At 42.1% G+C, this 467,603-nt stretch overlaps 5 protein-coding genes across 15 annotated transcripts; 3 read left to right on the forward strand and 2 right to left on the reverse strand.

Moving 5' to 3' along the window:
• The first annotated feature begins 10,145 nt into the window (after nt 1–10,145).
• On the forward strand, nt 10,146–19,150 carry FN3K (fructosamine 3 kinase). Of its 3 annotated transcripts, none has more exons than XM_079966235.1 (6): nt 10,146–10,539; nt 11,452–11,603; nt 12,441–12,532; nt 13,369–13,451; nt 13,792–13,914; nt 16,697–19,150. In XM_079966235.1, the coding sequence occupies exons 1-6, from the start codon at nt 10,399–10,401 to the stop codon at nt 17,033–17,035; spliced, it is 930 nt and encodes a 309-aa protein (XP_079822361.1). In that variant the 5' UTR covers nt 10,146–10,398; the 3' UTR covers nt 17,036–19,150. The 3 variants fall into 3 exon arrangements, with proteins under 3 accessions (XP_079822361.1, XP_079822363.1, XP_079822362.1); XM_079966237.1 differs by having other exon boundaries at nt 10,357–10,505; XM_079966236.1 differs by lacking the exon at nt 10,146–10,539 and adding an exon at nt 10,607–10,838.
• Nucleotides 19,151–20,284: 1,134 nt separating this feature from the next.
• TBCD (tubulin folding cofactor D) lies at nt 20,285–144,718 on the forward strand. 4 transcript variants are annotated; one of them, XM_079965915.1, is made up of 40 exons: nt 20,285–20,389; nt 21,389–21,605; nt 24,141–24,191; nt 25,307–25,404; nt 27,430–27,531; nt 28,876–29,022; nt 29,998–30,053; nt 31,754–31,886; nt 42,683–42,728; nt 45,059–45,191; nt 47,289–47,437; nt 48,293–48,353; nt 49,516–49,590; nt 50,522–50,616; nt 82,324–82,480; nt 88,124–88,181; nt 94,481–94,510; nt 103,449–103,534; nt 107,393–107,473; nt 108,912–108,985; nt 109,514–109,631; nt 110,504–110,564; nt 111,482–111,504; nt 113,854–113,885; nt 114,774–114,836; nt 115,634–115,710; nt 117,597–117,678; nt 121,330–121,448; nt 122,517–122,608; nt 123,959–124,099; nt 127,602–127,685; nt 128,383–128,541; nt 129,785–129,923; nt 133,457–133,578; nt 135,584–135,661; nt 137,844–137,933; nt 139,634–139,721; nt 140,221–140,330; nt 141,004–141,088; nt 144,413–144,718. In XM_079965915.1, exons 2-40 carry the CDS (start codon nt 21,413–21,415, stop codon nt 144,419–144,421), a joined length of 3,597 nt encoding a protein of 1,198 aa, XP_079822041.1. In that variant the 5' UTR covers nt 20,285–20,389; nt 21,389–21,412; the 3' UTR covers nt 144,422–144,718. The 4 variants fall into 4 exon arrangements, with proteins under 4 accessions (XP_079822041.1, XP_079822044.1, XP_079822043.1 ...); XM_079965918.1 differs by having other exon boundaries at nt 20,308–20,389; nt 21,394–21,605; XM_079965917.1 differs by having other exon boundaries at nt 20,385–20,479; nt 21,394–21,605.
• On the reverse strand, nt 51,704–64,051 carry ZNF750 (zinc finger protein 750). Of its 2 annotated transcripts, none has more exons than XM_079966028.1 (3): nt 63,859–64,051; nt 57,563–59,139; nt 51,704–55,428 (listed from the first exon to the last, which is right to left on the reverse strand). In XM_079966028.1, exons 2-3 carry the CDS (start codon nt 58,966–58,968, stop codon nt 54,729–54,731), a joined length of 2,106 nt encoding a protein of 701 aa, XP_079822154.1. In that variant the 5' UTR covers nt 58,969–59,139; nt 63,859–64,051; the 3' UTR covers nt 51,704–54,728. The 2 variants fall into 2 exon arrangements, with proteins under 2 accessions (XP_079822154.1, XP_079822153.1); XM_079966027.1 differs by having other exon boundaries at nt 51,704–55,431; nt 63,859–64,042.
• Nucleotides 144,719–145,454: 736 nt separating the features above from the next.
• B3GNTL1 (UDP-GlcNAc:betaGal beta-1,3-N-acetylglucosaminyltransferase like 1) lies at nt 145,455–318,528 on the reverse strand. Of its 5 annotated transcripts, XM_079966144.1 has the most exons (13): nt 317,921–318,528; nt 312,163–312,279; nt 311,043–311,142; nt 306,200–306,264; nt 299,365–299,430; nt 297,444–297,476; nt 279,426–279,521; nt 196,235–196,330; nt 184,732–184,856; nt 166,879–167,014; nt 156,552–156,620; nt 154,894–154,968; nt 145,455–146,444 (listed from the first exon to the last, which is right to left on the reverse strand). In XM_079966144.1, exons 1-13 carry the CDS (start codon nt 318,116–318,118, stop codon nt 146,364–146,366), a joined length of 1,257 nt encoding a protein of 418 aa, XP_079822270.1. In that variant the 5' UTR covers nt 318,119–318,528; the 3' UTR covers nt 145,455–146,363. The 5 variants fall into 5 exon arrangements, with proteins under 5 accessions (XP_079822270.1, XP_079822271.1, XP_079822273.1 ...); XM_079966145.1 differs by lacking the exon at nt 297,444–297,476 and having other exon boundaries at nt 317,921–318,524; XM_079966147.1 differs by lacking the exons at nt 279,426–279,521; nt 297,444–297,476; nt 299,365–299,430; ... (2 more) ...; nt 312,163–312,279; nt 317,921–318,528 and adding an exon at nt 245,922–245,940.
• A 24,703-nt stretch (nt 318,529–343,231) lies between these two features.
• On the forward strand, nt 343,232–372,482 carry METRNL (meteorin like, glial cell differentiation regulator). The gene is made up of 4 exons (XM_079966241.1): nt 343,232–343,560; nt 350,474–350,862; nt 368,502–368,561; nt 371,402–372,482. The coding sequence occupies exons 1-4, from the start codon at nt 343,427–343,429 to the stop codon at nt 371,716–371,718; spliced, it is 900 nt and encodes a 299-aa protein (XP_079822367.1). The 5' UTR covers nt 343,232–343,426; the 3' UTR covers nt 371,719–372,482.
• The last annotated feature ends 95,121 nt before the right edge of the window (nt 372,483–467,603 follow it).

Raw genomic sequence — 467,603 nt, forward strand, 5'->3', positions numbered from 1 at the left:
CGTGGGGCTACCTTTGAAAGTGACTCGGGAACTACAACTAATCCAGAATGCGGCAGCTAGACTGGTGACTGGGGGCGGCCGCCGAGACCACATAACACCGGTCTTGAAAGACCTACATTGGCTCCCACTACGTTTCCGAGCACAATTCAAAGTGCTGGTGTTGACCTTTAAAGCCCTAAACGGCCTTGGCCCAGTATACCTGAAGGAGCGTCTCCACCCCCATCATTCTGCCTGGACACTGAGGGCCTTCTGGCGGTTCCCTCATTGCGAGAAGCAAAGCTACATGGAACCAGGCAGAGGGCCTTCTTGGTAGTGGCGCCCGCCCTGTGGAACGCCCTCCCATCAGATGTTAAAGCGATAAACAACTACCTGACATTCAGAAGACATCTTAAGGCAGCCCTGTTCAGGGAAGTTTTTAATGTGTGATATTTTAGTGTATTTTTGGTTTCTATGGAAGCCGCCCAGAGTGGCTGGGGAAACCCAGCCAGATGGTCGGGGTACAAATATTATTATTATTATTATTATTATTATTATTATTATTATTATTATTATTATTTACTATTATATTAATATCCTACCTTTTATCCAAGGAACTCAAGGTGGCTTACCCACTTCTCCCCCTCCTCATTTTATCCTTAAAGCAACCCTGCTACTAGAGGGAGACTGTGACAAGCCCAAAGTCACACAGTGATCTTCTTGGTTGAGTGCACCCTGGTCTCCTGGAAACACTCTTTCCACAAAACCTGACTGACTTATGCCCTAGATCCTAGTGCTTTGCTATTCCGAACCTACAGGCTAGGTTCTATCCAAATTCTGCCAATCCTTGGAAGTCTTTGGAAAATGTATATGATTGTAAAGCTGCATAAACATTAGTTGCACAGTCGCACTTCTTACCTTATTAACAAGATGAATCAATAAACATAGTGTAATGGAAGTATCAAGGGCAATGGCAGCTAATGGAGTCTTTCCATGCGTGGTTCATTGACGTTTCACTCTACTTCAAACTAGCTCTATTCAACATGAAAGACTTGGTGATATTTTCTGTAGAACTCAGGTGAGATGTATGTTGCATGGGCGCCAAGGCAGTGCTATAATGGAATAAACAAATGGCACAGATCAAGTCCTAAAATACTTGAAGAGTCTCAAGCCTTATCTTGCTGCCTAGGATGTTAATAGGTTCTTTTAGTCCTGAAAATGGCAGGGCCTCACAAACGTATAGTTAAAGGATCTTAGCTAGTAGTATTGCTAAACATGGTTTCTAGATAACCTGTTTATTGATAACTCAAGAGGCATGAAGAGGTCTGTTTTTGGTTTTTTTTTAGGAGGGGGTGGCTGCTTCACAGTTTTAGCAAGTGCATGTATATACACATGGTGCGTACATGCACTCTGCAATGTGTGTGGTGGCCAAACACAATTATTTGAATATACACACACCATAAAAAGACTCTACAGAAGAGCTATGTTTCTGCAGAATACACTTGGCAAAATAAATGTGCAACTCTGGCTTCTTGTTCATTATACCTGCAGTGTACCTCATCTACTGAACTGAAACATATTCTTTCTGAAAGTGTAACACGTGAAGCTTCCCTCAGGCACGTAGGCACACAAAATGCACTTTTTACATTGTGTTTTTTATTAATCTTGAAAGGGCTCCAGTGTACCAATGATAACACAGGCTAATCCAGAGTGGGAGGAAATTTGAAAGAATGTGTCTGGAGGGAGAAGTCTAGACGTTCAGCTAAAGCAGAGACCCCGTCCCTGTATGCCCCCATCTCTCAATGGCTACACTGAAGACTGCAATTAGAGATATAAGACCAAGATCAGAAAACGCAGAGGCTGTGGATGGATGTGCAAGGACATGCAGAACCATTAGCTCAACCAGGGCACTTAGTATTTTGTTCTTTAGAAAAATGAAGGCATGTTAAGAGCTAAAATTGTATGTTGTTTCAGAGTGAGCGTTGAAGAGTGCCTACACTGTAGGCATTATTACCTAAGTTTACCAAACGGGCCGTGGATTTCGCATGCTATAATATTGCACAAAATATGTATGGAAAAGCAGAAAAGTTGATTTTCAAACCCTAGAGCAAATCCTTCCACATGCCCAGGCACAGCAGTGGGGAGGCCAACCAAGGACAGAAATAAGACACTGGATATCGGTGTTGGGTTGCAATAGGCCACAACTTTATTGGTTCCAGATGTAAGTAGGTTTTGGTGAAGGCATTGAGTATGTATCCACTATCAAGCAACCCGCCTGCTGCTTGATCAAATAGGGTGGATCACCCCTGGATTGAGGGTGGACCCTAGAAAAACATCAAGTGTGACGATCCAATTTAATGCATTAAAAAATCCTCCCTGGTCCCGAATATGGTCCTCAAACTGTGACTGTACCTTTGGGCAGAACACACATGGGTAGTCACATGATGATCTGTATAGAAGAGTCCAGGTGCGCCCTGAATATAATATGAATAAGTGGACCTGGTTGAAGCCAAGCTGCTGCCATGCCCCTGCCCCCTTGTTGCCTTCCGATTGGCCCATTTGAATGGGCTTTGGCGCCGAAACTGTGTGGCCGCCAGGGGAGGCCCCAGCACCACCAATTGGCCTCATGGGGAGGGAAAGGCCCTGACACTGAGCCACGGCTGCACCGTGCAGCAAACCACCACTTCCCTGGATCCCCAGATAATCAGCTATTATCACAACCAAGAGTATATGCTGCACATGGCTTTGTGTTCATCTTCCTCCATGCTGGGAAAAACATACAGCTCCTTCCAGTGTGAATTAGATTTCCATGCTTTTATGAAGAGGGTTTTCGTATCACCCACTGAAAAAAGCTGATGTGTGGACATATCAGAGCTTGTATTATAATTAATACTATTGGCTGAAAGTTCAAGGACAGGGCAGATCTGAGATAGAAAAGGAGATCTAAACAGTATAGGAGCCCTTGGATAGGAAACCTTCTTTTAGCCTTTTCTGTGTTTTCATAGAATACATATTTCTTTGCCGGACCTGCCACATACTGTGTAAACAGACCTTTGGGTAATTCTTTACAGCTGACACATTTTTGCTAACAAATGTCAAAGTCCATTTGTCTCATAAGAAAGGCTCACTCCAGGCAAAAATGCACACACCGCTGTAGCAAAGGTGTGTGCATGTGTGCACAATAGGCAGTGCTCTCTGAAAGCAGGGAGCCCAGAAGAAGACAAAATAATAAGGCCAAACTCATGCTGAATTTCAGCATGGATTGCCAAAGGCTGGCTAGAGTAGTTGTTGGGTGGTGCTTTGTTTTTTTAAAACGATAATGCACATTTAAATAGACTAGAAAATGCAATTCAGCAGGCATCTTTCGTACCGCAAGTGACAACCACACACTACTCCAGCAAAGATCAGAAATAATATGTGGCCATTCATACTGTCATTTAATGTGGATAGGAAGCTTTCTGTGCCTTCATTAATTATCCACTGTCTGTAGGATGTCCTCCTTCAAATCTCTTTCCACCACTGAACAAAGAATGTGCAGTGTGATAAGGGTGTATAAATATGTACACATCCATTTTATATACATAGTACACAGTGGTGGACCAGCCATCGGAATACATCTACAGCAGTGCAAATATACATGTTTCACATTGGCTTTGAATCGGTGGGTAGCTGGTCAGCACTGTAGATGGCTTATCAGCGAAGAACTAAACTGCATGTTCCACATGGAAGAACTGCATGTTCCACATGGAAGAACAATGAGCTGATGAAATGGATATTCCATATGGGGGTCAGGAGTGGTGTTTGCATCAGTTTTCCCCTTAGTGGTGCAGCAGTAGAACTGCTAGGGCATTTGCAAAGCTAAGCAAGGTCTAATGTGGTTTCAGTATTGGATCGGAGATTGCAAGTTGAGATTCTTACACAGCAGTGGGGTTGGACAAGATGGCTCTTAGTGCGTCTTCCAACTCTATCACTATACCATGGGTAGGCAAACTAAGGCGTGGGGGCCGGATGCGGCCCAATCGCCTTCTCAATCCGGCCTGCAGACGGTCCAGGAATCAGTGTGTTTTTACATGAGTAGAATGTACCCTTTTATTTAAAATGCATCTCTGGGTTATTTGTGGGGCCTGCCTGGTGTTTTTACATGAGTAGAATGTGTACTTTTATTGAAATGCATCTCTGGGTTATTTGTGGGGCATAGGAATTTGTTCATATATTTTTTTTCAAAATATAGTCCGGCCCCCCACAAGTTCTGAGGGACAGTGGATTGGCTCCCTGCTGAAAAAGTTTGCTGATCCCTGTTATACCTGCTTTTACAAGTGTAATGTACAACATGGCTGGCTCTGCTTTTCAGTGCCCTGTCTTGTTGGAACAGAGGGCATATGCTGTGTAAAGACAAGGCATCAGGTAACCATACCCATTTTTCTCAGCCTTTCCACATTTTCACATTACGATGAAGCAAAGCAAAAGTAGGCATTGTGCTGCAAGCTAATAGTGCAGAACAGTTCCTATACAGAATGAGCTAGTTTATTTAAGTGACATGTGGGATATTCAAAACATAATCAGACATTTGGATTAACGGGAATACCATTTACAAAGAATGGCAGTGATGTAGAACTGGGTACTTAACAGAAATGGAAATTTTAGACATGGGAAAGAAGCTAATGCATTTGAAATATGAATGTTGGATTATGTATTTAAGACCACTGGTCCTTGTCTTTAGGTAGAGTTATAGACCAGTCTCTGCACAAATAATAACAATATCCAAACTGTGTACGTACCACAAAGCCCCAAATGCTATGTTCTCAATACGTTATGAAAATATACATGAATTATGTTTATTTAACACAGAGAAGGATGGAATGGGAAGGGGCAAGGAAGAAGGAACCCAGTGATTGAATTATGGGAGAGGAACAGCAGAGGGTGCTTCACGAGGTTCACAAATCCTATCCTTTTAAAATAATGTTTTTTCTTTATTTTCATGGTACAGAAGACACAAACCCTATCCTTTTAATCAAACCATGTAGCCTTCAGTAGCCTTGTTGTAACGTTTCAGTACTGGGAGGATCCCAGAATGAAGATGGGAAAACATAAAAGAAATAGAAGGTCTAACTCTCCCTTTCCAAACAAAGCTTCTTGCTTGGAAATTGAGTTTTTAATTAGCTCCTAAGGAAACCACATAACCAGCCAGATTTCAGGCACATGAATAGTTCAATGTTATAGCGCAACTTATTCAGTTGTATTTGAGAATCTATTAGAAAAACAGCTATGAAAGGCCAAACAACAACAACAAGTGCCTCCTGACAATTTTGGTCCAACATTTGGGAGTTGCTGGGCCTTTCTTTCTAGCTGATAGTTCTCATGTTATCTTCCTTGGCTAAATTAAAGAGCCCGTTAGTACCCAGCATTATCACTCCACAAGAGTACTTAGCCATTGTAAACACTCTGGCATCATCACTGACTTAGCACTGGGAAATGAGAAAAAAGGAGGAAGCAGCTACACCCCCCCTCTCGCTAAATCACTCTAAGGAGTGATGGGAGCACATCTAGGGAAAGAGGAGGCCACGTGATCATGTCTGCTATTTTTATACTCCCTTCCACTTCACTAATCTCATAATGGCCCAGCACTACAAACACCAGTCCTAGAACATGTCAAATGCGAACTCTTACCCAGCAAGCTTGTATGAAAGTAAGTGCTCAGAAAGGTCAGGTGAGGCCTCATGCGGTGGTATGTACGCCGAATCTCACAGTATTCCCACCATATGGTCACTTCAAGTCTCCCAGTTAACACGCCACATTTCTTAGCCTATCTTCAACTATGAAAACTTTTTTACAATGTGTATTTTGAAAGCTGCTGGTTTTATTTATATTGGGGGTGTGTGGAAACTAGGCTAACTTTAAAAATATCTAATTTCATTAATAATTTTAATGCATATTTCATATTTTATGTAAACTGCTTAGATGTTTTGATAAATAAGCATTATATAATAAAATAAATAAGACATAATTGTGGGCCCAATATTAAAAATGGCAGTAATATGCCGAACTCCGTCTTCTCCCCTCCACAATAATTAATAGTATTTACATACATTGTGACATCATAGTGTTCTGTATTCCATCAGCAGCAGTCGTGAATGATGTTGATGGGAAACATGACGTATAATGATGTCCTCATGACACGACACAGGTAATTACTACAAGAGAATATGGTGGAAAGAGAAGGGAGTTCAGTGCATGGCTGCCATTCCATTAGCAGACATACACTGAGAATCACTTCAGTCTAGCTAGGTCTCTTACCATGCAGCTTAGACTATTCTAATGTGCCCAACACGGGGATGCATTTGAAAAGGGTCCAGTTGGTGCAAAATGCTAGATCAATGTTGGGAGTACATCTACGCTATACCAAATTAATTAGCTTCTGATCTCTTTTAAGGCCCAATTCAAAGTGCTAACCTTTAGAGACCTACATAGTTAAGGACCTGTATACCTAAAAGCCATTGAACTTGCCTGCTTATTTTGTTCTCCACATTCCACTACCAAATGAAGTGGTGAGTACGTGGGACAGGGGCTTCTCGGTGGCGGCGCCATAGCTGTTGAATTCTCTGATGTGGAAGATTCAGCTAGTTCCCTTTCTTGCGCCTCAAGATTCTAGCTGAAAACATGTTATTGACATGTGGTTTACTGAAGGCTGTCATTCTTGCCTTTCGGTATTTCTAGTTATTGTTTTATATTAATTGTTGTTCTATGATAATGGTTAGTGCGAGGATGCTATTTTAGGGTGGGAAGATGGGATGGAAATGTAGAAAAAATATTATATAAATGACATGCTGCTGAACTCTCCCTGCGTGACACACACAATCTTGGGGCAAAAGGGTCGTCTACATCCAGGGCCCTCTGAGATGCTCTTCTTCAACTGTATTTATTTCTTTGTCCCTTTTCTGCTCTTCCGTGGCTCAATTAGTGCCCTCCAATTCTTGCTCTAGGGATTCTTTCCTCTCTTCATCTGTTCTGACCAGTTCTCTTTCCAAATCATCTAAGTTCATAATAATTTTTGCTGCCCCCTGTGCACCTCCTAATCTTTTCATATTGTTCTGTTTTTCATCTAATCTACTTTTAAATCTGCTCTGCAATAAAACCTTAACCTATATAGGATATTGGATAAGCATTGTTGTATAGGAGCTTCGGAATTAGCAAACCTATTGCAGTATCAGTGTCATCAGTCGGGTAAGGGTGGATGGAGTCACAGGGATAATCAGCATCCCTGTGTATTTTTGGCTTATCTAGAGGGATATTGCTTTTATATCTCTTTCCATGATATACCTGATGCTATCTCTTAAATTCAATTAGTTAACCAAACCAGGCATTACTCTTGTTTACGGTACAGGCAAAACCAGATGTGACTTGTTTCAGATTTCTCTCTTTAGACCTGGGACAACATCTGGGGAAATGCTTCTGTAATTACTCTCTAAGCTAGAAGTCATTACCTCAGTTGATCTATATGAGCTCACAAGATTAGACATTAAGGGGAAATTAGACCAGAGTTGACCACATCAAACAACAACTGAAAGGTTGAGCATCTGTACATGTTTCTCTCCCCTCTGACCACTGATTGCCTCATGATCCAGTCAGCACAGCAATTTCCAAACAATGTGAGACTACGAACTCAACCATATAGCAGCCATTGAGAACAAGAGCCGTCAGCTGTGGAAGGAACATAAAATACAGTTTGGGGGAAGAGAATTGGGGGGGGACGGACGCATAAATGAAATTCGAAGCTGTTATGATCTATTTAACCCAGTATTGAATCCTCTAACATCAGGATCACCAATCTCTTTGGGCAAGTGGGCACATTGGAATTTTGAGGAGTGTCACAAAATGGATGCAATGGGGGCATAAAACTGCTGGTGGTGTAGCATAACACAAAATAGCTGTCACACCTGAAAGAACAGAAAAAGAGACAGGATCAAAAAATTGTGTATGTGGTGTGTGTGTGTGTGTGTGAAAACATCTATATCAGCCACTGCTGCGCTCACTCACAGAAATAAGCTCTGTGCACTTCTCCTGAATTCAGAATGGAAGGGACAATGGTGTCCAATTCTGGCTTTCAACTGAATGGGGTTATGTTTAAGAGGGAGTGTTCAATGCAGGACATACTGGGACACTGGAAGGAATTCATTGTCATACTCTTCTGATTGTTTTTGTCAGTGCAAATGAAGCAACCCCCCCTTCCCTCCACCAGTGTGCCAGTCTGGGGGTTATCCCAATCCTCCTGAGTCAATTTAAGGGGGCGCAGGGGTACACTCAGAGAGAGGAGGAAGGAAAGCCCCATTACACAAGCAGAAGTCCTTTGTGCAGGGCTTCCACCTATGAGACTCATTAGGTGAATCCCACCCGCTGCAAATAGGAGCTGAGCAGGAAAAACAAACAGCGTTCTTTAAATTTACGGAGACTTTTGCAGATGTCATGTGCTGGTGACCCTCTTAGAGTCTCTCCAAGGTCTTAGGCGAAGCATTTTCCAGCCCTCCTACCTGAGATCCGTTAAGGGTGAAGACAGACGTACAGTACATAATTTTGGTAGTGAGCCTGATCTGGAAGTGCAATTACCTTGTATTTTTAAAAGTCATAGCTATGGTGTTAATTTCAGATTTCTTGGCTGGCACATAGCCCACATAAACTGGACATGTAAATAATCCTGACTCTATGATTCTATATGTCTCCACAGTGGGGGTGCAGGAACGATTTGTAGCTGTACCAGTTTTCCAGAATCCCTGTTTTGGTCGGCCACTGGAGGGCAGTGAGATGACTGCAAGAAGTGATGCTTCATGCAGGCTTTTTTTTTTTATACAAAGTCTATTGCTGTTGGCAGCAGGAAGACAATACTGTATAGATGGCAGAGTACCTTTTCTATCCTGTTTTCTAACATTCCAACATATCTCCTAAAATTCTGGCAAGACCGAGAACAGAAACTCGGAAGCAGCTGGGCAGGAGCAGGCCATATTCTTAATGGCTGAGGTCGGAAGGACTACAAATACATTGTAGCTGAAGAAGTGTGCATGCACACGAAAGCTCATACCAATAACAAACTTAGTTGGTCTGTAAGGTGCTACTGGAAGGAATTCTTTTATTTTGTTTCAACTACGGCAGACCAACACGGCTACCTACCTTACCTTATACAGACACACTGTTCCTGTGAACAAGCTGTTATTTGTTCCTATGAGAGGAAAGCCCAGCACTGCACTTGGGGGCAATGGTTCAGTGCCACAGTGCCAGACTGCTGACGCAGGCAGAAATTCCACTGGAAGAGCAGCAGCAATTCCTTTCCCGTCTGAAGGAAGTTTTGGGCTTGTAGGGTGAGGGGGTAGTTATGTTCCTGATGCCCCCTCCCAAATCAGGTGCTTGGTTTGGGAGAGAAAGCTGCAATGGAGAAGGTTGATTCTTTCTCACTGAGCACAGCTTCTGGTTTGAAAGGGGGGCTGTTTTCCTTACTCCTCATAACCAGGAGGCCATGTTTGCTTGAGGGGAAATGTGATTGGGGAGCAGCAGAGCCCACAATAGATGAAGGCCGGAGAAAGGAGGCAGGTAGTTTATGTTGGAGTTCATGGCACAGCAGCAACTAAGATATCATTATCATGCCCCGAGGTATTTGCTCGAGTGTGAACACTAAGCAGCCCACACTCCTACTTGCATTTTCATAACGTGAGCCTGGAATACATGGCTTGCGAATGGTGCTGATAAATGGGGGCGGGAAGCAGAAGAGAGCCATTTTAGGTATGCAGCCTGCCTAACCAGAATAAGTTTGGGAAATTATAGCTGCAGCAGGAAATGCAAAAGCCGATTTTTGCGTTGTTTACAAAAACAGCTTTGAAACGTCCCAGCCTAATTCTCACTGGGTTTTTTTAATGTCCTTTTTATCCCATCTCGTTGCTGTAATCCCCAGCCGCAGTCTGTAAAATGTGATTCGATGGGTTAAAATTGAGGCGCGCTCCATCTAGTGGCTTGTTTTTAAAATGCTATCTCTCTAGTGCCCGTGTGAGCATAAGGGAGGGGGCGGAGTGCGGGGGGAGTCAGTCCAAAGCAGGGCGGGGGGGGGGGAATCAGGTTGACGAACTACAAATACCAGAAGCTCTCAGGGCAGCGTCGGAAGGCCTCGGAAAGTAGGCCGGTCGACCCCGTTGGATTGCAGCAAATTTAATGTTATTTAATTTGCTTTATTGCACGGTTACCCCTTGTAGATGAGAACAGCATTTTGCAGAATAATATCCCCGAATTTCTCTCCCCGCTTATTCATACTGTGCATCCCCCTCCACCCGCCCCGCTTGCTTCGCGTCAGCTCCGCTTGCCTTTTGCCGCAAAGGCTGCTGAGACCCGCATAAAGCTGCAGGCGGAGGGAAGGCGCGCAGCGGCCGCGGCCAGCACTTCAGAGCCATGGAAAAACTGCTGAAATCCGAACTGAAAACCACCGCGCTGAAGGCGTTTGGGAGCTCGGGAGGAGGGTGCATAAGCCAAGGGCAGAGCTATGAAACCGACCACGGGCGAGTGTTCGTTAAAATCAACAACAAGCCTCAGGTTCACGGCGATATTGATAGAGCTCCCTAAATACTAATATATGGCTGCAGTTGGGGATGAGGGGAGACTGGGAGGGGGCGTAACTTGGCAACAGACGGTGATTGGCTAGTTGAAAGCTCGTATGTTGGGCGAATTCTGGGGAGAGGTCTGCAGCACTGTATTCCAATCTGCGCCACAATCAAACTCGTTCGAAAAGAGTTTCCAACTCTTGACTGCACAGGGGGCGCGATAAGTTTTCTATAGCTGCATCATCGAGTGTAATCTTTAGAAGATATATAGCTATGCAGCGATTTTAACGGGTGTGTATGTCTGAAATAAGAATCCAATTAGGGCTGCCTCAAACTTCAGAGCACTTGCCCTAAAAGCCCCATGTTTTTTGCCTCTAGAAATTTGCAGCCAAAGCGAAATACTGTGTTGCAAACATTCACCGTAGATGTAATGTTGTAATCTGCATGCCTGTATGGTGGTGGATACCAGCCTCCTCCTTTAACCAGCCTCAGCTCTTTCCAAGCATTTTTCATGGTGCGAATTTTGACGTGGGAAATCAAGCAGAATAAACATACGTAGATTCGTTTGTCCAAAGTGAGAAAGGCCTACTGTATTGTGCTGATTTCCCCGTAGATGTGCAAATGAATGTGCAGATCTATTCAAAGAGAATGTTCAGGTCAACGTTATGCTGATCAGCCAAATGAATTCAAACTGCAGCAGATGTTATCTCACTTTGTACACAAGGCTTAATAATTCTCTCATTGGCCTACTTTCCCCATGTACATTTCTCTCTCTCTCTGTGTGTGTGTGTAGATATATATTTTCTTGGCGTAGGACAAGACACAAATCTAAATAACTGATGCACACACAGTCCTAATGCACAGCCAAATAAGTGTTCTCAGTAACGTTATTCTTTCTGACCAGGCTAGGACAATGTTTGAGGGTGAAATGGCAAGCTTAATAGCTATTCAGCAAACCAACACTCTGCGGGTTCCCCAGCCCATTAAAGTGATAGATCTTCCAGGAGGTGGAGCAGCATTTGCCATGGAGTACCTCAAAATGAAGAGTCTCAGCAAGTAAGACAGTGCCACACGGCTGTCCCCTTGTTAAAATATTGGCCACTTGGATTTATAGTTCTGCTCTGTTGTCTCTGAGTTCTGAAAAGTGTCTGTTTTACTGTCTTTAAATAACATGTCTCTGGAAGTGAATTTAAGGGAATTAACAAGCGCACATCCACATTGCATTATGTGATGCCTTCAGTGAAGTTATGCCAGCGGGGGACTTCTCTCTTCACTTGCTTCGGCAACTTGTATGCTGTATCTTGACAATTATATGCATCTGTCAGAAGTCTGAGAATGTCCATACTATGTTATCTGTCTTATATGGAATGTTTTGGCTAGATTGGCCTCCTGAGGTTTACTGGGCCAACTGCTAGCATTCAGACTTCACAGGACTTTAAAAAAAAAATCTATAAAATGTTAAAGTTTGATCATGTTATTTGGTCTTGACTGAAGTGTGGATACAGCTATCCAAAGGCCAGCGATGCACAAGTCATAGCTACGTAAGGCTTTTCTCACTCAGAAGTTTGCAGCCCTTCCACTTTGGCAGTTCAGCTCAAAATTAAAAGTAGATGTAGCACCTAAAACAAAATTAATGCCATTCCCATAAGGTTTTGGCTTTGAGTTACCTCAAGAGTGCCATGCAAAGACACTCCAGGTTCTGTTGTTTAGAGATAGTGATGCTTTAGCTGAGATTCCTGCATTGCAGGGGATTGGAGTAGAATGACTCTTTGGGTTCCTTCCAACTCTTTGATTCTATACGTTAGTGTGAAATGTTTGGTTTGTATATAAAATCAAGCTGGTTTTGAAATTTCCTGATACATAATATTGGGATATGTTTCTTTGTTCTTCTAGATATTCTGCAAAACTTGGAGAGCAAGTAGCAGATCTTCACTTTTACAACCAAAAACTTGGAGAAAAAATAAAGAAGGAAGAAAACACAGTTGGTAAAGTATAGTTTCTATGCACCAACATAACTTTGTAATAGTATCATTACAAAAGAATTGCAGAAACAGACCTGAAAGAGAAGTTGCTGAATTGCAACTGAAAACTATGGAGGGACCTGGTCTTAATAGAGATATTGGATTCCTGTCTCATTACATATGCTAATCATCTGCATACTATCCCTTGCTTTTTCCTGTAGGTCTAATTGCAGTCTTTAACAGTCGTCCACAGGTTTACCATACCCATTGAGTCAATCACCCATCTACTACTACCCTCCTGAGGAAAACCCCACCCCACCCTCCCACTATATATAAGGGTCTGGTGACTTCTGTTTCAGTGTATCTGAAGAAGTGTGCATGCACACGAAAGCTTATACCCAGAACAAACTTAGTTGGTCTCTAAGGTGCTACTGGACAAATTTTTATTTTTATATATATATTTTGACTGCGTCAGACCAACACGGCTACCTACCTGAATTTGTAATAGTAGTTCCTACTTTGGTTGGTGACATCCCAAGAAAGTTGGTTGTTGCACTTAAGTGCTTCTTGAATTAGCAGGACTTGCACACAGCTGTTGGTTTTTTTTTCTGGATGAAAGTTGAGGTGTTTGTTAGGTACAATGGTGTTAAGAGCAATTTGAACAGCATGCAGCTAGGGATAGTGGTACAAATAATTTGCTGCTTATTTCGAGTTTAAGGTTTTATCACGTACTACAACGTCAATAACACTTTTGCAGATATAATGATGATACAAAAAGTAGCCACTTTCTGCATCAAGAGGGATTGGCTGCTTTTACATTTTGCACCCTTGCTTTGATTAGTTTTGTTGTTGTTGAACAGGGAAAGGTGCAGGCCAGACAGAATCTCATCATGTGGATAAGTTTGGATTCCACATTGTCACCTGCTGTGGCTATATAGCTCAGGTAAGCTCCTCCTTTTATTTATTAAAAAGAAAGAGAAGTTGGAATGTCACTGCATTGAAAGGTGGCATGTACACTGGTCACTGTTTTGAAGGGGAGTGAAGAACACACACACACACAAAGGTAACTTGTTAATTTAACGTTTATTTCTATGAGGAGGAGTAATTCTGAGGGGTCAAACAAAGAAATAATAAAGAAGTGACAAAAAAGTTATTTTTATAATGACGAGTTTTGCGGCTCCCAGTTTTTTTTCCTTCGGAAACGGGTCCAAGTGGCTCTTTTTGTCTTAAAGGTTGCAGACCCCTAATCTAGACCAACCCCCTGGCATATTTTTGCTTTGTAGGTGAATGAATGGCAAAGTGACTGGCCCACTTTCTTCATACGTCACCGTCTCCAAGCCCAAATGGATTTGATTGAGAGAGATTACGGAGACAGAGAAGCAAGGGAATTGTGGTCTCAGTTAAAGGTAGGTGAGAGATGCTAGACTGCCACAATATGAGAAAGAGAGAGTGAGAGAGAAGGCACTGAGGCTAACCTGGAACCATGCTTGCATCTCCAACTTGCCACCTCACTCTGACAGAATTTTACTATAGATGTGAGGTTTCCTTCCTATCCAGCCTGCTTTCTCAAGCAAGTGCCCAGTCTATACATTTGCACTTTAGTTTGTCTGCTGCTCCCCATCAAGGATGGTATTATTTAGTTCCATTTGTGGGATCAGGAACTTTTGGAGCTTGACTAGCATGCCAGTGGGGTTTTGTTTATTTAAATCTTGGACCATCTTTCAAGTAGATACAAGCCAGGGCTGAGCCAAGTTTCCCAGAAGGATGGGCCTAAACTTTGCTGGACTTAAAACCCACGGTCTCCATTGGGTTCCTCTACCTCAAACCCCTGTTCCCTGCCGTTTTCATAATTTAGAATTGCATTCACACATGACTGTATTAACTTTTATTGTATTTGTGTAGCCCTGTTTCCAAATTTGTTGTAATAGAAGAATGAGGGGGGGGGCTGGTTTATTTTTTTATTTTTAAAGTTTGTTTATTCAAAATTAAAACAAGACATATTATCCAAAAGCATACCATCCTTGTTTTCCCCCAATTTTCCCTCCCTCCCTCCCCCCACCCTCCCAAACCGCCCCCCCCCCCCGACTTCCCTCAGTTCCAGTCTTTGGTTTCTCTGAGACTGCTGTTTTCTGCATGTTACAAAGTTGTATAGATCCTCAAACTATTTAGCTGATTATTATCAATAAAAAGTTTGTGAATGTTTATTCAAAACCTGCCAAGGAGTCCAGTTCTCTTTACTGTGCCTTCAAATACTTTGTAAAGGGTTCCCATTCATCTTTAAAGTCACAGTTATCCTTGTCCCGTAGCTTATATGTCAGTTTTGCCAGTTCTGCATAGTCCGTCATTTTTTCTTGCCATGTTTCTTTAGTTGGGGCCTGGTTTATTTAAACGTATTTCTTCTCTACCATAATGGGCCTAATTGCAGGCGGAGATGAAACAGCGTACAAGGGGGAGGTTCAAAAAGTATCTACATGGTGCTTAGAGAATAACTTGCACCTAAATATTAGTAAGACAAAGGGGATGGTGTTGGACTTCCAGAGGAAGAGAGGGGAACCTGCCCCGTTGTATATTGGTGGGGGGCTGTATGGAGATAGTCTCCTCCTTTAAATTCCTGGGAGTTTACCTTAGTGAGGACCTCACTTGGAAAATCAACATAACTCAGATGGTCAGAAAGGCCCAACAGAAACTCCATTTCCTCAGGGTCTTGCGAAAGAATAATGTTGAACAACAATTGATGAACTCTTTTTACTGGTCCACAATAGAAAGTGTCCTTTCATATTGTATTACAGTGTGGTCTGCTGGCCTGACAGCCACGGACAGAAAGTCTCTACAGAGGGTGGTGAAAACAGCACATGATATCAGCACATGATATCATGCGCTGTCCCTTGAGTCCGCTAGATGACATCGCAAGGGATCGTTGCCTTAGGAGAGAGAGAAAAATTCTCAGGGACGACCCACACCCCAGCCATCACCTCTTTAATCTTCTACCCTCAGGCAGGAAATATAGAAGTATAATCAGCCGTACCAACAGGCTAAAAAATAGCTTCTATCCGTGGGCTGTTAGGCTGTTGAACGGAAAATAACATAATGAAATTGACTTGCAAGGTGGTGTGTTGTTTGATAAGAGATTGGGGGGGGGGGGAGAGGGAGGCTCGTTTAATTTCATTGTACACAGGTTGTACAATGACAATAAAAGTATAATTAATTAATTAATTAATTAATTATTGCTCATTCCATTAGGGAGGCTAACAAAAACGCATTGATATTTGCTCCCCATTTTCACTAGTGGTGAGAATTCCATGGATTTTCCATTTTATTTTCTTTCACTGAGCAAGCATAAAAACCTTATGGTGTCTTTGCAATATTTGTTGTATATTTGTATATAAAATAAATATTACAAAGACACCATAAGGTCTTTATGCTTGCTCAATGAAAGCAGAGAATGTTGGAGGCAAATAGGCACTCCTACAGGATGCAGGAAAACTGATGATCCAGTAGTGGATTCTCAAGAGGGATTTCTTGGCATACTGCAGGCTCCCTCTCAGCTGCTTCTAATTCAGCTAAAAGCAGAGCTGTTGACCTTCTGATTCTAAATTCTTATGCCACATTTTTCTGCCACTGCCCCTGGCTCTGATCAGTGTCACATTCCAAAGTCAGGTGATAGATTCCCAATTCATCAAGAAAAATATCCTGGTCATTACCCATTACAGTGGTACCTCAGGTTACATACGCTTCAGGTTACATACTCTTCAGGTTACAGACTCCGCTAACCCAGAAATAGTGCTTCAGGTTAAGAACTTTGCTTCAGGATGAGAACAGAAATTGTGCTCTGGCGGCGCGGCAGCAGCAGGAGGCCTCATTAGCTAAAGTGGTGCTTCAGGTTAAGAACAGTTTCAGGTTAAGTATGTACCTCCGGAACAAATTAAGTACTTAACCCGAGGTACCACTGTAGTCCATCAGGCAAAATCATAGTGATAGGTTAAATCATGTTATTCAAAACAGCAAAACTCATAGTATATATATAAAATGTAAAAATTATGCTAAAAGCAAATAAAAAGACACAACATTCAGGACTTCATATACATTCTGATTTATATGTTTTGAGGCCTTATATTTGTCTTATTAAGCAATGTTCTACTTCTTTTCTTTAGACAGTTTTAAAGGTTTTTTGTTTATGCTTTTTTACAGCCAAAGATTCCGGAGATGTTTTGTGACCTGGAGATAATTCCTGCCCTCCTACATGGGGACCTGTGGGCAGGAAATGTAGCTGAAGATGACTCCGGTCCAATTCTTTTTGACCCTGCTTGTTTCTACGGTCATTCAGAATTTGAACTTGCAATTTCTATGATGTTTGGTGGCTTTAGCAGTTCTTTCTTCTCTGCTTATCACAGCAAAATCCCCAAAGCTCCAGGCTTTGAAAAGCGCAACAAACTTTACCAGCTATTTAACTATATTAACCACTGGAACCATTTTGGGACAGGATACCGGGGGCCCACTCTTAATGTTATGCGAAAGCTTTTAAAGTAACCCTCAAACATGGTCATCCTGAGTAAGTGATCTCCTGTTTGATGTTAGAACAACATCTGCTACAATGTTTTAAAGAGGATGGGAAGTCACCTGAAAGTTACAAAAGGCAAGAGCTAAGGTGACATTTGTACACATTTAATTCCTCACAAAATGCTTGCAGTGGTTTTGTATTTTTTGCATTCTCTTAATTGTCAACCAGCATATTAATGACCACTTTGATAAGGTAGGAAAACTGTGTGGTGCTGTTTGTTGTTCCAGGGAGTGAACTCTGTAGCAAAGTGTACAAGCAGGATAAATGAGAGTTCCAGAATAGTAGATTTCAAAAACAGCATTTGCAGAAATGCAGTGGAGAAGATCCAGTCTCTGTGCCAGTGGATGTGATGTTATTCTCCTTCCTCTCCTTCCTCCTGCATTCTTTACTCTGCTCAGGAGGGTCCCACAACTTTATTTTATGGGGATACAGGAGCAGAAGGGTGGGGGAGGGGAGAATGATGGAGTCATTCCGTTTGCACAAATGGAAGACTGTTGGGCAAGTGGGATGTCACAACTGGATATCAACAAAGACTGCAAACCTGAGAGCCCATGTAAACATGTACACCAGCTTGTGTGGATGTAATGACTCCCTTGCTCAAACAGTTTAAAACAAATAGCAACATTAATAATAATAATAATAATAATAATAATAATAATAATAATTTATACCCCGCCCATCTGGCAGGGCCTCCCCAGCCACTCTGGGTGGCTTCCAACAGGATATTAAAAACACAAGAAAACATCAAACATTAAAAACTTCCCTAAACAGGGCTGCCTTCAGATGTCTTCTAAAAGTCAGATAGTTGTTTATTTCCTTGACATCTGGTGAGAGGGTGTTCTACAGGGTGGGCGCCACTACCAAGAAGGCCCTCGGTACATTCGTGATTAAAATAGACAACAAAACAAATAATTAAACAGAAAACAGTTAAAGCAATAAAATATCAACTTTAATTCAAGGGAATCCTTGCCTAAACAGGTATGTTTTCAGGAGCCAGCAGATTGCCAACACTGCAGCTGTAGTCCTAGTAATATAACACTAATTTCTTCTTCCTTTTTAAAAACCAGTTTAATACGGATAAGGCTGCAGGTTGACAACAGTGATGGGGAACCCACTGTGGCCTTCCAGAGGGTGCTGAACTACAACTTCCATCATCCTTGATCACTAGCTGTGCTGGCTGGGTCTAATGGGAACTGGAATCTAGTATCACCAAACACAGTGGGAGTTACTGCTGAATTAAAAAATGGGATTGCATTACACGGATAAACTCATAAATGTTAAAAGGATTGGGTCAATAAATTGCATTCCTTACATACAACTGCAAGTGACTGAAACATGTTAGAAGTATTTCGAAGCGTGCTTATTTTGTTTTAGTGTTAGGGTTGTCTGCCCTGGTTATTGTACATACCAGTAATGAAATAATAAAGAAAGTGAGTGAGTACAGGCATACCTCAGAGATATTGCTGGTTCGGTTCCAGCCCACCACAATAAAGCGAATATTGCAATAAAGTGAGCCGCTTTTTTGTTTGTTTCCCTGTGAAAAGTTACCTTTTCACTATAGTGTAGTCTATTGACCCAGCCCCTCCCCCCTTGGCTGCATGGGTGGGAGGGGAGAAACCCAGCTCCAGTCCTAGCAGCTCCATTATCGTGGCCAGAAGAGGGTTGATGGCAGCAGGGGGCTTGCTTCCTAATTTTTTAAAAGAGCAATACTGTATCTGCGACGTGCAATAAAATGAGGTATGCATGTACTAAAATAAACATTAGGTATCATTGTTTGGCATGCTTTACCCATGATGTGCATTTTCATGTAGCATGTAGCATGTAGAACAGGACATGTAGCATGTAGAATTTTAAAGTAATTTTTTTTCAATTTTGTGATAGTGTGAGAATCATCATTCTGGGTTAAATGGAATGTTTGAGCAATCGTCATTTATGATAGGAAAGTGGAAATTAAAGCTGTCAAGTGATCGAAGGCTTAGCAAGCTCACTTTTTAAGTATACAGAATTTGAATGAAAATTGCTGTGCTACACTTACTATGTCTGTAATATGCAATCCAAATAAAATGTTGTCATTGCACACAGAATTTGTAACTATAATTGCCATCAGCAAATAAGTGAGAGTGGGTTCAACATAGTTGTGAGACTGGAAAAATAATTATGAGCATGTATCCCCTCACCATTGACAATTGCAGATTGCAACCAAACCATCCTTTCTCTAGCCATGAAGCTCACTTTATGGGTGATCTCAAGCCAATTAACATATCTATATCTCAGGGTTGTTCTGTAGATGAAAAGTGGTGTGGGAAGAGAATGATGCATATTGTCCTGAGTTTCTTGGAGGATAAGCAGGATAAAAAACATGGAAACAATAGTCTCAAATCTGTTTACAGATAAGCATAGGGACCTGCAGGACACCTGATGGCAGTATGGTTTACATTAGTTAAGCACAGGGGCTACAATTGAGTACCACAAAATGTGATTCTTAGCATTGGTAATGATGCAAACGACCCGGTTCCTTAGAGAACAAGTAAATAGATATTTTTGGCCAGATAAGGCATGATTTTAAAAGGACATAACAGACACACACCAATGCAGGGATTTTTATTACTGAAACAGTCAACACCTGTCCAAACACTGATTTCTTTTTCCCGCCTGCTAACCTCAAGAAACTGGACTTTCACCGGGAATTGTGATTTCGATGGATTAGAAGTCTGAGGTCATTTTCAGATCTGAGGTACATGATTATGACTGGCAGTATTTTTTTATTGTTTTCCTTTTTCACCGTTGTTTTTGCTGCAAAAGTTATGCGATCAACAACAACAATAAATGACAATGTCGTTCTACTGCGGGGTCTTCCTTTCCTGCACCTCAACAGTGCTTCCAATCCGGCACATTTATATCCTGCACATCTGTTTTAAAAACTCCCAGGGCGGCTCATGCACCTTTTATGCTTTTTACAGGCTCTTATTGTTATTATTTCGCGGTTTATAACCAGCGCTCTAGCATCCAAGGAAACGCCTCCTGCACAGCCCAGCTCTTCTTTGCCTTGGCGTTTAAAGCAAGACTTTCCCGCTATGTAGCTCCACCAGAAAAAGACACACACCTACATCCCGTCCCTGCCACAGAAAGAAAAAACGCACACAGCCGGGCGCTTTCCTCCTTCCCAGCCAATCCCCTTTCCCCTTCCTCGCCCGCCCTCCCTCTGCTGCCGGGCTCCTCCCCTTTTCGCAGCCCAGGCGCGAACGTCCACCGAGCCCTTCTGTCCCGCGCGAGGAGCCGTACCTGGAGAGGCCTCTTCTGAGCGCAGGCGCCAACGACGAAAGGTAAATCTTGCAAGCGGCGAGCTGCTGTGGGAGAGGCGCTGAGCTTGGCTCGGGCTTTCCGTGGTTCGCAGGAGCTTGGGCGAGGCGAGGGTAGGGCCAGGGCCTTCAGGGCGAGATGGCGAGCCGCCTTGGGAAACGGGGAGAGGCTCTCTCGCGATAAGGTCGCCCGGGGGGTGTCTTGGACGCCAGGCCCCGGGGAAGGAGGGCGGTGCGCGGCTCGGCTGCAAATGTTAAAAAACCGCCCTCAGCCTCAGCCTTGCACCTCAATTAAGGCGGCAAAAGGCGGAATTCTCATGCTTTTGAGTTCGTGCGAAGTGCTTTCCCCTGCCTCAGCCCTGAAAAACGAATGCACAGTATTAACTCTCTTTCAGTATGGCAACAAAAGCCCTGGTAATAGGTCGGGGGTTAAAGGGAAGGATTCCAGGTTCAGGGGTGTAGCTTCCCCGCTGGGCTTGAACGCAGCTTCAATCGCTATACATTTTTATTTGCAAAGGAACAGTGCATTCCCGAGCAATCCTCATGGCATGCATACGGCTATACTGCATCAAGGCCTTATTTATATTTTAAAAGCTGAACTAACCTTCTTTCCATCCCTGTCAAGATAGAAACGTATCCTCTGGAAGCGGATAGGATTTGGAAGAGATGGGAGAACTGGCTCTTGTTAAATTGCGTGTGGAACAAGAGATGTATATAGCAAGGGAAGGAAATCCCTTTTATACACTGTCCTGTTATTTTTCTATGGGGAAAGAACGGACACAGGCCAGCACAGATTTAAGCCCACTGAAAATAATTGAGCTTAAGTGCAGTTCTCTTATGTGCACTTGGATTGCCTCCATCATGCAAGGCAAATTTGCAGCGTAGTTGTACACAAGTCTACTTGGAAGAATTCCCCATTGAATTCAATGGGTCTTGCTTTCAGGAAGCTCAGTATAGGGTTGTAACATTAATTGTGGGATTTAACTGTAATGGTAAATGCTGGTTTGCTGTGCCTTTGCCTAGAGAAGAATTTTTCACGAGCTGAAGATGGTTTTAAATGAGATGAACGGAGATGGGTCTGAGCAAGAGGATAGCAGATGCCTGGAGTCTGATGTCATCGCCAAGGGAAACATACTTGAGACCTTTTCAGAGAGTCAGGAAATACAGGAGTTGATTAATTCTCTCAGATCAATGCATGGAGACCTATCATTGAGAGAGACGGTGCTTGAAAAATTTAAAGGTATGAGCTCTTCCTTTTAGTATGTACAACTGATGATTGGGATGTTGTCACCAGATCCTACTAAGTGTAATGGTTAAGCATTTGAATTGTGAATTAAGACAACTCTTGTTCACCTTATCCATTAACTCTATAGGCCTACAATCCTCAACACACTAAAGAGTAAGTTCCACTGGATACAATGGAACTTATTCTGAGTAAAAGATTGATCAATATTGCCTTGTAGATGACTATAGGAAAGCAATAGCAATTTACAATATGCAAACAGTAATGCTTATTTGAAATTTTTCAAGTTTTGATAATATTCTCAAAATGTTAATCTCTTTATTGCTGAAATAAATTGCTGAAGTGGACTGGTTGCTCTCTAAAAATGCCATTGTTACCATTCTCTCTGAGGTTCTAAATAAAACCACAAAGGAAAGTTGGGATACAGGCTTTTGTGATTACAGACATGGTTGCAATAAAACATTTTTGACTAGTCTCGTGGTCTGTTATAGAATATGGCAGATGATTGTCTCCTATAACTCTCCAACAGTTGCATTTGGTAGTTCAACATTACTGAATAATAGAACGTTTAAAATGACTTACTGACCTGCTTCACATGTCACACTGAGCCAAATCATGGCATAGTGCAAATGTGCAAACACTTGGAGAAGAGATCCCAGCCACTTCTCTCCCACCCAGTTTTGTTGCTGTGCTGACCTGTGCCATGGTTTGACCAGTGGTTTAGCTCTCACCATAGGTTTTATCCAAGAATGAATGCAGGTTCAGATGGCTTAGCTCAACATTGCGCAGTAGCAAAGTGGCTGGGTTTCCTTGTCCAGGAGATTACACACTCCTGTGTTCACATTAAACCATGGTGTGACATGCAAACTAGTCCATTGTGGAAATGCAATAAAAAACAGTGAAGCAATAATAACAGAGCAAAGCGGCTAAATGGGGTTGTTAAATTTATACAAAAAATGAATATCCTCTAGCACAGTAGTGGGGAACTTCCATCCCGTGGGCCTAATTAGTTATCTGATTTTGGCTTGTGGGCCATATTCGCAAACCACATCCACCTGGTAGTTACTCAGTGTCAAATGATGTCAGGTGCTGTGATCTGTTAAATCCAATTCAAGCACTTAGTTATAGGTAAGCCTCTGCTGCCACCTTGTACTCTCAAGGAGCAAGCACATAATAGCTCTAGTATTGGAGATAAGCCTGTTCCTGCAGCCTGAGTTTAGTGTTGCCTGATGTCAGGTGATTGTCAGGTGGATGGATCCCCCCCCCAAATGTCTCAGAAGTGGCACCTTGGAGAGTGGGCCACTTCTGGATCCAGTCCTATGACTCAGTCTAGTTCCTCACCCCTGCTATACCAATAACACCTTTAGAAGGTTCAAAAGAGCATTTCACCAATATTATTATTTATTCATAGATCAAGAACAGGATACAGTCAGAAAATGAGTGTATCTTTTTAGGCATTTTGGTGTAAGCTGCAGTTTTGATTATTAAAGGTAAAGGTAAAGGTACCCCTGCCCATACGGGCCAGTCTTGACAGACTATGGGGTTGTGCGCCCATCTCACTCAAGAGGCCAGGGGCCAGCGCTGTCCGGAGACACTTCCGGGTCACGTGGCCAGCGTGACATCGCTGCTCTGGCGAGCCAGAGCCGCACACGGAAACACCGTTTACCTTCCCACTGGTAAGCGGTCCCTATTTATCTACTTGCACCCGGAGGTGCTTTCGAACTGCTAGGTTGGCAGGCGCTGGGACCGAGCAGCGGGAGCGCACCCCGCCGCAGGGATTCGAACTGCCGACCTTTCGATCGGCAAGTCCTAGGCGCTGAGGCTTTAACCCACAGCGCCACCTTTTTTCAAATACAGTGGTAGCTCGGGTTACATACGCTTCAGGTTACAGACTCCGCTAACCCAGAAATATTACCTTGGGTTAAGAACTTTGCTTCAGGATGAGAACAGAAATCGTGCTCCAATGGCGCGGCGGCGGCAGCTGGAGGCCCCATTAGCTAAAGTGGTGTCTCAGGTTAAGAACAGTTTCAGGTTAAGAACGGAACGAATTAAGTACTTAACCCGAGGTACCACTGTACAGTATTTAGTTGGCCTTGGACTGCCACCTAGTGATGATTTAGTGTAGCATCATTGAAGTGTATGTATTATGAATGAATGAACTCCTTTACAGGAAAATTTTTAAAACATTTCTATTTACCCAGGCATTTGGTGGCTGAAGGAAGGCCATGGCAACTTTGAAATTAGTAACTGTGAGGGTATATAATTTCTAGATGGCTTTTAAATTGTTTTGAAATGTTTTGAATATGTTGTTATTTTATTTTAAATAGTGCAGTGGTACCATGGTTTAAGAACAGCCCAGTTTAAGAATGATTTGGTTTACAAACTCCGCAAAACCGGAAATAGTGTCTTGGTTTGAGAACTTTACCTTGGTCTAAGAATGGAATCCAAACAGTGGAAGGGCACCGGCCGCGGGAGGCCTCATTAGGGAAAGCGCGCCTCAGTTTAAGAACGGTTTTGGTTTTTATCTTTCAGTTATATTGAACAATTATCAGGAACAGCCTCACCTTTTGGATCCACATTTAGGTAAGTTTTGTTGTGCTGTTTTTGAAGATTTTGATAGAATCTTAGAATACTGGTCAGCATGGACAACAGGTGAAGAAGCTTTGCTTTGTTTAAGTATGGGGAGGGGCAGATTCTCTTTGGTGAGAGTGTGTTGTGTTTCACCACACTTCCCCCAGCAGCTTTATCATATTTAATCTAGCAGGCTTCCCTGAAAAGTGAGAAGCAGACTGGGGTAGTTTTGTGTTATTTCGAAACTCACAGGTTTCTGTCCTGGAAAAGGAGAGTTCATCTTGGGGGAGCTTCTGTAAAGATGCATATCTCCTGGGCAATTGAAAGCAGCCTACAGTTCTCTGGGGTGACCTCCTTATTTCTCAGGAAGTGCACCTGCAAAGTAAGAAATAGTGCATTACTCTCTTCTAGGCCTTTTCTGTCTTGCATTTCTTACCTTGCATTTCTCCTGGGTTATACAATAGTTAGTCAAAATGGTTTGAGAGTGTGAGGTGCTGCAGTTGTTCTTATCTTGCTGACACATGAACTTTGAAATGAAGGAACTGCTGTCAGGTAAGACATATAGTAATAGTAAAATAAACTATATTACTACATTGCTAATATATACTTAGCATATAGTACTATACTAAGAATTTAGTATATTTAAACTGAAATGAGACAACAGAATATAGCAAGAGCATATTTGCCTTTAATGGGAGCTATAGTAATCTCTTGCTGTCCTCTGGCCTTATAAAACCTAACCATTACATTTTGTAGAATCGTTCTTCCATATTTTATTAGACCGAAGGATATCTTAAATGTATTTATCTTGATTTAAAGGAGGCTGTATTATGATAACTTTGCAAAAAGGAGACAAAGTCCCAGTGAATGATTCAGCAGTATGAGCCAATGACTGCAGATCAAGTCTCTGGCAAGTCTAGTGCCTTAGTCCCCTTGAAATAGATGAGCCAGGACTAAGGGGGCAACCCTTGGCATCTCCCCAATTATAATGTGTATGTCGCTCATTTTCTCACAAATATGTTCCTGAAGTAGTCTTCTGACCTTGCTTTTTTCAGACATGTGTAAAAATAATGAAACAAATTTGCAGACTAATGTATTTTCTACCATTTTGCCTGTGTTTCCTCTAGAGTCGATGTTGAATTCACTGCTGCTTATTATCCAGGATGAAGCATCTCCCTGTTCTTTAATTCATCTGACCTTTCAATTTCTTTACATCATTTCAAAGGTAACATGTTAGAAATGGGATTCTCCACCCCAGGGGATATGTTTCAGTAAGCTCTAGAAATATTTGGTGTTTAATCTGGATTTGTTAATAATTTGGGTTCCACTTTCACAGTTTATTATCGGGAAGTCAGTACTTCATGTTTTCTGAACAAATGTTGGTAATAAGAATATTGTTTACAAGCTTGTTGCTTGTAATACTACATACGCAAAATGACTCTAATTGTGGGTTATTCCCCAGTTTTTTGCCTTGTGTATTAGACTGTGAAATACAGAAAGACGAGCTTGTGACTGTTGGCACAGGGAAGTGCAAACAGGAAAAGAAAGGAAATGAGACAATGAACAATGGCATGGACATTGGTTGCCATAGTCCTAAAATGGTTCCCTATTCTTTTATGAAAGCAGTTGCATTAAATTCTCAGCACAGCATGACTGATTTGTTAATATCAAATAGTCATACTATCTTTGTTCTGCTGTAATGGCAGAATGCTAACCACTAATTGTTCTGATTTTTCCCCCTCCCCTTGATCTATGTGCCTGACAAAACAAAAAGTAGTGTGAGATTACAGATAATTTTATGTTTTGTTGATCATATATTTATACATTCTCAAGGGCTCTGGGTTTCCAAAAGTCTAGGTTGGGCCCCCACTGGGATTTCCGATGGAGAGAAACTAAATGGCAAGTCCTTGATTGCTACAATCCTTTTTACCTTTTAGAAAACAAAGTGGTACAGAGAAGGTGTTGGTTGGAGTTAGGGAGGGAAGAGGTGGTAACAGGATGACTGTGAAATAGTTTTGGGGAGTATGTAGGAGCTTGGTAGGTACCATAATACCTAATGAAACTGATTTCTTAATGATTGTGAGCTACTGCCATCAATCAGAAATAAGCCAGAATGTTTTGCAATCCAGTTTCTGGAGTTCCAGCAAAGAGAAACATGCAGAGTTACTTGTCTTGTACAAGTGCTGCAACCATCACAGGCTGGTATTTTTAAGAACATGGCTTCGTGGTGGAAAAACATACGGAGGAAAATGTGGATATTGATTGCTGTTGAGGACTTTTCCTGCTACCCTTGTTAAAGTGATACTTAGGTATTATACTTTACCAAGCTCAAATTAAAGTCACATAGCTTAAGTGGCCAAAGAGATCCCAGTATCTACCAGCTACTGATTGAGGGGCACATAAATGGCAGGCGTGAGAGACAGAAGAACTAGAAACAGAACATGCTTCTAAAAAATTATTATTATTATTATTATTATTATTATTATTATTATTATTATTAATAGAGCGGCTATACTAGAAGCTGAATGGCTGTGATCCAGACAGCATACCATGTGTTGTCTACACATCTCATCACGCCCTCTCAGTTTCCACAAGTGCTCATAAATCACTCTTTATATGCCTCTGAGTATACAAAAAATGTTTTGGGATTTGATGCAAGATCTCTTTTTACAGGGAATGTCGCTAGTGTGGGTTTCTGTTTTCCAGAATGGTTTGCTGCCAAGTCTCATTGCCACAGATGCTGTTCCTCTGCACTCTTCCTGCATATGTGGGGCCTGATGGCATCAATTATGGGGGTGGATTTTGCCAGGGGACGGGGGACAGACCATTTGCTATCTCTTTTGTCTTCCTTGATGTTATCTTAGCATTCTCTTACTTTGTTTTCATTGTTACAGAGGTGGTAATCCTTTGATTTGCACCACTTCGGATGCAGGTGCCAGCTTACACAGACAACTAGTATATTAGGAAGAATCGTTATAGCCTAGCCTTCTCCATGATATGATAATTTTTTGTAGGAATGTTGATTCATGGAAGATTACCCTATTGTGTGAATCCCTATCCACAGCCCAAAATGGTGTTGTCTAGACACAAGTTGACCACCTCAGTGAAAACTAGGCCTAGTATACCATAAATTAAACCTGGTACCTCAGGGGGTTTTTTGGGGGGGAGGGGGGAATACTGCACAACCTCATTTTTATAGTACTATAACTGGAAATGAATTATTTACTCAAGAAACTCTCTTTTTTGCTAGGTACGAGGGTATAAAACTTTCCTTCGCATGTTTCCTCATGAAGTAGTTGATGTACAACCTGTCTTGGATATGCTGGAATCTCAGAATCCTAAAGACCATGAGGTGAGTTCATGTCTGCCCCTGCTTGTGTTGCTCACCAACCCCACCTCTAATTCTGCCTGCATCTCTCCCAGCAACCCCCCTCTCCCCACCACCACAACTCATTAGACCAGGAACGGGGAAGCTTTTTCTCCCCACCTCATAGGCTAACTTTGAATTACATGAGGTAATTAGGATGTTACATGACTGACAAGCGGGTTGTCCTGCTCACCTGCCCAAATCCCCACATCAGAGGTTGAAAGGGGCAGTGTGAGAAGGGTTGCACAAGGCAGGCTTTTCAACTTTTTGTGATCCTTCTCCTTTCCACTTTCCCCACTGACATCAGGCGTGCAGAAGACTGCCATTTCACCCACCCCCACGCCTCACCAAAACCTCTGTATGTAAATGAAAGAGACTGATAGGGGAATGCTATTAAAATTTACAGTGCTTGTATCAAATGTTAATCCTACTCGGGAGAGAACAACTGAAAGTAATAAACCTGACTTAGATCCATGCATTTCAGTGGATCTACTCTGAGTTGGACTAGCACATTGCCAGTTTCATGTGGAACATGTGCAAATATGATTGCATGTGTTCTGGATGGGGCCATAGCTTAGTAGTGCAGCTCATACATTGTATGCAGAAGCTCCTAGTTTCAGCTCCTAGCGTTTTCAGGTAAGGCTTGGAAGGAACCCCATTTGAAACCTTGGGCGAATTGCTGCCAGTCCATGTGATTTACACTAAATGGAAGGAGGGGGGCAGTGGTCTGTTTTGCTAAAAGACAGTTTTGTATGTTCACAAGTGTGCTTTCACTCACACTGTTTTGAAACTGCTGTTATATCTGCATGCTTTATATACCCTTTTAGCAAGAGTTGTTGCTTACCTTGTATTCTAAGGAGGCAATTGCATTCTCACTTATTTTTTAAAGGTCCAGGGAACTGCACTTTGAAAATTTCAAGCTGTTATCTTGATAAAAAGATATGGGAATGAGTAAACTACTTCTGGAGCGTTCAATCTATGAGCTTTTTCAAAATAATGAAATTCCTATCTTATATTTGCACATGTCTTCAGGAGCCATGATTTGTTTGGCAGGGTTCATGAAGTTGGGGCTTAGGCTTGTGTGTGAATAAAGTATTCTAGCTGAACCATGTTCCATTTAAATTTGTGTAACTGTCCTTCCATAGTCAATTAAAACTAAATCTTGGAGGTCCTATTTCATTCCTACATCTTTCCTATTTTTTGTAATAGTGGTCTACATTTTGCATATGGAGATGGTTTTCACAAGTGTGTGCTGAAAACTTTCTGGGGGCACAAACTATTTTTGAAAACGACTTTTATGATAAATATTTTTTTTCTGTGTTTCGTTAGACCTGGGAGACACGCTACATGCTCTTGTTGTGGTTGTCTGTAACATGCCTGATCCCGTTCGATTTGGCACGGCTGGATGGAAACATCTCTTCCCAAGAAGGATGCCCTCGAGTGCCAACAATGGATCGCATTCTCAAAGTGGCAAAAGCAAGTATTTCTGGATCTGTTCAGCAATCTGTAGAAAGCAGAATGTCTTTTGTAATATTAATAAGCCTTTACAGTTGTTCGGGGTTGTTCTGGGGTACTAGCTTTAGTCATGGACTTGGGTGTGGAAAACCTCATTTAAAGGTTTATATTTGCCATGATGTTGTATGTTGTTTGGCAAGTCACTGTTTCTTAATTTGAGTATCTCATCTGTCAAATGGTAAAACAATAACTTGTATTATTATTTATTTATTACATTTCTACAGTGCCCTTCAACTGAGGATCACAGGGCAGTTTAGAATATAAAAACACAAAAATACGTAACATATCATTTACAAATAAATTAAACAGTGCAGGAGCTAGGATACAACCTTGCTTAACTTCCTTTGTAGCTGGTACGGATCCTGTGAGCTGCCCATTTGTAGAGCAGTGCACCTTCAGCACAGTGCTTTTATATAGATGTTTAATCAAGAACAATAATCTTTTATCTGTACTGGAAGAGTTTAAACTTATCAGAACATAACATATAAAAATATATTTTAGACAAAACAAGATACTTTCCAAAAATACCCCAATATAAAAATACAGTATAAATTCCTCATAATGTTGTTTATATTAAGAAAATGTGTAGTTGGAATCTTATTCATCTGTAAACTTGAATTCTTGTGAATATATTATATTTATTGTGAATTTATTATATTTATTAAATATACCAATATTTAATTTTCACTTTGAATAAGATGAAACTGAGGGTGTTTGCAAAAGGGCTTCCAACAGCCCTATACTGCACTTTGAAGTCCCAACCATTTGCACTTCAGTTAACTCTCTGTATGAAGTCCATACTTTTATATCCCTTCTGTAGTTTGTCCCCGTTCTGACTTGCATAGATACTTAGGTGAAGGGTTTGCATACAAACATTGTGCACATTTGGTTTTAATGTTGCAAACTCCTCTAACTCAATTTTGTTTTTGTTTTTAGTCCTATTTGATTGTAAGTGACAAAGCTCGAGATGCAGCTGCAGTTTTGGTCTCAAAGTAAGTCACTTAAGCTGATATTGACAGAAAATGTACTGTCTCATTACTGTTGGTGTATGTACAAGAATATCCTCACTGCCTAATGGGAGGACTCCTGTTCAGGGTTCTAGCTAGCCATGCTCTCACCCCACGACACATAAGCTGTAATAAGCTCAAGCAGTTCAGCTGAAGCTAGCTTCCCACCAAACTTTCCATTTCTCTTTTTCAATGGACACTCAACGCTCATTGGTTCCTTGAAACCACTGAGCTGTTCACACTGGGCCATGTGCGTGTGTGTCTCTCCTTTTTGTGTTATTTTGAAAAACGTTTTGTTCAGCTGAGCATCACTTGAACCTGCTAATACTTTCCTCTTGTTTCTTATGGCTGGAACCCAAACAAGGACACTATCAGCACTCAGCCACCTAAATTTGCAGTTTGTGGGGAACAAAATTACACATCTAAACTGAAGCCTCTTAGCATCCTGGGTCATTGAGAATTGCCTTCTTCTTTTCCCTGTCTGGAATAAATGGAGAGTTGCAATATTTCTGCCATAGGTGCTGACTTTAAGGAACCAATCTCTTTTTCACAGTATAATCTTATGAAGTGATGCAACAATTTATAAGTGAAATGAGGGTTTCCTTATGTTAATGGTGTGCAAACATATCCAGATATCTTCCATCACTTTTAAATACTGCCCCAACATTTGTACAAAACCTCCCATTGAATTCAGTGATGAGATCCCCTCCCTCCTCCTGCCCAGCACCGATTTGTCAAATGGACTTGTGAAATCCATGGTAAAAATTAAAAAGTTATCCTTCTGGCAATGTCTGGCGCCTATCACACTTTTTTAATGCTGGTTTTATGGTGGCAAAATTGTTTGGAAGTTAAGAATTAACAATATTATCATGGGCTCTATTGTAAGAATGTGGTTATGGAATATCACCTGTAGCAAAAGGCTTTTCAGGCGTAACAGAAAATGCATTGTATTATGAAACTGGCCTCAGAGCATTGGAGTAAAGTACCGTACATGTAGATTTCTAGTGACATCTAGTGGGAGTTCTAAGCAAACTGACTAACATTTTATTTTGGATTGGTCAATGGTACATAGTGACAGATGAACCTTTTGACAGCAGTGCATGTTGGTATATATGTTTGTTGTTTGTTTGTTTAAAAAATATCGCTATAAAGCACTTGTCATTCCAGTTCTGTTTTTGGTAAAAAAAGAAGTGGGGATATATACCTTTCTTGATAAGAATGGTGGAAACTAATACTGTTGTTTTCTGCTAATATTAGCATGTAAGAAGAATAGAAGTTGTCTTCTGCTCCTAAGATTGTTCTGCTACCTTTCTGGTTATTTGCAGTTTTCCTTAGTGACTAAGTATTCACTCTATCTCCTGATTTGCTTCTAGCTTTTCAGATAGTAAGGCAAAACACACAACATATTATTCCCTTTATGTAAATAAAGTTTCCAACTCTAATTTTAAGACAATTTGGCTGTTAACTGTGACAGTATAAATTGTTGGGTTATAAGCTTCTTTAGGAAAAGACAGGGTTATATTGCTGACAGTTGGAATGTTCCCATCCAAAATATGTTGGAAAGCATCCATTGGCCAGTTGCCTTTAGGAACAAAAAAACCAGTTTGTGTAACAGGAAAAATGAGTTACCAACTGAACTGCTGTGAATAGGTAACTTGCAATGTTTCTTTTTTTTTCTGCAACAGGTTTATTACCCGCCCTGATGTCAAACAAAAAAGAATGGCAGACTTCCTGGACTGGACCCTTTCAATGTTATCTAAATCCTCCTTTCAGACTATGGAGGGAACTATTGTAATGGATGGCATGCTTCAAGCCCTGGTAAACAATGCTATTTCTTTCAAAGATAATCTGAAATATTTTCCCTCTAAATGCTCTTGTTGGCAGAAACCCAGTAAATGGCATTCAATTACCTTCCCATCCCTTAAGCTTTGGAAACATTTATCATTATTTAAGAACAGTATGTGGTTGCCAGATGCAATATGGAACAAAAATTCTCTGCTGTTAATAGTTGCATAGCAGAGAGTGATACAGATACAGGTTTTTTCATCTTGACAACACTGTGGCAGGAGAAGTTGCAGCTGCGAAAGCTATGTAAGTATTAAATATACAGAAAACCTGTTTTCCAGTATTATATGCACCATCCCCAGAAGACTTGCATGTTGCCAGTCATACCATTAATGCATTGTGCAACTGAAGGACACATAATTTGCCACTGAAAATGGATTGATAACATTAGTTTTAATTGATCATATTTGCGGCTTTATTTATTACCAATTTGGTTGTGACTGAAATGAATTTGATAATTGCAAATCAACTAAGATAAACATTCTGGATTGTATCCAATGTAGTACAGGGCACGTTGCTGCATGGTAGGTCACACAATATTTTGCTCAACAAATTTTCGCTTTCCCTCCTTCCCTCATTCAATCCACTCATGCACTCAACTTTGGTACTTCTGTTCTGATTTGTTAAACTACATAGGTTCCCTTGACATCTAAATCAGGAAGCTGCATTTAATTGTTGCTTGTAAACCAGCATCTTAAACCGAGATCTAATCTGGGTTGTGTTATAACTGGGCCAACATTAGGCTTGGCAAATTTTATGTGCAGGCTACGTTCCTTACACACCCATTCTGTATGTGGGCAAGCTGGCCTAACTGCCCATTGCTCTTTGCTGCAATGAACTCAACAGTACAAGGGATTAAAAGGAAGGGTGGATGAAAAATTCTTCCTCTGCTCCACTACTCTCTGGTTCATCACTAAAACCATTGCCCTCAAATGCTTTGCTTTTCTACATAGTAATGAATGTCAAGCATTTACTTTTATTGAGGAAAGTAAATGGTTGTATTCACAGGCATTACTCAAGCAGTTCTCCCCCCACCACAAATATTAGCCCATATTGTAGTCCATTAATTTCCCCCCAGTAGCATTAATAGTAAACACTAAAGTTTATATTCAACTCATTTATATTCATAGTAGGCTCATTGAAACCAGTAGGCTTATACTATTTGGGTCCATTGATTTCAGTGGATCTAATTTTGTATGGATTGGTTGGATATAGCTCCCAAACCCCACTGGCTTCTATATGGATAGCTCTTTGCCTCCATCTGTAAATACCTGCCCAGGTTTCATTGTTTGGTTGAACTATAGTGTAACACTAGTGGAGTTTCACAGACATTTTGCTATTAGTAGTAGAAAAAGCTTTTATATGCAATTCTTTCCCTTTCCCTTTCTTACCCTATCAGATTCCTGTTTTGCAAGTTTTAAGGGTTAAATGCCATCTTCATCCACTTAACAAAGGCTGCTGCTGGTGCATGATGAAACATGTAGGACACAAAATGTGCATCATAATTCCTTTGTTCCGTGTGGTTTTATTTCTCCTGTTATTAGTGTCTGTTAAACGAAACAGGTGAAAACTTAACAAGTTGAATCGAAACTGGAATGATTTATAATTTTCTTGAAACCAGGAACCTTAAGCCTGTCCGTCTATGTATGGGTTTTGCTTCCTCTTAAGGAGCGGCATACATATTATATTGAGCAACTTCATTGATTAGGTTGCCCTTTTGGTTATATCTCTCTGCTGTTGATAGATTGACTGCTTGCAGCATAATCCTATGCATGTCTATTCAGAAGTAAGTCTCATTAAATTCAATGGGGTTTACTTCCAGTTTATGATTGCAGCCACACACCCAGGGGGCTAATATTAGTTGCCCAATATATTCAGTGGCTCTTCTCCTTTTACAATGAAAGGTAAAGTTACAGGTGACAGGCAAATTATATTATGGAGTAGGTGAGTACAGTGGTACCTCGGGTTAAGTACTTAATTCGTTCCGGAGGTCTGTACTTAACCTGAAACTGTTCATAACTTGAGACACCACTTTAGCTAATGGGGCCTCCAGCTGCCGCCGCGCCATTGGAGCACGATTTCTGTTCTCATCCTGAAGCAAAGTTCTTAACCCAAGGTAATATTTCTGGGTTAGCGGAGTCTGTAACGTGAAGCGTATGTAACCCGAGGTACTACTGTATTATGAATGTTGAATGGTGTTTATATAAATATATTACATTTGATATATTTGCTCACGTTGTATTTGCATAGTTGTAGAATTTGCATTGGTTACTCTACACATTTTAGTCTCATTGCTTAGCAGGGTTTTTTTTTTTAAAATAGATGTCCCTCCCTAAAATAATTAAGCCTGCCCAAGTAGGATAACATTCAAGTTCTTCCACTTTTGACATGCCCCAATAGGATAGGATACTAGCCCAATTACATCTGGGAAGGGTATAGAAAGCAGACACTGCCTACACAGAACACTCCAATCTTGGCCTATCTAGATAGACAGTAGAAAACAGGACTGGAGCAAGGATAGTGATAATATGCAAGATCTGATGCAGAAATAGCTGGAACCCTCCTTCCCTACCTTATACACACAACCACTTTCCATAAACCCATCCATGAAATTCCATGGGCACTTTGCTAGTGGTAGTGAGTAGTGCTTGAAAAAAGTAGTGTGTTTTTCCTTTTAGCGTTCAGGCTTCTTAAAGCATTACATATGGTGTCCTTACACAAACCTTGTAAGAGATGTAGCTGGTAGTGTGAAGGAAGATGGAACTAAGGCTGAGAAGGCAAGGCTTGAGGGAGTGTGGCGTACCTAAGATAATCTTCTTAGTCCAGGTTCAACATCTCCAGCTAAAGATGACTCAAAATATCAGGTCTGAGGAAAAAGGTTTGTATGGTATCTTGAAAACAGTAGATACAGTTTATTGTATCAATGGACTACAGTGGTACCTCTTGATGCGAACGGGATCCGTTCCGGAGCCCCGTTCGCATCCTGAAGCAAACGTAAGACGTGTGTCGCATTTTGCTGCTTCCGCGCATGCGCGCGACATCATTTTGAGCGCATGCGCGAGCGGCGAAACCCGGAAGTAACACGCTCCTTTTCAGAGCACAACCTGAAAATATTCATCCCGAAGCTACTTCAACTCAAGGTATGACTGTACCAGTAGTCTGTCTCTGTGTAAAGTAAGATTTGGCTTGGGGGTGCCATTTACAGCAGTTATTTCACATTAATGAATACAACTCCCTGAAGCCTTTGACCTATATTGGAGATTATGAAGCGACATAACTTGCTGAAATGGCATAACAAAATGGAAGAGGGCTTCATTTCTGGATTTAGCCATGTAAAAATAGGTGATAAACAGCTACATCCTCGTGACTTCATCAGAGCAGATTCAGTGGCCAAGTTATCTTGGTAATCTTTATATCAAAGTGGTTCAGCTTTTGTGGAAAGATGCGGGCTCTTAGAGCTTGTTCAGTTGCTATTTCTTGTGCAAAGGTGGATATGAATCTTGGGTTTGTGAGCTGCACCCCTGACACCTCACAACGCATGGAAAGTAATGGCTGTATTTAAATGAATGCTATATCTTTCTCCTCAAACCTTGTGATATAGAAGCCACTAGAAAAGCAGGTTCTACCTCAGGGAATCAGGGTCGTACATTTAAATAAACATAGCACTGTACAGATGAAATATTCTAACTAAAATGCAGCAGTAGCTGCTGAACATAGGCTCCAGCTGCTGAGAAGGTGGGGATTGTGCTTGCATTGCTAAGACACACACTCAGTTTCACCATGTGTTGAAGTTTCACAGGGAGGGGTAGAGTGGGGAGAGAAGTAGCATCTGAACAGTTCCTGAGCTTTGAAATGCTTCTTCCTGAATCGGTCTGAGCAGACAGGAATGCTGCTGTTTAATTTGTAATTTAATGCATAGTGTTTAACACTGACATAGATCTTGTTGAAACATGCATTGCATATTGCACAATTTGATTCCACTTATGGGCTTGCTTTTCTGCACCTGTTGATAGCGCACCTGTTGTGAAATGATGGATTGCCAACAGGTAGCACTACTTGATTTCTTTCAGATACACTTTTGAAATAAGGCATGTCTGTATTGAATGTAAAACGCAGCATTGGCTGCTGAATGTACTCTCCTGTTGACAGACAATATTTGCTTTATGTGCCTTTGTCGGCTGTGTGTTCTGTGAGCCTGTGCTGGTTGCCAGCATGACACTGACGGAGTCTAGGAAAAGTGTAGCATGAGGACCTATGTGATACTTTTCTGGTTTGGGAAACCTTAGTTAACCTTAGTTAAAGATTTGATGACCAAACGAGATAAGACTTTTAAAAATGCAAATTGCATGGGGGGGGTCATTAGTACACTAATGGGAGATGTTCTCTCAGTAACACTAGCTCAGAAAAGGGGTTTTGCTCAGGATTGCAGCAGGCAAAGGAAAGGTTAAATTCCCTCTGCATGTCTTTGATCCCATTGGTTTTCAGCCTCCCCTCCCATTGATTAATTTGCTTTAATCTGCACATTAGGTGCAGTGATGCCTTTAAAGATAAGGTGTAGCTTGGTCCTGAGGCTCTGATGAGGCATGTTGACTTATGGATACGTTTGAAATAGTTTGTGGCAAAGCTCCTGCAATTGGTCTATAACTACGAGAAGCTTCTACTGAATAACTTCACAATATAAACGCTCTGTGTTGGCAGGCTTGCTTCTAAACCTGCCCCTGTGTAACCAGCAACTTTTTTTGTTAGCCCTGCAGGGCGTAGCACACCAAGTTCTTGCGTGACAGCGATGTCCTCATCTTGAAGTAGCCTGGGGCATAGAAACTTATTAAGTTGTGCTTAATTTCTTTTCATAAGAGATACAGTACACAAATGTGAGTAATGACTTTAAAATAAAGTATCCTAGGCAGCAAGTTAGTGAAAAGAAGTCCCTTAAGAACTATTTTTATTTGCGTCTTAAGAAAAGGGCATTTCTCTGAGAATTGTCCCTGCTCTCAAGCATTGTTTGGTAAATACTGCTGTGCTGTGGTAGACTGTGCCCCAGGTTAGAGATAGCCCTGCTATGCAGTTCTTTAGTCCCAGGGGCACAAAAAACAGAAGTGTAGCTATGAGGGTTGCCCATATACCTATGTTTGATGTCTCTAATTGTGAAGAGCCTTTAACCTAGATTTTTAGACACATTGATGTGGAGGTTTGCTGCCTGTCTTTGGCTGACATGTCTCTTAGATGGGTGGAGGGTAGGTTCTAAGCTGATTCCCTTCTTTGTCCCTTCCCTTTCTTCTTGGAAGAAAGTGACAAGAAGTGCATTATCCTGCCCCCCACCCTCACTCACCACCAGACCATTTTGGAGGTTCAATTCCAGTTTGGTTTTAATCCTACTTACAGCTTTTCAGTTTGGGCTCAAATCAAGTTCATTCAAAAATTTATGTGAATTGCTAAGTCCCTGATTTGTATGCTCATTTAAATTGGGTACAAAGAAAGTTGTTTTATTCCGTGTTGTACCATTGATCTAACCATCTCTGTATGATCTACTCTGACTGGCAATATCTGTGCAGGGTTTCAGCAAGGTTTTCCCCTCCAGCCCTACTTGGAGAATCTGAGGATGAAGTCTGGAGCATTTTGTGCTATACAGCTGTTCTGTGGTTCCTCCCCTAAATTGTGTCAAGCAACTATTATTTATAGAACAATGTTATCGATCCTGTGAACAGAAGAAAGTTCACCGAAGGGGCCTTGTAGTCCCTTCCTCTCCCCTGTGTTCCCTTAAAGAGGGAAGTGAGGGAGTGGGAAGCTGGTCAGAACTGGATGAAGGTTGCTTGTAGCAGTGGGGTTCTGCTTGCACAAAGTACTTGCCTAAGTTTGGTCACTTTCCCCCTTTCCTAGCAACATCATGGCCCATCCCATGCTCTTCATGGGGGTTCCCCAGTCCTTTGGACAAGATTTTCAGGTGGTGCAGGGGGCTGCAGAGTGAAGGAGGGAATGGGAAGTTCCCTTCATGTAAGAAAACCAAAGCTGAGAGCCTCCGGATTCTAATAGTAGCCAGCCCAAGTGCATGCTTCCTGTGGCTTATATGAAACTTGTCCTAATTTGGGTATAGGCTCCTCCTTGACCCAGGTGATTTCCTCTTGAAATCATTCCTCAGCTGTTATACTCTCCTTCACTTTTAGTAATGTGTGGTGGGCAAATGGGACTAGAGACGGTGAATTGCTTGTCTGACCTGTGAGGGGTGCTGAAGAGCAATTGACTGTGCTCTCTTCAATCTTCCCTTAAGGTTGGGCACAGCCCATTGCTCATAGTTTACTGGAGCCAGAGGGTAACTGCAAATTCCCATCTGTTCGGCAGCAAGATGTACCTGCTGCCAAGCAGTCATGCCAGTCTTAAATAGTGATGATTTGTATAGCTTGGGGAAGATTTCCCAGAGGTAATGCTGATTCTTACATCTTACAAAGGCAAAACCAAAGTGGGTTATGCAGACAACTAGGAGGTGTGTCAGGTTTTACCCTGATTACTAAGAAACTAGTTCTTGTTTGTACCTTGCACCATGTTATTTCAAAAGCAACAAAACCAGATCTGACACTTCTGTCGCTAGGATACGCCAATGGTTTTCTTTAATTTGTAGGTGGTGTAATTATTTAAAAGAGAGAGAGCTGCATTCCTCTCAGCAGGCTGGTTAGTTTGGCACATGTTATGCACCCCCATTAATATGGAAGGAACGTGGTGTAACTTTGGACTGCCCAAGGCATATAATAGACACCTTCCCCTGCTTTGAACATAATGTGCTGTGGCCTTTTAAAGTTCCTGAAGACAAGACAAAGCAAACATATTATTGGCTTCCTAATTAGAAATAGGTTTCTTCAGCTGAGACCTTTGCACACCTTTTGTTGCTTCAGGAGAGAGTCAGTATGAAAGCACCACCTCTCTCTCATCTATGCTATAAAATGAGTTCCAAGTCTCATTGAACTTGGTGGAATGTAGTTTGAATGCACCTGGATAGGATCTTACAAGCAAATAATCTAGATATATCCCCATGTGATAGTTTTCCACCATGACTCTTTCACCCATCTCTGCTTTACAGTGGTACCTCAAGTTAAGAACTTACTTCGTTCTGGAGGTCCGTTCTTAACCTGAAACTGTTCTTAACCTGAGGTACCACTTTAGCTAATGGGGCTTCCCACTGCTGCCACGCTGCTGCCGTGTGATTTCTGTTCTCATCCTGAAGCAAAGTTCTTAACCCGAGGTACTATTCCTGGGTTAGCGGAGTCTGTAACCTGAAGCGTCTGTAACCTGAAGTACCACTGTGTTGTCATTATTCATCCAAACTCTAAAACACATCTATGTTGTAACTAAGTAAAGAACTCCTGATCTGTAGTTATTGTCAAAGATAACCAACTATTTTATGTATGTGCTTTAGGAACTTTATTGGGTTTTTCTTTATAACAATTCTATGAATTTGAGAAGTACTACCATGTTACAGATGTGGAGGTAGGGGAGAGAGTGAGTCACCTAGCCAGTAAAAATTTCCTCCAGAGAAGCCACGGTGCTAAAAAGACAAGCGAGTCCTAAAACATTTGGGAAGAAATTAAAATCAAATGAAATGACTTCTAAAAAGGATATATATTTTTTTTACGCTGCTGCAAAGATTTATACGATCTGAAGAGAAACCAGAGTATATCCCCCAAAATCTGAGGGATTTGAATTGCGGTTGACATAGAGGGAGCTTATTGTGTATAGTTTACTTAATTGAAGTAAAATTGGTTTTATAGGGGTGTTTTAACTTGGAACTGTTTAAATTGTATTGTTTATGGATAAATTTTGATGTATTGTTTTTAGATATGGGCCAATGGCCATAATAAACCAATCAATCAATCAATCAATTACGCTGCTGCAAAATACCATTGCAGAGTGCAATGGAGGCTGCCTTAGCAGGGAACCTAGGCCTGGCCACAGAAAAGATCCTCTCCCGTGTCTGTTCCAAGTGCAGATCAGATGTTAGGGGGACACATTGTTTAGCCTTAACTGATGATCTCAATGAGAGAGTAAGCCTGCAATGTGAAAAGACTATATCTCTATTCTGATAAACTGTTCTGCACTTGGCTCATGTTAAGTTGATACTTCAGCATGTGATTCTTAGCCCTATAGTTGATTCACTTCGTGTTGGGAATGAAAGGACACGTTGGGAGGTCCTAAGGGACTTTAGATCTGGCCTTGAGTCCTGTGTACATATTGCCATCTTAACTGACGGAATGTGGAACTAGTTCCAACTCCTTTTAGGTGATTAGAATCATAGAATGGTAGAGCTGGAAGGGACAGTGAGGGTCATCTAGTCCAGTCCCCTTCAATGCTGGAATATGTCACCCAATGTGGGGCTTGAAGACACAGCTCTGAGATTGAGAGTCTCATGGTCTACTGAGTGAGCTATCCCAGACTTAAGAAGAGTCCTGACAATGACTTGCAGCCAGCCAAGGCCTTATGTTTATGTACACTGACAAACCAAAAGGTATTCTGAATCAGAAAGATCCAGCTATGTCTATGATAACATCTTTTATGCAGTCAAGCCTATTGGTTTAACCTCTTTTCATGGATTTATGTCACAGGTGCAAATCCCTATATAGTTTGGTGATTGCTCAACAATGTTTATGATGTGAACATCTCTCTAAAAGCTCCGTCAAGATCTTGAGTTAGCGCTCTGAAAGATTTAAGTAATATTACATATATCTCTGCAAGGCTCCTGATTTTGGGGGGGGACACCCTTCTTTCTGGCACAAATATAGCTGGCATTTTTAACATTGTTAGCAGGGAAGTGTCAAGATCTGTTGAAAGTCCTCTGCTACTAGCATCCTTTTTATTTAAAAGCCTTAAACTGATCCTAATCCTCAAGGTGTTCTCTGTACGTTGCAATGTAGTCTTCATTAATGCTACTTTTAAGATCATGAAATGCTGTTCATTAAAACCTAAAACAAAGCAGGTGCATAGCCTCGGGGAGTTATTGTTGCATATGCACTGTAGTTGAAATTACTTAAGTCTGTAAATAGTTGTTCCATAGGAGGAAATACTTCTAGGGTTGGGCTATGTTCCTTTAATTTTAACTCCTGGCCATATTTATCTGGAAGGCTTCCTACTGGAGTGACAAAACAGGCTAAAATAAAGTACCCAGTCTGGAGTCTCTGAATGTTTAAATGAATGGGTAAAAATGAATAACTCATAGGGATATTCTTTGGGTTGCTTTAGTCATTGCTCTTTTAGTTTAAGAAACCTCTGGCACGATCCAGCCCACACTTTCATAATTAAATACAACACTATCATTCAGACTGCAACACTGACTTGCACAGTTTCCCTTGTGAAATGCTTTCTCCTCAGCTCCAATAGAGCTTGTTTTTGTGTCCTATTGAGCCATACCCATGGTGACTTGTATGATTCGATGGTGGATGCTACTGCTAGGGAAAAAAATGTGGTGTTCACTTGCAGTAGTATAAAATTTCAGGATATCCATACATATAAGTGTCTCTTGTTCCATGTACATATTTACATATAATAACTTAGAGAAGGAGAAAAGTTCTTTCTTTCTTTTGATATACATTCTAAGGCTAGTTTAGATTGCATTGCAAATGACTGTATCCTCAGTGCATTTGGTTAAACAAACTAAACCTGCTACCAGTCCAAAATCCCAGATAGCAGCCATGATTATTATTTTGTTTCTCAGTTAATTCATGTTGTGCAAGAGCACTGGGAGTAGCCAGAAATGTGCAGTTTGGGTGGACATTGGCTAGTGTGTGTCATAGCTTCACAGTCTTGAGGCTTACATTTGATGACAGGTTTACTGACTAAAACAGGTGAAGATTGCGAAATTGCTTAAATCATAACAATGTATAACAATATATTGTAGACTCAGATTGCATCTGGCCCCTGAGCAGTAGAGAATAAAACCCAAGCGAGAGCCATCAAAATGTTAACATTCTGCTTCTCATATTTTCTTTGCTATCTTGAACATTTTGGTCATGTCTAGTTTTTTCTTCTTTTATGGTGATTCCCATTTTGGCATCCTAAAGCTGTCAACATTTGTTGCCTGTATGTTGGACTCCAAATAAGCATATTTTTGTATTGCTCCCTCCATCCGTTTCTTATGTGGTGAAGATGCATCATAGAGATTTGCAAAGCCATGAGGGCTTTTAAGTCCTACAGAACTAGCAGGGTGGCAGAGCTCTCTGCCAAAGTAGAGAGTGGGTAAATATGAGACTAAACCAGTTTACACAGTTTCCTTTTGGCTAGGCTGAATGATTACGCGTCCGGAAATTGCTAAGGCAAGAACGGAGAAGATAGAAAGGCTTTCAGCATAGAAGTTCTTATCTGTAGCAAACTAAGCTGCTTAGGTTATAGGATTACTTTACATCTTGCATTTCCCCAAATTTGGGATATGTTTTGAAAATGCAACAAGGTCCCATAGGAACAGGGATTTATCTGAAGCAAGACAGATCAAAAGCCTGAATTTGGAGACATGCTGAGCCAAACCATGGTTTGGCCATTGGAAATGTGACAGGAGCAGGACCAGGGGAGGAGTGAAGTGGCTACATTCTCATCTCTGGAAACACACGTTTGTGCTAATACATGGTTTTGCTTGGTGTTCCGTGCGAACCAGACTATATTCTACTTACAGCTTCTGTATCAAGCCTGAAAAATGGATTCTTTTAAAAAAACAAAAACAAAAAATCCTGTCTTTTAGGATTGTCTCTTCCTGTTCCATCATTTTTAGTAACACATTTTTTTCTTTCACTTTTCAGGCACAACTTTTTAAACACGGCAAAAGGGAAGACTGTTTGCCGTATGGTAAGACACTTCGTAATATTATAAATATCTTAATTCCCGTTACGGGAATGACAATGATCGTAAGGCAGCCAAAGTTACTTGTTTATTTTATTCATTTATCCAAAGATCGCAGTGCAGCTCGCAACATAAAAATACAAAATAAGAACACAAAATACATAATAAAACAAAAACATTGTTAAGTCCTGTTGGTTTCACAGAGAGAGTTTTGAAGCATCTGCTTGGATTCTGAGAACTGTGAACTGGAAAGGTTAACCCCCTGGGTCCCCAAAAGCTTTGGTGGAGGTTGTGGGCCCCTGTTGAACAACATGGGATGGAGTGTGGGGTGCTGTTGGGAAGAAAAAATCACCCAGAATTGGATAGAGGCAACATGTTTGGGCAAGTTTGGTCCAATATGAGGCAATTTCTTCTATGTCTCATCCTATGCTGTTCTAGGGGAGCTTTTGTTGGGAGGAGTGTGGAAGGGGGGAAGTCAGTTTCTATGGACTTTTGCTGATGGTTCTTCAAATCCAAGTCAATGAACTTAAGTGCTACCCTTTGGTGGAAATGTGCCCAACTTTTTTCACTTTTATAGTGAATTTGGGCATGACTTACAATAGCTAAATTGCTTTATTTTTCTGTACATATTAGCCCATCTCTCACATTGTTTCCTACATAAACATATGTATGTGAGTATGACAGTTGCTGAAAGAGTACCTCTGTTGACCAGTGACATTTTATCACTACTGAATAACACAGATTGACACTAGCCATAAGCATCAATGTATTTATACAGATAGAGGAAAATAGTGGCTGAATTCAGATGATCGTATCGCAGCTTAATAAACTGACATAAAAATGAGCCCTTTTTGCATGAGCTGACAAACAAACCAGTAAAGCTTTCATCAATTTTAGTTTTCCATTTTGTCTGAACTAGAAAGCTGTCATTAACAGCTTCAAAGCAAGCTAGGATATGCAGCCATCTTCATATCTGAATGAGATCCACAGCACCTTTTAAAATCGGCATATTTACTATGTATTCTGGAAGAATGCTAACTGAATTACAGAGCTATGCAGGTTTTCTGGTTCTTCTATTAATATGGTAGCCTTAGGGACATTCTTTAACATAGTTAAGCATTGCTTCAGGTGACAAATATAACCAGCCTTTCCCCCCTCTTCCTTTGGCTATTAGTAGTATCATCTTCACTTCAAGTATATTTTCATTCTCTTATGTATAAGAAGGATTCTAGAGAGATAGTAAAGAAAGTACTTTTTTTTTCTATTCACGTTGTAACAACACACTCAGTATGTATCTCTGGTAATAATAAAATATATTCTTAATATCCGTCTAACTAGAGATAGGCGAAAATATATTTATGTTTACTTCAAAAGCCCTCTCAAGGTGGTCCACATTCAGTATCATACAAACCAAAAATATAAAATATGTAAGGTTTTAAACCAGGCATAGGCAAACGTGGCTCTCCAGATGTTTTGGGACTACAGCTCCCACCATCCCTGACCACTGATCCTGTTAGCTAGGGATGATGGGAGTTGTAGTCCCAAAACATCTGGAGGGCCGAGTTTGCCTATGCCTGTTTCAAACTAAAACAGTAGCATAAAACTGGAAATAATTATCCTGAGGGAAAGCTATAACAACGGGTGAAATCCAGTGGCCACCGGTGGAATGGGCATCTACTTGTGAAATGCAGCTTGCCCTTCCTCTCTTCCCTGCATTCCTGTGCACCCACAAATCTGTTTTGGAAGGTTGCTATGTCTTCTGGAACAGATTGGGGGGGTGTGCGCGCGCAACAAGTAGAGAGGAAAGGCAAGTGCCATTGTATGAGTGGCAAGATTTTGGAGATCACCCAGTATGTTTAAGGATTAAAAAAAGAGAAGATATTGTTTAATGAGAACAACTCAAATACTTCTCAACGTTAGTTCCCTTCAGAATTAATCACTCATTTAGAAAAGGGGTGGGTAAGGGAGGGAAAGGTTAGTTAAGCCTTCTACAAAATGTATGGATTTGCTCCTCTGAAGCAACTTTAGGCACAGGTTGCCTAAAGTTTATAGCTAAATGTTTTCCTTCAAAATATGCTTTGAATTTTTTTAATCTTTCAGCCTGATCCTAATTGGGGCCAATAGAGTTTATAACACACATGCATGTTCACTGAGTTGTGACTACTATACTGAAAGCTGTAAATATCATAACTAACACTTTATAAAGGAATATAGATAAAAGTCTTGCTAGACTTGGAGTTAGAACTTCCCAGAACCTTGTGTCTATCATGGATTAAAGTAATATGAAAAAAATAAAAGTATGTCACATTTATTCATGAGACGTTTGTTCACTGCAGCTTCTACAGTACTTGACTGCCTTGATAACTGCAAGCTCTCTGAAAGTAACCAAACACTCCTTCGCAAGCTGGGAGTGAAACTTGTTCAGCGACTTGGCCTGACATTTCTTAAGCCAAAGGTGGCAAAGTGGAGGTTTGTTCTTTTCAGACTCATGTTTTTACTTGCCTCTTCCTTTTATTGGACTAAGGTGAACTATAAAACTATCTTTCATTGTTAGGGGCGGATGAGTAATAGATCACCACATGTTCATTTGGTGATCAGAAGTTATGTTTTAAATATACATGGGTATTCCAGAGATAGAAGCGACTGCTTCCCTGTATTACGTTATATTTGTATTTTTGTATTACATTATCAGTTCAGTATTTTGCATATTTTGTTCTGGATTTAAATAATCTTTCCACGGATAAATTCAGGTCAACGTGGAAACTAAAATCCAAGGTGATACGGTGTTCCTGCCCCCCACCTTCAAAAGCAAAACAAAATAAAGTTAGGAATTAGATGTGTGCAGTGTAATCCAACCAGTTTACAGAATTTCCAGTCTTATTCACACTTTGCTTACATTTAAAAAGTCACAATCTCATGGAAATTTATATTCTCAGCCAATTATTGCTTTCTTCATTTTGCTTATTACTTGGGGGGGGGGCTCCCTCCCCTTTTATATCTCTTTTCATTAATGTGTTACTATTTTTAGCTTTTTCTGTTGTGTTAGCTGGAAAAAGACATAGGAAACAGCTTCAAATGAAGTCCAAGCTGTCTATTTCCCTTTTGTCAAAACTGACTAGCAACAGTTTTCCAGTGTTTCAGGTGGGAATGTTTACTAGCCCTACGAGCTCATACTGGGGATTGATCTTGAGACACCTGTGCAGGCAAAGCATTTGCTTGGCAGCCCAGCTACAGTCCTACCAGTACAACAAAGCATGTTGTACCTTGTCCTGGTATCACTGTTGATGATACAGTCCACTTTTTATCCTTAGTTGAGCTGAATATTTTACCTTTAAGAGTTACCTTAAGAAAAGTGTTTATTGTTGCAAATTGCGATCTTTTTACTGCAAAACCCAGATCCTAGTTTGGCATCTTAAATGCATTTTGTGTTGCTGTAATTTGCTGTTGTTTTTAATTTTTCAAAATTTAAACATAAGGTTTTCTTCAAACACTTGAGTTGGAGAGCTTTATTTTCTATGGCTGATCTAAAGAAGTGCACTAGTTCTCTATGCCTAGAGGTGGTAACATTCGAACTTTTCTCAAACGATCGCCCATCTGTTGCCACGTGTGAAACCTTTTTGAAACTCCCATTTGAAGGGGCGAATATCAAAAATTCCATGGGGCACACCCTAGATGTTGAGTATGCCTAAAGTATATATTTTGGGGTCTGAAAGATTCTCACAGTCCTAATAAACAAAATGAGTACTTATCTCATGAGGACACAAAAGGGATTTTTTTAAAAAGAGTTATGTTTTACATATTGCTTGTATGAATCCCCTGATATTTATGCCATTAGGCATATGAGCAGTCATTGCTTGAATTAATATGCTGTATTCCTTTGGAAATAAACAGATGAGTGTTTTTGTTATTTAAAGTGTTTTATTATTTTAATAAGTGGGATGCGGGTGGCGCTGTGGGTAAAACCTAAGTGCCTAGGACTTGCCGATGGTATGGTCGGCGGTTCGAATCCCCGCGGCGGGGTTAGCTCCCGTCGTTCGGTCCCAGCTCCTGCCCACCTAGCAGTTCGAAAGCACCCCTAAGTGCAAGTAGATAAATAGGGACCGCTTTATAGCGGGAAGGTAAATGGCGTTTCCGTGTGCTGCGCTGGTGCTGGCTTGCCAGCTGCAGCTTTGTCACTCTGGCCACATGACCCGGAAGTGTCTTCGGACGGCGCTGGCTCACGGCCTCTAGAGCGAGATGAGCACGCAACCCTAGAGTCGGACACGACTGGCCCGTACGGGCAGGGGTACCTTTACCTTTACTTTACTTTATTATTTTAATAAGTGATGTAACAGTAAGCAAGCAGCAACTGACCACAGGCAACTTCCCTGAGGAACATTGAAGAAGCCTTCTTAAGTTGTGGCTGCTAGGTGCTATTCCCTACAGAAGAGAAATGCATTTGAAAGTTAATATCTTACATTTTTGAAGTACACTACATTAATGTTTTTGAAGGGGATACACATAATGTATGAGAAAACTCTTTGACCTTTTCGGAATATAATAAATATTCCAAGTTTCTCTTTCTAGGTATCAACGGGGTTTCCGATCTTTAGCTGCAAATTTGCAGTTTTCTGCAAGTAGTCCTGCTGTACAGGAAGCAATAAATGCAACGGCTGTCAAGGAGGAGGAGGAAGAAGAGGAATATGACATCCCAGGAGAGGTTGAAAATGTTATAGGTGTGTTTGATGAAAATGGGAAGCAGTGTAAAGTCTGATACCATAGCCAGTGTGAACATGGGGTTGTATCCCATTAGTGTAAGGACTTCTGGCTGTATAGCAGGCCTTTATTTTTTCTTCCTGCAAACCCCCTCCCCCCATCTAATCTAGGGGAAACCTGCAGAACAGATTTGGGTAAGGTGTGTGTGGGGGGGCACACAGGGAGAGAAGAGGATGAGGAAATCACTTTGTGCAGGCTTATCTCTTCAGATGGGATGGCTTCACTAAATACAGCTGTGGTTTCTTTGTTTGCTTCTAAGGATCTCCTTCCTCCTTATGGTTAACCTGCAAAGCAAGAATATAAATGATTTAAGCCAAGGTCTCTTTTAACATTTAAGGGGTAATGGTGCTATAATTCTTGTAGGTGCTCTTGACTTTTGCTTTTCTCTCTGCCTCCCTTTCCTGTCGGTGGTTGCTGATAGCGTCACTTTGTGCTGCGTTGTGCATCCTTTCCTGCCTTCTTACAATGTTTTGAATGTTCTATCATTCTTAAAAAGATATATTTTCCCCTCACTTTTTTGAATAAAAAGGTGTCTGTTCACTGTCCATTGTATTCTCTTCAGCAAAGATAAATAAAAGCTTTTATTTCCTTCCAATGCCACCCTCAGGAGGAAGGCACCACAAATACCTTTCATTGAGACGGGTTTGAGGATATCTCTTGATGTGGCTAGAACTAGTGAAGCGGTGAATGAAGGCCACTTATTTTCCCCAGGATAAGGAGCCTGATCTAGAAAGGGCCTGTGAACAAAATATAGACCTATGGATGCTTTTAGCTTCCTACTGTGATTTATATTTCAAAAACATATGTTTTTCCAGAGCAATTGCTGATTGGACTGAAAGACAAGGACACCATTGTCAGATGGTCTGCAGCAAAAGGGTGGGTATCCTCAAATCAAGTGATTACAGTGATTAATATGTAAATATCCATTAACTAAAGCCACATGGTTGGTTGGTTATTTGAATTCAGTGCCAGCTCTTACTACCACCTACCTCCTGTTTTCTAGGCTCCCAAGTCCACAGATCTTCCCTTTGTACTAATTAATTACTGGACTTTTTGGGAGGTTTGTCCTCAAGCAGCCATATTGGGCAGCTGATTCTAGAGGCAGTACTGTATTCTTTAAAGTATTCTTAAACACTTTAAAGGAAAATGAGCTCCAGTTCAGAGTAAGGAAGCATCATCTTTATTTTTTATGTCAGGGCAAATGTCTGTTGAGACCTGTAGCATGCAGTGGCTAGGGATGCTGGGAGTTGTGGTTTTCAGCATCTGAAGGGCCACTGATTAGCCCTGGATCTCTGGCCTGGATGTTACACAAAGCAGGTATGGGGGGGGGGGTGGACAAGGAAAACAGAAGCAGAAAATCCAAAGACTGGGTGTTGAAGTGAGTTCTGCACTTCAGTCTCAGTCTGAAAATGGAGACTACAGATCAGTTTAGATTCTACTAGGTGCCTTCAGGTATCGGGCTACACCTAGGATGAGATGAAGAAGCAATGGCTGATCCCCATCTTTGAAAATCAGATGTGTCTCATGCCTTAAGCAAAACACACAGGTTCCTGATAAATCAGACAGCAGATGTAAAGTGACGCATAACAGTATTTATATTATTAAAGCCAGATATTAATTTTGGGCGGTGTACTAGGTAAGAGCAAATTGAAGCCAAATAAGTTTTACCTAGTGGTTGGAGGACAGGCACCAAAATGCAAAATTCCTCTTTAGGTAGTAGAAAATCATCTTCCTTTGGTTGCACTTTCCTCCTTGAATGGCTAAATAGGGCTATTATTCAAGGTACATAAAAAAGCAAAAGTAATCATGCTGGTCTACGAGGAAAGAACTCCACAGTTGGGCAAAATCTTTATTAGGACCACCCAAAAAGCTGTGTAAACAAGAACCTGCCAGAATAGAGGGGCCACAAGTTCTGTTCCTAGAACTCTGGAAGGTCTAAAAGAATGCACAGGATGATACCAGCTTCATTGTAGCATGTGACCAATAACAATTTGTGCATTGTTGAATCTAAGCCTTCATGAATTACTGCATTTTGCAGGATCGGGAGACTGACTGGAAGGCTACCAAAAGAGCTGGCTGATGATGTAGTTGGATCTGTCTTAGATTGCTTCAGGTACCACTTTACATTGTGTAGAATGTTTTCCATATGGCATGCAAACTGCAGTGAACTACATCTAGCTGTGGTGTAGTAAGGTGGATATGGATACAACAATTAGAGCAGATGCATATGAGTGGAAACTCTCATTGAAAACACTAGCTTTTTTAAAAAAACTGGCATGAAGAATGGAAATAAGAATATCCTTTACATTGGTTTCTGATGTTTAAAAATTGCGCAATAAATAGAATATCATCATATTAAATAAGTTTGGTATCCCTTGAATATTAATTTTAGTAGAAAGTCCCATTGAATGGGTTGTGCTGTGGGTTAAACCACAGAGCCTAGGGCTTGGTGATAAGAAGGTTGGCGGTTCAAATCCCTGCAGCAGGGTGAGCTCCTGTTGCTCAGTTCCTGCTCCTGCCAACCTAGCAGATCAAAAGCACGAAGTGCAAGTAGTTAAATAGGTACTGCCCCGGCAGGAAAGTAAACGGCATTTCCATGCGCTGCTCTGGTTTCGCCAGAAGCGGCTTAGTCATGCTGGCCACATGACCCAGAAGTTGTATGCTGGTTCCCTAGGCCAGTAAAGCGAGATGAGTGCTGCAACCCCAGAGTCATCCATGACTGGACCTAACGGTCAGGGGTCCCTTTACCTTTACCCATTGAACATAATGGGGATTATTTCTCAGTATAAAAGTGCTTAGGCTTGGGTTGCACATTTTTTAAATGGGGGTCAAAAGAAACAGTTTGGGAGAAATTGTTTTGCAGTTAGGGGAAAAATTAATATATTACTGTTACTGTTTGATGCCTGAAATATTTAGTTGCTATTGTCATGCTTTTGAAAGCATGCAATTACTGTGTACAACCAGCTTTCAGACAATAATATATCATCTTATTAAATTCAGAAAAATTAGTTTGAATGCAATCCTTACGTTTTCTAAAATTATAGTTTCCAGGAAACTGATAATGCTTGGCATGGTGGATGTTTGGCTCTGGCGGAATTAGGAAGAAGAGGGTTGTTACTTCCCTCCCGGCTCTCAGATGGTAAGTATCTTGCCATTTAACTAGGTCCTATCCATACTGCTTAACAAAAACAAAACAAAATAGATGACTTGTACAATACAAGGTAATAAGCACAATCAAATGCATGAAAGATTTGATAGACTTTTGTCAGCTTCTGCTCTTGAGAATTTCTTACAGACTGGCAAGTATATTTTTCTTCCCTTAGTATCTTTCTCCCCCCCCCCCTTTATATATCTTGCTGACTTTGCTTTTATCTCCTGCTATTTCACAGGATTACAGTCATACCTTGGGTTGCAGACGCTTCAGGTTCTGTTTTTTCGGGTTACGGACCCGCCAAAACCTGGAAGTACCAGAATGGGTTACTTCCGGGTTTTGGGGGTTGCGCATGCGCAGAAATGCTAAATCGCGCTATGCGCAGAAGCGCTGAATCACAACCCGCGCGTGTGCAGACGCACCAATGTGGGTTGTGAACACTGCGGGTTGCAAACGTGCATCCTGCACAGATCACGTTCACAACCCAAGCGTCCACTGTACAAACTTGCTTTACTTTTTGGATCTTGTTTTCTTCTCCCATATTCTAAGTATTGCCAGACTCTGTTACCTCCCCCCCGCCAGCAATGCCTTTGATACGCTGCAGTATTCTTTGTGAGTGCTTCCTTTGGAATGTATTTGAAAAAGTCAGTTAGTCCACAGTGCTGCACTTGAACAGTGTATAAGGAGCATGTGGTTCCCTTGCCAACAACAGTTACATTAGATACCAGTTGGTTTCCAAACCCAATTCAAATGCTGGTTTTGACCTTCATAGCCCTCATTGGCTTTGGACCAGGATACCTGAAGGATGTCTGCTCCAATACGAACTGCCTGGTTATTTAAATCTGCAAGTGGACTCTGTGTCCTGTGAAGTTAGATATCAGTTTAGTGAGAATGTGCAAGAGGGCCTTTTCAATGACTAAATAAATTTTGAAAATGTGTTTGTGTGTGTATAAGAATGTGCAATAAACTACAAGAAGAAGTGCAATATCTCTATACTTGAACAAATGTAAGCTTTCTTTTTTGTAGTCTTGTTTTGGATTCTGTTTTTGATCACAAGACACATAATAAAACAAAAGCGATGTAAACACTTTTATTTTAATTTGCAAGTATAATACAAAGCATTTTACTGCAAGAGTAGAAAAGTTGTCATGGTAAAACTCATGAAATAGAAAATTGCTCTCACCAGGTTTGCAAAACAGCCCCCCCCCCAAGCTTAGCATGCCATTATTTCATTGCTTACAAATTAGTATGGATGAAAAGTACAGAAATAACTCCTTCACCACAGTGTACTTTCTTATATGAACTAAAATAAATATCCCCTTGGTCTTGTGTTCAGCAGGTGCTTGGTGTCTAAGGATATGCTCTTACAAGCATGAAAGCATTTGTGCGGGAGCATCACTCCACCTCTGTCATTTCAAACTCCTTTGAAAATCCCAACCTCGAGATTTGAATTAGTTTAATTTAAGGTGTGGTTTAAGTAATCCATTTGTTAAAGATGTGAAAGGCTGCATGGTAGCCCAGTCATATGAGTGAGGTACAAATAGTAAAATTATTAATTAATTAATTAAGATCACAGTTCAGTTGCAATGCTGTAATGCCAGTAACATCAATTCTAGTTCATAAGCTTACTGTTCTAGCCAAAGGCCATAACAAACTTGTAGCAATAGTATTACTAAAACAATACAGAACATATATCCATAATATGTCAACATCTGTGTTGTAAGAGAGAGAAAGAAGATACCAGAGACGCCAACAAGCTTAAATCTAGCTTGATTTTGGTTTAAACCTCCGAATCAGCACAACATGTAGCTATTTTATTTAACTTTTTTCCTGATTTGTCTTGCAGCCAGTGCATTGAGGGCCACTCTGTGTTAGAAAGCTATTATTCTCACTCGAAAGAAGCTGAACCATTTCTGCCGGAATGTTCCCCATTGCTTGTGTAAACAAAGGTTTCAGAAAGCGATCTCTTTGGTTTCTGTATAAGGGGCAGGCTAACAGATAAGGGGCAGGCTAACAGTGATGTCTCCCACCTGAGGTTGACCACAGATATGAAATCTGCATACAGGAAACATGACTTGGAAACACAGCTCAATATAGGCTTCTCTTAAGGAAACTGGTGTTTCTAATTAGTTGTAGGTGCCTTCTAGATTCTGTGCAGAAGAGCTAATCCTTTAGTTAGCACTTATTCAGGGTCAGCACAGAGCCCAGTTCTGGAAAGTAAAAATAGTCTAAAACAACTTGGCAGGCTGCTTTCCAGTGTTGGTTATCACCCAGTTCCATAACAGAACAGAGCAGGAAAATGCTCCATTGGCATAGTAGCAATTCCTTTAATAACCTTTTAGCTGAGCGCAATCTGCTCTTGCCTTGATTGTTGGCTACCTGAGTTTGGTATGAAGAACAGCTGCTGATATTTCTAATGCTAGAGTGTATAGTTTCTGAAAAAAAATATACCGTATTCTGCACTGTTTCCAAAGCTTTAATGGAGTTTGAATCAGATCCCCAGATTTCAATGCCATAGAGCATTTGAGTAAAAACTTTGCTACTAAATACCTTTAGGGCAGTTTCAATCAGCTGCTCTCCCTTGTCGTAACAGAACTTCATCAATGACCCAATATTTTTCTGCCTCCAAGAGGACATTTCCAAGAGAGGGCTTCACAAAAGAGTACACTCTTAATGAGTAAGTTTGTTCTATAGGTGGCAGATCTAAATATCATTTATACCTAGGACTCTATTAGCCAAGAATTATAATCTTGTCTTAGAGTAATTTATAGATAGGCTTTCTTATAAATAGACTTTCTTGTTTGCAGTATGTGCTGAACACCTGCAAGAGAATTTTGAGGCTCAATCGGGAAAGAGAGAAGAGCACTAAATCATCTGCATACATCATGATTGAGATATTTCTGTTCCTAATTACTGAAGAGGGGCAGTTTTTACTGGTTAAATATGGTACCAGATCATTAATATAAATAGCTAAAAAGATCGGGAGCCAGAATACAACCTTGCTTGACTCTCTGCAATGTTTTGAAGGCATAGCACCATTTAAACCTACTCTGACCCTCATTTTTGTGCTGCTTTATAGTTCTTGGATGAATAGCAGAAGTCTGCAGTCAATATTGGAAATTTGAAATTTCTCCCACAGTCTATTTCAATTAATAGAGTTGAATGCAGCAGAAAGATTAATAAAGGCTTCATAAAGATTATTCATAATATTCTTAGTGTATTTTTTTTAGTATGTTTCAGAGTAGAATGTTGATCAGTGGTACAGTGTCCTTCTTTGAACCCCGCTTGTTCTTCACAAATAATGTTATCTGTCCACGAATAATGTTATCTGTAACATCAGTGAAATCAAACTATTGTAGGTATTGCTGAACTGACAAATGAGTTTTAGGATAGTGTATTAGTGCTGTCCAACATTGCTTCACACATTTCTACACACTAGATTAAGAAGGATTTACGGTAGGATTATAAAAAGACATGACAGCACAGTTTAGATTTTGATTCATGGATGGCATCTTTGCTTTGTGCTGTTTGATTTTGGATAAAACTGACACAAATCTGTATGTTAGCAAGAATTAATATGAAGACTTCCAGGTCCAGAACTCAGCAACTACTAAGCTTTAAAAGCAAATGGAAATTGTCACAATTAGTTAAATTATAGAATAATCAACAAAAGCATGTTGAATAACAAAAACTAAACTAAAAAGATTTGAGAACATTATGTGAGTCACAAGCAACGTATGATACTCCAATGTCATGGATAAGATATTCTTAATTTTATAGTTTACACCTTTGGTAATAAAGGTGGATGTAAAAGTCATTCCACCATAGTGCATTTTAGAAACATATCATTAGCTTCAGTTTACTTTTAAACGTTCACTCAGAAAATCAGGATACAGTCAGAAAATATTCAGGATGCTTTAAAACATAAATACAAAATTAAGAACAGTTTATATTTACATGTTTCAACCTATATGGATCAAATGAGTCTGCCTGATTGGAAAAATAGGAATTGTTACTGGAAACTTGTCTTTGCTTCCTGGTGGACAGCGTGCTTGTCAACTGCTCTTGTATGTAGTTGGTAGTGGATTAAACGTGAAGTATTAAGATACTCTGGTTCTTTTTCTCAGAGTAAATACCCTACTGCAGTCATTTGTTTGTACTCGCTTTGTTCCTTGTTGCAGTTTTGCCACTTGTCTTTGATTGGTCCTTTTTTGTCCTTTTCCTTTTTGACTACTGTGACAGTCCTGAGTATCTGATGGTTCAGGAGCTGAATCTGTATACTGAGAATTGCTGTCCTGATTACTTTTCTGTGCAGTCTCTATTTGGACTTTACTAGGACTATAGGCAGCTAACTGACAAAGAGCAACAGCTGCAGTTTGTTTCTGCTCATCACAATGGTCAATTGTCCTAACTTCCTGAACTTCTTTCCTCTGCATCACGGTAGGGACCTTATCACAAGAACCTTTCTCCATATGATCCTTAGGGCTGCAGTCCTCAGCTTCCAAATGTCCATTTTCAGTTTTTTGAGGTTCACTGTCTTCAGCTTCATAAGATGACCTCTGGAGGGGTTGTTTTATGTTGCAGTTGTCTTTTACGGAGAGATTCAGAGGCATTTCCTGAAGTTCCATAAAGTTTTGGTTTTCCACATGGAGAGCGTTTTTGTACATATGTTCATTAACAACATCTGGCTTCTTGGAAAGATTAAGTGGTACTATCCCCGTGTCGTCATCAGAATTGGACAGAGGGTCATCGTTCTCATTACTTTCATGCTGTATATTTTCATTTTCATTAGTGACATCACTACTGGGGAAGAAAAGAAAAGAAAAATCATTGAAAAATTCCATTATGTAATTAAAATCCGATGTAGGACTAGTATGATATTTTGATTTACATACTGTGGCAGTAAAAGCAATGCAATGAATTGATTTAAAAGGTAACAGAATAAATTGTGCTAGTTTTAAATCTCTATAGATTTAAAACCTAGTTTTAAATCTCTATAGAGATGAGCAATTTTTACATTTTTACTGCGATAAATTAAAATAATTTGTTGCAGCCAACCTATTCTCCTGGAACATATTGAGAAGGAAATATCAACAATGTTTGAGGTCTATGAGAGCAGGACACAATAAATTGTATGCTCTACAGGTATTTTATATTGCAATACAAACAGCTGTTTAAGAGTGACATTAACCCATTTGACCATCCTTCTGTAATGAAAATGGTCCCAGGCTGATCCATCACAGGACTTATGAGATCAAGTTTGTTACACTTCTCTGCCTCGGAGGCCTAGTCTGGATATAAATTCAAAAGTAAAATAAAATAATAAATCTTAGTGTTTATTGGAAAGCTGGCAGGTCGCTGCAGTGGTCCAGTCTGCACATCATTGTAAACCATAGTTAATGATTGACTGTGTATATGTCAATCTCATCCACTTTGCTTCTCTCTGTTAGTGCACAGGAGAAACAGACAATGACTCCTGGCTTAGTGTTACATTTGGACCAGGGATTTTGGTTTGTTCTGTCCAAAGAGACTATGATCTGTAGCCAAGGTTTGTTCTTGGGCTTTCTGGTTATGATTTATTGAAGTGAAACAAACCATAACCCATGGTTTGAGTATAATACGATGGTGCGAATCATGATTTGATCCTCGTGTGTGCAAACAGAGAAGAGTAAAGTGGGCAAAATTGGCAGTTCACTATGTTGTACCATATCAGGAGACCATTACCTTCTATCCTTCTTTAAAGATTGGGAAAATAATGAGAGAGAGAGCTCACCATATCCTTCAGTCTTGTTGCATGGGAAAGCAAAAAGGCTTATTTCATATTAAATGGCCTTCCCACTGAGATCATCAGCAGAGGTCTTCCTCTATATCCCACCACTGTCATGAATGCAGGTGTTAGGGACATAAGCAGGCCTTTGCTGTTGTAGCTCTTGAACTCAATTCCCTCAGGAGATTAGCTCAGTCCTCTTCCACAATAAGAGTTACATTTGCCATGCCTATGGCTTTATTTTTTTTTCTGCCTGGTATGTTGCTTTGACATGGCTTACTTTGTGCTACTGTCTTGGTTTCTTCCTGGTTGGTATTTTATCATTTTAATAGGTCTCCATTTTTATTATTACAGAATTTTAATCTTTTTTTAAAAAATCATATTCAATAGATGAATGTCTGCCTCTACCTGAAAAACAATAATCTAAGGCTATACTATGCATTCTTTACTCAGGAACAAGCCCCGTTTAGTTCAGTGGAACTTCGTTCTGAGTAAAAGTGCATAACATTAGGTTGTGAATAGCAACATTCAGATTCAAATAGGAAAAACAGCAGAGATGTTAAACGCAACAATGATCAGTATAAAAATTAATAGAGCAAATACCATTTTACTATAATTCTGAATAACCACAATAATTACACCATCTCCAAGCATATTTCATCCACCCTTTGTCCACTTCCATATTTTTTTAAAAAACCCAGCTGTATGGAACCTATGCCCGCCCCAGATGTTGCTGAACCCATCACCTCTGGCTGTTGGCCATATTTGCTGGGACTGAATGGAATTGTAGTTCAGCAACATCTGCAGGGCCAAATGTTTCTCACAACCTACTCTAAACTGATAAGGCAATCCTAACAAAGTTTACTCAGAAGTAAGCCTTACTGAATTCAGTTATATTTACTTGCAGGTAGTGGGGCTAAACATAAGTCTCATTCAATTTGATAGGACTTACTTCTGAGTAGACATGGCTAGGCTTGTACTGCTTGCCACTTGCATATGTCCTATCTGCCTTGGGTTTACAAGTTTGACATGTAATAAAAACTGTCCCGGGAGTACTTGTGTGATGTAACCTAAGGGCATGTTTGTTCTCTCTCTCTCTTTAGTGTTTTGAAGAAACCCCACACAGATTAGAAATATTTTTATATATATATAACTTTATATATGTACCTCCTGGGTGTGTCTCCTCTATCCTCCTTTGTAAGAGGCTGAGTGGATTCATCCGTACTTTTCCTCACAGGTCTGAACGCCGTGCCATTTTCTTCAGTTTGATTGTACTTGTTTATAGATGAAGACCTGCTAGAAAGGTCAAATAGGCCTTCACAACCTTGACTTGTCTGAGTGAAGTTTGTTGGGCTGGGTCTGCCTGGGGACCCTGTTGCTGCACTTCCAGCACGGGGGCTCATTTTTGCATTCTCTCTCTCATTTTGTTCCTCTTTGGAATGACTTTTGGCATGTAGCATAGGGCTTTCTTTTTCCAAATCATCTGTTTTTTTGTGAGAATTCAGTGACTGTAACCTGGCAGGGCTTGAAGAAGCTGGATATAGCAATGTTGTTTCTTCCATTAAATGAGAACTAGAGTCTCTGTTAAGACCTGTAATGTGTGGTAGCCTGTAAAATGCTGATTCTGATGGTCTACAAAGTCCGTATGGTACTGGGGGATTAGGATGATACTGCTGGAATAAACGGTAGTGTTCATAAGCTGCTGGATTTATTGGTTTAGGAAGTGGTCCAGGGTGAGGAAGAAAATGTCTCTGATCTTGAGAGCTGTAGACAGAGAGCACTGAACTTTCACACTCATGGGAGTTTCCAGGAAGAAAGTAAGGTGCATAAATGGCCAATCCATGCTCATACAATGAAGGTGAATACTCGGGAATTATGGGCTGCATATAAGGTGGAATGGAAGGGAAACCTTTTGTAGGTGGAATTTTATGAGTAAATTCTGGTGCAATAAGTGTGGATGCTGTTTTCCATGGGTTGTTTGGAGCATGAAATGCTGACTTTGTGTGGATTGAAGGGCCTTTATTTGAATCAGAAAGAGATGCCAACTGAGATAGCTCAATGCTGTCTTTACTGTGACGATGCTCTCCTACTGGGACAAAGGCAGAAGGTCTTACAATGCCTTCAAGACCAGGCTGTGTGTTAGCTGTATTTTCTTCTTCATGACCGACAAGAGTTAATTCCTTCTGAATTGATGGTGTTTTTCCATTTACTAATTTACCTGTTGCTTGGTTTTGAACCTCCATGTTTTCCTTGGCATCATCTTTGGGGAAAGCACATTGAGGTTTAGATTCAAGATTTGAGAGGGGTTTAGAGGAGGCTGGTTTCGCTCCAGGTTCCACCTGATTGATCTGCTTAGGCTCCAAGGAATTTGACTTTGGACACTTGATAACCCGATCCTGCTCAGACACTAAAGTAATGGAGTTTTTGCAGAGCCCATACTTCATGTGGTTGAAAAGATGTGATTTCTCATTGCAGGTGAAAGGGCATTGAAAACACTTGTACTTGAATGGTTTTCCTGGAGGCCTTGGGATATAATGAGGTTTTTTTGGCTTACGTTCTTTGAGAAGGCTCATCTTTCTGTTTCAATGATTAGACTTTTTTGTTTTCCTTGCCCTAATTTATAAAATGTGGTTGATATCTTAAGTTTTCCAGATTTACTCCTAACTTTGAGGAGACTCTCAAAAATAATTATTTGAAGCCATTTCTTCTGGAGACATCAGAACAAAACAGCACGCAACAGGAAACTGGAAAACAGAAATTGTAATATTAGAATTTGAGAACTGAAACAAATACATATGTCAAATGCTTTATTCAAATGCACATTGTGAGAAACCTTCTGGTTCAAACAAAAAAGTCAATTTCCAACTTGGAAGCCTATGAGCAGGGCATGATGCTGATGACTATTTTCTGTTTCATGTCTCTGGCATCTGGTATTTTTAGGTTTACTGTCTTGTGAACATGAAGGTCTCATGAGCTGTCATCTAAGAGTCATTATTTGACCTGTCCTCTACAAATTTGTAAACCCATCTAAGTTAGAAGCCATTACCCCACCCTATGCACTGTGTGAAATAAATTATATTTCAAAGAATTAGACTACCAATGTTGTAATTTCAATTCCTTATCCTAACATTTAGAATTCATTTTTTCCCTCTATTACTGCTTATTGAGTTAACAATGTTCAGTGAGTTGTCCACCTAAATACCAGGTGGTTGGTTTTTTTTGGGGGGGGTGGGGGTTAGTCATAACCAATTAAGACCACATTGGTTTATGGGTGAATCTAGGACTCTTGCCCTAGTGTGCATTACTTTGCACTCACATTGAATTTCATTTGCCATTTTGTTGCCCATTCACCCACGATGGAGAGTTATTCACCATCTGCTTTAGATTTCACCATCCTGAATAACATGGCACCCTCAGCAAACTTGACAGTCTCATTGCTCACCTAAATTCATGAATTACAAGCATGAGAAAAGTGAAGCAAATGTAGAAGACTCTTAGATGCCTTTGCAAACATGATTATCCTCAGGGAAAGCACACATGTCTGTAGGTAGAGCTCTAATTAACTAGCCTGAAGTTCAGGGGTGCCTACTACCTGAAATTCCTGTTGGATTAATTAGAGAGAACGCATTCAAACAACAGTGGTGGAACATCCACTTAGGATGTGACAGGGAAAGATGAAAGCAAAGTGAGAGAGAGAACTGTAGGTGGAGGAGACGAGGAGGGAGGGCGGTGCTTGGTAATAGTAGAAGCTTGAGTGCAATCCAGTCCAGCCTGTTGGGGAAAGAGGAAGAGATTCCTTGATGGGGAGAAGTAGGGTGGAGTAGGATTGACTCCATCCTGGAGAGCTGACCTAGCTCTGCTATAGAGCAAGCAAGCTTTTAAGCAGCCTAAACAAATATTTAAGTACTAACTAGTGTGAGTAACTTTCAACACACTACAGCAAGCCAAATTCTGAATGCTTAGAAGAGCGCACTCTCCCAAATCTCTTCTTCTAAAGTTTGAGTGTGTTGCTGTTGAAATGACCTTGCATTCTTTGTTGCACAGCTACTTATAAGTATGTGTGTGTGTGTGTGTTCCCGTATGGCCAGGTATAAATCTGAGTCAAGCATCCACTGATTTATAGGGGCACGATCAACTTGCTTTCCCTTAGAAACTGAAACAAGTGGATACTTTTAATACAGGCTGGTGATTTTCTCGGCAGATAAGTCAGATGGGCTTGTATTGACTTGTTCCATTATGTTCGCTGATTCTGAAGGCGTGAGAATCTCTCAGAGTCATGTTCTCATGATTTTATAGGATGTGTTATGGCAAAGATCTAAAAAGTGATGATTTCATCATGAACTGTAAGCACCATTATCAAAATGATGACTGTTGCAAAACCACATACAGTATCTTGAGTTACCCGAAACTACACTAATACCACTTGTTAGTTTAATAGGGAAGTCTGATGGCTTTTTATTTTTATTTATTTTTTAAAAAACAAACCTTACTTACATTGCTGTTTGAATTAGAAATTAAATTAAAACATTAAATGAATTAATGGGAAATATTCAAATGAGGGGACTGTAAGTAATGATAAAAACAAGAGACCAATAGCATGTCAAAATAAACAAATTTATTACAGTTTGAGCTTTCGTCTTTAATCTCATTAGATTTACATAGAAGGCAGCTTCATATATCTGATAAAAAGCTCATGCCATGAAGGTCTGACATGACTCTTCAGCAGGTAATTATATAAGCAGTTGAGTTTTTGTTTAAAATAATAAGAGATATATAGCATTTTAGATTATTTTGTTTGCATTTTTATTATATTATTCAACTAATAATGCATGGATTTATCATTGGTTTAGATTATTAAAAGAAAAGCACACTGTTTAGTCTTTGTAAAGTACTAAGGGACTAATTTTAGTGATTTCTGAGGAGTCTGGGATCCAAAGGACTACTTAAAGGATGCTCAAGAGGGATTTTTATCTGTTTATCAGCAGGTCTAAGAAACAAGCAGCCATTTAGTGTTGCTGGTAGGAAAACATTGGATCCCACCCATAGAAATACAAACAAAATAGAATCACGGTTTGGGAAATTCTAAATTCAAATAAGTGTGTCGCAGAGTTAATGAATTTAATTATTTTGTTTCTATACATGCACAGTTTTATTTAGATAGTATTGTTAGAAAATCAACACATTACTTATTATGAAATGAGATTCAGCAACAAGAAACAAACCAGTTTTTGGAGAGTGCAGGTTGAATTTTGAGTAATGGCGTAGAACCAAAGATGGAAGAATTGTAACAGACTTGGTGAGTTCAGTTTGTACCAGTTATACCTTTGTGCTAGCTTGTAAGTCCCAGAGCAAATAATGCTTTAAGTTACTGTTGTCACAACAAACTATTCCCCAGGATTACCAAGTTAATAGACTTCGACTGTTTGAATTATACAAATATGTTATATAAGCACAATGTTGATATTGCTAGATAAATATATTTATTCATTTTCCTAGTGTGCAGAATGCTATATTATTTTATGGAGGTAGATTCACATTTTAATAAATTAACATTTGCACTGTATGATCTCTCCGTGAGAAGGAGAAAGCAGTATGGAACTATATATGTTTGCTAAAGTGCATTAAAAGCAATCCTGGATTTTTATTTTTATTTGCAGGAAAAGTTGTTTTTAGAGGAAAAGCATGCTCCCTTATATCTGAGTTTCCCAGACTAGATTGAGGTATATCATTCCAACTCAGAAAATTCAGTAACCAAACTTATTTCTGGAAGTATCGGTTTCACCAGTTGTTCCAAGTGGTAATGGGAAACACTGGATACAAAGTAACTTTGTTTGCTTAGATAGTTAGGATTTATTTACATTATGTTTAGAATTGCAACAATAAGCATTCCTATTACTGTACACATTTAACTGGAAGTAGGGAAGTTTATTAGAATTTTGTGGGGAGGTGTTTAAAGCAAACTGCAGTTGTTTTTGCAAGGCAAATCACTGTGCACTGCAAAATGCCACTTGGTGGCTTTTGGATAGGTGTAAAAAGATATTTCCTGCGCTCTACTCATACCCTCCTGGTTGCAGTTTCTTTCATATTGTGCTAAGCTAGGCTGTACTTTACTATTATCATTGAACCCAGCAATTGCAGCAAAGATCAACATCACCAGAAAAAAGTACGCAGTTTTATTTGTCTGTCAGTTCTTTTTTGTTTCTTTAAAGATGCAAAACCGGCAACATATGGCTATTACAGGTCACATAAAATGAGGAATATTTTTCAGTGAATAAATGTAATTGTTGCTTTTTCCTTCTGTGTAGTAGCTTACTTTTTTAAAAATACAAAGGGACAGCTCCGATTTTATTTTTTTATTGCAGACAATGGTGTAATTATCTTGCTTAATAGTTCAATGCTATGAATGGCTGCGCAACCATTTTTGAAGAACATTAATACGCAAACGCTTGGCTGCTGTTGCAGCATTCTTTTTGGTGATATTGATCTGGCTGACGAGTCCTCACTGGGGTGGAGCATTTTGAAGGGCACGCTGTGATTAAAATATTGTGATGTGGCATTATTGCATAACTCCAGATCATGCCATTGTCACCTATCCAGCGTTTTGCAAGAACAAGACTTCTGAGTTTTATTTCACTTTAGATTTTACAGTGGTCGACTGCTCTTCCCTTCTGGGCTTTTAATCTTTAAAACTAAAATATCTACTCTTACAAAAATATCAATTTGTGCATGATAGAGGACAACAAAAGGACAGACATGCTATAGAGGTCAAGATGGACTGTGAGGAAGAGTCATTAAGATTCAGATATATCAGTGTAGCAAACATCTGGTCCCAATATTAAAAATAAAATTCTTTAAAAATAGCTTAAAACCATTTTGAGCTAGTAAGAATAAGCCCTTAATCATTTCTGAATGTCTAATAGACATTCAGTGTAAATTCATTCTCAAACTATGTTTTCCCCCTCTTTGGTCCACCTCTGTATATAAAATAAGTATTTCCATTAACTGAAGACCATTAACTAGGACAAATGTAGCAGTTGAATTCTATCTGAGTAAAAGTTAGAAACCTTGGAAATAGTCCCTCCCTTTTTATTTATTAGAAGTAAATACTCCAGTAGAACACAACATAATAAGCTGAACATAATAAGTTAAGCAAGGAACCTAAAATACGTACTTTTAACTTGAAAATAAAGCATGGTTTCTTAATCAAGCTTTCAACCTCAAGACTGCCATAGTAGTACAAAAAACAAGATTCTTTTTAGGTAGAGAGTAAAATAGTATTTTTTTGCTTTTTAATTTAAACTTGCTGAAGAAATGCACCTGCTCGTAGAGGAGTTGCCTTTCTTGAGAGGACAGTAAAACACAAGCACAGGCTAACAACTTAGCTAAACATTCCTTCAGTTAGTTGATGGCTTTTCCTTTTAAATCTCTTGTTTTTTTGGTTGCTGGTTTTAAAGTCCACTCACCTGTGAGTTTGGGAACTGAGGTCCAAGATGTTCCGAGTTGCTAAACTGTTGCTGTCAGTGTTGAGAGAGAAGTACCTGTTTGCTGCTTGATTAAGTGAAACTGAAGGAGGCTGTTTCAATGGGAGGGACTTAAAAGTGTAGGAGTCGAGCCCTGCGGGTGTAGAGATGCACCTGATATTACTTCAGCCTGAAGCTACAGTTCATGTGTTTCCATCTACTCTTTTCATTTGATGTTACCTCAGCATCTCAGCTATCGAGCAGCAGAACTCTTGTCATGTTTGTGCCCTCTAACAAGCAAGTTTTTGTTTCTCCCACTGAGTTAATAATCTCCTGTCAAGGGGAACGGAACACGGTACAGACACGTTTCCCAGTTTAAGATCTTTTAAACCATTTCTGAGTGAGAAGCAGATCATCACAAAGGCTTTAAAAGGTTATAAAACAGTAGTAGAAATTGTAGGCTGCTGCATGGGACGTTTTTTGGTTTGGTTTTGTGTGTGTGTGGTGGATTGTGAGAATACTTGAATGCTGCAAGATTCCTCCTCCTCTCCCCCCTCCCCCCGCAGTTGTCCTCATGATAACTTCTGCCTGGGAACGGCGAGACAGAACTAACTCAAAGCCTACTTTGCTGTAGAAACCTGCCAAAGCTTGCCAGGAATCGGCAGCCAATTGCATTATAATGGAAAGGAGTTACCTCTGTAGGAAACTGAATATTTGCTTAGTTTCTCTGTTCAGTAGTTCAACTTCTCAGCCACTGAACACACTGCATGGCAATTGTACTATTATTGTTTGATAACTCTCCACCACATGTGAGAGAAGGGGGGTGTTAGTACACCATTGTAAATAATAATAATAATAATAATAATAATAATAATAGGCTGCAGATTGAGCTTCCTTACTCTGCCCCATTCAGTCATGCTGTTTCTCCTTGTCATTGACTTTTCTCTTCCCCCGTTTGTGGGCTCTGGGCTATCCTAGTTGCCTTTTTAACACTGGGATAGAGCCACAAGCAACACTGTTGTACAGGGCAACATTATGGAGGCTACCTGAAAGACTCTCTTAACCTTCTAAGATCCAGTACCATTGTAAGTAAAATGAGAGAGCCATGTAGTACAGTGTAGAATTGTAGAATTGGTAATGTGCTTTGGTAGAATTGGCAATGTGCTTGTAGAATTGGTAGTGTGCTTTGTGGCTTGCATACAGTTATAACATGGTTAGCTGACTAAGTAAGTACTAAATTACAAAGCTATAGCTGTGAATGAGTAAGTCTAAGGGTTTTTATTTTATTTTATATGGTTTTTAGATCAGTCTATACCCAAAGTGAAGGCACAATCTATTTTGCTAACCATGCACAATGTATAATCTGAAAATTGTTTGTTTCAAATTGCATAATTTGAAAGTGTTTGTTGTTAATTATATATAAAACACTGTGTTGTTTAGTATTATAATTTTTTTTGCAAAATCTCCTCTCCATACACATGAAAGGTGCTGCCTACAGCAGTGTTTGTAAGGGGTGTGAGAGAGAGACAGTGAGAGAGAGAGAGAGAGAGCGCATTCTGGTTACTGAAACAAATGAGCCAATGCTACCTGGCCTCTGTTTAGTGCATAGGTGATTAGCTGTGGCAGGATGGAGATGTGCACTTGGAAGCCCATCAAATTTCCCATCCTGTTGAAAGTAATGAAATGTGGGTGGACAACACTTGCAGCAGGATGCAGTTGCCATCCATCTGTAGGATGTGCATCTATATTCTGTCTCAACTAGTTACGTGCAGGGCGGTCAAGAGGCAAGTAGAGAGGGTACTGATTCACAGCCAACAGAAGCACAGACTTTCATTAAGTTTTTGTGTAAATTTTCTTGCGGCACTAGTTATGGGACTGGAAACGGAAGTGTCAACTTCATCCCTTGTGGTCTATCACAGTGGACACTAAGGCAAAATGTGCCCTCTACTTTAAAAGCAACTCAAGATGAATTGTACATTTATGAGTACATTTATGAATTTTGCATTCTGTGCAGCATTCAGATATGCCGGTTCCAGCTCACTGGCTTCTCTTATTTTGCCAGATGTTTTGCACACGCTTTTTAAAATTTAGCATTGGAGCCATAAGTAGTATGTGTATGGTTTTTAAAGGATGAGTGAAATTCTTATGAAGCCGAAGTTAATGTCCAATACACCATTTTGTATTTGTCCATCCCACACTAGAACTGTCAAGAAGAGGGGAAGCTGCTTTTATTCCAAATGAGATCTCCCTCGGTTCCTTAATTTCTCTCCTTTACAAGTAAAAAGGTGCATCGTCACAGGTCTCTGAGAAGGTTGCCACTGAAAGCTAAAATTAAGTTTCTTTGTCACAATGGGAGAACCATACATACACAGATCTATTCCAAGGAATTACAGGGTGTTAAGGATCAGAAGGATAATGCACATGGCCAAAACATCAACCGGAGGTCAGGCACCAGATCAGATGTTCAAGGTTCATAGAGTCATAGAATCGTAGAGTTGGAAGGGACCCCAGGGGTCATCTAGTCCACCCCCTGCAATGCAGGAATCTCAGTTAAATTATACATGGCAGCTGGCCAGCCAGATGGGCGGGGTATAAATAATAAATTGTTGTTGTTGTTGTTGTTAAAAAACATCCAAGGAAGCAGAACCCACTACCTCTCGTGGAAGTCTGTCCCACTATTGAACAGCTGTTACTGTCAGGAAGTTATTCCTTGTGTGTAGTTGGAATCTCCTTTCTTGTAACTTGAAGCCATTGGTTCAGGTCCTACCCTCCAGAGCAGAAGAATGCAAACTTGCTCCATCTTCCATGTGGTAGCCCTTTAGATATTTGAAGATTACTATCATGCCTTCTCTCAGTCTCCCCTTTTCCAGGGTAACATACCAAACTATTCCTCATAATGCTTGGTTTCCAGACCCTTGATCATCTTGGTTGTCCCCCTTTGCACACGTTCCAGCTTGTCAATATCCTTCTTAAATTGTGGTGTCCAGAACTGGACACAGTACACCAGGTTGGGTCTGACCAAAGCAGAATAGACACTAGACTTCTGCAGGGTCTTAGCAATCGCAGTATCCTTTTCTAAGTGTTCACAGACCGACTGTTTAATTTTCTGTTCTAGGACATTTCCTGGTATCAGTGTCAAGCTCACTGGTCATAGGCGAGTGCAGAGTAAGAGCCAGGCAGAAGATTTAGTTTGAAGGAAGCAGTAGAGGGCTTGATGGGTGATCATGATCTGAAGGAGCAGGAGAATATGTAGAATGCTTGTGCTCAAAGAGAAGATGGATGGACTAATGGGCTGACCTAGCCTGCTGATTCACTCGGAGAGTCAGGTGACAGTAGGCTAGGAGGTCTGCTGCTTCTTTTCAGGTTGGAATGACAGCCTAGAGGCCCGCCTTTTCCTTCAGGTCTTGTCTGTGTGGCCTGTTAAGGACCCAAAGTGCTGGAGGTGCAGAAGGTAAGCTGCTGAAGGCCCTGGTTTGAGATCCCCTGCTGTGCCTTACACAGTGTAGGCTTGTGAACATCCCCTAATAATATAGGGTGGGATTTAACTAATGAGCCCCATCAGCAGAAACCCATGCAAGGACTTCCTCTAGTGCAGCTGTGCTTTCTCCCGTCTCATGTGCCCCATTGGCTGTGGGGGGGGGGTTGAGAGAACCCCCAGAACAGCATGGGAGGAAGGAGAGGGCAGATTGTTTGTTCCATCAAGTAAGCAGACATGTTTGTGTTAAGAGGGCATTCTGCTGAGTGAATTCCTCCCCACTGTATTGTCAGTTCCCTTCTTGTTATGGATGGGAACAAGGATATGATCTGTTGTTGTTTTTAACAATACATTCTAGCATCTACTTTCTACATGATATAAATAAATTCTAAGGTGTTTTCACAGCAGACTGTCAACTGAGAGTCCCCAGAGTTTTTAAGGTGGATATACCGTTGATATACAGGTGACGATTATTTTAGGTGTGTCCAGTTGACATGCAGTCACCAATGAAAAGGTGGTTTTGGATTCAGAAGAAGGCAGAACAGGGATGGGGGGTTTGCTTATACGTGCTCCGCCGATGCACGCGGGGCTGGGAACAGAACCCCTGCACAAAATGGTCACTGCCTGTACTATCAAGCCCACAAAATCTTGCACGATCATCCCATCCAACAAATACATTTCCCAGAGCCCATGCTCATAATCCCCCTCCCCATAAATAAATATATAAAACCTATGGTTTGATGGGGGATAGGGCTGATACAGTGGTACCTCGGGTTACAGACGCTTCAGGTTACAGACTCCGCTAACCCAGAAATACTACCTCGGGTTAAGAACTTTGCTTCAGGATGAGAACAGAAATCGTGCAGCGGCGGGAGGCCCCATTAGCTAAAGTAGTACCTCAGGTTAAGAACAGTTTCAGGTTAAGAATGGACCTCCAGAATGAATTAAGTTCTTAACCCGAGGTACCATTGTAGTAGGATCTGTAGTAAACATCTAAATATACTCGTCACTAATCAACATCGGAATGCCATTGTTCTACACCTTGCCTTTCAAAATTTCTTCATTAGCCTTACTGCAGACCACAGTTGTCAGCTCTAAGCCTGAGCATCCACTGCAGCTTTCTTTCATCCTAAGCGCCTTTCCCACTGTTTACCTTCTAAAATCCTCTTGCATGTAAAAAAGGGTTGCTTGCCTCATCCTGTCACCTTCATTAATCCTATTATCCATTTGTCCTTTTCCATTGACTAAGGGCACCCCACCATTCCCCCCTCTCCCCTTTTGACTCCTTGCTGTTAATTTTAAATGGCCTGGAGAAGGGACTGATGCTTAGAAAATCAGTAGTTGATGATAGTAGGTCAATCTTTGCCCTGTCTTGTTCTTGACCTGAAGATGGTTCAGTATTTTTTTTGGGGGGGGGGATATGATTGGGCAGATGTGGCTTGTGCTTGGGACCCCAAAGGACCTGATGAGGCTTGACAACCCTTGTTGTATACTCTGTAAGTTTGTCTTAGTTTTCTTTGTTTCTTGTGGTGTTGAATCAGAGGGAAGCCAGGGGAGTGATGTTGGCCTCTGGGCATGATCCTAGCGCAGCAAAGAGCTTATTAAAAGCCAGCCACTCCCTGGAAGTCGTAGCTGCTAGGCAGACCTGCTCAACTGGGCTGTAGCTGAAGTAGAGCAGAATGTGCAGGTGCAGCAGAGATTGTATTAAACTGGAGGCAATAGAGCAAAATACCTGGATATGCAAGTTCAGGGAGTAGAGCCTTGGAGACAGGATGCTTCTTGTTTTCTTCACTAATGAATATAACTGGTCCTGGTCAAATTGATACTGGCAGCTGTTTTTCCATTGTTGGGGTGAATTTATTGTCCTCTCATCTAGTGTTGTATAATTATTATAAGCATGTAGACCAGTCACCTAATAGGTGACACCCATTAAAAGAAGATGAACGCAATAGTCATATTGGAGGCGATATAATTCCAGGCTTGATGCAACGCTGATTGTTATCATTGTTATTCTCCTAACAATGCGGCACTTGGGATGAATTAATGCCAGCACATTTGGAGTGTCATTTGGAAAAGTGGTGTCTGTCTTTCTTCTTCTTTTTAATCAAAGCTGCTGTGCTTAAAAGTACACAGGTTCCACTATGTAGCTAAGGACCTGTATCACTTTAAAACAAACTTTAGCTTCTGGGATTCAGTGTGCTTTGAGGAAAGGGATTCAGAATGTTTTGGTAGTCTCTGTTCTTCTCAGATGTGTCTGAGAAACTGCATCCTCTCGGAGAAAGAGTATTTTCATTAGTATAAATTCTGGAGACATGTGAAATATATTGGAAGTTCAGTTTTACAGAAGAAAATAATATTATCACAGGCATGGGACTTCTTTAGAAGAATGTAGCCATATTTCAGCTTGTTGTCTGTTCCCATGTATAATCTCTTGATGGTACTTTCTTACACCTTCAGGAGGTCCATTTTATACGACAGTATTACCTTGGATAAATAGCAGAAACCAGTTTAAGAACTAGCTGTACCCCTAAACTTGCAAAAAAAATAATACACAATCTCTCTTCAAGTGTCCTCTCTCAGTCCTGTTTGCATAATTGCTGACTTACATTTAACACCTTTTGAGACACTCTTTTGTCCTTCCTAATGACTTCTAATCTCCAAATTTGGTGGCATGTTACAAGTCAGAGCAAGTTGGCTAGATAATACCCTTAGTTTCTAGGTAGTACAAAGGTTTTCTATGGGGGGGGGGAAATAAAAGAATGTTTACATCTTGAGTCATCTTAAATTTTCTGACATGGAACATAAGAATTAAATTGTGGATCACTTGTAGCTGGGGCTTGCTGCTGGCTGATTTGAGACTCAGTATGTTGGTCTGTTAGTGTTTTTCCTATTTAACATTAGTTAGTAGGGTGCTTTATGCTGGAAGGACACTGGATAGGATCACTGAATTTCTTAGCCATGAAACTTGGAGATGGAGTGTTAAGAGATGCTTTGTCTCTGAAGCATGATGCTAGAGATGGCCCCTACTTCTCTTGTTGTCATGTTGGCACAGAATAGGCACAGAATATTGAACATACAGAAAAAGAAAGCAGACAGATGAAAGAACCACAGAGCAGGTGATAACCAGATGTTGTTGGACTACAGCTCAGCCAGCATGACCAGTGGTCCAAGACTATTTGACTTGCACAGCTAATGATCAGCAGACAAAGCTAACCAAGTTAGTCGTGTTGGTGAGGATTCTTTGCTTCCAGACTTAATTTATTCCACATGTACTGATCAGTAAGCATTGATACACCACACTACCTATTTATGTATATGTCCTGCTCCCAATTCCTGCTAATTACCGTACTTAGATTGGTTTCTATGTTCCATGGAAGAGGTGAAAGGAGTTGTATGTTCCCCGTAATTTCAGAACTTTTACAAAGAGTGGGTGTGCATTTCTGCCACTTCATTAGGATAAATATACATACAACTTTTTTGTTCCATAAACAGGGCATGTGAAAGTACATTTTGCTCATACAACCTTTTCTCTCTCTTACCACTTCTGTGAATTAGCCAACATGGCCTTTAATGAAATAGCTATGAGTTGGGAGTCTTTCCCTTGCTCCCTTTCTTTCCGTTGCACATTGTGTAAAGTTTGTTCCAGGTTCAGCACGCAAGCATAGGGGTTCCCAAATTTTGGCTTGGCTTGAATTCTCTTGAAAGGATGGCTGGTGTCTTTCCACTCCTGGGAAGCTTCTGCAGGAGGCAATATCACTGGGATGGGTTTTTGTATAAAAGGAAGGGAGAGCCTCCTTTTGCTTCCTCCACATTCTGCCTGCAGAAAAGGAGGGTAGTTCTCTTCCATGGCCAGGGCTTTTGCTTGAAGGGAATCACTTGTTGCTGCTGAGGAGATAAATTAATTTATGGTCCCCTGCACATGCATAAAAAGGCAGAACATTATGCCCTCTAGAAAAGCGGCCTTCCTAGATGCTAGGGGTCATAGAGCAAACATGGAAGAGATTGTATTGTACAGGATCTGAACCAAGAATGTTGTATCTGATTAGACAATCTCCCTTTTAAACAAAAAAAAGCCAAAACACTTTTTGGCAGATTCACAGAACTTATTCAGCACAAGGAAGCACATTTAAATGTTGCTTGCAGGAGAAAGGACTTGGCTAAATGGAATACTATGGGCGGTATTCAATTAAATCCTTTGGCTAACACCTCAACGTTCTAGAAATTCGTTGGGGATTTTTAATTTTCCTTTTCCTTTCATAGCTTTATTTAGAAAATGTTATAATGCTCATGGTTGACGGTTGTTCAGAAACTGAGTTAAAGAACACAAGGAAAGGATGCTTTTCTCATTACATTAAAAAGGTCTTACTGAACTCTATAGTGATGGAAAGGCAGAAGTTGTTTCTGTGCTTCATGGGATTCAAAGCAGAGCGTCCTGTTGCAACCTGTAGTTAATGCTGTTAAGTTAAGGATGGTGGGATAGAACAGGTGCTCATTAATACCTCTAGGCTACACGTACAGGTGACTGTATTTTAAAAAAGAATGCTGAAACTCAACAAGTGAATCTGGATTCTGTCAGTTTTCCATGTACAATATATGCAACCTGCTAATCACGTAGCAATTCTTTTAATTTGAAAACTTGTGTTTATCATAATGTTTTTGGTTATGTCAAATTGGTTATGTATATCTTTACCACCACATAAAAAGTTAATGGTACTTATTTGATTTTGATAATAGGAGTGTGAATGGTTTTGAAATGAACTGTGAATGTTTGAACAATTGATTTGAGTATAACATTATTTTGAGAGGATATCACAGAGAGGCTTATCCTGGGTTAAGATCATTTTTTGGTCTGGATACATTGCCAAGTTCAAAATAGCTAATAGCATATATCACCAAAAAAGAAAAGAAAAGAACACATTTTTACTACACAAGCCTGGGCAAATTCATGTAAATAATATATTCAAATTTTACTTCTGTCCATCATTCCAGCACAAAATGTGTGCATGTACACACACATTTTGAGAGTGTCTTAGATAAAGGCAGACATTCTTCTTAGTGGGCAACAACAGAATGGACTAGTGAATAAAACTTGTGCTGTATGTCATGATATGTAAGAGCCAGGCCTCCAAAGCAGCTTAATTGTTAGAGCCAGCATACCTTGCTTAGCTGCTGAATGTGTTCTGGGTTATCCTAACAGCAGACCCAAAGTTTCCTCAGTACTCACCCTACCTTATTTTCCTCTGATCCTTTGAACTGTCAACTCCCCATATCCTGGTGTCAGAAATTCTGTGGTACTCCTGACTAGTTATATTTGCTTAAGGCTTAAAATGCATTGCTCAGAGTACACCTAGTGAAATCCTCAGAGTTGAGTTACTGGAGTTTGTTCTCCCATTATGACCCAGCCTCCCTGACCATGAGAAAATATTCTTTCATTGGTTATAGGCAATAACCAATATAGGCAAGTGACACATGTTGATAAACTCTTAAGCCATGTTTGGATATTTTGCTATACAATAAATATACAAAAATAGCAACAGCCAAGGCGACATTTTTCCACCTTCGCTGCATCAAGCAGTTGGTCCCTTACCTTTCCCGCCCTGACTTGGCCACAGTGATCCATGCGACGGTCATCTCCAGGCTTGACTACTGTAATTCGCTCTACGCGGGGCTGCCCTTGAAGCTGTCCCAGAAACTCCAGCGGGTACAGAATGCTGCAGCGAGGCTCCTCACGGGGTCTCTGCCATGGGAGCATATTCACCCAGTGCTTTTCAAGCTGCACTGGCTCCCGGTGGAGTACAGGGTCAGATTTAAGGTGCTGCTTTTGACCTTTAAAGCCCTTCACGGCCTAGGACCCTCGTACCTACGGGACCGCCTTTCCTGGTATGCCCCACGGAGAGCCTCAAGGTCCATAAATAACAACACCCTAGTGGTCCCGGGCCCTAACGAAGTTAGATTGGCTTCGACCAGAGCCAGGGCCTTTTCAACTCTGGCTCTGGCCTGGTGGAATGCTCTGCCTCATGAGACCAGGGCCCTGCAGAATCTGATTTCTTTCTGCAGGGCCTGTAAGACAGAGTTGTTCCGCCTGGCCTTTGGCTTGGAGCCAATTTGATTCCCTCCCTCCCTCTCTCTCCCCCCCCCCCCTTTTCCTTCTCCTCCTGCGATGAGGCTACATTTTAATATTTTAATGTTCCATTATTTTAATGTTGTATTTTATTTTTGTTTTTAAGTTTGTAATCATTCATCTTGTTTTTATCGTTGCTTGTAAGCCGCTCTGAGCCCGGCCTTGGCTGGGGAGGGCGGGGTATAAATAAATTATTATTATTATACCATGGCTTAATGCAGTGGAAATGAGCTTAGCCACCTCCCAACCTTGGGAATCTTTGCACTTTCAGTCCTGTTATCTGAAGGGAAAAAACGTATGGCTGACATTAATTATGGCTAGTTTAAAAGAAGCCACCTTCAAAACATGGTTTCTGAAGCAGGCTTGTTTAAACTAACCATACTTTATATTTAACCATAGTTTCCAGTTGGGATGATGTAGGAAGCCATGGTTTGCTAAAAGCAGAAGTGAAAGCTTCTGAATTGCCACTCTTGTCTATATGGGAGGAAAAGAGGGGAGGGGAGAGTGCTTGAGCATGGGGGGGGGGGGAAATAACCATGCCACACTAAACCATTGTTTATGGCCTACATAATCAACAACTTTATTATGACATGGAATTGCTTCTTCAGATGCCTAACCTTTTGTTGAAGTACAAAATGTAGTACAGTGGTACCTCAGGTTATAGACGCTTCAGATTACAGACTCTGCTAACCCAAAAATACTACCTCGGGTTAAGAACTTTGCTTCAGGATGACAACAGAAATTGCATGGCGGCAGCGGGAGGCCCCATTAGCTAAAGTGGTACCTCAGGTTAAGAACAGCTTCAGGTTAAGAACGGACCTCCAGAACGAATTAAGTTCTTAACCTGAGGTACCATTGTAGCTACTTGCCTGACACCTCTCATCTGTGTTTCCCAAGATGAAGAATCGTGTAATGATCAATAGAGCTTTTCTTTCTACACTTGTTAGAAAAACCAACATTTCCCCCTGGTTTTATTTAAGTCTGAAGTGGAAAGTACAGTGTAAACAGTAATATCAGTAGCAGTAATGTTTAATCTCCACAAGAAAAAATTTACAGCAGATTTTCAAAAACTGCCTCCAGGGGCTTTTTTGTGTTCTTGTATAACCAGTTAAATCCATTTTTTTCACCAGTTTATTCAACACACTTGGGAACAAGTTAAACTACATTTTTCAAGACACTTTTAGTGCTGTCAGGTTGTTTTATTTTCTTTCACCAAACAAAAAAGAGAATACCACACTTTTGGTCCTGCGATCGATGTGGTTTTCCCATGTAGGGTAATTTTGTGCCTCTTCGGACCATCGGCTGGGTGAGGACTGCAGGGCCTGCTCCCTTCCAGGGCCTTTTCCAGCTGGCCCAGGGGGCATGGCCCAGGACCTCTCTCCCGGCTACAAAGGGACTCCTGCTGCAGTGAGGCCTCGGACCATCGGCTGGGTGAGGACTGCAGGGCCTGCTCCCTTCCAGGGCCTTTTCCAACTGGCCCAGGGGGCGTGGCCCAGGACCTCTCTCCCGGCTATAAAGGGACTCCTGCTGCAGTGAGGCCTCGGAACATCGGCTGGGTGAGGACTGCAGGGCCTGCTCCCTTCCAGGGCCTTTTCCAACTGGCCCAGGGGGCGTGGCCCAGGCACTTATTTGGAACAAACTTTTTGGGAAGGGTGGGAAGTGTTCTGCCATTCTTCCCTGTTCCAGGTGGTTAATGTGCTTTAAAATGTCCTCAAGCAGTCGGTGGCAATTTAAATTTAAATTTAAATTTAAATTTTTTCCCCCTTTTTTCCATTGTTGGGGGTGGGTGGGATGGATATTTAGTTGGGGATTAATTTTAGTATAATTGTTTTGTTTCTTTTTGTTGTTGTTGTTTTATTGGTTCTGTATAGTTTGTGTTTTGTTTTTAAGGGGCGGGATCAGGGCTGCCTGGGAGTGGGGCCCCAGCCAACACGATGGCTGGGACAAGTTTCACAGGGGGGGAAGCACTGGGACATCCGATCTCGGTGATCATGGGCAGGAGGCGGAGTTACGCTAAGACCAGACCATGTCATTACCGAGGAGGCAGGTTTAGTCGTTGTTTGAAGACTATCCCTGCCTCCGGGTCTGGCCTTGACCAGATGGATACTGGAATCAACAGGGGAAACCTACATGACCTGAAGGTGTTGCTGTGTAATGCCAGGTCAATGATGAATAAAACCACTGCCATCCACGACCTGATTGTGGATGGAGGATTTGACCTGGCATGTGTGACAGAGACCTGGTTGGAGGAAACAGATGGGCCTGTCCTTGCCGCTGCTTGCCCACCAGGTTTCTCTTACGCACAGCAACCCAGGTCATGTGGGCGGGGAGGGGGGGTTGCAGTGATTTTTAGGAAGTCACTAGCTTGCACCAGGCGTCCTACTGGGAAGATCCAGTTTTCTGAGTGCATGTTCTGGAAGTTGGGCAATAGGGGCAGTACAGGATTCCTTTTGGTGTACCGACCTCCCCGCTGCACCAAGGACTCCCTGTCTGAGCTGCTTCAGGTCGTGGCGGATTTTCTCCTGGAGACACCTAGTTTGGTTGTCCTAGGAGATTTTAACATCCATGCCGACACGACCTTACAAGGGGCTGCTCGGGACTTCGTGGAAAGCATGGCCTCCATGGGGCTGTCCCTGAATAAGTTTGGCCCAACTCATAGTCATGGACATGCCTTAGACCTGGTGTTCACCTCTAGTGACGTGGGTGATCTGACACTAAGTAAAAGTGAAACAAAAGAAGTGCCATGGTCAGATCACTTCCTGGTGCAACTGGACTTCTCTGCGACCCATCCCCTCTGCAGGGAGGTGGGACCAATTCGGATGGTCCGCCCCCGCCACTTAATGGATCCAAATGGTTTCCAGAGAGTGGTAGGGGATGCTTTATCCCATGTTGATGGCCTTTCAGCTGATTCCCTGGTGGCCCGCTGGAATGCGGAGTTAACCAGGGCTATCGACTGTCTGGCTCCGAAGCGCCCTCTCCGATTGCATGGAGCCCGGACAGCTCCGTGGTTTTCTTCGGAGCTGAGGGCGATGAAACAATCGCTGAGACGGCTAGAGCGTCGGTGGCAAAAAACTCACTCTGAATCTGACTGGACACAGGTTAGAGCTCAACGTCGAGCCTACCAAGTGGCGATAGCGACGGCGAAGAAGACTTTCTTCGCCGCCTCTATTGCATCTGCAGAAAATAGTAGCAGGAGACTCTTTCAGGTGGTTCGTAATTTAACGGAACCACCTTTACCACCGGGGCCTTGTAAAGACCCCAAGATCTCCTGCAACGATTTTGCAAAGTTTTTTGCAGATAAAATCACTCATATTCGGAGGGAGCTAGACACCACCGTGGGAGCAGTGCCGGGGCGGGAGAGTGCTAGAGCTCTGTCTGGTCAAGTTGCATGGAATCAATTTCAATCCGTTACCCCCGAGGATGTGGACAGGCTGCTTGGACGCGTGAAACCAACCACCTGTCTCCTGGATCCTTGCCCATCCTGGCTAATAAAAGCAAGCCGGGAAGGGCTGGGCGATGGGCTCTGCGGGGTGGTGAATGCTTCCCTCTGTGAGGGAACATTCCCAAATCCGCTGAAAGAGGCGGTCATTAAACCGCTTCTTAAAAAACCATCTTTAGACCCGGCCAGTATGGCCAACTATCGCCCAGTCTCAAATCTTCCTTTCTTGGGCAAGGTGATTGAGCGCGTGGTTGCTGAACAACTCCAGGCACGCCTGGAGGATGCGGACCATTTGGATCCCTTCCAATCGGGATTCAGGCCTCATCATGGGACTGAAACTGCCTTGGTCGCGCTGGTTGATGACCTCCGGCGAGCTAGGGACAAAGGTGAGAGCTGTTTCCTAGTTCTGCTGGATCTCTCAGCGGCCTTTGATACAATCGACCATAACATCCTTCTGGACCGTCTAGAGGGGCTGGGAGCTGGGGGCACTGTTATACAGTGGTTTCGCTCCTTCCTCCTGGGCCGTGTTCAGAAAGTGGTGGTGGGGGATGAGTGTTCAGACCCCTGGGCCCTCACTTGTGGGGTGCCTCAAGGTTCCGTCCTCTCCCCCATGCTTTTTAACATCTATATGAAGCCGCTGGGAGAGATCATCAGGGGGTTTGGACTGGGTGTTCATCAATATGCAGATGATACCCAGCTCTACCTCTCTTTCAAATCAGAACCAGTGAAGGCGGTGAAGGTCCTGTGTGAGTGCCTGGAGGCGGTTGGAGGATGGATGGCGGCTAATGGATTGAGGTTGAATCCTGACAAGACAGAAGTACTGTTTTTGGGGGACAGGGGGCGGGCTGGTGTGGAGGACTCCCTGGTCCTGAATGGGGTAACTGTGCCCCTGAAGGACCAGGTGCGCAGCCTGGGAGTCATTTTGGACTCACAGCTGTCCATGGAGGCGCAGGTCAATTCTGTATCCAGGGCAGCTGTCTACCAACTCCACCTGGTACGCAGGCTGAGACCCTACCTGCCTGCGGACTGTCTCGCCAGAGTGGTGCATGCTCTAGTTATCTCCCGCTTGGACTACTGGAATGCGCTCTACGTGGGGCTACCTTTGAAGGTGACTCGGAAACTACAACTAATCCAGAATGCGGCAGCTAGACTGGTGACTGGGGGCGGCCGCCGAGACCACATAACACCGGTCTTGAAAGACCTACATTGGCTCCCAGTACGTTTCCGAGCACAATTCAAAGTGCTGGTGTTGACCTTTAAAGCCCTAAACGGCCTCGGCCCAGTATACCTGAAGGAGCGTCTCCACCTCCATCGTTCTGCCCGGACGCTGAGGTCCAGTGCCGAGGGCCTTCTGGCGGTTCCCTCATTGCGAGAAGCAAAGCTACAGGGAACCAGGCAGAGGGCCTTCTCGGTCGTGGCGCCTGCCCTGTGGAACGCCCTCCCATCAGATGTCAAAGCAATAAATAACTACCTGATATTCAGAAGACATCTTAAGGCAGCCCTGTTCAGGGAAGTTTTTAATCTGTGATATTTTAGTGTATTTTTGGTTTTTATGGAAGCCGCCCAGAGTGGCTGGGGAGACCCAGCCAGATGGGCGGGGTACAAATAATAAATTATTATTATTATTATTATTATTATCTTAAAAGCAGTTTCTTCGTCCTCCTTAGAGGACGTGTTTTTTCCTCTCAGGTACTTATTATCATTATTATTATCATTATTATTATCATTATCATTATTATCATCATTATTATTAAATTTACACCCCACCTTTCATCCAGGGACCTGAAGGTGGCACACCCTTCCCATTTATCCTCACAACAGCCCTGTGAGGTACGTTAAGCTGAGCAGCAGTGACTGCCCCAAGGTCGCTCAGTCCTGCCTGTGGGGATTTGAACCCCGGTCTCCCAGGCCACTGCTCCACACTGCTAAAAATGACTTTTCCCAATACTGAATTATACCAGCCCTGTTCTGTGACAATAAAGCATTATTCTGCACCAATGCAAATAACAGATCTGTGGCAACTGATTCTATTTATGCCTTTTCCAGTTTTCTGCTATTGTCTTTCCTGCTGGTCGGAAGAGTTGGGGGAGATTACTTATCCTTGAAAAGGACTGTCTTTGCATCAAATTTTGAGTGCACTGTTACATGTTAAAAATATTACATGTGTCATGAAGAACTCCTCTACACTATGTGATACCATAGGCATTTGCTGGTTCATACTTGTAAGCCATGTGATGCAAAGGAATCTCTAAAGTTACTACAAGCTAACACCTTAAAAAAGCAGGACCACAGGGAATAATTCAAGAGTACAGTGATTTGTATTAATTCCCAGACATGAATACTCGACTTAATGGTGTCAAAGTTGATAGAGTGGCTAATAAAACAAAAACAAAAAACCTTGATAGACAGTGCTTTCAAGTCTCAAAAGTGCTTCACATACTTGCAGTCATTAGGACAGCGGTATTACCCCTTCATTTCAGATGTGAGGACTGCGAGAGGGCAGCTTGCCTAAGGCTGCCTATGGAGATCATTGCATAGGTGGGATTCCAACCAGAGATTTTCCAGTTTGTGGCTTAAACTGCAATCCTAACTCCACCTACCTGGTAGTAAGCTCCACTGAATTTAGTAGGAAGAAGGCATTGTACAGTCGGATTGCACTGTGAAGTCTCTGAGCCACTATACCACATCACACCACATCTCTGTGAGGAAGTTCCCAATTTTAATTGAACACATTACAAGCCTGTGTTGTGTACTTTCTGTGTTTTGTGTTGTGCTGGCATCATCTGCCTTGAGAGACAGTGGAGTGTGTCTTGGGTGTGTGTGTGTGTGTGTGTGTGTGTATGTAGGGTGGACAAACTAGCCTAGAAGGGGCATGAAGTGTCCCCCATCAGAATGTGTACCTCCAAAAACAGAAATACTTGAAGCTTATGCCTCTTCCCCCCCCCCCCCCGGCCCTCACCTGTTCACCACAGAAAGAAGGGGAAGTATAAGAGTTAAGTGACTTTTATTTCCCCTGCAGGCTGTTATTTCTGTAGGCTACAGCAGTTGATTAAATTACATACTGTTCAGTAAGCAGTATGTTTGAACTATATTACCTGACTGGCAGATGCCAAGAGAAAGCCTTGTAGGGAAACCTGTGTGGTTGGTAGGTTTTGGCATCAGACCATTGGAACTGTGTGAAAGGTTTAATTTAGAAGCTTCCTCAGCCTCGCCAAAAAAGAAAAAGAAAAGAAAAACTGTAAGACTGTAGGGTTGCTGTTTAGTGTATTTGCTGTTGTCTTGTCCTTAGTTTCATTGTTTTACACACCCCTTATATAATTTCAACCTTTTGTGCACGATTCCTTAAAATTAGAATGAAATACAGGGGGTGGTTTGAAAGCCAGTTATTAGATTTTTTTTTATTGCTATCTAGTTCCTCTATAATAATAATAATAATAATAATGGCACATTCTATTTCTTTTTTATTGCTATCTAATTCCTCTTTGAGTTACACTGGTGGCACTGTGGTCTAAACATAAGAAGGTTGGCAGTGCGAATCCCCGCGACGGGGTGAGCTCCCAGAGTCGTCCCGATCAATAGTAGGAAATCCATGGACCATATCCTGCCCACCAGGCTGTTGCAAGTAGCCCACCAGCCCCTGGCAAGATTTGGGTGCCTCTTCACTCCATCTCAGCATTGGGCTGAGAAGAGAGATTTGAACCTTAGCTCTGCACAGTAATGGGCAATATGAAATGCTTTCTTTGGTCTGCTCTGAGTCAGCTTCAGATCAGGCTCATTATAAAACAGTTTTACACATTGAACTGATAAATAATAATAAGTATATGCTTTTGAGGAAAGGAGAAGTTACCAGTTTGATTTGATGAGAAAATTTGAACAGATACTTAACTCGCATTAAAATGAACCAGATCCAAAAGTACTTAACTTTGGCCAAACTGTGCACTACATGCGTCTAGCAACTATTAGAGCAGGAATGGGGAACTGGATGTGGATTGTAGGCCTGAGCATTATCTCCCCCACCGCTTACAGACCATGTGACCTTTTTTGCTTGTATGGCTCTTGCACCAACAATCAATTGATCTTTACATTTTCACAAGCAAAGTGCTATCTGTAAAGTTGTGCAGCACTGCCAGTCAGCTCATTGGTGGTGTCTGCAACCCCCCCCCCCACCTTTTGGTTTGGCCAAGTCTCGCCAACACCAGTAGAAGGTGGGGTCAAGTGCAGAATATGCTAACTGCATCTCAAGAGGGAGCAAGATGTCCTCTGCTTGAGGAAGGTAGTTAAGTAAAGCCTCTCTTATGCAATAAAACTAGACAGATGATAGGCTAGAAAGAAAGGTTCTTCAGTCATTAATGTTACTGTAGCATTAGAATTTTATCTGTGTTGAGATAACTGTAAATATTGTTTGAATCATTTTATCAGTAAATACAGCATGCAGCCCAATCTACTGCATGTTCACAGACACTGAGTTCAGTGGGGCTCACTCCCAAGGACTTCTGAGTAATAATGCTTAGGCTTGCAATGCAAAAGGCTCTTAACTCTTGTATGGACAGCTGTGGGAATCAGAAATACAAAGCTTGGTTGAATGCCATTAACTTCTTTTTAATGGCATTTACATGAATTGGCAGGTTTCAAGATACAGTGGATAGAATATATTGTGTGTCTATTCTGAAATGAGGTCCCATAAATGTAAACAAAACACAAGACAAAGCATTCAGATATCACAATAAATAATGGTTTATCATGATGTCTGAACGCAGCCACTGAGTCAATTCTTGGGTAATCTTGACTTCTGAGATCAGGTTTTCTGATTGTTTTAATGATTTTTCTTGTTTTAGCCATTATTGAAAAACTACCTTTGTAAAGAATAGAAACTCAAAGCATATTGTCCCCTGAAGGTGTAGTTGTTTTCCATCCAGGTCTGAGCTGCCTTGTAGAAAGCCCAGGTACTGCTAGCTGAGCTTCCATGCTATTGTACATAAGCACTCATTCAGACCTTCAACATATAGGAAAAATAGGCTCAGGAAAGCTCCCCTATCCCTTGCAGCAATGCTTGGCATTTCTCAATTAGAAAACAAAAATAATGCAATTTTATTTCAATGATTATGTGCACTTCATCCCTTCCAGCACCTGAATGAGCGTTTCCCACTTGTTGAGGTGTTTGTTGCTGCAGTTTTTGTTTAAGTTTCCCTCTAATAGCAAGGCAGTTCTTCACACCTTCTTCCTCCATTTTGTTTGTACTGTCTCTCCCCACTGATGCAGGATGAGGCTACAGAGAACAAAAGCATCTCAGATGGAGCTTGCCCCTTTTCCTACAGAACTGTCACCACCTGCACAAATCATTTACCAACTGTCCTTATTCCTCTTCTAATAAAAGTATCTCATTGAATGACTTCCATGCAATTTATTTTTTCTTATTTCAAAAATTCTCCACAGTTGTTCCTGTGATTTTAAAAGGACTGAGCTACGATGAGAAGCGAGGAGCTTGCAGTGTTGGCTCTAACGTTCGGGATTCTGCTTGTTATGTATGTTGGGCTTTTGCTCGTGCCTACGACCCCTTAGAACTGAGACCATTTGTCAATCAGATTTCAAGGTAAGTTACTACAGTGAAATGCTTGGTTTATCTGTTTCATATAGATGGGGCAGATTTCAGAAAATGAACTATGGAATAAATTTGCATTTCAGTAGTGCTTACAAGTCAATACAGTATAAACAAAAACAGTCCCCTACCACTTTCAAAATAATTTGGTAAAACTGGAACCTGTTATTGTTACATGTCTGTCTTGGAAATCATTTATTCTACCATTGAATGAATGTATCTAGTCTGCTCTGCTTGTGTTTTTTTTAAATTGTTTTTAGGTTTTATGATGTTTTAACTTTATATTGTATTATATTTGGGGGGCGGTTGTTTTATTTTTCCTTACCTTTGTATACTGCTCTGGTGTCTTTGTAGATGAAAAGTTGCCTAGGAAGCATTTGTAATAAGTAAATGTTATTCTTCTGGGGGCAATTTTTAAAAGTTTTTGATCATGCACGTCAACTCTCTGAGAAACATCCTTTTTTGCTTCTTTTGAATACTTAAAGAAGAATTCACCCCAAGCAATCTTAGCTGAAGAAATGTCACAAGATCTCCAATCAATGGAACGTGTGTTTACACAGTTGTTATGTAATCAATTTTTTAGCCAGAGTCTAAAGATATTGGTGGCAACTTGGTGTTTAGCTACAAATCTTCCATCTTGGCAGTGCACTAGTTGAAAATACTTCAACATCCTATTTCTGAGAAATACATTTCTTTTAATGAGGCCCTAAAGCTGTGTGTTTATCTGTCTTTTCGTCTTGGAATAATGTAGTGTGGGAGCAATGAAGCTCTATGCTGAGAATCAGGAACTTTCACAGGATGACACACAGTTTCACCTGTATTAGTACACCTTGGTTTACAGCCAGAAACACTAATCATATGCCTTTACTTTCTTGTCTCTTCAGTTCTAACTTTAGGTGTGTCACTCATTCTGACTGAGAAGAGTCATATATTTAGCCAGAAACAAATTCTGCTGCCTTTCAAAATTGAATAATTCGGTATCTTGAAATAGGCTGAACTTCATTGTATAGTTCGCATGTAACTCTCTCTGAAAGTAAACTTAAGGGATATAGGCATGGAGATGGGCTTAATTTGTACAGTTATTGAGATCTATTGTGTCCCTTCAAGATTTTGCAACATATTAATCTTGCAAACGTCCTCATGCCTTCTTGCCTCAGCTATTAATTGGAAGAAATATTGCAGTGCATATCAGGTCATAGAATAGTACACCTGCAATTTTTAATTTGCTGCTCATGTACAGTATGCAACATTTTATTGAAATAATGCTTTCATGGTTACATGATATGATCTTCTAGGATTTTGCATTCTGTGGCAGCAGTTCTGTGTCATAGTAAGCTGCTGTTGCTTCATTTCTCCCCTAGGGTGAGCAGCAGCAACAAACCATAATCCCTGGTTTAGCATACACTGGAACCAGGGATTTGAAGCAAAGGTTTGTTTGAGCAAAACAAATAATGAATCCTCAGTCTGGACATATCCCTAAGCCAGGATCATGTACTGTTGCTCCTGCTTGCACTCGGGCAAGAACAAAGTGTTACTAATCTCTGTACTTGTGGGAAAAAGGAAATTGTAGACAGGTAAAATTCAGAAATGCTGCTTTCCCCAATCTGGCGCCCTCCAGTTGTTTTGGTTAATCAATTTAGGCTGTTCCTTATAATCATGCTGTAATTGAAAATCAGTATCTTTTCACTAAGCAGTTGTATACCAAATAGCATAATGTTTTTTGAAATGCTCCTGCGCAGGAAGCTAGGTTTGTTGTATGCTGGGTTTCTATAAATCTTAAAAGATCCTTAAAAATTATGTTTAGTTGAATCACTAGATAATTGTATTGTTGTGTTGCTAATGAAAAGGGGGTCTACTGTTGTGAAGACATGAATGTTCTTCCTTTAGTTACACTTGAGAACAGTACTAACCCGCAGCTCAGAAGAAATTGATGACACTGTGGGAGTGCAGGCAGTTTAGTCTTCCCTGGAGTACTGCCTGGTGAGAAGAAAAGAAAGGTGTGGCTCTTAGGTAAATGGAGCCACTTGACTCTGGGGCAAGATTAGCCTGCAGAATCAGGAAATATGAATATTGCTCAGAGCTACATCTTGTGCTCTGATGAAATGTTGAGAATAACCTGTACATGAGGAATATGTTTTGTTGTCTGACTAGTTCATGCTAAAAGTAATATCTGTTACATATTGGGTAACATATTCGCACTCTCAGACTCCATTTTTCACAATGTGTGTGTCTGGCTTTCGTTGCAGAAATAAGGATTTGTGGCAGTAGTTCAGTGAGGCCTTTTAACATTGCATCTCTTCTTGCCTACTCATAGTTCTGTCATAATGACTTTGGCATTGCTTTTGACCCCAGTGGCTCCTTTGTACACCCAAATTAGCAAACCTGTAAAGATCATGACTGTCTCCAAGAGCAAATGAGGGCAAGTGTGCTTCCACTTGGCAAACTGTAATGTGAGTGGTTACCAACAGAGAGAAACAGAGAACCTTCTGTTCAAGGATTAATACCAGAAATGGTGTTAATAACTCACTGTAACTGATGGTGAGTTTGGTGCCCAACAGGATTGCTCTTTTTCAGGGGCTTCGGCCAACATGGAGCCTTGCATGATACCTTTAAAAAAAATTATCACCCTTCCAAAACCACTTCCACTATTAGAGCTCAGAATTGAGACTGGCTTGTTGCCAGCATTGAACCTGAGCATTTTATTGCTTCATAGCCTGAGAAGCAACATGTGCATCTCCCTGATGCTAATGTACACTTCCAGGATAATATGAATGGTGCTAAATGAACGGTTGGGGGATCAAGCAGGCCAGCTCCCTCTTTCTCCCTGACCCTCTTCATCTGTCATCTTCGGCATTCCTGGGCTCAGCTGTCCTTAACCATAAAACTAAACACAGAATAATCAAATATATTCATTTCCCTAAATATATACCCTACTGTTCTTCTCAAACCAAGTCCATATAATAGAAACAGCAGTGATTCCTAAAAAGAGGAAATAACCTTCACTGAAACCACAGAAAAGCAGTAAATATAAAACCCAGCTATCCCAAAGGTGTTTTGTTTTTGTTTTTTTGAAAAGCCATGTGTTTGCCTAGACACCTGTGTCAGGAGTCAGATAAGCCTCCTTGGGCTGGGCATTTCTTAAGACTCACGCTACCACAGAGAAGGTTCTGCAACTTGTGGACACCCACACAGCACATAAGTTCTTCCCAGTAGGGAAGATAGAAATGTTTCTCACTTCCTTCTTTTTGTGTAGCAGGGCAGTGCCTGGCTTGGAAAACCACACCTAGTCCTGCCTCTTCTGTTGTCAGAATAGTGGAGGTGAAGGAAGTAGGGGGACAGGACCAAAACTTTTGATTGCTTGCCCTGCCCTGCCTTTTAAACTTGTTGGGGCTTAAATACACAAAATGGAAACAGTGACACCAACTTTTGTTTGAAAGGGTGTGCAGCTAAACAGATTGCAATGGAAAGTGGGCAGATATTTCCTGGCTTTGAATGTTACTGTGTTCAGTAGCAGTGGCACCTAATTTACAAGCTAGAAGGCTTCTAAATAGCTAACTTTCATAGCTAATTTTTATGAAATAATCTGCATCATCATGTACAAGCTCCTTGCTGACTGAACTTTTGGACTACATTAGATACCCAAATATTTAGCTTCACAGGATGAACCCAAATTTCCATGACTTTTTGTCCACTGTGTTCCATCCAAGAGTCATAGTACTATGAGCTCCAGGACCTTGATTTAGTGAAATTTAAGATGGCTATCTTAGATTTACTTCCGCATCCATGAAAATTAGATTTGTTGGGGAAATGTTTTTCCGTAATATGATATTTACACACAAACAGCATTCATTGCCAACCCTCATTGTGGAGGTTTCAGTATACCTTTTTTGTCTCTTGAGTTATGCAAAGCAAATATAATGTCATAACAAAAGTTTTAATATGCTTTAGGATACTACATAAGAAGTATCATTGATGCTTGAAAGAGTGAGCCATTCTTTGCCATACCTGTTGGAAATCAGATGCAATTAACTCCTGATATGTCAAAACATGTTTTATTCCTTTCTTGTGAAAGAAATCCCACTTTGATTGTTCCATTATGTTGGGAAATCCTGGTGGAGTCTCATGTAAACTCCCTCAATAGAAGGGAGGCGATAGCTTAATCAGATGCTATAAGCATGGGTTCATGGTGTAATTGCTCATTAGTGTATCACAATGCTTTCCTTGCGTGACTATGAGTCTTCTGCCTGGTGTTGTGGATTTTGTGAAGAGCCCACCTCCCCTTCTTGCCCCTAATTATAGTACCTGCTTAATGACCAAGTGCCAGTTTTGACTTAATTGACAATACGAAAGATAACATAATACTTGGCAATTCCACAACAGGCAGAAACCTAATCCTCTCCTTCAATATTTGAAGAACTAGTAAAAAAGATTTCTTGGCTCTGTTAACCGGCACCTAGAATAGGACCTAATGGGTTGGTGGTGATGGCAGGCTACAAATTGTCACTTCTCTGCATCTGGACCTCCTTTCATGATGCACCAAAGGCAGGCTAGAAACTATTTGCTCTGGTCTACCCAATGCAAGACTTGCCTACCTTGCTATAAGCAGCATGTTGTAGGTCCACAGAGGGTTGGGATGTCCTAGCTGCCCTGGTGATGAGCCCTCAGATCAGGTTGCCTCTGGTCATGTCACTTGTGAACATCTCCCTGCCCCACACTGCGGGTACAAAGGGGAGTTTCCGTCCAACCAGAGGGAGATTAAGTATGCTTGCCAAGGTTATTAATAAATGTTGTACAGCATTGTAGAATAGACCCTGCTAATTACATTGTGGCCCATTTCTTCATTGTTGCTATAGTGTGTAAACTATGTACTGAAAATATGTATATCCAGACAGATCTCAGTCAAATAGTGGTGGTGCCCCCAGAATATGGAAAGTACAGAAAATACAGAATACAGGAAATATTCTTCCAAGGAACTTTAAGTACATAAAGCTGTAGCCTCTGGATTGTATACAGCTAAGTAATACTCAAGAGTAGACCTGTCAATATTAATGAACCTAAGTTAACGTTAAGTTAGTCATGTCCATTAGCTTCAGTGTATCTACGCTTCATAGGAGTAGCATTGGATACAACCCTTGAGTGGTGTACAGTGGTACCTCGGGTTACATATGCTTCAGGTTACATACGCTTCAGGTTACACACTCTGCTAACCCAGAAATAGTGCTTCAGGTTAAGAACTTTGCTTCAGGATAAGAACAGAAATCATGCTCCGGCGGTGCGGCGGCAGTGGGAAGCCCCATAAGCTAAAGTGGTGCTTCAGGTTAAGAACAGTTTCAGGTTAAGAACGGACCTTCGGAACAAATTAAGTACTTAACCTGAGGTACCACTGTACAGTATGGCTACAAAGGATACAATAATGAAAAATGAAGCAGAAGATAAAAAAAAACTTGCTCAAAATGTCTGCAGAATGAAAAGTTTGTCACCAAGCACCAGAGGTTCAACAGGGAAGGGGGGCTGCCTGATCTCAGCTACTCATGATAATGAATGCCTGACTTTGCAGTAGCCTGAGTGTTCAGAAAAATACACTGAAATTCTTACGATTGTCAATTATTCTTATATATTCCTTCTTTCTGTCTTCAGTGCCCTGGTTATAACTGCTATATTTGACCGTGATATTAATTGCAGAAGAGCTGCCTCGGTAAGTTGTGAGTTTGCAGTATGTTCTAAATGTTTCTGATATTTTATGACACTACTGTGGCCTTTTTGAGCCATGCAGTCTACTGGTAGGAAGCTTTTCTTAACATGCAATATCAGTTTGTTAAAGGTTTTATTTAATTACTTTCCAATTGGAAAGAAATTACCCCCCCTTTTTTTAAAAATTTCTGTCTGTCAGATTGTAGCTTAACTCAAGTTCTGAGTGTACAAATCTTAAGGTGATTTCTAGTTTAAATATTTTAGTATATCTGGATTATATGGACTTTTATGTTTCCAGTATTGAAATAAGCTGCCCACATTTGGCCTGTGCAGGCGTTCCTCATTTTAAAGCTGTTTTTCTACCTTTCCTACATGGCTGCCATACATAACATAAATTTATTTGTATGCTGCCTTTCCACAGTTCAAACCATCCTCAAGGCAGATCACAACATGAGGGGAACACATAACTACGACACAACAAAAGTAGTCATGAACAATAAATACAACCTTCAGAAATACACAACCAAACTGAACAATTTCCACATAAATCTCAACAAAATCGAAAATAAAGATGAAAATAAAGCCAACAGCAGCAGCACCACCACAAACCCCCTTCAAAAACCCCAGCCCGGTACCCTTGACTTTCTCTTCTCCCCAACCTTGTTTCCACAAATGGAGAAGCCTGAGGCCGTTTTCATGAGCTAATGTTTATTCTGTCTCATCTCACAATGGCTATTTTCTCCTCTTTTTTGATCTTCTGCACTCCCTTGTTTCCTGCTCCTCACTCTCTCAGTTTACAGTGTGACAAGCAGTGACACTGGGGGCAGGAGGTGCAGTGTGTGTTTGGGGGGGGGCGAGGTTACCATTGTCCCTGAGGGGGGGGGTGTCCCTTCCTACACAACAAAAGTGACCCTCTCACAGGGACAGCTCCTACAGATGCCTGGTTCAGTCCCCCCCCCCCCCCGCCTCTGTGTGTGTGAGAGACACACACACAATCTCAGGTTTCAACTGCCCCTCGACAATCCCTTTCTTCCTCTCTTCCTCCTGCTGGGCTGTGGCCAGAGACCCTCTAGCTGCAGCCGGCCAGGGTTGGGAGGGGGCAGCAGCAGCAGCAGGTGCAGACAGTGGCAAAGATGGCAGCAGGCAGCTTGAAATGGCCAAATGTCATATGCAGAAGTTCACAACCATTGTGGCCGAGTGCTTCTTCTCCAGGTTGTACTGTATCGCATAGCTTGAGGATCAGAAACCTTAATTGAAGAAATCAGACTCCAGCATTTTAATCATACAGATTCTTCCACGATGGGTTATGCTGCAATCATAGCTGCAGGCTAACACTGCAAACAGACTGCCTTTCATGTCCAACCCTACTGGCACTCCTTTTTGCAACAAAGAATTGTATGAGATTGAAAACTTGTAACACTTATAAATATATTCTATGAGATTGAAAACTCCCAACTGTGTATAAATTAATAAAATATGTCAAAGTAGTTTTCACTTTCATACAATTTTTTGTTGCTAAAAGGATTGCCAGTAGTTCCAGCTTATAAAGGCTATGGATATAGCAGTCTCAGCTTTTCCTCTGTAAGATGGAAATAATAGTCTATCTCACCTGGCTGTTGCAAGACAAACAAAACAGACTATACACTTTGCACATGTAAAAATAAATGCTATATAAAGCATTAACATTTCAATTTTGTTTCTGTAAATCTCTAAAGCCAAGCACTTTTAAGAGAAGACATTGCCAGCCACTTTGTACCAATGAATTCCATAGACTTCCCCCTAAGAAACTGGACCTTTCAATCTCATACAGTTCTTTAAAATACATATGAGAGTTTCTTAGTTATTTTAAAAACTACATCCCCTTCGCTATCAGACCATAATTGGGATCCTACAAGACCATGCATGGACCAAGGACCACTTGTTTTTCCATAGTGCAAGCACCTATTCAGCTATTGTTAAACAGCCACTCTACTCAAGGGGAGGAACTGAGTGTAGCACTAGAGAGGTTGTTCCATCACTGCAAGCATTTCAGCTTGTCAGGGTGATGAGGGTATCCCTCACTCTGTCTCATCCTCACCGACAATAGGTGTAGCTGTACATATGTAATGCTTTGTGCATGCACACGAGTTGGAAGGGGAGAGGAAATAGAGGCTTTACCTCCTTGCACCAATTGTGAGCATATTCATTTGCATGTTTATATATTTTTACTGCTTGTTTATATGTATGTCAGTGTGCATGAATCCTTGGAGTAGGCAGAGATCCATCCCTCTGGCTTCTTTCCTACCTTTGTGAATTTAACACAGATCCTCTTTTGTCGGTGGCACAAGAAGTGCAGAGTGGCTCTGTGTTAGACATGCCACTCTGCACTTGTGTCTTTTCACTGATGATTTCCCCATTTCTATCTCTTTTCTACTTTGTCTGTGACAGTTAAAAATTATGATAGCCATGCTATTTGACCGTGAGAGATCCAGCCAAGGCCAACAAACAAATTAAAACTCTGTGTGATTCTTTGTGATTATGGCTCGGATTCAAAGATCCTGTTTAGGTGGGCATATTCCCAGCAAGCTTTCAGGTTTTTTTGCCTAATTCACGTTGCTCTTGTAGCACATTATGCTGAAAGCTGCCCTTAGCAGCTTTGGAGGCAGCTTGTTAACAACCATAGGGAGGTTTCTATAAGGAGAAAGGAACTCAAGTAGCATATGCTAAGCTGGATATGGATTTCTGTGCCTAGAAATTACATGCAAGCCCATATTTTGTCACATGGGATCTGGTGCTTCTGGCTACAGTGGCTAGAGTTTTCTAAAGAACTTAAATTTTCTGACTGTGTATAAAATAACATAGTGATTCCCATATGCCTCAGGTGTGGGCATGTTGCTAATTTGATACAGCAAGTAGAATTACCCTTCATATTAACGATAGTGAAATCAGGAATCAGTAACTTAAAGGGCTGCTATTTATGTAGATATTATTATTTAATTGAATGTAGCATTTTCCCATGACATAACAAAAGATTGTAAGCAGAAATAAGTAGCCACTAGCATTTTGGATATCTACCAGCAATTCAAGCTAAGACAGATTTAAAATGACTCAACACCTAAAGGGGGGTGGGGAGGGAGATTAACCAATTCCCTCTCTTACCTTTCCAATGAAGTCATAGTTTCATTCAAATTTTATCTATGTATTGCAGTGGTTTTATATGTCTTCTGAATTCGTTCCCCCCAATTGTTGTTTTTAGAGTGTAGAACAAATTGATGAGTATAATTTATGTGATTTAAGGCTTGTTACTTTGAAATGATGGGCATGCTGGGATTATGAAATTAAAAATACACTTAACTGTCCCAAGATAGGTGCTCAGTTTTCTTTTGAAGTCTGTGGGAATTGTATTCACCTCATGGATATTTAGAAATGAGCTGAGTTGCAATGTTTGCTATACCTTCCATGGTAGGGAGAGAGGTTTACCTGAAGCCAGTTTCTCCTGCTTAATGGAAGTTGTGTGAGCAGTTTATCCTATTTATTTTAACTTAGGCAAACTTAAAAATAAACTTTCATGAAGCATAACTGTAAAAGCTTTGCAAGCCCTGTCAATACCCTCTGTTGAAATGAAAAAGAGAGTGTCTCAGTCCTCTGTATATATGCTGGCCTTGACATTCTTGAAGGCTCAAAAGCCAGATCCCCACTTCCTAATTCAATCAAGAGAACAGTATACCACATCACTTTGCTATTGAGAGCCCTAGTTTTGGTGTGACCTTCTAAGTAGTACTGAAACAACACCCAGCTAGACCTTGGATTTTCAAGTGTGTTGAATAAACACATATTTCACCCCTAAAGGGTGTTAGATAATGGCTAATTAAACTGTCACTGAAGCACTGTGGATGGGTGGATTAGATGCATGAAATTGGTGTTCATCCTGTTCAGGTTAGGGTTGCAATTCCCCCTGTAATAACAGGTATGCAGTTTGGAGGTACTCCTTGTTCCGGCAGTGATACTTGAGGCCTACATGGCCTCAATTACCCAAAGTGCTTTGGCTTTCTGCTAATTTTGACTGTTTCTGTAGAGGGATAGTCTTCCGTGGTGATCTAATATGTGGTAATCTCCTGGCTTGATTACCATAATGGACATGAGGCTGCCCTTAAAGATGTCTTGGAAGCTTTAGTTAGTGTAGAACTTGCCTGCTTGAACTTTGATAAGTATGGTCAGAGTTGTTCATAGTGCACTTATTTTGAAAGAACTACATTGACTGTCTGCTTGCTTCGGAGCCTAATTTAAGATGCTTTCACACCCTAAATGGCTTGGGACCTGTTATGGGATTAGGGGGCTACTCGTGCGTAAGTGTTTAAAGCCTCAAGGCTCTGCAATCAGTTTCTAAACTCTCCCTGTCCGCGGAGCCATGGTGCATGGCTACCTCAATCGCTGGCAGAATCCGTCAGTGGGCGCTTCCGGAATTTACGCCAACATAAGAGTTCCTTAATGGAAACTCTCCTTCTGGATTCTCTGCGTGACAGTTTCCTGCGCGGAGTAGGCGTCCCCAGCGGAGGTTCTGAGACCTCCCCGCTGTGCTCACTGGAAGTATCTTGGAGCCATTCCTCCGACTGAGTTTCTGCAGGAACTCTCCCTCTCCCCCTGCTGGTTCCTTCCTCAGCATCCGAGGGTCTCCTAGCCTCCTTGAGCCCTTCCACCACCTGACTCTCCGATGGCAGTTCCCTGACAGGACCCAAATACCCCAAAGAACATCTCTTCCCATAAGATCCTGCTTATTGTATCTTAAGTTCTTCTATAGGCCCTGCTCCAAGTACCCAGTTTAGTAGGGATTCGCTGTACTTGTACAAAGGAGAGTGCACACTGACTTTATAATGCCATCATACTTGGGAGTAGGCCTATTGAAATTAATGGACATGACTAACTTGGTCAGTTAATATTTGAGTAATATTTGTATACAACCCTTAAAATTATACAGTATTTGTGTTCTGTGAATTTTATTCACACCTCTCTGGAATTTTTTCATGAAGGGCAGCTGAGAAATCTTTAAACTAACTAACTAACTAACTAACAAACAAACAAACAAACAAACAAACACGACACTACAGCCTAGTTCCAAATCTTACTATTCTAGTAAAAAAAATGTGAAGATAAAGTATGTTAATTTCAGAGCCAGTGTAGCCTTGGAAACTATAGAGCTACACTGCCATTTCAAGACTTCTGCTTTGTTATTTTGTTCAGTTGTTCCCATTTAAATTTATACCAGTGAGTACTTTAGCTATCCATTGTGTTTGAGCTTGATCCCACCTAGACAACTAGCCTCTCCTGAATAAACTCTTGTCACTTCAGGATAGCAGTGTCACCCGTATCACCTGTATCACCATATGGGGTAGTAAGGAGAATTTTACCAAAGGTCATCTGTCAATGCGTGTTGAAGTTCTGTTAGGATGTGAAGTAAACTTAGCATCTGTAGTTACTCATGCCTGGAAACTGCCCTGACAAAGGCTACTCTCAATGTCTTACAATTTGGCAAAGGTAGGGTGAGTGCTAAGGTTTAGTAAACAAAAACATGTGGCAGCTTTGAGTTTGTTCAGAGAGAACACAGGTTTTTCCTTACTACCAGGTAAAGTACTAAAACTTCACTGTGTAATTTAGTCAGGCTGCCTTAATGTAAAAATGTTCCACTACCTATGGTTTACCACTTTCCAATTCTTTCCAATACCTATCTCTTGATCTCTAGAGTGTACTGTTAAAAATCAGAAGTTTTGACTCTCTCTCTCTGTATATAGATATGTATGTATATGAATAACAAATGCTGGTAGTTTAGCATATGAAAGTGAAGTCTGTGAAGGAAGAACATTCCAACTAAGCTGCTGACAACAGAATCCTCATGTAGCTTCTGAGAGGAGGAGGCTCAGTAGCTTTGAAATCTGAAAATGCACGTTAACCACACACAGGACTTCCGGAAGCATGTTGGAAAACCACCCTCTCTTGGTACTTAAGTTCTTAGGGCATTGCCTTTTCATTTCTGTTGGGAAGCCCTGTGTCAGCAATAAAGGCCACTGTTGTGGGTGCGCCTATTTTTAATAAATGCATATTCTTAAACAGTTGGCAGGCAACCTGCAGATTTAAAAGAGCATTAGCACATAAAGTAGCAGTGACAACAACTCCTTGAGGGCATATTCATCCAGCAAAGCTGACTTTACTTTTTTAAATGAAGCCCATGGGTCGTTTATACTGCTGCATGTTTATTTTGAATTCATGAACTAGTATTTATCTGCAAGCAAACCTGACTCATTTTTCTATGTTTGTTCTTTCTGTTCTTAGGCCGCCTTCCAGGAGAATGTTGGTAGACAGGTATGGTAACTTCGTCTCTTTTTTAAAACTCTCTTCATTAAATTTCTTGTAAATCTACTGTAGCGTAAAATTAAGTGTAGACATTTTGTCACTTGTGGAAGTGAAGGGAGAGTTTGGTGAATTTGGACAAATGACTTCAAAATGATCTTGGTAATGCTTCATGTGTACCTATTAAAAGCCTAATCACGACATTTGAGTATATTCTGAGGGAGAGCCTCTAGCTTTTTAAAAGGCGGCATACCAAATACCACCATTCTGAAAATCAGCACAGTGCAAAAGCTGTTAGGGAAGTAGCGTATTTTTTGCTCTATAAGACTCACTTTTTCCCTCCTAAAAAGTAAGGGGAAATGTGTGTGCGTCTTATGGAGCGAATGCAGGCTGCGCAGCTATCCCAGAAGCCAGAACAGCAAGAGGGATTGCTACTTTCACCGCACAGCGATCCCTCTTGCTGTTCTGGCTTCTGAGATTCAGAATATTTTTTTTCTTGTTTTCCTCCTCCAAAAACTAGGTGCATCTTGTGGTCTGGTGTGTCTTATAGAGCGAAAAATACGGTATTTCTCTTGAGCAATAGGAACAGCTTCTGCCCCTGTTTCCCTCCTTAACCTGATGCAGCAGTGGTAGTTAGGTAGCTGTATAAATGCAATGGAGAATGAGGGTTGAGCACAACATTGTTGGAAAGGAAAAGTACTTCTAATTCCCAGTGGTGCCCACTTCCCTGATTTTTATACAGTTTTACACATTTCTAGACCAGAATGTAAATAATTTATAGTCACATTAATTTCCCTCTTAAGGGAACCTCAATGAGGTTGCTTAAAGAAAGACTGATTTTAAAAAATAAGACAAAATTGCTAAAATGGTTTGCCATTGGTATGTAGAAGGTTGTAGCCTTGCACTGTTTCTTTTCTGAAAGTCCATCAGTAGTGAAAATGTATACATTGGCAAGTGGAAACAGATAAGCCTTTTTGGAGATTAAAGCATTTTTGAAACATGTTTGAAAGCATGGGGACAAAATGTTATTTGGTAACAGACTCACTAGGAGCACTGTTTTTTTGTGGTACTATTTCTTAAGGGATACACGATGCTGATGGATCCATCCTGTACTGTGCTTCTATTTCAAAGATTGAGAGACTTAAACATTGTTCCTGGTATGCGTTTACACCAACTGTATACACTTCTATTCCTATTCTAGCAGTCTTGAGAGCAATTTTCAAGTATTGTTTGACGTACTCCAGAAATGTGCACAACCTGTTAGACGAGAGAGGCAGAGACCATGGCAAGAGAGAAAAAAATTAATTTGTGTTCTGTGGTCGTACAATACCTAGTCTCTGGAATATATTGAATCCATATGGACCAGGTGACCATGTTAACTATATTCTGGTGGGTTTTGGCACCCACATTTCCCATGCTGTTAGAATCATAGACTTGTAGAGTTGGAAGGTACCCCAAGGGTCATCTAGTCCAACCCCTTGCAATGCAGGATTCTCAAATAAGGAATCCATGACAGATGCCTTCCAACCTCTGCTTAGAAACTTACAAGGTAGTAGAGTCTACCACCTTCCAAGGGTGTCCATTCCACTGTCAAACAGCTCTTACTGTCAGAAAGTTCTTCCTGATGTTTAGCTGGAATGTCCTTTCTTGTAACTTGAAGCCATTGGTTCAAGTCCTAGCCTCCAGAGCAGGAAGAAAACATACTTGCTCCATCCTCCATGTGGCAGCCTTTTAAAGATTTGAAGATAGCTTGGTTTATCAGATCCAGTACTGCTGGTTATCTGTTCTAGCATTTGTGAATTTAGTGGATAGTTAATAATAAAGTTTTGAGAAGAAACAGTGATCATTATCCTTTTCTACATAGTAGCTCTATACTATTCTTCTCCTCGGGGTTTGGTTATCAACACTCTGCACAGTATTCCATGTATCTTTGCACCATACAGGCATTATAATACTGAGAGTTTTCTTTTCTGTTCCTTTCTTAATGGAATTCATCTTTTTCACCGCTGTCACACACTGGGGCAATGTTCTTGTTGAGTTACCTACCACAACCCCAATATGCCTTTATTGGCCAGTTATCCACAATTCAGACTCCATAAGGCATGTGCAATTCTCTTTTCTATTTCTGTTTGGTCATAATGTGATTTAGTATTTCTTCATGCTTGGAGTGGCCAATCCTTGCTGCCTTCAGAGTTTTGCCAGCTTTTTCATTTAGTATCAACTCTTGACTCCCACTGCATCTGAAACTTAAAACACTCCCTCGAATGTCTGCACCCTGGGGTGGCTTTTACCACACCCTTCATTGACTGCTTCTTACTGAGGTGGCAAAACAGCCTGGTGAACATGCCAGTGCTGGTTATAATGCTGCATTGTGAGAAAGGGTGCAATTTGGCTAAGTTCTTCATTTTTACCAATATAGCCTTTTGATTATTTTTCTTTTCCATCAGAGTGACATTTATATACTCCTTTTTGTTTGGTTACACTTGAATGTGTGCAGTCCACTCCAATTAGCCTTTGGCAAATATATGCAGCAGTTTATGCTGATATCTCTGCTGGTAGAATCTCATTTTACTCAAATGCTGATACTTAGCGTTTATACAGGAGTTTATATTTTCCTGGAATCTCTTAATTATAAATTATTATTAACGAATAATACCTCATCTCTACAAAACATAGCTAATAACTGGAAGGAGAATGCAGCTTTTCAAACAGGGGAGTTTTGATATAGAGCAGGCCGGTGAAATTAGGCCTATCTGTTTGGCTAATGTGGTAGTTTGTGGGAGGTCATGCTCTCCTGACATCATTTGGTGTCAGCTGGGCATGACCTACCAGAAACTACCTGACATCATTTGATGTCAGGTGCAGGACAGATAAAGTCATGGCTCCTTAGTGCTTTTCAAATTCTTCTTTTGCAGCAGGGTTTATATTTAGCACTGAATGCAAATCCCTGCTTTCTGATGGTCTTGGATCTTGCAATCTGTCAAACATGGCTTGCAGAGGAATGACTACTTATTTTATCTGACCTGCTGGCTCTCACTTCTGATATTGACTTCGGTGTGTCCCAAAAAGAACTGTGACAAAGGTGCAGAATGTTCAAATTGCTCTCTGTGTTGTCACTCCAGAGATTATAGTAATGACAAAAGTACTCACCATTTAGAACTGGATTGAGTAAACAACCTGCTCTGACTTCATCCTGTTTCAAGTTGCCAGTTTTCTTGGGTCTCAGCTTTACCTTAGCTGGTCTTGCTGAAATTTATTGGTGGCACATGTCCCATGTCCCATATACTGTAATTTAACTATGGAAATGGTGATTACAAATTAACGAAATGATGCTGCCTCAAAACAAAACACTTGATTATCCATCGTTCCTTTTGCTCCTTTTTCAGGATGTGCTTTACATCCATTGAGAAAAGCTTCCCTCTCTCTTTTGAGATGCTTCTCTTTTGTGGACATGTTACAGAATAACTATTGCATACCTGACTGTGCGGATGCCATGTATTGTATTGTAGCTATGATAGTGAAGCCTCTTGCGATGAGTGTGTAAAGGGATGAGAGAGATGTCGTGCCAAAATGGCTGGCCTTCCCTTACTACTACTTTTTGCAAAAGCCATTAGGCCTCTGTCCTTTGTTTGATAAGGGGAGGCATTCTGTACACAGTATTTGTATTGCAGTTCAAAATCAGAGGTTCTATCTCCAGTGATTCAGTAGAGCAGCATGCAGGCAGTTGTCAGTATTGCTAGGACACGGAAGTGATCATTGATTTATTGTGGGTAGAACTTGGATTAAAAACTAGTGGAAGAGGATTTGAGACAAAGCAGCAATTCCAGTTGCAATACAGGAATCATTTGGGAGCGAAGATGAAGAGAAAGAGACGGAGTAATAAAATTGCAGCAAGTGGGGTGTGAGAGGCGGGAGAAGATAAATGAGAGAGAAAGAGACATGGGTATCACACCAAAAGAGAGAGATGGGCTTACATGGATAGGGAGAGCAGAACATGGCAGGAGAGAGAGATGGTTTTACTACTTACTGCTAAGGAGTAATCTGCTGGATGAATAAAAATTTAATCCAGATAAGATGGAGATGCTTTGTGTATGTCAGTGTTCAGCTTCTCCTGATGTTGAGATTTTGCTTGTTCTTGATGGATATCTCTTTCCTTTTGGGGGTTTCTTTGGGGGTTTTTTCTGGGTCTGGTTTTTCTATTAGATTCTCAAGAACAATGGTTGCAGTCAAGGAGGGAGCTTTGCCCAGTTCAGGCAGATATACCAACTGCTCCCATTTCTGGGGAAGAGTCACACCTAGTCATAATGCCTTAGTTATTACTTTAATGTGCTTTTTGTGGGGCTGCCTTTGAAAGTGTAAGTTGGTTGAGAATTCAAGCCTGGATGCTTGGGGGATTGTGGCTTTCTGATGGAGAGGCCCTTTGCTGCATCCCAGTATGAGTGTGTGTTAGATTAATCAGCATGTGTAAGAGGTCATTTCTGTAGCCACATCCCAGTGTCGGAACACTCTCCTGCAGACAGTTTGCTAGATGAATAATTTTTGTGCAGGTGGGCTTTTTATAATTTTTGGTGTTTTAAACTGATCCTGATTATTAATTCCTTTCCATACTGTTTCTGGGCTTGGGTTTTTATTTGATTACTTTATTGTTTGTTAGTTATTTGTTCTTTGACTGTTGTTAGTTGCCTTGAGAAAGTGTGGAGATCAATTATTCTAAATCAAAAGGAAGGAAACTTGGGATCTGTTTGGGAGTGGTGACAGATTTGCCTCGAGCCTTGAGTTTATAAGGAGCAGCTCATTTCACATGCCATAAAATCAGTCCAGAGGACCTGTGTGTTGGGTTGCTTTTCTTGCTGTAAGAGAAGATTTGCTACTGTGTCACAAAAATTGACAGCAAGAAGGAAGTCTATACTAGTGAACCACCTTTTCCCCCAGGGTGGAGTACCAAATTACTCCTTGCAGCCTAAGAAAATGGCTGCTAATTATGATAGGTATGTGTGATCCATTTTTTCCTAATCAGTTTTGTAATGTGAATCAGCCAGACAACTTTCCCCATGACTACAAGGGAGATTTAGGACTTATTTTCCATCGGAAGACATAATGTTGTTGCAAGCAAAAAACAGTGTTAGATTTGTATGTAGTCCTTCTGTTTTCTTGATTACAGTTGCTTGCAGGGCTGAGATAATTTTTTCTGGAGTGGGCGTTCCACAATGAAAGATCACGTTTCAGGTAGCATGACATTTTCTCCAAAAGGACAGCTCATCAATCAATCAATCAACTATACTTTTTGCTGTGAAATTGCAGTCTCTTCCTGGCTCTTAGGGAGGTACTTGCCAAGCAATCAGGGAATTTTGCCTTGCTCATACTGTTGTGAGTTACCTATTTAAAGTGACTGCAACAGCTACTTAAATGGGGCAATCAGCAGTGCTATGCTGAACACCTCCTCCTCTTCCTTGACAAGGAGGGAGTGGATCATGTTGCACATAGTGTTGTGGATGACCTCATTTTGAGTACAGTGGTACCTCGGGTTACATACGCTTCAGGTTACAGACTCCGCTAACCCAGAAATAGTACCTCGGGTTAAGAACTTTGCTTCAGGATGAGAACAGAAATCGTGTTCCGGCAGTCCGGTGGCAGCAGAAGGCCCCATTAGCTAAAGTGGTGCTTCAGGTTAAGAACAGTTTCAGGTTAAGAATGGACCTCCAGAACGAATTAAGTACTTAACCCGAGGTACCACTGTATGTTGCTGCCACTTTAAAGATGACATTTTTGTCCCATTCTTTTTTCTCCTGACAGATTGCAGAAGTTGGAAACCCTTTTTTCATGAGATAGTTTCATATGTCTCCTTTTTATGCCTCAGCTCTACTTCATTGTGCTTTCCTTTAGAGAAGTTATTTTTAAAAGCCGGTCTTTCTGCCACATTTCTAACAACTTGAATAGTTTGTTTTAGATTGTAAGCTCTCTCTAAATTCTAAATGTGGTGGCAAGTAGAACCTATGCTTTCTTTTAGCAAACCATGACAGAGTGTTGGAAAAGCAATAAAACCTATATTATGCAAATTTTCTGTATTCACATTTCTTTTTTTATGAGCAAGACTTACTGTGGACATTTTTTTTATCTTTCTGGCATCCCAGCATCTGAAGTCTCACTCTCTATTTCAAGCACTTCAATTATATGGTTGAAACAGTTACATTTTTTACCATTTTACACTTTTATAGCTCTCTGGTGAAAGCATGTAAGCAAAGTTATTTACAAAAATAATAATGAAAAGGTCTAAAATTGATCCATCCTCATCAACTATGGTTTCACTTTTGTTGCATTTTGGTGATTAGTTTCTAGTTCTAGTTTACTTTGTCTTTAGTTGATGTGTTGTCTCCTCTTGTAGGAAAATTTTCATTATGATACTGAAGCAAAACCAGGTCAACTAATAATAACTCTGTGACCTATATATCAATAATTAGGAATGACTCAAGTGAATTTTCAAGCAACAAAAGGTGTGCTAGAGACTTGGGCTGTGGTTCTATACCCATGTGACATTAAGCCTCATTCCCAGTTCATTGGACCTTCTCAGTAGACATGGGTTTTTCTGGGTGGATTGAATACTGAACTGTTAATCCTGAGAACCTACTTTTCTGTACTCTGGATATAAGCCCTCATAGAAAATGGATGACTAGAAGGAATTAAAGTCTAGTGCTAGGGCAGTATCTTCCCTCTGTGGCTCTAGCTGTGTTTTGTTGGAGGATGAGCTGCTGTTGGTCTGATAGATTTGTCCCAAATACTGACAATTTAACTGAAAGACATGAGAGTGTGATGTATGTAACTTTAAAATGTTGATCTGGCTTAGTAGATTGCCCTTGGACTTGGGAAGTAGCAATAGAAACAAGAGTAAAATAAAAGTGATAGGTCCCAGGAAGCTTGCTGGACGCTCGGGTTGTGAACATGATCCGTGTGGGATGCATGTTCGCAACCCGCAGCATTCGCAACCCGTGTCTGCGCATGCTCTGGTTGCAGTTCGGCGCTTCTGCGCATGTGCGACTGCCGAAACCTGGAAGTAACCCGTTCTGGTACTTCCGGGTTTCGGCGGTCCGCAACCTGAAAAAACACAACCTGAAGCAGCGGTAACCCGAGGTATGACTGTATAATGATGTTACAGTGTTCAAGGAGGTGGGGGGAATTGCAGCAGTAAAGGTTGGAAAGCTGATGAGTGAGGGAGTGAGACATTTAGGCCTTTGAGGGTGCAGTAAACCTGGGGTCACCATGGTAGAGGCATAGGAAGCAATAAATGACATGAGCACCTTTTGTGATTGAAATGGCCACATCCAAATGGATTACAAGTGTAAGAAGAGTTTTGCTTAAGCATTGGATGTGTATTCTAGATCAGCCAACCCTGTTGCTGGCTGATAACTACCTCAGGATCAATCCTGGGTTAAGCATCCCCAGTTGACACACACCAGATAAGAGTGACCCCTCCAGAATGCCAGTTGGGGTGTTCTGTGGCCTGTTAGCTCCCATCTGGGCATATGGACAGAATCCTTCCCCTTGGGAACAGTTTACCAGGGTACCATGATACTTTCATTCAGAGGAGAGAGGGGATAAGGCTCCTTTCCACATCCACACCCCGATTAGACTAAGGATCCAACCCAGTGCTTTTTTCTGCCAACAAGTTATGACAATTAGTCTACAGGGAAATTCCTCCCTGGCCTTGACTACGACAACCAATTCAGTCCACTGCAAAGTCATGTGCATATACACCATGCTTCCCTTCAGGCGGGGCCAAATATATACAGGTTGGGAGGGTGGGATGTCTGATGCCGACTGCATTGCTGGAAGGCAGCACAGCCGTCTTTTAAGTTTTGGAGGCAGACCTGAGTGAAGACGGGCTTACTCAGGTCTGTCTCCAAATTCCTGCCCCACAGTCTGGCCTCTAATTGACCAGTTAAAATTCTGAAGGTAGGAAAGTCTCATCACTCCCCATGGCTGACTGATAACGCCTGCCAGCCAACCATGTGGATGGTTTTGCCTCTCCCCAGCTCACCCATGGAAGTTTTAAAGGTTTTATCAATGAAGGTCGGTGCAGGGTGCCAACATGGGTCTCTACAGATTACCAATGGATGAGGCACGGTAGAGACCTACAGTGCATGGCTAAGCTTAAGTTAAGACATTGATTCAACACATGACACACTCCTTGTGCTCTCCTGAAGAGCGAAGCAGGCACAACTATTTGCCATCCTGAGCCTGGGCAAGCAATTTTGTTCTGCTTCATAGAGTTTGAGGCTACAGTGTTTGTTTGAGCAGGTGCTGTTGCCTCTGCATCTTTGGAGATGGTGGCAAAGTCAATGGAGATGGCTCACTCTTGGACTTAACTCCAGCTGCCTCACCAGAAGGAGAGGCTTTTCCCCCTAACAGCAGAAGGCACCAGGGTTACATGAACAGATGGTGACATTGCGCTTGGGATAGTTGATATCACAGGGGTGGGCCGCTCTCCTAACACTCTGGGTGCTGATGAGGGGCTGAAATGGGAAGGGGGTTAAGAAAATTCCTAGTGATGGCAGCCATGTATCGGGAGAGTTTTAATGTCTGATGTGTTACAATTTTTAATATATGCTGTAAGCTGCCCAGAGTGGATGGGGAAACCTAGCCAGATGGGTGGGGTAGTAATAATAATAATAATAATAATAATAATAATAATAATAATAATTTGTTTGGCCTTTTGGATCCCAGCCTTTGTTCTAGATCTCAGTGGGAGGTACTGAAAGCTCAACCAAATCCTGTCTGTGTAGCCACACCATTTTATCTGTATATTTCCTGGTTTGGATTCCATTGTTTTTTGTGATGCTAATATGGGACAAAACCTTTGGGAATTATTCTTGTGTCTACCTAAGTGAAACGTTCCCCAGTATTACCACTGTGATTATATGTGATTATGTGTGATTTTCTCTTCTAACTTTGATAGGGTACTTTCCCGCATGGGATTGACATATTGACTGCAGCTGATTATTTTGCTGTTGGAAGCAGAGCGAATTGTTTCCTCAATATAAGGTAAGAGTCTCTAAATGTAAGCACCTCCTCTACCTTAAATTTATGGGTGACACGCAGATAATTTTGGATTTTAAAAAAGCCTTTCTTGTTCTACATATGGTTGCACGGGAAATTGGAGAACATTGTGAACAATATGTTTCTGCAGTGTTCTATGTGAGAAGACTGAGTGAAATTGGAAGTGCTTGTGTTCTTCACTATTTGTCAAATAATTTTAAGTAGAAGTCCATATATATCCCTCTGATTTTTATGTTTAATAGGAGAGGCGCTATTAAGGGTGCCACATGGTGTTTCCCTTTCTTTTACAAGAAATAGGGCATTTACCTACACCAAACTGAGTGGGGGGGGGGAATAATTTTTCTTCTTCAGCGGGTTGCCCTGGATTGTGAGGTTGTCCTTGGCAGCAGGACACAAATGTTGCTTAAGTTATCTCAGTAAATCTACAATGGGGCCAGGGGCCAAGCAGAGCCCTTTTAGGTCACTATACTAGCCTCTTTAGGTGGAGGCTTCAAGTGGGATCGCAAGCACTGCCTAGGTGTGTGTTACCTTGAAACCCTAATTAAGAACTGAGTACAAAAGTAACATGATGGTGTGGAAGGAAAACTTGGGGGGGGGAGTATAAGATGGTGGGCAAAGCTAAATAAGAGGGAGCTTTAATGTAGATGGGACAACCTTATGTGTCCTCAAGCTGAACACTGTGTTCTATATAGATGTCTTTTCCGGCTCAATTACCTGAGGGAGGGTTTCCAGAAAGAAAGAGGGGTAATGTTACCTTGAGTATTAACTGGTGCTAAGCTTCCTTGTCATGGTGGTGAATATAAATATCTGGGGTGAAAATAGGGTCCTGTTTGCAAAATTTGGTTGGCGATTCCTTCCCTTGATGTATGCTCATCAGTGTTGTTAGCTAAGTACCTATACTGGGATGTGTTTTGCAGATAGTTTCCTAGTGCTTCTGGCATGGAGCTTATTTTCATCAGGGGTCTCAGATTTTCGGTTTGGTGGGAATGCCTTGGATGGCTTGACTGTGTTAGGATCTAGGCAGAAAGGAAGACATTTGACATTTCTGGAGTTTTCATGCCTCTGCAAAACTGGCAGAAATCACTCCTAGTGAATGTGATCAAGGAGAATAGCCAGTGTATGGTGTTGTTTTCTTCTTAAGAATGTAAGAATATGAGAGCCCTGCTACATCAGGCTAAAGGCCCATCTAGTCTAGCATCTGTTCCTACAGTGACCATCACAACCCCAAGATCTCTTTCCTGCCCAGTCACTGCCACTTCAGACACCATCTTCGTATATGTGAAGTTGGGATTTTTTTAGAGAGGTCCTTTTGGATCTCTTCACTTACCTTGTTTTGTTTTTACCACCCTGAATAACTTTATGCCACCAGCAAATCTCACCATCTCAGTGCTCACCCATAAATATGAACCAAGTGAAAAAGTGCCAGTTGCAATACAGATCCTTGGAGGAACCCCTTCCAAGAATAATCAAGTTATAACGAGTGTGCTTTAACCAGTTACTGATCTGTAAGAAGACCTCTCTCTCTCTCTCTCTCTCTCTCTCTCTCTCTCTCTCTCTCTCTCCCCCCAGTGGTAACTCTGGATGCGAACGGGATCTGTTCCGGAGCCCTGTTCGCATCTAGAGCAGAATGCAACCTGCGTCTGCGCATCTGCGTGTGTGCGGGTCGCGATTTGCCACTTCTGCGCATGCGCTTGATGTCATTTTGAGTGTCTGCATAAGCGGCGAAACCCGGAAGTAACGCATTCCGTTACTTCCGGGTCGCCACGGAGCGCAAAAGGACACATTCTACTCATGTAAAAACACGCTGATTCCCGGACTGTCTGCGGGCCAGATTTAGAAGGTGATTGGGCCACATCTGGCCCCCGGGCCTTAGGTTGCCTACCCCTGGTATAGTGTGTACACACACACACACACACGGAGAATATTAATGTAGCCCCCTTCTGGTTGTGCTTGTTCATTGCATACAGGGATTTTGAAAAAGCAACATGGGGGAGAGTTAAAAAATACAACCCCCACTTACTGTCTGAAGTAGTATAGTCCAGAATTCTACCAACCCACTGTGTTTAGTATGCATATCCGTTCTAAACCAAATGTTTCCTGTGCATTAGCTTTGAAGAATATTCTTAAGACCAGCAGAACCATATGAATTAATGTCCTTACTGAATACAAGTCAAGTAATGGTGAACTGAAGGGAGGCTGGCAATTTGCAGGCCTTGAAGAAAGTAGCTTGTTTAGGTATCTGCGGTGTGAGCATACTTTGTTTTTGTTACTTACTCAGTTTCTAAATTACCCTTTTTATTGTCCCTTTCATCCTTAAGCTGTTCAGCCCACACTCTTCCATGGCACTCAACCCTCCCTTTAGTCTTTGCTTTTTTTGGTACACACCTTCCTCCTACACGCAGCCAATTTCCCAACTCTTTTCTATAGCAAAACAAAAACAAGGAAATGTGATGGGTCCGGAAGGCAGTTCTTTCCCATTTTTCTTATGTACTTTCGAGTTACCGGATGAACAGGTCGTAATTGGAGTATTGACTAGGTTTTAACTAAAGTACAACTGTCCCATTCCATGGAGAAAACTGATCAGGGCCTTGATTGTAAATTATTTTTTTCCATGACGCATAAACAATCAGTAATTTTAGAGGGTGTGGCCTACTGTAAGGTATGCTATCCCTTCTCTTGCATCTGTGTGAACTGTGTATGTTTCACTACACAGATTCTTGTTGCACAAGCATAGGCTTGCAATACATCATGTATGACATGTCCTGATTTTCAGGTGTAAAAATGGCGCCGAGGGAATTTTGCCTAGTCTGCAAAATGTCAGAGAAAACCCGGATGTATGGCAACGTAATGGAAAAAGCAGCAGAAACGGCTCCAAAAGCTTAAAATCACTAATTTGGGGGGGGGGGGTTCCCCAATTTGGGTTTGTTCCCCCAAAAAGCTCAACAACCTTGTGGGTGTCCGGAATTTTACTTTTTGAAAATGGCAACCCTACACAAGCAGCCCTGCCATGATAATTTGGTTGATACAGGCTTATTTACAGTATGTTTCAGGGATACTAGGATAAGTTGTTCTGCCTTAGCACAAAATGTTAGATTGGGAGTCCTTCAAACCTTCAGGCCTTAAAATATCCATGATTTTTAGTTTACTCTTTCCATATAGTGCTGTTTAATTAATGGAATGATTCATTTCTATCCATAGAGATTTATCTTGCTAATTTAAACTTTTCAAAAATCTAAGTTGGTTAGCATTTTTACATACATTCTAGGAGGAGAGCAGAAGGTTCTATTTTCTTTCACTTTTTTTTTTTTTTGGATGGTCAGTTCTTAATAATGTTGACTGTGACTAATGAAATAGCCTACTAAGCAGTAGAAATAAAATAGCAAAAAATACCAGGTTCTCTGTTATGTGCCCCAGATAAGCCAGAGAAATGACTAATTTCCCTCCCTGATTAAACATCCCCCCCCCAGCAATAGCCATGATGCTAATACTTTCTCTACAGAAATGTATTCACACTTCATTTTAGCCAGCCCCTTTGCTTACATGCCTTTTTAATATAAAGTTTACATGACTTAAATAAGGTCTCATTTAATTTCAGCATTGGCTTTCATAATGCTGTGTTGGTTAAAAGCAGAATATTAGTATATGTTTGGGATGAGATGGCAAACATAAATAAAACGCTTTATGTGTCAAGCTTGACTTCACATATATGTCTATTAAATTCCTTCCTTAACTTGTAAGCCTTGGACAGTTTGAGGTTATTAGGTTCTTGTTGAAATTGACTTTGAAATAACTTTTGGAGCACATTTCTGTTTCTAATTTTTGTGTTTTCCACCATCCTTTCAGTGTATATATCTCTGGGTTTCCTGAGTATACACAGTCAATGATTGATCACCTGGTTAACATGAAGATCAACCACTGGGATCCGTAAGCTTAATTATATTAATATGTGGGGATTCGGTATTTTGATCAGAAAAGTATAGCTGATTTCTAAATTAGATTCGTAGTGAGACTGCTTTTATTGTTTTCAATTTGTTCAGTTTGCTAACATTTGTTGACTTCCAGCTATATCTGATAAAAATCAGGTGTGCTAGTGAAAATTAATTATTAAGACTAGAATAAGTACAAGTACTTAAATGTGTTGTTTTGACCCTAAGAAATGAAATAAGCCTGTGGTTCAGATGCAGCGAGGAACCATTTTTACCTGCCCTGTCAACAAGCAATTGTGAGCCTTGAGCTTACACATCTTCCTTTCCTCTCCTCCTCTCCTGCTCACGTGAGGAGCCACAGTTTGTGAACCTAGATTGTTCTCTATCATTTAAGCCAGAGGTTTTCAACCTTTTGGAGTCCATGGCTCGCTTGACCAACTACCTTCTTTCTGCGGCACCCCTGTGGGGCTCAGGATCCCACTTATGTCACCCCTTGCCTGCAGAGCTGGCAGCCTCTCATCCTTTTTCAAACACCCTCCCTTGTGGAGTGTTCCCTCAGCCTCCTCCCCTCTACTTGGGAGTTCTCCGGGTAGCCACGACTGCCACCCCTGGTGTCTGAGCTGCCCGCCCTCCCCAAAGAGAGGTGCGTTCTCGTGCCACCCCACAGGGGCCTGGGCAGAGAATGACCCCAGACGGAGACTGGCTAGAGGTGGACATGAGGCCAGCACCTTATCTTGAGAGGCAGCAGGGGCAGCAGCAGGGCTGCTGCAGCAAACAGCTGTGCAAGCCTTTGGGAGGTAGAGACGCAAGAAGGCATTAAAGGAGGGAGGGAAGGAAAGAAGGACAGAGGCCAGTGTTGCCTGTGGCACCCCTGATCATCATTCAAGGCACCCCAGGGTGCTGCGGCACACTGGTTGAAAACCACCGATTTAAGCAAATCACAGTTCCCTAAATTCCGATATCACAGGGAACTGTGATTCCTTTAAAATCAGGAGCAGAAGGTTCTGCCTCTTCCTTTGCCAAGTGAAATAGGAGAGGGATAGGGAGCATGCGGGCCCAAGGCTCATTCGTGTTGTAGGAAGCCATACTATTTCCCATTCTGGCCTCCTGGGCGCCCAGTGGGGTTAGCACTGCCCATTATCTCGAGGCAGAAACTTTCCTGCCTCCTAGCAACTTGCCTGGCATGCTCTAGTCCATGGGGTCACGAAGAGTCGGACACGACTTAACAACTAAACAACAACACAGGAACTTTTATTGATTATGTTCCTGAAAGCAGCTTCAGTTTTAAGTTCCTCCCTTTAGCTTGAAGCAGCAGCACTGGAAATGTCATTACTCGTGAACTAGGTGTTTTTAGTTCATATGCCAGCCTTATAAGCACATCTGCTGCATGCTTCCCACCCCCCACCTCATTCTCTCCCCATCTCTCAATCTTTCAGTGTTATTCGGGATCTTTCAACCAAAACTCTGCATAACGTCACACCAAGGGCTCCAGAATATATGGCAAACGAAGGTGAGTGAAAACAAGCTTATGATCTAAAGCACCTAGAACATTACTGCAAAAGCCCTTAATCCTATGTGCCTAATAGAGAAGCAAACTGAATATTTCTAGCAACCAAGGTAATTAAGTGTCTCTAAAAGAGAGAAATTTATCCTATAATGGGTTAAATGTATATACAGAACTCATTGTCTTAAGAGTAATGTCCACACACTGCAGGCTTTTTGTGGCATTAGAGTAGAATACATGTGCTTGGCTTGTGAAAAGATTTTGTATTTAGCATATGAAGAAATGTGTTAACTTCTTAGGGAAATTAAACCAGGGAACTGCAAATGCTAGTCATTTACATACTTTTTCAAACTTCTCAATGTATGTAAAATGAATTCAAGATAGCATTCTCAAACGTGAATAGTAAGCAACAGCTATTACTCCTTTTTTGTCATTTTATTAGGGATCCAGCATCTAGTCTTCAGACTGGAAGGGGACAATTTCTTGTCTATTTGTCTTTAAATTTCTGAGTTATTCATGTTTAATCTCTTGCAGTTTTACCAAAACTGCTGCCATTGGCAATTGGCACAGATCTTCATACTCGCCACGGAGCAATTCTGGCCTGTGCTGAGATCACTCACGCCTTGAGTAAACTAGCAGAAGAAAATAAGAGGTAAAAAGACAAAATCATTACTGCATTGTTTTTATACATATTTTTGAGACTGTAGTGAAACACAGTCTATAAATTGGGTGAATAAATAAATAAGGCTTGGAACAAAGATGAATTCTTGTTGACTACCGTTTCCCCCAATGCATTATGGTAGAGTTCATATTGGCATTTAAGCTCTGCATACTAGGGACTACTATGATCAGAAAGAAAACGAGGGTAGTAGAAAATTAAAGAAGAAAAAATAACATCATACTCTTCTTATCTACATCAGTGATTTTCTTCACTGTGGGTGGCATTTACCAGGGTGCATTAATGTGCCTTGGAAAGATAATATGAATTAGCTGGAACTTATTTCAGTGAATTAGCTAAGAGATCTAAGAAAACATAAATTCACCTAGGAAGGGAGTTAAAAGCTAGAATTGTTAATATTTTAATGGCTATAAATATATTCAAGAGCTTTGGTTATGAAACAGGTAATACTAGATAAACTAAGGTTGCCAGATGTCCCCATTTCGCAGGGACAGTCCCCAGATTTACAAATCAGTCCCCATACAAAATCCATTGAAGTTGGAAAGTGTCACCAGATTCATTGAAAATAATCTGGTAACCTTAAGATAAACTTACTAGTCAATACATGATGATCTCACAGGTAATATGGGAAGAAATACTTAGTGTTGGTTTGGAAGGTTGTGTGACATCTGTCAGGAACGCTGGTGGCTTTAGAAGTTTGACTGACATCTTAGTTTTCAGAGAGAAGAATAAGCACCTATACTTTCCAATTAATGCCTTGCCACTGGCAGGTTTCTAGGACTGCCTCACATGTGACAGAAAGAAGCTCATATAGTATTCCTCTGATGTGGCTTTTAACTTTGCAGATCCATTACTTCATATTTGGATGAAAAAGCCTTGGAAGGACTTAAACAGATTCATGTGGAGGTTGGTACAAATTCTGTCTTATGAAAAAGAAAATGATCTTGCACTCTTTAAATAGGAAAGTTTCTTTTGTTAAAATCGATAATGTAAAAATTATTTGGTGTGTGTGCATTGTTAGATGGCATGCCCACCTTCATGCAGCTTACTGAATGTTTGAGGGAGTTTCCCAAAGTGGACCATAGCCCGACAGCTGTGGCTGATAGGACAGATCAATGGCAGCTGCACAGCTGCATGGTGGTAGGGAGGTAGACTATCTGCAGCCAGCCCTGCAAAAACTGGCAGGTGGCACGTTCTGTTGCCCCTCTCAATCTGCTGCCTGCACCAATGGATTTCCTTGGCTCACAGAAGAAGTGGCTCACCAGTAATGCAGACTGGAGATATATATTATTTTTTTCCATAATGTGCTGTACAAAAGTCTGTATGAGATTTGAAATGAAGTGGATTTTCTTCTTCAACATAAACATGCAGAGAATTACCCTACACTTAGAATATTGTATGTACATGGGATCTATTACTGGAGCTTCCTGGGCAGTAACAGTATAACTAATATTCTTATTAGGAAAATAGATACTATTTTGTTAGCCATCAGTGATAAAATCTATATGTATGATCAAATATGAGTGAAACAATACCAAATTATGTCGCAAAAACTTAATCCTTGTACTCTTATAAAAAAATACTGTGTACAGTTAACATGTTTCTGTGGGGTGGAGTTTTGACTAAATTGGTGTTTCTCAGCCATTTTGAAATGGGACCTATTGGTAAATTTACATAACCTTTTGGGATCCAGAATCCCATTGTTGTGTGGTCCACTCAGGAACACATCAGGAACTAGCTGTGGGCTATAACTTGCAATTTGAGATTCACTGAACTAAATAGAACTTCTTTATTCCGTATCTAATACCAGTTTTCTCTTACAGCTTTGCCGTCGTCAGTTGTATCGGTAAGAGAATTAATGCCAAGTAGATTGTTTCAATTGTAAGAACAAAGAAAAAGCCTCATAAAATACGCAGTCCACAACAAAGCTTGGGTGCCTACTTTCATACTGACTCTGTGCATGGGTGTGCTGTGTTTCCTAAGCGTAAGCATAGCTTGACTGGCATGTGGCCACAGCAGAACTTGCTGCTTGGAATAGAGAGCATGACTGGAGCTGCCTGTCTTACAAATTCTTTTATGATGCCCATACATAATTACAGCCCAGTGGAAAGTGTGACCCTGTCTTATAGCAACCTGCATAGGCTCTCTGGCATCTCAGGAGATGCGCAACAGGCAGACAAGGGGTGCCATGTTGAGACTATGACCAGCTCAAGGTATTTTGCCACCCTAGGCAAGGTAAAAAATTATAACCAACACCTTCCTTACTCTGTCTTGTACAGTAAACACCATGGCAATGGTCCATGAAGTAGCCAAAAGTTTCCTGTGATAATTTAAAGCCTCCTTCTCTTGATGCTTCACTTTGTAACATTTAAAATTTGGAACATCGATGAAGCGAACTGAAAGTACAGAGCCTAGAGGCAGACTTAATGCTTCAAAATTGGAGAGTCTGTTGGGAAAGGATGTAGAGACAGGAAACAACTGATACACTTTCAAGCTTTTAGAATCCCCCCCCCCCTTATATACAGGTCCATTATATACGTCACAGCTGTTTTATTAAGAACAATTCCGAGTTTGAAAAGGGAGAGGAAAGTACCGTATTTTTTGCACCATAACACTTTTTTCCTCCTAGAAAGTAAGGGGAAATGTCTGTGCGTGTTATGGAGCGAATGCCTGTGGGTGGCGGGGGGGGGGATCTGCTGCAGTCGTGAGCAGAGGATCCATGGTTCCCCTTCCTTCCCTCCTCCGTGGTTACAAAGCATGGATCCACATGGATCCTCAGGATTTTTGCATTGGGCTACTCCAAACTCACTGTCAGATCACATGTCTGTGGCCACAGCATGAACCACAAAAATCATATATCCACTATTTCGTTTAGAATATTTTTTTTTCTTGTTTTCCTCCTCTAAAAACTACATGCGTGTTATGGTCTGGTGCGTGTTATAGAGCGAAAAATACGGTATATACCAGATGTGTGTTTAGTTGCACCTTTTGAATTGTCTTTCTGTGTAGTACATGTTCACTTCCATGTTTTTGAAATGTAAGACTGAACCAGAATTTCTGGGAGCAAAATGACTATTTTAAATACAAACCATTCTTTGAGACAGCTTTCTTCATTTCGCACATTGGTTAATCTGCCTTAGTTCATAATATGTTCATATTTATAGAGGTATCACACTGACTGTTATAATTTCTGTAAATTCTTTTAATGTCAGGGTGAGGCTAGGGTATAATTTGACTTTTTCTCACAAAATGCAAGCTTGCATTTATCAGTTTCATTAGTTTCTTAATAGTTCCTTTCTTATCAATCAGACTTCAAGCATCATGTTTCTCTTCAACGTAGTACTTTGCATAATAGAGTTATTCACTTGTGAGCATATTAACATAGTTTCAGGATATCAAAATACCTTTTAAATGGTATATAAAATATTCTGCTTTGGATCATTTTGTAATAGCAAGCCACTTAGCTTTTAATAGGCAAGCACTCTGCTAAACAAGCTGAACTTGTTTTCTGAAGAGCAATCAAGCTGAAGTGCCCTGAAGGTGCTCAGCTGAGAAGTGGTTTCTTGAGAAAGTGTCGTCAGCCATCTGTTGAAGAACATACAAAACATTTTTTTCCATGGTTTTCTTTATCTGTTTCTGGAATGAAGATTTCTTTTACAGAAATAGGAGTGATATGAAACACTTTCTCAGAAGAGAGTAATTTGATTTCTGTTTGTTGTGTAAGTGAATGATATCAGCAACAGCAATGAAGTCACATTACCGAGTGATGATCTGTATAGATCATGTGTAATGCATCGTTTAGAGGCAGTGGATTAAGAAGCACTCTACTCTCTCAATGAAAATGTTAAGAGCACAAGGCCATACAATGAAATAAATTTATTTTGGGTATTAGATAAACCAAAGAATTACTTCACAAAACAAAGCACGTGTGGGATTTATGAGATTAACTTCCAAGTCTTGAGACAGATGTGTTTTATAGGATAGCTTGCTCTCTTTTGTCTCTTCCTCTGCACTGCCACATCATGTAAAAGGTTTTACATAAAGCAAGATGAAGTGATAGAAGAGTTAATTTATTTTTTATTTTGAATCTTAACAAGACAGAAAAGAGAATTTTACCTTTCCTTTCCTTTGTATTCCTCGTAAAGATAGTGATTTGAGATTTTCAGCCAATACATTTTCCTTTTTCCTTTTTCAGGGGTTTAGGTGGAGAACTAATGAGGCCAGCTGGTACGTCACACGACACACACACACATTTTTAATCCAAATGTTTATTATATAGCATTCTGTGCTATTATGCATTTCTCTGGTTTTTTGACTGTAAGTAAATGTACTTTGGAAATAAATCTTGCATCTTGAACCTTCCTCATTTTTTCAGCTGCTACACCGGTTCACCAGGCACACTGCCAATCCTTCCTTCAATTTGTACCCAAGGTCAAACTTCCCCCTTAAACCATACCTTGTCCGCTCACTCTACCCTAAAATACCTCCCCCCATTTTTTTTTAAATGCAGTGCAGATAAAACTCAAACAGGTTCCATATTGGTAGTGCTCCTTGGTGGCATTTTAGCAGCCACCATAAAACTTGTTTTCTTGCTTGTTGGTATCAAGGAATGCAGCGTCTCCCTCCAAAAAGAATGATTTTCAGAGGGGTTCTCATGTAGCCTGCACATAGGGGCTCCATTTGAAGAAGCTCTATACAAGCAGAATGTTCCACACTAACATTCTGCACTATATGCAAAAACCTAGGGAGCCTTCCACACTAACATTCTACACTATATGCAGAAACCTAGGGAGCCTTAATTTGGGACTTCCCTGTGCCATTTCTGTATGCTTCAGTTGGTAAGGTTGGGAGTAACTTTAGCTACACTAAAGTGTATAGACCTTGTGCTAGAATAGCTGTTAAAATACTTTTTGTGCTGATCAGTATGCATATTCACAGTGCAACACATCTACTGTGTAGCAATACCAGTATGCCTGTTATTACATTTGCTTTAGCTCTGACCCTGGTGTCTGTATAATATATATGTACAAGATCCACTGAACTCAGAGGACCATATTTGACACAGGATTGTTCTCTGCTGTTTTCAGAAATTGTATTCTCTTCGTTTTCTTCCAGTCTGCGCTTTAATTGAAAAGTTATCACTTTCAAAAATGCCTTTTAGAGGAGATCCCATAATAGGTAGGTGATGTTTTTGATGTCTTAAATTTATTCTGTCTTTTTATCTGTTGAAGATTATAATTGCATTCAAATGCACAGTCCTCTTGATTTCACTTGCCAAGAATATGGCTCACAGAGATATGCTTATTTTCTATCGTCACAAGATGTTCTTTAGGGTTGTGAATGTCCTAACATGCCTTTCATGACCTAGTATTTTTGCTTGTTGCCTCCTGCTGTCATTGGCATCATGATGCTATGTCTGTGTTTGTCATATTCAGTTTAATTCAGAAAAGAATTGGCCAAATTGAGCCCCTCTTTGGGCAAAGAATTCCTGAATTGCACAGGTTTGGACTAAATGAACCTCATGGCCCCTTCCAACTCTACAGTTCTGTGATTCGGTGAAATGATGCAGCACATGGAGGAAATTGTATAGGGTAATGTCATCTGCAGGAGACTTGGGACAGCAATTCTACCCCACTCAACAGAATGTTCCGTCTATAACAGAATGCTTCTCTCAATCTTAGTTTTAGTGGGAAAGGGAACCCTGGGTGCCAGGAAAAGGCCTTTGTGGACCCCCGTGATAGATGACGCACCAATCTCAAAGGCAAATTGAAAACAAAGTTGAAAGCATTTAATTTGGGTACAAAAATCCATAAGGATACACACTTACATTTGCAGAGATCCGCTGGAGTTTTTATGAACACACTCTGGAACCTTTGAATATATTAAAAGTTGTTGTTTTTTAAAAGGTGATGAATACTGGTATGTTTAATTTTAGGTAACTAATGTATTATCAAACATGCTTTCTTTCCCTCTAGCTGAATGGCAGTCGCTCATAAATGACAGTTTCAAAAGTCTCCACCTTGTTTCAAGCAATGCAAAGCAACAAATAAAGGTACAGTTTGCTGTATCTGTATTGTTGTTGCTTGTTTTGATAAAAAAGAAAACATTCATATTTTCGTATTATGAAAGTTGCTCTCAAGGTATTCTTAAATTACCCAGGTGCTGTATATAACAGAACACAAGAGCACTTTGGGCCTGTATTTCCATGTGATGTAAATTAATTGTGTCTGTGAAAGGACAGAACCTCATTTTCATCCTGAAGTGATCAATTTTATATTTATAATGAGGGTGGCACTGTGAGTAAAACCTCAGTGCCTAGGACTTGCCGATCGTATGGTCGGCGGTTCGAATCCCCGCGGAGGGGTGAGCTCCTATCTTTCGGTCCCAGCTCCTGCCCACCTAGCAGTTCGAAAGCACCCCAAGTGCAAGTAGATAAATAGGTACCGCTTTATAGCGAGAAGGTAAATGGGGTTTCCGTGTGCTGCGCTGGTGCTGGCTCGCCAGAGCAGCTTCGTCACGCTGGCCACGTGACCCGGAAGTGTCTCCGGACAGCGTTGGCTCCCGGCCTCTTAAGTGAGATGAGCGCACAACCCTAGAGTCGGACACGACTGGCCCGTACGGGCAGGGGTACCTTTACCTTTACCTTTTACCGTATTTTTTGCCCTATAGGGCACACTGGCCCATAGGATGCACCTCGTTTTTTTGGGGGGAAATGAATAAAAAAAATTTATTTCCCCCCCCCCCAGCTGCGGGGCTGGGGCGGGGGAACCTCCCACAAGGCTTGCAAGGCTTGTGGATAGCTTCCTGAAGCCTGGAGAGTGAGAGGGGTTGGTGCGCACCGACCCCTCTCGCTCTCCAGGCTTCAGCGAAAGCCTGCATTCGCCCCATAGGACGCACACACATTTCCCCTTCATTTTTGGAGGGGAAAAAGTACGTCCTATAGGGCGAAAAATACGGTAAATGAATTTTGGACAGCAACTCAACTCAAGTTGCACTGCTCTTTGAACTCTATATGGAACTGAATAGGCTTGTTATAGAGACTCCATAACAAACCATAGGAAAAGATTAAACCAAGCACATTCTTAAATTGAGATACTCTTTAGTCGAATTCATTTGGGTGGTGGTTGTTGTAAATTTACTGCCTGATCATAAGTGACGTGTGCAGAAAGATAAAATCTTTTGCATGATACTGTATAGTTTTTTCTCATTTAAATAAATAAAATGATGGTCCACTCTTTCCTACCTATCTGTGGGAGTGAGGAGAGGCTCCATAGCTCATGGCAAAAGCTACAGTCATTTAGGAAGCTGGCTGTAATACAGCCACACCCAAACCTAATGGGCCCTGCCCAGAATGCCATCTCTCCCCATAGGCTATTCTGGAGAGGGATCATTGTGTGAGTATACAATGAAGCTTAAAGCCTAAATAACCTCTGCTGGTTTGACTAGTGTTTGCTTTTAAAGGTATGGAAGGCAATATATACACCATGCACCTATTCTTGTGCTAAATTGAGTTAAATTAGAACAAATTGTTTGAGTAAGCATCAAGTAAATTCTGTTGTAAGTTCAACTCTTTAATTTAAGTCTACTAAAGTTAGGTTCAGGGTTGTTAATTTAGCCTCCATAAAATTATACTGATGAGCTTTAAAACAGTTTTATAAGTCATGAGCTATTAGTTACTGTGCCTTCAGACACAGCCCTGAATGGAGAACGTGATCCAAGATACTTTGGAGTGTTATTTTATCTCCTAAACAGTATCAAGTCATGAACTGAAAATCTCCTGGCTTGGAATGCAAAGCTTATCTTCAGCTGTTTTATGAATGGGCCCATAGCAAACTACAGTAAAATTATTCATAGGGATAGAGATTATTCATTGGGTTTTCCTACAATAGTTGAAAGGAAAGATCTTTTGATGGTTACAGAGTTTTGCCTTTGTCTTAGGAATCAGCAGTCGCTGCATTAGCTGCTCTGTGTAATGAATACTACTACATTGAAGAGGAGGGAGCAAATCCAGCTCAGCAAGGTACTGATTCATAATGTTTGTCTCTTGCCTTTATTAAGGGATAACCTATGATGATCTTGTTAGCTAGAAAACTTCCTACAGGAGCAGAACTAGTCCTTAAATAAACATCTCAGTGGTTAGCAACTTCTCAGGACCAGCCCAGTTATTTATGTGGGCTTCCAAGACGCACTTAATTGGAGGTGACAGCAGCATTGCTTGTCCCTTTTGGAGAAATGAAAGAATTCTGATTTGCACATGTGTGAGACAATGTTTGTAATATGCCTAGTAAAGTGCCACTTGAATTAAAGCAGTGAAAGTGTGCACTTCTGAATCAGCTCTTCACTACAATTTTACTTCTCTACAATGGAGTTAGAGTTAATAAAGTTTTGTAACATGGGAAGAAAATTTGCAGATCAGAGCTTTTATGGTGGTATTTGGGGTGTTCCATAAGTGCTATAATACTGCTAATGCAATGGGACGCCTCCCTTCTCCCCCCTGCACACATCCAGAAACCTCCTTATCTGCTCTGGAAGCTTAAAGAAACACCTTGGACAGATTTGGGGCAGGGGCGGGCTGTGGAGAAGGGAGAAGGCCTTATTGTGCAAGCAGAAATCCTTGTGCTGGCAGAATTCATTAATTAGCATTACATTGAATACAGCCTTTTATGCATAAGTAGAAAAAGGCATAATGCATAAAACAGCTGGTGCCGGCAGGCATGATCCAGCAAATGGCACCCAGGCACAGCCTTCTACCACTTTATGTAGAGTGTGCTACTTCCTCTGTATTTCTCTCTCTCTCTCTCTCTCTCTCTCTCTCTCTCTCTCTTAACCTACCCTGCAGAGAGCCTGAAAGGGAGAGGAATGCAATTGGAGGGAAATAGGATTAATTAGAGTAAGATTGCTGGTGGGTAGCAACACCCCAACTACTATCCTCTAATTTGGAAGAATTTACAGGGCCTCCACCCGAATAAGTAGCATAGCAAAACATGGTTAGTTTTTGTACGCAGTTGGGCATGGTAATTTACCTGCAGAGCTTGATGCTCTGGGTTTTGGTCAAAGCTTGAAGATCTAGCTTACATCTTCAAAGTACAAGCTTTACAATGGAAATGAAGATACCCAGCTTTCTTTTTTATATGTAGTGATATTTTTATACATAATTTCTTTTTTATCATATTTCTTTTTTATATGTAGTGATATTTTTATCACTACATCATATTTCTTTTTTATATGTAGTGATATTTTTATACATAATTTCATTCTCCCCATTTCCAGCAGTTTCTTCCCTCTGTAATTTGTTGTATTTTTCTTCAACACTTGCTTTAGCTTGTAGCCATTATTTCTGTTAAATTAACAGTTTAGAGATCATATATTTAATTGTGTTATCACATTTACATTTTCTTACTAGTGCCATCTTATAGTCCCATAGGCACTGTTGGTACTTATCAAGAAACAGCCTATGCCAAGTTTTCTGCAACCTTTTAATTTGGTTCCTTGTGCTGCTAACAAAGTGTCTTTGAAATTAAAATGAGTGCTGATGAAATTTCATTATCTTGGGTGTTCTCACAAGACATATAGACAAGAGTAGGGTGCCTGTGTTGCTTCAGGCCTCAGTGTTTTATATTTGCACAAATAGTTTAGAGATATCTAAAATACCTGTGCTGTTTCTCAGATGTTCGCAGAAATAGCCTCTTTGAGGTGTGTGTTTGTGTATTTTCCCATTCTATACTTCTCTGAGCATCTTAAAGTTTATACAGTGGTACCTCGGGTTACATACGCTTCAGGTTACATATGCTTCAGGTTACAGACTCCGCTAACCCAGAAATAGTACCTCAGGTTAAGAACTTTGCTTCAGGATGAGAACAGAAACCGTGCTCCGGTGGCGCGGCGGCAGCAGGAGGCCCCATTAGCTAAAGTGGTGCTTCAGGTTAAGAACAGTTTCAGGTTAATGGGAAACTGCAGAAATGGAACACTATTTTGTCTACAGAGGTCTACACACTAAAGGAGACAATAGATTTATCTATTGAAGAATGGAAGGGACTTGACGTAATGTTTTGTTCCTGAATAACAAAGCCTCTGCAGAGGAATTAGAAGCTTTTTGGAATTAGAACATTTGTGCAGGAGAGCAGGGGGGAAAAAAAAGAGGAGGAGAGAGAACAACAAGAACAACAAGAATAACAAGAACTGGACAAAGTTGGAAGATAGACTCCTTCCAAGATTGGACATGTGAAATCAAAGATGACCAAAAGACGGCAAAGACTAATAAAAAGACGGCAAAGCGGACTGGTGAAGGACTGTGGTTTAGATGTGGGAGCTCCAGGATGACAGTAGATATTGACGGACATTGGGAACGCAACCGGGAAAGGGGGGAGGGAAATTTGGAATCCAAAGGGTATTAAATTACATTTTATTCTTTTTTCTATTTTTCTGTTTATTTTAATCTGTATTGCATATTAAAGAGGGGAACTCGTGGAAGGGAACAGGTCGATTTTAGGGGATGGGAAAATATTTTTTAAATTGGGTCAATGATAAATAATTTTAAAATTTGGGGTAAGAATTTGTTGAATCTATTTGAAAGAATTGGAATACAAGAGGGGGAGGGGAGGGGAAGTCCTGGAAGGATGCCAATGAAAATTAGGTTTTAAATTTGGATGTTTTTCTTTTTCTGTTATATTTGAAAATCTTTAATAAATATTATTTTTTTTAAAAAAAAGAACAGTTTCAGGTTAAGAATGGACCTCCGGAACGAATTAAGTACTTAACCCGAGGTCCCACTGTATAGCATACTGATGAATTGATTTAAGAAGAAGTAATAAGCCTCTGCATGTGCTAAGAAAATCCATCTTAATGTGGTCTTAATTTGAGCCAGGGTCATTGGGCTTGGTTCTACAATCAGTACCAGGGCTTGGCAACCCCAGACAGTGTAAAGCAATAATAAAAAAAGTAAATGCATTTGAGTTGTTGCAGAACTCCTTTCCTTCGGCATTGATTAATCACAACCACCCCCTTCATAGCTACACAATTTCCAGATAACAGTGTTAGTTGCAATTCCAGGCAGGAACGAATGTGGGCATCTCTCACTTTAAAAATCAAGCACTACCTCCAACAGCTGTGCTGCAGAGAAATTCCTTCAGAAATGTCACCTTGTTACCAGGTTCCAGCGTATGGAAACCACTTCCTGGAATCCAGTGAAGCATCTTCCTCAAGAGATGCAAGGCTGGAACTTTCAGTAGATTTATGCTTGTTGTTGCCTTAGAACAGTGTTTCCCAACCTTGGGCCTCCAGCTGTTTTTGAACTACAATTCCCATCATCCCTGACCACTGGTCTTGCTAGCTAGGGATGATGGGAGTTGTAGTCCAAAAACAGCTGGAGGCCCAAGGTTGGGAAACACTGCCTTAGAACACATCCTTCAATTCAGTTGCGAAAGGATGAAACTTTGAAGAAAATTAGGCCTGCACAGTCATGTTGAGTACACTTGTCCTGCTTTCCTAACAGTAAAAAATATCCATAGTAAATCATTTGAATGACTAGACAATGACTGCAGCAATTTGAAATCACATTTTCTCTCACTCTGGAAATAATTTATGCAAATATTATAGGACTTTGGCGCAATCTCCCCATTCCCCACCCCATGCCAATTTCTAATTAATGATACTATGACTTGTATTTATCTAGATGAACTGGTGAATCAATACATTTCAGGCCTTCAGAGCCATGAGGAAATGACTCGGTGTGGCCTTTCATCAGCCTTAGGTGCCCTTCCTAGGTTTCTTTTAAAAGGCAAGCTTCAGGAGGTGAGTTAGAGAGTGGGGATTTAATATTTTTAATATTTTTTTGTAAGTGCTTAAAGGAATATCATGAAGGAACATACAACAATACAGTATTGCTTGACCATGTTTGGTGGTTTATAACCAAATCTCCGTCAAGGTTTTTGTGTTAATCTTAGTTTCTTGTGGAAATGATTCTTTGAAGGGATGAGGGATAGACACCATACTCATAATAGGGCAAAAAAAGGCAACCAAGTAATGGGTAATGGGTAACTATTGCCATATTGTGGAGCGGGCAAATAGTTTCCTCTTCTAATGTATTGCTCTCCAGCAACACTCTTCAGTAGCCCAACTCTTCTTGGGGGTGTCACTGTTTTCTTCCATGGCAAGGGAAGCAGGAAAACTAACAATAAAAAGCTTAGATTTTTTATATATAGTTAGACATTCAAACCTCAGAGTTGTGCCAGGGAAAAGAACAAGTGTTATGCACACTTATGAGGAAAGTGGAAAGAGACAAATTTGCTTTATATCTTTACAGTGGTGATGGGAAACCTCCATGAGGGCCAGCAGTCCTTCCCATTTGGCCCATAGGCCATTTTGGTGAAGCCACACCCACCTGTGATGTCATATGACATTAGATGTTGTATTGGTGAAGCTGTGGCACCACATTCCAAAGGAAGAATTGGGAGTGACTATTCTTCCTTTGTAGCTGTGGCTATACATTTGAATATGATGCCAGGTGGGTGGCCCTGCCCAGCTGTCAAAATGGCCTGAGGAGGGCTGGCCAGTTCTCCACCTTTGCCTTATAGAAAGGCTATCCTTCCTTGTCAGATAAAGCATGTTAGTGAATGAGTATCAGGAGGCTTGCATTGGACAGTCTTTGTATCCTGTACCTGTCACAAAAACGGAGGGTGAATTTAGGATGAAGCTAGATGTCTGGCAGCAAACACAAGATTACTGGTTGTGTGTTCATGTCAAGTGTGCAAAGTAAGTGTGTGTGTGTAGCCACTTCAACTTCTACTGCTTTTTAGATAATTTCTCGCAAGCTAACTGAGTACAATACTCATATACTGTTTTTGTATTGTGTTGTTCCAGGTTTTAGATGGCTTAAAGGGAGTCACTACCATTTCCCCTCAGTATATGAGCTTTGCTGAATCCAGAAAAGATGGCCTAAAAGCTATTTCAAAGTATGTTCAACAGTTTGTATATGCCTTTATATTTGCCCTGTAATGTGAGTGCCATTAATGAGGGGAAAGTGTTGGCCTTGTTTTTAAGACTCTGTCCTTCTATATCAGATAATAGGGAACCTTGTCTAGCTCCTGGGGCCTTACCCACTTTACCTTGAGTTCTTTGCTGGCACAGGAAGGAACAGAAAAGCAGCAAATTTCAGGCCCCAAGGCCCACTCTGGATCAGGTCCTAGTGTGGGGGATAGAAGGGCTTTCGCCCCTTTCCCCACCACTGTTGTCCCAGTCTGAATTGGGCTGCCGCACATGTAATTTGTATTGCTCGCAGCCAATCCTTTGCAACACACAAGCCCTCCTTAGGTGGTACCAGGAAGGGTTAAGTCATCATGGTAGGGATGGGTGCACTACCTCTGCACCCTCTTCACTGTTCTTGCTGCCCTCTGACTCCTGGGAAATGACCATGTGAAGTAGGGAGCCTCTCCTGTACTTGTGGGGGCTCCCCATGCATTTTAGAAACTTGGACCATAAGGTTTTCAAACAGTTGATGAGCTTCCCTCAGGCTTCCTGCTGCACAAGGTTGCCTTCCCAAGGTGACTGATGAAGAGACTTTTGCTGAGGCAGGCGGAGCTAACATGTTCATCCCCACTGCCTCCTCACACCTTACTGGAAATGCCTGAAGAAGGTTGTTGTGAAAACCTCACTTAGGTCCTATGTGTCTCTGTGTACGTGTGTTTGATTATGGGTGTGCCTGGCCCTGTGGGTTGCTGGAATGTGGCTCCCTCAAAGCTTTCTGTGTGGCGAGTCGCCATGTAATCTACATGGCCACCACAAACCCAGGTACCTATGTCTCTGATAATCAGACCTGCTACTAGGGTCCCTGTTTCTCAGAGGAGTAACCTCAGCACAGTTGGATAGCTCTTCATCTCCCAAGGAATGAGTCACTTCTAAGAGATTTCCCTCTTCCTAAGAGTGACATCTTCCTTCCATAATACCCCAGGTCCATGTTACAGCAGATAATCTGCCACCCTTGGGAGTAAGATGCTGCTTTCATTTCCCCCGAAGACCTTACCCACCAACCGCCTTCCCTCTCTTGCACTCAGAAGATCAAACTTGTTCCCTCTGAGCCAGGAACTCACCTGTGAGTTGGAAGCTTGTAGAGCACTTCCAGAAGCTCACAATTTTAGGATAACATCCATAGAAAGTACATTTCATGAACATTGATAATTGATACCTTTCATAAATATGTTTAGCAGTTTTGTTTGCTATTAATGCATAAATTTTAATCCGTGAGTCATTTGTGTGTGTGTGTGTGTGTGTGTGTGTGTGTGTGTGTGTGTCCCCTCTTCCTACAGGGTTTGCCTAACAGTAGGTGTGAAAGGGGAAGGATCACCAGCTGAAGTTGTATGCAGAAATAATGTCACGGAGATCTACAACATATTGCTGAATGGTCTTAATGATTACACAACGGACAGTCGGGGTGATGTTGGAGTATGGTAAGGCTTTGTTGTTGCTTATTGTCCCATCAAGGCAAAAAGTGGATAGGATTCAGAGATAGAGCCCAGCAAATATTACAAGGCATTCTGGAATAGGATGCCATTTCAGTTCTACCCTGCCCAGAGGAATCTCTTATTGAACTACAAATGTAACCTGTAGAATGAAAATGCTAAAAGTGTGCTAAAGGCTTTTATTAAGTTTCTGGCTCATGAATACCATTGATGGGCATTCACTTCCGAAAAATATACAGTGGTACCTCCGGTTGCGGCCGGGATCTATTCCGGAGCTCCGGTTGGATCTCGAGGTTTCTGCAACCGGAGGGACCGCTTCTGTGCACGCACATGCGGCGGTAGAGCGCTTCTGTGCATGTGCAAAGTGGTAGACCGCTTCTGCGCATGCGTGCGTAGCAAAGTGGTAGACCGTTTCTGCGCATGCGTGCGTAGCAAAAACGAAGAAATATACTTCTGGGTTTGCCGCTTATGTATTGCCTGAAGTTTATGTAAGCGGAGGGATACATAAGCGGAGGTACGACTGTAATTCATAGAGCAAGAAGGTTACAGACTCTCCCATCCCTTTCACCATTCACTTTCATTTGCCGATACTTTAGTATTGTTTTAATACTTTCTGGGGCATATCTATAGCCCAAGTAACAAGATTGACTGCTTAACTTGCATGCTGGTGACTGGACAGCAGAGGGCGCAGTTGTACTAGCTGTTGGGCTCTCTCATGTGTTCCTACCTTTTGCAAGCATTTGCACATATTATTTTAAAAGCAAATGAGCTGTTGCTATCTCTACTATCTACATTCCCTAGAGTGCTAATTTGACATAAACACAATGGCATAAATCCAGCTCTGCCTTGGGTGCACTGAAGCCCATGGATTTAAATGTCATTAATAAACAACCTGCTTTCTGCCAGAAAATTCTCAAAATTCAACCTTTTTTGATAGCTTCGTGTGAGAATTCCAGTTGGTTGGTGTGCAGTGTTCACTCTCCCACTGTTACATCGTGTTGAGTCAGGATTACAAAATAAATAAGATAAATCGTTACACTTTGTACCCTTTAACTAGTGCTTTCGTTCCATTCCAACCACATAACAAGCGTAATAAACTCAAGTCTTCATTTTTGAGCCCTAAATCTAAGAATAACTAGTGTAACGTCATGTCAAGTACCCAGTGCCTAGAAAACATAAGCTATGTAGCTATCTAAAATTCTTCTTGATTATAAAGCGTCAAGAAAATGTATTTATTTAAAATATTCAACACAAGGTTTCAATGTGGGATACAAATGAATACTAATCAAAACATAAGGACATAACATTACAGTCACCATCAGTCTTAAAACTTCAGTGCAGCACCTATAAAATTCCCAGCCAAACATTGAAGTTAATGTGGTGAGGCTGAACAAGCTGACGCTTAATCCAGGCACGACCAAGGTGTATGAGTAGGAGAACTGCTGTCTCTGGATATACAGTTCTAGGTGTTTTGCACTCCCCTTGAAGACCCACACCAGCAGTTCGGTAATGATCCAGAACTTGTCACAAACTGAGGAAGCTCAGGTGGCAGCTCTGGCTAGGATAAATTCAGCTGGTACACCACATGTGACCCTGTCTAGAAGGGTCACATGTGGTGTACCAGCTTGATAGATATCTTGCCTCAGTTATCTATGCATTTGCTGCAGCCAAACCATACTACTGCAATGCTTTCTGTGTGCTGTTGCCTGTGAAGGCTGGAAACCGTAACTGGAAACTTGTGGCTGAGGCCAGGTTATGGGAACATCACCTATACCGTACCAGTTGCAGTGTTTGCCCATGTATATCAAGGCCCAATTGAAAGGGCTGGTCATTACCTTTGACACCCTGAAGAATCTGTGGCCAGGTTACCTGCAGGATTGCCTGCGCTCCTAACAAACTACATATACCTTGCAATTGGCATTGGAGGACTTGCTGCATTGCCCACTTGTTAAGATTATCCGGCCCTTGTAACAGAGGCTTCTCACCAGTGGCCCCACGAATGTGGAACTCAGTTTCTTCTGAGACTCAGCAGGCCTCATCCCTGTCGATGTTTAAGAGGGCCTTGAAGTCCTGCTGTTTTCTTGATGGCTTCTGGTTAATGCATACTGCAGTTTTATGCTGGCTTTTGGATTTTCACTGTTTTATTGCTGACTGCTTTTGTTGTGCTCTTAAGAGTAGACATGAAATGATATTATTATTATTATATTGCAATGCTGTTTTGATTTTAAATATTGTTATAAGCTGCTTTGTGGAGATACTTTCACAAAGATCAGTATGGACATTTCTTCAGTAAATAAACCTTGTTGGTTGAGGAGAGGACTAGAAGATGGTCTCAGTGGTCTTGCCCCTCTTCTGGCAATAAAGATGAGTGGTTTGGCATAAGAACTGGCTGGAAGGGCACTCTTGTGAATCTTGCCTACTTGGTACTGCTCTTTTTTATTTTCTTAAAAGTATGTATTTTATGTATAAAAGTCAAACAGGTTTAGGAAAGAATTGCTCTTGTATATGAAGAAAGCTTTGGTTGGATCTTTTTTTTAAAAAAAAAAGATTCGTGGGAAAGCTAACCAACTGTATTTTCCATATGCAAACTTAACATTCCTTTTGACAGTTTGGACATGTCCCAGCACATAAACTGTCTTCAGGTGTTGGATATGAGTACCTTAATAGTAAGATGTCATACAAAAAGAGGAAGAAGTATTCTTTGATGAAAGGTTGCCAAACGCTATGATGCAGTTTATATTCCCCACCCCCCCTAATTCTCACTTACTTGTCCACCCATTTTCAGACTTCATATGCATTTGCCTTCTTTTCACCTTGGAAAAGTACAAAAATACAAAAGGCAGGCCACTCTGATAAGATAGTGATAAGAAGAACAGTTCTCTGTTACTAAAGTAGGTTAATAGCTCTTTAAATACTCATTGGAAGCACAGGGGTAATGCATCTGTAGACCAGGTTTTAGCTTAATTATGTGAACACATGTAATATTCATATGCATGAAAAAGAAGCCAAACTCTCTATTGAGATCAGGAAGGAAATGTTCTGGGCCATCCCAGTGTGTCCTAGATGAAAATAAGTTGCTTCTGCTTGTGCAAGTTGGGACACCCAATTTCTGCTGCTACCGCCCCCTCTACATACACTGCAGCCCTCTGTACCATATCCTACTCTGTTAACACCCAGCTGGGATGCAGTCCCAATTCTGCTCACCCTCCTCAACAGTTGCTGTCTACTAATAAAACAAAATAAGAACCACATCATTTGCTTTCCTGCAATTAACTGGACGTATAACTTGGCCCTTAGAATGGTCCTTTGTTTTCTACTCTTCCTTTGTTATATGTATGTATGTATTCTATATCACAGAGACTGACATGGAAGATATATGAGACTGTGGCGTGAAAGTATATTATTCTGATCATAGAAGCAATGTAGATTTACATGAAGCATGTCCGTAAGAAGTTATAAATTTACAATGGCAACTTGCTTATTTTTACAGGGTGAGAGAAGCCGCTATGACCAGTTTAATGGAAATGACCCTTTTGTTAGCACGGACTGAGCCAGAGCTAATCGATGCAAATGTGTATGTATTTTGCAAATATAATCTGTGAATGCCTGCTGTATGGTTAGGTGATGAGCTGTTTCTGTGAAAGGCTCTTTCAGTAATCCCTCTTACCTATGGGATTCAGTTACTTCCATCAATACTGCTAATGAAAGAACTGGAGCACAGCCTATCTTGCATCTGTTGTGAGTACAGGGAATACAGATTGTAGCTTCTGATTATCCCTTCTTTGTTAAACTGCTTTACATTAATAGCTATTCCCGCTTACGATAGATATTGTGCCTTTCCTGCACCAAGAAACACTGTATCTATTTTTATATAATTATACATTTGAAAAGTTATAGCTATATATGGGTTATAATAAAGAATTAAAACCTTAAAAATACTGCGCTGGATACAGCTATAAAGAATAGTCAGCACAGGGAAAGCAGTCAAAACAGCTGTTTTGCCAATCTTGTAAAAAAAGGCAAGCTGAGTAGATGTGCTTCATGGGTCTTCAAAGATAGGAGAGAAATTTGGTCTAACCACTCCTAGTAAATCTCAGAGTAAAGTAAAAGTATGGCTTCTTTACACAGCTGTTCTCACTTCCTTTGCTGAAGGAATCCTTAGCAGGTCTGAATGGAAAATGTTAATGGGGATGGGGAGTAGTCATATAGGGAGAGGTTTCTCTGGAATATGTCGTTCCAAATGAATGAATGTTCTGTGTACTAAACTTTAGCTCCAAGCGGATCATGTGCTGTGTGGCTCAGCAATCAGCTGAAAAAATCGACCGATTTCGAGCCCATGCAGGATCTGTATTCCTCACACTTCTGTACTTTGACGACCCTCCAATTCCACACATACCCCACCGGGAGGATTTAGAGAAAATATTTCCAAGGTAACTAGTATCTCATTGGTTTATCATAGAATTGCACAATAAACATTTGCCTATAAACATGAAAGAACTCTTTATTTAGAAATACGTTTAAAGAGAATATTTCATTCTGTCTTGTTGAGGAGTAGACTTTGGAGATTCAGAGTGGCTATTTATTAGAGAAGGAAAGGGAAAGGCAACCTAAGTTTTGTTCTGGCCGGATCCATAAATGGGGCTTGGGGAACTTCCCACTGTTGTTGGACTCTCACTCCCATCCTACCTGGCCATTAACCATGTTGGTTAGAACTGAAGCAAGTTGGGGTTCAACAACTCATGGAGGGCCACAGGTTCCCCATCCCTGCCGTAAGTTATCAAGTGTGCGGGATTTTCCACCTTTGGTCATTTCGTCAATCCAGTAACTAGTCTTCACACAGGGTGCGAGTTATCAGCAGTTCCAAAAGTAAGTAAAATGTAGTGATTTGTTAAAAATAATGCTTCAGAAGCTGATGTAAGCAAATTATACTTTGTGCATACAATTTAACTTGGCATCTCAAGCATTCCTGCATTTTGCAGAGTGATCCTATGGTGCTGATGCAGAAATTCCATGGTAGAGCTACTACTTGCTGGCTTCCTGCCTTATAGCTCCCTTGTGGTCGGCAGGAAAGAATTACTTATAGGAGCTTCAGGACTGGGGTAGTTGGAGGTTTCTTTTGGGTGTCTGTATGCAGAAAGAATGAGGGGACCAGGATATTCTGGATCCTTGCGCCATTCCTGCTATTCACCCAAAATGTTTCACTGCTCTACCCCCACCCCAGCAGGACATCTGCACCTGCCAACCTTTCCCTGGGTGTACCTGTGGCACTATAAGTGCCATCCCACTGGCTGTGATCTCTCTCTACCAACAGAATGGGGCATAGCTGCATCTTGTGGCCCCCCTACATGTCTTTGACTGAATTTTGGATTGCACTTTCAATTGAATTTTAAAATGCATTAATGTGTAATACAGTTAATGGTAATAGCACATTATGAAAGCCCCATTTAAAATACGGTTATACTGCTGCATTGGCAAAGAGCCTTTCTGAGTCTTACTGTCAAAGGATGCCAGCTTTGATTTCTGTGGATAATTTTTCTACTTTAAAAATGGAGATTTCAGAGTTTAGCAGCAGTTTTGGTGAAACAAACCATTGCTCAGGAGGACATAAGGCTTATGTTACCTGCTTTCTATTGCCCTTGCTTCAAAAGGGACCATCTTTTCTGTTGTTGACAGGTCAGAGGCAGTAACCTTAAACTGGAATGCTCCATCACAAGCCTTTCCCAGAATCACACAGCTTCTGAGTTTGCCATCTTATCAATACCATGTTCTGACAGGACTGACTGTGTCCGTTGGTGGATTGACCGAATCAACAGTAAGTGAATTTTAAGAAAATGTTTGATCGGTAGGCGGTGTCTAAGAATGACTATGTTAAGAGCCATGTATCAATTCAGGTAGTAGTTCATTTCTGGAAGCAAGTTGCTGATATTTGTACTGCTAAAGTCTTTTATTGGGGTATGAAAGTGTGGGAGGCACCCAGCCTATTGCTGTTTAGCGTGGCTGAAGCCTGGTTCAGCTCATCCCTGTTTGTTTCCATATAGCAGTTTTCATCACTTCACTACATACCTCTTTTCCTTTATTCTAAGGTGCCGCAGCACAGCTCTGGTAATCTGAGAAACCCAAGGCCAAATGAGAGAAGTCCACCCTGCAGTTCCTCCCCACACCAACATCTCCTTTCTTGAAAACTGAGGTCATGCTGGCATGGAGAGGACTGCCAAAGAAACATCACAAACATGACCTTTCACTCCCCCACTTTCCAAATTTTCTATCTAAATTACAATTAGCACCTTGTTCTTGGGCAGGCTTCCGAAATCCAGAAAAGCACAGTTTGAGCACAACTTGACGATCTTGCCAGTCTCTCTGGATAATGTCAGACGCCATACAGCCTTAGAAACCTATTAGTATTCTAACTTTATTTGACTTGCAAATTACTTCAACTGCATTTTGCTTTTAACAAGCATTTCTACTTGTCACTGTGTTCCTTGTAGTTTCCTGCCTCCAGTTGCCTCTGAAAATGAAACTGACTTGGAGGATTTTTATTATCACTACTGGCAGTCACAAGTAAATTAAGAATGTGGGGCAGCTTACAGCTCAGACCTATAGGTTCCTATAGAGGGCTGTGACACCGTTGCCACCTAATCAGCATCAGGTAGTGACTGACAGCTTAGTGTTTGCTCTATCCTACTTGCTGTCCTTTCTCTGTACTCCATTTACAAATGGGTGTTGGTGATACTGAAATTCAGCTTAGTCACATAGCTTTGTTTGGCCAGTGAGAACACGATCCCACCTGCCCATCAACGTCCTTGCAGGCTGTTGCAGTAATGTGCTTTGGTTCTGCAAGTCTCCCCACCCAGTACTTACTGTATAGCAGCTTACCAATGAGGCTGAGCTACTAGTGTCTGGGAAGCCTTGTTCTTATTAGCACAGGATTCATTAAATCATTGCACCTTTCTGATCCTGCCCCTGCAACACTATGTCCTTGTCCACATTCATTTCATGCACAGTTGCACTGCCTTGACTTATTGCAGTGGTGTAATACCACTACTCAGAATCATGTGAGTGCAAGAGTCCTTGAACCTGATTCTGGTCCTTTTCTTTCTACAACAGACCATCAGGCTTCCAGCACTGTTAAGTGTGCTGAGCCTTCACATTTGTAGAATGCTTGAATGTTCAGTTCATGATGTCAAACTCTTGCGGGTTTTCATAATGAGGTGGAGATTAAATTTAATTTTGCTTTAAATATGAGGTTTTTCCTACCCAAGTTTCACAGACAGAGAAATAGCCTTGAGTTACTTCAAGAGGTCACAGAGAGGTTCTTGCCCCCAATATTTTCATGTTGGGTTTTTAGAATTTGTTACACTTAAGTTTTGAAACGTGTAAACAGTTTGATTGCTTCCAGCTCTTTTGATTATTGTTGGCTCTGCCTGCTTGTTTAAGAGAACAACCTTCTGTTCCACTTCAAAAACACTGTTGAATCATTAGCTCTTTGTAGACCTCCCTAGAATATATCTCAGTTTACTTGGGTTGTAGTCCAGTAATTTCCAGACATGAAAGAAGGGCTAGCGTGCCTCTGAAAATGCATTCATTAAATAATTAAAATGCTCCTGTGAGCCCCAAATACCACCTACAAATTGGACTGCTCGCTGAATGTTTGAAATATTTCCATTAGTCTCCTTTGGAGCCAGGTAATTCTACCCTATCTTTGCATCAGTTTGGTCAGTCAGTCCTTCCCAGTGCAGATTTATGAATTGCACATTTATGAATTTATGGAATTCTGTGCAACATGATTTGGTGACTGCCACTAGCTTAGATGGTTTTAAAAGGAGATTAGAGAAATTGAGAATAGGTGTATCCATTGCTTTTAGCTATAAAAAGCTATTTTAAACCTCTGTGTTCAGAGGCAATATGTGTTCAGAGGCAATTAGTGATCAAACCAAAGGTGAAAGCTGTAGGAAACTATGTAGCACAAGAGGCATTCGTCTAGAAAAACAGCACAAAGTGTTTTCACATAGGATACAAAAGTGGGCTCATAGGTTGTATCTGGTATATGTGACAGCATAATCAAGTGGCTGATAAAAGTAGGAGAGCGGGGAAATACCATGAGTTCTTGTGGGTCAACGTACTATTTTCCCAATCGTGAAATTGATGAGATGGCAACTTCCGCCTGGTAACATACAGTTCAGTATGTGAATACAATTCAGAGCTCTAGTATTGTTAGAAAAGTGCCTCTGCATCCAAGTTGTCCCATGGCTTGCTTGTCAAGTTTGCAAATGGATATTAAAATCACTTGAAAGGGAAAGGAAGTGACAGCACTAAGGGGACTGGAAGGCAAAAGAGTAAAGAGGCAGAGGCTCAGTATAATCCTTTCAGTGGAGAAAAAGATCCACTGGGTTGGAGCCTAAGTCACACTTAACTCCCATTGATTTTAATGTGTTCTAAGTTAGTGATGTATGAATTTCCATGTTGGTTTTAATGGGACTGAAGTAGGACTTAACTTGCTCTGGATCCAGTCCAGCATGACCAAATGCTAATGACAGGATTCTATATTTTTGCCACTTCAGGGTAGTCAATATGTCAACATCTGAAATAATCCAGAAATGATGCTCTCTTTTATTGGCCCTAATGGGCTGTAATGCACTATTCACTGGTCCCCTGCACTGGAAAAGAAATACGACTCGCTGAGTAGGCCTTTATCTTACTGTTTGGAAAATCACTGGTGGTGAGGCATTGTTCTCTTGTGCCTTTATACCATATTAAAAGAACTTTAAGGACTTGCAAAACGTGCTGAATTTATTAGAAGTGCAGTAGTTCCTGTGAATCTTACTGCAGTCTGGATCTTACGGTTTAGTCACAGAGGGTGGACGAAGGTAATGTCCTAAACATAGGCAGGATCCCCCAGTAGCCATAAAACGTAGCAGTCTGTGGAAAGAGGTCCTTGTTTTCTCCCTTCCATCCAAGTCTGTTTAGCAGTTATAAACACTGTGCACATGTAGAAGGGACTGTGTTAACAGTGCACATATTTCCTGGATAAAATGCAAAACTTGCCATGCCACTGGCTGCTTTACTTGCTTATTTAGCTGTACGTTTAAACATCCAATTACATTTCCTGTTTAACTGAAATGGCACAATGTTACCAGGTTGTTATGGGTCCTTGGTTATAAAGGATGCTGAAGTGTGTTTTTCCTATTGTTCATGTAGTGTCAAATTCCTATCGACTTCAAAACCTCAAAAATCAATTTTCTCTTCTCCCCTGCTCCCCACTCTGGAAAAAAAAGTCCCTCGGAGATATAGTGAAGGCTGAAGTTAATCTTTTCATGTTTGTTTATTGGAAGTGTTTTTCGCTTGCAGGTAAGGTGCTCATCACAGAGCCTGTTCAGCTATCTGAAGGGAATTCAGAGTAATATGGATGCAATGAACATCTTTTGTGACACACTGCTCAAGGTCTTTGAGGACAATCTGCTGAATGACAGGTAACCTGTATCTTTCTATAGGGGCTTGTTGGGCACATTCCTGAATGTATTCCTGTGTTTCCAGATAAATCGCTTAAAAACGTCACTATAGTTTTCCATCTACTCTTTTTGACTTGGAATCTATGGTTATGAAAAAGCCTAAAGCCAGAAGTGCAAGTCAGTGGGCCAAAATTTTTTTGCTAATTTGCCAGGCATAAGAGATAGGAAGGCACAATAACTCGGCTAGCCAAATTGCATTTGGGGGATATTTTCCTGAATGGAGCACAGGCTACATAACTAAACGGCAGGAATGGGGAACTGGATCTGGCCTGAGGATCCAGAACTGGCCCCCACCTCTGCCTCCCTGTCTTGTTACCTGACACAGGATATGATATCAGTTGATTCAGTGTTCAAGTCATGGAAGCAGTCATGAGCTAATCTTCAAATCTGGGACTGTATTCTCACAGCACTGAGAACAAAGCAAAGCCTCTGCTGCTGGCTGCCTCTTAATTATCAAGGAGCAAATGGAGGCTTATCTCTGAACTTGGCATTATGGTCCCACAAAGCACTCTAGAAGAGAAACGTGCACCTCACTATGTAACACACTCTCTCTCATGAACTATGAGTCCCAGAAGAACTTGTTTGTTCCTTCTGGCATTTATTTCCTGTGCACAGGCAAGAGGAGCTAGTGGAGTGGTAGCCAGTTAGCAACATGTTGGAGGAACAAACACTAGAGTTATCAGGAAACATGGGAGGCAGGCTCTAGAACATAGGTGAGGAAATGAATTGTAGGCCTCTGATCATCCAAGAATATAGGGCATGAGATCCCAAGGGCAGGGAGCAGTGTCACCATGCACAATTAATATGGATACAGTGGTACCTTGGTTTATGAACTTAATCCGTTCCGGAAGTCCGTTCTTAAACCAAAACGTTCTTAAACCAAGGCAGGCTTTCCAATAGCAGAGGTGGGGACGCTCCAGATGTTCATGAACTCCAATTCCCATCAGCATGACCAGTGATTAGGGGTGGTGGGAGTTATAGTCCAGCAACATCTGGAGGGGCCACATGCTCCCCACCTCTGCTCTAAATTTTTGAAACAGATGAGGGATAGGGTGTGTATGTTAATGCTTGAACACTGCCAGTAAAACTATATCCTCATCACATTCTGAAAAGGGTATGTAGGCCAACAGCCAGAAAATGACTGTGTGCAGGCACACGCCCCACTCCTTAATGGGAATATTCAGATGTGTGTCTCAATGTATAAATTACAGAAAGGAATCCAGGAGCCTTGCCAAACTCTTGCAGACTCTTATCTGACCATTCCCTGGAGCTAAAATGGTTGAAGTTTGAACTTCTGCACTTTGTTTTTCCCATTTCAAATTTTGTTTAGGAAACGAACTAAGTATTGTGTTAGGTTCTGGATACTGGAGAGCCATTGCGTCACAAGTTTACACACTCCTGCACTGTTTGTGTGCAGAACTGGACAGTATCCTTGCAAATGTGTGGTGCCCACACTAGCCAAGATAGCAGGAATGTGATGGTGAGGGCATTTGCAGGGAAGTTTTTGCAGGAGGGAAGGTGCACAGTCCTGTCTTCCCATCCCTTTCATTGCATGTTGATTCCTTGCAAATGATTCCTACCTTCTGGGCAGACCTGGTTTCAGATCCTGGCTTAGGGAGAAAAATAAAAAATCCGTCAGGTTGGTAAATAGGGAGAAAGCCCTCCTTTGATTCTCACCCCAACACAAAGAGCATCTAGTTTTGCCCTGTAAACACCACAGTGTGGAGTAAGAATGGTCATACGGGCACTGCAAATATGTGTGACTGTATTACCACCTGACTGCTTTATGATCTCACGAAGTGTGCAGTTAGCTCTCTGTCATTCTCTCAAACTAGTTTTGGCTATCTGAAAAGACAGAAGTGTATGAACTTTGGCAAAAGTTTCCCTTTTTAATCTGAACTGTGAAAGTCCCATTGCTAGTGGTGTCAAACATGTTGCTCTGTCTTCTGTGTGTTTTCCTCAATAGGGTATCTGTACCGTTGCTAAAGATGCTGGACCAGATATTGGCCAATGGCTGCTTTGATATTTTCCTAACAGAAGAGAAGTAAGTACTAATGAGCATAGTATAAAGCCTCTCTTTCCCTGCCTCTCCTCCAATTGCTGCTGTGCTGCAGGAAAACAAGCCATAGTATGGCTGGGTGTGTCATCTGAACCCAGGGTCATGATCAGAAGCCAAGGTTTTTTGCTTATTGTGTGTGGTTTGTTTCTTCCAACACAACAAGACAGACTATGGCATGTTCCCCTGCAACAAAGCTGGAATGGGGAGAACCAAAGGGCCTGCAGCTCATTCACACTGAACCAGTTTGTTTTAAATGTGGTTTAATGTGATGTGCAAACCAGGTCATAAGCAGTACTAAGAGTTGAGTTATAAATCCTGTTTACAAATTAAACAAAACTAATGATGATCACCTGCGATGTCAGTCTCTTTGTAGAAATAATCCCAATGAACCACTGAACAGTATCTTAGTAAAACTACCTCAAGTGCGTGCGTGCACACACATGCACACTTGATCGTAACAAAATCTCAAAGTAGATACTTGAGTCATGTTGTTCTCTTGTCCTATGAGATACCAAATGAAAGGGCAGGAGAAACTATTCTTTCCAGTTTTAGTAGCATATCCAGTATTTATACCTGAGTGTCAGTTGCAGTTTTCTGTGTTTACTTGCATGTCCATTTGCCGAAGGTGCAGTAATGTGCCATCCAATGGAGTGTATTGCTACAGGTTTTAAGCAACAAGTCAGTGACGCTTTGACTTCGTCCACAGATGGGTGCTTTCCTTAACAACAGTAATTTCATACCTGTGCAGGGTCTCATCTGGGGGGCACTCTGTGCTCTTGATTTAGGGACCACCTGAGTGATGTCGTGATTGATCTGGTAAAAATGCTGCTCACCTTTTTTAAAAAAGCTCCATTTTCAGGAACACGTGTGCCCAATTTGCATAACACAGAACCTTTTAGACAGATCCCTTTTCCCTATTCACTGATCCTGTTTCTGCTGGAGTGCTGCCCATACAGGAGAAGGAATTTTCTCAATTTCCTTTGGAGAGGCTGTGCTATTTGAGATCACCCATAGGTTAGAGTTAGTTATTACAAATGTGGAATTGGCAGATGACAGAAAGCAAAGCAGGTCTATTTCAGATGCAGTATCCTACACATTAGACTACACGCACTAAATTTTTTCCAGATGCTCAGCTGTAATTGGCCTCTTTGCTGAATGCCTGTATTGTCATTTCCTTTGGAAATCACACCTCATTCCCTATATTGCCATTGTCCTGTGCTGAAAAGCAGCAAGCACTCCTGTTAACTGAATTAATCTCCAATAAATTCCATCCTGTCTATGCACAGCCTTGCATAATTGCTAACAAAGTTAACCTGGCTTGAAACAAAGAATGCAGAATCCATTCTGCACTCTACCTTGCAGCAATATTATAGAGATAGAATGTGTTTCCCTAGGGGTAATTTACACATGTGCAACTTTGTGCAGCCTTGCTTACAAATGGAGATTCTGGATAAGATTTCACTAAATATGCACACTAAGAAACACTTAATCTTATTGAACCAGCTTTATTTTCGGGGGTGTATGTGCATCTAAACTAGTTTAAGAGCTACATGAAATCTTTTCCCATTCAGACTTAAAAAATAACATTAAAAAATATATATTCAAAGCTTTAGGCATAGAAAGTAGTGGTTTATATCATACTAACCAGCATGTGGAGGGACCAGGTGGCGCTGTGGTCTAAAACACTGAGCCTTGGGCTTGCTGATCGGAAGGTTGGCGGTTCGAATACCCCGCGACGGGGTGAGCTCCCGTTGCTCGGCCCCTGCTCCTGCCAACCTAGCAGTTCGAAAGCACATCAAAGTGCAAGTATATAAATAGGTACCGCTCTGGTGGGAAGGTAAACGGTGTTTCCATGCGCTGCTCTGGTTTGCCAGAAGCAGCTTAGTCATGCTGGCCACATGACCCGGAAGCTGTATGCCGGCTCCCTCGGCCAATAAAGCAAGATGAGTGCCACAACCCCAGAGTCGTCCACAACTGGACCTAACGGTCAGGGATCCCTTTACTTTTTTAACCAGCATGTGATTACTAGGCCAAGATATTAGCACCCCAAACTGAAGTCCACTGTGCCAGCTTAGTGGTTAGTGATTGCTTATGTAATGTCCAACACAGTTTGCAACACTCAGGAGAACTGGTCACCTCTGAAATAATGTTTACTTAAAATTTTCAGCCACCCATTTCCTATGAAGTTACTCACACTCTGTAAAGAAGAGAGCAGAAGATCTAAAGATATCCAGAAACTTCGCTCCAGCATTGCAGTGTAAGTTGGGAAAAAAATTGTAACAAAGCAGAGGGATAACTAGGGAACTATTAAAATAACCTAGTGCATTGAGGAAAGAATTGTCATTGCATTTGTGTAGTGGCTTTGGGGCGGGGGGCACATGAAAATGTAACAAAAAGCTCACCTCCCATTGTAAAGCAATCTTGTGATTTCACTCTGTTGTTTTTTTTAAAAAAGTGCCAATGCATTGTTGTCATACTGAATTTAGAAGCACCTTGTATGAGTACTGATTCTAAAGCAAATACTGCTAACTAAAACATCCCTAGTCTGTTGATGTATGGCCTTAACCATAGGGCAGTTTGGATTGTGATACTCTACAGCAGTGGTTTTCAACCAGTGTGCTGTAGCACCCTGAGGTGCCTTGAATGATAGTCGGGGTGCCGCAGGCAATGCTGGCCTCTGTCCCTCTTTCCTCCCCTCCATCCTCTGATGCCCTCTTATGTCTTTGCCTCCCAAAGGCTTGCACAGCTGTTTATTGCAGCAGCCCTGGCTCTAAGCTCCCCAGGCAAATGGTGCCTCTGGGGCTGGTCAGGGGGTGCTTCCCAGGCCCCTGTGGGGCAGTGTGAGGAGGCCTCTCTCTTTGGGGCAGGGGAGAGACCAGGGTTGGCAGCTGTGGCTGCCCAGAGGACTCCCGAGGAGAGGGGAGATAAGAGAGGAGAAGAGGCTGAGGGAACACTCCACAAGGGGGAGGGTGTTTGAAAAAGGGCGAGTGGCTGTCAGCTCTGCAGGCAAAGGGGTGACATAACTGGGCTGCTGAGCCCCACAGGGGTGCTGCAGAAAGAAGGCAGTTGGTCAAACAAGCCATGTACTCAAAAAGGGTGAAAACCTCTGCTCTACAGATACTCCCCACCAGCTAAATAGGCTAGCTGCTGAAATAATCAGCATTCTGAGGTCTTTGTAGGACTTGATGGGGATTTCTAGAACCTTGCTGCTAATGGTTCACTTGTTTTAGTAAGCTGCTTCTTTCAAGTTTGTTCACTTCTTTCATGTAGCCGATCTGCTGCCATTGTAGTTGATTGATTGATTCAACTGAAGAACTAGACAACACTTGCTCTGTTTGTTTGTTTTTTTAAAAAAACACATAAAATTAATCTTTCTAAGTGTGTGTTATGGAAACTTTTAAAGTTTCTTTTTTAAAAATATAAGACTTACTGTTTTTGCAGTTCTAATAATCAGTTCTAAATCCACCCCCAGCCCAATACCAGCTTTCAGGTGCATGATGAGAGACAGACATGGCAGACAGATTTGTTAAGCTTTGTTTGATACATTCTCTGGGTTCAGTGTCTGTCCATTCACCTGTTCTTTGTTAAGGATATATAGGCTGAAAATCAGCAGTACTTCTCTTGTGAAACTTCACAGTTTAGAAAATGCTTATCTATTGTTTTATGCAAGAGAACTTCTTTTTGTAGTGTCAGGTGAGTGTATATAATACCGGCACCTTTTAGTTTTTAAAACCTCATATCTGGCACATCTTGCTCCAAGAATGGTTTCTAAATTCAATTTCCCCCCATGCATATATTTCTGCAGAGTTGGTTGTGACACTGATAGAGTGCAGCAGAGGGCTTCTCTACAATGCACATCCTTTCTGGACTCAATAATACAATTTCTCCTCTGTGGTAATATGAAAAAAAGCCACTGATGAAATAAGATGAAATAACATTACTTATTTTTTTATAAAGGTTTTGTGGTCTGATCCAGTTTCCAGGCAGCATGAGAGAGAAAGTTCTGTTTCAGCTCCTCCTCCTCCTTTGTCATCCGTTTCCTGTTGTAAGTATTGGAGATGTTGGTTAGGAACTTGGAGGTGTTGATCTTTTATTGCTTGTGTGGTTCTCACTAAATGTAATAGTTGGACCAACTTCATGACTATTTGCATTTCTTCTTCCATAATGTATTTGTAAATCACTACCATCTTCCTTGAAGAGTGCTCTCAGTTTAGCAGTTGGGCTCACCTCAGTCCTATTATTTAATGCACAGCAAACAACCCAGCTTTAAAGTCCACTCTTAGACATATCTGGCTATTGAACCAGTATCCTGTTTTCTGGACCTACATAGCTGAAAGGTAGAGTGACTGTGTATATTCTGATTTACTATGCTGGTTGACTCCGGAGTGCATGAGTATAGAGCAAGCAGTACATACAGATATGAGTGTTAATGGTACCCTAGTGCTTTAGAAGCTGTGATTTTCTGGACATGATACAAGGGTGTTCTTATCCAAACATTTAATCTCTTTAGAGTAATTGAAAGCTATTCCTTTTTCTACCTCCAGATAAGAAAGGCAACAGCCAGTAATGTCTATGAAATGCTCATAACGTACAGTGATATTGCTGAACCGGATATTATAGAGGAGGTCATGACAGTTCTAAGTGACACTGACTGGTGAGTTAATGCAACTACACCTACAACCTTATGCTGACTCCCAACCCTTGAGGTTTAACCCTCCGTGTTGGAGTTGCAGATACAACCAGACAATGTGTGTTACAATGATGACCGGGAAGGTTTGATGCCAGTTTCGATTCACATGAATCTGGAATACAAACTTCATTTGATGCAAGGAGTGATCTTGAACTGCATTTGCTTATGTTGTAGATTTATACACCACCTTTTGAGCTAACTGACTACCAAGGTAGCTTATACAATTATACAATACAAAAACTATTAACTCCTCTCCTTCGGTGGCTGGCTGCTAAGAGAAACACTCAAGGGTGGGTGATGTTACTGTTGAAGCCTCTTCCTTTTTTTTCTGAAGCGGGGCTGTCACTCATGAGTGGGGCTTTTCCATAGCTCCTGGCTTTGTGTGTTTGTGTGTGGTGCACAGTAGTGAAGAGATATACTTGGGGAATGTGGCATCAAAACCTCTCCCTACAGCTTATTAACTAGCGAATTTAAACTGCATTTATGTTTGCTTAGCTTGTGGACTACTTAATTCATCATAGGTTTACTTATCCCATCTTGGATGGGTTGGAGTAAAGTTTGCTAACTTAAGTATTTGTGATGCGATAGACTTTGAATCTGTCTGTATAACTTGATGCTATTTTCCCTCTCCAAACAGGGATGCAGAATTGTCATTTCTGAGGAAGAAGCGCAACTATCTCTGTGACTTAATGAAAGTGCCCAAGCCACAACTAGTAGCTAAGGTAAAGTTTTTAAAGGATCCATTTAACTGACTGTGAATATTTTTGGGGATTCTTCCAGGAAAGACTTGTGACCTGCACATTTAGCAAAGCCCACAATTTCAGGGCAGGATATTCAGTTTTGCTTCAAGCCTAGCCCTCTTTAATGCATGTGTGGAACTGCCAAAAAGCAAGTGCTTTATAGCTCCCTTCTATTCTCTTGAAAGCATTCCAGACTTCTGGTGCTTAGCTACTTGAGCATGAATTAATACAGTGCAGCTGGCTCCAAAAGCGGGCTTAAATTCCACTCTGAATTTTACAAGAAAATATGATCATAGCATCTGTCTCTTAGATCCCAACTTTAGTTCAAAGAGAGGAGGCTAGGTGATTATTTGTTCCAAAATAATTGCAGAAACACCAGTGAGAGTTTAATAAGTCAAAACATGGATATGTGCAACCCAGGTACTTGTATCACAACTCATGGTTCCTTCATGCCCACCCCTCGTCCTGCTGGGCTACGCAAAACTAAGCCATGTGAGCTTGGCTTAATGTTATTGTATGACCTGAGCAATTAAAAAAAATATTTTATTTAAATTTTCCATGAACAAGTGTATATATATATACATATTTGCAGCCAAAAGAAAACAGCAGAAAATGAACAATCAATGACCAACATTCATTTGACAACCATTCATATATTTGAGTTGTTTGACAGCAGTGGTGGACTTTCCTTCCCTGGTTGGATAGCTATCTGTCAGTGATTCCTGCTCTGCAGGGTGGCCCTTGGGGTCCCTTCCAACTCTACAATTTTATGATAACCGTGACAGAGAAAACAATACGCTGTTGCCATATTCTCTGTTGTGTCTTTTAGTACCAAATCTCAGCGATGCTAATTTGAGGTTTTAAACTAAAATAGGAAAATACTGACATTCCATAAAGTGGTATCCCGTTCAGAGTTGCTTCTCAACACTTGAAATTTGAAAAGTGCGACCTGTGTGTGTGCCCATCTGCTCTTTGCAAAGTAGTTTTGAGTACTGGTTGAATATAGCTGTATCCAACCTGCAGTGCTTGCTGCAGTTGTTTACATTAATGTAAGGTATGTAACCTGTCCCCAATATGCACTTAATTCCAGGTTTCTTTGCGCTGAGGTTTATACTGCTTTCAGGAAGAAGTAATGTCCAGGCAGTTAGTGACACCTGTTAAATGACAAATGGGACAGAAATATCCTACAATATGCAATAGGAATACAACAATACATTAGTGTTCCTGGTTTGGTGGAGGGCAAAGTGGTTGTGCAGCAGCAGCAGCATCAATGGAGGCATGCAGTGACGAGTTGTTGCTCTAAGCCAGAGCTGGGCTTTGTTCTCTGAGGAATGATTGGTGGTGATAGTTTAAGTATGATTCTATTTGCTGGTTGTGTGTGCTTGTGTTTGCCTCCCAAGTGACGATGGAATAGCAATTACAAAGAAATATTCAAGTTAAGATTTAACTAGGACAAAAAAATGCTGAGTCTTGAAAGCTGTTTTGCATTTCCTCGGTATCAAAAGATTTGAAAATGGTCCCATGGCTCTCTGATCTAAGACTGACAGCCACATCTGCATCTCTTTGTGCTGTAGCTGAAGGCTTCTCTCTCCACAAGCTGGAGGAATTTTCACACAAGGTTGATTCCCTACTACCCTGTTTTTCAGAGGGAGTGTATGAAAAATATGCAAGTGCTGTCCAGCTTTCAGAGCTCACATTTCACAAAGAGAACCACAGAATGCCTTATAAAATAAAGAAAGAACATTTCATGTGTGTATCTTTTACCAACTCTCTTGACCTCGATTCACCTTTTTTAGCAGGGTGGGAGGCAAGCTTACAGTTGAATTCATTAAATAAACTTGTAGCCATGAAATACCCCCCTCTTTAATATAAAGAGAAGTGTTCAGAATGAGTATTTTAAATACCTAGTAGTTTAATAAAATGGCATATCTTGGATACAAAAGTTGCTACATGTGCAACTTACGTAGTGCTCCAGCTGCACTCCACAATGTATTGGATATAAGCAACTGGAGCTTACATGTGTTGCTCTGAACAGGGGTAATAGATAATTTGTAATAAATCAAGGAATCGTCGATACCGGCTTCACGCTTTTTGAGCTGCCAATACATCATGGCTCTACATACAGCACACATCACTCCCGTCTCCCTGCATGCACTGTGCTGGCAGTGGCTGGGGAGCCACAACGTACCTGCAGCTCAGAAAGTCCAACCATGGGTAGGCTGTGTGCCTGCCGCCACCTCAGGTGAGCTGGAAGCAGGCTTCCTTAAACTACTCCACCGAGGGGTGGCTGGGAGGCTGCCACCAATGGAACAGTTTAAGGAAGCCCCCCACCTCTGCCTCATGTGAGCTGGAGTGGGGGGGGGGGTTGATCAACTGAGGGGTATGGGAAGATGCTCACTTACCGTATTTTTCGCTTTATAGGACGCACTGGACCATAGGACGCACCTTGTTTTAGAGGGGGAGAAAAGGGGAAAAAAAACTTCCCCTCTCTGCTCAGCGCTCCTTCAGCGAAGTGGCAGCAGAAACTGAGCCCCTTCCATTTCTCCTCCTGCTTCGCTGAAGGGGCGCTGCGCAGCTCTTCCTCTCTGCTGAAGCCAGGAGAGTCTTGCTCTCCTGGCTTCAGCAAAAGGAACCCAAAGCCAAAGTCATTCTGTGCTCCAAAGGCTTCATGCGGGCTATCCCTGAAGCCTGGGGAGCGACAGGGGTTGGTGTGCAACGACCCCTCTCCCTCTCCAGGCTTCAGCAAAAGCAACGCGAAGCCTCCAGAGTATGGAGGGAGCGCTCCCTCTGCGCTTTGGAGGCTTCGCATTGCTATTGCTGAAGCCAAGGAGTCTGCATTCGTTCCATAGGATGCACACACATTTCCCCTTAATTTTTGGAGGGGAAAAAGTGTGTCCTACAGAGCGAAAAATAAGGTACCTTATCAAGGCCATCCCCAATGTTCTTGCTCACACAAGCCAGAGGAGTGTGGCACTGGGTGATGTATCTCTCTGCTCCTTCTTCCTCCCCTAAGGTGGGAAGGAAGAAGCAGCCAAGATACATTTCAGACATCGTAATATATCAGTAAATTGTGGTATTTAGCTGCTGATATCATGATGTTAAAAACCAGGTATCACCCAGCCTTAATCAGTACTGATGTATATACACAGTACAGTAGCATCAGCCCCTTCCATAAGGAAACTTAATTTGTTATGCATAGATTTAAGATGCCTAAGCTAACTGTTTGACACCACATCTGTGGAACTGAATAATCTATTTTGTTTCAAAATAAGCTCTTAACTCGTGGCCCTTCCTTCTTTTCTGTAGAGCACATAATTGAAAACAGTCCTTCAGAGCAGTAGATACAACGGCGGAAGGAGCTACTGTCACAGCAACTTGAAAAGTCAGGATTGTGGAAGCGTCTTTTCAGAATCTGTGTGCAGAAGGGGTTTTAAACTCAAATGTATGTTAACAAAACAAAAGTCGGTATTTCTAGTCACTCCTTAATCTCTAACCACAAGATGGCAGTTTGGCCACATGATATTCTCTTGTCTTTCATGTTCAGTATGTATGCTGATGTTTTGTGTTTCTTTCCCTGAACTGGATTAAACATCTATTGGAAAGATCATCCTACCAGCATTTCCTGTATAGTCCATCTTCTTCAGCTGTTAGCTTGATTTACAGTGAATATTTAATGCACTAGTAAAGGCAATTTGTATGCACTAAGGGACTTTATCCTGTCAAATGAAATTATGTACCACTGTTTTGTAAGAAGAACCAATGCATAACTCCAGTTGCTGTGCACAGAAGGGCAGCTAGCAGCTTTGCTGTAAGGGAAAGAGGAGAAACACACACACCAAGCAAAAAGGTTTGTTTGTACACTTGGTATGTTAGCAGAGCAATGTGGCACAATGATGTTCAGGAAAGGGACTATTGATGTTCTTGGCATGTGTGAAGGGCACCAAAACAATGGGATCATAACCTAAATTCATTGTGTGATTTCAACTGGAAAAATGTTACCTCTATAAACAGGAAGTACAGCTGACTCTCCTGTCCCACCACCAATTTGATATGAAAACTCTCAGCCTGCCATACAATAACATTATCTGGCAGTGCTCAGATACTGACTCTTTTAAATTAGTTTATTATATATTACAAATAATAATATAGCACCTTTCAGTTCTATTCCTAGGGCACTTTACAAAAAACCAAAGCTAAATACCAGAAAAGCAGCCGAGAAACAGTCTGCAGGTTTAAAACTGTGTCTGAAAAGCCTGGGGATGTTTTTAAAATATCCTACCTGGAGCTACCAGGGCAATAAGCTGCTGTGAGCAGCATCCAAAGAATGTTTTTGAAAATGTTATTTCCCCCCACCCCACCCCCATTTTTGGCTATGCAAAAATGGTGCGAAATAAATTTGTCTAGACTGGAGAACCAATGTGAGCGCCTCCCTCTGATACAGAGGAAGAACCAGCAAGGTTATGTAGAAGTAGTTCTTGTTATCACAATGGACTTCACTACTATGGAACAGGAGTGCCCTAAATGACTAGTTAATCTCACAATAGGGGAAAAAATATAATGGAGACTATTTCCAAGCACATTTATGTAAATTATATTCTAATTCTCATGTTCGACTTTTACCTAGCCTGAGGATAACGTGTAGCCTCTTTAAGCCTGCATATAAACCACATGCATCACACAGCATAGCAGGACTTTACCTTAGAGGAGCCTCCAGCTCTCCCTGCCCATGCTGGAATTACACAGGCCCTCACCACTTCTTGATACAAGGGCCGACTGTAAATGCACCCTTCTAAAAAACAATGCAAGAACAATTGGGTGTGTGTCCCCTACAATGTTAGACATTTCAGCGTGTTAGCTGGGGTAGGGTGGGGAATCATCAAAGTTGTGACTTGTCTCATTTCCCCCAATGTGCAGGTTGTAATGGATCAGCAGGATCTCATCCTGCTATTCCTTTACAATGTGTTAATAGTGCAAAGGAGTGACATCCTTGAAACACTAGCAATTCTGAGGGAAACTCCTTCTGTACACCTTCAGATCGAGAGCAGCATTCACAGAACAGAGTTTAGATTGTATACTAAGCTTTGCTGTCATTCCACCATCATCTGTCCCCCTCCTTTTTTTAAGGGAATACAAGTATTTCACCTTTTAATTTACTAATACCTGTTTTGAGGAATTCCTTTGGAGGTGGGGGCATAAACAGTCTAGCGTCTCCTCTGGTTTGTCTAGCAACATAAAGCCTTCCAGTGCGCCACATTCTTCAGTTAAAATGATAATAATCCACAGCTTCCTTCAGATTCAACACCTTCAAGTTTTCCTCAAACTGTCCACCTGTCAAATCCTGTCAAAACAAAAGATCAATTAGTTGAATCTGTCTGACATACTTAGATTCCAAAGATCCTTCTTTACAGGAGTGTATATGGTTGGTTTTCTTTTTGTCTGGTTGGTTGGTTGTAAGTCACTCTGGGTTGATGTGGGCAAGTTAAAGGCTGTACTAAGAGATACCGATAATAGTTTGCTCTCTCTTCCTTCTCAACCCTCGCTTCTTTTCCTGCCCCGAAACTATGTAAATCCTCTAGCATGAAACCACATCATTTCAGTGATCCAAGCATACAATATTAATGTTTAGTCACAGCAACAGTCATTGTCAGTTGAACTGAGTCCAATACGGGTGTGTAGGATTCTCTTCCTAACATGCTGAGCTTGTAGGAACATTTTGACTACAATCACACTGCAAAGTCCAATAATTTAAGGACTTAAAACTTGAGCATTTCCCATTTCATGCCCTTTTACTGTATGGGGGATACCTGCATATCTTACTGGTAAGCCTGAAGGGAATTTATTGTCAGTCCAGGATATTGGGGGGGGGGATGCAAGTCTGAAATAAATTTGATCCATGTTATAACCATTACTATCTATTAATAGAGGTTTCATTATTCCAAATAAGAAATGACCACAGAGCATAGCCAGGGGCTTCCAGCCAATGGGTCATATAATATGACCAATGGGTCATATAAATACTGGCTTATCAGAGCTCATCAGGTCTCCCATCCCTCTTGACCAGCGGTTCTCAACCTGTGGGTCCCCAGATGTTGTTGGACTACAACTCCCATCAACTTGAGCTCTGGCCTTGCTAGGTAGGGATGATGGGAGTTGTAGTCTAATGCTAATGGCATTGCTGTCCCCCACCCCCTGGACATATAGAACTCTACATATTCTGTGACCTACCCCCATGTCCTTTATGGAGTAATGTAGGGGGAGGGAAGACTTACACTGCTTTGATGCTTTGTAAAGGCAGATTCCTTGTGCTTGAACAGTATCAGCATAAACCTTAGAATGTGCTGTAGCACAGTTCTGATCGGGCACTACCCCTTCCCGTGAATGACTTGGGGGTGGGATTCCATCTGTTGCAGAACAGGTAACAGCAAATGTCCCAGCACCTGATGTTCCGCTATACCCAAACAATGACGATGGATTCAGTACTAGGTAATAGGTAGGTCAAGGAGAATGCAAGGCCCTTAATTTGACCAGAAAGTGAGCAACACCAGCTTTCATGGTGATAGTGATTTCAACAGAGTGCATAAAAGCAAGTAGGATAGCGAAGGGTAGAGGTTAAAAATGGACAGAGATGGGCTAAGGTGAAGGAAAATCTATTGCTATTACTGGAACTACTGTCTTGCAGATGAGGACCTAGACCTACCGGGGGGGGGGGATGACGACAACCCAATAGCAGAACTACATTTTTGACCCACAGACGCTACTTTTCAAGCGACTTAAATAACATTCTGATGACAGCTCAACATATTAGTGATTTGGTGGATTTTGCATAATGAATGGGTTCTTTATTGAGAGCTGCTTTCACCAAGCAACTGGACTATTAACTCTGGCTACTGGTGATTCCTCCAAATCCTACCTACTTCACGAAGAGGAACTTTGTGCCTACTTGCCATCCTGCACAGTCTAATGTGATGATACCCTCCACCCAACCTTGTGATTGGCAAGAAAAGCAGCTGACATCATTCGCAACTTCAGCGTTTCTCTTGAGCCTTTAATTTCAGGGTGCTTGTAATTTATATTTCCAGTGGGATTAGACTTAAATAATACTCCATCATTAAGATTAGTAACAACAAAGGAGCTACTGCTTCTGAGTATGAATAAAGGGTAATGTAACACTTTTGGAAAGTAGGACACTAACATGAAGCTTTGCCTTAATTTGATAGTCCCAAAGTGCATGCAAATTCCACAGATGTCAGGAGAACATACCTGCATGGAAGCCTTTACAAAGCTGGATTCTAGTTGCTACTTGGAGATCCTACAGCAATATCCACCACTTAACAAAGCGTGTTCCCGTATTAAACCATGGCATGAGATGGTGAGCCTTCTCTCTTAACACATTCCTTACAGAGCTGCATACAATATCTTCAACCTAAAAACCTTTTGAATCACAGAATTCAAGACATTGTGCCACCTCAAATATCTGCCCTATTATTAAGCTTCAACTGCGTGGACAAAGAACTGGAAAAGTTGGGTGATGATTGTGCACTTCTCTCTCTGAATTTGACCAAACACAAAAGGAGTGCAGAGTCAAATTGGATTAAGGGCAACAGCAAAAAAATATTCTGCTTTGTAAGTGGATAGACTTTAAAGACATGCACAATGAAACATGGAGAGCAACATTCTCTGCTTGATCCAGCTGAAACCCTTTGCTTTCACGTGCTGAATATTTTTTTTACTGAATACCCAGTAGGGTGTGCATTGGGTAATTCTTCCTACCAAGCAAGACTTTAAAGAGAATGCCAAAACAAGCTAGCCAGGAGCTGCTTTCAGGATGGAAGGTGCGCCACACAGCTGGCAATTGTAGAAGTTCCACCCATAGGTTTAAACTGTTTCCAAAGCAAACAGCCCAGGCCTTACAGTCATCCAAAGCTAAACGAGAGCCTGTTTCTCACATCTTAACACATAATCTCTGACAGACCATTCATTCCTGGGGGTGGAAAAACCCTATTTCTCTCAGCCCAAAATGTAGATACTTGCTTCTGGATAATTTCGCCAGGACAGCCAGGTTCCTTCAAAGACAGAGTCTTAATGAGATTCTCCATTTCTAATTATCTTATTCACAAAGACCTTACAACTTAGTGAGGCCTGCCAGTTTGGTGACACAAAGCCAGATAGCCTTGTGAAGTGAAACTCAGTAAAGATGAGAGTGTGGCAACATGACCAAGTCTGTTGACCTTTTAAAGCCTTGGTCACTCCCTGTCTATAAGAACTGAGAATTCAGGGATTCCTTATATGTGGTAGCATATAATTCCATAGCAAGGACTCTTGATATTGGGGTTCCTGCGACAACTTACTCACTGAACTAGGCACAAACCAAAACTGGGGCAGAGTGGAAACAAAAGCTGTATTTTTATTAACAAACTCAACGAGGGATGAAGCTTGATGGTTTCACTATTAAAGGCACAATACTTATTTTCAGTAAGAAATGCTGTTTCGGGTTTACACAATAACTTAACTTACAATTCCCCACACAGAACTGCTTCTATTAAATCTATTTCTTCCTAGTATGGCTATCCACTTTTACTCTGCCCATAAAACACCTCTAGCACTTTTCTAGGTACTTTCCCCCCATGTGAGGAAACTGAACTGCTTTATCCTGCTTCAAAAACCCCTCAGCAGGCCCTGCCTGCCAGTTAAGCTGTCAAATTCTCTTTTTACCATCCGCATCTCCTGATTGGCCACTTTTCCTCCCTGTCATGATTGACTAAGAGTCAATCGCAAGCCCCCTAAGTCAGAGTACTGCACATTATGTGCTGTCATGGAGGCACGCCACATACCTGGGCGAATGCCCATAAAATTGCATCCCAGCACTCCTGTGGTGCAGCTCTGCAATCTATAGGGGTGCAATTGGCCCTGGAGTTTAGGGGCCCAGTTATAGACTCATACTAAACCATTAATAAAACCTAACAATTCCATTAGTCTCAGCCAGTGCTGCATTAACTATTTATAGATCAACAAACTCCTGTGACCTTTTCGTAGTTCACACCCTTGTTACTACATGACAGTAATCTGGCATAGCTTCCACTTCTGAACTGGCAAGATAAATGTAGTGAGTGTCTAGTCATTCTGTGCTTTTAAGCTTCTACCGTAATTTCTGAGGCCCAAAGCAGATTGGGGGGGGGGAGGAGATGCTGAATAAAAACTGGCCGGGGGGGAAATCTCAGCTACTTTCATACTGAAAAAGTATGTGACAAAACAAAATCTAGCCTATGATATTTAAAAGGAAACTTGGTGGAAATTATGCAGAAAGGAAGGGTGGTGGCAGGAACAAAAACAGTATAACTGGCACTTGGAAATTACGATTTATAGATATTAAAAATTATGTCCCCCTGCTCCCCTGCCCATTAGCAAGGGAGATTACGATTGAAGCAATGGCAGAGCACATGCTCTGCACGTACACAGCCTTAGGTATAAATCCCTGCCATCTCCTATTCAAAATATGTCTTTGTAGCAGGACTCAGAAAGACTTCTGTCTTTGCCCTTGAGGAGCCATTGCTTATCCCAGCATGTGGTGAGCAGGATCAGCTGGGTTCATGACAATCAGCAGGGTTGCATGGATCTCATCCCTGGGCTTGGGGCGGCATAGCTAATGGATCGAGATGCAAAGTATTCCATGAGATCTAACCTGCAATGGAAGGTTTGGAAGGAAATGCACTTGGTACGAGACACCTCTGCATCTGGACCAGGACCCTGCTAAGACTATATGGCTAACAACGCTGGAAGTGCTAGAGATGTTCAGGATGCACAAGGCTGGCTATCCAGGCTTCACTAGACCCTCTTCCCCAGGCACCTCCTAAGGAGTTATCACTGATTTCTATGTAATTAAGCAGTATAGTTTTTACTGTGGCTGGAATAACTTGATAAATCCGGAAATGGGCTGGCCATGCTGTGTATGCTTTTTAACCTACTGGTAGTAAAATATAAATGTGGCAGTCGCATGTGAATGCATAACCCAGATGACGACGACAACAACAACAACAACAAATCAATCATCACTTGCTACTGTCTTCCACGTTTGGCACATTGCAGTTAAAAATACAGATGATACATGTGACCAAATCCAGGACTGATTTGGGTCATGTGAGTGTCTTAGTATACCAAAACCATACAAGCTTAAGGCACCTGATTAAAGGTCAGATCAGAGCTTTCCAAACTTTTCATGTCTGTTACATACTTTTTAGACATGCATCATTTTGTGACACAGTAATTCAATTTTACTAGCAAACTGGAGGTTAAACTAACCCCTTTCCAGCCCTGGGAGGAGCATGGGGAGCATTCACACAAGGTACCTATGCACTGCAGCCAACACACTTAACGTGTCGCGACACACAGTTTGGCAAGCTCTGGGTCAGATCATGCAGCGACCAAGGAGACTACAAGGTTAAGCTGTATGATACATGGCTCAGTGGGCCATAAGCAGGGATCAAACAAAAGGAGGGTAGAGAAAACAAACACCACACTGAATCTGGGGAATGTTTTAAAACTGAAATTAACAACTCACACCACCACATCTGCCAAAAATATTTTAAAAACCTAAGTCCTCTTTATCTTCATCTATCATATACGAGCTATGCTGCTTCTCATTAAATGAACACTTATGTGCAATTCTGACTTTATTTTACTACCAGAGAACTCGTGTCTCTTCCATCTGCAGCAGTTTTAGTACTCATTCCCTTTCATTAGTATGTCTCGACTTTTTCAGAATCCTCTCCAGGTTGCCATCATGTTTCTTGAACTGTGGTGTCCAAAATGGAACATTGCAAAGCAACTGTACCGTTGCTTGCCCAATGCAGCAAAGTCCTGGTTTGCAATAATATCTCCTAGATAAGACGCTGAAGTTTAAATGCAGCTTATAATGGTTGCAGCTTTTGTGCCGCAACATCGCAGGGCTGAATCTGGCTTCCCACTACTCATTAAATAAGGCTGCCTGCCTGTGGCATTTTTCCCTCTTTTGCCCCTCTCCCTTCAAACACTCCCTACTGTCCTTTCTCTGCAGGGCTCACTGTGTGCTGCATCTCCCCCTTCATCTCCTTCAGGAGTGTCAGCAGAGGATGGGAGGAGGAAGGGCTCATGTATTGGGGGAAAATTAAATACACAGCCGTGTGGTGGGTTTGTTTTTCATCTCCTCTTTCATATGTGGCCTGTGCAGAAACGAAAGTTCAAGGGGCCCAGAAATACATCTCGGTTTGAATCCTCGGATTTATCCTTAGCCTGCATTATATCACCATAGAGCAACAAAAGTTCAACTTCTCTCAGCAAGTTTTAACCAGTTTAGAAACCATTTCCTCTGCCATCAGGCCTGCAAAGAGGGGACTCTTCCAACCCTTAGAAACCACAAGTCACTTCTTCTTGCTGGTAAAGAGAGGCGGGGTGAGGTTTTCAGCTCAAACTGGATGCGAAGCAAAACAAGGTCTGCTTCATGCAAAGTGAGAACGGAGGGGAAACAGAAGAAAGGCATTTCCAGTTGGCAAGTCATTTAGCTGCTGTGAAGCGTTTTTTAAAGGGGAGTTTAAAAATTCCTGACATGAAATGCAAAGGGTAACTCTCAATGCAACCGAAGTTTTAAGCAGTAATCAAAAAAGCGCCTTCTTGTTGCGCGTTCTCTGAATTGATCTATGCTCATCTTCAAGGCATTCTACCAATATTCGATAACCATCTGTGTCTTAGTATACTATTAATCATGTTTTATAGGTGATATAAACAAGTTTTTCAACATTTTATAGACAAATGATTAAAAATTTGCATTAAACCAAACCAAAGTGATGGACAATATCCTATGTATGTATACATAAGAATGAATAGAAATTGGCATTTTTTTGGACATCAGTGTGGTGTGAGGGTGGGAGAGGCTGTTTCCATGAATTTCTGCAGGCTCCCAGAAACAACATTTGTCCTCTTCCCACTTCTCAACACCCATTCCACTCTTGCAATTGCTGGCCACGTGACCTGGAAGCTGTATGCCGGCTCCCTTGGCCAATAAAGCGAGATGAGTGCCACAACCCCAGAGTCGGTCATGACTGGACCTAATGGTCAGGGGTCCCTTTACCTTTTTAACCTTATATAATGCTCCAAGTGTTCAAAGTGCTTCACATACACCATGGCAAATGAATCCTGGACAGCAGGTATACATTATCCCCCATACTGCAGAGGCTGAGAAATTGCGACTTGCCTAATGCTATGCAGTGAAATTATGTCTATTATAAGACTTGAATCAGGGACACTTGCATCAGTTCTTACCTAGGAGGAGGAGCATTTTGGTTTAACTCTACTACCTGCCTGCTGGTGCAGGTCTGCTTGGCTACATCAGATGAAAAATAAGCTGATCCAGTTTAGGTGAAATGTTCAGAGTGGGGGGAAGGACACCCCATCTATGAGTAGCAGGATAATTTGCACAACGTTAACTATCACATCCCCATCACTAAGGAGAGATATGCAACTTTAATGAAAATCATCACCTTGCCAACAAAGGTCCGTATGGTTTTCCCAGTAGTGATGTATGGAAGTGAGAGCTGGACCATAAAGAAGGCTGATCACCGAAGAATTGATGCTTTTGAATTATGGTGCTAGAGGAGAATCTTGAGAGTCCCATGGACTGCAAGAAGATCAAACCTCTCCATTCTGAAGGAAATCAGCCCTGAGTGCTCACTGGAAGGACAGATCGTGAAGCTGAGGCTCCAATACTTTGGCCACCTCATGAGAAGAGAAAACTCCCTGGAAAAGACTCTGATGTTGGGAAAGATTTGGGCACAAAGAGAAGGGGACGACAGTGGACGAGATGGTTGGATGGTGTTCTTGAAGCTACCAGCATGAGTTTGACCAAACTGTGGGAGGCAGTGGAAGACAGGAGTGCCTGGCCTGCTCTGGTCCATGGGGTCACGAAGAGTCAGACACGACTAAACAACAACAGGTAGTGGTTTCCCTCTCACAGTGCAGGGCAAGAATTAAACCACAGGGGCCATGTAAATCATTCCTCCCCTGCTGATTTCTCAAGAAAACAAAACAAATTTTAGAGCAACACAGGCAAAATTGTAGTGGCTAATGACATAGCTTCCTTCACCCACCTTAGTGTCACTATTCACGAAGTTAGGAAAAGACACCTTGTAACACCAGAAAAGTGAGTCCTAAAATGCATCCTCTTAAAAAGAGATGTTTTTATTTCATTAATGCATGCATTTTTATTCTCCTCTTCAGTAAAAAAAGAGGACTTCTAGAGCAGCTTACAAAGATCAGAAATACCGCAAGACAGTCCCTGGGCTTATGATAGAAAAGACACAAAAGGTAAAAGGGGGTTGGGGGAGGAAGGACGCATTATTTATAAAGAATTGGTTTTTTGAAAAAATGCAACTGCAGCTGCAGCTCTCAATAACAAATGAGTTTGCTTGGGTGAGTGGTTTTGATATGGTGCTTTTCTAGGTAATTTAAAACTTTAGCATTCCTCTTTCTGTGTGTTTCTGACATGACTGAGCACCACTTGAAGGCAGCAAAGAACGCACTGGCTTACCAGGTGGGCTTCAGTCAACAATAAATATAAAGCCAGTAGTGGTGCAGCCCTGGCCCAAACCCTCAATTTCACACTTCCTTTTACCTGCCAATATGAGGACAAAAGATTGCCCCAAGTTGGGACAAATGAAACCAAACTAGTAATAACTGCGTGCTTTATTGCAACTGAAAGCACAACTTTTAATTTGGTGTGGATTCCACACGCTTGCCTTAGATAATGAAATTATACTCACCAACTTCACACAAATAATGAAAGGTGGGGAAGCATCTCTGAAATGTAGGATAGGGATTCTGGGCTTGGGATTTTCCTGCGGAGAGAGAAGCACGTTTCTTGTTAGCTTATATCCCATAGCTGCATTGCAGCCCACTAAACTGAATGGTGTATTTCCTGCCCTAGTTTGGGTTCTGTGATTGTGAACTGCCCTGTGCGCTACAGTGGCTCACATGTAACATGGCTCACATGCAACAATTTAGTTTTGCTCTCCTAAGCTTATCCTCACCAGAGCTAAGTGGAAATACTCCTATTTCAAGGACTGCCATTTTGAGATGAAGCAGCATTTAGGGCTCCTACCCCCCCAAAAGTTATCAATTATACCCCCATAGATATCTCACTTTCCTCAAAATATTGTTTTAGCCTCTGCATATGAAGTCCTGGTCCCTCGTTAAGCAGGCAGCAAATTCCCATTGATGCCAGAATGAGCAGAATCCAGCCCCAGAAGCAGCATCCTTCCTTTTGCTGGCCTAATTTATTGACATAACAGAAGCTAATTCACAACCTACCTTCTCTCCCCCGCCCCACAAAAAAAACCCCACCCGGCTTCCCCTCTTCTACTGTATTAATTTTACAGCCTCCCATTCAGGGTAACTGTCTGGCAAAGAAGAGGAAAAGCAGCAGGAACTGGATTTCCTAGTGGGAAATGTTCTGTTTAGAAATTTAGTTTTGCTTCTCATTCTTTGCCATTCTGTATTTCTAAGGCAATCTTTTCATTCTGAATAGTTCATTCTCTTCTGACTATTCACTCTCACCCAAGATGACAGCCATTCATAAGGAGAGTGAAGGCTGCCAGCTAGTGTTCAGGAACGGGACAGAGAGCCCTTCATTCTACTATGGGCCACTGATTTGGTAACAAACCAAAACCTCCATTTCTTTGTAAGGTTGTTTAGAAAGCTGCGCTAAGCCGGCCAATAATCTCAAATCAATGTTCATATTACAAGATGAAATATCAGCTTGCATGGATGTCCCCTTGCTTGCCAAATGCGCTGTGGGATCTGTTCCCATCCTGCAGCCCTTCTCAAAATCTAGCTCAAGTCTAGGATCTCATGGGCTTAGAATCCTTAGAAGCCAAATGTCTCTTTCAAAAAAAGCAAACCACCATCACCACCACCTCCCGCTTCCAGGTTTCATGACTGGCAGGACTAGCTTGGAAAAAAATATAAGCAGTTTCTGCTCGAGTTTAGAAACAGGAGCCGTGTGTTTCTTTCTAGTAGCTGAGATGATCCCCCCCCCCTTTTGACATCTATCACAAAGTACCCTACCATTTCCTTTTCTACTTCAACAGCTAAGGGGCTGACATATAAATCCAAATTCTACAGTGGTTCCCAATTTTGCAGCCCAAATAAAGCAGGCAACATAGAGAATTTTAGCAATATATCCCAATTTGTATATTTAAATGCAACAGCAGTTACGTTTTCTGATTTTGTATATTTTGATGCAATAGCAATTACGTCTTCTGAGTCCAACATTTATGCTTCTCCATGCGGGATTTGCAACTTCTCTCACAACAACTATATTTAGAGTTAAAGAGCTGGTGATGATGCATTTTTAGACATTGTTCCTCCACAGTGATTAGACAGAAATTCAGAACATGCATTTATCGGGACAGCTACCAACCTTAGATTCTTCATAAGTATAAAATCCTTTTGAGATTTTATTTGTATCCACATCACAAAATGCAGTCACCTAAAGGAGACCAGAAAGAAAAAAAATTAGGGCAACAGTTGATCAAGTGTTATTTAGCAACAATGGGGATATTGAACCTATTTCATTTAATTGTTGCACACATCTCTCTGTGTGTGTGCATGCATGTGTGTGCACACACACACTACTAGGCTGTTTTAATAGTAGTACAAAACAACAGTTCCATAATAAGTGAGTGTGAATCACAATGAGCAACAATGTGCTTGTATACAAGAGTCACGCAGCAATGAGGATATTTACTTGGATAACGTAAGCAAGTCTAGAGGCAGGGGTGTCTGTAGGTGTTTAAAATTAAAATTAATGAACCAAGCTATTTCCTCCATGCTGTTGCCAGGTCCTAGTGAAAGACACCATGTAAAACACAGTACAAGTTAAGGCTACAATGATGGGCAGTGATGACAGGAACTGGCCTTTAAGTTATCTTAACTATTGCCCAAATGTCAGAGACCATACACACAGTGCCCCAACCAAGTTGCTAAAAAATGGTCAAGATCAACAAAATTTCTCCTTCCACACACTACTCCCATGGGCATCTATGCCCAGCTTAAAGTGGCCACTTTAGCAGTTTAAAATCCATCTGCTAGCAGGATGGAAGATTGATGAGCTCTCAACCCAGAGCCAAGAATATTAGAAAATGTATTCTGAAAAAAAGCAAAACCGAGGAAAGAGAAGCTACATCTATCGGAGGAGGGAATAAACTGTTTCAACTTAAAGTTGGTTCTATCAAAATCGTATCAATTTATTGAAAACATTTGTATATTCGCCTTTCTGGGTTTTGTTTTTTTAAAGCACACACAACTTACAAGGAAACAGTAAAGCAATTAAGATGGTGTGATAACTCCCAAGATGGAACATGATGTTTTTGCAGAATCACACAGGGATCTACAAAAAAAGTTCAGTAATGCAGTATCTATAGATCAGGCTAAACGAGCTGTGTAATAAAGGGTGCTAACAGCCATCTCTGAAGTCTTGCTTTGCCATCTAGGCTTGTATGCTTAATATTTATTCACTCAATTTTTTACCTTATTTATTGCTGTAGATCTGACCGAGAAGATGACTTATAATAAAAACCAGAAAATAATGAATATAGAATGCAAATAGTGGTGTGTTTGGTTAAGGTTTGTAGTACAGTGGTGCCTCGCAAGACGAAATTAATCCGTTCCGTGAGGCTCTTCGTATAGCGGTTTCTTCGTCTTGCGAAGCAAGCCCATTGACAGCTTAGCGGATTAGCGCTATTAGCGGTTTAGCGGCTTTTAGCGATCAGCTGTTAAGCGGCTTATCAGCGGATCAGCTGATAAGCGGCTTAGGAAAAGGGGGGGAAAGGGGGGGAAACTCGCAGGAACTTGCAAGACATTTTCGTCTTGCGAAGCAAGCCCATAGGGAAATTCGTTTTGCGAAGCGCCTCCAAAACGGAAAACCCTTTCGTCTAGCGGGTTTTCCGTCTTGCGAGGCGTTCGTCTTGCGGGGCACCACTGTACCTGAATAAATAACAAGAAACTCCCTTTTGACACAGGTGAAAGAGAAGCCTCCAATTTCTATACAGTTTTGCCTGGATTAATGGTGCACTTTTTTTTTTTAAGGGCCAGCACTTGTGAAACACATCATTGTTATTCCCATTTTCACATAGGAAGAACTGAGGCTGAGAGATCAACTTGGCCACAATCCAGGCCTCCCAGATCCAATTTACAAAACTGAAGTTAGAGCACTAATATTTGGCATAACATTGAAAAAAACAAAAACCCAACATAGCACTTGATGAATATTTCTGTCAGTAAAAAGAAGTGAAAGCAACCTACAGTACACAATCAGATGTATGAAGTCTAAATATGAGGCCTCTGTATGCATAATTTTCATTCTTTGGTAGCACAGAAACTGTTTAAAATAGTGCGCAAACAGTCTCGGAATAGGTACTTCCTGCACTAACCTATATCCCACATGGGTGGTCTAGTCTTAAGATGCTTATTTTTGTGCCATCACTATTTACCTTTTAATTAGAAGGGGGGAAGAGTCATGTAGCAAGAATTTATGCCTAATTGTTTATGCAATAAACAGAACTCTGGGTAAGGGCTTACACAAACTGCTAACTTGAAAATACTAGGATTGAGCTATACACTTTATTTCCCTCCGATCAGTAGGCCCCTAGGTCTTTTATGAAGACTGCATGAAGTATTGCATAATATATACCAAGAAGGCAAATGTTCTAACAATCAGAAAACACAATATTCCAGGGAAAGGGTCATAATTCCACAGCTCCTGCAATGCCTATACGATCTCATGTTGAGTGAAAAACGGTGTCTGGTATATTGAGCAGACACTGCTCTTGGCAGACACCAATGAGCTTGACTGCCTCCGGTCCAACTGCAAAATCATCTGAAATAGCCATGCTTTTGTGGGGAAGGGAAGTGGAAACCAGGATTCTAAATCAGAGACAGGGAACCTTTGGTACTTCAGATGTTATTGGATTACAGTTCCCATCATCCTTGACTATTGGCCATGCTGATGGTAACTGGAGTCCAGCAGCATTTAAGGGGACCAGGTTGCAAACTGTCTGCTGCAGAAGAAACTCTGGCCATGTTTTCTTATTGCCCAGTCCAACTTCCTTCCATAATCTCCCCACCCCTTTTGTTTGATGTGGAAGGATTCAGGAATCAGGTACATATATATGCGCATGGAAACCCAGGCCCCATGTGCACTAGCTGCTCTTGAGATAGTCATATGATTAAGTGTAAAACTCTGGAGAGTTTTTTTCAGCCAGTTCAACTGAACGTGCATAGCTCTTCAGACCGTCAACGTAACTGCACGAAGATCGTATGAGTAGCTGGTTGCCTGTGTTGGGGCCAGAGCTTGCATAGATACCTTTGTGCATTTGGGCAAAAGCCCAGGAAGTGTGCACAGCATTTCCAGTCCTTCTGATATGCATTATTTTATCCATAAACTCACAGAATAAACTTTAAACAAGTCTGAAAAAAATCCAATTGCATAGTATCTCCAGTACAGAAAACTTTATGGACTTGCACATTCCCATATGTGTAGCCTATGTTGCTTATGTTGTGCTTTTCTCATTAAATCTGCTTGCGTTGAATCAATAAGGGGAATAAGCTCATAAAAGTAACCCAAACATTCACGATGCTGAAGCTGGACTGACAAGCAAATAGCAGACAAAACAGACCCTATAAGCATCCAGTAAAAATCTGGGTTTCTATCTACAGCTGCAACCTTGAGGTCAATCGGATGTTGTTTTTTTTAAAACAAAAGGGGTCTGTTCAGCTTCACTCTTGCAGAAATGTTATAACTTTGCCCTGTCAATCCCTTGAATCTGAGAAAGGTGCAGCTAGGAAGCTGGGCTTCCTTAAAACTGCTCAGACATGAAGCCCATAAAACTGAACGTTAAAGCAACAGTCCATGGCATTATGTAGGTTGGTCCATGAAAATGGTCCCCAGTTAACAGGGTGTGGGAGACAAAGGTGCCCTGACTGCCAAGGGTACACGTCTCTGTCTTTTGTAGTGTTTGATGTGGGTGGGAAACAGGTTGATTCCTCCTGTTGTTGTTCAGCAGGGTCTTCAAACTAGAGTTTCTTCTCCTATCCAGGCTACCCTCAGACATGAAAAGGCACCTACACAGCCACCAGTGTGAAATGGGATGGGTGTTTACATCACTGAGCAGCTGTAAAAGATCAGGATTGTTGAATTCATGATGCATTCCAAAAAACCATCCTACTATTTATACTGAGCCATCAAAATCTTCATGGTCAACTGCCCAGCATATGAATGTCATCATGGGGTAGCTTCCAAATAAATGCATGTTGTTGTTTAGTCATTTAGTCGTGTCCGACTCTTCGTGACCCCATGGACCAGAGCATGCCAGGCACTCCTGTCTTCCACTGCCGCCCGCAGTTTGGTCAGACTCATGTTTGTAGCTTCGAGAACACTGTCCAACCATCTCGTCCTCTGTCGTCCCCTTCTCCTTATGCCCTCCATCTTTCCCAACATCAGGGTCTTTTCCAGGGAGTTTTCTCTTCTCATGAGGTATTGGAGCCTCAGCTTCACGATCTGTCCTTCCAGTGAGCACTCAGGGTTGATTTCCTTAAGAATGGATGCGTCTGATCTTCTTGCTGTCCATGGGACTCTCAAGAGTCTCCTCCAGCACCATAATTCAAAAGCATCAATTCTTCGGCGATCAGCCTTCTTTATGGTCCAGCTCTCACTTCCATACATCACTACTGGGAAAACCATGGCTTTAACTATACGGACCTTTGTTGGTAAGGTGATGTCTCTACTTTTTAAGATGTTGTCTAGATTTGCCATCGCCTTTCTCCCAAGGAGCAGGCATCTTTTAATTTCGTGACTGCTGTCACCATCTGCAGTGATCATGGAGCCCAAGAAAGTAAAATCTCTCACTGCCTCCATTTCTTCCCCTTCTATTTGCAAGGAGGTGATGGGACCAGTGGCCATGATCTTCGTTTTTTTGATGTTGAGCTTCAGACCATATTTTGCACTCTCCTCTTTCACCCTCATTAAAAGGTTCTTTAATTCCTCCTCACTTTCTGCCATCAAGGTTGTGTCATCTGCATATCTGAGGTTGTTGATATTTCTTCCAGCAATCTTAATTCCGGCTAGGGATTCATCCAGCCCAGCCTTTCGCATGATGAATTCTGCATACAAGTTAAATAAGCAGGGGGACAATATACAGCCTTGCCGTACTCCTTTCCCAATTTTGAACCAATCAGTTGTTCCATATCCAGTTCTAACTGTAGCTTCTTGTCCCACAGAGAGATTTCTCAGGAGACAGATGAGGTGATCAGGCACTCCCATTTCTTTAAGAACTTGCCATAGTTTGCTGTGGTCGACACAGTCAAAGGCTTTTGGATAGTCAATGAAGCAGAAGTAGATGTCTTTCTGGAACTCTCTAGCTTTCTCCATAATCCAGCGCATGTTTGCAATTTGGTCTCTGGTTCCTCTGCCTCTTCTGAATCCAGCTTGCACTTCTGGGAGTTCTCGGTCCACATACTGCTTAAGCCTGCCTTGTAGAATTTTAAGCATAACCTTGCTAGCGTGTGAAATGAGTGCAATTGTGCGGTAGTTGGAGCATTCTTTGGCACTTCCCTTCTTTGGGATTGGGATGTAGACTGATCTTCTCCAATCCTCTGGCCACTGCTGAGTTTTCCAAATTTGCTGGCATATTGAGTGTAGCACCTTAACAGCATCATCTTTTAAAATTTTAAATAGTTCAGCTGGAATATCATCACTTCCACTGGCCTTGTTATTAGCAATGCTTTCTAAGGCCCATTTGACTTCACTTTCCAGGATGTCTGGCTCAAGGTCAGCAACCACACTACCTGGGGTATACGAGACATCCATTTCTTTCTGGTATAGTTCCTCTGTGTATTCTTGCCACCTCTTCTTGATGTCTTCTGCTTCTGTTATGTCCTTTCCACTTTTGTCTTTTATTATGGAAATCTTTGTACGAAATGTTCCTTTCATATCTCCAATTTTCTTGAACAGATCTCTGGTTTTTCCCATTCTATTGTTTTCCTCTATTTCTTTGCATTGCTCGTTTAAGAAGGCCTTCTTGTCTCTCCTTGCTATTTTTTGGAAATCTGCATTCAATTTCCTGTATCTTCCACTATCTCCCTCGCATTTTGCTTGCCTTCTCTCCCCCGCTATTTGTAAGGCCTTGTTGGACAGCCACATTGCTTTCTTGCATTTCCTTTTCATTGGGATGGTTTTAGTTGCTGCCTCTTGTATAATGTTACGAGCCTCCATCCATAGTTCTTCAGGCACTCTGTCCACCAAATCTAAATCCTTAAACCTGTTCCTCACTTCCACTGTGTATTCATAAGGGATTTGACTTAGATTGTATCTTACCGGCCCAGTGGTTTTTCCTACTTTCTTCAGTTTAAGCTTGAATTTTGCTATAAGAAGCTGATGATCTGAGCCACAGTCAGCTCCAGGTCTTGTTTTTGCTGACTGTATAGAGCTTCTCCATCTTTGGCTGCAGAGAATATAATCAATCTGATTTCGATGCTGCCCATCTGGTGATGTCCATGTGTAGAGTCGTCTCTTGTGTTGTTGGAAAAGAGTGTTTGTGATGACCAGCTTGTTCTCTTGACAAAACTCTATTAGCCATTGCCCTGCTTCGTTTTGAACTCCAAGGCCAAACTTGCCAATTGTTCCTTTTATCTCTTGACTCCCAATTAGCATTCCAATCTCCTATAATGAGAAGAACATCCGTCTTTGGTGTCATTTCTATAAGGTGTTGTAAGTCTTCATAGAATTGGTCAATTTCAGTTTCTTCAGCACCAGTGGTTGGTGCATAAACTTGGATTACTGTGATGTTAAAAGGTTGCCTTGGATTCGTATCGAGATCATTCTATCATTTTTGAGATTGCATCCCAGTACAGCTTTTGCCACTCTTTTGTTGACTATGAGCGCCACTCCATTTCTTTTACGGGATTCTTGCCCACAGTAGTAGATGTGATGGTCATCCGAACTGAATTCGCCCATTCCCGTCCATTTTAGTTCACTGATGCCCAGGATGTCAATATTTATTCTTGCCATCTCATTTTTGACCACATCCAACTTACCAAGGTTCATGGTTCTTACATTCCAGGTTCCTATGCAATATTTTTCTTTACACATTGGACTTTCCTTTCGCTTCCAGGCATATCCGCAACTGAGCGTCCTTTCGGCTTTGGCCCAGCCGCTTCATCAGCTCTGAATCTACTTGTACTTGTCCTCCGCTCTTCCTCAGTAGCATGTTGGACGCCTTCCGACCTGAGGGGCTCATCTTCCAGCGTCATAACTTTTATATGCCTGTTGTCTTTGTCCATGGAGTTTTCTTGGCAGGGATACTGGAGTGGCTTGCCGGTTCCTGCTCCAGGTGGATCACGTTTGGTCAAAACTCTCCACTATGACCTGTCCATCTTGGGTGGCCCTGCATGGCATAGCTCATAGCTTCTCTGAGGTATTCAAGCCCCTTCGCCACGGCAAGGCAGTGATCCATGAAGGGGAAATAAATGCATAGTGCTTGACAAAGGAGCAAGCAAAACAAAAACAACCCCTTGCACCTTGTCACTTGCAACCTTGATGTCAACAGAAAGAGGGAAAAGGCAATGATAAAGGATTACAGATAGGAAGAGCCAAGGGCAGCCAAACCCAAACCAGGAGTTCTGTGACTGCTGGACTCTGGTCAGAGGAAAGACCCAATGTATTTGATCCAATAAGAACTTATGTGCTTCAGTTGGAAGCACCTAAGTTCTAACATGCACTGGACTCTTCTGAAAGCTCAGTACCCTGCAGATCTCAACCACTGAGCACAAAAAGCTAATCTCACATACATGTGAATGGTTTCACTGACCAGAAATCTAGTGAAACGCTCTCCTGTTTAGACAGCTACATGTTAGGGAAGGAGGTGTGTAATGTAAGCAGTTTCCCTTAAAAAGCTGCAGTAAAGACAACCATCAAAATAAAACAACAATCAGAAATGTAAGGGTTAATGCTGCCAGCTGTTTTCCATAGCAAAATAAAGTAGAAAGAAAAGAGACTAATTACAACCTTGATACAAGCAAAATAATATCCTGGCCTTAAGTGTTGCCAAAGCAAATGTTATGCAAAGGTCAGCTTGGAAGAATGTCAGCATCTCAGTTAATCAGAGCCACACCAGCACTAGGAAGAGCTTCTCCATTTTGTAATAAGGGGAAAAGCTGACTCGCCTGATGGCGAAACACCACAGACAGCTGCATCATTCTGTTCTTGCACCACGGCTTCTCTCAGTGGGTGGCAACCTTGAGTTTCTAGCATGAGGTTCTATAAATGGCACAAAAGTTTATCAGGGACTAAGAAGCCAATTGCAAGCCAAGTTTTGGAAGTTGTATCTTGCTCACACCAGTGAGAATTTCAGCCAATAAGTGAGGGGGCTAAACAAGCAACAGGCTGGGAAAAGAGGTCCCTGAGGCTGGCTTGCTGTGTCCAGAGGTCTTGCCTTGTGTAAGACTGAATCCTCATCCCCACCCACTGTCTCTGAAACAATTACATCAGCTGGAATCCAAGATAAATGAAAGCAAATCAGGGGATTTTGTAGAAGGCATTGCACAACAATGGAGGAAAATGATGAAATTTCCATAGCAACATCAAACCATTTTGCAAACTGCACTCAAGTGACTATGGTGACTCAACATTCTGGAGTGCACAGACTTCAGTCAGCTTTAAAAAGTAGTAATCATTTGCATGTGTCCAGAACTTAAGCTTCTCATGCTGGCAATAATCCACTCAATGCTAAGTTTACAGTGAAGGAAGGTGGCCTTGCAAATAAAGTACTGAACAAGCATTCAGGAGAACTGGGTTCACGTGCAGCTATCACCGAACACAAGCGAGAAGCTGGGTCCAACTGCATATTCCCTCACTGCAATTTTCACAGATTCCAGGTGATGACATTGCTTTTGAGAGATTATCCAAAACTGAGTTTCAGCTGACATCTGGAAAATGTACAGAAGTATGCTTTCTTTGTCACTAAGAGGTGGGAAATGGATATTCCGAAGCAGAATATTCTACAGTCTGGTTCGTTTTCTGGATAAGGGGTGCTGTAAGTTGCATCTAGCTTGCACAAAGCAGGACAGAAATGCATGTATGTTTATCTCCTACCTCTTCCTTCCAGACACTGCCTTGGGAGGCATACTGCTATGGCGGTTTTCAATCCCTTACTATATACAGTGGTACCTCTGGTTGTGAACGGGATCCGTTCCAGAGCCCCGTTCGCAACCAGAGAGGAACAGAACCTGCGTCTGCGTGTCTGTGTGTTCTGATTTGCCGCATGCGTGTGACATCATTTTGAGCGTCTGTGCATGTGCAAGCGGCAAAACCCGGAAGTAACCCTTTCCGGTACTTCCAGGTCGCCGCGGGACACAACCTGAAAACTTGCAACCTGAAGCAAACGCAACACGTGGCATGACTGTACAGTGGTACCTCTGGTTACGAATGCTTCTGGTTATGCACGCTTTGGGTTACAAGCTCTGCTAACCCGGAAGTAGTTGCTCCTGGTTGTAAACTTTGCTCCAGGATGTGAGCAGAAGTTGCACGCCAGAGGCGTGCGCACAGCAGGAAGTGCCATTAGTGAAAGTGCACCTCAGGATAAGAATGATTTCAGCTTAAGAATGGACTTCTGGAACGAATTAAGTTTGTAACCAGAGGTACCACTGTATGCTTTTATTCACATGGTTAATTATGATGAAATCCTAGTGAGGGCTATATGGTTTGATTTAAGTATTTCTTACAATCAGACCTTTCTACAGATGACCAATGGCTGCAGGCAGGACTCCTGTCTTTTAAAATGTTTTATATAGTGTTGAACATCTTTAGGTACTAACTACCCTACTTAATAAAAATAATAATATAATCCATGAAATTACAGACTCAATGCACTGGTTGTTGTCTGCTTTCAGGGCCTGGTTTCCAATGCATTTTAACTCAGTTTATGACAATACATTATTCTCTGTTAACTAAATCTGTCTTGACGAAATGTGCAGTGCTGTACTTTGTGGGCTGTATGTGTCCTTTCCGTTGCCTGGATGGGTGGTCTCAGGATTGCTGATTAAACAGGTTATCATGTCTTCTTTCTCATGCTTTCTCTCTGCATTTGTTTGGGAGTGCATTAATGGTTCAAGGCTAGTTACAGGGGGGAAAGTCATTTGATTCTAGTGGGGTTGCTTCCAGACAACCTGTTTATTGAACATTTGTCCTGATTTGTTTGCAGGGAGATTAAACAAAGTTGGCTATTTATTGAGCATTATTCTGCTCTGTTCCCGGGAAGGCATCAAAGCAAGCAGTGCTATTTTTCTAGAAGTGTGTGCTCTTTCACACAAACATTTGCATATATATAGACACAGCTTGCACCTGTGTTCAGTGTTCACATGTGAACAAGCCTACAACTGCAATCATGGTGCATGTTTGAAAGGGTAACAAGTCACACATAAACAAGACAACCTGAAACAGCACGGCCAGCTTCACCCAAAAGTATCTTTCATGGGGCATTTAGGATGACATCTCGTCTCAGCTATGCCATTTTGAAACCAATTTTAGCATTTAAAAAAAACCCACCAGCAGTGTAAATATGGCTATGTATTTCTTCATACAGAGATAATAAGTGGAAGAATGAAACTTAAGTAAATGGATATTAAAATATATGGCAGCAAGAATGAACATTTATTAAGCGGCATTCATGTGTGCATTTTCCTTGTAAACTCACTTTTTTCTGATTGGCTGGAGTCAAACTCCTAAAGAGCTTCCTTCCCTGTTTGCCAGCATTCCAAATGGTGAAGGAAGTCCACCGACTGAGGATTCTCTCTTCCAGAAATAAGACACGGTGTGTCCAGATGGTTCCCCTGAGAAATAGAGGGAAAGAGTGAGAGACCAAGACTCATCTTCAGTGAGACACAGTGCATTCCAAAGGCACTCGCACAGAAAACGGACCAGCAACATTGCCAGAGGAGCCGAAAGCTGTCACCAGGGAAACATTCTCCTTGTGTAAATAGTAAACTCGATGTCTCTGGGAGATGAAGACTCTCAACATGTAGGTTTTAGGACATGATCAGCCCATGCTGCTCAGATCATAGGAACATGAAGCTGCAAAATAGGTTACAATTAAGACCATTAAAGCTGCCAAAAGTTGAACAAAAGGAACAGGAGGATGCCCAAGCCATTCTTTGCTGTTGTCTTATCCAACTTGGATGGATGGCCACCAGGCATTGTATATAATGTCCTGAGCTGTCTGGGAGAGTGAAATATCTGACATAGATCACACCAAGGAATTGATACGCTGCACTGGTTCTTTTAAGAGCCATTGCTCAGTTGTAAAACATCTGCTCTGCATGCAAAAGGCCCCAGACTCAATACCTGGTCTTTGCAGAGAAGGCTGGGAGAGACCCCTGCCAGAGAGCTGCTGTCAGTTAGGAGGCAGTAGGGAGCAAGAGGTTTGACTTGGTATAAGGCAGCTTCCTATAATCCTAAGGAATATACCGTACTGAAAATGTTTCTTTTTTTAAGAAAAGGAAGCTAAATGCAACACAACTGAAATTAAAAATAGTTAAGAGGGGAAAACACCCTATTGACCCGAACCAAAATATAATCATAAAATTCTGTAAACCCTAAGCACAAATGTCAAATGAACAAAAACTTACATTTTTCAGCAATGGGTTGTTGTTTCTAAATTAGCACTATTGTCAAGTATTATTAAACTGACACCAATAACTGTCTGTGAGATGTTGGTGGAATATAACTGAACAGGATTTCATTCCATGAGAGAGACCATGGGGAGAAAAAACGCGCACAATCTATTCAGCATCCCCCAACTTGAGGTGTTTTGTAATTGCTCTTTCTTTAAGTGCTCAAATGCGGCAGAACTAATTGGACCATGTATTTAAAAACATGCTCTTTCCCAGGGCTAGTTTTGCACAAGTTAATACTCTGCGTGTTTTCTGGAACTTAATGGATGTCTGTTTTATAAGGTGATCCTTAAGAAATCTAAAGGCATTTCAGAAAGGAAAACCAAAAAATCAAGGGGGAAGGGCTTCTAATACTTGGTCTTCTGCTCATATGTCTGAAAAGTTGGTTTGTTTTCCCCATAAACTGCAGTGTGAAGAAGTGCACACATACAACCCCCCCCCCCCCCATCTCTGAATACACTCAAATTCTCAGAAAAATCTCTTTTTTATTTAGGAAATATATAAGAACTGATAATCACAAGGGGCCTTAGAGCTAAATTTCCTTTCACCCCCGAATAGCACCTCCCTTCCGTCCTCAGTTGTTGCTCCCTACATTGTGTTATCAAATGGAAGTCACAGTTCTTAGTCTATTAAATATGTGTTCAAGAAGTGAAAGGATAACACAGTCGTAATGGAATAAATATGACAGAGAAACAAACACAGATAGACAGTTTTGTGATGGTGGTGGTTTGGTGTGTATGCATATACTGTGTGTCTGTGTCTGTATGTGTGTGTGCGCGCACATGTGAGAGGGAGAGTGTGAATGATGGGTTGAGGCTGTGGTGCAGTGCGAGGGGCCTTCTATGTTCTACCACATTTTGGGATATGAAGTGCAACTCTAAACTCTTCATCAGCCTGCAACAATACACTAACCAACCAACTAGTCTTGCTAGTGGAAGCTTGCACAAAGACTTCCACTAGTAGCACAGGGGCGGCCAGCTCCCAAGATCTACTTACAGAATTAAAAACTGGCAGTGATCTACCCCTGTTTTTGGGTGCTTCAGTTCAAACTTGTTGACCTTTTTTTAGGGAACCCATTTTGGGGGGTTCTTGGGGAGAGAAAAGAACAGCCACTCACTAAATAACTAAACTCCATCTTCCCTTCCGCAGATCGTGAGACGATGGAGGGTGGGGGGAGGGGGAGGGGCTGGATTCAATTTAACCAACGCTAAGGAAAGGGATTCAATTTAACCAACGCTAAGGAAAGGGATCGCCGAAGAATTGATGCTTTTGAATTATGGTGCTGGAGGAGACTCTTGAGAGTCCCATGGATTGCAAGAAGATCAAACCTCTCCATTCTGAAGGAAATCAGCCCTGAGTGCTCACTGGAAGGACAGATTGTGAAGCTGAGGCTCCAGTACTTTGGCCACCTCATGAGAAGAGAAGACTCCCTGGAGAAGACCCTGATGTTGGGAAAGATGGAGGGCACAAGGAGAAGGGGGCGACAGAGGACGAGATGGTTGGATAGTGTTTTCGAGGTTACCAGCATGAGTCTGACCAAGCTGCGGGGGGCAGTGGAGGACAGGAGTGCCTGGCGTTCTCTGGTCCATGGGGTCACGAAGAGTCGGACACGACTAAACGACTAAACAACAACAACAAAGGAAAGGGAACCAGCGATCGACCGTGATCTACCAAAACCTTCCGGGGATCTACCACTAGATCGCGATCAACCTGTTGGACATCCCTGCACTAGTACAATAGGGCTTTCCCTCTTCTTCTTCTTCCTCCTCCTCCCCCTCCTTCCATACACTTATCATGTGCCCCCAATCTGATTTGGGGGCAGAACCCCTGGAACAGTGTGGGACGGTGTGGGAGAGGGCAGATCATTCCAGCAGGCAAGCAGGAATGCTTCTGCTGCCAGAGCGATCTCCTTAGCACTATGCTGAATTTCTTCCTATATATATATATATATATATATATATATATATATATATCTGTATATTCATGGATGCATATTCCTTCTGAACCTACACATTTTAGATCATTTAAAGATGATGGAAATCAAGCAGTCTCTCCCTCTCCCTGCCCTCTCTTTCACACACAAAATGAGCACACTGACAGTATAGGAGCCAGAGAATAAATTGTAGTGAAAGCCAACTAATAGCACTGTAAACCTGACAGTATTGCTAAAATGTGGGCTTTATAGCAAGCTGGCAGATGTCTTTTTGTTCAAGTGTATTTTTATGTCTGCACTTTCAAAATAAAATTCCAATTTGGCACATATAAACACCAGATAACATAAGCAAATACTGGACCTATTTGAAATGTTGAATCCACATGCTTTGCAACCATAACAAGGAAACATCTGCAAACGCAGAGAATAGGTTAGGATTATCAATTTTAAGCACCCTCAACCGATCCAGGGCAGACAGTTCTCTCTCCCCCCTCCACCCATCCCTTCCCTACAATTTGGTAAAATCAGTTCTGTTTGCAAGAATTTATGCTCGTTTTGATTAGGCTCATTTCTCACTGTCTTCCATCATGCTTTGAGTGTTTTCTTAAGTAATCATTCCCACCATAAAAGTAATATTTCAGAATGTTATTACCTAGTATGGCATAAAGAAAAATGACCATAGCATAGAACGCTAGTTTACACTGAGGATTCTTTCCCTATATTCTAACTAAGTTGCCAAATCATGTTTAAAAATAATCCTGTCATTGTTAGGTAGAATAAATTAATTTCCAATAGTGGGGAGGAGACGATCTTGGCATACTTCTCCTTTCTCCTGCAGCAGCCATGCGCTACCACCCACACAATTCTAGAAAGCACCCCAATCCTCTGGGGCAGATTGAGGAGGGGGGAAGGGTGTAATCCATGGGTAGGAAAGCTAAGGCCCAGGGGCCTGATCCGGCCCAATCGCCTTCTAAATCCGGCCCGCAGATGGTCAGGGAATCAGCGTGTGTTTACATGAGTAGAATGTGCCCTTTTATTTAAAATGCATCTCTGGGTTATTTGTGGGGCCTCCCTGATGTTTTTACATGAGTAGAATGTGTGTTTTTATTTAAAATGCATCTCTGGGTTATTTGTGGGGCATAGGAATTCGTTCATTCACCCCCCCCCCCCAAATATATAGTCCGGCCCCCCGCAAGTTCTGAGGGACAGTGGACCAGCCCCCTGCTGAAAATGTTTGCTGACCCCTGGTGTAAAAAGTTTTACAGGGAAGGAAGAATCTGTCAAAAGAGCTTCCTCATCCTCTGTTCAAAGAAGCCTCTGCTGAAGAAAACTTTCCATGAGTGGATGGACACAACTGGATACAAATTATTGTGCTTAAATGCAGCAGCCCTATAAAGGGCTACACAGTCGTACCTTGGTTTGCGAACAGCTTAGTTCTTGAACTTTTTGGCTCCCAACCACCACAAACCGGGAAGTGACTGTCCCGGTTTGAGAAGTATTTTTTGAAGCTGAACGTCCGATGGGGCTTCCACAGCTTCCGATTGGCTGCAGGACCTTCCTGCAGCCAATCAGAAACCGTGCTTTGGAAGTCGAACAGACTTCTGGAATGGATTCCGTTCAACTTCCAAGGTACGACTGTATAAATTAGTATACCCTTGGCAAACATTTAACTGAAAGGGCTCTTGGTTGGAATTCAATATCTCTTTGGGCCACGTGGGAAATCGTGGAATTAACTTTGCACGCTCTTTTAGGCTGAAATGCTATGTACACCTATCCAGGAGTAAGCTGCATTGAATAGTGGAAACCACAAATGAGTAGCCTTTACATAGAATTGCATTAGGCATCTTGTTAGTTAATCCAGAGGTGGGGGGGGGGGACAACACTCTAAGTCTGTTCTCACAATTACCAACCATCATTTATTAATTTAGTTTGTGTTCACAAAATCATTTAAATAGATGGATTATTTACTGAAGTATGATTGTGAGCTATCTTGGAACTTCAAGGAACCAAGAGGCAGGGTAGATTCCCACCCCCAAAAAATGTTGTTGTTGTTTTTAAATGAATAGAAAGCATACAGAAAAGGGCAGCCAAATGGTTAAGAAAAGACAAAAGCAAATCTAAGGGCCAAGGACTGTCTGAATGTGGTCTACTGGAGGCAAGCAACAGGGGACAGGTGTTGCCTTCATGCCTTCCTTGTAAGCTTCACAGAGGCACCTGGCTGCCATACTTAGAAACAGAAAGCTGGGTCAGATAGACTTTGGTCTGATATAACAGGACTCTTAAATCCATATATTCTAACGATGAATTCTTGCTGAAAAGAATAATTTTTAAAATGCTCCACTGGAAGCACTGCACACCCCGAAGAGGAATATGCTTCTGTCACTGCAAGATCAACAGTGCTAGCTAGATACAAAAATGACTGTGTCTAAGCTAGCACACTTACTGCTGTCAAGATACTTTGATTCTGAACAGAAATTTCCCCACTGTTTCAAATTTGGGCCTCCCATAACAAAAGATTGCGACTTGTGCCAAACTGTTAAATGTGGGAAAAGGGGAGCTGGGATGAGACCAACTAATCAAATTCTTCAACTTTTCACCTAAAGTAAGATTTGTAGCAGCCTGGTCTCCAGGGACGAAAGATTGATTATTGCACTGTTGGCTAGCCAAACCCTTTAAAAAACGACTTCTCTAGAGCTGAAAAGACAAACCCATGTGTGGTTTGCTGAAACAGAAATCCTACTTTCACATTTGACAGTTAAGGCCTCTCCTTCGGATCTTAATTTGGCAGGATAGAATGTCCAGGTCATTAATCACTGCTAAACCTTTATTAAATCTGCAGAAGACCTGTGCAAAATAGCGTAACACTTGGTTATGAATTATCTGAATTTCCAAAATCATTCAGTAACTATCAACATTGTTAATATACAAACCACTGAAATGCAATTTTGGGCAAAGAGAATTTGGGCAAGGCAGACTGAAAAAGGCCTCGTTCAACATGGAACTACTCTCTGGTTGATTTTATGCTGTGAGCTTTCATGCGCAAAATGGCAACCGGGCAGAGGATGGAAGTGCATGATGTGTAAGGAGTGATCACTCATTCCTGCCCACCACATCACTGCCAGGTTGCCACACAATCAATAAACACACACACACAAAACACCTCATGCATTGCATCAAATGCAGGCCCGAGCCTGACTGAGTAAAAAGTAACCACAAACAAGTGAAGTAATGGATCATCCCATAACACATGTTTTTACAAGTCTCCAAGGTACAATACCTGTTTTAGTCAAAACTAGATTTGTAGCTTGCCTCACTCATGCTCCTGCTGCTTCTGTCATCAGATCAGCCATTGAATGGAGGTGGATTCACACTGATTGATTGATTGATTGATTGATTGATTGATTGACTGATTGATTGACTGACTGTGCTATATCCCACCATTCCCTCCAAAGGACCCTAAGGCAGCCGACAATGATCAAACACTACAAACCCCATAGTTTTGAAACATTCTAAAAAGCAGCTTAAAACATTCTTAAACAGTGATCTCAGGTTTGCCGGGAATGGTGTCTTTCAGTCATCAAATGGGTAAAAATGAATGTTTTAAGCTTTCCCCCCTGCAAAATCAATAGAAGAGGAGGAGTTTGGATTTGATATCCTGCTTTATCACTACCCGAAGGAGTCTCAAAGCGGCTAACAATCTCCTTTCCCTTCCTCCCCCACAACAAACACTCTTTGAGGTGAGTGGGGCTGAGAGACTTCAAAGAAGTGTGACTAGCCCAAGGTCACCCAGCAGCTGCATGTGGAGGAGTGGAGACACGAACCCGGTTCACCAGATTACGAGACTACCGCTCTTAACCACTACACCACACTGAAGGAGACAGAAGCACTTCACTAGGGAAGAGCTCCACAAACGGAGAACCACCACAGAATAGGTCACCATGAAATAGGTCACCACCAACCAGGCAGCCCTGAGTACTGGCACCACCACCAAGGCCTCACCTGCTGATTATATGACCTATGATAAACACACAGCCAGTCCTCACCACTGCAAACGTCATGTCCACATCTTTGGATTGCAACCACTGAAACCAATCCCACAAGTTGTAATTTGATGGTGCTCTAGAGACCTCCAACACACCTGAACCAATAGGGACAGCAAATTTAGCACAGCCCTGAGCAATTTCCTCCTCAAACTGACTCTGAAATCTCTTACAGGTCTGGGTCTGGATTTAAAGAGCTCTGCTGGGTGATGTGGCAGAGAGGGGAGCTCTGTTTGCTACCGTCACTGCCATGTGGCAGGGATGTGGAATGCACTCGTGGCTCTATTTAGTCAGATTTGAACCAGGACTTCTGTTCTAACCAACACCACTCCTGCCTCATTGCCCACAGCAAAGGAGCTTTTAAACCAGACTCCCCAAGGCCAGAGATGGTGCTTGGGAGCGATGTGTAGATGGCCCTTTCCATCTCACTATTTCACAGCGAAACCAGGGCTTTGACAGGATTACAACAGCAGTACATAGTTGTCCTTCTATCCAGTGGAGAGATCTACAAGAATAAATAAAGCACTGCCAGCAATATCCCAAGGCAGATGTGGTAGATAATGTTTTGTAGAGGTACTAGTGGTGGGGACATTTCTTCCCTTTCAAAATTATGTCTGAGAGCATTTGCTCTTTGCCACTTGTGTATAGGAAGAATGAGGGTGTGAAGATCCAACAGATGTTAGCCTGTATGTCCATGACATACCCAATGAACTTCTAAAACATGGTGTAAATTTACTCAGACAAACAATCTGTGATGGGCTAGATGCATGGAAAGGAACTAGCAAGAGGGACATTGAAACTTAAACATGTTAGAATCATAATCTACACCTATTCAAAAAGCATAATGTTCTGAATTACCTGGCCTGTAATCCTGCACCCGATTATAAATCATTTTGATTTTATTTAAACATATACAACTGGATACAGTAATACAACTGGACCGCAGTGTGAGGTATCTCGATACAAAGCAATATTGATTGCTTTGATGTAAATGCTGAAAGTACTCAATGTTGAGTCATTTAAAGGATCCTTCCTTCCATGCAAGGCAGAGCCCAGGTGTCAATTCTTTACGTCCATAGAAAGTACTTTTGCTATGAAGTATTCGAAACTTCTGGAAATGCTTTAATGGAAATAAGTTTGTTTTAAGGAAATATTCTTCTAAACTGCAAAACACTGAATACATGCGTAGTTTTTACGAGTCATGATTTCACATCCCCTCTAATTATGACATGAGAATCGTAAAGGCAGGAATAATAAGTAGAGCATGAAGGTGTTTTGATTTCTGATGGGAATTATTAATTGGATCTCAGGAGTTGAGAGAACGTTTGTTTCTTCGCGTCTGCAAGTGCAACATGCCCCTTTTATGGCAGTTTAGCACTTCATCACCACGACGGGTGTCACAACTTGGAAACTCTTCATAAATAAATGCAGCCAATTGGAACAGCCAGTCCACATGAAATTTCAACAGTGTCTAGAGACCAAGGGTTGTAATGTTTACTGCCCCTCTAGCTAACAATGGAATTTTGGACTTGATGCAAAAAATCTCTTAAATAATAACCGCAAAGTTACAAGATCTTCTGATTTGGAGCTTAGCTGCTGCTGGCATTTGTCGACAGATGTCTGTTAATCACTTTTTATAGGATACACGATTCCCAGAAGGAAAAAAAAATTAATGCACAAGTTAACAAATGTTGCACGACATTCCAAGATTAGACAGTAGTGGAAACTCTAGAACCTTCTTCTAGGTCCTTAAAAGGAGCCAGTTCTGCCTTTTAAAAATACACAAACACAAACACATCACTCCCAAAATCAAAGCAGTAATAAAAAAACCTAATAATTTTCTGCACTTAAAAATCTAAAGCTACGAGAATTCAAAGCCTATCTGAAGGACGAAAACATTTACTTTTGCCAAAAAAGTGACAAACTAAAATCAAGGGCTATAAAGGATTAGCTCTTGTTGTGGTAACCAAGTGCAACAACTGCTAGCTCCTCTCCCTGTGACTGGAGAGAACTGTGAGTAGATTTACAGGTAGGACTGCCGCTCAGCACATCAGTGGAACAAAAGGACTAGCTTAATAATGTGTATGCAGTCACCAATGGATACTGAAGATGTAGTTGAAAGACAGGCCTCAAATGCCTAGTGGTCACCATAGCCCTCTGTAGCCTCACACATCAGTTTTCAGCTTGCAGAATGGGTATAGGAAACAAAAAATTACAACATGCTGTTTTTTTACCAAACAGTCCTCCCTGGTCTTCTTGTTGAAAGCATACTTGTTGTAGCACTTTGTGCCTGCTGAAATCTGTTTGTTCCTATTTCGAGAACTCTTCCATAGTAAGTATGAAATCAGGGAGGAAAGTTATGTGCCCAAATAAACTTGGATGTCTTCCATCAGCTTCAGAAAAGATTGTGAGTTAGCTCAGTTAGTTGGTGGAGCATGAGACCGTAATCTCAGAGTTGTGGTTTTGAGACCCACATTGGGCAAAAGATACCTGCATTGCAGTTGTCAGGAGCTCGTCCTAAACTCAAGTAGGACCCTGGCAGAGACACATGCCCGACTGGCATGTTCTCTCCCTCCTGGTCGTCCGTTCGGGAGCTTCAAAAGCTTTCTTCTGTCTGAACATCACAGCGACAGACATAGGCACACTTAGGGATCCGCAGAGTCTTTGCAGCATGCATAACAGAACTCAGCAACTCAGCCTTTTGGCTAATCTACTTTATTTACATATAAACACACTCGGAGCACTGCAACATGGCTCCCTCTCTCTCTAGCATCAGTCAGCAAAGAGAAAGAACAAAGGACAATTGTCCCACTTCACGGAACACAGTAACACATCCTGTCTCCGTCACTTCCCACTCTGTGGAGTCAAAACATGCACCGTCATGTGATAGGCAACAATCCCATGACTGCAATCATGGAGCAGGAATCTTAACAGCAGGGGGTTGGACGAGATGACCCTCTGAGTCCCTTCCAATTCTAGGATTCTATATATGCCACTTTTTTGAGCCAGTTTTAAAGCCAATTCAACACATTATCTCCCAACCAAAAAACAAGGGGTTCTATGAAGGGGTTCCCTGTTCTATGAAGGTTTCTGGGAAGCTGTGAAACCCTGTGAAACCCTTCAAACTACAACTCCCACAATTCTTTGGGGAAAGCTACAGCATATAAACCAGTTTCAGACTGGTTCAGATCTTTAATGCAGATATCCCCTAATATAACAGCTGTAAATCATTCAGCAGTAGGCATCTGGTTGCTTTTTCACCTGTGAAATATTATGAATGATAATTTTATGTATTTATTTATAAAACTTCCTTCCTCAGAACGACCCCAAGAATATGTGCATCAAATGTAAGATCAAAGTACAGTACAGAACTAAAAACATACATAAACTAAAAACTAGCTGCAGACAATAAAGACCACAATCTAAGACAGAGTTAAATGTTCTAAAGACACTGGGATCAATAGACGTAAGCACTGTCTGTTGTTAGATTGTGGCCAAAATTTGTGAGCAGTGAGGTAGAAAGCCAGCAATCCTGATTATCTGTAAGCGAAAAGAAATAGACTCTTTTTTTATCATCAGTGCTAGAATACGAGGCATAAAAAGCATTTCTATATGGTCACACACAAGAGACAACACAGAATGCCGAGCAAGACTTTAAAGAATGACTGGAAGCGAAGCAGTAATCCAGCTAGCTAAAAATCTTTCTGAATGGTTGCCTCGTTGTATTACAGTATCTGTCAGCCACCAAATCCAGACTCATACCAAGGCTGGATTCCCAAGCAGCTATGAAAACCAAGGACTAGGGCTGATGGGTCCATTTGCAATATAGAATGGTTTGATATGTAAGAATTGTGCTGATGCCGTGCCAATTATATTTTCATTAAAGTAAGTTATAGAACTAAGATAGTCTGTACTTCTCAGCCAGCACATTCTCCGCACACATGTTCACCACATTTTCCAGCCCCTTGATTGAATAAAAATAGGTCCAATGACTATGATTCAACAAGTCTTGGTAAAACTATTTAAAATATTGGCCTGGTACAAAAACAGATCACAGAATCAAGCCAAATATATTTAGATTTATGTACAGTTCTTGCAAATCAAACCTAAAGCACAGCAGTAAAAAACACATAAAAAACTACTACTACTAAATTCTGGGCTAGGAACCACAAGTTGTTGTCATGGGGGAAAAAGAGTTTCATCCAACATTGTGTGAGCAGAAGGCAACAGGGGTGCAGAAAGCTACCAAATATTGCGGTCTGTGTCATTTGGAAATACATAGTGAGAGGAAGAGAAATTGCCCTGAATCAGAAGGAAGACTATTGCGCCCCACTGAGCAAAATTCTTCCACTGAATTTTTGAACCAGTTTTTGACGGTTCAAAGAATGGTGCTGGTTCCTTGGAAGCCCGTCATTTTAGCAAGATTCCAATGTGAATCGTCTCCTGAATCAGGAAGGGTTTTGCATTCAAATCCCCTTCTAAAGTGAAAGAAAAGGCCTTCCTTTTAGCAGGGGTGAATTTTACAGCAAAATGATGTTTTAAATTGCGTGGTTAGGGAGTTAAGAAAGCAGCAGCCAAGCATCTTAGCATTCCATTGTACATGCATTATTACCATAACAGTGAGCTTGGCCCTCATGCAGGTAGCGAATTGCCACTCCGGCTCCTACACACCCCTTTGTGGGAGAGTTAAATCAGAAAGTCTACATCATAGAACTTTACCTTGGGAATATTTTCATAGCTTCAGGTTGTGTCATAAGGACAAGCAGTGGGTGGATGTTGGGTTCATGCAGAGAAGTGTGTGACTGTGCCTTCAGGCTAATTATATGATTATTACAGGTGTGGGCTTTGTGAAAACCTGTAATGAACACAAGTTAATGTTACTAATATAGATTTTTAAAAAACATGTAGCTTAAGGAGTGTCAAAAGAGAGATGGGTTTTTGGGGTTTTTCCCCTTTAGGTTTCCGGTTCACCTAGGTTGCCTTGTACGCTGGGCCGTTCCCAGGGCCAGTAGCTGGGATTCCTGCCTTGGGGGATAAGGGAATGCCACTTTCCCAGACTCCCAGCGCCAAGGCAGGTGCAAAGGAGATGCAGCAACTTGCAAAGAGCAATTAAAGAAACCGCCCGAAACAAATGAAACTAAAAGCAGTTCTTAAAAGTTACATAAGAAGCCACCTCCCACAAAAGATTCTCACTGGTTCATTTCAGTCTTCACATTAACTACTATTTCATAGCCAGAAGCAACATGAATCCAAGGCTCAAGGAGTGCCAAATTGAGACTCTTTATCTCACATTCCCAATGAAAAAGAATTTTGGTTTGTTTTTACTATTTCTGCCCTTTCCTGAAAGTGTCCCCCACGCCCCAATTTCATCTGATCTTGTTAGCAATGAGTCTGATTCTAGTAATTCAGAATTAAACTCAAGACAAATTCTTCTACTAGGCTTCTGTCTGTTTCACACACAGCCTTCATTTGTAGAAAACAGTTAACGTAATAGTGAAAACCACTGACTGTCACCTCCTCCTTGAACTACTTTGGCCTAATGGATAACTCAAAATGAACTTTATGGAGAGGAGCTTAACAATGCAAAGCTTCTTGACAAATTTTAACTTTCTTTTCTATTGTGTAAATGGTAAAATATATTGTAACATGCTCACAACCGTAGGCAAAACATTAAAATGGATAACGATTATATATTTAACAAGATATGAACAAGTTGCTACTATTGTCAAATTGTTCCTATGCACATCAGGATTCAGATTCTCTAAACACGGAGAACATGTCATTTGATAATGTATTCCCATGCTTCTAAACATAGAAGATGATGGGAGTGAGACTGTTTCCTACTTCACAGATTCCTTTTGCCTTCCAGCAATCTATTCTGTAGGGTAAATTAATTGTGGGAATTACTCATGGGGTGGTGGGGTGGGGGGAGAAGCAGTAATTAATCCCTACATTTAGACGTCACCAAACTGTTCAGAACTCCCACTAGCCAATCAGACATGAACTTCCTTTTTTTGCTGTAATGAGAGTTGCAAAATAAGGCAAATACTACGCAGTTTCTGCCTGTAGGGCATGGGGGCTTTGACAAACAGTGATCAGTACACTGAAGATCTAGACTTGATTGCTACCTTTGCTGAAAAGATTAACTGACACACCTTTCTTTAAACAAATCATGTTCTTTAGTTTCACAAAGATTTATTTCTTCAACTCTGGCTGTAAGCTACGGGTATTACGAGTCACAAACTTCGTCTTAACTACACTTTCAGCCAAATTATCTACAATTATACAGTGGTACCTCGGGTTACAGACACTTCAGGTCACAGACTCCACTAACCCAGAAATAGTACCTCGGGTTAAGAACTTTGCTTCAGGATGAGAACAGAAATTGTGCTCCGGTGGTGCAGCGGCAGCAGGAGGCCCCATTAGCTAAAGTGGTACCTCAGGTTAAGAACAGTTTCCGGTTAAGAACGGACCTCCAGAACGAATTAAGTTCTTAACCCAAGCTACCATTGTATCTACCTTTATTTACATATCTTTATGCATCTATATTGGGGTGGGTAAATTTTTTGTGGACCCCCTAAATTTGTCCCTTTTTCACCCCCCCCCCCCCCCGTTTCTATGGGTATGATGCTATGAAGCCAAAATACTTGTTTAGGGCTCCCCAAATTTTCCATTTAAAAAAACAAGCACAAATTTTGTATTTATTTTTACTGACAGTTCTCATACGCCATCTCACTGTGATACCATGATGCCAAAAGTTTTTTTTATAGCCCTTCAAGTCCGCACCCCCAAATTTGCCATTATTTTTAAAAAAATGCTTCTTCTTTTTTTGTAATGTTTTCCTCTTTGCTCCCATAGAATTTTTTGTGGTCATCCAGCCCCCCGCCCCCTGTTTTTTAAAAATTATTATTAAAAAGAACAAAAGAGGAGAATTTTGGATCAGGATGGATCAGGCCAATGGCCAGTCTAGTCCAGCATCTTGTTCTCACAGTGATTCCCAACCTGATGCCTGGGGGAAAGCAGCAAGCAAGATTCGAGCTCAAGAACAACTGATATTCAGAGGCATTGCTGCCTCCAAATACGTGGTGTCGGACCCTTCCTGAGCAGTAGTTTCCAACCCATTTTCTGTCTTCAGACTCCACTCCAGCTGGTTTCACCTAAAGTAATAAGAAGATGATTCAAAATCCCAATCTTCAAGTGCCACTGAAATCTGATTCCCCCTAGGAGAGATTAAAGAATAGCAGCTCCTCCAAGAAAGAGACTTAGAATCCTTGTTTGTACTTTAAGAAGACCTAAGTGGGTTTCCCTAGATTTCCCCCTTAACAAATTAAGAAAATAAGAGCCCTGCTGGATCAGACCATCTAGCCTAGCATCCTGTTCTTGCGGCGATCAACTAGATGCCAGTGAGAAGCCCATAAACAGGACACAAGAGCCTCGGATGCCAGAGTCTAGATGCCTCTGATAGTCTTACAGTGGTACCTCGGGTTAAGTACTTAATTCGTTCTGGAGGTCCATTCTTAACCTGAAACTGTTCTTAACCTGAAGCACCACTTTAGCTAATGGGGCCTCCTGCTGCCGCTGCACCACCGGAGCACAATTTCTGTTCTCATCCTGAAGCAAAGTTCTTAACCTGAGGTAATATTTCTGGGTTAGCGGAGTCTGTAACCTGAAGCGTATGTAACCTGAAGCGTATGTAACCCGAGGTACCACTGTATCTTCTATTCATTTGTCTTATTCCCTCTTTTAAAGCCATCAAAGTTGGTGACAACTCCATTGTCGAATTCTAGGTAGGTTGGAAGGACAAAACTCCATTTTCTCTGCCAATTTCATTTCTGACCTGACTTCGTAACTTTCTATTGATCCTACTTCGTAACTGAAATTAATCTGGATTACATACACATGCATGTAAAAATATCAGGTAACTTGAAGCTTCTTAGCTGGCAGTCCAAATACCCCATCAGAAGCAGCTTTATGACATTTCCACATTCTCCACGTATGCCGTATTCCAGAGGAGTCTGACCCACACAACCTTGCAAAATGGAATCAGTAACAGCTTGCTGTTAATTCAGAACAAATTCCCTTCCAAAAAGACATTTTTTTAAATGCCACAACAACTAGCAATGCGCTTCCAAAAAGCTTGACATGTCGAAATACAGGGTTAGGAAAAGTCTAATAAACTATCAAAAATATAGTTCCATCATGTAGCTAGTAATAAAATGGAAATACTTTCATAGTTCTTCATCTACATTGCATTCATTATGTGGTTCCAATGTCTTCATATCAAAAGCTGTGGAATCAAACACATCCCTACAAAATCATTTATTTACTCTATTTAACCATCTCATTCCATGCAACAACTAGCTACTTCCATATATAAACAAGCACAACTGCAAGCAGATCTCAGAATCACTGCTGTGAAGCAATAGTCATTCTGAACAAAATCTCTCCCCCCCCCCATTTTTAATGGAAAATATTACATATACTGGGGTATGCTGCTCAGTACCTTTGAGATGAAACAGATTTACATTGAATAAACAGACAGATATTTTATTATGCTGCTAATGCAGTTGAAGCTCATGATTCAAACCTCACATAACTGTGTGCTGAGCAACTTCTACATTAACTGAACCCCACTAAATGCTGAGCCCCCCTCCTTTTGCAAGTTTCTGTTTTCATATCATGTTGGTTTAGGGGGAAAGTATCATCAAGCAAATAGCACAAAAGCTGAAATGTTCCTATGTTTTTTATTGAAGCCCTGGGCACAGATTGTGGAAGCTCCATAAAATCCCCAACGGCTGGTTCTTTAAGGCTTCAAGGAACAGGGCACAGCTTGGAAACAGCAAAGCTTTAGGAGCAACAGAAATAGACAGTCCCTGACCTTGTGTGACCAAAGTCAGAGATGCTCCTCATCTTGACTGAGGTAAAGCTTCTAAGAGGTAGTCCTTTTCTACCCTATTAAGCCATCTCCTTTATTTCCCAAACTTGGGTCTCATCAGTTCCCATCATCCCTGACCACTGGTCCTGCTAGCTAGAAATTATGGTATTTGTAAGTCCAACAACAGCTGGAGACCTAAGTCTGGGAAATCCTATCTTAGTTCATATAACTGAAAACAGCCCTACCCTAACCCCAGTCCTACCTAGAGGGACACAGAGCGCCTACACTATACACTATACATTCCAAGACACCCTTCCTCAAGTTTGTGCTTTCCAGATGTTTTGGATTACTATGACTGTGCTAGCTGGGGTTGGTGGGAGTTATAGTCTGAAATTATACATCTGGAGGGTACCAGGCAGAAGAAGGCTTTTCTAAGACAAATTAAAGACAGAGAGACAATGAAAGCGCCCCAACCAAAGAAACAATCAGTTCAAACGTTATTGTAGGGCCAATGCAAACCTGCATTCTTAATAGGCATGTTTGACAGGAAGGATTCAAATTTGAAAAAAATAAAATCTATCCTGTGTCCCTCTTGGGTGGCTCATAGCTTCTCTGAGTTATTTAAGCCCCTTTGCCACAACAAGGCAGTGATCCGTGAAGGAATTTCTTTAGGAAATCAGCCCTGAGAGCTGACTGGAAGGACAGATCCTGACGCTGAGGCTCCAATACTTTGGCCACCTCATGAGAAGAGAAGACTCCCTGGAAAAGACCTTGATGTTGGGAAAGATGGAGGGCACAAGGAGAAGGGGACGACAGAGGACGAGATGGTTGGACAGTGTTCTTGAAGCTACGAATATGAGTTTGACCAAGCTGTGGGAGGCAGTGGAAGACAGGAGTGCCTGGCGTGTTCTGGTCCATGGGGTCACGAAGAGTCGGACACGACTAAACGATTAAAGAACAATCCTGTGTCCCAAATCCAAAATACTGGGATCAATACATGACTGCGGGGGTGAAAAGGAATTCAACGTGAGAGTGAGAGTCAAAGTAGATGTTATTTTAATTGTGTAGCAAGCAACAATGTCTCTTTTCCCCCTTCATTTAATATACAGGCTCAAAGGGGCAAGAGATTATCATGGCAACATGGAAGAGGAAAAACTTATTCCTTTCCTCCCCAGATGCTATCAGAAGGAAACCCTCACTCCCTCCTGAGCCTGTAATTAAATGAGTGACAAGGGGAGATTTATTCCCCACCCTCAATGTTGGGCTCAGGTGAGTGAGGGATTTTTCTCCTGATCATGGATGGGTAAAGAAAAAATAAACCTTTCCCTGCACAATGTGGTCTGGATGACAATTTCTCCCCTCTCCACACATGCTTATAATTTAATAAAGAAAAAAAACACAGACATAGCTGCATACTACACATTTAGCTCAATAAGCAGTATACATATATACATACATAATTTAATTTGTATGCCACCCTTTCCGCAGTTTAAACCATGCTCAAGGCAACTTACGTTAAAAAAATGTAACTACAACATAACAAAAGTCATCATAAACAATAAACACTAAAAAATACACAACCAAACTGAACAATTTCCACACAAATCAAAAGAAGAACTAAAATAAAAATACAAAAAAGCAGCAGCAACAGCAGCTCTCAACACACACACACCCCCCCACAACAAAAACCCCTAAACAGTTTGGCCTTGCATTCCAGGGTTTCAAACTTTGAATAATAGATTTGCCTAAGCCAAAGCAATACCAGAACCAAATCACGGGACCACTGAAAAATTAGTTATTCAAATCCACGATGTATTGAGACATAAGGGTGCGTAGCTTATAAGGAAATAAAAGAAAGTAGCCTTTAAAAGGCCAACATTCTCAAGTCACATATGCTTGCAAATGGCTTGGGAATACAGACAAATGATCAAATATATACAAACCCACATGCATATTTTGTTGGGGAAGGATTCCCCACCCACCAATGCCACCCAAAACTACAAGCAGTTTGATACGGAACATATCTTACTCTAGAACTGAATGAGTTGCTGCCTGTGGATGGTAACGGTACAGAAGGAGGCACTGGTTGACTCGAAAGACTCCACCACCTTTTCGGAGATGTTCATAAAAGAACAGCAGGTCTTCTGGGGTGCCCTGGGGGGAAAAACACCACATTTTTTCCAGATCAAAAGCAGGTAATAGTACGAGCGTAACCGAGCCTACTCAGAAGCAAGTTGTATTGAATTTAATAGGGTTTACTCCAAGGAAAGTGGAGTAAGAAGCCTGTGTGATATATTATGTGATTGTGTTCAATGACATCTAAAAAAATATTGACATTAGAACCAATGCATACACCTATCTAATGGATATTTAGAGACATTCCCTAAAGCTAATTTAATATAGAGCATTACTCTTGCACAGGACATCCACAGATCAAATGTTATAGGCCTTTTGCTGTACTTTATCAATGTCAAAAGCACACCTGCATGCTCCCTGTAAAAAATAAAAATAAATACTGCGAATGGCAAACCTTCCAGATCTCCAGTTGCTTGTCGTAAGATTGCTAAGAAGCAGGTGGCATGTCCAACTACATCCACACAACACAGTGCTGAGTGAGCATCTCATCACAAAAACTTCTTGAGAATGAGAAAGAGAGCTCTGATCAGAAACATCCCTTTGCCATGAAAGTAGTATTTTAGCCAAGTGAGGAGAGGATGTTTATGGCCCACCCAAATGTGCAATATTGTTTCAGGATGAGAGAGTCCATTTCAATGCGCAGGTCTATGGACATGCCCCAGTACCATTCTGCTGCAAATTAAGCCGCACAACCATTTCAAAACCCTGCCCTCATGTTTTCATATAACCAAAGGTGATGACTAATCCAATAATTCTAAGACCGTGGGCAGTTACTGTTCACCGGATTTGGAATATGTGGCTGTTAAATGCAGACCAGCCTATCTCCCTAGGGAGTTTACAGCTGTTATGCTAACTGGTGTGTACGTGCCACCAGATGCCAATGCCAACTTGGCTCTGGGATGCCTGCAGAGCCTTATCAGCAGCCAGCAAGACAAGCATCCTGAAGCTGTGCACATCATTGCGGGAGACTTCAATCATGTTGAACTTAAAACAGTGCTCCCAACGCTCTATCAGCATGTGAAATGTCCCACAAGGGGGGACAAGACACTGGATAAAGTTTATTCGAATGTAAATCACGGCTATAGGGCCTTACAGCTGCCACATTTGGGCCAGTCCGACCATATGTCTCTGTTCCTGGTACCAGCATATATCCCACTCAGGAAACGGGCTCCCACAATATCAAGGACTGTTAAAATCTGGCCTGAAGGCGCTATCCACCAGCTGCAGGACTGTTTTGAGAGAACCAATTGGGATATTTTCGATCGTTCAGACCTGGAGGAGCACACGGCGGCAGTTCTGTGCTATATCAATCACTGCACAGACACTGTCACAGTAAATAAATCCATCCGGTTTTATCCCAATCAGAAACCCTGGATGAATAGAGAGGTCCAGTGCCTGTTGCGGGAAAGGAATAGGGCTTTCAGGTCGGGCGAGGTGCAGCTTTACAGTGTGGCAAGAGCAAACTTGAAGAGGGGTATTCGACGGGCAAAACTGGTCTATAGGCAGAGGATTGAGGATAATTTAAGGAGTAACAACACAAGACAGATGTGGCAGGGGATTCAGCATATTACCAACTACAAACCTAACCTTGGTGCTGTCGATGGTGACCCTTTGCTGGCGGAGGAGCTTAACTTTTTCTTTGCTCGCTTCGAGAAGGAGCCACCTGAGACGCCGGTATTACAGCCACCAGCCCATAGGGGCCCCTCATTCACTGTAGAGGAGCATGAGGTGAGACAGGTATTGAGGATGGTGAATCCGAGGAAGGCTGCTGGACCTGATGGCATCACGGGAAAGGTGTTGAAGGGCTGTGCGGATCAGCTGGCGAAGGTCTTTACTAAGATCTTCAACAAGTCCTTACACCAGTCTATTGTCCCACCCTGCCTGAAGTCGTCAACTATTGTTCCTCTGCCTAAAAAATCTACAATCAGTAGTTTGAACGACTACAGACCAGTTGCACTGACTCCAATCATCATGAAGTGTTTTGAGAAACTGGTGCGCCGTCATATAATTTCCTGTCTTCCATCAACTTTTGACAACTACCAGTTTGCATACAGGGCAAATAGATCCACGGAAGACGCTATCACTATCACTCTCCATGCTGCTCTGTCCCATCTGGAGCAGCCGGGGAGTTATGTGAGGCTGCTGTTTGTGGATTTTAGCTCTGCTTTTAACACTATCCTCCCCCATAGACTGGTGTCCAAGCTAGAGGCGATTGGACTCTCCAACTCCACCTGTCTCTGGGTTTTGGATTTTTTGTCAGAACGTTCTCAGAGGGTTAGAGTGGGGTCACATATGTCCACAGCCCTTAGCCTTAACACCGGCTCACCACAGGGTTGTGTGTTGAGTCCCCTGCTCTATACTCTCTATACGTATGATTGTACAGCCATCTATCCCAGCAACAAAATCATCAAGTTTGCTGATGACACTACGGTGGTGGGGCTCATTTCAGGAGGGGATGAGTCCGCCTATCGGGACGAGGTGGAGCGGCTTTGTGTTTGGTGTGGAGAGAACAATCTGGCTCTTAATACGGCTAAGACCAAGGAATTGGTGGTGGATTACAGGAAAAAAAAGGCGGACATTCAGCCCTTGTATATCAAAGGGGAACGGGTGGAGAGGGTGGCGGAATTCAGGTTTTTGGGAGTGACTATCGATCAGGGCATGACTTGGAGCGCAAATACCACTGCTCTGGTGAAGAAGGCCCAGCAGAGAATTTATTTCCTCAGACTTTTAAAGAAGAACAATCTGAGTGAGAGACTGCTGGTGTCCTTCTACCGAGGCTCCATAGAGAGCATTCTCACATACTGTATTTGTGCCTGGTTCTCCAGTTGTACAGCTAGGAAGAGGAAGGTGCTCCAGAAGGTCATAACCACAGCCCAAAGGATTATTGGTCATCCTCTCCCATCTTTGGAAGAACTGTACGGTTCCCGTTGTCTTAGGAAAGCAAACAACATCCTGCAGGATGCATCTCACCCGGGATACAGTCTGTTTGCACTACTGCCTTCTGGCAGGAGATATAGAAACATCAAGTCAAGGACAAATAGACTGAAAAATAGTTTCTATCCAAGAGCTGTGGCCTTTTTAAATGCTGTAACTCGATAGTGTGACCTGGGAGTTTGATGGGTGTGGGTGTGGGTGTGGCTGGAATGTGGTTTGTTTGGTTGTTGTTGTTGTTTTGCTTTTGTTGTTTTTAAGGGATGGCATCCAATTTCGTTGCACTTGTGCAATGTTGCACTTGTGTAATGACAATAAAGAATCTAATCTAATCTAAACAACATCTGTTTGAATTTAGCAACACTGCAGCCTCTTGAGACTATAAAACAGCCCGTATAATTGTCAAATGTTCTCAAAATATTGTTTGTTTCTCATCCCACTCTCTGTTACCAAGCTGTCATGTGATGGTGCTATGTAAATAAATAACTGATTTACTCGGCATGGAATATTTATTCAAGCATTGTGGCATCAGAATGAAAATGAATCGCCACATGCCTATCCACACGCTAGGTGGCTAAATATTTATTTGAGGAGCATGTTAGCTTTTTATTACACATCATTTAATGCCTGTACAAAATGAAATTGCTAGAATAATTAGAACATTGTGTTACTTTGCTTGATTTTCCTTTGGCTTCAGATTATTAAGAGAAATGTGTATTGAATGAACCTTTGGTACTGAATTTGAGAAACGCTGATTTCTCCCCCCACTGCAGGGTTTATTGGTCCAATGCATTTTGAAATTACAGTTCCTCTTCAGAGGCACTGCAAATAAGAACTTGGAATTCAGTACTTGTATGAAGCAAACACTACAGTTCCCAACTGGGGTGGGATGGATGGCAGTCGTCGTACCAACTCCCAACATGCCCACCAAACCTCTAGATCTAATTACCCCCGCTCTCCTCATTTTTTGAGACAACATTCTGAGGAAGCCTTCTTACTCTGATTCAGGCATTTCTCCTTCTTCCAAATCTCAGCTGGATGCTCTTGGCCTCCAATTAATGCCAAATACATGCAGAGACGCTTCTTCTCTAAAAAGTCAGTGTGCCCGCAGCAATTACCCTATAATTTAAGGCTGAATCATACATCTAGGAGTGCCATGGACCCAGACTTTGGGTTTCTAAAATTACTTTTTCTAATTTGAAAGCCTAATGATAGAAGAATGGTACCAACAAATACGGAGTAAAATCTATAGTATTATGACTATGGACGCATTAAAAAGTATACATATCAACACAATTGGGACAATGAATTAAGAGAAAATATTCCTAAATAAGTATGGAAGTGAGTTTGGCACTCAGACTCATCGGACGACGAGATTGTTCTAGGTTGGCAGGAGTGGCAAAAAAATGTCTAAAAAGGTGCTGCTTTCAGCACACTGAAACCCACCATGCCCTGGGAATCAAAAGAGGGCACCCGAGCGGTAGTCAACAAAATACGTAGTCTCTCAAACAGCAACAAAAAATTCACAACTGCATATTATCAATTGCAATCTTAACAAAGATGTATCAGGACATCCAGAGGTACTGGATTAGTTGTAGTTTCCGGGTCACCTTCAAAGGTAGCCCCACATAGAGCACATTGCAGTAGTCCAAGTGAGAGATAACCAGAGCATGCACCACTCTGGTGAGACAGTCCGCAGGCAGGTAGGGTCTCAGCATGCCTACCAGGTGGAGCTGGTAAACAGCTGCCCTGGACACAGAATTGACCTGTACCTCCATGGACGGCTGCAAGTCCAAAATAACTCCCAGGCTGCGCACCTGGTCCTTCAGGGGCACAGTTACCCCATTCAGGACCAGGGAGTCATCCACACCGTCGAGCCTTCTGTCCCCCAAAACAGTACTTCTGTCTTGTCAGGATTCAACCTCAATCTGTTAGCCACCATCCATCCTCCAACTGCCTCCAGACACTCACACAGGACATTCACCACCTTCACTGGTTCTGATTTGAAAGAGAGGTAGAGCTGGGTATCATCCACATATTGATGAACACCCAGCCCAACCCCCCTAATGATCTCTCCCAGCGGCTGCATGTAGATGTTGAAAAACATGGGGGAGAGGACAAAACCCTGATGCACCCCACAAGTGAGAGCCCAGGGGTCTGAACACTCATCCCCCACTACCACTTTCTGAACACGGCCCAGGAAGAAGGAGCAGAACCACTGTATAACAGTGTATAACAGTGCCCCCAGCTCCCAGCCCCTCTAGATGGTCCAGAAGGATGTTATGGTTGATGGTATCAAAAGCCGCTGAGAGATCCAGCAGAACTAGGAAACAGCTCTCACCTTTGTCCCTAGCCCACAGGAGATCATCGACCAGTGCAACCAAGGCAGTTTCGGTCCCATTAACTACATATATATAACATATATAACAGCGTAGCTAATACATTTTGGAGGTGTGGAGCATTGCGTGCTGATATATTCGTATTTTTGGTCATGCCCTAAAATTGTGGTATTTTGGAAAGTTGCAATAAATGAGATTAAACTTATAAGAGGGTATGAATTGCCAGAGGCACAGTTAATTATATTGTTTAGAAATATTAAAGATCTGGTTTTACCAGTGGTGGGAAAATGATGAGTGGTCACAGGGAGACGAGGGAGAAAACTGGGAAGAGGAGGAATCTGAAGGGGTAAACGAGGCTTAGTGAGCTGGGAGTCTGTGGCAGAAAGAAGTCCAGAATCAAAGGCAGAAGCTGAAGCAGGGAAGAAGGGAAGGCTAAAAGGCGGAAATGAATCCAGCTGGTGAAGAGGCACAGGTGTCTCCCCCTCCTGCTGAGACAAGCTGCTCTTCTCCCTTGTCTCCAAGAACCAGAAGAAGCCTGAAAAGGGTGGAGGAGAGATTGGCAATGTGCTGTTGCTGTCTCCGTTTGCTTGGGGGGGGGGGAACCCTAGAGAGGAGGGGACTTAGGCAGCTGTGGGGAGGCAGGGACCTTCAGTCTCAGCCACAGCTTCATGGGGGCAAGACCTACTGGAGATGAGTTGCTGTGCTCATTAGGCCTGACACTCCTGCGCAGATCGTGTTTTTGCTAATAAAGAGTTCGCTCCAACTGGCACAGTGTGATTTACTGCTGGCTTGCTTCTGACAGCGGGTTTGGAAGGAGCTGTGGGACTTGGGGGTAAGGGATAAAGAGCTGGGAGTTGGCATGGCGGTAGATGGGGTTGGTTGAGTGGAGCAAGCAGGAGCAGAGCCCCTAGTAAAAAACAACTTTTAATAGGTGCAAATAATGGTTAATGAGTACAATGCATTAAGTCCATCTATCTCAGTAATGTCTACATTGACTGGCAGTAGCTTTCGCAAAATTTCAGATGGGGATCTCTCCCAGGCCTACTTGGAGATTGGGGACTGGGACATTCTGTGTGCAAAGCAGTCACTCTACCTCTGAGCTTCAGCCCTTACATGAAAGATATTGTATTCAGGTTTCTATAATTTGTATTAATAGGTGTATTAAGTAACACGGTGGGCAGTAAGAAAACTGTGCTGTGGGAGGGTGAAAGAAGACATAACCGCCAGAAGGAGAAAACCAGAATTCCTTCAACCTACCATCTAGCTAGATTTATGCTTCCCCTGTGCTCAATTCTGTGGTGTTGCTTTGTGTCAACTGCAAAATTTAAACCTGCTTCTGTTCCTCATGTCACGCTCCAAGCTAAGTCAAGTTAGGCACCTGGTTCTAATTATCTAGCAGCTTGCTACCCAAGGTCACATGCCTATTTATAGATTCCATTACACTACATACCGTACCGAGTACTTAAGGTTCTCCCCCCCCCAACACACATATGATGCAATTATTTTCATCAAGTTCCATAACTAAGAATATTGTGCAATTCTTCATCGACCATGTCTGGTGGATGTAAACAGTGGAACAAAGTAGATGAGTGCAGTAAAAAAAGGACTGCAGAAGACAGAGCTAGAAATATCCCAAGTGCTCAGAAATCTGGTTTGTTGTTGTTTAGTCATTTAGTCGTGACTGACTCTTCGTGACCCCATGGACCAGAGCACGCCAGGCACTCCTGTCTTCCACTGCCTCCCGCAGTTTGGTCACACTCATGCTGGTAGCTTCAAGAACACTATCCAACCATCTTGTCCTCTGTCGTCCCCTTCTCCTTGTGCCCTCCATCTTTCCCAACATCAGGGTCTTTCCCAGGGAGTCTTCTCTTCTCATGAGGTGGCCAAAGTATTGGAGCCTCAGCTTCACGATCTGTCCTTCCAGTGAGCACACAGGGCTGATTTCCTTAAGAATGGATAGGTTTGATCTTCTTGCAGTCCATGGGACTCTCAAGAGTCTCCTCCAGCACCATAATTCAAAAGCATCAATTCTTCAGCGATCAGCCTTCTTTATGGTCCAGCTTTCACTTCCATACATCACTAACATTTTTAACCCAATAAAGATTGGTATTTAATAGGTAGCCAGGGGAGAAATGATGTTGGCCAGGTCTAGATGCAGAACCTAACTTTCTCTTTGTTCCAAGAGGAAGCAGCTTCAGCCTGCACATCCACACTTGGCCAGCGTATTTCTTACATATGTAATGGTTCAGGAGCTAAGCATCAGACTCACTGGCCATGTATCCCAATAGTGAAAGTGCAGTATCACCAGATGCAAGCACATGTGCCTGGATACACCCACATAGACCCAATGAAATTTATGGACCTAAGTTAGTCGTGAGCAATACTTTTAATTTGTCTGAGTTAAAAAACTAGTTGACTACAACCCATGGCCTCTTGAATGCTTGTGGGCAAGACTTATCAGGAGAGGAATAATGTGTGGCCCAGCAAACAGTAACATCACACGAACTTGATTCATACCAAGAATCCTTCAAAAGATATATAATACAAAAATTCATCTCAATAGACTAATGCTGAAATCCTAAATGCCCCACTGAACTGATTGGAACTCAGTCCAATACTACCAACTTGGAAGCAGAATTAAAGAATCAAGTCTAAGATTGACTTGTAGATAGGATCAAATGTGCTTCAGACAGTCCAAGTTAAGTCCGTGGAAATGATAACAGCACACAGACTGAATATAGAGATACAAAGGTCAATGTGTATCTGGCAGAGGACATATCTGACCTCAGAAAAACAATTGGCTTCAGCTGAAGCAAAGCATACAAAAGTCAAGTGGGTGGGTCAGAGGCTTGATCAGTGACAGTCTCCTATGCATGTCCTCTAACCATGTATCTGCTCCACCTGTAAACCAATTGCAGGAGCAACAGCCCTCACTTCACTGTTGCTTATCTTTGCGTATTTGTATGCAGGCCTGTGCTGGGCCTGTAGCAAAATTTTAGTTTCATAGGTGCTTTAAATCTCAGCAGAGACATGCTCACCGGAGACCCAGCACATTAATTTCATGCTTAGACTGTTTTAAAAACCACTCCCCCCAGAATTATACAAATCCTGCTAAGCCTCTTGCTAGCTGTGTGACTGAACCCCATTGTCCTGTCCCGATAGGCCTTTAAATCATTTTGACCTGATCCTAAAACAGGAAATCTGTGATGAAGTTATAATTGCTGCATTGTTTGGGAAATAAAGTTAAAGGATTAGTCCCCCAAACAGAAATATGTGAACAGCACTGGCAAACAATACTCTAATTAAACATGGAAAGCGGTGGAAATTCAGTGACTACCTCAGCATGCTTAGTAACATGTTATCAAGACACGTCGCTAAAAGGGCTTGTTTTAAAGCAGTTCATAAGCCTAATTTATTTGGCTCCAGCACTTTCTTTCTTGGACACATCTCAAGTACAGATCTCTGTTCAGTTTTACCCATAATGTGCCAAGAATATCAGAGTCTGCGTTTTGTCTTGATTTTTCCCTAGAGCCCCTTGACAAATCATTTGACAACCTTACAATACTTTAATTCAGCTTCTTCTTCTTTTTTTAAAAAACGCAAAGCTGAAGCAAATATCCCCCCCCCATTTCATGGCCTAAATAATAAATAACAACACTCTCCCACTTTGACTAACAAAACAGAAGTGAAACTATTCTAATAATCCTCACCGAATTACATATTGCAGCTTAGCTCTGTAGATTTATTTCCTGGTTACTTGCAAGGAGAGAAACAAAATTAAGGACAAAGCAACTTAATTCACAGGCTGCAGTTGAAACACTACCAGCTTCCAATATACTATTGTTCTTGGGATTCATTAAAAATTACTCTCTCCTGAAGATTTTTGAAAGCTGACATGCCTAACATTAAGTCTGGAAATAATGAGGGAAGATATCTCATAAGCCAGAGGCAGAACTTCTGGCAGATAACTATAGACCATGGGGAAGTCTAGAAAACCAGGGATAAAATGTATTAAAGTCTCAAGCAAAGATCGATGTTTCACACACCTCTGCTAAGCACTCTTTCTGAATTCATAAGAGCGGCATCTTTCGCTCTTATGAATACTCAACTTTTCTTTTCTGCTTTAGCACGTAAGAGTAAGAAAAAGGATACCTTCCCCACCATTCATGTTCCTGCATGGGTTATTGATCTGGGCATGCCTTTGAAATGAAAAGAAGGTTACAGCAATGACTTGTGGGGAAATCAACATCCTCCTCTGAGGAGCACAGGAATTCTCTGCATCAGGAGTGATTGAATTACTCAGTCTCCAGCGGAGGCTGACTAGAAGGAGGGAAGGCCAGAAAGATAAACAATTCAGAATGGAAATGGTTCAAAATCCCCAAAAAGCTACACTTATAGAACTACACTTATTGAGCAGTAAAAGTTGTGTTTTCTCAATCAAGGCTATCACGCAAAACTCAACTCCCGTAAATTAGGAAAGGACTCCTATCAATTCTACAAAACAGTCCTCCTTACTGACCTATTTAAAGACATAGTGGAGCCTTACCTTGCAACCTGAAATCTTGGGACTGTATAAGGAATGAACAGGTTTATTGTAGTGTAAACATTTGTAGATTAGAGTCTGCTTCATCATCCACAAAGCTTATTTCACAATAAATCTGTTTGTTCTTAAGATGTCACAAGACTACTGCAGCAACTCCCATCTCCCTCAATAAATTAGCACCGTTCTGAAACTTGGGAATCACACGTTAGCTACAGAAGAACCCACTACAGCTTTAAAATAAATGTAGATGGAGGAAATGCTATCAAAGGGATCTGCAAAAAGCTTTTGATCGTGCATTCTAAGTGTATTACGTAACAAAATCTTTATTTCATGTCTCTGGTGTATGCCTTTCATTTTAACATTTGACGAGCAGGTGTACAGATTTAGTCACAAATGAGAAAAGCAGGTTGCTGCTATGGAGACTTTTTGGTGCGTGGCAATACTGGAATGCAGACGTTTCAGTCTGTTTCTATACTTATTGGCAGCAACATGACACCTGCAAGTTACTCTGCTAGATACTAAAAGAAGGAAAGGAGATGATTACTTAACATAGCATCTGGTAAATTGGGGGTGTTTCTCTTCCCTCATTTCTGCGGCATTTTCTCTCCTGTGGCAAGGCATCCTCCCTAATATTAGGGGTGTAGTTGGTGGGAGAACACTATGCTGTCTTCCTCTGCCCTAGAGAGGAAAGTGGCTTCTAAGGAAGAAGCATTATCCCTCAGTGTCATGTGTGTCCTTAGTTTCCCCTACGAAGATAAAGCTTGCACTACTTGTTCAGGCAATGAGTCTATCTTTGTACAAACATGGTCAGGTTATATCCCACCTCTTTACATTTCAGGAGAATATGAGATAGCGAGGCCCACTCCATCGGCCTTGTGGGGATAAAGTGTCATTTTGCTTTTCATTTTCTAGAACCATCTTCTGCCAAGAGCGTTCCATTTGGTTGCATCAGAGTGAAAGAGGGGACAAGAGAGGTCCACTCCATCAGCGTGGCTGGGACCAAATGTCATTTGGCCTCTCTTTAGGGTTTCCCAGTCCAAAAACAGCTGGAGACCCAGGCTTGGGAAATCCTGTCCTAGAACCACATTCCTCATTGGCACTTCAATCTGGTACTTCGTCATACAGCACCTTGACCATGATCTGTAGCCAAGAAGAAACCTCAGCTGCACGTCAAGGTTAAGGAGCAGAAAGCTTAAACACAATCCCATACCGCACTGAGCTAAAGGAAATGGGAAGGAGGCTCCATGGAAGCCAGCACTTTTGCTTTAAGCCTTGCTTTGGTGCAGCGTTACATGTGAACATAGCCAATAAATGGTTCCATACTAGTACCAGCACCTTTGGACACACTCCCAGTGGCAATGTTGCTAATGGCAATGTTATCATTTTTAACACTATGGAAATAAATTCATGGAAACAGATCTGCCCCTTCATTTTTGTCTGCTCATGCATTTTTCATTTGTGTTCCAATTACGGTATGGGAGCCAAGAGGGCATCTTTATTAGGTACAACCTCAACTCTCTATTTGAAGGGGGATGCCAGCTGTACTTGAGAGTTAAGGTTATGCTCGTCTTCACAGTGCTTACCTTTCCCGCTTCATCAAATCTCCCCACATGACAAAACCATTCTCGGGAACAGAACCAAGTTGGCATAATTACAGTTGGTCCATGGGAAGTAAAAACCTGAAAAAGGAGCATAAAAGCACACACTATTACTATAAAGAGTCCCATTCTTAACAAGTATGTTTTACAAACCATGCGCACGACAATTTCCTTCATTGACATTAATCTAATAGAATGCATACTGTAGCAAGTGTGGCATAAACTTTTTCCCTATTATGAGCAGTGTACAAGGACAAATTATAAGAGATGCTGGGATACAATATCTCACGTGCTTCGTTTTTCTTAGCTCAAAGGAGCAATTTATGATGGAGGAGGAGTAAGGTTAGTGGAACAGGCTGAGGAATGCAATAATGTAAACTTTTCTCTGTTCTTTTCTTGCCCCCCCTTCTCCTCCCAAAAATTCTGTATCCTCCTATTAGGTAAGCAGTACCTTTGGAGGGGGGTACAGGGAGGGAATTTAAATTAGGAAATTATGACATCCACTCCCCCCACGTGGGGGACATCCACTCCTCTGGCCTGACTCCTTCTACACTCGTGACTTGTTTCAACTAAAAACTAAGCAAAGCAGAACAAAACTCAAGAGTCTCTAAGCATTTTACCCAGTCTACCCTTCTAAGCCGCTGAGTCCCAAGTTGTGTGTGTAGAAAACACACACACACTCCACATCACAGTTTACACAATAAATGCTATATTCTGTCCAGAGATTGATTTGCATTCTCTACGTATATTCTTGTTTCTGTGTGCAGCATTTATGAAGAAGCCCTCAAATATCAACTTGACCATGGGGTTTGCTAAGACTGCTTGCTACTTGAGTGTAAGATTGAGGCTCAAGCAAACATCTATTTGCTCCTCGGTGGTGTGTAGCAAGATCTCTATAGACCTTGAAGATTTGGGGTCAGAAATGGAGTTCTTGTGAATCAAGCACACCTGGGTGCTTTACTATTTGCAAAGAACATGCCAAAATTAACAGCCAATGGAAAGTATTGACTTGCATGCAAACCAAACAGAAAATATTTGAGCATGTACACACATATGAACACAGATAGCCTTTTGGTACCTGGAAAAAAGATATCTGAATGAAACTAGTGTCTTGGAAATACAATGAATGTAGCCCGTAATTTGTATATTTTTTAATGTTGACAGCTTCACTGAGTAATACCAACAAAACCAGGAAGGTTTATAATCGCCCTTTTCTGCTTTAAACAAATATGTTTCAAACCTAGTGTTGAAATAAACCAGAATATCCGGATTATGTAAGGTAAACCTGTTCATTCCATTAATACAAGACCAAATGTCTAGTAAGTTTATAGACTAATCTTGTTGACAAGAAGTTAAAGAACCATGATGCACTCTGCCTTAAGTATTAAACAAAGATATTCTATGAGCTGGTTAAGCAGACAAAGACATATAAAACAAAAGGACTGCTTTCTATTCATTGAAAATGCTTTTTCCTCCATAGCCAAACAATTTATTGATGGTACCGCTAGTATTAAAACTTCTAAAGGCTAACATTAACACCAGCTTCCTAAATCTACACTAGCATCCCTATTTTTCAAGTGATATGAAACACATAACATCTGAGGCTAAACTATGGTTTAGCACTGCAGTGGTACCTCAGGTTAAGAACTTAATTCCATTCTTAACCTGAAACTGTTCTTAACCTGAAGCACCACTTTAGGTAATGGGGCCTCCTGCTGCTGCCGCACCACCGGAGCACGATTTCTGTTCTCATCCTGAAGCAAAGTTCTTAACCCGACGTACTATTTCTGGGTTAGTGGAGTCTGTAACCTGAAGCGTATGTAACCTGAAGCGTATGTAACGCAATGTACCACTGTATATGGGCAAGCCTCAATGAGCCCAAGTGCAGTTCATATGCTCCCTTCTCCTTTTTCCATATGGCTGGGAAAAGAACTGTGACAAAGTTCAGCTGCGCTTCTACAGAATCCCAGCTTACTGTTTATGTTCAAATCAAGGATCCTAGTAAAAGACACATTGGCCTGACTCACACAACATCGTAGGGCAAACTATGGCTTACCAGGACCAGAATGTGTGAGTGTGTTGGCTCCAGAAAAGGAGCTCATAGTTGTTTTGCTCTCTCCTGGTCCCTGAGTTGAGCTAAGCCAAGGTTTGGCTAAGCATGTTGACTGTACTGGGATGTATGGTTAAGCTCTTTCCACACTAACCATGATCTGTAGCCAGAAAAACAAAACGACAATAAAAAGTAGTAACCAATAATAAATGAGACAAGTATCTATAGATTTGTGGTGGCCTCCTCCCAATGCACATTGCGTGACATCACACACACATGATAGCCCCATGTTGGGTGCAACTCAGCACCTCTGGCTGAAATTCTTGCACTGATGGAACAACTGACATAGTGCAGTGCTGAGTTCCTCCTATACAGCCAAGATTTATTTCAAAATAATAATAATAATAATGGAAGCTGGGCTTATCACGAAGTCACCTGTGCTAGATGCTAGGTACTGCACAGTGCACAGCATATATAAATCAGGGGCCTTGTGGATTTGTAGAAAAACGCACGACTGCTCTGCACTTCCTGATTTTTGCTGAAATGCTATTCATGGAAACCCTTCTGGCTGCCATGAAGGTCTTCAACATACTCTGTTTCTTGTAGCTGACACTCTGCAAACCGGCAGGACAAAGCTTCCTGAGCAGAAAATAGTCTAATTGTGAGGCAATTTTAACAATTTAGGGTCATAATCTGTTAAACCATTTAGCCCTAACAATCTCATACTTTCAGTGTGTTTCTTTCTTAAGACTGAGCAGCCACAGCTCTCTGGTTTTATGGTTTAATACAGTCTGTGCTCACTAATCATTCTTAGCGGAATCAATACAAATCCCAACATAGAATGTTCAGATCCCAGAATGAAAAAAGCAGCAATTGTATTAATCCTGAAAGACCCACTGTAGAAAAGAAGGCCTTGTGATATTCAACTGCCTCAGGACAATTCACAATACATAGATATTTGAGGCCACACAGGTGTGTCTTGAGATGATATAATCATCTCACAAAGAAAGGCAGCTTAGGCACAGTAAGGGATGCTCATCCGTTTGTAGTTAATCACCAGGGAGATGACTACTAAATTAAAATAACAACATAACTACAGGTGACGTGATACTTTACTAGACCGCATTCACTAATACATAAGGGAAAGGATAACAATCCCTAAGCCTACTGGAGCAAAATACTGCTTCAGCAACCTTAAATATGAAAACAGATTACCTGTGAAAAATGAACAGTAATGTATGATTAGACAAATCAAGGATATATATATATGTTTCTTCACAAACAATGATCCATGGAAACTTCAACAGAGATTCCTTGCAGTACATGAAACAATATGAAGGGAAGAGGAGAGCGGATCTTCAGATATGAGTTTCAATCAAGAAATACAACCTAATTAGCAGAACAATTGAGATCGAAGAATGAATCACCCAAGAGGCACCAGCTCTGAGGTTGATTTTCTAATTATTCCAGAAAGCAAGAGAGATCCATGGTACCCAAATGCCAAGACACCCACCATAAACGTAAAGTGATCGCACACTTCCCCAACTGACAACCACAAATCTGGGGAGCCCTGAGGGTTAGGAGTGTTATGACCTCCCAGGAATTTTTCACTGCTAAGACACACACTCTCCCCCATACGGTAGAGTTTGGCTCTCATCATGTACAGTGGTACCTCTGGTTACGTACTTAATTCGTTCCGGAGGTTCGTTCTTAACCTGAAACTGTTCTTAACCTGAAGCACCACTTTAGCTAATGGGGCCTCCTGCTGCTGCCGCACCATCGGAGCACAATTTCTGTTCTCATCCTGAAGCAAAGTTCTTAACCCGAGGTACTATTTCTGGGTTAGCAGAGTCTGTAACCTGAAGCATATGTAACCTGAAGCGTATGTAACCCAAGGTACCACTGTACTACACTTATGAAGCACAGCACCAAGTCAGGTTCTTCTCCTGAGCTCCAAGTTCTCATCTCCCTAGAAGCTTATGGGAACATTCTTGGAATCATACTACTTGGAAACAGCATAAAAGCAAGCTCAGTGCTGGAGAAGATGAATGGCATTTTTCATGTTAACGCTGGAATGGAAGCACCCGACAAATCTCAGCTATCCTCCCAACCATGGAGAGAGGCAATTGTAATGGGGCGGGGATTATCCCTCAAGTTGTTCTGATGTATCTGAGGTACCCTGTGGTAATGATCCCTAGGTAAAAGGTAAAGGTAAAGGTACCCCTGCCCGTACGGGCCAGTCTTGACAGACTCTGGGGTTGTGCGCCCATCTCACTTAAGAGGCCAGGGGCCAGCGCTGTCCGGAGACACTTCCGGGTCACGTGGCCAGCGTGACATCGCTGCTCTGGCGAGCCAGAGCCGCACACGGAAACGCCGTTTACCTTCCCGCTGGTAAGCGGTCCCTATTTATCTACTTGCACCTGGAGGTGCTTTCGAACTGCTAGGTTGGCAGGCGCTGGGACCGAGCAGCGGGAGCGCACCCCGCCGCAGGGATTCGAACCGCCGACCTTTCGATCGGCAAGCCCTAGGCGCTGAGGCTTTAACCCACAGCGCCACCTGATCCCTACTTCCTCTCTAAGGTCACGAGGGAACCCTGGAGGTCACCATGTTCTCTAGAGGGTAGCAGAATACTCACCATGTTGAACATAAATGCATACATCTGACCTATAATACAATATGCTCTTTTACAGTGGCCTGAAATAATTCTGTCAACACTGGGCTGAATGATGATCCTCAACATCTGCCCAACTGTCACAGACTTGAATACAGAAACATACGCAAAGAATCAACAAGACAAAACTGGATGAAAAGTGAGTTCAGACATAGACAGGGTTTCTGGAAACAGACTGAGAGTATAAGGTACTCAAACGAAATGTGGGCATAAAATAGAGTGTAAGAAGAAGCTGCAGGTCATATTTTTATGTTTTATTTTTAAAATGGAACTCACAAAATTCTAGTACCACATTCTGATCAAACCACAGACAACTCATCTGGGGTCCCATTCAAAATCTGTTGAAATACAGTTCTATAACATTTAAATGCATAAACATTTAAATGTTTCACTCTGAATAATAATTAGACTCATAGAAATAACTGTGACTGAACAGAAGATGGAGCAGTTTTATCAGCCAGGCACACTGTGAATCATGCATGTCAGGGTAGATCAATGGAACCATTCTTGGCAAGAGTTTGCATAAATCACATTTATTATGTTCAGCCCACACTATAACTAGAAAAAAAATAATGTTTCTTTACATGAAGATACTCAGTAAGTTTTTTTAAAAAAGCATAGTCAAATTTATACATTAAAATAAGCATCCCACATTAATAAGCAAGCTGATTACAAATACTGTACATATGTAAAAACATTTGCCACAATCCTATGCACACTGATGCAGTACACAGACTCAACTGAAATAAATGAAATCTATAAAAAAAAATTAACCAAGACTAAATGACACCAAAAGGGTCCAAGTGTTATGAACAATGACTTGATCACTGGAACAGAGATCATTTCTGAAAACGTTCACAGAGACAAACCCCACTTTGAACAAAACACCCTATGTAATACAGACTGTACTATTTCATAGCATAGATGGATCCTGGACAGTACCCCATATCAAAGTGAAGTATAGGGAGCTTTCTTTAAATCTCAATGCTGAGCTTATCCATTTCCTGTCTCACTCCTTAATCTCAATGAGAAATGAGTCCCGGCACCCTCATTGATCCACTAAAAATACGAACAATTGCAACATACTACATGAATTATTCAATATATACACATATATTCTGGGGTGTATGGGGTAGGGTGGGTAGATAGATAGATAGATAGATAGATAGACAGACAGACAGAACAATGTACGCACACTGTAGAAGTATAGGTGAGCATAGGGCTTGACTTTAGACTTATGTATATTAGATATACTTTTGCATACAAATTTAGATATATTGGTCAGTTTTCAAATACCCAGCAATGTATGAGCAGCTTGGATGTAAAACAATGCTCAATATAAGCGTCAATCCAGTGACAGCAAAGCTTAATCATGTTACAGCTGTCAGATTCTGTGTATAAATCCACTTAAAATGGATTCTTCCTCTATCCCTAGTGAGGAAACACGTGTCTGAATGCCCTGTTCAGAGAAATCAGCATGTTAGAGAGAGAAAATCTAGGTCAGATCTCTTTTCTTTCATATGCTAACTTTTCTTGTCCAGTGAGTTTTATGTGTGTTGGGGGAGGGGGGGGATTTAAAATGTGATTCCTGCACTCCTTGCAGTCTGAATGTAGTGCAGCCTCATGTGGGCTGTGCTGTGGGCTATTTTTAAACAGGCTGTTTAGTTCTCAGTTTGGGAAATCAAGTTAACTTTATTTTGAGGGGAGCTTAGGAGACTTTGGTTTTTTTCATAGCGTAATTAGCACTTTTCAAGCACTATAACCCGTGCAGATGTCAAATTTCAGAGATGTGGACACTTCCGCTTTGGGGCACTTGTATGCAATCAATGTGTGCATACTGGGAATCCTGTAAATAGTGAGCAAATTTCTGAAGGGCAAGAGTGCAGGCTGGCTGCCATTCTGTCACGACAATAGCCACACCTGCAGCTCCAGGGTCTTCTGAAGCTGAGAGTCTAAGCTATGTCTTGACCTTGAGTGAAGCGGTGAGCTCCCATTGCTCTGTCCCAGCTTCTGTCAGCCTAGAAGTTTGAAAGCATACCAGTGAAAGTAGATAAATAGGTACCGCTGCTGCGGGAGGGTAAACGACATTTCTATGAGCTCTGGCACTTGTTATAGTCCTCCATGCGGCAGTAGCAGTTTAGTCATGCTGGCCACAACCCAGAAAGCTGTCTGTGGAAAAACACCAACTCCCTCGACCTTAAAAGAGAGATGAGCACTGCACCCCATAGTCACCTTTGACTGGACTTAACTGTCCAGGAGTCCTTTACTTTACCCTTTACCAGAACTCTAAGTGCAGACATCTAAGAGGGTTTGCTCCATTAAGCAATGGAAGGCCAGACTCCTAGTACAGTGGTACCTCGGGTTACAAACACCTCAGGTTACAAACACTTCGGGTTACAGACTCTACTAACCCGGAAGTAGTACCTCAGGTTAAGAACTTTACCTCAGGATGAGAACAGAAATCGCATACCGGCAGCCTGGTGGCAGCAGGAGGCCCCATTAGCTAAAGTGGTACCTCAGTTAAAGAATGATTTCAGGTTAAGAACGGACCTCCGGAACGAATTAAGTACGTAACCAGAGGTACCACTGTATAACATCTACCCTTAGTCAATCTGGAGGCCTCACTCTGACTGCCAGTCACATTAGCTAATGGTCCACAGGCCTTTTCCTTTCTCTACCTAACTAGATAGGTAAAGGTAAAGGTACCCCTGCCCGTATGGGCCAGTCTTGACAGACTCTGGGGTTGTGCGCCCATCTCACTTAAGAGGCCAGGGGCCAGCGCTGTCCGGAGACACTTCCGGGTCACGTGGCCAGCGTGACATCGTTGCTCTGGCCAGAGCCAGAGCCAGAGCCAGAGCCGCACACGGAAACGCCGTTTACCTTCCCGCTGGTAAGCGGTCCCTATTTATCTACTTGCACCCGGAGGTGCTTTCGAACTGCTAGGTTGGCAGGCACTGGGACCGAGCAGCGGGAGCGCACCCCGCCGCAGGGATTCGAACCGCCGACCTTTCGATCGGCAAGCCCTAGGCGCTGAGGCTTTAACCCACAGCGCCACCTGTGTCCCTACCTAACTAGATACCTGAGACCAATTTTCATACAGTCCTGGATTAGGCCCATGACTCAGTAAGTCCCATTTCAAGATCTGCATACCCCAACATTATTCTCTACAACGAAACTAGAGTATTGCTGAGAGTGGAACATTCCTAGGGGCACCACTATCAGCCCCCATTCTCTATTATTGCCTCCCCCACAGAACACTAAGAATATTCCAACTGTTCTGACATTCATTACATGATAATGATATTTATTTCACTGCTCTAAAAAACAGGCTGTTTCTTATTTGGAATTTGGAAGCTCAGAGCCCTAAGCACAAAGGGTTCTAAATTGCATGGGAAGCCTCACTTCAGGCCTTCCTCTCCCAGTGCACAGAAGGTGGTAGAACGAGGTGATGTGGATACAACAAAGTTTGAAGGCCCTGCTGTTATTGCACTTTTAATGGGTTTGTACACCATGCAAAGTCCTGCATCCTGGCCAGGCCACAGCTCTGCTGACACATTATTTGGACTGGAGCCGCAGTGTGAAGATACAGCCTTGGAAGAGACAGTGTCATCTTGGTGAGTCCCAAGACTCAGCTACATTGCCAAAGCAAGAACACTTTATATGAGTTGTTTATGCATTCTAACACTGTGACACCAGAGGCCGCTGTGGAGTTCTGTTTCTGCTTACTTGATTTCTCACACACAGTTTGCAATGCGTTTCACTGACACACTTCTTTGACGGGTCTAGATCCAGCCAACGACCCAGTGTTTGCCACACACCCACACCCACACATTGGCACGCGCGTAGACACACACAGGCTGAGTGCCTCAGCCGTGCCCCTGCATCCTGCCCAGGTCTGCATCCTGCATTCTGGCCAGCCCTGCATTAAATATGCAATAAACAAATTCTTATTTTCCTGATTTCTGAAGTTATGTTCTAGCAATCTACAAGATCCAGCCCTGAAAGATCAGAAACATTCAATTTTGTGCACAGAGAGAAAATCAAGGTGGCTTAAGGTTTTCAATCTCATACTTACCTCTCATCATTCACACACACACAAAAGAAACAGGGGGAGAGAAAACACTTGGAATAGGTTCACTCTTCTTCACAGATTTTTTTTTAAATAAAACAAAACAAAGAACATTAAAGCAGTCTTTTCTTCTTTAAATAGCTGGGAATAACACTTCCCCTAGCATCTCAAACTTCTACGCATTTACTCATCTGCAGCTACTGCCAAACCCTAGAGCAATGGGAACTCTCAAGTTCTGTGCAGTGATCATGAGAAGTGGATAAGACACCCATACACACGTAAACTATGCCAAGTTCTGCAGTCAGCAAGACGAACTGGTAAAACTGCATTATGAAACACTTTGTGAATTAATCCGTAGGAGTAGATCTGGCTTCTTCAGTAGGATAATAAGTTTATTCTTCATTTTCTGCCTTGCCTCAAGGAAGCTTAAGTCATATTTTTAGCAAACTGTGACTTGGTCAGCCACAGAAAGTTGATTTCCTAGGGTTACAGAGGAAAAACACCAACTGACTATGTTTCAGAGCATCCTCGACTCAGTAGATAAACTGACTCGACTATAATTTTTTTTGGGGGGATGAACGAATTCCTATGCCCCACAAATAACCCAGAGATGCATTTTAAATAAAAGCACACATTCTACTCATGTAAAAACACCAGGCAAGCCCCACAAATACCCCAGAGGTGCATTTTAAATCAAAGGACACATTCTACTCATGTAAAAACACGCTGATCCCCGGACCGCCCACGGGGCGGATTTAGAAGGCGATTGGGCCAGATCTGGCCCCCAGGCCTTAGTTTGCCTACCCATGGTGTACTGGCTTCATGCTAATCCTGTTGAGAATGACACATTGTACTGGCCTGCATACAGAATCCCTGGATTGTGCACTTAAATTGGAAGATGAGCACTCCCCCATCACTTTCATTCGCATCAGCTTTTCTTTAGCAATTCTGGAGATCTCCCCACTTATATCGCCCATTGCCAAGTTCTGCAAACACTGCCTAGTGATGGACACAGGAGCTGTACAGCTCTGTGAGCAGGAGTGACCAGGGAAGATGGAGTGGGGTTTATTAGAGGTGTTCCCATTTTCAAGCTGTTGCAATATTTCTGACCATGTTAAAGAAGGGACAAAAGCATTTTTTGCAGGAGCAACTTTCACAGTAAAGGTTTAAACAAAATAACAAGACTACATGGGGGGGGATTAATGGAGCACTAAATACACATAAAGGCAATATATTTAGAATATATATTTTTTCTCATTTGTATTTCACTTGCTCTTGCCTCTCCTAAATATTTTTCTAACTCTAAATAAGGAATTAAACATAAAAAAGAAAATGTTCATTTCCCACAACATTTCTATGCACTCAAACATTTGCAGCCGTATCTCTCCAATGTGAATATTTACTGAGGTAGATGTTTCCATTCCGTAAACTATCTTGCAGTATTATTGGGTGGGTGGGGGGGAGTAATTAGTAGTAACACAAACAAAAAATGGTTGTCTACAGATTGTGGCTATAAGTGATCTATGCTTCACCTTTTAAGGGCCAAACTAGACAGGCCAGCACTGCAGTTTTCCGTGTGCAAAATTAGGTCTTTTGCTGAATCCCCATAAAGTGGCAGAGGTATTCAAAGAACTACATGAGTAGATGAGCTGTACTCCTCACCGATCACTGTTTACAAGCAGTTTTTTCCTTTGGTGTTGTGCATAGCTGTTAAGGTAAAGGTAAAGGTACCCCTGCCCGTACGGGCCAGTCTTGACAGACTCTGGGGTTGTGCGCCCATCTCACTTAAGAGGCCAGGGGCCAGCGCTGTCCGGAGACACTTCCGGGTCACGTGGCCAGCGTGACATCGCTGCTCTGGCCAGAGCCAGAGCCAGAGCCAGAGCCAGAGCCAGAGCCAGAGCCGCACACGGAAACGCCGTTTACCTTCCCGCTGGTAAGCGGTCCCTATTTATCTACTTGCACCCGGAGGTGCTTTCGAACTGCTAGGTTGGCAGGCGCTGGGACCGAGCAGCGGGAGCGCACCCCGCTGCAGGGATTCGAACCGCCAACCTTTCGATCGGCAAGCCCTAGGCGCTGAGGCTTTAACCCACAGCGCCACCTGCGTCCCTCGCCACCTGCGTCCCTCATACAGCATAGCTGTTAAGCGTCCCTTATTCCAGCACCATGTCCCGCTGCTGTCCCTTACTGATGATGTCCCTTAAATTTCCCGGGTTTCAAAGGAAGCAGCTCCTCTCCCTCCCTCCCTGCCAGCCAGGGAGGAGGGAGGCTCCAACTGTGTTGCTTGCCTGCGTTGCTCACCCAGTGAGGAGTCTAAGAACGACTGGGGGATGGAGCTTGCATGCCTTGTGCCGATCAAATCAGCCGCGTTGCCTGGGGACTCGCCTTTGCTCAGCGCTTCCCAGCGGAGAGGTGACGGTGGTTTTCCTTGCTGCATCCCCTTTGCCGGGTTGCTGCTCGTTTGGCTGCTGGTTGACTAAAATCCCTTATTTTGGCTGCTGATCCCTTATTTTTGAGGCTGCTGGTCCCTTATTTTCAAATCTGTAAGTTGACAGCTATGGTGTTGTGTGTCACTTATTAGGAGAAAAACTGCTTTCAAATAGAAGGCGCTGGGGGATGACTACAGACAGGGGGCAGCACTCTTCTCTTGCCCATGTTGGACTTTAAATTGCCAAAACAAAAACACCCCACCCACACTTTATGTATGTGGGTCATGCTGCCATCAGGTCTAGCTTTATCCTAATAAAGAACATTCATGATGACGCCAATTCACTAGCCCAATTCTAAAGCGGTAAGACTCACTCATTTATCTAAAATACAGTAATAAGGTGCATGATTCAAAGAGCTTGGCACTAGGAGCAAAGGGGACGTGCCACTTGCAACCTTCTGAAAAGCATGCTGGTACCTTTCACGTCTTAACAAGTTCCCCTACACTGCTTGGAAAGTTTCCAGATTCAAAGTTTCAAGAGAATTTATAAGCAGGAATTTCCCCATCCAGTAAAGCTAGCAACTCAGCCACTAAAGTGCACCTGCTTTTTGTTTCACTGGGCTAATTCATTCTTTAATTTTTTTTTTAAAAAAGGAAACACTCATATGAAACTAGATCTTAATATTTTGCTTGTGATGCTTTGTGCTCTATTGTTACAAGTGCCGTTTCTACTTTTAATCAAATTATAAAGAATTTAGTGGAATCCTTGGATGAACAGATTTCAACATATGACACCCTAGAGTCACAGAATTGTATAGTTGAAAGGGACTCTATTTAACAAGAATTACATACAATGAGCCTCCACTGGCCTATGTCAAATTCAATTTGACCAAACCACGTGGCTTTCTCTTTTACCTTGATTTTTTCCCCAGGCAGTGCTAAAAAGCAAAGCATACTCCTTGAGCAGCCAAGACTCCTCAAGTAGATCACCTACTTCACAAAGAATAGGCCTCTATCTTCTGTTTATTGTATTGATATTTACTGATGCCACATTGCTTTTCAAATATTGTACGCTTTGGGAGGTTTATTTACACCATTTAGATACAACTTGAAAAATGATATATAAATGCTTTATATTTTTTTTAAAAAATAAATATTCAGTAAATCCCAATTAAGTCAACGTGGCATATGCTGGCAGGATGCATTGAGGACTAAGCAGCATTTAATACTAGGAACGGGAGAACCATGCTTTACAGAGTAGAAAATAAAATAGCACACCATAACATGGTACTGTAGGAGTAAAAGAAGCAACTTAAGAATCAGGTGCGAACAACATGGTGCAGCATCAGGGTTAAGAGCATGAGCTATGATTCCATGTTCCACGTCATGAATTCACTGGATGACCTGACAACCCTTTTATCCCTCAGACTATAAAACCTACCTTCAAGGGTTGTTGTAAGTGTCGTAATCACTTACTTAGATTTTTGGGATTAGGTGCAATGGCAGTTTGAATGCAGAAGATCCCAGGTTCCATCCCAATTCAGATCTCCAGGTGTGTTTATATATATTTAAATGAACTTGGGTATCAAGGCTGGGAAACCTGCTACTTATGTGAGCAGAAAGTAGTTTGGTGAGTGGTCTGTCTCCAAACAAGCCAGCTTTATATAGTGATCAATGGCACTCTATTACCAATGGAGTATAATCATATAATACTTATTCTGTTTGAAAATGCAGGAACAGCTAACTTGCCCAACAATCTCCCACCCCACCTCTTTTTCATTTTTACTATCTAGCTTGATGAAGAGTTCTGGGGAATTTGGAAGCTTGCACACTAGCCTGAGTAATTTTGGCTGGCTTAATAAAGATACTGCCCTAAAATGGATTTTGGGATTTATTAATACTATAAGCAGTCAGGTTATAGTTATTCTGTAACTATAGTTATTCTGTAACATGTCCACAAAAGAGAAGCATCTCAAAAAAGAGAGAGAAGCACAGTGCTATTTTTCTAGAAAAAGAGGAGCTGGAACTCACTATGAACACCTCGAGGCCTTTGTTCTCTTAGAATGGCAATGGAGCCCACCTGAGGTGCCAGGACTGAGTTCCAGCAAGTTCCGGCTGAAGCGGGAAAAAATACAAACATACTGTCCAAAACAGAACAGGAAAGAACTGGCAGCAAAGTAGTAAATTGCTAGTTCTGGGCGCTTTTCATTGTCATTTCTGGGAAAGCCTGGAAGCAGTAAAGCCTATTACACCACTAGGTTTTTGCAAACCTGCACAAGCCACACAATTTGGCAAAACTAAGTGGAAGTGGGTAGGGAGCCAAACATGCTCCTTGTTCAGGTGCAATTTATTCTAGGCCCAGTCCTATAATACCCCTCCCCCCCAATACTTTTTTCGGTCAGTCTAACTACTTTTCTACTTGAGGGCGGCTTTATTGATTTTGGACCTGTGCCTGTCCTACAAACTTCGCATTCTTCTTCACCTGTTGCAAAACTCACCAGAAACCCGTAGGTACTGCCAGGAACCTACAAAGAATCTAATCCTACATAGTGTGGGTTGCCAGTTCATTTTGGAGCCCAATTAAAGGTGATCACTCACATTAATGTTTAAAGCCCTAAACGACTTAGAGCCCAAATATCTGAAAGGCAACCTCATTCCCTATAGATGCTCTTGGGCGTTAAGATGATAAGAAGAGGTCCTCTTTGTTCCCAGAGAGATGTGCCCGGCCTTTTCATTATGTACCGTATTTTTCGTCCCATAAGACACTCCGTCCCATAGGACGCACCTAGTTTTTTGGGGGGGAAATAAAGGAATTTCCCCCCCTTTATTCCCCCCCCCAAAACCAGGTCTGGGAAACCGAACCAGGTCGAGGAACAGCTGCGCCTCCCTGCTGTCCCCCGAGCTTGTGGGGCTGGCCGATGCCTGCCCGGCGCGCGGGGTGCTCTGCTTCAGTATGCCCTGCCCGCCGGGCGGCAGGCTGCTATCCGCAGCATGGGGAGCCCTGCGGGGAACTCCTGCAGGGCTCCCCACACTGCGGGTGTCTGCCCGGCGCACAGGGCGCTCTGCTTCAGGGCATCCCTCGCGCCGGGCGGCAGGCTGCTATCCGCAGCGAGGGGAGCCCTGCGGGGAACTCCTGCAGGGCTCCCCACGCTGTGGATGTGTTCCTGAAGCGCCGGGCGCTCTGCTTTCAGCGCGCCCGGCGCTCCGGGAAGCAGGCTGCTATCCGCAGCCTAGACAGCCCTGTGGGAACTCCCGCAGGGCTGCCTAGGCTGCGGATGTTTTCCTGAAGCCTGGAGAGAGGGGGGGGGTCGGTGCGCACCGACCCCTCTCGCTCTCCAAGCTTCAGCGAAAGCCTGCATTCGCCCCATAGGACGCACCTAGATTTCCCCTTCATTTTTGGAGGGGAAAAAGTGCATCCTATAGGGCGAAAAATACGGTAGTTTTTGTCAGATACTGAAAACACACCTGTTTACTGTGGTCTTTGACACCTGAGATAGAATTTTTAAGACCTGCTCTTCTCTTGACTGCATTCTATTTTAACTGTTCTTAATAATGCGTTTTTAAATTGTTGCAAACTGCTCTGGGACTTTATGGTAAAGGGTGGGCAACTAGAAAATAGCAGCAACAGAAGCAACAGAAGCAACCTTGACACATCACTGATGGGGTGGATTTTGATAGGATTTAACACAACCATGCAATAATCGACATCTTAGTGGTGATTGATAATTCTATTTATAATAATAATAATTTATTATTTATACCCCGCCCATCTGGCTGAGTTTCCCCAGCCACTCTGGGCGGCTCCCAATCAAGTGTTAAAAACAGTACAGCGTTATTTAGAATTTAGAATTACAAACTGTAGTAGCATAAATTGTCTTGTCATGTGTGGCTCGGCGTTAAACTCTTGGAATATCCTCCATTCCATTCATGTTGACTTCTTAATATCCTTCATCTCGCTTAGGGGAAGAGAGAATCCATTATTATCAAAGCCATATGCAGATACTCTGAACTCAGAGTTCACTGAAGCCCCTTGACTATGCCTCAATAAAGAAATCCAATCCATATAAGGAAACAGAAAGAATTTCAAAAATCTCCACCGAGACTAGGAACATTGCCTAAAGCCATTATGGTTTTATAGGTAGCAGCAATCTGTAAAACAGCACCTTTTCACTAAGATTATCTGAAATGCCTGGTCAGTTTTTCATTTATTATACACTCCTAGCCCACAGGGAGGCCAGAGCTTCAGGACATTTCAAAGGCACTATCATTCAGATAATAGATCTTAAGCTCCATTTCTCTATTCTCAACCAGACTATTTCAAAACACCACAATTTGTACATAATAAAAGCTACCTGTGCTCTGCATTGTTTACTACCTTTCTAATGATGTTATAGGATGGTGATAATTTAGACTTGCAGCTAATTGACATTAAAAGAATGGCATGTCCAAACAACCTTTCTGTAACCTTAAATGCTTTTATAACAATGCATCCAAACCAAGCTGTTAGTCAATCCTGTCACACATAACCCACAGGAGGTCTGGAGGGTGGCAAAATGAGAACGGGCCTTTTCAGTGGTGGCTTCCAGCTCATAAAATGCTTTCCCTAGGAAAACTCACCTGGTGCTATCATTACACATTTTTAGGTGCCAGCCAAAACTTGTTTTATCTTTTTTTCATTGTGTTAGTTGTTTGGAAGAAGAAGAGTTTGGATTTGATATCCCGCCTTTCACTCCCTTTAAGGAGTTGTTATGCTATTTAACTGGTTTGTCTTATTGTATTAAGGATATTTTAATGATCTGATGGAATTGTTATTGCACCTGTTCATTATACATGAATTTTATCGTTCATTTTCTAGTTCTAAACAATTTAAAAGCCATTTTGTCATATATGCAGTTTATATATGCAGTTTATTGTATTTTAGTGTTTTGTTGGAAGCCGCCCAGAGTGGCTGGGGAAACCCAGCCAGATGGGTGGGGTATAAATATATTATTATTATTATTATTATTATTATTATTATTATTTAAAAAAAATAAAAATACAATTATAAAACAAATAAATGTTACAACAATAAAGCAAGTGTTAAAACAATTGAAAACAGTTCCACTTATAAAAACAACACAAACATTTAAAATCAACCAATTCCACCAGTCTCCTCCCTTTTAAGGTACCACAATGAAAACTAAACAGATACCACAAAATCTCTCTTCTAAAAGAGAGAGGTTGATTGGCATTTGTGCAGTCGCGTACGACAGATACAGTTTTAAAGAGCACATTATTCACAATAAAACATTTAAATTTAATGCCACATTTACATCTCTGTAGGAAAAAGTTCTCAGTGTAACAAAAAACAGCATACGTTATTCATTCCTTGACTCTCTAATATGTGCTCCAATTCAGCTCTGAATAACGTTTTGGAGTGGGGTGTTCATCTGATCGCTAAGTTATTTATATTTATTAACTATAGAGACAAAACCCAACCACCCCATGCTACCTGTGTGTTTAGAAATCATAATGACACCATGATTTGGCCCATTCAAACATTTTGGAATGAACAATAATGTAAGGATTTGTTTTGTTTTGAAGTAACAGCTGGGAAAATTGAGACCACATGTTTATTGCCAGAACCAGGACCAAAACTGTAGGAAAAATAATATTTCAAGAAACAGAGGACGCCACACATTTATGCTAGGAAGCATGAATGTCTGGAGGCTAAAAGTGGCTGACATTGAAGCTTCACAAATAATGATGTCCAAGCCTGACCCCTTCACTTTGAGGATACAATAACTTATTTTAAAATATAGTCAATATAGTGTTTCAAACTACAGCAGCATTTGGCTGAATTTTCACTTAAGAGTTCATTGTTCATATTAAGAGTTCATATTTTAAGCCGCCTTGAGCATTGTTTTAACTGTGGAAAGGCGGCATACAAATAAAATAATGATGATGATTCTGGGTATGTGTTTATCACATGTTTATCACATATAGAAAATATATCAGAAGCAAAATTAATATTCTTGAATACAAGAATATGAAAAAAGGTTGAAAAAAGAAAGCCCAATAGCAATCTTAAAGGGGGAGAAGGGTAAATTCAAAGTGGTATATATTTATTCAAGTGACTTCAATATACAATAAATTGTTGGGAAAGTTATAAACAACTTGTAAGGGTAGGTAGAAAAGAATCTATGGAGAACAGTTCCTGTGCAAAACGCACTGTTCTGGCCTCTTGCCTAATTCTGCTTCCAATTCCACAAGGTTTGCACACACAAATGGCTCTTGTAGGTCATGCCTATTAAAGCCAACTTGGGTAATGAATGCAGATGCCTCTGTATGCTAAGAAAAGGCAGTCCCATCTTGATCACCGTGATCCTCTTGGCCTTTCCCCCCACCTACTTTCACTTACCAGTGGCACCAGTTTGATCTTCTCTGTCTGACCCCTCTTTTATCGGTTTTCCTCACTTTCTCCTACCCTATCAAATTCATTATAAGCTACCAGTGTTTACTTTAGTATTTTCTTTATCTTTCTTCCGTAGTTCTACTATAAAACATATTGCATGCTTCAGTCCTCAGGGACAAGTCATTTCTTTAACCCGGGATATCCAGTTCTAACTCTTCTTTACAGGCCTTTTCCAACAATATAGTGCTGGGATTCGCTGCCCCCCAATATTGCCAGACTTTTAAAATGTGTCCATTTGTCTTGGCTTTTTGTACCTGTGTTGTCTCCCTTAGCCTCTCCATCACCTTTTCTTTCTCATCATGTTTTATGTTTCATTTGGATTGTAAGCCTGCAGGCATAGCTTGCCTTGATTTCATTAGTTCTGCACTGAATTTGGCATTTAACAATGTATAGTAAATTAATATATTGAAACTGTTGGTTCTTATTTTCTCTCTTTTGAAGAAATAAGCTGGTTCTTGAGCTGAGCTGCAACTTTCCACAAGGAATAAAAAAAGAGCAATCCTTTGGTTTACATCCCAACAAAACAATAAAAAAATGAGTGAAGACAAATAACTGGTTGATAATAAATTTACTGTCCACACATGATTAGATACTTGCCTGTTTTCCATTTCCCCCAAAACAAATCCTGTTATTTGCAGACATACACATATTTATTACATCACATGTGAAGCATTAAGCGGCTTTGGAGACTGCAAAGCTGTATAACAATATACAGTAACTCTCCTTTTATGGAGCCCATAACGTAACAAGCCTAGGAACTGTGCTCATAAAATATACAGATTCAGTAAATTCTAACAGAGGTTTACTATTCCCTAGAGGAAAAAATCTTCATGGGAATAAACAACAAGATTTTGCTTGAGCTGAGTTCTATAACATAGAGGCACACTGTTCTCAAAAACTATCACACCTAGTACAAAACAGCTCAAGCTGTTTCAATTGGTCTAACAGAGTACTGGATTAAAAAAGTAAACAAGATTAAGTGTAACTTCTGGAGTTAATGCTCATGTGCACATTTTAGGTCGTATCTCACTTCTGGCTAGCCTCTAGGAAATACCTCCCAGAAGTCTTTACGGCTGTCACTATAGTTCCCACAACACCAGTTGTATGTGTTAACACACTCGGTGGATCCAAACCATGCAGGTACTCTTTCTGTTTTAAAGGGGGAAAACCCATGCAGACCCTCCGCCAATAAAAACCAAATGCAAGCAATGGCATGTACAATCAGACAGTATAGGGAAATTTATGGTTTTATTCATGAACTAGTAGAATTGAGTTTTATTTGTGGATGGTTTATTAATATTTATATTAATAGCATTTTGGTTCCAAGAGATATGTCTCAAATGGTTAAATTGAATTTGAACATGCTGATAAAGGAGGTTTCCAATGACCTGGAAAGGCGGGCATCACTTAAATTTAGTATTTGGGGTAAGGTTAATTCAGTTAAGATGAATATTCTGCCACAAATAATATACATACCTATAGTATTTCACTATATATTACCCAAGCATGTTTTCAAAATATTAATTTAGCATTATTACTAAGACTATTTAGGGAGTTTGTTGGGGATAATTCTCCACTTTATTTTTAACCTGAGAAAAGGCTGCTGTCAATATCAATATTTTAATTCTCCAGATACTAGTTTATATCATAAGGCATATCTGTCCCATGTACAAATTACTGGTAAGTTTTTCCTGCTAAGAATACCCCATGTGGAATAATTTTAGGCATGGATTATTTAACACCCCCATTTGGATATCTATATTTGAGGTCTACATAAAAGGTTAAAAAAGTATAATAAAAAGAAAGTACCTATACCAGCTTCAGTTTTAGCAACCAGAGAGATGTGGTGTAAACTGGGTTGTCACTTACAAACTGACCCATAAGCTCACAAATTATGGGGTAATCCAGAATTGAAAGCAAGAGGCAACCTTTATGTGGAAGCAATGAGCTGAATGCGGGACATATATATATTAGATGAGCTGATAGGTTCAGATGGATAATTTTTTGTCATTTCCAATTTTACAGTGTAAATATCAATTTCAATGAGAGCAGAATGGCAGTATCTTCAATTACAACATCTGTTGGTGTCTGTTTCTGGCCCATTCTCCTTTCAACACTTCAGCATCTTTTAAACTGTTGAATCCTTACAAAATGCTAAACTTATAACTGCTTATAAACTTAGCACTGCTTATAAATGGATATCATTAGGTAAATTTTCATGAGCTCAGATAGGTGTGGAATAACGAATTAGAGCCTTAACAATGGAAAACTGTTTTAGAATCTATACAGAATGTTTCCTTAGACTTGTAATTGAGATTCAGTCACAAAAATTACCGTATTTTTCGTCCCATAGGACGCACCGTCCCATAGGACGCACCTAGTTTTTTTTGGGGGGAAATAAAGGAATTTTCGCTCCCCCTTTATTTCTCCCCCAAAACCAGGTCGGGGAAACCGAACCAGGTCGAGGAACAGCAGGATGGCAGCGCTACGCCTCCTTGCTGTCCCCCGAGCTTGTGGGGCTGGCCGATGTCTGTCCGGCGGGCGGGGCGCTCTGCTTCAGGGCGCCTCTTGCGCTGGGTGGCAGGCTGCTATCCGCAGCGTAGGGAGCCCTGCGGGGAACTCCTGCAGGGCTCCAACATGCTGCGGATGTCTGTCCGGCGGGCGGGGCGCTCTGCTTCAGGGTGCTCCTTGCACCGGGCGGCAGGCTGCTATCCGCAGCGTAGGGAGCCCTGCGGGGAAGTCCCGCAGGGCTCCAACACGCTGCGAATGTCTGTCCGGCGGGCGGGGCACTCTGCTTCAGGGCGTTACTCGCGCCGGGTGGCAGGCTGCTATCCGCAGCGAGGGGAGCCCTGCGGGGAACTCCCGCAGGGCTGCCTAGGCTGCGGGTGTGTTCCTGAAGCACCGGGCGCTCTGCTTTCAGGGCGCCCGGCGCTCCGGGGAGCAGACTGCTATCCACAGCCTAGACAGCCCTGCGGGAACTCCTGCAGGGCTGCTTAGGCTGCGGATGTGTTCCTGAAGCCTGGAGAGCAAGAGGGGTCGGTGCGCACCGACCCCTCTCGCTCTCCAAGCTTCAGCAAAAGCCTGCATTCGCCCCATAGGACGAACCCAAATTCCCCTTCATTTTTGGAGGGGAAAAAGTGCATCCTATAGGGCGAAAAATACGGTAATAATATTTAGAATATATTGGACTCCACAGCATTTGCCTAGAAAGGTACTGCCTAATACAAGTAAGATGTTGGCATGGTAATGCTGAGAATGCCTCATTGAGGCACATAATAAGGACTTGTCTAGTCCTTCAGTTTTTGTATCAGCTTCAGTTTTGTATCAGCGAAATCCCTAATATTTTCACATGTTCATACAGATTTAAATTAGATCCCTGTACTATAGCGATTAAGGGCAAGATAATCAAAGTGGATTTTGTAAAGCCTTTATGGTTGCTAAGAGCCTGAAATGATAAATGCCCACCATCTATCACACAATGGTCTGAGACCCTCTCTGCTTTGACTACATTTGAAAATATTTCATCTATACATTAATTTCATGTGGATACCTAGTTGGACAACTAGACAGCTGTTATTAATTCTTATATATATATAAGAATAAATGCATGCATTGATAGCTACTGTATCCATAATGTGAACTGGTTAGTATTATTCATATATTATTTCTTTTTCTTCTTTTCCTTTCTTTAATCATTCCCCCCCCTTTTCTTTGTTAAATGTGCAAATTAAAATGTAGCTTTTAAAAAAAGAGAGCTATGCATTTTCAACTGCACTTATTCCCAGTAAGTGTGTACTGTACCCTTACTATTTAAAATATTTATATGACACCTTGATGCATGAAAAGAAGACTCCAAGGTCACGAGAAAAAATGTTTAACTTGAGTCAGAGCCTGGGGAATCAAGAAAGTTGATGGAAACTTCTTAAGAAAATGGTGGTGTATACTTATAAGCCAAAAACAAATCTTGGCTATTTATTCAATTACAGGACTAGAAAGGAGTCTTAAATCACCTTCTGGCCCAACTCATTATACTAAAGAAAGTCCAACCAAAACAACTTAAATTGTCTGATATTGTTAGTTGATACGTTTTCAGAAGTTTTTGTCTATGGGGAACCTACAACAATCCCCTCTGAAAATGAGAATCATTACAAATTTTGAATGACAGCACTATTAGTTCTATTGTTGGCCTTTTACCTTTCTCATGACATTTAGTTGAATTTCCTTCAATTGAAGCAAATTACATCTCTTACCATATTCAGTTACCATAGAGAGAAAGATTTATCAACTCCTTCTGTGGACAGAACTATGCTAGTTGGTAACGAGCAACGCATCCAAAGATACCAAGAGAAAGTTACTGGGAATGGAGGATCTGCAGAGAAATAGACACATGCCTAACTTCCCCCCACTTTAATTTCCACCTTCACTGTTTTTCTGCTGACGGGATTTCAAATGTGTATTTCCAACTGGTACCATGAAATATATAGTATATGGTCACAATTGGCCCTCGATGTTATTCATGGCAAATGACTAATGTGAAGCACAAGAAAAAAAAATAATGGAATTCAAAACCTCTCTTCCTTAGCTCAGAATTCCAGACGACACCATGAAATCCTGGAAAAGTGCCACCTCTACTATGTTATTCTTAAGCAAAATACAGCCAACAAAGCCAGCATTTCCCTGCGTGGTTAAAGTCCACTTTATTTGTCAAGAATAAGGCACTGTTTTTGTCTTGCCCCCAAACTACAGCATTGCTATTGGCCTCCTTGAAACTTTGCAAAAATCCTTGATTATGTCAGACCACAAGCTTTCTTCCACAACTAGCTGATTATTTGGAAGAGCATGATTTTTAGTTTCTCCCAAACAGAAAATGCCATTGTGCTCAGCTCCCTCATTTTTTCAGGACTTCATCTTATACACTTTCCGCAATATGCTGGGAGCACAAGCCTCTTCCTTTGTGACATGGAAATTGTATTGTGGGTGGTAGAGCATAACTGGTTTCCTACAACTGTACAACCAATAGAAATTTGTTGCATGGAGTGCTCAGATAATTGTCTATGTGGGGGCACTGTTACCAAAATAGGACTTGGAATTGCCAAGCAGTGGAAGTGTTCAAACTTCACTGTTTTTGTAGATATTGTGTTTTTGGCTATGCTGCTGTTTGCTTTTGTTTCTTTCGTAAAATTTATCGGCCACTTGACTATAATCAAAACAAAACACCTCAAACTGGTTGAGCACAGGGCCACAACTGGCTACTCCTTGGATTACTGGCTGCCATCTTAGTGGGACCACAGGTTTGCCTATCCCATGGCACTGTGCTTGGAAGGGGGAAAATTGTGCTGCAGTTCACTTGTGAAGCATTGGTGAATTCATACAGACATATTCTATACAGGGTTTACAATTGAAGTGACTTGATTAACAAGACCAAGTTCTCACTCATTCAGTTTAGCACACTGGATGCTATGGAACTGCGGCCTCTCCTGACCCTGCAAAGGAGGCATTTCCTATGGACAATGTTATTTGCATGTTGCTAAAAATATCTGGTAGCCACAGCATAAGAAAGCAATATAATCATCTAGAAAGTCCTTAGCCCATTTCAAAAATGGTTTCTGGTATTTGATGCTTTGCCTTTTAGAGGTGTGTGGGTATGTGACGAGGAACTCATCTGTCTTCAACATAGCACTTTATTTTTTATTTATTGTTTCAGCTCTATCAATGTCATTATAGTGAGTGACTTTGTAAAAAGGAGAGTCCAGCCCTATTAATTAGCTGAATATGGCTTACATATTTTAAAGCTACATATTTCAGGATTCGACTTGCTAATATCTCTCAGTGCCTGTGCCTTTAACACAGTCTTCCAGACTAATTGGTAAAGCTAAGTAGCTCTCTTCTCTAAAACACTTCTTTATATAAACATGACATTTTCTGAAGAACTTTTTTTAATGATAGGTTGGAAAGCTCCTGCCAGAATATTTCAATTAGCACGAAATAGATGTTCTCTGAAATTAACAGCACCGTTGATTTTTCTGGCATCCAGTCTTCCTGTAACAACTCCCAACTATGTTCAATCTCATTTATTTAAAGAACATACAAAATGTTCTTATAAATATAAGTTTGGAGAAATGATAGTGCTTTTTTATGTAGTATTACACTGTTTAAGGGATTCACTGGGGACATCATGAACTGGAAAATTCAAATCATTAATGTTGGGTGGATGGACTTTCTATTGAATCTATCTTCCAAAAAGCAAATTTATTCAAGATATCTTAAGCAGGGAGTGACATTTTTAGTAGGCTAGCTTCAATAAAAGGAACAACCCTTGAAAGGACCTTCAAAATTGTATGCTGCCTGTTCCTTCTCTCCCTGGGACTATGGGTTGTGCTTCTCCTGCAAACAAAACTTCCATCCCTAGTTTGAAGGGCAAGTACAGGAGCAAACTAAAGGTTTCCCAAAAGCCGGGGGGGGGAGGTAGAGAAGGGATAGCAGCATACAAGCGAAGAGAAGCAAATGTGCAACGCCAAGGTGGTTCATATCGTGCTAAACAACGGGTGGTTGTTACATCTGAACACGCCCAGTGACTTCAGCTTCTTGGGTCTTCAGAAAGGAATTTATATTCCACTTTGTGTCACTTTTAGGTCAAATTGGGTAACAATCAAAATAGCATCTTTAGAGCACCTTAAAGGGTTCCTGTTCAGCCTCCTTTTCTATGAAGCCCAATGCCTGTAATTCTGTATCTCTTAACCATTAGTTTCCATAGTCACATTATCCATGGTCTTATTTTGAGTGTACAGACATGTGCTTTTACTTAAGCTACTGGTGGTTTTGACACTATGCTAGATTGTAAAAATTAGAAACCACACATTACCCTCCCAAAGCATGCACAAACTAGTGCTTTTAGAATAAATCATATAAAGAACAGTTTAACAAACTATAGGAAGGAAAAGAGGTCTCTAACCATAAACTTTTACAACTTGACAGAAATTATACACAAATGCAAACATCATTAGAACGGCAATAACTGGATGTCAAGCCTTTTGGGTCATGGAAATAAAGCAAAATTTGCAATCTGCCATGGGAGACAATCTGGCTTAGGATCAATTCAGACTTTACACACACCCAAAACATGGTTTAGATGTCCAACCGCAACTTCAAGCTACTTTCTTTGTTTTCATTTTCCATTAGTTCACCATTCTTGTATCTAGTGGTAGGTTCCGCCATACAGACGCTTTAACTGTGGGTTGTCAAATCAGACATTATGTCCAACTACATCATTAGCACAAAGCATGGTTTGCCAACCTCCTTCAAACCCTGGCTTATGATTCTAGTTTGCAGGCCAGTTGGAAACCATGATGCTATCCATTCAACAGTGGCAGCCCTTCGCACCTCAGATTTCAGTAGTGACCTGTGCAACACCAAAATCTGGCAACCCTGCCTTCCACTGGACATCATCATTGCAGCACCTCAGAAGCAATGTGCCCAGTGCAACTGAACCAGTCACGCTCCCCTAGATCCACCTTTGCATTCAGTTATCACATCAAAGCAAAGTTAACCATGGTTTGCATGATACTTGAATTGCCACCCATTAAGAAATTAACATTCTCATATTGGATTAGTTATTTAATGCTAGGGTTACTTGATAAGTTACTTGGTGTGTGTACTTTCAGAATATTATGTCATTCTTCATTTAACAGGATATTCATGTCTCATTGCCTCCAATTACTACTAATGTAACTGCATACCTAAATCAATATTCTAATGCATCTTGACCACAGTTTCATTTCAATTCAACAAAATAATGTAAGCACCCACATACCCTAACAAAAAAATCAACCATGAACTAATAAAAGCAGTAAAAATAAGAAACATAGCAGCCAGTGGTACAAAACAGAGACACATCCCATACCAATCAATGCACTATTTCCTGTTTTCCCCATTACTGTGAAATGGTTTGTTGAAACACCACATGATAACACATTCATAGACCTCTACTAAACTGGGTACTGGTTTGCTGCTATTATTATTATAAAATTATCATTATGTTTAATGTTTTACTGTGTTTTTATGGATGTTAGAAGTTGCCCAGAGTGGCTGAGGCAACCCAGTCAGATGGGTGAGGTACAAATAAAATTATTATTATTATCATCATTATTATTATTATTATTATTATTATTATTATTATTACTACTACTACTACTACTACTACTACTACTATTCAGCATGTCTCATTTGTTCTTTAACTATTAACTGCATTAATTCTTTTGGGGGGGGGACCGGAAGCACTTTTCCCCCCTTCGGCTTCTTCCTTCTGTCTACGTAACAGGTGCAAGGATACAACGGGGAAGGAAAGTTGCACCATTCTAATGATTATTTTAAAATAGCTCTCAACAACAAAGAGCCAAAGTACTAAAAATAGAAAGCCCTTTCAAACGTTAAAGCTGCCTGCTACCTAACAACATAAAACAAGGATTCTAACACAACACACACACACGCACTCAGCCTGCCAAATACAGGGGCTATATGCAAAGTCTTCCTGCTTGAATATCACTAGTAACTTCTTTCATTTTATGTTTAAAACCAGCTTTACTGAAATATATATATTAAATATCACCACGAAACCTTCCCCCCCCCCAAAGCTATGGGAAGAAACCAAGCATTTCAACAAAGGGATTTTTTGTCAGTGGGGAGAGGGCATTGCTTGTGCCAAGAACACTCTGATCTGTTACAGCAACTTGTTCTGCAGCAGGGCAAGAGGTGAAGCTTTACAAGTCTTTTACCATGACTCTGAATGAAGCGGAAATAAATATAAAGTGTCCATTAGTTTGCCATTGTCGAAGAAAAGCCAGAGCCGAGAGGAGTAAAAAGCCCATCAACATTCCCCAGTGTCAACCTCTTTAATAACCTTCCGTGGGTTTACTCTCCCAGGATTAGCTTTGCAGCTTCATTCACTATTGTTTGCTCAGAAGCACGGCTGGAAAATTCTGTTTTGTTTACTAGGTCCACCAAAAAAGAAATCCTCCCAGCGCTAATAGCCTGAAGATAACATCTACTACAGGAAGAGAGAGAGAAGAAGAAGAAGAAAGAAACAGACACTGCGTCTTAAAGTGAGCTAGTGAGCAGTGTTTGTTCCTGCTTTCAATCCTATATGCCTTTAGTATTCCCCATCACTGACTTGGAATTATGTGACATCGATCAAATAGGCATGCTGAAAACATTCTCTGCTCTTAATATCCTGACAGAGAACGGAAGGATAAAAGGGGGGGGGGGAGCCTAGCAAGGCGTTTATCAATAGAAAGCTGGCAAAACCCCTGGTGCTTCTAATTCAATCCTACACTTACTACTGCAGGCTCAGCTATTTCCTCTTTAAACTACGCTGAACTTACCCAACTGAAACCATATGTACTCCAATAATTCTGAATGCAGAATGCTGGGAGGAAGGGGAGATAACCTTAGGAGCAGGTGATGAAATTGCATTGCTCTAGAACTGTTAAATCATTTCTGGTTAAGCAACATAGTGCAGAGGCAGGAGCATGAATGCCAAAAGCTGCTTTAAAGATAAAGGGACCCCTGACTATTAGGTCCAGCCATGGCTGACTCAGGGGTTGCAGCGCTCATCTCGCTTTATTGGCCGAGGGAGCCGGCGTACAGCTTCCGGGTCATGTGGCCAGCATGACTAAGCCACTTCTGGCAAACCAGAGCAGCGCACGGAAATGCCGTTTACCTTCCCGCCAGAGCGGTACCTATTTATCTACTTGCACTTTGACGTGCTTTCAGACTGCTAGGTTGGCAGGAGCAGGGACTGAACAACAGGAGCTCACCCCGTCGTGGGGATTTGAACCACCAACCTTCTGATAAGCAAGTCCCAGGCTCTGTATTTTAACCCACAGCGCCACCCGCGTCTGGTCCATCAAGCCTGGTGCTGTCTACTCTGAATGGCAGTAGTTTTCCAAGCTGTCAGACAGAGATATACAACTTGAGAAAATACAAATTATGTGCTCAGCCACTAACCTACGGGCCCTTCATGACACACTTTACCCCAAAGCCCTGTACAAAATGACGCAAATGATTTTGGTGAAGCACAGCCTGCTCAAAGCCTTCAACCATTGTTGATGTGCCAGGAAAGGTTGGAGGAAGGATGTCAACTAGCAGGCTCCTGGAATGAAAACACCAAGTTCAGCAACAGTTTTCTATTTGCAGATTACCACAATTGCAGTGTTGTAAAAGCTTCCAGCCTGCCGCTGAAAATAATTAGAAGTTCTTTAAAGGCCACAATGAAATGAGCAGTATATTATGTAGTCATTGTTTATTCCACTAAATGACCAGAAACGTCCGTTTTAAGAAATTGAGAACTTGCTGTGCTAGTTCTCTCCATATATCTCTCTCACACACCCCTTGAACTCATGTGTATGCTAGTAACCTTTCTGCTCCTGGAATGCTTTAAATACAAATTTGTTGTTTCTGTTGCTCTAATAAATGGATGGCAAAAAGGCTCGGTGCAGTTAAGAATGAGCCAGCTAACTGTGGATCGCTCTTGAAATCAAAGTCAGTGAAAGCTCGTGTATAAGGTATCTCTGAAGGCAAAGAGCTATGGAAAAACAGCAAAGGGGAATGTATGGGGGCAGGTTAAAAGTTACACGCCAAAGCAAAGGTAAAAAGTGGTACCTCAGGTTACATATGCTTCAGGTTACAGACTCCGCTAACCCAGAAATAATACCTCGGGTTAAGAACTTTGCTTCAGGATGAGAACAGAAATCGTGCTCCGGCGGTGCAGCAGCAGCAGGAGGCCCCATTAGCTAAAGTGGTGCTTCAGGTTAAGAACAGTTTCAGGTTAAGAACGGACCTCCGGTACGAATTAAGTACTTAAACCGAGGTACCACTGTATGCTGTATCTAGACGGATTAGAAGGGTGAAACTATCCTTTTTCAAGTAGACATGGCCTTTCTTTAAGCCATCGACTTTTCCAATGCTCAAAGCAGTTTTAACTATATTTAAAACATCAAAATATTAAAAACCAATAATTTTTAACTGGTGGCATGAGGTCCTTGGCCTCCGCTTCTCATCTACATGTTTGTGGTTGGGGAGTTCTATTTCCTTCCCCAAGAAAACCTCTAATTTCCCGGAGATTATAAACACATATTTTTTAAAAAATAAATGTAATTTGTTCAAAAGAAACATGAGATATTTTTAAAATGCTTGATATATTCATGAACCTCTGGGGCCTAGAACACACTTGAGGGCATTATCTTGGTGCTAGGGCAGCCTTCCCCAACCTGGTGCCCTCCAAAGGTTTTTGTCTACAGAGGTAAGCAGCAGGTTGTATAGGTAAGGCAAGAGGTTTAATCTTCTTAAAAGTTACAGATACAAATCCAACTTGTACAGAATCAAGAATGAAGATAATTATGTTGCTCAGTCTGAAGAATGGAGCCAATTACAGTGGTACCTCAGGTTAAGTACTTAATTCGTTCCAGAGGTCCGTTCTTAACCTGAAACTGTTCTTAACCTGAAGCACCACTTTAGCTAATGGGGCCTCCTGCTGCTGCCACGCTGCCGGAGTCCGATTTCTGTTCTCATCCTGAAGCAAAGTTCTTAACCTGAAGAACTATTTCTGGGTTAGCGGAGTCTGTAACCTGAAGCATATGTAACCTGAAGCATATGTAACCCGAGGTACCACTGTATTCAATAACTTATTTTCATGAAATATCACATTGTTAAAAGTAAACACCAGCCCATGGGTAATTTATAAATATTTACGGAAACCTGCATACATAGGCACTGCCCCACCCCCAGGTTTAGCCTCAATATCGTGCTCTACAGGCTGGGCATTACTATTCGATTATACCAGATATTCTACATTCCATTCTCCCTTGCAATGCTTGGAAGGGCTGCAGCCAACTAGCTTGACTTGAAGAACAGTGACATGGATACTTTTTTGTTTATTCATTTGATGATAGGAAGCCATAGTTTAGTTTGAAGCTTGATATGTTGATTGACTGATTCTATTTCTATGCCATTTTTTATGCAAATAAATCCCAAAGCGTCTTACAAACAAAAGATAAGATTAATGGAACATCAAAAATACCGCATAAATAGTCTAGAATACTTAACAAATCATCAGCAAAACAATCACAAATCACAGATAAAACAATTACCATCTATGTTGCACTATCAACTAAACAACTAAAAAATAAGCTAAACATCACAGTTACACCAAAAACCCTATTATAGGATTCACAAAGTACTACAGCATTCATATCTATAAAATAATATTAACGTTAACAAAATAGCAACAAAACAAACAAACAAAGCCCTGTTGAATTTGTACACATGCTCTCCCCTCAAGAGATTGCACTAATATTTTTATTAAAAAATTAACAGGAGCAATATCAGTTAGTATCTATGAACAGAACAAAATCCTCAATTTTTCTTTGCCGTGGCAAAATCGCCATATTTGAATAGCCTTTCCAACACAACATCCAACTGCACAAACTCCTCTGTGTCTCCTCAAGTGTCTCCTCAGAAAATGAAGAAGACATTCAGCATTCATAAAACATTGAAATACTTTCACAGCTAGCACTACAATACCTTATGATCTTGAATATTTCAGAATAAAAAAAGGGGGGGGGACAAAATTTTAGATTTGAACAAGGCATTCCTTTCCTTGTTCAAGCCTCAGACATTCTTTTGCCAACATTTTTGCCTTCTGTTTCTTTTGGCCATACTTTCCACAGAGCATGCATAGCTCTATTCTTACCAAGTCAAAAGCAGGCAGCATTCCATTTTCCATCATTTAAAGAGAGAAATGTGGCCACTTGTGACATTTAAAGATAATGAAAGGTGTGGCTTTTGTTTGTTGGTGGGGGCGACTTCCTCAGCTATAGGAGGCATAACAGTGGTGCAGAGGCGAAGGCTTATGGAAAAGCTAAAGAGAAATGCACTATGAACTCTTTTCCCCCCCCAAGATGTCCCAGCTGTGAATACCACTCTTGTCTGCGCTGGAATACATTTAATCACATGTTTATACAACCATCTTAACAGCCCAGAATAACACAATGCATGTGCTCTAAAGTAACTGTTGCACTTTGGACATTTCAGTCCGTTGGCAGAAACCAGATCTAGCCGACTCAAATTTATCATATACATTCCTTGCGTGAGTTTTAATGCATTAAGGTACTTCCAAGACAGATTTTCTTTTTTGAAAAAGCTGAAATGGAACGCACGTGGTACAGCATATTCTGATCATTAGTAAGGTCTAGAAACGCAACCTTTTCATCTCCCTCCTTCAAAACTCAGGACATGAATTCTGCCTTCACAATTCCAGCAAAGCAAGCCAACACACAGATGGGACTGAGCATTGGGCTATGGGATCAGCTGCCTCAGGGAAGGAGATCTGCTGTAGTAGCCAGGAAAGCTAAATCTGTAAATGAGACTTCTCCCTTTCCACATGGTTTGAAAAATCCTTGGGGTTCTATATAATCTAAAAATCTTAAGGACACATACTGTACTGCAGATGTACTTTGTATCTTGCAAGCAGCAGCCATTGAGGCAACGTGGGTGGGGCTCCATTGCTCTCTTGGCTTCCCAACACAGCGGGTTGCTGGAACTTACCAATAGGGAAAGGGTAGGGGGGCAAGGTGAGCTCCCTAGGGGGCAGCAGGAGTGTTGAATTCACTCCACTGTCAGCTGCTGCATTGTGACAAGCTCCTCATGCCTTGCTTTTCCACTCTATCTCTTGGTAAGAGTTAGGAATCCACTGTGTTAGGAAGCCAAAAAAGCAAATGGACTTCCGTCCACGCTGCCTCACCAGCTGCTACTTTGTTTTGTCAACCTTCAGGAAATAATTTATTTTGGCTTCAGATCAGAGGGTTGGGCTAGAAATGGTTTTTTCCAGTTCTGTACTTCTATAATCTCAACAAGTTCAGGGTGGGCATCATAAGTTATTCATAGTAATTTGTCTTTTTCTTTTCCCTTTGCATACTTGCAATGTACTATACTACATAGCTGCAATGTACTTTGACAATTCCCCCCCCCCATATGTGCTAACATTCTGCCAAAAATGTTCATAAATTTGCTGTTGTCCTTCAGCTTACAACACATTTAATATTTGCAAGAAACAACAAAATTGTCAAATGCCCCTAACAGTTAAAATAATATTTTCCAGGTTACACTGCACTGCAGACAGAAAACAGGATTAAGTTTCTTCACTGATGTGCTGCTTTAAAACAAGTCAGCAAAAGAACTCAAAGGTGTAGAATAGGAACTGGAAGGTATCATACAGTCTAAAGAATGGGAAACTGCTTTAAAATCTACATGAAATGTTTCCGTAAACTTGAATTTGAGAATCAATCAATCAATCTTTATTACGGTCCAGAGAATTAAAATTTTAAGTACATTGGACCTCACAATGTCTGTACAGCAAGGCAATGCCTAAGACAGATAGATGCTGGAAGTGTAATAATGACCATGGCTTATTTAGACACATTTTGCAGGCTTGTCCAGTGATAAAATATTTTTGGTCTCAAGTTATCTGCATCAATACATCAGGAGGTGTTTATTGTAATAGCTATGTTGACATTTTCATCTGACATGAAAATTCTTGACACAACCAAGAATTGCTAGATTTTGAGTAGCACGTGCATAATGAAACGTATGCTTTTTACAGAAATTCCAACCCCTACCAAATTTTTGGATATATGTCAAGGACTATCCATAAGGGTCAGTTTATATTGCTGTGGCTCCATGCAATCACCTCAGCTATGTGCATTCTTATTGTCAGATGCACACTTTACCAGCTATGTGGAAAGTTTTCAGGTACAAAAATATTATACCTGTGCACAATCCAGGTTGAACAAAAACACAATTTTTTACTCATTACATTTATGTGCATTGATAAACATATGTATTTCTACTTCACACAACATCCCACATATATCTCTGAGCAATGACATGCACGAGCCTAAGATCATCATGAAGAAACAGCCACGTAGGTGTGAACTATCCCTCTGACTTAAGCTTGCTTCCTTCAAGTATTTCCCCCTATACCGCAGGACATAAACATTTGTACATTCTTGTACACAACTGATATTACAAAAACTGTCCACGGTATTTCTACATTTATGCTAGTACCATGTTTTCCAGTTTCCCCTTGGCTTCATCTGAAACTACAGTCAGAATTGCACATCATTGCCAAGACCTGTAAAGTTCCCCAATGGCAATATTTAAAGGCATCACTGAAGTTTTTGGTCAAAAACATCAACTTCTGTAAGACTGCCTGGGGAGGAATAGGCCTCGGTTTAAAATATCCAGTTTTGTTTCATATAAATAGATCTGTCAGCAGAGATGTAAATAACTTAACAGCCACTGCTTATAGGGGACCAGCAAGGTTTGGTGCCTTGTGTCTAAAAGATACCAAGAGAGCTTAAGTCCACAAATAAATTATTATACAACTAGTCTGTCTGCAGGGCCCACCCAAGAAAGTAAACAATCTACTTTTGTTGACTTCAAACTCGGCTAGAAATTTAAGCTTGAAAAACAGAGAGGAGTAACAAAATATAGAACACTTCCTCTGTCCCACTCTTTCCTCTCATCAGTCAGCCCTGTACAAAGGTAGCATGGCATTCAGACCAAGATAAGTTGAGTATACTTATTTACATCTCACTTGTCTAAATAATGTACAGGCTACAATAGATGAAGATTCAGACTGTACACGCTAAAAAGGATGAAAATATATCCCCCCTCCTCTTTTGGTTCAAAGCTCTAAGTTATTGTGGTCCTCTCTCTTATTCCTCAGTGTAGAGGGTTACCACACCTAATAAGCCAGTGTTTCCCAACCTTGGGTCTCCAGTTGTTTTTGGAATAAAACTCCCATCATCCCTAGCTAGCAATACCAGTGTCAGGAATGATGGAAATTGTAGTCCGAAAACAGCTGGAGACCCAAGGTTGGGAAACACTGTAATAAGCGGGGAAGCAGCTTCTATCTACCACTGTTGATTCACCAGTTGTGTGTGGAGGTTCCTATTTTACTCTCACTCCCAGCATAGTACATACTGTATATTTCAAAACATTCTAATTGCTGGTACCATGTATCTATACTATGCTGTTTACCGACAACTTAAACTATGACCCAGTAACTGAAGCACCTCAGATGTGTTACAAAAGCAGCCAGGCTCACTTTATAAGCAAACAAAAGTAAAAAAGTTTTCCTTTATTTATTATTGACTATAAGAAAAAAGAAAGTAAATACTGTTACTGTTTCTAAAAGACTTGTGATCATTTTTTATAAAGTTACTGTTATTATAAATAGCAGTTACTTTCAAATGCAGAAGCTTCCATAAGGTTGGCACTTAAAATTCATATTTCCTCTCCCTATCAAAATTATGTGCCAATTACCCTTTCCCCACCCAGTCAATCTCGCCACCACCAGGGACAGAAAACATTTGCTAGTTTTCCCTGAGTCAAGCTTGCAGGCAGTTCCCTCTCTGGTCAGCTCCAGAAACTCCTTGCTGAACTCTTCCTCACTGCTCACCAGCATTTGATGGACTCTTTGTGGATATTTGGCTTAAGCCAGGGATTCAGCTCTTTGGGAGCAGGCTATACCTCTAGGCTTTCCTTAGCTTCAGTAATCTCTACCTGCCTGAGCTCCAGGCTTCTCTTCCAGATTCTTCTTCTTCTGGTCCACAGTCTTAGCAGTCGCACTCTCCTGAACAGTGGCAAAACTGGCCTTTTTATGTTCCACCCAGTCTACCCTTCAACTACTCATGTCTGAATGGCACTGAATTCTCTCCCCTCATTGGACCATTTTTTCCCGTCCAGTGAGTGACAAAGAGCTTCAATCCAGCAGGCCAATCATAAGCAGAATTTTACTCAGTATAAAAAGAACCCAGCTTTTCCCAGCCCAGTCTTATGCAAGTAACTGCCACATGCCAGCCGCCATTGGAAACTTAACCCTTCACATAACCCCTCAAACATAATTAACTCTTATACAGTGGTACCTCGGGTTAAGAACTTAATTCGTTCTGGAGGTCTGTTCTTAACCTGAAGACCACTTCAGCTAATGGGGCCTCCTGCTGCTGCCGCCGTGCCGCCTCTGCATGATTTCTGTTCTCATCCTGAAGCAAAGTTCTTAATCCGAGGTAATACTTCTGGGTTAGCGGAGTCTGTAACCTGAAGCGTATGTAACCCGAGGTACCACTGTATATGTAAAGCAAACCCAGTCTCAGTGAACACATTATAAAAGGTAATTTCTCCACACCCCTGTATGCTCACAATTATTCAGGCGTCTACGCACAAACTAGATGTACTACTCTTTCTTGCACCTACAGTGGAAGATGGGGGTCATGTGAACCTGACGCTCTCCCAGCCTCTTTCCTGTAACAATAAACCATGGTTTATCATAATGTCCTGCGGCCAAAGTCTGTTGCAAGATTTATTAGGACAAGTCCTTCCCATCTTTCTTCAGATTAACCTCCAAGATGAAGTCAGCAAGGGTATAAGGATATCTGCTCCTGCATTTAGAAGATTAATGCATTAAAATGTTTTCAAAATGTAGTAAAAGTGTGGGAAAGATTTTGTGTCAGTTGGACTGCAGTTACGAATGCCAAACAATGGCACTTTTCAGAAGCAATAAGAATGCTTTCCTTGGCCACAATGCAATTTTAAGATGTAAAACATATGCATCCCAAGAGTCATGTCTATGGCCCCATGTAGGTACATTACATGTGCTCCCACTCTACTGCTGGTCCCCTGGAACTGACATTCTAACCGTTGAAAGGCAAGTATGGGGGGTGGGGGCGAGAGAGTCTAGAATATCTTACACGCTATTTCACCAGACCTTTACTAGAACTATGCTTATCTTGGTCACTTGCCCAATTTTAGCAGCAAAGTTGTTTTACTCTAATCTACCTTCATTAGTCACACTAGAATTCTGCAACCATCCCTCTGATGTAGAGATAAAAATGGAACCTATAAAGTGAAGATCTAGGTTTCAATTATACAAATAGCTCAGTTGGTAGAGCATGAGACCTCTTGATCTCAGGGTTGTGGATTTGAGCCCCACACTGGGCAAAAGACTCCTGAATTGCAGGATTGGAATATTCGCCCTTATGGCTCCTTCCAACTCTACAATTCTGATGATTCTATAACACAAGAAGGCGGTCACCTCAGCAAGACTAGGTTTATTGTAAATAACACTCACAAATGCTTATTTAACCAAGCAGAACTATCAATTTATGCAGTAGTGTCTTCCCCTGCATAGGGAATTTTAAATGTTTAATGTCTTATTGTGGTTTAATTTGTTGGAAGTTGCTCAGAGTGGCTGGGGTAGCCCCAGTTACAGATAGGTAGCCGTGTTGGTCTGCCATAGTCAAAACAAAATAAAAAATTTTTTTTTCTTCCAGTAGCACCTTAAAGACCAACTAGGTTAGTACTTGGTATGAGCTTTCGTGTGCATGCACACTTCTTCAGATAAGTGAACTGAAGAAGTGTGCATGCACACGAAAGCTCATACCAAGTACTAACCTAGTTGGTCTTTAAGGTGCTACGGGAAGAAAAAAATTTTTTTAATTTTGTTTTGGGGTAACCCCGTCAGATGGGCAGCATATAAACAACAACAATTATTATTATTAAGCGACTTCATCAACACACTCCATAAGTTTGTTAGACAGAGCTGTCAGCATTTAACTGCTTTAGAATAAAGCAAGATGCACACCTCTTAATAAATAAATTTAATCTTATTATTTTTCCACAAGAGAGCTCTTCAGTTAGTACAATTTTTAGGTAAGAGAGGGGAAAGAAGAAGAGGTGCCTCCATTAAGCTCTGGATCCTGGTTTCCCCTACTACCAGGTCTATGGTTGGAGGAGCAAGACACCGGAGCTTCCACAGCTGGGAGCCACAGTTTGGGACTGTCCTACCAGGCAAGCTAGAGCTTCTTAGGGATCAGTGCCAGCTCCACCAGCTCCTCCAGTCACACCAGGAGCACAGGTGCTCAGCAGATGTTTCTGATCTGTTCTTTCTCTCCTACTCCTATCTCTAACTCAAAATAATCAGGCATATTAATTCTCACATTGAAAGGAGAGGAGGAGTAGGCTAAGGCAGTCATGAAACCGCTACAGTTAAGTAATTGCATGGTGGGTATCCAGTTCTGAAAGTGCATCTTATGCGGATTGTGCACAAAACAACATAGCACTTTCAGACTTCAAACCCATGACTGTGTTGATAAGCTCTTTGTAAGCTGTTTAGTGACCACTGGAATGCTGGTTTTTTAAACTAAAGCAATGTGACAGGGCAGAGATCTGCTTCATATTTTCAGCATTCCAGAATGACTTCAGATATGAGCAAAGTAAACCTTTCAAAGCCAGTGTTCCAGGGGGCCATCTTCCCAGGTATTTGAAGCAAGTAAGTTTGGTGCAAAATTTCATAATGTAGAATCAGAAGTGCAAACAAACTTGTGCACTTTGGAAAAGCTGGGCCAATTAGGAACCAAACCAACCTCTGCCCAGGAATTTGGTTTGTAATTAGTTTGGCTGAGCTCCAGCCACCCCCAGCCTTCCTGGACTTCAACTTCTATTCTTGCCCACACTTAACTTGCAAAGGGAAAGTGAAGAACTAGCTATAATGAAAGCTGAGGACAACAATTTCTCCTTTTTTTGCTTCCTATCATGCTTAGCAGCTCTCCCTTGTAGCCAAGAACACTGAGATTTGTAGTTTTAAATCCTCCTTGCTGACTCCACACATCCTACTTTGTCCGAGCCTTCCCCAATAATCACCCATAAGTAGAATTTTGGGAAATAAAATGGGGAAAATTCCATGAATGCTACCCTAAGCTCCTTGGCAAAAGGATGATAAAAATTCAACCGATAAATAAAAATAACAATCTGCTGTTTAGTGCAACATTTGCCCATGTTTTATTTTTTTTCTTTGAGATGGTTATGCCCCCACTTCTTCAGTGCAAAATACATAGTTTTTAAAATAATAAAAATAACAACAACAACAACAACAACCCAGGAAATACAAGTACACCTTTCCCACTGCTTTACAAATTCCATCCCCATTGTGTGGACAGCCAAGCATATCATGCAGCTATGGCACTGAACATAGTCGCGCAAAGCTTTAAGCCACATTTGCATAGGTGAAAAAATATTAGGAAAGAGCATGCATTTAACTTTCTGAGGTTCAGTCCAAGACATGGAAGATTCTACTACCATTCTTTTAACATAAGAACCACCATGCTGGATCAGGAAAAAAGGGTCATCAAGTTAAGCATTCTGATTCTGAGGTGCCTTTGGGAAACCCACAAACATGAGAGCATCAGCCCTCACCCAGGGATTCTTCCCCAGATGCTGGTTGTCAGAAGCACGCTGCCTCTGAATCTGGAAGCAGCATATAAGTAGTCATGGCTAATAAATGGCTTTAAAAGAAATTAAGACAAATTCATGGGGCGTAAGTCTCACAGTGCAATCTAGGCATGCTTACTCAGAAGGAAGCTTTACTGCATTCAACAGTACAGTACTTACTCCAAGGGTACGTGTGTATAGGACTGAAACCTATTGGCCACCAAAGTTCTCCCATGCTTGGTGAAAGGCAAGGCAATCTCCCTCTCACAAGATTAACTTTGGAAAGGGTAAAATGTCTGGAACCCATTTTTGATGGGATACTTAAATTTGCATATGTGAAACAGTTCACGTTAAAGTGGTCTACAAAATTTCACCCATGTGTCAAGATTAATCTTGAATCAGTTTTATTAATTCCTCTCCTTAAATTTGTGAAAATATTCAACTTATTCTATTCTATCTGTGCATGCATGTTACCTTTAAAGGTTATCCAAAAAACACAAACTAGTTTTCTACAGTTTGATCTGTTTAACCCAAATGCAAACAAAAAAGCAGGTACAATTACACAAGAGCCTGCCTTAAAGTATGTCATACATCAAGAGGGAGGGAAGGGTAGCAAAGGAGGAATTGGCTGGTGGTTAAAATATCACTGGTAGGAAAAGCAGGGTTGAAAAGGTCTTTGAAAGTATGGCATACTTTATGGACGGTCCTTAGTCATTGCAGCATAACTGCCAAAAGACCTCTCACACACTACAACCATTTAAGTTGCTTCCAACTCTTGACACACTAGGATTTTGTAGTTATGCACATGAATACGATTTTCAGTAATGTCTGCATAAGCAGTTAGGGATGGACTTTCAGTGGGAGAGTTTTTTGTTGTTGGCCCATTGCACAACTTCACACTGCAAATTTTATTGGTTATATTTTAATCTATTATACAAGAATCAGGAACAGCAATTATGATTCTAATATACACTCCTAGAGGGAGTTTTAAGGCAGGATAACGGCCAACTCTTAGTAATATTAATTTGGTCGTGAAGGGAGTAGTTGAACTTCTTATAGCAGCTGGCTAAAAATGACCCCATGAGCTGTAATGGGATAATAAACCTGCTAATTGTAATCAGACAAGAGAGTACAGTCGGAGCACAATAAACCCTCAGCATAACAAAAAGGCAGGTTATCTTGAAATGACAATCCAAAAGGTGCTACCCACAAAAACAGCTGGACTGCAGAAACATTTGTGAGCCAATTTCCCTAGGAAGAATTACAGTTCACTATCTAAACAATATATCACATCACGCAAGCATGGAAGAGCAAGAGCATTGAGAGGGAGGGAAGAAGACTCACTTCTTCACACCCTAATGCTCCATGCTATCTCCCACATCTCCTAAAGGGAATGGGTGTCAAAGGGAAGTAGTGGCCTTGCTCCTTCTTTCAGGAGCCCCATCCCACCCTGATTGATTTGCCCTACTCACTGGAATTGATGGGTGAGTTGGTATTGGAAAAACAAACCCCTTGGTGTGTTCCAAGGGCAAAAACCAGCTCTACCCCAGAGCAATTGTGGGGCCATAGCTTGAGCACAAAATAAGGCAACAGGCAAATTCCTTGGGTGTTCTCCTTGGTGCTGCAACAACCAACCTCCTTTGCTCCATGAGCGCCTTCACAGAACAGGACACTCGGATTCCAATAATAAGGTTATACGCTACATGGATTCTGGGTTTCAGAACTCTTATTTGATTAATTACTCTTCTACTTCCGACCCCAACACAGTTCTCTTTCCCCATCTTCCAACTGTGCCCTTTTGCACATTCTCTCACTATCCCTCCTTTCACCCAAACGTAATCTGCAAAAATTTATATTCCATAGTACAAAAGTTCAATATGATTCCTTTATTCCATATCACTTTAGCAAACAAGCCATGTTGTTGCATTATTGCAGTTATTGTTCAAAGAGAATTCAAGACGTAGATAAGAGGAGCTATATTTTTTACGAGTCTACTTTCCACTAAACTAAATTAAAATTTTAATTCACCTATGAATTTCCAGTACATGATCAAACAGAGAGTTAGTAATTATGTTTGGAGATTAAAAAAGAGAAGAGTTATAATGGAAAATAGTATTTCTACATATGACCAGTAACCAAAGAACTCCCACACACTTATTCATTATCTCTCTCACACACAGTCTCTCTCCCTCACTTACTTACATGCATGAAAAGTTAACAACCTCTAACATTCCCAATATTGCATTATTATTCAACTTGATCCTGCTCCACATCAACTAATAAGAAGGTCTAATGAAAGAAACAACCCAAATACATTACAGATTTTAATTTTCTTTTTACCAATTGATGCATTAATTTTAAATTAGGCATTTTACTGCAGTTTCATTACAATCTATCATTTTCCATCAAAAAATACAAAAATTGGGTTATTCCTAAACTTTAAATACAGCTCTCAAATATATTTTACAGATTTCATATACTGTGTGCACTACTGCAGAGTTGGGTCAGGTGACATACATATACCCCACTCTGGAAAAGATATACCTTTTCCCTAACCAAGAAAAAAAGGCTGAGTTTTGAACACTTAAAAAAAAATGGCAATAGTAACAAATCACCAAAGCCTAAACCAAATTATTTTTTGTTTCACCTTCAGCATAACCCTTTGGTTTGAATTTCATAGAATATTTATCCTCTTGAGTGATTGGAATATAGAAGCATTATGACCCCCCCAGCCTCTCTGGGATCTACACAAACTTTGAGAAATGACATAAATAAAACATTAAGTCAAGCTAACTGAAAAGTGTTGCTTAACTTCAGAGGGTTTACAAATAACAGGTGACTGGAAATGACTTCTTCCTCCCAAAAAGTGTAATCATTTTTATCAAATTATTCTTAATTGCAACAAGCATAAAAAGCTCCCAGACACTGAAAGTAAAGGGATATGCTCTATGGCAACCATTCATAAAGTTTTTAATTCATGAGGTTCTTACTCAAGTGCCCCAAAACTGAACATCCTAAATCTGTCAAAAAAAAAAGTAAGGAGTATTCTTTTAAGAGATGACTGCAAGGGGAAAAGGTTGTTCCAAACTATCTTCCAGAATAGATTCTAGTACTTTCAACCATACAGTTCCACCATACAGTTTCAAATACTTTATCATGCACTTCCAACTACACTAAAAGCTGTGCAAGATATATAAAAAAGTTATGCCTCTGTGCAAGCAGTTCAGAATTTGGAACATATTGGCTTTGTTCATGCTTCATGGTATGACATAGGAAAAAACAAATAATGGTTTACTTTGAATGAATGAGCAAGTGTGCTGATGCATCATTAAGCATTGTTTATTTTCCCCTTCCCATACCTTTTTCTTCCTTCCATTTCATGTCCCTCTTTTTTTCCTGCTCATTTTGTTTTCTCAAACAAGTTGTAGGTGGGTTTGAATAGAGAGAAGACTGAAAGTATAAGGAATGCTCCTGTTCAGTTCTCCAGCTAGCCAGCCTTGCCATCTTCCATTCCACCTCTCACCCCGTTTTCGTTTTTTCTTATTGTCCCTCCAGAGTCAACCATCATTCTGCTGCCAATAAGCATGTTCAGTCCTTACTGGGCTATTTGGGGACTCCCCCCCCCCTTTGGGTTCTTTCTGTTAGAATTCCTGCTCCGTGAGTGCAGTCATGGGATTGCTGTCTATCACATGACAGTGTATGTTTTGACTCCACAGAGTGGGAAGTGACAGAGACAGGATGTTTGTGTTATTGTGTTCCGTGAAGTCGGACTATTGTCCTTTGTTCTTTCTCTTTGCTGTCTGATGCTAGAGAGAGAGGGAGCCATGTTGCAGTGCTTTGTGTGTGTTTATATGTAAATAATGTAGATTAGCCAAAATGCTGAGTTGCCGAGGTCTGTTATGCAAGCTGCGAAGACTCCGCGGATCCCTAAGTGTGCCAATGTCTTTTGGCATCGGTCGCTGTGATGTTCAGGCAGAAGAAAGCTTTTGAATCTCCCGAACGATCAACTAGGAGGGAGGGAACATGCCAGTTGGGCATGTGTCTCTACCAGGGTCCTACTCGAGTGTAGGACGAGTTCCTGACACTTTCCCCTACAGCATTAGGAGTTTTGGGGGGGACTTCTGCAATCCTTGTGGTTTACCTAACCTACCAATACCTTCATGGTGTGTTACGATGACGCCATTTTGTCTACATAAGGGGCCAGCACCAGAAATAGAAGGGATGCCATTAAGATAAGACTGGTGGAATTAAACGGGGATGAAGAAAACAATGCATACAAAATTGCATCAAGCAATCCTACTGATTTATACTTTACATTTATAATTTTAATACAATATAATAATTTCAAAAGGCCACAAAACCTAGTACTAATTAATCTAATTTTTCATTAAAATATTCCTAATCTATTCCATGCTTTTAAATACTTAGTTTTCATATCCTTCTCACAAATCCTAAACTTGCCTCCCTACTTCCTCCTCAGTCGTTCGACAGATGAATCGACTTCTATCAACTCTCCAAGACCCCCCTTTCCTGTCTCAAATCACTAACCAAAACCATCAGTATGTTTGTCTTTTCCCATCTGATGCACTTTAACCAGCTCCCCCTCTCTTATCTTTTTCCTCCCCAAGTAATTATCTCATTTTTCCTTCTCCCACATTTCAGCTGCAGCCTTTCCTCTCACCACTCCACATTCATTCTGCTCTCTCCCCCACGTTCTCCCTGCATGCCTTTCCACCTACCTTAAGCCACTCTGCATAACTTCTCATTACTTCCTCCCCAGAGATAAATGCAGACACTGCAGCCCACACTACATCCTAAAAAAAGTACTAACTGACTTGACTAGGCATATTTCTAGATTTTAAAACTAGATAAACATAATAATGCAACATGAGCAAGTAGTAGTTAAGTGAAGATGAAGTTTGCAATTTAGAATAGGAAACTGGGTGTTTTTTCAAATGTATTTTTTTAATCAGATGGTTCTGATTAATTATGTTCTAAATGTTGAAGGATTAGCTGTATAATAATCTTAGCATAGAATGATCCAAGAAGGGAAATGGGATGAGAGAAACAGATCCTTTCACTAGAAAAATGGATGCTAATTTGCATGGTGTACTATCTGCCATAGAGGGGATGTGTCCAAGTAGAGAAGGAATGGGAGAAGCTGTGCTTCTGCAAATAATTTCTTCTTTGTCTTGCCTGTTCCATTCTACAATGGAGATAATAAAGCATCTCTCCTGCCTTCCCCCAATCCTTTCCCTCCATACTCAGAGGAAGGAAGAAACACACCGATTATGCAGTGATGGAGTGAGAAGGGGTCTTTGGTATTTCCAGGGAGATTGGGTGAAGAAGAAATAAGATGGAGTATTAATTTATTTCCCAGGTTGCTGAATTATCCAGTGACTGTGGAGGGGGACAGACATGAAATCCCCATGAAACTTCACTGGACATTTCAGAAACTGTTATTTGCTTCTCATAAATTAAAGAAATCCCTGGTATTTCTAGGAAAGACAGGAGGGATGTTGAGAGAGAGTGTGCATGAATGAATGAATGGAGCTGAATGCTCTGTTTACATGCATGTACATGGATCTGGCCGTGTGCATGAGAGAAAGAATGCACGTAAGAACTACTGCAGGTCTGTGGAATTCTACTTTTTCATATAACGAAGTAAAAAAAAATCATTCAAGAATGACATTGCAAAAATGGGTAATCATGTATTTGCTAATACCTCTTAACAATTCCATTTATTGAAGAGAAATGAAGCATTTCCGTACAGGTTTTTTTATATGTTCACTGTGGTGAAATTGGGGCTTCCAGCAACAAACAGACAAAAAGAACTCACAGGTGCTATTCAACTAAGCTGTTATCAAAGTACTTGCTGAAATAATTGACCCAACTTGGTCATGTTCATTAATTTCAGTGGGTTTATTTTGAGTAAAACTTAGTTGAATATAATCCCATATTTTCTTTTGAAACAAAAGATATGCTCAGCTGAGCTAAAGAAGCACTTTTCATGTCTTCAATATCCCATGGAAAAAACATGAAGAGACAAGAATGTCAATCCAAACAAGTGATATTACGTTGCCACAAATTAACAGACCATTAACTAGACTCCACTGATCACTTTAGGATTTTCACCATTACTGTTTTATGTGCCTGCTTGGCAGTGGCAATTTTACATTTACAAAAGTATCTTAGCAGCAAACAGTGCCCCGCCCCCCACTAAAAGCCTCTTGTTTTATTACTACTCCTCGGTTCTGGCATCAACAGATACCATCTATGACTATAGGGAGAAAATAAGTTTGCCAATCAGAGAGTTACAGTTTTATAACGAAGCCAGTCCAGTTCCCAAAGGAAAAGATTGTATTCATAAATCTCAGAGACTGTTAAACACAGCTTATTTTTATAGTTCCTTATAATCCCGAGTCTTCAGAGAAACCAGATCTTTATTGCTATCATCCTCTGGAACTCCAAGAGAGTGTACAAAAAGAAGCTGGAGAATTTGTAAACTTTATATCCAATATTCACTTGTTACTCGTTCTTTCCAACGATAGATATTCAGAAATAAGTGGGGTGTACAAGAGGCAAAGTTTTAAAACACAACTCCTATAAATATTCAAACAAAAATTGAAAAGTATGAATATCACATTAATTTACAAACCCAGAATAAAACTCTTTGTATGAATTAATGCTTCAGTACATTCTCATCTGTAATGTTTGGGTGGGTACACTCCAGGATTCTCAAATTTATCCCCGCAAATGTTAACGTGTGCCATCATCACTCACTCTAGTTTCAATTTCACCTTAATATATAAAATAATAAAATAAGGAACGTTGTAAAAAAATATTGTAAAAACAAGTCAAAGAGAACTGCTACATCTGAAGTACTCCTGGGGACTCATTTACCGTACATTCTTGGTGGTCCTGCCCTCGGGTCAATTTTTGTGTGTGTGGATGAATGGATTTCTTATACATCTCAAGACTCCATATACTTCTCATCACAGGTTGTTCCTATTAAGATAGGGAGCTGGTCAAGGATCATAGCCATACACATGGATCAACAAATGACAAGGAACCATTAGGAATGGCAGTGTCAAGAATACCTTGAGGACCTTTTACCCACAACACAGACTTCGTCTTGTTGAAAGCAGGAAGGCGCTTGTTTCTCGGACGTGGAGTCTAAAGCAAATGTGAAATATAAGCCTTTGGCACAACCCACAACTCACATTCGTATCAAAGGTTGTTCTGGGGGGAATTCTCCTTTCCATAAGGCTCATTTTCAATGTCCAAACATAGGGGAAAGCAGAGGAAACACATGCACACAAATGGAAGTCTAGCCAACTCCAAGAACATGCATAATTAAAAGCAATAGTTGCAAAATCAATTCATTAGCTAACAGAATGTATGCAGGTATGCTGTTTCAAAATCTACTAGCTTCCTTTGTGAGAAACAGGTATTAAGAATATTAACAGCACTAATAAAAAAATGATATTACAAGCACTAATATCTCATTTTATACATTTATTCATAACTAGGGGCTGCACCCCTCATCACTTCACTTGCCAACTCTGTTTACCCCCCACTCCCTCACCAACCCTGTCCCTTTTACACCTTGCTCAAAAAAAACCCTCACCCTCAGTTCACCATACCTCCAAGGCTTGCCTGGGCCTGCCTGCTCACTCCTCCACCTTCTGGTTCCCTTCTCCTCACCTTGCCTAGGATGATGGCCCAGCAGGTTGTCTCACTGAAGTCTGAACTACCACCTGCCTGTGACTGCAGCTGACAACATGCTTATGATTTTATATATAAGAGAGAAATGTCATTACATGGCTTGTAATTTTGGTGATTGCGAGCACCCACCTCAAGAGAGCTTTAAAGTTTGCAGTTCAACCCTATGGTAAGGTGAGGAATACATAAGCCCCAAATAACTTCATGCACTAGTGCACACAAGCCACTGCCCATCTCTTAACCAGTTGTGCGTTAACATTAAAAGAAGGGCCAGAGCTCAGTGGTAAAGCGCATGTTTTGCATTTTTTAAAGTCCCTGGTTCAATCCCAGGTATCTCCAGATAGGATAGGGAAGGATTCTTGCCTGATATCCTAGAGAACCATGCCAGCCATGGTCTGATTTGGTGTAAGACAGCTTCATTTGTTCCATATTTGAATAAGTGTGTGTGTGTGTGTGTGTGTGTGTGTGTGAATGAGGAAGAGAGAGCACTATGAGACTTGCACTTTTGTGAGTCCCTTTCCTATCCTACAAAACATTTGCTCTTATTCTGCTTTGATCCCCATGACTCCACAGCTGTTAACATAATTTATCTTTAATAGGGATTTAAAGTTCGCTTTAAAAAAAAGAGCAAACCCTGGATTCACATTAACTGTAGTTAACAGCATTATAATTAGCCATAGTTAAGGCTTACACAAGAAGAGAGGGTCTGGGGGAAATAGCATGTAATCCTGAGTTTTGCACTCTATGGCAAAAGACTGGGAAACATGTTTACGATGCACCTACAAGTGCAACTCAAAATAGATTACACAGCTAACTGCAAAAATGTCATTCTAGCTTCTAAAGCCATTGAGCAGGCGGCTACAGAAATCCAATTATCATTATTTCAAAATAAAAACATAGTTTTTAGGTATCAAATTCTATCATATGGGTAGTATTTGTTTAGACAGACCATTTACATAAACTCTGAAACACAACTTGATGTACCATATAAAAAGGGGGCTGTTTCTCTGCTTTGATATATATTACATGGTATTGCGATGTTTTGTAGACAGAAAAATATACCACGGGATATAAATATACCACGGAACATAGAAGCTGAGCCCTGTCCACCCAAAAGCATCACTTCCATTAGCAACCAGCCCACTGTTGTTGAACACTGAAGTCTTTGACAACTTCTCTGTGTGTCACACTGCTCTTAGCATAATCTGAAAGAATTGCTTGCAAATTCAACACTGAGACAGGAAGTGAGATTAGAAATAAAATTCTTCTGCAAAGCAGATATTTCTGCCAGACCTAGCAAGTTGCTTAAAGAAAGCATTATGCACATAAAAAGTTCCATTATTAAGCAACTTCAGGCATACTGCCTTGTGGAAATTCTATTTTTTCTGCATAACCAAGAATCTATAAGTCCCAAACAATTCTGAATATACCCATAAAAAAGTTTAGAGAAAACCTCAATCTGCAGTATTTAGCCTCTTCCTGTGTTAATGTTTTATAGTCAGCATGTGTTTCCCTCTTTATTTTCTCTTCCCCTCTCCTTCATTGTTTTCACAGCAGCAGATGACGAAATTATCTCTTCAATGAATCATTTTCATCTCAATTTGTATGCCAAGAAATCATGGCATTACTGATGTCACTCAAATCCATCATGTCCTTGTTTGGACTTTAAAGTGAGATGAGTATTACAGCCCCACGAGTTCTTTTCCAACCAGAATTGTAATATGAGAACTCCTCCCTCCTTGCCTATCCCTCTTCACTCACACCTGCCTTTTCCATTTTATCTTGTGACAACAGGCACAATATCTTGGAATATTCCAGGCATTAGAGACACGGGAAACTGACTTTTTCCCAAGAGCACCCCAGTTCTTTGTATGAAGGCCAGGCACGCCTAAAGAGTCCTGAGATGTAGATTCCAAGATAACTGAAACCCAAAGAACTCAGGAATCCTGGAAAAACTACATGTTGCAGAGTGCAGAGGTGCAACCACAGCAGCATTTCAAAAGACACAGGTAGAGAGGGAAGTTGTCCTACAGCAGTGCCTCTGTGCTGCCATTACCAGATGAGGTAAATGGGAAAATGGGGGTGAGGAGGTCTGAAATGAAATTGGTTTGTAATAAATAGAACAGCCTATATATGCTGTGGAGCTTATGTACCGCAGGTATACTGAATGAACACAGACAGGACTCAAAGAAGTGCCTATGCTGGACTACTTCTGTAAAGTGCCTACATATTGCAACAGCAGCTTAAAGTGAAACAGGCAATGCAGCAAGACCTGAATTGGCCATGTCAGGCCAACAAACCACATTCATTATCTGGCACTGACATATAAAATGAATATTGCTGCTTTCTTCAAATTTACAGAAATAATTTAGAGTTTCTCTGTTCCGCCCACCAAACATAATGTAGATGGCAGAAAACCCCATTAAGATCCAACAGACAGAACTAATAAGCATCAAAGACTGTTGCTGCTTAAGAAAAATGTGATGGGAATCTGGATACAGGATATGGATAAGGATAAGGATAAGGATGCCCTCAGAAAGGCCATTTTATGTCTCATATTGCAACAAAATGCTTTTAAGGCACTTGGAAGACCTGGCAGATTTTCTTTAATAACCTCAGAATTATAGCAATCTCTGGAATAATACAATAGTACTGCAAATCCTAAAATTACATTGTAAGACACTAAATATTCCTTGGCAAATGCAAAAATAATTGTCCAGTGAAATCAGAGGGAAAGCATCTGGGCTTGAGGAGGTCTGTCATCTAGGCTATCCATCATCTTTATTTTACATGGCAAATTGTGCTAGGATCCTACTTGAATTTATTTCTCCTTTATAAATAGACTAATTTAATGTGTGTAGCTTGCCTTGCCTTTCTTCCAAACATAAAAAATAACAAGTCAAAAGTATTATAGATCAGATATCACCAGTAACCTGAACTTTTAACCCACTGCTAGGTATTCAAAACAATTGTACTGAATACTTGCACACTCTGGGACGCAGGTGGCGCTGTGGGTTAAAGCCTCAGTGCCTAGGACTTGCCGATCGAAAGGTCGGCGGTTCGAATCCCTGCGGCGGGGTGCGCTCCCGCTGCTCGGTCCCAGCGCCTGCCAACCTAGCAGTTCGAAAGCACCTCCGGGTGCAAGTAGATAAATAGGGACCGCTTACCAGCGGGAAGGTAAACGGCGTTTCCGTGTGCGGCTCTGGCTCGCCAGAGCAGCGATGTCACGCTGGCCACGTGACCCGGAAGTGTCTCCGGACAGCGCTGGCCCCTGGCCTCTTAAGTGAGATGGGCGCACAACCCCAGAGTCTGTCAAGACTGGCCCGTACGGGCAGGGGTACCTTTACCTTACTTGCACACTCAGTTTTGTAAAACACAACAGAACAATGAAAGCTAAGTTGTTATTATTATAATATGATAATGCTGTGCTAGAATTCCCTTGACCCAAACAAGTGCTTCCATGGCTAGACATAGCCAATCATGTTTAGCATATAACATGGTGTGGAAAAATGTTGAAAGTATGATTTAATGCATGTGCTTTGAAGGAAAATATATTGTGTGACCTCTGCGACTGTCAAAGTTCAGGGCTTTGTACTGTTCATATGTTGCCTGTTCAGCAGTAGCTGCTTGGTGACAAGTTCTGAGAACAGAGAAACCATTGGTTTGATAATTTATTAGGCAGGGCCTGGATCAGGCAAATTCATTCCACTTGCTCTGGGCGATAGGAGAGACTGAGTAAGATTCGAGATTCTAGTCAATTGAGAGTAAACTTGTTAGTGAGGGAGAGTCAGTTGAGATTTGACAGTTGGGGAACTGGAGAGAAAAGGAGCTGATAAGGGAAGTGTGAGGGGAAAAGACAAGGGGAAAACCTCAGCAGAAAGCCGAGGCCTAAATATTAATATCAAGTTTATCTCTCTGTTATAATAAAAATTGTAATAATGTCATTGTGCACCCACCTTGGAGGATTTGTAGTGATGCATCACAATGCTGTGACTGGGGACTGGGGACTGGGGACGCAGGTGGCGCTGTGGGTTAAAGCCTCAGCGCCTAGGGCTTGCCGATCGAAAGGTCGGCGGTTCGAATCCCTGCGGCGGGGTGCGCTCCCGCTGCTCGGTCCCAGCGCCTGCCAACCTAGCAGTTCGAAAGCACCTCCGGGTGCAAGTAGATAAATAGGGACCGCTTACCAGCGGGAAGGTAAACGGCGTTTCCGTGTGCGGCTCTGGCTCGCCAGAGCAGCGATGTCACGCTGGCCACGTGACCCGGAAGTGTCTCCGGACAGCGCTGGCCCCTGGCCTCTTAAGTGAGATGGGCGCACAACCCCAGAGTCTGGCAAGACTGGCCCGTACAGGCAGGGGTACCTTTACCTTTACCTTTATCACAATGCTGGATTTGCAAGAAGTCAGTGGAGCAAAATTGAAGGCAGGTTGCACAACAACAGTGTCCATAGTGTGGTGGTAGTGGCCCAAAAGGCCAAATTAAATGTGATTTTGTGTACCCCTGGAAATCCTAGAGTGCGCTTCTAATAGAGGGGTTATGGTGACCTGTTGCTTTATGAAACTGATGATTTTGAAAGTTGCCGCCCACCCCCCAACTGGGGCAGGAATACTGCTAATATGTGAATCACAAGATGCAGCTCAAAGCTAGAACAGTTGCTACATTGTGCAAATGGCTACACATAACACAGGTCCCCAACATGCATACTAATACAATGTAACAGCACACGGTGGGAATCAAAGCTTAGCCAACAGAAATTGGTGGGAATCAAACCTGAATCACCATAAATTGCCAGTGCTTATTGTGCATGCATATTAAACATGAAATGAGGTAATGATTTATTTGATTGGTGATAATTGAAATGCTTTGTTTGAAATGTTATAAATACCACTGCCCGAACACTGGGTGTGGTTGCAGTTTCACAGAACAATCTGACTGTAGCCTATTGCTTTGCAATAAACAATGATGGACTCCTAACACCTTACGTCTCTGAGTTTTATGGGCATAAACTCAGAAGATAAGCCATTTTTGGCTTACAACAATAGCAAGGGAGCAAGTGGATATAAAGACTGGGTGGGGGGGAGTGGTGGTTTAAAACAATGGCAGATTGTGTAAAGCATGGATGAAATGAAATATTTGAGGGCTCTGCATCTTTTCTCTCTCATGATTAACTGGTTAACAACAGCAGCTTCTCTCCATGTACAGTCTTAGAATGGTGCCTGCATGCTTTGCTTTCTAGCTTTCTTCACAAATGTCCAAATGACTTACTTTCTTAAATGAAAGCTAAGAGTCTGGAGCCCCTGCATGCTTAAAGCCTGTTACACGTGTGACACACCCTGTCAATGACCCTGGTTACAAAGGATGGGGCACTACATTTTTCAGTTCAATGAGAAATCAAACACAGAAAGGGTTCCAAAACCATAATGCTACGGACCTTCAGCACTGCTTGTTTGTTAACATTTCACGTATTTCTTGCTCTTAAATATCACATTTGCTCAGGAAACTCCTGTAATGGATTTCACTTTTCTTTACTTTTGAAACACTCTCCAAAATACGATTTTGGAATGCAGTTTTTGGCTATTTGTGGTGGCAAGGATTAAACAAGATGCACCCTTCGACTGCTTTTGGATATTAGTTTTTGACATAGTACAGTTTTTACCACTTGTCTGCCTTGTACGTAAATAAAAGTTGACTGTGCCACTAGCACTTGCAAAGGGTTTGGAGAACAAAGGATTGCTGATGGATTTCACTCAATGAGGATGATATTAAATTTCAGCAGAATGAAGGCAAAGAATGAATTAGAATTCCATGACTTGATTAAAAGCCCCTAATTACACAATTATTGCTTGTTAGGACAAGTCTCCTATACAGCTTCTGTCATCAACTAACAATAAGTTATGCCCACCTGAAAATTGGGATGTACTGGTAATAATAATTAAAAAATGCTACATGAATATGTTCTTTGTCCATTCCAATACTGTAGCTTCTGGGTTAAATGAAAGGCATGGATCTGTCAAAATAGCTATTTCTTCTTTACTGATCACTTTGCTGCACGTGCCTCACTTTTTGGAGAACTAGCATAAATAGAGGTATTGTTCTGGAATATTAACTTGATGTACAGAAGATTTCCCACTCCATGCAACAAAACTTAAGACCTACCAACAACCCTTCAATATCCATTTGACACTGTGGAGAAGAGTGTAGCTGCAAATAAGCAGCCTTCTTGCCTTTCCGATATCTAGTCAACATTATTTCATCCAATATACATGTCTAGAGCACTCAAAAAAGAAGGTGTTAATTGAATAGCCTCATTTCTTGCCAACTTTTAAACCACTACTTTATCCAGCTACACTGCTGGCATGTCCTCTGCATCAGGCTTTCAGATATGTTTCTTTGTATTTTTCATCAGCCTATCCCCAAAGAGACTATTTTACAAATACTCAATCTCACTCTGTACTGTTTACCAAAGCTGTGCGCACTCAGACTTCACAGCACAAAGTATCCGCACAGATTTCCATCCTACAGTGATAAAAAAAATGTTTATTAAAAGAACTCTGCAGTTGAAAAACTGAAACTATAGTGGTGAATAATGTAATTCAACTGTCTGAAGACAAGGCAAATCCAACCTTCTTGTTCTCTGCTCAAAGGATATTCCTCCATCCCTTTCCATTCTCAACAAATTGCACTATCTCAAGTGACACGCTGTCCCTGTCTGCGCACCACTACTCCAGGCCCCCAGCCCTGCATGTTGTTGAACAGCTCTGAGAGTGATCCTGGACTGAGCAATGCTCATCTCAGCATAAATGCATGGATGTTTCTCCCAACACACTGAAATGCTAAGACCTATGAATATGGGGCTTAAATCCTACTTCTCTTCTCCAAGCCTCTATAAAACAATGCATCGTTAGATGATACTTTAAAGGAAGTTTGTAAGCAAATGAGAATGAGTAGCTATTTTTTTTAAAAAAATAGTGAAGTTTGTCTGCCTTGCAACACAGGAAAATGATCACATAATGTTGAACACTGGAAGCGGACTGGACTGCTTAAGGCAGGCATGGCCAAACTTGGCACTCCAGCTGTTTTGGGACATCAATTCCCATCATCCCTGACCACTGGTCCTGTTAGCTAGGGATGATGGGAGTTGTAGTCCCAAAACAGCTGGAGTGCCAAGTTTGGCCATGCCTGCCTTAAGGAGTCCAGTCCATGCGATTTCTGTGCTCATCCAGAAGCAAAGTTCTTAACCTGAGGTACTATTTCTGGATTAGCGGAGTCTGTAACCTGAAGCGTCTGTAACCTGAAGCGTATATAACCCGAGGTACCACTGTACTTAATCACAATCACAAAAACACATCCTATTGACCAAGATATTCTGACTTAGCAGCCTGTAGCAGCCTTTGATTGTAGAGAAATGGCAGGTTTTATACACCTCCTTCTTCCTAGTGGTAACAGACCTGAACATAAAATTGATAGTTATCCTTTTATATCTGAACAGATATATTTGTTTGTAACCTTTTAAAATCTTACACAGAAAGCTCCATGTAAGGGGTACCATGTGCCCAAGCTAAAGACATGTGGCTGTTGGAAAAGTAACCCTCTTTCCACCATAATAGCTGTTCCTTTCTCTTGTGTCAGGACCGCACTGGATCTACTGCCAAAAGTACTGATCCACATTCAGCCCCCAATCTCTGGTTCCTTTCCTGCCACAGCTTCAAAACTGGAGAACTCTTTTTTCCTGGTTGCGTTTTCTGATGATATGTCCAACATCCTTATAGGGCATACTAGTGAAAAATGCAGTCAATAGGAACAGTTGTTCTGGGCGATTTGCCAATATCCACTTTGGCTAGGGATTCCACTGCCCTATAACCTTTTCCCTGCCCAAGGACTTTGCGATGGAGACGGGAAAAGAACTGTGAAAGTGTTGCTGCCATTTCTTGAGTTTGCATGCAATTAAGATATTACCAGCCAGATATGTCAAGACGAGACAGCTCATCTGAAGACTCATTTTAAATGTCTCTTTCGATGAGGAAGAAATTAATATAATTGAAGAATCAAGTGTTAACTGTGGTAAACATGAACATGCTCTGAGAAACAAGGATAGAATGAAACAATCCTATATTAACTGCTTGAAAGGCTGAAAGTGAAGGAGAGAAGACTGTATTTATGCAGGCAACTTTCCACTTACATGGGGGTTACGTTCCCGGGGTAGCGCATAAAGCCAAACCACATATAGTCAAAACACATTGGGTTCAATGACAGGTAGGCTTGCCAAAATCTTTTTTTCCAGACCATCCCCTTTCCTCCCCCATAAATGCACTCAAGTTAAATGTGTGTAAGCTGCGAGCTACTTATTACAATGCATTTATTTGCACGCTTGACTCTCTCTACAAGCAGGAAGAAGGTGAGGAAAGATGTTGGCTGTTGTGGTGGTCTTTGAGATTCAGGATCTCCACCTCAAGGTACCAAAATTGGCCTAGAACATCACACTTACTGTTTTATAGTAATTACTATGAGGTGGTCTGGATGGAGAAAGAATAAAGACTAGTTCCCCCAAAGCTAAGGAGTTGAAAAGTTTTCTTTCTTCCATTGGGGGATGGTGATTCTCATTCTTCTACCCTACTCTGAGAAAAGGAGATAAGAGACATCATGGGAGGGCAAGAATGGAAGTGTTTTGAAGCCATGGTTAAAAGTGGGATATCTAGGGTTACCATTGACAGCAGTGCATATTACCAGCCAGATAGATCAAGGAGAGGATACCTTTTGCTCATTCCTGTAATCAATATGTGTCATCTTCTTTCACAAAGAAAAACATGAATTGAAAAAAAACCAACACCCAGCATTTTAATCTTTCCCGTTATATCAATTAATATTTTGCTGCATTAGCTAATGGGAGCAGTTCACAGGAAGTATAAAGCCATTGCAGTCAGCAGCACAGGTGACCTGGGAGCAAAACCTGCTCTCACCACCAGCCAGTACTGACTTTGCTGCCTGGGGCAAGGGGAGGTTTTGCCTTTGTCTCAATAGCATCATGAGCTGCAGTTCCCTTACCTCCTGCCACAGAAGTAAATGACTGTGTTCATTTATACAAGAGAATATAAAGCAGGTGCAGCTTTCTTCCCCCCAAATAAACCATATAATTATTGCCTCCAGGCCACAGGCTTTCAATCAGTGCCAATCAGTTGAACGGTTTTTGGAGCCTTTCAGTGAATAGTTCATTGACCACAAACAAATGACAATTATTGCTTATTGTGTACAGCATGCAGATTGATTCAACTTCAAGCTACATGCTGATGCTCAGCGGATCTGAACTACATTATGGGATGGCAGTGAATCAGTACATACCAGTGTATGATCAAGCTGGTAATCTAGACTCTAGCACATCCTAACTAATGGTGCAATCACATATCAAAGGCCTACAACAGCTTTAGCATACACCTCACTTGCTTTCAGTGGTACAAAGTACCTTTCCTTGGGCTTCACAAAGTACCAGAGCTAAAGAAATAGCCATGAAGACAGCCAGATATGAGTCTGAATTGAAACACTGATGTTTTGTCCATATTGGGACTTGTTGATTCCACCACTGAAGGGGCTAAAAAGGCAAATACTGGAAAGTTGCTTGTAGTTTTGCTCAGTACTTTCAGGAGATGGTCCTAGACACTGCTATTTTTCTAGAAAAAGAGGTGCTAGTATTCACCATGAACGCCTCCATTGTTCTCTTAGAATGGCAATAGTGCCCACCTGAGAGGTGCCGCAAATTCCAGCTGAAAAATGGCCTGATCCTAGGTTGCATTTTATAATGCACTGCAAAATGATACAGAAACACCCTGCCTAGTTTATTTAGTGTTTGATTCCACTCCCTGGTGGGAGGGCGAGATTTTGCCTCTCCTTGTTATTAGCTTTTGCTGAGAAGTTAATTCTAATAACATATGCAAATCACAACCAACCATCATAACAAACATTACCCAAAAAGCCATGAGAATGCAACACTCATCGTTCACTTCTGTTTCCTCATTTTGCCCTGGCTCAGCTCGGTTGTTATTGCTTTACTCTGGCTGTATGGACACTGGAGGGGTGTACACAGGTAGGAAGAGGTGTGCCATTGTATGCTAAAAGAACATTTTTTGTACAACATGTCCAAAAGATAGTAAACCGATGTTTAATCTTAATTAGGTGGATTTCTCCGGAACAGTCTGTACTGATGGAACGGACCCACCCCCAGCTTTCCCAGAACCATAGAAAAAAGAAAAGAAAAATGACAAGGCAGCCCTCAAGTATGAAGCCTGCTGCATCAGAAGGCTCCTGCCGTAAAGTCAACGGGAGAGTCTTTAATGCCCATGGAGTTTGGAACCTTTCATGGATTGCCAGAAAAAGCAAGTGTCCACCCTGAGAAGAGAATTCCTTGAGTGTGAAGCTCTGGCACAGAGGCAACCACTGTGCTCTTACTGAACATTTAAGGCATATCATTCCACACTTCAGTAACATAAAAGCCTCCTAAAGAAAATGCAGCACTGTTGTTGTTTTTTTAGAAAATGTGCCAGGCAGAGATAAAGATTTAGCAATATTTTAAAGTAAAAATGGTGGGAGACAAAAAGCTTAGTATGGCATCACATCTCTCCTTCAGATTACTGTAAACCAGTCTTTCTCACCCTTCGGGTCCCTAGATGTTGTTGGAGTGCAACTCCCATTATCCATGACCACTGGTCCTGCTAGCCAGGGATGATGGGAGTTGTAGTCCAGCAACATCTGGGGACCTAAGGGTGAGAAAAGCTGCTGTAGGCTATGATACATGGATATCTGCCTAAATATAAGACTCCATCCCAAAGAAAGAAGTACAAATAATCAGTGTTAAAATGTTTCAAGTGTTTACACAAAACATTGCTAAGATACTATCATAAAACAAACGCAGAAGAAAATGGTTTGTAGAATACACAGAAAAGTAATAAATCAACCCACACTGTTATTTGTTCTGCATCTAGCCAAAGGAAAAGGAAATGATAAGTACATGACAGACTCATCAGAATAAACTGTACCAAATTTAATCTTCTCCTTTGATAATAACTGATGGATAGATAAGAGGTACCAGTACATACTGGGCATAAATATATCTCATTTTCAGTAAGCCTTCTCTGACAGTTCCACACAAAATGGTCATAAGCAAATCATTTGCACATCAACAAGGATGATTAAGAATTAGGTAGATTTTACCATTCTAGCAATGAGTGTCTTAATTTTAAACAAGAAAGGGACACTGATTAAAATCTTAAAATGGGGCACACATGAGATGAGGACTGGAAAATACAGTGGTAACTCAGGTTAAGTACTTAATTCATTCCGGAGGTCCGTTCTTAACCTGAGACTGTTCTTAACCTGAAGCACCACTTTAGCTAATGGGGCCTCCCGCTGCTGCTGCGCCGCCGGAGCACGATTTCTGTTCTCATCCTGAAGCAAAGTTCTTAACCCGAGGTACTATTTCTGGGTTAGTGGAGTCTGTAACCTGAGGCGTCTGAAACCTGAAGCGTATGTAACCTGAGGTACCACTATACCTTAAAACAACTTTCAATATAATATGACAATTCAAACTTGTCCTGATTAACTAGAATTTAATTTTTGCTGCATTTCTGAAACTGTCAGCCAGTGGAAAGAGTTGGAGGTAGGGAAATACACAAACTGGGAGGCACACAAGCAGGCAACAGACTCTAAAGTAACTAGTAAATCATAATGTTATCTTTCAGACTATGTCAGCAATAAGCTGATGCTGTTAAAATAATAAATTTAATTTTGCAACCATTTGAAGCAGTACTTTTGGCACAGGCCATGTTTTGTCAGAGGGTGTCTGTCTTTACATAGTTTCCTCCTGCTGGGGAACTCACCAGAACCCAAGCATATTTTTTTAAAATAAAAAAAAAGCACTGCAATATTTTGGTGAAATTCAGTGGTTAAAACTCAATCTGATAGAGAGGCTGAGGCTTCTAATATATTTTAATCTGTGTGAGTTAATTCGAATGTATTTGCTGCTTTAAAATTACTAACTGCCTTAAGTCTTCAGGGTGAAGCAGACTGTAAAAAATGAAGAGTTGGGTATACTTGAATCAGATTGCGTATACTTGAATCAGGTCTCAGCTGAATTGTCAGGCTCAGTTTTAAATGTTATATTAGAAGTAGTATGTTAATCATATGGCAGTTTCAGACCCAAGACCTATGAAGAAAGATGCAAATAAAACGATGACTACAGCTGCATCCCTCTCTCCTCTTCCAATCATCTTGCTTCTATAGAAAGCAACAACTACAATTTGGGTCAAGGCCAGCATCAGCACTCATCAGAGGAGGACCAGCACCAGGGTCACCCTTCTTAAGTGGCAGCAGCAGCATCCATGCAGGTGGTTATCAACAGGTGGCGGTCCTGAGAATGAACCTACATTTTACAATAGGTCACGAAACAAATGATCCCACACAAATCAATACAGGCCAAACTAAACATGACAAGCATGTTTCTTTTCAATGCCCTGTCCATATATAAACAAGGAATTCAAAAGATCTTTTAAGGGTAACAGCAGTTTACACACTCATTTTACAGGTAAAGCAAAATACTCTCCTGTTCACTGCTTTATATGGGAATGTGGCTGATCTCGAAGCTCACCTTGATCAACCTGACACACCTCACTTGGCCTTAAAAGGTTTCCAAATGGAGGCACTTTTCAGCGGGCAGGGAACAGTACATTAGTCATGTGTACTCACTGCTCAACACAAGAAAAAATGAGAATAAAGCTGAAAAACAGATACGGCTCTGCTGATAAAACAGTCTGTATTTTAGATGTTTCTTGGCACATAAACATCTGAGAAACCAATCCTAACAGGACGACGATGTTGGAAAATCATAACTTGAAGGAAAACTACAATGTTGCTTGATGTTTTAAAATAACAATATAAGGGAAGCTGGAACTAAGACATCTATAAATTTGAGGGAAATGGCATTGATTTGGTAAGTTTAACAAAGCACAGTGGTGAAACAGAGAAATGGAAAAGCTCCTAGTTGTGAGCCAAAAACAGGAATTAGGAGACTGAGTTTAAAGCTTTATCTTCTCTCTTCCTAGAGCTAGACTCCAGTTGTCACACAACGCTGCTCTCTGTTTTTATTGGCTCAGCTCCTTCCAAAAAACAGAGTCAAAACTTTCTAAAAGGATTAAAAGTTTACTATTCCATTGTTAGCCTAAACTACTTCTATAAGCGTAAATCTATGCAAGTATTATGTCCCGTAATTATTTTGTACTGTAAAAGACACGCCGCAAAAAAACATAATAAAAAGACACACAAAGTGATATTTGCTTTGTGGCAGGTGGACTAAAGAGAGGAAATCCCTTTGTGTATTTCCGTATTTGTTACATAGCGTACAGTAACTGGCTTGGTGCCTATGCCACAAACAAAATCTTAATTAATCTACCTCACAATAAGTACAGCGCATGAATGTGGCCAAACCCAAGCATGGAACTCTGTGTTAATACAAACCGCTCTATTTTAGTCCTTAACTGCCACTGGAATAGGAATGAAGCAGTGTGACCGTTTACCAGAAAACTGTATCACAAAACAGAACAAACCCCCTGCAGTCTTAAAATTCATTGTATCTTGAAGTTGGCCTTGAATTCTTTGCAGCTGGCAGAAAGAAGAACAAACATTACTACATGCAGAGCACTGACACCCACAGCACTGAGCAGGCTGATCTCATGTGCCTGCATAATAACTGCAATCCCCGGTGGCATTTTCAACTTGGAAAAGCCCAAGAGTCTGTTAACTGTTAACTACTGAGGGCCTTATTCATGAGACTTTTATTCTGGGAAATGCCCTGAAAGCACAGCTTGTACTCTTCCTATGGAAAGAACCCTACTATCGTCTACAGATTTATTATATACACTTCCCAATAATATTTTATGCTCAATAGCTACACATAGCCAAGACAGGGCAGATAAAAGTGAAATCAGAACTAAATGTACAGACTGGTGTAACTCAAGTTTGGTATTTCTCCTCCTCCTGCATACACACCATCCCTTCCCAAAATTCATGCCAGTTTTAAATTAAAAAAAAATCCAGTGCAATGCTTTGTGTCATTGATCTTCGATTTGAGACAGTGATCCTACTGGCTAAGCGTGTTCATAATTGTAGTATTATGTTTAGGGGTGTATGTATCATTTTATTTTTCCTTTGTATTTATTGTCACACCAGCAATTGAATACCACATTTGGAAGATAATAAAGATTCTTATGGGCTTGCCCAGCAACGTAATCTGCCAAACTGCTTGAATTTTTTATTACTGTTAACCTTTATGTTTCACCTTGTTGACCTTTTGGGTGAAAAAGGTGGCATAGAAACAAACTCCCCCCCCCAAAAAAAAAACCCATACAGTGATTTATCACTATTAATATTTCCACTATTACAACAACTACAACTACTACAAGAAAGCATTTCCCTTTCTAAAAACGAACCGTGGATTCAAGTTTTGTCCGAACACATATTGCGCCATACTCTACTTTTAGTTCTCTCTTTATTTTGGTCAAAACTACCAACGCAATGCAGACACACAATGTACATTAGCTGATGTTCAATATTTTCAGCACAAATGATTTATATCAATTAAATAGGAATTTCAGGTACAGGAATAATAGAAAATCTACACAGAAAAAAGAAAAAAACCCTCTTCAGAAGCAACTATAGTTTATTTTCCCACATTAATTAAGAAAGCAACAGTAAACAATTTTTGTAAGTGAAAACTTTAGATATAGAAATAACGTAGAATAACTTACGTAGATAATAAAGCAATAACTGTAAATATATTCATGCTGCACTCTGATTACAGCTTTCCTAACAAGCAAAGCTATTAATAAATTACATTCTTCAATTTGTTCTATTTTTGGCTTTAAACATACTAAAGGACTCAGTTCTATAATATACATTCTAACAGTTGTGTAAGGAGGGCAGATATGTTCTCCAAGCTCCACAAAGTAGCTACTGTTAGAAGGCTGCTTAAGAATTAATTGACTCCATATGCAAATGAAAGCCCCATCAATCCTATTTAGCTTCCTGTTCTGCAGTTAAAATTGACTAATACTCTTTAAAACTGCCACTCTGTGGATTCCTCCTCAATGCATTCTTCAACCTCCCTCATATAAATAAGACTTTGTGGGGGGGAAATAATTTCAATATGCCTGACAAAGCAATGTTCCTGAAGAGGCCAATTAGTACACAGTGTATGGTATTTTTTAAGTATAAAACAAATTTCCTTTTATTGTTTCATAATGAAAACCCTTCAGACAAGCATGCTGCTCTTACTAGTATTACAATGTGAAATTGACTGATATAATTTTTATAACATCCACATTGAATTTTGATATAAAACAATATAATCATGCAAATATTTAAGGGTTGTTTGTATATTCCCCACTACAGTTGCCTGTACTGCTGCTCCCTCACAGTGTCCTTTCCTCTGGCCTATAAAGCAGCTATTCACTAATCTCATTTTAAGGACTGCAGATTCCTTAAAGCAGGGTGGGGAACTCGTGGCCCTCCAGATGTTGTTGGACTACAACTTTCATCATCCAATGGCCAATCTGGCTGGGGCTGTTGGGGGTAATAGGTTTCCCACCCCTGCATTAAAGATAGGCATGTGTCATGGCAGTAATTGCAACACCACACTGCCAACTTCATATTGCATCTAAGAAACCTATCGACCTAGTATGGGGAGAGACAAGCACATCAGGGGGTGAGGCGTGGGTAGTTAACAGAATAGGTGTGTTTCACATATGCTATCGATTCAATATGTCTACACTCTCTCCTACTTCATTAAATGGGCTTGTTTGAGACAAGCTAAGGGACACGGGTGGCGCTGTGGGTTAAACCACAGAGCCTAGGACTTGCCGATCAGAAGGTTGGCAGTTCGAATCCCCGTAACGGGGTGAGCTCCCATTGCTCGGTCCCTGCTCCTGCCAACCTAGCAGTTTGAAAGCACGTAAAAGTGCAAGTAGATCAATAGGTACCACTCCGGCAGGAAGGTAAACAGCGTTTCCGTGCGCTGCTCTGGTTCGCCAGAAGCGGCTTAGTCATGCTGGCCACATGACCCGGAAGCTGTACGCCAGCTCCCTCGGCCAATAAAGCGAGATGAGCGCAGCAACCCCAGACTGGACCTAATGGTCAGGGGTCCCTTTACCTTTACCTAACGCATCACACACTCCATGTGTTGTTGTTCTTCTTTAAATATTTGTTTATTGAGGTTTTCCATTAAGTATTGAGAAAGCAGATAATGTAAGAACCCAATAACGTAAATATGCACATTAGCTGAAACATAAATTAACAAACATTTCTTCTGTATGTGTCAACTTAAAAGTGGATATCCTCAGAGAGGAGTCAGTTCCTGTGAATGGCTAAGTTCAGGTATGCATATTAGTAAACCCATACAAAACTCCACCAACTGCAGCAAAGGAGTCTTTTCCAAATGGAGGAGGAGGAGATGCTAAACCAGCCTGCCCAAATCAGCAAGGTGTGATGGTAGTTAAAAATCCTGGAGGTCACCAGGTTGGGGAAGGCTGTGCTAGGCTGTTGCTTTTCATGGCCCTAACACATAATTCTGGCCTCACGCTTATACCGAAGGAAAGTCTCTATTACTGCAATTGCAAATCTACCTTAAATATTACTCAAATATTGGCCAAAAATCATCTAAAAGCATTTTGCCAGCAACCAGCAGGCCTCGCAGAGTAAGACTATGGGCAAAGTCGTATTATCTTATTTTAAACATAAAAACATTCCAAAGAAAGAAAGAAGATTTTCTTTGGAAATAGTTTTGATCTAACCTCCGACGCTGAGCTGTTTTTCAGGCTTCAAAATTATCTGGCCTTTATCAACTCCAAATGGGAAAACATGCCCTTTGCCAATGACACATATTGTCAGCTAAGCATTTTGGCAGGGAGTGGAGGCCCAAAGAAAAATAAGATTCTACATTTCCATTATTATTCTACAATTTGATCCACAGACGTTTTACCGTCATAAAGTGAAGGCTTCAGCAGGACTGTTTAGCACTAGTTCATAAAGGTCAATGAAATGTCATGCTATTTTATTTCCTGTGGGTGATATCCAACATCATGTTAGCTGATGGAATGGAATCCCCCTTCCTCCCCTACCCCCTGCAGCCCCCACACCCGCCCATTCTGCTCCAGAGGACTCCATTTAATTATCATAGCCAAGTGCTCTTGATAGACCTATCCTGCTACAACCACATCTTATGCACTGTGTGCTACCCTGTCTTTGGTTGCTCATGCATCTACCGCCAATCAATTTTGTTAGATGCTCCTAAGATCTTGTGAGGGAGAAATAGGTCTCTATCCAGTTCCCTTTAATGTATTTATTATATGCAAAAAGGTCATGTAAAAAAAAAATTCACAAAGTAGTATCCTAAGCAAACCAGGTTTATTATTATCACACTCTTGGACTTACTTCAATTCTCTGCCTCCTAATTTATAACATAACCAGTTTTGAAGCTTATCCTCAATTTTCCAGTATGCCAGCTAGCACCATACTACTCACATGGTGTTATATATAAGAATTTGGGCTTAATAAAGTAACCAACATGACAAAAAACTGCTTCATAAATACCTCTTCAAGGAAGTTAGATGAGCACACAATTCTCTTCTGAAGAGTAAATTATAAACAGAACTATTCCTTTAGTAAGATATTAGTCTCATCCCTTAAAGTTAGCTATATTCTTTACAACATAATCATTTTACACCAGATTGGAAAAATATTAACATACCACTGCACTGGAAAACATTGTAGGTAGAAGCCCCAGCACGAATGAATCACCAGGGTTACACTGGTTTAACTTCACTTTGCAAAAAGTGAGAGTAGGCAGTGCTGATTCCTTGTCACAGAAGTGGCAGGAGAGGAGCAAGACGTAGCTTGATGGGTGGGGCAGATCCACTTCAGTAGCTTCCTAGCAGGTGGGCCACTGTAGCTTCCTCAGACCGAGGTCACATGTCAAATAAAGCTAAGCTAGCAATATGTGTTTTGACTGCAAAGGGAAGTTCAACCATCATTCTCTGCAATGGCACCATACTCTCAACTTTTGTATTGTTATGTGTCATGACAAGATTTGACAAACCGGAGTCAGAATCTGACACAGGTATAGTACGGGGAACCTACAGCAATCAGCCCAAATTAGATCCACCAGTGTACTAATTTGGCCCATGGAGCAGTTTGACCCCAGTCATGCCCTACACCTGACATGATTTGTGGGGCATGTAAAGCTATGGCTAGAAAGGAACAATTGGGAGCACTTTTTAAATTTGGCACCAAATGCCTCCATACAGGAGCTCTCAGCACAAGACCCCAAGTGCAGCAGATCCCTAACATAAGGAGGACTTGCAGTCTTCTGTTGCACCCTTGACCTCAATTCAAGTCAGGGATGCAAAGGCTAAATTCAAAGGCTTCCAGGGAAATGATTGCTTTTCTTTGGAAGCACAGCATGAACTCAAGCGAACTGTGTCCTCCCGATTCTTTCCTCTGAAGTGAAAATGTGTGATGTCATAGTGATATCAGGTGATTGTGACACAAGAGCAGCTCAGCACCTGGTCCACCAGCCAGAACTTATTCTCCACTTTAGTCCTTCATTTTCTCATTTGGGCCACTGAAGTTGTATCTCAGTGAGTAGATATGAATGAACTACGTACGTGACTCCTTTAGCTCAACAGATAGTTAGAACATAAAAATACACAAAAGTAAACAAAAGCATTGAACAGACTTGGACAAATATTTAGCTGTACACTAAGCAACCCCAAACATGTATCTACGACCACCATCTTTTAAACATGGCATGAAAATTATTCACCCCTGCAAAATCTTCAGTAGGCACCTCTCACAATTTATTATCTCATTCTGGCGTCAGGCAGTCTCTCTGCTGTCTGATGGACATAGTGAATTCTTCTATTCAAATCCAACATGCTCTTAGGGAGTCCCTTACAAGTTTCTGTGCCTTTTGGAAGCTTAATAAATGAGATTTCAATGAAAAAGCCTTTCAATGTGACGGGCAAGACAGGAAGTAAGATAGGACACTTAGAAAACAAAAAAGTCCCGTTTTGCTTCCAGTAAGTAAACCTGAATGGGGGTTGCAGTTAGATTACACCACAAACATGCCGTTCACCTTCTTATGCACCTTAACAAAAAAATTTGCTGAAGCTACTAATAGCAATATCAGCAGATAAGCAAACAGAGGAGGTGGTGTTAGAAAATGCAGCCAGCTAAGTGAATTTTTTTTGCAAGCTAAAGTGGAAAAGGAGGGAGAGATCAGCGGGGGCGGGGGGAACCATGACTGACAAAACTAGATAAATTATCAACATTTGGAAGACACAACACTAAGAACCTTGAAAAACCAGGAAGGAAGCATCTATATGGTATTGCCTGAAGTGGGAAATGCCAGAAAACAAGGCAGAAGAACAATATGTAGTATACAAAGGGAAGTACCAGCACACACATAATGTTCCCTCCTTTCAAGTATAAAATCCACCACTTGTTTCTTCAGCTAGCTTTAACCACATGTCAGGCATATACTGGCACTGACATCAACCATAATTAACCCTAACTAGTTTTCTATTTCAAATCCTAGGGAAAACTCCAAAAATAACCACAGAGAAGGCCAGTAAACTACAGAAAGGGGAATGTTCAGGTTGGTAGGGGGGAGAGAGATACTGGAACAAGGGAGTGCATAATTCCACATTTATTTCTTTGACCACAGCTGAGGGACTTGGGAGTAGGGATGGATGAGAAATTCAATTCAGTTTGTATTTAAAGCTAAAGTTATGAAATTTACGCTTTCCAAAACAATAGGAGAACTGAAACACAGCCATCTTTCAAAATTCACACTTCTCTGAAATTTGCTATGCAGTTCTCCAACCCAAGTATGTTTACAAAAATGCATATATTATGGGAAAGTGTGCATTAAAATGAATACATTGGTGAAAATAAGATACAAAATGCATAATATTAGGAGAAACTGCTTCTCAGCTGTTTTCTTGAACCTCTAATGTACCCCCCATGAGCCCGTTTCCTTCCAACTCGGGTTACCATGCCCCTAGTTATCTGCATCTCAACCTATCCAACTATTTATGCTTCTTCCCTCTTGTGTTCAAGCATGACACCATGCCCCGCTTCTCAAAAAGCACTCTCTTGACTCTTAGGTTACCCTCTAATTATCCACCCTATACTTCAACACTTTATCATATTGCATCTTTGCCTATGAACTCTGCTCTTCAGACTCTTAACACCCACCACCAAGAAGCCTTTCACTCTGTAACGCAAGGAAGCCCACTGTTGCCCCGTCCCCAGGAGCAGAATATATTCCTTGAACATGTGCATAGCATGTTATTTGCCCTTCCGCAGTCTTTGGCTTATCTCTTTAACTCATTCTCAGATGTAACCAAATTTTAAGTACACGTAACTGCATTTACCCACATTTTTCTATTCCTTGTCTATTCTACATTCCCTTGCATTTCCCCCCTCCACAATAATCCATTATAAACTATTATTTCCTTGTGAACTGTTCATTTTTACCTATGAAATGATGTCAGGCGCCATATACTAGGGTTGAAGGATCAGTCTACTTTCGTCCTCACTTTCAACATGTATTCTCCTCCAAGTCCGTTTTCATTTCTATTTTCTTTTTTTAAAAAAAAAGCCTGCATATTTAAAATCTGCACTTTAATTCATATAAAATATGCTAAAATAAAAATACATCCCCCCATATAAAGTCCTCAGAAGAGAATGCTCCCTCCCTCCCAGCAACACTCGCAGCTGTGTTTTTAATGTGCAAGGCAGCAGCCATGCCAACAGTCAAGATTTCTAGCCACTAGGAGTTCCATTGCACATTTTTAAGAGGAATGGAAAAGCTTAAAGGCAATCCTCACTTTCTAAAAGCTTTGATGTGCATAGATAAGACCATGGTCAGCACTGCTCTAGGTTCTTGTATAGATAAGACTGATTGTTTTCAGATAATGAGTCTATGACATATTGAAATTAATTACAGAGGTAGGAAACGCAAAACATTTTGCTATTTAATCACTGTTGTCCATGCACTGGCAACCTTCATGGCTTACTTACCATGGGCTTGACATGAGGTTGCCCTTGAAGTTCAGCTAGAAGCTGCAGCTAGTGTAAAATGTGGCAGCTCAGTTGCTCATTGGGGCAAATCAATATCACAATCTTATACAAATTTATGGTGAGACCAGGGCTTTTTTCAGCTGGAACTCACTGGAACTCAGTTCCAGGACCATTGATATTATTTTTCTAGAAAAATAGCATTGAGTGAAACCACACATGGACTACTGGTCACCTCACATGAAACAGAGCAGGACAAGGACAACCAACATGATCAAGGGGAGACAGCAACGCCCGTACGAGAGCAATTCCCTTACAACATTTGTGGCTTTCCAGTTTAGAAAACCTGAGTAAGGGAGGATCATTGTAATGGTGTACAAAATGATGAACAGCATGGGTAAATGCTTTTGTCTTTTGCACTTAATGCTAGAGCCTGAGGTCACCCAACAAAGTTGAATATTCAAAAACTCAAGACAGCAAAAGGAAGTACTTTGCCACACAGCACATCGTTAAACTATGGAATTTGCTCCCACAATATGGAGCAGTGAACACCAACTATGAGGGCTTTAAAAGGCAGTTAGCCTTATCTTCCTTGAATCTGCTAATCCGTGGCTATCATTTATGATCGCTCTACTACTTCCAGTATCGGAGGTGATAGGCCTTGGGCTGACAGTTGCTGAAGAGCATGAGTGGAGAGAGTACTGTTGTGCTCGTGTCCTGCTCATGTGTTTTCCAGAAGCATCTGATTGGCCACTGTTAGAACTGAACGTCGGACTAGCTGCACCTCTGACCATGTGCTACAGAGCGCTTCATATGCCCTTAACAAATGTGTACTTTGGATTGTCTAGAAGCTCATTAGAGGGGGGTTCCTTTTAATGCCCCCACAATAACCTGGCAACCTTAATTCTGTCATTGCTTAATGTTCATATTGCATCCGTAATGTTTCATGAAATATTTAAGTTTCCTTGATAAAAAATGATTCACGAGGCTACATAAAAAGTCAGAGGAGTTCACCAATTCACCATGTAAATCGACCCCTATATGTCACAATCAATAGAAGACCAGACAAAGGCCATATCTACTTTCCACACTGGTCATTAAATTTAATTCATATACTTAGCCAAGATATTTAATCTCACGGTATCATCATTTCATAAACACAGATGTTAACTTTTCAAGTACTACATGAGTAGGAGGGCATTAATTGACCAAACTACAATATGCTTCTAACATCCATGTTCCATACTCAAAACCACAAATGACAAAAACCAAAATGGAATATTGTTTCAGATAATGCATGTGCCATCATCTATTTTATTGCAACTGTTATGTCTGTCCCCTCTGTTTTTTAAAAAAGCATTTGCCATAAACATGATGTTTTGAAGCAAGTTTATATGATCCCTGAAAACAAGCCAAAAGAAAGAAAGAAGAAAGATCGGGAGGGGTGCTGTTCCTGAAAGATAAATGCTATAATGCAAAGAGTCTAGAAAGTCGAAGCCAGTGCAAGCAGCCTTGCTGAATACAAAAACCACACAGCCTAAGAAAACAAGTATCACATAATCACATATTCAAGGCTTGCATACGTTTGATGGATGATCTTTAGGAGCACCTTTATATGCATAGATTTAAATATACTGAAATATTTCATCTGAGCTGCTGGGTGTTTGCTTCCTGGCACATGCTTCTGTGTATTTACAAACGGAATTACACACTGAGCTCTTGCACCCAACAAGTGAGCATAAATGTTACAACACCAGCAGTTTGTCATCATTGCTGAAATCATGTGATCATCTTCACGGAAACAAAAGCTCAATTGTTATTGCAGCTAAAGATGCAAAAATGTTGCAAAAAGCACATATTTAACTCAAACGAATGCTTTAACTATACAATCATAGTTAGTACAGTGGTGCCTCGCAAGACGAAAAGAATCCGTTCCGCGAGTCTCTTCGTCTTGCGGTTTTTTCGTCTTGCGAAGCAACCCTATTAGCGGCTTAGCGGCTTAGAAAAAGGGGGGGAAAGCGGAAAAAATCGCAAGACTCGCAAGACGTTTTCGTCTTGCGAAGCAAGCCCATAGGGAAATTCATCTTGCGAAGCGCCTCAAAAAACGGAAAACCCTTTCGTCTAGCGGGTTTTTCGTCTTGCGAGGCATTCGTCTTGCGGGGCACCACTGTATGTATTTACTCCCTTGGAAGAGTTGAAACATTTCAACCTCTTTGCACTTCTATCTTTCACTAAACATTTCCAGTAGAAGCAAAAGAAACAGGAGATATGCAATGTTATCAGAATTCATTAACGGCTGAAATAATGAATGAAGCTGCTAGGCAATTCAAATAAGAAGACAGCAAAGTGCTACCACTCTGACCACTGATGGGATTACATCCAGGAAACATTTGGTTCAGACTTGTTTCTACCTTGAAGGTTCAGCTCAAGAGTTGACTAAGGCATAGCATGTGTACAATCGCTCCTGAACTATGCTCCACCTCATGTATGAATGCAACCTATAAACAAAACAAAACAAAAAACACCTATGTGGATAGAAAACGATATGCTATAAGGTTCTTACCCTAAGTGTCACCCTAATTTTCCACACAGAATGGCCAAAATCCAGCAGAGATCAAGCATGCTTTATCAATGGGCTATTAATACCAAAGGACTAAAAGCAGGAGGGTGTCTACACTCTTAGACCAGAGACACAATTTGAATTTTGGGAATGTGTTGTGGGTGCTAGTTACAAAATGGCTGACTGCTTGGAGGGCAGGGGACACAGAATAACACAAAATCTGAGAGAGTAAAGTCCTTGCTGCTTCCCACCCTTCTCACCACCACTGCACAACCTCATGCTTGCTGTGGGAAGTCACCTATGTCCTGTTGGTCCTAACTATGGAGATCACACATTGTTGACTCATACAGGTACACACATGCACACACATTCTGTCCAGTAACAGGGAGCATTCCCAAGTACCAGAAAAAATATACAGGGTGGCCGCACCACGTAACTCATCCACCCGCCACTCCCACACCCTGATGCACATCATGTATACACAGTCAGACATGCATTTCTCTCTCTTCCCAATTGTGTATCTCCTCCTTCCTCTCTCTCGCCCCCTCTACTCCCCACTTTCTCACACACAGCCCCACACCTCCCTCCTCTCTGCCCAAATGCATCTCTCTCAATCACTCCCCCACCCACATTCAAAGAAGTCCCTCCATAGGCTTCCTCCCCAACCTCCTTTTTTTCAAATACCCAAAGGCTACCAACCTAGCTTTCACAGGTAAGGTAAGTGGAAGAAGGTATTCAATATTTGGGATGATGGCAGACCAACAGATGTGATTTTGTGGGCCTGAGTCAACCTGAAGGTTTAAAGTTTAAAGACACTTTTGCAGGCCAGTTCTACACATGCTACCTCTGCATCCCACAGAACTCAGAAGGATTTGCTTCTGAGTACACAGGCGTAGGACTGAGCTGCTTTTAAATTCAGCTTCTGTCCATGAACCTCATGGAGCCAGCTAGTATACTAATGTATGGAAATTATGCTCCTAGGTGAGAAAGTAGAAAAATCAACTTCCAAATGCAGAAGTTTATGCTCACGAGTCAGCATTTTTACTAAAACAGGGGACAGGGAAACTTTAACTGAAGTCCCTTCTTACCTATTAACAAAAAACAGATGCGTTACAAAAGTGACTTTGTACGAGTTAACCGGGGCTCTTGCCCACACAGGCTGCTCACACTGTCACCCAGCGTGCTAAAAGGAAATAGTTGCTGCCTTGAGCCTTTATCTGCCCACGTGAAATGAAGCATGCTGGCTGACCACAGAATCGCCTCTGTTCCCTTTTGCGATTGCCAACATCTGCTGGGCAGATCTATGAATAATTTCACAATGAAAAGCTCTCACCCACTCCAATCCACTGTATATGTAATTCAAGGTACACTTCTATTAGGGACCTGTTTGTTCCTAGGCCAGCCTTTTTGAATTCTATCAAACTGGAAGACAGAGTAGAAAAAGCAGCTTTGCTCAGCTGACAAAGCTTGACAGTAACATGCATACATCTAATACTTTGTTCTGTCCTAGGTCGACGTTAATCCCCCAGGATCTGTGTGTCATCATTTAAGTGTGTTTGAGAATTTACTGTTGAAGAAGTTAGAACCATCTGAAAAAAAAATATGTAAGCCATATTGGAGTAGGTAGATTTGAAAGCACTAAACCACAGATAGGAAACCTGTGGCCCTCTAGATGTTGTTAGACTTCCACTTCCATCATCCCTAACAACTGGCCAGGCTTGCTGGGGAGTTTGAGTACAACAATATCTGGAGGACCATAGGTTCCCTATCTCTGCATCAACAATTTGGCGTAAGGTCCAGGCATAATTATTAAATGTACATATACCGTATTTTTCGCTCTATAGGACGCACTTTTCCCCCTCCAAAAATGAAGGGGAAATGTGTGTGCATCCTATGGAGCGAATGCAGGCTTTCGCTGAAGCTGCGCACCCCAGGCTTCGGGCAGCTATTCGCAAGCTTTCGGAGCACGGCAGGAGTTTCCACGGCGGTAAGTAGTCGTTTTGAACACTCCTCCACAAACCAGTTTTCTGTGGGTGGCAATACATGGCCCCAAATGTAATTTGTTAATGGGTGACTTCATTACACTCATAGTGACTAGGTAGACACATGGTCAAGTCTCAACCAAGAGCTAAAATGTTGAGATAGCCTAAATGACTGTGCTCTCCAAAGGTTGGTGTTGCAACAGACCAGAGAGGAGGCAATCCTGGACTTAAGTGGTACTTAAGACCTAGTTAAGATATCAGTGGAGTTCCAACTGACTGAAAATAGTAATCAGAATGCTATCCAATTTACATGTAAGTGGACAATTCCAAAGCAAGTCCAACACAGTCATATTTCACTTCAAAAGGGGAACATTTCCCAGCACTCTACTGTCTCCCCACCTGAACCCCACAGGACTGAGAAGGAAGGCGGGAGTCATACCAGCCTCCTCATTGCTACTGATTTTTTTTTTGGGGGGGGGGAAGCTGCCTAGTTAATGTGAGCCTTTAGCTCAAAGCCTAAGGCACTGGATAACAAGAATGGGAGAAGGGGAATTCCAATTTGCCATCCCTGCAAGAATCTCTAGTAAACAGAATTTGCACACAGATGCAATTGCCAGGAAAGCTGAGGAGCAGAGATTCTAAATTACAAGGCATGGATCAGCTGCCAGGGGGTGGTGTTTTCCCTCAAGCATCCTCAGGCTTCATCTGGCCTGCAGTGCATGAAGAAAAACTAAGAGCTGGCAGGCTCAGGAACACCCAGCCTATCTTGTGAAGACAGGAACTTCCAGGATTGGAAGTATTTTTATGGAGACTCCTTTAGTTTGGAGTGAGGGGCTAGATAGGGTCCTGTTAAGAGGGACATATGGGGCAAGAGGATCTGCTTGTTCACCCTGATGTAGTAGGAGAGGAATAGAGATTATAGGAATAAAAGTTGGTGATTGGGTTGAATAAGACTGCCTTGAGTAGGTTGAATACTATAGCACTTTGACCACTCACTGTGTAAGTATGCCACTATCAGTTATTTTATGATTTTGCTTTCTTATATTATTCTAATGATTTGTTTATAATCATGATCTATTTTATTGCATAAATATACTGTTCACCACTCTGCATGTCTTTGCACCAAAAAATCAATATATAAAGAAACCATAACTTAGCACACATAATGATTTCTAGAAGGGTAATCATTTTAGTCATTTGCAGCAAAAATCACACAGAGTCTTGTGACACCTTAAAAACTCATTTATTATCCCATGAAAACTTATGCAATAATAAATAGCTCTTTAAGGTGCACAAGGCCCTATACTGGAAGCAGTTTTTAGATTTTCACACATATGTTGGGTACAAAGGACTTTCATATTATCCTTTAGTCAGCCAAATAAGTGTTGGTCCATATATATATATATATATATATATATATATATATATATGCACTATGACCAATTCTGAAAAGGGAAGAGAGCATGCAAACCCATTGTATGCTCCTGATTTCCTAACAACAGTAAAGAAATCAGCAAATATTTTGTTTGCATCAGATCTTCATGTATATCTATTCACGGGAATATACATGGGAACTTCACCTGTGGGTGAAAAATATTATGTCAAAATTAGCCCTTTAAGTTGGTGGAATAACAATCTAATGATTGAAAGAAGAACACTAAATTTTAGTCTCCAATGTCACCCCCTCCCCATCACAAGAAAGATCACACAGCTCCTTCTAATAATCTTAGCATAGCCTTTGCTTTCTGTAAAGTTAGTTGCATTTGTGGTGACTTTGTGGCTGTCCTGTGGTGAGACAATGACACACAGTGTTGCAAAAGAACAAACGTAAATTCTGTTTAACAAAGGGCAACAAAAAGCTCTCAACCTTCTGTTGTATTTGTGCCAGAACAAATACTATGTTTTAGCTGTTTTTTTAATTGAAAAATTAATGTTTTATTTTATTTATTTTATTTATGTTTTATTTTATATTTATGTTTTATTTTTAACAACTAAGCAGTAAATAAATATTGTTCAATAAAATAAGTCACAGGACAAAGAAATATCTTGAAAAACTCAGCATCAAGTACTAAACACTACAAAGGATAGCATGCAGAGTATGAAAGCAAAGACCAAAATACTTTAAGCAAGTCGTCTTTTTATGGCCACATACTAGTAAAAAATTTATCTGACAGCACAAAACCTGCCTTGTAATTTTAATATGTAGAATAAAATATTCCATGCCTTCCTGCCCATGCTGAGGAAGCTTTAAACATTAGCTTAAAGGTGACAAAACTAAATGTATGGAAAGGGCATACAGTACTTGTAAGGATATCAGTACTATTCAGGGTTTTTCAAGAATATGAGCCACTATATTTAATCATTTCAGGACTGGATTGCTCCATTACCTCTCTCTACCAAAAATAATTACAAATTAACTACTACAACAAATATCAGCCAATGACAGCTTACTTCTGCCTATCATTTGGCCAAAATGTGAGTTCTGTGAAATACGAACATAACAGGAAAAAACACAAATATTTAATTTACCAGGTTGGGGGGGAACTCACACACGCACACCCATTCCTATGGTTGAAAAACAAAGCAGGAGAAGACAAATGCATATGGTCACTAGGTGCTGAGATAAGATGCAGTGTGGAGATAGCAAAAGCCAGTAAGAAGGGAATGGTGCAATGTGGTTTGGTTTTCTGCTTCCATGGGCCCACCAGACAGCGATTCAATAGATCTTTGCCTCCAAGGAAACAGAGGACCAAAGAAACACTCCTCACTGAGAGGGCTCTTTAAGAAATCTTTTCCTAATGCAGCACTGGAACATTTAAGAACGTGTAAGAATTTAATTATTCCCAATAACATATTAAATTTCTATAAGTGCACTGAGCTACCACTGGCAGTAAAATATATTTTCTACTTAAGTGTTTTTGAGATCCCAAAAGTGTTTTTACCAGCATACTTTCCATCTGATTATAAGTGCACATTATAAATGAATAAATTTAAATGTGGGCTTATCATGGAAAACAGAAGAAAATTCCCCTTGAAGAACAAAACCCTACACTGTTTTTGAGAGTTTCTGTTTCAATAATTAGCAACAACAACTCATACATGGCATTTCATATCACACTGAGGACTTAACCAGTTCACGATAAGATATTTTAAAATGTGCATACTGAGTGATTCTCTGCAAGATCTGATGCAAAAGGTTAAATTCACCCACATCAGAGAAGCCAGCTCATCCATTGAAAGGGCAGAAACCCAACAGCTACCCAGCAGCCTGCTGCATACTACTTCCTCCTCCTTCATGTACCGGATGGCTTACAACCACTCACGTTTCCTCTTGGGCGAGGGCCTGGCTAACATTTTGCTAACCACAAAACCCATTCTTGCCCTACCTCCACTTCACTTGTGATCATGCTACTTCTCAAACTGTGCTGTATATAGGCATGGGCTGTACTATACTGTACTGCATATAGGACTGGGCTCAGTTGTTAAACGCTCTTAAAGTAGAATATATCTTTTAAAAAGAACACTCTTTGTTCAGTAAACACACCATTAGAAAGCAAAACTAATACAGTGGTACTTCGGGTTACATATACTTCAAGTTACATATGCTTCAGGTTACAGACTCCGCTAACCCAGAAATAGTTCTTCAGGTTAAGAACTTTGCTTCAGGATGAGAACAGAAATCGGACTCTGGCAGCGTGGCAGCAGCAGGAGGCCTCATTAGCTAAAGTGGTGCTGCAGGTTAAGAACAGTTTCAGGTTAAGAACGGACCTCCGGAACGAATTAAGTACTTAACCCGAGGTACCACTGTACTCACCTTTTTAAAAGCAAATGACTAGTGATCAACTCTGCTCTCCAGGGTCTTCTAAATCAAGGGAGGGACATGATGCTTATTGCACTGAACTGCCCCTTCGTTGTTAAAAACTCACTGGCACACCCAAGAGGCAGATTCCTTCTACTAAAGAGCTCTCTAAGGGCATGTAAACACACAGTTGGTTGTTTTTATGCTCCTATTACGGGTTGATTTTGTTTGTTTTTTAAAATCTCTACAAGACGTTCATGATGGTGAAATAATTTTAGCACAGCTGAATGAGTGCCTGAACCCTAATGCTTGACCACAAAGGCTCCACTTCTAATCTCTCAAAACTGGTAAGTCTTTCACAGAGCTCCTTCGCAACCATAACTTCTGTGACCCTTGGCAGCTTTGCCACCCTACTGATAAATAATTCCTGTTCCACTCATACCCATTTGCCTTAATGGCCTGGGATAATCATCATCATCATCATCATAAATTTTATTTGTATCCTGCCCTCCACTGCCAAAGCTGGGCTCAGAGCGGCTAACATCATACAAACAAGACAATATGCATAATACAATATGCAATATGCAAACAAAATAACATTCAACATTCATTAAAATAATATAGAATAATATTAAATATCAGCATTTTAAAATTAAACAAAAATCCACTCTTAACTGTTACAATAAGTAATTTCTAAACTCCAATCAATAAATATATTTTTACCTTACACGGTCTTTGGCCTAAAGTAACACAGACCAAAATTTAATGATATTTCAATATCCTTAGCTTCCCGCCCTCAACAATCCATCTAGTCTCTTGACTAGAAACTACTATATCAATATTCAGAGTCAGCTTCCCATTCTAGAGGTAAACTCGATTTCTTTCACATCAATTCTCATTCGTCTTAACTCTATATAAGCTCAAATCAATTTCCATTAAAAGAGATTGCAATGATCCACAGAAATATAACCTGGTGAATGCCCTTGAACTTGTTGCTTTCCTTTTCACCCTCAGTTCAAGCAGTATGTTGATATCATTTTAGTTGTTTAATCAAGTTGGCTATTAAGAAAAAACTTCTCTACAGATAAGCGTTTTCCAATTCAACAAAATGGCAATGTGGGATATTCCACAGATCATAGCATGTTCTATAGCATGTACTATTGATTATGCAGTATAATCATGTATAATTTATACATGTACAATGTATTTAGCTTCATACTTCAGAGATGTCACCAGATAGTTTGAAGGTGCAACACGAACATTTCCCTGCATTATATTTATCACCCTGAAACTTGCATAATTGCCGCTAACATTAGAGCAGTGAGGAAATGAAACAAGAGTTTCTACAATATGAAACCTAGCATAGATTTATTCCTCTTCTGAGAAACTTAAGCCTAAAAAAATTAAAAATACCTGTCTTCCTGCCAGAATACCACAAAATCTAAGCCCCAAATATGTGCTTCTTAAGACACACTGTGATGGTCTGCCATGACCCAGACATTAGATCCCTCATCATACTCTGCTAATACACATATTTCCCTGAAAATGGAACAGGCTTCTTCCATAAATGTACTTGCGTTTGCCAAACTTTTTTTCATTCAGTGATTGTTGCATTAGGTAGGAAACAATCTGTTGCTAAGGTAATTATGTTGGTTTCAAATCACACAAGATGCATCTCACAGAGATAATTTGTCCTGGGTTTCTGCATTTCAAGAATTCCAAATAAGTATTTGCTGACCAGTAAAAGGGTCGGTTATATAAAGCCACTCTTGAGATACTTACTACTGAATTTCTTGACGGGCAAAATATATATTTTTCTTCTCCCCACCCTCTTTTTCTTACTCCATAAACTTGAGCATGCACAAATACAGAACACACCACTGATCTGATGACATGGGCTATTAATAGCAGCAAAAAATCAAACCTAACAAAAAACAAAGAACACTTTTGTACCTAGCAGGGTATTAGTGGGAAACCAATAGTAAAAATTATTTCAGCCACCTCAGGAAAGGCCAGAATTATTCAACCCTCAAATGCACTAAAATATGGTAGCTTCCCATCAAATACCCGACATTGTATAAATATGGATATAATCCAATGTCTCTGAATGCTGCTATTATATATGGAAGCCATAATACAAGCCATGGTAAAATTTGTAGCACAGTGACAAGTCTCCCCACATACTTAAATATATACACAGAGAGATGCTATGTTAAGACACTTGGAAGGTTGGATCCACAGACTTGTAGAAAAAAAATAAGGGGGGGTGTAGGAAAGAGCTCAGTATGGCAACCACATCCAACAACTCTCTCTCCCCCCCCCCCCCACTTCAAGTTCCTAAACTAGTTCCTGAGACTCAAGGAATTCAGAGCTGAAGGCAGAGAGGGGAAAGAATCTTCATTCATTTTAAATATTTGTATCCATTTGGTGTACAAGATCCCAGTTAAGGCCCCAAAAACATAACAATAAAACCAAAGCAAACTATATATATATATATTTTTTTTTTTTGCAGGGAGGGGTACAGAATGGGTTATGTGGCAAAGTTATAAAAATATTAGGTTGTTTTCAAAATAAGTCCTGCTCAAACAACAAAATCTTAAGTTGGTGCCTAAAACTCACAACTTATTTTCATTAGGTAGAGAGTTCCATGACCCTGGTGCTACCGCGCTAAAGATACTGCAGTGGCAGATCACAAACACATCTCCTCGGTTTTTCAGTGCATTGGAAGGCTGCCCACTGGCCTCCACAAGAATCATAAAATACCATGTTTTTTGCTCTATAAGACTCACTTTTTCCCTCCTAAAAAGTAAGGGGAAATGTGTGTGTGTCTTATGGAGTGAATGCAAGCTGCGCAGCTATCCCAGAAGCCAGAACAGCAAGAGGGATTGCTGCTTTCACTGCGCAGCGATCCCTCTTGTTGTTCTGGCTTCTGAGATTCAGAATATTTTTTTTTCTTGTTTTCCTCCTCCAAAAACTAAGTGCGTCTTATGGTCTGGTGCATCTTCTAGAGCGAAAAATACGGTAATTAGAGGTCCCCACTTGTTATTAACAATGCTGTTCTAATCATGTCATTAGAATGAGCATATATAGACGTGTATGGGTATTTAAATGTCAAATCAATGTTCCAACTCAAACATAAACAATACAGGGCTATTATTACATGTTGAAAAAGGAGTAACTATTTGCTCTTTGGGGGAATCCTCTCTTTGAAAAAGTAACCAATGGAACTGGAAATTTTATTTCAGCAGAAACAAATGAGAACAATTGTTTCTTACATTTTCAAAAGTTATTGTCCTGTTTCTCTGTGCCTAGCACTTGGTTTGACTTTAGTGACGAACATTTCAAATACAACAATGTAACTTAGAAAGAGAACAGTTGTGCTGCATAAAAAGGAACGACTGGCCCAGAGTCATCAACTAAGCTTTATGGCTGGCCAGGGACTTGAACATCAGATCACTTTAGGTCAGAGTCCAGTACTCCAAACACTACACAACATTGGCTCTCCCAAAGAATCTAAATCTAACAAAGCATATAATAATGTCTACCCTAGTTTCTATGTCAGTAGATTAACTGCTCTGCATAATTAGGCATAGAAGCCTAAATCAAAAATATCATTTTGTAAAAGAAGCTAAAGTGATGATACTTGTAAGTAATGAAGTGCAGCCCAACTGCAGTGATCATGGTATAATTCTTGTTATTCTAAAGCAGCAATGCTGCAGCAAGCAAAGGCTATAGCAGCCAAGTCAGCTGCTTGTGGCTGGAAAGCCAGACAGGAAGTATGTGACTGTTGCCATGGAAACAAAGGGGCAGTCCATTCTGTACTGAGCACCGGATGTTAGCTCAGTGTGTGTGTCATATGACCTGTACAGGATGTACATGGGTGGAGTTTGGGGTTTCTCTCTGTTTGTTGAACAGAGCAGACATGTTTTCTCTGTACTGAAGGAAAGACAGGAATAAAAGCAATGTAAGATACATTTCTGTCTGTGTCTGATTCCCCTCCCTGGGGACATGCTGGAGAGCAGGGAGGAGGAAAGCAGTTTGGTGTGTTTTTCTCACAGCCTGAGGAAAATCGCCGGAACGGACCTCGTGTGTATTTCCTGCCGGGAGTCGCCGGAGGGAGGTCAAAAGAATTCAGCCGGTGCCTGGAGAGATAGGCACATACCTCTGACCGGCCCTGAATTCTGACATTGGTAGCAGCTGACGGTTGCTACGATCCATGGAAGTCTGCAGAAATAGGAGCAAAGCTGCTATTTTCATCCCTCTCCATGGATGCCTGAGATGGATGCTGATTCTCTGCAGCTAGAAGCTGACCAGAAGAAGCTGAAAGCCAAGCTACGGAGCCCAGGTATGAGATTTTCGGGCTTAAGAGTGTGAATGCAGATGGATTAATTCTCTGCTTCATGGGAGCAACGTTTGGGAAAAACAGCTCCGAGAGAGAAGAGTCTGCATTCCAGACATTCTTGTGGTTTTTCCTGTCCAAGGAAAGGAATGTGGTTGCTTAGCAACGCAGGCCAGTTTCAAGATAAGGGCTGGAAGTCAGGCTATGCCCAAAGAGGCACAAACAGCTCGTGTTTTGACTAGGCCTTTACAAAGGAACTGTGAAAGGGGACTTTCCAAGCGGCCAGTGTTATTGCTGCCAGGTGCACAGAGTGTAAACAAGCCAGCTATTGGATTTTAGAGGCTTGTGTTTGAGAGTCAATGCAAGGACTCAAAATGGATGCCAAGAAGGGAGTTTTGCCTTCTCCAACCCTCTTGACCAGTGACAATTATGCATCTTGGTCTATTAAGATGAAGGCTTTGCTGCAGAATCAGAGACTGTTTAGGGTGATTGAGAACCCCATCCCTGCAGCACCAACGCCTGTTTGGGAGTCACAGGATATGAAGGCCAGAACCGCTATAATTCTGTGCGTGTCAGACTCTCAGCTTGTTCATATACAAGATTTACCGCACGCGAAAGATGTTTGGGACACGCTGAGAAGGACACATCAGAGAGATGCAGGTTCTTCAGCGTTGCTGTATTTTGAAAAGCTGACTAACCTGAGGCTTGCGCCTGATGGAGATGTTCAAGCGCACCTGACGGAAATGAAATTCCTGCGTCAGCAGATGGTGGAACGCAATTTCCATCTGGATGAGGAAGTGTTTTGCTTCATGGTAATCAACAGCCTGAATCGGACTTACAAAACTGTTGCCAGTCAGCTGGGGTCTCTCCCAGCAGCTGATCTAACGGCGGACAGGGTCTTTGCCGTGGTTCTTTGTGAACATGACAGACTTGCCGCCCTGGAAGTCAAGGACAGGGGGAGTCAAGAACGGAGTTCTAACACCCCCACTGCTGATGCTACTGGAGAAAATGCTGTAGCTTTGAACGTTGTCCGATGCTTCAATTGTGCACAGACTGGGCATCTTCAGCGGTACTGCAGGAAGCCACGTCAGAACAAAGGAGCCAAGGGAAGCTCCACGAAGTCTGAGGCGTCAGGCAGAAGTCATGCCAAATCACAGGCGAAGCCTGCAAAGGCTTTGATGTCCCTAAAAGCCACACCACAAGTGGGGAATTCCTTCGTTTTAGACACAGGAGCGACGGTTCACATGACCCATCGCAGGGATTTGTTTTCGTCGTTTAAGAAGCAAAGCTTCGTTGTACAACAAGCCAACGGTCGAGAGCTGGAAGCCACCGGAATTGGGACTGTGTATCTTAAAAGTCTGAACTTGACTATAAACAATGTTTATTTGGTTCCAGAGTTGAAGTACAATCTGCTCAGCGTTTCGCAGATTGCCAAGAAGGGACTAAAACTGTCCTATGATGATCAACACTGCGAGATCTACAAAGATGGAGAGTTGTATCTTTCTGCCAAAGAGAAAGATGGACTGTATTTGTTGACTTTTGATCAAAGTGATTACATGGAATGTAATTCTTGTGATTCTAACATGATTTCTTTTGCAGGTGTAGCTGAGAAGAACACCAAGCAGGTCACCTCGAGGGTCGACAAGGCATTTCAGCGGGTGTATGCTGATGTGATTGGTCCTCTAGCACCTTCTAGAGGCAATGCAAAGTATTACCTAATATGTGTTGATTCTTTTACAGGTTTTGTCTGGATTTATCTTTTGGAGAGACCGAAAGAAGCCTTAGAAAGGTTTAAAGAGTTTTGTGACAAGGTTAAAAATATGCATGATGCTGACATAGATTGTCTTTGCACAGATGAGAAGCCAATTTTTCTTTTACAGGATTTCCAGAGGTTCCTGAAGAAGAAAGGGATAAGACACAAAATTGCAGCTTCCGAAGAAGCTTGGAACAGATGTGTCTGTGTTAGGGTGAACAAAGAATTGCAAAAGGGAATGGAAGCGCAATTGCTTAGTTCACATCTGCCACATGAGTACTGGGCTGAGTCACTAATGTCGTATTGTTACACGTGGTTGAGAAAGGTTTCAAAAGACTTGGGATGTTCTCCTTTTGAGAAACTGTTCCACAGAAAACCTTCTGTTGCCCATTTCAAGGTTTTTGGGTCTCATGTGAGAACAGAAGCTCCAGGTGGAGTAAAGAATGCCAGAGGCATTTTTGTGGGTTATGAAAAGGGTCTCTACAGAGTAATTTTGTCTGAATCTGGTAAGGTGATTCTCACAAAATTTCTAGAGAGTGCTCCTGAACAGGAGAGAGTGATTGTTCACACATTTCCCACAGGAGATGATGATGATTCTGATGATGATGATGATGAGTTTGATCTTATTGAGTTCAGTAGTACTGATGATGACAGCGATAGCTCAGACAGCTCAGTTGTCACAGTCATTGAGAGGAAATCTCACATAATGACTAGACCCTCAGAAGAGGAGGATGAACCACTGATTAAGCTTAGTACTGGTTCTTCAGAGAGTTCAGAGGCTGAACCAGAAAGCAAGGGAGAGCAGCACCTCTTACGTAGGTCTGAGAGAGCAACGAAGGGTGTACCACCCAAGAGGTATTCAAAAGAGTTTGCCAACCAAGCTATTGCATGTGTTGCTGTTGTAAACGACCAAGGTCAAATTGAAGCTGTGTCTGAGTCAGAGACAAAGGCACAACAGAGAGTTGTTAACCAAGGTAATGCAGAAGCACTCATTCCTTGGAAGTCACACAACCAGAGAGGTACATTGGTAAAACCAGTGGCGTGTAGTTCCAAGGGTGGAACTGAAACAACAGGGGAGTGTTATACATATAACAACTGTTTGTTTTCTTCTCTGGATGACGCTTTGCTCGCAGCACGCATTGATACTTTAGGGGGAGTATGTTATTCTAAAGCAGCAATGCTGCAGCAAGCAAAGGCTATAGCAGCCAAGTCAGCTGCTTGTGGCTGGAAAGCCAGACAGGAAGTATGTGACTGTTGCCATGGAAACAAAGGGGCAGTCCATTCTGTACTGAGCACCGGATGTTAGCTCAGTGTGTGTGTCATATGACCTGTACAGGATGTACATGGGTGGAGTTTGGGGTTTCTCTCTGTTTGTTGAACAGAGCAGACATGTTTTCTCTGTACTGAAGGAAAGACAGGAATAAAAGCAATGTAAGATACATTTCTGTCTGTGTCTGATTCCCCTCCCTGGGGACATGCTGGAGAGCAGGGAGGAGGAAAGCAGTTTGGTGTGTTTTTCTCACAGCCTGAGGAAAATCGCCGGAACGGACCTCGTGTGTATTTCCTGCCGGGAGTCGCCGGAGGGAGGTCAAAAGAATTCAGCCGGTGCCTGGAGAGATAGGCACATACCTCTGACCGGCCCTGAATTCTGACAATTCTGTCCACCTACAGTTTGGAACAAGAAAAATGGGGAGTACAGCCACTTTCTATAACTTCTCTCCTCCCTATTATAATCATTTTAAGAAAATAGAAATACACTTATACTGTCTAGCTCTTGCTACCTGGTAGATTTATGTAAGTACACTTCCACTTCCTGGGTACTCAAGCTAAGTGAGTAAACAACATAAAACAGAAGAAATAGATGGCAATCAGCCTTCTGGCATCTTAAGGTGAAAAAGATAAATGCAAAATACCTGAGTAAGAAGCTGCTCACAGGTTAGATTATTGATCCATCGAGTATATCGCTCAGTTGCCTCTGCTGGCTCTCTCTCAATTTGGCAACCTATAATCTGAAAGTACAAACAGACATTACCTTTAGGAAGTATAGATAGCAGAACATTAAAACAGTTAAATAATTTCAAACATTCTCTGAAGAGAGGAGGCGGCCCTACAGCATTAACCTTCAGCATTAACCAAGCTGGTGCCAAACATATTGTTGCACTTTCCTTTGGACAACATCATCGAGGCCGAGAGGGGGAAACTTGTCATCTGGGCAGCCCAGGACCTCCATACACACTACTCGGGCTTGCACCCCAGGGAAGTCACCTTGGTGCTACTAATGCAGTGGTTCGTTATCCCTTTGAACTCTACAATTCTATGATTTTATGCACATGGTATCAATGTACCATGACTCTCAACATAGGAAATGCTACTACTAACAGACTTTACGCTGCAATCTACCCCATCCATCAACTTTACAGATACAAGGAGCAGTTAACCATGCATCCTAAAGATATATCAAGTCACATACATAGTTAAAAACTACAACACCCTTTAAGTGAGTGCAGCAATTTTGTTTAGACATTTTCATTCCGACAGCTGTGATAGCTTTTCTAATGTTATCAGATTGGACTGCCAATGCAACATATACACGTACAGTTCCATCTGTTTGCTTATCTAGGTGGCCAGTAGGGCCCCCAAGCTAGTCTTGTCTTTCCCACTAATTATGTATCCAAAGTAAACAAAAGAGATCTTGAGCTAATTGCACTGTTACTGACATTTCACACTTGCTGTGCCCTTCTGCTTACAGACTTCGGAGATGCTATCTGAACACAAAATTAACATTAGGAGAAGTGACTTACGAATTCCAAGCTTTGGTTCTAATGATCAAAGTCTTGTTCACTCATAAAACAATCTTAACTGAAGTTAATGTAACTGTGTACATATCAAAACTTGCTCAACTTGTAACCCATGAAGTGAAACACAGCCTGCCAGCCATAGATCGTCACTTGGCCTGGGGTGCAAGAACCCTCTTATATTTTGCTGTTTATCTGCAGTTCCAGCTAACTCATGAAGGTTGACAACCTTCTGGCAAGACCAATGCTTGGCTGGTCACAAGTTGTGGCATGCCTGAAATGCACTGTGGACCGTCAAATGTCATAGTATGATGAGTCTTTTAACTGCATAATATTTGAACTGTCATGCAACACAAGTGTTTGGTTGCTGGAGAATAATATCAACTGAAGCAAGTTCAATCAACTGTCTGGTCACAACACTTATATGTATAGTGGGGGATGTAGTTTGTTAAGTACGCAAATCAAATTTCCATGCTTGAGCAGCAGCTTAAAATGTTTCTATCATGACTGCTCACTAATTTTTCCATTCACAAAGACCCCCAGGGTGCATCTCTTCCTAATAATTCATAGGGAGCAAGCCTTTGTGTTACCGCAAAATTGGGAGAAGCCCATCCAAAACTAATGGTAGATAGCTTGCTTCTCGTTTAAGAACTGAGCATTTCATATTGATTTGACAAAGAGTGTGTGTGCGTGTGCATACGCACATGTGTGTGGATATATACATGCGCTCTTGCACGCACCAGAATCTTTCATTTCATAGGATTTACAAAATAAGCTTTAAAGTACACGACAAGAACTAAGTGTGGTGGGGGTGGGACAACTGGAAGAAGTAGGTGGAAAAAGATGCGAAGTGGTGGGCAAACACAGCTCTGCCTGTTTGAAAGGAATTCCATAACAAAAAGATAAGAAAGCTTAGCTTCTGTACACAAAGCAGACTGACCCGGCCAAAGCTATACAAATATAAATTAATGAACAGCTGCCAGGAGGTGACAGATTAGTCTTAATACTGGCTTTCTTATGGCCAGGTTTCCAATTAGAGCAGAATGTTAGCTGTTCCACCCCAAGTTGTGAAAAGTAGTAATGCAAAGCAACCAGGTTTTAGCTATGATCAGACCCTTGAAACACTATATAATGAAGAGGCACCAGGTTAAAGCTGCCTCTGATATGCACAATGCTCTGGGGTAAATATACTAGCAGTCCAATCCACGAGCCAGTTGAAATAGATTAACCAGGATTTAGGAGATTCTAATCTCAACGACTTCAGCCCAAGTATTCCTGCCGATATGGCAGAATAGTTCAGAAGAAAGCAACATTTATAAAGCGTCCAGTTCAGTGTAAGCACAGGGTTTGGGTACAAAAGGAAGACTAAAGGATCACCTGGGCTTCAGAAAGCAAGATTCACTATGCCAAAACAAAGACCCTATCTGCACTACCAAACATTACACTACAGAACCCATTTTAACTGGTATGGTCTCCCCCAAACAAATCTGCGCATTGTCATTTAGTAAGGGTGCTGAAAATTCTTTTAAACATCTCACCAGACCCATTCCATACACTTCCCAGAGTAACAGTTCCCTTGGTTACCTGTAGAGAGGGAATAGCTGTGAAAACACTTTCAACAGTACGCTCCTGAACGCACCAGGGAGTAAAGCTGATTGAGCTCAGCGAGTCTGAATAAACATGCTCATAACTTAGGTCTGCTATATCTGTTCAAAGTTTTCTTTAAATCCTGTCCAACAACATCCCCCCCCAAAAAAAGAAAGCCAATCTGAGCTTTCAATGGACAGCTTTCTTGAGCAATTTTTTCCTAATACAAAACCCAGGTGCTCCTACAACTAAAAAGTGATTTTATTCAACTTCTCATAACATAATGATATAGCCAATTATTATTTTTCTGTGAATACCAAGATACAGCCATGAGAATAGCTTCCTCTTTCAATAAACAATTGACATCTTGGATCCCACTTCACCTCAAAAAGCAATAATTCCTTATGCTGAGCTCTACTGTGGCTTTGTTCCCAATATGAGAACTTGATTTGCTGCGGTTTTCAAGAGAAAGAGCTTGGTAGAGATCAATAAGTACAGTCCAAGCACATCCACTGTCAATAAATAAAAGTTTACTACTGCACTCATGTCAGTAATTTAAACTTAAGTCCCAACTCACCTGAGCAGATTTGGGATGGGCATGGTGTGGGGGAGATTAAGTCCTGTTGTGCTGGCAGGATTCGTTGCGCTGGCTTCTGCTAGTGCAACAACTTACAGTGGTACCTCGGGTTACAGACACTTCAGGCTACAGATGCTTCAGGCTACAGACTCCACTAACCCAGAAATAGTACCTCGGGTTAAGAACTTTGCTTCAGGATGAGAACAGAAATCGTACTCCGGCGGCGCAGCAGCAGCAGCAGGAGGCCCCATTAACTAAAGTGGTGCTTCAGGTTAAGAACAGTTTCAGGTTAAGAACGGACCTCCGGAATGAATTAAGTACTTAACCCGAGGTACCACTGTACAAGGCATCGGGGTAGTGGGCAAAACTGAAAGGCTTAATGAGAGGGATCCTAGACAAGGGGCCCTCTACACACTATCAGGTACAAAGTCTCCCCCACCCCTCCCCTGCTTTATTTACATTGCAGACAGTGTTCACAATACAAGTGCCATTTTCATTATCCCATACTGCCTTTGGGCCCCACTACATCAGGGATGGAGGAAGAGAGAAGGCAGGCACCCAGAATGTAATAATATATAACACAGAACGTGAGCAACTAGCATGAACCCCAGTGGACCCTGCCATTTGCCCAACCATGGTGGGTGCAGACAACAGGTTTGGGCACAAATGATTCCATTAATAAGAAAAGCAACCAAGCAATTTGAATGGGGAGAGAGATTCCTTACAACCTGAATGTGGCAGCATGCTCAAAACCCACAGAAGTGCACAGTGTCTTGCTTCATGAGAAAAGTAGCATAGTTTCACCAAACTTTGAGCAAAGATGCTAAAAACCACAAAGCACCAGGGGGCGGAAAGGGCTAGCACAACCAGGGCCCCAACGCCTATGTTGACCACTATATTGGCAGTACTACAACTTGGCCAAGTCCTTACCTAGGATGTCCCTCCTACTCAGCTTTCTGCACATGACTAGCACTTGACTGTGTGCCACAGGTACCAGTGACCAGACACAGCTTAACTAAATGAGAATGCACAGAAGGAAAATGTACACAAGGAAAAAGTATGGGGACAGCAGAAAGTGAGGCTGAGGGGAGCAAAGATATTGTAAACAAAAACGTGAAAACAGAACAAGTGGATAATTACTGTTGTGCATATGAAGTTCTTGAGGAAACTGGCATCACCATCATTATGTGTATAAACAGTAACAAGGTCCTCTTCAGACCATTATTTCAAGTAACGTGCATCATAACCTATAACAGCAAAGCTGATGTGTTTTTGATGCCCAGTCTTTCATTTCCAACTGTCATTGGCTCTTGTGAAAAATAAGGACCAAAATACGAAGATCTCTGTCCTCTGGTCTCCTCTTTAAAACGTGGCTGAAATGGCTCTTTCAAATTGTTCTTTCATACACTGCTGCAGAAAAACAAACAAAAGCCAACCCAAAGTGATTTTGATTGTTGTTCTTCCTTTACTTTCAGATATAAAGTCAACAAAAATCTAAAGGGAGTGTTTTAAATACTGCTAAATCATGAGAGTTTCTGGCTTAATGAAATATTACTCTCAAAGCAAATCTGCTGCATAAATTCACTCTGTATAAGTATGCAGAAAATCAATATTTGATTTCCTGTTAGAAGCATGAAACAAACTCTGTGATGGAGTTTAGGAAAATATATGAAGTGGCAATTAAGCAAGAGCCCTGAAGATAAGAGCAGCCTTTTAATATATCCTGTCTCTATGTTACCAGAAAGCTTATAAACTGAAGATTAAAAGCAAAATCCTATTTCCAATGTATGCCTGTTGCACCTAAAATATTCTGCAGCTGAAAGGACAAGATATCCCACATAGATAAATCAGTGATAGAGGCACAGGGGAAACCACGTCCTTTTTTAAAATTTAGATTGTATTAATTTTACTACATACTTGGCAAATAGCAAGGTTCACAAACTACTTAAATCATGTGTTTGTGGGGGCAGAGGTTATTGGTTGTTTTTTGTTCTATTATATGTTTTGTGTTCTCATATTTTTTATGTTGTGAATTGCCCTGTGATCTTCAGATGAAGGGTGGCATACAAATTTAAAAAATACAAATAAAAATATATTTTCTCATCCACATTTAATTCTCTAGTCTCCCTGCCCTCCCTTCAACTCAGTCCAAACCATTTCAAACCTAGAGAGATCATGTCTCAAAGAATGACTTCTGTACATGTTGTTTGACTTGTTATGAATATATGCACTCCCCTAACAGATCAGATTAGCAGTCAGGGAATACTCACAAGTCCAATGTTTGTTCTGGAGACTAAAGTAGCTTCTGTGGCACTGACAGGTTTTTTTCAGTTAACCAAAAGCAATCCCTTCTAGATTGGAACAACCTGGCCATAGGTATTGATTAGACCCAGGTGCTCCACACTGGCCTGCTTTTGAAGCCTAATCAGGAAATGGAATCAAACTACAGCTACTAGGTCAGGATTCCTCAAACTCGGCCCTCCTTATGTTTTTGGCCTACAACTCCCATGATCCCTACAACTCCCATGATCCCAGTGGTCAGGGATGATGGGAGTTGTAGTCTCAAAACATCTGGAGGGTCGAGTTTGAGGAAACCTGTACTAGGCTGTCACCTGGGACTCAGTAATGAAGAAAATCTCTTGCTGATGTCCTGGCTTCCAGCCCACTTCCAAGCACAATTCAAAATGTTGATGCTTACTTTTAAAGCCATTCACTAGTTGGGACCCGGATACCTGGAGAATTAATATAGTCCTGGGTTAGGAAACCTGTGTCCCTCCAGATGTCATGGAGCATTGGCCACACTACCTGGAGGTGATTTTGTCTACCAGGACTTGGAGCATCCACAGGTTTCCCACACAGGTCTACACAACATGAACCTACCTGTACAACAAGGTCATATCTAGATGGCCCTGTCTATTAAAGCATGATGAATGGTGAGTTGGGAGAGGGCCTTCTCAGTGGTGGCAACCTGTCTGTGGAATGCATTCCCCAGGAAGGCTTACCTTGTGTCTAATCTTGTTGCCTTTTTCACCAGGTGAATTTTAAATATAATTATTTTCCCCCCAATGAATTTAAACTTGTACTGAATTGTTTAAAGGATACTGTCTATCTGTTGTACCTCTTTCATATTGTTTTACTGTTGTTCTGGATTTTATGCAACTTAAAAGCCATCCTAAAAATATAAACAACCTTCCCTGAAATTTTTACCCACTGGTTCTAAGTCTTGCCCTCTGCAGCAACAAGTCTGCTATGTGTGATTATCAAGTTGCCTCAAGAAAGATGCTATGAAATGAGAAAGCCTCTACTTATAAACCCAGATTTCCAACACAATTTCAAATTGGCACCTAAAGACGGAATTAACTTTTTGTCAAGAATGAAAGGCTAAATTAATTAAAAACCTAAATAAAGAGCAGATTGTTAGATGTGTTCCATAAATACTGAACTCATTTGAAAGCCTGCCCACTCTCTTTGATGTTCTAAGGGGATCCAAGACCTTTTGAAAGTCTGACCCTGAACTGTGGAGTCTTGAATTCCTTTGAAATCGTGGCCCTTGGTGCCCAAGCCATGCACATACAACAAAGCTCAAAGATGAAAAATATAAGGTCCTTTCATATTTTCCCAGAACCTGCAATGCCACTTAAAGTATACCCATTTTGAATGGTCACACAGAGCCCACAGGAGAGAAACAACTTTTCCCCTTCAAAGCAAGAGCGTGCATTGTACAGATGACAAAACAATAGCAGTGGACCAGATTTCTTAGATGGAATGCACTTTCATAGATATGCAGCCCCTGATACTTGAACAGCGCATTGAGCCACAGAGCTATAGCAGAACATAGACACTAGAACAGTAGTAAGGAGACAGAAGCTTCAAACAAAGGACTGAATTTCAAGGTCTTGCACAATCTTTGGTTACTTTAAGGTTAACAGCAAGTTTCTTACCAACAGTTTAAACATCTTCCAACATCTTTATGTCTAGCATTGCTACAATCACTGGACTTTTTTTTTAAAAGAAGCCCCAAGTTTGAAAACAGAACAAAGGGCTTATTTGTCACTCCCACTTTGTTTTTAGAAGTGTTCCTTTGCAGTTATTATTGCACAATGGAAGTATACAAACTTGCCAACAGCCAGTGCCCAAACTATACAATACCCTAATGGTATTAGTAAGTCCTGGATTGCCAAGAACATAAAGCAACACTTTTCTGGGTTAGTCCAAAAATCCTCATAACGCAGTAAACTGTGCTCACTAAGCATGGAAAATACACAGGACCACAAGGCTTCAGAATAGGGATATGGGGTGTGTGTGTGTATTTTTGATTGATTATGAAAACAATAGAAAAGGTTAAATACAATATAAATAGAAACAACCTGCAGAACATTATGTTTTTGGATCACAGTATCTCTAAAACAGGCTTCCTCAACCTTGGCCCTCCAGATGTTTTGAGACTACAATTCCCAGCATCCCTGACCACTGGTCCTGATAGCTAAGGATCATGGAAGTTGTAGGCCAAAAAATATCTGGAGGGCCGAAGTTGAGGAAGCCTGCTCTAAAATGTTATTATAGATTTGCATTTCAATAACTATTTACCAGGATCATCTAATTGCTTTTACTGTTGCTATTCAAAAACAAACAGTTATTTTTTCTTGGTTTCCTTGACACTTCTTGAGTTTGTATTTCTTGAGGGCCAGATTCAACTAATGGGTTCTGCCAGCAGAAGTCCATTAAAGGGTTTCCACTTGTGCAATGGGTTTTTCTTCCCCAAGCCACCCCACAATTGGCTTGAGGGGGTCAGGTGAGCCCTCAGAACAGCACACAGGGGGAGGAGAGGGGGAATGGCTCCATCTAGCAGCAGAAATTTTTGCGCTGATGGAACAATTGTCATAGCACTATGATGAATTCCTTCCCCAGAGTTTTAATTTCCCCCCAACGGAGAATATGGATTCACTGACTCTTGCATTTTCTTATTCCAATAAGAAATAAACTCCTCTCACTAAAAACATTCTTGTTGCCTACCCTCTCTTACTTTAACCAACTTGATCATACAGTGGTACCTCGGTTTAAGAACAGTCCAGTTTAAGAACAATTCGGTTTACAAACTCTGCCAAACCGGAAATAGTGTCCCGGTTTGAGAACTTTACCTCAGTCTAAGAACGGAATCCAAACGGTGGAAGGGCACCGGTGGCGGAAGGCCTCATTAGAGAAAGCGCATCTCGGTTTAAGAACGGTTTTGGTTTAAGAACAGACTTACGGAACGGATTAAGTTTGGAAGCCAAGGTGCCACTGTATATGCCATATCCCAGATTTGACTCTCCAGGAATCTGTGGAGGGATGGTATCTTTCCACTTCTGGCTGTCATTAGCAAATGAGTGGTCATTTCTGTATCTTCGTATTTTTTTTAACCTGCCTTTGAACCTGGCAACAGTCCCCCAAGGCAGCAGACAATAAGTGAATATGCACACATACATAGGATTCTTTTTTAAAGGCAGTGCTGACTTATGGGGGCTGGAGGAAGGGGATGATGGAAAAAGACCACAGCTCAGGTCCTAATTAAGAGATTGCTGCTGCCGGGGCTGCTTCAGCTGCTGCTCTTCAAACATCTCTTGGTGTCCTCCACCCCAAGGCCTTCCTGGTCCAGGAATGGCAAAAATCTGTTGAACCGGTGTTTGTTGGTAAAAGGTACTTCTAGCCAATGAGGCTAGCTGAACATCCAGTAACAGTGCTGAACCCAGAAGCACCCCCAAACTGTGAACTATGGGGTGCGGCCCTCATCTCGCTTTTCAGGCCGAGGGAGTTGGCGTTTGTCCACAGACAGCTTTCTGGGTCATGTGGCCAGCATGACTAAACTGCTTCTGGCACAACAGGACACTGTGACGACTGCCAGAGCGTCTGGAAGCACTGTTTACTTTCCTGCTGCAATGGTACCTATTTATCTACTTGCACTGGTATGCTTTCGAACTGCTAGGTTGGCAAAAGCTAGGACAGAGCAACGGGAGCTCACCCCATCATGGGGATTCGAACCGCTGACCTTCTGCTCGGCAAGAGGCTCAGTGGAATAGACCACAGCGCCACCTGCGTCCTTGCCAACCCCATCCAGAGTAGGCAACTGATCAATTTCTCAGACACGAATTGCATGTGTTAGGAGAACCCACACATATGTATTATGAATTTTCATGTAAACTATTATTTCAAAATGTGGAGAACTGAAATTAAAACTAGAAAAATAAGAAACTGAGACAAACCCATTTTTTCTACTTGAAGGCGATTTATACTGGCTTGAGGCAAAGAGACAGTCACAAGCCTGTAATAAACATAATTCATCTCTACATTCAAATAAGCTGCCCAAATCTGTATAAAATACCACTCAAGGAATACTTCAGTATACATAAATACTGCTTGCAGCAAACCTTGGTAAATAAACCCACAAGTTCAGTTACTGAATTCTACTGAATTCTATTGATACTAAGGAACATTTCCCCCCCTTTTATAACTTAACACATCGCACGTGTAGAACACAAAATGTTGCCATTCAAAGGAAGTTGAGAGGAACCTGAAACAACAAATTTTCAAAGGAACAGCATAAAGTAATATGTTAAAGGCATTCCACAGTAAGTTGGAATGGAACAAGCTGTATTAGATTATGATGGAATGCAAATTAAATGAGTTTCAGAAGTGCTGCCGCAGGTAAAAACAAAAGGAAAATTAGAAGGAAGTTCTAAAATTTCACCAACAAGCTGCCCTCTCTCATTTTCCTTTGAAGAAAAGTCATGTTTTCATGTGTTCATGATTATAGTTAATGACTGCTGTAGAGATGGGGCTGAGCCAAAGCCATGTATCTGAACAGCTCCAAGACTCCAGGAGAGACCTGGCTTTGAAACGATTTCCTATGCCTCAGGTCTATGTGGAGAACATGGCAAACTTAACACTGCTGCTACCACTGAGGATATTACCTTGAAGGTTTTAAATGGATGAGAAGCCTTGCTTTCATAAATGGTTTAAAATATAATCACATGTGGTTTTAATAAGAGAACATCCTAACTCCATTTTATGTAGAATAAACTTAAATAAATTCATAATCTGTATATTGCACCTGTAATTTTTAATCAAATATCTTTTTTAAAACAACAACAACACTCAGTGCATGAAGGGTGAGGTCACAGCCTTTTGCAAAAAGGCACAGCAAAAAAAAAAAGTTACAAGCTAAAGTACATCTATGTGGGCTTTCATATCTACCTTCTGAAACACTGAAACCCCCAAAACAATAGGGATTAAACTACTTCGGTTCACTGTGATTCATCCAGTTACCAAGATGAAGTCTTCATTGCCAAAATTTTTGCACAGGTAAATTGCTGCTCCTTGAGAGCATACAAATGAACATGTTCACGTACATCCTGCTTGGATTTTACAAATGCATTCCATTAACCACAAATTTAATTTGGACTAATCATAGCTCGGAACCCAAACCATGGCTGACCTCCAAATGCACAATAAGCTAACTATGGTTGACTGAAATTTATCAACAGTCGTTTGCTATCTGCTCAGAACTCCCAATTCTGCTCAAGTCCCCATTCTATGGTGCAGAGGCTACAGGAGGCACGGCAACTGCAATAATTAATTAATTATAGAAAACAGTAGTTATTGCAAACACAGTAATATCCCCTCTCAATATTTAAGACTATACGTTCTCTCTCTGAAATTCTCAGCCTGCCCTCTCCCTAGTCACCTTTTTCCTGTGGCTATGGCTTAACATTCTTCTACCTCTTTTCTTTCGCCAAGGACAAAACTTGCTTGAGCCAACATCTGAGGAATAAAAAGCCCTTCCTGATATATTCAAACTTCATGGTAATAAATGGGGCAGATTTCATCATGTCCCCCATCTGCAGATCAATGCTACTGCAAGTTGAATGCTTACTTTGTCCACAATCATTTTCTGATTACCCTTTTTGTCTCACAACTACAGGAGAAACTTTGGGTCAAATGGAGGATGCATATCTCCCTACCAAACTTGCAGGGGGCAGATTAGTCATTATATGGAGGCAAAAACAAGCAAACAGCTAACTAGGAATCAGGTCAATTCAAAGGCTTATGCAACTTTCACTTATGCAGATTAAATGGAATCCTCAGGCCCCTGGCACGATTCCAGTGCAGTTCTTAGTGGTGAAAAGTCCTAGAAGCTGATGAAACAAGAAACCGAACCCATAAATAACCACTACAAAGGGGAAACTATTTGGCTAGAAAGCTGGGGCTAGGATTTTGTTTTTTTGTACTGCTTTAGCAGAAACTTGCCAACAGTAAACATACATATGGGTTCCATAAAAGATATCACATCTCATGCAATGCCCATGGCTAGTTGCCCGATACATGAGGAAGAGAAAATGATCTTTTTAACATTTAGTAACTCCAGCCCCAGTTTTATGCATGAGAATATAATACAGAATCTATTCAGCTGTATACTATGAACCTAGGACTATAGCGCTGTAGAAAAATAACCATTGTTAGATGTGGTTATTGGCATGTGGAGGCCATACTGGATATAAATTTAATTACAAAGTTGTATCAGAAGGGATGGTTTTCATTTGTGATGTTTCATTAAAATTTAGAACAGTCCTGAACTACAACTAGCTTTGAAAATCTATTGTGGTTTTTCAGAAACACCAAATTAAAAAAAAAAATCTACAGGCCCAGCTTAATGAAAAACAAACACACTGCTAAATTCAAGCATGGTTCAATGGATTTATGTGGAAACACCCAATTAATGAAAGCTGCCATAAGCACTGCACTTCCAGCATCAATAAACTACCCTTTTTCCAATACAGAGACTTTTGTGTGCCCATTTCCTTCACACTACTTGGGATTCTTACATTTTTTCCAGTACTGCTCCAGTCATTCTTACATTTTTTCCAGTACTGCTCTTTCAGCCAAGTGTGTGTCTATTAAATGATCTTTCCAGGGGCTTAGGTGCCAAGGGAGACACTAAAATAATTGCATCAGTATCATGGCAGTTTTTCACACCAAGACCATCTTGCAGGTTCAGGATCTCAGAATCCTAGTACAGACATCCATTCCAGGTGTTCTATTGTCAAGAGTTTTAAAAGGGTACACATTCTATTTTATATACAGTTTGTTTGTGCATCACTCCCAGAACATCTGTTTGTTATACTGAAAGCATTACAGTTGGCAGTTCTATCCCTCAAACTTCATGAATGCTTGAAATTAAACAGATTTTAAGAGATTATTTTTCTGAACTAAAGTTATAGAACATTATTCTGAAGATTTAAATTGCAACTAGCAGACTTTTCCAGTCATTATTTAAAATAAAATGCAATGCACATCAAATCTTGGTGTTTGTGGAATATACATGCAGCATGTTTGACTTGCAAAACAACGTTGCAGTGTAGCCCGCTTCTGTTCAGGGTCCCAGACAGCCAGTCATTCCTTTTACAGTTGTACCTCTGGTTACGAAATTAATTCGTTCCGGAGGTCCGTTCTTAACCTGAAACCGTTACTCACCTGAGGTACCACTTTAGCTAATGGGGCCTCCCAGTGCCGCCGCAATGCCAGCACACAATTTCTGTTATCATCCTGAGGTAAAGCTCTTAACCCGAGGTACTATTTCCGGGTTAGCGGAGTCTGTAACCTGAAGTGTTTGTAACCTGAGGTGTTTTTAACCTGAGGTACCACTGTACTAGATTACTCCATTGCATTCCACACCCTTTCTGATTTGCCTCTCCAACAACAGTCAGCCACATTTTATGACTACAAGGTAGGCTCAATCACCATTGGGTCATTTTTTGGTTTCTACTCTTAGATTTACCCCCTAAAAATCTTTGCACTCATGAAGACCTTGGGATTCCTGCAAGTCAGCTGATCCCTTGCTCCTGAGTGCAGATGGCACAGTTGTAGCTACAGAAAGATGAATTCCCTGATATACAAGACTCCAAGTTTTTAGAAACCATAAACATTGCAGCAATATATTAAATCAAAGATCCAGACTAGAATCCAATAGTATTTATCAGCTTCTCTACTGATTTTCATATCAGTCAACCTTGAGGTCAGACTGACTTCAATTTGGTGACATTGCTTGATGGATCTCCTTTCACATCTGTCATGAAAATCGGGTTTAAAGACTGTAGAGGGCAATAAGCTGAGATATGAATGAGCCTTGTGCACTCAAATGCAACTACTTCACTCTTGACTACTACACAAGTAGGCCATTCAAACTGAGAAACCATGGTTAACATCTTCAGAACAAGCCAGGATATGGAGTCATCCTGGTTCTGCGTACCCTGCTTGTTCCAAAGCCATTAACCACAGTTATCTACTTCATAATGCTATATTTAACTGAATACTTCAGACTTAATCCTCATGTAATGGGAGGGCTGAAGTTGCTACGTGGGGGGCCACAAGGCTTGTTTATGTTGGCCGAGATAACACAGCCTATGTGTAATGTATCAAGTTTGCAACTCTTCAGCAGTATTAGCAGAAAAGGCAGATCTTCCATCTACCACTTAATCAAACATGCAGATGGTGCCATCAGAAAGTTAATAAGGGATTCTGATTTTATTTTTAAAAAATTCTATTTCTATTACATTTAATAATATTTTTATTATGAATTATACCCCGTCCATCTGGCTGGGTTTGCCCGGCCACTCTGGGTGGCTTATAGTGCATATAAAAACATAGTAAAACATCAAACATTAAAAACTTCCTGATACAGGACTGCCTTCAGATGTCTTCTAGAAGTTGTGTAGTTCTTTATCCCCTTGACATCTGCTGGGAGGGCATTCCACAGGGAGGGCGCCACTGCTGAGAAGGCCTTCTGCCTGGTTCCCTATAACTTCACTTCTCAGAGTGAGGGAACCATCAGAAGACCCTCGGAGGAGGACCTCAGTGTCCAGGCTGAGCTATAGGCTCCTTCAGGTATACAGGTATTTATATGCATGAGCAGCTCCTTCAGATATGTGAATATTCCTATGTTATAATTTTCAGTCACATGTTCTGTATACATGGAGGAGTGAAGCAGCTACCTGGGGAGCCACAAGGCTATAAGAAACTGATCTTAGCATACCTACTTCCATTTCAGAAGCAAACACTGCTATATCCATGTTCAATTTGTTTGCATTATATTGACTAAATAAATAAAAATTGAAACAGTGCTAACAAAGAGGTCTTCAATCATTTTCTTCTCTTTCCTTTTTTTTTTAAACAATAAGATACATCTATGTGTTTTCCTCTGTAATCCAAATCTTGCTGTAATACTCTGTATTTCTCTGCTCATCCTGCATTAACAAGAAATGGGATTACCACTAATTATCAAGCAACTTTTTCAGTTCTTCACAGTATTCATATTCTTTATTGGGCCTTTATTTTTTGCCTGTCAGAACATGCCCAGGTCTGCCTAAATACATTCTTACAGAGACAAAAGTGTTTCCGGTGCATATCAACTCCAAGGAAAAATACTACTTTAGACCTTGCCTTACTCAGAAAGCCTTGTCACAATAGATGTTTTATTTCTAAATGGCATGTGTTTGCATAAGGAAAACCTCCTCATATTGTTGTCTGATGGGGTGGCAGCATGGCCCAAATGCTGGTGCAGACTTGTAATTACAAAAGGAAAAAGGTCTAGAAGGTTATTCAAACCAAACCCTCTTGTGAAAAGGAGACAAAGAAAAAAGTCAAGGATGTAGAACAAGCTTTTTCCTTACGCTGTTTCATAGATTCACCAAAACTTACAGAAGAAGAGACTGTTGAATTTGTAACCATTTAAAACTAGCAGTGACAATGGAAGGATTCCAACTAAAACCATAGTTTTAGCCAGATGAAAACGAATGTATGCAAACCTCAAGCTTTCATATTATCCTCTCCCATCTCCTTCAAGGAGATCAAGTTTTAAACTTTCAACTGAACCACAGTTAATGCTACATCCAAAGCTTAAACAGTGGTTTCAAACAAACCATGGTTAAGATAAATCACAGTTTGTTGAGTTCAAATAACACATCAAGCTACAGTTGATAAAAAAAATGGAAGCAAAATCTTCTGAACTCCATCTTGTGGCCCTGCTAGAACACAGCCCAATGGTTGTTTAGGCTCATTCTTATAATAGTAAACCATGGGTAGGCAAACTAAGGCCCGGGGGCCGGATACAGCCCAATCACTTTCTAAATCCGGCCCGCAGATGGTCCGGGAATCAGCGTGTTTTTACATGAGTAGAAGGTGTCCTTTTATTTAACATGCATCTCTGGGTTATTTGTGGGGCATAGGAATTCTTTCATATATTTTTTTCCAAAATATAGACTGGGCCCCCACAAGGTCTGATGGACAGTGGACCGGCCCCCTGCTGAAAAAGTTTGCTGACCCCTGTAGTAAACTATAATTTTGTGCAGCCTTCCCCACCCTGGTACCTTCCAAATGCTTTGGACTACAACTCTCACCTTTCCTAACCAATAGCCATGCTATCTGAGGCTGATGGGTGTTGGGAGATCGAGGATCACAGGCACAGCTTTAAAAGAAATTAAGGGGAGGAAGTGGTCTTGCACATTGTTTTTTTGACACCCCAAAATTAGGAAGTCATCAGACAACTGTACAGTGGAACAATAGAATAACAGATGAATGTAGTAAAAACGAACTTTTCAGTACTTCAGCTTTATGACACTTCGTTGTACAGAAAACTTTTAAAAAAATCATTTCCAAGATCCGTATTGTGCAAGTGGAAAAACTGCATTTCCACATAAACAATAGATACAATCTGCTTAAAACTAGATAGACTTATTTTTCAATAATTTCCTTAACGGATAATATATGAAAACAAGACTGACTACTGCAAATTCATTATGCAGAATAGCACAATCAGATAGAAAACAAGGTAAAAAAAAATTAAAAAAATAGGCACATATGTACAAATGAGACACTTGCGAACTAGAGAGTTGGACAGCAAAAATCCCAAAGTGACAGAGAGCTTTCTGAACACGAGGCTAATGAATGAGATTATGTAACGTTAAACAAATTTGCAACACTAACCAAACGATTTTAGCTTAGTAGTAGCAAAACCAAATGTGATTGAGCTATGAATGTTTGCCAATATCTGCCTATCAGGCAACTAAATTAGCCCTGCACAAAGTATACAGAATGGATGGCAGGAACAAACTTCAAAAGCAGAGTGTATACCATACACTCAATCAGCAAATAAAAAGCACTTCAAACCACCTCTCTTTCCCTCTATACTCTGCTTTTCATGAATGAAACTCTATTGTTGAAAGGTACAAGCTACCATGATAAGGGCTGTCACATGCAAGTTAGAGCAAACTTGTTTTCTACTGCTCTGGAGGATAGGACCTGAACTGACGGCTTCAAGTTACAAGAAAGGGCATTCCGACTAAACATCAGGAAGAACTTTCTGACAGTAAGAGCTGTTTGACAGTGGAATGGACACCCTTGGAAGGTGGTAGACTCTACTACCTTGTAAGTTTCTAAGCAGAGGTTGGAAGGCATCTGTCATGGATGCTTTATTTGAGATTCCTACATTGCAGGGGGATGGACTAGATGATTCTCAGGGTTCCTTTCAACTCTACAGTTCTATGATTTAACAACAAAAATACTTTTGACATATTTAACATATACACACAAAAGGAAACAGAAAAATAATACTCTTCTCCATGTAAATCACACATTACTCTTATACAGCAAATTTGTTGTTGTTGTTTAGTCATTTAGTAGTGTCCAACTCTTCGTGACCCCATGGACCAGAGCACGCCAGGCACTTCTGTCTTCCACTGCCTCCCGCAGTTTGGTCAAACTCATGCTGGTAGCTTCGAGAACACTGTCCAACCATCTCGTCCTCTGTCGTCCCCTTCTCCTTGTGCCCTCCATCTTTCCCAACATCAGGGTCTTCTCCAGGGAGTCTTCTCTTCTCATGAGGTGGCCAAAGTATTGGAGCCTCAGCTTCATGATCTGTCCTTCCAGTGAGCACTCAGGGCTGATTTCCTTAAAAATGGAGAGGTTTGATCTTCCTGCCGTCCGTGGGACTCTCAAGAGTCTCCTCCAGCACCATAATTCAAAAGCATCGATTCTTCGGCGATCAGCCTTCTTTATGGTCCAGCTTTCACTTCCATACATCACTACTGGGAAAACCATAGCTTTTACTATACGGACCTTTGTTGGCAAGGTGGTGTCTCTACTTTTTAAGATGCTGTCTAGGTTTGTCATTGCTTTTCTCCCAAGAAGCAGGCATCTTTTAATTTCGTGGCTGCTGTCACCATACAGCAAATTATAAAGATGCTAAAAATACAATAAACCAGAAACCCATCGAAATCTGAATCCCCCACCCCCATCCCAAAGCTTTTTGGAATCTAGCTTGTATTTTCTTTGCTACTTTGATGATCAGCAAGTGTTTGTCTGCAAGCAAGGTACATATCATGTCCAGGGTGGGTCTGTTTGACACATACTGGAAGATACAAGTAAGGAATGTGTGCCTAGGGTGCTCACGTAAGGGGAAACTACATCAGTAATAAGAGACATCCTCAATCTGGCCAAACTCAGAAATACAGACTTTGCTGAGTTCCTATGTTATTAAACCTCCCATCCAATAAAGCAAACAGCCAGAATGTAAGGATCATTTTCGTACACATTGCTGATGAAACAGAAGGATCCATTGCACAAATCTGTTGCGCCTTGTTCCACTGTGTAATGCTGCCTCTGAATGACATAACATCATATGACTCCTCAGTCTTGCAACAGAAAACTGTGGTAAGAGAACTGTAACCCTCCCAGTAGTTCAGCCAAAGAGGAAGTATATTGTCATTGCTCATGCAACTATACTTACCTACCCCAGCTTTATATTAACAGAATGAATGCTGAAGTAGAGAACAGTGAAAACAGCAACAAACGAAAGAAGATAAAGAAAAACATGGCACACCCAGCAAAAGAAAGCAAAGGCACAGATCAGCAATGAATTGCCTGCCCAAACCAAACACACATACCGCTGATTTAGCAGCAACCACAGTCAAAGACACCTGCAGGGCCATGAAAAAACCATGCATTTGTTCAATTTCCATCCCCAGTAACATCTCACTATTATGCAACATGTTCAAACAAGTGAAATCAGACTGGGCAGAATATGAGCTCATACATATCAACTATAAGATCTATATTTTACTAGCAAGAAAAAAATGCGCCCATTAGACTATTTTTAAAGCTTCGCCATCTGTGGGCCTCTCTAACCAGGCTGCTTGCCAAATTATGTATGGTAATCTTGTGGTATGAATTAATGCCTAAAAATTAGACTCAAGCCATTCTGTTTTTGTTGTTTTCATTCTAGTTCAAAGAAAATGATTATTATACATCTGGCCCCATCCCCTTATGGCTTCACATCTTTCCCTTATGGTTTTTGTTTTTTTTAACAGAGCATCGCACCAAGAATGAAACAAGTGCCAAGCAATTTCACTTAGTAGTTATTTTAAAACCATGAAACTGAAAACAAAAATTAAATGCAACGTTGCTTTCCCTCACATGAGCCATGCAATAGCAAAATAAGTTCTTCAGAATGACTTCCTTTCATATGCCTAAGCAAAGCAGCAATTTGATATCCGTAGCAGAACCAGTGCAGCAGGGTAGTTAAGTTGCAGACTAGCAATATCTAATCCTTGTGCAACCTCCTGGCTTATAGGTAATATTTTATTCCACATTCAATTTCAATTTCTGACACGCCCCTTCACCACCTGTCCCAGGAGGCGTTACAGCCATTTACATATTAAAATCGGTTTATAATATGTTATAGACAAGAGGTGGGTCCTTAAAAAAACAGAAGCAAAAGAACACTCCTTTTTACAGTGCTATCTCTTTATCAAGGATGCTTCTGTAGGACAATTTCAGTCTACCAAATATAGACCTTTAATACCATAAAACTTATTCAACATTGGTAGGTCTACTTAGCCATTATTACCTTTCCCCTCAGCAATAAAAATGCTTCTCTTTTATCTTTTCCTAATCCAGCTCTAGAGGTGCTCTTACTGTACACCAGGCATAGGCAAACTCGGCCCTCCAGATGTTTGGGGACTACAACTCCCATCATCCCTAGCTAACAGGACTAGTGGTCAGGGATGATGGGAGTTGTAGTCCTGAAGTATCTGGAGGGCCGAGTTTGCCTATGCCTGCTGTACACCATCCCTTCAAGAGTGAAGACTCCTCCAAAAAGCAGCTTTGTGTCAACAATGAAGAAAAGTTATAGAACTTCTGACGAATCCAACTTGCTTTTGCAGAAAGCATCAGACGAATTAAGGAGTTATTCTACATTGCAGGTACATATATGCATGGGGGTATAAAAAGTGAGATGAGAAGGAAACAAAATACAGAAAATTATAGACAATTATAATTAGGTACTTAACAGTGTTAATTCACAAAGCAGTTTTTTTATGAGCGATATATTCTGGGACACTCAACCATCTGATACAGGTTTAGGGGGATGCAGGGAGGGAGAGAATGGCTGAAATTTGTATCGTGCCACTTTTGTCTTATGGATGCCTTACTGTCACAGCTGAGTGACACTGTTGGATACAACTCAATTGTTACTATTGTTATACCGGTAATCTGTTCGCATTTTCACAAATGCCATGGATGAGTCATTAATTCTGTTTTCATTAACTACAGTGGTCAGTTACTTGTTTAATTTATTACTTTTTTGCAATAGATAAAGCTTTTAAATCAGGTCACATATAGAATTTTCAGGGAGTATAAACAAACAAGTAAGGTACTTGAGTAAAAACCTCCAGAAACATTTCCTTAAAATTTGCTAGATTAAGGAGTACCAATTGCAATCAAAACCGCTATAACATTTCCCAAGCCTTCCTGTTAAAACAAGCTGCATGCCTCACTGTTAAAAGAAAATGACAGAGAAATACTCACACTTTCTGGATGCTGAATAGCAGCTTCCCACTGCAGTCTTATTCTCTGGGGCATCATCAAATCATCCTGTAATAAATGGCACACTGTAACTATATGTGAAAGAGGGCCCACCACTGTTCTCAAACAATAACTAGAGATGGTTGCCAGATTAACTGGTCACTTTACTAGCCCAAGTACAAAACTATAAAATATACAATTGGCTGCAACTACTGGAGGGAGTCCAGATACCACTTTATTTCAATAGTTTATGCATGGCTACCAGAGTAGTAAATTTAGCCCCCAAAAGAAAATTAACATAAATTAGAACTAGAAGGGAAAATCCAGACTTTTTACAGTAGACAAAAAGTGAAACTGTTACCATTTTATACAATAAACCAAACCACATTTCAGAATTTCCTACCCACGGCAGAGCCTAAGTGTTCAAAAATATACTATGTCTTGCTATTTATGTATAACTATTGATGTGTAAAGCACTTTAAAATCATTTTCCTAGCAACTCTAGCAAGAGTTATGTGAGGGAGATGGTTATGCTTCTGAGTTTATACTTGGGGAACTAAGGCTAAAAGAAAGGCTTCATTAGGATTTGAACCAAAGTATCACTGAAACCACTGACTATACTACAGTGGTACCTCGGGTTACATACACTTCAGGTTACATATGCTTCAGGTTACAGACTCCGATAACCCAGAAATAGTACCTCGGGTTAAGAACTTTGCTTCAGGATGAGAACAGAAATCGTGCTCCGGTGGCGCGGCGACGGCAGGAGGCCCCATTAGCTAAAGTGGTGCTTCAGGTTAAGAACAGTTTCAGGTTAAGAACAGACCTCCAGAACGAATTGAGTACTTAACCCAAGGTACCACTGTATATTGTAGCCATTTGAACCCACTTGTATCTGCCTGTTTAGGTATTTGTAAGTTATATCAACGCCAGCATATAGACTGATCATCATATCAACAACTCATTCAAGAAGCCACATTTTGAACTGAGGCTGAAGAGCCAGTGGTATTGGCTGAGCATAGAGCCCCTCTAGACCCCTTCAGAGCCATAATCTTCTTTTGAGCCTCAAGAATCAGACATGATCTACTGATTCTACAAGTTTCAAGTACATGGTGGCAGGCCAAGAGGGTCAAATTCTTCAGCCTGTAGGCGGGAGGTTATTTTTATGAGTTGTTTTTCAGTTTCAAACTAAAAGATTAGTGAGCAAAGCTATGGTGAAGTGGTATAGTCTAGAATTCAACCACTTCAGTCTACCACCTTGTGGAATGGGTCTGGTTTCAAGCTTTAAAAAGCCTAAAAAAAAATTAGGCCCAGGATATCCGATAGACCTCTTGCACCCATATCAGCCTGCCCACACATTCAGATGCACAAGAGTGTGTCCATCTCACAGATCAGCAAGCTTGGTAACCTTACGACTTCTGAACGCCATGCGAGTGGATCTTCGACAGGCTCCCACGCTTCAAGCCTTTCCCTAAAGATGTAACTTTTCCAATGCGCTAATTGTGATTGATGCTTTATGTCCTGGATTGTGGTTTGCTACTGCTGTGGGAAGCGTTTTAATTTGCTGCGAAAGCTTTTTTATTGGCTATTCTCCGGGGTCAGTTGATAGTTTTGTGGTTGTTGTTATTTTATAATTTGTGTTGTTGTAAGACACCTTGGACAGAGACTACCCACACAAGCTGCCTAATTTTTTTAAACCAAACCAAACCAAACAAAACACCCTTCTGCCCTGTGCCCCCCATAGCACCTATGAAGTTTCTAACAAGTCTCCCGTTAACACATTGCAGCCGATCACTCCTATTTGCCTCTCTCCCAGCTTGCACATGGGCAAATATTTGAAGTGCATAAAGGGAAGAACTCTCCTAAAACCTCTGCTGCCACTGCCATTTGAGCGAGGGGGTGGAGTGCTTTGCCTATGGGGAAAGCAATTAAGGTGCATAGTCAGGGGATCACAAGGATTAAGAGCTGCAATTGGGAACATTAAGAAGCCCTTGGTCCAAGACTGAGCAACTAGTTCCCTCTCCCTGTTCTAGGAACTTGAAGCCACCCTAACACTACTGTTTATCCAAAAATGATAACAAGGTTGGGAAACAAATCTGTGCCAGTAGCTACCTACAATTAATCTACCTCGAGGTAAAACAAAAAACTTGAAAGTAAACCATACAGCTTATCAGTTGTAGAAACCTGGTGACAAGAGTCATAAGACTTTTTCATACATTTGTCAAGTTCCTAACTAGAGCATAATGGTTTTTTCAAAGACATGTCAGGAAGAAAATGGTCAACTGAGCACACACCTAGACAACATATAGAAGTACATAACATGAACTGCATTGGCATGTATAAAGCAGGCATACAACAGAATTAGTGCATCTTTTTGCAGCATTAGTTTAGAAGAAATGAACTACTCCAACCCCACTTTATAATCACTAACCTAAAATGTAATCATCAGATTAAGGTAAAGGTAAAGGTACCCCTGCCCATTCGGGCCAGTCTTGCCAGACTCTAGGGTTGTGCGCTCATCTCACTCTATAGGCCGGGAGCCAGCGCTGTCCGCAGACACTTCCGGGTCACGTGGCCAGCGTGACAAGCTGCATCTGGCGAGCCAGCGCAGCACACGGAACACCGTTTACCTTCCCGCTGGTAAGCAGTACCTATTTATCTACTTGCACTTAAGAGTGCTTTCGAACTGCTAGGTTGGCAGGCGCTAGGACCGAACGACGGAGCACACCCCGCTGTGGGGATTCGAACTGCCGACCATGCGATCGGCAAGTCCTAGGCGCTGAGGTTTTACCCACCTGCGTCCTAATCATCAGATTGCTCTTATTCAATTATGCTAATAGTTGAAATCAATACAATACAACACAGCTATAAACTGATATACGTTTTAGAAGCTGTGGGATGCTATCATGGCCAGTTAGATTTTGGGGGGTTTCCCTTGCTGAAGTTCTTTATGCATTTTTTTTCCTTTTTCAACCCCTTCCACAATATTCCATCTCTAGCTGAAGCAATTTCAATTTTTTAACTGCTTAGGAACATTTCTGTGTCTGCTTTGCTTGGCTCTTATAGAAAAACTACATAAAGACAAGCTATAACTTGTTCATTATACTTCCTGTTTGTTTTCCCACTACTGAGAGGTGCAAACCAGGATATGGAAACCAGAGTTCAAATTCCCACTCAGTAACGAACCACACTAGATGAACTTGGGCAAGTCACTGCCTAACCCACCTCACAGAGGCAATTAAATGCAGAGGGGGGAAACAATGTATGCTACTTGAGCTCCTTGAAGACGTAGGTGGGATATAAATGCAATAATGAATGAATAGCTCATCTTGAATAAAGTAGGAAGTAGGATTACACATTGCAACGATCCAGTTGTTTTTGCTATAGTACCCTCCATGATTTTATTTGCGGGGGAACTACTGGAAAAGATGCAATACCTTAGCTTGCTGTGTGCAAGCTTGTGTTGGCACAGATACAACTGGATTTTTCTTTTATACGAGGGACTTCATTGATTTTTATTCCTAGCAGGAAATTGAAATTGAAATATTTCCACTTCCTCTATGAATAGCAGATTTCCAACTGTTCACATCTCTGCTAAAGGGAGAATGATAATCCTACAATTCTGAATGAAAAGATTAAATGAGGAACTGACTCATTGACTCATCTAGACACTTTACTCGCAGGGACTGTAGAAGTGCTCAAACGTACTCAGCATTGTTTCTTTGATTAACTTGCAGGTGGTTTTTTGGGGGGGAGGGGGAGGAATCCGCTTTACACAGATGCAAGCAATAAATGAATTAATTTCTTAACTCCAGTACTGCACTGGAAATGTGTGTGCTGATCTATTGATCTGATCCAGAAGCCCTGCACGTGTGCATATCTCCAACAGCTTCTGAATTCATTTCAATAGTGCATTCATTTGCATGTGAGATCTTCTACCTCAGTTGAAACAAATGGGGAAACAACAGACACACAAGATCCAAGTACGCATTTGAGGGTCAACAGATTCTTAGATTTGAGCAAGATTGCTTAGTTATGCACATCTGCTCAAGTTCTTATACAGCTGTTTTCATGATTATATTTAAAGTGCCTGTACCTATTTAAACTTTCTTTCCTCCTTTTTCTCTTTCCTGGAGATGTTCCAGCAACCAACACTGAAGGTAGAATAGCGTTTTCTGTCCAAAGTGTTCAAATAAATGTTTATTTCCAACAAAAGGGACAGTCTCTATTGGCATGAACATAGAATAGATGGTTTATTGTTCAGAGCCTTTGATTTTATTCCCAATAAAATCTTTATGATCTACAGTAAAATTCAGTCTGGAAAAATATTCATTAGGTAGTCTCTATGTCTTCACACACACACACAAACACACACTTTCTCATTCTCCTTGCATGCTTGTTTAGCAGAAGAAATGTAAATTGCCACATTTTAAAAATTATTTTGCAAAGCAACTTGAAAATCTGATGTGTTGATAAACATTTGTTTTCTGTGTCTTTTTCTGTGTTTAACATAACAGAAATTCCTGAAATTTATACGCATCCATGAATTACTTGGTATTCTCATTGGAATCAATTTCTCGGTGCTATGCAGTAACTGCTGAAAAACAGATGTTACCAGCTGTGTGTGCTAACATTATCTGTGACTGCTCCTATATACCTCTTCTGATTCTTGGTTTCAGTTCACCAATTCAGTATCAAATTATTCAGAATATCATATTGATGTCAGTCATGTGAAATGCTCTTGATTACTGCCAAGACACTGACCTTCAGAAAATGTGCTGTACTTGTACATTCAGGTACGTTATAGGCCTAAAAAAAGTGTTGCTTCTATTTTTCTAGTATATCAGACATGCAAGAAGAATTTATTGATAGGTGATGGTTTATTGATATTTCTTGTATTTGAACTGGCAGTGAGCTTGAATTGGTTACGAAATATACACACTCTGTAATCATTATAAACTTATAAATAAGAGTTTCTTGAATGTGACTAATCTCTTCTCAAGCCCCGAGAAAGAGATTCTGAATCCAGGATGCCAGAACAGAAGAAAGCAACTTAAAATACCGCCCCCCCCGCCCCCATGGACTGTCCTAATTCAGTTAGAAACACACACACATTTGGAGGGGGGATTGAGGCAGGGGATTGCTCATCAATATTTGACAAAAGCATGTTTTATTGAGATTAACATCCTAGGAACTACTGTGGTTTTGAATTTATTTATTCATTAGTCCAAGATATTGATAGGGAAGGAAAACTTGTTCTTTTTTAAAAAATCCAGACCCACCTTTGCAATGTGTTTTGGTTTACCAGCATGTTTCCTATTCCACCTTGTATTTAGTGGCAGTTCAGTGTGGGTGGGGGCAGATATCCAGAGGCCACACAGCTACAGTATGAAGTCCCCACAATTGCATGCAGAGTTGGCTATGTGTGGCCCCTGACAACTAGGTTAAGCTCGGTGTTACCACTACTGCAAATCCTTGGATTTCTCAGGGATACAGGAAGCTACCACCTCATGCAGCTCCACAAGATGGTACATGGTAAGCTTTTGTGGGTCGGGGCCTCCTGAATTCATCCTAACGTTTGTAGTTGAAAGGCATTAAAGAGGAACTAAATAAATGCCTCTTCTTCCTGCACTACAAGCAAATTTATATGCTTTACTTCTACAGATTAATTAAATCTTATCACTTCATTAAAATTGTCATTTAATCTCACAAAAGGTGCTTGATGAGCCACTGCACCTCTTCAGACAAGAGAAACCCTATTCAAAAATCTACCAGAGCTATAGCACTACAGTTTCTTGGCCCCACCAGAGGACAGTGGGAGCTAGCAAGGGAACGGGGGCTGAAAAGCTGACTATAGGAGGAAAGATGGCTGGTTTGAAGTGCTTTTTTATTTGCTGATTGCGTGTATCATTTATGTAAGCTATTTCCACTTGTCACAAGACACTTCTGATTTTTCTGTGCAAAATAAGTCAAAGAATTTTTTTCTGGGGGTGAACTGAGGGTTTGTGGTTAGATGCCACATCGTTTCACTTTCTGTGAGAAGGGGACAATTCCTACTTAATCATCATAGAATAACAAATTGGTCTCTCTATATTAAAAGTGCTCTGCCTTGACTGTAAAGGGAACATCTAAACTGATAGTAGGGTTAAGTTTTGCAGAATTTGAGGGCTAGTCTCTTGTGGAAGTAGGTAAACCCGATATAAATACATGTGATTTGAATGCCTTCTTTCCTGAAGGTGGATGGAGATCAACAACATAAAAACATCTGGCCTTATTTAGAAATCCCTGCTGGCTTTTCATGTGAAACAGATACCCTCTTCTTGCAACAAATTGCTTACCTGCTCAGAAAGGACTTTGGAGGACAGAAGCATGTCTGTTATCATCAAATTCCTGTAATTCTGGATTATTTGGAGTGCATGTTATGAAATTTATTTTGTGGCATAGTGGTTGCTTATAATGACCCATTTGACAGTAGAATATTTGAATTTTCTTTATTCTGTTTTCATGCCATCAGGTCTAAGAAAAATGGCACATCAAGTAAAACAATACCTATTATCCAATTAGAAGTGCCAGCTAGGTTGCAGATTTAAAAGGTGTGCTCCACTTAAACTTCCGATATCTCAACAGCTAAGAAAATGTCCAGATACGGCAGCAGAGTTTTATAAGGTGGAACACTTATTAAATTTAAAAAGTACCACATCACCATAACCACATGAAAGAGTTTTATACCAAATTATGGAAAACCATTAGCACAGAATGATAAAAAGGAAATGGACAATTAAACGTTTTGTTTCAGGTAGGCAATACATTTGGCAAAAAATTTTAAAAAATCACTTACAGAATCCAGAAAGCACAGATAAGTCCCCGAGCTCTGATCTATTGCATGATTTTTAGCAAAGCCCACTGTAGATAAAGCAAAGTTACAAAAGAGTGCATGAGCATCATTGCAATTTGCAATCTAAGTTTTTTTACTCAAGGTGACATGAAAGTTCCTTGCCAGATTTCAGAATTGCAGCCCACAGTTAGCAAGCCATAATGGATGCTTGAGTTGCACACCCATGACAAATTCTATTCTTTTCTTCCTGAATACCTCTTCATGTATATGAACTTTATGAATATATAGCCTTGAACTTCACAAAGAAATGATAACTAAACCTCTGCGGGGCGATGGGTCAGTGTGTGTCTGGCTGTTAACCAGAAAGTTGGTGGTTTGAGCCCACCCAGGGGTGGATGTGCTAGGATTCCTGCATTGCAGGGGGCTGGAATAAAACACCCTTCCAACTCTACAATTCTATGATTCTAGGAAATCATTTAAATTAAAACTAAACCATTTAAAGTTCTATGGCTGCCGTAACTAAATTAAAATGACTGGAAAACACAGTAAAACCTTACAAGACCTGGACATGTTTACTGAAAAGTAAAGCAGGTCTGGGCACGTTGAATGAACAGAACCAATAGCTCGGAATAATTATCTCCTGAGGAATAAAATGAATAGACTAAAATTGAACAACTAATCCTGCCACAGAGCAGTAACTGTTCCAGCAGGATCAGTTGTGTAATCAAGTTTGTCTCTCTCTCTCTCTCCCCATCCCAAGCATATAATGTTTCAAATAATTGTCTGATTATAGCAAGGAAGGCTAAAAGGATGCTATGATTAAGGGCACATTCAAAGGTCATAAAATCAGTCATGGATGATTCTTATAAGGAAGCTTGTGGGGTCGCCACTGTGATGAAAGGTAGCCAGAAATTTAGATTCATTGTCATTTAAATCACTTGCCCAACACTCAATAAGTAGCTTGATCCATATGTTACTGCTTTTACACATCACAAAATCAGTCATAAATGCTGACTTGAGTCATTCGGATTTCATAATATATGAATGCTGGAGAACATTTGGTTACTCATGTGACAGGCAAAGTTTAAGGATATGCTTTAAAAAAAAATTTTAAGTCAAAACAATCTTACAAATATTTTAAAAGGTCAGCACTTAAATGTATATATGGGTAACAAGCTGGTGAGATAAGTGGGTCAGAGGAGAAACAATCTTGTTTGTTTGTTTGTTCGTTCAAGTGCAAATAGTTTAGAAGTAAGCTTAATTAAAAACAAGACACCCAAAGTTTTGGTAGTTAGCTAGTCATAAAATGCCCTTTTGACATCAGCACAATTACAGGATTTCCAAAAGATTTTATTCCGCATGGAAACTGGATTATTTAAACAACTGGTCTAAGGCAATGAATTTTGTTTGGCATAAGCAAAGAATTCGCTGCAATATTGCTATACTGATGAGACTCAAATGTTTGTGCCAAGGCTTTGCATTTTGCAAGGCCTGCTTACTTAGCAAAAAGAGCCTGTTACCATGGTCACAGGAGGGGTGGAAACTAAGACCCCGTGAGATATTAACATTCCTCACTCTTGGAAAGAAGTTGTTTTGTGTTAGTTTCTTTAAAGCCACTGACCCCTCTCTTTTGTGGGGGGAGGTTTCCCTTTTGTTTTCCTTTTTCCTTTTCCATGGCAGAAAAGAATCAGAAATGAATCTTAATCCAGGGTAAACAATCCAGGACGTGAAGACTGACACATTTGTTTCGTTATTGGGGCTGCTTGTTTCAAAGGAAGTACTCCCTACAAGTTTTAACTACTCTTAACCACAGGAAAGTAAATCACTAAGGACAAAGGGGTCACAAAGATTTCCATCTAAACTGGCTGCCCAAATGTAAATACAAACGAGCTGCTCCACACTGGAAAATGATTACTGCATGGCAACCTGCTTTTAAAGGTATATAGTTTGAAGAAAATATACCTTTCCTAACCCAATTTACCAATGACTGGGAAAATTCAGAAGCCATAGGTTTTTTCCCTTCCTGTGTCTATGCATTTTTTCATATAATAAAATGTACTTTTTAAAAGTAAAAACTAAGACTCCCAAACCCTAGCACTTTGCCAATCATATGCATATGATTAGCCTGGAAACCAAATGTCAAATAATTATTTTGGTTTTTTTAGAATTGTCAGTATTTTCCCCAAGTCTATGGTTGTTTTTTAAATGTTACACAGCTTCCAAAAGAGGCTCAGGCTTTAATGAGTGTCTAAGGAACAGTTTTATGCTTCTGGAGTAGCCACCATGTAACAACCCATAAACTTGAGGAATTGTTGGTAAATACAAGGAACAGTTACAGAAAATGAGGGGGCCACATCTGATGGAGGAAATCAACTACGCGGAAAGAACAGCAGGCTTCACTCAGGTCATCATGTATTTACTTTCATGTGAAAATGTTTCGAACTGGGATGCAATACCACAAAGCGTGCAAATATTGCTACTGGTATTCTAACAGGAAGAAGCAAATCCCTCCCCTCCTCTCCATGTTATCCTCACCATAACACCGGGTGATGGGTTTGGCTGAGAGGCACTGACTGGCCCAAAGTCACCTCATGAGCATCCATGTCAGAGTGGGAGTTTGAACCCTGTTCTCCCAGATCCCAGTTCAGTATTTGCCAATTATTATACCACACTGGCTGGCTAGCTTACTCTCTGAGCTTGTTTAAGACTGCAGGCTTTTCCACACTTACCTTTTGCTCTGCTCTTTCCAGGCAGAGGTCTGCACTTTAATGCTTCGTGTCTAAGCGACTGGTTTCCCCCCTTGCCACGAAGCTTTCCCAGTGAAAATCCAATCTTTAAAACTGACTCAGAACAAACATCAATTCAGGTTTTCTGCAGATTGATGTTTGCTCCAATTGTGCTTTAAAGAGCAGGTTTTTGTGGGAAAAGCTCTAGAGCAAAAAAGGGGTGCTTAAACACAGAGCTTTAAATCTCGGACCATGCCTGGAATGAGTGGAGGAAAGGTAAGTGTGGATAAGCCCTCAGTCTAGCATTGCTAGTTGTTGGAAAAACATTCAAGCTTGCTTTGTCTGAATTAAAGTCTAGGCTTCACTTTGAGCTATCCAAGGTGCTACCGACCTTCCTTTCTTTGCCTTTTGGACTTTGACCTCTGCATTACCCAACCTTGTTTATCTGGATTTACCTTCTGCTTACCATGACCTTGTCTCACTGGAATTTGACCTAACTTTGTTTCCTGGATCTGAAACAGGTGCTAACAGTATATGACTTGGTCTTCCTGGACTCTGCACCTAGCACAAGGCCCCACTTCAGCCAGAAGCCCAACCCCCAGGTGAGCCCATCATCCCTCTAGGAGATTCTTGGTTAGGCAAATGCACCCTTTGCCCCTTAGCTTGTGTTTGTTAGGAAAGAGATAATGGGAAGAGGCTTGGAAATCTTAGTTGACCCATTTCCAGTTTACAACTAGAAAAATGTTGGAAGGGGGTTAGCACACAGTTGAGAAGCAGTAGAGGGGAAAGACAATGCTATGAGGTCAAAACATAGAGATCAAAATTTGAGAAAGAAAGAGAGGTTGAGCGGAGGAGGAGCAGGAAAGTGGTAGGCAGCAAAGATATTAAATGTCGCCTTTCCAAAGAGTTCCTCTCTCAGAATTGTTTTTCCATAAAAGCACAGTCCATCAGGGGTACATTGCACATATTTGCATGTAAATAGTATTTTCCCTCTTTTTATGTAAGAGTCAAATTATAAGTTTTTACAGTTTAAATATGCATTTCCCCCTTTTTCCATTACTTGCAACTTCAAAATAAGCATGAATAGGAATAAATTATAGATATCAATGGGGAAAAACAACAACGGGATTATATTACAGAGATGATTTTATGTTTAACAAGATAAGGGAGGAAAACACAAACTAAAACTTCCTAAATAAAAGTATATGAAAAAAATTATATACAAAGAAAGCATTTCCTAAATTAATTTCATCATCTTCCTCCTTAGCTCTTAGATTCCCTCTTGCTCATAACACCAACATGCTATCCTTTTTCACCATCTCACATAGAACGGACAGCAAGCTTTAAAACTCAATACAAACGTTTACAGTTCACATCTCACTGAGCTGATCTTCATTCTGGAGTGGTCACACTTGGCAATTCAACTCGAATCCATTACTTTCCAGCCTATTACAACAATTCCAGAGCTATTTATTTTGGCTTGGATCACAATTTAACCTCATTTGTGCTTTTTCAGTCTAGCACATAACAAACCTGGCTTTTTCCCAGTCTGCAGCAAAGGTGATGGCTCTCTCTCAATCCACACAACATTTATTTCCTGGCAATCTCTAAGCTAAGTTATTATTTGCCTCTTAAACATGTATTGAAAAACTGACTAGAGAACTGAGGAAAACTGGTGTGAATTTCCAACAATATAAGATACGGTGAATCTAACTATTTTCTTTTGCCAACAGAGTCATGATGATTTACAATGTGATTCTAAACCCACTAAACAGAAGTCCCATTGATTTTCAGTGGGACTTATTTTTCTGCATACAGCACAATCCTATGCACGCTTGCTTAGAAATAAGTCCAACTGTGTTCAATGGGGCTTACTTCCTCATAAGAGTTATTAAGATTGCAGCAACAGTGTACTTAGTATTAGGCCAAATTCTGTCTTGGCACATAAAATAAAACCTCAGCAACCTCAAAAAGAGAGTTACTTCTGACAGTTATTAAGGAAGAGTCTTGGTCTGAACGTGGATGCACTGACAAACAGAATGTTCTAGAATGCTACGCAACTCGTGGGAAGCTGTTATGCAGGAAACTAAGTTATCCCACTGTCCTGAATAGGCACCTACCTCCTCGTGGCTGAGATGAATCATTTTCTCCAAGTACCATCTGAATGCCTGCTTCTTCCAATAGAACCTTCCACTTTTTTAATATATTTCCTGAATTGTCCTGTTTAGAAATATTGACACTGAGTAGGTATAATGTTTAAAAGTTAAACATTTAATTCCCCGCATTTCTTTCCCACATCTTATTGCTACATGTGAGAAGAGATAAGGTCACTGCAAAGTCACAGCCGAGTCATCATACTGCTTTTAAACTGCACTTTATTTGCCCACAATCTGACACCAATGACATCTTCCAGTGCTTTTCAGGCACACTTGGACATCATCAGGAGTTTCTGGAAGGCTCTGCTGAGGAGCACAACTTCCTCTTCTCTGAAGAGGAGCAATCAGGTAGGCATGGAGTCCCAAGAAAAGCACACAGACCCCTGTGGGCTGCTGGGTGGCAAAAGAGGAAGATAGATCAAGGAGGAAGGGTTGCACACAAAGACCAAACCCAGCTGCAAGGTACCTCAGCCTCAGTCTTTTCCTTATCTCACTACTACCCCAGAGCTTTCAGAGCTCAAGCTGATTGCAGAAGAGCTGGCTGGAGCTACAGTACTGCACCCAAGCTCAACTTATGGCACTAACAAAATGGCACCAAAACATGGGGATGTAGAGAGAACAGAACTCCTTCAGAACTCCTTTCAAAAGCCAGAGCAAAATGAAATGATTGTCCCCTCTTCCATTTTAATCCAGCTCAACTCCTGAAAGTCCCTTTGCAAAACAGCCAGTTTTGATACAACAATTAGGCTACATCAGGGAGAGAGCCCTTTTCTTTCCCACAAACTAAGGAATTAGGAGCAGGAGGAAGAAGAAGGGGAAGGGTCTGACTGGGAGTATGCCTGTGTGTGTTAAAGGTGTGAGTTTTCATCTCTGACAGCACATACTATAGGGACTGACCACCCCCACTCCAATCCACTTTGGAAGGTGGGCCACTGACAGCATTCCAGCAGGGTAATACAGCTCTCATCCCCAAAAAGGTCCCCCACCCCTGGTGAAATAAACACAGTAAAAACACATTCCTGGAATTGGTATTCAAATGATAATTGTGCAGTAGAACTAGAACAGTAAACTGACAGGTACGTACCATACTAGCGTCATTAAAAACAGATAGTTCCATGGAACCTTGGAAATCTTGCTCCAGAACAGACTTCAGACATTCATCCAGCCAGCACTCAGCATTGTAAACTGGCAGAATTATGGACTACAAGAAGTAAGAACAAATGGCATAGAATCAGCAAAAATGCACCAACATTTTATTCCCTGCTCCACAAAAAGGTTACTTTCATTATATCCACTAATCAAACACACACAATAGTTTTTGAGCAGGAAACAAAGGACACTGTCGTTTTCTTTCCAAACAGCTTTTTATCCTTCAATATTGCTCTGTTATTTATTGCTGTTATTTTAACAACTAATAAATTGAAATGAAAATTAGTAGGAATTATTATTATTATGAGGAGTTATTATTTCTCCAGATTTTGCTTTCTGCTCCCTAGTATAGTTCCATCTCTCTTCTGAAGCCTCTCTCAGTTCAGTATAGTTTCACTCTATTATAAAGCTGTAGATCTGGCAACATCCTAACCTGACTGTGATTAACCAACAGAAGCCCAATCAAAGCCCAAGCTCTCAAGTGACCTTTGCACTACAGAGGCTTACATCCCATCCCAGCATCCTGGGATAACCTCGGTATCCTGAGATGTGAAAAGTCTGCCCTTTCCACCCCTCCTCTCTTAAAGCAAAGGAAAAATTCCCCTACACAAAACTATACAGTATTGGCATTATGAGCTGTGGATTCTTATATCAGTACACAAGGGACTGGTAACAGTCCCACAACGTCTCTAGCACAAAAAGCTATGGTTGCATACACACCATACATTTAAAATATATTTCCCCATCCCACCAAGAATCCTGGAAACTGTACAGTGGTACCTCAGGTTAAGTACTTAATTCATTCCATCCGGGTCTGGCCGCCACGGCGAAGGCAGAGACCCACTAGAAATCACAGGCGGGTGAAGCCTGTGAACGTGGCATTCGGCTGGCACCTTTTGCGCCTCCCCTACTCGCGGGGAAACCCGGTTTCAGGGATCCGGAGCGACGTGGGGTGAGCGGCGCGGTGCTTCGAATTGACTGCTTCTTCCACGGAGTGAAGCCGCATAGCTGTTGCCGGAGAGCGCTGACTTTTTCCTGTGGACAATTTGATCTTAAAGCAACTACCCGTGAGTAGAGCGGAGAATTGGATTTTTAAACATCTTAATTTGGTGCCGAAACAGGGAGGTCTAAAACAGGAAGTCCACCTTCCCCTTTTGTAAATAGATTGAAGCAATGAGGATGCAAGCTGAAGTCTCGGAAAGCCTATTGTAAAGGACTAAATTTCCATCAGTAAAAAATACTAAACCCTCCTTGGTGGCAGGAGAAGAGGGGGGAAAGTTTTGGACTGAGTATACCTGCAGGAGAGAGCGAACAGAGTTAATATACCACCGCTCCGATCCTGGAAACGGGCTGCCAACAGGACTGACCGTGATTAGAACGTTCACTGACAGTTAGTTAAATAAGAGGAATACATTGTTTCCATGGTCTCCGTCTGCATTTAAAAAGGAGTAAAAGTAACAGAAAATTGAAACTAACTTTATTATTTGAACTGAGTTTAAAAGGACTAATACAAATAGAAACTGTTTCCCTCTAGAGGAACTGTTTCCCTCTAGAGGAAGCTTTTGAAATTGTCACAAGAGTTGAGCTGGGGGAATTTCCAGCTGCAAGATAAAAACCTGTGAGATTCTGGGGACCTTGAATCAGTTAAGATTGTTGACAGAAGAGGCCTTAGTGGTTGTATTATGTAAGATAAGTGACTCACTGGAACAGCTTCACAAAAAGGTGGATGTGGTAACTACCAAAATTGACAATTTGGGACAAAAGTGAACACCAATATAGAAACTATTCAGAAACTGACACAGGAATCTACTTTGACATGGCAAACTGCGGAGAAGGCTAAGGAGAAAGTTATTGCCGTTGAACCTAAAGTAACACAATTGGAGAGAGAGAGAGTCCCAGCCTTACAGATGCAATTTGATGACCAAAAGTTGATGCCTGCTATGATTGAATTTAAAGAAAATCAGATTTCGAGGATCAGAGCCCTACCTGAACTGGAGAAGGAAAGTTTGATAGATTTCCTTACACAGGAATTTGATGACTTTTGGGACCGGGACTTGGGTCAAGAAGAGATTAAAACTGTGAGGGCTCTTGGACTTGGAAGAGGAGGGGGGAAAGAGAAGAACAAAATAAGAGACTGTTGGAAATACCAGAGGAACTTAGAAGAACAACAGTCAAGAGTGGAAATTTTGAAAGACATCCTGAAATACCTTTCGGATCTTAGATTTAATTATGGAGATTTGGTTGCCCTGTCGAGAAGGAATAAAATCATCTTTAGGTGGGAGTTTCCCCGAGATCTACTCTTTAGCCTCAAAGGAAGGAAAATGAAAATAAGATCAGTGGAAGACAAAGTAAAGTTCATGTATAAATATGAAGAAGACTCGCAGAAGGGACTTGGAAAAGAGTTAAGAGCATCGGACAGAAGATCACCAGGTTGATGGAATATAGGGAATTGGCGGATATGTCTGGCAGAATCCGGGACCAGGGAGAAGAGTCGATGGAAGAAGATTGGAAAAAGTTTAAAGACTATTTAATGAGTGTTAGAAAAATGTTGGAAAGGAGCTATATGGCTTTAGTAGAAATGTTACAAGGAATTAAGTACAAATAGATTATTAGAGTATTAAAGGGAAAATAAAGTTTAAATATGTTAAGACAATTATATATTAAAGGGAAAAATAAGGTTAGAATATGTTAAGATAAATTACAGGACAGAAAACAGAGGAAGATGGAAAGGAATTGCTGAAACAGTTAATTAAAGTGGAATACAAAAAGGGAGGTGTGAGGAGGTCGTTGAAACAAGTAAATGAAAGTTAAGATACTGAACTTATTAGATGTGTTTTAAATTGTGTTTGTTTGGTTTTGTTAATTTAATGTTTGGGGGTTGGGGTTGTGTGGTGTTTTTGTTTTTGTATTGTATTGTTTTGTTTTGTTTAACTCTTTGTCTTTCTTTTGCAGTCTTTAAAATGTTAATAAATATTATTATTATTTTTTTAAAGTACTTAATTCATTCCAGAGGTCCGTTCTTAACCTGAAACTGTTCTTCACCTGAAACACCACTTTAGCTAATGGGGCCTCCTGCTGCTGCTGCACCGCCAGAGCACAATTTCTGTTCTCATCCTAAAGCAAAGTTCTTAACCCGAGGTAATATTTCTGGGTTAGCGGAGTCTGTAACCTGAAGTGTATGTAACCTGAAGCATGTGTAACCCGAGGTACCACTGTACTCTATCCCTCACAGAGCTACAATTCTCAGCACTCTTAACAAACTACAGTTCCCAAGATTATTTAGGAGGAAATGTGCTTTAAATATGCTTAAAATATATTGTGCATGAAACACATTGTGTTAACTGCTTCAAACTGACTGGCATCATTTCACAGTAACTTTTTCAAATTACATCAACCAAAATCTGCAATTGCTGTCTCACACTTATAAATTACACAGTTCTTTATCAAGAATAGTAAACTAATTCCGTATTTCAGAATCCTCTAGTTTAAATCAGGTTTCATAAGTTCAAAATCTTATTATCCTAATATTATTATAACTAGATGAAGAGATGAACTCCTGTAACCAATAACATTGGAGCAGCATTATCAAGCCATAGCACATATTTGTTATTCAATTGTTAACATTTTTTTTCTCTAAACAATCAGCCACACAGCAAAATGTGGTTTGCTAAAAGGATAAAAATAACTCCACCACCACCTACTTTCATTTTCAGTCAACATTTAAGTTCACTTTCAGTATTTCTATTTTGCTATGTTCAGGGAAATGTAAGCATGCATGCCCATGTCTTAAGAAATTAGCAGCTAAATCAGGGATGAAGAACCTGTGGTCCCCCAAATGTTGAACTTCCAACAGTGGGGGATTATGGGAGGAGTTTAAATACAACAACATCTGGAAGGTCACAAGTTCCCCATCCCTGATTATTCCCCTAGGGAAATAATGTATGTGCAAAGGTCTACAAATCTGATTGTCAAGCTCACATGGTAAGCATACCTTTCCCCTGTACTTTAGAGGCACTATGAATATGAAGTCCCCACCCTCCTCCTGATTTTAAGCTGTATATTTAAGTTGTATATGTGCTCAAAGTGGTTCACAGAAAAATCAAAGTATATACAGTAATACAATAATTACAAGGCATAGTAAATATATATATAATCAATGATTAATGGTTCATTTCACATATATCAATGTTTAAGGAAGCATGCAACTTAATAACATGTCATGTCAAAGTATCCATTAAGCAACTCCCTTATAAAGGCTCCTGGGGCTGGAGGGTGAGGCAACACAGGTGAAACCAACCATTTCCTGATGGCAACCACAGAGTTTCTCTCCCCTCGCATTTCTTCCTCTGAAAACAGTTCCTTTAAGAAGGCGCCTAGGTCTAGGGCAGGCATGTCCAACAGGTAAATTGTGATCTACCAGTAGATCACTGGTAGATCATTGGCTCCCCTCAAAGAAGCTGAACAACTGTGGCTCCCCTAAAAAAAGCTCAACATTTTACCTCCTCAAACTCAACAACTTTGACCTGAACCCCAAAAAAGGGGGTAGATCACTGCCAGTTTTTAATTGTTGAGTAGATCACAGTCTCTTGGGAGTTGGCCAAAGGCAGACAGAAAGGCCAACAGAGCCTGTCACCCCTTATTTAGCAAAACTCTCTAGAAGCTAGCTTAGGGAACATACATCTTCCCAAGGAGCATATCATGCTTAAAAGTATGTTTACAATGAGCACCCTTAGGATATCCAGACTTATCTCAGAAATGAGTGTATCTTTTCCACAACATGCTTTTAAACATACACGGTTATTGGATGCATTCCCAGCAGTCCTTAAGTTCAGGAACGTAAAAGTACGAGCTAACTTAACAGTGCATGCTAATAGCATGTGACAAAACCACAACTATTATTGCTATTTTAAGGAACAAGCTGATTTGGATGGGGGAAATTTACAACAGAAAAGCAATATGCTGGGAAGCACACTTCTCCACTTCAAGTCAGCCCCTTCTAGAGTGGCTTTCCTTTCAAAACAAGCAAACAAACCACAGCTGACAAGGTTTTGTTATATGCATTTGAATGAACCTTTAGCCCTCAAGATTACACCATCTTGCTTCTCTAGAACACAGTTGGGGAAAGGCCTCAAATGATGACTATTACAGTATTATTGTTACTCTTTATTGAATTTGTTAGTCATTTTAACTTGCCCAGGCCAACCCAAAGCCACCTACAACGCAACAAGGGGGGGGGAACCCCCACATAGAGACATTAAAACCAAGAAGAAATACATTGAAAACATCCCATCCACTTCCAAAAGGCCACAAATAGTTAAAGGCCAAAAGCCTGACAATAGAGTTTTGCCTGGCACCTAACGATATAGCGTATATTGATGCACCAGGCAAACTTCCCATGGCACCCTCCTAACGTTTTGACCACAAATCCCACCAGCATGGCCTAATGGTCAGAGATGATGAGATTTGTAGTTCAAAACATCTGGAGCGTAGCCCATTAGCTACCCCTGGTAGCATCAGCCTGACAAAAAAAAAGACCTTGTTGCTAAGGATATGTTTGCTGATTCTCTGCAGCAGCTCACATTAACAACCATTCCTGAAGTTGAGTATATAGTATTTAGATTCACCACCCATTGACAAACTTTGCAGATGTACAAAGACAACCGAGAGCAAAAGCAGAACAATATGGAACATACCACCTGAATCTCACAACTTTCTCTGCCTTCCCTACTGAATGATGAGGCGGACTGTGACTGAGGTCTGTCCGGTAAGTGAGGAGGAGATGGGGCGACTGGACTTTGGCGCTGGGTAAGCCCTGAGCCACCACCAGCAAGGGTGCCTTCTTGCCAAATGAGACCCTCAGGTCCCCCAGAGACCCCTTTGGCCATCTCCATCCCTGACCTTTACACACTCAGAAAAAGGAAGGAAAAAATGAGAGCCGTGGGAGGGGGGAGCAGTGCACGTGGCATCTCACAGACCAGGACTTCTTTAAAGCTGCTGCAACGTGGGGCTGCACAGCACCTTCTGCAAAAAGCAGATGAGGGTGATAGAGCTGCCAGGTGAAGTTTGAGGGACACGTGGGAAGGTGCTTTTAAAATAGCCCCAGGAGAGAAAGAGACGTATAAAACAAAGTGTAGAGAGAAGAACTCTGAAAGCCAGGTATAAGGAGGCGAGGAAATGGGTGGAAATTAATAATAATAATAATAATAATAATAATAATAATGACAATAATAATAATAATGAAGTGGGGGAAGGAAGCCACACAGAGAAGAGGAAATACAAAGCGGGCGGCCAGTGGGCGCAGGGACTCTGCCTTCTTCTGCTGCCCCCCCCCCCGCCCTACGCTACGCGTGCGCGGAGCTTTCCTGCCTCCCTCTCCCCCGCCGCTTCCGAGGTTCTGCGGGCGTCCAAAGGGAGAAGCCGCGCGCGCGCATCCCCGCCTCCTGCTCCTTCCCCTTTCGGAGGAGAAATAGAGACGGCAACGCCTAGAGCGGCGCTAAGGAGGCGCCGCCTGCGATGTTGCTGCCGAACGCGGCAGGCGAGCGCGCGAGTCGGGAGTGGCGTGGGCTGCGGGGACCCGGGAAGGAAAGCTGATATGCATGGGTTTGGGGCGGTGGCCGTATTTCTTTTCGACATCATCCTGGCTGGTTAGAGAGAGACAGGCACATGCTGGCCATCGGTTCCCTTTTTTCCTACAAAGATGCGCTTGAAAACAACAGCCGCCAAACTCTAAAAGCGCTTTGCACAAGGCGTTGTGCTGTTCGTTCGGTTTTTTAAAACGCAGCTGCCCGTCGGGTGACAGGCACTCTGCGTATGCAGAGATCCTTTGCGTTGTATTATTAATAATGTATCTTATTAAACTTGGCGCTTGTTCTAACACGTATGCAAAGAGCATTCTGCACATGTTCAGAGGCACCTGGCTGGAAGTAATTGCATAGCTAATGATCGCTATGCTCTATGGTAGCATCTTGGCTGCGAGTCCTGGAAGACCTGATCCTTGCCTTGCAGGCATTTTCCCACCTGGCCTGGGGAGGGTGGGGCTCTGAGCTACAAAAGCTACACTGTACAAGTTATTTTTGTGGATGATACCTGTGTTTATCCTGAATTCACATGTTTGTGTGCAGGGGGTTTTGCATTAACAGCTGACTACTTAGCCTGCCAACCTAGCAGTTCGAAAGTACCTCCGGGTGCAAGTAGATAAATAGGGACCGCTTACCAGCGGGAAGGTAAACGGCGTTTCCGTGTGCGGCTCTGGCTCGCCAGAGCAGCGATGTCACGCTGGCCACGTGACCCGGAAGTGTCTCCGGACAGCGCTGGCCCCTGGCCTCTTAAGCGAGATGGGCGCACAACCCCAGAGTCTGTCAAGACTGGCCCGTACGGGCAGGGGTACCTTTACCTTTACCTTTACTTAGACGCAGAAACATCAACTCTTAGATACTTTATAATAGGATTTCTAATTATTCTTTCTAGTCTTGTAACACTATGATTCCAAATCCTGTAAACATGCATGTATTTTCCTTTTATGTATTGTGTTTTCCCTGTTTGTCATTGACAAAATTTATTGATTTTGTTTGTTACTATATAATGTTATTTTTCTATTTTTATGCAGTTAACTGCCCTGTGATCTGCGGCTGAAGGGCAGAATTGAATTGCAATTTGTGTTTGCAGGCTCAAGACTCAAATACAGGGTGGCACACGGCTACACAGCACAAAATATTGTTTTAGTAAATATTATTTAAGTTTACTTAAATTTACTAACTAAACAAATACATAGATTAAAGTTATCTAAAAGTATTTATTGACATTCACATAATGGTGGGTACTATACTAGGTACCTAGTAACTTTATCTGCCTAATAGCTTTTCCACTTCTTCTTTTCGGTAGGAATTCAGCTAAGTGTATTTGCACCCTGTTGTAAGTTGTTTGTGCATGCATGTATTTTCTCACACTGGCTATCGGAGAATAACATTGGCATTTGTTTTTATGACTTTTTACTTTTAGTGTTGGAAACTCTAATGACGTGACTGTAATCTTAAACATTACTCATTACTCATTACTTTCAGCAGGAAAATGCCCAGGAGTAAATCTGTTGCAGAATCAGAATTCCCACCCCCCACCCCTTCACTCTGAAGTTGCTGGATTTGTGTGTGATAGTAATGTTAACTGCAAAAAGATAGAAGACAGATTCCAAAAAACCAGAAACCCAGTTCCATGAGTCCAAGCGAGCTTAAACCGTGTTTTTCTCTTAAAAAAAAAAAAAACAGCCCACAGCCCCTTGTTACCCTGCATGACAACCTACATCGAAATTGGGGTGGCAGGAGTGCTCAAAGGATTTTGTGCTTTTGCAGAGGGGACAGCTGTTCTGTGGGGGTGGGATTGGGCTAGCACAAGTCCTTTACTGACCCTGAGGATCATCTAGCCCAACCCCCCACAATGCAGGAATTTCTCAACTAAAGCACCCATGGCAAACGGCCATCCAACCTCTGCTTAAAAACCTTCAATGAAGGAGAGTCCACCACCTCCTGAGGGAGTCTGTTTCACCGCCTGTAACAGCTCTTGCTGTCAGAAAGTTCTTCCTGATATATACCGTAGTTGGAATCTCCTTTCTTGTAACTTGAATCCATTTAGCCTAAGCAGTTCTCAGGAGCCCAGCAAAAGTGCCTTAGCAGCATTAATATTGCAACATGACCTTTCATAGGCAATGTTCTACTTTATAAAATGCACAGAGTAAACTGAAGTGGTAAGTAAGACTCTTAGATACAGTGGAGTAGTACTCACATTAAGAAGGTAAAACTTAACATACAAGGACTCCCTGTAACCAGTTTAGGGTGCTGGACTAGAACCTGGGAGACCAAGATGTTCAGATGCCCACTGAGGCATGAAACTCCCTGGGTGACCTTGGGCCTGTCACCTATCAGCCTGACCTACTTTACAGCGCGATTGTGATAATAAAATAGGGAAGTGGGTAGAACCCTGCACAACACCTTGAGCTACTTGGAGGAAAGGTGTGGTATAACAGCAATAAATAAATAACCAAATCCCCACATTTCTGGGATATTGATGCATAAATGCTGTCGTTGAAAAAGGCAATACAGTTCATTCGGGAAACAGGTGGACACATGTGAGGGAAAACAGGTACACTGTCAGTTGGTTTTCCTTCTATTTCTTTAAGTTAGTCTTTCAAACTTCTGCAAACTTTTTTAAAGTCAAATGTAAGTGTGTGTGTGTTTGTGTGTGACATTAGAAGGCATGTGGGTGATAAACCCCTTATAGAATGCAGTCTGCCACAGAGAGAGATATGGGGAGAAGGCTTGTAGTTTTGTCTTCATTGTAACTCTGTTTACAGAATTTGAGCAAAGCAACCCAAAGATATCAAAACAAGCAAAGCCGCTATTAAGTTACACTGAATCTGTGGCATCTTAAATGTATTAAAAAATTGTATCAGTCTTTGAACTATGTTGTTCCATTTCAGAGCTTATCAGTTACAGTTTAGTTGATTATGATGAACACGCAAATAGTTTTAATCCTAGTTCTTCACATTTGAAGGTTATAATGAGCTGAACTGTAGCATATCTGATAACAAAAGGAACGCTAAGTTAATGTTAAACATTGTCTCCCAAAACACCAGAAGTAGCCATCTTGTTCTTAAATGAATCATAGCAGTCGTAATACTCTACAGATGGAAACACGGCTTGTTTTCTTGGTTGTTAGTATTAACAAATCAGTAAAACTACTAAGAGCACTCTGAGCACTATTCAGGATGTGAAAGTCTTATGGCCCCTGCTTAAGATTTGCATCAGAAAACATGGGGGTGGAGGGAGAGAAGGTATTGTCAGTGAGGAACAAAGGGTGAGTGTCAAATATAAGTCATGTTGACAAAGCTGCTCTGCATATTCTGCTACTTGTCATAGCAGAGTCTTGCTCTACATTGCATTGAAGTTTTAGGGTGCTAGATGTCAGTATGCTAACACTAAAGCTTTGGGCAACAGGAGTTGATGTGTATGTTGCTGTACACATTAGTATTGTAGACTGACACTCATTCACCCAGGTGTGCTTCAGTTGGTTTCTTTTTAAAGTGATCACATTGAATCATGAAGTTGGAAGGAGCCAAAAACTCATCTACCCTAACTTCCTGTCCAAAACTAGAATTATTTGCCTAGCAGGTTTCCAACTGATCTGTGCTGTTAGAGACAATGTGCTGCAAGCAGAGAGCAGAGGTGCTGCAAGAGGCCTGTACAAAGCTGGAGTTACAGGTGATTCGTGTAGCTTAGCCAAGACAACAAGCTTTAAAGAAAGCCCAAAGAATCCTGGGGCCATTAGCAAATTTTACCTGAAGAAAAGTCCTTCCTGACCCCTGATAATTAAGAGCATGAGCATGGACAAATTTAGTTGGGAGACTTTTCCTAAAGAAACCCACAATGGACCCCAAGGGTAGTAACAATTACTGTTTGGTCACGAACATCCCACGCTTGGGCAAGTGGGTAGTTGCTATGCAACTCTAGGCACTCTTGCTTGAGACTGAATTTCTGAGCACAATCCAGTCTGGTTTCAGGCCTAGCATTGACCCAGAAACTGCCTTGATAACCCCGGTGGATGACTATGGTAGGAGGACAGTGGGAGTGTGACCCTGGTAATTCTCTTAGGTTGATGCCTTCTGTACTATCAACTAGACACTCGTGGGTTTCAGGATTGGTACTGATGTGTTTCAGTGGTTCTATTCCTGCCTAGAAGACAAATGTCATAAGATGATACTGTAATGTACTGCTGGGCCCCACAACACTCATGCTAAGACAACCATCATAGATATTCATCTTGTCCCTCATGCTTTTTAGTGTCTACATGAAGCCACTGATCAAGGTCATCCAGGGATTTGAAATGAGGCGTTGGCCAGTATCCTGGTGAAACCCAGCTCCATGTCTCTGTTAGAGTCGGGTAAGGACACGGAAGTGATAAACCCGTGTCCGGGATCAGTAATGGGCTGGATGAGGTCCAATAAACTTAATCTCAGATCTAACAATACTGGATTAGTGGTGACTGATTACTGTTGCTGGATGATTCATCAGGCCAGGGAAGTGGTGCTAAACCAGTTCTGGATCTACTTGTAATCTCTCTAAAGGATTGTGTTCACAGTGGTGGGGTGCTTATAGACATAGCTGTATCAGGCCCATTATGCTCCTGTGGCATTGAGTGTCTTTTACCAGCTATGGCTGGTGTTACAACTACAACCCAGCCAGTGTAAAACAGCCTAGTTACAGTAATCCATGCTCAAATAACCTCCAGAACATGTGAGGATGTCTTTAAAGGCTTCTTGGCATCATCCTTTCCAAATACTACTTAAATAATTAACTGTGGCCAGGCAGGCATTTTTTGTTGTGAACCACCCTGGGATTTTCAGATGAAGGTTGTTATAACATTTTTTTTTTAATAATAATAAAAGCACTGGTTTTTATTCTGCAGTTAGGATGTCCTGATTTTACTGCTCAACTGTCTTGTCTGTTTGTTGCTGTTTTTCTCTGCATTACTGTTATCCACCCTGGACATAGAAATATTGAATGGCAGGCTATCTATGTTTAAATTAAATAAACAGATGTTTCATTATTAAGGCTGCACGCTTACAATGGGAATAAGCCCTGTTGAGCTTAGCAAGACTGTTTTTGAGAAAAGTAGCACAGGATCAGGCAACACACCATCAGAAGTGTCATTTCTCCTGTTTGCTATATAACAGGAGATTTTTTTTTAAGAAAATCTGGAGAGATGTCACAAAAGGCAATAACAAGCTGATGCAGGCTGCTGAATTAACCTTTAATCCTATTTCCTTGCTTTTGACAGAATCCTGTAACCACAGAAAATCAAAGCTGTAACAGAATAAATCTGTTGCTGTTCTTCGTTCTCTCCCCACCCCGCCCCCAGCACATGGCTCCTTTGATCTTTATAACATTTCAAGGGCAAGCCGCTCATAATATAGTGGAAAAATAGTACTCCACATTTCTTGCATGCCTTCAAAAAGTCAGTACTGTGAGATCCTGGTAAGTCTGTTAAGTAGATCCTGTATCCAGTTGTGAACAATGGTCGTTGGATTTCAGTGGGACGACAGCATGTAAACGTGTTCAGTATTGCAGCTTTAGAAACTTGCTTTTCACAGTACATTAGAGAGGTTAAACATTTTAGTGTGTAAGTACAGGAAACATCTGACAGCCTAAAAGGGGAAAGTGCTTATAGAAATAAATCATAATCTGACAAAGGAATGTACACACAACCGGGGATGGGGAATCTACAAGACATATTGCATATGCATATTTATATGCTATACACCCAGAAAGGAATATAAGTTATTAAGAGACTTCAAAGAGTTTAAGATACTCTTACTTGGCTTGGCATTGATTAAGGGCTATAAAGATTGGAGTGCAAGTCAGAAACATCTGATCCATATTCATCCAAAAGTAAATAATTCATACACTAGCTTGCTCAAGAACAGATTATGACTTCAACTTAAGTAATAGACATGGCACAATACAAAACTCTGAGACAGATCCCATTGACTTCAGTGGTGCTTACTCCCAAGTAAATAGGTATAAAATTACAGCCTTAATCCTCATGGTGGTTCTCACACATGTTGTCTCTCATTCAAATTATATTATTAACTATCAGTGCAGTATCTGTGATTTAAAAAAAACAACAAACTTTGGCCTTTCCCCCCTTCATTACAATAACTAAAATATTTGCAGCAGAAACCAAATCAATGCGAGAACAGTGCATGTGACTAAAACAGTGTCTTACAAGTAAAATTATTCTGCATGATTACAAATAATAAGTAAATAGGCAAGCAGTTTTCTGTTATCATGGATTCCAAGTGTACTAATCGTAGGTGAGAGAGGGGACAATTTTATATCCAATTCAACTTGGAGAATATCTAACATGAATTTTAGTTCATTTTTGTTTCTTATGGTTTATTTATTTCTTAAATGTATATCCTGCCTTTGCTTGAGAAAAGGCAGGAAGCAACAATAAAGTACATATTAAAAGACAGCTGTATAAAATATATCACCAATGTCATGTTGCTGATTCAAAAGGGAATCTGGATGCAATTTTACAATCCACTGATGTGCATAAACCCTTCTGCCCAAAACTAACAAACTGGAAACTGCTACAAACTGAAGAAAGTACAGAAATCAAGAACAGAATGCAGACAGACAGGCTCACATGTTGGTACCACACTATTAACTGGATCAGGTAACTTGAAACCCCCAAATATGGGGAAGTCTTGTAAGAATCTTTTCATGGAAGCATGAGAGACGACAATAATTGCCTGCCAATCAACCATACAGCTGCCTGCTGTTCTCTGCTATGAAGATTCTCTCCATAGGGCAGAAAGACTAGCCAATCTGGTCCCTTTCAGCTTTATGACTCTATGGTATCTATCTAATTTGTATCTCAAATGATAAAGGTCCTGGCAATCAAGCATCCTGTTTTTACCACTGGCTTTCTTCAGAGAAAGAGACATGGTGTCCATTCATGCCCAAACTTGATGAAACCTATGTCTATGACAATGAAGAAGAGGAGTGGGACCTTACTGTATGTTGTAGCTGAGAGTTGGACCATGATAAGTTCCCCTTCCCCCAGAATAGTCTGCAGCCACCATCTCAAACACTAGCCTGCCCCAAAAAGCTGTGGCTTCAAGGGATCCAATGCTCTTTAGGGTAAGGAAGCTTCTCATACAGCCTTGCTGACGCAACTCTGGATTTTGTTGCACACCTCTATGGCTGATCCAGGCTGCCAGTTTAAGCCAGGGATGAAGAACCTGTGGCCCTCCAGATGCTAGACTCCATTTCCAATCAGCCTCAGCAAGCATAGCCAAAAGTCAGCGATGATGAGGTTGAACATCTAGAGGGCTATGGTGTTCCCAACCCTGATGCAATCCCTGTTTCAGGGACTAGTGACCTCTTCCCTACTCAAGGTAGACAGAAGCCGGCACATACACAGGAAACAGTGTCCTTCCATGCCAGACTGGGTACATCCAGTATTGTTTACCTGTGATGTCACTAGTATGGGGCCTACAGGTGCAATGGCATTTTTTGAGCCCCGTCCCTTTTACTGCTCCTTTGCCATGACTATTAATTCCCCACACCCCCAAAAGTGTACAGGGCTGAAGGAGGAAGTTAGAAGAGCAACACTTTTCCATTTCCTCTTTCAGTTCTGTGTGCTTTTCAGGGCTCAGATTGGCACTTGAGCAGATGAGCAGGAGACAAAGAGCAATCTGGGTTACAGGAGAGAAGAAAGCAGTTTGGCCAGGGGAGTGTCAGTAAGCGAGGAAGTGAGCACACATGCACTGACACATGTAAGCTGAGTCCAGTAAGGCGTATCGCCTTGAAATTGCCCCTGCAAACTGAAATCACCAGGCACATCTGTCTCCATTAACTGACCTCTCTGAATCCAGGGCTTTGAAGCACTGTTATGGCACAAAAACATAGATCAAATGCACAAATTATTATTATTCTTCCTAATTTTTATAAGGGACCCCCTCAAAGCCACCATCAAATCACAGGTCATCTTTGTGTCCACATATGTGTTGTGTGATTTGTTCATTAGTTTGTTGTCATCCTATGTCAAAAACATGAATATCCATGCAGATTTGTTCCATGGTTTTATGGTGCTGGCAAGCACTGGAACTGGTTTTGTGTGTGTGTGTGTGTGTGTATGTGTGTTTGCTGTGGTGTCTCCCACTGTAAGCTTTAATCAGATGGTGGTCTTTAAGGGACCCCATACAGAACCAAGCAAATTCAAATATGCTGAATTAGAATTGTAGAGTTCGAAGGTACCCCAAGAGTCAACTAAACTAGAAGGGCCTTTGGTCAGCAAGGGGGCTTCTTGTGTTCTATGGTCCCTCCCCCAATGGAATTTGTGTACTGGAATTAAAGAAAACAAAGAAGTCTTCTCTGTATTATAAGAGTGAATTTTTTATTCACCAGCCACTCCCATTTGGGGCAAGCCCACCAAGATATACACAGAGGCATATAAAGCAGCCTGCCACAAACCTCAAGGGTCTTAGAAGAAGTAGCAATTTGAGCTCCCCTAGATATACAATTATATAACGCCACAGCTCTGAGGCGTTTATCCCTGGAAATCCCCGGACAGACCAGATGAGAATATCCCAGTTTTCTTTTGCTGGGCTGTAATTCTCTTGTGAGTTGCTTCTGGGGATGAATAAAACTAAGAGGGAGATTCGGAGATCATTACACGTGGGTACATTGGCAAAGTTTCATTGATGAACATCTCCTAAATAGACATCCAGGTGTATTTAGTATTTCGCTATGGAACAGTGAGCAACTCCCACCAACATAACCCCACTGTTGCTTTGTGACCACTTCTTTCAAGGTGAAAGACTAGTCAGTAGACCCTGATCTTACCAGCAGCTGTTAATGCTCCTTCCCTTCCCTTCAAATTGATTCCCCCCCCCCACCAGTGTGTAAAGTCGCTAAGAGCATAATAATTCATGGGCTAATTATCCCATTATGGATGATTATATGATTTTGGACAGTCCCTGTATCTTTTATGTCTTGGAGAGACTAGCAACCAGGGGTGCTTTTGGACGACCTGTTTGTTGAGCACTCATCCTGATTTGTTTGCAGAGAGATGTTGGCTACTGTGATTGATTTGTGGGGAGGCTAGGTGACATTGCGTCAAAGCAAGTGTTATCCCACGCTTTCCAGTTTGTTTCCTCCATCACTTTCCTTAATGCAGAAAGTCGTGTCTTTGGGAGAAATGATTTTTGTGCACAAGATACATTGCGTATCATTACACAATGTGAATTTGCCCCTGTGTGGTTGAATCCCACCAGGAAATAGCAATAGTTCCCTAAGATGTGCAATTTGGAGTGGACGAAGAGCACTCTTCTCCTCTATCCCTCCACTCTACCCTCTGCTTTACTGGAAAGCACTCATAACTGCTTGACTTGATGAAAAAACACTATTGGGAATGGAGGCAATAAGAGCAATTGCAGACCTATAATCTATGCTTAACTTGTAGTTAAAAGGTGCCCAGGATGGAGAATGTGAAAAGTTGTAACTGTATCCTGGAACTCTATGTCATCAGGAAAGAAGGGAAGTTGTAGGTAAGAGTGGTGCTAAGTTCCTAGGGCTAAGGTGGAGTTCATGTTGGATTCTGGGGTTCTGCCAAGCAGAACTCAACATAGATTTGGAATGCTGCACTGTTGTGGCATGAAGGACCTGATCTTCACTATGCAGAAAGCAACCTGCGCAGAGACCCTAAATGCTACAACACTTGCACACAGTGCACAAAGTCACTGGAATGGAAATTATAATTCCCATAGCAGCAAACATTTCATAATGTGCAGTAGCAGTCTGGCCTTCGCAAAAACTGTCCTGCATGATTCAGATTGTTTTTTCTGCATGCCAGATAGAACTCCATTTCAGATTGAGATGCATATTCTCACCCCTTTGCATCTCACTCGCTGCTGGATATTTTCACGCTCGCTTAGTCTGAAAAGAGAAACATCCATACGTTTTCAACTACAGAAATAAATGGATTGAGAGATCTAAAAGTAAGTGTGATTTATTAAACACCTCCAGCCAGAACACAAGACTTTCCTAAACAAAACATGAACTCATAATTTGTGCAAAGTAAACAAAACTACTTCCCTCCACAGACTAGCTAAGAAAACATAAAAGCAACATTGGCTTCTTGGCAACCTAAATTTTACATTGTTGCTCTCTGGTGGAGGGGAAAACAATGGTAATTTGCAGCACAAACTCGCGTAAGCAGAATGTTAGGGACCCTGACACATTTTTCAGGCTCCCTATATGACTATTTTCATTTACTTAGGAACTGCGGAAGGAGGAAGGAATCGTATAAAAGAAGGATAGTAGCAGAGGAAGTCGACCCTGTGCTGCTTCAATATTATGATTTCAGATGGTCAGGAGGCATAACAAAGGCTCATTTTTCTAATGCCCAGCTGAGCCAACAAGCAATGAATGAGCAAGCTATAGTCAACAGAGCAAGTTCAGGATATCACAGAGAGTGAATCAAAGAGTGTAGACAGTGAGAAATGTGGGAGCTAGGTGTGAAATACCACAGAACTGGGAAGGAAACAGAAATAACAAATCTCAAAGAAGTCCCCTTCTTATTAGCAAATATCAGAGGGAGGATGGATGGATGGATGGATGGATGGATGGATGGATGGATGGATGGATAGATGGATAGATACTTGGACGCCACTGACTAACTGATTCACTGTGTCATTTCTGAGCAATGGAATGGTTAGACTATTTCCATATAGCTTAGAAAACTGATGAAATTTGGTACATACATACAACCCAAGATTGCCTGATAACTAGGAATGTTGGGAAATAAGAGATTTCTGCCACAAAAGAGGGGACTATTCCAAATTGCAAAAGTACTTCAGCAAGCCACAAAAAGCTGCAATTGAGTACACATGTAGCCCAAGGCAAAGTGATTACAGTGGTACCTCGGGTTAAGTACTTAATGTTAAAATATTTCCGTTCTACCTTAAAAAGGGGACAGGCTGTTGTGAGTCACAGCCTACGTATTTCCTGCTCACAGGAAGTTTCTGTTTGTCTATTGCTTTTGTTCTCTCTGTGTGTCTGAGACACTGAAGCAGGCAGTGATGTTTTTTCTTTGTTCTGACCAACGCTGAATAAAGTTGTAAATATGCTCTCCTGAGTGCATCTTTCGCTGTGTGAACTCTGCTGATAGAGCGTGCACGAGCTCTGGGATGTGGAAAGCTATTTCCGAGGCTTTGTGTCACTAATTGACTGATACTGTATCTACGGGAGATCGATGGATCGTCCGGCATCGGCCTGGGGCATGATGGACTGTGTCTTCCTGGCAGTATCCCAACACTTAATTCATCCCGGAGGTCCGTACTTAACCTGGAACTGTTCTTAACCTGAGGTACCACTTTAGCTAATGAGGCCTCCTGCTGCTGCTGCACCACTGGAGCACGATTTCTGTTCTCATCCTGAAGTAAAGTTCTTAACCTGAAGCACTATTTCTGGGTTAGCGGAGTCTGTAACCTGAAGTGTATGTAACCCGAGGTACCACTGTATCACATAAGTCTGAAGGTGGGACATTTTTCAGCCACCTTATTATGGCATCCTAATTTCCATTCAGAAGATTGGAAATGGGATATATTAACAATAACTTGAGACATTCCATTTAATGTCCTCAGAATGGTGGGGTCCTGTGGCTCTCCAGATGTTGTTGGACTCCAACTCATCTTGGTTACCCCCCAGCATAGCCAGTGGTCAAGGGCACCTGCAGTTGGGGTCCAACATCTGGAGGGCCACAGGATCCCCAAACCCATCACAATACATTGCCTCATAATAGAGTATTCCTGAACTTCTTCAGGTGAATGCTCATGTGTGGAACAACATGAGAACAAACTTATTGCAGATAGGTAAGCCTAGCAGCAATTTCTGTAATCATAGTGGAACTTTTGATCAGTCAATCATGGAAGTTGCTGCGTTTTTGATCGCCCAGGTCATACATCATGTTTGCTTACTCAGTGTGTGTCATGGACTTTTTGAGGATGAAAAGTGCATTATGCATGATTTCCCCAACTAGCCTGGTCAGTTGGGCTATTGATAGACTTATGCACTGAAGATCAAAAGCCATAGTAGCTGGTAAATACTGTTGCCATGTTTATCTCCAAACATGTTCTCAAACAATTGGCAACATTAGGGCTCCTTGACCCAGCATTTCAAACGTGTCAGTGACTGCCTTTTGATGAACATGGAACAATACATGAAGATAAAGAAGAATGGGAGCAATTTTCTTAATCAGGATTGCATCATTGCCCAATATTTACAGAGGGAGAGCACCATTCATTCCAGGTATATTGCTGATTTTGTGACACATAAAAGTAAAAGAGAGAGAGATTGTGATGCATTCAGCAGCAACCTCCTATGTAAAATTAATACTGGCATCAGCTAGGTACATGTGCTTCCACATTTGTTACAACTTTGTGTTCCTTTTTCCAGATCAATCCACAATCTCCTCACAGTACTTAGACTCCTATAGAATAACTTCAGCTGAATTGCCCTTAGACTCCACAGGTTCTGATATATGTGATGTATTTTTCGTAAATGATAGAGCCTGAAGGTACCTCAAAGGTTGCAGAGGTGGTGGGTATTCCTTTGTCTTTGTTATATTCTCCCAAGAAAATATTAGGAGCCTATCATTCTATGGTAGCTGCAGCAGTTCTCTCTGAGTTCATACTGAGGCAAAACAGATAGTGGCTTTTATATATTCTCAGAGTGAGCTTTGCCAAGATTGGATGCTTCCCATACAATTACTGGATAAACAATACACGGAAATCAATCCCAGGTCCGACTCGAACCATGAAGATACCTAACTTTAAAAACAGATAATGGAAATGGAAATAACTCCCATTATCCCTGAGCGTTGACCATGCTAGCTGCAGCTGATGGGAGTCCAACAGAATCTGATGGGTTACATATTCCTTATCCCTGTTTTGGGCCAACTAGAAGCCTGATCCTATGTATGTTCATTCACACATAAGGCCCTCTTATTAATTGTGCTTCTTTCCAGGCAAGTTTGTGCATAGGATTGCAGCCAAACTCTTTTCCATGGATATCTGGTGAGGGCATTAAGGCAGCTAATCTCAACCACTGACAAATATTCCCAGCACATCTGCTAACAAGGCATGCAGCGGCTTAAGTGCCAGGGTTTTGCCTCCAATGAATTATTTGTCTCTGAGTGGCTAATTGCAAAGGATGATGTTTGGGTAAATCAGTGAGCTGAAGGTGTGTGTACAGGCACAATGTGCACTTGCAGGATAACTTAATTATTTTGGGCATATGTGATTGGGTACAGATTTTTTTTTATTAAGTAATATTCCAGAGTCTCAGCCTATACTCCTTTATAAGACAACCTATAACCGTATTCCATCAGCATCCAATTTCTCCATTTAATTATAAGATAATTAGATTCTGTGCAACACGTACGCTGGGAGGGAAGTTTCCATATCCCCCTGAAGTACTGATGACTGATTCAGATTGTAGTCTCGCCTTTGAAATGCATTCAGGAATCCTTTAATCTCTCTTTCTCAATGGGCCATTATTTAATAGGCCATGTACCATGGCACTACCACCATCCATTCACCCCCCCCCCCCCGCCATGCCTTACTTGGTAAATAACTTTGAATGAGTCACCTACTTTAATGTTAAATTAAAAATACAAGGGCAACCGATAGTGCACTGAGTGCACCTTTAAAGGTATTGATTCTTCTAAAAACATGTTCAGAGGTGAGTTCTTCATTTGCAAATAAAATTAAAACAAATGTTGGCTCTACTTTCATGACAAACTTCAACATTAAATACTTTGTTTCTATGGGTGTGCAAAGCTCCAATAGTGTTTAAGTGCAGTTCCCACCACAGTTTTGCACTAAAATCAGACTTCTGAAATACAGCATCCTTCATATTATCCTGTGGGTCCCTACCCCCATCATTTATTTAATTTACAGTATTGATACCTCTCCTTTTTTTCCAAGGAGCTCAAGCCAGACTAACCTACCTCATAAGGCTGTTGCACAGGTAAAATGAGGGGAGGGCAGAGAACCATGTTTGCTGCCTTCAACTCCTTGGAGGTCAAACACAGGCATAACTAAGGGACACATTAGTAGGACCGAAAAAACATTCTAACTTGAAAAGATGAATAGTTCTATGCTCAGAGCTAAAAATTTGGAGAAGCAGTAAAAGGCAACAAGCCATCACAATGGAATGGAATGCAGCAGTAAAAGTCTGCATAATGTAAAGTCCCCAGCAGAAAATTCTCAGAGACTAGAATTGGACGGTAACATAATATCACTGAACTCCCTTTATAGCTGGACACTGGAAGAAGGAAACAAGACTTGACAACGCTTGGAAAATAGAAATCAGCAACATTTCTGCTTCCTAGAAATCAAGTTTGGGATGCCTTGCAGGCAAAGATGTCTCCTGTGGTGAAGAACAGACCTCCCTTATGACGTCCGGTACTACGCCACAATCATTATGTTGCAATGTCCCCCCCAGAAAAATAATCCATGCTAGTAATTTATGCTCATGTGGTTTTTATCATGGGGCTTAGTATTTTGTAAAAAAAGAAAAGAAAAAAGTATCATTTAATATTTGCACATTGTAAAAACCTTTAGGGTTTGCAGGCATTCATTTCACTTTTCAGCTCCGTGCTCTGCAGAGCAAGGTCTGAAGGTGAAAGCAATGTTTCAGTTGCATAGAACCAATGGAAAAATAAAAAAGAACCAGTGAGATGGGGTGGGTTTCCTTCCATCTATTTCTTGAAGAGTTGACAGTATTTGTTGTGTGCCTGTATGACTTTTGAATACTAAGGGTCAAACACGTGAAGTTAAAACATCATTGTTTATGTTGTTATGTGTACGTACACACACACACACACACACATGCCCCACTGTAAATAGCAGCCAGTAAGTGACCCAGACTGGGAGTGATTGTTAACCCTTTCCTCCCTCACCATTTTCCCGGCGAAAATTCCACTCACCCCAGTCCAAACCTTCTATTTATATTGAGAGGGAAAGCCCATTGATACCATAGGTAGTACTCATTGCTTGTGTTACTCAGAGTAAACCCATTGAAGTTTATAGACATGGCTAACCAAGGTTCATTAATGTCAATGGGTATACTTTAAGTGGGACTTAGTTGAATACATTCCTATGTCACAATGTGCAGATAAATGAATGTCTGAGTTCCCAATATGATGCCTGGGGGCACAGTATCACCCTCAATGTCTCCTAGTACCCATGAAGCCTCTGAGACACCCCCTGCTGATCTTAAAGAGGGATGGGCGGTTACTTTCTGTCCCTTGAAAAGTACATACAGTTGTAGGAGGAAGTTGAAAGAGTGACACTCTTTCCCACTTCCTCTTTCAGCTCTATGTGATGTTCAGGGCTCAGAATAATTCTACTGGATTTGGATTTTACCCACATCTGTTGGGAAAGAGGCTTGGCTAGAGCCATATACCATACTTAGAAATTAGTCTGAACACTTTTGCAGTTCCTTCTATTACAGATAGGGACGCAGGTGGCGCTGTGGGTTAAAGCCTCAGCGCCTAGGGCTTGCCGATCGAAAGGTCGGCGGTTCGAATCCCTGCGGCGGGGTGCGCTCCCGCTGCTCGGTCCCAGCGCCTGCCAACCTAGCAGCTCGAAAGCACCTCCGGGTGCAAGTAGATAAATAGGGACCGCTTACCAGCGGGAAGGTAAACGGCGTTTCCGTGTGCGGCTCTGGCTCTGGCCAGAGCAGCGATGTCACGCTGGCCACGTGACCCGGAAGTGTCTCCGGACAGCGCTGGCCCGTGGCCTCTTAAGTGAGATGGGCGCACAACCCCAGAGTCTGTCAAGACTGGCCCGTACGGGCAGGGGTACCTTTACCTTTTACCTATTACAGATGCTAATCTTACAGATATGAAATCACAGGATGAAATCACCCAATGGCATCATTCAAATGAGTCCCTCATTCCTATGCCAAAGGTTCTTTGTGCTGACTCAGCGGCTCTCTCTTTCAGTCATTGGTTTCCTAATGGTCAATGCTGAAGGCATAAAAGATTGATTGATTGATTGAATAAATTGCATTTGAGGATCACAGGGTGGTTTTCAAAAATGTAATGCAATGCCCATTGCTCAGTAGCTCAACTTTTGGCACACGAGGAACAACATTTTGGCACAGGTGAACTCATTGCTGTGCAAACAGGTTCCCTTGTAACTCAGCAGTAATCTCAAAAGCAGATAGACAAATCCAAATATGGTGGAAGCTCTGGAAACCTGCCCATGACCACACATTAAGCTGTTGGGTATCCATTGATTTCAGCCAGCTTAAAACTGTAGAGCCTTCACAAGCCCTTGAACTTTTCTGATGTTCTTCAGATATGCACTTGAAAAGCAAGCATGCAATATCAGTACCATTAAACAAATTTACATGCCACGGTCTCTTATAGCTGCAAAAATATTTCTTCTTCCTTCCTGGTAACTTAGCAACTGTTATAGTGCAAGATTATTTTTCTCCCATTGTTGCAGTGCTCTGTTTTGGTTAAGTATCACATTTGTTTAGCTGACTGTTGCTTTTGTTTTGTCTAAATCATGCCAAGGGTTTTTGAGAACGCTGTTGTCAATGTAACTTTGTGGTATGTGAGATGGATTTGGTCTTTGGTCTAGAGATCTTCTGCTTTTAGAGCCCCTTGCTGAGTATCTGAAATTATAAGACATTGTTTATCTGCAGTGCTTCTGATCTCCTGCGCTGAAGTCCGCAGGTTGCAATGTGCATGCAGGGAAGAGAAGTTGAAGAAAATGAAAAACTAAGCCCGCCAGGAGTACGGACAGCAAGATAAATATATGCCTTGACAGTTGCAAAACTTAAAAGTTTTTAAAACAGGAAATAAATGTTTACTAGATGTAAGGCCAAACAATTGCTCATCTTCACTTTAATAATTGCTCGTCTTAACTCATCTGAACATGAGATTCCTGGGGATTTTTTTAATACTTTATTTCTTTAAATAACAGTTATTGTCAAAATGAAAAGAAAACATTTATATAGGGAATTATACAGAACCTCCCCCCCAAATAATGAAACTGAAATTTAGACTAAGTCACTTCTGTTGTCTGATCCTTTCCTTCTGTAAAGTCCCAGGTGCCTGTGTATCTTCTTGCAAGTTACAGTGGTACCTTGGGTTAAGTACTTAATTTGTTCCGGAGGTCCGTTCTTAACCTGAAACTGTTCTCAACCTGAAGCACCACTTTAGCTAATGGGGCCTGCCGCTGCTGCCATGCCGCCGGAGCACAATTTCTGTTCTCATCCTGAAGCAAAGTTATTAACCTGAGGTACTATTTCTGGGTTAGCAGAGTCTGTAACCTGAAGCATATGTAACCTGAAGCGTATGTAACCCGAGGTACCACTGTACAGTAAGATCAAAGCCTCACAGTACACTCTGGCACGTTTAGGCTAAAATCTGATTGCGATCAATAGGACTTCTTTCTAGGATTGCACTGTTATGCTTCTGTTTCTTTCCTTGTCATTTTTTGTCTTTGTTTATACAGAGATATTCATTTCCACCTTTTTGTGATGGGATTGAGAGAAAAGGGAATGCAATTTCTGTGTTTAATTCTGTCCCTACTTCTGTAGCTTGGTATGAAGGGAGGCATATTACAGGAGGTCCCGACACAGCCTTTATCAACCTGGTGTCCTCCAGATGTTTTTGGACTACAACTGCCATCAACCCCAGGCAGCACAACCATACTGGTTGGGGTCAATGGGAGTTGTAGTCCAAAACATCTGGATGGCACTAAATTGGCAAAGGCTGGCCTGCCCATAGATTGTGTATATATTCTGCCCTGGTGTAAACCAGAATTTGCTATTTGCCCCCAAGCCACCCTAATACCCTGTGAACAATCAAACTCTCAAACAGGAATGGAATTACACCAGTGAGCAAAGGGGGGAAAACACATGATCAGTTCACCCGTATTAGGACTGCTGTTATGCAATTCACTACGTTTGCAAAAACACACACCCAACTGCAACATGCACCAATTTATGCTAGGCCAAATGAAAGCAAAAGGTAATTCACAATAGAAAAAATAACCAACATACCACAGAGCAAAGTGTTCATATGAACTAACTTCAAGACCCATCAAATCACAACAATGGGCGATAAAGGACTTGACTGATTATACTAGTCCATGGCCAAAGCTGCTGTGCGTTGCTTTCTCCATTGCATGTCTAAGAAGAATCCTGCTGGATCAGTATTTTATCCATTCCAGCATAATATTTCCAGGCAGTCACTTTTTAAAAAAAAGAAATGACAAGATTTGTGTACTGCTTAATCAGAAAAACCTCTTAAGCGATTTGCAATAAAGCAATACAAAATGTTCACAAGAAAATATCATTAAGTACCACATGATTCTGGGAAGACAGCACGCACTGCATGGAATTAACAGAAAGAATGCAAAAAGAGAAACTTGTTCTCAAAAGCACCAAACACATCAATTTATTATAGTTCAATGCATTTCAGAACCCTGGACTCCTTCTCCAGGAGTGCTCTTTGATTACTATGAAACAGCTGAAGCAGATTGCAACAGACACTAGCAGTCTATCTGGCACCATGGGGAGGACCAGACAGACCGCTGGTGTTTGTGCAATCCTAGTATCTGTCGCTTTAGAGAACATGTCTCTCGTTTTGCAGTCTGTCGGGTTCTTTGTGTATCTCTCCTGTTTTGCTCTTTCTGTCTTTCTCACCTTGCATGGAACCTTCATTATCCCCCTCACCCACCGGTGTTTAGTATTCAGAGGTATAATTGCCTCTGAACATGGAGGTTCTCTTTCCTTCTTGCAGCTAAAATATGTTGATAGATCCCATCTGAAACTATGGAATTGCATGTGGGGAAGCCACAATAGTGCACATGAAAGCAGAAGGGGGGGGGGAGTTTGCATATCTTGTAAGTCTCCCAAATGCAGGTTCACATACTTCAAAAATTGCATGTGAGCACTCAGATACAAAGACAGGTTTGGTCATTTTCTTGCTCCTTCATGGCATTAATTTTCAAAAAGTGAGGTGGATTGAATCCCATGTCTTTGCTTCTTCAATAGTCAGTTTTTCCTAGGCATTAAAATCCAGGGCAGGATTTCTCAATTCCAGCAGTAGAGGGTTATTTAGAAAAATGGGTTGGAGAAGGATAAGCTGATTTCTTAGCAGGGCTGTAACTCTATGAAACTTTGTGGCACATCCAATAAAAAATACATATATTGGGGCCCTACTCACTTTAATTTCATTACTGGTTGCAGAGATAAGTCGCTTGGAAATAGGCAATGGATCATTCAGTCAGCTGTAGACATTTTCTGGGAGCCCCTTTGTATAGCTTTTAGATGATCAGGACCTGTTTGTATCATACGTGAAACAATGTTTGTGATAAGCAATCTATCCTAGAAGTGGAGTCTGATAATACTGTGGTGAAGCAGAGGCTGGTAAGGAACTACAGAGATAATCTAAGGAGGAACAAGAAAGCCCTGCACATTTCTTTGGGTTCTCTCTCCCTCCAAGTAGTACAGTACATACAGACAGAATCCTGTGGTGAATAAAACATCCCTCTAAGAAAAATTAAGATTCTGAGAATGTAAGTTCTCATTACAGTACATGCCCAAGAAAATAAAGAATTTTGCAATATTTCGTCTCCGAATGATGCCTCTTAGTGTTGTTTTAGCCCAGTAATTAGATGTTTCGGCTACTGCATCATCATTTGATGTAATTACTGTAAACCACACTGAAGCTTTGCAATCAACTGATTCGTTTTTTCAAACAAACAGAAACCCTAATTTGCAAAACAAAATTGACATGGACAAAAATAATAATCCACAAATGGATGGTAATACAGTTGTAAGATTGAAACCTCCTCCGTCATAAGCACTATGGGAACATAACCCCCAAACCAAAATCTGCTAGTGTGTATTTCTCAAGCATTTACAGTACCGCCAGGCTTGTAAATGGCGCGCGGGGGGGGGGGGGGTCCTTTGCAAAGGAATACCAGCACTGATGAACTACAGTGCAAGAACAGGTTCACACAATTGACTTTCCCCACTGTGATAATGGACACAGGGTGACAATGACAATCTCTGCTGTGTAGTGGTTTCCTAGTTCCCAGCTACCAGTTCAACAGCATGGGAGCATGTGGTTGAAGGCAACATTTTTTAGATTCTTGGAGCTGACCCTCCTTTCAAACAAGAATACATTCACATATATTAACATTTAAAACATAGTTTGGGAAGTATTTTCTGCCTGGGGGCTACCCATTGCTGATTCTGCACAGTGCCAGATTTACGTATAAGCTAAACAAGCTATAGCTTAGGGCTCCAATCTCTTGGGACCCCCCAAAATATTGAAAGAAAAAAAGCCCATTTCCAAAATATAAGATAAAAAACAAATAAAATAAAACCTACATACAGCAACAGTGTTTTGTGTAGTGTAGGCTCCTATGATGTACATATTTTGTTATGTGCAAATGGCTTTAGACACCTATTAGATACCTATAAATTACCATATAGCATATATTCAACACAAAAAACAGTGACAATTTGTTGTTGACAAAGGACAGCTGTACATATAAAGGGCCTCATTACCTTCAGTAGCTTAGGGCGTCATCCGACCCTGATTCTGCATGAACTTAAATGCACTGTTTTGTCTGAATCCATGTGTTAGTTTGATTTACTGACAGTTACAGAAACTACCTGATTTCCCCCCACAAAAACTGGCCAGAGCCTCTGATGCACAGATGCATAGGAGCCAACTCCTAGGGGCCGAGGGGCCTTTGGCCTCCCACCAAAATTTTTTTTGAGGGGCTGCCCCCTCCCAAGTTGATGGGCATTGCTATTCAAATGGTGTGCATGTGCTGCGTATTGTGATTGATTATGTGGGACTTGGCTTATCAGGCCCCCCAAAATTTTTATTCAAGTTGGCACCCTTGCACAGATGTATGTAAAGATGCTCCTTTGTTGCTCTTGTTGTTTCGGGAGTCCCATCCTCCTTTCTTTATCCACTTAGCTCCCTTCTCCCATCCGTGGCCACTCCACAGATGTGAAATAATGAAGAAACAGAGGTGAAATAGCATAAGAAAAGTATTTCTGAGCATGTACAGACTTCCCCAGTGACTAGCTGTAGTTTCCCACCCAATATTTGCTTCCAGGAGGGGCTCCTGTCTATGATGAGCTGTAGCAGCATCTCACTCTTAAGAAATTAAGCACAATCATCACCTCTCTTTACAGGCAATGTGTGTATGTTTCTGTGTGGATATGTATGAGTGTCTATGTGAGAATGCTGGGAGGCCTGCCCCTTTTGTTTTGACCCTGCCCCTTTTGCTTTGGCCACACCCACACCGGAAAGTTAACCAAAAGTGAACGTGCCCCTCAGACTTAGCCTGAAAAAGTTTTACGGCCCGTGCTTTACACCAATCCGAAAATACAGTTCAAATGCTGCTTTGTTTTTGTTTTAATTAAAGCTTATGGTACTGCGACACCACCTGAAAGCATTATGTTGGTACCTGACCATACCTGTTCACTCTTCACCACTCTTCCAATGCCATGCCAGTTTGCATATACTAATAAATATTTATGTTGCAATGAGGCAGGAATGCTTCCATCAGTATCCATGCGGGCGCCCTATTGGTGCACCTGGAAATGTGTTTAATAACCAGTAAGCACCCTCCCTCCTTGTGCTGACACAAGCCTTTTTTGTTATGATCAGGAACTGTTTATGCTCCTCGAAGGTGCAGCCAAACCTGCAAGTGAGCTCATTGCTGAGGCTGCATAAACCTGATCCACCCACAACTGTAGCTCAGTTTTAGGGCACATGTGTTGCATGCAAAAGGTCCCAATCCCTTGCAGTTTGAGGCAGGGCTGGGAAAGCTTTTTCTCTCAGACCCTGGCGGGTCTCTGCCAGCTTGAATGCACAACGATGAGCTAGATGTATCAGCGGCAGCTTCCTATATCCCTGTTAAGGACACATAAGGACCCAGCTCTGTTGCTGAACAGGGATTTGGAGTGCCTTCTAGCTCCAGGTCCAAAGATCTCAGGTATTGGGGCTGGGAAAGATCTGAGGACTGGGAGACCCATTGCCCATCAGAATATAAATTTGTGTAGCTAGATGGATCAATGGACTGGTTCAGTATAAGGCAGCTTCACATGCTCTTTATTTGTTAAAATATGCTCCTGTGGACTGCTGCATTAGACACACATTTACTCAGGTAAGCCATGCCAACAAAGAAACAGCAGCTTGCTACAGGTCCAATTATTAGGTGAAGTAGTCTGTAGATTGTGTCACTGTCTCCTTTTAGAAGGATGCTGTCTTTACTACAAAAACTCATACTCAATGACCACAAAAATCACATGCCAGGACTCCAACTCACTTTTTAATACAGTACTTCAAACAAACCCAGGTTAGGACAGGCTAGTGGCCTTTAGGGAGGCTAGGGGATAGAAGAGGGACTAAATTTTAAATAACACATTAGTGGTTATTTATTACATTGAACCAGAGGTTTAGGTAGTCCTAAATAATAAACATAGCCTGAAGCATCCCTCTCTCTCTAACTAGTTTTCTGGGACTGTTGTGCTCAAGTCCTGCTTGCATGCTTCCTATCAGCATCTGGTTGGCCAGTATGAGGACACAATTCTAGACTAGTTGGGCCAGTGGCCAATGCAGCAGGGTCTTACATTTTGGGGGCTGCACAGAAAGCCCCTCCAATATATAATTAAAGAGAAGGCTCAACATCACAATCACATGCATATCTACTCAGAAGTCCCATTGATTGCAATGGGTCTCCCAAGTAAACAGATTCAGGATTGCAGCTCAAATGTTGTCAACGTCCATGCTATATACAGCTAAGCATTCTACTTGCCCTTAATGTGCAGTGAAACCCTATGTATGTTTTTGTTGCTGTTTCGTCGTTTAGTCATGTCCGACTCTTTGTGACCCCATGGACCAGAGCATGCCAGGTACTCCTGTCTTCCACTGCCTCCCGCAGTTTGGTCAAACTCATGCTGGTAGCTTCGAGAACACTGTCCAACCATCTTGTCCTCTGTCGTCCCCTTCTCCTTGTGCCCTCAATCTTTCCCAACATCAGGGTCTTTTCCAGGGAGTCTTCTCTTCTCATGAAGTAGCCAAAGTATTGGAGCCTCAGCTTCATGATCTGTCCTTCCAGTGAGCACTCAGGGCTGATTTCCTTAAGAATGGATACGTTTGATCTTCTTGCAGTCCATGGGACTCTCAAGAGTCTCCTCCAGCACCATAATTCAAAAACATCAATATCAATTCTTCGGCGATCAGCCTTCTTTATGGTCCAGCTTTCACTTCCATACATCACTACTGGGAAAACCCTAGCTTTAACTATACGGAGGTAAATTCATTAAGCTAGCTGGGGCCAACTCCAAAATGAGTGCGTAGCAATCTTTGCCAGCCTCGTGCCTTCCAGATGCTAACTAGGGCTGGTGGAGTTGCAGTCCAATGCATCTCGAGGGCACAGGTTGGCTAAGACTGATGCGTAGGATTGAAGTGCCAATCTTCCAAGCACGTTTAGGTTTCTTGTATGGTTTCCATCAGCAAGACTGTGGTTTCATGCAACTGTTGGCTTATTAACCTTACAAGGAAACAGGGTCCAGGTGTGACACCTGAATGGCATCTTGTTAGTGCTGCTTTCTCTCCCCCTGCCATACTTGCTGGATTTGTGCCTGTGTCCCAGACCATCCAAAGGGACGCGGGTGGCGCTGTGGGTTAAACCACAGAGCCTAGGACTTGCCGATCAGAAGGTTGGTGGTTTGAATCCCTACGACGGGGTGAGCTCCTGTTGCTTGGTCCCTGCTCCTGCCAACCTAGCAGTTCGAAAGCACGTCAAGGTGCAAGTAGATAAATAGGTACCGCTCTGGCGGGAAGGTAAATGATGTTTCCGTGCGCTGCTCTGGTTTGCCAGAAGTGACTTAGTCATGCTGGCCACATGACCTGGAAGCTGTATGCCTGCTCCCTTGGCCAATAAAGCGAGATGAGTGCCGCAACCCCAGAGTCGGCCACGACTGGACCTAATGGTCAGGGGTCCCTTTACCTTTTACCCAGACCATCATCAAGATAAAATATTGGGGGTGGGCAAGTAAGCCCTGCCTTGCATAATCGATCACTATTTGGCTGGCAGTGCCCATTCACTTGGAGCAGGGCAGCCTCCTCAAATATTTTTGGGGAGTCCCGAAGACCCCCCCCCGGCCCTTAGGAGTTGACTCCTACGTATCCGAGACTGTGACGTGTCCAAAGAAATCCCTTGACACAAAAAGAACCCCCGTCTCTCCTAAGTGCTTCCAAGAGCAGCTCGGCAGTGCAGGGAGGAGCCGAGTCCGCTCCGCGAAGACTCCGGTGCGGGTTTTCTCAGCTGACGCTCGAGTGGGTGGTTTCTTGACTTGGCCCGGCTCCCCGCCCCGTGCGAAGCCAGAGCGAGCGCCGGCTTGGAGAGAGCTCTAGTAGGCTGCTGCGCCGAGTGAGTGGCCGGACGGAGGGGATGGGCAGCTCGTGCTAAGGGCTCGATCCGGACCGCCTTCGCCGCTCGCCATGTAGCGCTGGCCGCGGGCGCTCTCATCTCGCCTGGTCTGGTGGAACTGTTCCCGAGCAGCCCGGCGGGGACCATGCGGAGAGCCCCGGCGCCTGGGCTGCTGGTGCTCCCGCCGCCCTCGCCGCTCCTGCTGCTGCTGGGGCTGCTGGCGCTGGACAGGGGCTGCACGGCGCAGTACTCGAGCGACCTGTGCAGCTGGAAGGGGAGGTAAGAGCTCGCGGGGCGGACGGGGAACCCTCGGCGCCCGGTGGCAACACGGATCAGCCCGGCGCTCCATGTGCGCTGCCAACTGCTCGGTCTTTGTCCGGGCATATCCCCGCACCTAGGCTTTGCTTCCCTGGATGCGTCCCTGCAAGGTTTTTCCCCGGCTTGGGATGCGCCCTCCTCCCTCTCTCCTCAACGCCCGAGCCAATCTTCTTTACTCTCTCGGTGGGCAATTCTTCGTGCCGCCTCCGAGGGGGTCGACGCTCCCTTTAAACCGAGCGCGCACCCTCCGAGAGGCGCTCCAGCCCTTCCTCTTCTAAGGGCGCAGAAAGGGCGGGCAGATGCTGTCCTTCCATTTCTCTCTGGCCACTTTCATGGGCTCTGCATTTGGAGCTCTTCCTCCCCCCGCCTCTGTTTTTACGACCATTTCTTCCCTTTTGCTCTTGGAGAGAACCGGGGCTTGGATCCGGCTTCACCGCGGAGCGAATGCTTGCTTCCTCTTGCAACTTCTGCCCTTATGAATGCAGGGAGTGAGGGGGGGGGGTCCCTTAGTTATTCTCCGGGTTTTGTTAAGTAAAGTTTCGCTCCGGGTTGGAGTAACTGGCTGTGGGGGTGGGGGCAAGAGAAGAATTGAAGAGGCGCTTCGTCCCGCGCTGGGCTCACTTGCTCCAGCGGCTCACGGACACATGGATTTGATTGTTGCGAATGGGTAAAAGCAACCTCTCCTCCTCCTCCTCTGCTGTTTGCTCTGATTTATCGGAAGCGGGAGGGGGGGGAGGAGGAGGGGGGGCACTTTGATTAACATTCCAGGAGTGTTCAGGATGAGTATTGCCAAAGCAACGGGCAAAGGCGGGAGTGGGATGGGGGGAGCGGGAGGGCGGCTTGGCTTTTCGCAGACAAAGGTAGAGCGTTTCTCTGGACTGACCACGCAGCAACACCGGCCACATCTGTGCAACCCAACACCCGAATAACACACTCTGCACCTCCTCGCCGCTGACCTTCTGCATTCAAGCGTTCACTTCGCTGTAACACAATAGGCTTGTAAGTCCTCCCTTTTAGGAGGCGAGTTGACAGGGTTGGTGCGGATTGTTCGCGCTTGGCGAAGCTGCAACGCAGAGAGAGAGCGCTGGCTTCGGTTTTGTTTAAATCCCCTCGGTGGGATTTCGCTGTCTTAACATTCCCGCCCCCGCTTTGGAACGCACCTGATTAGTAGGACAGGTCTCTCCCCCACACTCCCACAAATTCGAACACACTTGATTAATTCAGGGTTGTTGGTTTTTTGTTTCTTTGCCATATTGGGTTACTTACCTTAAGATTTTTTAAATATTTTTTTATGGAGGGGGCGAAATCCTAATTTAGAGGCCTGTTTTGTTTTTTTTTGTTTTTTGTTCTGGGTGGAGTTAGCTCTTCCTCGGAAATCGTAAAAGTGGTGCGTACTTGTGGGTGTTTTTAACATTTGCCCGAACTTCCTCTGGAGTTCACCTGTTGCTGAACAATACTGATCTCTGGAAAGATACTGGTCTGGTCTCTGTTACACCTGTGGCATCACGTCACTCCTGTTCCTTCAGATTTAAATCAGCATCGCTGATGGCTGATTCTTACCCAGTGTTCCATGTCTGCCACAGCTATGCTAATCGTTCTGGTTGTGAAATCTTTTAAAACTGCTTGGCTCCAAAAGCTCCTCACCCCCCCCCCACTTTAATCCACTGTAATCATTTTAATGTGTCTTTATGGTTTTCAAAAACCTTTTATAGATCATGACTTTTGAGGGCTAGATTTTTCATTCAGAAACCATGGCTAAATGGAGTGCATTTGTAATCTATATTTGGTTTCTTTGGGACACTTAAAAAACCCCTCAAATGGGGTTACTGGTGGAAGAGTTTAAAACTAATACATAAATTGGGTGGCTTTGAGTAACAGCTTGACTATTTGGGGGAATAGCTAAAGATCAAAGAGGCGGAAATAAGGTTTTTGTTACATTCTTTTCAGCTGATTCCTGTTGTTGTTTAGGGTGTGAGAGAGAATCCAGGCACCTCTGTTTTCTTTTCTTGGGGACAGGAATCCAGATGGTAATGAATTATCTTGAGTGTCAAGGATTGTCACATGTACATGGGCATTTTTATATATTTTTTGCATTATCTAGAAAGATAATAGCTGAAAGTAGTGACATGGGCCACTAGCTATGGGGGTGGGGGTGGAATCAGGTAATTGTAATGGCCAATTGACTCGGGGCATGATTTTAACAGTTTCACAGCCACATTTCCTGACAATGTGGTTTGCTGAAATAGGTACGGTAGCTTTTTGAGCAAAACCCACTAATTCTCAGACTGTGATCCTAAATACATCTGCCTGAAACAGAGGCATTTTCCATCAGCATCAGTGTGGTTTACCACAAAAATAAGTTTTAAGAGCCCTCGGGATTCGCTTCGATCGCCTGTCCCTAAACCCAGCCCTAACAACAAACCTATAAGGTGGGATACTAGTATTTCCAACCTAGATTGGGGTCCTAGAGAGTGGCATGCTTAAAATTGCCTCATAGAGGCAAAACATTTAAGCCCAAGGACTTCCTGATTTCTACTTGGTCTTTCAGCTACCAGCTCATTAATATATTGCTATGTTGATGAATGAAGTCTCTCTTCTAAGCTTGTCAATGTTCTGAATGCCAGCCACAGGGAATGTGTGTAGCCAACATGACTCACTTTCCTGTTGTGAGGCTGACCCAGCCATTCTCCTCTTCCCCCCTCCTCACCCCCCCATCTGTCATCATGTATTTTAGTTTCGTGGAATGACACATTATTGTGGTTGCACAAGCAGAGAACATCTGACGTCTGAAAAATAGGTGGAACTGACCAAAACAGGTGCCTCTGGTCTGAGCCATACTGCCTAGGCTGCAGAGTAGTGTGGGGAGGGCTGTAGCTCAGGGCTAGAGCACTTGTCTTGCATGCAAAGGGTCTCAAATTCAATCCCTGGCATCTCCAGGTAGCAGAGGGAAAGACACCTGTGTGAAACCCTGCAGACTTGCTTCCCAGTCAGTGTGAATACACTAATAGCCTGACTTGATTTAAGGCAGTTTTTTCTTGGAAGGGTAGGCCTTTAACTGCTGCTAGTTTTGATGCATATATGCCACATCCCAGATCACAGTCCAGGTACCAGCAATGAGAGGTCTGTTGCCCCCGTGTATTCTGCTTGAGGGCTTCCCAGAGGCATGAGGCTGCCCATTTTTGAGAGTCAGGGTACAGGACTAGGCAGACCTATGGTCTGATCCTCTTCCTATGTGCTTATATAGATCTAAGAACATCACACGGGTAACAAATTGAGCTTTTGGCCTTCTGGAATGGACAAGGACTGATGCTGCAGCCTATGCACCTCTCTGTTTACAGGGATGGCTGGTGTGCTGTCCATCAAATGCTTTTTGGGACTCCAGTTCCCAGCATCCTCAGCCTGCATGGCCAATGGTAAGGGATGATGGGAGTTGCAGTCCAGCAACATCCGGCAGGCACCACAACAGCTGCCATAGTCAACGGTTACTATTTAATGGATAGCTGCTTTGGCATCATGGTTCAACTAGAGGGATGAGTTTGGAAGTCGGAATACCAGGTTCAGAATCCTGCTGCGCTTTTGACGTTCGCTGGATAGATCACAGGCAAGGTTTTACATTTTCGGCTTAACCAACTTCTACCTCACAGGGTTGTTGTGAGACTTAATAATGCAATCCTTCCCTGTCCAAGGTTGTTATCTGACACTGGAAAGGGTTGTTGGTGTGGTAGGCTGTTTTCAGGGAAGGCTTTGCATCCAGCGCTCCCTAGAGCAGGGGTAGGCAACCTAAGGCCCAGGGGCCGGATGCGGCCCAATCACCTTCTCAATCCAGCCCGCGGACAGTCCCAAAATCAGCATGTTTTTACATGAGTAGAATGTGTCCTTTTGTTTAAAATGCATCTCTGGGTTATTTGTAGGGCATAGGAATTCGTTAATTTTTTCTCCAAAAATAATAGTCCGGCCCACCACATGGTCTGAGGGACGGTGGACTGGCCCATGGCTGAAAAAGGTTGCTGACCCCTGCCCTAAAGATCCCTCTTTGGAGCTCCATTCCTAGGCTCCTCCATTGCACCAGTCTGGAGCTGGCATGGCACAAAGGAAAGGAAGAGCCACTCAGTGGCCATCCTGGCCGAGTGTGAGCCAAAGGTCTTGGGGTGCCTAGCTGCATGTCCAGCTTCTCACTCCTGTCTATTCCAAGTTAGGATTGCCCTTTAAAGTGCTCTTGTGCTGTGAGGTCCTTGAAACAAGGTTTAGCTATATGGTAATGTAATCAATAAACTGCACCAATTATTAATTAGTGGATTTTGTAAGCAAGCATTTTTTTTTAAAAAGAAGCAGCTGGAGGCAATTGATTCCTGGGGGAATTGGGGAAATTCCTTCAACCAGGAAGGCTGTGACCAGCCCTAGTATTCTACATCCCATATGAATCCTTGTAGTCTGCCCTCATAAGACGTTTGTTACTGCAGAATGTTAGAGCTTTCCCCACATAATCTCCCGTCTGCATTCAGTCTGATTACATTGGAAGAAATAGGTCTCTTTTTGTGTCACCCCAGGCACTGGGATTAGATTGCCCTGTGGCAGCAGATGAGGTTACAGGTACTGCCAACAATCTGTGAAGAGATGTAGTGCATCAGTACCTATACTGTGGTGGCCAATCTCCAATCTCCATAGTTAAAGATCACAAAAGTCCTAAGATGTTTAAATAAAAAATGCCAGATCTACTTTTTTTACTTTATTTCTCTCCACCCTCCACCCCAAGATCTCTGCTTCCCTTTTTATTTGGCCAGAAAACAACAGAAGTTAAATTAAATGCATTGTTGTCCTGTCAGGCCTCTTACATATTAGATATTTAATTTCATGTTTCATACCTTTTGGTAATGAATCTTCTGACCACCCCATGCAAAAGATGTACTTTCATCCTGACCAGCTCTAGTGAGTGGCAGCTTTAACTAGGTCACGATTCTTTAGCCAAGGAAATCTATGTGTTTCTTGAAATTGCATTCAGTGTTCTCCATTCCATTAGCAACTTGGCATGTTACCCCTAACTGCTTGTTCTTCCCAATTTTGCCTTACCCCATTTGCGGCTTGTGGGATATAATTGGCCCCAGTGAAAACTTCTACAGTGCACCCACTTTCAACTTTCAGTAGCAAGTAAAGCTTGCAGACATCTCATGCATAAATCCATTGTCCCAATGTCAAGCTTGCGTACTGTGGAAACTTCAAAGCGAAACTCCCATTTTCTTCTCCAATGACTTATATCTTCCTTTCTAGATAACTTTACCCCCGCTGAAGAATGATCACATTTTGGAGCAGGAATAGTATTTTGCTCATATGATGTTGATAACGCAAACTGCTTTTAGGGGGAAATACAGCAACTTCTTCGCTTGATGCAACCACAGTAAAGTCATTACTAAAATGTAGATTATCTGAGGTTTGATGGGTTGCAGAGCACAGTTAGCATGCTGTCAACTGCTTTGCCCTTGAGAATGCCAGATGTGCTTGGGTTAAAGGAGTGGGACTTTCATGTATGTTGGATTTTTGAACTGAACACTGTAGCCACTGTAGGTAGTGGCTCCCCTGGCATGACTGTAGCCACACAACATCCCTATGAGTGAGACTGTGACTTCATTTTTGTAAATGTGGGTGATAAGGGCGCAACTAGTCAAAATCAGTCAGTTCCTCCTTTTGAGAAGAGGGGTTTGAATCCAGCTCAGTGTAACAATCTGCCCACCACCAGACCACACTGTGGCAAAGAACACTGTCTGCATCTCATGTCCCAGCTGAGTGATGCAGATCTCAAATATATCAAGTGTTTCTTTGTGTTGGTGGGCAAAAGCACAGAGGTCAAGAACCAGCTCCTTCTCCCACAAGCATCTATGCTCTTGATGTGGCTTTCAGGATTATTCAGCAGCATGTGTTTGTAGACAGTATTATGATGATGATTATTAGAATTTGACTTTTTTGGAGCTTCCTCATGTAACCTCTGAACAGAATGTTATACTGACATTCCCAATAATGTCAGCCACTTCGCTCTTCAATGGAAACCATATGTTGGGCTGTGTGCTGCTTCCTATTCCCTCTCCTCCTTCCCAGTAATATCTCCCACAACTAATTTTAAACGCCGGTTGAGCTTAAATATGTATCCTCTTCTTCTCCCCCGCTCTTGCATAGCAGCAAAGTCATTTGACTCTTGGGGTTTAACATCACTTATATTCTCTCAATTGTTTCATCTGCTTTCACAAGTTGCTACACTCCAGCTCCTATGAGCTCCAGTCAGCATGGCCAATGGTCAGAGATGATGGGGTTTGGAGTTTAATAACATCTGGTGGGAACCAAAATTTGGGGAAGGCTGATTTACATAAACATGGGGAGATTTGGGTGGCTGGTGTGAATGTGGTGGAGGACTGAACAAACCTCAGTTTTACCTGTTATCCACAGCTTTTGTGAGCGAGTTGCCTTGTCACTCAACGTTTATTATAACTGTTAATAATTTGAACCTCCCAAAGATGTTGCATTGCCCCAGATAATGGAAATTATTATTGCAACCAAAGGGTAGCCAATGTGTGGTGTCCTATATATGTTGTTAGACTCCCAATTCCCATCAGCCCCAGCCAAGCATGGTCAGTGTTCAGGGATGATGGGAGTTGTAGTCTGTGACATCTGAAGGGTACCATGTTGGCTACCCTTGTTGCAACTTTTTCAGTTAAGCACCAGAGTTGAATTCACAACTGAAAGCCTTTACAAACTTCATGGCCTTGCCGTGTTCCGCAGCCACTATTTAAATCCCCACAACTTGTTTATCTGAGCATATACAGTATTCTCTTGAAATAAATGGAGGCGCTCTTACAGTAAACTCTCCATCTTTCCTTTCCTCCCCCAGTGGACTAACACATGAGTCTCACAAAAAAGATGTTGAACAGGTCTACCTCCGCTGCGCCGAAGGATCCATAGACTGGATGTATCCCACAGGAGCGCTGATAGTGAACCTGCGACCCAGTATTGTATCTTCCTCTTCCAAGCATTGGACTGTCTGCATAAAGCCCTTCAAGGACTCCGCAGGAGCAAATATTTATTTGGAAAAAACTGGAGAACTGAAACTGCTGGTCCAAGATGGGGATCACAGCCCTGCCCGAGTGCATTGCTTCAGCTTTGAGCAAGGCGGACTCTTTGTCGAGGCCACCCCTCAGCAGGACATTAGCAGGAAGATCACAGGCTTCCAGTATGAACTGATAAACAAGGGGACGGCATCCGATTTGCACATGGTTTCTGGTAAGTTGCGAGGCGGTCCATTGAAGTTGCACTGTCCCGGTTTTGAATGTTCAGTGTCTGCCAAAGTGCATGTGAAAATAGTACACTGGGGGGGTCTACAGTCCATCAGTTGTCTGGTTACACAAAGTAGCTGGGAAGAAAGATGTACTCTTCAGAAATGGTTGTGGTGAAGAGGAGCTCCTAGGAAGAAAAAGTTGCTAATGTTAAGAAATAAACAGATATTTCTTACCTTTCTAGCAGGTCAGTGTTAGGCAACTTTGCTTGTTGCTCCTGAAATGAACAGCCTGTGTTCACTGTATTATTATTATTTTTACCTCAAGGTACCAAGTCACAAATCCCCTGCCCTTTTTTTTTTTTTTAAAAAAAATATTATTGCTTTCTCTCTACCCCACACCTTGTGTACAGGTATGAATTGTGAGACAGGCCCCAAATCAAAATGATAACACAAATGACTGAAAAGAGAGGCCATGAATCGTAAACTTGGAGCTACTTTGCACATGATAGACTTCCCAGTAGGAAAGTGCATGTACCTCTTTGGGAGAATCACATCAGCCTGTTGTCCTGCATGTACAGTGGTTCAGTGGCAAGTGATTCAGCCAATTGTTGCTGGACAAAGACTTCCTTCCTCATTCCACTCCTATTGTTCTGCTTCTGTTCCTCCTATTCCTTGACCTAATTACTCTTTTGTTGCAAAGGAGTGGTTCTTCTCCTGGGGGCAAGGCCTGCTTTATCACATTTTATAATCTCCTCAATCTCAGTGAAGATGTACAGTTGATATGATGCATCTTGCCATGTGGTGTAATTTAGCGGTGCCTCTGTGCCTTCAGCCCAAACAGGCCTTCGGGACCCACTACTTAGGTTTTCAGCCAGATATTTGTGTGGTGGTAGTGCTGCTGTTGTGACCCACCATAGAGCAGGCCATGGCCCAGTACTGAGTTCTGACCAACCATTTTTACACTAACATGTTAAAAAAACCAATTTCTTTCAAAAGTTTGTATCTTCATGTGTTCTGTTCCCTCCATCCTCAAAACTGCATTGAATAAAGAATGCATGGCATGGCCTAAAGAATATGCACTGAGTTATTAACGGCATCCTAGGGGGCATGGATACCTTTTGTACCAAACGGGGAAAGGCCAGGGCGCTGCTGGGTACTGCCACCAGTTTTCAGACAAATTCATGACTGGGCACCTGGGTTGGGCTGGCTGTGGTCTTCAGAGCTGAAATTTCATATTATATTAGGTCAGTTGCTATCCTTTGATTCTGATGAGACATGATACAAATGTTTTGTGGCTACCGAAGCACCACTTAATAACCTGCATTTCAAAGTCAGTTTTACATACACAACTTTTGAGTCCAGCTCCTATCTGTGCTTCAGGCATTCTTTTTGGGTTTTTTTTTTGTCTTTTCGAGTGGAAATTTTCGGTTCTGCAAAGTAATGTTGGCTGTCTGTCAATTCAAAATGTGTAGACTGCAGACATCTGTTTTTTTGGGTGACCTTGCACGTGTAACTCTACTTTGCTTGCAACAGCTGCTGCAATTCTCCGCAGCAGCTGATAGGTGGCGCATTTGGCATTGCAACTGACTATTGGATATCTTGTTCTCAATTATGATTTTTCTTTCTTTATTTCTGAGATATTTTAAAGTTGGATATTTTGGAATCTTAAAATATTTCTAGAGACTTGTTGTTTAGTCGTGTCCAACTCTTCGTGACCCCATGGACCAGAAAACGCCAAGCTCTTCTGTCTTCTACTGCCTCCCACAATTTGGTCAAACTCATGCTGGGGGCTTCAAGAACACTATCCAACCATCTCGTCCTCTGTCGTCCCCTTCTCCTTGTGCCCTCCATCTTTCCCAACATCAGGGTCTTTTCCAGGGAGTCTTCTCTTCTCATGAGGTGGCCAAAGTATTGGAGCCTCAGCTTCATGATCTGTCCTTCCAGTGAGCACTCAGGGCTGATTTCCTTAAGAATGGACAGGTTTGATCTTCTTGTAGTCCATGGGACTCTCAGGAGTCTCCTCCAGCACCATAATTCAAAAGCATCAATTCTTCGGCGATCTAGAGACTACATTGCAACAAAATCTGTTGCAGTGCATTCCTATTTCCGTGCAGTATTAAGTCCCACTTAATTTATTGGGACTTGAGGTATAAGATAGTAACTTTAGCATATGATTGCCTATATTCTAGCAAACCACCTGCTGATGATTTCTGTAGATTCAGCTATAAGTTTATAAGCCCTTTTGCACTCACTTAGTTCTTCCCCACTGAAACTAGGGAGAAATGAACCACACTCCATTGTTTAGTGTTGCATCTGAGCCAGGGACCATGGTTTATTCTACTCCAGACAAACCATAACGATAAGCCAAGAACAAGCTTCAGTTCCAATGTAATGTTAAGCCAGGGATGGTGGTTTCTTTCTCCCAAATGTGAGCAGGAGGAATAAAGCAAGTGTGATCACCTTGGCTCATGGGAGGTAAGTCATGGTTCGTGGTTTACTGTGGTACACAAAGAAAGGCTGTCTCATGTTTGGTAGCTAGGACCCATCAGGTAAATTCTAGTGATTTTGGTCTTCTTTTTTTACACCACATTTACAACACATTCTTATGCATTTCAGGTGCAAATCCCACTGAGTTCAATGGAATTGTTAGCTTCCAGGGATCATATCGTAGTATTGCTGCTTTTGCCTTCCTTACTGACTAATGGGAGGTGGTAGAGTTCAAGAAAGGTGTGAATTGATCCTACCTTGAGAGATAATAGTTTTGAAGGGCTAAAAGAAGGCAGCTGTGAAGTTTATGCTTAATGAGGTTTCACATAAGTTGAACTTATTTCCCCCTCCCTGCAGTCATGTACTCTCATCAGCTAAATGACTACTTGCCTCTCTTCCTGCACCCTTATGATATTACTGAACCCTGCCCTTAATTTTTTTTCTGCTCCTTTTCCTAACCTAGCTGTCATCAAAGCACCCGAGTCATCATATTAATACTTTAATGACCCGTTGTGCCCCCAGAATTATGACATTGCAGAGTGCATCAGCACATAAGCAGTGTTTGGCAGAGTGCCATGGTTTTAATTAGTAGATCCAGCATTTTATTAGTTTACACTCCTCCATTCTCAATCTGGGCTTTGCAAATAATGCCATGAAAACTAGACTTCCCCAAGCAAGCTTCTTGGAGTAGGGAACAAACACTGTGTTGTAAACCATGTTCTGTTGGTTTAGCCATATTCCTATGGCACATACCCATTTATGTTCTGTGTTTTTTGGGAGTTTCATTCAAAGACATGCTATACAGTGGACTTTGTTGTCATTTGATGTTAAATCCCAGGGCATAGGATTGGCAGAAGCCATGGCAGGTGATATCCATTGTGTATGCACTTGACTTGGGTTCCCTCCACTCCATAAGTGAGCTTGAAACATTTTGTGAAATGAGCAAAGATTGGGAATTACCTTTTTAATGAATAGCAACGTGTGAGTTGTGTCTGCTGCTAGTTTCAGTGGCTGAAAGTGAATTACTGGTCCACTGATGTATGCTGACCTAAGGCTGGAGTTATGTAAATAGGAAGGAGTAATTAGGCCGCATTACTATATATGTGGCAAAAAGAGTGTGTCTGATGCTCATGCCACCCCCTCCTGTCAGCACAAAACCACAAAGTTCACATTGGACTGTGGCGCTGAAAGTGAACTATATAACATCATCCAGGAGATATTGGTTTCACACACAGTGCTAAACCATGGCTTAGTGCTATGAGCAAGCCCTACACAGCAGCTTAATTCTGACTTGCTATGGTCTATGAAGCCACAGGCTATGTCTTGGTGCTATGTGCAAACCTAGCAACCTTTCCCAACCGTGACATGCTTAACACCTGCACGATCACCACCAGGTGCTCACTGAACTACCAAAGCACAAGAGCAGGCAAAGAACAAGCCATCATCTGTGGGACAAATTGTTAACACATTCTTTTTTTTAAAAAAGAACAAACAAACAAACAAACAAACAATGGCTTAGCCTTATGTGTGAACCAGGCCACTGTGTGATGTGTAGGATCTAAGGGCAGAGCTACATGTTACAAATAACTTGCATTTTCTCTCTGTAACATCTTTTTGCCTGCTTTCCTTGCATCAATATGCTACACATTTTCATGCCCTCATCTTTGGCAACCAGTGATGTAATTTTTGTGTGGGTGGGGGCATAATGATGAATCAGGACATGGGGTAATTTGCAATAGAAATTCAACATGGGGCTTCTGAGTGTGTGTGTGAAAACAGTTACTTCTCCTAAGAAGAGGACAAAGTAGTGAGCAACTTCCTTTGAAATCTTCTGAGATCAGCTTGAAAGCTATATAGCCAGTGGCACTACCAACTGAGAGGAAAACTAATAAAATTAGAGACAGCCCCCTCCCTCCCTTTCCACTCTGTCTCACTCTCTCATATAAATCTGGAATGGGAACTTTACTAAAGCACTTGAGAATAAACAAAGAAGGTTTGGGGCTGAGGCTCGCTCAAAGGTAACCACTAAATGCGCACACAAAAATACATTCCTGCCTCAAATCTTTCTTTCTTTTTTTTTAATGAAAGGAAGGAAAGTTGGGGTCCCTCACTGAGCTTGAATAATCTTTCTTTGCAGCTGTTCATCTAGGATTCCAATCCCCTTACTCATGTTGAAAAGCACTTTACTCTATGAGAGTTTGCTCTGTATATTCAAAGTGCTTTTTAAACTCCAAGCTCCTTAGTTTTCACTGGAAAACTGCTTCCCTGTGCCTTAGCCAAGATCTGCAAACTTAATTTACTGGAATTCAGAAATATAAGCCCCTGTTACCTTCAGGGGTTGTTCTGCATTAGGCCAAGTCAAACTTTAACAAACATTTCCTCTATCTTGATGGGATCTACTTCTTGTAAGGCAGGTCTGCCGGTTTATGGGTTTGCTATATTTTAATGTCCGGTAGCGAGTTGAAAACATTTATAAATGCCCACATTGAAATGCCGCTCAAGTTAAGTGAGAACAGTAACCAGCTTATTTTCCAAAGGTTAATGTTTGAGGAATATAGCTCTTGAAAAGCCTTTTCTCTGGTATGAGGCAAAAGTGTGGGTGGGTTAGTGGGAAAAAGAGATGAAGGATGGATGTGTACAGATGACACACGCACACACACACCTCAACAGTTGCACATGATGACATTTGGGACAGATTCTGGAAGGGCACAATCCCCAAGCAGGTGAGGAATGTCACAGAATGCCTGATAAGATACAGAAATTAGGAAGCTACCTTAAATGCAGTCGGGCCACTGCCCAACTAGCTCAGCATTGGCCACACTGACTGTAGCAGCTCTCCGTGGTTTCAGACCAGGTTTTTCTCCATCTCTACCTGGGGATGTCATGGATTGAACCGGAGACCTTCTGAATGCAACACACTCTGCTGAGCTATAGCTCTTATCCAAGGACATGCATTGATTTGAATTCAGGGTCTCTCTTGACCCTGTGATCCACACCAATGTATGGTTGCGGGAGAACCATGGTGTCCTGACTGTAAAAATGAGGCTTCCTCTCTTTTAACTGTGGTTAACCCTGGGGGAGATGTAACCATGGGTTAATATGCAGAACAGAATGAAGGGAGGAATTTGCTTGGGGGGGGGGGTGGAGAGCACACAGCCTGATTCCAAGGTATGAACCATGGTCAGTGGAACAGCATAAACACATCTATGTGAGCTTAGTATCTCTCGTCTTCCAAATATAGCACCAAAACCAAGAAAAGCACAGGGGACTGTGTAAGCTTTGAAATTTCTCCCTCCCCTCTCATCATGTGGAAAGGTTCTTTGGGGTAGAATGTATGGTCTGAGTAGGCCTAAGGTGGCAATAAAGTCACTTCTACGCCTTGCAATCCTGTCAATTAATAAAAGCTTATTCCCACCCCCCACCTTTCCTCTCAAACACGGCTTCTCTTTCAAATGTCAAGTAGGCATTCGACTGAACCTTGTTTAATGATTCACCCCCACCTACCCTGTTCTTTTGGGCTTAAATTTTGTTGGCAGGAGAGGAAAGGGCGGAAGGATGTGTGAGCAAAAGAGAGTCACTTGCTGTAGCTTATTTGAGGCTGCACAGGCCCCTGGAACCTGCTTTGCAGAGTTTTGCCTGCCAAAAGGCTCATAATGACCTTTTCACAAAAAAGCTATGTTTTCAGAGCCAAAGCAAGGTTACACCCAAAAGCAGTGGCTGGGAGGGGAGAGAGAGAGAGAGAGAGAGAAAGAAAGAAAGAAAAAGAGAGAGAGAGAGAGAGAGAGAGAGAGAGAGAGAGAGAGGGGAGCCCTCCCACCCTAACAGTGACGCATCCCATTCTGGAGAGGCCAAACAGGTTATTTAAAATTAATAAATGAGCACTTTTTTTTCTTATTCTAATCCTTCAGACATAGTTGCATTTTAAAAAAGGTCAGCAGGTTCTGCGGGTACTCGGAGTAATATGATGCAGATTACTGGAAACACAAGCTTGTATTCTTGTTTTTGAAAGCCCAGTCAATTTTTAGCCAGCTAACATCATACTTGCATCTTTCTCTTGCAGTGCCCTTTAAAAAAAACCAAAACCAAAACTGATTAGGTGAGACATGTACAGGTACTTGTCTAAGTACTACAGCCTTTCCCAGCCCAGTATCCTGCATAGGTTTTGAACAGTTCCCAAGAATATATCTGCATGGGGTTTCGGCTGTGCATCCCCTGTTGATGTCAGGGCACCTGCCTGTATTCAGAATTTAGTATTTGGATCTCATCCCCTTGAAGCTCTGAGATTGTTTCTGGATGAATGCCCACTGAGTAAGGCTGATTCATGCTTGTGGTTACCCTGACCAGCAGTATGGCTTGCTACCAAGTTTCACCTGCGGGATGAATAATGCAACAATTCACAGGCAACTGGCATTACAACACCCTCCTCCCCCCCCCCCAAAAAAAAACACCCTGAAAGTTTAAGCCACCTTAATGAGGAGCAAATGAACTCTGAAGCTCCTTGCTGGATTTCTCAAAAGTGTGGTCACTTTTGCTGATGTAGTTTTAATAGGAGACAGAGAAAATATGAGGCTGCTGTCCCATAGGAAGGTATGAGCTTTGCAGAGTTCAGTGGCACTTGGGTCTGAGTACTCACATATAGGATCAAAGTGTTGAAGAAGCAGGTTCCTAGCACTTGATGGCAGAGATTAGTTTAACTGTGTGTGCCTTCTTGAATTCAAGGAGCACCAAGCAGAACGACCAGAGGGTGGGACTTCTGTGCTCTGCATGACTCTTCATCCCATTCCAGGGCTTTAGCAGAAACAGAATAAATGTGGCACGATAAGGATATTTTATTTAGGTTGCAGAATTTGGATTACCTTGCATCAGAATTTGGGGGTTTTGGGGCACAGTGTACACAAAAGGCACATAAGGCAACTTTTTGGGTTCAAGGGTGACTTCTCTGAAGTTTTGCTGTAATACAAAAAACAACATTTTTATTATTTGAGACCAAAATAAAAAAGAAGGAAGAGCTAGATCTCTCTCTCTCTCTCTCTCTCTCTCTCTCTCTCTCTCTCTCTCTCTCCGCACATGTGTGTGTATGGTGAAAGCCTATTTTGAGGTAGTTCTCATTCATTTCAGTGAGACTTGGCCCAGGAGAACAGCTTCGTGGACTGCATTTTCCCTTTTAGTCAGCAGCCGCTGTGGCACGTTCCACGCTTCAGCTAAAGCCTTGTCTGCGTATGCAATTCCAGATGTTGCTATACTTTTGCCCAACATTCCACGAAAAAAGTCTGAAATGAACCAAAATCCATGCCTCCTCCACACTTCCAGCCTCTTTCAGAAACCGCTCATAAAAGATTGCTTAGGTTATTTTGAAAGGCTTCCTTAAACTTTGATCTTCTTTCACTAACTTGCTTTCCAAGTTTAACTTTAACCAGCTCCTAGTCATTTAATTCAATTCCACTCCAATCTGGATTCCATATGGGGCTGAGACACTTTCCTGGCAGGGCTCCAGCTTGGGTTAATATATACCAGGGCTTAGTTTAATTGTCCTGATACCAGAGGGCAAGGGAAAGTTATTTTTGTGCTCAGCAAAATAGCAGATAAGAACTTACAAGTATAAAAGGGCAGGAAACTTGTGGTGTGCCCACAAGCCGCCCCCCTCCTTCTAACTTAATGGAACAAGATAATTCTAAGATCTTCCCTTTTGTCCATAGCAAACAGGACATACAATGCAGAGTATAGAAGATCCAAATTTCTGAAAGAGAGATCGGTTGAGCCAGGGAGTGATGGTTTGGGACCAGGTTTTGGTGTGTTCACAGCACTATCAGTAAAGATGATCTTTCAGTGACTTCTGATGTCAGGGCAAGCTTTAGTTTCCTATTACTTCTAAACTGGCTGAACTGTACCCAAACCTCTCAACCAGGTTGCATTTAGCAGCATGGTCCAAAGGGAGGTCTGTAATCCTGCACAGAGTTTTTGATTGCAGGGAAGTTTTGTGAACCTTTGTATATGCTCCCTGCATCATGGATGGGACAGAGATGGAAAAGGCAGGGCTGATGTGCATATGGTGACTTGTTCAGAGCCACAAAGCCGAGACAGGTTTTTGGTTTGAACCATGTCTCCCTGGCCCAAGGTTTGCCTTCCTGCTTTTTCCACATTACACAAAGCATTTCCCCTTAGGAAGGGTCAAAAGAAACTAAAGCGGTCCATTCTTTAGGACACATGGGGTTCCGGACTTGAATTTTCTAAAAAAGAAAAACAGGTTAACCTGTAAATACATTTAATGAAATACCATAGTCCCAGCAGGCAAAGTCAGTCGAAGGTTGCAGGGATCGTTTTATATGGTGATGTTCAAAATGAGATGAATTGTTGTTTTTCTTAGCTTTTTTTACCTTTTTATGACAATAAGCCACAAGCCTTAACAGGAATGAAAGAGAATTTGAGATTAATAACTTTGTCAAATCCAAAAGAACCATTGAGAGTGCTTAAGCCTTGTGAATATGTTATGTTTCCTTCAGGCCCCAGTAGTAGTGGCAAACCCCAGGATCCCCACAGTGAAACCTTAAGCTTTCCTCAGGTGTGTGTTGCTCTGGTTTTTAGTGGACTTGTGCCAGAGACCAGCAGACATTGAACCCGTTCACCCATTAAATCTTACATTTGAGTGTGCTGATATCAAGCTTCTGTATGACTCTGGTCTAACGCAATTACTTGTCCATTGAAATAGTGAACTTGTTGAAGTGTTAGGGCAAGGTTGGTGCACTTTTATGATAGGAGGCAAAGGGGCATTTCACAGAAACAGTGAGAGAATCTGGGACTTCTGGGTCACATCAAGAATGGTGTCGGTGGGATGTCCATTTTCTCAGTGTGGTGACATGAGAGAGATCATCTCCTTAGGTAACATGGTACTCCTCAAATGTTGCTGGACTGTAATTCCTATCATCCATGATGGTTGGTCATGCTGGCTGGGCATGATAGGAGCTGGAGTGGTTTGTTTGGGGAGAAGCACTTCAGATTTTTGTAGCACTAGAACTATTCAGGAAGCATCTCTCCCCCTCCCCCATTTTTGCATACTAGAGCTCCATTTTGTTTTGGAGTTGTGGCTTTTTGGCCCTTGAGTGCACCCTACCTAAAACAATTCCCAGCTGTTCATAGTTTTCCCCACCATCTAACATTTCCATTCCAGTCAGATTTGATCATAATTGTTGTCAACCTTGGAGAAAATTGGACTCTCTGAACCCACATATAATTACAGAAGAGCCACTATTGTTGGAACAGATTTCCTTACATAATGAATATAATCAAACTCTGACCACTGGTACTCAAACAGCTGCCAATAGTTGAGCAACCAGTTTGCCCTTGTCTCGATTTTGGATTGAAATAGTCGCTACATGTTGATTTAAATGGGCGTAAGTTTATGATCTTGCATCCAGCAATGGAAGCGTACATTGCTTTGATTTTTAATGAGGTTAGTACATATGTACCTAGGTGCAGGATCTCTGCCTTAACTTTCTGAATGTGAACGATAGAACTTTGGAACCACTTACGATTCCCCATTATAAGTTTCCAGTGTGTCTATTCCTCCCTGACATTCCCTATAATTTACACAGCTTTTTCTTATAAACATTGTGAGAGAAGCTAGTTCGTTTTGTTCAGCAGCTGGATGTTATTCTCAGTTCTGCAATTATGGCATAGTCAAGTTTATGGATGGAATGAAGATGGTGACGGGTCAAGAGAAACACAATCTTAAGTTCAGTGTGCCATTAAAAAACCTTGTTTTTGTCAAATCCCAGAAGAAAAAAAAAGTTCTCATCTACTGCTTTCATAGCTTTTCATTAATATCAGAAGCTGATTATTGTTTTTTACAGAGTTGGGGGGGCATCAAATGACATCTACTCCAACCCTCTATCATTGCAGAAAGCCCACTACTCCAGCATCTCATTCAGACTCAGTTTAAAACATCTGAGAAGGGCTGAAATGTGTTGTGTCTGTTTGGCAGTCTGATCCACTATTCATGCCATCAAGAGCTTTGTCCTTAACCATTTGCAATCTAAATACTCCCCCCCCCCCCGGTAATTCAAACCTATTGGTTCAGATTCTACCCTTTGGAGCAACAGGAAAATAAAATTGGCATGTGACAGCCTCTTAATAGTCTCATTTGCAGACTAAATGTGCCTGACTCCAGCTTTTCATCCTAGAGCTTAGGCCAGATCCACACCATACATTTAAAGCACATTATTTCCCTGAAAGAATTCTGGCAACAGTAGTTTCCACCTCATAGAGATATCATTCCCCAGCATCCTTAACAAACTGCAGTTCCCAGGATTCTTAGGGGGACACCATGTGTGTTGAATGTGGCTTAAATGTAGGGTGTGGATCAGTCTCAAGGCCCCTAACCATCTTTGCTGCTTCCTTAGTTACATTCCATTTTGCTGGTATCTACCCCTTTGGCAGTGCCTTGGAGTAAAATGTTTAAAGGTGGTGGTCCCAGGGCCAGTGTTAGCTATGGGGCTCTATAGCTTTCTGAAGGTGCTGGGTCTTAACGCTGGGCCTAGAGAAGAAAGTGGGCTTGGTGCATTTTGTTATTTTTGTTCTTTTAAGGTTTGGTGCATCCTTTGCTGTGTAATCACGAAATAACCTGTCTTAAAAGAACTGTCACACAAATTACTGGCCCCACTCTTCCTTGTGCTAATATTAGGAACACAAAAACCCAATAGTATACATTGCACTTCTCACTCTGGAGGAGCTCTAATGGCAAACCTACCTCCAGGCAGTAGCTGGAGGTGAATGACTGCCGGCAAGAGAGGCTAGACCATGGGGTAACTGAAATCTACATATTGTGTAATGTAGATGATGAGAATTCCTCAGTAAGACATGTTAACCTCAGGGGGAAAGCTGCAAGAAATAATGTAGACTTTTGATCACCTTGCCCTGACCCAGGAGTTTTCATGTCCATTTCTTCCTGTTGCAGAGAAGTGCTGTAATTGAAGGAAATAAATGTTCTACAGTGTTAGTTAGGGACGCGGGTGGCGCTGTGGGTAAAACCTCAGTGCCTAAGACTTGCCAATCGTATGGTCGGCGGTTTGAATCCCCGCGGCGGGTTGAGCTCCCGTCTTTGGTCCCAGCTCCTGCCCACCTAGCAGTTCCAAAGCACCCCTAAGTGCAAGTAGATAAATAGGTACCGCTTTATAGCGGGAAGGTAAACGGCGTTTCCGTGTGCTGCGCTGGTGCTGGCTCGCCAGAGCAGCTTCGTCACGCTGGCCACGTGACCCAGAAGTGTCTCTGGACAGCGCTGGCCCCCAGCCTCTTAAGTGAGATGGGTGCACAACCCTAGAGTCGGACACGACTGGCCCGTACGGTCAGGGGTACCTTTACCTTTACCTTTTACAGTGTTAGTTGGCTTGCAATAAAGCTTATTGCCATGGTTTCAGCAGAAACCAAGAAGTCACTTGGCTAAAGGCACCTGGGCCTACACTGCAGTTTCACAAGGCAAAATGTAAAAATATCTCCACTTTTCCTGTACAGAAGTAAACAGAGGGCTTTCAGATGCACTAGTTGGCAGTGGGGGTCTAGGGGTTGCAAGTGCGGGTAAGGGCTGCTTTAGGTTACTTCAGGTCATGACACTCCATCAAAGGAGTTCCCAGTTGATTTGATAGCAAGCATGCACAATGCCAGCATTATGCCATGGCCTCTTTAGCAGAGCTAGCATCCGGCTTTGGAAATGGAGTGAAATTGCTTTTCTTTCTCTTGCAGATTGGATTATTGGGGAGCATATGTGTTTTTTATTGCTTGCTTGGGTTTCTGAGCATTGGGGATATCTAAACCGCTGCCAAAAGCAGAAAATGCATTAGTAAGCGTGATGCATGTATTTTTTGTCTTCTTAAAATATATTTATATTGCTCAACATGGTGGCGGGGGGGGGGGCAGGCTTTATTTTTCTAAGTGTGCAGGAGATTTGCTCATAAAAAGGTCTCTATTCATAAATCTTAGCTGTAAATGATTCCTTCCCATAGCAACACACAAACTAGGAAGTCAATATAAAGGTAAAGGGACCCCTGACCATTAGGTCCAGTCATGGATGACTCTGGGGTTGCGGCACTCATCTCGCTTTATTGGCCGAGGGAGCCGGCGTATGGCTTCCGGGTCATGTGGCCAGCTTGACTAAGTCACTTCTGGTGAAGCAGAGCAGCGCACGGAAACGCCGTTTACCTTCCCGCCGGAGCGGTACCTATTTATCTACTTGTACTTTGACGTGCTTTCAAACTGCTAGGTTGGCAGGAGCAGGGACTGAGCAACGGGAGCTCACCCCGTTGCGGGGATTCGAACCGCCAACCTTCTGATCAGCAAGCCCAAGGCTCTGTGGTTTAGACCACAGTGCCACCTGCGTCCTTTTAGGAAGTCAATATAGAAGTGCATAAATGTGCTCCTCGTCGGCATCCTTTCGCCTTGTGAGAATCCTTAAGCACAAAGACCCATAATTTTTGATGGTCTGAATGTTGTTGGACTTTGAATAGCATATCATAGAGATTCTACATGTGCTTCTTCTCCTACCAACCCCCACCTTAATGCAGAAAGCACCTGGTGCACTGTGAAGATTTTATATAAGGTAAGAAAGTTTGGGGGAACTTGCTCTTACATGCTTGTTACAAGTGATCCTAACTGTGGCATTGAGAAGACTCAAGCACTCACATGTCACAGAAGAGATTTGCCCATCCAGCTCCTGCCATCTCCACTGCGATAATGACTTCTAGGTGCATGCTGCTAGTGCATAAAGGAAGGCACGAATCACTCAGACTTCTTCTAGGCACTTCCTTGTAGCGTCTAAATTAAAGCACCCTTTGTCAAGCATGCTCAAGAGTTGTGTACAGAAACCCCAAAGTAGTATTCAGTACTGTATGTGCTTTCCCTTGCATTAGTTCCTTGTACTAATCAAGAAATCATTCTTGCATCAAAGAGGGAACAATTTCTCTGCTCAGGCTTCTTTTCCTCTTGAAAAAGTCATGCTTTGTATGTGTAATCCTATTATATGAAGTACTGAGCTGTATATAAATCATCTGGCTGGAGCAATTGGTTGGATTTGGAGACATAATCCTTCAGGTTGGGTCAGTGCTTCTCTGGGACCTTCTGTTCTGCAATATTAGATTTCTAAGCTGAGGCAAGGAAATTCAGTATTCTAGGCACTAGCTAGCTAGGCCGGGGTGAGCACAAGGTAGGTCAGCATCTCTTGGTGGATCTTTGGGCGATTTTCAGTAGACCAGGAAGGATTTTCTGACTCCCAATTGCTTAACAATAGCACCTGAGTTAAGTGGCCGAAATGAAGAAAGCTGACCAGAAGAGGGCTTTTGTGTGAAAAACTCAGTTTAGTTCCCATGCCGAAAGCCGTATGTCTGTTGCACGCACCTGGCTCTGCTTGGTGAATCACAGGGATCTTATAAAAAGCAAAAGTATGTCTGACAAGTCTGAAGTCTACCCACCCTCCTGACCAAAACCGTCAAATGTTACTTGTATTGGACTAGGCAGATGTTCTCTAGGAGGGGACTCTTGTTGTAGTGATGCTCTCTTGAGTTCCTTGTTCTGCCCTGTTATCCCTTGCAAAAAGTAATAAGCAAGCTGGGCTGAACCGTTACTTGATTATCCAGAAATCCAGTCCCCTCAGTTTAGGAGTGGATGCCGTATTCAAACAAGAGTTTGCATTCAGATAAAACAAGAAACAACCCAAGGTATCCTTTCCACCTAAGCTGGTTACTTACCTAGTTGAGAATTCTCCATGGGGAACAGTATCTGACCAGGCCGTAGGATTATGATCCTAAACACATTTACTGGAATGTGTTATATTCTGCTTCTTAGGTCCAGGGTGGTTAACCTGTAGCTCTCCAGATGTTGCTGGATTACAGCTTCCCTCATCCCTGACCATTGGCCATGCTGATGGGAGTTGTACTCCAACAACATATGACTGGTCACAGGTTAGCTGCTCCTCCTGAATTTCTCAGCTGTTGTGGGTGATATTCTCTATAGTAACAGAATACTAGCGTGCTAGCTAGCGACTCACAGGATACAGTGAAGTTGTAGAAGCAGCCACTGATGGATTCTATGAGCTGGCAGTGTGCACATTAATGCATTTCATGTGGATATAAAAAGGGGGCAGAGTGAGAGGCAACTGATTCACATCTTCACTTTTGCACATTTCACTTTTGCTCAAATGGAAAAAAATATAGTTATTAAATAGCAGGTGGTATGAGAGGAGGTCAAAGGTTCTATAATCTTCCAGTGCTCCAGTTCTGTCTTCAGCCACCAATGAGCTTAATTTTGGATCCTTACTACAGTTGGAGGAGGAGGGTTTTCACTTTTATGATGGTTGCAAGTGCCTTGTTGGGGTGACAAAGAAGGTCGTGTTCTTCACCCAACCCCCTTCCCAGTCTCCGGGCCTCTAGCGGGTAGATTTAATTAGCATGTTGCTAGATAGGGCAGACCTCTGAGAGAAAAGGAATTCCATAACTGAATAGGGTATTATAGAAACATCTGCACTCCTAACAGCACCCACCTTCTCCCGGCAGAAGTAGCTGGCCCCGTACAAAGAGCAGCTACATTCCTCCCTTGATTAGATTAGCAATAGGGTCTCTCTACTGCAGGGGTCAGCAACCCTCTTCAGTTGTGGGCCGGTCCACCATCCCTCAGACCATGTGGTGGGCCAGACTATATTTTGGGGAAAAAATAAAAATGAACAAATTCCTATGCCCCACAAATAACCCAGAGATGCATTTAAAATAAAAGGACACATTCTACTCATGTAAAAACACACTGATTCCCGGACTGTCCGTGGGCCAGATTGAGGTGAATGGGCCACATCCGGCCCCCGGGCCTTAGGTTGCCTACCCCTGCAATAGGGTCTCTCCAGCCTACATGGTTCTTGGGAGCTGTAACAGACCTGGCCTTGAGTCTCCACTTGATCTTCCTGTCTCAGCCACGTATGACACAAGAACCTTTGTTTCTTGAAACATACTTGAATCAGCATTTTCTTAGACCAATGAGGTTTTGGAACAGACCTACTACAGAAGATTTGTTTATGTGACTTTTTACATGGTACTATTCTAATTTCCAAATTATATCCCAGTGTGTGTTTGATCACAAAGGTCACCAAGTAGCTAAGGGATGGTGACTTTCTTACTTGTGATCTGGTCCCCGTGATCATGATTTGTGTAGAAAAAGTGCCAATCACATTTATGAATGTGATTTGCTGAGGCTCCCATAACCGTCCTCTGGCACACAGCTGCCATGATTATTATGAAGCATTTCTGTACCTTGTGACAGGAGAGAAAACAAGTAGAAAATGGCCCCGTCCAACAAACCTGGAGGGCCTGCCCAGATTCTGCGTTTCCATAGTTTTAAGCCATAGAAAAGATCTACACCATCTTGAATTGCCAGCTTGTCTTGATCAAACTTTTCCATGCATAACTCTTCTCTTTGCACTCCATGCAGTTAGGTATGGGAGTGACTTTGGTTTAAATTTGCAAAGGAGTGCCAAAAAGGTGGCAGGCGTTCAAAACAAAGCAAACAAGACTGTAGGCATGGCACTTGAATGGTTTTTCACTGTGGCAATTATTATTATTATTAATATTTTAAATATTTTTTATTAAGGATTTTCTTGTTTTACAGAAGTGTAGTGCCTCGTATTTTTTTTTTCTTCTTCTTCTTCTTCCATGTAACGTTTTTACAAATCCGTTTCATTTGTTGAGGCATTAGGGGGAGAAGAAAACAGAAGGAAAAAAGAAAGGGGGGTGGGGAGAGGGAGGATGGATGGGGGTGGGGTCGGGTGGCGGTGTTTCTATTATGTTTAATGTATGTAGAGTTTGGTGTCAGCGTTGCTTGTTCACTTGTGTCCCACCAACAGCATACAAATCAATATGGCTAACCTGATCCAAAACACTCACCCACCTCACCTTCCCCGCTGTAGCACCTGCTTCCTGGATCATCCATCACCCACATTACTTTCCACTTAGATGACAGTTGTGTATGAGAGAAGAAATAAACCCCTATAAAGGTTAATGATAAGAAAAATAAGATTATGATTGCCACCAGATAGCCAAATTAACTCAGAAGCAGGGAAGAACCTGCTGTAAATCTAGTCTTTAAAGTGCGGGGGAGAATCCTCAGACCCAGGGGCCTCAACTGTGTCTATCTGGCCTTCTGATCTCTCCCCATACCACCTTCTCTCCCCCAGCCTTGCTTCTTGCCAGTCCTTCTTCATAACTTCCTTAGGTGTTTTTGTCTGACTGGAAAATGTCATTGAAGTCTAATGATGCTTTTAACTTGCCTGGAGGGTGAGTGTGAGTAGAAACTAACCTCTTGTGCATAGGTGGATGTGTTGCTACCAAGCTTTTAAAAGACATCTAAAGGCAGCCCTGTTTAGGGAAGCTTTTAATGTTTAATAGGTTATTGTATTTTAGTTACAGATAGGTAGCCGTGTTAGTCTGCCATAGTCAAAACAAAATAAAACAAAAAATTCCTTCCAGTAGCACCTTAAAGACCAACTAAGAACTAACTTAGTTGGTCTTTAAGGTGCTACTGGAAGGAATTTATTGTATTTTAGTGTTTTGGTGGAAGCCACCCAGAGTGGCTGGGGAAACCCAGCCAGATGGGTGGGGTGCAAATAATAATAATAATAATAATAATAATAATAATAATAATATATTATTATTATTATTATTATTATTATTATTATTATTATTATTATTATTGCTATGCCCATTTTTGCCACTGGCCCCCCACACCTTTGATATTTGCAGCAACCACACACATCCCCTCCCCTCCAAGAAGGGAAGGTGGGCTTCAGGCTGAAAAACAGCCACATCCACACCACACATGCCAGGCACTCAGATCACTTTAACAGATGTGGTTTTCCTAACATAATCCTGGGACCTGTAGTTTGTTAAGGGTGTTCTTGAAGAGGAGTAAGAGTTCTTGAAATGTATCATGTGGATATGGCCAAAGGTCCCTCCCCTGAATGATAGGGCATTATTTCTGCCAAGCTAAAGATGTGAGCTCCCTGCATGCTGCTTTCAGTGGTGCATCAAGCATGACCTTTGAGGTTAATGGGTGTGTGTGTGTTTAGTGAAAATCCTTCGGTTTTTGCGGCATTCACGTTCTTGAGATACTGAAATGCCCTTTCTGTTTTTCTCAGCTCCCTGCCGACCTTGCAGTGACACGGAAGTCCTCTTGGCTGTCTGCACTAGTGACTTCGGTAAGTTTATTTGATTTCTCTGTTGCTGTTTCCTTCACCATCAGTCTCTCAAACCCCTCTTTCCCCACTCCCTCATTGTGACAACCTGCTGGAATTGGCTTGCAGAGACCTCAGCAAACAGTGAGCAAACTGAAAGCTCCGGATTGCAACAAACAAGGGAGTCCTTTTCTTCCCATTTCGGAGTAAACAAAATGTGTCCAGAAGCACAAAGGGGGAAAGGGAGGAAAGGGCTTTTATGGCTTTTAGCTCTGAAGAGCTTCAATTAAAGTCATTGTATTTCGCTAGCTCTTTTCTGTGCTGGACAAAGAGGGACAGGCGGCAATAACAGAGGTAGAAGTTCAAAGGTTTTTAGGAGAAAGCATTAGGATTTGCCCTCTTGATGTTCCTAAATGGAACCTTAACAAAAGCCCAAATACTCAAATGCCTGTTTTCATATAAATGTGGGTTGGGGTTTTTTTTTTTTGGGGGGGGGGAGGTAAAAAAAGAAAAGAATGGATGAGTTTTACATGTTATCCCTTTATGGTGTGGATCGAGTAGGGCCCTTTTCTACACCATAGGCCTTTTTGTCCCCATAGAGGCCAGCCCACAATGTGCTTTAAGAATAGCAGAATATGAGATGGGGCAGTCTGTGTCAGGATGGAATAGGATAATGCTGTGCTGGTCAGGGAGCGTTGCGCCTAGCCATGTCACTATTGCAGTTTAATTTGGCCCATATGACTGGGCTCATCTTTCAGTAAGCTGGAAGTCCATGATGGGCAGTGAAACTAGATTTGAAAAACTGAAAGTTAAAACAGTTCCAATTCAAAGAACTGTCTGTGAGCTGTGAACCACTGAGAAAACAGATCTCTTTCATGTGTGTATCCACTGAAACTGTGCCATATAGTCTCATTTGTGTACAGTCATACCTTGGGTTACAGACACTTCAGCTTGCGTTTTTTCAGGTTATGGACGCGCCGAAACCTGGAAGTACCAGAATGGTTTACTTCCGGGTTTCGGCAGTCGTGCATGTGCAGAAGTGCTAAATCACGCTTTGCACATGTGCAGAAGTGCCAAATCGCAACCCGCGCATGTGCAGACGCGCCGCTGCGGGTTGCAAACGTGCATCCTTCACGGATCACGTTCGCAACCCGAGCGTCCACTGTATATGAATTGCTGTGGTGTAAATGGCTCTGATCAGCTTTGTAAGCAGAGAGCATGCCAGAATATGTAAGCTTAATTGCTTTATTTTGCTCTAAATATATTTTGCCTGAGAGAGTCTGATACAGTAGTTCCTATTTGGGGTTTGAAAATTTCCAACACCCTGAGTTCAGCTACTACAAGGTATCCTCTTTCTGTCCAAATGGTTTGCACACAATGATCTTATGCCCCCCTTAGTGTCTGATGCCTCAGCTACTAATGTGTTTTAAAGTAAAGTAAAGGTATAGGACCCCTGACAGTTAAGTCCAGTCGTGAACGACTCTGGGGTTGCGGTGCTCATCTCGCTTAACAGGCTGAGGGAGCTGGCATTTGTCCACAGACAGTTTTTCTGGGTCATGTGGCCAGCATGACTAAGCCGCTTCTGGTGAACCAGAGCAGCGCACGGAAATGCCGTTTACCTTCCTGCCGGAGCGGTACCTATTTATCTACTTGCACTTTGACATGCTTTCGAACTGCTAGGTTGGCAGGAGCAGGGACCGAGCAACAGGAGCTCACCCCGTTGCGGGGATTCGAACCGCCGACCTTCTGATTGGCAAGTCCTAGGCTGTGTGGTTTAGACCACAGCACCACCTGTCACCATGTGTTTTACCTTGCTTATTTCAAATGGTGGTATGTCTCTCGTGTTGGGGAGGGGGCTTTTCTTCATCCTGCTGAATGGGACCCTAGACTTCTGCCCTACCCTGATGCCGCCACTGAGAAAGACAAGTGGCTTTGCCCAACGTGACTTGTGAGGTAGCTGTTTTCCTCCTAGTGATCATTAGAGAGCATTAAAGCAATTTTCCCACGCTTGGAATGTTAAGGAAATGTTGTAATGAAACAGCTGGGCATGTTGGGTCTTGGACATGTGCTGCAGATATAAATACAGTGAACAGAATGGGCAATATTCTGACTGGGGGTGTGAGGGTGCAGCACCCAGGAATTGCAGTGGGATTGATCTAGGTTAGCCATGGTAGAAAATGCTGCCCAGACAGGTGGCATCTTGCTGCAAGTGTTTCTCCGTGGCAGTGTGCCAGAGAATTCAATGTAAATGTTCCTGGGCCATTAATAGAATGCAACTGAAATGTCCTTTTCTCTCTCTGTGTATTTAATAACCTTAACCATGCAAACCCTATTCGGTGGTGCTTTCTGTAGGAGGAATTTTGAGTATGATATAACACTTTGTTGTGAATAACGTCTTCAAAAAAAGACAAATCTGGCTGCCTGTTGTAAATTTAACATTTAAAAAGCTAGTCATGCAGGTGTTGTGACTTCAGTGCAGGAATATACAATGAGGCTAAGAAATACTCTAAAGCAGGGTTGCCCATACTTGGATCTCCAGCTGTTTTTGGACTACAACTCCCATCATCCCTAGCTAGCAGGACACAGTGGTCAGGGATAATGGGGACTGTAGTCCAAAAACAGATGGAGACCCAAGTTTGGGGAACTCTGCTCTAAAGGAAATGTGTTTTGAAGGCAACATCACTTGAATTGTACCTCTCTTTCTGGTGGTGCCACCATCCATTGTCTTCAAGGGTGCTGCTGAATAAGTTGCCCCAATTATAATCCTTATGCATGACCCAACTGATATTAAGCGGAATGTTAGGTGAATATATTTGCATGCATAAACCCTCAACCTAATTATGTGTCCAAATCTTTCTCCCCAGTTGTCAGAGGTACCATCCAAAATGTAATCAATGAGGAGGAACAGCAAGATTCCATCATTGACGTGAGTGTGAACAGAATCTACAGGCAGAAGACCAAGATCTTCAAGCCCGCAGAGGAGAGTGGGAGGTGGCGAGGACAGATCAAGACCCTGCTGCAATGTGGGGTGAAACCAGGAGAAGGAGACTTCCTCTTCATGGGCCACATGCACTTTGGGGAGGCCAGGTTAGGCTGTGCCCCTCGCATCAAAGACTTCCAAAGGATGTACAAAGAGGCCAAGGACAAAGGGCTGAATCCATGTGAAATTGGCCCAGACTGAAAATGGCATTCCTGAACCCTTGGGGCTCGGCCAAAACTAATTCTTAGTTGCTGCAGATGCGTTGATCTAAATGGAACTAATAACTTGGAGTGGAACAATCTGATGTCAGGAGTGACATTGTTCTCCTTTTTGGAGGTCCTTAAGAGGTGATTGGAGGAGCATCTATCAGGGAGGGTCCAAGTCTAGTGACTCCTGCTGAAGCAGGAGGCTGGAGTCCATGACCCTTGAGGTACCATATAACTGTTATGATCTTACGAAATACAAGAACCACAGAAGCCAATCCTTGAGGCCAATGGCACTGTTACACGAATGGAGGTACGAACCAAACGATCCAAGGCTGGACTGCAATCCCACATCTTGTCCACGTGAACTAAATTATTATTTTTTTGTAACTTCCTTAGGAAAATGACGAAAGAGGAAATGTGTCACAATCTCCATGTCTTAAAAATACCAGTCGACTGATGACCCTTTGTATCTTTGTAATACTAATGTTTTAAAAATGTGTTAAGCAGATGTAGCATTGTTGCATGGCATAAGAGGATGACAGCATGGTAGAAGCCGGTGAAACCATCTTAACGTGGATGCTTTGTAAAAAGCTTGGTGTACAATAATTGAAATTGTTTCTTATGACAGAAATTTATGAAACCAAACACTTTCTTTCCTTTTTTAAAAAAATAAAATTAAAAGAATGTACAATTGCCACCTGCAATTTTTGCTCAGGTTGGTGAGTTGTTTCCAGAGAAATAAAAAGTTCCTGGATTTGAGCCAGTGTTATTGTGACTTCCATACATTCTTCCCTTCCCTGCTTTAAATTTTTCATGGTTCAGGATGCAAAGGTGCTGTTCTGTATCAGAGAGGTGACAAAATACTACTTAACCCTCATGCTTCCCTTGTTTCATGTTCACACATGTGCCAGATGTCTGCACTGACTTCTGTCTGGGTACAAGTTACGGTGTCAGTCTTGAAATCTAGGACCCTGTACCACTTTTTCCTTACCTTCCATATAACATTCCCAAGATTTGCCAAGAATGCCACCTTAATTATGCCAGCCCTGCAGAGATTCTAATACTCAAAGACCTATAGAAGAGATTTGGTAAGTGTCCCACCCTAAACAGAACTTGCATTTTGTTGGAAAACTCATGAGTGTATTTCAAAAGCATTGGAGGGGACAGCTTATAGATAGGGTTCATTGTTGTAGAGAGCAGCGTAACTTGCTATATGTATCCAATGACATTTTTAATAATTCTACCTGGGGGTGTAAGTTTGCTTGAACATTGGAAACGCAAATATATTAAAGTCCGAATTATCACAACCACTTGTTCAGGTAAAGCTGTTACCTCTGCTCTTTCCCAGTTTTATAACTTTCAGCAGGTACGTGATTCCTCCATTTCTCTTCTGCTTATCCTATAGGCTGAAAAGTTGCACTCCTAAATTAAATCCAGGATGCTGACTTTGAATTCTTAGTTCCATTTATATGTGAAATGCGGTATTAGGACATTTGAATGAGTATTGCTAGAGAAGAACAGCTTGGATGGATGTTTGGCCACTTTTCACCAGATGCTGCTTTGCAACTAGGGGACATAATAAGATGTTTCAGCTAGTTTTCTGTGGCCACTTCAAAGTCTGCAAAAGTAGAAGCAGCAGTTTGCTGCAGCTCATCTGAGCTAATTCCCAAGAACCTTTCAGATCTCCCCACTCGCCTCGTCTCTGAAGGTGGCACACACGCACACTGGAAGCAAATCAACAGTCAATAAACATTCAGCAAAACAGAGACTTAATAACAACCTTCTGCTGCCAAAGGATATGCAAAATAAAAGGGAGTTATTAATTGGCCCCTATACAATAACAGGAGGAGGAATCCTTTACTCACTTAGGCTGTTTGAACCTTCTCTCCTAAAAACTCTGATACCCCATAATTGAATACAGTATTCTCACTACCTTACACTGCGTTTAAAACCACAACTAAGTATTCCATTTGAGGAATTTTTCCTCCATCTCATCCCGATCCCTTCCCTTGCATCTCTTAACAAGGGGACTCCTCTCCCAGTTATGTACCCATTTCCCAAAGATGACCAGCCCATCCATAGAGTACATTTCTGTGATCTGAGTGATTCTGGCTCCCTCCTTTATCCTGCAAACCCTGTTTGGAGCCTGGCTTCCTGCCTGCTGCCTCCAGCCACGCTGCACACCCCACGGCCTGCTGTGTATCTGCTGCCAGCAACGTCCCCCGAGGTCTTTATCCTCCCTTACATCTTGTGCTTTGCCACATGGCAAGTTCTCTTTTGTGTGGGAAGTTTAAAAAAAAAATTGCTGACATGCATTGCTACATGCCTATTATCACAATACTGGCAGGTGCACACATTAAAATTACAGAGTGTGCAAGGAAGGCACTGGCTGAACTGTAATTTAATACACAGCCCGTCTGTCTTTCTGATTATATTTTTGTAAAGAGGGATTGTCATGGTCTTGATCATGAGCCACCCTGGATGGCCAGTAAGGCTACACCCTGTCCTTCGCAGAACGATGTCTAATTTGCGATATCTCCTACCTGCATACATAGCCGTTGGCCATAGCCAACACACCCAGTCTTGTCTGATCTTGGAAACTCAGCAGGGCTGGGCCCAGTTTGTACTTAGATGAAAGATGGCCTGGAAATACTGGGTGCTGTAGCACAGTGGTAGAGCATCTGCATTGCATGCAGAAGGTCTCAGGTTCAAACCCCAGCATCTCCAGGTAGGACCGGGAGTGTCCTCTGTTTGAAACACTGGAGAAGCCACTGCCAGCCAGTGTTGAAAATGGTGAGTTAGATGGACCAATGGTCTAACTCTTTGTAAAGATTACTATACCACTTGCTTGTCTAAGGCTGTGTTTAGACCAAGTGCCAGCTTGGGTTGGTTTTTAAAAATACAATGACGATGGGTTGGAGATCATAGTCCCTATTTGGGAGTGCTAAACTTTGGACGTGGTGAAATAAAGGCCACTGTGATTACACCTTTTCCTTACAACTACAGCTGAATTAGAGTCTTACTCAGATTTAAAATAGGGTAACACTTTAGAACGGGGTTTCCCAAACTTGGGTCTCCAGCTGTTTTTGGACTACAACTCCCATCATCTCTAGCTAGCAGGAACAGTTGTCAAGGATGATGGGAATTGTAGTCCAAAAACAGCTGGAGACCCAAGTTTGGGAAGCACTGCTTTAGAGCCTGAGTTTTCTTAATTTTTCAAACGGCATCTTTTTCTTTCAACATTTTGATGGATTTTATTTAAAATACACCCCAAAAAATCATTTGAGGTTAAAATGGTCGTTAATGGGTTTGATGCAATAGCGTTAATAAAGGTAAAGGTAAAGGTACCCCTGCCCGTACAGGCCAGTCGTGTCCGACTCTAGGGTTGTGCACTCATCTCACTTAAGAGGCCGGGAGCCAGCGCTGTCCGAAGACACTTCTGGGTCACGTGGCCAGCGTGACGAAGCTGCTCTGGCGAGCCAGCACCAGCACAGCACACGGAAACGCCGTTTACCTTCCCGCTATAAAGCGGTACCTATTTATCTACTTGCACTTAAGGGTGCTTTCGAACTGCTAGGTGGGCAGGAGCTGGGACCGAAAGACGGGAGCTCACCCCGCCGCGGGGATTCAAACTGCCAACCATACGATCGGCAAGTCCTAGGCACTGAGGTTTTACCCACAGCGCCACCTGCATCCCAATAGCGTTAATAGGCAGCACTTTTCTCCAACTCAGAATCTGGGGGCATTCATAATGAGAAATGGCTGGGGCAGTGATGCTGCTAGAATTGGGGAAATGGCTGTCTGAGACCAGATTTGCACAATGTGGTAAGCCAAGCTATGATTCATTGATGACATGGTGCAAATGGGCAGGCTTCCAGAGAGGAACCTCCAGCTGTTTCCTCCTCTATGCCCCTAGCTGCACCACATTGCCTCAAGCCAAGGTTTAGTTTTGCATGCTGTCTAAACCAGGGCTTGTAGTTATTTTTGTGAACTGCCCTGAGATATTCGGATGAAGGGCGGTATATCAGAACAAACAAACAACATCTCCCCTTTCACTAACCATAAGCTGTAGCCAATAAAAAACCTTGAACATAAACCTTGGCTACAGCTTGTGGTTAGTGAGGAGAGGGCTTTACCATGAGCCTCTGTGTATGAGGCCAAACTTTGGCTTAGCTCAAAGTGAAGCGACAGGAAAAAGGACTGGGGAGGTGTGGAGCAAAGCCTCAAGCCCCTCTCAAGGAGGCTACATGTTTGCACAAAGCCATAGTTTGACTCATCATGTGAACCAGCTCTAGTATAGGTGTATTATTAAAACAATTATTTTACTTTTATTTATTAATAATGACAAGCCCTTCCCCTTAAGGTTCCAGGGTGGTGTACAGCAATTAAAACATGATATTAAAGACAGTTTAAAACAACTTTACTCCTGCCTATATATGTGCAGCTTGGCTCCCACCAATGCATCATTGTGAGGGAGTGGGGGTTCTGAACTTGTACACAACTGAGAAAGAGCTGTGCCTACCTATCTGAAGGGGAATGTGCCTGAGGAAAGTTGCCCCAAGGGATCCCCATTTGCGATACAAAGGGATTGTAGGATGAACACATTTCCAACATCGTTCATAAACAAGCGTACTATCCCCCAAAGGTAAAGGTGACATCTTCGCTGGGAAGCATAGCATCAAAGGAGAGTTCCATTTGCCAGGAACAATAAATTCAATATGGCGTCTGTTCTGTCATAATCCAACTTCAGAGGAAGAGCCTCCTCAGTTTATTAGCTCTCTGATTAGGAGTCTGGAGAACATGTTGCAGGAGATGATGAGTGGGCTGTCTGGACTGGCCTACTTGTGTGTGTGCACGCCCTGAACTGGAAGAGTAAGGGTGTGGTAAACAACATTTCCCTGAAGGAAAGTTTGGAGCCTGCCATTATGAGTTTGTTTTTGTGTACTGCCACTGCAACTGCTGCAGTTCCTGCTTAGAAAAGGGATACACTTTCCTGCAAGCACCTTGAATGATCTTCTTAAGATGTATTTGGACCTCTGTCTAGAAAAACCTATTATGTGCATTTTAGCAAAGTTTCCTTCAGTTCCACAAGATAGAAATATAACACCTGCCAGACAAATGGTAGTAGGCTTAAGAGCTTCATGTTTGTGTGAGAGACCTGTTCTTCCTGCAGTGCTGATCTGGCCTGTCTTTTCTGGTCCATGCATTGTAAGGCATCCTGCCAGCATCCGCCTTTTTCTGTAGACACAAGGACTGCTGTTAATGCACTGGAGCAGACTTCTTCAAACTCGGCCCTCCAGATGTTTTTGGCCTATAACTCTCATGATCCCTAGCTAGTAGGACCAGTGATCAGGGATGATAATTGTAGTTTTAAAACATCTGGAGGGCTGCGTTTGAGGAATCCTGCACTGGAGGAATGAGACTTAGGATGGCCAGGTGCAAAATAGGCTCCTGCACCTTTAATAGTTGCATAGAAGAAGGAAATCAGCAGGTGTAGTTTGCTAAAATTCCCCCTTTGTCTGCCAGTAGCTGTAATACACACATGCCCCTGTAAATTCTCTACCACAAATTCAGCCTCAAGGAAAACTCAAATTTGGCAGCTTGGTCATGCAAGTAGGTATAATTCTGGAAGTTTATTTTGCATAGTGGTGTGAATGTTCTTTCCCCAGTGTATAGATATTAGAAAACAACTCACTGGGTAGCAAACTTTTTTATAAACAGCCACTGCCTATATTACGACTTAACATGCAATGTTGAACCTTTTCTTGGCATGGAGTTTAAGTGATAGAAGAAGCATTTCTTGCTTAATGCACTTAAGTGCAGCCCTGTGTATGTGTATGTGTGTGTGTGTCTACTCTGAAGGGCACCTTGTTGAGTGGATGTAGGGAATGCTACCTTAAAGCCACAGAAGCAACAAGGCTACTGAAAAGTGACCATTCCAACATCTAGGATACTGGGACAGCATTCCATTGGCAGCAATGGAAGGGAATGCCCTTCCAATGGAAGGGAAAGCACCATTCAAACTATTAGCAGCTGACATTATCTGGTAAATAGTGAGGAATCCTGTGACAATTATTTTGTGTGAACATAATCCTATATACTTAAAAAAAACACCATTGTGCAACCCAGATAGCAGCACGCCATGCAGCTTCTATATGACGTTTCATCTGTAAAGCTAAGCAATACTAAGCTTGACCAGTGCTTGGGTTCGAGACTTCTAAGGAATCTTGTACGTTTACATTTTGAAAGACTAATCAAAACCTGTATTCCATTAGGCACTGTATACCATTAGGCAGAGTCAGCACAGGTGAGGGGGGCATCAGGTGAGACAGTAAAATACACAAGAACAATGGAAAGGAACTAAACTTCCTCTCAGGGTTGTGAGGATAAAAAAGAAGGTGATCTAAGTCTATATGTGGCCCTGAGCTCCGGGGAGGAAGAATGAGGTACAAATGAGAGAAATAAACAAGCCAGGCAAGTCAGCATATCTCATTGTACGTGGCTACCCAAACAAGCAGCAATTATGTAGGTGGAAATCATTGCAACACAACAGGAAGGCAAAAATCAAGTTTTCCAGCTAACTTGTTGTTGGTAAAGCTGGATGCCCCAGGTAACAAGACAGTTGTGTACGGGCATGGGGTGTGCATAAAAACTTTGCACCCATCTGCAAAGTGAGCGTAGGTGCAGCTTGACAACATTATTCTTCATATCACTTGGTGTGTGTGCGACGGGAATACATTCTTAGAGCAGGTGTTGTTGTTGCAGTCAAAGAGAGAAGGGACAAAGGTGCATCTGGGGCATCATATTTGCCATATCTAACATACAATGCATGTGTAAATAAGGTTACATGTGAATAGGCATATCTTGGAAGGCTGGGGCTAGGTGGGACTGGGGAGCCCTTGCTTCACGTTGCCTCTATCTACCTATCTGTCATCTATCTAGAGTTTGTGGAGTTCTGTGCACATGTAAAGTGTGGAGTTCTAGGTTTGGGGTCTGTAAAATGAGACAATTGAGTTCCATGGGAATCCCCCATCAAACTCAATAGCCCCATTATTCAGATAGATGCGTAGGAAACAGGCTGTGTACACATCTCGGGCAGATTTATGAAGCTGCATGAAGCCAGTTGGTGCAAAATAAATATATGGGGTGGGATTCAACTAATGTGTCTCATCAGCCTCCTCTCTATCCCTATGCTCCCTGAAATTGGCTTGGGGTGTGTGTGTCAGGAGAACACCCAAAACAGTTGGGGGAAGGGAAGGAGCCTTGTTCTGTCTGGGAAGCTGCGCAAACAGAACAATTGACAGGTTGAATTCCTCCCATTAATTTCTTGAGGGGTGAGAAGGATCCTAGGTTAGTGGGAAATGCTGTATGTGTCACTGTCACTCTTTTTAGCCCACGGCTTGATGTTCTGCCCTACAAAATAAAGATAACAGTATAGCACCCCATGGCTCTGAAACCCTTTTCTGGCAACCAAAGGTGACCAGGAACTCCATGCAGGTGAGTGAGTGGCTCCCGATTAGGCTCCGTGCCAGTCTAAAAGCAAACAAGCCCCATTCTCCCAAGTCCAGCACAGAAATACAGAGGGAGGAACATTCATTCAAGAAGGTTCCAGGGTCAACCTGTAGAATCTCCAGGTAGGCCTGTAAGAGACACCCTGTCTGCAACCTGGAGAGTCACTGCCAGTCAAATGCAGACACAAGAGTGTTCCAAAAGCAAGAATGAAGAGACACAGCTGGAAAAAAAAAGTGAAGGCTGCTTGCAAAATACTTGCAACAGTAGACGTTACAATTGCATAACACAGCACACACCGCCACCCATCCTGGAGTAACTTTAATTACTGGGCAGGTCAGGGTTGGAGTAATGTATTGAATGATGTAATATGCCCTAAAACTAATGGGGTGAATCATAGAATCGTAGAGATGGAAGAGACTCTAAGGGTCATCCAGTCCAACCCCCGGCAATGCAGGAATCTCAACTAAAGCTTCCATGACAGATGGCCATCCAACTTCTGCTTAAAAACCTCCAAGGAAGGAGAGCCCACCACCTTCTGAGGGAGTCCATTCCACTGCCAAACAGCTCTTTCCCTCAGAAAGTTCTTCTTGATATTTAGTCAGAATCTCCTTTCTTGCAACTTGAAGCCAGTAGTTCAGTCCTACCCTCCAGAGCAGGAGAAAACAAGCTTGCTCCATCTTCCATGTGACAGCCCTTGAGATATTTGAAGATGGCTATCATATCATCTCTGCTTTTCTCCAGAATTAACATACCCAAGTCCCTTAGGGCACTTGGTTCTCCCTTTGCTTTGCAAGACTTGCTGGGAGCTACCCAGTTTCATCAGGCAGACTGGGAGATGGTGTGAGTGTGAGTCACAGCAAAACTACAAGGCCAGGAGGTTCCCCTGAATATGTCTGAATATCAAGTGTGTGGGCATGTAGACTCAAAAAGTGCAAGGCTAGAAAGCTTTTATTTATGCATCACTTCACTTCCCACCACAAAAAGTCCAGATGTGACTCTCTGGTTATTGTCTTTCAGCCAGGTGAAGGAGGCGGCCCACCCATTTGCCCTCTATACTAACAACCCATACTTAGGGGCCATTATGGCCCTTGCCATTCAACAATGGGATCCTCCATTAGATTTTAACCCTTTGCTGGATGAAGGAATTAGAAGGGACTCAGGCATCATACAGCCTGACCCTCCCCCAAACTCACAACAATATCATATTTAGAACTTAATTTAGAGCTGTGCAACCGCAACACTCTGCACTGAATAGAGAAGGGAGCATTAGGGTGATGTATTAGTGGAACAGAGCCAGGAATTGGGGGATGTCCATGTACTTAGCAGAGTCAGAAGCACCAGTTTTCCTGTGCAGTCATGTTTGCTGACACAGTAGTAATTAAAGTGCCAAGGAGATTTGGACGGGTAGGTGGGATTTGCCAACCTCCAGGAACCTATTCCCCAAACAGGCCTCTCCAGTTAATTAGGGAAATGCTGACTCAAACAAAGTCAAACCGGTTTGTAGCACAGTTTTATTTCCATTTATTTGAATTTTAGGGTGGGTTTTTATTATTATAAAAAAGTACATTTAGTTCATCATCCAGAAATTAAGAACTGGAAGAGCATATGTAAGCAGCGGTGGAGGCAGGAAGGACGAGCCTGGATAGCTCAGTTGGTTAGAGAGTGATACTGATAACACCAAGTTGCAGGTTCGATCCCCATATGAGGCAGCAACATATTCCTACAATATGGGGGGTGGGTTCGACTAGATGATCCTCAGCTTCCCTTCCAACTCTATGATTCTATGACTTCTCTTCTATACTAAGCAAAGGGATCTTTTAATACAAACTGGTGGGAACTGCAACAAAATGTAGCACTGCTGTTCAGGATTCCAGCCACCCCATTCCAATCCAGTGTGCACTTAGACATATTTTACCTCTAAGGCAGAGATCGGGAATGTATGGTCCTCCAGAAGTTTCTCGACTAAAACTCCCATAATCCCTGTTTATTTGCCATGCTGACTGGGACCGATGGGCATTGGAGTTCATTATCTGGAAGATAGCAGTTTCCCTGATCCTGCTCAAAAGTGATGATTCCAGACAACACTTAATATAGCATTATATTCTTCATAACAACCTTGTAAAGCATCCTCCTGAGTAAAAAAAAAAAAAAAAAAAAGGGGGGGGGGAGCCACCCTTTCAACAGAAAGAGGATGCTGCTTTTAACACTCACTCATTCAGAAATTGTGGTTTTCCTAAGAACACCGGGGTAGTAAAAAGATGTACTGCCTCCTCGAAGCACTTGCAGACTGACTCAGACAAATGGCTGGCACAGAGAGGAGCTGGCTCTAAATGAGACCCATCCATACCTAATTGTTCTTTCGTTAATTAAGCCTTCCTTTTTAAACCGGGCTCTTCCTTTAAGAAGACAACAATGGTGAAACCAGGTGCTCTGGTCTGCTGTAGCTCAAAAGCTGTGTCAATGCTTTTCTCAGAGTATACCACCTTTAATTGGTTGATGAGGCCTGCCTTTCCTATTACTGCTTCCTTTACTGTATTAGGAGATACAGGGCAAAGCTTCAGAGAGTACCATAAGTAGGTGAGGCTCTGTAAATCAGGGCCAGGGAAGCTCTGGCAATCCAGATGTTCTATCTTCTACCAAGTCAGACCGTTGGTCCATCTAGCTTGGTATTGTCCACACTGACCAGCTGACGTTCTCCAGGGTTTTAGAGATGGTATATTCCCTGTCTTAGCTGGAGATGCTGGGGATTGAACCTGAGACATTCTGGGTACAAAGCAGGTGGTGTACTACTGAGCTGTGGCCCTTCCTCAGTTGCGGGACTCCAATACCCTTCAGCCCCAGCCAGCATGGCCAATGGTCAGGAATGATAAGATTTGTAGCCCAACAATATCTGGATGGCCACATCCTTGCTCCTAAAGCATTGGACGTATCAGGAGGAGCAGCGCAATGTATTTGGATGGCATTGAGCAGGAAATGGAACATTGGGGATTGATGACCATTTGTAGCAGTTTTCCCCCACCATGGGTTGTTATCCACTATCAATACAGCTCTAAGTGGGCCTTTCTTCTACCTTATAATTAGGATATAAGCCATTGTCTCCATATGTAAAGCTTTCTGCACTCCCAATGGATTGCCTCATGTAGGTGGACTGAAGAATCAGGCTCCCAAAATACAGGGCATTCCGGTTTAGCACTTTTGCTTGGCTTGAGCTGAAAAGGCAGGTAAAGGCTGGCAAGGAGCTGATTGCTGCTACAGGCCAGGATTGACACCCATCTGGCTCCAGTTGCCCAATGCCAGTGTGCTTCTCTGTGCCAGAGGCTTGCACCAACAGCGTGGATTTGCATTTGCAATGCTGACTGCTGTGCTATATTTGGTAGATGCTCCAAGGCTTCTGTTTCTTGGCACCAGCACCGTCTCCCTCTGGCTCTTTTGTTCTTCCTTCCCCCTTTTCCCACCCTGCCTTCTTTGGTGCGGTTGCTACAGGCAGAAAGCCTGTTGTTGGGTGTGACACTAGCTGCGCCTGCCCCCCTTTTGGCCATTGGCTTTTCTGGGAGGGGGGTTATTGGTTTTGTGTTCTCATTGTGTATTTTTATGTTGAGAACCACCCTGGAATCTTCAGATGATGGACAGTATACTAGATAGATGGTAGGTAGGTAGGTAAAGGTAAAGGTAAAGGTACCCCTGCCCGTACGGGCCAGTCTTGACAGACTCTGGGGTTGTGCGCCCATCTCACTTAAGAGGCCAGGGGCCAGCGCTGTCCGGAGACACTTCCGGGTCACGTGGCCAGCGTGACATCGCTGCTCTGGCGAGCCAGAGCCGCACACGGAAACGCCGTTTACCTTCCCGCTGGTAAGCGGTCCCTATTTATCTACTTGCACCCGGAGGTGCTTTCGAACTGCTAGGTTGGCAGGCGCTGGGACCGAGCAGTGGGAGCGCACCCCGCCACAGGGATTCGAACCGCCGACCTTTCGATCGGCAAGCCCTAGGCACTGAGGCTTTAACCCACAGTGCCACCTGCGTCCCTTAGGTAGGTAGGTAGGTAGTTGATAACAGAGTGTCTAGAGCATGGGTAGGCAAACTAAGGCCCGGGGGCCAGATCTGGCCCAATCACCTTCTAAATCCGGCCTGCAGACTGTCCAGGAATCAGCATGTTTTTACATGAGTAGAACGTGTCCTTTTATTTAAAATGCATCTCTAGGTTATTTGTGGGGGCTGCCTGGTGTTTTTACATGAGTAGAATGCGTGCTTTTATTTAAAATGCATCTTTGGGTTATTTGTGGGGCATAGGATTTCGTTCTTTTTTTTCTTTTCTAAATATAGTCCGGTCCCTCACAAGGTCTGAGGAACAGTGGACCAGCCCCCTGCTGAAAAAGTTTGCTAACCCCTGGTCTAGAGTCTAGCTGCTAGAAGCAGTGATGGAGCCGGAAATGATCACTGGTTGTCATATACTTCCTCTGAAAGGAACCAACTGAACTGCTGAACTGCAACTCCCATCATTCCTGACTATTGGTCATGCTGATGGGACTCGGACGCCACATTGGCTACTCCCAGAAGCAGCCATCAGGGCAAGAACACTTTCTTGGCCTCCCTTCACCCACATGGCTGTGGCTTACCAAGAGGAAGAGGAGCAAGGCAGTGGTGATTTTACCACAGTACAAACATATTGGTGGAGCTATTCCGGTGCTCCCTCCAGTGCATTCACACCACTCTGATCTCACCTCAGCCCTCCTCCTCCTCTTCCTCTCAGTAAGCTGCTGCAACACTGGTGATGGGAGGTTGGTACGCGCCCCTTCCTTGTCAATTGCTACTAGCTAGATGGGCCTGCTGGTTTGATGCAAACTAGTCATTTCGGTCTCCTCATTATCTGAATATATTATTTCCATGTGTTAGGGACCAGTGGCAGTCAAAGGCAAATGGTGTGGCCCCGTGTGGCTGGAGGCAACGGGTCAGAGTGTGGATACTGTAGTCTAAGATGAACTGGTCAGATTCCAGAGCAGGATCTGGATAGGGGTTGAGCAGGAACCTGTTCTGCATCTTCTGTCACCAACGAGTTGCTCCTACTTGGAGCCAAGCCCAGAAAAACACAACATCAACAACAAAGAGTCTTGTGGCACCTCAAAGACCGGACCCATTTATTATGGCACCAGTTTTCATGGACTATAGTCTATGCCTTAATAAATACATTAGTCTTTAAGGTGTCACAAGTCTCTTTGATGTGTTTGCTGCGACAGACCGACATGGCCATGCTTCTGGGAATTGCTACTATGGAAAGTCTAGAATCGTTTTTATATAATATTGGCAGGACTGCTATGGGCTCTCCAAGTCACGTGATCTGGTCTGGTCTGAGTTGATTGGCTGCAGCTTACCTTGTTGCCACTGTCAAGTGGCTATGGTTGTGCGGTGTTGGGCTGTGAAAACCGCAAGACGGATGGCAGCCACTTCATCTGTGGTACACAATGTATAGAGGATTAAAAAGTGATTGGGTGCAACCATTGGTCCTCCGAAGACTCAGTGGGTGGGATTTATATTGTGTGTGGGTGTTTCAGCCCCCTAACAGTTCAGTTCTGTGCAAACTGGCCTCAGTACTAGTCTTGTTTGTCCTCTGTTTAACAAAGAAACAATTTGGCTGTTCTCTTGGAGAGCTGGGGACTGTATGAGTAGATGTATGGGGGCCCACTTAAGAATATCTCTCCACCTATCAGCTTCCAGTGTACACAGTATGGTGCCTGAGCCCTGCTAGGATCCCTCTTCTGAGTTCACTGGTGTCTTACAACGTACACCCATCAGTTGCTTACGGAGTGAAACCAGTTCACATACAATCGTATTTTCAAGCGTTTATATTTTCACATGTCTTTGCTCAGCACTAGATACCTTGCTTAGCTGCATGTTGGGTGTCATGGGTCCTTGCTCATTTGCACAATCATTTACCAAAAAGTAAAAAAACAATAATCTTGTGCCATTAATAAGTTAATTTGCATAACACAGATATAAACCGGATGAACAGGTCTGTTGCATTCTTGTGGCGCTGCTTGTGCAGTTTGCAGCATGCGACAAAAAAGTAAAAATTATCTTGTTGTGAAGATCCCAGGTCATATCACTGAGGATCAACTATGAAAAGTAAGTTACATGACTTGGAGGAGTTTTACACATTTGTGTTGTGCCGATATTCATCACTGGATAATCCAAACAAAACTGGCAGTGCCAATATAAATATTTCATAATAATGAAAAGGTACCATACAATTATGAATGAGTTTTCAACACAGGGGCTAGGATTTTGTGTGTGTGTGTGTGTGTGTGTGAGAGAGAGAGAGAGAGAGAGAGAAGCTTTCTGGTTTTGATCTTTTAAAAACAAACCTGCTGTGTGTTTGTGGGGGTGAACTATCACCTCTGACATCTCATTTTCAAATGAACATCTTCAGACATTAGGACTAAAAACTTAAACTTGGTTTTAAGTGCTAAGATTTTAAGAAGGCTCACAAACTGCACAGAAGTGCCTTGTGTGTGGAGGGGGGTGGTGACATGCACCATATTGACTACCATATTTTTTGCACCATAACACTCACTTTTTTCCTCCTAGAAAGTAAGGGGAAATGTCTGTGCGTGTTATGGAGCGAATGCCTGCGGGTGGCGGGGGGGGGGGGGATCTGCTGCGGTCGTGAGCAGAGGATCCATGGTTCCCCTTTCTTCCCTCCTCCGTGGTTACAAAGCATGGATCTACATGGATCCTCAGGATTTTTGCATTGGGCTACTCCAAACTCACTGTCAGATCACATGTCTGTGGCCACAGCATGAACCACAAAAAGCATATATCCACTATTTCGTTTAGAATATTTTTTTTCTTGTTTTCCTCCTCTAAAAACTAGGTGCGTGTTATGGTCTGGTGCGTGTTATAGAGCGAAAAATACGGCTTTACTCTTCCTTTGTTGAGTAAGATGAAGGGTGGAATCAATAAGCATATCTGAAGTATGATCACAATATCTTTTTCAAATTGTACTTGGACTTGATGTGAAGGTTGCAAAGTGGTGGCTAATCCACCCTCTTCTTTGGCAGCCTCTTCAAACTATTAATCAAATCATGGTGGTGCTTTATACCCAATTTGAATTGTAATTTATTGGCGCCTTGTTAGGGTGGTGGTTGACGCTATGTAAATATCCTGCAGAGGCAGGTAATAGGCAACCTGTACGTCTTCTCACCTTTGATATTTCAGATTATAGCACTCAAGGCTTGTTCATACAAGGCTTACAAATTGCCCAAGAGAGTGTGCACACATACACACTCTACGGTTGGCTAAGCAAGAGTGATTAAATATCCCAGTACAAATACAAGGCAATCCACTTTGGCTCTGAATACTGTTTCCCCAAGTGATCGGAGCAAATGTAACTCCCAGATTCAGTCTGATATATAGCCTGTGATCTTCCTTATTCTCCTCCCCCCCCAACCCAAGCCAGTTCCCAACAAAAATTTACATTGAGGACCAAACCAGACATTACTTTAATAGCATGATTATTAGCAACCATGCCTGAAGTTTTGTTTTTGTTTTTAAAAATTAAATATCAAACTTAGGTTTCCTGGTTTTCAGTGGGACTGCAGTGTGTGGAGAAGACAGGCTCAATATTTCTCTCCCCAGTTTGTGATCTTGATTAGAACTATTATTTTTCATATTTTGTAACTATAATAACAAATAAATTGAAAAGAAAAGAAATTACTGCATTGCATATTCCAGTCTGACTGTCAGCAAACAACTTACAAAATACCCTGTGAAGCAAATAACTCTTTACATGCCACCTTGATTGGCTGAAATCCAATTCTTAGGGGTACTGCACCCTCAAAATAGTTTTCTTCCCCTTTTGAAGAACATTATGATTTGCAGAGGCCTGTGTATGCGTCCGTATTTCCTGTAAGCTGAGTAAGTCTGAAACTATGGTGGTGAGGCAATGCAAATCAGTTATGTTCAAGAACTCCACTAACAGCAGCCGGGTTACATGAGGCTTGCAGAACGGCTGTCCTCCTCTTGAGTTTCACTGACAATTTCAGAAAGTAAATGGGCAGTTCCTTCCCCCGCAGATGTTTTCTCTTGGCCACAGCTGGTCAGAATCCTTGAAGTCTGAATCCACAGGCCTTATTTGTGGTTTCTTAAGCTTCTTGAAAAGAAGCTGATATAGTAAATTAACTTTCCCTTGATTGCGTTTCCTGAATGAGCAAACGAATGCAAAAAGAGAAGGGTAAGTGGTGTCTCTCCCCTCCCCTCCTCACATACACATTCTCTGTCCTGTCCTGAAGGTTCCTGGGAAGTCAAGGAGGAAGAGGTGAAATCAGTTATGGTCCATTGGGCCCAGGATTTTAGACATAACATCTATATGAATGAATGGGAAATGCTCTAGAGAGAAGATATAAAGTTCACTGCATGTTATAACTTGAAAGAAAATGTGATGAAAATGCTTTATCGATGGTACCTGAACCTGGCCAAATTGGCCAAAATGTATAAAAAACCCCCTCAAACATTTGTTGGCGATGTAAAAAAGGGGAGGGCACCTTAATGCACATGTGGTGGGACTGTGTGAAGATACAAGAATTTTGGGACTTAATATAGAACGAACTCAAAAAGATCTTTAAATTCTCCTTAAAAAAAAACTCCAACCAGAAACTTTTCTGTTAGGCATTATGTCCACTGAAATCCAAAAAAAACTTTAGAACCATCTTTATGTATGCAACCACGGCGGCCAGAATTCTGGTATCAAAAAAATGGAAAGGTGACTTAATTCCTACAAAGTTTGACTGGCAGGTGAAGATGATAGAATATCTGGAACTTGTGAACATGACTGGAAGAATAAGAGGAAACTCAAATCAGAAAGTGAGCAAAGAATGGAGAATATTTAAAGAATATTTAAAACAATATTGTGAAAATGCAAATCTCCGGTATAGATTGAATCTTGAATATTAAAGAAAATCATAAACGTAAAATTTTTCCTTGATATGTAATAGATATACAGTGGAACCTCGGGTTACGTACCATCCTCCTTACGAACGCTTTGGATAATGAACTCCGCTAATCCGGAAGTAGATGCTCCTGGTAGCAAACTTTGCCCCAGGATGCGAGCAGAAGTCATGCAGCGGTGGCACAGTGGAAATGGGAGGCCCCATTAGCGAAAGCGCGCCTCAGGTTAAGAACCGTTTCAGGTTAAGAATGGACCTGCAGAACGAATTAAACTCATAACTGGAAGTACCACTGTAACAGGAAGTGCATATAGGTTAAGAGTATTTAGATAGCACAATGAGGTGATTCAGAAGTCAAAAATGTGTGTGATGTTAGATCAGGCTTCCTCAACCTTGGCCCTCCAGATGTTTTGAGACTACAATTCCCATCATCCCTGACCACTGATCCTGCTATCTAGGGATCATGGGAGTTGTAGGCCAAAAACATCTGGAGGGCCGATGTTGAGGAAGCCTGTGTTAGATGATGTGTAGTAAATTAATGTTTAGTTGTCATTGTGGTATTGTTTTTGTCTGTCTGTGTTGTATGTTTTGCAATAAAGATAATAATAATAATAATAATAATAATAATAATAATAATAATAAGAGGGGAATGTGGTGTCTCTCCCCTCCCCACATACACAGTCTCTGTCCTGCCCTGAAGGTTCCTGGTACAAGGTTCCTCTTCTGCAAAAAGGATGCAAGGGAAAACTCATAAGAAATTGCCCAGTCTTCCAAGCTGATTTGAAAAAATAGTGTTGTTTCAAGCACACTTACTGAAGTGTAGGTGGGTTCCTACAAGGCAAGACACAGCGATAACAGCAATAACCTTTATTGAACTACTTAACTGGGAAACAGAGGCAAAGCAACTGCTAATATACATTTCTGAAAGCCTGGGCCACTCCCATCCCAACGTGATTGGCTGTCTAAACTTCTAAACTGCGAATCACAACTCAGAGTTCAAGGGCCAATGGCAGAGGCCCAGATCCTAAAGTGTTCTGTGATTGGACAACATGTATCGAATCAGAACACAGGAGCACAGAATCCTTAGTCCAGACTCAAACTCAGGCAAACACAGACCACTAAATACATAACAATTACGGTACCTCTTTCCAAAGTGGCTGGATTCAAGGCCAGTTTCAACGGCAGCAGAGGCCCACATGAAGCTCAGGAGGAAAGAGATAGCCCTGCACCAGTGGGAGAGCTGCTGGTGCAGAAGGGTGGTGTCTTGGAGTCACCCTCCCACTGCCAGTGCTGTTCCTAGTTACGAGGATGGTATGGGGTGGTGGTGGTTGCAAGGCTATGTTTGTTTGTCATTCTGGTTAGCAATAGTGATGCTGGTGTTGAGAAGGTGGCTCTGTGGCATTGCCATGGCTTCTCCAGGTCTAGGGGGAAAGTAAGGGAGCACAGCTCTGGGACTTTTTCAGACTCTCTTTGCACAGAAAAATGAGTGAGGTGAGAATGAGGCTATCAATTTTTATGATTGTATTGTCAGAGTAGCACAGAGAATGATGAAAACAAGCAGTGGGTGGGTACTTCTTCGCTTTGGTAGGGTTCTTATTTTATGCCAGCAGCTTAAATGGTAGCACTCCTTTGCAATATGGTTTGTATTTCTGATTTAAAGCAGAACCTTACCTTTCAAAAGATGGAAGATTTTTTTTTTTTTAAAGTCAGTGTGTTTTAATAAGTTGAACCTATGCAGTCAGACAGAGGAGAAACTAGGCTTTATTTCACCCAGGTCATAAACCCAGTTTGGCACCATCTCCCACGCATTTGCGTACACATACACACAGGCTAGGAGCTTCAATGGCACCCCTTGGGAGGCTTCGCCTGGGTCAAAATACCCAGCTAGCACACACACATCCCGGGGGCTTTGAGTCAGACATTAGCAGCACTCAATCCAATGCTTACAGGTAGCTATGAATGGTATTGCAGTAATAATAATAATAATAATAATAATAATAATATATTATTTATACCCCGCCCATCTGGCTGGGTTTTCCCAGCCACTCTGGGTGGCTCCCAACAGAATATTAAAACATTAAACATTAATGCTGATCCTAGTAAATTGGGCATTATGTAATGTACCACTGCTCTTTGGTGTGGGGGTGGGGTGGGATGTATGATTTATGCACAAATCATCACAGCAGCCTGCATTTTGAAGCTCTTTTGGGTGTAACTATGGGAGCTGTGCTGATGAGCTCCTACATGTCAAAATGTCTTATTGCATCATCGCTTCATGCCAGTTAACACATAACACATGACATTGGCAGGCTCCTACAGTTGGCTAATGCCATGATGAGTAACTCACTGCCCAGGTTTTATATATATATATATAAACACCCCCCTAACAATTGGCTTGGCTTCCATGCTGGAAAACACAGAGTCTTGGTTGGTCCTCTTCCTTTTGTGGGGTTTGGGTGTCCCTTGGTTCCTGCCTTCTCACCTGTGACCACTTTTCCATCAAATGGAAGAGAGCAGTGACTGCTCTACGACCATGCACTACCTGAGCTGCCAAAAGTATTCTTTCTGGCAGGGCAAAGGGGAAGCAACCTCCCTGCAGCTCCTCCTCCTATGGCTGGTTGCTGGCGCCCAACTGGCCTCTCCCTTACTGGGATGTGCTTTTTCTGGGGAGGCAAGTGAAACAACCTCAGTGTGGCTACGTTTCCCTGGGACTACAGAACTGAAGGGAAGCACACTCTGGCCGAAAGCAGTGCTGGTTCCACGTTTGGGGGTTCCTTGAGGGAATCGCTTTCAACAGACCCACCTCCTTCTGATGTCATTGCTCATCTGCTTGCCTCTTCCTCTGGGCCTAATCTGTCCATCTCCCGGAGGGAGAAGGCAAGGTGTGTGGAATCTACTGCTCCTCCATGCTTCTTTCCTTGCTTGTTCACCCTGGAAAGAGAGTATCAGTGCATAGGACCCCCATTGGGACATGGGCCTTGGCATGTGCCCAACATTGCTGACCTCTGTCTCTGGTCCTGTCCATCTGCCACAAGTCTAAGGGCTGCTGGATTTTGTGTGGTGGTGGGGATTTGTTTTATGAGATTTCCAATCTGCTGCGAACCACCTTAAGAAGTTGCTAATCGAAAGGCAGGGTATGATTCTTTGAATAATTTCCCTGACACCTGCAGTTCCTGAAGATATACAATCATTAGGCATAGCACCACAGTTCATGGATTGGGTCGTTGACAGCATGGGCAAGATAAAAAGGCTGTAAAAAAAAAAAAAGATATTGCAATCGAAGGTGATGTTGATGATGCTAAGAGCAGCAATTGCTGTATTCCCGCATGCGTATGTAATCCACAAGCTGGGTGAGGCTTCAGATATGAAGTATCAAAATGAGATACGATAGTGTGAAGTCACATTTACAATGTTTTATCAGCGTTGTCGTTCAGCTCTGAGAACGTTGCTCTGAGATGGCTGGAAAACCCACGTAACTCAGTGGCTCTGGATCTTGCTTGTGTTGCCGCAGCAAGAAATTTGACATTTGACACAGACTGGGAAGTCAAGGAATGCAGAGAATTTGGTGACTTGACACAGGATTGATTATACCACCCCTGCTGCTTGAGCTGCCCATGTAATGTAACCTAAGAAGTGTTACTTGTATATGGTGCAGCTAATTTATAATGTGAAGCTAATTTCTAAGACAACAACAACAGCACTGATGGGAGGCTGCGTAAATTTGTTTTTTCTGCAGCTGTAAAAGATGTAGAAATGGAGAGCAGAAATGGAGTCACTGTCAGGCAACCACCCCCTCCCCCTTTTTACTTTTGGAATCAACTCAGTGTTTATATTCACCATGTTTATAGACCTGGGAGGGAGATGGAAATGGGCCAGACTTTAAGAGAAAAAGAACCCTTTGTCTCCTTGATTAGGAAGCTATATTTGAGTCAAATGCTTAGGCAGAAGTTCCCTGTCATAGAAGTGATTCATCTACTAAACTTTAATAATGTCTTGCAAATCCTGGGGTCATGACCTGGTGCATGAACCAAAGGGGTTTCCTCCCTCCCCCTTTTCTCAGGGGGCCATGAAAATGAGGCAGTGTAGGGAAAGGGTGCAGAAGCCAACTGGATTTGCTGCAGAGCTACAGGAGCATAGAGATTTCTTGTGTTTCCTAAAAGATCTCTATCAGAAACAATTGCGGAGAAATAGTTGATGCTGCTTTACACTGAGTCAAATTGTTGGCCATCCTAGCTCAGTGCTGCCTGCTCAGAGTGCTGGATATTTTCCATGGTCTCGGGCAGAGGCTTTACATTTCCAGATTTGTTGTCCAAGATCCCCCATGCTGCAGATGCCAGGGACTGAACGTGGGACTGTCTCTGTAAACAAATTGGCTAGACCTAGAGCTGAGACAGAGCTGTATTGTGCACTGAAATAATCCACAGTGCTCATATACATACTTGCAATGGAGGCAGGCCCATTAGGACAAATGGGGCACTGCCCCACCAACCTCGGTCTGCCCTCAGCCAGTTCCTACCTGCTTGTATTTTTACTTAAATCCAGTCCAAGGGATGGCGCTGCCTGTCAGCTTCCTCCTCCTTGCTCTCCGTACAGTATTGCCTTTGTGTAACCCAGGACTGCTCCAGACGACTTTTTTTTTCTTATTGTGCATTTATGATTATTTGTGTTTATGATGGTATTGGGGCAGGTAATGATGATTCCGCTTTCAAAACTGTTTGCACCTGCAAAAGTTTTAGGGTTGTCAGGCTACGTTGTTTCCAGTTGGTGCACATGGACACTTTTTGATGAAATCCTGTAACTTTTCATACCCCAAGTATTCAGGGTGTGTGTGTAGGTCTTGCTTTGATTGCACAATAGTGCGTCTCCAGACAGCAATAATGTGGGGAAGCATCACAGAACAATGAAGGAAGCTGTATAATGTGTGGGTATCCAGTCGAACAGATGTGGATTTAGGGCAGGATGTAGAGACAGGACTGCAAAATGGTGCCTGCATGCCCCCACCAGTTGGAAAGGTGCCTACATCAGCCATTGCTGTGCTTTCTCCTAATGTGAAGCCCTTTGCATCTCTCCTCTGTTCAATTTGGGTATGTGTAAGTGTTCGATCCAGGAGAGCCTAAGCCACACAAAAGAGGAATGGAGCAGGAAGAGTAAACAATCTCTCATGCATTGTGGATTTTTGAGGGGATCTATAATAAGACTATTCATGGGCCGCACAGGAGATCCTGGTGTGTACATTGGTACCCACAACCTTGTTGGGTCTCTGGACCGTAATAAAGATTGTTGTTGTTGTTGTTGGTACCCACAACCACTGCACTGACAACCCCTGTAGCATATATACTGGCCCTCAGTTTCGTTCAGATTTTCTACAAGATTGTGTGCTTAAATTTCTCATAATTCATTGCCCTTCCATAAATTCTCTTCAGATTTATTTGACAGCTCTGAGTGTAAGGTTCAGAGAAACTGCAGAAAACTTGCCCTGGCCACCTAAGAGCTGCTCATCTGTTTAAAGGCCCCTGGGAACTCTGTACGTCCCGGCTTGGCCTGCATTTCTCTCTTAACTAGGGAATGTGTCAAATGCTTCACCCTTCTGATTCCAAGTTCTTTAGTAAGTTATGGAGATGTGGTGTTTCAGATTCCCTCCCAGTCTCAGAAGGGTTGCACTTTCCTGCCAAGAGAAAAACAACACAAATCATTCCTATGATCCTCAATCTGTTTGGCTGTCTTGCAGAAAAATAAGAATAAAAAATAAATCCAGCTTTAGGGTGGAGCATGAAGACACAATAGTAAATATTGCATTAAATAAAGCAAAGCAAAAAACTCTCTTAGATGCAGTACATCTTGGGAGGGAGAGAGGGAGGCGGCTTCCTCTGGCCTTATCTATGGCAGATGTGCCGAGTGATTCTCAGAAATGGGGGAGCCTGGGGAGCTGACCCAGTGCTGCAAGGGTGTCTTCTTCTGGCTCCCAACAAGATGTGAGTGCATCTTGCCTAAAATTCATCATGCTGGATGATGTCATGACATGATGAGACACGAGACCATAAATTTAAGAAGAAAAAGTCCCCATTGTGGGTCAGATGCTGGCAGTAAATCCGGATAACAGTTCATTCCAAGCTTGCTTCCCCCCCTCCACTTTTTTCCAAGTTAAAGAAGAGCTGGTGAAAAGCAGATGGTTTTCATCTGTTCCTTTTGCATATGAGATGACACATCCCATCAGCTATCACTGATTGCTTCATTCAAACAGTCTCTCTCTGTGCGCCCTCTGTGCTCTCCCTTACTCTTCTTGTTCTCTGTTGTCAAGTCAGGAGTGCTACTTTGTGCTTTGTGTTCTGGCCATAACATCAGGGTCTTTAGATGCTAGGACCACACAGAGCAAAGGACTACCTTTGTGTTTTTAGTGATGCAGTTAACTTGGTTGGCAGCTCAGCCCATTTCTCTGATCCAATCAGAAATGAATGCATGAGGGAATACAGGGAAGATCTAGCACCCAAGTTGCATTTAGCAACTTCCTTTGTTGCATAACTTCTTTGTGCGTCCCTCCTTGATTTCAGTGGGACTTGTTTCTTATTAAACAAGACTGCACTGTACGGGTACAGAAGAATCCAAATAAAGTTAGATATGTGCTGCTATAAGCCATTTAAAAACCAATTATCTGTTTTCTTACAGAATATTCCTACAATAACCTACTTTACTACTGCTGTGGATGATGACACGGCATGGACATTAGTAAGGTAAAGGTAAAGGGACCGCTGATCATTAGGTCCAGTCGTGGCTGACTCTGGGGTTGCGGCACTCATCTTGTTTTATTGGCCGAGGGAGCCAGCCTACAGCTTCCGGGTCATGTGGCCAGCATGACTAAGCCGCTTCTGGTGAACCAGAGCAGTGCACGGAAATGCCGTTTACCTTCCCGCCGGAGCGGTACCTATTTATCTACTTGCACTTTGATGTGCTTTTGAACTGCTAGGTTGGCAGGAGCAGGGACCGAGCAATGGGAGCTCACCCTGTCACAGGGATTCGAACCACCGACCTTCTGATCAGTAAGTCCTAGGCTCTGTGGTTTAACCCACAGTGCCACCCCTGTCCCTATGGACATTAGTACTTTGTTGGTATCTAAGCATATGGTGATGGCAGGATCTCTTAATAAACAGCTCCACATTCAGCAAGAGTTCCTTCTCTGTGTGCCTTCTCCAAGGAAGGTGTGGAGGGTGGCAACTTCTCAGTGGTAGCCCTCCATTTGTGGAACAAAGAGATATGCCTGGCACCATCATTGTTTGCTATTAGGCGCTAGACTAAAACATTTCTTTTTGCCCTGGCCTTAGATTCTTAATTGTAAGGGTCGTTATGTTTTCTGGTCTTTTAGTACTCATCTTTGGGTGGGTTTGGGGGGGGGGTAGGATCTGTCTTGTTATAAATAATATTGGATGAGCATGTTTAGTTATTGTGTTCTATGATTCTGATATATGGAGTTTTTATGTTGTATGTTGCTTTGGGACACTGTGAAAAGCAGTGAATAAATGTAAGGAATGAAGAGCTTCAGGACTGAGTGCTCCCAATGGAACACTCAGGACGAAATGGTGAAATCTGCTATGATAAAATGGGCACAAGATGTGGGACACAACATTATGCTGGCTGACTGGGAACAGTTATAGACCACAGGTATGAAGTTTACGGCATGTAATGCCTTAAGAGAGAATATTATGAAAATGATATACAGGTGGTACATGACACCAGTCAAGCTTGCAAAAATATATCATTTGCCTGATAATAAATGTTGGAAATGTAAAGAGACTGAAGGTACATTCTTTCACCTTTGGTGGACGTGCCCAAGGATTAAGGCTTTCTGGGAGATGATTTATAATGAAATGAAAAAAAGTATTTAAATATACCTTTTTGAAGAAACGAGAGGCCTTTCTCCTGGGCATGGTCGGCCAATTGGTGTCAAAGAAGGATAGAACTTTTTTAATGTATGCCACAATAGCAGCAAGAATACTCATCACAAAGTATTGGAAGACACAAGATCTACCCACCCGGGAAGAATGGCAGATGAAGGTGATGGAGTACATGGAACTGGCGGAAATGACTGGCAGAATCCGAGACCTGGGAGAAGAGTCGGTAGAAGAAGATTGGAAGAAATTTAAAGACTATCTACAGAAACATTGTAAAATTAAGGAATGTTAGAAGGATGTTGGAATGAAGTTATGTGGTTTCAGCAGTAATGTTACAAAGGAGTATGTAAAAATGGATTGTTAATAGGTGAGAATGTAAAGTTATAATATATTAAGATAAATTATTAAGATAAAAGCAAAAATGGAAAGGATTTGCTGAAATAATTCATTGAACTAGAATACAAAAAAGGGAGGTGCGAGGAGGTCAGGGAAACAAGCAAATGAAAGTTAAGATATGGAAAGGTTGATTTGTTTTTAATTGTTTTTTATCTTTTTGTGTTTTGTATTTTTCTCTTCTTTTTTTCTTTTTTATTATTGTAACTTTTTTGAAATCTTAATAAATATTATTTTTTTTTTTTTAAAAAGGACTGAGTGCTCCCACATAGCTGCTACACCTTCCTTCCCTCCTTAATACACTAACACACTTGCTTTGGGGGATCAGGTTGCTAGCCTGTTAAAGCATCTACATATTCCACTTCTTAAGTACTAAAGCAGGATGCTTTGCAATGGTGGGAAATGATATTCCCCCTAACTATAACAGTAGGATTCTTACAGTAGAGAATTCTCAAGCAGATGTCTCCTTGTAGGAAACAGTGGTGAACATTGTTTTCAGGACAAGCCGGCTTTTCTGGTTTTGTCTTGAGTTCTTCCTCCCTCCTGATATAGGCATAATTTGCAAGATTAATGCACCTATTCTATCTCTCTGCCTCCCTTTTCTTTCAGCTGTCTTGACTGCTGACCAGATGCTTTAAACAGACCCATCCTATTAGCAGAGCTGGCCAGTTAGTGAATGGAGGGACTCAAGTTGGAAACAGCATCATTCTGGAATGGAGATATTTTGGCCTCGGGGTTTTCTGTCTGTGCTTTCTTCCCCCATCCCTGAGCACTCCCCCCCCCCCAAAAAAGGGCTGCGCAGAGCTGAACTTTTCCAAGCGGCTGGTGTATTTTGGAATGCAAGCAAATTTTCAATGGAAGTCAGCCTCTTTATAGTACATGGCAGCCCTACCTGGAGCACTCAGCAGTTGGCTGTAGAATCATATCCTATATTAGGTACGCAGCAGTCTGGGGCTGTTTAGTCCTTGGCATCTCCACTTATCCTAGGTAACTGGGAAATATTCCATCTGAGACCCCAGGGAGCTGCTGCCAGCAGCCGGCCAAAGCAGATGATTGACTGGCTAAACTGCTGCTCCAAATGGCTGGCGTACCTTGGAAGGAATGGGATATTTAAATACAGGCCTATCCCATGAATTTAGGCATACCTGGCAGCGCTACTTAGAACACTTAACTGTTGGTCAGAAGATCATACCAGTGTACCTTGTACCAGTTCATAGAGGACCTGTAAATTTGTGGTAGAACATGTGCTTTACAAGCAGAAGATCCCAGGTGACTCTTGTTGCTTCAAGCCATGGCACACCATATCAAATGAGATTGAACAATGTCTCACCTGATACAGGATAAGGCCTGTTCTTATGTGTCTTCATAACTGAGAGATAATGCCCTGTGTGATTGACTCAGAGGATAAGGCTCTGGCTCTATCCTTGGGGGAAGAGCTGCCAGGACCTTCTTCAGATGTGGAAGACACAGTCTTACTTCCATTTCAGAGGAGGTTTCTCCCACTGTACCCTTGTCTCCCCAACCTAGCAGAAGCCAAAGACTGCAGAATAAGGCAAGGGCCCTTTAACAGTAAGCCAGCTTGTCTGGGGAGGTGGGGCTTCCTGCGCAACAGTCCTGCCAACATATGTAAGGCTTCAATTGGAGCTAGGCACTTGGAGCGACAACAGCTCATAAACCTATAATAGAAGGACCCCAGGAGCTCACCGAGGACCAGCAGTGCCTTGAACACTGGATCAGCTTCCCCGTGAGAGATCTGAGCTGATAGAGCAGGACAATATAGATATGGTTTGAATAGCTCTATATTTGACCCTGCAGTGGGTTTCCAGATATAGGTTGTAGCCCTAGGAGTGGCATTTAGCTCTCAGAAATAAGCTTGCACGGACAGCTCTTCTTCAGACTAAAGGGTTTGCAACTCTAAAGGTACCTTGGTGAGCAGATTCATCACTTGATGGCTGCAGCCATCAAGTATGTATGAATGAGCCAAAGCACAATATGCTATTAATGAATGAATGAATGAATGACCTTTCCTTCAAGAAGCTGAAGGTAGCTCTCCCTCCATTTCACCCCTCCAACAATCCTGGGAGGCAGGTTGTTAAGAGCTGATGCCTGGCTCAAAGTCACCGGGATTCAAACCCGACTCTCTCTACCCCTAGTCTGAGTCACTATCACTATACTACCACACATGAAACAATCATACCATTTCACATACAGTATTTATCAATAGAGACATTCATTCAGCTGCCTGCCATCAAGACTTTAGCAAGCTGGGAATGCGTATGATTGTGCAAAGCAAACCTCTGCTATGTCAATACCTGGAAAGAGGAGCTCAGTGACCCTTCATATATTGCTGGACTGTAACTTCCATCCCTGACCATTGGCCATGCTGGCTGGGGACGGATGGAAGCTAGAGTCCAACAACATCTGGAGGTTCACAGTCTCTCTACCTTTGGTCTATAATCTGTGCTAAATCTTCATTTTCACAGCTTTGTGATGGAACCGCAGATGCAAATCAGTTTGCAAGCTTGATAACCATACAGTGGTACCAGTTCCTGTACCAGCCCCATTCTATGGGGTCTTTGCATTCCCATTGGTCCCTGTTATTTCAGTAAAATGTCTGTCTGCTCTGAACACTTCTCTATATCTATGTCCATGAGATATCTTACAATTATCAATTTTATTGTGACCCAGAAAAAAGCAATTCTCTCCCCGCCCCCTATACTGCTAGGCCAGTCTGGATAGAGATGGTGTATCTGTTGCTTCATTTTACCCCCGTTTTTGAAGCAGCACATTTTCCCAGGTGATTTTAAGGTATCAAGTTGCATCATTTCCTGCAGCATTTCAGCACCGTGACCATTTCCCCCCCTAAGGGAGCTTTGTTTTGCATGTGGAGTGAACATTTTAGAGATGTGCCAGAATTCGGAACTAGAACAAACACAAAGAAACAAAGCAAAGATTAGGTGCAGCTTAATGCAGTTCCTGAAAAAGCCCACCGACAGCATCTGTGCAGCTGGAATATAGATGCACAGTCAGAGTAACATATATCACAGTGGTGCATGTCCGAAATGCAGCTTGTTGACAACCAGGAGGGAATATGATCAGTTACACACACATCTGGTGAATGATTGAAATTATGGAATGACACTAGTGAATGTTGCCAAGTACCATTTAGGAGATTGCTTTAAAAGTACTGAGAGACACCAGTGAATGTAGACATATTGAAAAAGTATCAGGGACTGTGAACAGGCTTTGCATTTTGGACTTTCAGTATAATATATATTGCTTGTACAGAAATCTGTACTGAACAATGGCTGATTTTTTTAAAAAAAATTGCTCACACCTTATTGTGCGACTGGGTTCATTAAGCACAACAGTAAATGAACAAGGATATCAAAATACAGTTCTCAGTAGCTTTTCCCCTCTCATGCTCGCAGACATCAGAAATAGATTCATGAGAGAACAAAAGCAAGGTTCTGTTGCTGGAGTTGATAGGTAAGCAAGAAATCAGTGCATTGTTGCTTGAGTTATATGGATACCTTGTTTGCCTGCACACAATCAAACTGGTGAGCATCTCTGATTTACTCAGCTTCCCTAGTGCTCCTCCTTTCCCTACAGTAGAATAATTTATCTTGCATAGACCATGTATTCTGAAAGAATGTTGTTTTATAGGCAAAACGGACATCAATCACCTTTCACAACATCACTCTGTCTCCTATGCAGCACTTTACTGCTGATTCATTGTCTTGTCCCAAGAAATAAAACACTTACCGGTATATTTGCTACATTCAAAAACAGGAAAATGGGAATGCCAAAGACTATAACAAGAAAGACAGATCTCATTGTAGGATTCGGTGATGTCCTAGTCAACATAGCAAAGAGGAATGAATGTTCCTTATTTTTAAAAGTGAGAGAGATAAACCTACTCTACCAGGAACATGGAACAATCAAGTTTGTTTAAAGCCATCAGAACGTGTCATAATGTTTGCTTAACTGAGAGCAGGGATGTTGGGAAAGTGTTGCAGCTGGGGAGAAGTTGAAGGCTACTATACATTGGAATGGAGTTTAAGATTTAATAGCTGTCTCCCCTTGAAAAGAAACCAAGATAACAAAATAGGAGTTAAAGCAACAGTTGTCGGCTGACTCCTGTAAAGGAGCAAGGTTAGCATGATTCTTTCTTCTTCTCATTTCAGTTGCAAGTTCAGCAGTAGGTTAACAGCCCTGAGGATGTGGTTGCAACCATAATGGGTTCAAGAGTTAACTCTTCTCTAAACATAACTTAAATTTCATTTAGAGGAAGATAACACTCTTAACTACAGTATTTTTAAAAGGCCAATTGAATGATCAAAGAAGATGCCTGATGCCTGAATTACTTTCATTCAGGGCAGAATTAGTCGTTTGGTGGTGCACACATGGGTCTAGATATGTTAGTATCTTGACCATAATAGTGTTTAATAAAAGAGGGGGAAACCACCGCCATCCAAAATAGAATGCTTAATCTGACAGTGGATCTGGATGTTTTTATTAAAGTCAAATATATTCAGCAACATTTACTACCTAAAGCGGGATACATGGAGGGAAAGAAATGGGAAACGGAAACCTGTTGGACCACAAGTCTCATAATCCCTGATCATTGGCCAGGCTGGCTGGACACATCTAGAGGACCACAGGTTTCCCAACTCCTTAGAGCATTAAAGGGCCATGCTACAACTGCACTATGCGAAGTGCCTCTCGGCTGTAATCAATTGTGTATATGCAAATAAATGACAACACACAATTTTTCTCACAGCTGAAGGGATGAGAACTTTACCTGTGTGTGTGTTCTTGTTGGTTAATCGTTTGAATAATTAAAAGAAACTTGTGCCACCCAGAAGTCTTCAGCTTTCACAACTATGTGATGTCTTAGGGAGGGAGAAGGGCTTTGGGAAGATCCACGAGAGGCACTGCAACTTCTTGGTCTTCCTTAAACTGAGCATACCTGTGAAGTGCAGTCCCTGCTCCAGGACTTGAGCTCCTATGCAGACTGTCTATTCTTGTTAAAAGGAATTCATTCAATTCTCAGCATTTCTTGCACAGACAGCAGGGACATGCTAGCTCTGTAATGTAATATGTACACACTTTAGAATGACTGGCATGCGGATGTATTTGTTATCACCATTACACAACATAACAGTTTTGTATATGTATGAGACACACACAGGGTTCAGTGGCCCCATCCCTGAATGGCTTTCTTGCAACAGACCCCAGGCATCTCATTCCCTTGACAGCATTAAAATCTCCACTCCATAAAGACTGTTTCAGAGACCAAATTGCCCCTAATTTACATGCTTCTCTTCACTTTGAAACATAAGACTCCTGATGATAACATCACAAGTGACAGAAGAGGGTATCTGTTATTAATTACAGGGTGGCATGATGGACACGTCAAGCCGCAGAGGCCAGCGCAATCTTTTCCTGAGTTGCTTGCCTACCATTTCCAGTGCAGGCTGGACACAATGCTTTGCATTTAACCATTTTGCTAAGGGGAAATCCCTTTAAATAGTGCCACCAATTAAGATCGGGAAGGGCAGAGTGGCTCAAAGGAAGTCAATGAGCTCAGCTGTGACAGATTTATATTCTCATGAGCAAGAACTAGTTACGTTTTCAGGGAGAAGGAAGGGATATCCTCAGCTCAGCCACTCTCAAGGAATAGAGTGTATATTCAAGGTCACCAAATACAGTATTGTTATCCCTGTTTATGCATATCCCAGTTGGCTAAAGTGGTCACTTTTCTTAAACTTGTGGGCATTAGCATCTGAAAATGTGGACGCAAACGCGGTAGTTATTCAAGATCAATTAATTTGGAATAAAAGGATGCAATGTTGAGTGTGAGGTATGTATATGTGGCCCATAATCTCTATTAGAAATTATATCCAGGCAGTGAAATATGGTCCCAGCACTTGTAGGGAGGAGATTTGCAAGGAAATTGTTTTTAGGAAAGTTGAAGGGGGTGGCAGTCTGGGGACAGGGACAGAACCCAAGGAGGCAATGAACACTGTCTTCTTCAGGGCTCAAAATACATTTTCCAGGATTTACACCATGTAAGGTAAAGAGTTGTTTACTTTTAAACAAGCCTGACTAGGATGTTTGTGTGTGTGCATGCATCTGCTATTCAAATATATTTTCTTCATAGCTTACATTCCCAGACATTTAAATGACTTAACTTCTAAGCAGAGGTGACAACTCTATTTTGCGTCCCATGGTGTAGGCAGCTTACCTGTGACCTTTCAACAGCAATACCTGGGGCTGTTGATTTGACCTGGACAAACTTCTGCTACCTTTAGAAGCCAAGCATAATAGAAGTTGAGCTGGGATGAAAAGTGCTTGAGTAAGAAGCATGGTAAGACAGCAGATGAGGAGCGGAGGATTTAGCTGCCCTTACCTATACATTCATCTTCTTGTAAAAAACATACCTCCCATTTCTATGCATTGTAGAGCAACTGCCAGGGACTGGCTGGATGATGAGAAGTGGGGGGCAGCACAAGTTGGGGAACCCCCAGGGAAGTACCAGAGGAGGAAGGACATTGAGGACAGGTCAGAGGGTGAAGAGAGGGGGAGAAGAATGGTTGGGTGCTGAAGAGGCAACAGACTTTAGAGAGCAAAAAGAGAGAGGTGCAGAAAGCAGTTCAGACTCAGCAAATGAAGCAGAGGTTGCAGAAGCATCCATAGAGCTTGCATTTCCTACTATAGTAAGCTCCCCACCTCAGTTGTCTCTAAGGACACGGAAGAAGAAGAAGAAGAAGAAGAAGAAGAAGAAGAAGAAGAAGAGTAGTAGTTTGGATTTGATATCCCGTTTTATCACTACCCGAAGGAGTCTCAAAGCAGCTAACATTCTCCTTTCCCTTCCTCCCCCACAACAAACACTTTGTAAGGTGAGTGGGGCTGAGAGACTTCAAAGAAGTGTGACTAGCCCAAGGTCACCCAGCAGTTTCATGTGGAGGAACAGAGACACGAACCCGGTTCACCAGATTACAAGTCTACTGCTCTTAACCATTACACCACATGGAGAGCTATGTGTGTAGCAGAACAAAGAGCACAGGTTCCTCCCCTCCTTCAACATAGTTTAAGGGTGTTTGGGAAATCCAGCTGAGGAGGTGGGTACTGTCAGTCCTGGCAACTGTTTCCTGTTCTGAGGCATTGCTGCCTTGTATGCTGTTTCCTTGAATAAAGAGTTAACTTTTCTGCTTGTTTCTGCGTCTTGAGGGCGGACCTGCATCGGAACCAGCCCTGACAGCAACCTGTGTACAAGTAATCCATAATTACTCAGGGAATTCTTTATTAGGCTCCTTCTAGATAGTTGCTATTTTGGAGTGGGAATCACATACAGGCAAATCCAGGGTATGCAGTTAAAGCCCATCTCGAGTTCTCGTACAACAAACCTGGTTCCCCCAAGGACTGGACTTTTTGTGATAAAGAAAGTGAAGTGGAAATGTAGTGGAAATGTAGTAGCATCATCTAACCTCCCCACAAACAAATGAGAATGGATACTCATTAAAAAGCCAATGTTGTCTAACTTATCTGCAAACAAATCAATGTTCAGTAAGCACGTCATCTGGAAGTGCATATGAACTACCCACCATGTGCTTAGCTTTAAAGTTCTTTCATTGCTTTTCTATATGCAATAGAGGTTTATTGTATAACTGCCTTCTCCCTAATTTTAGTGTCTTTGCCTGACTCTGCATTATGCACCTGGCTTAATGCAGGTAAAATACCGGTAAACAGGTGGCAGAAATCAGTCTTATCCACAGAACACACCAGGCTTCAAAAGGAAATAACACTGAAATCCTGCAGGTCATGCGGCTGCTATTCCTTTAGTACACATGTTCTGGATCAAATCCCCTGCCAAGATGGCAGGGACAAAGCATTCTGTCAAGAAACGGTAGGTTATATATCTGAGGTAGCGCCTCTGCAAGAAATTCTTTAGTGACTGGTGCAGGAACTCTGCCAGTAGGCCCATTGAAGCCAGTGGGGTTCACTGTATTAGCTTCAACCCCATGGTGAAGCAGTGTGGGGGGTGAAACATTACAGAGGACGATCTGGTAAATTATCAACTGTGTTCAAGAAAGTCTTTGGACGTGAAGAGGAAAGAAGGGGATGATTTATATGTCCCTAGTTCATCTCTGACACAAGCTTCAATAGCCTGAACTGCTTTCTGAATTTATAGCCCTGTCATCACAAACTTAATGGTGTTGCAGGACATGTGGCCGAACATGGCTGTCAGTTTGTAAGCCTGAACCAATTGGGTCCTTGGTCAGTTAATGTGGCATCTGGCCCAAAGGTATTTTGACCCATACCAGAGTAAGCTTGAAAATCACATTGGTATAGAAAGCTCAAGTCCAACATCAACATTCTCCCATTAATTTTCACTATTTTGGGACTCAGACAGACAATTTGGGGGGGGGAATAGATACCCCTGTGTTTCATAAAAGTCCAGGCAAAAGCCTCTGCTCTGTCCCTGGTTAAATAATTTCAAATTTCAAAAGAAATGATTTTATTTTTGAATATGCTCAAGAAATCAAACTACTCAGCTAATTTCTTTACTTTAGCAGGAAGCAGATAAAAAGTGCTGGAGATATTATTATAAACCATCAAGACCTCAAGGCTCTGCAAAGGTTATGCTTCCTTTGCTATCATAATTTACAACCTCCTAGAAAATCTTTGTTCCTTGGAATGATCTGTAGGAATTTCCATGATTCCTACTCCCCTGAAGTAATTTGAGACTGTCTGTAAGGAGAAAAGGAGATTAAAGACTCCTAAATCCCCTCCATATATTATGGAGCATAATTTGTCTAATCTCCAAGCAATCACCACTCACTTCTTCGGGGCTGAGTTTGTACAGACAATAGCTTATTTCCACCATTAGTGGGGTTGAGCTATGGAGTAAAAGTTTAAAGGAGGAAGAGATCACTTGAAAGCAGGAAGGTTGTTAAGTGACGGACAGATCCAATTCCTGGAACACAGCCCAGGCAAAAGTGGGTACAGCATGGGCTTTCTTCCCACTGAAATGCCTCCTTGGTGCAGTTACCGGTACATAAATGTTAGGAACAGGAAAAAGAAAACAAAAGAGAAAGAAAAACTCAGTCTCTAAATTGCTGTTTTGAGATACTTTATTAACCCTTCTTCACAAATTGTACAAAGTGCTTAAAATTTGAGCAGGTTTAAAGGAAATGTGATTTTGTCAGTGTTTCATGACACAAATGTTGTATTTGAAAAGATGTGCAAAGCTGCAATATTTGCCTTTGAATTTGCCACAATGCACCACATTAATGGCTTAAAGGGAAGAACAGAACCACCAAACCTGAAAGCATTCACAGTAAACAGTAATAATATCCAGGGCTATATAAAAATGATGACCTTACAGAAATGGCCTATAGAGCTGATAACTGCAAAACAGACAGAAGTGCTTTTAGACAAGATGAGAGCATCTAGAGAAGAATAATACCAAAATTTCTGTCCTCATCCTTGGCCTTCGTCTTCCCTGGTGTTGCCTTTTAGTCTTTACCTATTAGGCAGCAAAGCCCACTGGAATTCTCTGAGGCAAGGGAGAGGCCATGAGGAGCTGGGACTCAGCCCTTGATGGATAACCAAGTCTTAAACAATAGACACTGAAAACAAGGCTGAAATGTATTTCTTAAAATGCCAGCAGCCACAAACATCTGCTGCATGACAGCATTAAGGGCCTGAAAGTGCGAAGTATTAACATCATTAAATGCATATTGGATAATTAAAGATAGGGTTTTATTGAACTTTCTCATGTCTCTCCGGTTTGGGAAATGTGGAAAGAGCGCGATGATCATACTACCACCGAGAGAAAACTCCATTTTGTGCCAAATTTTGGGTGTTCGTTTTAAAAAAGATGTTCCCAGGCCGGCTGGATAAACTACAGTTTTATTATTCTTTACACCTTTATCTCAGGGCAGTATGCATGACTTGCTCTACATGTTATCTTAACAACAACCCTGGGACTGGATCCAGATGAACATCGTAACCGAGTGGAGATTTGAACCCTGGGATCTCCAGTCCTAGTCAAGCACTCTTTAGCTCAGCAGGTTGGATGACTTGGGCTCCAAGGGCTGCGTCCACAGCCTAATTTCAAGCAAGTGGCAAGGAGGAGGGAAAGGGATGGCGAAAGGAGTGGAAGAAGGAGAAAGGGGGCGGTTCACCCACTTGTTGCTCCACCCACATTTGACTCTGGTCCTGCCCACCCCAGCTCTACATGCCACTGACATGCACACCCAAAATAATACCACCCCCATGCTGGCACTCAATTATTTAAAGTGCATCTATTTATCTATGCTGCATCTGTTCCCATCCTAAGTACTTTTACCTTGGAAAAAAGTAGGTACATTTTTAACTTCACAGCCAGAAGACAGAAGAGAAGAAGAATAAGAGTTTGGATTTGATATCGCACTTTATCACTACCTGAAGGAGTCTCAAAGCGGCTAACATTCTCCTTTCCCTTCCTCCCCCACAACAAACACTCTGTGAGGTGAGTGGGGCTGAGAGACTTCAGAGAAGTGTGACTGGCCCAAGGTCACCCAGCAGCTGCATGTGGAGGAGCGGAGACACGAACCCGGTTCCCCAGATTACGAGACTACCGCTCTTAACCACTACACCACACTGGCTCTCAAGCAGTTATGTAGAATTTTCAACCTGTACAGGTCCTGAAACTGCCTTTAGCAGTCATGAGGCCAGGTGGGGCCAGCGGCGGGGCCAGCTGCCCACGGGATGGGGCGAACCGGGGCAGGATGCTCTGTGGGGCCTCCAAGGAGTCTGCCTGCCTCCTCCCATTTAGCGGCCCTACAGCTGAGGGGGAGGCAACGGGCGAACTGTTTGGGGCAGCGCGGAGCCTGTGGGCACCAAGCCACCGTGTTACTCCCAGGAGAGATGCGTGGCTCAGGCGTATTGCAGGCCCCGCAGTGAGTGCCACCTGGCATTTTGTCACCCCCCTCAGTGGTGACACCCAGGGCGGCCCACACCTACCGCACCCCCTTCCTCCGCCCCTGGGTGGGAGCCCAAGTTGGACTAAATGCAGCTCATGTGAACTGTGGGAGATCATGCGGTGATGCATCTCATCCATCTCCCCAGATAAGTCCAGCAGAATTCAGCCCTTAACCCTGGCCTGCTTGCTGAAAGGAGGTTTCTTTGCTCTTCCACTTTTGGTCACCTTGATGGATGACCCTGTATTGAGATGGATGACCTTGTTGAATGTCTGGTGCTTACTGAAGATTCAGCAGACTTTTAATTGAATTGTGCTTTTTATAGTTTTAACTCATTTTTAGTTTTGTTCTATTGAGTGTCCTGTACGCTGCTTGGAGATGGCAGCAATAAAATGATATGCAAATTGTCTAAATAATAATTATGCATGTTCTGCCCTAAGATATACAGTGGTACCTCGGGTTACATATGCTTCAGGTTACATATGCTTCAGGTTACAGACTCTGCTAACCCAGAAATAGTGCTTCAGGTTAAGAACTTTGCTTCAGGATGAGAACAGAAATCGTGCTCCGGCGGCGCGGCAGCAGCAGGAGGCCCCATTAGCTAAAGTGGTGCTTCAGGTTAAGAACAGTTTCAGGTTAAGTACGGACCTCCAGAACGAATTAAGTACTTAACCCGAGGTACCACTGTACCTGGCTGAATCCTATCACTCTGTCTTGCCCCAGTCTAGCCTAGTACAACAGAGCTTGCTGTTCACAAGCAAATAATACAGCATAGCATCGGGTGAAGGAATCTTTTTTGGTCTCACTGTGCCTACGGACTCATTGGTATCTATTAGACTCTGAAAATGAAAGGAATAAAGGTAAACTGTTTAACTTGTAAGATGATTAGACAGCATACAAATAGCTTGGCGGGTGTGTATTCTTCATTCCCTTAACATCAGCACATGTCTTAAACAACACCGTGGAAACCAGTAGTGATTGCTGTCTGTCCCCATGGAAACTATGTCTCATGATGTCACTTTTTCCATTAAGGCAAAGAAACCAGTGGAAAGTTGATGCAGTGGTCAGCATCTGCAATGAGCTGAAGCCTTTAAGCCTAAGACTCCTGGTGTCAGAAGTAAATTAAAACTGAGTAAAGAATGAGGATAAGATTGCAGCATTCGCAGCCTGGGATCACACCCTGAATCAATGGGGGCTCTCAAACTCTCTGGGACAGCTTTGTGGCAACTCCTAAATCTGACAGATAGCTCCATGGTAAGCAAATAAAAGGCAAGGATCTATAAGGAAATAATTGCACTGAACCCAGAGTCAAATTGGAACACAGAATTGTTGGCTGTGTCAATAACAGAGGAGCAAAGCCTGAGAAAAGCTATAAAAAAGCAAACAGAATGAACTCTGACCCTGCTAAGAAAATATAACAAAAAATGACAGGTCTAAATTGGACTTCCCCAGTTGGACAGACTTCTGTATGGAAACCCAACTGGGTCAACCCCATTTTGTTGCACCCTCCCAATACCCTCCTCTACATTATATGGCAAAGGAATGCAAACCTTGAAAGTTTATGCTGAAAGGCAGGATAAACACATTTAAAATGAACATACAAATAGAACTAAAAGTGTTTTAATTTGCATTCAGGGCCTCTGCTCTAAAGAGTAGCTCTTTTGAGTTCCAGCTTAGTGAAATACGAATTTACGCCAGGGCTGAGGAACCAGTGGGCCTCCATATTAGTTGGACTAATTTCCATCAGCTTTGACTAGCTCGATTAATGGTCATAGATAGGAATTGTAGTCCAGTATCTGGAGTTCCACTGGTTCCCAATCCCTGAGTTAAATCCAGGTGCTTAAGTAGGTAGTTAAGTAGGTGCTTAAAAGTACAAAATTTTATGAAGTACTTCACAGAGCTTAGCTGAAACAGTTTCTGAAGCAATACTGTCAAGGGAACTTCTAAAGACATAGCAGTTTTCTAAGGTCTTTTCCCAGAGACTTCTTACTGGTGGTGTCAGGAAAATTTACTATATATGCCTTGTGTCTTATTCAGTGGGCTGCGTCCAAGTAAATGTATGGCTTTTAATCAGAGTTGCTAGTTTTGGTTTGCTTTATTTCAAGACATCTGTGTCTGGATGCAGATGAGTATGACCTAAGGCCGATGAGTCCTGCTGTACAGTTAAACCACAGTGAGAGGGAGAGAGAAAAATGAACGTTGTGAGAAGCCCTTGCTTGAATGGCTTGTCAGACACCGAATCTTTGGAGGAGGCTTAGTTTCCGAATGCTTCACTGGAGTCTTGTGGCCGCCTTCAGGGTTGCTTAATATGTGAGGAAATGTCCTCTGCAAGTATCCCTGCCGAGGAGGAACTGGGATTATCAGAAGAAGCTGTGTAACTGACACCGGGTACGACAACTGCAAAACTGTTCTCATTAGGATTGTTTGTTGACTGCAGTGAACTGTGTGTCATGCTGAAAGGGGATACTGCTGGGACCTAAGCCTTCTCCTTCTGACTCTATCCTCCTATACAGAACTCCAAAGAGGAGGGGGAGGCATGGGACATATTTTACTTACACAAATGGAGGACCAAAAACAGGCAAGGATTAAAAGAACATCCCTAGCCGTCTACCATGTCCTCTGAATCCTCAGCATCTTGTTTTTCAGAAGTAAGTCCCATTGAGTTACCAGTAAGTGCATATAGGATTTCACATAACCCATTAATTCATTAACCAAATGTAAATGAAGCTGCATATTACGAAGACCTCAAGGCAGGTGCTTTTCTTGAGATACTGAAGGAAGTGTGAGATGACTTATAACTGAATAAACACAAGTTACCCTTCCTCATTGGAAAGCTATCATTGATATTATATTTTCCATTCCCTGTTACAGTGACTTAAAATAGCCTGGAGATCTGCAGCTAAGGATGACCACCCTATCAAGTCAATTTTCCTTTCAGTTCCCATTGCTTTCCTTTTTGGAAGTTCAGTCAATATGCTCAGCAATGGAGAATTTTAAATGCACAGGCACAGAAAGGCTATTAAAATATGCAAATAAAAAATGGAGGAAGATGGTTTAGGAGGCTTCCATTGTTCTTGTTTGTATGCAGTTGAGCTCTTCACAGCCAGCATATTGGCTGTAGTGAAGCAAATATATCTCAGAGACAGGGAAATGGGAAAGCCCAGTGCTGCCGAACCCTTGTGTAAAAATATATATGTCATGGGCACATTTTCAAGAGTGCTTGCCTTAGGTTATCAGATGATGTCATGTTCCATGTTCCCAACAGGTTTACTCAGGCTGGAATTCTTAAAGCACAGAGCAGGACCTTTTTAATAGTAGCCCCCACTATCTGGGAAAAAAAACTATTGGGAAATTTGGCTGACCACCACCTTATTAATTTCATCCAGTATCAACAACAACAACTAAGGCATTTTAAAAATGCTGCTGCTAATTAGATGGAAGTAGACAGATCGTGAAGCTGAGGCTTCAGTAGTTTGGCCACCTCATGAGAAGAGAAGACTCCCTGGAAAAGACCCTGATGTTGGAAAAGATGGAGGGCACAAGGAGAAGGGGACGACAGAGGACGAGGTGGTTGGACAGCGTTCTCAAAGCTACCAGCATGAGTTTGACCAAACTACGGGAGGCAGTGGAAGACAGGAGTGCCTGACGTGCTCTGGTCCATGGGGTCACGAAGAGTCGGACACGACTAAACGACTAAACAACAACAACAAGATTTAGTGGAAACTCCACTGTTGCTGACTTTTCTGTTATCAGTCTTGTTTTAAAGCTGAATTGTTTTAGTAGTGTGCTGCTTTGACCATTTTAACTCAAAAGTGTTACACATATAAATAGATACAAATCATAATGAATGTGGGACAGCTTCTTATGCCCACATGTTGGGCACCCAGTACAAGGGGAGAGGGGCAATAATGTTCACCACATACCATTTCAGAGCTGGCCCTGCCAATCCATTCGGCTTTGAGGTCTTCAGAGTCTATTTTTCCAGTACATCTCTATGCCTTCTTCACAGCCTGCAGTTAGTTCCGCTTGGCTAGAAGCAGTGCAGATGTTTTAGTCTGGGCTGGTTTGTCCATTAAATAGCACTTTTCAGCCAGACAGTTATTGGTTTAATAATAATAATAGCAATAATTTTACGTAACCACCTGAGTACACCTCTCACTCTGCTCCTCTGAGTGAGTGTCATCCTAAACCAAACCACCCTCTTTGAAATCCCAAACCAGTCAGAAGTTAATGCGTTTGGGCCTTGGCACAGGAAATTAACCCAACCAAACACACGTCAGAACAATTGGCTCCTGTCCTCTGCTGGGTTTCCAAATTACTACTTTGCACTGCTCCATGTTCATTATCTCCCAAGAGAACGCTTTCTATAGTTAGACACTTATTTGATTTAAAAGACAGTGGCGTTTAAGAAGCAAAAATGGGCATGTGGTCACGGTGCAGGGCTAGTGTAAACAATGTATGCAAGATTCAGTGTGGTCCTTGTTACGAAAAATGCATCTTTGAAGGTTCTTTCTGCACCAGTCAATTTTCAAGCGAATTGTATTAGCAAATACTGCAGGCATTTTGTAAATGCCCCATAATTCAGACTTTATAGACCACAACTCAAAATCTAATTAAGTGTCCTTTATTACCAAATATATTATTTACCGAAAGGACTTAATTCTTGATGTCGATTTGGAAATGGTCATTAGCTTTCTAGAAATGCATTTGAACAATGGTCAAATAAGTTTACACAAAAGTGGTCCTTATTTGTAGTGTCTTGGTAATACTGTTATGTACTGAAGTTCTCACCCTGGGCCAGCAGGGGGATACCGTAGATAGTTTTCACTCAGGTCCACATATGCAAATAAGGGATTGAAAGTGACGTTCAGTGATTGGATAGTTACAGAAAATGGTTACTGTTGCGTTCTAGTGGAGCTCTATATAAGCAGGCTGGCTGAACCCTTCAGTTCAGTTCTGTTCTGGCCTGTGAATAAACAAGAGCTGTTTGAAGAATTGCTGTGTCATCTGATATGTTCACCCACACCCACAACTTAACAAATACTACTACTACTACTACTACTACTACTACTAAGAATACCCAACCCATCCAGCTAGATTGCCAAAGCCACTCTGGGAAGCTTCCAACACATATAAAAACATAATAGAATATCAAACATTAGCAACTTCCCAATATAGGGCTGCCTTCAGATGTCTTCTAAAAAAGTTGTAAGATAAATTTCAGGGTAATTTCCTTTACTGTAATTGTTTACGGAAATTTTAATAATAAACTAATGCTTTAAATTTTTTTTATCATATTTTACAACAAGACTCAAACTAAGGGGGTTAGTATCACAGTAGAAAAAGCAAACTCCACGTGTAATTGGGCTAGTGCTATTATTTAAGTGAGTTTAAAATGGAAAACTCTGCTTATACAGTTATTTCTTTTCTTTTAAAATCAGAATTGGCAAACCGTTTCCCGCCTGTTCTTTTGTTCTAACATATCAGACATGTAGAAGCAGTTGTACGGTATGGCAGTGCAGAGTAGGAAAAGATAAATGTTAGTTGTTTGAAGCACACCTGAGGCAGATTCACACTTGGCCACCAAGAGGAGGGGAGAGTAAGACCATGGCGAGCATTTCAATACCCTTAACAAAACTACTGCTCCCGGGATACATGGAGCAAGTTATGACTGTTAAAGTGGGATCGTCTTGCTTTAAATAAATGGCGCAAATGTAGGTTTAGAAAGGCCTACTCTGTTACACAATTTGTATACCCCTTTACCTGACATATACCAAAAGGAGAGAAGGGACGTGAGAACAGATTTTCATCCCGGGCATTTGTCGAAGCTGCGGGTGTGTGTGTGTGTGAGTGAAATTTCCCACACCAAGCCTGTTGCAGGTTCCCAACAGTGTAGTAATACAGTACTGGATTCAGATGGGGCAGATTGCATTGCCTCAATGCCCTTCCTTTCATTTCTCCCTCCAGAAACCTTCATACGCATGTATACACAGAGAGAGAGCTATTTTTGTACTGAGGGCTGAGAAGTCGAGCCAATAGTTCCATTTTTGGGAAGGAAGCTGCTGTTGTGCCTGGAATCCAGGTAATTTCTGACTTTCTGGGCAAAATGACAATCCCACTTTGACACAGTATATTTGAAATAGTATATTTAAATGATAATGTGCGTGCTTTCTTTTTCTCCTTCTCCTTCTTCTAAAAGTAAGAGGGAGGAAAGGCGTCTCAGTGTTTTTCCAGAAGCCTTCAAAGGTCTTAACTATTAAAAAACCAAAGCGTACTTAAAAGGCATATTAAAGTTGGCTTCTGTAGCTCTCAAAGCGCAACGCCATAAATCTACTGAAAGAAGAAAACGTAGCATGTCAGCTGGATCTTAAAACATAGTTCCAATGCTAATAAAGAGCGAGATTATAATAAAAAACAAAATCACTGCCTTCAGCAGGAAGCACCTGCCGCAGAGCAGACTACAGCACCCGTAAATCAGTGCATATGGCTTCCTTATACCCACCATCTGAAAAAAAACCTGATAACCATCTCCCACCAACCTTTCATGGCCCTGGGATAAGGGCAAGGAGAGTTGGGGGCTTTGGCCTACGTTGAGGTATGCCATTAATTTTTTTTTTTGCATATTTGCAAAGAAATGTAACCACTTATGTGGGACTTCCTTTTGCAGTACAGTAGTTGTGTGAGAGCCCCAAGTCTGAAGACTCCAAATCATAGTTCAGCCATATGTCCAGAAGATGCTCCTTAGCTGAGCAGTTCACATCCATAATAGGGAAGGTAATAGCAATCTAGGTTGTGGTAACCTGTGCTTTTTTTAGAGAGAGAGAGAAAAGGTGTCAGAACGCACCACCCTCAAAGGACCCTTTGGGCTGAGGGGAGGGACGTATCCTTACCAGCCAGGCTTGTTGAGGGGAGGGGAGTCTTCCATGCCTCAGCTGAGCACCTTAATGAGCCCCCCCTGGCTCACCTGAGCCAGAGCAGTATGGCGGCTTGTTCAGCTGAGGTGTGGAGAGGCTTCTGGGCCTCAGCTGAGCAGCTTAATGAGCTACCACCACCAGCTTTCCAACTCGTGTGAGCTGGGGCAGAGTGGGGGCTTCCTCAGCCAAGTTGCGGCTTTCCCGCACGCCAGCTGTTAGCTGGGAGGCTGAAGAGCCTTAGCAAAGCTCCGCTCTCCCTCCGGCTCATGAGGAGACCCTCTCTGAAGTCATAGAGTCTCCTCAAGAAGCCATAGAGTCTCCTCATGAGCCAGAGGCACAGTGGGGCTTTGCTGAGGCCGATCAGGTCTCTCTGCTCACTTCCAGGACCCATCTGAGAGGTGCTGGAATTCCCTGAACACACTGAAGAAAAGCTCTGGTTGTATGTATTTTGTGAGAGAATGGCCTAGTTTGCATGTGCCACTAAAACCAACTATGACTTAGTGTGAACAAGCAAGCGTGCTGGTTCAGATTTAGAGAATCATGGCTCCTCCTCCAGTCTTGCTGCTACTTGCTACTGGGAGCTAAGCTGTGGTTTGGCTGAGTATTATGAATGAAGACAGGCTGCAGTTAGTGCCATATTAATTTCCCCAGAATGTGTCTGGGCCCCAAAGGTGTTTCAGGGAAAATAATATCGTGGTTGTGGCGGCCAACACTTCATTTGGCACTTTTCATATCAATGCTGAGCAGTCCACTGCCACTTGTTGCCCACAACCACTAATTCCTCCACCCCTTGGTAAGATTGCTGGGGATGGAGGAGAGCCTCAGGTCCCCTCAAAAATGTCATTAGCCTTGGGTTTATGACGAGAATTTACTTGGATTTGGGCCCAACTAGTATGAACTACCAGGTCCCTGGAGCAACTTGCTGCTGTCTTGGTAAAAGCTCTGATTTTTCCATGGAAACTTAGGATCCATCCACATGCAGTTCATTTATTTTGCTCATTTCACGGCCCACCGGGTAATAAAAAAGGGAGTTTAGATTTTCCTTCTCTGACAAAACTATATAAAATGTTCCTATAGGTGAGAGGACCAGAAGGAAAATGTGTATTGTGCGCAAATGAAAGAAATACAGAGCGTTTTGTGTGTCAGATTTTCCAGTGGGCACAGCAGCACCTACATCTTGTGCCAGACTTTCCAATCTTGAGAGTGCAGGAGATGGATAATAGAGAAGTAGTAGTGGATTCTGAACATCTGCTTGTAGGTGTCAGAAGAGGGTGAGATTTTCTGGTTTCTCTTTTTAGCAGAAAGCACTTTTCTTCTGCTGCGTTGAAGGCAGACATGTCACTACCACAGGGGAAGTGGACCATATTTCCAGTTCAATCTTTTGCTTGAAAAGCTGCTAGTTGTAAACCCATCTACAGGGTTGAAATCCAGGGATAACTCCTCCAGATACTGCTCACTACTCCTTTTATTACATAACCTGGGGGAAATGAGAATACCATCGCAGCAGGCTCTTGATCCCAGTGAATTACATTTTAATTCCGATGAAGAATGGATGGAAACATGTAGACGTTTAGTAATGGTTTTCACTGCGTGGAATGAAATTCATGTCCTTTCAGCTGCATCGTTGACCCTGCTTTGCTGCCTTCGTATTAATCAACTTCAGTTCAACTGGCTTGGGACCTATCCAGAGAACTTGTGAGGTGCCCTTTGGAGGAGTGGCGCATATGGTGGGCCAACACTGACATCACTGCTGCTTACCTGGTTGTGGCCATATTGGTATACTTGCAGAAGCAGCAGATTGGTGGCAGGAGTTGTCCCACCAGTGTACGCACACAGCCCCAACCTCACCGCCATGGTGCCTCAGCCCCATACAGGTAAGTAGCTGTGATGCTGATGACAGCCCACCATACTTGCCTCTACTGCCCTTCGGTTCTCTCTGCTTTATACGCCAGAGTGCATGGTCCAGAAAATGAATGCTGTATGGTTTGTGTGACCTTCCATTAATTGTTGCAGTGAATGATTGTTCTAGGGGCTAACAGGGACAGTATTAGGCACAACTTTCTCAATGATAACAGATACTTGTGGAATGGAAGGGGAAGCTGAAGAGTCACCTTCCTTCGAAGGCATTTTTTTGTTTTTAAAAAACCTTTATAGATTTTACAGTGGTTTCTTGGGTTAAGAACTTAATTCGTTCCAGAGGTCCATTCTTAACCTGAAACGGTTCTTAACCTGAGGTGTGCTTTTGTTAATGGGGCCTCCTGCTGCCACTGTGCCGCTGGCGCACGATTTCCGTTCTTATCCTGGGGCAAAGTTCTTAACCTGGAGCAACCACTTCCTGGTTAGCAGAGTTTGTCACCCGAAGTGTCTGTAACCCGAAGCATCTGTAATCTGAGGTACCACTGTATAAGAGCCTGGCAGAAGTTGCAGGTCAGTTCTACAGCTCACAATCTAACAAGGATAAGGACTTCCACTTGCACAGTGGGGTTTTCCTTGTCTCCTCCCCCATGTCCGCAGAATTTGACTCGGGTGTAGGGCAGGCAAACACCCAAAACAGCATGCGTGGGAAGAGAGAGTGAGGATTGTCCCATCTGACAAACTGAAAGGCTTGCACAGATGGAAGGTTTGTCATAGCATGGCGTTGCATTCCACCCTTTATGTCTGGAATCTCCTAGGATCCAAGGTGGCACAGCTGTAAGAGAGCCTTGTCTGAGATCCTGGAGTGCTGCTGCCAAAGAGTACTGAGTTAAATGGACTAATGGTCCAACTTGGTATAAGTCAGTGTCATGTTCTGGAGGGCAGGACTCAAACCAATGGCTTCAAGTTACAAGAAAGGAGATTCCAACTAAACATACAGAAAAAACTTTCTGACAGTAAGAGCTGTTCAACAGTGGAACAGTCTCCCTCGGGAGGTTGTGGACTCTCGTTCCTTGGAGGTTTTAAAGCAGAAGCTGGATGGCCATCTGCCATGGATGCTTTAGCTGAGATTCTTGCATTGCGAGGGGGTGGACTAGATGACCCTTGGGGTCCCTTCCAACTCTACGATTCTATGTCTTCTGTAAATAATTTGAATGTGGCCTGGTAGAATTGGTTTAGGAAAAGCAAATCCTGGCCACTGTAAGTTGCTAGAATCATTGTTTCCTCACCAGCTTTATGATTCTATCCCAGTTCCTAAATTGCACTGGTTTTTCTTTTAAACATTTTAAGATGCAGGTATTTTTATTTTGGATGAAATTTATATTGATAGCACAATATAATCTTTATTGGGGAGGGGGGTAAGAACTAACCCTGAATGCAAAGGTTGTGAGATGGACCCTTGGCCAGCCTGTAGCTACCTGCTGACAGCTTCTCCTCATAGCCAATAGCTCCAAACTCTCTCTGGTGGATGTCTCATTTTTACCCTTCCCCCTTCTGCATATTTTTCATTTCAAAAGAGAAAAATTGAATCTTTCGTATGTTAATACATACATTACTTACAATAATTTACGACATATCTGATCTGTAAAAAAATAAAGCTTTGTAAAATAACATTGAGCCGTGTGGCAGTTCCCCAACTTTCCATGTTCAAATATTAGGGCAATCTGGATCAAAAAGATGAAAAGAGATTCTGTAAATTGCCAAACCATTATTTTGTATGCATTGGAGCTCAATAGCTAGCAGAAGAAATACCTCCTACTGTGTCACTGGGAATGTCTAGATTACAAGATACCCAACAGTTGCTTAATGAAGAATGGCAAGGAATTTCAACTAGGAATGCTTAGGATGCATTGCAAGTGCCATGGATTTCATGGTTCATGGACATAAAACTAAGCTACATCGAGCTTTATGCTGGGCCTTCTGTCTTCTTGCCCATCTACTCAATCCTCACATGTTTAAGTAAATCCTACCGAGTTCAGTGGGTCTGGTTCCCCTGAAAGTGTGAATAGAATGGCAGCCTTTAATGTTAGTGGCTCTTACTGCATTCCTCCATCCCTATATCTGTGGGAATTTATTTCTTCATCTACAACTGGAGATTCTCCCAGCCCCATGTGGGAACATACAATGGCTCCCCAACAGTATATTAAACAGAGCTTACAGATTACACAAAACATACAAAAACTACGGATTAACTGTAGGAGGGGTGGGAAATCAGGGGAACTGAAATTATAAGAAGAAGAAGGGGGAAGGGGAAGAATATAGGAAATCTCAATAGGAAATAATAGCATAGAAAAGGGTTCTGGAGAAAAGGTGGAGAAGTGAATGAAGCGAGGATTCAATACAAACCTTGCATAAATATAAATATTATATAGTGGTAGAGTAGCCCTGAGTAAAGGTGCCTAGGGCTGCATTGTGAGAGTTTGGGCCATGAGCCCGGAATCTTCTGGTTCAATTCTTACCTCAGCTGCGTACCTTGCTAGAGGTTGTCAGGAAAGCCTGCTTTCCCTCAGCTTGCCATCTTCAATGTGAGGCTGACAGTGCCCACTTAACTTGCTGGACTTTGGTAAGGCTTACTGAGGTAATGTATGTTTGAGGTAATTCAGTAATTTTGCTCTCACTTTCACTCTGCTAGCAACGTGAACTTCAAAAGGGACACATTTCAGTCTTTGGGTATCAGAGCAGTGTGTGGAATAAGCTGCGCTTCTGCCAGACTTTAGCACAATGAATTGCAGTGGGTGAGTGGAGAATGGAGAAGAAGCGCAATAGCTGAGGCACAGCTTTCTTCCTGCTGCAAATGATTTTCCAGAACAGAGTGCAAAGAAACCCACATGTGTCAGAACGTACTACACCTGCACACTTACCTTAATTAGGCATTTAATTACTGCATTTGTTTGCTTTGCTGCCTTTTCCCACAATCCTGTTGGATCATGTTGAGTTTGGGTAAGCTTTGCTGCGGGGGATGGACAGGACAAATCCTGCTTTACTTTGTGACCCATCTCCAAAGCACCCTCCCATTGCCTGTCTTCCGACGAAAGAGAGAGAGTCATTGTTTGCAGCGTCACATCACAAGCCAGTTTTGCAGCTTTAGTCATGTACCAACACTGCACGCCCTTGGCCTCGAAAGAGACATTTTATGTATTGTATACTTTTATAGTTTAAATGTACTGGCACACACCTTTCTTGATAGCAGTTGAATTATTCAAGAAATGGGCCACAAGTTAGTAATGATGTTTCTCAAAAAAGATATAAGACTTACCGTATTTTTCGCCCCATAAGATGCACCTGAACATAAGATGCACCTAGTTTTAGAGGAGGAAAACAAGAAAAAAATATTCTGAAAGCAACAGTGGATGTATGATTTTTGTGGTTCGTGCTGTGGCCACAGACATGGTATGTTATTTAATGGTGAGTTTGGGGTACCCCAATGAAAAAATCCTGAGGATCCATGTTTTTGTGCCATTGCGGGGGCAGGATCCGGCAGGATCTGGCCGAATCGCCTTCTAAATCCGGCCCGCGGACAGTCTGGAAATCACGTATTTTTATATGAGCAGAATGTGTGCTTTTATTTAAAATGCATCTATGGGTTATTTGTGGAGCATAGGAATTCGTTCATTTCCCCCCTCAAAATAGTGTCCGGCCCCCCACAAGATCTGAGGGACAGTGGACCAGCCCCCTGCTGAAAAAGTTTACTGACCCCTGAAGTCTAGTTCAACCACCTGAAGTGCAGGAATCACAGCTAAATATAAACAAGAAACAACCAAAAGAGGCTACATATTTTGGCAGGTATACTTTATTTCTTCATGGAAAAATGACAGTAAAGGGAAAATGTGGGAATAACAGTAAGTATGCACTTATGTACCTGATACATGGCATATATTATATTATATTATATTATATTATATTATATTATATTATATTATATTAGGTACTACTGCTGTGGAAAGGTAAACGGCATTTCCATGCACTCTGACACTTGTCACGGTGTTCCGTTGCGCCAGAAGCAGTTTAGTCATGCTGGCCACCTGACCTGGAAAGCTGTCTGTGGATAAATGCTGGCTCCCTTGGCCTGAAAAGCGAGATGAGTGCCACACCCCATAGTCACCTTTGACTGGACTTAACTCTCTAGGGGTCCTTTGCCTATTACCTTATTATTTACAGCCATGAGGTTGGGGGAAAAATTGGCAGTTGTTCATAGATGAATAAAACCAAACAGTTGCAATGCATGATGAGTATCGACCAATACTGGAACATTAACAAAGCATCAATAAAATACTTCCCAAAGTGCAAACCAGTTTTTCTTAATATTGTGATGATCCTGCAGTGAATGTTATTGGACATTCTGAATACTGCAGCATTTGTGATCAGAGTCTAAAGCAGGCTGGCTTCCCACAGAATTTTTTTCCAGCTCCAGAATGATTTTTAGCTGTGGCAGTTGTAGAATGGTGAGCATTATTGTGTGAAAGGGCATCTACCTAGGAGCAAGTCAGGTATTGGACTTTGGAATAATTATGGAGTATACAACTTCAAGCCACTGTCGGAGTGATTTATTCAGGGTGTCCAATACCATTTGCTGCAGGATCATCACTTTATTGCTTTGCAGAATGCATTGATGGCTTACTTGCATTGATCGTTTACTTAGTATTGCACCTTGTTGATAGAAGAAGAGTATGGATTTGATATCCCGCTTTATCACTACCAGAAGGAGTCTCAAAGTGGCTAACATTCTCTTTTCCTTTCCTCCCCCACAACAAACACTCTGTGAGGTGAGTGAGGCTGAGAGACTTCAGAGATGTGTGACTAGCCCAAAGTCACCCAGCAGCTGCATGTGGAGGAGCGGGGAAGCAAACCTGGTTCACCAGATTTCGAGTCCACTGCTCTAAACCACTACACCACACTGGCTCTCCTTAGCACAATATAATACTAACATGCTATATATTATTAGCATTTGGCATTCCCCCTTTGTTTGTATTGTAGCACAAGTCACTGTGAACCTGTGCAGGCATATCATTTGCTATGTGATGGATCATAGCACTTTTGCATAAAAGTATGCCTGCACCAGCACTCTAATCTAAAAATGTATCTCAGCATAACACACACAGCCAGTTGACAACACACACTATTCAGTGTCCTGTCCTGCTTAGTGCTTCACTTTATGTGAGCCATGTGGAAAACTTCTCACAATGTCCCTTCATTGGTTCATGCCAGCAAATGTCCTACCGATGCTCCCACTCCTCCACAGTTAAGAATTCCTATCCCTTTATTTTTAAAATCTGATTTTGAGTAGTTGTTCTTACTGTAATCAGACATCTTTCTTTCCTTGTCATTTTCACCTCCTGACAGATCTTGCTGTGCAGAGGTGCACCACAGTTAGTTTACATACTGAGCACATTCCAACTAAAGATCAGATCTGTTTTGGATTTTTTTTAAAAAAAAACCCCACAAATTAATGGTGTGAAGAATTAGATAATTTGTTTTTTAAATGCTGGGGTTGATGGGAGTTGTAGCTCAAAACATCTGGAGGGCACTGAGTTGGTGAAAGCTGTATTATACATCTTAAACAATTCTGAATTATACTGTTATTTCGTGTATTTTATAAAAGGGGATCAAGGGTTCTTAAATTGTCTGTTGCTTTGTCTTCCTTCTCGTAATCTTATCATTTCAGTAAGTTTTGACGCAAAAACAGTTAAGCTCAGCTAAGACCATTTGAGTTCAGTGGGAGTGCATAAATCCCACTAAATTGGGCTTAAAAGGGCTTTACGTTGTCAGAATCATGTGTCTGTTTTTTTTTTAAAAAATACTTGCTCAAGCAATAAGCCGAAGAAGAAAAATCGGGGGGAAATAAATTTTTGAAAAAAGGAAGGAGAGATAAGTTTATTGGAAATTGAAATATGAAATAAAATGATTCTGTAGAAAAGGTAGAAGGGTGAATGAAACGAGAATTCAGTAGAAACACTGCATAAAGATAAATACTATATCATAAAGTCTGGCCATGAACTACAAGCTTGCACTTAAACTCTCCATCCTTAAAATACAGCTACTTTTCAGTTCTGGAATAGCCAGGATAGGTTAATTGGGCTGATTAAGCTGTTCGTTTGCCTTTATAGGACTATGGATTTCCACATAAGCGGAAGCACATAAGAACATAAAACTTAGGAACACAGGAAGCTGCCTTATGCAGAGTCAGATCTAGCCCATTACCATCTGCACTGACTGGCAGGTATTAAAACTGTCTGCACTGACTACCAGGGATTAAAACTGGGAACTTCTGCACGGGAAGCTCTCCAGCTGACCTGTGGCCTTACCCAAACTTGGAAGGGACAACCAAAGACAAAACAAAAAACAAGCAATCAGGCTCTAAGCCCCTTGAACTCAATGAGACTTACTTTAGGGTATAGGATTGCACTGTAAGAATTGCAACAGAGGGGGAACCAGGGGACACAAGCAATTTTACATGTCTGATGCAGGATAACAATGGAATTCTTCCTTACGTTCTCTTGGGTTTGGTATTTCATCAGTACTTTATTCTTTTTTTTTTATAAAAAAAATCTTACTTTGTTTTATCTAAACCATTTAGGGATTCTGCATATTATGTGACATATAGTAGAATTAAAATAAATACAGTGGTACCTCGGGTTAAGTACTTAATTCATTCTGGAGGTCCGTACTTAACCTGAAACTGTTCTTAACCTGAAGCACCACTTTAGCTAATGGGGCCTCCTGCTGCTGCTGCTGCACCGCTGGAGCACAATTTCTGTTCTCATCCTGAAGCAAAGTTCTTAACCTGAAGCAATATTTCTGGGTTAGCGGAGTATGTAACCTGAAGCGTACGTAACCTGAAGCATATGTAACCTGAGGTACCACTGTACTTCAATAACCTGTTTTCCACAATGTCTCCAGGAAGCACACAAGCAGGTCATGTAGGCAAAAGGTCTCTTTTGTTGAGTAGCGCAAGGCCTAGCCATCTTGACCAGCAGCCACTGATAGACTTATCCCATGTGAGTTTACTTTAAATGAGTTTAGATAGCTTAGACAATCTAAGGACGCTTCCAGGCTGTTACTATTTTTGGGGAAAGGGTTGATCCACTAGTGTTTGCTGCTCTCCAAAGATGCACCAAAGCAATGCTCAGAGCTAGTTGGGGAGCTATTTGTGATAGTCCAGAATTTCTCCCTCCACTTCAGACCTTGTCAGCTGTCCTTGTAGCTGTGCAAGGAATGTGTGCGCTGATAATTTGATCCAATTATCACTCTTTTAGCTTGTGGCTGTCATGTCAAGAGCTCTCTTTTCTCACTCCCATTCCCTGCATGCTTGGAGCGTCTGCAGCGGGACCTTCTGCAATGGAAAGTGAAAAGGAGATAACTTTCTCTGGGACAATTAAGCTCTGGAATGTACAGCAGGCCAAGGTCTATCTTGGGGCTCTGAGAGATTACACAGCCAGTACCTGATAGACCTTGCAGAGTTATAATTCAGCTGTAAAACAGCAGAGGTGAGGCATGTGGACCCTTGATTAGAAATCTTTATGGCACTTGGGCTAAAGCAGTTTTAGTTTTAGGATTTTGTCCTGAACCCTTAACAAGGTGAGTGTAATAAGCAGGGCAGTGAAACTCTTGCTGATGGTAGGGAAGGGTAGGGGAAGCATTTCTGGGTCTAATGCAGGGGTGAGATATTGCTGGATGCCTAAGTCATATCAGCCCCAGCCAATATGGTCAGTGTTCAGGAATGATGAGAGATGTACTCTTTCAACACCTGGAGGTCACAGATTCCCTATCCCTGGTGCAAAGGGTCAGATATATAATGTCAGTCACTGGAAGCCATGTACAGTGGTACCTCGGGTTACATGCGCTTCAGGTTACAGACGCTTCAGGTTACAGACTCCGCTAACCCAGAAATAGTACCTCGGGTTAAGAACTTTGCTTCAGGATGAGAACAGGATGAGCAGCAGCGGGAGGCCCCATTAGCTAAAGTGGTGCTTCAGGTTAAGAACAGTTTCAGGTTAAGAACGGACCTCCGGAACGAATTAAGTACTTAACCCGAGGTACCACTGTAGATGGCTCAATATAAAATATAAAATATGCAACATTGTGTTTCTGATAGGGGGATGGGGATAGAGAATGGAAGGGTTTCTTCAGTTCCTCTGAAGCAATTAGCAGGCCTGAGGCTACGTATTGCATGTGAGGGTTGAAATATTAAAATCACCACCTACATACTAAAACACTGATGGAGGTCTGCCTCATCACCATATATTACCTTTGGTTACACCCCCACCCCCACCAGATTGTGAAGCAGTACAAGTAATGAAGACCTTGTGCTAAAGTTTATCAAGCTTAGTAAATGATCCAAGGACTGGCTCAGTTTCAACCTTTAAGTCATTGCCAATAAGGAGAAAGTTGGATAATGGTAAATAAATTAGCCATGGTGCATTCACTCAGCAAATGGCTCCCATCCATCTCCAGATCATGTAATAAGCTTTCCGGACAGCCGGAATGTTGGCTAGGATGCTTCACTCCAAAATGCAAAACATAAGCATTGTGGGTTTTGACATTTCATCCCCAAAGTATGAATAGCAAATGGCAGCTGATTTTTAACTCTAGCTGTTGCTACACAGCATGCAGTCCCTCCAGAGCACTGCAGTGGTTTTCAGCTCTAAGGGAGCTTTGAAGGAATCGCTTGTACTCCTGATGGTTGAAGCCCAGAAGGGAGATGCTCAAAAACGTCAAAGCTGTGCAAATGCATCAAAGAATTCTGCTTTGCACATTATGTCAACAATGATGTTCCAGAGTTAAAAAGAAGAGGGTTGCTAACAAATCAAATAAGTGACTTTACTGAATGCGAAATGTAAGTGTTTTAACTAAGAAGAAACCATAAAAAGAAGCAAAGAACCACATGCACATGACCTGAGGTGAGAAGGTTGATTGTACCTATCAAGCAGCATTTCTGGCCATCCTTCGGAGATCCTTAGTGGGCATGCACATGTTTGGAGTATCAAAACTCCCACAGTCTCCTCTCTCACAAGCTACTCTATGACGCTCCCATGTGGACTTGCTCCCAGTGTGGTCTTCCTTAGAGCTGCGGAAGCACCATGCTGCTCACCTTCAGAACCGTTCAGCTAGCATTTCAAATGCTCAAAACCCTCCAATGGGTTTCTGAATGTTCCAAGAATGTAATAATAATCTGCATCACAAATTTCTTCCCAAGCCATCCAGGTAGACACTTCTGCTTCTATTCTTGCTGAGAATGTTATTCTGCATGTGGTTGTGTAAGCCTCAAATAACTTAGAGCGATCCAAATCAAATACAAAACAGTCCACAGCTGCTTATTGTGCCATTGTGCATGTGTACGGCTGGACATGTCTGTGAGCTTCTCCATGTGAGTGTGAAGCCTGATTAGCCAGGGCTTTCACTCACACAGAGGAGCCCCTGTTTGCATGCATCTGTACAAATGTACCGGTATATATTATTACATTTATAGCCCAACTTTTCTCCAAATAACTCAAAGTGGCATACATATTTTTCTTGCCTTCTGAGTAGAGATTTTACCCTTAAGCCTCCCGGGGCCTAGTCTGATGCCCAACCCACTATACCATACTAGATCTCTTTCACACTGATGCTGAACCTGGTGTGGCACCGGGATGTGTAGTTGACAGGGGAGTGGAGCTATTGGGATTTGCAATGGTGCCAGAAGGCAATGCACAGAGGAAGCTCAAGCAAACTCCTCTCTGTTTCCAAGCTGCAACCAGGTTGCAAAGTGCAGTTTTGTCTTTTGCTTGGTTTCTGGTAATTTAGGCTGTAGGAAACCTCAACATAAAATTTAGAACATGTAACAGACTTTGGAAGAATGATCTGCCACTGAAAAACCTATCTGCTAGCTATAGCAAAGCTCCTGTGGCTTTTCTAGGGAAAAACTCTCCAATCGTTTTATTAGCTCGATACTGTAGACTTGCACTTAAAACAATTCCTCTTAACAATTCCTTAAAACAATTCCTCTTAGCTCGATACTGTAGACTTGCACTTAAAACAATTCCCAACAATTCCTCTCCATCTACAATGACTCCAAGGCTACTTCCATTCATAAAAATACTTCTGAAAGGGAAGACATCTTCATTGATTAAAATGGCTCCAAGTCTATTTTGCTCTTGCTCTGCCCCCAGCTCTCCCCCACCCAAACCAGAACTAGAACCAGTTCCAATTTATCTAAAATCTAAATCAACCTAAAATCTTGTTGAGACAATGAAGCTTTCCTTCTTTATTCAAAGCCCATGTTGCAGCCCTGCTGGTCTCCAGAGGGTTGCCATGGTTATTCTGCAAATAACTGATGTCATCTCTCTTTTGTAACTGTGAGGCCTTTTCAGCTGACCGACTCTGGAGAGAGCAGTTTAAAATTCGAAGACATAGACATCCAAGGTCTTACTGAGAGGACTCTGCTACTGGAATGGCAATTGCAAGGGAAGCCATGGGAGGGAAAGAGAGGGAGAGGAGAAGAAGAAAAAAAAAAGGTTGTGTGTGAACTAGATGGGTTCCTAAGGTTGCACAAGAATTGATGGGAAATGAGGGTGGCAGGCACCAAAGGTATTGTGGGTAAACAATGATAGCACTGATAGCAGAAAAAGATTGAAATCCATAAGAAAGCTAACTGAAACTGTTGAATAGATAGAAAGAGAAAGGCAGTCAAAATGATACAAAAGCAGGAAGGGAAATGGAGAAATAAGCTGTTTGCGTTCTGACTTAGGAATTGAAAAGCAGGATAAGCGTGCAGGACTTTAAATGTGTTCCAGATAGGGAAGGTCATATAAGCTAATGCACCAGAGCTGGCATCCTTCTGTCTGGCGATTAACTAATGCATATAGCACAACATTTTGCCAATACGAAACACTTATTTATTTATGGACATATTCAAAACCCATGTATTCATATTAATTAGTATTTTAATCCTTGAATAGGCACATTAACATAGATGCCTGTGTGACAAGGCTACCAAGTTTAGCATGAGAAAAGATGCAAAACTGGACTCATAGGAGTTCTTTATTGGGCAAAATAAATGCCTTTTGTGCAAAAAGAACACATGGTACAATCAAAATCTAGAGGTTAACTTGTTTTTTTTTAAATCACAACAGATTCATACTAAGTCAGAACAGTTCAGTTAGGCAGGCAAAAGCTACAGCAAAAGGGTGAAAGTCACTGGTTTCTTGACCTAGTCCCATAATGATCTTATATGAAAGGCTGCTTGCATATTCCTCTAAGTACATGCATGTAAACACAACGCTGTCCCACTAAAAATGTCCCAGAAGTCTCAGTCTTGGGGTTAGAATAGTTCTGCCACTTAAAATTATTATTATTATTATTTTTATTACTACCACCATCATCATCATAATCATCTGTCCTTCATCAGCAGGTCTAAGGACAGGTTGACACAATATAAAAATACTACTTTAAACCCAGTAAAAACAAAGCACAGGGATAGAGTGGGTCTCCTGAAAATACACATCTCATGTGTCAAAGGTAAAGAGGGTAAAGAGATGCATTCTCAGCATTAGCTGAAAGTGAAGGTGCTGGATGTACCTCTGTGGTGAGGGAAATTCACAACTTAGGGGTTGCCACAGACAATGCCCTCTCTCAGGTCATCACCCCCTGAACTTCTGAGGGCGGCTGGACTATCAAGAGGGCCCCCTCTGCTGATGATAACACCCAAGGGAGTCTGTAGAAAACAGAGGCAACGTGTCAAATATATGCATAGGTAAAGGGACCCCTGACCATTAGGTCCAGTCGTGACCGACTCTGGGGTTGCGACACTCATCTCACTTTATTGGCCAAGGGAGCCAGCGTACAGCTTCCGGGTCATGTGGCCAGCATGACTAAGCCACTTCTGGCGAACCAGAGCAGCACATGGAAACGCCGTTTACCTCCCCACCAGAGTGGTACCTATTTATATACTTGCACTCTGACGTGCTTTTGAACTGCTAGGTTGGCAGGAGCAGGGACCGAACAATGGGAGCTCACCCCATCACGGGGATTCGAACGGCTGACCTTCTGATCAGCAAGTCCTAGGCTCTGTGGTTTAACCAGCGCCACCCACGTCCCTCATATGCATAGGACCCCGCAATAAACCGGCTAGTTGCTTCCTTCCTATACAGTGATGGTCAAAGTACACGTAACAGCCATCAGATGAAGGATATGTGTATATCTAGGGACGCAGGTGGCGCTGTGGGTTAAAGCCTCAGCGCCTAGGGCTTGCCGATCGAAAGGTCGGCGGTTCGAATCCCTGCGGCGGGGTGCGCTCCCGCTGCTCGGTCCCAGCGCCTGCCAACCTAGCAGTTCGAAAGCACCTCCGGGTGCAAGTAGATAAATAGGGACCGCTTACCAGCGGGAAGGTAAACGGCGTTTCCGTGTGCGGCTCTGGCTCGCCAGAGCAGCGATGTCACGCTGGCCACGTGACCCGGAAGTGTCTCCGGACAGCGCTGGCCCCTGGCCTCTTAAGTGAGATGGGCGCACAACCCCAGAGTCTGTCAAGACTGGCCCGTACGGGCAGGGGTACCTTTACCTTTACCTTACCTACCTATCATCTATCTATCTATCTTTTTATCTATATCTATCTATCTATCTATCTATCTATCATCTATCTATCTATCTATCTATCTATCTATCTATCTATCTATCTATCTATCTATCTATCATCTATCTCTATCTATCTATCTATCTATCTATCTATCTATCTATCTATCTATCTATCATCTATCTATCTATCTATCTATCTATCTATCTATCTATCTAGTATCTATCTATCATCTATCTATCATCTATCTATCTATCTATCTATCTATCTATCTATCTATCTATCTATCTATCATCTATCTATCTATCTATCTATCTATCATCTATCTATCATCTATCTATCTATCTATCTATCTATCTATCTATCTATCTATCTATCTATACCTATCATCTATCTATCATCTATCTATCCATCATCTATCTATCTATCTATCTATCTATCTATCTATCTATCTATCTATCTATCATCTATCTATCATCTGTGGTTTGTGGTTCCTACATGAAACATTTCCATACAGTGTTCGACTGAGCCCTTTATTGCCTGTGCTGATAACAACTCTCTATTGTCAGGCAGAGGTTTTGTCCAGAACTTTGATTCCTATAACTGGAGAGTGGAGACATCCAGAAAAAAATGTACCAGGGACCCTTATACATGCTTTGTACTCTATATATGTGGCATGATATAAATTATGCACTCTTACCATCAGTGCTTTTTTTATAGAGAAAAAAGTGCCAGAATGCACCTCTTTGGACTGGTGTGTGTGTCTCCTCGCCAGCCAGAGGCTTGTTGAAGCTGCTCCGCTTTGGCATGGAGAGGCTTCCAGCTTCACGAGTTCCCCCACCTCTCGCTTGTTCAGCTGTGGTGGGGCTCAGCTGGGAGGTGTCAGAATGCTGTTCTGGAGATTTCCGGCTAAAAAAAGCCCTTCTTAGCACTCTTACACACCCTTATCATTGTGGCCCTTCAATATTATCTAAAGAAGGAACGTATCTCTGCTTCTCTTCTGTTATAAGATTTGAACTCACAAACTTATGGACACAAACCTGGAAAGAACACCATACCTACTCCATTGAGACACAACATCTGAGGCCTTTATCAGCAGCTGGCCATAGACTGGGCAATTTTCCTCTCCAGAATATGTACTGGGGACCAGTTTGTAGAAGCAGGGATGAAATTGCTCAGTTCTTCTTGTGAGTTCCACATGAGAAGTAGAAGACTTCCATAGGCATGTACCAACCTTTAGCTGTCCTGAATGAGCTGGACTTACTCTTATTTAGCTCAAAAGAGTTCATGGATTTAAATATGAATGAATGCCCCATTTTCTCTGTACTTAATTTTTGCTAATGGAGGGTTGGCTTGAATGTAAGCAGCCACCAAAAAGAGCTGGTCTCCGTAGTCTGAGAATATTAATAAGAAACCCAAACTAAATGGCGACCTGCTTGCCCTGAGCTTCTGCTTTAAACTGGGTCACGTCCAGGAAGCTGACAAAAATATCCCTGCCACGGTAATTCATTCTCCCACACTTGTGCCTTGAAATAGACTCCTTTGTTTTTGTTTGGTTGCCTGCAAGACTTCTCTCCCTGCCTCTTGAATTCTTGCACTTCTTATTTGTATGAATTTATCACTCTCTTGATCCCAAAATAGCCTCAGTATTTCGGGACATCTTTGGAACACTCAAGTGTCTTTAGGAATGTGGTTGTGAGCCATCCAAGGCGATATATCATAAAACTGAACTCAGGCCACTGAAGAAGCTGTTGAGAAAAGCTCAGCATAACTTTCAAGTGGCGTAACAACCCATTTGTTTGTTTGTGTTTGTGCACGTACAATTCCATAAATTATCAAGATGCTCCAAAAGAAGTCTCAGCGCTCCTTCTTTATCATGTTAAGCATGCAATGGACTTTGAAAACTTGAGCTCATTCATCCTCATGAAGGAGAAGGAGGGCATTACTAAACAAGGTTGGGCAGTGGGGCCATTGGGGAGGGACTTTAGGGCCGATGTCCAGGATCCCACTTAGCAGAATGAGCAGGAGGCAGCAAACACATTTTGTGCTTCAGAGGAGAAGCAGGCTCATGATGCTCCTTAGCATATCAAGGAAGGGGTTTAGAACAGCAAGCAGGCTATGCAGCAGGCAGCAGCTAAAAGTATCTCCTGCCAAGCCTCATCGGGCAGGAGGATCCCAAACATGTTGATCGCTTAACAACTGAGCATGAAGTCAAAATCCAAATATTGAGCAATGGCTTCCAATTTGCCGCCTCTTTTATCCCATTCTCTTGTACTTAACAATGTTTGATACTTCCAAGAAAACTTTTTTGGGGGAAAGCTGCTGCCAGTTATTGGCAATACAGTGGTACCTCGGGTTACATACGCTTCAGGTTACATACTCCGCTAACCCAGAAATAGTGCTTCAGGTTAAGAACTTTGCTTCAGGATGAGAACAGAAATCGTGCTCCGGCGGCACGACAGCAGGAGGAGGCCCCATTAGCTAAAGTGGTGCTTCAGGTTAAGAACAGTTTCAGGTTAAGTATGGCCTCCGGAACGAATTAAGTACTTAACCCAAGGTACCACTGTATTGGGCCTGACTTGGTATTAAGCAGATTTCTATTTCTATGTTCCCCAAGGTGATGCTGTTTCCAAGGAGAGTTTAGTAGTGCATTCTTGCTCTCCTTGGTATGCAGACATGGAGTACTGTGTTGGAAACCATGGATTCACTGCATTAACAGACGAAATGTATGTTCTAGAGCCTTGTTAGTTTGAACGTATTTTAACCTTCAGCTCCTTCTGGTTCTGGTGTGTGCGTGTGTGTGTGTTGTGTGTGTGTTGCTACCTCCTGGATCCTGCCCTCTTAAAGAAATTCATAGTTCCATTTCTTCTTTCCATAAATATGTACACTAATCACTAGTAGATACATCTGCCTTCTCCTCCATTGGCAGGGCGCCACTCAGTACACTCCCTGTACAAAACCACCATACTTGCTATCCTAGCTCTGCTTTGATGCAGTGCTTATTACAGCTTTCCCCACAACCCCCATCAGCCCTGGCTTGTACGGCCAGTGGTCAGGGTTAATGGGAGTTGTAATCCAAAACATCTGGAGGGCACCAGGATAGAGAAGGCTAGTTTATTGAGATATTAAAGTGACATTGACCATCCAATCCCAGTTGGACTCAACTTTTTGCTCAGAAGTGAGCATTGCTGTGCTCAGTGCCGTTTACACATTACTACTACTACTACTACTACTACCACTACTAATGATTTATATAACCCCCTTCATCACGAGTACTCAGGGTAGTTCACAGAGTAAAAATACAGGTAAAACAGTTTAAAATAGTTAAAACAAAACAAAACAATAGCCCCTTCCCACAAACACAAATGAAAGGCTGTAGTCAGCCAAAGGCCTGGTTGAAGACAAATGTTTTTACCTGGTGCCTAAAGATATATAATGAAGGTGCCAGGCAAACCTCTCTTTGGAGAACATTCCACAAACAAAGACATAAGAACCAAACATTATGAAAGACAAGAGAATGCTGCTGTGCCTGTATCTCCTATCCTAGGTAAATATGGATATACTGCCAACAAACCTGTTGTTGTCTCACCTTACTGGCTATTATTTATAGAAAGTTACTTCCAAGTCAAACATACCAAAGCCAGCCAATTGTGCTTTACACTGCAAGCCCCAAGTCATGGCTTACTTGGCCATGGCTTACTCCTAAATCCAGTACCACAGGCAGAAATTTGGCAGGTTACGAGATGAAGAGCTGTGCCCTTTGCTTCCTGCCTGATACAAAGCTGTTAAAGGCACAGAGCCTTTGTCATCTATGTTTAAGGCTGAAACGCTGTGTCCTCTTTCGTAGGACGAAGCAACATGGAACTTCATGGGGCTTAACTTCCAAAAAGAGATGCATAAGATTACATGGTAAGTTAAAAATATTCACTCTGTGGCATTGGCACTTTGTTTGGCTCTAAGTCTCAAGTATAATTAACACATGATTAAAAGAAAGAAAGAAAATCATTTTCAAATCTGGTGGCTGCTAATTAAGTTGGGTGCCACTACTGCAATAAACTAGGTGCTGCCTTGCTACGAGGCAATGAACTTGCCTCATAGCAAGGACTTGTTAGCTCCTGGAGATTGTAATCCCAGTGAGCGACAGCCACTCTAGCTGCATGTGGCAAAAGAGCTATTATTTCCTGAAACATTCAGGGTGCCCAGCCAAATAATGTTGAGAGATCCAGATCGCACACCCTATGGGCTTCTTGGGTGGGTGGTCATGCTCTGTACACAAAATTGGCCTACTGTTTCAGAAGCAGCACTGTGTGAGAGTTTATTTATGTTTAAGGCTGCCCAATCATTTGAACATAAGCAGAGTTGGGTGCACTTTCAACCCCTAAAAGTTCAACCCTTGTTGAGACAGAGAGAGAGAGAGAATCCCTCCCCCAAATTTTATCATTCAGCAAGCTATGCTTAATATAAATTGTTGCATAAATATGCTTAATTTGCAATCTCTGTTTTGAAGAATGTTGACTTTTTTTGAGCAGGGACTTGGGTGTCTTGGGAGAAATCACTAAGGGATAACACTATCGCAGAAAGACTAACCAACCCCCTGTGTCGTCGTCCCTTCCCTATATGTACAAGGCGTTTCCAGGCCGCATACTCTGGTACTCCCAGTTTCATTTTGTACATGCTAAATGGGGAGTGAGACAAAGCATTGGGTTGGGTGGGTAAGAACTCAAAGCATGACTTCCACCATAGAGTTGGAATAGGAACATAGGAAGCTGCTTTCTACTGAGTCGGACCATTGGCCATTTGGCTCAGTATTGTCTGACTAGAAACAGCTCTCCAGGGTTTCAGAGAGGAGTCTTTCTCCAGCTCTACTTGAAGATGTCAGGGATGGAACCTGAGTTAATGCTCTACCACTGAGTTAACCCAGGGCTGGCTTACCCATAGGCGCTAGGAGTGCAGGGCACCTGGACACCGGATTCTCAGGGGTGCCAGGCTGAGAATCCGGGGCTGAGATTTGGAGCCTGGGGGTTGAAGAGCCAGGCCAGCCGACAGCCGCTGCCAAGCAGAGCAGAGCCCGTTGGAGCGCCATATGCTTTTCTGCTGTGGGCACTGAGGCAGCCGGCCGGCTCCGCCCTTCTGTGCGCCTGGGATTGGTGGGCTGTCGAGAGGCCCGCCCAGCACATGCATGCTGCTCACATGAGGCATCCAGCTTCCCTCCCAAGCCTCTGCGTGGATTGCCCTCCTCCCACAGTGGCATGGAAGAGAGTTGTGCGCCCACCACCCATATGGCTGGAGAGTGCGCAGCTTCCCTCCCAAGCCTCTGCGGGGATTGCTCTCCTTCCTCCACCCACAGAGGAAAAATAGTAATCCTCATATAAAGCCTAGGTTTGGACAACAAGTTCAACTCGATTTACCAGCAATTCATTGTTGTGAAGATATGAGGTTGGATATAAAGGCTTATCTCTTACTCTTATTTATTTTTCTCTTTGCCAGCTAACACCCAAATAATGAAGTAAGGCAAATACATTTCCTCCTTCTCTATAAAGCCTGAAATAAGTTTTCATAAGGCAAAGCAGATATAAGTACAGTTTATCTACTTGAAGCTCTCTTCTGGGCAAGAGATTCATTTAAGCCAGGGATATATTTCCTTGCATGCCCCAAGTATCTGCCAAAAAGCTAGGCTCTATAGTAAAGTCTCAGCATAGCTATCACACAGGGCCTTGCATAAAACTGTAAAACTGAAGAGTGGATTATCTGTGTCTTTCACATATGCTAATGGGGAAGTTGTGGCGCTCCAGACACTGAATGGACTACAACTCTCATCATTTTTGACAATGGACTGTGTTGTCTGGGGCTGATGGGAAATGGAGTCCAACAACATTTGGAGGACACAGATTCCCTATCCTTGATTCCTTACCACCCACGTTCTACGCCTTGGTCCAGCAGTCTGTTCTAACAGTGGCTAGCCAGATGCTTATATGGGATGCCCAAAAGCACTCTCCTCACTTTGAATCCCAGCGAATGGCATTCAGAGACATGCTGTCTCTGGCAGCGGAGGTTAACCGAGCCATCATGGCTAGTAGCCACTGATCAAAGGAGGAAGAGAGGGCAGGGTGCTTACTTTGTACCCTTAACAATTGTGTAAAAGAGAGTTTTGGAAGGCACAGCTTATCATGCTAGGGTAGGAAAATCTGCCACTGCTGAAAAAACCCTCTTCAGAACAAATATTGAATGTACAGGAGGCCTATCCAACTTTGTATTTGCTCAACCTCAATTGCCCATCAGTAAAATGGGAATAATATTGATCTTGGGGCAGATTGCAAAGCACAGACTGAAGCACTGTACAAACAATACACAGGAACATGACTAATATGATCACTCTATACATAGTACACAAGAAAACCACTGACAAGTGCATGCAGATACAGCTTGGAGTTGGACAGCGTCCCAGCTGTAACTACATTTTTGAGACAGGTTGTCTATTGTGAATACACCTGAAAGACAGTGGTTTCCCCCCTCCTTCGGTCATTTCTCAAACAGCATACTCAGGGGTGCCTCTTGTGAAAGAAATGGCCAGTCTTACACACGGTGTTTTCCAGGCTGTGGATTCCAAAGCAAAGCCTGAAGCAGCAAAAAGCAAAGTGCTTCCCCTCCACAGTTGTAGGATGAGGAGCACAGAGGCCGATTCAGTCTTGAGCTGCCAGGCGTTCCTGCCACTGTCACTCAACCAGCAGAGAGGGACTAACTGGGTGAGGGCGGAACAATAGAGAATGGGCTGTCAAAAGACATGCCCAAGAACAGAATGGTGGGGGGGGGGGGGGGAGGAATGATGAATAGATGCTTCCTACACATGTTTACAAGGAGAGGCATTGATCCCCAGCATGCTGGGTGCCTCCAGGGTCACTAGCACAAGAGGGAAGAGATAAAAGAGTCACTGTCAGTATAACAGCCCCAGGGCAGAAGGAATTTCTATCAGAGGGACCAGGAAATAAGAGACACTTTACTGTGGAGTTAGAAGTTGCAGCCTTCATGTGTGGCGGGGAAGCATCTGGGTGTGGGCTGCAGTGAGAAGGGATGCTAAAATAACTCCCATTTCTCCACAAAAATCCCTTGAGTTATTGCTTCCTAATGAAGAACATCATGAAATGTCACAGGTATTGCTAGCATAGACCTAGAATAGAGAACTGTATATAATTCCTGCAGTTTCTTCTAGCAATGTTCAGCATATGTGGCCTGCAGATTTATTTTAAGAACGAAAGAAGAGCTTTGCTGGGTGAGGCCAAAGGCTCATTTAGGCCAGCATCTTGTTCTTACAGTGGCCAGTCAGATGTCTATGGGAAGCTCACAGTCAGGGCCTGAGTGCAACAGGGCCATCCCAACTTGCGATTCCCAGCAACTGGTATTCAGAAACATATCACCTCGAGCGCTGGAGGTGGTGCACAGGCATCACTTTGCGGTACTTCTGTTGGTGAAATATTCATATCATTGCAAAATGTGGGTATTTTGTCCACATGCGGCTTCCATAAAACTGCCACTCTTGACATTCTTGGCCTCACCCTGCACTCCACTGTGACATCAACCGTTGTGAAATGTTTTATGCTTCTGGCAATCTTAGTTCATCCAAGTGTTTCAGATATAGTGGTTGAAAAGTGTTGGTAGGAGTCTTTCTGCATTTTTTGTTTAGAAACACATCCACCCTTCCAAATCCCTTTCATAACGCCTACACTCCAGTACCTACAAAGCTAAGCATTTCCAGAAGAGGAAACAACCCAAGATTTGTTCAACTGTAAAGATCAGCCAAGTGTGTATTCAATTCATGTACTTCACTCTGAACTAGAAGAAATATACTGTGGTGGTATACGATATATATAGTCTCCTCTGGAGCTGAGAAGACACAGAGGCTTCACTTGTGCTGAAACCACATGACACTCCCCCCCCCCCCCGAAACCTCATGGGGGAACAAGATGTATTGGAGAGTTAATGCTTTGAGCCTTTCCATCTTATGCTCAGGCTTCATATATGCTTAAAACACCTTGTAATTACCAAAATAAGGTGGCTCCTAAAAATGTTTGTTCAGCAGGCTTAAAAACGTGTACTGTGTGCTTAAAATGTATTAAATTTAATCCCCAATAATATTCTGGTTTTAATCTGTTATAGAATATTTAGGCATGCCGAATGACTTATATATGTATCTAATTAATTCAGACTCTTAAAGCAAGGAACCTGGAGCAACAACTCTATCATCTTACAAGTGACTATGCATGTTGTAGGCTCAGAAACAGACAAAAAATAAAGACACCAGATTCCCCCCCTTTTTATTTCTGTGCCCCTAAATACACCTAGTAGGAAGTAACAGTACAACCCCATGTATGTAGAAACTGAATTACATCCCATAGAGTCTAATAGAGCGTCTTTTTAGGGTAGTGAGTATAGGATTGCAGCCTAAAGCTGTAATCTGAATATACATATATAGAATATGCACTGTAAGGCTATTTAAACAGTAAAACCTAGCCAGGTGTATAGCAGGGATGGGGAACCTGTAGGCCTCCAGATGTTGCAAGACTTTAAATCCCTTCAGACCCAACCAGCATGGCCAATGTGTAGGGATAATGGGAGTCTGACATCTGGAGGGCAACAGGCTCCTCATCCCTGATATATAAGATGCTATTAGTTATGATAGCTAATGGAGGCTCCATGTCCTCTGAATTCCAAGGGCTGCCGTCTTTGCTATACTTTACTTTTGAGCTTCTGGATGCAGCTTGCTGGCCAGTGATGGAAACACCTTTGCCTTGATCCAAGCATGGTGATGCCTAGATCCTTAGGACTGGACTGCTGGGTTAATTGAGAGAACATTACACATTATAAATCATTTTAGGGGGGAAACCCCCCACGAAATAAGTGCAAAGTAGTTAGCAGCATAACTAGCAGCACGGCAAGCAAATGCCAGGTTTATTCTGTCCAGTGCTCCCCCCCCCTAAAAAAATGTTTAGGGGTACTCTCATTTTTCTACTCATATTGAAATACTGCCCCTTAATGAGGCCAAACTTAGATTCACAAAACATTTAGGGGTATGCATCCCCCCAGAAAAAAGCACTGATTCTGTCTATTACAAACTACTATAGAACTATTATTTGTCCCAAAAACTTGCAGTTTAAAATTGTGTGCATGTGTTCTGTTCTTTACACACACAAAACACATTGAACTGATTCCCCACCCCGGTTATAGTTTAATAACATTCTCCTGTAATGGCACAAGAGGCAGTTGTGGTTTTTTGTCTGCTGTGCGGGATGCAGGAATATACGAGAGATCTGCTCAGCAGACGTTGGCCTCGTCTGCAACATTCCAAGACAAACACCAGGCCGCCCCCATCTTCTGTCGGTTGCTCTCTGTCCTACAATTCACAGCTTGTGACTCAGAGGAGGGCAGCAACAAACACACAAAATGCCAAACTAATTATTTCGCTTTGTCAGCTCGGTAAAAAGCATTATTATTTTGGTAGGAGGCTGTGTTTTCATAAAGAAAGCCTTTGAGAAAACAAAACATTTTTTTAAAAAAACCCTCAGTGACCTCTCTCTCTCTCTCTCTCTCTCTCTCTCTCTCTCTCTCTCTGTGTGTGTGTGTGTGTGTGTGTGTAGAGCTTTGGTTGAAATTGCCAAGTCATCAAGAACGCAGGTGCAGTTTATGACCCCCGCTGTTTGGACACTGCAACGCTGGGCTGCCTCATCCACACACGCTCCCATTCCTATTTGGTTAGAACTAAGGAATGAGAAATGAAAACATGCAATGGGTACGAAATCTTTGCTTGAATGAGCTGATAAGTTGAAGACAGTGGACATCTATACCAGCTTGTGCCAAAGGAGCTTGATGATGATGATGATAAGTTTTTAAGAAGCACAGTTTGGAGCCAAGTTTTCCTTTGGTAAAAAAAAAATCAGTGACCATCTTTTCTGGTTTTACTGACACACTCACAGTTTTACACTTTATTCTTGCTCTTTCCCACTTTGTGTTAATGGGAAGGAACAATTATCCATATCTGCAGGATCAAATACGCAGCGTCTGTCACTGGGCACCCGAGAAGCTCTGAAGAGGATAGGCACCTTGCACAAATATCACAAAGACACACAGAGAACGATTATGAGTTCCTCTTTATTACTTGAATGAAGACTATGCTGGATATTCTCCCATTTTGATTTTTAATTAAAAGCAATGGTTTTGGTAACGCTGAAATATTTTCAGAAAGCTCTTAGAATATTCATATTCATATTCTTATTTTAAATTGTATACCTTTTCCCTTCTCCCCATTCATCACACGGATGATTCTAGTTATTTGGGGATACAGAATCAGATAATATCATGATTCTATGTATCCAGGCCAACCATACTTGGCCAAGTGGCACTGAGAGGCACAAACAGGGTGGCACCTTTCCATTTCCCCATAGGGGGTGAAATGGGATGGGCCATCCCTGGTGGGAGGGAAGTATGTGCAACCTGGGGTGATTTGCTTGAGGGGGTTGTTTGCTGCAGCGATGAATGATGTTCCAGGCATATTGATTCACATTTTGTGATTTATTCATTGCATTTATTGTACCCACATCTTCTGCTGGTTTATTTATTTATTCTTTATTGCATATTTTTTCTTCATTGAGGCGTGTTGCTTTTACAGTCCTACCTCGGCTCCTGAATGCCTTGGGAGTTGAATATTCCATCTCCCAAACGATCGAAAACCGGAAGTGAGTGTTTTGGTTTTTGAACGTTCTTTTGGAAGCCGAATGTCTGACAGGGCTTCTGATTGGCTGCAGGAGTTTCCTGCAGCCAATCGGAAGCTGTGCTTTGGTTTCCAAATGTTTCGGAAGTCGAATAGACTTCTGGAGTGGATTGTGTTCAACTTCCGAGGTACGAATGTATTTGTTAATGCTTTATTGTTGTTATGAGCTGATTTGAGCTTAACGTGGTTCTTGGAAAAGCGCCATAAAAAATTAAATCAAGTCAAGTCATGGCGATCCAGGGAAATGTGAGGGGAGAGGCATACATGGTGAAGTCCCCCCCCCCCAATTTCTCTTCACTGTTCTATTGTGATATGTCACTCAGTCCATGGGGGAGAGGATGTACAGGTTTGGTAAAAGAACAACCTCCCACTTGGGCATCCAAATGGTATATGGGATTTTTGGCACAGATCTCACAAATGTCGCTTTGTGAAGTAGGACACGTCAGAGGAGCAAATGCATGTTAAACCCCACCATCTGTCCATATTTAATTGAATGCTATAACCAGGTGTCCCATACAAGGAATCTAAGTGGAGGTGATGCATAAGCATCATGAGGCTGCTTTTCTTCCTTTGGAAAGGAAAGAATAAACTGCCAAAAACATTGCCAGTAGAGAACGACAATAAATCATTTTAATGCGGCGCTAGATACAGTTTTGGAAGAGGAAGAAACCAGGTGATCCAGCTGCAAGTTTAAATAGTTTGCAATTTCAATGAGGTAATGTGGTTTGAAAAAAACAGTACCTCTGAAATGATGTCTGGAGCTTATTCCTTGCAACAACTCTCATCTGTTGGTCCACTGAATAAACAGCACACTATCCCAAACCTTTGCTGGAAACAAAATTCGGTGGTCTTGTCCCTCACTGTAATTAGGCCTCTCAACAGCTGAAAGCCTAGTGGATCGAAATTGCAGTTATAAGACCACACAGGGCCCTTAAATTATCTGGAGATACATTGGGTTGGTGTGAGACAGAAACAGAGTAGCCTTCTGTGCTACAATTAGCAAACAATTAGAAGGGCCAGGTTCATTCTTTGAGCCCTGGAGTGGTCAGAGGAATGGCAAAGTCAGATTGAAAAAATTCAGGTTCCAGGCAAATGGCAGCAATGAGGAGGGGAATTGTGCTACAAGGGTCATTCATACAACTACCCATACAAGCACTCGCTTGTATTGTTACCCTTGAACAAACAAATAAAAGGCCTTTGCCCAGCACGTGCTTCTTTCTGGTCTTTCTGGCTTGGAAGGTCTACATTTATTCACCCCTGACCTTTCCCAAACCGAAAAGTTCTGTATATCCATTGCTGGGCTCTTATTCTTCCCTAGCTCTTGTCCTGCTGTCAATTTCCACCGGGCAAGAAGAAACAGCCAACATAACACAAGCTTCTTGTAACAGTCTGAAGCACCTGCGCTCTGGATGCAGACACCCTTTAGCTGATTCAGTGTGTCACACACACAAGCACCCCTGTTCATTTTCTGTGCTCTGCAATATCAAGGAGACACCGCTTTCAGCACATCTGCTTTCCATTTCCCTGGATTCTGCCTCCTCTCTGCTGTTGCTGCACGGTTACTAAAATGGTAATTTAATCTGTTCCTTTTCCTCTTGTACTCATGCAATGAAAAAAGTGATCATGACTATGCTGGATGGAGCTGAAATTCACTGGCAGAAGAATGTTCTGCCACAGCTGAAGCAAGCACCATACACATTATTTTTAGGTGCGTCCCTAGGATGATTGAACTGGACACCTTAATGCCATGTGATGAATATGTGTTTGCAGCTATGTGTATCACAAACATAAATTTGTCAGGGATTGGTTACAGAAGGGGCAGGGAGACTTAAGGCTTGTGGGATCTTCTTAGTTCCTCCACCCTAGAATCCTGAGGTCTACCAACTGCAGCAGAGTACAAATAGTGGCGTACATGTGCTAGGAATTAGGCAATAGGGTGCTTTTGAGCGTATGCTAAGCCCAGGAATCTTTTTATCAGTACCATGCTAACACATTCTTTAATACAAAACCCCACTCCTGGTTTCCCCTCCCCCTCCAGCATTCCCCTCCCTCAAACTAATTCATGTGCAGGAGGAGTTTGCTGCTATTGTTGTACAATTGGGAATCAGAAACGCTTCCTGATCTACTGCAAATTACCCAGAGATTTTCCCAACAGCTACCCATCAGGTGCCAATACCCCTTAAGCAATATGGAGAGGTTCAGAAGCAAAGCATGATGGATGTTTAAGGCATTTCCCCATGCTTCTAATTCTTAGCACTGGCGGAGGAAGGTGGGTGCGGGGGGTGGGGTGGGCATCACTCTGGGTGTCATCCCTGAGTGGGGGTGACATTCGGCGCACAGCCTGCCTGCAACTCAGACTCACACGCCTACCGCAAGCTGTCGGGGGAAGGGGGGAGCTGCTGTGCTGCTTTGCCAGTTCCTTCCTCTCCTCTTCCTATTCACCTGCCTCCTTCCTGTCCTCTCCCCTGCCTGCCTGCCTCCTCCAGCCGGGAGCATGGCACAGCAGCTCCCCCCTTCCCCTGATGGCTGGTGGTAGGTGTGGGAGTCACGGACGGGCAGTGTGTCATTGCCCCGTGCACCCAGCTGGAGGAGGCAGGCAGGCTGGGGCAGGCAGGGGAGAGGATGGAAAGGACGCAGGCGAGCGAGTAGATCGGTGGGTGCACATGCAGCTATCTTGCTCCTGGGAGGGCACCCTCCGTGCCCCTCGGGAGCGCCCCCACCCTGGGCAGCGCGGGCATATGCTCCGCCACTGATTCTAAGGTAGGAAGATGGCAATGAAGGCTAGCTTTGGATGGTTGGGCATCTGAAGCAGAACATGCAAGCAATGCCCCTGCATGATAACAAATATAAGAATTAAGTAACTGGCTGTTTGTTGTTCCCTAATGACAAACCATCACCTCCTGCCTTTGACAGCTGCCTTGGTCTGCTTCATAGCTAGTTGGATCCGGTGTCCACCATAGCTCTTGGCTTGGGTTTGTTTATTGAGTCCATTGAGCTGATGGGGGCCTTGTTGAGAATTCTGTTTCTTACAATGTGTGTTTACAACTGTAGCAAACATTGCTTTGTGGGTGTGGCTGCATCCGGAAAGGGAAGGTGCCATCTGTGAAATGCTGCGTCAGTGAAGCATGCTAGGATGCAATATTAGTAAATCTCACCAATTGCTTTAATTGTGCTTGGCCACAAAACAATTCACAGCCTAACCCATACGTTAAACAAACACAAGGGTTCCCATTCCCTTGAGCATAGCTACGATGAAACATGTTGTTTATAATGTGCTTATTTGCTGATTGGGAGGTCAAGCATGTTTGACATTCCCAGCTCTCTCTTAACTAGGATCTGCGCTTTGCTATCAGGCCCATCTCCCTCCCTGCCCTTACCCACAGAAACCACATTTCCATTTTCTAGTGAAAAGTTTACAGCTTGGAAGTCGCAGAGATAATTTTAACCATCTGCTTTACCTCCAAGAAGGGAAAGTTTTAATTGTTTGGTTTTTTTATTTTGTTTTTTTTAAAAAAGAATGTCCTTTTTAAAAAACTTCAGCTCCTTTTTGACACTTTAGGATCTACAAATTATGTGACTGTTTACTTTAAGCATCTGGATGTAGAAAACAGTCATTGATTCAAGGGCCCCAGGAAAGTAAACAGTGCAACACCCGCCAGTCACTCAATTGTCACATGCAATTGGAGGTGACACAAGAGATTGCATGCCAAATACCTTGGCATTTGGCAGGCACGTGCTCTTGTCCCAAGATGGCGGAACGTGCTCTTGTCCCAAGATGGTGGAACAAACCTTGGTTTTTATCTCCCACCAGGCCTGGCCTTTTATGACGAAAATACGAGATAGCCCTTCTGGGTTCTTTTCTGCATTACGGACTGGGCTATCAGTGTGGCACATATAAATACGTATACCAGCACTAAGGAAGAATATCAGCCTCCAACTTTCCTCAGATGAAAAGAGGAACATTTCTCACTCCCTCACAACTAATCATCCTCCACCCCCCCTCATTTTTGTTGCCACCGCTGCAGAACATTTCCTATCCGAAGGGAAAATGTCACCACCAATTGACACAGCAAACACAACCTCCACCATCCTGAGAAAACCCCGTAATCTCAATTTTATTTTATTCTTTGGTAGATTTACAAAAAGAAAAACACACACCAATATATAAATTTTAGAAAGGGGCAAGATTAGACCCAGACACATGAAGTATATATACATTTAAACCAAGTCTTCTTGCACTCGGCTGTGCTCCGCCTTTCTGTCTGCCCAGGGTAGCCCTGCCCTCTGCTTGCCCCTGGTGCTTCACATGGGGCTGAACCATGGCGGTGGGAGCCTCACTTCCTCCTTGCCTGTTCTCCAGCAGTCATTGGGGGAGGCTGGCAGCAGCGGCTATGGAGAGGCCATGGAAAAGCAATAGGATGCTCCCTCGCTGCCGCCACCACTCAGGACAAGCGCCAGCTCCTCCTCCTCCTCAAGCTTGACGGCAGCATCACTAGCAGGGGAAATGGGGACATTCCAGGATGAAATCAGAAGCTGGGATGGCTTTTGTAATTCCAGGACTGTCTGTGGGAAATCGGGACACTTGGAGGATATGGAATATTTCCTCGTCCTTTCTGGGGAAGGATATTTGAGACTTGTGGGTACTCTGGGTAGTATATCTTGTGCTATTGTGGGAGTTGCATAATTGACAGTGGAACCTGCTTGGTCGCCCACAGTTACTGGACTACTTGAGCCTCCATGCTTAAGAGGCTTCTGATGAGAAGACTCCGAATGCCTGCAGTTCCTCTCTTCCGATTGGCCGATCAGTGAATTGGAACAGTCTGCGGACTAGCACTTTGGTGATGTGTAACCCCTGGCCGCGAATAGCGTGAGAAATGCTCAATGGCCTTTCAGCGTCACGTGTGAAAATGCCCTGTGTGTGAACTGACTGTGTTCTAAGAGATGGCCTTTAGAAGATTTACACTGATCTGTGGATCCTGCTTTAGATAGTTTTTGTTTACTCGGCATCTGCATTCAGGCTGCCTTAGCAAACTCTTGGCTTGAGCTCCTGGTAGCTCCGAGCACCCTCTCCTGTTAATCTCTACAATTGTTTGTTTTATGGTGTAGACTACTTTGCATTGTCAGGACATCATCCCTGGACAGTGTTTTCCTTGGCAGCATTTCTAGGTCTGAATCTTGGCCTCTCCAGATTTCTCGTCATTAGCAGTCAGAAAAAATGCTAAGCAGGCTCTGGCTGTTTCTGCTCACAATTTGTGGCAACTTGCAGAGGGTTAATGAATGCCCCTCCTCCCCACCCTCCCGGGATGCTTTGCATGAGGCATTTAGGGTGACAGAAAAATTGTAACCTCCTGCTGCAGAAGCAGATGATTTAACATCTCTCTGCACTCTTTATACAGTGGTACCTCGGGTTAAGAACTTAATTCGTTCTGAAAGACCGTTCTTAACCTGAAACTGTTCTTAACCTGAGGTACCACTTTAGCTAATAGGGCCATGCCGCCACCGCGCGATTTCTGTTCTCATCCTGAAGCAAAGTTCTTAACCTGAGGTACTGTTTCTGGGTTAGCGGAGTCTGTAACCTGAAGCGTCTGTAACCTGAGGTACCACTGTAGTTAAACATATGCAGACGCTGAAACTGATTTGTAACTCTGTTTCCTTCACCAGCATATTAAACCATGGGTAGCAAATGTGGTGTTGGACTGCAGCTCCCATAATCCCTGACCCTTGATCATGGTAGTGGGGGCTGATGGAGGCTGGGGTCTAGCAGAATCTGGAAGGCACTATGTTAGTTGCCTCTGTATTGGGCAGATGCATCGATTAAGAGGTTTAAAAACCTCTTTTCAGGGCACCTTGCTCTTGCAAGGCAGCAGACAGAAAATTCCATCACAAGACCTAATAATCAGTGCCGGATTTATGTCTAGGCTAAGTAGGCTGAAGCCTAGGGCCTCTAAATCTAGGGGGCCTCGCCAGCCCTCCTGCTCCCCGGCAGGCGATCTCCCCTCTCCCAAGCCCAAGACTTCATGTGAGGGCAGGGCAACTCAGGCCTCTAAGTCTAGGGGGCCTCACCAGCCTGCCCTCTCCCCAGTGCCACAGTCTCCCTTCTCCCAAAATTGCAAACCCAAGACTTCATGCAAGGGCAGGGCAACTCAGGCCCAGCAACTATGAGACTCAGGGCTAGCCAGTAGGGCTCAATTTGAAGCATTGAGACCCAACTTTTTTTTTTTTGTAGGGCTCCACTTCACAGCCAAAGTCTGCAAAATCTTAGAGATATAAATAAAATCCATCTAGATTGCATTGGTGCGGGGGGGCCCTTAGGAGCAGCCTGCAGGGCCCAATTTGGCCCAATTGCCTTAAGGTCAGCCCTGATGAGTTTGTGCAGGGGTTGGACTGACAAGCCCTGCCCCTTCTAGGTCCCTGGTGTCACTATTCAGAGTACAGACTCAAGGACTTGTTATGGGAATAAAGGGGGGGGGGCAGTGTAAGTAGGAGAGTGCCTAGCAGTGCCAAGAGATATTGATTCTGCCATTGCCCCATGCCTCTTTGGGTTGTTGCTGGACACTCAGTGTGGCATTGCCCTCATTGCAGCCCCTGTTCTGGAATTAAGAAGCTCATTGCCTCTCCCTCTTCCTGTGGAAAGCATGTAGGGTATGGTCATAGGGATAGAGAGATGCCTCTATATGCTCTAAATGTAGTGGTGAATTGGAGCTTTCAGTTTAAAGCCAGAAAAAACAACACTAGCCATTTTCTTTTTGTCTGGCCAATTTCATCATCCTCTCATCAGTGTTCACTATGTTCAGAGGAACCAGCTAAAATTAGGATTTAGGAGAGAAAAAAACTTTCCCCCAACAGCGCTTCCCCCCACCCTGGCATCAAATCTGTACATCTATCAAGCCACCAGTGCTGGAACAGAGCTAATCCCACAGTAGCTTCCAAGGGGAAAGCTGCTCATATTGCTCCGAATAATTATCTGTACTCAGCCATACTGTATTGAATTAGCTAGCATGTGGCTACTATTAATCTTTCATCCATAATCTCAGCTTGCTAGGTGGACCACAGATGACATAACTGAGGTTGCAGTCCTATACTTGGAGTGGCTTACTTTTGAGTAGACATGCACAGGATTGTAATGTGCTGGCTTACTCCTAGGTAACTGCATGTTGCTTAAACTTCAGGCACGTTTCCATTAAGCGGAAATTCGGAGAGGAACAGACTGGAATTCAGAGCCATTCATCAGCAAATTAACCTTGGAACGACTCCTACCTTCTTGCAGCGTTTACTGGACCCATCACCTAGTTATCACAGCTGGATGGCTGGATTGTGTCTTCTCTCTGGAGTGTTATCTTGGAAGAGCATAATGGAAAGAAGAGGAAGAAGAAGAAAAAGCTCCTGCTAAGATTGCGGTTGTCTGAACAGCTCTTGGCAGGAATAACAAATCGAGGTTGCCTCTGATCCTGCCAGATTTTTCTCTTTCATTAGCACAAATGTCAGTCCAGAGGAAAAAAACAAAACAAAAAACCCAACCCCATTTACTTTGGAGATGCTCTTGCAGCCTGTTGCATATTCTGTTCTGATCTGACTGAATTGTTGGCAGAACAGGAGGAGACAGGCATAAATCACATGGGCTTTCTATCCTAGGGCATTTCTGCTCAATCTTTCACAGCTCCAAGATCAGCTTTAAATTATCCCAGGAGGATGCTTGTTGTTGTTGTTGTTTGATACGTTGGATACTGTTGACTTATTCCTGTTATGTTTCCTCAATAGTAGGAAACAGCCAGAGTCTTTTGCTTTTGGCAAAAAATGCTTTTCCCATTTCAGCAAAATGGTTTTCCTGGATGGCAATGGCTGGAAAAAAATAATAGGGTTTTAGAAAAATAATTCTCTCTTTCCCCCTCCCAGTTTTAAATAAATTGCAATCAGCTCTGCAATCCATTTATTCAAACCAGATTCTCTGAATACAAGGAGGAAAAAAGCAACTACCAATAGCCTTTGCTGAACTGGTGCCTCTTAATGGCAAAAACTTCCTTCTAACTGGAACAGCATTTCTCCTGCATCTTTCTGCTGAAGATACTGTTGTCAGGGCACAAACCCTGCAACCATAGATCAGTGGGTTATTACACCCATGAGTTATTACATAACTCCCAGTTTATGCTGGGGTTACATTACAAGGCACCGTATGCATAAGTGAAATCATGTATACTTGAAACACCATTGGAAAAGCCTACAAACACCCTCTAAACCTTTGGTAACCCCTGGTAACCCCTTTAAACAACCAGCAGCACTTACCAGATGGGCATGAATGGTGGCAATGATGGCTCTCAGTCTCCTTGCTCAAACTGTCCGAGGGCTCCTAGGATTGCACTTGCAAAGGCTTGTGGGATTGCTAGGTGCTGTTTTACACCTTTTTTGCCCTTTCTGGGCTCTTTTAGGGCTGTTTTTGCCATTTTTAAAGTCACTTCTGGGTTCGGTGTAATGGATTATGCATCAGTTGGATGTGTGTCAATTGGCTGTTGCCCATACTTCTAAGCACCTGCACACTGCTGAGTGCAATTTCCCCCATTTGTACAGTTCCTTTTAAATATAGGGCACATAGTGCACTCTCTTAAAAAAATGATATACATCTAGTATTAAGTTAAGAATTCTATGTGGGCACAACTGAGATGATAAACAGATGCCAAAGGTTACCTTACCAGCTGCACATTCACAGCCACACACATGTACTAGGCATGCCCAAGGTACACACTGCTTGTTTGGGTATGATTGCCTTCATAGTTTGCTCAGAAATCATTTTTGTCAAGCAAAATACTCATATTTTCAAAAATGAAAATGAAAAAAGCTTCAAGGTGGAAGGTATGTGTGATCAGATGTAACATATTTGGAAAATAGCACTTTAAAAGATGTATAAATTGCAGGTGAAGCCAGTGCTATTTTTCTAGAAAAAGAGGTGTTGCCTCCCTTGTTCCCTTAGAATGGCACTTACCTGAAGTGCTGGAACTGAGTTCCTGTGAGTTCCGGCTGGAAAAAAGTCGTGGGTCAAGCACTGCCTTCTTAGTGTGTTCCTATTTCCTTCCCTTTGGCTATCTGCCTGCAGTTACCTGAATACACTTTGATTCAAATGATTACAATGCTGCAAGTCCATTATGAATGAATTGTGGCTTATCCTCCTCCTTCATCCGCAGCAACGAGAGCACATGTTACTTTATCAAAAGAGAACTGAGGCATTTTGTACATATTACAGTGAGTGAGGTGGTAGAATTCCATTTACTGTGTCACTTCAGATTTCAGGTGTGGTTGGTGGGATGTCAAATCTGAATGCTCACTCGGATAAAATAAAGTTATTGTGTATGTAGTAAAACTCACACGGGTGAGTTTTACTAGGGACGCGGTTGGTGCTGTGGTCTAAACCACTGAGCCTCTTGAGCTTGCCAATTGGAAGGTCGGTGGTTCGAACCTGTGCAACGGGGTGAGCTCCTGTTGTGCTGTCTCAGCTTCTGCCAATCTAGCAGTTTGAAAGCATACCAGTGCAAGTAGATAAATATGTACCACTGCGATGGGAAAAACGGTGTTTCTGTGCGCTCTGGCTTCCATCACGGTGTCTCGTTGCACCAGTAGTGGTTTAGTCCTGCTGGCCACATGACCTGGAAAGCTGTCTGTGGACAAACACCAGCTCCCTTGGCCTGAAGCAAGATGAGTGCCGCACCCCATAGTCACCTTTGGACATAATTGTCCAGGAGTTCTTTACCTTTACATTTATTACCTAAAACTCACACACCACAGAATTATGCTGAGAGGAAGTGAGCATTGCCAGAGAGGAGGAGGAGGGGTTACACTGAGAACCCCTTGAGCAACAGTCCCCCAAAACTGGACATGAAACTGATAGAGGTTGCTTCAACACTGCTCTTGGATGTACATTTGGAGTAATGTGAGACGTTTCAATCTATGTGGGTGGAACAAACACTCTTGTTTTTCCCTGCATCTGTAGCAACTTTCTGGGAAGTAAGGTAATGTCTACTTTCAGGAACTAGGTTAAGCCTAGAGTGGTGTAGGCTGCATTGCAGTGTTTTATAGCATCACCCTCGCTGTTGGGCTGCCATCTTAAAAGTGTCTTGGGAAGTCCTACTTGCTGAGACATCATTCACCACATTTGAGAGTTTGTGTAGCTTCGCTAATGGGGGGTCATGCACAAACGGCTCTGGTAAATACTTGGCAAAGAAATAGCTCTCCCTTCTATTCTTCAGGGCTAATAACGCAGGGAATTGTTTAAGAAGGTGGATGAGATATGTCTTCACTAAATATTGATTGAAGAGCCCACAATATTTGCTTATTTACTTCTGCACAGCTTAAGGTGTGTGCTTGTTTGCAAATGGAGGGATCAGGTCCCCGGAGTCCTGTTATTTGTAAAGGGAACAATGCTCTTCCCGTGAGATTTCACAGGAATTAAAACAGCTCATTTACACTTGTCGGAAACCTCCCAGGAAGTGTATTTGGCCATGTGTGAGTACAGCCACTCAAGGGCAATTCCTTCTTTAGAGTTAGCTGCTATGCACACTTCAGTAATGAGGTGCGAATTAGCACTATTGCTGACATCTTTACTGCATCCTTCAGGACCTGGACACTTGTATATCATTCAGAGCCTTCCATCCTCAGTCACAAAATTGGAGTTCTGCATATACTTGACATCATAAACAATATTTCAGGGGATATGAGGCATGTGTTGTAGTCAGGCACATTGAATTAACTGTCAACAGACTTCTTTAGCTTTCAGGCTATAACATCTATTTGGCCTAGGAGAAAACCTGGTGCAGGCCTGGTTCAAGACCTCTGCCAGTGAACCATATAGAATCCTGTTTAACAAAACAAATTAAGCCTGCAATTCTATGCATGAGTGTTCAGCAACCTGGTACCCTCCAACTGTAGTCCATAGCAGGGGCTAATGGGAGTTGTAGTCCAAAACTTCTAGAAAGCACCCGGGAGTTCTAGAACACCATGAGGTTCTAGAATGCACTGATGGGCGTTGTGGTCCAGAGCTTCTAGAGCAGTGTTTCCCAACCTTGTGCCTCCAGCTGTTTTTGGACTACAATTCCCATCATCCCTTGCCACTGGTCTTGCTAGTCAGGGATGATGGGAGTTGTAGTTCAAAAACAGCTGGAGGCACAAGGTTGGGAAACACTGTTCTAGAGAGCGCCAGGTGGGGACGGTTGCTTTGTACACCAACTTGTAAGCCCCATTGAATTTAATGGGACTAATTTATGAAGAAGCTTGCATAGGATTATTTTGCTAGTTATGAACACGTGTGTGGAGCCTGAATTTCATGGTTAAGGTTCCACATACACCACAAGGCAGGCATAAGTTATTGATATCTAGTATGGTATGGTGTCCTCTCTCACAGCAATGTAGATGGAATAGATGCAAATATGGCACAGAAGTCAAGTGTGTGTTTGTGCGGAGTGTATTTCCCCCAGATCAAGCAGGGAAAGAAGAAAATGAAAAGGAGTATGCTGCATTTCTCTGAAAACTTTGGTTGTTTGATACTCTCTCTCTCTCTCTCTCTCTCTCTCTCTCACACACACACACACACACACACACACACATATGAAGGAGATAGTTCAGTCTGGAGAGCATGAGATTCTTAATCTCAGGATCATGGGTCTGAGCCCCACATTGGGTAAAATATCCCTGCGTTTCAGGGGCTTTGACTAGATGACCCTCGCGGTACCTTCCGACTCTACAACACTGTGATTCTATATATGCAGGCAGCCAGATAATTATTTGAATTGTGTGTAATACTGGGCCATTATATTACATTGGCAATTGCAGAGTTATTTATTGTAAATTATTGTAAAAAAACAGTTACACAGCATTAAAATATAAACATCTATACTTAAAATATACAACAACGCAATCCTAATAAAACACTGAAATGTAAACATGATAGTTAAAATACACAATAAAAGAATCCTAATTTTAAAAACACAGCAATCAAAACAGAAGATTCGGATCAAGAGATCAAAAGAATGCCTGTGTAAATAATAATTATTATTGGTAATTAAATTTCTATCCCGCCCTTCCTCCCAAAGGAGCCCAAGGCAGCAAGCAATACAAACATTATTATTTTTCAAATCAACTTTTCATCTAAAACATACCTATCAGGTCTTTCAGGGTGTAGTCAGAGGGAATCCAGGAATCAGGAGTTGCGCCAGGGAATGAGAGGCAGAGGTCTGAGCCAGAAGTCAGAACCAAAGAACTCACTGGAGCTGGGAAGACCGTTGCTGTTGCTGTACACACAAAATCGAAGCTCAGCCAGGAAGCCCTTGATGGTTAACCCACCTGGTCTCGGATGGATCAATGGGCAGCCTGGGTGCCCTGGAAGATTTCCCACTCTCTGAATATTCTGAGACAGCATGCTAAATTTATTTTTAATATTGCATTTAAATATCCAGAAAAAAGAGGGAGGCTACTTTAAATACATATTTTGAGATGAAGTACACATTCAAAAATTGTTTTGAAATGCCTACTTTAATGCACAGGATTAAAAAAATCTGTAGGTAAATTCAGAAACCGAATGGAATTATGGATAAAAAACATGTGAAAGTGGCACAGGAAGGAAAAAGGTCAAACTTGCCCATGCTTATAACTGAGCACGTCTTCTGTTTTCCATTTACGACTTCAGAAAGTGAGGTCCAATAGGATTTAACTGTGATTGTCCTGTGCAGAATGTCATGGGCTGACTTGCAGAAATAACATGAAAACCCACATTTGCACTCTAGCCCTGTTCTACTTTTCTTTTAAAACAGCAGTTGCTATAGTTCCAGCTTTGGCAGAAACGTCTTCCCAATAAACCCCCGTTTTAAAGAGGGAGCCGTTACAAGGCAGTTGCTCTGATTTCACATCACGCCGGAGCTTGGCAGGCAGCCGTCCATCTGCAGAAACCATCTCCTCTTCGGTCCTCTGAGCATTAGCAGAGTGTGCACAGCTTTTCACACTGGAGAATTATCAGCACAGATGCAACGTCCTTAAATTGCTTTTTACGGCTTTGAAAGACAATGGGGCATTATTGCAATGCAGGACGGAGCCAAAAAGCCAAAATGCTTCAGCTCTGCAGGTACACACAACGAATACCAAAGAATCCAATGCAAAGCTGCTGGTCTCTGCCCCGATTTCTTGATATGTTTGGTTTTCATTTTCTGCCTCAGTCCCACCCCAGCACTGCCACATTTCTTCATAATACAATAATAATAATAATTTATTATTTATACCCCACTCATCTGGCTGGGTTTCCCCAGCCACTCTGAGCGGCTTCCAACAAAATATTAAAAATACAATAAAACATCAGACATTAAAAACTTCCCCAAACAGGGCTGCCTTCAGATGTCTTCTAAAAGTCAGATAGTTGTTTATTTCCTTGACATCTGATGGGAGGGTGTTTCACAGGGCGGGTGCCACTACCGAGAAGGCCCTCTGCCTAGTTCCCTGTAACTTTCCTTCCCACAGTGAGGGAACTGCCAGAAGGCCCTTGGAGCTGGACCTCAGTGTCTGGGTTGAATGATGGGGGTGGAGATGCTCCTTCAGGTATACTGGGCCCTCCCCCAAGCTTCCCCTGCTCCCTTCAGCATTCGCACATAAGAAAAGTGAAGGATGCAGAAGTTCCTCCTTGGTCACGTGTGATTTCTTGGGTAGAACCAGCCCTTCTTTCCCCACAACACTTCACACTGGCTGACCTGCTTGAAAAGAGAAAATGGGGGAGCTACCAAATGCATGGCTGGGCCCTTGGCGACACAGGTCCCAGGAATCATATGTCAGAACCAGAGGTGGGTTATAGGGAAACTTTGCCTGCAGGCCAAATGCAGCCCTCCAGGCCACTCTGTCTGGTCCTCAGGCTCCTCCCAGGGCCATGACCCTCACCAGCCTTGCTCTGCATCCTCTTCAAGAGTTTTTTATAGCTTGGAATGTTTCCTTCAACTGTGATGATGCTTCTTGCTTAACAGGATTAAGATTTTTGTTTTGTTTTGCATAGCAGCATAGAAACCTCTGGCTTTGCACAGATGGTCATTCTTCAAGGCAGTTTGCTCCACTGCTTAACTTTCCCAGCATTTCTGATATGTGAGGTGCACTTGTTTCTCTGAATTAAAGTCAGAGACACTGTAATAATAATAATAATAATAATAATAATAATAATAATAATAAATTTATTTATACCCCGCCCTTCCCAGCCGAAGCTGGGCTCAGGGCGGCTAACAACAATCAAAATAATCCAGCATTCTAAAAACCTTTCATTATAAAAATTAATTAAAATCAAATTGATGGCAACCATTAAGCAAAATTCTGTGCAGATTGCCAGAGGAGGGGATCAGGCTGCGCCCTGACCAAAGGCCTGGTGGAACAGCTCTGTCTTGCAGGCCCTGCGGAAAGATGTCAGGTCCCGCAGGTCCCTAGTCTCTTATGACAGAGCGTTCCACCAGATTGGAGCCACCCTGGCTCTAGTTGAGGCCAACCTAACCTAATAATAATAATAATTTATTATTTATACCCCACCCATCTGGCTGAGCTTCCCCAGCCACTCTGGATGGCTTCCAATCAAGTGCTAAAAACAATACAGCATTAAATAGTAAAAACTTCCCTAAGTTTTTATACTAATTATTGTCAGTATACTGGTGGTTGCTGGTTTAGCTGGCCAGTCAAAGTTGTTCCTGGGGTGTGGGTGCTGTCCAGGGCTGGATTTAGGTTTGATGAGGCCCTAAGCTACTGAAGGTAATGGGGCCCTTTATATGTCCAGCTGTCCTTTGTCAACAACAAATTGTCGCTGTTTTTTGTGTTGAATATATGCTATATGGTAATTTATGAACCTAAAGCCATTTGCACATAACAAAAATGTGTTTTATCAAAGTAATTGTTGAACTGAAATACAATTAAGAAGAAGTATATTAATAGTGAAATACAATTAAGAAGTATATTTTTGGGGTCCTCCAAGAGAGTGGGGCCCTAAGCTATACAGTGATATCTCTAGTTGCAGACACGATCCGGTGCTTCTGTGCACTTCCAGGTTTGCTGCGTTCGCAAGCCGAAAAGATACAACATGACTGTAGCTTGTTTAGTTTATACGTAAATCCAGCACTGGTGCTGTCGCATGCTGACAGCTTCTAGGAGCCACCGGTGAGAGCTCAGTGCAGGGTGAAGAAAAGGCTAAGGAGTAAACCCTACAGAAGTCTAGAGTGGAGTCCCTAAGGTGGTTGGATGGCGCCTTGTGTTCCTCCTTCTGGCAACTTGTGTAGCCAAGCTGGCATTGCTCTGCTTTCCTTCGGACCACACCAGTGAGGCCGAGAGGGAGGTTTTATCATCTGGGCAGCCCAGGACCTTCATACACACTGCCCATGGTTGTGCCCTTGAAAGGTCACTTCAATGCTGCTAAGGGAGTGGTTTGACCCGGAGGTGCAATCAGTTGTTTCTCGAGACAGACAAATGCCAACAACAACTGGTGGTTGCTTTGACCAGGCTTCAGCCATTAAGATCCAAAGGCTTTTTACACATGGCATTCTATCAATGGAGGCTGGGTACTTGTTTTTTCTATGTACACACACAATTGAGATCTGGTTTCATTGCAAAAATAAAAGGTAATTGCAGATTAATTCTGCGTTACCCTGCAGTGTGTACATTTGAATATGGATGAAAACAGATGTTGTCAGTCCTGGCAATGGGTGTGTATGTGATGTTGTGGGTGGGTGTATACCAAGATCACAATCACCACTTCCTTCTCCATTCACTTGGGGAAAGTACAGAGAGGAAAAGGCAAGGAGGATTTGCAAATATATAGCAAGGAATCACACCCTGCATACATTCCCCTTGCAGTGGCCTGGACACTCCTCATGCCTCAGCAGAATTGGGATTTGCATCAACTTTCTGGCCTCAGAACAGAAAACTTGAAATGACTTACACACTGAAAAATCCAGTCTCCAAGGCCCTGAATGTGCAGATCTTGAAATCCTTTGCTATGACAGAGAACCACAGCAAATCAGCAAGCAAATGTAGCAGCTTGTAGTTTTCTTCTCCCTGGTCTTCCCCTGCCTCACTTCCCTGTGAGAAACTTTGTCAAGGGAAAACCCAACATGCTTCTGCAGAAGGAAAGTTGAGCTTTCTCCTTTTCAAAGGAGCTTCTCTCATCTTCTGACTCGTGAACACAGACTCTATCAGGCTCATGCCGGCACCTTCCATGATAAATAAACTGCATCAGGAATTGTCTTCTGGCCTCCTTAGCTGGTAGAGGGTAGTTTTGGGGAAGGTCTGTAGCTCAGTGGTAGAGCATCTCCTTCTCATCCAAAAGGCCCCCCACCATTTATGCTTGATCAGATGGGCAAGAAAAGTAGAGATTTTGGAACCCCAAAAAGAAACCTTGACCTGTTTTTATGCAACAGCTCACATCTGGGACTTGTGGAACTGGATTTAGACAGACATTAGTTAGATTCCTCTTTTGATATTTTATTTAAATGAATGTGGTTAGAATGATTTTGGCTGGTAGCAACTGCAATACCAGCTGAATAAATGAACAGGCTGCCCAGGGAAATTTTGGAATATTTCTCTTGAGGTTTTGAAACACGAGTCATGAGGAGCATTGGGCAGGGTTGTTTGAAGGTTAATAGATCCTTATCTTGATGTTGACAAAAACCAGGATGTTTTTATTGAAGTCTCCATCATTTCCGTGTGTGTGTGTGTGTGTGTGTGTGTGTAGTGGTTAGGGTGTCAGTGGAAGGTCTGTTCTGCTATGCAAGGAGAAATCCTTGTGCAGACGGAATGATAGACTTAGCACTACATTGAATTCCACCTACAGAGTATAATTTTGCTGAGCTGAAAAACCTAGGACAAGAATTCCATGCTGTTGGTTGCCAAGACAGTCCATTCAAAGATCTGATTCCTCCGAAATCATACACCAAAACAACAACAACATGCATTCCAACCCAAGGACCAGTCACAGATCCAAGGAGAAATGCTATGTGCACTGGAATATTTACTTAGATTCCCCCCCCCTTACATTTACTTAGATTTTTTTCCCCTGGCACAGACTTGGAGATTTTTCTTCTTCTTTAAGTAAGGGTAAAGTTTACCAATACCAATACCTATGATGGCCAAGGGCAAGGAGATACCCCAGACGTTAGTTTATGAAAAGTGAGCATCCACCAACTCTAGCGGCTGACCTTAGCTCCGCTCCATGTGGGTTGGGTTTCTGTGCTAGATGGCTGCATTTTACAGACATCTGGATTCAATAATCCAGTTGATACAGGCCATAAAATTAGAAACTGAACACTCCAGAAGGCAGAGGTCAGCCAGTGATTCATTGTGATCTAATGTGCTGGGCAGCAGCTCTTTGTGGTCGGGTAACAGGCTGTGTGAGGAACGGAAGGGCGGAACAGGGGAGAGGGATCAGCCCATGCCTCTTGTCATGCATTTTCTTGACCCCAAATACTGGAAATGGGGACCAACCTTTTTATAACCCCATCTACTTAACACATCCACCCAACCACCTTTATTCAAAACAGCCGGGTAGCTTGCAAACAAAGCAGACTTTGCTGCGGTTTCATTTAGTCTGCAGCCTTGATCCTGACCTTGGTGCTCAGGAAATTCTGCTGGAAAGGTACATAGTCCTTGGCCCAACTTTCTAACCCCCCAATGCCCTTTATGGTTCATTGTGCTTTCATCCCTCTTTGTCAGCTGAAGCTGGGCCTGGCCTCTTAATAAAGAGCTCATGGAGACCAACTCATGCAGATCAGTGACCTCAGAATGCCCTCTGGCCACCTTGTAAGTCTGTCTCCCGGACAAGATAGGAAAGAGGGGGTGCAATCCCTTTCCCCATTTTCAGTGCATACTTATGAATACAAGTGGGGGTTCCAATCCAGGTTGAATGGCAAGCACAGAAGTGGGAGGTATCTCTGTGTTATATTGGTCTGTATCCATTGATATAAAGTACAGTCATACCTCATGTTATGTTTGCTTCATGTTACGTTCTTTCAGGTTAGGTCCTGCGGCTACCCAGAAGTACTGGAAAGGGTTACTTCCGGGTTTTGCCACCCGCGCATGCACAGAAGCACAAAATGACGTCACATGCATGTGCAGAAGTGCCGAATCGCAACCCATGCATGCGCAGACGCGCCGCTGCAGGTTGCGCTCTTTTCATGTTGCAAACAGGCCTCTGGAACAGATCCCGTTCGCAACCAGAGGTACCACTGTAGAAGGGTGTGACATTGTGCAGATGGCGTGTTCCTTTTCTGGAGAAATTACATACTGTACATGGTTTTTTGGTGTGTTTTTTTTTATAGCAGCTCAACCAGAAAAGTGCAGCACTCTTGGAAGGAAAGGATTCTGCAGCCAGTTCTTTTTTCAAAGCCACACTTCATCCGCCCTGGGAGGAACTCACCACAGTCGCTGGCTGACCTCCACAGCACCCGTGGCCACAGCCAACCTTATGAATGTGCTGTCGCAGCAGCAATTTGCTGGTGGTCGCAAATGTCCCTGCTTAGTCTTCCAGCGATGTCTTCCAGAGCCAGCGGCTGCATCAAGGGCAAACGGATGCCTCCAATCTGAAACAATGTCCTGGTAGCTGCAACTTGCACCAAGAGGTCCTGCAAAGATTTAGGCTAGAATTAGCTACTGTCAAATTGGTGCTTACTTTTTGCTCTCTCTGACACTTTTGCCCTGCAATATGTCTCCGATCTGGCTTAGTTCCCCCACAGATATCAAGCATTGCAGTGGCTCATTTGCTTATAGTCTAGGCCAGAAGGAGACACTGGATTTGAAATCTGTTATGTTTTTAAGAAGGAAAGGCCATAGCTTAGTGTTTGAGCATGCACTTTTCGTGAAGAATGTCCCAGATTTCATCTCTGGCATATGCAGTAGGACTCCTGTCTGAAATCCTGGAGAGCTACTACCAGCCAATGGCAATAGTCATGAGCTAAAGGGAATAAATGAGGTACTAGGAAATAATCATATAAAGTTGGATAGATCACCCAGTCCACGTCCCTACATTATTTTGACTTCAAGAATAGCCACCAGATACTTCAGAAAATTCCCCTGTGAACATAACAACTTTATTTCATTGTTTTAAGTCTGGGTGCTTCCAGGCTGTCAGTATTTCTTGAGAGGGATCCAAATGCATTCCAGAACTTTAGATTTGCGTCATTAAAGTTGCCATAGTGCAACAAATCCACTTTTAAAAAAGAATAAGACATTTTGCGGGTTTGGAAAATGATGAGGAAATGCATTGAAAAGCACAGGATGACTAATGGGAAGATGTACAAACACCACACAAGCTTTGTGGCAGCAAAACAGGTGGAATGCTCAACAAGCAGCTTGTCTGTCAAAGTTTGGTTTCTCTCTCTCATATTTCCAGTCTTAAGTTCAGTTCTCCACATTTCCACATCAGTTTCCAATTTTTTAAAATAAAAAAGTTATCATGACAATTCATTAGCATTTTGGTACGGATTTCCCTGATACAGTATACACATATTTGTTCGCAATTTTGCCATATATATATATATATATATATATATATATATATATATATATTTTCAAGCAATTTGCCATAATATAAGGCATTACTGTATGTTATTTCACTAATTCCATGTATTTTAATCCATTTGTTACCCCAGTATATGCATTTTTTGTACACACAGCATCCCTGGAGAACTGAAGTGCAAAATTCAGAGAAGTGCGAATTTCAAAAGAGGGCTGCATTTTGATTCACACACTCTTTTGGAAATTAAGTAGGTTCACCTTTTAGTGTGAACTGAATTGAATTTCTCCACCAACCCTTGTCTGGAGGGGCCCTAAATATTCTTAGAACTTGTGAGCATATCCTGATATCCAAGATACTACTTTGGAGTAGTCCCAAGGGCAGCTACTGATGCTCAAAGTGTGATTAGGTAAAGTATGGCTGACATGCAGGCTAATCTATGTTTATTCTGAGGTAAGTCCCATTCAGTTCCAAAGGCTCCCTGGGACTTACTTCCAAATAAACATGGATTAGGCTGTGTGCCTACCCCATGCTCCCAAATCACACTGTGAGCATCAGTAGCTCCCTATTTCCACCTCTTCACTAGAAACAGCATACGAGAAAGAGATAGTCCTACAAGAGAGCCCAAAAGCCTTTCTAGAAATAGCTCTTTAACCAATGAGGGCTGGCAGGAGAGCTTAGGTATCTGGGGCATCTCAGCAAGGTGAAAAGCAAGCCGCAGCTTGATATGCTCTTTCCAAAATGTCTTTATTGTGTTGAGACAACAAACCTAAAGGGATGCACAAATATATACAGGTCAAGTAAACTGACAGTCATTAGTCATTTTTGTTTTACTTCCCCCACTTTCATGGTCCCAAGAACATTACACTGACAGGTTAACAAGTCCCCCTGCCCTTGCCACAACTCAGTAATAACATATGTATTGATTGGGAGGTAATGCATCAATTGAAAGGCTCTGTCCGCATTTCGGAAGTAACTGGGTGGTGGACCTCTAGGTCTGAGATATATGATGTGTGTGGGAACAGGCCCATGGCTTCTTCGTTCAGCCTGAGTTAGTATGTGGAGCTTATTTGTATCAGTAACCATAGCCAATAAATGCACACGGGGCCTGCAATGTATGTAGATATCATATTGCTTTTGAGAAATGCAGAAGTGACTCCAAGGGCTTTTCTCAGTGAGGGGGTACCTGGAGCGTTCGCCAGCCCTGCCCTAACCTGTCCTCCAGTATCCCATTGTAAATCCCACGGACTTTGACACCCACCCTTTCAAATAAATCCTCTTTCCTTTGTCGTAAGGCAGCTTGCCAGGTTGTGTTGTGTTTACAACTACTCCAGGTGTTCTAATGTAAACACTACCTCCATCTGCTCGGCTCCCCTTGGGAGAGGACAGGTTTCATTTATCCCACCGGAATCAATTCATGGCTATGTCCGCATTACGAAAAAAAAATTGCAGTGTCGCCAGCCGTGCAGGGAGAGCCCAAGCAGGTAGGGTCTTTTCTCAGCTTCAGGTGAATACATGGAGGTTGGTGGGGCCAGTGATCAGGGTTCCACTCTCCCCATTCGTTCCACACATTCCTGTCCCTGGAAATATTACATGAATTGGATTGCTCTGGGACTTAGCAAAATGTGCTATATTCCTTACAGCGAGGAATGAGAAGACTGATAATTGGTACAGTCCATTCATGCATAGTGGGCACATGGTATGATAGCATTTCCTCTATGCCTTAATTTAATTTTGTGCCTTCAGCCCAGCTGTGCATTCCTGAATGTAGCCTGATAATCAAAGGAAACATCCTTCTATGCATTCTCTTGTATCTGGGACTTACGGGAAGGAAGGGACTCTGCATTTGGGTATCATTTCCTCCCGTGCATTCTCTCCTCCGTAAAAAAACACACGGAGTTTTTATTGTGCTCCCCTTGCTCCTGCTTCCAAAATGAGGTCTACACACGAAGCAGAATATGGTGGGAACGAAGTGGCATCATTCGCAAGTGGTAGACTTCACTGTGACCTATATTGAATTATTTCCCTCTTTGAAAAACTCTCCATCAGTATTCAAGTAGCACAACAGGAAGAGTTCTGAGTTAGAACTCCCCAGCGCTCACTTCTAGGATATGTAAATCTTTAATTGCAGGAGTTGGGTGGAGGAGCATTGAAAATGGTACAGTATAGCTCAGGCTTCTGTCTGATGTGGAGAAGTCTACTCTACCACTGAAGGAGCATCTCTACCCCCATTGTTCTACCCGGACACTGAGGTCCAGCACCGAGGGCCTTCTGGCGGTTCCCTCACTGCGAGAAGCCAAGTTACAGGGAACCAGGCAGAGGGCCTTCTCGGTAGTGGCGCCCTCCTTGTGGAACGCCCTCCCACCAGATGTCAAAGAGAACAACAACTACCAGACTTTTAGAAGACATCTGAAGGCAGCCCTGTTTTTTTTTAATTATTATTATTATTATTATTATTATTATTATTATTATTATTACTACTGGATTCTACCACCTCATTCTGCTAAGAACAAGGCCTCATTTGTTGTCACTGCAGACAAATTATTGCGTTGACTCTTTATGACGCTGAGATTAAGAACATGAGAACAATGGAAGAACCCTGCTGGATTGAACCAAAGGCCCATATTGTACAGAATCCTGTTCTCATGATGGCTGACCAGATGTCTCTGAAGAGCCCATAAGCAGGAAATGAGTGCAGTAGCACACTCCTGGCTGCGATCTCCAGCAACTGATGTGCAGAGGCATCCAACTGGAGGAACTAGTCATTGTGATTACTTGTGCATGTGTGTGTATCTGCTGATTATAACATTTATATCCCACCTTTCCTCCAAGAAGCTCAAGATGGCTTACATTGTTCCTCACTTCCTATTTTACCCTCAAAACAACCCTGTGAGGTAGGCTAGTCTGAGAGTTAGCAACAGCATGAAAGCACTCTGTGAGTGTTATAAGTTAGTCCAGCACTCCAAACATCACTGCACACAGGTAGTATCCCTCTCTGTGTTGTAAGAACAGCTGTGAGGATATCAATTTTGTTCCAATATATACAAATCTCTTGGCTTCCCGACACATATATGTGGATGGAAATCTACACCTACATGCCGGCTTTATGCTACTTGATATGCATGCTCTTGATACACAGATAAGATTCTTTACATGCAAAAAAGGCAACAGGAGTCTTTGTCCTCCTACGGTTTGTGGAGGTCTGCTGTAGTCTTGCACATTTCATTGCGCTGACATAGTTTGCTGAAGCAATAATTCTGTGACTGAGGGGAAGTGTCACAGGATTCTGTGCCGTCAGTGCAAAGACTTGTGGCATCTTAAAGGCTGAAAGAACTTTTCAGCCTGAGAGCCACATTCCCATCTGGGCAGCCTTCTGACAACCACTGGCCAGTGAAGGGTGGGGACAGAGGCAAAAGTGGGCTGAGCAATGAATGTAAATGATCCCTTTGTACAGTAAGCCAGCTTCCACACCCACTCACCCCACCACTTCCACCACTCCTCTGTCCTCCATCTAGACAAGCAAGAGGCATCATCCAAGTTTAAGGGCACATTTCAGCTTGGTAAAACATTTGAGTTGTGAAGCAGAACACTGAGGGGCATGGCCTAGTGAGAGCTTTGAGGGCCATATATGGGTTTTATTCAGCCCCTGAGACCAAGGTTCCCAGTATTGCTCTAGAGGGCTGTAGGACTCTTCACAGATTAATATGGCTATCCATCTGGAATTTATCAGTTGAGCTGGGCAAGATGTTATTCAAATGATTAATCTTTTTTTTGGGGGGGGGGCATGCAGCACAATACAAGTTGCATTAGCTTATGAGAACTTCTCCTAGAGAATTATGTCTTCTGTTCTGCCCACACCAGCTCAGATGAATCACTTGACTAGGCCTCATGTTTCTCTGGGCCAGTTCCATGGACAGGCACAGAAGCAATGTAGCTCTGAGCTTTGGGACAGAAGGCAAGTTCCAGATGGTTCTTTGGGCTGTGGTGTGGATGGACAGAGGCCAAGGCTGTCACAACTCCTGGATTGTACTTTGGTCTGCTCAGTGAAACCACATGAGGTGGAGCAGGGTTTCACAAAAGGGGCTTTTTACAAGATGTGAGAGAGCAAAACAAATCTCTCTCCACCCCCAGCACTGAAAATACATGAGAATTTGGGAGTTTCACATAACGGTCAACTAAAGGTTTTTTGGCCAAGCCATTGTAAGAGCTGGCCTGTGGTTCTTTTCATTCCATGGAGTTCTGACAGAAGGCAGAGCTGCTGCTGTGAATTTTTGACCAGCATCCTGTGACATATTTTTCTTCACTTACTAACAGCTGCTGGTGAGGGTGTGTGTGTGTGTGTGTGAGAGAGAGCATTTGGATAAGGGCCATGGTGCTGTGCCATTTCCTCTGTTTAACATCTCCCCTACCCCAAGATGCTAATAATAACATAGGAGGGTAAAATGCAGGCTCCATATGGGTACCTTTCTTTTATTATTCAGGTTCTTCTAACATTTATATACCACTTTTCTCCACAAAATGGATTCCAATGCAATTAGTAAAACCACGCCATTAAAATAATGTAGCATTTAAACAGTAAAGCAAAAAACAACCCCCCGCAATAAAACCACAATATTGACAATGCTAAGATTTCAGCATTGCATTGTAACGTTTGTCCCCTTCACAGCTTATAGCAGTTTCAATGGACGATTTAAATTGGAATAGAGCAGGGGAAAGGGTGAATTTTCCCCTTCCAAATATTGTGGCCCTGATTTAAAACTTGTGTCTGATTTTATAGAAAGAGGAAGAAGTTGGGAAATGTGATTGCAGACTTCCAACAGCTTTGCACCTTTAGACATGCTATGACTGTTGCTAGCCATTGTGCTCAAGCATCCACATCTTATTGACAAACAAGTCACCAAGAGGGGCCTCTTTGTGAATATATAGTTTTGACAAATGGGAGAATATTGAATTAGAATACTCAGAGCAGGTGGACTGGAAACAGAGGTGTTTGCTGGCTGGAGCTGGGCAGGCAGGAAGTGTGGCAAGGCAGATACAGAACAGGGAAACAAAGACGTAGTTAGGAGCTAGCTCCAAAGGAGGTTCATCTTTTAGGCAGGGTGCAAGTTGTTCAGACTGGGGACCCTTGTTGGAGCCTGAGTCTTCATAGGACCTGGTGTCACCTTATTTGCCCTTTATGTCACCTGACAGCTGCTGTGTTAATGACCCATAGCCCCTCTTGGGCATTGGTGGTGCCCAAGGACTGTGAAGAGCAGACCAGACTTCTTTTGTTGCTTCCCGCAATGGTGTGGCCAGCAAGTTAGGTGCTTGGGTCTGCATTTCAGGTGTTTCCCTGACCCATTGTGTGTTGTTGTCTTCAAAACTATCAGGGAGAATAGCTCCGAGAACTCTGGTGTGCTACTCTGAGTTCTTCCAGGAATTTATTAGAACCATAAGAACAAATCACTGGTGTTTAACTTTGGCAGAACAATAGATATTTCCAATGGGTGTGGCACAAGCCTCATGCTATGGGGGCCTAATCATGCGAACATACGTCTGCTCTCAATTACTAGCATGTAGGTAATCCCACTGAGGTTTGCTGAGCTGTTATTCTTTCTATAGTATCCATATGCCTGTCCATTCTGGAGGGTGGGTGGGGTGAGATCAAGAGCAGTCTGTGAGCTGGGCAGTCGGAATCTCTTCCCTCCTGGGCTTCCTCACTCATGAGAAATGGGAGGACCCCAGCATAGGCAGACGCTGAAAATTTAAAATAAATAAATAAATCTCTCACCTTTGCCTTGTCCCTGAATCCCTTGAGGCAACAGCAATGGTGCCTGAGTCAGGCCTTCTCTGGCAAGGTAGATGTGCAGGTGTAGATATGTGTGTGTGTTTTGGGGGGGTATTGTTTTTGGTAGTTATTATGGTATGCAGTTTTCTGTTTTTATATTGTAAACCATCCTGTGGTCCTCAGATGAAAGGTGGTATAGAAATATAAATAAATAAGATACCAACGATAATAGTAATAATTTAATAATTTATTATTTATACCCTGCCCATCTGGCTGGGTTTCCCCAGCCACTCTGGGCGGCTTCTAATCAAATATTAAAAACAATACAGGGTCTGACATTAAAAACTTCCCTAAACAGTTGTCTTTTAAAAGTAAAATAGTTGTTTATTGCCTTGACATTTGCTGGGAGGGCCTTCCACAGGGCAGGTGCCACTACCGAGAAGGCCCTCCGACTGGTTCCCTGTAACCTCACTTCTCGCAGCAAGAGAACCGCCAGAAGGTGCTCAGCGCTGGACCTTAGTGTCCGGGCAGGATGATGGGGGTGGAGACGCTCCTTAAGGTATACAGGACCAAGGCTGTATGCCTATGCCTGGGAAAAGGCTTCAGCTCAGTGATAGCATGTAGAAGGCCCCTGGCATATCTAGTTAGGGCTGGGCTGCCTGAAGCCTCTGCCAGTCAGTGCAAACAGTACTGAGCTAGATGGACCAGTGTTTTGACTGTTTACTTGTATGCATGAAATCTGTGGTGCTGCCTCTTGTGTGAGGAGAGCCAAGCTAAGCAAACCCTTTGAGGAGGCACTGCAGCTCCTCCATCTTCCAAGAGGGCCTGCCTGTGTCCAAGTGGCAGACTGTTCACCTGCATGTAGTTCTTACCCAAACACAGTGAGAAAGAATATTAAGAGAAATGATAATAGAATACCTAAAGAGAGAAATATAAAAATAGTAACAAAGCAGAAAGAGAAAGATAGCATTGTTCAGCTCCATTTGAGCTCATTTCAAATTGCTGGGTGCTATCCCCCAAATACGTAGCACAAAACTAGCTAGCACAGGTTAACTCATGTCATTGTGATGGTATGCTTCATGGCTAGCACATAATGCGTCATACACATTGTCAAATAGAGAACATGACAATAAACGTGTCACCAGGGTCAGTGATTAAAGGGGGTCATATATAAAAATATAATTCAAGGGAGCAAGCTGTGGTGCCACTCAGTCCCAAGTTCATGTGGAGGCATTGGGTGTGTCCAAGTGATTGTGCAAATCATACACTATTGTGCAAGGGGATTTTCCTCTTTGGTTCACAACCGGGTTAGAAAGTGGTGATTATTTTGCCAAAATTAATAAGCCCTCTTGCAGCAGTTTTTAATAGTTTTTAATGGTAGCATGTCTAGTCTGTTGAGTCACTAAAATGAGTAAACAGATGTAGAGGCAAAAATGTGCCATCATGATTAATCATTGTCAACGAGACCTCAGCTTAGACATTTGATCTGGGGCAGCTTCACAGATTTTAGTCCCTGCCTGCTTGAAAGAGGCAGTGGCAAAACAACTCCCCAAGAAACCCTCCCTGGGTTCGGAAAATCTAAGTAACAACCAGCTAGTTGCTAATCTTCCCTTCTTGGGCAAGGTTCTTGAGATTTGTACCTCTGAACTAGGCCAGTTTGTAAGTAAGGGTTTATGAATCCTATGTGGTACCACCAACCACTAGATGCAAGCCTTGATCCACACTGAAGCAACCTGTCTCCCCATTAATGTAGGGGCTTCTACATCCTATCTACCCTAGTGTTGACCTGAACTATTTCTCCTTTAAATATGATGGTCTTTATACATGCTTAAGTATAAATAATGCATGAAGGGGTTAAAACCATAGAGTAAGCTGTCCTGCCAGGCTTAGCTACGTCACTTCCCTTATCATGGGATGAAATAGGCAATCAAGCCTATTGTCTAGTCCTCCAGTCAACCTGTGAAGAGGTTTGAGCTGCTTGCTCTGATTCAACTGCATGGCTTTCATTAGCCTCTCTTGATTTTGTAAATCAATAATTTAGGACTTTCACCACCTTTTTAACGAAGCTAAGTTTTACTGCTTGTGCAACTTTTCTGAATGAATCTGACCTTTGGAGAGTTTGTACCATTTTTAAACTTATCAAAAGTGTAGCCTTTGGCTACAGCGGGGGAAGAGGGAAACTTTGGAAAGAAACTTTTTAATGGGACATTTTGGAATTCACTTGGAGAGGTGCACATTTTGAGGTTTTACAGTCTATATTTCCACACTTTACTTTGCTGCCTATTTTGTGACTTTAAATATCTGCTGGGGTTCTCTCACCAAAGGGTACTTGCCGCAATCTTGGATCTTGGCACCCAGGAATTCTCTTTTCCATTATTATTATTTTTTGCACCAATACTTTGATCTTCAGAAAGCCAGGATCTAAAAACCCCACCATTAACGGGTAAAAGATCCAGGACAGGGGATGGGGGTGTACATTTTGCTCTGGTGATGACAAACCCTTACTTTCTGGTCTAATACAAACCCTCCCATCTTTTCACAGGTAGAAATAGTGACACTCCTGCATACATGAAACAGTCCTGTTATCACACCAAGGTGTAGTGCTTAAGCATCTTCAACTTACTATTTCATATTTGCTAAAAGCTTGCCTTTCCGCTGTGTGTTATCTCTGCAGTAGCTTGTTCTGCACTGATTTCTCTGATGCAGATTGTTTTGAAAGCTTAAGACCGTGTAATAGAATGTTTAATGTCACAACTCAAGACACGCAAGAGCACTGCGCTCACATTACCGCCATAG

The sequence above is a fragment of the Podarcis cretensis genome (assembly GCF_951804945.1).
Source record: "Podarcis cretensis genome assembly, chromosome: 2".
NCBI classification, from domain to species: domain Eukaryota; kingdom Metazoa; phylum Chordata; class Lepidosauria; order Squamata; family Lacertidae; genus Podarcis; species Podarcis cretensis.

Bases quoted from the DNA above. Each gene is read 5' to 3' on its own strand.
- METRNL (XM_079966241.1), top strand. From the start codon at position 343,427: ATGCGGAGAGCCCCGGCGCCTGGGCTGCTGGTGCTCCCGCCGCCCTCG. The intron at 343,561-350,473 runs GTAAGAGCTCGC...TTCCTCCCCCAG, and splicing joins CTGTGCAGCTGGAAGGGGAG to TGGACTAACACATGAGTCTC. The intron at 368,562-371,401 runs GTAAGTTTATTT...CTTTCTCCCCAG, and splicing joins TGTCTGCACTAGTGACTTCG to TTGTCAGAGGTACCATCCAA.
- ZNF750 (XM_079966027.1), bottom strand. From the start codon at position 58,968: ATGAGCCTTCTCAAAGAACGTAAGCCAAAAAAACCTCATTATATCCCA. The intron at 55,432-57,562 runs GTACATATATAA...TTTCTTCCCCAG, and splicing joins AGAGGAGACACACCCAGGAG to TAGTGATGTCACTAATGAAA.
- TBCD (XM_079965915.1), top strand. From the start codon at position 21,413: ATGGTTTTAAATGAGATGAACGGAGATGGGTCTGAGCAAGAGGATAGC. The intron at 27,532-28,875 runs GTGAGTTCATGT...GTGTTTCGTTAG, and splicing joins AGAATCCTAAAGACCATGAG to ACCTGGGAGACACGCTACAT. The intron at 127,686-128,382 runs GTATGTATTTTG...ACTAAACTTTAG, and splicing joins GAGCTAATCGATGCAAATGT to CTCCAAGCGGATCATGTGCT.
- B3GNTL1 (XM_079966144.1), bottom strand. From the start codon at position 318,118: ATGGAGATGGCCAAAGGGGTCTCTGGGGGACCTGAGGGTCTCATTTGG. The intron at 299,431-306,199 runs GTAAGTGATTTT...CATTTATTACAG, and splicing joins ATCTGTGCTTTCTGGATTCT to GATGATTTGATGATGCCCCA. The intron at 156,621-166,878 runs GTGAGTTTACAA...GGTCTCCTTTAG, and splicing joins CTCCAGCCAATCAGAAAAAA to GTGACTGCATTTTGTGATGT.
- FN3K (XM_079966235.1), top strand. From the start codon at position 10,399: ATGGAAAAACTGCTGAAATCCGAACTGAAAACCACCGCGCTGAAGGCG. The intron at 11,604-12,440 runs GTAAGACAGTGC...TTGTTCTTCTAG, and splicing joins AAAATGAAGAGTCTCAGCAA to ATATTCTGCAAAACTTGGAG. The intron at 12,533-13,368 runs GTAAAGTATAGT...GTTGTTGAACAG, and splicing joins GAAGGAAGAAAACACAGTTG to GGAAAGGTGCAGGCCAGACA.